The sequence below is a fragment of the Synchiropus splendidus genome, chromosome 1, assembly GCF_027744825.2.
Source record: "Synchiropus splendidus isolate RoL2022-P1 chromosome 1, RoL_Sspl_1.0, whole genome shotgun sequence".
Classification (NCBI taxonomy): Eukaryota; Metazoa; Chordata; class Actinopteri; order Syngnathiformes; family Callionymidae; genus Synchiropus; species Synchiropus splendidus.
The window spans coordinates 63,216,759-63,742,917 of NC_071334.1; the positions used below are offsets into that span (position 1 = coordinate 63,216,759).

At 43.1% G+C, this 526,159-nt stretch overlaps 27 protein-coding genes, 1 long non-coding RNA gene and 2 pseudogenes across 71 annotated transcripts; 13 read left to right on the top strand and 17 right to left on the bottom strand.

Annotated features, from left to right (window-relative positions):
- The first annotated feature begins 75,025 nt into the window (after positions 1 to 75,025).
- LOC128760506 (growth/differentiation factor 8-like) lies at positions 75,026 to 78,595 on the top strand. The gene is made up of 3 exons (XM_053867958.1): positions 75,026 to 75,368; positions 76,141 to 76,511; positions 77,963 to 78,595. Exons 1-3 carry the CDS (start codon positions 75,041 to 75,043, stop codon positions 78,341 to 78,343), a joined length of 1,080 nt encoding a protein of 359 aa, XP_053723933.1. The 5' UTR covers positions 75,026 to 75,040; the 3' UTR covers positions 78,344 to 78,595.
- A 2,497-nt stretch (positions 78,596 to 81,092) lies between these two features.
- On the top strand, positions 81,093 to 93,534 carry stat1a (signal transducer and activator of transcription 1a). Of its 2 annotated transcripts, none has more exons than XM_053855662.1 (24): positions 81,093 to 81,242; positions 81,817 to 81,944; positions 82,109 to 82,253; positions 82,329 to 82,424; positions 82,775 to 82,861; positions 82,931 to 83,009; positions 83,214 to 83,305; positions 84,350 to 84,501; positions 85,091 to 85,249; positions 85,327 to 85,419; positions 85,500 to 85,559; positions 85,649 to 85,669; positions 85,764 to 85,854; positions 85,937 to 85,978; positions 86,659 to 86,748; positions 86,818 to 86,916; positions 88,237 to 88,372; positions 88,444 to 88,499; positions 88,569 to 88,663; positions 90,603 to 90,742; positions 90,846 to 91,034; positions 91,105 to 91,180; positions 92,723 to 92,819; positions 92,969 to 93,534. In XM_053855662.1, exons 2-24 carry the CDS (start codon positions 81,817 to 81,819, stop codon positions 92,993 to 92,995), a joined length of 2,250 nt encoding a protein of 749 aa, XP_053711637.1. In that variant the 5' UTR covers positions 81,093 to 81,242; the 3' UTR covers positions 92,996 to 93,534. The 2 variants fall into 2 exon arrangements, with proteins under 2 accessions (XP_053711637.1, XP_053711731.1); XM_053855756.1 differs by having other exon boundaries at positions 82,778 to 82,861.
- Positions 93,535 to 93,693: 159 nt separating this feature from the next.
- Positions 93,694 to 104,973, bottom strand: glsa (glutaminase a). Of its 4 annotated transcripts, none has more exons than XM_053855888.1 (18): positions 101,395 to 104,582; positions 99,933 to 100,029; positions 99,704 to 99,822; positions 98,500 to 98,629; positions 98,359 to 98,438; positions 98,128 to 98,291; positions 97,980 to 98,038; positions 97,601 to 97,633; positions 96,750 to 96,808; positions 96,584 to 96,650; positions 96,457 to 96,507; positions 96,217 to 96,393; positions 96,020 to 96,151; positions 95,749 to 95,841; positions 94,954 to 95,015; positions 94,824 to 94,900; positions 94,702 to 94,765; positions 93,694 to 94,640 (listed from the first exon to the last, which is right to left on the bottom strand). In XM_053855888.1, the coding sequence occupies exons 1-18, from the start codon at positions 101,682 to 101,684 to the stop codon at positions 94,493 to 94,495; spliced, it is 1,902 nt and encodes a 633-aa protein (XP_053711863.1). In that variant the 5' UTR covers positions 101,685 to 104,582; the 3' UTR covers positions 93,694 to 94,492. The 4 variants fall into 4 exon arrangements, 3 of the variants coding, with proteins under 3 accessions (XP_053711863.1, XP_053711949.1, XP_053712076.1); XM_053855974.1 differs by lacking the exon at positions 101,395 to 104,582 and adding an exon at positions 104,596 to 104,973 and having other exon boundaries at positions 93,695 to 94,640; XM_053856101.1 differs by lacking the exon at positions 101,395 to 104,582 and adding an exon at positions 104,596 to 104,725 and having other exon boundaries at positions 93,698 to 94,640; positions 99,933 to 101,389.
- A 2,853-nt stretch (positions 104,974 to 107,826) lies between these two features.
- LOC128764663 (NGFI-A-binding protein 1-like) lies at positions 107,827 to 115,865 on the bottom strand. 2 transcript variants are annotated; one of them, XM_053874634.1, is made up of 9 exons: positions 115,659 to 115,865; positions 115,396 to 115,551; positions 112,630 to 113,426; positions 112,426 to 112,559; positions 111,971 to 112,022; positions 111,527 to 111,646; positions 110,911 to 111,079; positions 109,959 to 110,135; positions 107,827 to 109,848 (listed from the first exon to the last, which is right to left on the bottom strand). In XM_053874634.1, exons 3-9 carry the CDS (start codon positions 113,422 to 113,424, stop codon positions 109,763 to 109,765), a joined length of 1,533 nt encoding a protein of 510 aa, XP_053730609.1. In that variant the 5' UTR covers positions 113,425 to 113,426; positions 115,396 to 115,551; positions 115,659 to 115,865; the 3' UTR covers positions 107,827 to 109,762. The 2 variants fall into 2 exon arrangements, with proteins under 2 accessions (XP_053730609.1, XP_053730600.1); XM_053874625.1 differs by having other exon boundaries at positions 115,396 to 115,865.
- A 10,659-nt stretch (positions 115,866 to 126,524) lies between these two features.
- Positions 126,525 to 134,416, bottom strand: LOC128752789 (major facilitator superfamily domain-containing protein 6-like). 3 transcript variants are annotated; one of them, XM_053854410.1, is made up of 7 exons: positions 134,221 to 134,416; positions 131,889 to 133,472; positions 130,150 to 130,247; positions 129,918 to 130,079; positions 129,710 to 129,811; positions 128,289 to 128,581; positions 126,525 to 127,637 (listed from the first exon to the last, which is right to left on the bottom strand). In XM_053854410.1, the coding sequence occupies exons 2-7, from the start codon at positions 133,406 to 133,408 to the stop codon at positions 127,470 to 127,472; spliced, it is 2,343 nt and encodes a 780-aa protein (XP_053710385.1). In that variant the 5' UTR covers positions 133,409 to 133,472; positions 134,221 to 134,416; the 3' UTR covers positions 126,525 to 127,469. The 3 variants fall into 3 exon arrangements, with proteins under 3 accessions (XP_053710385.1, XP_053710384.1, XP_053710383.1); XM_053854409.1 differs by lacking the exon at positions 126,525 to 127,637 and adding an exon at positions 127,652 to 128,139 and having other exon boundaries at positions 131,889 to 133,469; XM_053854408.1 differs by lacking the exon at positions 126,525 to 127,637 and adding an exon at positions 127,652 to 128,139.
- A 518-nt stretch (positions 134,417 to 134,934) lies between these two features.
- Positions 134,935 to 137,927, bottom strand: LOC128747885 (leucine-rich repeat-containing protein 17-like; annotated as a pseudogene).
- A 7,319-nt stretch (positions 137,928 to 145,246) lies between these two features.
- On the bottom strand, positions 145,247 to 165,375 carry LOC128762645 (aryl hydrocarbon receptor-like). 2 transcript variants are annotated; one of them, XM_053871061.1, is made up of 11 exons: positions 164,902 to 165,375; positions 163,067 to 163,254; positions 159,466 to 159,578; positions 156,923 to 157,012; positions 156,070 to 156,190; positions 155,270 to 155,397; positions 151,081 to 151,280; positions 150,895 to 151,004; positions 150,150 to 150,291; positions 148,874 to 150,080; positions 145,247 to 147,167 (listed from the first exon to the last, which is right to left on the bottom strand). In XM_053871061.1, the coding sequence occupies exons 1-11, from the start codon at positions 164,940 to 164,942 to the stop codon at positions 147,015 to 147,017; spliced, it is 2,493 nt and encodes an 830-aa protein (XP_053727036.1). In that variant the 5' UTR covers positions 164,943 to 165,375; the 3' UTR covers positions 145,247 to 147,014. The 2 variants fall into 2 exon arrangements, with proteins under 2 accessions (XP_053727036.1, XP_053727027.1); XM_053871052.1 differs by having other exon boundaries at positions 156,067 to 156,190.
- Positions 165,376 to 165,986: 611 nt separating this feature from the next.
- LOC128760083 (aryl hydrocarbon receptor-like) lies at positions 165,987 to 193,559 on the bottom strand. Its single transcript, XM_053867075.1, has 11 exons — positions 193,151 to 193,559; positions 186,852 to 187,039; positions 172,419 to 172,561; positions 172,257 to 172,346; positions 172,033 to 172,159; positions 171,832 to 171,971; positions 171,547 to 171,749; positions 171,122 to 171,231; positions 169,880 to 170,021; positions 168,311 to 169,793; positions 165,987 to 167,636 (listed from the first exon to the last, which is right to left on the bottom strand). The coding sequence occupies exons 1-10, from the start codon at positions 193,207 to 193,209 to the stop codon at positions 168,317 to 168,319; spliced, it is 2,679 nt and encodes an 892-aa protein (XP_053723050.1). The 5' UTR covers positions 193,210 to 193,559; the 3' UTR covers positions 165,987 to 167,636; positions 168,311 to 168,316.
- A 4,130-nt stretch (positions 193,560 to 197,689) lies between these two features.
- On the bottom strand, positions 197,690 to 200,897 carry LOC128752336 (small cell adhesion glycoprotein homolog). The gene is made up of 4 exons (XM_053853447.1): positions 200,851 to 200,897; positions 199,973 to 200,063; positions 198,173 to 198,220; positions 197,690 to 198,108 (listed from the first exon to the last, which is right to left on the bottom strand). Exons 2-4 carry the CDS (start codon positions 200,049 to 200,051, stop codon positions 197,939 to 197,941), a joined length of 297 nt encoding a protein of 98 aa, XP_053709422.1. The 5' UTR covers positions 200,052 to 200,063; positions 200,851 to 200,897; the 3' UTR covers positions 197,690 to 197,938.
- A 5,570-nt stretch (positions 200,898 to 206,467) lies between these two features.
- Positions 206,468 to 217,272, top strand: LOC128752421 (SH3 domain-binding protein 4-A-like). 2 transcript variants are annotated; one of them, XM_053853619.1, is made up of 5 exons: positions 206,468 to 206,724; positions 208,496 to 208,663; positions 209,016 to 211,297; positions 215,552 to 215,740; positions 215,927 to 217,272. In XM_053853619.1, the coding sequence occupies exons 2-5, from the start codon at positions 208,540 to 208,542 to the stop codon at positions 216,149 to 216,151; spliced, it is 2,820 nt and encodes a 939-aa protein (XP_053709594.1). In that variant the 5' UTR covers positions 206,468 to 206,724; positions 208,496 to 208,539; the 3' UTR covers positions 216,152 to 217,272. The 2 variants fall into 2 exon arrangements, with proteins under 2 accessions (XP_053709594.1, XP_053709595.1); XM_053853620.1 differs by lacking the exons at positions 215,552 to 215,740; positions 215,927 to 217,272 and adding an exon at positions 213,215 to 215,535.
- Positions 217,273 to 219,723: 2,451 nt separating this feature from the next.
- On the top strand, positions 219,724 to 233,561 carry aox6 (aldehyde oxidase 6). The gene is made up of 35 exons (XM_053850470.1): positions 219,724 to 219,836; positions 221,092 to 221,149; positions 221,236 to 221,332; positions 221,769 to 221,877; positions 221,963 to 222,089; positions 222,178 to 222,239; positions 223,100 to 223,174; positions 223,259 to 223,339; positions 223,569 to 223,713; positions 224,166 to 224,258; positions 224,323 to 224,474; positions 224,751 to 224,844; positions 224,910 to 225,019; positions 225,104 to 225,288; positions 225,354 to 225,516; positions 225,768 to 225,842; positions 225,952 to 226,121; positions 226,232 to 226,358; positions 226,447 to 226,569; positions 226,647 to 226,743; positions 227,079 to 227,203; positions 227,268 to 227,401; positions 227,470 to 227,557; positions 227,646 to 227,732; positions 229,792 to 229,983; positions 230,059 to 230,289; positions 230,357 to 230,452; positions 230,517 to 230,645; positions 231,258 to 231,332; positions 231,396 to 231,448; positions 231,510 to 231,624; positions 231,683 to 231,748; positions 231,821 to 232,009; positions 232,083 to 232,250; positions 232,355 to 233,561. The coding sequence occupies exons 1-35, from the start codon at positions 219,783 to 219,785 to the stop codon at positions 232,403 to 232,405; spliced, it is 3,996 nt and encodes a 1,331-aa protein (XP_053706445.1). The 5' UTR covers positions 219,724 to 219,782; the 3' UTR covers positions 232,406 to 233,561.
- A 1,165-nt stretch (positions 233,562 to 234,726) lies between these two features.
- Positions 234,727 to 245,392, top strand: kpnb3 (karyopherin (importin) beta 3). The gene is made up of 26 exons (XM_053863041.1): positions 234,727 to 234,877; positions 236,681 to 236,761; positions 237,337 to 237,529; positions 237,614 to 237,716; positions 238,674 to 238,770; positions 238,847 to 238,951; positions 239,096 to 239,218; positions 239,305 to 239,425; positions 239,487 to 239,574; positions 240,830 to 240,936; positions 241,051 to 241,175; positions 241,245 to 241,334; positions 241,410 to 241,583; positions 242,099 to 242,317; positions 242,391 to 242,474; positions 242,543 to 242,675; positions 242,748 to 242,869; positions 242,936 to 243,032; positions 243,176 to 243,348; positions 243,434 to 243,545; positions 243,622 to 243,677; positions 243,800 to 243,922; positions 243,985 to 244,204; positions 244,278 to 244,506; positions 244,588 to 244,729; positions 244,796 to 245,392. Exons 1-26 carry the CDS (start codon positions 234,800 to 234,802, stop codon positions 244,880 to 244,882), a joined length of 3,282 nt encoding a protein of 1,093 aa, XP_053719016.1. The 5' UTR covers positions 234,727 to 234,799; the 3' UTR covers positions 244,883 to 245,392.
- Positions 245,393 to 245,628: 236 nt separating this feature from the next.
- On the bottom strand, positions 245,629 to 252,568 carry atg13 (ATG13 autophagy related 13 homolog (S. cerevisiae)). 5 transcript variants are annotated; one of them, XM_053863060.1, is made up of 19 exons: positions 252,403 to 252,559; positions 251,753 to 251,818; positions 251,217 to 251,297; positions 250,787 to 250,867; positions 250,585 to 250,704; positions 249,747 to 249,793; positions 249,232 to 249,375; positions 249,113 to 249,153; positions 248,921 to 249,017; positions 248,374 to 248,478; positions 248,195 to 248,285; positions 247,911 to 248,003; positions 247,561 to 247,644; positions 247,206 to 247,312; positions 246,995 to 247,136; positions 246,858 to 246,932; positions 246,681 to 246,791; positions 246,443 to 246,571; positions 245,629 to 246,372 (listed from the first exon to the last, which is right to left on the bottom strand). In XM_053863060.1, the coding sequence occupies exons 3-19, from the start codon at positions 251,283 to 251,285 to the stop codon at positions 246,295 to 246,297; spliced, it is 1,614 nt and encodes a 537-aa protein (XP_053719035.1). In that variant the 5' UTR covers positions 251,286 to 251,297; positions 251,753 to 251,818; positions 252,403 to 252,559; the 3' UTR covers positions 245,629 to 246,294. The 5 variants fall into 5 exon arrangements, with proteins under 5 accessions (XP_053719035.1, XP_053719026.1, XP_053719044.1 ...); XM_053863051.1 differs by lacking the exon at positions 251,753 to 251,818 and having other exon boundaries at positions 252,403 to 252,568; XM_053863069.1 differs by lacking the exon at positions 252,403 to 252,559 and having other exon boundaries at positions 249,232 to 249,372; positions 251,753 to 252,303.
- Positions 252,108 to 255,349, top strand: harbi1 (harbinger transposase derived 1). 2 transcript variants are annotated; one of them, XM_053863123.1, is made up of 8 exons: positions 252,116 to 252,215; positions 252,301 to 252,358; positions 253,224 to 253,389; positions 253,465 to 253,667; positions 253,904 to 253,991; positions 254,064 to 254,271; positions 254,343 to 254,518; positions 255,087 to 255,349. In XM_053863123.1, exons 3-8 carry the CDS (start codon positions 253,225 to 253,227, stop codon positions 255,285 to 255,287), a joined length of 1,041 nt encoding a protein of 346 aa, XP_053719098.1. In that variant the 5' UTR covers positions 252,116 to 252,215; positions 252,301 to 252,358; position 253,224; the 3' UTR covers positions 255,288 to 255,349. The 2 variants fall into 2 exon arrangements, with proteins under 2 accessions (XP_053719088.1, XP_053719098.1); XM_053863113.1 differs by having other exon boundaries at positions 252,108 to 252,358.
- Positions 255,303 to 277,516, bottom strand: creb3l1 (cAMP responsive element binding protein 3-like 1). The gene is made up of 13 exons (XM_053863100.1): positions 277,306 to 277,516; positions 267,693 to 267,825; positions 266,504 to 266,590; positions 261,993 to 262,141; positions 261,848 to 261,929; positions 261,570 to 261,763; positions 261,346 to 261,492; positions 260,845 to 260,903; positions 259,217 to 259,285; positions 257,378 to 257,480; positions 256,969 to 257,104; positions 256,729 to 256,894; positions 255,303 to 256,617 (listed from the first exon to the last, which is right to left on the bottom strand). The coding sequence occupies exons 1-13, from the start codon at positions 277,408 to 277,410 to the stop codon at positions 256,581 to 256,583; spliced, it is 1,467 nt and encodes a 488-aa protein (XP_053719075.1). The 5' UTR covers positions 277,411 to 277,516; the 3' UTR covers positions 255,303 to 256,580.
- A 4,045-nt stretch (positions 277,517 to 281,561) lies between these two features.
- zgc:110699 (uncharacterized protein LOC325371 homolog) lies at positions 281,562 to 284,198 on the bottom strand. The gene is made up of 7 exons (XM_053879426.1): positions 284,147 to 284,198; positions 283,803 to 283,859; positions 283,529 to 283,608; positions 282,583 to 282,721; positions 282,219 to 282,312; positions 282,006 to 282,077; positions 281,562 to 281,670 (listed from the first exon to the last, which is right to left on the bottom strand). The coding sequence occupies exons 1-7, from the start codon at positions 284,196 to 284,198 to the stop codon at positions 281,562 to 281,564; spliced, it is 603 nt and encodes a 200-aa protein (XP_053735401.1).
- A 969-nt stretch (positions 284,199 to 285,167) lies between these two features.
- Positions 285,168 to 291,490, bottom strand: ndufs1 (NADH:ubiquinone oxidoreductase core subunit S1). The gene is made up of 18 exons (XM_053877874.1): positions 291,380 to 291,490; positions 290,693 to 290,769; positions 289,717 to 289,808; positions 289,513 to 289,620; positions 289,352 to 289,428; positions 289,202 to 289,283; positions 288,773 to 289,089; positions 288,542 to 288,676; positions 288,361 to 288,475; positions 288,137 to 288,282; positions 287,755 to 287,883; positions 287,548 to 287,677; positions 287,277 to 287,437; positions 287,048 to 287,202; positions 286,808 to 286,983; positions 285,732 to 285,866; positions 285,539 to 285,611; positions 285,168 to 285,435 (listed from the first exon to the last, which is right to left on the bottom strand). The coding sequence occupies exons 2-18, from the start codon at positions 290,763 to 290,765 to the stop codon at positions 285,344 to 285,346; spliced, it is 2,196 nt and encodes a 731-aa protein (XP_053733849.1). The 5' UTR covers positions 290,766 to 290,769; positions 291,380 to 291,490; the 3' UTR covers positions 285,168 to 285,343.
- A 320-nt stretch (positions 291,491 to 291,810) lies between these two features.
- On the top strand, positions 291,811 to 295,439 carry unc50 (unc-50 homolog (C. elegans)). Of its 3 annotated transcripts, XM_053844447.1 has the most exons (7): positions 291,811 to 291,903; positions 292,352 to 292,423; positions 292,550 to 292,821; positions 292,995 to 293,115; positions 293,766 to 293,905; positions 293,973 to 294,080; positions 294,163 to 295,437. In XM_053844447.1, the coding sequence occupies exons 3-7, from the start codon at positions 292,554 to 292,556 to the stop codon at positions 294,297 to 294,299; spliced, it is 774 nt and encodes a 257-aa protein (XP_053700422.1). In that variant the 5' UTR covers positions 291,811 to 291,903; positions 292,352 to 292,423; positions 292,550 to 292,553; the 3' UTR covers positions 294,300 to 295,437. The 3 variants fall into 3 exon arrangements, with proteins under 3 accessions (XP_053700422.1, XP_053700441.1, XP_053700431.1); XM_053844466.1 differs by lacking the exon at positions 292,352 to 292,423 and having other exon boundaries at positions 291,815 to 291,903; positions 292,481 to 292,821; positions 294,163 to 295,439; XM_053844456.1 differs by lacking the exon at positions 292,352 to 292,423 and having other exon boundaries at positions 291,821 to 291,903; positions 294,163 to 295,438.
- Positions 295,440 to 295,746: 307 nt separating this feature from the next.
- Positions 295,747 to 300,039, bottom strand: LOC128747510 (inosine-uridine preferring nucleoside hydrolase-like). Of its 2 annotated transcripts, none has more exons than XM_053845448.1 (8): positions 300,019 to 300,039; positions 298,483 to 298,664; positions 298,223 to 298,402; positions 296,576 to 296,687; positions 296,361 to 296,497; positions 296,203 to 296,280; positions 296,007 to 296,123; positions 295,747 to 295,932 (listed from the first exon to the last, which is right to left on the bottom strand). In XM_053845448.1, exons 2-8 carry the CDS (start codon positions 298,657 to 298,659, stop codon positions 295,780 to 295,782), a joined length of 954 nt encoding a protein of 317 aa, XP_053701423.1. In that variant the 5' UTR covers positions 298,660 to 298,664; positions 300,019 to 300,039; the 3' UTR covers positions 295,747 to 295,779. The 2 variants fall into 2 exon arrangements, with proteins under 2 accessions (XP_053701423.1, XP_053701415.1); XM_053845440.1 differs by lacking the exon at positions 300,019 to 300,039 and adding an exon at positions 298,742 to 299,702.
- A 497-nt stretch (positions 300,040 to 300,536) lies between these two features.
- LOC128749266 (inosine-uridine preferring nucleoside hydrolase-like) lies at positions 300,537 to 302,507 on the bottom strand (annotated as a pseudogene).
- A 1,589-nt stretch (positions 302,508 to 304,096) lies between these two features.
- Positions 304,097 to 306,832, bottom strand: LOC128748562 (inosine-uridine preferring nucleoside hydrolase-like). Its single transcript, XM_053847465.1, has 8 exons — positions 306,516 to 306,832; positions 306,274 to 306,448; positions 306,014 to 306,193; positions 305,012 to 305,123; positions 304,804 to 304,940; positions 304,662 to 304,739; positions 304,330 to 304,446; positions 304,097 to 304,249 (listed from the first exon to the last, which is right to left on the bottom strand). Exons 2-8 carry the CDS (start codon positions 306,445 to 306,447, stop codon positions 304,097 to 304,099), a joined length of 951 nt encoding a protein of 316 aa, XP_053703440.1. The 5' UTR covers position 306,448; positions 306,516 to 306,832.
- A 126-nt stretch (positions 306,833 to 306,958) lies between these two features.
- On the bottom strand, positions 306,959 to 318,966 carry LOC128771595 (protein-tyrosine kinase 2-beta-like). Of its 5 annotated transcripts, none has more exons than XM_053887279.1 (31): positions 318,877 to 318,966; positions 317,346 to 317,490; positions 317,064 to 317,266; positions 315,814 to 315,992; positions 315,662 to 315,749; positions 315,509 to 315,588; positions 315,376 to 315,438; positions 315,253 to 315,307; positions 315,042 to 315,182; positions 314,620 to 314,691; positions 314,445 to 314,546; positions 313,661 to 313,775; positions 313,531 to 313,570; positions 313,439 to 313,461; positions 313,249 to 313,296; positions 313,047 to 313,141; positions 312,856 to 312,937; positions 312,688 to 312,788; positions 312,477 to 312,592; positions 312,303 to 312,403; positions 312,114 to 312,203; positions 311,432 to 311,636; positions 311,268 to 311,358; positions 311,163 to 311,195; positions 310,779 to 310,895; positions 310,683 to 310,715; positions 310,512 to 310,554; positions 309,967 to 310,007; positions 309,771 to 309,905; positions 309,623 to 309,703; positions 306,959 to 309,191 (listed from the first exon to the last, which is right to left on the bottom strand). In XM_053887279.1, exons 3-31 carry the CDS (start codon positions 317,253 to 317,255, stop codon positions 308,952 to 308,954), a joined length of 2,802 nt encoding a protein of 933 aa, XP_053743254.1. In that variant the 5' UTR covers positions 317,256 to 317,266; positions 317,346 to 317,490; positions 318,877 to 318,966; the 3' UTR covers positions 306,959 to 308,951. The 5 variants fall into 5 exon arrangements, with proteins under 5 accessions (XP_053743254.1, XP_053743347.1, XP_053743077.1 ...); XM_053887372.1 differs by having other exon boundaries at positions 310,512 to 310,536; positions 313,439 to 313,464; XM_053887102.1 differs by having other exon boundaries at positions 313,439 to 313,464.
- A 2,220-nt stretch (positions 318,967 to 321,186) lies between these two features.
- mcf2la (mcf.2 cell line derived transforming sequence-like a) lies at positions 321,187 to 351,053 on the top strand. Of its 6 annotated transcripts, XM_053886968.1 has the most exons (33): positions 324,660 to 327,410; positions 333,720 to 333,803; positions 335,119 to 335,233; positions 337,415 to 337,505; positions 341,434 to 341,547; positions 341,951 to 342,067; positions 342,135 to 342,284; positions 342,371 to 342,495; positions 342,618 to 342,732; positions 342,831 to 342,950; positions 343,029 to 343,220; positions 343,298 to 343,489; positions 343,556 to 343,709; positions 343,797 to 343,849; positions 344,706 to 344,785; positions 344,863 to 344,929; positions 345,001 to 345,116; positions 345,195 to 345,264; positions 345,519 to 345,611; positions 345,687 to 345,779; positions 345,838 to 345,963; positions 346,033 to 346,254; positions 346,326 to 346,418; positions 346,544 to 346,622; positions 346,805 to 346,865; positions 346,933 to 347,045; positions 347,196 to 347,279; positions 347,475 to 347,549; positions 347,914 to 347,988; positions 348,560 to 348,669; positions 348,732 to 348,844; positions 348,937 to 349,040; positions 349,346 to 351,053. In XM_053886968.1, exons 1-33 carry the CDS (start codon positions 327,338 to 327,340, stop codon positions 349,423 to 349,425), a joined length of 3,549 nt encoding a protein of 1,182 aa, XP_053742943.1. In that variant the 5' UTR covers positions 324,660 to 327,337; the 3' UTR covers positions 349,426 to 351,053. The 6 variants fall into 6 exon arrangements, with proteins under 6 accessions (XP_053742869.1, XP_053742943.1, XP_053742590.1 ...); XM_053886894.1 differs by lacking the exons at positions 324,660 to 327,410; positions 347,914 to 347,988 and adding an exon at positions 321,187 to 324,048; XM_053886615.1 differs by lacking the exon at positions 347,914 to 347,988 and having other exon boundaries at positions 324,661 to 327,410.
- An 819-nt stretch (positions 351,054 to 351,872) lies between these two features.
- cab39l (calcium binding protein 39-like) lies at positions 351,873 to 360,710 on the top strand. Of its 6 annotated transcripts, none has more exons than XM_053864978.1 (9): positions 351,873 to 352,059; positions 356,391 to 356,510; positions 357,779 to 357,943; positions 358,403 to 358,521; positions 358,604 to 358,772; positions 358,972 to 359,031; positions 359,244 to 359,309; positions 359,379 to 359,522; positions 359,594 to 360,710. In XM_053864978.1, exons 2-9 carry the CDS (start codon positions 356,412 to 356,414, stop codon positions 359,771 to 359,773), a joined length of 1,002 nt encoding a protein of 333 aa, XP_053720953.1. In that variant the 5' UTR covers positions 351,873 to 352,059; positions 356,391 to 356,411; the 3' UTR covers positions 359,774 to 360,710. The 6 variants fall into 6 exon arrangements, with proteins under 6 accessions (XP_053720953.1, XP_053720943.1, XP_053720970.1 ...); XM_053864968.1 differs by lacking the exon at positions 351,873 to 352,059 and adding an exon at positions 353,098 to 353,209; XM_053864995.1 differs by lacking the exon at positions 351,873 to 352,059 and adding an exon at positions 353,099 to 353,216.
- A 190-nt stretch (positions 360,711 to 360,900) lies between these two features.
- Positions 360,901 to 372,759, bottom strand: LOC128758706 (radixin-like). 2 transcript variants are annotated; one of them, XM_053864955.1, is made up of 15 exons: positions 372,576 to 372,759; positions 371,292 to 371,384; positions 367,502 to 367,585; positions 366,807 to 366,902; positions 365,959 to 366,081; positions 365,749 to 365,900; positions 365,556 to 365,639; positions 365,289 to 365,435; positions 364,224 to 364,320; positions 363,984 to 364,147; positions 363,544 to 363,674; positions 363,321 to 363,481; positions 362,665 to 362,757; positions 362,368 to 362,604; positions 360,902 to 362,295 (listed from the first exon to the last, which is right to left on the bottom strand). In XM_053864955.1, the coding sequence occupies exons 2-15, from the start codon at positions 371,301 to 371,303 to the stop codon at positions 362,131 to 362,133; spliced, it is 1,746 nt and encodes a 581-aa protein (XP_053720930.1). In that variant the 5' UTR covers positions 371,304 to 371,384; positions 372,576 to 372,759; the 3' UTR covers positions 360,902 to 362,130. The 2 variants fall into 2 exon arrangements, with proteins under 2 accessions (XP_053720923.1, XP_053720930.1); XM_053864948.1 differs by having other exon boundaries at positions 360,901 to 362,295; positions 362,368 to 362,757.
- A 1,507-nt stretch (positions 372,760 to 374,266) lies between these two features.
- arhgef7b (Rho guanine nucleotide exchange factor (GEF) 7b) lies at positions 374,267 to 390,638 on the top strand. Of its 4 annotated transcripts, none has more exons than XM_053851913.1 (22): positions 374,267 to 374,658; positions 375,573 to 375,656; positions 377,903 to 377,987; positions 378,057 to 378,172; positions 378,311 to 378,515; positions 379,146 to 379,240; positions 379,836 to 379,930; positions 380,067 to 380,162; positions 381,190 to 381,312; positions 381,388 to 381,526; positions 381,591 to 381,650; positions 382,526 to 382,672; positions 382,752 to 382,838; positions 383,058 to 383,136; positions 383,521 to 383,645; positions 383,713 to 383,925; positions 384,769 to 384,862; positions 384,962 to 385,051; positions 385,401 to 385,559; positions 385,686 to 385,782; positions 388,008 to 388,062; positions 389,330 to 390,636. In XM_053851913.1, the coding sequence occupies exons 1-22, from the start codon at positions 374,494 to 374,496 to the stop codon at positions 389,450 to 389,452; spliced, it is 2,532 nt and encodes an 843-aa protein (XP_053707888.1). In that variant the 5' UTR covers positions 374,267 to 374,493; the 3' UTR covers positions 389,453 to 390,636. The 4 variants fall into 4 exon arrangements, with proteins under 4 accessions (XP_053707888.1, XP_053707895.1, XP_053707903.1 ...); XM_053851920.1 differs by having other exon boundaries at positions 379,149 to 379,240; positions 389,330 to 390,634; XM_053851928.1 differs by lacking the exon at positions 385,401 to 385,559 and having other exon boundaries at positions 389,330 to 390,638.
- A 57,771-nt stretch (positions 390,639 to 448,409) lies between these two features.
- LOC128748759 (uncharacterized) lies at positions 448,410 to 456,240 on the top strand. Its single transcript, XR_008412837.1, has 2 exons — positions 448,410 to 448,670; positions 454,549 to 456,240. It is a non-coding gene; the product is annotated as an uncharacterized LOC128748759 (long non-coding RNA).
- An 843-nt stretch (positions 456,241 to 457,083) lies between these two features.
- On the top strand, positions 457,084 to 459,563 carry sox1b (SRY-box transcription factor 1b). Its single transcript, XM_053853200.1, has one exon. It carries the CDS (start codon positions 457,275 to 457,277, stop codon positions 458,283 to 458,285), a length of 1,011 nt encoding a protein of 336 aa, XP_053709175.1. The 5' UTR covers positions 457,084 to 457,274; the 3' UTR covers positions 458,286 to 459,563.
- Positions 459,564 to 476,983: 17,420 nt separating this feature from the next.
- On the bottom strand, positions 476,984 to 508,325 carry atp11a (ATPase phospholipid transporting 11A). 7 transcript variants are annotated; one of them, XR_008416239.1, is made up of 34 exons: positions 508,031 to 508,323; positions 494,358 to 494,480; positions 493,930 to 494,019; positions 493,771 to 493,851; positions 493,598 to 493,705; positions 493,269 to 493,397; positions 493,012 to 493,115; positions 492,825 to 492,872; positions 492,021 to 492,085; positions 491,860 to 491,941; positions 491,522 to 491,672; positions 491,264 to 491,461; positions 491,072 to 491,185; positions 490,949 to 491,008; positions 490,716 to 490,882; positions 490,565 to 490,636; positions 490,123 to 490,196; positions 489,939 to 490,042; positions 489,571 to 489,752; positions 489,006 to 489,257; positions 488,761 to 488,938; positions 488,591 to 488,693; positions 488,378 to 488,523; positions 487,972 to 488,031; positions 487,777 to 487,904; positions 487,564 to 487,699; positions 487,153 to 487,176; positions 485,854 to 485,919; positions 485,644 to 485,747; positions 485,413 to 485,578; positions 483,489 to 483,595; positions 482,933 to 483,011; positions 480,554 to 481,836; positions 476,984 to 477,166 (listed from the first exon to the last, which is right to left on the bottom strand). XR_008416239.1 is itself a non-coding variant. In XM_053881250.1 (33 exons), exons 1-32 carry the CDS (start codon positions 508,073 to 508,075, stop codon positions 482,960 to 482,962), a joined length of 3,519 nt encoding a protein of 1,172 aa, XP_053737225.1. In that variant the 5' UTR covers positions 508,076 to 508,323; the 3' UTR covers positions 480,916 to 481,836; positions 482,928 to 482,959. The 7 variants fall into 7 exon arrangements, 5 of the variants coding, with proteins under 5 accessions (XP_053737225.1, XP_053737234.1, XP_053737218.1 ...); XM_053881250.1 differs by lacking the exon at positions 476,984 to 477,166 and having other exon boundaries at positions 480,916 to 481,836; positions 482,928 to 483,011; XR_008416240.1 differs by lacking the exons at positions 476,984 to 477,166; positions 480,554 to 481,836 and adding an exon at positions 484,420 to 484,522 and having other exon boundaries at positions 482,961 to 483,011; positions 508,031 to 508,324.
- Positions 508,326 to 509,199: 874 nt separating this feature from the next.
- Positions 509,200 to 522,856, top strand: tubgcp3 (tubulin, gamma complex associated protein 3). 3 transcript variants are annotated; one of them, XM_053867681.1, is made up of 23 exons: positions 509,200 to 509,363; positions 510,335 to 510,442; positions 511,319 to 511,386; positions 511,522 to 511,599; positions 511,729 to 511,937; positions 512,244 to 512,416; positions 513,094 to 513,206; positions 514,027 to 514,152; positions 514,226 to 514,294; positions 514,372 to 514,504; positions 514,578 to 514,744; positions 515,588 to 515,698; positions 515,837 to 515,945; positions 516,476 to 516,665; positions 516,733 to 516,868; positions 518,242 to 518,310; positions 518,384 to 518,519; positions 518,593 to 518,681; positions 519,045 to 519,176; positions 520,508 to 520,648; positions 520,726 to 520,842; positions 520,904 to 520,998; positions 521,428 to 522,856. In XM_053867681.1, the coding sequence occupies exons 1-23, from the start codon at positions 509,288 to 509,290 to the stop codon at positions 521,495 to 521,497; spliced, it is 2,715 nt and encodes a 904-aa protein (XP_053723656.1). In that variant the 5' UTR covers positions 509,200 to 509,287; the 3' UTR covers positions 521,498 to 522,856. The 3 variants fall into 3 exon arrangements, with proteins under 3 accessions (XP_053723656.1, XP_053723665.1, XP_053723676.1); XM_053867690.1 differs by having other exon boundaries at positions 511,759 to 511,937; XM_053867701.1 differs by having other exon boundaries at positions 511,810 to 511,937.
- The last annotated feature ends 3,303 nt before the right edge of the window (positions 522,857 to 526,159 follow it).

The following is a 526,159-nucleotide window of genomic DNA, read 5'->3' on the forward strand; positions in this document are numbered from 1 at the left end:
TTTGTTCATCGCTGTGTTTTTAGGCAAGATTCTAAGAGAGCCCACTCCCTTGACCGAAAAGCAACCCCACACATGAATGGTCTCAGGATGCTTCACTGTGGGCATGAGACAAGACTGATGGTAGCGCTCACCTCGTCTTCTCCGAACAAGCCTTCGTCCAGATGCCCCAAACAATCGGAAAGGGGATTCATCAGAGAAAATGACTTTACCCCAGTCCTCAGCAGTCCAGTCCTGTAACTTCTGCAGAATATCAGTCTGTCCCTGATGTTTTTGCTGGAGAGAAGTGGCTTCTTTGCTGCCCTCCTTGACACCAGGCCTTCCTCCAAAAGTCTTCGCCTTACTGTGCGCGCAGATGCACTCACACCTGCCTGCTGCCATTTCTGAGCAAGCTCTCTGAGTCTTGCCTAAAAACACAGCAATGAACAAAGAATGGGACCAGAACATCCTCCGACAGCAACTTCTCCCAACCATCCAGGGGCAATTTGGTGATGAAGAATGCCTTTTCCAGCATGATGGAGCACATTGCCATATAGCAAAGGTCGTAACAAAATGGCTTAGGAAACAAAACATTAAGATTTTGGGCCCGTGGAATGAAACTCTCCAGATCTTAATCCCATTGTGAACTTGTGGCCAATCCTCAAGAGGAAAACCCACAAATTCTGACAAACTCCAAGCATTGATTATGCAAGAATGGACGGCCATCAGTCAAGATTTTGTTCAGAAGTTGATCGACAGCATGCCAGGGAGATTTGCAGAGGTCTTGAAAGAGAAGGGTCAACACTGCAAATATTGACCTGTTACATGTAATCCTCAATAAAAGCTTATAATACTTGTGAAATGCTTCTAATTGTATGTCATTATACCATAGAAACATCTGGCAAACACCTAAAAACCCTCAAGGAACTGACTTTGTGAAAATGTAATATTTGTGTCATTCTCAAAACCTTTGGCCATGACTGTACACTGATACGGCTCTGTTCTCTGCTAGGAAATGTTCAGGCCTGTGGTCAGACTGACTCCTCCCCTGTTGTTTTGCTCTCCGCTCTAACCAGGTGTGAGGCCTCCAAACGGAGGGTGTGTACTGTTTCTGGCCGCACCATCGTGTCCTTTCATGAGGACGTCGTAAATATCCCCGATCGCTGCACCTACATGCTGGTCACCAACAAACAAGGCAACTTCAAGCTTTACGGCAAATTTCAAGAGCGACGTCGAAGAGATGTGGCTTTGCTGTCTGAAGTCATCCTGGATTTCAACGGTGAAATCTTCTATCTGAAACAGGGCAGCAAACTTGAGGTAGGTTCTTCTTCCTCTGAAGACTTAGGGATGTGAGCGACAACAAAGAACCAAGAATAGATTTCTTTCTTTCCATTGAACTCCACTTCCATCAATGTTATATCATACTGTCTTTGGACCAGCGCCTCACCATCACCAGGGTCTTTGAAGGTTGAATTGAACCTCCACCTGTCATACACTGGCTGAGGTCATGTGGGCTAATAGAGAGCTTTGGTGCTGTTCTGTTGGCTTATTGGCTTCACTTCCGTGGTAGGAGCACCGTAATGCTACTGCCACCTGGTGTTGTTAAACAGATAACACATCGACAAATGAATGTTGAGTAAAGACGTCCCAATATGGGTGGAAGAGAACGGTTGGGCAGAGCTGTGTGTGCTCTTACAGTTCTGTAGTGCAGTCGCTTCCGTCACAAGTTTCCTGAATTAGTCTGTGCTGAGTGGATTCATTTCAGTTTCAGAGTTCCATTTCAGTATTTCCCTCTGAATGCAGAAAGATGCTGTTGAGCATCCTGTGGGGCCTGGTGTGCTGGAGATGGATGGTGTGAGGTTCTCCAAGAGCCAACAGGGAGTTACTGCCTCACTGAGACTCGGTCATAGGAATCTCACTGTCATCTTCGACGGAAACACCGCTCACGTGATAGGTAACCAAATCCAAGCACGGATCCTGCTGATGGGAAGACTGATCCTGTTTCGTCGACACGTGTTCTCTCCTGCAGCTCCAGACGGGGCCAGACTGACTGGTCCTTGTGGGGACCTGACCAACCCGCAGAACACCGTGCCAGCTAGCCCTGAATGGAAGCTGAGTGATCCGGGGTATGACACTCTCACGCTCATCCTTATTAAAGACATGACCTTCATCCAGAGCTTTGAATGTTTTGAGACTTGCAGCAGACCCATGCTCAATGTCCATGAGACATTTGGATTCTTCTATCTGACCTAACTGAAAAAGTCTGTGTCTCTCATGAGCATGTTGTTTATGCAGCTGCTCTGTCTCCCTCCAGCTGCTCCTCTAATTTCCGTGATCCTGATCCGGCCATCAACTGTACAGATGCAACTGAATAGTAAGAGTTCTTCACTGCATCAGTGGGCTAGTGCTTTTTCATGAAGTGAATAAAAGACCTGTGCTTGTGTCCAGCTGTGAAGCACTGACCCGCCCGCCCTTCGCTCTGTGTCACCGCCATCTGGACCCCATCGGCTTCATTGCTAGCTGCACCAGTATTCTCTGCCATTACCCAGCTGTGGACAATATTCAGTGTCATCTGCTGAAGGCCTACGTCACAGCGTGCAACCTGCTGGCTCCCAACGCTCTGACCAACTGGAGGCCATCGGTGGGATGTGGTGAGAGATTCAACACAGTCTCAATCATTGTTTCTCTTCACTGCGAAACACAAAAGGCAGGATTAACATGTTCTTCTCGATAAATGCAGTTGCTGCTCTGCAAGTCTTTATAACTGACAACACTTCACCCTGTCTGTGAGCTCTTTCCTTGCCTGCGTGAGTGAGACTAACCTCTGCGTCTCCCCCAGGTGAGCCCACCGTGGACTTATGCCTGGACACACACTGCAGCGAGAATGAGTTCTGCGGGCAGACACGTGGAGGAGAAGCACGTTGCTTTTGTCGTGCCATTTTTTCTGCCGATTATCAGTTCACAAACACCTTTGGTAGGAAAATATCCACACACGTCCGTACATGTCTGGAGAGTGAGACGCTTGAGTCCCCCTTTGCTCGTAGGTGGACCAGTGATATGCAACAGCACCTCTGCTACAATCAGTCTGGCCAACTGCCTCCTGGAAGAAAGACGGATCGACTACAGAACCTTAGCCCTCAGAGACAGAAGCTGCCGGGGCTCTTTCGACAACCAAACCCATCAAGTGACCTTTTTCTACGACAGTCAAAACCTCTGTCAAACCCATGTGACGGTGAGACCCTGCAGTGAGATTTGACATGTGTAAAAAGAGATGGATTAACTCTGATACTTTTTCATAGCAAAACGAAAGCCACATCATCTACAACAACAGCATCACAGTGGACGGTGCGTCCCAGAACAGGATCATCACTCGCCAGCGCCAGATTGGCATCGACTTTTCCTGTGTTCACTTCAAACCTGCGATGCAGACGGTGGTGTTCCGTGTCCGTGGAAGGTCAGCAGCCCGACCATCTGGACCTGCTTCCACTGGGACTTTGCCTTAATCGACCTCTTGTGTTTGACAGCTCAGTGTTGCAGCGGGTGGTCGGCTACTGGACCTACACTCTGGTCATGACGGCCTACTTAGACGAGGCCCTGACTCGCTTGATCGGCCCCAACACTGAGCTCAGGTTGGATCAGCCAGTGTGGGTGAAGATAGAGGCCATTGGACTAGACAATCCTGTTCTTGCTCTGGTCACGGAGTCCTGCTGGATGACGCCATCTTCTGACGTCAGCCTGGAACATTTCCTGGTTATGAACGGGTGAGAATGCAGCTGAAGCAGATGCTGAGAATCCATGCTTACACACAGAGCTTCTGTGTCATTGCAGCTGTGCCAATCTTTTGGACGGAACAGTGGTGGTGGACACAAACGGTGTTGGGATGTTCAACATCTTCTCCTTCAACATGTTTGAGTTTGTGGGCCATGTCAGCGACCTCAATCTGCACTGTAGGGTGCAGATATGCAACACTCTGGTGGACGATTGTGTGCCTGTAAGTAACACACACGCATGAGCCCACACACACACACAGAAATACTTATGTCTCCCTCATTATGAGCAGAACTGTGAAGGTGAGGGCAGTGGGAGATCACGCCGATCCACAGATGAAGAGGACTCCATCATCTCCATGCAGTGGAACATCGAGGAACCCAACTAACGATTTGGTCTGCTGGGAAAATGGATGCATGGTGGGGATGATGGGCTTCTCTTCTACTTACCTTGTGTTGAAGGACCGTATTTTGAAAGTTGACGGTTCTGCTTCAGTGCAACATGTAACCAACAACTGGGACTATGGTGAAGTGTAGGGTGTGCATGCCGTTGTTATGAGTGGTGGACGTCTTCTTAGATTTAATCTAGAACTGGGTGAATTATTCGGGAATAAATACTTTTTAAGATCGTGATTAAAATGTCCTTAATAAACTGATTTGTCGTCTTGGGTGTCGTCTCTACACGACCAACAATACAAGAAGGAATAAGACAAGAATAAGACATCAGATTTCCATAGACAACCACTCACACACACAACCAGGTGCTCTGTTTAGTGCTGAGATTTTTGTGCTCCAGTCAGAAATGGGTCTTGTGTGATCCCAAAAGGAACTAGCGTAGGTACCATCCATATTGGGAATGGTGGGGGACATTCAATCTTTTTTGTGTCTTCCATGGTGTGCTGTGTGTGCTGCTAGGTCAACACCCGGGGCTGCTTGGATAAAACTCTGTTTGGGGACTAAGTAAGGTTCAACATTCATTGAAAATTCCACAGCAGAGTTCGGAGCATCTGTACATCCGCAGCAGATGATGAAAACAGGAACTGGAAACAGGCACATTAAGAGAATCATGAGCGACAGAGAAACATCAGTGAATGTAGGATCCAAGACGACAATGTCATGGCTCCGCTTCCTGGCTCCTAGTCCTGGTTTTGCTTCTCTCCCTCTGTTCCTTTGGCACACGGCTGGAGCCGATTACCCCCTGATTGCTGTCTTCAAAAACACCTGGGCTCCAGCAACGTGTGCCAGATCGTTGTCTTTGTTTCCTGCCAGTTCTCCTAGTCCCTGTGTGTTTCCACGTCCCCTGTGATGTTTCCTCTGGTTCCTGTGCTTCTGGACTCCTCTCGTTCCCCCGTGGTAACTCCTGGTTCTCGTGTCTCTCCCTGTGTTCGGCTTCTTTTGTTCCATTTGCTAGCTCTCCTGGTTCTCGTGTCTCTTCCTGTGTTCGGCTTTTAGTTCTGTTGCTAACTAGTTCATTTAACTCGTGGCTCTCTTTGTTTTCGTTCTCTTATTCTGTGCGCTTGCTAGTTCTTTTGTTATACTGTACTGTACTGTAATCCTGCTGCCTTGAGTTAGTGTTTTTGATTTCTTGCTGTTTGCCGTGTTTCTTGGTTTCTTTTGTAGTTTGTTCACGGTTTCATTTGTGATTTAAGTTCATTTAACTCCCGGTTCGGTGACGCTTTCTGTTTTGACTTTTTACTCATGTTTGTGCACTTCTGTTAGTATTGGTTACTCTGTTTTTACATTCTGTGTTCGCTCTGTTTCTCCCGGTTCGGTGACGCTTTCTGTTCTGTTTTTAGTTTGTTTACTTATTAAATATTATTTATAATTCCCTCCTGCCTCCTGTGCCTATAACCACTTGCACTTGGGTCCTACACCACGTCTCCTATACGTGGCTTTAGCTCCCTCGTCCCTTCGTACTCGTGACAGACAAAATCTCTCCAATGTGCCTCCCCAAATTCTGTGTGACCTTCTGAGGACGCACCATGAAAATTTCCAACAGATGCGCTTCTCCTCAACACAACAATTTACTGCCGAGTTAGTTAGGGCAGAACAACAAACATGCAAACAGGATTTATTGACAAAGAGACAAAAATATATAAACATAAGTGAACTCATTTAAAAGAACAATAGCCACGGGAGCAAATCAATATTTGATGTCTGTACCTCATTGAGGCACATTTCCTCCTGATAGACGGGAAAGAACAGTAAACAATATCACATTTATTAATACATAATAAATGCTTACACAAATCAGAGTTTCTGAATGAAACCAGGTTAATCCATTACTCATGTTGTCAAAAAGTTTGGCCCAAAGACACTTGGTTACTTGGTTAATTGGACACTTCAAATTGCCCCTAGTTATGTGTGTGTGTGTGTCCTGCTATGGACTGGTGACCTGTCCATGGTGTATTCCCGCCTCTCGCCCAATGACTGAAATCTAAGAAAATAATGTCATGGCTCGTCTAGGAGGTTGAACCCGGAAGCTGACTTGGCACGGGTTTACAGAAGACTCGGGAGAGCGAGGATAATTTCACCATTTATTAATATAAACACAAAAAAAGAACAGGAACGATAAACCAAGGACGTCAACACCAAATGCAGAGTGAGGAAACATGAGCAGGGGCAGGAAAAAAAACCTGAAACAGAAAACAGGCGATTAGTAAGAAGCCTGGCAAAGGGGGACAACAGAGGATGCACTTGGAGGTTGCTCACGAGGCCCAATTAAGAAAAAGCGCTCAGCAGTGGATCTAGATCACACACAAGGAAATAACTATAACGTGGAGAAACAGAAGTGAGTCTCACCAAAAACACTCACACGCGCAGCAGCAGCAAGGAGCAATAAATGAAAGCAGGGGAACGAGAGTAACTAAGAAGGTGGCTGAGAAAAGACGTCAAGCACACGCACAGAATTTAGAACGATAGGAGCACAAGAGAAGAGAGGGAAAATTCCAAGAAAAAGGAGGACATTCAAAAAGACAAAACGAAAGACCTGGACCAAGAGAACAAGAGAATCCAGTAACTTGTTCTTCACCTGGTGTCCAACTGTAATGGTAAACGAATGGAATCAATGGCAAACTCATAGGCTGAGTCTGAGAGAGAGACTCACGCACTTGGAATCCTTCACAGCAGCAAGGAATATGATGAAATATTCAGATCTAGAAGACATGGAAGTGGATAATCTCAGGCTCTTCAGAGATCAAGACATATCAAGGAGGACAGAAGTAACGGTCATCGATGACGATATAGAACAAGAGGGAGGAGGGAGAAAAAAGCAACTCCCAAAGTAGGTTCCTGTCAAGAGGGGTCACAGTGTGGGAGTTGGAAAAAACACCTCAGCACATGAGCAACATTGAAGACACAACAACTGAACTCAAGGACTGAACATATGAGAGGGGGAGAAGGCAACTGGGGTGGGAAGACTCCCAGTGCAGATATTGGGAGGGGTACTGCAGCCATTCGGGTGCTGCCACCAGCCTGCCTTTCTGCCCTGAGGCGGAAGGAGGCACAGTGGGGCCCAAAAAAGAAGACTCAGTGATGGAATTGGAGGAGGGGCCAGAGGGTCTTGTCTGCAAAACTTCCAGGAGAGTTGAGCGACATTTGGAGGCCAGTTGTATCTGGGAGCCAATGAAGATAACTTGCTATGGGCCCTAGTGGCTTCTTCCAATATGTTAGAAGTTCTCCATGCCATCATCCACTTTGCCAAGGGGCTCAGAAATCAAATCCATCTTGTGATTGTGCTCACACATTGCGTAAGTCTGAGTGTTGGCAGCCCTGCACGAGCTTCTCCAAGGCCAATGGTGCTGCTAACGGTTTCCAAACTTTGCAATAGAACAGGAAGCCGCCTCGACCAAGCAGCAGGAAACTTGTTATCGTAAATCCAATTCCGCGCCCGCCTGCAACATCCGCCACAGAAGGGATTGACATTCTGTGTTGGTCCCCTAACGCCGGACCGGGGACTGGTCCGTGGATCAATTGGTACCGGGCCACACAAGAAATAATTAATTATTTCCATTTTATGTGCTATCAGACTTTGAATGATGTTTTAATTTGAAAAACTTTTTAATTTGAAAAATGACCAGATTCTCTTGGTTAAGCCTCAGTCACTTGAGAGCCAAAATGTAACCCACAAGCTCGCAAAATGAGTCAGAAACAGCAGTCTTTGGAAAGTTTCTTTGTGAAGAGGAAAAGGCTCAGTGAAGAGACAGGAGAAGAGGCCACCACTTCCAAGAAGAAGAAAGTTTTTAACAGACAATAGTGGTCGTCGTATTCGAAATATGGATTTATCATGGTTGGTGATTCCCACGTGCCAAGCACACAAACATGCAGAGGCCTTATCTGACGGTTCAAAGTGGCAACCTCATAGGCCCGTGTAGGCCGGTCCACGGTGATAAAAGGGTTGGGGACCAGTGGTGTATCCAACTGCGTACCTTCTGTCAGGCCAGGCGGCCTCTCCTTTACCCATTTTCTATGTCGATTGTGTTGAGAGACCAGCTGATCAAATCTATGGTTTTTGATTCAGCGAGGATTGCAGTAAGAGACTCCAATATACCTCAGACGTGGACCACACAAGACCAAGAGCAGAAGCAGAGCACATAAGGTTCAGGAGGAAGCGAAAGAAAAAGTGTCCACTATCTTCGAGGAACAGAAGAGATGACAAAATTTCCTGACACGGTCATCATGACGTTCATCCAGAGCTTTTCCATCGAGACACCTTCCCACTGTATACGTACATATTCATGACATTGTTTTACTGTCAGCATACAAATCTGCGTACCTTAAATTCATCAGGACCACATCAGGCAGTGACATGCCTGTGAAGGTGGAGGGAAGACAGGAAACGGAAACGACAGAGAATAACAAAACAAAAGCACAAGGAAGGGATGCGGAAGAAATACAACAGATAAAAACAGATCCGTTAAAATGCGGACATGACATCAAATGTAAATCATGGTACAGCTAATGTATTTCTTTCAAGACTCTCCCAACCCTGCGTTCCCCAGCGCGTCATAATTTTTTTGCCATAGGTTGGACCTGTCTGTTAAAGCAGAAATAAATGTTCTCCACAGATAACTGGGTCATGTACACGTAAGATTTGAATCACGTACCTTGTAGATCGAAGGAACCAGCAGTTTCCAACTCAGCGTCAGAGACGGGATTTCGTCTTCTTTGGTTGTGTTCCATGCAGAAAGGCAGAACAGTTGCCACAGAGCTATGTGGTGCACCGAAACATTGCAATTCAGTGCCAATTTCAGCATGAGCTTTTCCCATTTCAAAAATATCGTTTATGAGCTCATGGTACAGATGAAGTGTGGCCACCACGATGTTGCATTATTCAGGCTCGTCTTCACACTCCCTTTTTCTCCTTCCAAATTAAAAAAAAAAAAAAATCAGCATTTCATGCTTTCATTTTTCTGTTCTTGTCTGCAAACAGAAAATTTGTGGTTTCTCAGTTGGTTTCTCAGAAAAACAAATAAATACTTTGTTCATTCGATTTTATTTTGAAACACAAAAGTGAATGACCAAAAGGTATACGGATGGGCTTTCACTGCTCATATCAGTGAGTCCAGTTTGCAATGCTGCATATTCCACAGGCTGGTGTTTTTTTCATTGGGAATGAGGTTTGTTGCATTGAACAGCCTGATAACGGCCCTTCCGCTTCTTATTTATTTATTATTATGTGTTATGTTGTGATCGACATGTTTACTACAGTGTGCTACAGAGGTCTGTTATTGTTGAGCCACACGTGCCCAGTTGCGCGACCTGGTGGGCAGGTCGGAGAGTCTGCCCTCAGGACAGTGATCGACTTTCCAACCTTTGCAGAGAAAGAGAAGATCGGCTGAGAAGAAATTTCTGATCAAGTTATGTTGTCAAACAGCCACTGTTTTGTCCAGAGGACGTTTACTCTTGATAAACTCAAACCCAGTGAGGGTTCAGAACGTCCCCCAAGCCATGTTGTCTGGGTCAATAGTGAAACTATGACGCGCTGGAACATCTATGCTCAGGATATGGTAAACAGAGAAGATGTCGTGATCATGGATGATTATAGGAACACTTTGTAAACAGTACTATTTATGTTGAGCAAAGACAAACGAAATAGCTTAAGATGGCACTATATACCCAGGTGTTCATCTTGGCACTCTCAGAAGGCAGCAGAGCACCTGGTCTCCACCTCTACCACCAACGGTAAGATGTGTATGAGTTATGCTCGATACAGAATGTAAAACTGATTTCTCTGAAATGGTCTGGAAGAACAGGAAGACCAAAGAAGATTGAATTCTCCTGCTGGGTTCGTTCCCCACCATGAAGATGTGGGCTGCTCTTCTGCTCTTCCTCTGCTCAGCAGGTGCGTTTGATCCTGAGAATTAAAATTGTTCATGTTGTCACTATTTTTATCCTCAATTCCAGGCATTTCACACGTTTCAAGTATGAGCACATTATTACGGGATAAATTCCCAAATGGTGCAGAGGTGGACATAGGAATGTGTCCCATCACTTATTTGGGAAAGAACTATACCTGGATCACAGTAAGTCAATGTTCTTGAATCTCAGACAAAGAGCCTCGAAACAGCAACTCAGGCTGCTCCTGTTTGAAGAGAGAGCTGGATTTCAGACTGAGCTGGGTCAAATATGAGCCTCAATTTGGATCGGATTTTACATGTTTACACAGTAATATTTTACTGATGGGGCGACACAGTGGAGCTTGGAGTGGACTGTGCACGTTCTCCCTGTACCTGTGTGGGTTCGCTCAAGTTTTTCAGGTTTCTTCCCACAGCCACATGCTCACTAGGTGAATTGGCCCAAGGGGTGTGTGTGTGTGTGTGTGTGTGTGAGTGGGTGTGTGTGTGTGAGTGGGTGTGAATGGTGTGTGTGGCCTGCGATGGACTGGTGACCTGTCCAGAATGTATTCCTGCCTCTCGCCCATTGACCGCTGAGATAGGCTCCATCTCTCCCCGCTACATTCAACAGGACTCAGCGCTGGTTCACTGACGATGGATGGATGTTTTTGTCATGTTCTCACAAGGCTCTAGATTTGAATAAAGGGGCTGTTGGAGTGTTTCAGTAGCAGATCCCTGTCATAATGTAAACCTGCAGAAATCAATGAACATTGAACAATGACACTATGTTTCTTTCTTCTTCAGGTTGGTGCTGATCCCAAAAGTTTCCGCATTTGCTACCAAGATGCCAAGTCTGTTTATACTGGAGACTGTGTGGTGATGCAGCATGATAATGCAATCACAGGATTTGAAATTGTAATTTATGGCGGCATTAACCAAAAACAAGTAATCGAAAGTACATTTCCAAACCTGGTTCTTGAAGATGGAAATTGTGTCATTATTATATACCTTTATGAGACAAGAGACTATTCTGTAAGTGATCGCTCTCTCTCTCTCTCACACACACATGTGCACACAAAGGCTTGTCCCTCTATCTTTGTGGGGACCTCACATTGCCATCATGCTCCCTCCAGCCTCTCACCCTTAACTCAACTCTCCAAGAGAAATGGCTGACCTTAACCAGGACACTGAACCAAACTGAAACCCATTTAGAATGACGCAGTTATTTGAAAGTTTTAATCCTTAAATTGAGGCTTAACCTTGTCTGGACTGGTAAAATGTCCCCAAAAAATCCACGTTCCCCACAAGGACAGCTGTATGAGGACCACACACACACACACATCACTCTTTATTCTCTTTCAGTTTTACTTCAGTTTGGATGGATTTGGAGCTCAATCATTCTTGTATCTCGTATCCTACACCAGCCACTCAACCTTTGTAAGTTCTTTGTCACACTCTCCTATGATTCAATGCATTGGACTTGGAACGTCAGCAACATAATGAGGACCTGTTCAGATCAACGCCCTGAATCTTTTTGTCTTTTTTCAGAACGTTTATTTGCTTCACCAAGGAGACGTATTTACCACTCATGAAATGAGATCAGATACAGCTTCCTTAATCATAGACACCAGTAGCTGCAGATATGAAGGTCAATCAGTCAAATCAATATTTGCGTTCTTCACTTCTATTTCTTTATTTTGTAATTGTTTTCTGCCTCTGAAATCACAGAAATTATTTTTGAAAGAGGATCAATAATTGACTACGACTCTTCGACCTGCCAATCACTGTTGTGCAACAACATTTCGCGGATCACTACATCAGGATGTGCCAACAACGAGACCTGCATCAATAGCAGGTAAATCTGTCTACACTGATACGGCTCTGTTCTCTGCTAGGAAATGTTCAGGCCTGTGGTCAGACTGACTCCTCCCCTGTTGTTTTGCTCTCCGCTCTAACCAGGTGTGAGGCCTCCAAACGGAGGGTGTGTACTGTTTCTGGCCGCACCATCGTGTCCTTTCATGAGGACGTCGTAAATATCCCCGATCGCTGCACCTACATGCTGGTCACCAACAAACAAGGCAACTTCAAGCTTTACGGCAAATTTCAAGAGCGACGTCGAAGAGATGTGGCTTTGCTGTCTGAAGTCATCCTGGATTTCAACGGTGAAATCTTCTATCTGAAACAGGGCAGCAAACTTGAGGTAGGTTCTTCTTCCTCTGAAGACTTAGGGATGTGAGCGACAACAAAGAACCAAGAATAGATTTCTTTCTTTCCATTGAACTCCACTTCCATCAATGTTATATCATACTGTCTTTGGACCAGTGCCTCACCATCACCAGGGTCTTTGAAGGTTGAATTGAACCTCCACCTGTCTTAAACTGGCTGAGGTCATGTGGGCTAATAGAGAGATTTGGTGCTGTTCTGTTGGCTTATTGATTTTCATGACTGATTTCCATTCTGCTGATCACATGACCAGTGGGTCTCTTCTCTTCCTGTGGTCGGAGCACCGTAATGCTACTGCCACCTGGTATTGTTAAACAGATTGCATATCGACAAATGAATGTTGAGTAAAGACGTCCCAATATGGGTGGAAGAGAACGGTTGGGCAGAGGAGTCTGTGCTCTTACAGTTCTGTAGTGCAGTCGCTTCCGTCACAAGTTTCCTGAATTAGTCTGTACTGAGTGGATTCATTTCAGTTTCAGAGTTCCATTTCAGTATTTCCCTCTGAATGCAGAAAGATGCTGTTGAGCATCCTGTGGGGCCTGGTGTGCTGGAGATGGATGGTGTGAGGTTCTCCAAGAGCCAACAGGGAGTTACTGCCTCGCTGAGACTCGGTCAAAGGAATCTCACTGTCATCTTCGACGGAAACACCGCTCACGTGATAGGTAACCAAATCCAAGCACGGATCCTGCTGATGGGAAGACTGATCCTGTTTCGTCGACACGTGTTCTCTCCTGCAGCTCTAGACGGGGCCAGACTGACTGGTCCTTGTGGGGACCAGACCAACCTGCAGAACACCGTGCCAGCTAGCCCTGAATGGAAGCTGAGTGATCCGGGGTATGACACTCTCACGCTCATCCTTATTAAAGACATGACCTTCATCCAGAGCTTTGAATGTTTTGAGACTTGCAGCAGACCCATGCTCAATGTCCATGAGACATTTGGATTCTTCTATCTGACCCAACTGAAAAAGTCTGTGTCTCTCATGAGCATGTTGTTTATGCAGCTGCTCTGTCTCCCTCCAGCTGCTCCTCTAATTTCCGTGATCCTGATCCGGCCATCAACTGTACAGATGCAACTGAATAGTAAGAGTTCTTCACTGCATCAGTGGGCTAGTGCTTTTTCATGAAGTGAATAAAAGACCTGTGCTTGTGTCCAGCTGTGAAGCACTGACCCGCCCGCCCTTCGCTCTGTGTCACCGCCATCTGGACCCCATCGGCTTCATTGCTAGCTGCACCAGTATTCTCTGCCATTACCCAGCTGTGGACAATATTCGGTGTCATCTGCTGAAGGCCTACGTCACAGCGTGCAACCTGCTGGCTCCCAACGCTCTGACCAACTGGAGGCCATCGGTGGGATGTGGTGAGAGATTCAACACAGTCTCAATCATTGTTTCTCTTCACTGCGAAACACAAGAGGCAGGGTTAACATGTTCTTCTCTATAAATGCAGTTGCTGCTCTGCAAGTCTTTATAACTGACAGCACGTCACCCTGTCTGTGAGCTCTTTCCTTGCCTGCGTGAGTGAGACTAACCTCTGCGTCTCCCCCAGGTGAGCCCACCGTGGACTTATGCCTGGACACACACTGCAGCGAGAATGAGTTCTGCGGGCAGACACGTGGAGGAGAAGCACGTTGCTTTTGTCGTGCCATTTTTGCTGCCGATTATCAGTTCACAAACACCTTTGGTAGGAAAATATCCACACACGTCCGTACATGTCTGGAGAGTGAGACGCTTGAGTCCCCCTTTGCTCGTAGGTGGACCAGTGATATGCAACAGCACCTCTGCTACAATCAGTCTGGCCAACTGCCTCCTGGAAGAAAGACGGATCGACTACAGAACCTTAGCCCTCAGAGACAGAAGCTGCCGGGGCTCTTTCGACAACCAAACCCATCAAGTGACCTTTTTCTACGACAGTCAAAACCTCTGTCAAACCCATGTGACGGTGAGACCCTGCAGTGTGATTTGACATGTGTAAAAAGAGATGGATTAACTCTGATACTTTTTCATAGCAAAACGAAAGCCACATCATCTACAACAACAGCATCACAGTGGACGGTGCGTCCCAGAACAGGATCATCACTCGCCAGCGCCAGGTTGGCATAGACTTTTCCTGTGTTCACTTCAAACCTGCGATGCAGACGGTGGTGTTCCGTGTCCGTGGAAGGTCAGCAGCCCGACCATCTGGACCTGCTTCCACTGGGACTTTGCCTTAATCGACCTCTTGTGTTTGACAGCTCAGTGTTGCAGCGGGTGGTCGGCTACTGGACCTACACTCTGGTCATGACGGCCTACTTAGACGAGGCCCTGACTCGCTTGATCGGCCCCAACACTGAGCTCAGGTTGGATCAGCCAGTGTGGGTGAAGATAGAGGCCATTGGACTAGACAATCCTGTTCTTGCTCTGGTCACGGAGTCCTGCTGGATGACGCCATCTTCTGACGTCAGCCTGGAACATTTCCTGGTTATGAACGGGTGAGAATGCAGCTGAAGCAGATGCTGAGAATCCATGCTTACACACAGAGCTTCTGTGTCATCGCAGCTGTGCCAATCTTTTGGACGGAACAGTGGTGGTGGACACAAACGGTGTTGGGATGTTCAACATCTTCTCCTTCAACATGTTTGAGTTTGTGGGGCATGTTAGCGACCTCAATCTGCACTGTAGGGTGCAGATATGCAACACTCTGGTGGACGATTGTGTGCCTGTAAGTAACACACACGCATGAGCCCACACACACACACACAGAAATACTTATGTCTCCCTCATTATGAGCAGAACTGTGAAGGTGAGGGCAGTGGGAGATCACGCCGATCCACAGATGAAGAGGACTCCATCATCTCCATGCAGTGGAACATCGAGGGACCCAACTAACGATTTGGTCTGCCGGGATAAATGGATGCATGGTGGGGATGATGGGCTTCTCTTCTACTTACCTTGTGTTGAAGGACCGTATTTTGAAAGTTGACGGTTCTGCTTCAGTACAACATGTAACCCACAACTGGGACTATGGTGAAGTGTAGGGTGTGCATGCCGTTGTTATGAGTGGTGGACGTCTTCTTAGATTTACTCTAGAACTGGGTGAATTATTTGGGAATAAATAAGTTTTAACATCTTCTTGGGTATCGTCTGTACACAACCAACTATAAAAGAAGGAACAAGACAAGCTCTCTCCATCTGCAAGATATTTACATGAAACAAACTTCCATAGGATAAATACACTGCATAACAGAGGAAGAGGAAGTTTTCTGTTTTTGTCACATGTAGCGGGTTCTTGGGGGTGTGGTCTTTCACCTAGTGACCACAGGGATGATGGGTAGGGACCTGTGTTTCCTTATTAATAGAGTCTGTATGGGACTGTTTAACCTCTGTTCCTGAAAACTGAATAAAACTACACAGAACTTGACCTGCGACTCAGACTCCTTTGTCCTGCCACATTGGTGGCCCCGTTATGGACATGCAGGAGGTGGACGTTATGTCTCCTCTTCAGCGCCTGCAGTCCAGCTCCCACAACTGGTCAATGTCGGTGGATCAGTGAAACTGCCTGAGTTTAGGCAGAGCTATCCTGCTCCATGGTTTGAGCAGATCAAAGCACTTTTCCACCCATGAGAAGTTGTCTCGGATGAGTCGAGGTATTATTTGGTGGTCGCGGCTCAGGACTGACAGTCCACACTTTGGGTGATGCAGCTCCTGTGAGCTCCACCGCGTCATGGGAAGTACGCCCTCCGGTGCTAGAGATTGTCAGCAGCAGGAGAGCAGATAGCCTCCATCACATCCAGGCTTGGCCGATGGTACTGCGGTGGACCTGGTGGATGAGATGCTGTCGTTACTCGGTTTGGAGGACGACGGTTTCCTGTTTCCACATCTCTTCAAGTGCCACTGATGTTGGCTCGGTGTTAGCGAACTCACCGTGCTTTGCTGCAGTTTGGCTGAGGATGTCATGATCCTGCTTTTATTTTGTCCCTTTAGTCATGTTTGGTTTCTCCCGCCTCCCTTCCTGTTTGTGTGGCACACGGCTGGAGCCAATTATCCCCTGATTACTTTATTACAAAAACACCTGGACTCCAGCACTGGGTGCCAGATAGTGTCTTCTAGTTCCTTGGACTCTCTCATTGCTCGGGAGTCGGCGGCTGGAAAGCCACGCAGGAGTCCTCGGGAGGCGGCGGCTTAGGAGCCATGCCGGAGCTTTTGGGAGGCAACAGCTTGAAAGCAACGCTGGAGTCCTCGGGAGGCGGTGGCTGGAAAGCCACGCTGGGGTCCTCGAAAAAAAAACAGACAGAGTTCGCTCCCCCGTTTGAGGAAGCGCAGAGGAAGCAAGAGGAGCACCGGACAGATCAGAGCGGGAGGAAAGCCGTGCAACTGTCTCAGAAATAGAGTCCAACACCTCAAAAATAGACAGTCATCCTCTCCATATTACTCAAACTGGTTGCCTGAGTGTCTAGGGCGTCCTGCCAGCCTTTCACCACTGCTGGGTCCATGTCATTGGCCAGATCGTACTGTCACGATTTGAGGACGAGGAGCGAATGCCACGTATTGAGGACGTGGCGCTGGACCCAAGTGAGAGTGGTGAAGGTTCCAGTGAGGCAGGAGTGAGTTAAAAATATTTAATAATTAAACAAAAACACAACAGAAAGCGTCACCGAACCGGGAGAAAATTTAGCAAAAGCTGAAAGTACAACGAGCCGAGAATAAACTACAAAAGAATACAGGAAACACATGGAAACTGGGAGAAACTAAACACTTAACTCAGGGCACCAGGGTTACAGACAAAGCAATCAAAAAACAAACTAGCTAGTACACAGAACGAGGGGCCGAACGACAGAGAGACAATTTACCGTAGGAAATGAGAGTCCAAATCACAGGGAACTAGAGGAGCAAATACAAGGAAACTAGAGGAGTCCAACACCGGAAGCAAAAGGAGAGACGATCACAGGGAGCAATGAGAGAGTCCAAGGAACTAGAAGACATGATCTGGCACCCGGTGCTGGAGTCCAGGTGTTTTTGTAATAAAGTAATCAGGGGATAATTGGCTCCAGCCGTGTGCCACACAAACAGGAAGGGAGGCGGGATAAACCAAACATGACTAGAGGGACAAAATAAAAGCAGGATCATGACAGAGGAGGTGGAGCGGATCCTGCTGACTTCCAGACTACACAAGCGGCAGAGTTGGCGGTGGCAGTTGGTGTCTCCGATCAACGACTGTGGAGACCTTTGCTTCTTCCATCAGTGTTTCGGCAACAAGACTCTCTCGGTGCGTCCAACCTTGTGCGTTCGAGGCGCTGGGAAAAAACATAGCCGTCGTTGCACCAACTCAGCACGTTATATGCCGTGAAGCACCGGGTCCAGCTACAGGCAGTGACACAAAATGAGCTAAAAATCAGCCCGTTAACTATTTGAGAGTTTTGTTTAAGAACCGAGACGTTACATTTGTTTCGTTTGTGGACTGTGTCTTTTACTTTTGTTTTGTGTTGTATGGAAGTGGTCTCTCTGTGTTAGCTTGAAACAAATTTATGTTAAATTTCCCCTTCGAGGCTGCTGGAGTGCTTGGAGAATGGAGACAATCATGTTGTGTCCACCTTCCCCTCGACTGGGGACATAATAATATGTTTGTACAGGTGCAGCTCTCCACCACACCTGGGTTCTATAGCGCTGCTGGATCAAGACATCTTCCCACTATATTCATGGTTTTACAGTCAGCATACACCATCATTGTTTGAATATAATGTCAGATTAGATGTCCTTCAAGTATATTTTTTCAAATGCCTAAATGTAGAAGCTTTCTGTCTATTGAAATGTTGGGGAAAATACTGTACAATGGATGGCAGCATCTGCGATGTGGATATTACAGAAACAATATCACCTCGAAATTTGGAGCACCACCTTGATTAGTGCTTTACTTAAATTAATTAACCATAGCAAATACATTAATAAAATTGCGTAATCATTTTCTGAATAATCTGAATTTTCAAAGTTACTTTGGAATGCTTTTTATTAAAGAAAAGCAGGACAGACAGAACAGGAAAGAATATGCAATGAGATGAAATGGAGATGATCCCGTCAATATTGTGGTGGGAGTCAGCTGTGATGTACTATCAAAGTTAGCTCAGACGTGTGTGTAAACCTGCTGGGAAAGTTTTGACTGTCAACCTCGGTTTACTAAGAACCCTAACACACCAGTCTGTGCACAGTGACAAACAGTGTCTTACTTTGTAGCGATGGATGGAAGGATGAGAGAGAAAGACGAGATGAATCCATGATGGAAGAGATGAGTCAATGAACTGGTTGGAGTGGAGACGTGGAAGGAGGCGAACAGCTTTGGGACAAGAGAAGAGAAGGTTGGCTGAGAAGAAAGTTATGATGAATAAAGTTTTGTTGTCAAACAGCCTATGTTTTGTCCAGAGAATGTTTACTCTTGATGAACTTAAACCAAGTGAGGGTTCAGAACGTCATGATGTCTGGGTCAATAATGAAACTATGACGCGCTGGAACATCTATGCTGTCATGATATGGTAAACAGAATATGTGGTGACCATGGCTGTCTAGACCAACACTAAACACCACTATGAATGTTGAGCAAAGACAAACAAAAGATCTGGTTATAAGATTGTGCTCATCCATGCAGTCTCAGAAGGCAGCAGAGCACCTGGTCTCCACACCAACCACCAACGGTAAGATATCCATGAGTTATGCTCGATACAGAAAGTAAAACTGATTTCTCTGAAATGGTCTGGAAGAACAGGAAGACCAAAGAAGATTGAATTCTCCTGCTGGGTTCGTTCCCCACCATGAAGATGTGGGCTGCTCTTCTGCTCTTCCTCTGCTCAGCAGGTGCGTTTGATCCTGAGAATTAAAATTGTTCATGTTGTCACTATTTTTATCCTCAATTCCAGACATTTCACACGTTTCAAGTTTGAGCACATTATTACGGGATAAACTCCCAAATGGTGCAGAGGTGGACATAGGAATGTGTCCCATCACTTATTTGGGAGACGTACACCTGGATGACAGTAAGTCAAGCGACAAAGAGCCTCGAAACAGCAACTCAGGCTGCTCCTGTTTGAAGAGAGAGCTGGAGTTCAGATTGCGCTGAGTCAAATATGAGCTTCAATTTGAATCAGATTTTATATGTTTACACAGTAATGTTTTACTAACGGGGCGACACAGTGGTGCAGCGGTTAGCACTGCTGCCTCTCAGCTTCAGGTTTGAATGTAGCTCTAAACCTTTCTGAGTGGAGTTTGCATTCTCCCCGTGCCAGTGTGGATTTGCTCTGGATACTCTGGTTTCCTCCCACAGCCACATGCTCACTAGGTGAATTGGGCACCAAAATAGGCCCTAAGTGCATGCATATGTGTGTGTGAGTGGTGTATGTGTCTGCGTATTCCTGGCTCTCACCCAGTGACGGCTGGGAGAACTCCAGCACTCCCAGCAGCCAAGGCCTGGTTCACTGACGATGGATGGATGTTTTTGTCATGTTCTCACAAGGCTCTAGATTTGAATAAAGGGGTTGTTGGAGTGTTTCAGTAGCAGATCCCTGTCACAATGTAAACCTGCAGAAATCAATGAATCTTGAACAATGACACTGTTTCTTTCTTCCTCAGGATAATGCTGACAGTGACGTGTCTGTAATAACTGGCGACTGTGTGACCTGCGACCTGCCAATCGCTGACATCCTTGCAGATTTCTACCACAGATGATTAGAAATCAAAATGGTCATCTTTATTAGCCTTCTGCTGTGTGAAGGTTGGCATACATTTCCTTATTTACTTTATTTGGCATCATTTTATTCTAGTTTGGAGAATTTCTAGATGAAACAAAACATGCTGTGCCTCAGCTTCATAACAATTATTCTTTCTCTGTTCACATTTTAGAACGCTTGTATTTGGTTTGTGAATTAAATTAATTACATTAAAATGAAATGTTTCGCCAACTTTTAAACTATGTGGAAAAATGTGATGGTTTTGAAGTGTTACATCACATTAGCTGTTAGCTCTGTTAGCTGTGTTAGCTCTGCGGTGCAGACAGTCTTTGGCATCGCAGGTCTGACAAGGATCTTTCTGTTGTGAAGGTGTCGCGTCAAATTAGAGGCGCATCTACTTTAAAAACAGCTAGAAGTTCTGCATTGTCATCAATCCCCCAGGTGAGCCCACCGTGGACTTATGCCTGGACACACACTGCAGCGAGAATGAGTTCTGCGGGCAGACACGTGGAGGAGAAGCACGTTGCTTTTGTCGTGCCATTTTTGCTGCCGATTATCAGTTCACAAACACCTTTGGTAGGAAAATATCCACACAGGTCCGTACATGTCTGGAGAGTGAGACGCTTGAGTCCCCCTTTGCTCGTAGGTGGACCAGTGATATGCAACAGCACCTCTGCTACAATCAGTCTGGCCAACTGCCTCCTGGAAGAAAGACGGATCGACAGCATCACAGTGGATTCATCCACAATATATTTCCGTTAAAGAAATTCACTGAATAAAAGAGGAATTAATGTTTTCAATTACTTGAGTCTTTAGTCATGCTGTATTTGTACTTTCCTGTGTTGGCAAGTAAAATGATCTACTTACGACAGAATACAATGAAAAAAAGAAAGCATTTTTGCACCTTATCAATAGGCGGGTCACGGTAACATGGTGGTTTCAGAAGCAGCATGCAGCTACCTACTTTGAGCCAACAGCAGGAACATGGACCAATCACGGGCCCATCAGATTTCTATAGACAACCACTCACACACACAACCAGGGGCAGCTGGTGGAAAGAAAATCTAGGGATGCACTCCAACTCCCACAACTGGACCTGTCAATCAGCTTCCCTTGACAACCCGACTGTGTCGTGCACCGAGGCTGATGCTTGTTGATGTAAATCTTCCTCAACGCAGAGCACCGGTCGCGTGCCCCTGAACATGGCCCTGTTTAGTGCTGAGATTTGTGTGCCCCAGTCGGAAATGGGTCTCGTGCGCTCCCAAATGGAACTAGGGTAGGGTAGGGTACCATCCGTATTGGGAGTGGTGGTGCTTTGAACAATGATAGTCCATTGAGAATGTGGGTGAGACAGGGATCAAGGGAATGGAAAAGTTCTATTTTGTGTCTTCCATGGTGTGCTGTGTGTCCTGCTATTCAACGTTCATTGAAAATTCGGCAACAGAGTCAAAACTGTTACTCCACAGCAGATGGGAACAGGAACTGAAAACAGGCACGTTAAGAGAATCATAAATAGAGACAGAGAATGAAGGATCCTGCCTCTCACCTGATGTAGCTGGGATGAAATTTGTTTCCTGAGGCTTTGAGAAAATGAAGGTATAACTGAATATTTTCAGATAATTTCACAGCTCACACACATAAACAAGACAGCAAAGCCTCTCCAATGTGCCTCCAGAAATTCTGTGTGACCTTCTGAGGACGCTTCTCCTCAACACAACAATTTACTGCTGAGTTAGTTCAAGGGCAGAACAACAAACTTGCAAACAGGATTTATTGACAAAGAGACTGCTAAAATATACTTATAGCATGACATAAGTGAACTCATTTAAAAGAACAATAGCCACGGGAGCAAATCAATATTTGATGTTTTTACCTCATTGAGGCATAGTTCTTCCTGATAGACAGGAAAGAACAATAAACAATATCACATTTATTAATCCGTAATAAATGCTTACACAAATCAGAGTTTCTGAATGAAACCAGGTTAATCCATTACTCATGTTGTCAAAAGGTTTGGCCCAAAAACGTGCTCACTTGGTTAATTGGACACCTAGGTATGTGTGTGTGTGTCCTGCGACCTGTCCATGGTGTATTCCTGCCTCTCGCCCAATGACTGCTGGGATAGGCTCCCACACTCCCCACAATGCTGAACAGGACTAAGCTGTGGTTAACCGACGATGTAGGTATATATATGTATGGAATGCTGCGTTCCTGACGTAATGGGAGGTGCACAGATACACCCCTCGTGGTTGCCCTTTCCCCTTTTTTCCCCTGCATCAGAAAACCGACTCTTCTTGAAATATTTTTTTCTTCATTCTTAAATTCATGAGGAATTTCTCCTGGGTCGAACACCAGCCCCCAATTCCTTAGTTCCCCAAATTAGCTGAATAAATCAGAAATGAAGAAAGAAGGAAATTTAAGAGGGAAAACAGATCTTTTTTGTGCATAAGCTGCAACGGTCCATTAGCAGCGGGCACATTGGTGCTGTCTGTGCCGCAGAAAATGTATGTGGATCACTTCTAGTGATCCTCTAATTCTAGTTTTGAAAACGGGGTCCAGCATCAAGACTGACTCATGAAACAATCTCGGCAATGTTCTGAATTTCAATCATGAACTTTTTATTATTAAAGGGTCCACATTTTTGTCACCCTCCAGTTGATCGTCTCTGTTGGCCGAGCTGCAGACGCGCAGGCGAAAAAGTAAATAAAACGCCTGTGATGTCATCACATCAATATTTTTGCCAGGATGACGCTCAAATAGAATGTGAGCATAAGGTTCAGGAGGGAGCAAAAGAAAAAGTGTCCACTATCTTCAAGGAACAGAAGAGATGTCAAAATTTCATGACACGGTCATCATGACGTTCATCCAGAGCTTTTCCATCGAGACACCTTCCCACTGTATACATACATATTTATGACATTGTTTTACTGTCTGCATGCACCACCATTGTTTGAATATAACATTAGATTAGATGTCCTTCATATGCCCATTAAAATAAAACCACAAGTTTTTTTAATGCCTAAATATAGAAGCTTTCTGTCGATTTAAATGTTAAAATTATTACTGTCAAAAATAACCATCAGCAGAGAGATTTTTCTTCATGAACAGAAGCATTTGTCTTTTCACCAGACCTCAGGCGACCTCGAAGTCAAACCAAGTGAAACACTGGTTTCACTGGTCGTATGAGTGAGTCAAGCTTTGAATGCTGCATATTCTGCAGCCTGGTGTTTTTTTTTCATAGGGAATGAGGTTTGAGGTTACTCTTGATAAACTCAAACCCAGTGAGGGTTCAGAACGTCCCCCAAGCCATGTTGTCTGGGTCAATAGTGAAACTATGACGCGCTGGAACATCTATGCTCAGGATATGGTAAACAGAGAAGATGTCGTGATCATGGATGTTTATAGGAACACTTTGTAAACAGCACTATTTATGTTGAGCAAAGACAAACGAAATAGCTTAAGATGGCACTATATACCCAGGTGTTCATCTTGGCACTCTCAGAAGGCAGCAGAGCACCTGGTCTCCACATCTACCACCAACGGTAAGATGTCCATGAGTTATGCTCGATACAGAATGTAAAACTGATTTCTCTGAAATGGTCTGCAAGAACAGGAAGACCAAAGAAGATTGAATTCTCCTGCTGGGTTCGTTCCCCACCATGAAGATGTGGGCTGCTCTTCTGCTCTTCCTCTGCTCAGCAGGTGCGTTTGATCCTGAGAATTAAAATTGTTCATGTTGTCACTATTTTTATCCTCAATTCCAGGCATTTCACACGTTTCAAGTATGAGCACATTATTCGAGGGAAAACTCCCAAATGGTGCAGAGGTGGACATAGGAATGTGTCCCATCACTTATTTGGGAAAGAACTATACCTGGATCACAGTAAGTCAATGTTCTTGAATCTCAGACAAAGAGCCTCGAAACAGCAACTCAGGCTGCTCCTGTTTGAAGAGAGAGCTGGAGTTCAGACTGAGCTGGGTCAAATATGAGCCTCAATTTGGATCAGATTTTACATGTTTACACAGCTATCTTTTACTAATGGGGCGACACAGTGGAGCTTCAGGTTTGACTCCAGCTCTGGACCTATCTGAGTGGACCTGCGTGGGTTTTCTCAAGTTTCCTCCCACAGCCACATGCTCACTAGGTGAATTGCCCCAAAGTGTGAGTGTGTGTGTGTGTGTGTGTGTGTGTGTGTGTGTGTGTGTGTGTGTGTGTGTGAGTGGGTGTGAATGGTGTGTGTGGCCTGCGATGGACTGGTGACCTGTCCAGAATGTATTCCTGCCTCTCGCCCATTGACCGCTGAGATAGGCTCCATCTCTCCCCGCTACATTCAACAGGACTCAGCGCTGGTTCACTGACGATGGATGGATGTTTTTGTCATGTTCTCACAAGGCTCTAGATTTGAATAAAGGGGCTGTTGGAGTGTTTCAGTAGCAGATCCCTGTCATAATGTAAACCTGCAGAAATCAATGAACCTTGAACAATGACACTATGTTTCTTTCTTCTTCAGGTTGGTGCTGATCCCAAATCAGTCCGCATCTGCTACCAAGATGCCAAGTCTGTTTATACTGGAGACTGTGTGGTGATGCAGCATGATAATGCAATCACAGGATTTTATATTGTAATTTATGGCGACATTAATCGAAAACAAAGCTTCGAAAATCTATTACCAAACCTGGTTCTTGAAGATGGAAATTGCATCATTCTTATGAGGCTTGTTGATTCAGCAGACTCTGATATTGTAAGTGATCGCTCTCTCTCTCACACACACATGTGCACACAAAGGTTTGTCCCTCTATCTTTGTGGGGACCTCACATTGCCATCATGCTCCCTCCAGCCTCTCACCCTTAACTCAACTCTCCAAGAGAAATGGCTGACCTTAACCAGGACACTGAACCAAACTGAAACCCATTTAGAATGACGCAGTTATTTGAAAGTTTTAATCCTTAAATTGAGGCTTAACCTTGTCTGGACTGGCAAAATGTCCCCAAAAAATCCACGTTCCCCACAAGGATAGCTGTATGAGGACCACACACACACACATCACTCTTTATTCTCTTTCAGTTTTACGTCAGTTTGGATGGATTTGGAGCTCAATCATTCTTCATTGTCGAATCCTACGCCAGCCACTCAACCTTTGTAAGTTCTTTGTCACACTCTCCTATGATTCAATGCTTTGGACTTGGAACGTCAGCAACATAATGAGGACCTGTTCAGATCAACACCCTAAATTTTTTTGTTTTTTTCAGGACGTTTCTTTGCTTCACCGAGGAGGCGTATTTACCACTCATAAAATGAACGCAGATAATTCTTCCTTAATCATAGACACCAGTAGCTGCAGATATGAAGGTCAATCAGTCAAATCAATATTTGCGTTCTTCACTTTTATTTCTTTATTTTATAATTGTTTTCTGCCACTGAAATCACAGAAATTATTTTTGAAAGAGGATCAATAATTGACTACGACTCTGTGACCTGCCAATCACTGTTGTGCAGCAACATTTCGCGGATCACTACATCAGGATGTGCCAACGGCGAGACCTGCATCAATAGCAGGTAAATCTGTCTACACTGATACGGCTCTGTTCTCTGCTAGGAAATGTTCAGGCCTGTGGTCAGACTGACTCCTCCCCTGTTGTTTTGCTCTCCGCTCTAACCAGGTGTGAGGCCTCCAAACGGAGGGTGTGTACTGTTTCTGGCCGCACCATCGTGTCCTTTCATGAGGACGTCGTAAATATCCCCGATCGCTGCACCTACATGCTGGTCACCAACAAACAAGGCAACTTCAAGCTTTACGGCAAATTTCAAGAGCGACGTCGAAGAGATGTGGCTTTGCTGTCTGAAGTCATCCTGGATTTCAACGGTGAAATCTTCTATCTGAAACAGGGCAGCAAACTTGAGGTAGGTTCTTCTTCCTCTGAAGACTTAGGGATGTGAGCGACAACAAAGAACCAAGAATAGATTTCTTTTCTCCTTTGAACTCCACTTCCATCAATGTTATATCATACTGTCCTTGGACCAGCGCCTCACCATCAGAAGGGTCTTTGAAGGTTGAATTGAACCTCCACCTGTCATAGACTGGCTGAGGTCATGTGGGCTAATAGAGAGATTTGGTGCTGTTCTGTTGGCTTATTGGCTTCACTTCCGTGGTAGGAGCACCGTAATGCTACTGCCACCTGGTATTGTTAAACAGATTACATATCGACAAATGAATGTTGAGTAAAGACGTCCCAATATGGGTGGAAGAGAACGGTTGGGCAGAGCTGTGTGTGCTCTTACAGTTCTGTAGTGCAGTCGCTTCTGTCACAAGTTTCCTGAATTAGTCTGTGCTGAGTGGATTCATTTCAGTTTCAGAGTTCCATTTCAGTATTTCCCTCTGAATGCAGAAAGATGCTGTTGAGCATCCTGCGGGGCCTGGTGTGCTGGAGATGGATGGTGTGAGGTTCTCCAAGAGCCAACAGGGAGTTACTGCCTCACTGAGACTCGGTCATAGGAATCTCACTGTCATCTTCGACGGAAACACCGCTCACGTGATAGGTAACCAAATCCAAGCACGGATCCTGCTGATGGGAAGACTGATCCTGTTTCGTCGACACGTGTTCTCTCCTGCAGCTCCAGACGGGGCCAGACTGACTGGTCCTTGTGGGGACCTGACCAACCCGCAGAACACCGTGCCAGCTAGCCCTGAATGGAAGCTGAGTGATCCGGGGTATGACACTCTCACGCTCATCCTTATTAAAGACATGACCTTCATCCAGAGCTTTGAATGTTTTGAGACTTGCAGCAGACCCATGCTCAATGTCCATGAGACATTTGGATTCTTCTATCTGACCTAACTGAAAAAGTCTGTGTCTCTCATGAGCATGTTGTTTATGCAGCTGCTCTGTCTCCCTCCAGCTGCTCCTCTAATTTCCGTGATCCTGATCCGGCCATCAACTGTACAGATGCAACTGAATAGTAAGAGTTCTTCACTGCATCAGTGGGCTAGTGCTTTTTCATGAAGTGAATAAAAGACCTGTGCTTGTGTCCAGCTGTGAAGCACTGACCCGCCCGCCCTTCGCTCTGTGTCACCGCCATCTGGACCCCATCGGCTTCATTGCTAGCTGCACCAGTATTCTCTGCCATTACCCAGCTGTGGACAATATTCAGTGTCATCTGCTGAAGGCCTACGTCACAGCGTGCAACCTGCTGGCTCCCAACGCTCTGACCAACTGGAGGCCATCGGTGGGATGTGGTGAGAGATTCAACACAGTCTCAATCATTGTTTCTCTTCACTGCGAAACACAAAAGGCAGGATTAACATGTTCTTCTCGATAAATGCAGTTGCTGCTCTGCAAGTCTTGATAACTGACAACACTTCACCCTGTCTGTGAGCTCTTTCCTTGCCTGCGTGAGTGAGACTAACCTCTGCGTCTCCCCCAGGTGAGCCCACCGTGGACTTATGCCTGGACACACACTGCAGCGAGAATGAGTTCTGCGGGCAGACACGTGGAGGAGAAGCACGTTGCTTTTGTCGTGCCATTTTTTCTGCCGATTATCAGTTCACAAACACCTTTGGTAGGAAAATATCCACACACGTCCGTACATGTCTGGAGAGTGAGACGCTTGAGTCCCCCTTTGCTCGTAGGTGGACCAGTGATATGCAACAGCACCTCTGCTACAATCAGTCTGGCCAACTGCCTCCTGGAAGAAAGACGGATCGACTACAGAACCTTAGCCCTCAGAGACAGAAGCTGCCGGGGCTCTTTCGACAACCAAACCCATCAAGTGACCTTTTTCTACGACAGTCAAAACCTCTGTCAAACCCATGTGACGGTGAGACCCTGCAGTGAGATTTGACATGTGTAAAAAGAGATGGATTAACTCTGATACTTTTTCATAGCAAAACGAAAGCCACATCATCTACAACAACAGCATCACAGTGGACGGTGCGTCCCAGAACAGGATCATCACTCGCCAGCGCCAGATTGGCATCGACTTTTCCTGTGTTCACTTCAAACCTGCGATGCAGACGGTGGTGTTCCGTGTCCGTGGAAGGTCAGCAGCCCGACCATCTGGACCTGCTTCCACTGGGACTTTGCCTTAATCGACCTCTTGTGTTTGACAGCTCAGTGTTGCAGCGGGTGGTCGGCTACTGGACCTACACTCTGGTCATGACGGCCTACTTAGACGAGGCCCTGACTCGCTTGATCGGCCCCAACACTGAGCTCAGGTTGGATCAGCCAGTGTGGGTGAAGATAGAGGCCATTGGACTAGACAATCCTGTTCTTGCTCTGGTCACGGAGTCCTGCTGGATGACGCCATCTTCTGACGTCAGCCTGGAACATTTCCTGGTTATGAACGGGTGAGAATGCAGCTGAAGCAGATGCTGAGAATCCATGCTTACACACAGAGCTTCTGTGTCATCGCAGCTGTGCCAATCTTTTGGACGGAACAGTGGTGGTGGACACAAACGGTGTTGGGATGTTCAACATCTTCTCCTTCAACATGTTTGAGTTTGTGGGGCATGTTAGCGACCTCAATCTGCACTGTAGGGTGCAGATATGCAACACTCTGGTGGACGATTGTGTGCCTGTAAGTAACACACATGCATGAGCCCACACACACACACACAGAAATACTTATGTCTCCCTCATTATGAGCAGAACTGTGAAGGTGAGGGCAGTGGGAGATCACGCCGATCCACAGATGAAGAGGACTCCATCATCTCCATTCAGTGGAACATCGAGGAACCCAACTAACGATTTGGTCTGCCGGGATAAATGGATGCATGGTGGGGATGATGGGCTTCTCTTCTACTTACCTTGTGTTGAAGGACCGTATTTTGAAAGTTGACGGTTCTGCTTCAGTACAACATGTAACCAACAACTGGGACTATGGTGAAGTGTAGGGTGTGCATGCCGTTGTTATGAGTGGTGGACGTCTTCTTAGATTTACTCTAGAACTGGGTGAATTATTTGGGAATAAATAAGTTTTAACATCTTCTTGGGTATCATCTGTACACAACCAACTATAAAAGAAGGAACAAGACAAGCTCTCTCCATCTGCAAGATATTTACATGAAACAAACTTCCATAGGATAAATACACTGCATAACAGAGGAAGAGGAAGTTTTCAGTTTTTGTCACATGTAGCGGGTTCTTGGGGGTGTGGTCTTTCACCTAGTGACCACAGGGATGATGGGTAGGGACCTGTGATTCCTTATTAATAGAGTCTGTATGGGACTGTTTAACCTCTGTTCCTGCAAACTGAATAAAACTACACAGAACTTGACCTGCGACTCAGACTCCTTTGTCCTGCCACATTGGTGGCCCTGTTATGGACATGCAGGAGGTGGACGTTATGTCTCCTCTTCAGCGCCAGCACTCCAGCTCCCACAACTGGTCAATGTCGGTGGATCAGTGAAACTGCCTGAGTTTAGGCAGAGCTATCCTGCTCCATGGTTTGAGCAGATCAAAGCACTTTTCCACCCATGAGAAGTTGTCTCGGATGAGTCGAGGTATTATTTGGTGGTCGCGGCTCTGGACTGACAGTCCACACTTTGGGTGATGCAGCTCCTGTGAGCTCCACCGCGTCATGGGAAGTACGCCCTCCGGTGCTAGAGATTGTCAGCAGCAGGAGAGCAGATAGCCTCCATCACATCCAGGCTTGGCCGATGGTACTGCGGTGGACCTGGTGGATGAGATGCTGTCGTTACTCGGTTTGGAGGACGACGGTTTCCTGTTTCCACATCTCTTCAAGTGCCACTGATGTTGGCTCGATGTTAGCGAACTCACCGTGCTTTGCTGCAGTTTGGCTGAGGATGTCATGATCCTGCTTTTATTTTGTGCCTTTAGTCATGTTTGGTTTCTCCCGTCTCCCTTCCTGTTTGTGTGGCACACGGCTGGAGCCAATTATCCCCTGATTACTTTATTACAAAAACACCTGGACTCCAGCACTGGGTGCCAGATAGTGTCTTCTAGTTCCTTGGACTCTCTCATTGCTCGGGAGTCGGCGGCTGGAAAGCCACGCAGGAGTCTTCTGGAGGCGGTGGCTGGAAAGCCACGCAGGAGTCCTCGGGAGGCGGCGGCTTAGGAGCCATGCCGGAGCTTTCGGGAGGCAACGGCTCCCCCGTTTGATGAAGAGCAGAGGAAGCAAGAGGAGCACCGGACAGATCAGAGCGGGAGGAAAGCCGCGCAACTGTCTCAGAATAGAGTCCAACACCTCAAAAATAGACCGAGTCATCCTCTCCATATTACTCAAACTGGTTGCCTGAGTGTCTAGGGCAAGGGTGGGCAATCCGGTCCTCAAAGGGCCGTGGTGGTGCAGGTTTTTCTTCCAACCAAACAAGCTCACACAGTTTGACCAATGAAGTTGAGGTGACTGACTGAGTGATTGTACCCCTAAGACCCCTGTTGGTGAAAAAGTGTCCTCTTGATTGGTTGGAACAAAAACCTGCACCCACTGCGGCCCTTTGTGGAACAGTTTGCCCACCCCTGGTCTAGGGCGTCCTGCCAGCCTTTCACCACTGCTGGGTCCATGTTATTGGCCAGATCGTACTGTCACGATTCGAGGACGAGGAGCGAATGCCACGTATTGAGGACGTGGCGCTGGACCCAAGTGCGAGTGGTGAAGGTTCCAGTGAGGCAGGAGTGAGTTAAAAATAATATTTAATAATTAAACAAACAAAAACACAACAGAAAGCGTCACCGAACCGGGAGAAAATTAAGCAAAAGCTGAAAGTACAACGAGCCGAGAAACTACAAAAGAATACAGGAAACGCATGGAAACTGGGTGAAACTAAACACTTAACTCAGGGCACCAGGGTTACAGACAAAGCAATCAAAAAACAAACTAGCTAGTACACAGAACCAGAGGCCGAACGACAGAGAGACAATTTACCGTCGGAAATGAGAGTCCAAATCACAGGGAACTAGAGGAGCAAATACAAGGAAACTAGTCCAACACCGGAAGCAAAAGGAGAGACGATCACAGGGAGCAATGAGAGAGTCCAAGGAACTAGAAGACATGATCTGGCACCCGGTGCTGGAGTCCAGGTGTTTTTGTAATAAAGTAATCAGGGGATAATTGGCTCCAGCCGTGTGCCACACAAACAGGAAGGGAGGCGGGATAAACCAAACATGACTAGAGGGACAAAATAAAAGCAGGATCATGACAGAGGAGGTGGAGCGGATCCTGCTGACTTCCAGACTACACAAGCGGCAGAGTTGGCGGTGGCAGTTGGTGTCTCCGATCAACGACTGTGGAGACCTTTGCTTCTTCCATCAGTGTTTCGGCAACAAGACTCTCTCGGTGCGTCCAACCTTGTGCGTTCGAGGCGCTGGGAAAAAACATAGCCGTCGTTGCACCAACTCAGCACGTTATATGCCGTGAAGCACCGGGTCCAGCTACAGGCAGTGACACAAAATGAGCTAAAAATCAGCCCGTTAACTATTTGAGAGTTTTGTTTAAGAACCGAGACGTTACATTTGTTTCGTTTGTGGACTGTGTCTTTTACTTTTGTTTTGTGTTGTATGGAAGTGGTCTCTCTGTGTTAGCTTGAAACAAATTTATGTTAAATTTCCCCTTCGAGGCTGCTGGAGTGCTTGGAGAATGGAGACAATCATGTTGTGTCCACCTTCCCCTCGACTGGGGACATAATAATATGTTTGTACAGGTGCAGCTCTCCACCACACCTGGGTTCTATAGCGCTGCTGGATCAAGACATCTTCCCACTGTATTCATGGTTTTACAGTCAGCATACACCATCATTGTTTGAATATAATGTCAGATTAGATGTCCTTCAAGTATATTTTTTCAAATGCCTAAATGTAGAAGCTTTCTGTCTATTGAAATGTTGGGGGAAATACTGTACAATGGATGGCAGCATCTGCGATGTGGATATTACAGAAACAATATCACCTCGAAATTTGGAGCACCACCTTGATTAGCGCTTTACTTAAATTAATTAACCATAGCAAATACATTAATAAAATTGCATAATCATTTTCTGAATAATCTGAATTTTCAAAGTTACTTTGGAATGCTTTTTATTAAAGAAAAGCAGGACAGATAGAACAGGAAAGAATATGCAATGAGATGAAATGGAGATGATCCCGTCAATATTGTGGTGGGAGTCAGCTGTGATGTACTATCAAAGTTAGCTCAGACGTGTGTGTAAACCTGCTGGGAAAGTTGTGACTGTCAACCTCGGTTTACTAAGAACCCTAACACACCAGTCTGTGCACAGTGACAAACAGTGTCTTACTTTGTAGCGATGGATGGAAGGATGAGAGAGAAAGACGAGATGAATCCATGATGGAAGAGATGAATCAATGAACTGGTTGGAGTGGAGACGTGGAAGGAGGCGAACAGCTTTGGGACAAGAGAAGAGAAGGTTGGCTGAGAAGAAAGTTATGATGAATAAAGTTTTGTTGTCAAACAGCCTATGTTTTGTCCAGAGAATGTTTACTCTTGATGAACTTAAACCAAGTGAGGGTTCAGAACGTCATGATGTCTGGGTCAATAATGAAACTATGACGCGCTGGAACATCTATGCTGTCATGATATGGTAAACAGAATATGTGGTGACCATGGCTGTCTAGACCAACACTAAACACCACTATGAATGTTGAGCAAAGACAAACAAAAGATCTGGTTATAAGATTGTGCTCATCCATGCAGTCTCAGAAGGCAGCAGAGCACCTGGTCTCCACACCAACCACCAACGGTAAGATATCCATGAGTTATGCTCGATACAGAAAGTAAAACTGATTTCTCTGAAATGGTCTGGAAGAACAGGAAGACCAAAGAAGATTGAATTCTCCTGCTGGGTTCGTTCCCCACCATGAAGATGTGGGCTGCTCTTCTGCTCTTCCTCTGCTCAGCAGGTGCGTTTGATCCTGAGAATTAAAATTGTTCATGTTGTCACTATTTTTATCCTCAATTCCAGACATTTCACACGTTTCAAGTTTGAGCACATTATTACGGGATAAACTCCCAAATGGTGCAGAGGTGGACATAGGAATGTGTCCCATCACTTATTTGGGAGACGTACACCTGGATGACAGTAAGTCAAGCGACAAAGAGCCTCGAAACAGCAACTCAGGCTGCTCCTGTTTGAAGAGAGAGCTGGAGTTCAGATTGCGCTGAGTCAAATATGAGCTTCAATTTGAATCAGATTTTATATGTTTACACAGTAATGTTTTCCTAACGGGGCGACACAGTGGTGCAGCGGTTAGCACTGCTGCCTCTCAGCTTCAGGTTTGAATGTAGCTCTAAACCTTTCTGAGTGGAGTTTGCATTCTCCCCGTGCCAGTGTGGATTTGCTCCGGATACTCTGGTTTCCTCCCACAGCCACATGCTCACTAGGTGAATTGGGCACCAAAATAGGCCCTAAGTGCATGCATATGTGTGTGTGAGTGGTGTATGTGTCTGCGTATTCCTGGCTCTCACCCAGTGACGGCTGGGAGAACTCCAGCACTCCCAGCAGCCAAGGCCTGGTTCACTGACGATGGATGGATGTTTTTGTCATGTTCTCACAAGGCTCTAGATTTGAATAAAGGGGTTGTTGGAGTGTTTCAGTAGCAGATCCCTGTCACAATGTAAACCTGCAGAAATCAATGAATCTTGAACAATGACACTGTTTCTTTCTTCCTCAGGATAATGCTGACAGTGACGTGTCTGTAATAACTGGCGACTGTGTGACCTGCGACCTGCCAATCGCTGACATCCTTGCAGATTTCTACCACAGATGATTAGAAATCAAAATGGTCATCTTTATTAGCCTTCTGCTGTGTGAAGGTTGGCATACATTTCCTTATTTACTTTATTTGGCATCATTTTATTCTAGTTTGGAGAATTTCTAGATGAAACAAAACATGCTGTGCCTCAGCTTCATAACAATTATTCTTTCTCTGTTCACATTTTAGAACGCATGTATTTGGTTCGTGAATTAAATTAATTACATTAAAATAAAATGTTTCGCCAACTTTTAAACTATGTGGAAAAATGTGATGTTTTTGAAGTGTTACATCACATTAGCTGTTAGCTCTGTTAGCTGTGTTAGCTCTGCGGTGCAGACAGTCTTTGGCATCGCAGGTCTGACAAGGATCTTTCTGTTGTGAAGGTGTCGCGTCAAATTAGAGGCGCATCTACTTTAAAAACAGCTAGAAGTTCTGCATTGTCATCAATCCCCCAGGTGAGCCCACCGTGGACTTATGCCTGGACACACACTGCAGCGAGAATGAGTTCTGCGGGCAGACACGTGGAGGAGAAGCACGTTGCTTTTGTCGTGCCATTTTTTCTGCCGATTATCAGTTCACAAACACCTTTGGTAGGAAAATATCCACACACGTCCGTACATGTCTGGAGAGTGAGACGCTTGAGTCCCCCTTTGCTCGTAGGTGGACCTGTGATATGCAACAGCACCTCTGCTACAATCAGTCTGGCCAACTGCCTCCTGGAAGAAAGACGGATCGACAGCATCACAGTGGATTCATCCACAATATATTTACATAAAACAAACTTCCGTTAAAGAAATTCACTGAATAAAAGAGGAATTAATGTTTTCAATTACTTGAGTCTTTAGTCATGCTGTATTTGTACTTTCCTGTGTTGGCAAGTAAAATGATCTACTTACGACAGAATACAATGAAAAAAAGAAAGCATTTTTGCACCTTATCAATAGGCGGGTCACGGTAACATGGTGGTTTCAGAAGCAGCATGCAGCTACCTACTTTGAGCCAACAGCAGGAACATGGACCAATCACGGGCCCATCAGATTTCTATAGACAACCACTCACACACACAACCAGGGGCAGCTGGTGGAAAGAAAATCTAGGGATGCACTGAGATAGTTTCATTTTCAAAACATCTCAATGCATGCTCAGCTCAGCAACACAAACAACTAAGAAAGTATTAGTGAATTCCTAAACTGTTAAATATTGCTCTGAAATAGTTTGTTATTATGTGTGTTAAGAACTGTAATATCTGCAGCTGCGACATGTCAAATATAATGTTATATGTAACATGTTGAAAACCAGGCAATGCTCACATTCTATTTAAAATAGTGTGTTAACATAAACACTAATTTTCAGTGTGTCCAGAGGTAAGATCTGGAAGTTCATAGGAGGATGCTCAACCCTTTGCTGACCGGACTGTTCTTCTTGTCTCATCATAGACATCTATACCGATGAATATTTTGCTTCTTTTTGATTTCGTCTCCAACTCCCACAACTGGACCTGTCAATCAGCTTCCCTTGACAACCCGACTGTGTCGTGAGACTGGGCACCGAGGCTGATGCTTGTTGATGTAAATCTTACTCAGCGCAGAGCGCCGGTCACGTGCCCCTGAACATGGCCCTGTTTAGTGCTGAGATTTGTGGGCCCCAGTCGGAAATGGGTCTCGTGCGCTCCCAAATGGAACTAGGGTAGGGTAGGGTACCATCCCTATTGGGAGTGGTGGTGCTTTGAACAATGATAGTCCATTGAGAATGTGGGTGAGACAGGGATCAAGGGAATGGAAAAGTTCTATTTTGTGTTTTCCATGGTGTGCTCTGTGTCCTGCTATTCAACGTTCATTGAAAATTCGGCAACAGAGTCAAAACTGTTACTCCACAGCAGATGGGAACAGGAACTGAAAACAGGCACGTTAAGAGAATCATAAATAGAGACAGAGAATGAAGGATCCTGCCTCTCACCTGATGTAGCTGGGATGAAATTTGTTTCCTGAGGCTTTGAGAAAATGAAGGTATAACTGAATATTTTCAGATAATTTCACAGCTCACACACATAAACAAGACAGCAAAGCCTCTCCAATGTGCCTCCAGAAATTCTGTGTGACCTTCTGAGGACGCTTCTCCTCAACACAACAATTTACTGCTGAGTTAGTTCAAGGGCAGAACAACAAACTTGCAAACAGGATTTATTGACAAAGAGACTGCTAAAATATACTTATAGCATGACATAAGTGAACTCATTTAAAAGAACAATAGCCACGGGAGCAAATCAATATTTGATGTTTTTACCTCATTGAGGCATAGTTCTTCCTGATAGACAGGAAAGAACAATAAACAATATCACATTTATTAATCCGTAATAAATGCTTACACAAATCAGAGTTTCTGAATGAAACCAGGTTAATCCATTACTCATGTTGTCAAAAGGTTTGGCCCAAAAACATGCTCACTTGGTTAATTGGACACCTAGGTATGTGTGTGTGTGTCCTGCGACCTGTCCATGGTGTATTCCCGCCTCTCGCCCAATGACTGCTGGGATAGGCTCCCACACTCCCCACAATGCTGAACAGGACTAAGCTGTGGTTAACCGACGATGTAGGTATATATATGTATGGAATGCTGCGTTCCTGACGTAATGGGAGGTGCACAGATACACCCCTCGTGGTTGCCCTTTCCCCTTTTTTCCCCTGCATCAGAAAACCGACTCTTCTTGAAATATTTTTTTCTTCATTCTTAAATTCATGAGAAATTTCTCCTGGGTCGAACACCAGCCCCCATTCCTTAGTTCCCCAAATTAGCTGAATAAATCAGAAATGAAGAAAGAAGGAAATTTAAGAGGGAAAACAGATCTTTTTTGTGCATAAGCCGCAGAAAATGTATGCGGATCACTTCTAGTGATCCTCTAATTTTCGTTTTGAAAAACATTGTTTTACTGTCTGCATGCACCACCATTGTTTGAATATAACATTAGATTAGATGTCCTTCATATGCCCATTAAAATAAAACCACAAGTTTTTTTAATGCCTAAATATAGAAGCTTTCTGTCAATTTAAATGTTAAAATTATTACTGTCAAAAATAACCATCAGCAGAGAGATTTTTCTTCATGAACAGAAGCATTTGTCTTTTCACCAGACCTCAGGCGACCTCGAAGTCAAACCAAGTGAAACACTGGCTTTCACTGGTCGTATGAGTGAGTCAAGCTTTGAATGCTGCATATTCTGCAGCCTGGTGTTTTTTTTTCATAGGGAATGAGGTTTGAGGTTACTCTTGATAAACTCAAACCCAGTGAGGGTTCAGAACGTCCCCCAAGCCATGTTGTCTGGGTCAATAGTGAAACTATGACGCGCTGGAACATCTATGCTCAGGATATGGTAAACAGAGAAGATGTCGTGATCATGGATGTTTATAGGAACACTTTGTAAACAGCACTATTTATGTTGAGCAAAGACAAACGAAATAGCTTAAGATGGCACTATATACCCAGGTGTTCATCTTGGCACTCTCAGAAGGCAGCAGAGCACCTGGTCTCCACCTCTACCACCAACGGTAAGATATCCATGAGTTATGATGCTTGATACAGAATGTAAAATTGATTTCTCTGAAATGGTCTGGAAGAACAGGAAAACCAAAGAAGATTGAATTCTCCTGCTGGGTTCGTTCCCCACCATGAAGATGTGGGCTGCTCTTCTGCTCTTCCTCTGCTCAGCAGGTGCGTTTGATCCTGAGAATTAAAATTGTTCATGTTGTCACTATTTTTATCCTCAATTCCAGACATTTCACACGTTTCAAGTATCAGCACATTATTACGGGATAAACTCCCAAATGGTGCAGAGGTGGACATAGGAATGTGTCCCATCACTTATTTGGGAAAGAACTATACCTGGATCACAGTAAGTCAATGTTCTTGAATCTCAGACAAAGAGCCTCGAAACAGCAACTCAGTCTGCTCCTGTTTGAAGAGAGAGCTGGAGTTCAGACTGAGCTGGGTCAAATATGAGCCTCAATTTGGATCAGATTTTACATGTTTACACAGCTATCTTTTACTAATGGGGCGACACAGTGGAGCTTGGAGTGGACTGTGCATGTTCTCCCTGTACCTGCGTGGGTTCGCTCAAGTTTTTGAAGTTTCCTCCCACAGCCACATGCTCACTAGGTGAATTGGCCCAAGGTGTGTGTATGCATGTGTTGTTGTGTGTGTGTGTGTGTGAGTGGGTGTGAATGGTGTGTGTGGCCTGCGATGGACTGGTGACCTGTCCAGAATGTATTCCTGCCTCTCGCCCATTGACCGCTGAGATAGGCTCCATCTCTCCCCGCTACATTCAACAGGACTCAGCGCTGGTTCACTGACGATGGATGGATGTTTTTGTCATGTTCTCACAAGGCTCTAGATTTGAATAAAGGGGCTGTTGGAGTGTTTCAGTAGCAGATCCCTGTCATAATGTAAACCTGCAGAAATCAATGAACATTGAACAATGACACTATGTTTCTTTCTTCTTCAGGTTGGTGCTGATCCCAAAAGTTTCCGCATCTGCTACCAAGATGCCAAGTCTGTTTATACTGGAGACTGTGTGGTGATGCAGCATGATAATGCAATCACAGGATTTGAAATTGTGATTTATGGCGGTACTAACCAAAAACAACTCATCGAAAGTAAATTTCCAAATCTGGTTCTTGAAGATGGAAATTGTGTCATTATTATATACCTTTATGTGACAAATGACTATTCTGTAAGTGATCACTCTCTCTCTCTCACACACACACATGTGCACACAAAGGTTTGTCCCTCTATCTTTGTGGGGACCTCACATTGCCATCATGCTCCCTCCAGCCTCTCACCCTTAACTCAACTCTCCAAGAGAAATGGCTGACCTTAACCAGGACACTGAACCAAACTGAAACCCATTTAGAATGACCCACTTATTTGAAAGTTTTAATCCTTAAATTGAGGCTTAACCTTGTCTGGACTGGTAAAATGTCCCCAAAAAATCCACGTTCCCCACAAGGATAGCTGTATGAGGACCACGCACACACACACATCACTCTTTATTCTCTTTCAGTTTTACTTCAGTTTGGATGGATTTGGAGCTCAATCATTCTTCTGTCTCGTATCCTACACCAGCCACACAACCTTTGTAAGTTCTTTGTCACACTCTCCTATGATTCAATGCATTGGACTTGGAACATCAGCAACATAATGAGGACCTGTTCAGATCAACACCCTGAATCTTTTTGTCTTTTTTCAGAACGTTTATTTGCTTCACCAAGGAGACTTATTTTCCACTCATGAAATGAGATCAGATACAGCTTCCTTAATCATAGACACCAGTAGCTGCAGATATGAAGGTCAATCAGTCAAATCAATATTTGCGTTCTTCACTTCTATTTCTTTATTTTGTAATTGTTTTCTGCCTCTGAAATCACAGAAATTATTTTTGAAAGAGGATCAATAATTGACTACGACTCTGTGACCTGCCAATCACTGTTGTGCAGCAACATTTCGCGGATCACTACATCAGGATGTGCCAACGGCGAGACCTGCATCAATAGCAGGTAAATCTGTCTACACTGATACGGCTCTGTTCTCTGCTAGGAAATGTTCAGGCCTGTGGTCAGACTGACTCCTCCCCTGTTGTTTTGCTCTCCGCTCTAACCAGGTGTGAGGCCTCCAAACAGAGGGTGTGTACTGTTTCTGGCCGCACCATCGTGTCCTTTCATGAGGACGTCGTAAATATCCCCGATCGCTGCACCTACATGCTGGTCACCAACAAACAAGGCAACTTCAAGCTTTACGGCAAATTTCAAGAGCGACGTCGAAGAGATGTGGCTTTGCTGTCTGAAGTCATCCTGGATTTCAACGGTGAAATCTTTTATCTGAAACAGGGCAGCAAACTTGAGGTAGGTTCTTCTTCCTCTGAAGACTTAGGGATGTGAGCGACAACAAAGAACCAAGAATAGATTTCTTTCTTTCCATTGAACTCCACTTCCATCAATGTTATATCATACTGTCTTTGGACCAGCGCCTCACCATCACCAGGGTCTTTGAAGGTTGAATTGAACCTCCACCTGTCATAGACTGGCTGAGGTCATGTGGGCTAATAGAGAGCTTTGGTGCTGTTCTGTTGGCTTATTGGCTTCACCTCCGTGGTAGGAGCGCCGTAATGCTACTGCCACCTGGTGTTGTTAAACAGATAACACATCGACAAATGAATGTTGAGTAAAGACGTCCCAATATGGGTGGAAGAGAACGGTTGGGCAGAGCTGTGTGTGCTCTTACAGTTCTGTAGTGCAGTCGCTTCCGTCACAAGTTTCCTGAATTAGTCTGTGCTGAGTGGATTCATTTCAGTTTCAGAGTTCCATTTCAGTATTTCCCTCTGAATGCAGAAAGATGCTGTTGAGCATCCTGTGGGGCCTGGTGTGCTGGAGGTGGATGGTGTGAGGTTCTCCAAGAGCCAACAGGGAGTTACTGCCTCGCTGAAACTCGGTCAAAGAAATCTCACTGTCATCTTCGACGGAAACACCGCTCACGTGATAGGTAACCAAATCCAAGCACGGATCCTGCTGATGGGAAGACTGATCCTGTTTCGTCGACACGTGTTCTCTCCTGCAGCTCTAGACGGGGCCAGACTGACTGGTCCTTGTGGGGACCTGACCAACCCGCAGAACACCGTGCCAGCTAGCCCTGAATGGAAGCTGAGTGATCCGGGGTATGACACTCTCACGCTCATCCTTATTAAAGACATGACCTTCATCCAGAGCTTTGAATGTTTTGAGACTTGCAGCAGACCCATGCTCAATGTCCATGAGACATTTGGATTCTTCTATCTGACCCAACTGAAAAAATCTGTGTCTCTCATGAGCATGTTGTTTATGCAGCTGCTCTGTCTCCCTCCAGCTGCTCCTCTAATTTCCGTGATCCTGATCCGGCCATCAACTGTACAGATGCAACTGAATAGTAAGAGTTCTTCACTGCATCAGTGGGCTAGTGCTTTTTCATGAAGTGAATAAAAGACCTGTGCTTGTGTCCAGCTGTGAAGCACTGACCCGCCCGCCCTTCGCTCTGTGTCACCGCCATCTGGACCCCATCGGCTTCATTGCTAGCTGCACCAGTATTCTCTGCCATTACCCAGCTGTGGACAATATTCAGTGTCATCTGCTGAAGGCCTACGTCACAGCGTGCAACCTGCTGGCTCCCAACACTCTGACCAACTGGAGGCCATCGGTGGGATGTGGTGAGAGATTCAACACAGTCTCAATCATTGTTTCTCTTCACTGCGAAACACAAGAGGCAGGATTTACATGTTCTTCTCTATAAATGCAGTTTCTTCTCTGCAAGTCTTTATAACTGACAGCACTTCACCCTGTCTGTGAGCTCTTTCCTTGCCTGCATGAGTGAGACTAACCTCTGCGTCTCCCCCAGGTGAGCCCACCGTGGACTTATGCCTGGACACACACTGCAGCGAGAATGAGTTCTGCGGGCAGACACTTGGAGGAGAAGCACGTTGCTTTTGTCGTGCCATTTTTGCTGCCGATTATCAGTTCACAAACACATTTGGTAGGAAAATATCCACACACGTCCGTACATGTCTGGAGAGTGAGACGCTTGAGTCCCCCTTTGCTCGTAGGTGGACCAGTGATATGCAACAGCACCTCTGCTACAATCAGTCTGGCCAACTGCCTCCTGGAAGAAAGACGGATCGACTACAGAACCTTAGCCCTCAGAGACAGAAGCTGCCGGGGCTCTTTCGACAACCAAACCCATCAAGTGACCTTTTTCTACGACAGTCAAAACCTCTGTCAAACCCATGTGACGGTGAGACCCTGCAGTGAGATTTGACATGTGTAAAAAGAGATGGATTAACTCTGATACTTTTTCATAGCAAAACGAAAGCCACATCATCTACAACAACAGCATCACAGTGGACGGTGCGTCCCAGAACAGGATCATCACTCGCCAGCGCCAGATTGGCATCGATTTTTCCTGTGTTCACTTCAAACCTGCGATGCAGACGGTGGTGTTCCGTGTCCGTGGAAGGTCAGCAGCCCGACCATCTGGACCTGCTTCCACTGGGACTTTGCCTTAATCGACTTCTTGTGTTTGACAGCTCAGTGTTGCAGCGGGTGGTCGGCTACTGGACCTACACTCTGGTCATGACGGCCTACTTAGACGAGGCCCTGACTCGCTTGATCGGCCCCAACACTGAGCTCAGGTTGGATCAGCCAGTGTGGGTGAAGATAGAGGCCATTGGACTAGACAATCCTGCTCTTGCTCTGGTCACGGAGTCCTGCTGGATGACGCCATCTTCTGACGTCAGCCTGGAACATTTCCTGGTTATGAACGGGTGAGAATGCAGCTGAAGCAGATGCTGAGAATCCATGCTTACACACAGAGCTTCTGTGTCATCGCAGCTGTGCCAATCTTTTGGACGGAACAGTGGTGGTGGACACAAACGGTGTTGGGATGTTCAACATCTTCTCCTTCAACATGTTTGAGTTTGTGGGCCATGTCAGCGACCTCAATCTGCACTGTAGGGTGCAGATATGCAACACTCTGGTGGACGATTGTGTGCCTGTAAGTAACACACACGCATGAGCCCACACACACACACAGAAATACTTATGTCTCCCTCATTATGAGCAGAACTGTGAAGGTGAGGGCAGTGGGAGATCACGCCGATCCACAGATGAAGAGGACTCCATCATCTCCATGCAGTGGAACATCGAGGAACCCAACTAACGATTTGGTCTGCTGGGAAAATGGATGCATGGTGGGGATGATGGGCTTCTCTTCTACTTACCTTGTGTTGAAGGACTGTATTTTGAAAGTTGACGGTTCTGCTTCAGTACAACATGTAACCAACAACTGGGACTATGGTGAAGTGTAGGGTGTGCATGCCGTTGTTATGAGTGGTGGACGTCTTCTTAGATTTACTCTAGAACTGGGTGAATTATTTGGGAATAAGTATTTTTTAACATGTACGTGAGAATTAAAATGTCCTTAAAAAACTGATTTGTCATCTTGGACATCGTCTGTGCACGACCAACAATACAAGAAGGAATAAGACAAGCTCTCTTCATCCACAAGATATTTACACAAAACAAACTTCCATCAGAGAAAAGCAAGCAGAAGTTTTCAATTAATTAAAGTCTGAATAATAAAAGAAAGCATTTTTGCACCTTATCAGAAGGTGGGTCACAGTAACATGGTGGTTTCAGAAGCAGCATGCAGCTATCTACTTTGAGCCAACAGCAGGCACATGGACCAATCACGGGCCCATCAGATTTCTATAGATAACCACTCACACACACAACCAGGAAAGAACAGTAAACAATATCACATTTATTAATCCGTAATAAATGCTTACACAAATCAGAGTTTCTGAATGAAACCAGGTTAATCCATTACTCATGTTGTCAAAAGGTTTGGCTCAAAGACGTGCTCACTTGGTTAATTGGACACCTAGGTATATGTGTGTGTGTGTGTGTGTGTGTGTGTGTGTGTGTGTGTGTGTGTGTGTGCGTGCGTGTGTGTGTGTGTCCTGCTATGGACTGGTGACCTGTCCATGGTGTATTCCCGCCTCTCGCGCAATGACTGAAATCTAAGAAGGAAAATGATGTCTTGGCTCGTCTAGGAGGTTGAACCCGGAAGCTGACTTGGCACGGGTTTACAGAAGACTCGGGAGATCGAGGATAATTTATCCATTTATTAATATAAGCACAAAAAAAAGAACAGGAACGATAAACCATGACGTCAACACCAAACGCGGAGTGAGGAAACACGAGCAGGGGCAGGAAAAAAAACCTGAAACAGAAAACAGGCGATTAGTAAGAAGCCTGGCAAAGGGGGACAACAGAGGATGCACTTGGAGGTTGCTCATGAGGCCCAATTAAGAAAAAGCGCTCAGCGGTGGATCTAGATCACACACAAGGAAATAACTATAACGTGGAGAAACAGAAGTGAGTCTCACCAAAAACACTCACACGCGCAGCAGCAGCAAGGAGCAATAAATGAAAGTGGAGGAACGAGAGTAACTAAGAAGGTGGCTGAGAAAAGACGTCAAGCACACACAGAATTTAGAACGAAGGAGTTTTACCGTGAGGACACGAAGCAACCATCTGGCGACACGAGCTGGGATCAAGGTGTTGAAATCCATGTGGGCTTGACTCGCAAATGAGTCCTAGCCCTGTCGCTCCGTAAGCTGGAGACAAACAAGGAAATGGATACAACAAGTAACGACAAAATAAAAGCATGGAAGAAAACATGGAACATGAGAAATAGATCTTTTTCTTGCATAAGCCACAACGGTCCATTAGCAGCAGGTGCACTGGTGCTGTCTGCACCGCAGAAAATGCATTAGGATCACTTCTAGTGACCCTTTAGCTCTAGTTTTGAAAACGGGGTCCAGCATCGAGACTCATGACTATGACTCATGAAACAATCTGGCCAATGTTCTGAACTTCAATCATGAACTCCTCACATCTCATTTACATTTAAAGTGTTCAACATCGGGTCTCCTCAAGGCTGTGTTCTCTCTCCATGGCTCTTCTCTCTGTACACTAACTGCTGCACCTCCAGCCACGAGTCCGTGAAGCTGATCAAGTTTGCGGATGACATCACCATCATCGGGCTCATCTCATGGAGATGAGTCGGCTTACAGGAGGGAGATGGAGCGGCTGGTGTCCTGGTGCAGCCACAACAACCTGGAGCTGAACGCCCAGAAGACAGTGGAGATGGTCATAGACTTCAGGAGAGTCACAGTTTCTCTGTCCCCTCTCACGTTGGCTGGTGTACCTATTCCTATTGTAGACTCCTTCTGCTTCCAAGGAACCACGATCACTGAGGAACTCAAATGGGAGCCAACCATCAGGTCCCTCATCAGGAAGGCCCAGCAGAGAATGTTCTTCTTGAGGCAGCTACGAAAACTACGACTGCCGACGAAGTTTCTGGTGGAGCTCTACACGGCCATCACCCAGTCCATCCTCACCTCCTCTATCACTGTCTGGTACAACAGCGCCACCTCCATGGACAAGAGCAGACTGCAGTGCATCGTACGTTCTGCTGAGAAGGTGATCAGATGCAACCTGCCACCTCTTCAGGACCTGTATGACTCTAGGACCCAGAGACGTGCAGGTTGGATCAGAGCCGACCCTTCTCATCCTGGACATGGACTGTTTGTTCCTCTTCCCTCTGGCAGGAGACTACGGTCCATCCAGACCAGAACCTCCCGTCACAGGAACAGTTTCTTCCCCTCGGCCGTCAGACTGTTGAATTCGCGAACAGCCTTGTTGTTATTCTATTTATCTATTTTTATTTTATTTTATTTTATTTTTTTGTTAGCACTTTATTCCAAAACACTTTCCTAGTTGGTGGGCTCCCCACTGATCATGGCAATAAATTGAATTCTGATTCTGATTCTGATTATGGTCAAGTTGTGGACACGCAGGCGAAAACAGCACAATTTTTTAAAGGTAAATAAAACGCCTGTGATGTCATCACATCAATATTTTTGCCAGCATGATGCTCTTTAGACTGTAAAAAGTAGGGTTCCTCAGAGAGACAGGGAGAGCACTCAGCGGAAGCAGCTGTCTTCAACTTCTTTTATGACAGTTTCAGATTCAGGTGGCCAAAGAACGCTGCATCTGACACACACAAAAAAGCAGCGGAATCGGTCGTGACTGATTCCATCTTACAACGATACCCGAGAAAGTCTGGTCATCATGCTCTGTGAAATTAATGAATATTTCTTGGGCAATGTGCTTAGCATTCTGAATGTCGCATTCAGACCGGCGAGTTTCTGTGAGTGCCCGCTGGTTCCTGCTGTTTCACCTTCATGAGCACGGAAAACTCTCTGTGCTCCGTCAAATCATGTTGTTTTAAATCATCTTCCTCCATCTCACCCTGTCCTCTGCTTCCTCTTCTCTGAAACCTCCAAACTTCATGTCCTCCTTCACCACGTCCATAAAGCTCCCAAGTGCTGGTGTGTTAAATATCGTATTTAATTTGTGGTGTTGATGCCTTTTAACGTGCATATGATGCAGTATGCAGACATTACATGACAGACTGAAACAATAGCTCCACAGTAGACCTGCTGTTGCCAAGCGAACGGCGAGTCAGGAGGTCGGGAAGGAGCAGTGGGTGCACCACAAACCGCGGTCGATGCTTCATGTCACATGTGATCGGAGTTTGTAATCCGCAATGACAGCCAGTGATCACCATTCACCGATCACGCCAACATCAGCCTTTCATAATCGGTGGCTGATCGATTGGAGCATCCTTAGTAAAAATCCATATATTAGTCACATCGATGTATAAGCCGTCGAGTTCAGACCGTGAGAAAAAAAGTAGTGGCTTATAGTGCGTAAAGTCCATTCGTGAAGTTGACAGTCAGGGAAGAAATGAAAAGAGGGAAAATTCCAAGAAAAAGGAGGACATTCAAGAAGACAAAACGAAAGACCTGGACCAAGAGTACAAGAGAATGCAGTAACTTGTTCTTCACCTGGTGTCCAACTGTAATGGAAAACGAATGGAATCAATGGCAAACTCATCGGCTGAGTCTGAGAGAGAGACCCAGCGTGTCTTGTCTGCAAAACTTCCAGGAGAGTTTGGAGGCCAGTTGTATCTGGGAGCCAATGAAGATAACTTGCTATGGGCCCTAGTGGCTTCTTCCAATATATTAGAAGTTCTCCATGCCATCATCCACTTTGCCAAGGGGCTCAGAAATCAAATCCATCTTGCGATTGAGCTCACACATTGCGTAAGTCTGAGTGTTGGCAGCCCTGCACGAGCCATTAGTCATGATGGGAAGCTTCTCCAAGGCCAATTTTGCAACTTTGCAATAGAACAGGAAGCCGCTTCGACCAAACAGCAGGAAACTTATTATCGTAAATCCAATTCCGCACACGCCTTCAACATCCGCCACAGAAGGGACTGACATTGTGTATCTCATTGGTCCCCTAACGCCGGGCCGGGGACTGGTCCGTGGATCAATTGGTACCGGGCCTCACAAGAAATAATTAATTATTTCCATTTTATGTGCTATCAGACTTTGAATGATCTTTTAATTTGAAAAACTTTTTAATTTGAAAAATGACCAGATTCTCTTGGTTAAGCCTCAGTCACTTGAGAGCCAAAATGTAACCCACAAGCTCGCAAAATGAGTTAGAAACAGCAGTCTTTGGAAAGTTTCTTTGTGAAGAGGAAAAGGCTCAGTGAAGAGACAGGAGAAGAGGCCACCACTTCCAAGAAGAAGAAAGTTTTTAACAGACAATAGTGGTCGTCGTATTCGAAATATGGATTTATCATGGTTGGTGATTCCCACGTGCCAAGCACACAAACATGCAGAGGCCTTATCTGACGGTTCAAAGTGGCAACCTCATAGGCCCGTGTAGGCCGGTCCACGGTGATAAAAGGGTTGGGGACCAGTGGTGTATCCGACTGCGTACCTTCTGTCAGGGCAGACGGCCTCTCCTTTACCCATTTTCTATGTCGATTGTGTTGAGAGACCAGCTGATCAAATCTATGGTTTTTGATTCAGCGAGGATTGCAGTAAGAGACTCCAATATACCTCGGACGTGGACCACCCAAGACCAAGAGCAGAAGCAGAGCACATAAGGTTCAGGAGGGAGTGAAAGGGTTAGCTTATAAAATTGAAATTCTTGTACAAATATTTTCAAGACATTAAAGCGCTTTAGTTTTAATGAGGTGATATAAACACTTGAATCTAGCCACCATCGTGATTTATTGTGAAAAGTAAACAATATTTTGTTGTTTGGATGTATGTATGGATCCATCATTTGATTCAGTAATATACCAAATTCATTCAAATTGAACAATGTGGCTTCTTGTGGCAAATATTCTGATACCATTAAACTGCAAATGTCGCTGGCGTCGGGAGGACTATATCCATGGAAGGAAGATTAGTAGATGAGCGGCAGCTGCGTATGCCTTGTCACTGCCTGATGCGGCCACTGGAAATTCTGGGACTGGAACTGGAAATGTTTTACCAACTGACGTTTACTGGTAAGTTTTTTTTTTTTACTTTTTAAAATTTTTACTTCTTCAGTCTAGATTAAGGGTTAGGGTTTGGGTTAGGTCTGTGCAGTCTGGCTGTGACTAAGAAATAAGGCAAAGTAATGCTTGTTTTCCCCTGAACCGGTTCGTCTGTAACTTGAATGAATGAAAAATGTGTAATTTCCAGATTTTACTGTTAAATATAAACTATTCAAAAAACGAATTTTCGCGATATAACAATAAACGTAGACCTTGCGCATGCGTGTTTCTAACATTCGGTTCCAGTCCCGGAAATTGCGAACATGACATCAAATGTAAATCATGGTACAGCTAATGTATTTCTTTCAAGACTCTCCCAACCCTGCGTTCCCCAGCGCGATTGATGAAAGATGCCCAGTCGTACATTTTTTGCCATGGGTTGGACCTGTCTGTTAAAGCAGAAATAAATGTTCTCCACAGATAAATGGGTCATGTACACGTAAGATTTGAATCACGTACCTTGTAGATCGAAGAAACCAGCAGTTTCCAACTCAGCGTCAGAGACGGGATTTCGTCTTCTTTGGTTGTGTTCCACGCAGAAAGGCAGAACAGTTGCCACAGAGCTATGTGGTGCACCGAAACATTGCAATTCAGTGCCAATTTCAGCCTGAGCTTTTCCCATTTCAAAAATATCGTTTATGAGCTCATGGTACAGATGAAGTGTGGCCACCATGATGTTGCATTATTCAGGCTCGCCTTCACACTCCCTTTTCTCCTTCCAAATTAAAAAAAAAAAAAATCAGCATTTCATGCTTTCATTTTTCTGTTCTTGTCTGCAAACAGAAAATTTGTGGTTTCTCAGTTGGTTTCTCAGAAGAACAAATAAATACTTTGTTCATTCGATTTTATTTTGAAACACAAAAGTGAATGACCAAAAGGTATACGGATGGGCTTTCACTGCTCATATCAGTGAGTCAAGTTTGCAATGCTGCATATTCCGCAGGCTGGTGTTTTTTTCATTGGGAATGAGGTTTGTTGCATTGAACAGCCTGATAACGGCCCTTCCGCTTCTTATTAATTTATTATTATGTGTTAAGTTGTGATCGACATGTTTACTACAGTGTGCTACAGAGGTCTGTTATTGTTGAGCCACACGTGCCCAGTTGCGCGACCTGGTGGGCAGGTCGGAGAGTCTGCCCTCAGGACAGTGATCGACTTTCCAACCTTTGCAGAGGAAGAGAAGAATTGGCTGAGAAGTAATTTCTGATCAAGTTATGTTGTCAAACAACCACTGTTTGGTCCAGAGAACGTTAACTCTTGACAAACTCAACCCTAGTGAGGGTTCAGAACATCCCCCAAGCCATGTTGTCTGGGTCAATAGTGAAACTATGACACGCTGGAACATCTATGCTCATGATATGGTAAATATACAATATGTTATGATCATGGATGTTTATAGGAACACTTTATAAACAGCACTATTTATGTTGAGCAAAGACAAACAACATATCTTAAAATGGAATTGTATAACCAGGTGTTATATATATATATATATATATAACCATGGTGGCAGTCTCAGAAGGCAGCAGAGCACCTGGTCTCCACATCTACCACCAACGGTAAGATATCCATGAGTTATGATGCTTGATACAGAAAGTAAAACTGATTTCTCTGAAATAGTCTGGAAGAACAGGAAGACCAAAGAAGATTGAATTCTCCTGCTGGGTTCGTTCCCCACCATGAAGATGTGGGCTGCTCTTCTGCTCTTCCTCTGCTCAGCAGGTGCGTTTGATCCTGAGAATTAAAATTGTTCATGTTGTCACTATTTTTATCATCAATTCCAGGCATTTCACACGTTGCAAGTATGAGCACATTATTCGAGGGAAAACTCCCAAATGGTGCAGAGGTGGACATAGGAATGTGTCCCATCACTTATTTGGGAAAGAACTATACCTGGATCACAGTAAGTCAATGTTCTTGAATCTCAGACAAAGAGCCTCGAAACAGCAACTCAGGCTGCTCCTGTTTGAAGAGAGAGCTGGAGTTCAGACTGAGCTGGGTCAAATATGAGCTTCAATTTGGATCAGATTTTACATGTTTACACAGTAATGTTTTACTGATGGGGCGACACAGTGGAGCTTGGAGTGGACTGTGCATGTTCTCCCTGTACCTGCGTGGGTTGGCTCAAGTTTTCTCAAGTTTCCTCCCACAGCCACATGCTCACTAGGTGAATTGGCCCAAAGTGTGAGTGTGTGTGTGTGTGTGTGTGTGTGTGTGTGTGTGAGTGGGTGTGAATGGTGTGTGTGGCCTGCGATGTACTGGTGACCTGTCCAGAATGTATTCCTGCCTCTCGCCCATTGACCGCTGAGATAGGCTCCATCTCTCCCCGCTACATTCAACAGGACTCAGCGCTGGTTCACTGACGATGGATGGATGTTTTCTGTCATGTTCTCACAAGGCTCTAGATTTGAATAAAGGGGCTGTTGGAGTGTTTCAGTAGCAGATCCCTGTCATAATGTAAACCTGCAGAAATCAATGAACCTTGAACAATGACACTGTGTTTCTTTCTTCTTCAGGTTGGTGCTGATCCCAAAAGTTTCCGCATCTGCTACCAAGATGACAAGTCTGTTTATACTGGAGACTGTGTGGTGATGCAGCATGATAATGCAATCACAGGATTTGAAATTGTGATTTATGGCGGTACTAACCAAAAACAACTCATCGAAAGTGAATTTCCAAACCTGGTTCTTGAAGATGGAAATTGCATCATTATTATATACCTTTATGAGACAAATGACTATACTGTAAGTGATCGCTCTCTCTCTCTCTCTCACACGCACATGTGCACACACACACAAAGGTTTGTCCCTCTATCTTTGTGGGGACCTCACATTGCCATCATGCTCCCTCCAGCCTCTCACCCTTAACTCAACTCTCCAAGAGAAATGGCTGACCTTAACCAGGACACTGAACCAAACTGAAACCCATTTAGAATGACGCAGTTATTTGAAAGTTTTAATCCTTAAATTGAAGTTTAACCTTTGACTGGCAAAATGTCCCCAAAAAATCCACGTTCCCCACAAGGTCAGCTTTACGAGGACCACACACACACACACATCACTCTTTGTTCTCTTTCAGTTTTACTTCAGTTTGGATGGATTTGGAGCTCAATCATTCTTCGATCTCGTATCCTACACCAACCACTCAACCTTTGTAAGTTCATTGTTACACTCTATGATTCGATGCTTAGGACTTGCATTGTCAGCAACATAATGGAGACATGTTCAGATCAACAACCTGAATTTTTTTTGTCTTTTTTCAGAACGTTTATTTGCTTCACCAAGGAGACGTATTTACCACTCATGAAATGAGATCAGATACAGGTTCCTTATTCATAGACACCAGTAGCTGCAGATATGAAGGTAAATCAGTCAAATCAATATTTGCGTTCTTCACTTTTATTTTGTAATTGTTTTCTGCCACTGAAATCACAGAAAATATATTTGGAAGAGGATCAATAATTGACTACGACTCTGCGACCTGCCAATCACTGTTGTGCAGCAACATTTCGCGGATCACTACATCAGGATGTGCCAACAACGAGAGCTGCATCAATAGCAGGTAAATCTATCTACACTGATACGGCTCTGTTCTCTGCTAGGAAATGTTCAGGCCTGTGGTCAGACTGACTCCTCCCCTGTTGTTTTGCTCTCCGCTCTAACCAGGTGTGAGGTCTCCAAACGGAGGGTGTGTACTGTTTCTGGCCGCACCATCGTGTCCTTTCATGAGGACGTCGTAAATATCCCCGATCGCTGCACCTACATGCTGGTCACCAACAAACAAGGCAACTTCAAGCTTTACGGCAAATTTCAAGAGCGACGTCGAAGAGATGTGGCTTTGCTGTCTGAAGTCATCCTGTATTTCAACGGTGAAATCTTTTATCTGAAACAGGGCAGCAAACTTGAGGTAGGTTCTTCTTCCTCTGAAGACTTAGGGATGTGAGCGACAACAAAGAACCAAGAATAGATTTCTTTCTTTCCATTGAACTCCACTTCCATCAATGTTATATCATACTGTCTTTGGACCAGCGCCTCACCATCACCAGGGTCTTTGAAGGTTGAATTGAACCTCCACCTGTCATACACTGGCTGAGGTCATGTGGGCTAATAGAGAGCTTTGGTGCTGTTCTGTTGGCTTATTGGCTTCACTTCCGTGGTAGGAGCGCCGTAATGCTACTGCCACCTGGTGTTGTTAAACAGATTACATATCGACAAATGAATGTTGAGTAAAGACGTCCCAATATGGGTGGAAGAGAACGGTTGGGCAGAGGAGTCTGTGCTCTCACAGTTCTGTAGTGCAGTCGCTTCCGTCACAAGTTTCCTGAATTAGTCTGTCCTAATTGGATTCATTTCAGTTTCAGAGTTCCATTTCAGTATTTCCCTCTGAATGCAGAAAGATGCTGTTGAGCATCCTGTGGGGCCTGGTGTGCTGGAGATGGATGGTGTGAGGTTCTCCAAGAGCCAACAGGGAGTTACTGCCTCGCTGAGACTCGGTCAAAGGAATCTCACTGTCATCTTCGACGGAAACACCGCTCACGTGATAGGTAACCAAATCCAAGCACGGATCCTGCTGATGGGAAGACTGATCCTGTTCCGTCGACACGTGTTCTCTCGTGCAGCTCTAGACGGGGCCAGACTGACTGGTCCTTGTGGGGACCTGACCAACCCGCAGAACACCGTGCCAGCTAGCCCTGAATGGAAGCTGAGTGATCCGGGGTATGACACTCTCACGCTCATCCTTATTAAAGACATGACCTTCATCCAGAGCTTTGAATGTTTTGAGACTTGCAGCAGACCCATGCTCAATGTCCATGAGACATTTGGATTCTTCTATCTGACCCAACTGAAAAAGTCTGTGTCTCTCATGAGCATGTTGTTTATGCAGCTGCTCTGTCTCCCTCCAGCTGCTCCTCTAATTTCCGTGATCCTGATCCAGCCATCAACTGTACAGATGCAACTGAATAGTAAGAGTTCTTCACTGCATCAGTGGGCTAGTGCTTTTTCATGAAGTGAATAGAAGACCTGTGCTTGTGTCCAGCTGTGAAGCACTGACCCGCCCGCCCTTCGCTCTGTGTCACCGCCATCTGGACCCCATCGGCTTCATTGCTAGCTGCACCAGTATTCTCTGCCATTACCCAGCTGTGGACAATATTCAGTGTCATCTGCTGAAGGCCTACGTCACAGCGTGCAACCTGCTGGCTCCCAACACTCTGACCAACTGGAGGCCATCGGTGGGATGTGGTGAGAGATTCAACACAGTCTCAATCATTGTTTCTCTTCACTGCGAAACACAAAAGGCAGGGTTAACATGTTCTTCTCGATGAATGCAGTTGCTGCTCTGCACGTCTTGATAACTGACAGCACTTCACCCTGTCTGTGAGCTCTTTCCTTGCCTGCGTGAGTGAGACTAACCTCTGCGTCTCCCCCAGGTGAGCCCACCGTGGACTTATGCCTGGACACACACTGCAGCGAGAATGAGTTCTGCGGGCAGACACGTGGAGGAGAAGCACGTTGCTTTTGTCGTGCCATTTTTGCTGCCGATTATCAGTTCACAAACACCTTTGGTAGGAAAATATCCACACACGTCCGTACATGTCTGGAGAGTGAGACGCTTGAGTCCCCCTTTGCTCGTAGGTGGACCAGTGATATGCAACAGCACCTCTGCTACAATCAGTCTGGCCAACTGCCTCCTGGAAGAAAGACGGATCGACTACAGAACCTTAGCCCTCAGAGACAGAAGCTGCCGGGGCTCTTTGGACAACCAAACCCATCAAGTGACCTTTTTCTACGACAGTCAAAACCTCTGTCAAACCCATGTGACGGTGAGACCCTGCAGTGAGATTTGACATGTGTAAAAAGAGATGGATTAACTCTGATCCTTTTTCATAGCAAAACGAAAGCCACATCATCTACAACAACAGCATCACAGTGGACGGTGCGTCCCAGAACAGGATCATCACTCGCCAGCGCCAGATTGGCATCGACTTTTCCTGTGTTCACTTCAAACCTGCGATGCAGACGGTGGTGTTCCGTGTCCGTGGAAGGTCAGCAGCCCGACCATCTTGACCTGCTTCCACTGGGACTTTGCCTTAATCGACCTCTTGTGTTTGACAGCTCAGTGTTGCAGCGGGTGGTCGGCCACTGGACCTACACTCTGGTCATGACGGCCTACTTAGACGAGGCCCTGACTCGCTTGATCGGCCCCAATACTGAGCTCAGGTTGGATCAGCCAGTGTGGGTGAAGATAGAGGCCATTGGACTAGACAATCCTGTTCTTGCTCTGGTCACGGAGTCCTGCTGGATGACGCCATCTTCTGACGTCAGCCTGGAACATTTCCTGGTTATGAACGGGTGAGAATGCAGCTGAAGCAGATGCTGAGAATCCATGCTTACACACAGAGCTTCTGTGTCATCGCAGCTGTGCCAATCTTTTGGACGGAACAGTGGTGGTGGACACAAACGGTGTTGGGATGTTCAACATCTTCTCCTTCAACATGTTTGAGTTTGTGGGCCATGTTAGCGACCTCAATCTGCACTGTAGGGTGCAGATATGCAACACTCTGGTGGACGATTGTGTGCCTGTAAGTAACACACACGCATGAGCACACACACACACACAGAAATACTTATGTCTCCCTCATTATGAGCAGAACTGTGAAGGTGAGGGCAGTGGGAGATCACGCCGATCCACAGATGAAGAGGACTCCATCATCTCCATGCAGTGGAACATCGAGGAACCCAACTAACGATTTGGTCTGCTGGGAAAATGGATGCATGGTGGGGATGATGGGCTTCTCTTCTACTTACCTTGTGTTGAAGGACCGTATTTTGAAAGTTGACGGTTCTGCTTCAGTACAACATGTAACCAACAACTGGGACTATGGTGAAGTGTAGGGTGTGCATGCCGTTGTTATGAGTGGTGGACGTCTTCTTAGATTTAATCTAGAACTGGGTGAATTATTTGGGAATAAATAAGTTTTAACATCTTCTTGGGTATCGTCTGTACACAACCAACTGTAAAAGAAGGAACAAGACAAGCTCTCTCCATCTGCAAGATATTTACATGAAACAAACTTCCATAGGAGAAATACACTGCATGAAAGAGGAAGAGGAAGTTTTCTGTTAATTAAAGCTTCTTGTCACATGTAGCGGGTGCTTGGGGGTGTGGTCTTTCACCCAGTGGGATGATGGGTAGGGACCTGTGTTTCCTTATTAATAGAGTCTGTATGGGACTGTTTAACCTCTGTTCCTGAAAACTGAATAAACTTCACAGAACTTGACCTGCGACTCAGACTCCTTTGTCCTGCCACATTGGTGGCTCCGTTATGGACATGCAGGAGGTGGACGTTATGTCTCCTCTTCAGCGCCAGCACTCCAGCTCCCACAACTGGTCAACGTCGGTGGATCAGTGAAACTGCCTGAGTTTAGGCAGAGCTATCCTGCTCCATGGTTTGAGCAGATCAAAGCACTTTTCCACCCATGAGAAGTTGTCTCGGATGAGTCGAGGAATTATTAGGTGGTCGCGTGTGATGCAGCTCCTGTGAGCTCCACCGCGTCATGGGAAGCAGCAGAGAGAGCAGATAGACGCCTGTCACTTACAGGCTTGGCCGATGGTACTGTGGTGGACCTGGTGGATGAGATGCTGTCGTTACTCGGTTTGTGGATCAAGACACCTTCCCACTGTATTCATGGTTTTACAGTCAGCATACACCATCATTGTTTGAATATAATGTCAGATTAGATGTCCTTCATGTATATTTTTTCAAATGCCTAAATGTAGAAGCTTTCTGTCGATTGAAATGTTAAAATGACTGCCAAAAATAACCAGATTTTTCTTCATGAACAAAAGCCTCTCTTTTCACCAGACCTCAGGTCAAACCAAGCAAAACACACTGGCTTTCGCTGCTCATATGAGTGAGTCGCACTTCAAATGCTGTAGTGAAAATAGGGGAAATACTGTACAATGGATGGCAGCGTCAGCGATGTGGATATTACAGAAACAATATCACCTCGAAATTTGGAGCACCACCTTGATTAGCGCTTTAAATTAACCATAGCAAATACATTAATAAAATTGCATAATCACTCTGAATAATCTGAATTCTCAGTTACTTTGGAATGCTTTTTATTAAAGAAAAGCGGTGTCACTGGTCAAGGACGTGGAGCAGGACGCAAGTGGTGAAAGTCAGTGAGGCAGGAGCGAGTCAGAAATAATATTTTAATGTTTAACAAACAAAACCACAACAGAAAGCGTCACCAAACCGGGAGAAAACTAACTTAAATCACAAGGAACCAGAGGACATGAAAGCACAATGAACCGAGAAGCAATCACAAAAGAAACCAGGAAACGCATGGAAACTGGGAGAAACAAAACACTAACTCAAGGCACCAGGGTTACAGAGAAAGTAATCCAAATGAGCCAGCTAGTGCACAGAACAAGAGAACAAACAAGAACCAATTTACCACAAGGAACCATAGGAGAATTCACAGGGAAACAATGAGTCGAACACAGGAACTAGAGGAGAACTCACAGGGAAACAATGGGAGACGATCTGGCACACGTTGCTGGCGTCCAGGTGTTTTTGTTCTTGGGTGATCAGGGAATAATTGGCTCCAGCCGTGTGCCACACAAACAGGAAGGACGAAGGGAGAAAACAAAACAGCACTCAAATTACAAAATAAAAGCGGAATCATGACAAGCGGGACAGACAGAACAGGAAAGAATATGCAATGAGATGAAATGGAGATGATCCCGTCAATATTGTGGTGGGAGTCAGCTGTGATGTACTATCAAAGTTAGCTCAGACGTGTGTGTAAACCTGCTGGGAAAGTTGTGACTGTCAACCTCGGTTTACTAAGAACCCTAACACACCAGTCTGTGCACAGTGACAAACAGCATCTTACTTTGTAGCGATGAGAGTGAAAGACGAGATGAATCCATGATGGAAGAGATGAATCAATGAACTGGTCGGAGTGGAGACGTGGAAGGAGGCGAACAGCTTTGGGACAAGAGAAGAGAAGGTTGGCTGAGAAGAAAGTTATGATGAATAAAGTTTTGTTGTCAAACAGCCTATGTTTTGTCCAGAGAATGTTTACTCTTGATGAACTTAAACCTAGTGAGGGTTCAGAACTCCCCCCAAGCCATGTCGTCTGGGTCAATAATGAAACTATGACTCACTGGGAAATCTATGCTGTCATGATATGGTAAACAGAATATGTGGTGACCATGGCTGTCTAGACCAACACTAAACACCACTATGAATGTTGAGCAAATACAAACAAAAGATCTGGTTATAAGATTGTGCTCATCCATCGTCTGGTCAAATTAGAGGCGCATCTACTTTAAAAACAGCAGGAAGTTCTGCATTGTCATCAATCCCCCAGGTGAGCCCACCGTGGACTTATGCCTGGACACACACTGCAGCGAGAATGAGTTCTGCGGGCAGACACGTGGAGGAGAAGCACGTTGCTTTTGTCGTGCCATTTTTGCAGCCGATTATCAGTTCACAAACACCTTTGGTAGGAAAATATCCACACACGTCCGTACATGTCTGGAGAGTGAGACGCTTGAGTCCCCCTTTGCTCGTAGGTGGACCAGTGATATGCAACAGCACCTCTGCTACAATCAGTCTGGCCAACTGCCTCCTGGAAGAAAGACGGATCGACTACAGAACCTTAGCCCTCAGAGACAGAAGCTGCCGGGGCTCTTTCGACAACCAAACCCATCAAGTGACCTTTTTCTACGACAGTCAAAACCTCTGTCAAACCCATGTGACGGTGAGACCCTGCAGTGAGATTTGACATGTGTAAAAAGAGATGGATTAACTCTGTTACTTTATCATAGCAAAACCAAAGTCACATCATCTACAACAGCATCACAGTGGATTCATCCACAATATATTTACATAAAATAAACTTCCGTAAAAGAAATTCACTGAATAAAAGAGGAATTCATGTTTTCAATTACTTGAGTCTTTAGTCATGCTGTATTTGTGCTTTCCTGTGTTGGCAAGTAAAATGATCTTACGACAGAATACAATAAAAAAAAGAAAGCATTTTTGCACCTTATCAATAGGCGGGTCACGGTAACATGGTGGTTTCAGAAGCAGCATGCAGCTACCTACTTTGAGCCAACAGCAGGCACATGGACCAATCACGGGCCCATCAGATTTCTATAGACAACCACTCACACACACAACCAGGGGCAGCTGGTGGAAAGAAAATCTAGGGATGCACTGAGATAGTTTCATTTTCAAAACATCTCAATGCGTGCTCAGCTCAGCAACACAAACAACTAAGAAAGTATTAGTGAATTCCTAAGCTGATATTGCTCTGAAATAATTGCCATGTGTGTTTTATCAGCAAATTTGCAGCTGCAACATGCAAGTTGCAAGTGCTTAAGTTTGCTGCAGCGTCAAATATAATGTTGTATTTAACACTTTAACAACTTGAAATTCAGACAATGCACACACTCATTTTCAGTGTGTCCAGAGGTAAGATCTGGAGGTTCATAGGAGGATGCTCAACCCTTCGCTGACCGGACTGTTCTTCTTGTCTCATCATAGACATCTATAGGGATGAATACTTTGCCGACTGTGTCGTGCACCGAGGCTGATGCTTGTTGATGTAAATCTTCCTCAGCGCAGAGCGCCGGTCGCGTGCCCCTGATCATGGCCCTGTTTAGTGCTGAGATTTGTGTGTCCCAGTCAGAAATGGGTCTCGTGTGCTCCCAAAAGGAACTAGGGTAGGTACCATCCATATTGGGAGTGGTGGGGGACATGCGATGCTTTGAACAATGATAGTCCGTTGAGAATGGGGGTGAGACAGGGATCAAGGGAATGAAAAAATTCTGTTTTGTGTCTTCCATGGTGTGCTGTGTGTGCCTCATATGTAAACCCCTGGGGCTGCTTTGATAAAAACTAGGAACTAAGTAAGACTCAACGTTCATTGAATCATTGAGAGTTTGGAGCATCTGTACAGTTTTTAGAGGGCACTTAAAACTTCGCAGCAGATGATGAAAACAGGAACTGGAAACAGGCACGATAAGAGAATCATAAAGAGAGACAGAGATGGCAAAACTTCTCCAATGTGCCTTCACAAATTCTGTGTGACCTTCTGAAGACGCACCATGAAAATTTCCAACAGATGCGCTTCTCCTCAACACAACAATTTACTGCTGAGTTAGTTAGGGCAGAACAACAAACATGCAAACAGGATTTATTGACAAAGAGACAAAAATATATAAACATAAGTGAACTCATTTAAAAAAACAATAGCCACGGGAGCAAATCAATATTTGATGTTTGTACCTCATTGAGGCATAGTTCTTCCTGATAGACAGGAAAGAACAATAAACAATATCACATTTATTAATCCGTAATAAATGCTTACACAAATCAGAGTTTCTGAATGAAACCAGGTTAATCCATTACTCATGTTGTCAAAAGGTTTGGCCCAAAAACATGCTCACTTGGTTAATTGGATACTCCAAAATGTGTGTGTGTGTGTGTGTGTGTGTCCTGCGACCTGTCCATGGTGTATTCCCGCCTCTCGCCCAATGACTGCTGGGATAGGCTCCCACACTCCCCACAATGCTGAACAGGACTAAGCTGTGGTTAACCGACGATGTAGGTATAGATATGTATGGAATGCTGTGTCCCTGTAATTGCAGGCTGACAGAAGGACAAGAAAGACAAAGTTGAATTAATAAATTTAATATAAGACGATTACAATTAACACAGACGACGAAGACAGGAAACTGAAGGCACCGGAACCAAAAATACGATTCGGGAAATACACGGAGGGACTGGGGAAAAATCTGCAACAAAAGAGAGGCGAATTAATATCAAGCCTTCTAAATAGGGAGAACACAAAGACGCTCGGAATTTAACTCACAAGGTCCAATCAACAAAAAGCGCTACGTGGAGGAGAACACTCAAACTCACAAGGAAAAATCTACAACAATCGATAAATGCTAAGTAAGACTATAAAATGCTCACACACGGTCTGGCTATAAATGGAGGAGAGGAAAACAGAAGCGGAGGAGAAAACGAAACTAAGAAAGCAGCTGAAGAGGAATTCAAACGCGCACAGGAATCTAGAAAATTTCAGAATAGCAACGAGGAATGTTAATCTTAGGAGAGTTACCGAACGACACATCTAGCAACTTGCAGACTGGAACCCAGGAGAAGATATCCACCAAAGGATTGATGACTGAATGAGTTCCAGCTGCGCTGCCATTAAGCTGGAGGGAAGACGGGACAGAAACAGAAACAGAAACTACATAGGTTAACAAAAATAAAAGCACAAGGAAAACGCAGAACAGACAATACACAGAGTGTGCGCACAGAGTGCGAACATGACAGAGGCCCAAGTAACAAAAAGCGCTCGGCAGTGGATCGCACACACACACACACACACACAAGGAAATAACTATAACGCGGAGAAACAGAAGTGAGTCTCACCAAAAACACTCACACGCGCAGCAGCAGCAAGAGGCAATAAATGAAAGCGGAGGAACATGAGTAACTAAGGAGGCAGCTGAGAAAAGACGTCAAGCACACGCAGAATTTAGAACGATAGGAGCACAAGAGACGCAAGAATCAAAGAAGTTTTATCGTAAGGACACGAAGCAACCATATGGCGACATGAGCTGGGATCGCGGTGTTGAAATTCATGTGGGCTTGATTGGGAAATTAGTCCCAGCCCTGTCGCTCGGGAAACTGGAGACAAAAAAGGAAACGGAAACAAACAAGTAACGACAAAATAAAAGCACGGAAGAAAACATGGAAGCCCATTAGCCGCTGGTGCACTGGTGCTGTCTGCGGCGCAGAAAATCCATGAGGATCACTTCTAGTGATGTTGTGAAAACGGGGTCCAGAATCGAGACTCATGACTATGACACATGAAACCATATGGCCAATGTTCTGAACTTCAAAATGTTTTCACCCTCCAGGTAATTGTCTCTGTTGGTCGAGCTTCTTGAAGGTAAATAAAACGCCTGTGATGTCATCACATCAATATTTTTGCCAGCATGACCGCTCCGAGAGACAGGGAGAGCACTCAGCGGAAGCAGCTGTCTTCAACCTCTTTTATCAAAGTTCCCACTTTGGTCATCTGCAAAAGTTTCAGATTCAGGTGGCTGCATCTGACACACACTAAACAGCAGCGGAATCGGTCGTGATTGATTGTCCCCCTTTGCTCGTAGGTGGACCAGTGATATGCAACAGCACCTCTGCTACAATCAGTCTGGCCAACTGCCTCCTGGAAGAAAGACGGATCGACTACAGAACCTTAGCCCTCAGAGACAGAAGCTGCCGGGGCTCTTTCGACAACCAAACCCATCAAGTGACCTTTTTCTACGACAGTCAAAACCTCTGTCAAACCCATGTGACGGTGAGACCCTGCAGTGAGATTTGACATGTGTAAAAAGAGATGGATTAACTCTGTTACTTTATCATAGCAAAACCAAAGTCACATCATCTACAACAGCATCACAGTGGATTCATCCACAATATATTTACATAAAATAAACTTCCGTAAAAGAAATTCACTGAATAAAAGAGGAATTTTAATCCTCAACACAACAATTTACTGCTGAGTTAGTTAGGGCAGAACAACAAACATGCAAACAGGATTTATTGACAAAGAGACAAAAATATATAAACATAAGTGAACTCATTTAAAAAAACAATAGCCACGGGAGCAAATCAATATTTGATGTTTGTACCTCATTGAGGCATAGTTCTTCCTGATAGACAGGAAAGAACAATAAACAATATCACATTTATTAATCCGTAATAAATGCTTACACAAATCAGAGTTTCTGAATGAAACCAGGTTAATCCATTACTCATGTTGTCAAAAGGTTTGGCCCAAAAACATGCTCACTTGGTTAATTGGATACTCCAAAATGTGTGTGTGTGTGTGTGTGTGTGTCCTGCGACCTGTCCATGGTGTATTCCCGCCTCTCGCCCAATGACTGCTGGGATAGGCTCCCACACTCCCCACAATGCTGAACAGGACTAAGCTGTGGTTAACCGACGATGTAGGTATAGATATGTATGGAATGCTGTGTCCCTGTAATTGCAGGCTGACAGAAGGACAAGAAAGACAAAGTTGAATTAATAAATTTAATATAAGACGATTACAATTAACACAGACGACGAAGACAGGAAACTGAAGGCACCGGAACCAAAAATACGATTCGGGAAATACACGGAGGGACTGGGGAAAAATCTGCAACAAAAGAGAGGCGAATTAATATCAAGCCTTCTAAATAGGGAGAACACAAAGACGCTCGGAATTTAACTCACAAGGTCCAATCAACAAAAAGCGCTACGTGGAGGAGAACACTCAAACTCACAAGGAAAAATCTACAACAATCGATAAATGCTAAGTAAGACTATAAAATGCTCACACACGGTCTGGCTATAAATGGAGGAGAGGAAAACAGAAGCGGAGGAGAAAACGAAACTAAGAAAGCAGCTGAAGAGGAATTCAAACGCGCACAGGAATCTAGAAAATTTCAGAATAGCAACGAGGAATGTTAATCTTAGGAGAGTTACCGAACGACACATCTAGCAACTTGCAGACTGGAACCCAGGAGAAGATATCCACCAAAGGATTGATGACTGAATGAGTTCCAGCTGCGCTGCCATTAAGCTGGAGGGAAGACGGGACAGAAACAGAAACAGAAACTACATAGGTTAACAAAAATAAAAGCACAAGGAAAACGCAGAACAGACAATACACAGAGTGTGCGCACAGAGTGCGAACATGACAGAGGCCCAAGTAACAAAAAGCGCTCGGCAGTGGATCGCACACACACACACACACACACAAGGAAATAACTATAACGCGGAGAAACAGAAGTGAGTCTCACCAAAAACACTCACACGCGCAGCAGCAGCAAGAGGCAATAAATGAAAGCGGAGGAACATGAGTAACTAAGGAGGCAGCTGAGAAAAGACGTCAAGCACACGCAGAATTTAGAACGATAGGAGCACAAGAGACGCAAGAATCAAAGAAGTTTTATCGTAAGGACACGAAGCAACCATATGGCGACATGAGCTGGGATCGCGGTGTTGAAATTCATGTGGGCTTGATTGGGAAATTAGTCCCAGCCCTGTCGCTCGGGAAACTGGAGACAAAAAAGGAAACGGAAACAAACAAGTAACGACAAAATAAAAGCACGGAAGAAAACATGGAAGCCCATTAGCCGCTGGTGCACTGGTGCTGTCTGCGGCGCAGAAAATCCATGAGGATCACTTCTAGTGATGTTGTGAAAACGGGGTCCAGAATCGAGACTCATGACTATGACACATGAAACCATATGGCCAATGTTCTGAACTTCAAAATGTTTTCACCCTCCAGGTAATTGTCTCTGTTGGTCGAGCTTCTTGAAGGTAAATAAAACGCCTGTGATGTCATCACATCAATATTTTTGCCAGCATGACCGCTCCGAGAGACAGGGAGAGCACTCAGCGGAAGCAGCTGTCTTCAACCTCTTTTATCAAAGTTCCCACTTTGGTCATCTGCAAAAGTTTCAGATTCAGGTGGCTGCATCTGACACACACTAAACAGCAGCGGAATCGGTCGTGATTGATTCCATCTTAAAACGACACCCGAGAAAGTCTGGTCATCTTGCTCAGTGAAATTAATGAATATTTCTTGGGCAATGTGCTTAGCGTTGTGAATGTCACATTCAGACCGGCGAGTGTCTGTGAGTGCCCACTGGTTCCTACAGTTTCACCTACATGAGCACAGAAAACTCTCTGTGCGCCGTCAAGTGCTGGTGTTTTAAATCTTTTTCTTTCGGCTTCTCCCTTCAGCGATCGCCACAGCAGATCATCTTCCTCCATCTCCCTCTTCTCTCAAACCTACAAACTTCATGTCCTCCTTCACCACGTCCATAAAACTCCTAAATGCTGATGTGTTAAATATCGTACTTTATTTGTGGTGTTAATGCCTGTGCATGTGCTGCTGTTGCCAAGCAAACAGTGAGTTGGCAGCGAGGGAAGGAGCAGCGGACGCATCAGAAACCGAGGGCGGTGCTTCATCAGATGTGCTGTCAGATGTGATCGGAGTTTGTCATCTGTAATGACAGCCAGTGATCGCCATTCACCGATCACGCCGAGATCAACCTTTCATAATCAGTGGCCGATCGATTGTAGCATCCCTAGTACAAATCCATATATTAGCCACATCAATGTATAAGCCGTCGAGTTCAGACCGTGACAAAAAAGTAGCAGCTTTCAAATTCACAGTCAGAGAAGAAATGCATGGAAAATTCCAAGAAAAAGGAGGACATTCAAAAAGACAAAATGAAAGACCTGGACCAAGCGAAAAAAAAAAGAATGAAGGAACTTGTTTTTCACCTGGTGTCCAACTGTAATGGAATTGAAACAATGACGAACTCATCGGCCTAGTCTGAGAGAGAGACTCACACAATTGGAATCCATCGCAACAGCAAGGAATATGATGAAATTTTCAGATCTAGAAGACATGGAAACGGGTGATCTCATGCTCTTCAGAGATCAAGACATATCAAGCACATGACACCTCAGCACATGAGCAACATTGAAGACACAACAACTGAACTCAAAGACTGAACATATGAGAGGGGGAGAAGGCAACTGGGGTGGGAAGACTCCCAGTGCAGATATTGGGAGGGGTACTTCAGCCATTCGGGTGCTGCCACCAGCCTGCCTTGCTGCCCTGAGGCGGAAGGAGGCACAGTGCGGGCCAAAAAAGGTGTTGACCGAGTCAGTTATGGGAAGGGAGGAGGGGCCAGAGCATCTTGTCTGCAAAATTACCAGGAGAGTTGAGAAACATTTGGAGGCCGGTTGTATCTGGGAGCCAATGAAGATAACTTGCTATAGGTCAGGCTGACACTGGAATGTTCTTTTCAACTTCCAAATAAAAAAAAAAATCAGTGTTTCATTCTTTCGATTTTCTGTTCTTGTCTGCAAAACAGAAAATTTGTGGTTTCTCAGATTTTCATTTTTCCGTTTTTGTTTCAAAAGGGAAAAACAGAAAAACAAATGTTCACTAAACTTTGTCTATTTCATTATATTTTGAACCAAAAAAAAACAAATGAACAAAAGGTATACGGATGGGCTCAGTGAGTCAAGCTTGGAATGCTGCATATTCCGCAGGCTGGTGTTTTTTTCATAGGAAATGAGGTTTGTTGCATTGAAACACCTGATTAAGGCCCTTCCACTTCTTTTTTATTTATTACTTCAAAGTTGTGATCAACATGTTTGCTAGTGTGCTCCAGAGGACTGTTATTGTTGTGGCCACATGTGCCCAGTCGTGCGACCGAGGTCGGAGAGTGATCGACTTTCAGACCTTTGCAGAGGAAGAGAAGAATTGGCTGAGAAGAAATTTCTGATCAAGTTATGTTGTCAAACAACCACTGTTTTGTCCAGAGAAAGTTTACTCTTGATAAACTCAAACCCAGTGAGGGTTCAGAACGTCCCCCAAGCCATGTTGTCTGGGTCAATAGTGAAACTATGACACGCTGGAACATCTATGATATGGTAAATAGACAATATGTTGTGATCATGGATGTTTATAGGAACACTTTATAAACAGCACTATTTATGTTGAGCAAAGACAAACAACATATCTTAAAATGGTACTGTATAACCAGGTGTTATATATATATAACCATGGTGGCGGTCTCAGAAGGCAGCAGAGCACCTGGTCTCTACATCAACCGCCGACGGTAAGATATCCATGAGTTATGATGCTTGATACAGAAAGTAAAGCTGATTTCTCTGAAATGGTCTGGAAGAACAGGAAGACCAAAGAAGATTGAATTCTCCTGCTGGGTTCGTTCCCCACCATGAAGATGTGGGCTGCTCTTCTGCTCTTCCTCTGCTCAGCAGGTGCGTTTGATCCTGAGAATTAAAATTGTTCATGTTGTCACTATTTTTATCCTCAATTCCAGGCATTTCACACGTTTCAAGTATGAGCACATTATTACAGGATAAACTCCCAAATGGTGCAGAGGTGGACATAGGAATGTGTCCCATCACTTATTTGGGAAAGAACTATACCTGGATCAAAGTAAGTTAATGTTCTTGAATCTCAGACAAAGAGCCTCGAAACAGCAACTCAGGCTGCTCCTGTTTGAAGAGAGAGCAGGAGTTCAGACTGAGCTGGGTCAAATATGAGCTTCAATTTGGATCAGATTTTACATGTTTACACAGCTATCTTTTACTAATGGGGCGACACAGTGGAGCTTCAGGTTTGACTCCAGCTCTGGACCTATCTGAGTGGACCTGCGTGGGTTTTCTCAAGTTTCCTGGTGTGTGTGGCCTGCGATGTACTGGTGACCTGTCCAGAATGTATTCCTGCCTCTCGCCCATTGACCGCTGAGATAGGCTCCATCTCTCCCCGCTACATTCAACAGGACTCAGCGCTGGTTCACTGACGATGGATGGATGTTTTTGTCATGTTCTCACAAGGCTCTAGATTTGAATAAAGGGGCTGTTGGAGTGTTTCAGTAGCAGATCCCTGTCACAATGTAAACCTGCAGAAATCAATGAACCTTGAACAATGACACTGTGTTTCTTTCTTCTTCAGGTTGGTGCTGATCCCAAATCAGTCCGCATCTGCTACCAAAATGACAAGTCTGTTCCCACTGGCGACTGTGTGGTGATGCAGCATGATAATGCAATCACAGGATTTCATATTGTAATTTATGGCGACATTAATCGAAAACAAAGCTTCGAACAGCAATTTCCAAACCTGGTTCTTGAAGATGGAAATTGCATCATTATGATGAGGCTTGTTGATTCAGCAGACTCTGATATTGTAAGTGATCGCTCTCTCTCTCACACACACATGTGCACACAAAGGTTTGTCCCTCTATCTTTGTGGGGACCTCACATTGCCATCATGCTCCCTCCAGCCTCTCACCCTTAACTCAACTCTCCAAGAGAAATGGCTGACCTTAACCAGGACACTGAACCAAACTGAAACCCATTTAGAATGACCCAGTTATTTGAAAGTTTTAATCCTTAAATTGAGGCTTAACCTTGTCTGGACTGGCAAAATGTCCCCAAAAAATCCACGTTCCCCACAAGGACAGCTGTACAAAGACCACGCGCACACACATCACTCTTTATTCTCTTTCAGTTTTACGTCAGTTTGGATGGATTTGGAGCTCAATCATTCTTCATTGTCGAATCCATCATCAGTCACACACCCTTTGTAAGTTCTTCGTCACACTCTCCTATGATTCAATGCTTTGGACTTGGAACGTCAGCAACATAATGAGGACATGTTGAGAACAACACCCTAAATTTTTTTGTTTTTTTCAGGAAGTTTCTTTACTTCACCGAGGAGGCGTATTTACCACTCATAAAATGAGATCAGATACAGCTTCCTTAATCATAGACACCAGTAGCTGCAGATATGAAGGTCAATCAGTCAAATCAATATTTGCGTTCTTCACTTTTATTTCTTTAGTTTATAATCGTTTTCTGCCTCTGAAATCACAGGTATTATTTTTGGAAGAGGATCAATAATTGACTACGACTCTTCGACCTGCCAATCACTGTTGTGCAACAACACTTGCCGGATCACTACATCAGGATGTGCCAACGGCGAGACCTGCATCAATAGCAAGTAAATCTATCTACACTGATACAGCTCTGTTCTCTGCTAGGAAATGTTCAGGCCTGTGGTCAGACTGACTCCTCCCCTGTTGTTTTGCTCTCCGCTCTAACCAGGTGTGAGGTCTCCAAACGGAGGGTGTGTACTGTTTCTGGCCGCACCATCGTGTCCTTTCATGAGGACGTGGTAAATATCCCCGATCGCTGCACCTACATGCTGGTCACCAACAAACAAGGCAACTTCAAGCTTTACGGCAAATTTCAAGAGCGACGTCGAAGAGATGTGCCTTTGCTGTCTGAAGTCATCCTGAATTTCAACGGTGAAATCTTTTATCTGAAACAGGGCAGCAAACTTGAGGTAGGTTCTTCTTCCTCTGAAGACTTGGGGATGTGAGCGACAACAAAGAACCAAGAATAGATTTCTTTCTTTCCATTGAACTCCACTTCCATCAATGTTATATCATACTGTCTTTGGACCAGCGCCTCACCGTCACCAGGGTCTTTGAAGGTTGAATTGAACCTCCACCTGTCATAGACTGGCTGAGGTCATGTGGGCTAATAGAGAGATTTGGTGCTGTTCTGTTGACTTATTGATTTTCATGACTGATTTCCATTCTGCTGATCACATGACCAGTGGGTCTCTTCTCTTCCTGTGGTCGGAGCACCGTAATGCTACTGCCACCTGGTATTGTTAAACAGATTGCATATCGACAAATGAATGTTGAGTAAAGACGTCCCAATATGGGTGGAAGAGAGCGGTTGGGCAGAGCTGTGTGTGCTCTCACAGTTCTGTAGTGCAGTCGCTTCCGTCACAAGTTTCCTGAATTAGTCTGTGCTGAGTGGATTCATTTCAGTTTCAGAGTTCCATTTCAGTATTTCCCTCTGAATGCAGAAAGATGCTGTTGAGCATCCTGTGGGGCCTGGTGTGCTGGAGATGGATGGTGTGAGGTTCTCCAAGAGCCAACAGGGAGTTACTGCCTCGCTGAGACTCGGTCAAAGGAACCTCACTGTCATCTTCGACGGAAACACCGCTCACGTGATAGGTAACCAAATCCAAGCACGGATCCTGCTGATGGGAAGACTGATCCTGTTCCGTCGACACGTGTACTCTCGTGCAGCTCTAGACGGGGCCAGACTGACTGGTCCTTGTGGGGACCTGACCAACCCGCAGACCACCGTGCCAGCTAGCCCTGAATGGAAGCTGAGTGATCCGGGGTATGACACTCTCACGCTCATCCTTATTAAAGACATGACCTTCATCCAGAGCTTTGAATGTTTTGAGACTTGCAGCAGACCCATGCTCAATGTCCATGAGACATTTGGATTCTTCTATCTGACCCAACTGAAAAAGTCTGTGTCTCTCATGAGCATGTTGTTTATGCAGCTGCTCTGTCTCCCTGCAGCTGCTCCTCTAATTTCCGTGATCCTGATCCGGCCATCAACTGTACAGATGCAACTGAATAGTAAGAGTTCTTCACTGCATCAGTGGGCTAGTGCTTTTTCATGAAGTGAATAGAAGACCTGTGCTTGTGTCCAGCTGTGAAGCACTGACCCGCCCGCCCTTCGCTCTGTGTCACCGCCATCTGGACCCCATCGGCTTCATTGCTAGCTGCACCAGTATTCTCTGCCATTACCCAGCTGTGGACAATATTCAGTGTCATCTGCTGAAGGCCTACGTCACAGCGTGCAACCTGCTGGCTCCCAACACTCTGACCAACTGGAGGCCATCGGTGGGATGTGGTGAGAGATTCAACACAGTCTCAATCATTGTTTCTCTTCACTGCGAAACACAAAAGGCAGGATTAACATGTTCTTCTCGATGAATGCAGTTGCTGCTCTGCAAGTCTTTATAACTGACAGCACTTCACCCTGTCTGTGCGCTCTTTCCTTGCCTGCGTGAGTGAGACTAACCTCTGCGTCTCCCCCAGGTGAGCCCACCGTGGACTTATGCCTGGACACACACTGCAGCGAGAATGAGTTCTGCGGGCAGACACGTGGAGGAGAAGCACGTTGCTTTTGTCGTGCCATTTTTGCTGCCGATTATCAGTTCACAAACACCTTTGGTAGGAAAATATCCACACAGGTCCGTACATGTCTGGAGAGTGAGACGCTTGAGTCCCCCTTTGCTCGTAGGTGGACCAGTGATATGCAACAGCACCTCTGCTACAATCAGTCTGGCCAACTGCCTCCTGGAAGAAAGACGGATCGACTACAGAACCTTAGCCCTCAGAGACAGAAGCTGCCGGGGCTCTTTCGACAACCAAACCCATCAAGTGACCTTTTTCTACGACAGTCAAAACCTCTGTCAAACCCATGTGATGGTGAGACCCTGCAGTGAGATTTGACATGTGTAAAAAGAGATGGATTAACTCTGATACTTTTTCATAGCAAAACGAAAGCCACATCATCTACAACAACAGCATCACAGTGGACGGCGCGTCCCAGAACAGGATCATCACTCGCCAGCGCCAGATTGGCATCGATTTTTCCTGTGTTCACTTCAAACCTGCGATGCAGACGGTGGTGTTCCGTGTCCGTGGAAGGTCAGCAGCCCGACCATCTGGACCTGCTTCCACTGGGACTTTGCCTTAATCGACCTCTTGTGTTTGACAGCTCAGTGTTGCAGTGGGTGGTCGGCCACTGGACCTACACTCTGGTCATGACGGCCTACTTAGACGAGGCCCTGACTCGCTTGATCGGCCCCAACACTGAGCTCAGGTTGGATCAGCCAGTGTGGGTGAAGATAGAGGCCATTGGACTAGACAATCCTGTTCTTGCTCTGGTCACGGAGTCCTGCTGGATGACGCCATCTTCTGACGTCAGCCTGGAACATTTCCTGGTTATGAACGGGTGAGAATGCAGCTGAAGCAGATGCTGAGAATCCATGCTTACACACAGAGCTTCTGTGTCATCGCAGCTGTGCCAATCTTTTGGACGGAACAGTGGTGGTGGACACAAACGGTGTTGGGATGTTCAACATCTTCTCCTTCAACATGTTTGAGTTTGTGGGCCATGTCAGCGACCTCAATCTGCACTGTAGGGTGCAGATATGCAACACTCTGGTGGACGATTGTGTGCCTGTAAGTAACACACACGCATGAGCCCACACACACACACAGAAATACTTATGTCTCCCTCATTATGAGCAGAACTGTGAAGGTGAGGGCAGTGGGAGATCACGCCGATCCACAGATGAAGAGGACTCCATCATCTCCATTCAGTGGAACATCGAGGAACCCAACTAACGATTTGGTCTGCTGGGAAAATGGATGCATGGTGGGGATGATGGACTTCTCTTCTACTTACCTTGTGTTGAAGGACTGTATTTTGAAAGTTGACGGTTCTGCTTCAGTACAGCATGTAACCAACAACTGGGACTATGGTGAAGTGTAGGGTGTGCATGCCGTTGTTATGAGTGGTGGACGTCTTCTTAGATTTAATCTAGAACTGGGTGAATTATTTGGGAATAAACACATTTTAACACTTCTGTGAGAATTAAAATGTCCATAAAAATGATTTGTCTTTTTGGATATCATCTGTGCACGACCAACAATAAAAGAAGGAACAAGACAAGCTCTCTTCATCCACAAGATATTTACATAAAACAAACTTCCATCAGGGAGATACATTGAATTAAAGGAATTAAAGTCTTTTGTCATGCTGTATTACTATTGATGTTGTTGGCGAGTTAATTTCATCCACCACAGGTCCATGCTGACAGAAAACGATGCCCACAGTTTAAAAAAGAAAGCATTTTTGAACCTCATAAATTAGGTGAGTAACTGTGGCATGGTGGTTTCAAAAGTAGCAAGGGGCCTGCTACTTTGATCCAGCAGTAGACACATGGACAGATCAAGAACTCATCAGACAACCACTTGCACACATAGCTACAGTTTTAGGTCGATTTAGCAAAGAGATCTCAAAACAAATGCCGTGTGGATACAGGTCAAGACAGACACTGGATGATAACAAGGCACAAACATATTGATAAGAACAGTTTTGAGCATCTGTTCTTTACTTGAGTAAATCATTTGGAGGATACATTGAACTGTAACTCCGCAACATTTGATGGTAACTGCAGATACAGCACACATCCAATTCATTTATTGGTTGAGGATTTCAAGTTGCATTTACATTGTGCTTTGAAACAGTTCATGAATTGCTGCTGCTCAAGTCTGTAACGGTAACATGAAGTTTGCGTGACCTGCCAGTGCTTACGACAGTGAGCAGGTTCCTTTCATTTATCCAATTGAGTGAGAGCTAACAGGAAGCAACAAAATGAATAATACAAGGTAGCACTTCATTGTTCATTTCCAAATATTGTCCAAATTTTCTCAAATAATATCATGCAATATAATATAATATTGTCCATTTCTTATCAGCAGAAAAAAAACTCCTTAATGCATTTTGGTCTCCTGATCTTCATTAGTACTGTAAATATTCCAAACATATAAACAGATTTTTTTAGAATACGTGTGATACCCGCCATTGTGATGAACCTACATGACCAAGTCTTTCAAAAGGGAGCATGTCCCGTCATCGACATCTTATTCCATCTCTGTGTTCCTTCGGCCAACTGGATCACTTCTGTTCCAGACGAGTCCTTGGTGGTATTGACGAATGAGTTTCAGCCTCAATATTTTTCATCACCAGTTTTAAGTCCATTTTCAATTGCAACTGAATATTTGCTGCCAAACATTGCCACTAGAGGGAAGCAGCAGGCTGTTGAATCTGCTTTACGATAGCGCAGGGTTTGGGTCTCAAAGTTTTGAATTAGGAAAACCAAACGACGTCGACTTTGCAGATGGTGACATGGGGGAATGTGGGGGAAAATAATAACGCGTGGCCACGTGATAATATTGCGTGACCACTGATGCTGAAGTGAACACTTGCAGAGACGAATCTTGCTGTCAATATCTCAGGTACAGTGGCGTCTGCAGTCTCTATTCGTTGTATATGTAACATGTTTTTGATCATGAATGAAAATGTTATCTGATATCTAGTTGCCTAGATATCAGGTGCCGCAAGTGTTGGTATTTTAACACAAAAAAAATGCAATAATTATTGAGTATTAAGTTATGCTTTTAGACACCATTATAAATCAGAAAAGGTGCATTGTTTTGTGTGTATACAATTTGACCTCGCATAAAGACACTTCAAAGACGGAGTAGAAGTGACTGAAAGCATACCTGTGCACCTCTGCCAATAACGCCCCTTATAAAGCGCTGCAATTCCCCTTATACATTGAAAAGAAACCTTACAAACACATCAAGTCGTATTTTAATATTTTGTTATTACTATTTACATCACAGCAAGACAGGCAGCATGTTTTAAAATAAATAATTCTTCCATAGTGTCTTTCAATCTTCCATCGTGTTTTTCAATCAAAAAAAAATGAAGAAGAATCGGATTCTTCCATGCTTGCTTCTGTGATTTTTCTGTGAATGATTCCTCTTGCAACACGATTCAAAACAACGGATGTGGGCCGCCGTGCAACGCGCATGCGCACACAACAAAGAGACAAATAAATGCGTGTTTGAGGTTAACTTTTGCTAGTTTTGGTATCGATATCGGTCTGCCCTGAAACGTCAGTGGGATTTTTCTTTTTGTAATAATTTATTGTTCCCCGTATAAAAGTCGTTATACGGCGTACATGATTTGAAATTGTAAAAAAAAAAATGATGCGTGTGTTTCGCTAATAAATACGATACATTCTGGACTAGAAGGATAGATGTCTCTCGTTCTTTCTCCACCCGAACGCAACATGTTGCTGCTGCATTGGACAACTCAACAAAACTCCATGCTCTTATTGTAATTCTGTGAACACGATTATTCATAATTAAAAGATTTCAGTTTTTCTGTCATAGGTGTAAATTTCTTAATTTCTATGTTTTGAAAGGCAACTGGAGAATGGAGCCTTGTGGTCACGTTTCCTGGCAGCTATTGAAGATACGTGAGAAAACTATTTAATATTGATCATAAAAATATTAAGTCTACTGGACAATGTCTGTGTTTGAAGAAAAGAAGGTAGGATATTTGTTGACTATTCATAACAGACCGTGTTTAGCAGCGTTACCGCTACTTGTGAGACAGTCATTCCGCGATCAGTGAGCACCACTCGGTGAGGTGACGGCGGTTGGCGACGGTAGTGCTGGAGTCTGTCGAATATCCAGTATCCAACCGACTTCACCGCGGTGTGAGACGATACCTCAAGAGCAACTCACGATCACACAATGTCTCACCGCAAGTGACTGACGCGAATTGCATTGCAGTGCATCCCGATATGTGGACTCCTTCTGCTTCCAAGGAACCACCATCACTGAGGACGTCAAATGGGAGCCAACCATCAGGTCCCTCATCAGGAAGGCGCGGCAGAGAATGTTCTTCCTGAGGCAGCTCAGAAAACTACGACTGCCGACGAAGTTGCTGGTGGAGTTTTACACAGCCATCATCCAGTCCATCCTCACTTCCTCCATCACTGTCTGTACAGCAGCGCCACCTCCAGGGACAAGAGCAGACTGCAGTGCATTTTATTTTTTCTGTCAGCACTTTATTCCAAAACACTTTCCTAGTAGGTGGGCTCCCCACTGACCATGGCAATAAATTTGATTCTGATTCTGATATTAAAACAAAGTCAAAACTCTCCATCATACCAGCCGTAGTATTGCATAGAGTGCCGCTCTTATTGTGACAGCTCCCGTTACTAACTGTCGTGGTCGGGCATTAACTATCTTGTGGTCGTGCATTATTATTTTCCCCCACGTCACCAGAGGGGCTCCGTAGTCATGACATCATCACAGAAAAAAAAAAAAGATTTATTTAAAAAAAGAATCATCACTGGATGTTTAACATTGATGTTCTGATATTTTACTTTGCAGTTATTTTATTATTATATATTATTAGTAATTGTATAATTCAAAAATAATTTCTGCTTTCATTCTAAAATATTACTTTTACAACAGTGTACAGTCAGAAAATCTATTTCCATGACTATTACCTTGTTGTAATTACGTTATAACATTTGTACACATTCAATAAGAGCAATTCATATATTTTTTTCAAAGCATATATGAAGCAACCAGAAAAAGTAAGTTAATGCAGTGATTTTTGAAGAGAATTTCGAAGTTTCGTCATGTCTGGTTTGTCATTTAATTGGTGAGGCTTCTGAGTCCAATACAGCCTTATAGAGGCCATTGGCGTGTCCTCATAAGAGCTGACTCAGTTGCTTAATTTCCACATTGGTTGTGTTCACTTCAGCAACTGTCTGCTTTGACGTTTCTCACTTCGACATGATCACAATAAAAGTACGCTTGCAACTTCAATAGACTAGAACCAGATTCAACTCTTAATCCAAGATTGTTTTTTCTGAAATAAACGCGAAATGATGCCGTTTAGCTTTTCATGTCACGTCATACGAAGTTGACAGCAGCAGCCCGCCTCAACACGGAAAGAAAAAACGCAGACTCTCCAGTCTCTTCCTCCAGACAGAGAGAAAATAGACAATGATTATCTCTTATAATGAAAATAAAAATACATTTGCTACCTCTTTAAATCTCTCTGATTAAAAAAAACGCGACCCTCCTCGTCAGCAATCATAACATGCAGAGTCTTGCTGAGAAACTCATACGAGCGCCAACCTCTGCCTCTCTGCAGGATGCTCTTCTTGCTCGGCCTGACTCTTTTCCTCTCTGTATGTTTCTCCTTGGACTTAAACCAGACCTCCCAGTTGCTGGTGGACGGAGGAGAATCGTGTTTGGCCTGCGACTTCCGGGAACACAGCAAGCAGCTCAGGCTGCTCGGTATTAAATCGCAGATCCTGAGTATCCTGCGGCTGGACCAGGCACCCAACATCAGCCGTGACATGATCCGCCAGATGCTGCCGAAAGCCCCACCATTGACGCAGCTGCTGGACCAGTATGACCCACGAGTGGAGGAAGAAGATCACGCCACCACTGAGACAATCATCACCATGGCAACCAAACGTATGTAAATCGAACTGAAAATAACACTAAAAACAAAGTTTTGAATTGCACTTTGCGTAAGCAGTCTGTGTGGTGTATTGAGACTCGTGTCATGCATTTAAATTCCAAATGCGTTGCCCTAACCCTAAATTGGGTGAGGGGCCATCATGCCAAAAGAAAGACAGCGATGACCACAAAACATGATGGAGAGATATCCAAAATATATACTTAACAAGGACAAAATGAACCTAAGAAGACTAAATGTAATTAAGGATATTAAGAAAAGTACTGAAATATTTCATTTTATACACACTTAGTTTGAATATGAATCAACTATGTACTAGACTTTCAAAATAAAAAGGGAAGTTATTTCAAAACATATTTTCAGTATTCCTTCAATGTATTTTGAGGAACAAGAAAACACAAAAATGGCCAATGCAAAGAAGAAAATTTTTGTCTTAAAACAAGAACATGCTATGTTCATTGCTGAAGTGTACTGACTAAAAGAAAAAGAACAAACAAAGGAAGAAAAAAGTTATATATTTTTTTTATTTATATATACACATTAGTTATAGTTTTTGTCTGACGTCAAACAGGCCACGAAATTACAGGCATTGTGTCGCATTTGCTCCGCTCTGGCCTAAAGAGTTGATGCATGTCCCACCAATGAAAACTATTTTTCAGATTTAACTCCTCAGGTCAACCTCGATTTTCGGCCTAAGTCGTGTCTATTATGTCAATGCTACTCCTGATCAAATATGTATTGAAGGAGAATTCTGGTTTTCTCTTCCAGCGGACACTGAAGTCCAGGATCACTTCTCGTCCTTATGTCAGTTCAACCTTAATCCAAAGATCCAGCCTAAAAACATCCTGAGTGCACAACTGTGGGTCCATTTGCGCCCGGCCAATATGGTCACGACGGTCTTCTTACAAATATCACGGCTCAAACAAGGAATTGAGGGCAACATCACAAGGGTCCGGGTTCGATCCCTGAAGATCCACGCGGATGCCGGAGCAAGCTCGTGGCACAGCATCGACATCAAGTCTCTGCTCCAGGCATGGCTACGTCACCCAGAGAGCAACTATGGGATTGAGATCAACGCCTACAACCCTGATGGAGACAACCTTGCCATCACCAACTCTGCACCAGGAGAGGAGGGTTTAGTGAGTTCAGAAATAACAAATACACATTTCAGCTTCTCATTTAGCGGATGGGGAAGTGTCACTGACATGCATAAATATGCAGTTTGAAATGGCCATGTATCATCTACAAAGTATGTGCTCCTGAATTATAACGTTAAATCGCTCAAGAAACAAGAGACAAACAGAAACAAGGCTTTGTGATGTCACTGGAAGTAGATCCTGTCCATAAAAAAGCTTGTAAGCTTCACTTTCTAATGAAGGCCACACGGTGGGCATGACAGATGGATGTTCTAATGATGTGTGGAAATCAACTGTAAATAGCCAGGGTTTTCCAATGTAAACAAACGGCAAGCCATGATAGCTACCTGTCAAAACAGAGCAGAGAAGCTATCAAAAACTTTGGTGAGGCGGCATGAATACTCACCGGCAAAAAATTGTGGGCGTCAGTCACTTCATCCTCTCACAATAGTCCAAGACGTGGCTTCCACAACGTAGTAGTTTGAATAAAAATAAGTCCGTAATTCACAGGAACCTGCTCTTCTTCCTGAAAAAAACATGTTCTTGGCTGATAATGCCTCTACTTCGACCACTTCAGTGTACAGGACATCGGTGTTTGGTACTTCCAGTGACACCACAAGGTGGCATCATTTCAATGTATCTATATAATTTTTTTTTGTGTACACGGAATGAAAAGCCTCTATTACTTCTTTCTCATCAAATATTGGTTGATGATGATGTCAGTGACACTTAAACTTCCATGCTAAGTTGATTGCGAATGGCAGTACTCAAAATGTGGGTAATATTATTTATTTGCTGGGCTACACAACACAACACTGAAAACTATTTTTGGTCAGTGTGATGACAATGGGTGAACGTAGCTACCCAGATTAACGGGTAGACTCGTCTTTCCTCGGCCTGAGATGAGAAGCTCTATCACATGTTTCAGCCTTCGACTTCACCACCTGGGGACGGAGCCCATCGCCACCCAGGGCAGGGCCTTTCTACCAGTACTGAATGGGACCCACAGTCCCACACTTGGGGGCTCCCCGAACCGGTGGAGTGCAGACATCATTTGACACCAATCTGATTTATTATCAGGCCCAAATACAAGTTGGAACAAGTTGTCCATTTGAATGTGTTTGGTGCCATACACCTCAGGAGCATCTCCCACGGGATTCCTGCTGGAACACCAAGGGTTCTCCAATTCCACATTTGAGGTCTAATAAATGGTCAAGGATCCTGCATAGAGAAGGCATGTGAACGGGATTGGGGGGGCCCTCAAGAGTCCCTTCCACCTACCAACAAAATCTCGAGCAGCAGACAGGATTGAGTAATGGAGGGGAAAATTGGAAAACATACTTCTGTAGCTTTGGTACCACTGCAACTTGATATTTGTTGTGTTAGATATGTTTTACTCTTAGTGCCCACTAGCAAAGAAACAAACCTTCTGATCACACTTAACTGCTCCCCAGCAACCATTCATTGAAGTCAAGATCCTGGACAGCAGCAGGAGATTCCGACGCGACTCTGGCCTAAACTGTGACGAGGAGTCAGCTGAAACTCGTTGTTGTCGCTACCCACTCACCGTCGACTTCGAGGAGTTTGGCTGGGACTGGATTATCGCTCCAAAGCGCTACAGAGCAAACTACTGCTCCGGCGACTGCGAGTTCCTTCACCTGCAGCAGTATCCGCATGCTCACCTAGTCAACAAGGCCAATCCTCGTGGCACTGTGGGGCCCTGCTGCACACCCACAAAGATGTCGCCCATCAATATGCTCTACTTCAATCGCAAGGAGCAGATCATCTATGGGAAGATCCCGTCTATGGTGGTAGACCACTGTGGCTGCTCCTGAGAACTCACTCTGGCAACCTTGGTCCATGTGCACTAACCCAATAGTTTCCTTCCCTATTCTCTAGTAAAGGTCAAATCTATATATATATATATATATATAAAATCTACTACTCCTTTCACTACAATAGTAGAAGTGCCAATCCAGCACGTATTTGTAGTACCGTATGAGAACTTAAAATATTGGAGCAATATTTTTGTTACTCCCAGCAGCAGCTAGAATCCATGAGATGAAGAAAGTGCTGAAGCAGAGTGTTACCATGTTTTTAAACCTTTTAACTGCATCAATAGAGTAACATCGCAACAAATGTGGCGCTTTCGGCTCAGACAAACAGGACAAAATAAACTATGTGTTTGTTTACGTGATTTCTTTTGATTTGTGTTTTTTGTTTCTTGACTTGTTTTTTGACTCTACCAAGAGGAGCTTCATATTGTGTGTGGTATCTTATGAAACATGTCCTGGGTTGATCCTGGACCAAAACAAACCTAGCGGGATGTTGGCCACATGCCTTCATTTTAACAAACATGAACCGAGTGACTCTGAAACAGGGACACTTGAATGTCTCTCATGTCATGACCACAGTTCCTTTGTTGCTTTTACTTTGCAGCAAAGATTTCGCGGCTTTTTATCACAAGGAATGGGGAGGTTGAAAGAAGCGCCACTATGCAGAGGAATTCTTAGATGGTCAGCATCTGTTTTTTTTTTGTTTGTCAGGAAAAAACAATGGGTATGCTAAACTTAGACCGTAAACCTCAGGGTACGTCATGGGCCTTGTTACAAATGCTGCACATGCGCAAAATATTGTGAACTGCATACATTTTTGGTTTTATAGAAAACAGCCTGGACTTGAGAATTCACATTACTCCACAGCAGCACAGATACGCATAAAATCTTGCAAAAAGCCATCAACCTTATTGGTTGTCTACCTCTTCTTCTTTTGTCCTGTACTTCCTTAAAATTCCTTCTGCCCCCTCTCGTCTCGCCGCATGTTCAAACATGGGCATACTTAGGGCGCTTTCACACTGCAGTGTTCTGTCTCAAGAGCCTGAATCCTAGTCGCCCCCCGTTGAGATTCTTCACACCTCTGCCTCGCTCCACGGCGAGCCTCGCTTCGCGTTTTCACTTCTAACCCACATAGGCCTTCTAACCCATCTAGCCTCGGCCTATGGTATGTGGGGTATGTCAATCAATGGACTGGTAACAGCTAAGTTGTTCTTGCCGAAAAGAAGTGATTGGCGGTCGGATAAACAAAGACAGACCACTAGAAAGCTCACGACTGAGTAACAGTGTCATTATTTTTAAGCACTATAATAATAATGTGCCAGGAGTGGCAGAGAAGTATGTTGGAGTGGTGCAGGACATGTATACCAGGTGTAAGACGGTGGTGAGGTGTGTTGCAGGTGTAACAGAGGAGTTCAAGGTGGAGGTGGGACTGCACCAAGGCTCAGCTCTGAGTCCCTTCCTCTTTGTGATGGTGATGGACAGGTTGACAGATGAGGTTAGACAAGAAGCCCCTTGGACGATGATGTTTGCAGATGATAGATGTAGATGCAGATGTAGAGATAAAGACTGTGGAGGATTTTAAGTACTTAGGCTTAACTGTCCAGGTCGATGGAGAGGGTGACAAAGAGGTGAAGAAGCGGGTGCAGGCAGGATGGAATCATTGGAGAAAAATGATGCTGGAGCTTCTCTCTGGGAGTGAGCAGGATGGATAGGATCAGGAAGCAGTAGATCAGAGGGACAGCACATGTGCTCAGGTGTTTAGGAGACAAAGTCAGAGAGGCTAGATGGAGATGGTTTGGACATGTACAGAGGAGAGAGAGCCAGTACATTGGTAGAAAGATGTTGAGGTTGGAACTGCCAGGCAGACGGTGGAAAGGAAGGCCAAAGATTTATGGAGGTGGTGAAGGAGGACATGAGGTTTGTAGGTTTGAGAGAAGAGGAAGCAGAGGACAGGGTGAGATGAAGGAGGATGATCCGCTGTGGTTCCTTCGGACTGCAATGACTGTCCCGATGCTCAGGAAGTTAAGATGAGGAGTAAGACAAGCAAAACTATTCCCCTCAATTTTATGTTGCCATCTGATCTAATTATGTTAGGATGGAGGTATACTCAGACTACCCAGAATGCTTAGCATATTTTCAGTCAATAAAAAACGGAATGAAAGCTGTATAAAGCTATTCATGAATGCAGCAGCATTACATGGAATTGAATACTCCAACTTATCATCAAACACGTCACTGCAAAGGAAATAAATAATATAACTAATCAACAAAATAACTCAAATAAGGTAAACACAACATTTCACACAATTACAGCCGATGGAGCAGGAAAAAACGTATTGTCTGTTTAGACCAATAAATTTTGTGAAAAGGTCATAAATAATCAAAGTTACAAAGTTTCATTTTCATTCACCGCCGTGCTGACTCTCTTTCGCTTTCTTCGAAAACACGTGACCAGATGGGCTAGTGCACTCATTGACCCCCCCTCCCTCAACGACTGAACTTAAACGTCTGTTGGCGCGTTTAAAATAACCTCCAAATAATAAAAAAATCGCAAATAAACGAATGAAAATCGTTGCAGCGTTATTTGTGTTATCCATTTTTTCATGGAGCAGATAAGATACGCAAAAAACAGTGTTGACGGGTCTTTGAACGGGGAGGTAGGTCAGAGGACAGAACAGCATAAATACTACATTGTGATTGGTCAGGAATGATAAAGGGCGGGGACATGTCACAGATTTCGAATGCTGATTGGACCTTCTGAATCTAGGTCTTGGTTAGCAGTCGGCGAAGTTCAACACAGAGAGGCTTCATAGACATATTATCTTCGGACTTGTCCACATTTATTGTCCTCCGTGAACGGAAAAGTGGCTTTGGGACATTTCCGGGATCAGGAGAAAAGGTGAATATTGATATTTACGCAATGTGCGTATCTTTTCTACATATTTTCACGCCCCTTTTCGGTGCATGTCGAGGAAGCAACGCTTCTGCTGAAGACTTCTTCTCGCCATGTCTGGAAACTTTGCAATAGGTTTTTGAAACACTAGCCGAAACACTCAGAAGACCTCGGTTCATTGTACGATGCTAATTGTTTCATTTTGCCTGTGAGAGTGTTCGTTTACTGAGCTCTTCGATGATGCAGTCTTTTATTTTTGCATCAGGTTCGTCATCGTTACTCATGTTCCCTTAAACAAACATATGGTGTTTGAGCAATAACACGTTTATTACAGATTATACAACCTTTTCTGTCACCATTTTAGATTGGCAAATTTGCGTGATTTCACAAGTTCATAATGTGAAGTCCAAAGAGGTTAATGGAGCTATTTGCTTATACAATACGGTTAGGTCTTTCAGCACATTGCACTGGAATTGAAATTGATTTTTTTTAGAAAACTATTTTTAATCAGTTACATTGTCTGTGAAAAGTGTAAGTCTGAACGTTTCTTGGCGTTGTATTCTCGATGTTCATCCTCTAGATGGCGCAGTGGTGCCAGCTTCAGTTGTTAGACAGCAAGTACCTGGAGCAAGTCGACCAACTGTACGATGATTCCTTCCCCATGGACATCCGACAGTACTTGAGCAAGTGGATCGAGAGTATTGACTGGTACGAACAAACAGCCCTGTATTTGTCTTTATTATTATTATTATTAATAATAATAATAATAACAATAACAAGAATAATAAAGTATCATTATTATTACTGTTATTATTTATGACTACTGTTTTGTTCCTGGATTGTAAGTCCATATTGTTTTGACTCATCCTCAGGGATGCAGTGGCATACCAGGATTCTCTGGCCACAGTTCGATTCCACGAACTTTTGTCTCAACTGGATGAGCAACACAGTCGCTTTGCGCTGGAGAACAACTTTCTGCTGCAGCACAATATCCGTAAGATCAAGAGGAACCTGCAGGTCTGACTTGTTCTTTTACACATAATTGACACCGAAAGTTAAAATGGTGTTGCTCTCCGGTACAACACGGTACAGGATAGATTCCAAGAAGACCCTGTCTGCATGGCGATGATCATCTCGAGAAATCTGAAGGAAGAAATGAAGATCTTGGAAAACGGCAAGAGAAATGAGGTGCAATAACCTCCACGCTTCATTTGTTGACTCTTCAGGACAGTTGTTCCTGTTGTGAAATGATTTTCAGAACATCCTTTATGTTACCTGTCAGATTATTGCTGTAGCTACATTAGCTAGCAAATTTGCATATGACTTGTTTCACTCTACTGTGCCATTGTAAATACCAGAGATGACACACACATCAGTGGGCCATAGTCGTGGGCGCGATCCTTAATGTGTGCTTTGTCGGTCTCAGTCTTTTATCAGGTCTTTTTTGGTCTCCAAACTTCAATTGCTACTACCACAAGTGTGTCAGTCTCGGACAAACATTCATACCAGGTCTGTTCATTTATGATGTCTCTTTGCAGCAGGGAGACGAAGCAACAGCGTCGACCATGGTGGTGGAGAAGCACAGGCTGAACAATAAAGTCAGGGACATGAAAGAGCTCCTGCTGGTGAGGAGTGATCACTGCCCTTTGGCTTCAGCCTCACAACAAAGATTTGACATTCAAAATTGTTTTCAGGTGGCCGATCAAAACATAAAGAATCTGGAGTATCTCCAGGATGATTATGACTTCAAAGTCAATTCGTTTAAGAACCGAGGTGAGCATGTCCTCTTCTTGTGCTTATTAGTCAAAGGACTGAAATATTTTGAGAAGCCGTGGAACCTGTGTTTCATCTGTGTCATGGTGTTAACAGTTTCTCAGTTAAATGAAAGTGAAAGGCCATCACTTAACAGCAGCTATGTCACACCTAATTTTCAGAAACTGAGGTTTGTGTTCACATGAATTGGGTTTTTTTCTGCAGAGAGTGAGATGAACGGAACAACAACGAAAGAGCTGGAGAAAGAGAAGATGGACCTCGGGAGAATGTGTTATGAGCTGAAGGCCAAACGACAGGTTCTCTCTTTACGTCTTTACGTCTGTCTTTCCACACTCAAGGTTTTTACAAGCTGCAATAGTTTCATTCTTACCCTGGAAGAACATTTTCACTTCCTCTTCTTCAGTGTATGTTTTGTAAATCCTTCACCTTTTTAAAACATCTCCAGTCACAGAGAAGCATGGTCTTGATTTCTGTTTACACAAAAATGTAAAGCTAATCTTTTACTGTCTCACAATTATATTTCATTCAGTTTTCAATTTTTAGTCTCTTAGTTAAAGCTGTGGCAAAGCTATCAGAGTGAAAAACTTATGAGTGCCGAGTGTCTGTCATCACTGGGAGATGCCGCACAATACGAGCCCGCGCACTTGTTGTTGCCTTAGTGGTTGATCCTTGTTTTGTTATGCTTGCGCACAGTTTGCATCGTCCAGCCCAGTGTTTCCGGGCATTCAGTAAAACCTTGAAATGACTGCAAACTCTAGCCTTTCAGTAAAGACAGAGATGGTACCATCTCTTTGCTTGCCAACTTTGTTTTGGTATTGTCCACGTGTGCATCCTGAACGGGCTGCCCTATTCCCTACTTGGTGCCGATTCCCTTCCGGGGTTTGTCATTGTGACATCATTTCCTGCCCGCATGCACACATGGCGGTTGTCGAACAAAATGCATGTGTGAGTTACATCAATACATGATGTCAAATGGGACGAGAACAGTCAGAGTAGCAATTGTTTAATAACTAAATTACTACGTTTTAACTGTATTTTAACCGTATTTTAGTACATCCACACCTTGTAAATAATTCAGCTGTTATTCTTTAAATCATACTTTAATCCAAAAAAAGAAAAATTATGATATAGTTTTAGTGATAAACATTACCTTCACTATTCGATAGAAGCTTGGAAATAATGAGATTATTTCTTGTTTCTCACCACCTAAAAGACTTTAAGTACTCAAAATTCCTCATCTTTGGTGGACATATGTCGTTGAAGTGCATGTTCACTATTCTTATGTGAATCCATTTTTTCACACACCTCTAATGCAAAGATATGACGATGTTGTTGCTTAGGATGTGGTGATGAAGCTGACTGAACTGCTGAACATCACTCATGTGTTGCTGTCGGAGTTGATCTCCGCAGAGCTGCCCGAGTGGAAACAGCGGCAGCAGACTGCGTGTATTGGTGGGCCACCCAACGCCTGCATGGACCAGCTGCAGAGCTGGTGAGGAAATAATGCATTGTAATTTGGTTTTTGTGATGTTTCTTTTTGATTCTCCCCTTTAAAAACACACACACACAGATAAAGACATTGCCGTCATCCATACGAGCTTCTCTCACTGGTGAGGCACATTTTTGTGACAGAATTTTTATTTTGTCACAAGACAAAATAAAAATTCTGTGACGGATTTAAAAAAATTGCTCAAGATTATGGAAATTCTTGTGTGTGTACGCCCCTTGATTCAAGTCGCATGATTTGTATGACAATAGAAATAGAATTGTTTCCTTATGGTTGTGCAATTTCTGCCGTTGATTAAAATTGTTAAATGGTAGGTTTCTCTGCTCTATATATTATATTAGTTAATTTATTTGTGCAGCTGTAATTGCCTTCCATGTGAAACATGAATTATTTTCTCAGAAAAGTCAATTTTATCTTGCCATTTTTATTAATTTTTGTGTACCCTTGTGTACCACTCTGGGGGCTTCAGTGGTGGAAGGGACAGGCTTCTAAAATATTATTGCGTGCACGTCTCATATTTAAATCGCGCCGCTGACTCAGCAGTATGGTCTTTTTAACACCTGTGGTGCTTCAGGTTCACAGCGGTGGCGGAGACTGTGCTGCACGTCCGTCAGCAGCTGATGGAGCTGCAGGAGCTGCAGCACAAAATGACGTACGACACAGACCCCATCAGCCAGTTGAAAGAACAGCATGAGCCTAGAGCACTGGAACTGCTGAGGACCCTGCTCTCCAAGTAAGACTGCTCCCTCTGCACTACACTGATTCGGCTGTGCTCTCTTGTTAAAGTTCTGTGTGGCTTGTACAATTTAGTTCCCTAGTGGTGGAGCGGCAGCCCTGCATGCCCACCCACCCACAGAGACCTCTGGTGCTTCGGACTGGAGTCCAGTTTACTGTAAAACTGAGGTAACAACCCTTAAACATCTTTCTTTATCTTGTAATGTTTCATTTCATTGTCTTTCCTTCCTGGTTTTCTTTTGTTTCAGGTTCCTGGTGAACCTCCCGGAGTTTAACTACCAACTGAAAGTCAAAGCTCTTTTCGACAAGTACGCTTTTGCTCATGCTTTTATTTTGAAGTTGCTTTTTGCCTTTTCTTTATGGTTGAACTTATGGTGGTTGTTCGTTTTTTTTTCAGAGATATTGGAGACAAAAAAGGGTGAGAAATGTTCCAGTTTGAATCCTAGGGTTGTTGTGGTGAGGAGTCTTCAAGCGTTGGAAGTTAAATGTGAACCTGTATTTGCTCTCCTAAGGTTTCGCAAATTCAATATTTTGGGGACAAATATAAAAGTGATGAACATGGAAGAGTCAAATGCAAGTCTTGTGGCCGAGTTCAGGCACCTGGTTAGTATTTTGAGACATGTCAGCTCAAACACAACTTCTTCCATCAGCAAAAATTAATGTGCTTTTTTTGTTTGTTTTTCAGCAACTGAAAGAGCAGAAAGTGGCAGGAAACAAATCAATTGAGGTTAGAAGGAAACTATTTTCTGGGTCACATTTGAGAATAAGGAACATCTGTTACCATAAATAATCTACTTATATGTTGGTGTATTAGCAACATGTTATTCATCAACACGTAATTCATCAATATAAAGTAACTTATAAGCGTGTCTGGTCACAAGAGGGAAAACATATTAACAACACAAGTATAATTCATGTTAAGTTTTCTGAGACGTCTTATTTTGTTAAAATGGAAAGATCCCCACCCTCCAACTTTCAACATTAGAGAAAATAAGGTGCATGGCCGTGGGTAATTTTGGTGGAGTTGGACACAAACACTTTAAATGGGCTTGTATTTGATATATTTTCTGTGTAATTTTTGTTTATTGGTTTGTATTTGTTATCTATTTCATTATTTTTATTCATTATTTTATGTGTAACTGTTCTTATAAAAAGAAAAAAAAGACAAACTTATTGGCGTCTATTTAAGCCTGACTAAATTTTTTTCGTAATTGCTAAATTAATAACGGTAAATAAGAAAGTAATTGTCTTATTAATACTGATATATATATATATATATATATATATATATATATATATATATATATATAGTTTTGTTCCAGAGACTAAAGTGTTACCATTTCCTGCTGTAGTTGGCCTAACACGGATGTCTGAATTATATTGCTATTAAAGAAGTTGTGTGCGCAGGGTCCTCTGATCGTCACTGAGGAGCTGCACTCACTCAGCTTTGAATCCGAGTATCAGCTGCCCCAGTCTGGAGTCACCATCAAGCTGGAGGTGAGACGCTTTTGATCTGTGGTGCAGCCAGAGCCTGGAGGATGCTGCTGACCTCATGTAGTTGTGCAGGCCTTGTCTCTGCCGGTGGTTGTCATCTCCAATGTCTCCCAGCTGCCCAGCGCCTGGGCGTCAATCCTCTGGTACAACATGCTTTCCACTGAAACCAAGGTACTTGTTTGATCTCCCTTATCTTGCTCTACCTTGAAATTTAAACTGCACCTTTCACTTCAGCTTTGCTTTATGTGGAATTAATACACTAGGGACAGCCAGGACACCTTCCAAGACACATTCGACATCCAAAGGTTGCAGTTGCAGTTGGCAAAACTAGTTCTAAACATGCAAGAGATTCTCCGCTCAGTTCCATAGACGGATAAACAAAAGAGATTTGAAAGACTGAGACAGCAACAAGATACTAGTCAAGTCTCAGAGCATCTAGATTATATCTCATATATGTTTTTACAATTGAAATGTCAATATATTCACCTAAATATTTAAGTAAAATATATAAGAAATAATGTAAATAAGCTAGTCTTCTTTCCTATTTTCTTTGTGGTTTTGTGTTATGAACAAAGTCCAAGACTCATTCTTCAGTCCATCTGTGTTTTGGCTTGACTCACAGCTGTACGTACACATTTAATTCCTAATCTTGGTAAAAGTTTGACCGTCTATAAGACAAACATTGATACAAGTTCCTAAATTTCGACCACATTACTCACATCGTCAGAAAGTCGAGTGTTCAAGCTAAAAAAGAAAGGCAGATGAACCTCCAAATGTAAGACTAGTGGTCTCGTGTACAAGGGATCCATGGCAAGGTCCTTCGAAGACGGAAAAGTGCGTGGAATTGTGATTCAGAGCTGCTGTAGCAACTGTTGGTCCAATGGCGACACTTAGCGGCGAACTAAGGATATGCACCTAAGAGACATATGACTAAATGACACTGTGTTAAAGTGTAATTCAAGAGCCACACGTTTGAATTCCACACCACGATGTTGTGTATCATATCAAGCCTCTTGACCCACATCCACCGAACTGCATCTCACACACGAACACTAACTACTACTAACATGACGTTTCACATTTTCAATCAGTCAATATGCAGATCAAATGTGACGCACGAAAACAATTGACCAACATTTTTGCTACTGACTGACTACAGGCTGGCAAGATGGACTTCTGTGCCCCGTAGTGAGGCTGAGGTCAGTAGGTCAAGTTAAAAAAAAGAAATGAAGGAATGTTATGAACGTTGTGTGACCAAGCCACAGGGTGGCATTCTCTTGGGATAGGTGGCACTTTAACTATATGTTTCCGTCACTGTGCTTATCTCCAGCATCATGCTGCAGCCAGGTACTTCACATTCCAGTCAATAATTTTTCTCGCTGTCTCATTTTCTCCATCACCACACACACCATGTTTCAATATGAAATCTTGAAATCTGCACATGCTTCCTACAGTAGATGAGGCCCTTTGTTTTTCATCACATCTCTGCAGAGTCTGAAGTTCTTCGTATCTCCACCACAAGCCAAGTGGTCTCAGCTGTCTGAGGTCCTCAGTTGGCAGTTCTCGTCAGCCACCAAGCGAGGCCTGAACCAGGAGCAGCTCAACATGCTGGCTGACAAACTGCTAGGTCAGAGTCGCCCTCATCAGGAAGTTGTTGAGGTGTAACTCACTGGTGACATCTCTGACATGTCTGTGTAGGAGCCAGCGCCCAGAGGAACCCCGATGGTCTGATTCCCTGGAGCAAGTTCTGCAAGGTATGGGGGACGAGTGGATGTAGCTTCAACTCCAGTACAAGCTCAAGTGGTACTGTGTGCCTTCACTAGCTGAGTCCCACCGAGCGAGGGTTCCCGTTCTGGCTGTGGATCGAAGGAATCCTGGACGTGATCAGACGGCACCTTCTGTGCTACTGGAACGACGGGTAAGACTCAACTGCCTGGGAGCTGCTGAGCTCCAGAGGTGGGGGACTCTGTGGACTGCAGAGTGAGGCGCAGCACAGCCCGGCCAAAGCCCACGATACCCCCAGAGATGGCGACGAAGCTATGCCACATGAACTACCTGCGTGGTGCAGTCAAACTAGTGAAAAGAGAGAGTAGGATGGAACAGCAGGTCACTTGTGTATGACAGCGTTTTAGTGCCTTTAAAAAAAAAGGTGGTGGCGGCATCCATAATGCAAACTTCTGAGTTTGGAACGAAGTCAGACGTCAACAGTGTTAAATTACACTACATTACATTCTCCCCACAATGGAGAAATTTGGGTAGTTCCAGCAGCATAACAAGAATTTAAGACAAACATTGAACATGAAGGACCTGGACAAAGCAACAACATAACCATCACGATAGAAACAAAGAAGCAGTAATGTGAACATCATAAGAAAGAAAAGAAATATACTCCAAATTAGGAAATAAATTAAACTAAAACAAAGGCCCAACAATGAACAGTGAGTCCACCACTGCGATAGCAGTGAGCAGGAAGGAACCATGGAATCGCTCCGGCATGCAGCAGTGCACCAGGGTGACAGAGAGAGGCCATGGAATGAGAGCGGGACCCTGTTCGCATGAGGGTCATGTCCGCCTCTAGCCATGGCTCTGCACTGGCACCATGCTTCACTCGCCCACTGAAGCTGGGCTAACACTGCTAGCTCGTCCATCATCTGGCTGAGGACCGGCTGCCCAATGACAGACGGTCTGTGTCATCCTACCCTCCTCACTTGGCACTCATTTGACTCATTTTTCTTTAGGTTTCCCTGTGAGATGATTCAAATTAGGGGAGGGACTCCATTGAATGCTAGTGTGAAAATAATTGTAGGACAGATCGATTCTATTTTTGTGCGTGAGTAGTAGGGATGGGCAATAACTTATCATACACAATATACTGCCAATACTAATAAATAATACTGTCTCCAAGAAGACAATTCTGCATCTCATCACAAATTCCATAAGCACGCGACACACTCGCTGCATGGACTTGCACACACAAACATGACGAGACCGTGACAACGCGCAGCGCTCTCCAGCTCTGCGACGTTTGACAGTCGGTGTGACAGTTGTGGAGAGTGTGGTAGACTTTGGTTCACGATCTCAGTTTTAAACTTATTAGGGAACCTTTGATAATGACACTGGTCGACTCTGAGACTCTAGATCCGTGTTTATTTTACTAGATGGAGTGGTCCTCATAGATTCTCTGACGCGTTCGTCTGCCTTGGTTCGCATCAACACATGCAGGTCTCCCGCATAATTGGATATTGGCAGCGGCGTCCTTTCGTGCTAGGGATCTCAGTTAGGGACCATCAACAAATTCTAAAGCGGTCAAAGTATCGGTGAAATCTTAAATTAGGCAATGAAAAACAACCATTTTAGGAGACAGAACTGTGAAAAGGTTTTTCATCACATAAGACAAAGGACTGACAGTTTGTATCATGATTTTGAGAAAAGAATGATCATTTATTCACATGATTTCGAATATTTCTTCAATAACATCTAGGAAAAGTGTCCAGACTGATCCATAGTTAACGTCAACTGTGAAGAGACATGAGATACAGCAGACAGACGGCTCAATTTAACCCCTAAATAAAGCTGGCAGAACAATCTGTCAGACATGAGCAGGTTCTACCAGAGACGTGAAACATTGACTTTCTCATCTCTGCACTTAGTTAACTATGATATTTAAACAGCAACAAATGATGATGTTGGAGACAAACTCCACTAAGATTCATTCTCCAATAAGTTTCATCATAAAACAGTTTCAAGAGAGACTGTAGTGTGTCCAACAATAGCAATAACTTTTTTGTCCATATCGCCCAACCCGAATGAGTAGTTACTGGATAATAAATGTCTGATTCCCGCCGTGGCCTCCGCAGCTCCATCATGGGATTCATCAGCAAGGAGCGTGAGAAGAAGCTGCTGAGCGGCAAATGTCCCGGGACCTTCCTGCTGCGCTTCAGCGAGAGCAGCCGAGACGGCGCCATCACCTTCACCTGGATCGAGCACGACTGCCACTGTGAGCTCTTCCTTCATTCTCCAAGGGCCTGTCTTCGTCATGCCAACCTGACTTTTAGAAAAGTCTGACCACAAAGTGCCGACGTGTCTCGCTCCCCCCTCAGTAAATCCGGTCTTTCACTCGGTGGAACCATACACCAAAAAGGAACTGAGTGCCGTCTCGCTGCACGACATCATCCGCAACTACCGGGTGATGGCGGCCGAGAACATTCCTGAGTACCCGCTGCGCTTCCTCTACCCCGACATTCCGAAGGACAAGGCCTTTGGAAAGTATTATCCCAAACCCTCAGAAAGTAAGAGCATCGCCGGTCGTGCTCAAAACTGTTGTGAACGCTGCTTCAAGTGTTCACCTGTTTGTTGCAGCTCCAGAACCAATGGACGTGGACAGCCAGCAGAGCTCCGGCTACATGAAGACAGAGCTCATCTCCGTCTCCGAAGTGTAAGTTTGTTGTTTGACTAATACAGTGTTTTTCAACCGATGTGAGAGAGGGTCAGGTGCGCCGTGGGAAATGATCCAGTTCCACCTCAGTTGTCCAGAGATGGAGGTGGGTGATATGATGACATTAAATCATGAACAAGTAGAACGTGTAGATGATCTACCAACGTGAGGAGATCACATGGATTCACTCACACTCTTTCTATGCACTATAGATCTATGCTGATGTGTTGATTCATCTGTCTGTCTCAGCTGCGCTGCTCATGATATTCAATGCTCCTCTTCCCACAACTCACAGCCAAGAAGCCGCTCACATGCGCAACTTCCAGCTGTTTTTAAACCTGATGCGCCTCTAACATGACCACACACCTTCACGATGGCATGATGGAGTGATACTTGTTGGACCCGTGACGCCAAAGACTGTCAGAGCTAACAGCGCTAAAAGAGTTCATGGCTAATGTCACGTCTCCCTTCAAAACTTTATTGACACTCGTAGACCAACAAAGTTTGCTTTGCGGTTTAAAAGTTTACAGAACTTTAATGCAGAACCAAACAAATGTGCTCCAGCATGTGAAGAATAATACAATTCATGAAGTTGAGGTAAAGAATGTCTTTCTGAGAATTCCTCAAACTAGAATGAAATCATGCAAAAAACAGTGATAAAATCCAAACAGTTATTTAAAATAAATAAATCCTGATATATTTTGCCATGTTGCTCCCTCCTATCTGCAGACGTATTCTGCTATTTGTTTCTGCAAATGCCATGCCAAAATTGAGTGTCAGTAGCTACAGATTTTCACAAATTAAAAGTGATTTTCCACAGGACTTTCGACTGAGCACAGGTTCTCTTGATGTTTTTTTTCAGTGAATCAAGTCTGTCATGGCTTAAAACTGGTCAAAAAAACACAACAAAACACTGTGCTAATAAACCGTCTAGTAGCTTTGAAATGAAGGGACACTACATTTTACTCATGAGGGATGAACAAGTACGACCAGACTGGAGGTTCAGACTGGAACACCCTCATCCAGATTTCTACATCCTGCGGTGTTTGTATCACCATCCTAGTCAGCTCAGATACACTTTGTCTTACGGTCTCAACGCTAATGTTTCATTGCTCCATTCAAGGCTTTATAGCAGCTGTGAGGAATGTCACCACTTGGCTGCGAGTAGCTGCATCTTCTTGAGGGAGTGGTATTATTTGCTATCACATTATACAGTGTGGTTAGTGCTTAGGCCCAGGGTTGGGGAGGTTTGGTCTGGATGACAAGATAAGTGCCGATATTGTATTATGAATGAGTGCTTCATGTAAAGTGCCATAATTTTTACTAGCTCTGAAGTTGGTTCTTAAGATAGAAGGCAGGGCATATGACCCAGAATGCACCTGGGGACGATCCACTTAATAATGTGCGCAGAGTGAAGGAAGCCGCTCATGTTTATTCAGTGTCCAAACCAGTCCACATGAGTCTTGAGTCGAGTTGAGTGGTTTTCTAAGTTTAGCCATCAAGATCAACAATAATAACATTTGGGTTTTTTGTTTTTCTCAGACCTCCGTCCAAACTGCAAGAGAACATGATGCCCATGTCCCCAGATGATTTCAGGGTCCTGGAGCAGATCGTGAGCCCCGGACACATCGCAGATGTGGTGAGTTCTGTGCACTTCTCCCTCGAAAGCAAGACGCTGCTTTAGCCCTTTCATGACTGACCTTCCAGCTCTGTGTGTATGACGTCCACTTCTAATGTATATTCCGGAAAGAAGCTCCTTATTTTCATCAGAATCTTTTGTCCCTGCAGATGGGCGACTTCCAAGAGTCAGATTAAGAGCTTCCTGTTCCTGGTCCTGTGAATTAATGTTGCGTTTCCTTTCCGTCTGCGGACATACATCAAAATAATACACGACTGTGAAAGTGGTTTCATCTTTGAATGCCAGATTATTTTTACTTATTCAGAAAACTCACTCGTGCTGGAGTGTCGAACTCAGTCACAGAAAGAGCAAAAAGTTAAGACTGAATGAAACGGGTGTAGCCCTCTATGCGATTTAGGAAACACAGAAGTGGAAACACTGCAATGTAGTGGTGGGAAGCCGTCACTGCAGGTGGACGTCAACATCTCACAGGCCACACCTTCCTCGTGGTGTAGAACTACGGTTGTCGACCCGTCTGTTCAAGACAGGACATATGTTTTTATTTGATTTGAAAAATGTGACTTGAGCAGTTACAAATAAGCACTTTATGAAATGCAAAAAAAACCAAATTGCATGATTTGCCTTAAAAATAACCCCTGAATTATACAAGTGTCTGGTGTTCATTGAGTGTAGACATTTGGTGGTGTAAGAAATCAAATAAAGGATGTCATATTTATTCATGTTTGAGTTGTTTTCTTGTATTGATCATTTATTAAAATGATGGTGAAAGCGAACGACTCTGTCTCAACACTGTCACTGTCACGGTTTTGAAGCAAACCAACACAACCACACCAGCTCACCGCAGAAAGGCAGCACACAGTCACAGGTGGTGAGTTGCTGGTCAACTGTACAGTGGCTCACCTTAAAACCCATGTGCAATGAATCCAACTGAAACACCATGAACATTCTGAGTATGATCACGGTCAGTCAACGACAGCTTCGCGACAGACTTGTGAAGAGACAATAATATATATTTTTTATTTTACCTGCACAGAAAAATTCACAAAAACAATCAGCCGTCCTTAAAATCACCGTCACAAAAATCACATTTTGTCACTTTACATTAAAACGTTTGCGCTTCACAGAAAGGTGATGTCATTCATTTGTTTTTGGTTAAAACCAGAAACATGTTTTGCACTTCATTCATATTACAAAATCAGAAGAATAACATGAGCGACGCCAGGAATGCTACACACAACTCAATTAGGATTTTCATTATTTCAATTAAACTGAAGAAACACAAAGTTGGGACTTTTTTTTTTGGCGTGAAATCGTCTTCTTATAGCAGTGAGTAAAGGAAAAACTGCGGTCAGTCTGATATCCTGATGTCAGCCTTGGAATTTAAAAAAAGAAGAAATAAATAGTCAAGTAAAAATGTGTTTGAGTGACTTAGACACTTTCTGTTAAATACATAAATAAACAGCCAGTGTGACGACAGATACACACACGCACACACACACACAAGGGAACGTTACATTCCACCATGTGAGAAACAAGCAGCCGCAGCTGAACGATCCCAGCGTCCAGCCCGACACAGAGGTACAAAAGATTTGGGAGCACGACAGTGTACAGCGTCACGACGGGGGGCTCATCATTTGCGGGGAGGTGTTTAGCAGGACGTCCTGTGTGTGATGTCACAGCATCCCGTCCAGGTTTTTCTCTGCATTGTCCTTGTCGCTGGGGGTGTCGGGAGGACTGTACTGGTTGTGGTAGTCTCGCAGGATGGTGACCACGTCATGATGGCCGAAGTGAACCGCCTCATCCATTGGTGTGTTTCCCCACCTGAGGGCGACACGTCCGTCACCATCGTGGCCACTCGGGGACAGACACACCGAGTCCTTACCTGTCTTTGGGAACTGGATTGACTTTACAGGCCTCCAGGAGGAAGCGGACCACCTCAGCATGACCTGCAAAACACACACGTGTAAACACCAGCCGGAGAGACACTCAGTCTGCTGAGCTCACCTTCGGCTGCGGCGACGTGCAGTGCGGTTCTGGAGTCATAATCTCGCTGCTCCATGTCCATGGATGACAGAGCAAACCTGCACGACCACGCAGGTCAGCTGCGAACGCATTTCACAGAACATCAACTCACCTCCTCAGCGCGGAGACGTCGCCGGTGTAGGCTGCAAACAGCAAGTTGATCACCGACTTGACCTGCCAAGCACCAGCTCATCGTCAGACAGTTGGACGGGTCACAGTCACTCACCGTTCGTTTTTCACCAAAACAAAGGACTGAAGGACGTCTAATGCACCAATATTCAATAGTGATCTTAGTAGTAAGAGAGACTAGAGCGTCACATATATTTATTATTATTTATGTTAGGTGTATTTTTGCCACATTGATCACCCCTTTCTGGAGACATTTTCAAACAAATACATTTTCTGAATTTTGTTTCTGCAAATGTCCAAAATAGCCGAGTGTCAGTAGCTAATACTTTCACATATTGAAAGGGATTTTCTACAGGACAGTTGCGCTTTGGCCGAGGTTCCTTTGGTGGTTATGAGCCCTGGGATTTTTTTCAATTATCCAAGTGTTCCGTGTCTAAAAAAGGTTAAAACACATTGGTTTGCAGAATACTACAATTTGAATGTTGTCTGAATAACACTTTCGACGGGCATAAAAGAGAAAAGGCTGCACCATTATGATAACTAACATTTTGTCTGATGTCATGGCAAGGCTCATATTTTTGCCCACCATTATCACGAGGACAAATCGTGACAGCCTCACATTGGACCAGAGCTGAGCTGTGTCCGTGTTCACTCAGCTCCCGCGACAGTGGCCGGCTACATCGTCTCCACCACCACAAGTCATGACCAAACAATGCCATCGGCGCTGAATGCTTGGAGTCACACATTTCAGTGCTGTGTCTGTGGGGTCAAGACTCACCCGCTGGTCTCCTCCCTCTCTGCGAGGATCGTGCTTCTTTGCAAAGTGTCTCAGGTTATCGTAATTATGGAAGTTGAACTGGGAAACCAGGTCCTGGAAGATACAGTCCAAATCAGGTTTTCTGAACATCTGGCATGTTTGCCACATGACGACTTTGGATGTTGTGACTTGAAGGTACTTAAAACTGAGCCATTGTGTCCTTCGATCCCCAAAGTCATCTTAAAGTCAAAGTGTGCAGGAGAGAGTTTCACTGCTGGTGGAAGCTTGTTACCGTGCAGAACTGGATGCCCCTCACGCTGTTCCCCAGTTTATCCAGAGGAGGAGACCAGCACATGACGCCCATCACATTGGGGACCACCAGCAGGATGCCACCAGCCACGCCGGATTTGGCAGGAAGTCCCACCTGTGATGAAGAGAGCGGGTCAGCACAGGCGCGTGCAGGTGAAGCGGAATCTCTCAGGCACTGACGTGGAAGGCGAACTGTCCGGAGAAGTCGTACATGCCGCAGGAATGCATCAGACTCAGCGTGTTCCGCACAGCCTCGGGGCTCAGCACGCGCTCGCCCGTGATAGGACAAAAGCCGCCATTGGCCAGAGTGGCAGCCATGACGCTGGCGCTCTCGCAGGTCACTTCGATGGAACACAGCTGAAACATATCCGGTGGTTAACCCTTCGGACCCCTGAGCTGCTAGTTTCACAGTGAAGCTACCTGGAAGTAAAAGTCCAAGATGGACGTCATGTCGGTCCCTTCTGGAAAACACTGCAGGACAAAATAATTGTTAGGGACACTCAGTCACTCACAGAGGGGGTCACAATTCGGCAACCTTTGACCTCACCTTCTTCTCCTTCAGATAGTAGCCAATGGCAAAGTTTCTGTCGCCAGACTCGCGCTCCGACTGGAACCTAGGAGAAGCAGAAATGATTTGATGATGCAGTGTTGCTGTAGCTTTTAATCGAGACAAGGTCGTGTGACCTCTGCACAGAAGCCAGAGAAGGACTTACGTGGCGTTACTGAAGCCAACGTACTCGTTTCCTGCCAGTTTGTTCATAAAATTCATGACCTGAAGCAGAAGAGGAGGGTGAGTATCCCGTAGCTTGGAATGCTGCTGACGCTCCTTAACCCCGACTTCCACCGGGTACTAATGCAACTGCAGCGTAGTTTTTCATTAACAAAGAATTGTTTTCAATCCGTCAATTTCCAATGGTAACAGAGCTGCGCTAGTGCACTGCTTCAAATCAGTGTGGAGTGGAACGTACAGGCATCAACCTGTGAAAAATTTCCAAATAAAACACAAAGTTTTCCACAAATTTTACTGTGAGAGCAAAAGAGAAACCACAGAAACACGCTGTATGAAACCCAAAACAACGCGAGGAATAAAGCACATCCGAGTGTGGATGACTGTAGTTCATGATGGTAGTTTAAATTGTACTTCCAGCACAAGAGACTCTCAACACATTTATGAGCCGCTCTGTCTCTGCTGCGACAGGAAAACAGAGCCAGATGAAGCAGCTCGAGGAGATTTGGAAGGATTTTAAGTTTATGATCGTAGCTTAAAGTGCACGTTTTATTCAAGAAAACATTTTGTGTATGTGATATGTGTAGTTGCAGAGATCAGAATCGATCGTTCAATGAAGCACTTCTTCTGTTGCGGACATCCATCCATTCATTCATTCACTCAAGTGTTTGACAAATAGTGAACCACGATGGTATGGTGAGCCCAAATATAGGTGGGCTATAAGTATCCGGCGACTGACTGAGTGGAGTGCCACTCCGCGGCGCACTGCTTGTGGTGGAAATGGAAAACTACGCTGCAGTTGCAGCTCCCGGTGGAAATTCGGGGTGAGATACTCACATAGTCGAACTTCTCTGCATTGCTGGCTCCTTGCTGCAACAACAACACCACAGTTTAGTGGGAATGAAACTCACAGCCTTCACATCAACGCAGGAGCAGCAGGGTGGGTTTGAAGAGTTGCTGATGGGAATGGAAGCTCAAACACACCGTTCGTCTCCCGCCCACAAATATTATTGACAACCATTTCAACACAGCAATGATCTTGTTACTGTGGAGGTGAACCAGTCCAGTGATCATTTAATGTGACAACTCCACAGCAACACAAGGATCCATTACCAAAGCCATCCAGCTGCTGATGCGATATATAAACACCCTAATGAGGAGACAACGCAAGATGAGGAAGAGGAGGACGAAGAGCGGTTGGAGAGCATAGAGTCACCTTGATGAGGGAGGTACAGACGATGGCGCCGGCGTTCACCATGGGGTTGTGCGGTTTATCTGAGGCAGGCCAACACACACACACACACACACGGGTCAGACGTGCTGCTGCAGCAGCTGGAACGTGGAGTGCGTCTGTGAGTCCTCACCGTCCTCGTTCAAGAAGAGCTTGTTAAATCGCAGCCCGCTGGGCTCCTTGCCGATGAATCGGTGGACATACTCGGTCCCGTGGTCATGAACGGCGATGGCATACTTGAGCGGCTTCACGCACGATTGCAGACAGAAAGGAACTTTGGTGTCGCCCATGGTGTGCCTGCCGGAAAGTTTGAAAAGTGAGCTGCCAATTCAGCAGCTGAAGACCCGCAGTGATGAAGGAGTACCTCTGGCCATCCACAGTGCACAAGGCCACGGCCCAGAGATCCGGGCTGAAGCGAGCCAGCTGAGGAATGTAGTCGGCCACCTGCGCGGCCACAAGACAGGTCACCCAGGTCTTAGGAAATTTCCCAGCACGCTTCACTCACCTGACCCCCAGAGAGGTTTTTAGCGTTCTCGTACAGCTCGTCTACATGTCGGCAGAAGGGCTGGAAGTCGGGGATGACAAACTTCTTTCTGAAGGCCTGAGTCAGCAGGACGATGTTGCTCTGGACGCACCTGACACACACACACACACACACACACACACACACACACACACACACACACACACACAATCATTCAATTCAGCAGCTAAACCATGAAGAGGCTTGTGATGAGTGTAGAGCTGAAAGTGCTCCTCACTTATCTGAACAAACCTTCAAAAACACACGTCTCTCACTCCAGACAACTCCATATCCGTCCTTCAATTCCAGTTATTCATAAAGACAGGAATTATTTCAAACAATTCAAAAACCTCTTCACTTACTTGTGTTCCCTAGTCTGGTTTCACAGAGATTTCCACGAACACAATAAACACCTCAATCCAATCTCAACTGTCAGCATTTAGTAGCACTGTTATAAACACTCCTTTCATCGTGAGAGTCAGTGTGTGAGGAGCCAGGCCGGGCATCTGCCGTCACAGCTCATGCCTCTAAATCGGGTGGAAGCTATCCTGTGCTCCAGCTACCGTGTCTCTAAAAATACCCAGAGGAGGATGCAATGATGGATCACAGCCAGGAGGGGCGGCGCTGCCGCAGCTCCTGGTTAGATCGCATATGTCCTTGCTGTCTCCCAGACCTGTCTCCGCAGGGAGTCCAGTCATATTTAATCTACTCTGCCTCCCCTCGGCTCTTCCAGCCCAGTGTGTCCTTGGGTGTGAACACACAATGTTTCACATCAAATTTCTCAATTAACAAACAACACTGAGGTTGAGAATGAAATTGAGAGGCTGCAGCAAGAAGCAGCAAACCAAAAAGCAGTGATAGCACTTGTGTTACTTGTACTACATGGCACGAGCTAGGATTGATCCTAGTTTGTAGCTGGACTTTTCTAAGACATGTAGAAGTAGCTGCATAAGTAACCTAAATGGTCTCGAAATAAAGGCGCTATGAAGTTCATTTGAACGATCATAAATCAAACATGAATATTTTGGCCATTGTGTAGGACTTAATCCAACATACTGTAAAGCAGCTCAATTGTCTCACACTCAAAATAATACCATGTTTTTCTCCCTTCTAAATTGTCGGCCAAAATGATAAAATGAAAATGTCCAACGTCCAAATGTATGGTGAAATGCATGAGTCTACTAACTTTTTGAAGAGGTGATGGTCAAGAGCTCCGTCCGACGTGGTCTTTAAAGTGACCTTCAGCATCTCCATACATTCTTTCAAGCGGGGGTCTCCGGTGCGAAGTCCTGTGGCTTTAAGGGCCTGCAGGCAGACAAGTGTGACATTTTCATTAAGGGCCTGTATGATATGAAATCACCACACAGAGGGACAATGAAGGACAACAATACGATTCTAGTCATGAAATCCCTCACTGTAGTGAACTTGTGAGCCGGGATCTTCTCCTGTCCCTCTGCGATGGTGTAGAAGAGCAGGTCCTCCAGGCTGGGCAGGATACCCGCCTTTCTTCTCCTGCAGGTGGGTAGAGATAAAGAGCAGAAAGGTCAACAAGGCCATAGAAGATCGGAGGCTGAGGATCATACACGTGGTCGTCCTGTCCATCCGCATCACAGACATTGCTAAAAGGTCCATAAACAATTGACAAAGGACAGTGTCAGTTGGCATAGACCTGAACACCAGCCAGGAACACTGGAGAACTCAACTCAGGAGAAGGAGGCAGAGGTGTTAGCGCTTCTCTCTCCTCAATTCTTCAGTGTTTGGATCAGATTTCAGCAGGAGAATGCAAACACCTGCCGACTCAGGTCATTTAGAATTAAAATCTAGACAGCTGCCACGTGCAATAGCGCTTTCATCCTGCAGAGATTATTTAATAATCTCGAGTGGTCTGGCTAGTGTTCTGGGTTGACTGAGGTTAGTAGTGTTTCAGTAGGCGGCGCCCCCCACTGGCTCGCTAACATTCATACAAACACCAGATTAGATTTAGGCAAAGCTCCGGAAGCTGACAGGAGTCCTGCCGTGCATCGAGGGTAGCAGCTGCGTGCTAGGAGAGGTAAAGCTTTAGACGGTGGAGGGCGGTCTCTCAGGCGACTGGACACAGAAGGGCACAGATTTTAGGGTGCACAGCCTCCAAAGTGACCATTCAGATTCAGAGTATGTAATACATTATATTTAATACACATGTAGTGTTCAGGGTTTGATCATTTTTGCAACTGTACCACAAAATACTATGGATTTTGTATCTGTATGCTTTAGGTCTAGGGCAGAAAACCAGACTAGACACATTAATCTTTAAAAACAGAGTCTATATTCAGGTTAATATTTAATGGGGCACTGAAGCTGGAGCAGCTGATGTTCATGGTTGACCACGAGGGTATAATGGATTGGGGGAGGATTATAACTGCAAATGCATTTCTTTCAGGAATTTCACAGACAACAGGACGCCGCACACCGGAGTAATAACTAGAGTTTAGATTGGACAAATCACACAACAGATATTTCACCTGGATTTTATCTGCAAATGTGTGAGTGCTGCTTCTGCTCTAGGAAGCTCACCATGTTTTACGCAACACTGACCAGTTTGTGTTTGCATGTTTCACACGTGTGTACCTGAGGCCTGCTGACTGAACAAGCTTTCTCTTTGACCTCATTAATGCTGGTGGAAGTAATACACCCCAGAAGAGGAGTGAATCTATGTGTGTGAGTGTGTGTGTTGCTGTCTGTGTGGTGTGAGCGGATGAGTAAGTGGAGAGATGTGAGGCCTCTCACAGGAAGTGAGGTCATTGAAAGAGACGAGGGAGGGGCAGTGGCGGGCTCTACATCTACAGGGATTATAAAGCACTAAAACTAAAAATAAAATGAAAATAGAAACATACTTACAAATGCAAATCAAGCAGATCAACGACATGGAGAGAGAGAGAGAGAAAGACAGAGAGACAGAAGAAGAGATAGAAAGAGAGAGAGGATGAGTGTGTGCAGAGGGAATACGCCATTAGTAACAAGTCTTCAGCAACATAAAGCATCACAATAACGGTCAGCAATATTGAACCACGGCATGCACTGTTTTCATGAAGAGCTTGGGTTGGACTACAGGAAGACACTATATAAAGTATGCTGCACCTCTTCACACAGACAAATAAATGGACAATAGGAGCAGAACAGTCATTCATCTAAAGTTCTATGTACTTCTGGGCATTTATGAATTGTACATTCCTGCAAGACCCTTCACCTGCTGCATCACTGGCACCAATGCTTAGTAACATGAAGGACAAAAAGACAATCACAAAACAGGAGGAGTTGCAGTTCCCTCCACTAGGAACTACATCACATGTGGGGGGGAAAAGAAGCGTCAAGGTTAGAAATCTGAAAGAAAAAAATGATCAGCATGAAAACGTCGACCAACAATACACATGAAACTCACCGCAACTGAAGCCGTGTTTTAACAAGGCTGTAAGAGCCAAGACACGGTGCGTGTGATGACGTCCGTGAAGGTTGAGAGGTCGAAGGTGAGCTCCAACATCTGGCTGGCTCATTAATTGCAAATTAAGATCTTGTGATCACACAGTTGAAGAGACAGCACGACTCTAGAGTGCTTTCTGCTTCTGCATTGCATACAAATGTGACCTTTCTACAAAAAATAAAACAGGCAGAGACCATGACCCTGCTCTCTAAATTTCTTATAACCAAACTCAACTCCATTTTGTTTCCGTGATGTTACAATTCAATTTGCCCTTTGCAAGTAGCTAAGACAATGACCTCAGAATAAACGTATTTTCCTTGGTTTTCAAGGTGTTAAATGCGAGTCTCCCTGAGTTTGATACCACGTTATTGTGCTAGGCTGAGTTTTATTAGCCCAGCAGCAGGAATGACTGAAGAGCATCAGATCAGATGAGTCCAGTGTGGACGCCAGGGGGACATTGCGGCCGGTGAGCTGCTGGCCAAGCAGACCTCACCAGCTGGACTGCCGAGAAGCAGCCCGCCACAAATCAATCCGTCAGTGACTCACTCACATGCTGCTGGAGGGACAAGTGGCGGGCTGCACGCCAGCATGCCGGCTTTAGTGGAATACTCACAGAGGAACAAGCACGTGGGTGGATAATCTGACAAACATTTTTAACCCCTCATTAGCCAGGGACGTGCCAGAGGCGCTCATAGCCCGATGGAAAAAAAAAAAAAACATTTGTTGAGAATTCTCAGCGCACAAATTCTTTACACCGGTCAGTTCAACACCATGTCCATGAACTCTGGTTTTTCATTTCTTTCATTGTTTATCTTCTACTTTCAACTGGAATTTTGATGTCACAACTTTTATTTAGCCTCCTGCTCCTTCTGGCATTTGGGTTCTTGGCATGTAAGCGATACTGCTCTTGAGGTTCATTTGAGTTCATCTCAGCTCTTTCGGGCCAGATCCTAGTGGTAGTGGAGATATTGTCTCGCCTCAGAGAATGAAGAGAACTACTATTGAAGAACTACACAACACCGAGATACCAAGATGGAAGCAGAACTCTTCATTTCAAAACAAATGTACCAACAAGTCACCAGGCTCAACTACAAGAACAGATAGAAGCAGGTCAAACTGGCTGCCTGGGGCCATGACTGAGAATGGAAAAACAGTTTAGGTTTAACATTTGAGGTGCTCAAGATCACACCTGGTTGCACCAAACAGCAGCTTATGTAAAAATATAAACATCACAAACACGGGATTCACTGGAAAATATTCAGCTACCTGAGTTTGAGCTCTGTGTAATCCATAGGAAAATTATTTGAGTTACAAAGTAAGTGACTAAAAAGATTGGGGGTTGAGCGCAGTTGTACGGTGATTCTGAGGCACCAGACACAAAATTATCCAGTGCAATGTCTTCACTGTTTCCTTTCTACAGTACAAACAAAAGTTTTGTTGTGGCTTGTACATTATCACTTTATAAACAGAGACATTTTGTTCTCCCTCTTTTTGTCTGTTTTTTTAAATCACAACAATCCCGCTCCCATTGTAGAATATTGGCTGTCTGGGAACAACCCAGAGGCTAAATCCCTTCAGTGTTTCTCATATTGATCTCATTCAACCATAGGTATTTAGTTTAGAAATCAAACACTAGGATTTTTCCTTTGTTAGAGATTATTTTACCTGAAGTTTATATACAGACTAGAAGTATTGTCAGAGCAGAATTAATCCACCTAACAATCTTTCTGAACAACAACAAACATAACAAAGATATGATATTGTTATTATTACTTCCACACGTAAGTTATTTGTTAGAAAGTTCATCTGAATCCAGAAAAGCACGGTTAGAGCACAAACTGTGTTTTCCAGTCTAGAACTTGAGCATTGGTTTCCCTGGAATCGACTTCCAGGGAAACCAGAGGTCGAAGAGACAACATGCCCTGGATTAGCAAATTGTCCATGAACTCAAACAAGTGGGATGTTGCAGGTGGTCCCATCCACCGTCGTGTGGCAAGTTACAACACTTATTGCCCTGAGCTGTTGTGTATACAGACACATCTTTATATACCGTGGAGTGATATTGTCAAGGTGACATATAAAGGGGAAAAAAACACCTCGATCGATTTGAGATTTGAGCTGGCTAACAACACTGCAAATGAAAAACAGTCATCTATTTCAAATGAACCCATACACGAGTGTGTTTTCATGGTGTAATGTAACACGTAACTTTCAGTCTCTATGGTGACGGTGCTCCCATCAGCATCGCATCTGACCTTCATTAGACATTGAGCGTGCGACGGATGCAGCTCAAACGGTCCCGGACACAGTACCTGACAACAATCTGCCTCTCGGTTTGCAAGGTTGTGACCTCCATCACTAAAAGCTGCTCAGCGGCGCAACCGAGCCTTGGTTTTCTCAGGCGTCGTGACAAATGTCATGATCGCGAAACCTCAAAAATTCAAACGCACTCCAATCTGCAGAGTTGCTGCTTGGGATATCAGATAAAAACACGATAATATAATACAATATAGCGTGACATAAAACAGTACAATGGCTCAGCATCATGGATCTGGTGTTGATACACAACCCTCGGTGTTTCTGATGATGCTAGCAGCTAATTCGAGGACGGATTTACTCACTTCTCCGCCGTGGAGTCTTTAGCGCCTTCATTCGTGCAAAAGTTCCTCACCAACGCAGTCCTGGCAAAGTGCTGCGTGGAGCCGCAGCCGGCGGGAGAGCCACATCTGCCCGGGAAACGGTGCCAGAGCGCGGCGGCAGGTGCCGTCGGGCTAGCGCCGGCAGCGAGCCTCAGTGGGGTCTGGAAGATCTCCTTCAGCGCCGCCGTTGAGCGATAATGTAACATTTCAACCCCGTTAAGAGAGACGGAGTGGCGGCAGCCAAGTAGGATAAAATGCGGCTGAGCAAAAGGAGGAGGCTAATCCCGGTAGAGCGTGCGTCCTGGCCGGATAACGGTTTCCTTCAGTGACTCAACAACGGGAGCCTGTGACGGATGCAACCAAGCTTCCCAGGCGCAGGCGTGCCTGCGGACTCGTCGGTTGGAGCCTGGACCACCTGCTCATTGGTCAAACGAGCTGTCCATCAACGGCATCACGCCATGGACGGACTCACGTTTGCAAAGCTGGGATCACGTGCTATCACGCTCGCCGGCAGTTTTGTGAAATGTTTAGTCATATTTTATGTTTATTTTTTATGTGTACAGTGTAATTACTCCTCGAATATACTTATTCGCAACAGCCGAGCGGTTGAATTGGATATAACACTCCACTAAAGTTCGTAAGATGAACTTTTTAGCCGACAATTTCACCATTTTCGATTTCATTCCAAGCACGTTTGACGGAACAAGAATTTTCTCAGAGCCATCGACGTCATGTCACCACGCGTTACAAGTTTTTTTTAAATACTCAAGATCAAGGTGTGAAAGGAGGAATCATCATTCCCATCCCACATCACCATGGCAACAATCTCCCTGGCCGCCAGCGTGGCGATAGTGAGGCGCAAACAGCAGGGTCAGAGGTCAAACTTCAGCTCCTTGAAAGCCACACTTTCAGTGCTGTTGCGACATCGTGTGGCCATAAGGAGTACTAGTCACATCAGACAAGCTGGTCTCCACTGTTTTCATCGTTGCTGCGGTTGTATCGTCATAAGTTAATATAGATTTGCTACAATAATATGTAATAATATAATTATTATAAAAATAATCTTTTCCTTTACATTTTTATGTGGTTTGCCTGGATACTCAGTAGCTTCCCTACACGTAAGTAAGTAATTGTTGTAACACAATTTATGATTTTCAATTGATCTCATTCATGAAAACTGTAAGCTGGTTTGACAAATTCCTGTTTTTGTAATGTTTTAAACATGAGAGCTTCTTGGTTGACATGTCAATTGATCTGTCAGATCAATTGACATGTCAATCTGAGTGTGTTTTCATGTTGTAATGTAACAAGTAACCTTCAGTCTCTACAGTGATGGTGCTCCCATCAGCATCGCATCTGACCTCTCAAAGGCAGCAGCACATCACCCCAGTCTGCCTCCCTGTCGACTTTAGAATCGATTTTAAGATTTTACAGAAAACTTTTACAGCCCATCTTAGCCTGGCTCCCAACTACATTGTAGAACTGCTGACGTGCCAGCCAGGACTCCCAGATCCTCAGGTGGGTCTGTCCCAGTTGCCCCTAAGTCTAGATTTAAATCTAGAGATGACGAAGCCTCTTTCTGTCAGGGCTCCTCTGGAACAGCCAGCCAGAGGAGATCCGAAACACCACGTGCACTGCCACCTTTAAATCCCAGCAAAAAACTTACCAGGCTTGCATTTACGTAATATGCTATAGCATTTCCTTAGTTCTCGCTCACTGAGGGAGGGCCTCGCTGTCCGCCTTCATGGTCGAGCAAGTGCAAACATTCTTCACTGCCTTGCCTGTAAATCGCTTTGTGAACAGCGTCCCGAAAAGTGCTGTGTAAATAAAGAAAGGAAGAGTGACTAAGTCACAGTGGGGCTGCCTCTACATCATCTCATGCCGAGGGAGACACAGAACTTAATGGAATAAAGCTTTTTCAGAATCATTTTGCTCTCCATTTGTGAAGTGGATTGATTTGCATGTTTTGTAGCAAAAATCAGGATTTCGGTAAACATCACTTCTCTGCCTGTCAACGGAACAATTTGGAATACAAGCAATTCCAAGCATGAAAGGAAGTTTCTTAGGTGGCTTCCAATCAAATGGAGGCACTCAAAGACGACTGTACTTTTTGGAGAAAATGTGCATGAATATAAATGATATTCATGTGGTGAGTCTTTAGAAACAGTGTCAGAATTTTCAAGTTGGAAATATCTGCCCTGCAACCTCAGCTCCATCTTTAGTCAACTAGTCGGGAAAAAAAAAAAAAAAACATTTGAGTGACTTAAAATGGAACATACAATTTTTGTGTTGTTTTTATTTCCTTCCGCTCTTCTAAAACTAAACCCACCTCAAAGTTGTCTAAATCCCCTGCGAGCGATGGAAGCAGCAAACAAAAGCAGGAAAGACAAATGAGGTGATCCCTAACGAAGCTGCAGGGAGGAGAGACGATAATTCTGTGACGCCCACAACTTCTCCCAGCAGTCGGCTTCCTGCTCCTTTCAAAAGCTGGGTGATGGATCCCGCCTACGCTGCTTAGCGGCTGGCTTCCGCCCACCGCCCCTGGAGCCGCCCACCTTAAGCCGTTGCCAGGGCAACACATCACCATCATCATCACTGGTGAGCTGGAGGCGGACAGGATAGGGAGGGGTGGCGGTAGAGGCTGCCACGGCGAGCGGCAGCAAGCGGCAGCAAGCGTGGGCGTTCACCAGCTTCTCTCCGGAGAAAGCCTGTCTGAGGGAGAGAAGAGGTGGATGATGGGAGATGTGTGCGTCAGAGTGACTCATCACACAAGTTTCACAACGTGTCAGTGTGACGCTGATGCAAGTAACCTCAAGTAACAAGAGATTTCAGGATCTTTTGAAGGAAATCTGACTATCTTGTAAAGACCATAGAGTCAAAATAGGTGGCTTATTTACACAGCTACACACAATCACAACCGAGCTGCAGCTATGACTAAGGCATTTGAGGTAGATCACAGTCATGGAAAAACACAAGGTCACTAAAAGCCTTTTAACTCATGAAATCTTTCTACTTGGGAGCAGACTAGGTACAGTTATTCACTAAGTCAACGCAAGAATTTGTATTCTTTCATTTGTCGGTGGCTATTTTAGGTAAATAGAATAAAGAACATCAAGTCTACTTGTAAATGGTCAATAATGCGGTCTCAGTCACTTGTTGCGCCGCATCATTAATATATCAATAAGTGTCCAGAAAAAGCGCTGCACAATCCAGTTGACAAAAATAAAGTTTAATGTTATGCGCTGAGTAACAAATCAAATATATTAGTGTTTAAAAAAAACAGGTGCATAACTCGGTGAAGCCTAATCTACCACTTTACACTGAACAGCGAGGAGACAAAAGGTCACACATGCACTGACGATTTACAGATTTAACCACCATGTAGTTCTAAAACAGCGTTTCTCCTGCTCCTGGATCTCTCCAGCTCTTGGACGCATACATTTAGAGAGGAGTTGCTGGCTTATCTTACTCCTTTTTTATTTCCCAAGATCAATGGAGTTGATCTTCACTGTCTGCAGGTACAATTTTTCGCTCATATTTTGCGGAATGTTTCATGAACGCACAGGAGAAACACCGATTCACAGCACCAGTTCTCTTCAAATCCTCACTCATAACTAAACGTTACAAAATGTGCGCCTTTGAGTACAGTGCGCTAAAAGTAGGACAAAACACAGTCGTAGGTGGTTTCTGTCTGTTGCAGATGACAGACGTACAGTTACTGAGCACATGACAAGATGAACAGATTGAACTCACATAAATATTGCATTGTTCCGTCACTAGTCAGTCTACCTGCCAGGGCATATTTACACAGTGAGACAAACACATTTAAACACTGTTAATGTCATGAAGATGCTTCGAAACAGCAAAACATTTGCACTTACAGAAGAGTTGAACACTGCGATGAGCTAAGCCTAGTCAACGCTGTGATCGTCCCGCAAGGTTTATTTTTTTATTTTTTCATTGACACATTTTTTTGTTGGTTTCAAGTACATTAACACTATCGACACGAGATTAACATCAATATTACGCTTGAAGAGGAAACCCTGGTTGAGAGATTAGGCTAACACGATTAGGTATTTACAAACCCGAGGCCGGCGCTCAAGAGAGCAGCCAGGCAAGATAAATCACGTTTTTCCGTTGCCGCTGGTACAGAGACATGTGATTCAGTTCAACAGCAGCGCTCCGCTGAAGTGAAATCAACAAGTTACGGCGGGTTAGCTCAGCCACCGCGACAAACACAGCAACTCCTGTACACCTTGTTAGAGGACACTGCTTCTTTGCTCCAACAAAACAATCAAAACAGGCAGGTGCTGAGGCTGAATCTGAACTCAAAAGGAGGAACACTTTCATTACAGGCTGATTGAATCTTTGGTTCTTGTGATAACATTATTGGAATGCGTTGAAGTTGAGTTTTAAGTGCTGTTTCACTAATTCATTTACTTTATCTCCACAGAGCTGTTTTCGATGTGAAGGGTCCTAAACATGATTCCTCTTTACTGTGAGGGTTTGTGATCTGTATGTACTTCTGGCGTCACACGAAAATCACTTCCAACATGAAACCTTTATACTCACTTTAATGTAAAGCAATTTACAGTCTACCTGGAAATAAACAACTCCTCATTGACTTTGATAACACTTCAAAACAAACAGAAACAGCCAGACAAACATTGTATTCAGGTTTGCTGAAGTCCATTAAGAGAAATGTGGCCATAAATTTGAGCCAAGCGGCCGAACTTGATCTATAATGCCATACACATCCAGAATGCACTTGAGTCAAGATTCAGCCCACACAGAGACGCCTGCGACCTGATCGTCGAAAGTAAGCAACGACAAGGAAAGGAAAGACCAGGGTAAACAACATCCTCTCACAAATATTCCAAACATTTACAAATAATCAACAAAGACCCGCAGAGCATCCAGAGGCTTCTCAAAGTGCTCCTAGGTACTTTGGCAAATAGTTTGTCTTCTTTTCAACAAGAGTGAGGAAAAATTAAAGAAAAATAAATGCTATTTATGAGGCAACGTTGGTTGTTAAGGCTCTACTGTGGCTGTGCTTGCTTAGTATCTATTGACGGTGGAAAGCTGCATACTGTCAAATGTGAGATAATGAACACAGGGAGGGCAGGAGTGGCGGGTGAGGCGGGAGGCACTACGTAGAATCTTCGGGCTCGGACTTGATGGCCTTCTTCTCTGCGTTGCTCGATGTTCGCTGTGACAAAGTCATCGTTCCGTTTTCTGTGGTAAGGAAAACATTGTTGAAACTGAAGCTGTCAGCTTCTTTAAATGTTTAGAAAGAGCATCGGGCGTCACTACGTATTTTTCCCTCGTGATTTCAGGAAGCTGACCTGTTGCTGGTGTTTTGGGCTCATCTGTGTTGTTGCTGCTGCTGTTGTTGTTGTTGTTGTTGTTGCTGTTGTTGTGGTTGTGATGTCGCTTTAGCTCGTTGGCTAGCTGCTTGCCCAGCGGCAGCTCGCCCTCCGGCATGGTTTGACTGACAACCCTCAGGTTGAGCGGCCGTTCCTCTGAAAACACAATGACATCAGTTATTTACCAACGTTGAAGAGCATCGAGGGTGTTCAAATGACGATAGATATTGATTCCCAAAACCACGTCTCAAATCTGGAATATCAGACGGTGTTCTTCTTTGTGTTCTGAACGACCGATGTGTGACGTGATGACAGGCGGCGAAGGAGGAAAAGGCTTAGAATGGCAGCGATGGGAGAAAGAAAACTAGACAGAGAGCGAGAGAGACGCCCCCCTCCAGGCGACTGGCTGGAGGTAAACAAGTGTGGGCGGGATAATTACAGGTGCATTGTGGGATTTACGGGTTATAATGAGCTGTCGGGAGTGGGTGAGGGAGACGAAGGCTTGAGAATGAGACAGGCCCAGAGGAGAAGTGAGATCCGGACTAATGATGTTTCACGTTTTCTCCTCTATCAGAGAGTAAAAGGATTAAAAGATTGTCACCGCTGGCGAAGGAGAGTCAAAACGTCTTGTATTTGTCATCACGTGTCCCGAAACCTCGTCGTCGTCCAGATGAGCTGAACTGCCTTTCCGTGAAAAGTACCCAAGCATTTTAAGTGTTCCTCTCTAACCTTGAAACCATTCACATCATCTCATTTTTAAGCGCTGAAATTGGCAGCAGCTGATGTAACGGCTGCGTGTTAAAAACACATGAGTTTCACACTTATGATGATCCAAGTCATAGATAAGCCTTGAACCCAAAAGCATGACTGAACTACCTTTAGATTTCACTCTGCATTTACATCTTCCAAACGTGTTTGACAGTAACAGTACCCTGGTGGTCTCTGGCAGCATCACCGCTGGCTCCATTGGTGTTCTGTGCGCTGTTAAGGTACTTGAGGGCGGCGGGGGGGATCCTCCAATCTAGAGCCTGCAGTCGCTCCTGGACAGCAGCATCCTGAAGGATCTCCATCTGTCTGGCCAGGAGTCGCTCCAGCTGCATCTGAGACCAACGGAATCAGTTACTGGTTGAGAGTGGAACCAAACTTAGTCGGAATAATGTGTACCAAAACTTCAATAAAAGAAAGGCTTTGAACCTAGATGGATGTTCGAAAACATATTTTACGACAAGAGATCAAACAAAAAACCCACGGCATCATTTCACCACGTCTAGCACTGACATCCCTTCGATTTCAAGCACTCATACTAGTCCTGCAATGCACTGCAACAGTTGAAGCCAAGAGCCACGTGGAGAGAATTCATCTAAATTTTCAGCCCTGTTTGGAACTGCACTTGGACTTGGCCTTTCAGTGGGATTGTCTGACTCAAGACATGCCTGTCATTTATAGAAACAAACTGGTATTTCAAAGTGAACTCAGCTCATGATGACCGACCCATAATGCTCAGCAATTGGAGGAAGAAACTGGGGCACAATTTCAGTCTCCTGTACCTGCAGGTTCCGACCAATGCTCTCGTCTCCTTTGGACTTGGCGCTAGCCAGTTGCTCCCTGAGCATCTCCTGCCTCATGTGAATTGCCTGCAGCGCCTCTTGGATGTCAAAGAAGTTTTCCTGCAAGCATACATGTATTAATATTGCTTTTCTTTCATCACTCCACTCATTTTTACTGTGTGCATTAGCTGTCACTTTATATCCAGGGACATGCATTTCTTGGAGCGGTTGTTCTTCACACATGTTTCCTATCACAAGCTCTGGAATCTCTGAGACGTCTTTGTTCTCAAGCAAGAATACTCAGAGGACCATGCATGAGGGAACTTAGTTCGACATTGAAAAGAGGATGTTTGAGAGTGACTTAAGGAGCCCTACTGACAGACCAGAAGTATCCTCTTTTTCTCCATCGCTTTTTGACAGCAAACAGAAGACAAAGCTACTTACTTCTGTTTTTATCCTTTTCGGCGACGGCTCATCTCTGTCTCCACACCGGGACCTAAAGACAATGAATAAATGAGAACGTCTTTTAACAAAGAATTTGTCGTTTGTCAATTTGAACTTGGGGATTTAGTTCTGTAGACTAGCAGACATGGGACTTGGTCAGAACAAACACGCTTCTGTGCATGTGTGCATTAGACATGTGGGATTTAATAATGTTTCACAGGCCATTTTTACCAATAACCTGCTGAGTATGAACTAGGAAGAGCAGTGATGTTGTGTCAGTTATGCCTTTGATCTCATAATATCTGTTTGGACCTTGTTGAATTAATGGTCATTATAAAGCAGACAAAAATATTTCATCTCAATCATTCACTTCAGATGGATTCCAGACAAAAGGAGATGAACTCAAGAACGTGCAGAAAATGAAAACTCAAGTCTCGTCGTACGAGCAGACGTACTTGCTGGTTCGATAGGTGTACTTGTATGTGACTTCTCTGGAGATCTGTCGGGCCAGTCCAAACAACTCGTCGCGCCGGGTCAGCAGAGCCACATCCCTCATACACAGCTGCGCAGCCGCCTCGTTCACAGTCAGCTGTAACACAGGCAGGTCAGTGACGTGGACCCCCACAGACACTTCATCACTCAGACGTTAAGAGTCTAACCTCGTGCAGGGTCAAGTGTTTGCCGTCCCGTCTCTTGGAGTCAAATCGTCCATAGATGGCGCTATATTTTCTAATCTCATCTTCCCGTCGCGGGTCATCGTCGCTCATTTCAAAGATGTGTCCAATCATCTTTGCTAGTTTTTTGTTGTTCTTCAGCTGATCTTTGACCTCGGACAAGTCCGATTTTGGAAGTCCTGGTGCCATCCGGTCCACGCACTCCAGGACCGACTGCACGGCGGCAGTGTCCAGAGCCTCGAGGCCATCTCTGGGAGACGACGGTGAGCCGAGGTCAGAGGGCGAAAGGCTGTGCTCGCTGTCGTTGCTGTGACCCGACCAGAACCGAGCGTCACTCCCGCCTTGGAGTGGTGAGCTGCCTGATGCTTTGTCTCGAGACACTTCCAGCTTTCCCGCGTCAGAGCAAGCGGCGCCGATGCCTTTAGACATCTTAACACTGCCTGCACGGTCCTGGCTCCCTAGAAGAGTCGGGGAGCCTTCTGGGAGCTTGTAGACAGGGATGCTGCACACAGGCAGCGAGGTGAGCGGCTGATTAAAGATAGCCGGGTTGGTGACCCAGTCCCGCAGCGCCTTCTGCAGTCTGCGTACATGCAGCGGCTTGCTAGCCATGCCCACCAAGGCCATGATCTCCAGAAACTCCTCCTCCCCAGCTTCACACAACTGCTGCACATCGTCCCCGCCCTGCTGAATGAAGGCCTCGTAGTAGTAGAGGAGGTTCGCCCGCTGCAGTATCCGGTAGAGCTGCAGCTCACCAAGAGTCCTCGGCAACACTGCTGCCATACCTGCATGAAGACAGCAACCACTTAATGCTGAGGAACAGACCAGATGTCACTCCATCAGCCACTCATGTACGGATACATTGCAGTGATGCTGATGCCGCCAGCCAATCCTCATCTCTGACTGAAGAACACCAAGACATTCCAAGGCCAATGTGGATATATATCTTGCTGAAGAAGTGTTATTGTGCACCATAATATTAACCCTTCAGTATCTATCACACGTCTCCCTTCTCAGTGTCTCAGACACAGTCTAATACTTAGGTGGGCAAAGTAGGCTATATTGGCAAGAGAAAAACAATCCTAAATAAAAGTAAATAGTTATTCTTAAGAGAATCATTTTATTTTTTTTATTTCTGAATTAGATTCTTTAAAAAGTGACGCTCATTTCATCAGCACTTTTTGTCTGGCAAAATGAATAAAACGATGATATCGAAGCAAGTACAGTGTAATAAACTGTCTATATTTACATGTTTTATCCAGAGTTTTGTTCCAATCATTATTTCTTCGTTCATTAATGTGGATTTATTTTGAAAATATTTAAATAAAATGAAATTATATGAATTAAAGTAGACAATGGCATGGTGTAACTGCACTTTTCCCTTTTTTGTAATGCTTTTTTCCTCAAAATTTATGTTTCATTTAAGACGCTTTTTCTTCTGTCCTTCTGCCTTTAGCTTGACGGACCCTCATGTTTGTCACAAGAAAGAATGTGTGGGTTTATTTTGAAAATAGTTAAATAAAATGCAATTATTTGTATTCAAGTAAGCAGACAATCACATGATGTAATAGCACTTTCCCCTTTTGTGTAATGTTTATTTCACAAAATGTATGTTTGATTTAAAATGCTATTTCTTCTGTCCTTCTGTCTTTAGCTTGACGGGCCCTGACATTTCTCACAGGTCCACTCTACAGCACGGCAGTGACGCTAACATATGCACTGTCCCCTCACTCATGAATGAGATCAAGAGAGGCTCTTCAGGCAGCATTCACCTGAACACTTTCCCTAAAACAAATACATTCACCAAGCTATATATGCGTCACAAGGTTGCACGTCAGAGTCACATATTTCAGAAACACCCAAGCTGTGCCTTTCGGATTATCTGCAGTTGTAGAAGTTTCTGGTGCCGTTGAATGTGAAGCACACACAGCTACAAGTTGCAAGATTTCAACTCGGATGAAGCCAAAACAAAAGCACTGGGCTAGTGAAGCTCCACACTGTCTGGGCTGCGAGGGGGGTGGCGGTCACCAAGATTACATGCCGCTCCCCACCCCTGCAGGATGTGTGGGTGGTGGACTCGCCCTGAATACACAAAAAGCTGTCTATGTGAGCACACCGGCCTCCAGAGCTCCGTCAGACTCGTTTGGTCGTTGAATTACTCACCCTGCTTGACATGTGAACACAGTCACTGAAATCACTTCAGAACTGGTGCAGCTTCGAAGTCGTCAAACAGAGTCAACTTGGGTCACTGCTCGGTCTAATCTCCATCAATAAGGACTAAATATGGGTCATGACCATAGATGGGGTGGTAATAACTGTCAGCTGCAACTCTACTACTGTGATGTACTGATATTGATATTCATGACAAAGCGTGCACGAGCCGATGTGCCACTCTTGTCAAGTTGACAGTAGTCAGTGACACACAGACACAGCAGAGATTTGAACAAGTGAACCGTTGTTTTTCATTCGACCAGACAGTTATTGTGTGCGAGGCGTCTTCAGCCTCCAACAGCCTAATTATAGTTGGATTATTTTGAGAATGCAGCTATTAATATCCCTGCAGAGGCTAATTATAGCTCCAGATTCATTCAACTTAGTAATTACACAAAGTTTCAGAGGCAAATAACATGCCAGGTTGATCTTCTGCATCTGACCTATATGTGGCATTGTTGTGTCAGGAGTGTGATTTTTGACGTGCCGCGTGTCGTTATAATTCCGTCCATCTAAGAGTTCAATTGTGTTCCGCGTCCTCACCTGGTGGGTTGTTGGACCCCGTCTGATGCGCTCCGCTCCGCTTCGTATCCACTATCCAGGTTCTCCGTCCTCCTCAGTGCATACAAGCCCGGTGGAGTTGTTTTCACGCCAAACAAAAATCAAAACAGCAAGACGCTAAATCCTTCAGATCGGTGTCTGAAATGACAATAATTTGACACCAAAATTAAAAGCCTGACGCTTTACGATGCTTGACTCAAAACACTTTTAGCTGTCGGGGTGGAAATAAAGAAGACGCCGCTGACCTTTGCGCGTCTCTAAGTGCTTCAATCTCCTGTGTGTGGAAGCGAGTGTGAGCGTGTCTCCCCGCGCCGTTGTTACCCAACCAAGCCAAACACACACTTCCTGAGAGATGACAAAATAAAAGTCCCCGGCAGCCGCTGACGCACCAGGACGCTGTCGATCTGTGATTCGTCCCTCAGCTAAATGTTGATTTCAAAACCACAGTTAATCAGCCAACTGTGCGCACCCACCATTATAAGGGGGCGTTCGCTTTACATAATACTTAAAAGTCCTCTGGATCACTTAAACAGTGTCTGTACAATTTGGAGATTACTGTGACTGAGCGAACACAAATAAATTGAGACTAATTTAGATGATATAGAAACATATTTTTAGGTAGCAATAATAAATGCAATAATAGAAAATGGAAACTCAACAGATGGTTCATTTCGCAGTATGGGTGTATCTGTTCCAGTGATTTAATCCCAAATAAGCTGTACAGTCATCCAGTCGCGTACTTATTCGTTAGTAGTTTAGAAATGGTTAACTGTCATTCCACCGTGAGTCTGGCTCAGCCAGTTTGAATGAACTGAACTCGGATCTAAGATCAGAAGGAATCAAAAAGTTTCTATCTTTGGAATATCGTTTGATGCAATTAACGCGCTTAAAATAAAATAAATGCCTAATACAGCGACATGGATTGCAGTGTTTATCATCCTCTGCGTAGGAGAAAAACAAAATAAATAACGGGATATGAATCGTTTTATACACGCTCAATGAAACGTCAATGAATTTATTTTGTCGACACGTCCGGTTCACTTCATGTATACTTCCGGGAGCTTCATGCAACACCAAAGTAAAGTGGGATATTCCGCGCTCTCTCTCTCTCTCAGTCTGAGTCTCTCTCTTCTCCATCTCTCGCCCACGCAGCTCCCTGTGTGACGCAAATGCGCGCGTGGGAGGCCTCGCGGGGCGTGGGAGGCTTCAGCGCGGAATACCGAGCTGAGCAGGTTGATCTCACACGCACAAACCACACACACGCACTCGCTTTGAAATTCTTCTGCACTGTTGACATTATTAGTTTGGTGCCGCATCAATAACTGTGTCTGCTGTTGTCGGGAAACTTCTTCGACGTTAAAAACTGACAACAGAAAGGCGTTCAGAGAACGAAGCGTTGGATGTGGATCAGCACCTCTGAATGGGAAACAGATGAAACGTGGAAAAGTCCTGGAGTTAGTTGTGACGGATAAAAAAAAAATGACATGAGACGTAAATAAATCAACAGATATGGAAATGCAATCATCCAAAAGGAAATGAAATATGGAAAATAATAACGTGAATGATTGAATGATAAAGTATTATTTAAATAAATATAAAACATGGTAATTATCATTTTTAATCTCTGCATTACTTGTCCCTCATATTTGGTGCTTTTCTTCCCGTCGACCTGCGATTAAGTGTTTTAGTTTGGGGTGGAATCTAGGTGTTGACTCGATTTGATGCTTGAGACTGGTTGACAAGGTCAGAGGTCACCGCGTCAGGAAGTTTCAGAACTGAGACTGTCGCTGCCACAGCATGGCGCTTCCATCCGACCCACACCGCTACCATCCCTCTGCCTCACCGCCTTCCCATCTATGAGCTATTTTGGGGAACGGGAGCAGCCACAGACAGAGTTAAACCCCAGGGATGGGAACAGAACCCCCTCTGCTCCTCCACTCAGCATAGGAACACATGCACTTCCTGAAATTACTGCTAAGGCTTGGCTACAAACACCCCACAATAAGATTCAAAGTGTCACCAGAAATATATATTTTAAAGTACCATCTATCAGGGCACTCACTATATATATATATATATATATATATATATATATATATATATATATATATATATATATATATATATATATATATATATATATATATATATATGAATCCGTTTTAGGGGCATCATTTAAACTTAGGCACAACCCTTATTTGTTTCGCTTGATCTGTAAAACACAGTTTTTAAGTACACATTCACCTTTGTTCATGTTTATATGGCAGTATTTGTTGAATTAAAATGTTACAGTCTTATATAACATTCTCCGATCGTGAATGGCATTTTCCAAAAGGTTTTTTGCACTAAAATAGAGAGTGTAATTGTACATGACTGTGACTACAAAAATGTGTGTTTTAAACATGTAGCATCTCTAAACTGGATGACGCTTTAGGTAAATATACATTTCATATAAAAGTAGACTCTAAGCTGCTTTCCTGGTCCGGGGACATTAATGTGTTTTCCTCACAGGGAGCAGGTGGGCAGGTAGGATTCCTGACCGCCCACCTTCATCCTCTAAATCCTCGTCTGGCTGCTGCTCTTTCTCTCTCTATGTGTGTGTGTGTGTGTGTGTGTGTTTTAATGCAGATACGACCTTCTGAAGGTTCTCATGGAGCTGCGCGGCAGACGTGGATCAAATCAACTTCAGACAGACGAGCACGAATCGCTCCCCCGTCTCTTCTCTCTCAGATACCTTATAGTAAGAACCAAACAAATTAAAACAAGCACACTGGCAAGAAAAAAGAGGCTCGCCCACACGGCGATGCGGGTCGACACCCAGGCTGCCTGTTCAAACAAGTCCCAGGACGTTGACAGCACAGCCTGTTTAGATTGAAGAATAGTCGGAGGCCAGTCGTCACTTTGTCCCTTTAGAGATGGTGTGAGTAGTTTGGATTGAGCCGCCATCATGGTCAGACATAATAATGGAGAAGCACGGGCTGTTATCCTTTACTACCGCAAGCAGGAAATATTATCTGTCCGACAGAGCTGAAACAAAGTTTAGTAGTTCAGACACCGAGGGATATTTTTGGATCGTCTGTTATTTTATTGTTAAAAAACATGCTTTTTAGTTTACTATTTCACATCAGCTCAATGTAAAATGCATTACATTTGAAAGTCTCGCCTTACAACCGGAAGTTCCTCAGGGATGAGCTCTGACAACTACGCAGTGTAAAGTCACATGTAAATTGGCTGGTAGGTTTTGATCACCTGATGTTTACGTAATAGATATTTTGCCATAGCAGATATATTCATGTAGGTCAGATGGTCATGTGACCAGAAGTAGTAGAAATGAATGGGGGCATCTTAAGAACAGTTGTAAATGCAAATGAACCGACCCAACAACAATAACAATAATAATCATAATAACAATAATAATAACATAAGAACAATGATAATAACAACAACAAGAATAATAATACTAAATCAAACTGAATACAGAAACTATTAGTCAAAGAGACACATACATTTATTTCGGACTTCAAGTTACTTTTTCCAAAGTAAATCACAAAATACTTAAAAACATTCTGTGTTCAGCTTGGACTCGGTCTTGGACTTGGTCTCGCCCCCTCACTGGTCCCAACTGGGTTTGGTGGTGTCGAGGACAACACTACTGAATGATATAAGGTGCATGGGCAGCTACAATAATGGCAGCACTTTGTCGCAGGCAAATTGTTTAACTTGAACTTAGATGTGGAGCTACTGTTAAGAATCTATGCTGAATCAAGCATTTGGAAAGGTTTAGAAATTCAATCAAGAGGAGTGGAGTTATTATGTTTTCTCTCAGCCGTCTAAATAAAAGTTCTCATGTCAGTCATTTGCAGAGAGTGGGCGTCATGTTCTAATATATTTATATATTTTTGGCATCCTTCCCTCCCGCTGGAACCTCCAAACAGTGGATGTGTGTCATCTGGCGCGAAGCCTCTTCATTTTCCGCAAGACGCCTGCTCTCCTCATTTCAGCGGCTCCCCCTCCTCCCGCTCTCTCCCCCCTGGAGTCAAAGCACATTTCAATGACACACCCACGCCCGGGCCTGTCAGCCCCTCGCCCTGTCAGAGCGCCCACGCTGCTCCGCTCCCCTCAGTCTCCTCCCCGCCAACCCACATCCTGAGCACTCAGGAGGCAAAAAAAAAAACTCTTTTCTTGCTTCCAAGTTTTTCTTTAAATGACAAAGAGTTGTATCTTTAGGGGCTGATGGTCTTCAGTGTCCCTGTGCGCTTATCTGTTTACATGGATGTGGCCAGAGAATAGACTTACTTTACGTTTCTTGAATCAACACTGTGTGTGCGTGCACGGTCCCCTGGTTAGCAGAGTTTGAGAAAGTGTGGGATGGTTTCATCAGCTTATGTCTGACTGAACACGTGTGTGTGCCTGCGTGGGTGGTGTGTGTGTGTGTGTGTGTGTGTGTGTGTGTGTGTATAGGGGAGATATGTGTGTACGTGTAAGCACACATTACCCTTGTGTGTGGGTGTTTTGGGCAAGGATGTGTGTGGGAGTTGTGAGCGTAGGCGGAGGTCATGTGACATCCAGATAGAGACTGGAGTGTTGGTGTGTGTGAGAAAAAAAAGTTTACAGCAGCAGAAGTGAGAAGAAAATCTGCCGCCTTCATCGAGTCACACCCAAATCTGAGTGACAAGATGGAAAACGCGCTTTGAATTCGCTGCATGGCACGATGGAGAAGTGGTTAGCAATGGAGTGGGAAGCAGGCTCAAGCCCACGATCAATAAAGTGGATTAGTCCTACCATCATCAGTAATAGAACTTAGCAGAAAGCCATGCTCCATCATGCTTGCACTTCATACAACAGTCATTCTCCCTCACTGGTTCAATTGTTCTTGGGAGTCCCTCAACAGACGAGGCACTGCTTCCTATGGGTTTGCAACGACAGCCCTACTTCTGTCACCATTTGTCGACGAAGGAATTTGGTTGATAATTTGGATCTCTGAGGCAGTGACCCATGTCCTGGTCCCTGTCCTAGTTTTCATTTCACCCTGCAACGCCTGAAACCTAGACAAGCACCCAAGAGAGCAGTGACCTTCGATAGCTTTGGTAATACGGCTGATATCAGTGAGCCCAATGGGACACTAGATGGCAGTCACGTTCAAGTTTTTTGCTCGCTCAGCACACGCCAGCCAGTAGAGGAGCTCTTAATGCACAAAAGCACAGAAGAATCTTGACGTGACTCACTTGGTAATGCAGGACACTGCCAAAATGTAATCTGTTCCTTGACCCATCATCAACTGGACAGATAAATAAACACTGTCACATGACCACCTTCACTGATGCAATCAGTAAACATCCTAAAGACACCAAAGACGACCTGGTGACACTTGACACCTGGTAACATCGGTAGAAGTGTCCAAAAACACAACATTTGGATCCTTCAGTTCAGCCGTCTTCTCCCTCATTTTACCTCTTGTTGGCGTAATGTCTGAGCTGTGATTGTCTTGAACTTGTCTCTGACTTGAGCGTTTGATGCTTCAAAACACTCATCCCTCCCATGCAGTAATGTATCAGTTTGTCGCACACAATTGTGGATATACATAGATTTTACAGTTACTTTTCACGCATTGATCACGTTTTGAACGATCCTCAACAGTAGCTGGACACTTTTGCACAAAATCAGAGCAATATTTTTTTCATTCAGTTGAGTGGTGTATGCAACAGATTTCATCTATGTTATGTTCTGTCAGTTTTATTTTGAGGTGAAATTGTGTGTGTGCGTGTGTGTGTCCACTAGTATAGCTGTACCTGAAGGAACCAATTGTTGGAAACATACCGGCAAATGTCCCCACGAGGTTAAGCCTCAAGTTGAGGATTAAAACTGGTCCTGGTTAAGGTTAGCCATGTGTTTTGGATGGCTAGGTTTCAGGGGACAGGCTGGGGAAAGGGTGAGAGTCACTGAAATGTCCCCACAAAACATCAAAACATAATGTGTGTGTGCCACAGAGACCACAGTGCAGTGAGGAAGCGAATGCCACTGTGTACTGAATCGACTTGGAGTTGTGTCAAAGGCACTCACCAACTGGATAGTTTGACTGAGTGTGTTCTGTTTCTGCGCCACATGAAGAGACCTGTGACTGCGCTGCAGTCGTGCGGCCGACCTGTCACGCCCTCCAGTGCTGACATCTAACTTTGCGAGAAATCTTTCCATGACGCTCTTATTTAATTCAATATCCAAACGACTGAAAAAACACTTTTTTGCAAATGTTTTCCATTAGCATTTTTAGATTTTACACAAGTGTAACCCCTGGGCACAATCCCACTCCTGACACCATGTATAGAAACTTACATTTCCTGATGCTCATCAATTCATTTTGGCTCATGGCAACTGCTATCCTAAAAAGAGCAATGTTTTATTCTCTCAGTCCACAGCAAGACAAAACACAGATTGTGTGAGGACTTCACGACAAGTGTTCATCATCTAACAGGGCTTTATTGACAGCAGGTATTTTCCAAAAGTGACAAGTCGCTCAGGAGCCAGGCGATACGGCAATGTCTGGTCTGCTGAGATAAAGCAGAGCAGAAAGGAAACTCACTGCTGTTAGTGATCCTGAGGGAAGGCAGCTGACAGGCCGTGGGCGTGACACAGAGTCAAAGTGTCCACGTAGGAGCCCGAGCGACCCTCGCTGCCCACCGCATCCCCACCTCAGGAGAGCTGCTGACGTCTGACACGCCTGACATTTCTCCACCACAGAGCCCAGACAGGCATCAGCCGCTGCCGCTGTGACGGGTTGATGGGCTCGCAGTATTAGTGAGCAGAAAGGTCAAACGCATACTGTACTACTCTAGTCACAGAGAGAAGCGTGTGAGTCATTTAGCAGATCTGCCAGTCATCAACACGTGGGCAACAAAAGATGTTCGCACGTGGCCTTTGAATCTTCAAAGACGGATGATATCATTTGCCTTTGTTCTACTTTGTGGTCACACACTTCTCTGCGCTCCCCTGTCGACAGGGCTCGGCTGCATCATTGCTGCCTCCTGGCTGGAGGGCACCCCGGTCATGACAGCCCTCTCTTTGTTAGTAGCCCTGCATCTCTCCTGGTGTAACACACCCAGCAGACACTGCTGGGCACTGGTGACCCAGAGCTTCCTATCCTAACCTCTGCATGTTTCTAGACCAGCAGTTTTCAGAAGGTATGCCGCGCCACTCTAGTCTGCGGTGAGAGAGTGTCAGGTGTGCTGTGGGAAGTGATCCAGTTTCACCTCATTTGTCTGGAGACAGAGGTGGGTGATATGATATGACGTCAACATGAGGAGATCACATGGATTTCTTATAGATCTATGCTGACTCGTCCACCACTAGCAGCGCACTGTGTCGCGAGCAATGCTCCTCTTCCCACACACTCACAGTGAAGTAGCCAGTCAAATGCGCAACTTTGGGTTGTTTTCAAACCTGATGCTCCTCTAACTTGACCACACTCCTTCTCCACAGAATGATGGAGAGATCCCTGTCGGTCCCGTGACGCCAAAGACTGCCTGCACCGCAGAGCTAACTGAGCTAACAGAGCTAACAGCTGACATGACGTCTCCCTTCAAAACTTTATTGAAACTGGTAGTTTGCTTTGTGGTTTAAGAGTTGGGTAAAAACTAAATTCAGAACCAAACAAATTTGCTCTAAAATGTGAAGATGGAAAGGATCATTGTAGTCAGGAATCAAGCGGAAGCAAATGTTAAAGATCTGTCTGTTAATTCCCCAAACTAGAATCAAATCATGCAAAAGAGATTGTGATAAAATCGAAAAAGTCATTTAAAATAAATAAATTCTGATATGTTTTTACCTATTTTGCCCAGACATTGTTTAAACAGATACATTTTCTGCAATTTGTTCCTGCAAACAGCCAAAAGAGCCAGTACAATTGAGATTTATTCAATGAGCAGATTGCGCCGTGGCTTAAAAACAAAGTTGAGAAACACTGTACTAAACTGTCGGAGAAAACCTGCACATGAAATCCGCACATCCTGCTTCAACCAGCAATAATATTTAAATCAGTAGATAGAGAGGATTAGCAGTTCAATGACAGTGGTGACAGCATGAGAGAGGAAGGGGAGTGTGTCCCTGCAAAGATCAAGACTGGTGGATGTGATAGAACAATGAGAGCTGCAGGGCACCACTCAAGTTTTCGGGAGCCTTTGAAGCAGCACCACATTTTACATGATTATTGCTGTTCAGTTTTTGATCTTGAGCCAGAAGGCACCCAAAACAACAACAGCCTGGATTACACCCCCCTCACCACACACACACACATGCACACAGTCACACAGTTACACGCCTACCTCACAAGAATAAGTCCCAGACTCAGTCATAAAACACACACACACACACACACACACACACACACACACACACACACAGTCACACACCCACTTAACTGGAATAAGTCCCTGACTCAATTATATCCAGCATGCGTTCACGCACCTACACACACACACACACACACACACACACACATCCCTGCAGCAGAGGCAGCGGCGCCGTGTTGATGTTTAATCACCAGTGGATTCATCTACTTTGTTGGAATTAGTGAACTAATGTTTATGTACTAATGTAAACACACTCCAACAAAATAAAGGCGAGGGGCACACGCCGGAAAAGGACACGTGTAACAACAACAGTGAATTAAAAGTGCTTCCATTTCTTCATCCAACATGTCCCTGTGTTCTCGACACAGTGCAATGAAACTGCTTGGTGTCTGTGAGGGATGAATAATAAGTCACTATAAGATAGGTGACAATACTGAATAAGATAATGCTACAACACAACAGACTTTGTTATTTTGTCTTATGTGAATATTGCAAATTTCAATTCATTTCACAAAAATAATGAATCAAACATATAAGCTTCTTCACAGAGAAACATTTTCAGTTGCCAATTCCACATGCACCACATTATACCTCATATGTCATAACCAAAACAATCAACATGAAAAAAGGAGAGTAAATCAGATTGCTCTGATGGAGGGACGTTTTTATGTTTAAAAAAAAAAAATCATCGGCTCAGAAAGGGTTCGCTCATCACTTCTATTTCTATTCAAGACCAACAGAGAAAACTTTCATAGTTGGCAAAAGAAGGATTCTGGCTTCTTGTTCAGTTTTGTTTTGAATTTTCATAGATTTTTATCAGGGGTCTCAAACTGATCCACTAGAGGGACACAGTGGGTGCAGGATGCAGGAGACCCAAGCACCAATGAGGTGTCTGAAGACTGTTGTTTGTCAGACTGGTGCTGCTTGTTTCAGCTGACACCTGACTGGTTCACCACTGTGAGCCTGCACCCACTGCTGTACAGTTGTGAGTCAGGTTGAGGCTCCTTATATCTACTGTTTTGGTCTCGGTTGGTGGTCTTGACTGCAACACTAGCATCATGGAACTATTCCAGTAAAAGTGGTCAAACTAAAAGACAAAACTGGGGGGGAAATAAGAAAAATTGGAAAGTAGATTGGAAAAATGGAAATTAAACAAATCCAGATTGAGATCAGTGACATGATGAAACATACACTGTAAGCCTTGAACAGTGTGGCAGTTTTTTATGACGACTAAAACCTGATAAAGCCAAACAGCAAAAAAGGGAACACTTCCACAGGGTCACGTCAGAGTTTCACGCTGACCTCCTGAGGCTGAAGGGCTTCATGTTGCCGCTAACCAAAACAGAGTCTATCTGTCATGTCGAAGTTTGACTGAGCATGTAGCTGTGCTGCGTTAGCTGTTAGACACTCCCCCTCTGTGCTGGATTGCAGGATGCGGGGGCCAAAGGAAGGCCGGGACAGGGTTGGACCTGGTCATCCAGCAGGACCCTGGACTCCCGGCCGCCCACCCGGTGCTGAGCTGAGTGGGCGTCATCTATGGAGCGATTGATCCTAGTGAGGACACAAAGACTCCAGTTGTCAGGCTGTAGAGGACGCGGGGAGGCGCTAGCTGCCGAAGTTACAGCAACATTAGCAGTAACACCTGAGGCAGTTGCTGTCGTTTCATAGACGCCAACAGTTCGCATTAATATAAGCGCCCTGTTAAAAATGCTGAACAGCTATTAGTCTAAAATATCTGGCGACTAAATGAACGTAATTGGTCTGAAAGAACAAAGCCAGTGATGAACAGAAATCATGACATAAACAGAGGGATTTACAAGAGATGAGTGAGTCAGGGACCCTCTTATCCCCGTGAGTCTTCATTTCTAAATCATCTTTGTCTACTGGAACATGACAAATTTTGCAAACAGTGCAGCCGCTGCTGAAGGAGCATGTTAATTTCCCTCCTCGATAAAGACGTGCGTGTCACCTACAAAGTGATTACAGAATGGTGAGTAATGGGCTTAAGATGTGAAGAACGCGTCCCAGCAGGCTCTCTGGAGACATGTGCCATGCTGCTGGATGCCTTCACAGATAAAAGCAAAGAGAAGCCCAGGACTGATCCCTGAGGGATCCCGGGGATTAATGAGGAGACAATGATGATTTATTATGAGTGGAACAATGGAGGTCTGAAGGTGTAGAAATTGGCAGGCAGCACAACATTTTAGAACAATGACCTGCGACTGTATTAGAAAGGGTTTTCTCAGAAACATCACTGAGCGGATGGTCTCAGTCTGATGGGCGTGTAGAGAAAGCTAGGCCTAGAACTCATGTCTGAGGGATCCCACGGGGGATTTCACATGTAGTGATGACATTTGTTGCTTGAAGATGTTTGTTTCAGGTTCTGCCAGGTTTCAATCCAGCTTGTGGCAACTCAGGCTTGTTTTTCATGCTTCTGTGTTTGTTAATAAGAATTTCAAGTACAGAGTAGAGTAGTGGAAACCCTGGCCATTGTGGAGCGAAAAGCATCCCTGAACAAAAGCAAACAAATGCTTTTGTTTGCTTTATATATATATATATAGATAGATAGATAGATAGATAGATAGATAGATATACACACAACAGTTCTCTGCACATTCAGCATTCAGATGAAGGGCTAGAAGCAGTTCTCATCGTCTAAAACACTGTGCAGAAAACATACGAAGTCCAGAACAAGACTATCTTTGATAAAGGGAAATCTTTAATTCACCGCGAAGTAGCGGCCAAAAATCATAGAAGAGTCTGACAACAGTCTGACAGTCTTAATACTTGACAGGCACGTTTTGGCACGCAAACTCGTTCACAAATTGACCTCCATGACCCCAAGGCGCTCTAACCGCGACTGCTGAAGATTCCAGTACACTAGTGTCACCTAGCGGTTGATGGAAGTACTTGCATCGACACGCACGTAAAATAAACTCGAACTGAAATTGTACGCCTATAAATAATTGGACTTGACTCGAAAATAAGTTTTATTTTAACATAAGACTGTAATTCATCATGGTCACTTCACAAAAGACACTATTAGTGTACGACCGCCGCGCAGGAACACAAGGGAGGGAGGCGGGATCTGCAGTTGAAACTTCATTCCTCAGACACATCGCGCCGTGGACGTGCATTTATTAAAACAAACACAAATATCCAAACATTCTTGAGCCACAGCCCTCCTTTCTTTGTTTGCCCCCAACCCAGATCTGCTTTTCATGACTTCCCAAAATAAGATTTTACAGAGCAAAGACTTTGACAGGCACTTTAATTAGCGGTGACTTTTAAAAAAGGCTGACCATCTTTTCTTAATTATTTTATGTAAAATAATATCCATAATGTGATATATTTAAATCCAAAAATGTACTTAAATTGAAGCAAGTCCTACAGCTGAATAAAAACAAAAATAAATCTAAACAGTGAGGTGGAATGCAAGTCACCAACAGTTTAAAACTGTTTATAATAGGCACGTAAGTAAATAAATTAAATCCGATGATCATCCTTTCGTCATCATCAATCTGTCTCTTATAAGACACGACAGTGCAGATGAAGTCCTTCAGAGGCAACAAGCAGAAGATCTGCAGAGGACTGAAGAATAAAATTATATTTGGTTTCCTTTCCTAAAGAAATGACAAACTCGTGTTGAGCTTCTATGTGAGGCGACCTTCTCCTCATCAAAGCAAGACGCCGAGTCCGGCTGTGAGTCAAGGCTCAGTCCGCCCTTCCTGCAGAGAACGCAGGGTTGTCTGAGTTCTGTTTGTCAGAGTCTGTGGGTGCTGGCGGGGTGCGGTCTGACTGCGTGGGTGTCTCTGAAGCCGATGCTGTGACGTCATCTCCAGCTTTCCTTTGTGTCACGGACGAGTTCTGCTCATTCACTACCTGGCAACAAGGAGGTAAACAATAGCAGTGGGTTGGCAGGTAGCCATGTTGGAATGTCAAAATCAACCAGCGCAAATAAATCTCCGTTGTTTTACTGAGTATTTGTTGATTTGTGTTGGAGATGATGCGATGCTCGATAGCTGCGGATTATGAGGGATAAGCTTATATGCAAACACAAGTGCATGCAGATTTTCTTAACCAACAAACTGTGCACACAGATATGACGACGGCATGCTCACTCCACAGCAGGCGGCCGATTCCACATGAATAAACATCCACAGGCACACACACACCCACAGAGAAAATGGCGGCGTCAAAACCAAGAATTTCATCCCAGCATGCTACGTCGCGCGCACCTACAAATATGTTCGCACGACCATGTGTGCGGCTCACACAGGCTGTCGCCATCAGAGACACAAAACTGAGATGAGTCATGCGGGCAACAGAGGCACGTTAGGTTTTCCATTGAGACACAGTACACACTCACACACCTCTCACCTTTCTGCAGGTTAACACAGGAAACAGGAAGTGAGAGAAAGAGATACATTAGTTGAACAAAATTATATACTAAAATTCTATTCCAAACAAAGACAGTGCGCCTCACGACATCGACAAATATATTAGCAAATAGGGTCTCTTAGTCAGGTGTACCTGTAAGGGCTGGGTCTCGGTCGGTGGTCCTCCGCCCTTCATCAAGCTCATCATCTCCTTGATCTGTACGATGGCGAACGCCATGGTGACCCACGGGGAGGCCGACAGCACCCAGGCTGGCCGGCTCACATCCTCCTGATCCTCCTGGTGCTTGGTCTTCTTCACCGGCAGGATGGAGGACTGAGGTGGGCGGGCAGAGTGAGCGGAGGGGGTGTGACTCTGCACCAGGTCAATGGTGGCGATGGGAACTGGACTGGAGGGAATTGGGATGTTCTCAGCCAACATTTTGTCCTCTGGGACATGAAACACACAACGTCAGACACTTCCTTCAGTATAGAACACACAATATAAATATTCTCTCCATCCAACACAACGAGGTCAAACCCACGTGTCATTCAGACCATGAGATTGTAACCTTGTTACTCCGTGAGAACACAAAGACAAATCAGATTAGTCAGAATGAAGGCAGGTGATCTGGCGGAAGTGAATGAGCGAGTTCAACAAAATGAACGTATTTTCTTGGAGCACATTGTGTACATAGTTATGGTCACTTCCAATGGCTTTAAACCTGCACCACCATTTACTTCAACCAACTCAGTTGTAGCACAACCCTAAGGATAACTTGAGGTTTTCTTTACCCATCTTAAAATGAGCTCTCATTAGTAGAAGAAACTCTCTCAGTAGGGTCATGCGTGTGTACAATAAGATAAATACAATAAATAATAAGAATATACAAGTATATTTGCAGATGTACGGCCCTTGAATGTGGCTGCTTAGTGTTGTATTCTGTAATAAACCAATTACAATAAGTACTCAATAGTTAAATGGAAAAAAAGGAATTAAATAAATAAACAGCTCATGTCGTATGTGGGTTATTTATTTGTTACTTCTATTATTATAAATTGTATTCATTTATATATATTATTATTATTATTATTATTATTATTATTATTATGTTTTGTTCATTACCGCACATTAATCCAAAACACTTTCCTGGTTGGTGGGATCCACTCTGACCTTGGCAATAAAGCTGAGTCTGATTCTGAAATATGCAGGTGATTTCATGCTATTTAACATCACAGAATTCAAACTGTTCACAGGAGCATCAAGAAGGTTTCTTCAATGACAAGATGCCTGCAAGACAGTCAGAGCGCATCTATTCAGCTGGAAGGCCTGGACCTTCCAAGTGAGCAACACTTCTCAACCATTCCTCTAACATTACATTAAATGAAGGCAACTTCATTTATTTCATTCAAACTATATCTGTTTTTTTTTGTTCCTATCTCTCCATGTACTGGACTCCCTAGAAATCAATCCTTGAGAGGTCTGAGAGCTGACGTCCATTACCACAGCTAACTAGGTCAAGCTGTAGACGACAGAGTTATCATAAACTATGAAAACAATTGAGAGTTTTTTTTTACCATCCTCATCATCTTTGTCTGATGTCAGGACCTGGATCATGGAGAAAACAAGAAGAATGACAAGGGACGCCATGCCGATTCCTCTGAAGGTCTCAGCAGCGCCTGCAGCAGAATGTGGTCGGCGATGAGAAACAAATCTTACAAGTAGTTCGATCAAAAACAGCATGGAGTTGAATTTATCTGCTGTTGGTGTAGAAAAAAAAAGTACCAAAATATCCGACAAACAGCCCGCCCACCATGGCCCCACAGCCCCGGCCCAGACCAAGGTGAAGGCCTTGGAGGATTCCCTGCGCCGACGTCCTCAGGGCCGGCGGCACAGCCGCACTCAGGAAGGAGATACAAGCAGCCCAGACAGCAGCATGCGTGATTCCTGCAGGACACACCATCGATTTCTGGATCAATAAAAGCTGCTGCTCTTGGCTCACCAAAACACCAGCTACCTTGCAGCACTTCCATGGGCAAGACGGTCCAAGCGTTCTTCAGGTAAGAGATGTACAGGTAACGTCCGGTGTTGCAGGCCAGGCCAATGTACAGGACGCTGCAATGCAAAATGACGGGGGCGCACTGAGCTGAAGCAACATGTCACGTGCTTGTGAAAGCAAAACCACACCACAATATATGTTGGTTCAATGGCGAGTGCATGTGAATACTTCGCATAGGGCTGTCAATACATTTTTAATTTTGTTAAATTACACAGCTTAGTTACCTTTCTAATCTGGTCCGAATGTAATGTAAAAGAAGATTTTATCAATGCAAGGGTTCAATTTGAGATTAATCATAAGTTAATTCCACTTTAGTGTGATTAAATGAGAATAAAAACTTTTATTTGTCCATAGCCCCAATTTTGAATATGATACAAATACAGATTTGACCTCTTTATCTTTCTACTCAGATTGGCTAAAATCCATGAGACTCAGAGGAGGTCACCATTTAAAGGACACATCAAGTGATCCATTTAGAGCAGAGGTGCCCAGTATGTCGATCGCCAGGTGCTGATCCGTATTGACCAGTGCCTTCAGCACAACTAGCCAGTTCAACTATTAACTGAACTGGCGCTGAACCTGTGAGCTGACATCACGCTCAACAATAAACCCAGTTACAACTCAGCGACTTGAACTTGAACCTGAAGCTCCAGTCCCAGCTGAGAATTGACGGCACATTGGAGCACGTCTGTAATTTTATTGTATGGATTTGACGTGGCATGATGAGCATCTGAAGAATGTTTCCGACGTCACGTGTCCTCGGGCCTTTTTAAGCCGGTGCCCATTATTCACTGATCATTTCTCTGACGCAGACTGCACCGTTGCTTCTAGACCATTGACAAAAAGTGACTCCTGTTTTGATATGAATAAATATAAAGTAATATTCCCCTTGTGTTTCATTATAGCTTAAGTTTAATTACATTTTATTTGTCTGATATTTTCAGTATTTTCCAGCAGCTTGAAGGTGCTTTGAGTATCGTGCCTCGAGACTGAAAGAATAACATAGAAAACAGAACAACATAGAATACTCTATAAATGTATAAATAAATGCTTGTTTTGCATTTTTACAGTAGGTAAATCAGAGCGACTTGTAGGTCGGGAGATGAAAAAGTACCCCTGATTTAGAGTCACCACCGAGCGTACCATCGAGTCTAATTTCCCATCCTCATCACTCTCACACCGTGCAGGAAACACCTTAAGTAAACTGCTCATCATGAGACCAGATATGTTTTCCAGCAGTTGACTGAACAAACAAGGACGAGAGACAAGGTGTGCGCAAACATGGGTGATACCAGCACTGGACTGTCAATCATTAACCACAAAACTAGCATTTATCACTTAAATAAATGCAAATGATTGATAAAAAGAAACATGCTTTTCTTCTTTCTGGGTTTGCCAACAAAGGTTCTAGCGTGTGTCAGGTCACACAGCTGCTCTGCTAACAGGATGCTAAGAGGGTGAAACCTGACACTGTGCTCTCAGATGCCCAACAATGACATCATTGTTCCACACAGACTACTGAACTGGACCAAAAGCTCTTGGGTCCTGCTGAGGAAGACTCATCTTAAACCAAGCGGAAGTGAAAAAAAGAGGTCAATCCTGGTTAATATGTACAGCATTATTCTAAAGTGACAGCTCAAATTTCAACCAGAGCAGTTGCAAAGCATTATGGGAATTGACCACGTGTCGCCACTAACCGTATGTGTCCGACCAGCTCGATGAACTTGTGGCTGGTAAAGTAGGCAGCCAGCTCAGAAACGTGGCTGAGGATGGAGCAGACGCCGAAGAGCGTGTAGGTTCCCTTCAGGTCCTCCAGGTGCCAGTAGAGGAAGCTGAAGACGAAGCCGTAGCCGAAGCCCATGAACCAGGCCACAAACAGAACCGAGCTGTAGCGGACGCTGCACAGAAGCCGCAAGAGGTCGCTATAGTGGAAGCCCTCATCGTTGGCCGTGGAGACGGACTCCGTTCCCGCCTGGCCTTCTTCCCTCCCGGCCGGCGCCTCTGGAAGCTCCTGTCTGTAGTTCCCACCTTTTTCAAAGTAAAACTGAGTAGCTATAATGAAGGCGGCCCCCATTAGAACGCCGAAGACGATGAAGGCGCCCTGGTAGTTTCGTTGGGGGAATTCTGGCACGACACAGCCCTTGCCTTCAATGTGGACAGGAATGTGTGTGTGGTCAATCCAGATTCCCACCAGCAGCATGGCAAGGCCCCAACCCAGGGAGCCCCACATGCGCTGCAGTCCGTAGCGGTCACGAGCTTTGCCGAGGTACTGCAGTGTCACAGTGTCTACAATAGTGACCGCCGGGGCGCTGAAGAACTCCCCGACAATGACCACCATCAGGATGATCAGGAAGATGTTTTCCACCTGGTCCTTGTCGTACACCACCTCCTTTTTTATACCTGATGAGGTGCTGGGAATGGTGGTTGCGGCGGTTGTCAGGGACTGAGACTTGTTGGTGGGGTGCACTGTCTGTGTGGCGTGGGGAGGCAGCGGGGTTGGTGAATTCCGGTCGGCATCCGTAGCCTCCCTTGTGTTGTTAGCAGAGGCAGGTGCGTGGCTAGCGTTATGCGGCAAGATGCTCTCACCAAGATCCAGGAGACTAAGCACGCTACGCGGGCTGCGGTACTGGGGTTGGCGACCGTTGTACTTGGTGAGGTTGCTGAGCAGAGAGGAGTTCACTGGAGGCCGCGTGGGAACCGCTGGTGCCAAAGTCACATGGTCCGAATGGATCTCCTCACACCTCATGTCGGCAGGCTTCACAAAGCCGATGCCGCAGTTGAAAAACAGCCAGCAGAGGACGGAAAACAGCAGCACGATCTTGCCTTTCTTGAAGCGATCTGCCACCACTCCCCAGAAGGGGGCGCTGCAGAACTCAATGAAGTAGCGAATCCCCACCAGCAGCCCACTGCGGCTAGCTGACATGCCCAGCTGCTTGTAGTAGACGGCAAACAGAGGGTGGAGGGAGCCATAGGCAGCGTAAAAGAAGAAATAGAAAAACTTGGAGATGAGTAGGTGCGTGTTGATGCGGAGGCAGAGACGCTCCCAGCAGTCGATGTTGTCGGGCGGCTGCTGTGGAACCTCCGAAGGGGGCGCAGAAGACTCCTCTCGGTCCTGCTGCTGTTCCAGCGACAGATTGTTGAAGTGTTGTTCCGAGACATACCTGGTCTTGTCCTCTTCATCGTCAGTCAGAATGGCCACTTTGTCATCCGCTGCCATGTGGAAGCTCCAGAGTTAGGACTAAATTCCAGACTTTCAAAACACGATTCAGGTTTTTTTGCTTCTGGGAAAAGAAACAGAAGTGAGCAAACAGTGGGAACAGGAGGCAGCCTTCATTTAAATAGCACACGTCTTGTGTTGACACTGCAGAAGTGATTCTTTATAAAACAGCAAAACGAGACGCTAATTTTTGATCCCAAAAAAATATCTACATCAAAAGCAACCTCTTGTACCTGAAGCCACATCCAGGCTGTTTGACACAGAACAGGTGTGTAATAAATGAACAACTAAACACTGAATTTTCCACACATACATTCTACTTCATCTCAATTTTTATCCAGGGCCTCAAAATTTCCATTAAAAAGAGACATAATGAATTTGCGGTGTCACAAATGAGTATTAAATACATAAACAAAAAAAAATACATAATTTAAATTAAAAAAAAAAAAAACATAAAACAACAAACCACGTCATGGCCTGAACAACAGGCGAAATTTCACTGCCGAAAGCGCGCTTGAATAAATGAATAGAGTAAATAATTCTGAGTAATCTCCAGGCTGTATACACAACACTGATCTGCATACGTCATCAGCCGCACATACGGAAGTGATTTAGAATATCAAATCGATCTTCCCATCATCGTTTAAATGCCAGGCGAAACAAAATAGACGGCCATGACAGTAATTCCGTAGGGGGAAAGAAAGTCGTTTGGCTTTCTGAACTTGACACAACTGTAACTCCCAGTTGAATGGAAAAGAGAATGACAAAAGAGCGAGGGTTTAAACACGTCAGGATCATTAACAACAGCTCACCTGCTCAGGTCACCGCTCCCATTAAACCGTGACGCCGCACTTCTCAGAAATCGCGTCATTTAATCCGCTGCTCGCTCGTTGATCCCGTCTCATTTCCAGATGAGACGAGAAAAGTTCACTGTTCCCGTCCACCTCAGCGTTCTTTGTATTGAGAACAACAGCAGCCCGTCTGACCGGCCGGAGCCCGCACCTGTCAACCAAGCTCGACTCGTTAGAAGTAGCATCCGGTCATACCTTTCAAAATAAAATTTATTTGTTATTTTGTTACGTCAACCAATACAGCACACGCTCATTATATGTTATATTGTCATGTATATGTTCCCATTGTTAATCGTAATTATTTTATGACAAATTGTCTTGACCAAGATTAAGACAGGCAGTTGCAGTGTAGGTGAAATGGTCACGATGGGCATGAAGATGAAATATATTTCATGAAAACCATCTCAGGGTTCCGCTGTTTGTACACCCGGATCTCCTTTTCTCGCTGAATCATGGTACTTGACTTCCCCGTCAGGCTCCTCGGAAGCTCCGCCCACTTCCGGTTCTGAAACGGTGGGTCCTGAAACGCTGTGCTGCAGAGAGACGCTCTTTAATAATTAAATAACAAATTCCCGTCACTGAAGACAACCGGAAGCAGAAACATAGGCAATTATTACTCAGTACTGTATATATTTTAGAAAACACAGTGAACAAATAGGTCAAACATTAGGACAATATGTTTATTTTTGAAGCAAACAAAAACGTAGTCATTTCTTTCAATGGAGCATGATTTTTAAATAATGATTAGTTGGTGGGTACATTTTGGTACCTGTTTTTCAGCTTAAAGTCGTCATGATGATGAAAAAGTGAGGACTGACTGACAGCCTATGAAGGGCATGAGAGAGTCCAGTTAAATTGTGAGGCTCCTGTTCACGTTCTTTTGACTAGAATGTGGGGTTTCTCTTCATAATGCCGAACATTATATAACATTATACACTATATAACCACCCGTGAAACCAGTGCACTCCCTCCAGTCATGCTTCAAACCCCACAATGTAGTGCAACAGCTATGCAAATGTTTACACACTGAACACAGCTTTTTTTTTTTCTTTCATACTGTCTTTTTACAATCCTGAACGTAAAGAAGAAGAAAAAACGTTTCACAGGTTTGAAAAAATAAACTTTCTGACAGTTCTACGAAAAGGTCTCTGAGGTGGACCCGAATCAATAGTCCGACTCATCCGACAGCTGCGCCTGCTGCGTCCAGTGTTTCCCTTTCTTCTTCTTCTTCCTCTTTCTCTCCCCCATCAGCATGGCAGCAAGGACGGTGGTCACCACGGTGACGGTGATGATGAGCACGGTGACAGTCTCCGCGATGCAGAGCTCCTGGTCCACTTCTTTCAGACGGTAGCCATGCAGCACCGACGGCTCCTGGCAGGTCAGGTTGTAGTAGTCGTCCAAGAAGAGGCGCTGTATGCTGCGCAGCTTCCTGAAGACCCTCTGCAGGTCACAGTCGCAGTTCCAGGGGTTGCCGTCCAGCAAGATATGGGTGCTGTAGGTCTGGATGCTCAGGAAGGTCTTGAAGTAGACAGAGCTTAGCTGGTTGTGGGCCAAGTTGAGCAGGGTCATGCTGGTGAGGGGCCGGAACACGCTGGACTCTGTGTCACTTATGACGTTGTCAGCCACGTTGAGGACCTCAAGTGAGCGCAGCATGGAGAAGACGCCGCTTTGCAGCACCGACAGCTGATTACCCTGCAGGTGGAGCTGACGGAGGGAGCTCATGGAGGCGAAGGCCCTCATCTTGATGGTGTGGATCTTATTGCTGCTCAGGTTCAGCCTCTGAAGGGAGTCCAGGTGCAGGAAGCTGCGGCTGTCCAGGCTGGTGAGGCCGTTGTGTGCCAGCTGTAGTTCCCGGAGGAACGCCAGGCCGACGGAGAACCCTTCACTCAGTGAGGGGATGTGGTTCCAACTAAGGTCCAGCTTCTGCAGGAACTCCAGCTGCAGGAAAGCGGCATCCTCCACTGTGCTGATGTTGTTGTTCTGCAACAGCAGCACCCGGAGTTTACGGTTCCTGCTGAAAGAGCGTTCGGGAATGAGCCTTATTTCGTTGTGGGACAGGTCCAGGAGCTCGCTGGTGGGTGGGACTTTGCTGGGCAGCTGGGTAAAGTGGGCCCGGGAGCATATGGCGAGCTTGAGGTCTCCATGACAGTCACAGCCCCTATCGCACCAGCTGCTGTGTGACCGGGACCAGGCCTCAGACAGGGACAGGAGCAGCAGCAGGAGGAGACGCATCATGTCTGCTCAGTCTTGAAAACACGTACAAATTGTTTTTAGTTTTCAGGAGTAGAAGAACCCGCTTCAAATCTGCTGGCACCTACACATTCATGTTTTCATGTCTGCTTATTTAGTTTTTCATTGATTTGTCTTTTTTGTTCCAGTACTGCTTTATCATTATCATATTATCATCCTTGTCAAAAATATATAAATATGTTGTGCTGTATAACATGCTAAATGTTTTTTCAATTGTATCACCAAATTTAGATTATCACACAAATTAACTAGAACAAACCAACTGTAAAATAATAATAATAATAATTCAACAAGATGAATGGAACTAATTAAAGAATACACCTCTTGAATGTTATTTTATCCCTCTATTTACTAAGTTAAACTGAACTAAAACACCACCAGAAGTTTTCAGAAGTTTGAAATCAGTTGAGTTTTTGTACATATTTCAGAACAAAACTGTTAAACCATGTTAAACACACTGTTTTTTGTGAAAACGTCCTTAAATGAAAAACATAATTTAGAATGATATTAATTTAAATACACACTTTAAAAGCTGTCAGCAGAAGCACTAGGTTTTCACATGGCAACTGGTCAAAAACAAAAACTGTGGCTATGAAACCATTTTGTTTCATACATGAGTCATATACTTTACTCTCCGTGAACCTGTGGACGTTTGAAACAGAAATAACTCATAACATTTTCAGCAAAAGAGTGAAGAGTTATGAAAGTTTGGACAGTAAAAATGTTAGCTGATCGTGAGGCAGCATTAAAACAGTAAACTTCCAGTCATGTGGACACACAACACTGAAAAGTGAGGTATAAATTTACCTTCTCACATTAGGATGTTTGTCTCACCAGCAGCTGCTACAAAGAAGAGTCAACATCCAGCCAGCCGGGAGTGGAAACTGGATGTGAAGGAGGCTGGAAAACCTAATGAGTGACAGTAACAAAAGAGGACGGAAAGTGGCATAGAGGAGAGAGAGAGAGAGAGAGAGAGAGAGGTGGTGGTGGTGTTGGGGGAGAGAGAGAGCGCTCTTCAATTATTCAGAGCACGGTGGGAGGGGGGACCAGCAGGACGGGGCTTTAAGAGATTGTTGCCAAACTGGGCCACAGGGAGGAGAATTAGATGGTCTGGACAGATGTGATTGATTCCAGGCGGCGGTATATCTGCAGATCGCTCAGAGATTAGACACAGTTATTTATAGCCAGAGCCTTCGACGGGATCAATGAGACGACAGACACCGGGTCGTGTCGCCCCCTCATGTGCACCTTTGCATTCAATTCAGTCAAACCCCTTATGATTGACACTCAACCAGAGCTTCCATTAAATGAAGTCTGTCCATTGGACTGAGCAGAAACAAGGAGAAAGCAGGTTAGAATGGATCACTACATGGTTGGAAGGTTAGAGAGACCTTGGGTTTTTCGTGCGCTGGTGTTTTTGCCCTAGCTACTGGGAGCAATGATTTAAAACACAAGGTCAGCTTTTAACAACAATGTGTGTAGGATAATAGACAGACAGACAGGCAGACAGATAGATAGATAGATAGATAGATAGATAGATAGATAGATGATACATGGATAGATAGATAGATAGATAGATAGATAGATAGATAGATAGATAGATAGATAGATAGATAGATAGACAGACAGACAGACAGACAGACAGACAGATAGATAGATAGATAGATAGATAGATAGATAGATAGATAGATAGATAGATAGATAGATAGATAGATAGATAGATGATACATGGATGGATGTTAGATAGATAGATAGATAGATAGATAGACAGACAGACAGACAGACAGACAGACAGACAGACAGACAGATAGATAGATAGATAGATAGATAGATAGATAGATAGATAGATGATACATGGATAGATAGATAGATAGATAGATAGATAGATAGATAGATAGATAGATAGATAGATAGATAGATAGATAGATAGATAGATAGATAGATAGATAGATAGATAGATAGATAGATAGATAGATAGATAGATAGATGATACATGGATGGATGTTAGATAGATAGATAGATAGATAGATAGACAGACAGACAGACAGACAGACAGCCAGACAGACAGACAGACAGATAGATAGATAGATAGATAGATAATTACTTTCTATGGCCCCAGTCGTAAAATATTGGGCCTTGCTCAAAGGAAATTGGCCATAACACTCATCGACTTTGGCTTTGTATCAGGACATATGTGCAGTTATATAAGAAAGCAGTGAAATGCTGCGCATCACTTTGACCTCACTAGAAGCTTTCTTTTTTACATTTGACTAAGAGAAGTGAAGGTGGATTATATGATGTGTGGTAATCTGGATTAAGTGTTGAAGCTTCTGCTCCAACAGCAAAGATAACTCCAGATGCAAACAACTAATGCTAAAGTGCTTGGAGGGGGGGCGACTCAGAACGAAGAATGTGAGAACACAATTCAACCATGAGAGAATTCATTGGCCACAATGCAGGGGGTGGGGGGTGATGCCAGTAAACGTGTGGTCTGTCTGCTCAACACATATAAGGTGACCACAGGATCCAGTTTCAGGGTAGACTCAGACTTGACCTGGATAATAGAGGCACACAATAAGTGCAGGTGAGACGCAGGAGAGGAGCCTGTCTGGTGCATGTCTATAAGCAAGCGTGTCACACAGATGAATGGAAGACTGATCACAAGACGGTTATTATTATTTATTTTGATGTAATAACCTGTGATCACTGAGAGATGAATGTCCACTGCTGGCTCAGATTATGGCACTATGCCAGATTACCGTCCCCCAGATGACACTGAGGATGGTCAGTGCGGGCTGCGGGTGTGTTTGATTACCTCTGTGAGTTCGGACCCAGAGCAAGGGTGAGAGCTGAGTGGGATTAGACAAGAAATCCGGACTCAGAATGAAGACGCTAATCCCAGCAAGCAAGGATTACATATGCATGTTGTCCGTCCTGTGTATCAGACCGGACCGGCAATTTTCCGCAGATGATCCTGGAAACATATATTTAGAGTACATCACCATGATGCCGGGCAAAGTTCATACAAGAAACACTCTCCAGCTGGTCACTACTCACTACAGCTGAGGACTGTTAGGGCCTGTTTGAGGCAAACACAAAGTTTATTTAGTTTAAGTTTAAGTTTATTTATCAATGCTTATTTTTCGAGCTTGAAAAATGCCATAGATCTCACGTATGATGTCTGTGAATTCGAAAGACACATTGTAATGTCATGCTTTTTGAAAGTCAGTCATTAATGTGGAAAGGGAAACGTTTGGACTTTGTTTAATTTGTTTTGTGTTTGTCTTTATTGTTCATTTATGATTGTAAAAAAAAAAAAAAAAAAAATCCGAACATACTGTCCGAACATACTCTACTGTATGTAACTGGTATTTAAGTCCCCTCACTAGTATGTGTACAGTACGCTTCCCCTTATCTCTGAGGTCCACGTTTGACATAGCACTGAACAGCTCTTGAGTACGACGCAAATTCTGTTGTAGTGTCGGTTAAGCACCAGCAGGGGGTGGCAGAGATGTTTGTTGAGCGCTATTGGGATTACAGTACTATACTGACAGAGCTTCGCATATCAATATAGCTTCGGCCTTTTACCATCTCACAACATCTGAAAGTCCGTTGCTCTAGTTCAGATTTGAGATGGTTTCCCTTCGTCACCTCACGATGACTGTTCGGTTAAATCGCATATGAGCTCATAGTTTCATTGTACATAGTCCACATTACTTTCTCTCTGGTTTTGCAATTGGATATTTAAAAAGGGTAAATTATTAAACTTATCCGCCGCCAAAATATGAATCAGATGATGAAAGCAAAATGGCTGCCTCTTAAATAAAACTGGCAGTTGGAAGTAGACCTAGGCGTTTAGTCTGTTGGCTCAGTATTTGAGGTGACGGCAGCGCAGGGGAATCTGTTAGCGCCCCTCCATACATCCACATGGCAGCTCTGACACTGTGGCAGAAATAAGGTCACAGAGGTCACCGCAACACTGAGCCGGACAGCAGGTGTCAACACACAGAGTTCTGATGGAGCCACACCTTGCATCTGAACAGACACAACACCGAGCGCAGCTGAGGAGCTCATGTGATTTCATGTGTTTTCAGGATAATGGGATACACAGTGTCCGTGTTGAGTACTGCTACTGCTTTGTTATCTGCTCACAAGTGTGTGTCTCTGCGAACTTGACTTTAAAAGACACACCATACAATCGAATGACTGACCACGATCACATACTGAGAGGAGCCTCACTAAGCCTCACTACTTCCGTTCAACTGAGGAGAGAAGAACCATGGTGTTGACAGGCAGCGATGACTTTCTGGGGCTGCGGTATTGAACTCTGTAGACGGTGACTGATCAACTAGTTTAACTTCAGCGCGTCAGAACGATGGCTCAACTCCGTTGTCACCATCATCATCGACGCGCTTCCTGCGGCAGATGCTTCCTGCTGGATTAAACTTGCAGAGTTGTGTTTTAGCTCATCGGTTGATAGTCAATCATTTGTTTATTCATCATCTATCTATTTATAAAATGTATTAATTATACAATTTATCATGATCTATGTATTATCTATTTACTTGTCTTTACTTAGATTTCATTTATTTTCTCTTGATAACTGTTTATATATTACGATATTTATTTATCTAGTGTTGTTTGCTTGTCACTTGCCTATGCTTTGTGGACATCTTTGATGTTTGTTGTCTAAGTTTAATGTCTTCGATACGTGTCAGTGTCCTTGTTGACATATTGAATTTCCCCACTGTGGGACTCATAAAGACCATCGAATCTCATCAGAATCAGAATGAATCTTGTCTTATGTGATGCGAATACCGTCTCCTTAAACCAGTGAATGTCTTCGTATCTTGTTGTGAGGCTGAAACAAATTTGCCTTGTGCTGTTACGGTGACAAAATATGGATTTACCTGCGTTTTAGAGATGAACTCATTTCTGCAGCTGACGTCTTCTTTGCGTCTCCCCTCCGTGTGGATAGAGTGCGTCGACACTACTGCCTCCTACTGTCCGACTGCACTCATTGCACTAGGAATGTTATTAAAGTCCAGTTTTTTCCTCATAGGTCACCAGGCTACAAATGAAAATGTCAACACTCAAAAATCAATGAATATTAAACCAAGCTGAGTGAATGCATATTTTACCTGAAAACTCCCAATAAAATGATGCAGAAGAAGGTCAACTAGGAGCCGTATACCAACCTTAATACAAGACTCGCCAGATAACGTTGAACCTTTATTATTCACCTGTTCCTTCCTGACTGACACTCCATTGGATGCAATGGAAAGCATATTATCACAACCAGCATTATTCTCTCACTTTTTATTCTCTCTCTCCTTTCACTTTCATCGAATGCAGTTCTTCGAATGCAAGTCTTCCTCCTCCTTCCTCCCGACTGCTCTCCATCTTCGCCTCCTTGAGCTGTTGTTGTGTGCTCGGTGTCTAGGTCAAGGTTGCCACGCTGTGATCCCCCACTGGAGAGTGTTTGCAGCAGCTCAGTGTGCATTCGTCCCTTGAGATGTCAGGGCTTTTAGGTCAGACGGATCTGGTGGTTTCACCATCCGTGCTTTGCTGCAGCAACAGTAGGAAGGTTCAGCGAAAACAATAAAATAATGGACACAGCGTATACTGTAGCAGCACCATGCCTGGCTCAGATGTATATTGACACAATTGTTTGCATCAATGCTCTTGTGTGAGACCATACACACAGATTTTCACTGATGTGTGTGTGTGGGTTTCAGCTTCATTTCACTGGATTTATATCCCACTGATGTGGACTGGTTTATAGCTTTGTAGCCTGGTGCTCTGTATGTTAATATGCAGCTCTGATAATGTGACTTCAGTGTGTGTGGCTCCCTACAGTGTTTGTGATTGATTGAATGCCGTAGTAGTGAGTTTTGCTCTGAAGGCTCTGCTCTTGTATCATGTGACACTTGGCCCACAGCAGTCTGGGACTCTCGACTAACACTGGACACACACTAAAGGTCACTCTGATCAACCACAGCGACCTGCAGGCACAAACACACACACCTTGTTTTGACCTTTTCTCTCGCTGCATGTCAGCCACAACCCACAAATGATCACCTTCTCCCTGAGGTTTCCAGCACGTCAGGCTGACAGAGGACGTCCCAAGACGTCCAGGGTCTGGGTGCTAATCCAGAGCTGGCATGGGGACAGGTGGCTGAGCAGAACTGCCATGATATGATGACCAAACGCAGATCTCTCATCCCCTGACACACCAGTCCATTACCCCCACGCTGAGTTCCTGCTGGAAAGAGACCTTACGCTACAGAAGATAGTGACCTGTGGTCGGAGTCGCCCGCAGTGGAAAGTTAAAAAATGCTCGAAAGTTGATGACCTTCAATTGACTGTGCAACATTTTCCACTCGGTGGCCGGTTAAGATGCAGACTGGACAGGAACATCAGAGAAAGTCATCAGGAGAGGAATGCCATGTCAATACTGCATCAGTTGTCTCTGTGTTGTTACATCCAGGAGCACAGGGGATGAAGGAGGAGAGGCAGGGAAAGAAGGCAGGCTTGGTGCAGACCTTCTCCACACCTTCTTCTGAACACTCTTCAGACATGAGAAAATATTTATCCATGGCAGAACTTTGTGACAAGTTTTCCGACTCATGGCAGGAGTTCTTCGAAAACCTTGTGCAGCAGTGGGAAGGGAACATGTTGCTATTCAAGTTGTATACTATAAAATAAAATGGCTGTCTTTTTCATAAAAAATAGGAAATATACCTGGAATGAGTTAATTAATACTTAAAATGAAGTTATAAATGGAGTCACACAAACTGAAATCAGATTAAAAACATGCTGGGAATTTGTCTGAATGACTTGAAGACTGGACTCTACAGAATTCTAATCTGTGTTCATTCATTTTCATTTTTGTCATTCCCATTCAGGGGGTCACAGAGTGCTGTAACCATAGGTCAGCAGTCCATTGCAGTGCACATACAGTGCAGGCAGACTCACACACACGTAATGACCAATGTGATGCTGCTTGTTGTTCAGCGTGATTCTCCACATGGCCCATGAACATAGAGTTCTCCTGGGTGGAGCGGTCCATGTGGAGCCGCCGGCCGCTTAAGTGGGACACACAACATCTAGCTCGGATGATTGATCACGTCACAAGCGGGCAAAGTTAACCGGCTGGCGACGGCGGGGGAAGAAAAACTCTCATGAATGATTTGGGGAGCGTCATAAAAGATGCAAGGTCAGCAGCAGCAACAGCAGCGCTGCAGAGGCTGCAGTTTCACTTTCGCACCCTGCTAATATTATTCATCTCCAATGCTTCCATTTCATTTCAAAAATAGAACGTTGCATCATTTTCTTCTGAGAGTGGGATTCAAACTCAGACAGGGAGGCAGAGGAGTGGAGTGTGAGGGTTGGGAGGTGAGGCAAGTCAGTAAAGAAGGTGAGGAGCAGGTGAAGCCATAGGACAAACAAAGGTTTCTGAAAAAAGATGTTGAAAGAAGAGACGGTATGACCCTGTGCCTCTATGTGTGCAGCTACTAAGAGGACAGAGGGAAACTAAAACTGTTTATGATGCAATATTTCAGCTCCAAGTTTATGTATGCAATTCATCAGTCTCAACAACTGATGTATTTGTGTTTCACTTTTGTTTATTCATCTTCATTTTGTTGAAAATATTTTTCATACTATGTATTATTTACTTTTTTTACTCACCATCTATCATTTCCTGTGGCCTTTAATATTTAGATTTAGTGTTTAGTTAAATTATATTATTTGAACAAGTCTTGCCTTTGCACTACAATTGTAGTAAGTTCAGTGTTTATTTCAAACCATATTTATTAATAATAATAATAATAAATACATAATAATAATAATAATATTTATGTCACTCCACACCAAGTTTTCCCATCAAATTCAGGAAGCTTTCTTCTGGATCCATTTGTATTTTGGATCCAAGACAAAGGTTTGGATCAGGAAATGGTTTCATTAGAGTGGTGAAGTGAGTAGAAATGAGTAGAAAATAAGGTGAGGTTGAGAAACTGCTGGAGGACCATGGCATGGAAGTAAGCAAAGTGAGGTGACCAAGGCAAGAGGATGGGACTCTGCACTGGTGTACAAAACTCATTCCTGATCTTGGGGTGTGCAGTGGCGGGAGGGAGACTATCCCAGCTGCACAGGTGACATGCAGCGGCCAACCAGGACAAACCCGCACCAGTACAGGAGGACATAAGGACTTCACCTGAGAGGAGGCATCGCCCTTCATCAGGACACCAAATCCTACTGGGGTCCTCCTGGCCAGATCCTTCCATTCACTCATGCTGCTTGTGCGCATCTTAGGTGGCTCAGACAATGTATTGTATGAGGGAAAAAAAGCCATGTTGATGGTTCCAGTGTTGGAGTGTGTTCACACGTCTGCTGGTGCAAAGAGCTTAAGAGCAGTGGAGGAGTGTGTGTTTGTGTATGTGGCTGGAAGTGTCACTATCAGCATGTCGTGCAACACTTCGGCGACATAAGTCTCAGCGGTCGACGTGAACTTTGCTTTAGTGATCCAGATCCCTGGACTCTGGGTTATTCACCTTTGATCCACTTTTCTTTCAACAGACGTGATCGAAGAGAATGTTTGTTAGTTATCGCTGGTGGTCTTACATCACGACGCTTCCTGGCTGGGTCAAGTTTATCTCAATTTTATTATTTATTTGTCGGAAATATAGGTCACCTTGGAGGTTGTTGCCATGAACACAGGCACCGAAGGGACACGGGTGAGGAAGAGATTTATATGGTGGGTTATACAACTGTTCTCCGAGAAGAAAAAAAGACTTTTAATGCACCAAGTCTTTATTTCCAGGACACACATCCTGTTGAGCTACAATGTTGAAAACAACAAATCAATTCTGTGCTTGAGAGAAAACCAACTAAGATACAAAACTAGACAGCGTGTTCAGTGCATGTGGGGGGTTTCCTATTCAGTGCAGGTCAATAAACAACGGCGAGTGCTGCCTCACCACTATGGCACCAGATCATTTGGACTTGACATTAGAACAGCATAACAACAACACATCTTGAAATGCCTTTTGTTCTTTAGTGCTTCATTTCAAACACATAACCACACATTTTTTAAAATCTTTCATACATGTTTATAAAGCATTTGATCTGCTTTAAATCTTCTGTCTCGGAAGGTAACAACAAACAAGCTTGGGACAGTAAACACTTTGGGGCACCTTGAACAGAAAGAAGTGACATTCTAAAGTAACAAACACTGCCAGATACGCCTCTTTCGAGTGCTATAGTGGCTAAATGCTGGTGAGGAGTGACACATAAATGCTTCTCACATTGTAAGCTCCAAGTGCTACCACGATTTTTCAAATAATTCTGGCTCCATTTGATGTCATTAATAACATGATGTAACATGAATCTCTGCTGTGCAGGAGTTTGGCTTTCAGACCTTCAGTTTATAGTAAGGAATCAGATCACTATCAATGGATTCAGTGGAACGTGTCGTCACGATCTTTGGGGAAAACAGCCCGGCAGCACCTTCATGCACCTCCTAGTCTGTCTGCGGTCCATCTATTATTTACAATTTTGCGGCTAATGGACCAGCGGGTGCAAGTACATCCGTTCGGGGGGGAGGTCAGGGCAAGTTGGCCAGACACTGAATGCATTACAGCTTGCTCCCGACATGCTCTTCCAAAGATGAACTTGGTGATGCACGTCCAACCCAGAAAAAGACTACGGCTCCCTTCATACATGTGACATGTGATGGTACCATGTTATTCAGTGATGCTTGCTTGGAAAATAAATTAAAAGGGACAGAATAATCAGTTCAGTGCCAAAAATCTTCTGCATGCCTACAGGTGAGTACGGGAGTCGAGGCTTGTCGTGTATATGAACCATCACCAGCCGAGCAACACCGTCACAGACCCACACGGCAGCCAATCATCCAGCTGGTGCGCTAACACGCAAAATATCATGAAATAACATGATAACATCACAGGATTAGTATCGCAAAATAATGTGACACTGACCCAAAAATAGTCTGTGAGCTTCTTTGAAATACAGGACAATAATTTAGAGCAACATAAATCATAAAAGAAGAAAAACTCAGTGAGACAGAATAAATTGTCCACCGGAGGTATTTGCACACCAAAATTGCTCTCTGCCATCCCCTCTGCTGACCGTCTCTTGCTACATCTCCTGAGACGCTACACTTGGCATATAAAGACACAAACACCGGGCGGCTAGCATCGACATGCGGAGGCCAGTAGGTGAAGAAGGGCCACGCCGGCTGCACTGAGCTGAATTGATCCATTTGTGGTCTTGCAACGGCAAAAATTGAGGCCTTGTGCTCACCGCAGCCAAGGAGGATCAAAGTCAAGACACACACAGGCCAGGACGGTGTGGATCAGCGCCTCTGCCATAACGAATGAATCCCGGGGGGAAACCCCACAGGGTCATGAGCAATTAAACCAAAAGTGAAGGCGAGATTTGGGACTGAATAGCTCTTCTGAACTGCTGCATCTTCAGGTCCTTCAGAGCAAGTATCCCGACTTCTGGGAGTCCTGAAGCACAGGAAGTCCAGTGGGGCGGGGGGCGCTCACTGCGTTGCTGTTGGGCATGAGGCAGCTCCGGTTGTAGGTTGCATTTGTAGCATTGGTATCACTGAGCAGGCAGCCGTTATCCAACTGGACACAAAGCCAAAGACATTTACAACACCTGGAAGACTCAGGTAGAATAGAACGGGATCAGCACGAAGCTGTCGTAAGACAAAGGATTGTCAGACAATCCTGTAAACAGATTAAGACTCAGAGTGAGGCAGGAGCGCCAGTGACCTAACTCCTCCACATGGTCTACCTGACACTGTGTTTGGGGGTTAAGCACTGGCTCATGTACCTTATATTGAAAGAACTTCAGTCAATATATATCTATATCTATATATATCTACATCTATATATATATATCTATATATATAGATATATATATATAAAATCCAGCGGACTTGTAACTCCCCTACCTCCCCCTCCCTCCACAGCTTTGGTTAATGATTACAGTGAAATTGTAGGTCAGAGCCGATCATGCTCCACTGATTCGCCTGACACTAGTTTTTCTTTAGCAACAGGCACTGACCCTGAAGAATAACAGTTGAGGCTGACGGGGTGGGGCAGCTATGAATGGATGTCTATGCAGTCTGACTCAGGCCCCTCCCTGGCTCCATTCTATTCATTACTCCACAATTATTTTCTTTCTCTAGCACATTTGCTCATATTTCATTAAAGCTTCTTTTGTGGCCGCTCAGTTTGAATTTAACTCTGAACACCAGAAATGATCTTCATGCTTGAGAGAGCACAGTCATGCTGGAGAGCCTAATGACGAAATACATCCACTGACTAATGGAGTTTGTCTTCGGAGCCAGCTCAGTAAATTACATCTGAAGTTCTGAACCTAACATTATAAGAGAGGAAGCTTTTTGTTCATATCAATAGCAACATCCACCCAACTGTTATTTTGGAGTTTTTTTAAATGGCAAAAAAACCTTTCTATACTCAGACCAATGTGATGTCAGTGGAAGAAAAATGCAGCAGCTAAGACGTCAACAAAGCTTGTCAAGAATAAAACCGATGTGTTGGAAAACAGCCAACGGTTACACTGAAATGTAAAGAAAAATACATTTCAGATTCGAGCTACGTGACACTGGGATCTGGAAATTGATTTGATACCACCAACACATTAGTTTCCTCCTCCAGTCTTTGGAGAATTATAAACCAACCAAGAGGCAGCAAGCATGTATTTTTGTCATTAGAAAATGTAGACGTTTCATTCACTCGACTCTTTCCCACAGTATTTACAGCTGCGTCTCTGTCACACAGTGCGTCCACTCACATCATCAGTCTAGTCTGCAGTGTGCAGGCCTGAGGCTGCTGCCTGCTGATTCGGAATAAAAATCTATTTCCATGAGGGCGAACGATGGAGGTGCAGCAGTGCAGGGGATGCGTCCAAGACTGCTGCACACATGAGGAAGATTAACATGCTCACATGCTGCCACCTGAGCACTGTGAGTTATTACCGTCCACCAGGCTTGAATGCCCGATGAACACGATCATCTCAAATCATTTCCCAAACGGTTGTTAAGATAATTAAAAGAACTAAAAACAACCCCACCGAGGGTCAAGATTTTTCAATCTTAGTGTTGTAAAAAAAGACCAACAGAGCATAGTGAGACCAAGACCAAGACTTTCAAGGGCAATTGTTCGGGGTCTTGGTCTCTTCCCGCTCCTTGTTCTGGGTTTGAACTCAGTCTCTCTGTAGGCTCTTGTCTCGAGTTAGGTGGTCCTGTCTACAGCACAACTTAAGCCCAGATAAATGGAACAGTTCAGGCAGTTGAAGAACTCACCTTCTCTAGATCTTGTGAGCTGGAGTTAAACAGGTTGTCAGTCTCCCCTTGTGGATCAGACAGTGCTAATAATTCTTCAATCTCCAGTGCTGAGTTCTGAGTCGGACACTCCGACAAACAAGACGTAGGCACCTGCTGCAACATCTGCTGCTGGAATGTGGAGTTACCCTGGAGGTAAAGCGGGAGGGAGGTTGCAAGACAAATCTCACTATGTCCAGTCTCCTTTTTGGGGGGACACATATGAAGTCCTTTTGGTATAAAATTGTCTTTGGGCCCAAACTGTCCCAGGTTTGATATTGGTGGACTTCCCTGGGGAAGCAGCCACTCTTGCCTTGAGTCCCTCAAAGAATTCAGGGCTTTATGTTCCTCGTAAAATGGTGGTGAGGGTACAGTGGCTGGGAGTTGGTGCAAGTCTTCGCCTTGGAAGCTCCAGTCACCAGTTTGCTGACTTTTTCTTAGCTCACCAGCTTGGATGTGTCGCTGCATCTGCTGGGAAAACTGTGCGATGGGAGGAGCCACTAAATGCTGAGGAATGTTTAAGGCTGTTGTTGAGGTGTTCTGAAGACCAGTTCCAGTTTCAGACTCCTCTCCCCTGGTTACTATTGAGCCTTGAATGTAGGAGAGCATCTCGTTGTTGCTGAGGAGGTCTCCAAGAGTGGGGATGTGGCTGGGATCCACCTCCACTTGAATCATTCTCTCATCCAGTAGCAGAAGCTCCAGGTCTTCAGCGTTAAGGCCCAGGTTTTCAAGTGCGTTGAAGAGTTCACTGTTGGAGCACAGTTCATCTCCGTCCAAAGAGAGATTGTCAAGTGAAGCGAGCAGAGGGTTGTGACTGCTGTTGCAAGCCCCTGTCTCACGTCCCTCAGTCAAAACATGCCAGCTTTCGTCCCCCAACCAGCTACCTAGTTTTTCTACTGGTTCAGCAAACAAGCTGCAGTTCATCTCAGTCTTAGTGTCTGGCTGGCATACATACACAGACTCATCCTGACTCATCAGCGCTCCTAAGAGGGACTTTGGACTGGCTTCACTGGATGAGTGTGTTTCTCCAGAGTTCTTTCTTGAGTTGCTAGCTTTGGTTTTGCGGTTTGTGGAATCAGGGAATCCATGCAGAGGATAACCAGTGTGATAGAGAAGCGCCTCTCCAGTGGCGAAGGTGAACGGAAGGTGCATGGATCGTTTTCTCAGATGTTCACCTCCTTCTTCTTCCCTGTGTTGGTGGTCCTCATGAAGAGATCATTGACATAAAGATGCACAACAGAATCGACAGTCTACTTACGCCAGCGGCCTTTGGGTGGCGATGATGTAGTCTGGTTGGCCATTTTTGTATACAAGTCTGGCATTGGCCTGGACCCACTTCCAGTGGTTGGCCTTGGTGAGCAGGCGGAACACAGTGAGTCCACTCTCCCCAGTTTTCATCACTAGAATCAAAGGACACTCACTCAGAGCTGATTGTCAAGTTTATTTGGAACACATCTAAACAAGCCATGCCATATATGTTCCCAGATTGCTTGTGTATATTTATCAATGTAATTTAAATTTAAACCATTGGTGGAGACAAACACAGTTGGATCCTTTGGTCTCTGCATGCATGACGACATGCATGTGTCAGACTGCAGCGATCAGGGCGTTCTCGCTGCTATGGTTACATCTAACCAGGTCATCGGGTACACAAGCTAAGTAGGACAGTTGACTCTCAGTCAGAGATTTCCTGCATCAGCAGAGCTGTTGTGTGTTTATTGTTGATAAATTGTGGAGCCACATATGGGTCACACCTCTTGAAATCCCTGCTGAAGCTAAATTCTCACGCTTTTGATCAGACATTTAAACACAGGTCAACCAGACTGGCCCCTCCAAGAAAGGAAAGAAAATATCTACAATAAATATAAAACTCTGTCAGTCATATATTTGAAGTCAACAAAAAAGAACAATGCAAATGCAAACCTGTTAGTATCTCTTTGGACAGATGGAGAAACCACAGAAAAGACATTTTAAACATGTACGTTAATGAAGAAGGGACTTACTTCTAACGTGGTTTTCTGCACAGTAGAGCATGTCAGCAGCATGGATGAACTGGTATCCAGAACCTCGAACCCTTAACTCTGCCTCTGTATAACCTAAAACAATCTTTCCCCTGAAGTTGGGGCAGCAACGACATAAGCTTTTGAGACTACTAACTGTGAATATTGTTGATGTATATGATGACATACTTGGCATCACAGGCCATGGGGGTGAAGTCCAGCTTGTGCTTGGTCCTAAAGATCATATTCTTGGTCCTGATCTCCAGGATGGCAGGGGGTTGCATGGGCGTGGCAATAGCAAAAAGTGCAAGTTGAGGCGAAGCCCCGCCCACACTTCGCTTACCACTCTGACCATGAAGAAACTTGAGGCGACCTTGGATGTTAAGTGCCTGGAAGAAGCACACGGCAAAGAACTTTTGTTGGCTGGCCTAAGGTCACAGCACAGCTCTGTTGTAGCCTAAATGATGACACACAAATTCATGTTTCACTATTTTAGTGAGGACCATGTAAACCAACACAACAAACAGCTTACCTTAACCAGACTAATCTTAAACCCATTATAATATTGTACTTTCACGGCGGTTTTAACTCTCTAAGCCATGTGGGGACAGGCCAAAATTCCCTCACAAAGCAAAAGGTCCTCACAAGAAGGTGGCTTGTGAGGGCTTGATGCTCACTAGTATGGCAATCTCAACACTGTCTCAAACCTCGCTGACGCTCTGTAATTGTGTCCTTGACTAAGTCATGTGACTACAGTTAGTATATTTTCGAGGAAGATCATACAGGTCTGTTTGTACGACGCTGCTTGAAGAAGCAGCGTCGTGCAAACAGACCTGTATTTATTGTAGACAGTACATCGAAACACACCAACTGGAGAAATCTGACAATCATTTTCACCGAAATCCAAATAAATGAATCATCAGTGAACCCTCAACCGTATGTGATTCCACGATGACCTCTCATCTGTAGACCGATGTATGTAAATCATTGAAACAAGTTTCCCATGTCAGTTTAACACTATTTTCCTCACTTCTCTTCTCATCGAACTGCTTCATTCTGTGTATTCTTCTTCGCAGTGTATGGTTGTGGTCATGGTCTGCCTGAACTCAATACAACTCAATGATGTTGGCTTGGCTGCTATGGTTGGTCATTTTTCATCAATCCTGAATGACAAACAATAAACAGGTTGAAATGAGTGGAAGGAGCTGCTATTTCAAGTTCAGATTCAATATCTTAATTGACCGTCTCTGTGGTGGTGACATGCTATCCACTGGGTCCAGTTAAAGATGTTACGGCAACAGTGAATCATTTTCTTCTAACTATATGTTTTGTTTCCAAACATTAGTGAATAGCGGTAATCGTCATGAGGATAGTTGTTTTTTTCTTTCATTCAAATTCATGTTCCAAATGATTTTAATTTTTTTTTTTTTTTTTTTAACTGTTTATTTTTCAAATTTTAAATTTTACAAAATACAGGCATTATGATTGAAAATGATACATACAATGGTTTATAACATGTAAGAAAAGACAGAGAACAATAAAATAAAAAATAAAAAAATAAAACACGGACAGAAAAACATTGGGGATATTACAATAACTTATAATTACGATAAGGTTGGATTTCTTTGCTGAAAAATGTTCCACTTTGTCCATCTTTTTGTGTATAACCCAGTTTTCAGTCTCAACAGAGAGGTCAAATACTCCATCTGCCTTATTTCTTCAATAATGTCCGCCCAACTTCGTACATCAGGTCCATCAGTTTTCATCCAGTTCCTTGTAATAGCTTTTTTAGCAGCAAGCATCAAGATTTTAAATAAATATTGATCACCATTTTGCACCTGTGAGGGCAAGAGTCCCAGCAAACATATCTGTGGGTCCTTAAGAATATTACATTCAAATATCTCCTCAAGAATATTTATAACTTTGTCCCAGAACGTTTGTATTTTAATACAGGTCCAAAATATATGTGAATGAGAAGCATTCATGTGCCCACATTTTCTCCAGCATTGTTGTGGTTTTCCCAGTTGTTTGCCTCTCATATGCGGTGTGATGAAAAATCTTATCAAGGTCTTCCAGCCAAATTCCCTCCATTTTCTCGAAGCTGTAGTACTGTGTTGTGTATTGCACATTAAACCCCATTCTTTTTTAGATATTGTGATTTCCAACTCCTGTTCCCATTTTGTTTTAACATACAGTGTGTTTGCACCGTTGTTTTTCTGTAAGCCCCCATACACTTTAGAGACTATTTTTGTAGGTACTTCTTTATAAGCCTCTACAAACACCTGAACAATTTCATTTCCTTCAGGAGAGAGTTTGTGTCTAATGTCAGTGTTGAAAAAATGTCTAATCTGCAAGTATCTGAAAAAATCTTCATTGTCCAATTTGAACTCTTTCTTAATTTTCTCAAATGTTTTAAAGTTGTTACCCACTACTAATTGACAAATTGCAGTAATCCCTTTATGTCACCAGTTATCAAATGTACTATCTAATTTTGCTGGAATAAATTTAGAATTTGAGGATGGCCAGATTAAAAGTTTGCAGTCATCATCCAAATTATACTTTCTCATCACATGTTGCCATATTTTAAATGTTTCTTTTAATATGTTGCTCTTTAGTATTTCTTCTGTCAGGTTTCTTTCCACCAACATAGTTTCCAAGCGCACTTGTCCCAAGTTTGACTCTATCCTTTTCCATTTTGCATCATAATCAGGGGAGCACCACTGTACAATGTATCTTAGTTGAGCAGCATAGAAGTATTCTTTAAGATTTGGTACTGCCAATCCACCCTTGTCTTTTTGAAGTTGTAGTGTACTTAATTTGATCCTTGGCTTAGTTCCTGACCATATACAAATGATTTTAATTTTAATTCACTTTCTTTATCTCTGTGACAGTGAGCGAATGTGAATTTGTGCATTAGTGTGTAGAATTGCTAAGGGATGTATTCACTTGCAACATGCTGTAGGCACGTGTTGCACTGTGAGGAGTCTGGTCATGAGGAACTAACTATTGTAGGATCAGATTCATGAGAATCTTATAAGGGTTCCCAGCTCCATTCAAATGTCCACAGTTTCGTAGCAGGCTTTGCAACTGACCAATCACAACACAGGGGGTGGTCGAGGAGGAGAACATTTTCTATGCAGACTAGAGCCAACAGAAGGGCAAATAGAAATGATACATTCGCCAGTACTGTAATTTATATTATGAAGATAAGCACAACATGATGCTCCACTTAGCTCTGATATAAATTCAAAAGCCCCTGAAGCGAGCATAACATTGGACCTTCTCACCAAGATTCAAAGCTGCTCTGTAGACAAAATAAGTCTTTGTGTATTCAGGATTTCAAACTAGGATTGTAAGTCAGAGCACAAGTCTTTATCTAAGTCATACCTTGGAACAACCTAGGTAAAGCTAAACCTGAAAGTAAATTGACAATATTTCCAGACTGCAGTTGCTTTGACTCAATCCATATTTTGGCTAAAAACATAGTACTACCTGTGAGGCTTTTCGTCTGACAGCTGCAGCAGCCATTGGGGAGGTTTAAAACCTAAAAACACTCTTAACGCTCTGCTGGCCACCCTGGTATATCGCGTGAAGACCCCCCACTCCCTGCCTCTCCATTAGCTCTGGTTAATTGACCTTGGTGGGTTTAAGGGTCTGCAGTGGTGATGTCAGGAATCTGGCCCCGAATAGCAGGAGGGATTACAAAAAACAAAGCCACAGCAGCCAGGGGACACAAGCAGAGACCCTGGCTTACTGCTCACGCAATTGCGATGGGAAGGTTCACAGGTTTGATACCTCTCCGGTCCTACTGCAAAGTAAAATCAATTACAGCTTTGTCTGCCTTTTTCGCTATATGTTAAAGCTGTTTTATTATATTGCTGAGAGAATACCTGGTGATTGAAGCTACAGATGAAAGTGGAGTTATTGCACTCACGGGTTCTGACAGTTTTTCCAAAATCTGCAGCTTAAAGGTTCAGACATAGCAATGTCAAAAACACATTGTCACTACCACTGCAATAGCCTTTTTACGATTTATGCGAACAAGATAACGTAGTTCCAACAAACGTCACTGTTTTATGAGAATAGAGTGGCTCATGAAAGACGCGCTAATTTTGACTGAGTCTGAACCAAACCTTCCAACCAAACAGTCTGTTCCCGTGTGCTCTGGGTGGTAGGAGGATTAAGACCCTTTTCCCCACGACCCTGAGGCTCTTAAGGCGGATTACACAAGTAAATGGTGGCTTCTGATCCTGAGGGACTCTGAGGTGGCACGCCATTCTACCAGTACTGTCTGCCAGGCCCAAAACATTTCCAGGAGCCAGTGGCTTGAAGGCAAAAGAAGTTATACTGTAAATGGCAAAAAATGTGGTGTCCTCACCAGGAAGCCGGATGAGTTGTCCAAAAGACAGCGGAAGCGGCACACAAAGCATCGCTCCAGGAAAGAGTTCTCAGGCGGTTGATGGTCAGGATGAACGTCGACCAACGACAAAGATGTTGGCCCACCACCTACACACACCAGAACCATGACTCTATGAACAGACATACTGCTTATGCACAGACATAGATAGACAGACAGAATTAGCCTTAGAGAATAGTGGACAGTTTTGTGTGTGTGTGTGTGTGTGTGTGTGTGTGTGTGTGTGTGTGTGTGTGTGTGTGTGTGTGTGTGCGCGGGTGCGTGTACAATGCTTCTGTGTATGGAATGTAAGTCATTGTTCATAAAAATGTGAACCACCTTATTCAAGGGGCCCAATTATGCATTTCCAAGCCTTATCTTCAGGGCTAGCAAGAAGAAAAATGACCTTGACATATACTGAATTGTGAAAGAACAATATTCATCCATTTCAAGAAATTTATATTTAAAAATAATAAATATGGCGCCTCCACAAAATGCTTTTTGCCTTTGGTCATTCCTGTTACCAGTAAGGATGCACTGTAAGCCTCAGCCGCGAGTGAGATGTCTCGTGCTTTCAGCATTACACTAACAAAAAAGTAACAGTTGTACACAGGTGACAGGATGATGGGGTGTGTTGAGCAAGATGGCCATTTTGTAACCTTTAATTAGACGTAACTTTGAAAATATAAACATTTCAGGGTCAATTTTGATGCAGAGTCACTCTATTACGATGTGAGATGTGCTAACTGAAGAAACTAATAATTTAAATGTAGACTGACCACCTGAGTCTGCAGGGGTTCCTGACACAGCCTCTGGGTTCATGGTCCAGTTTAGGTTCCTCCTGAACTCCTGCTGGTCTTCAGTGTGGATCATGTCAAACACACTCTGGTGCATCACATCAGTCTTGTACGAGAAAATAACAGACAATTAATTATTCTAAAAAGAGATATCACAAAATAATCTTACAACTGCAAAAGAGCCAGAAAGACTTGAATGAATCATTTTACGAGTTAGTGACACGACAACAGTAGACCATTTGGGTTTTTGAATGCAGTGCATGTTTTGATTTGTCTAATCTTTGTCTAGTCTTTCTCATCACATCTGAAATGTTTTGGTGCCACCTCGCTGCTCCCAAGATCCACCCGGTGATTTGTTCTTCACTATGTTTGTGAGTGGAAATGGCAACGTCGCCGCAGATTTCCATTTGTTAGCCTGATGAGGCCGGGCTGCCCAGAGGAGAAGCAGCAGTTAGCAGCTGAAAGTCCTTCATGTGAGTGTGAGTGCGAGAGACGTTTAGACCGGCTAATTCATTATCACATTCTCCACAGAGAGATTAGGTCTTCCCATATGTCCACAAGCAGGCACTCTTTTACCGTAGGGAGGGAGGTGACATGAATGTTGTTCAATGTTTCCATGGCTGGTCTTCAAATTGATTCTCCTTCTTTTTCCGCACATTTTAATTTTACAAAATGTCAGAGTCAAAAAAACACTTGTCACTCACACATCTGGACTCATGAATCTGGATTGTGCACCAGAATCTGTAGTTTCACACATTTTGCAGTGATGTGTATTTTGCTGCAAGACATCCAATCTTGACATTTGTCGATCAGTGTCTGTGGGTGCAGCATGTGTCACCTGATGGAAGCCCAGATAATCCTGGATTGTGTTTGAGCAATAGAAGATGATTCCGTCTGCTGTTACTACCAAGACGAAGCCATTCAGAGCCTGGTGGAATAAAAAAAAACACATTACCATAGGATGATCAATGACTGTAAAACAAATATCACTATTTTTCTGGCCTGATATAGATTACTGAAGACATCCAGACAAAAGAATCTGGATTGAATCACAACATGGCAGCTAACTTCTAAGCAGCTTTGGGACTAAACCTGAACACTGAGTCAAGTTCTCCCAGAAAATAATGTGTTGAATCATCTGTTAATCAACAAAACTCCCGGCTTATTTTCTACTTGTAAGATAATGGAGCATCAGGAAAACTGCAAATGACAGTTCTGCTTGAGGAGGAACAAGATGAGACGTTCAGATGGAAGTCATGGAGGGGAGCAGCCAGGCTGGAAGGCTGCTCCCCACTGCCCTGCCTGAGGGCTTGATGGCGAGGTGATGACAGTATCCCCAGCATCCTGCCAGCACCCGCCCACACCTCGCCCAAGACGAGTGGCAGCTCTTCAACACTCCGCCACTTTTAAACTTGTAGTCTGAAACACATTTTCTCCCTTAAAGCAAGAGGGCTTAATGAATAAAGGTTATTCTAAAACAGAAGTCTCACATGCGTGCACCTGAATGGGTGAAGTCAGTGTAAAGACAGCCATTTCACAGTGATGTAAAGAAACTGTGACTTCACTCTTAACTGCCATTTCCTGTAAACATCTATACAAAATAGTGTAAATTATACATTATTAGAACAATCATTTGTAGTAAATAAACAAATTGGTTTGGGGTCATTTTCTGTAAATGAAAGATCAGGGTGAATGACCATGATGTCATGTAAACACATGAACAGACAGCATCCTCCAGTGTCACAACAGCACGACTAAAAACAAACCCACACATGAGCCAAGATGGAGTATAAATATTTACTAGACATTCCTCTTTCTGCATAAAAACACTCCCACTCTCATGGTCTGTCAACATCTGACTTGCAAGTGTGAGTGTGTGCCTTGCATAACTATACTTGTGGGGACCAATTCTTGGAAACACACTTTTGTGTGGGGACATTTTTACTGGTCCCCACAATGTTCAGTCTTCAAAACGTCAAGACCATTATAATTAGGTTCAGGTTTGGTTCAGAGTCCTGGTTAAGGTTAGCCATTTGTTTTGGATGGTTAAGTTAAGGATGAAAGGCTGGTCGAAGCATGATGGCAATGAGCTCTCCCCACAAAGATGGTGTGTGTTTGTATTCACAGAATGACACTACAAACAGGACATAATTGGAAACAGCTGCTGCTAATCTAACACTTAAACTAATGAATAGTTTGCTACATACCCACACATGCACGCAAGCGCACGCACACACAAGAGCTGAATAATTGATGTCCAGTGTTTTTGTATAATTCATAGATCAGTGTCTGTAATGGAGGAGAGCATCTAAAGACAAGAACCTGCTGCCCTCTGTACTCTCACATCCATATCTCTCTCTCACCCCCTGTTGTACCTTCCCACCCCTTTCCTTCTCCACATACTCCTTTTACTAGCTTCAGTTGCAGAATTGAGGTTGAGGAGGGGTGAAAAAGACAGTGGTGGTGATAAAAAGAGTAGAGGTAGTGGAGGTTAATATTGAAGAAGTTGGAATCTAAAGCAGTAGGAGATGGTGGCCATCAGGGTAACAGTGTTGACCTCCAGGAATAGAGACCCACAAGCTAGAGCCAAGTTAGCGCATTTATAGGTCCCATATCATCGTAAAACTGACTTCTGATGATATTTTGGTAATTTTGCATCTCACGACATCATGCAGGTAGAACATGACATGAAGCTTTTATTGCATTTTTGCGTTAGGATTTATGAAAGCACTCTGGAAGTCTCACTTGAATTGTTCAGATTTTACCAGTTGTGATGTCGCAAAGCATATGACACAAGTGTCACCTCACCACGCACTCATTCCCACTCCAACCAGAGAATACAGACAGTAAATAACTCTTTTTTGGTAATACCATTCTATTTAAATGTATTCATATCACTGACAGCATCTTCACTCTTTATAGTGAACCTTGATAAAACATTAAAAACAGCATCCTTAAATACTTAATTTAAGGCCAAAAACATATTTTCTAAAAATCCTAAGAAAATTGACCCCCGAGATCAAGTTATGAAATAAATATATTGTACATTAATCAGTGGTCCATTGAGCCAGTGACAGAAGATTTATGATCTAGTGAGGGAGTACTGTGCACATAAACTACATTATTCAACACAGAACTCATGGTGTCAGCATCAAATGAGGTGCTCCACAGGGTCATCCAGATGCTACTCAGAGTACCACTTCTGTGGCTCCCCAGAAAAGCAATTTGAGGAGGCTAGTAACATTAGTCTCCTGGGAATGTCAATTACAAAGTACTGTACACGTCACATATACCTGTAATTATACCTACAATAACAATGAGCATTATTATGCACCCATATGCACAGATACATGACTGTTGGTAAGTACTAGTGTTCGGTACCTGGAGCAGAAACTCTCCCTCTGAGAGGCAGCCGTGGCTCTGCCCCGATGTCTTCTGGTTAGAATGAGCATCATTCCTGGTCTCACCGCTGGATTGCTGCCTATTGAGGGCAACTTCACAAATAGGGAAGAAGGAAAATTAAAGTTGTTTTATTATTAAAGTAAAATTAAAGTAAAACATTTTTGGTAACACGTTGCTTTTTATATTATGCCTGTCATAGCTGAGTACAAAGAATCTATCACCTGAAAAAAGTTCAGTTCAGATTTTTTGTACAGTACACTACCATTACTAATATTATAAATAAATAATGGATGTACATTTCATCCTGCAAAATGTATCATATTAAATATAGGGATGGAACACATCCCAGCCAGTATTGATATTGTGCTCCGATACCATTGTGTTTGACGGACCGCAAATTGCAGAGATGATGACCAATAGAAGAGCTGAGACTGAGCTTCACGTTTTCTTCACAGTCAGCTACTGTGCGAGTTCACTGCAAACTGTGGAATAGAGAGATGTGCCTGTGCTGTTTTTTTTTTCTCTTCAGTAATTAAATCTCACATACAGATGGAGCAGCTTCACATCAAAATATATTTTTTTATTGTTCATTATTTAACTTAAAGTGAGCTGCCTCACTGACAATGATCTGTTAAACTCCAAAGAACTACAAACATGGGGCATAACTGTGCCTGTGAGTTTCACTGTAGGTACTCAAGCAGTGTGTTTTATTGCTTTCATGTTAACAGTTGCAAAAATTCTTTTCAGGGAAAAAAATGCCTCCTCACTCCTGGATGTTAAGACGATTGTCTTCTCTAATTCTGGTACCATCTGTTGTCACCAAACTTTATTACTGGGATAAATTCTCATTTCTTTGGTTGGAGTAATATTTTGTACAAAATACTTCAAATGTACTGTATCATTCTACAGTACTTCCCTCAGCTAGTTAAAATGGATCAATTGAAAAAACGTAATTATCTCTAAAAAATAAAGGTTATTCAGTATCATATAGCTATATCATATAACTGAAAACTTCAGGCATTGGCTTGAGTGACTAACCAAGGGAACTTTAATTTATAGTATAATAGAAGAAAAGTGCATACAGCCTTCACCCTCTTTAAAAACACGTTCTTACTATATAAATGCATGTCATAAATCACAAGATGAACGGCTTTAAAAGCGAAAGCCAAACTAAACTGACAACATGTGGGGACCTCATGAAGAGGCATCTCCCTGAACTTTGACCCCTTGGACAAAGCTAGTGAAGCAGACACTCTCTGGAGACATTAATAGAAGAAGAGTTGTCGAACCAGGCTGGACAATACACAGGCCAAGGGATCGAGTCCATAAATTGTTTCACTATCAACAGCGATAAATTGAGCCTTTATTCCAGAAGGGCCTGATCTGCTGGCAAAGCAAGTTACAGTTTGAAATGTCAAACTTATTCACATTGACTCTTGATGAGATCTTTCGAGTCTCTCTGCAGATTAGGATTAATTATGAAGGATTGAGACAAGTGCTGGGGGAAGACAGAGGAGGGGGGATCGACTGGAAAAATTGGCAAAACTCTACTTGACAAAGAGAGCCATTGAGACAGAAAACTGTGGTGAATTCTAGATGTCAGAACATGTTTGTGATGTAAGATAGCAGTCAAGTTCAGATCACACTAAATCACGCTGCCACTTCAGTTCCGAGCATATTTTTCTTCACGTTCTACACAAAGGATCGATTCAAAACACCTCTTTAATCACAATCCTGAAAAAATCCTTGCAGACAGGCTCTTGAATGTAAGCTGACATTTTTGGTTACGTAGCTGGATAGATAGATTTTTTTTCAATTATTTCAAAGCAGTTAATGAAATAGCTGATCAAATGCTTTAGAACTCCACAAAGGTCTGTGGGTTAGTCTTCTCACTGTCCATAACTAGGTATTGCAGGATTAAACAGAAAATATCTTGTTTGAAAAATGCATTACAATAAACAAACAATGCAGCTGAACTGTTCTGAAAGAACCTCTAATCTGTTCTGAGTGCAGGGCAGATGGCTGCAAACAGATGTGAACACACACACAGACACGCACACACAAAAAAAGACATACGTTTCTTCGTTGATGACTCTTTCATTCTTGTGTTAGTCATATGTCTTGTCCAAACTGGGACACTGCTGCCCAACACCTTGCTGAATCCCGAACCCATGTGAATGTTGGACAAAGCTATGACCATAAATTATGCTGACAAAAGTGCTGACATGTTTGAAGGAATAATTCAGCCTCAGTTATTTTTCACTTCTATTTAAATCAGGCAAATAATCTCCAAATGCTAAATGGCTGTCACTGACAAAACAAAGCAAATTGTAAACAAGCAGCTATTTTCTGGTAGTGATTAAATTGAATTCAGGGGACAAAACCAAAAAGCAAATATTAGCTGAAACTCTAAATATAGGGGAAGGTTGCACTCAAAGCCAATATATCTGTATATGGCCCAAAGAAAACTCTCAGAATTAGTTCAATTCAAACGAGACAAAGGTTAAACTCAAAATGATTTCCTGATTGCACAACGTCCACAATACTAATACACTTAATCCTGGTCGGCCGCCAACATAGTCTTGGCTGTTGGGGCTCTCTACACAAATTCTGTCATTTGTAAATCTGGACTTTGGGAGTTAAATCTGGACTTTAGGAGTGGGCTGAGTAAACGGGCCTTGCATGGATTATCCTCTTCAACTCTGAGGGGCTCTCGTCAGCAAGCTCCTCCTTCCAGCTCTGTATGGACCCACCCCCACCACAAACCACCGCCACCACCACAGAGGGTCGTCTGGAGGCTGAAGGCCAGACGAGTGACCCCAGCTATGTTAACAAGGAGGGTCCCCTTCATCTGGTCAGGGGGTGGGAGGGTCTGACGAATCATGTGATGAAGACAGTTTCTTCTTCACTTGAGATGTTCTTCACGCAAGGGTTTAAACAAGCTACACAACAGAACTTGTGTACAGTGAGTCATTTTGAGATAAATAATCTGTAAAATATTCTGGTAATTTTTGCAAATGTTACAAAAATACTTTTAAATGAAACACAAAGTAAGTACATTAAAGCGCTTATTTGAATGTGCTTTTAAAGCACACCAGTGATAAACAATGCAGAACAGAAGTGCAGTGATGTTTCATGCACCATCATCCAACCAGCACAACTGATTTATTTACTAATCTGCAACACCACTACAACTCTCACTCGGCTCTCGTCTTTTCATGCATCCTTTTTTCTACAGTTTCACCTAGGCAGATTATAAATCCAATATCTAATATATCTAATCTAATCAGAATATCTCATCTAATTTATTTTCTTGTTATTTAAAATTATTGTTATTAATTATCATTGGGTTTTTTTAAATTATTTTTCACTGAAACTTAAATGCATCATAATGGCCAACATTATTATCAGTTTTATTGATATTAATACATTGTTAATTTGGAGATTTTTCTGAGGAGAACAGTCCCCCCTTTTTCTCATCTGAGAGTGCATCTCACAGCAAAAGTATATATATTTTATATTATTGTGAACAGGTGATTCTAAGAAACGTGTACAGTGTTTTAACTGTAATTTTTGTTACCTGAGAAGAAGCTCTTGTTCCGCAGGAAGCTGACGCTAAGACGCAGGATAGACAGTTTATCCAAACTGGACACCACTTCCTCAGGGAAGGGCAGTAGACTGGCCAATCGGTCCAGCTCTGAGTTCAGACGGTCCCGGTGCCGCTTGGAGGGGTTGGACTTGGCCCCCTCTGCAGGAGTCGCTTTAACCCTGTATAAGCAACAAGAAGGTACTTTCAAATATATTTAATACATTGACCATGATTTAAATTCGGATGAACCGTGAGTTTAATTGAAAAAAACATTCCCTGTCAATTTTTATTTTACCTTTACTTATTTATTTTTTTTTTATTTTGGCCATGGTTCGAGATTTTGCAATTTTTTTTGATTGGTGTTTTAAACCCTGTTTATTCATCTAATTTTATATTTGACATATGGTAAAACATCTGTAATTTACCAAAATATACATAACACAATTTCATTTTGTCTTAACTGTAGTCCTTGGCACATTAATTAAACACAAATATTAAGGGTGGGATTCGATTTAAAAAATTTTCTCTTTGTGATTAATTAATTTCAAGTAATCGTAGTTTAATGGGATAAGAATATTTGCCACAAGAAGCCACATTTTTCAATTTGAAAGAATTTGGTATATTACTGCATCAAATGATGGATCCATACATAGATCTAAACAACAAAATATTGTTTATTTTTCACAATAAATCATGATGGTGGCTATATTCTAGTTTTTATATCACCTTATTTAAACTCAAGCTCTTTCAATGTCTTGAAAATATTATTTGTATAATAATTTCAATTTTATAAGAATTTCAAATACAATCAGAGTAGCGGAAACCCTGGTCATTGTGTAGCGAAAAACATCCCTGAACAAAAGCAAACAAAAGCAAACAGCTTGCAACATGCTTTCGTTTGCTTTTGTTCAGGGATTCCTCCATGTTTGTTGTTATCACCCTAGCTGTGACATGTCTTGTGCATCAGTGTGATCAGTGAACCAGGAACTCCTGCACTTACAAAGGTTGTGTGTTGTCTGGAGAGCAAACTGTTACATTAAATTAAATTAAATTAAAATATTTTAATTTGTTAAAGTCCCACCACTAGTAAATATATAATAATTATTATTATTATTATTGTTTTCTTGAAACAATAACTTCCAAGCAATAATAGGATTTCAGTGTGTTTGTGTGTTGCATATATTTAGGGTATGTTTTCTGGGAATTGTCAGGGTTCATGAAATGTGGGGGAAAAAAGGAAAGGTACCTTGTAAGCCAACATTCTATAAAAATCAACATTTAAGATAAGCATTAGCTTGACAGTTATGCGAACAAATTTTGCACAGGCAGTTGCCTCACTCTTCTCATGGACAGAGGCAGCCACACCTAAAGACGGTTGACCTTTTCGATGTTTTATTTCAGCCAAAAACGTAAAACACGGAACACACTCACAAGCTATTAATGTCTACAAAAAGCATTTCCCTGAGTGATTATCGCCTCTCGTTTCGCCTTTAAAAATGGATCGGGGGAATAAATAACATTCCATTGACATGAATATTTACATTTTCCCTAGTTTTACATCATATTGACGGATGTTCACAGATCATTTTCAGACAATATTTTCAACGAAAATATAGCTTAAACTTAATCTTCTTTGACAAAATATTGGGAGTTTACAAACCCGGCCATTTTTCATTTGAATTAAACAAAAATAAATCAATACAATTTGATTCACAGAATTGTAATAACAAGTAAACGTCAGGCGTGTTAATGCTAATGGATTTGACGTCGGATTTTCTATACTGTTGTTCCTCGAAAAAACAGCAGGAAATAAGTCAGCTTCTTACCCCTTTTGGGCGGGTTTCCTTCGTTTTCGCCCCGCGTACATGTTGACTCCGGTTCGGTCACAGTTGAAGGTCCAATAGTGTCCAGCAGAACCGGTCAAGAGCAACAGCGGAGGAGCATGTGATTGACGTCTCCATTAGCTGTAGCTAGTCGTCTGTCTCACCGGCTATGTTGCTACACCGAGTACAAATGAAAACGGGGAGCATTTTTGAGCGCTCAAATAAGATATTTTAACATTTTAAAGCGACACTAGTCGGAGAGATTAAGTTCTATCAAATTAAATCCAAGACGAATGGTGGTCCACAAACTACCCGCGTTCATGCCTGCGCGCCACCGCGTCGAAATAGAACTGAAGTCAAATAAATTCGGACCAAGGTTATATAGATATATATATATATCACTTTGAAACGGCTAAGGATTCGAACAACCCCACTGGCAGTCCTCGTCCTCACACGGTCCTCCTCAACTTCATCTGGCTCAGGACGTCTGCGCGGCGGGGGCGCGCTTCACGACGAATAGCACTGATTTAGTGTCGGGAGCGCGCAGCTGGTCAAATAAAAGTTATGGAGAATTAAAAATAGGTATAGCATCGATGGCAAATACTTACCCCTAATACCGAAGACTAATACCTAAAAAAAAACACCAGAAGCAGAATAAAAACATACGGCTATGTCACTGTATTGCATGTGTTTAATTTAACTTATTTCATTGTTTATTTAATAATATTATTTACTGATGTCTTTCTTAGCAAATTCTTCATAGACACTGGTCTTAGACTTTTGATAAAGATATAAAAAGCGTGGTTCACGACACCGTAAATCAAAAAAGAACGCCACACTCCCATCTGGCGGATTCAAACGATATTACAGTCGTAAGTAAATCAATCCATTCTGAAACCCTTTCAGTTTTAAAGCCAGCAAATGGCCTTCTACATCATTTTCATTTATTACCTGAAGGTTTTTGAAACTCATTAGAAGTTGTCATACAGCTTGCTTTAAATAAACATGGACAAATCTCCGGTTATTTAACTTTCTTTATAAAATATATTCAACACATGACTGCATGTATTTGGACATATAAAGACATGTCACGTGTCTCACCATCTTTAATGTGGTCAACATGAAACAATAAATGTACAATGATGAAGCCAGATCCAGCAGATACGATCAATCACATGATAACAGAAGGTTATTTATGTTAATGTATGTTGTGCAGAGAACAGCGTGTCATGCTAAGGTGACGTAAATATACAATATATCAGAAGCATGTAAGTGAAATAAACGAAAATATATATTTATATACAAGAACACAAAGATGCTGCGCTGGGTGTGGTGTATAGAAAGTAGCCGTTCAGAAGCACAATGAGAAATGTCAAAATCCAGGTCAAGCCTTAGAGGGCCTTAAAGAGAAGAGCATGGACTATAACTCACTGATGGGTTTAAATATTCACTGATTAAAGGTTTATCAAGCGGTGTTGTACACCTTAATGTGGAGCTTGTGGGGTACAGTAGGGATGGGACTGGATAAAAAAATGTATCCTACTAATTATAAGTTTTGTTATTCATGAATCACGTTTTAATATCTGACACCAGAATGATTTAATTGAAGTTCAATCTGTACACAAGAGCTTAAGCATATGGGTGAAAAAGTTCCACTGAAGATTCAACTGCATAAAGTGCACAGAACATTTTTGCTTCAGCTTCAGAGACATGGTTGAGCGTGAGGCTGTGATCTTGCAATGCACTAAGTACCGCAAGCTAGGAAAAAGTGCAACCTAAGTGGGGGAGAAAACAACCCAGACTTTACATTTTGGAATTATACTATTATAGTATACAATAAAGAGGGCAAAGTAAAATCCTTCCCCACTTTAATTCATCATATTTCAAATAAAAACCATGAGTAGATTTTGTTGAAGAATGATTTAATTACCATTCTTCATTCTTCATCATCCAATAATTGGTGGATACTGCTGAGCTGCTTTTTTCATAAAAATGAGAACCTATTCTAATGGTTCAAGTGCCGGTAGCAAAGATGAAACAAATATTATGACTCTAAAATGAATAACAGGCAAACTGTTATGAAAAGGTAAAACAGATAACAGTAGTTAAACTGTCTCAAGAGACCACAGAGGAGTAGCAGCGTCTGGATGACAGGCTTTGGTGTACATTTCTTTATCAAAAATTTATCCTGTCATAGATCAAACACACTTTGAAATGAACTTTGTGGCAACATAACATTAAAAACAAAAATAGGAAGATGTTTTTAGCTGCTTTTAGAAGGAGACACAAACTTTGTTAGTGAAGACCATGTACCAAAATAACAAAAAACATGGACAATTACTCATGAACTTTTGCGATTTTAAATCGCTTATCCTGGGAATTGTCATCATTTTGATCAGCGCTACACGGTAGCAACAAAGATTCCAATGCAGACGAGCGAAAACCAACACATTTCAATCTGCATACTGTCATCATTTCTTGACATTTACGGCCTGACATGACTCACTCTTTCGCAGCCACCCCAAACTATGCCACTTTATGGTGCCATGTCACCATTACGTCCTTACTCTCTCCAAAACCCAGTGTCAAATCCAGGTTCAAAAACATGTTGCATGTTCTTGTTTAGAGACAGAATCTTTCAAAGTTTTCAGTTCCAGTTGTGTTGCTGATTCCAATCAGATCTCTGGGTGAGCAGGTTTCACTTGTGAAAGTAGAAGCCTCACTGGATGGTGGCTGATCTGCGGGTTCAGAAAAAGACAATAAGGATGGAATCAGAAGATGCTTGGACAAGCCATGTAGCTTCATAACTTGTATGTTGACTTCCTCAACTAAATAACTCCAATGATAGTCACTTTCCACATTAGAAAGAATTGAATTGAAAGAATAATTGTACCTATGCAGAAAGCCGAGGCAAAGAATGTAAAATATTTGTCTGGAAATTACCCAAACCAGAATAATAAAGTTTGTTGGCCAAATTGTCCAATTTTTGTTTTTCCTTTAGGACCAACACTGGCCAGAAACTTGCAAGTTACTGTCAAAAACAGCCAGATTGTGAAAAATTGAAACAGCTATTTATTTATTAAAATAAATAAATGATGATGTACTTTTACCATATTACCCACCCCGTTCTGTAGACATTTTTAAACAGATACATTTTCTGCATTTTAATCTAAATATTTTCACAAATCAAAAGGGATTTTCGACTAAGAACAGTATGCCTGAGGCTCATTTGGTGGTACGCCTGGGATTTTTTTAATGAAGTGTTCTGTGGTTTAAAAAAGGTTGAAAAACGCTGTTGTAAATAACAAAGTTCATCATTAAAGTAAATCCACCTGTCACTTGTAAAAGGTGAACACGATAAAGTCAGAATCAGAAAAACTTTGATCATCCCAAGGGAAATAAGGTCTCTCACCGGCTGCTACAGGTGCAGGTTGAAGGTAGTGCACGGCTGCCCCGGGAGCTCCTCTTGGTTGCAACCAGGAGTAACAAGGTGGGATGGCACAGCCGCATCAGTGGATGAAATTGCTGACGTGGCAGGAAATGACTCTCTTCCGTTGATTCCGACATAGTCATAGTAAGAAGGGTTGTTGGGGTAAAGCCTCTGACCGGGAGTCACCTGACTCAAGTGAACTCCAGTTAGAGGCACAGGGGGCTGGGCATTACTAAACATGCAGCTACTTTGTGCAGCCAGCAGAGGCGCTCTTGCACTGTGGTGGAATGGAAACTGCTGATTGGACGTCTCTGCTGGTCTGAAGAGAGAGTTGTTAGGTCCCAGGGAAGCTTCTGAAGCACAGTCCTTCTGATAGTCCATAGATTGCTGGGCACAGGTGTTGAATTGCTGGTGTCCATTTGTATTCCCCCTCAGCTGTCTCTCCATCCAATTAGTTTGGACAGTCTGAGGAGGTTGCGAGACAGTTGAGGGAACGTTTTTCTGAATGTACATCGGTGGGTAAATATTGTCCTGGGGAGTTGTCCACTGGCTGAATACTGAATTTGACATCCCTGGATGAGGAGGGATGGAGGGTGGTGGAACATGTGACTGGCCTGCGTGGGGCTGAGACGGTTGCCTGAGGGAGAGTAAGTCTGAGTTCTTGTTCTTCATTGGCTGCATTCTCAGATGATTCTGCGCCTGTGGACTGGTCACAGAATGATGCATGCCTCTTTGGCTGTTGAGTCCAGAGGTTTGAGGGACATCCATGTGTGTAAGTTTCATTGTCTTTGTCATTGGCAGCTGGTTCTGAGCTGCCAGCCAGCTAAAATCCTGCTCCACACTGTGGTTCTGACCTCGGTTCTGGAGCTCCTGACAGAGAGAAACGCTGTTGGGATCTTCCAAGAACTTAAAACTGCCTTCTTTCTGTAGCTGCTCTTCTACATAGGAGAGGATGTCTTGACTGAGGATATCCCCAAGATCATCAGTAACTTCATTCATCTTCAGGAGAGCACTCTCCCAACTCTTCAGTTCATCTCCTTCAATGTCCAGACTCTCTGTAAGCTCGCTCTCTCCAAGGATCTGTTGCAAAGTTTCCATCATCTCCTGCACTGATGCCTCTGATTTTCCGGAGCTGCCGACGGCTTGTTTGGGCGGGGTGCGCTGCCAAACGTCTCCGGGGACGTTGACGGTGGCATGAGTGTCTTTGAAGGCTGCATCATTTAAGGAGTTCAGTGTGTTTGCGCTGTTGTGTTCACAGTAAATTGACTGGTCCTGACTCAGCATATAGCCGAGGAGTGAGTCAGGGCTGATGCAGGAGTCATCCAGCTTCCTCTGCTTAGGCGCCGAGCAAGGGTCTGGGACGTCCAACGTTGGTGCCAGGTCGTAGAGTGATGACTCTCCCCCCGTAAAGTTGAAAGGAAGCTGCAGGCGACGGACACGTAGTTGCTCTTCTCCCTCTTCATTTCTTTAACAAACACAAATTGGTCTTTGACTAAAGTTGCCTAGTTAGTCACTGTGACAGCCTGGAAAGATGCAGTGCTGTTAACTTACGTGAGCGCCCTCTGCTGGGCAACAATGAAGTCAGGTTTCCCGCCTTTGAACACCACCCGGGCATTGGCCTGAACCCAAATCCAGCCTCCAATTTTGGTTAAAAGCCTGAAGTAGGTGAAGCCACTGTCACCAGTTTTCATCACTGGACACATGCAGATAAGAATATCCAGAATTATATTGACACAGATTACAGTCATCTCACATAATCATACTCAAAAATCTACATAAAGAATAATGAGCATGCTCCTTTCTGCCCAGTGCTGTCAGGTTGTACTGACTGAGGTCCATGTTAGTTGTCAAGTATTTATTCAATTACTATCGATTATATATATATATATATATATATATATATATATATATATATATATATATATATATATATATATATATATATATATATATATATATAATTTGTAATCTATTGATTCATTATATTTAGAATATCTATTTAGTTATATAATTTTTGTAAATGTGCTTTTGTTCTTTTTGTTCTGTGAGCATCTTTGTTGTTTGGTATGTGTCTTTGATGTTTTTGTAGTCTCTGATGCCTCAGTGTCCTTGCTTGTTGCTACTGTGAAATATTGACGTTCCCCACTGTGGGGCAACTAAAGGACATCTAATCCAAACTAAATAATAAAGTCGTCGAGCAACAATACAAATTCTTCAGTCTCACTTCTCATATAGTGGTACATTTGTTGATAAGGCTCAAAAAAGTGCATATTATAGAAATTATATAATTCTTGGAATTATGGACTCACCGAAGGCAAATTTAAAGTTATTTAAAGTTACAGGCAACATTTTTGGAATAGTAACTGCACTTTGAATCATTTCAGGTGTTTCTTTAATTCAATTGAGGCACAATCCTGCCCCCTACTGGTATAATCTATTAATTGTAAATGTCTTGCATAAACGATACGACCAACTTGAGTTCTGGTCTTGAAATGTAAAATTGTGTAAAGAAGTAAACTTTTTTGTTTGGCACTGATAAAAATAAATAAATAAAACCCAAAAACCTGAAAAGACCAACAACATTTTTCTCTTCAGGAATTTGCCCGGAAGCTGCCTGGTGAGGTTGTATATTACTGATCTTTGTTGAAGATTAGTCACAGCAAAGTCCTGCAACAGTGTAAATTTAGCTTTTTGTCCCAACATGCCCTTTTCTGCCATTGTTTGAAGCAAAAATATAAATAAACAATGTACAGTCAGACATTCCATTAAAATAATTTCACAACCATTACTTACTTCTGACATGGTTTTCGGCACAGTACATCATGTCTGCAGCGTGAATGAAATGGTAACCAGAACCCTGTACACACAGTTCTTCTTCACTATATCCAAGAACCACTTTCCCCCTGAAAGTCAGAACGGACAGCATCACAATCCTCCATATCATCTTCAAAGTAACTTGCAGGGCTCAAGTAGCAACTGGTTAAGACCCAGTTGCAGCATTAAGGACTTTGCCAAGTTACTTTTCAGATTTAAATCAATGTATTGACTATATATCAGGTTTACAGTACTCGATGGTCGAGTCTCTGACAAAAATGTACCTAAGAACTTCTCTCTATTAAACATTTTCCATTAAAATAAAAGTTATTGAGTATTCACTAACAGGCTCAGCGCCCTCAATCTGAGGCTTTTTTTCCAGGAACCATTTTCTTAATGTGTACCTAGTGTCGATGCCCATGGGTCTGAAGTCCAGCTTGTGCTTGGTCTGGAAAATTAGGGTCTTGGTTCGAATCTCAAGGATTGAAGGTGGCTGCAACGGTGTTGCAATGGAGAAAAGTGCAAGCTCAGGTGGCAACAAAGTTCCATCCTCTGACCTGCGGTTTTGACCGTGAACATACTTGAGCCGGCCACAGAAGTTCAGGGCCTAGAGGAACACGAAAAAGAATCAAAGCTGAGGCAATAAATTGAGCGAAATGGGAAAAAAGAGAAAGGAAGGGCGTCCACACCAGGAATCCAGAAGAATTGTCAAGCAGGCAGCGAAAACGACAACAGAAATTTCTCTCCAGGAAGGAAGAGTTCTCAGGTGGAATGAGCTGTGGGTCATAGGCCATCAAGTTGCTGCTGACCTCAGCGCTACTTTGCTCACCTGAAATGACATGCCATTAACCTGCAGATAAGAACTGAATCCTTCAGCACAGTACACTCACTTGAACTTGTGGCTGTCTCGTTTTTCTGGTTGGATTGTGGGTCAAGAGCAAAGTGAAGCTGTGTTCTGAAAAGAGCTCGATCATCTGTGTGGATCAACTCAAACACGCTCTGGTGGACGACATCAGACTGCAAACAAAAAGAAAGGTTGCGTCCGTTTCACTTCTAACAGATGGTCTGGTTTTGCACAGTCAGGGATTGATGATGAAAATATGATCTCACTCACTTGGTGGAAGCCCAGAAAGTCCAGGATAGTTGGAGACGTGTAGAAAATGTAACCCTCGGCGGTGACCACCAACACAAAGCCATTCAGGGCCTAAGCAACATTCAATAAATGCCCATTTATGAACTATACATTGAAATGGATTTCTTTGGAAAATAGGTTCACCTGGAGCAACAGGTCACCTTCAGAAAAGGTGGCCCCGTCAATGGAGCTCGCCTGGGAGCTGCTCGCCAAAGTGTTTGAGGAAGAGTCGTTGCCATTTCGCCCGAAAAGGCTGCTTGATCCATTCTGTCCATTCTTGATCGTGGCTGGAGAAGAGAGGGCAAGTGAAAAACATTTTCTATGGTACTTAACACTCTTTTAATTGACGTCAAATTAACTCCACAGACACTCTGATATGTTATCCTACCCTTCCATTCAAAAGAAGAAGAGAAGTACTTTTTCATTTCTCGACAACTGCTTCTGAATATTCCTGAATATATTTCCTGAGTTTTGAGGAAGTAAGCTTTTAATATTTCTTTCCTGAAAATAACTATGAAAACAAGAAGAGAAGAGGAAGTGCTCTGAGGGTGGAGCAGCCTGGCGCTTCCTCTTACCCGGCTATCGCAGCAGCAGCACAAACACAAGAGATGAAAGCTAACACTCTGAGAATCAGGTGTTTTTTGGGTAAACATGGAGCGTCACAGATAACATGCAATCACAGATCCATGTGGTTTCCATCAGGTGTGATTACTGAGAACCAGATGAAATCTCTTCTTGGTGGGTTTCACTTGCTTCTCCTAATGTTGATAAACAGTACATTATACTGTATAACTACAGCAAACAATTAGCATGCTGCAGCAGTTTTGTAGGGAGGTTTTCTCCACTCTTGATGTGAACAAAACATCTGACACAGAAGGCCTGTTTCCGTAACTAGCAATCCAAGTGTCTAACATAATAATATAAACAATAAAAGAGTATGTTTGAAAAAAGCCAGCACATTCCCCAGTGTTGATAGTTGCAATCACCATTCAACAATTAGCTACCTGAAATGGACTTGAGGCCATACATTTGAGAACAAGCTCATGCGACGAGCAGAAGATCACCTGGAAACTGTTGCAAACAATTACGAGTGGAAAGGGGTCTTATGTCCTTCACTCACCCCAACTGAGTTTTTGCTGATGAGTGAAAAGGTGTCCGCCTGACTTGGAACAAAAACCTGCACCCGCCGCGGCCCTTTGCAGAACTAATTGCCCACCCATGCCCTGCACCGAGAACAAAATCCTTGGGGGGAATCCTGCAGTTTGTGTCACAATCATCACTGATAATCTTTATCAAGAGGGAACAGGGCACATCTAAAACTTCATTTTTTGTGATGTAGGGTAAAAGCAGCTAGTGTTCAGCAACAAATCCAAACATTCCAAATGCAACTATTCTCACACAAACCACTTCCTGATGATGAAGAAGAAAACAGATCACATGTCAGAAGCATGAGCTTCCATGTTGCTGATATCATTTCTTAATAGACACAACATACCTGGGGTTTGAAAAAACTGAATGCACACATTGTGTAGCATTAGGTGTGTCACGGTCTGGGCTTATATTTAGGTAAGATCAACATTACCCTGAAGTCGTGTGTGTGTGTGTGTGTGTGTGTGTGTGTGTGTGTGTGTGTGTGTGTGTGTGTGTGTGTGTGTGTGTGTGTGTGTGTGTGTGTGCGTGTGTGTGTGTGTGTGTGTGTGTGTAGACATGCCTGGACGTGCAGACCTTCACATAGACTCTAGTTTGCAGCCAGCAGCAGTCAGGATGGATCGCTTGGAGCCTTAGCAACAACAATGAGTTGTTTTTGAAACCGATCGATAAAACAGATAAAGGAGAAGAGAGTCTTCGGTGAAGACATTCTCAGAACCCAAGCACCTTTGCTTCACCCATGGTTTCTTCAGGTCAGCTTACTTTTTACTTACTTATTTTAAGACATATGGGCATTTACTTGGCATGCTCACTCTTATATTAATAAAACAAATAAAAAATTCAATCAAAAAATCAAGTTATTTTCTATTTTTAAAATTATAAGAAATAGTATTTAGCATTACTTATCAGTTAAAACTCATGATAGCCTGACTGTTGTTGACTTTGGGCCAAAACTAAAGAGGGAAAATGAATCATTTTTGCAGGGGTAACTGACCACTATGCCAAAGCTTCCTATGTTTATACTTGATAGTCTTCCTCATCTCTATGTCTCTGCACACTCGCTCAAGAACTATGAGGTCTGTTTCCACTTTGAAACCCAAGAACTGAATGGAGGCATTGTTCTCTGTCTCCCGTTAGACGGAAGGAGGGGTTCGAAGAGGAGGAGAAAGGGAGGAGAAATAAGCTTGAAGAAGAGGGAATATTCGTAGTTTGAGAGGAGGAGCATTGAGATAAATGCAGAGAGATATGTAAACACGTAAAGCTCATCTTTATTATTGTTTTCTAGTTATAATTTGAAAACAATAAATTGCAGACACACTTCTTCCAGAAGGAGGTGCTCGAGTTACCATCTGGGACACTGTAAAATGTAAATAATTTTGTTAATGATATGTCTTACATATTAAAGACAGCAAACACTATGATACTTTTCATTCTCCCAATCAAAGAATCTGATTCAGTTAGTGATGTATAAAGTTGAGAAATTAATCACAGAGAATTGAATTGATTGTTGTGTAACTTTCAAGCTAATAAATATGAAAACACAACAAAAATAACAGTTTTAAAATAATCCTTCATAAAAATGGCACCAAAAAGTCGAACACATTTTCAAGTTGTTCACCAGTGCCTTAAGAGACTTGTAGCATCAGGGGTTTTTCTGAACATTGATAACAGACACTTGGAATTGAATTGAATTTACTGCATGATTATAACCCGGGATCAGATTTGAGTTTAACACACATGATCAATGATATACAAAAACAGCGAGCTCCACATGAACATTTCTAAACCCTGACTCCTGACTAATCCCTGACCTCCTGATAAGACAGAGGCTGTCGGCGATGTCTCAACATATACACTTCTTACTGCGAACGGAAGGTGACCCCTAAATGCTTATTCTGCACTCAAGCAACCACACCCTGCACACGCTTCACAGCATACCAATCTCTCAACCACTTGGAGCCAAGGACTTGGCATGAAACCAACTTTGAAACCAAATTTAAATTTCACATCCTCATATATACACTTGGCTCTGCTATGAAACCCATAAAAAATTATCAGAGACAAATAAATCAGACTGCAACAATTCTAGATAATCTGATGTGAATGATTAGTAACTTTAGAATGGAACCAACAGATAATATAAATGCTTCCTTTGTGCTATTTTAACGAAGATCTTGGACTAAAAGCAACACTTTTCCCTTGCAGCCAGGCTAACCAGCTGATTTACTTTACTCCAAAAACACAGTGAACTAAAGGTTTGTTTGTTTGTGCTCCACCCAGCATGAAGCAGCAAGAGAAAAGAGAAGAGAAAAAAATGGAAGAACAAGGGGCTTTTGATGAAGAAAACACTGTCTGATGTTCAGGAAGGTGATTAATGCACTTGAACACAAAACTGACTGAAGTTAATTTACCGCAGTTACTATCATAGTACTAGTTACTGTTTACGTGCCCCGCGTGTGAACTTTCAACCCTCAGTATCCGGAGCCACAAATGAAAAATCACTAAGAGACACACATACACACAACAAACACACAGATTTGTTGCACCATCTTTGTGGGGTCTGCTCATTACCATGATGCTTTTCCCAACCTGTCACACTAAACCTAACCATCCAAAACAAATGGCTAATCTTAACCAGGTCTCTGAACCAGACTGAAACCCAATTATAATGAACTACTTTTACTGGCATTTTAACCCTCTACACCTTGTATGGACAGGTCAAAATGTCTTCTCAAAGCAAAATGTCCACAGAAGAAGGTGGCTAGTCAAGACATGGTTTTCACAAGTATGGAAAGACATGCCCACACGTACATCTTATCCGACTTGACTAGGAGTGGGATAAAAGCTTGTTTCTGAACAAACATGTCTATGTGAAACCTCAACAAAACAGTTGGGGGGAATTAAAGGTGGTCAATAAATCAACTATATCCACTCACGACACTTTTGCACTCCCCCTTCACAACTGATCTAAAACCACTCAAAACTGCAGCCAGCCTGACAAATGGCTTTCAGGGACATGCTCATCAGAGCAACCAAACAAAAAGACGTTCAATATATAAGGCGACCGTTTATTTTCAGACCCAAATCACATAGTAACAAAAGTTTACCACATACTCGTACAAGGACCCGCGTAAATGATGCGTCTGTGAGTAGAGGTCTGTCTTTATGACACTCCCTCGCAATCACTGATTTTTCTACAAACTATTACTGCAAGAAGTTGTTCATGCACATTGTAATTTAACTCCAATAGTTTACTGTCAAGTCCTCTTGCATAATGTTATGGCACATAAACAGCTTTGTGTATGTATAAAGATTAAATAAAATAATAAATCAAATATTGGGATAATGTACTAACTGAAACCAAGGTTGAAGGTTAAACTGCGAAGGTGTGGCGTACAAGAGGTACGCCACAGTGACCACGCTATCATATTTTTCATGAACCGTGTTTCCCAATACGTACAATGCTGAGTGGGTTATTTATCTTGCATTTATCGTTACCGAGGTAAACAAGCCCACTTTATTGTGAAAAAAAATATCTGGGTCATTATAATTGGTTTAAGTGTGTTTCAAAGTCATGGTTAAGGTGAGCCATGTGTCGTTGACAATTGGATTTAGGGGGAGAGGTCCCCACACAGATGATGTTTGTGGTAATAGAGTCTCTGATTCCCTATTAGGGTCAGCAGCATCCCTAACTAACTTAAGTTTGTAAGTGCATAGATGTAAAGTAAAGAGTCACTTAATAATGAGGTGCTGTGTATCACATGACCAACTCCAGACACAGCATACAAATATGGCCACAGAGTGAATAACTACCTTTCAAAGAAAAGCATCCAGAGGAGACAAAAAAAAAACCTCTTCAGTCGTATCATCTTACAATGTACACTTAGTTAAACACAATTCAAACATTGTCATTTGTTTCCATTTGGAAGACTTTAAGTGAAAACATTCATTTTGCAGAATAAAAAAATGAAGCCTCTGAGATAAGACAAATGAGGGACTAACTTTTGTGCCTCACTGAGATTAATTCTAGGCTCAAATTTCTGTCGCATAGCCACCTGTGTAGACAAAGCCAAATTCCTCTGCAAGATAGCTTTTTAATAATAGTTAACTGAATTTGAAAACCCTGTCTTTATTTAGCTAAATTCAGGCATGTTTCATACTTACACATCTTGTGTTAAAATACACAACACCAGAAGTACATTTTATTATAACTTGTATATGTTATTTGAACCTGAATTATTGAGCAATATTCAAATCCTAACAAGATAGCAACCACAACTACATATAACACTGTGCTGTTATCAGAAGTTTTGCATTTCCCTTTAAGAATTATTATTTAGATTAGATTAGGTTTGCATAACTTGTTCATTAAATTAATTTGTTCTTTTGTACGTCAATGACAAAAGGTGACTGAAAAGGATTCACACTAATGTCCTTGACGTGAGTTGATAATTGACACATTCGGAGTAACAGAGAAAATGGAAGTTGAATGAGCAGACAACCCCAAGTCAGGTTCAGCCATGAACATGGTAAACCACCGTCAGAATATGCATTACACTGGAACTTTTCGTCATCAAAGTGTGCTGGAATTTTATCTCAACTTCATCCATTGTTCACTCTGCATGGCAGGTTTGGCTGCTGGATGTGACTTGCTGGCACTATCATGAACACTGGAACTATCTGAAAACTAGCATGGGGAAATTCCTCCTAAAAATAGCAATAGGCGCTCAAAAAAACTAATGCAATCTTGGTTATGTGACTGTGTTTTGCACAAACAACAAGCCTCACCAAAACATGTACATTTCATAAGATTAAAGATGTGAAACAATTAAAATCATACAAAATTATTTTCCTGTTGGTCTCAACTTCATGGACAAATGTCAGGCAGGAATGAAATATTTTTCCATTGTTGAATGGTCTTTTTGCATGGCTGCTCAATTCAGATAACACAAGAGTGAGCTGTAAGTCAACCAAGGGTTAAATTGTCACTATGGAGAGCAGAGCGATTACACAACCATGGTCATTGTTTAAGGAGCTTGAGGACGGCCAGTTTACAGACAAGTCTGAACCAGCCGGAAGAGGCGCCGACTCCACTTTCATCTACTACAGCTACGTATGTAAACAAAGACTACAGATACAAACGATTCAACATCTGACACAGCTAAGTGAAAATGGAATCACACCCAAAAAGTTAGAGAAAAAAGTCACCACCATTCTAATCATCTTGTGTCCTCAGGGGAACTAACTGCCTCATTGAGTCTCAGCTTGTTTTAAACTCATGCGTCCAGTTACCACAGGGTATTTTTCAAAAACACAACCAAAGAAGGGTACAATAAAACACATGTTCCCTTGAGCTCACGTTCCCTTGAGGCATGAATCCTGATCAATTATTGCATTTGATTTCAAAGATAAGAACTGTTCCGAGAAACGAAGGCAGGTGTGCATGTGTCGCAAAAAACGTGTGAAAGGCATAGTGTGAGTGAAAATAGTTGTTGATTACAAAAGCCTCGCTTGCACAGAATCTAGATGATTCAGAAGTGATTCTTTTATACACTCAAAACCATCTTTCATCTGGAACAGGGATCTCAAACTGATCCAGAAAAAGGCCACAGGGGTTTGGTGCAGGTTTTTGTTCCAACCAACAAGGGGACACCTTTTCACCAATCAGGTGTCTTAAGAGCGTAAGCAAATTGACTGACTTGCTGCTTGAATTGGCCGACACCTGATTGGTAAACCTACTGTATGTGTGCTTGCAGCGTTGCAACAAACACCTGCACCCACTGCAGGCATTTGAGGACCTGTTTGAGACCCCTGTCGACAATATTAAAGTTAAAACGAAATTATCTTATCATTTATGATTAAATCAATACAAGAAAAAAAAAATATATTTCTGATTGTCTGTTTTTAAGATTAAAATATGTGCACCACATGAATATTAAACACTTAAGAATATGTCAGTGTTTTTGAGCAATACGAAGGCTTCTGACCGCTTATTTGCAGCTTCCTGTCATAGACAAGATCTTGTTCAAGCCACAGTTAGACTGGGACATTTAACTGGTTCAACTGTGTTGAGTCCTTTACAATATTTCTTCTCCTTATTGCGATCGCAGTAGTGTGATGAGGACCACACAACAGCACATTGAATATTCTCTTGTGGTAGTCACTGACTGAAGCGAGGCAGCACTGACATTACGAGTCACTTCCAGAATCAGAATCAGAATCAGAATCAGAATCAAATTTATTACAATGGTCAGTGGGGAGCCCACTAACTAGGAAAGTGTTTTGGAATAACGTGCAGTCAAAAAGTAAATAAATAAATAAAAATAAATAAATAAATAAAATAACAACAAGGGTGTTCACGAATTCAACAGTCTGACGGCCGAGGGGAAGAAGCTGTTCCTGTGACGGGAGGTTCTGGTCTGGATGGACCGTAGCCTCCTGCCAGAGGGAAGAGGAACAAACAGTCCATGTCCAGGGTGAGAAGGGTCGGCTCTGATCCGACCTGCTGACAACAACTGCTAAAAACTCCAAGACAAAAGGCCCCCACACTGCTTAGGTGCTGGCAGGGGACCCTGAAAAATAATACTGCAATTATTTCAACAGCTTGAGATTAAATAAACAGTACAATGAGATGGAGTCAGAGGAACTGAAGTCATGCTGTGTCAGAACTGACTAATCTATGAACCTGTAGTAGTATAATTGCACTCAGTATCTGCAGACTCGACATTTTGTCTTCGTCTACAAAATGAGCACAACAACATGGACAAGCGAGTGTCTTGAATTTCTTGTCATGTGGTGACGTGGTGTGGCAACACGTCAAACATGAATGCCCACCGGGCGGTTTTACTAAATGGTGCAGGGTTTGTTAACAGAGTTTATAAAATTAAAAATGCATTTTTTAAACTGTACTTTCAGTACTATCATCATATACTATTGTGCATTTTGTTAAATAGTAGTTGCTTTAGTCTACAAATATTGTTGACAATGACATCGTTTATCAGCAATAATTTGCAGGACAATTTAACAGCAAAATTTGTTCTTGTGACAAGCCTCGTTCCCTCTTTGAGGTTTGGCAGCAGTATAAAAAGCTGAAATCATCAACATTATGGATTTTATAGTTATGTGCAACTGCAACAGATGTTGCTGCAGCATCTCTGTCTAGTCTGGCAGCGGGACATGTTCCTGAGACAGTTGCAATGCCTCTTGTGTAAACTCTCATTCAGGAGGAGAGGGGCGGGGCACACTGTCTGCCAGTAACTTTCCACTCCCCTGTCATTAATGCCTAGTGGGGAGTCCTGAACTTTAGTAGACTCAAAGAAAACTGCAGTTGCGTTATCCCTTCTCCAGCAGTTGACAATGTGGAACATCTGATAAACGTCAGAGAAGTATGGCTTCAAAGAGGGGAGGTGAAGAAGTAGGTGCAGGCAAGACGGAAGATAACTGGAGTGATCTGAGACAGGAAAAAAAGCAATTACAAACGACAGGAAGCATAGGTAGAAGTGACTGAGTTGAAGATGCTTAAGCTTGAAAAGGGAGTGACAGGGAAGATTAGAAACAAGTATATCAGAGGAGCAGCTCAAGAAGAAATGTTACAGCGGATGGCTTAGACACAAGGAGAGGAGAGACACAGGTCAATGTTGATGAGGGTGTCTTGCTGTGGCTACCGCCGATGGCGAATGAAGGACAACAACCAACATTAAAAACTTAAGTTAAGCAAACTTAAGTTAAGCAACATATATTAACCACCACCATTGTGGTGTCACAAGTAAATTCAAAAATGTGTTTTTACTGCAAAGGACACCCCTTGGTTCCTGCACGTTTTTTGGACAAGTGTGTGATACATTGTGAATGACAAACGTAAACAAATGTCTAATTTGGAAGTGTTAAAAACAAAACACAGTTAAAATGACTGTTAAGCTCTGTATGATCCTGTCTGGTGCCAGAACTGACATGCTCACAAGTTAACACACACCTTTCTATTGACCCAGAGCCCTGACTTTCCCTGACAAACTTGACTTCCTTCTAGACAACGAGGAGGGACTAGTACACACACATGTTGGACAGGTTTCCCCTGGTTAAGTGATAAGCACGGGGAGCTCCACTTCACGTTATATCAACACTTTACATTGTTTTCCTAACACTAAACAGATCAACAGTGTTCACTTTGTTGCCAAATAATTTAAAGCCAAACTTTTGGGCATCAAGTATAAGCACTTATATTTTTTAAAGGCTTGCCAGTGACAGCGAAACACATGAAGTTAATAAATGAAGAAATAGCATACTTAGTATAGCTACATTACAGACATTACATTATTTCCTAAAATAACACTGTCCAAATAGAGATCCACTACTGGCATAAGGATTGAAAAGCTAGAACGTGATTCAAACATCAGAACGGTTTTCTTTCATTGTTGGTCAGAGATGGCTTAAGTTTGATCCTTTGGTAGAAAATCAGAACTTCAGACGCACACACGTTTGTTTTGCTATTTTTGTGAGGACCTCTCATGAACATAACCCTTTCCCTAGCCCCTCCAACTTAACTTAACCATTCATAACACATGGCTTACCCTAACCAGGACTCTGAACCAAACTGAAAGTCAATTTTAATGACCCAGTTATTTTGATGTTTTCACCCTCAAAACTCTATGTGGACCAGTCAAAATGCCCTCACAAAGCAAATTGTCCTCACAAGAAGGTGGCAAGTCAAGACATGTCAACCCAAGTATAATAACCAGGCTATTTTGACAAAGTGAGGACCTGCCAAAATGTCCTCACTTTGCAAAAATGACCTCAATCCGTTGATTAAAAACTCATACGGGTTCTCACAAAGATAGAAGTCCAAGAACACACACACACGGTCTACACTGGGAAGGATAGGCAGGTTTGAACAAACATTGTGGTGTGTTGAGTTTTGACTTTTATCCTTCCTGTCCAGCTCTGATACTATCACTAGGGCTGGGTATCGATTCTAATTTCAAGAATCGATTCGATTCCGATTCTCATGACTTAGAATCGATTATCATGATTCAATTCGATTCGATCCGATCCAATCTCGATTCAGGTTAGTATTTAAACCATTTTCTGAGCTGTTGCCATAATCACATGACAAGTTACGCAACGTATTGATACTAGTATCATATTGACATTCCACAGGAAATTAATGAAGGATTCATCATAAGGATTCATCCATAGATCCAGACACAGAAGGCCAGATGTGACTGCTCATGGGACTGGTGCATTATTAGAAATAGGACATTAAAAATTCACCCAAAAGATGCTGCTGTTTAATACTAATGCATTTTTATGTTATTATCAAAATGAAAAAAAAAGATATTCTCAGCCACTGAAAATGTAAACAGAGTGCTGGTTACTGACTTCACAGCAACCTGACGGTCATTGTGCAGTATGTGAGCAGTTCTCTGTGGTCTGTAGTACGTACGACAAGAGGTCTCACTCCTCATCAATATAGTGAGTTGCCAGACTCGCGTAAGATTGCGAAGCCAGAGATGTCCACGTATCACTTGTAATGCCCACCCTGACTGCTGACTGAAGCTTACTTTTCACGTTTTCTTTTACTGACTGGTGCATGTTTGGGATAACAGACGTTTGCGAGACACCGTAACATAGTGTGGCTCTGTGACTTTCATTAGCCGCCTTAAGCCCTCGTTTTCAACGACGGAAGACGGGCGCATATCTTTGCAAATGAAGCCCGCGATCGCTTCAGTTATTTTGACAGAGCGTGCAGAATTACCCGGTAGTGGTAAAGTTCGCTCGAGTTTCGTAATTCGTGAGGTCGTCAAAGGGGTTGGACTTCACCTGGAGAATATGTGTTCAAACGTAAATTAATTAATCCGATCTTTGGACCTACGAATCGATCTTATGGAATTGATGTACAAATCGATTCAGAATCGGAAAATCGATTTTTTTAAACACAGCACTAACTACCACACAGCAACAGACCCAAGAACTTTATCATAGAATAAAGCCAGGACCTAATGATTGTCATATTCCTTCACTAATGGCTGTCACATGGACCTGCTCAGACAGAAAACAATGAGTTCACAGGTTATATGGGCCGAAATTTCTTTCTATTTTCATTTTTTTACCCAATCAATTCTTCTTTGTAATTCCATTAACATTACAATTCTGTGGTTAAATACAGTACTAACAATCATTAGGAACTAAGGTAGTGCACATCATTTGACTGGAAACCATTTACAACATCTACTACTGAAGTGAAGGTCCAACTTCAGTCAGTTCCCAGGAATCATTGTTCAAGGGTTACTGGGTTCAACCGGAGGACGGCCGACAATCCCAACACATTTTACTCTGTAAGAGTCTGGAAAACATCTGGAAAACGCATGTAGAAAGAGGGGGAAGGGCAGGCGACGACTGAAGTAACAAAAGAGCAGAGTGTGTACATACATGTGTACTTGTGTGAGCGTGTGTTTCCTGAGGCCCCGCAGAGGAGGGACAAGCTATTATAAGAACACAAATTATGGCTCTCCAATGTCAGAACACACTAACGGAGCCACGATAAAGAATTCACAAGGCAAACCCAAACAAATCCACTCTGGAATGAACGTCCACCACTTCACCACTCCAGGAAACACAGGAAGAGCTCCAACACATGACAATAAACTGGATTTTACGAGTCACTATTTCTCCCACTGTGTTCAAGTCAGTCTCATACTTACATCATCAGATGCACCTTGTCTCAGGTGAGTAGCATTTGGAGAAAACAATAATTGTACAGGGAATGACAAGGCTGAAATAAATTGGTGAATATTTAAATATTTATCTCTTCATCAAGAGCGTGTTTTTCAACTTAAGTAACTCTGGTGACAGTTTCTTGTTGTTGCGCAACCACTAACAACTTTTGATTGAAATTCATCAACTATATTAATGAATAAATCTGCTTTTTAGAAATGAATAAAGCCAGCAGTGACAGCGATGGGCCATTCCTTTTCCCCCTTGATTGTTCTGAAGTCCAATACTACTCGAAAGGCTAATGGCCAGTGAAAGAGGAGTTCTGGAGGAAAATAATGAGGGGGACCTAAGTCACTGCTTACTACTGTGAACAATGGCATCTTTATTAGTGTTAGCCATGGGACTGTACCCTCCAGCCTTTCCCATCAAGACCAATCCTAAGGCCAAGAAATGTGAAGACAGAAATGAGAGGGATGAGCACAGAGCACCCTTTTCTTTGGTAGCTCCCTCAGGATTCACCCTGCTGCTGGGTCCTCTTTGTTTTCAAGTAGTATCGTACGCGACATACTGCCAAAAACAATCTCCGCAATGACAATTCTGCATCTCACGATAAATTTCTACACTTAGTTAACTATGATATTTAAACATCAACAAATGATGTTGGAGACAAACTCAAATAAGTTTCGTCATAAAAGTTTCATCAAGAGAGCCTCTAGTGGGTCCAACACATGGGATAGAATGAAAATGTATTTATCGTGATAGTTATCGTCATTGCCAAAGCAACGTTTATCGTGATCATTTTTTTTGTCCATATAGCCCATCCGTATTCTCAAGACATTCAAGAAGAGTGTCTCAGGCACAGTTGGCCAGACATGATATATGAGAGTCAGAGTCTGCCGACAATTGTCTGTTTCCTCTGACAGATGATTTTGATCTGAATTATTTTATTTGGGTTTCGCTCTTCATGTCACATTATATCCACCAGACTGCGCTGCTGATAGTGTTGTCCTTTATGGTTGAGTTTCTATCCAATCATATTTCAGCTACTTTGTGTTGTCATGTGCTTTGAAATCAGCCTGAGGCCTTGAGAATCACCACAGGTTTCTGGAAACTGTAAAGAGATCAGAGACAGTCAACTGTGACAGCCAATCAGACCTCAACTCTTGTCTAACAGCAGACTTTATATTGATTTTGACCTGTGCGTGTCCTGTGATTGGATAAGAATGGTCACATGGCATAGCATAACTGCGTATTTGTGTGTCTTCCAACTGGTTTACTGCAACTTTCTCCTCACTATCATCGACAGGAAATGTCCTATCTCCTATCTCCAGCTGTCCAGGAGCTTATAACTGGGTCAGAGAGATGACACACTTCACCCCAGTGTAAGAATGAATTTCCTGATGTTCAAGTCATTCGCTTCGCTCATTTGTCTCCCTACAGAGCAGCATGAAGTAATTGATGAGTTCAGGGCCATAATTCATGTCTGCTTCCTTCAGCCCTATCTCTATATATCATGTTACAAAGGTGTTGCAAAATAGAGTTTATTTGATGGTGTTTGTCTGTAAAAAATGGATTGCCGATTACTTGTGTCTGTATAATACAATACATGGAGTGTCATCACAATAGTTTCCACACAGTAATTTTGCTGAATGTGACAGAAAGTGAGTATACTGTGTACTTGCTTCTATTTACTTATACATACGAGTGTCCTGTAATGTCTGACACTTTCTCTAGCTGTGTCACGTCTTTGCATATGCACAGTTAAGCAAGAGGCAGCACAGATATGGCCCCACAGCTGCCCACCACTCCCCACAGTCTTTAAATAGAAGCAGCTAGACAATGAGGAGAACTGGAATAACCTTCTCATTTTATCCAGCAGAAGGAACAGCTCCCTTTTCCCACATAAGGCACATGCTCTCGCAAAATATGTGCAAACAAGGCCCAAAACCTCCACATGATCAATTAAAATGTGTAAGTCATTCGGTCTAAAACAGGATGCGACATGATTGGGGCAGCCCAAAGCTTGGAGAAATATAAAATAAAAAAAAAAAATGTTCATTTCTTCTTTCTCTGCTCAATTAATTTTCGCCAAATTTTCTACTGTGGCCATTATCGCCGAATACTCTGCTGTTTCTTCCAATGGACTGATTTCCGGGTGTGTCTCGGACACGGAAATGCGGTTGATTCATTTTTTATTTTTTTTTAGCTTTTTTCTCTGATCAGCTTCTCCAGAGTTCCTCCTACCACAGCAGATTGTGAGATTTTATTTTATGCAAATGTATCAATTGTCTGTTCAGTTGACAAGATACTATCATTAAAAGGGAAAAGCTTCCATATATGAACATTTTGTGAAGATCTACCAACATGACCTTAGCATCATAGATCAAGCAAGTAGCAATCACAGTCTGAGACATTTTACCGCATAGTTTTGATGTTCATTTGTTATAAAATGAAAAATTCTTCTCATTCTTTCTTTTTTTGTACAGCAAACCACAAGGTCTCACCGCTGTTGTTTTTGTTAAACTTCCTCTGTTTGGGGATTTCATTTTTTTAAATTTTGTTTCATATTCGTATTGTGGTCCCTTTATCTCTTTGGTTTCATTTCAGCAGGTTACTATTTCATTACACAGTAATGTCCAGGACACTTTCCTAACTACACTCATGTCAAAACTTGTAAAACCTCTTCAACACTGCTAGAATGGACGTCTTACAACTTACCGTTGAAGAACGTTTTGACTTTCAGGTATCCCACACTCAGACGCAGGACAGACAGCTTGTCAAGCCTTGACCGCACATCTTCAGGGAAGGGCAACAAGCTGGTGAGCTTGTCCAGCTCGCCGTTTAGCCGGTCACGATGGCGTTTGGATGGGTTGGATTTAACTCCATCAGCAGGCAGTGGTTTCGGTCTGCAAAAAAACGGATATTTAAACATTGTACTTTCCTCATGATATGTCAACAATGGCCAGAGTTAAGTCTTTTCTAAAATTGTAACACAGATGCACCATAAATACTGACACCAAGTGACTCAGATTTCTTTCTTTTTTTTTAATGCAATGACACATTTTTACATATATATTCTAATACAATACAATAATCAAGACTATTCTCTTCCAGGAGAAAATACCAGTCCCGCCCTCCAAACCTCTGGAGACCCCTTCCCTTGTTGTTATGTCGTCAAAATGAGACGGTTACATCACCTACATTCAATCATATACATCCTGGGACACGAGGTGATATGGTTTCAACTCTTCGGAATCATGTGAAAACTGCTTGATTTTATATGTTTGGGTCTTGAGGACAACATCTGTATATTTCTATGCAGTCATTTAATCGTTGGTTTCCTGGGCTTCAAAATGCAAAGCTGAGAAAATGATCCAAAGTTTGCAACCAGGAAAACTGACTATCAAACTGGGTGGTGACATAACCTCTCCTCACTATGTATTTGTCCAGGGTAGGCACCATCCTATGACAGGGAAATCTCCCAGAGAAAAGGCTGGTATTTGATTAAAACCACGCATGGTTGCTCCGCTAGAAAATGACTAGCCACAAACAATTCAACCATGAAGCAAAACGGGAGTTTGTTACCTTGTGATAAAAAATAAAAATGATGCTTTATCTGCCTTATCTTCCAGCCCACAAGTGAAAGCTGTCTGGTCTAACTTTAAGCTCTGTATACAGCAATATGAGTTAAACATATATTTAATTCTGCACACTACATAAGGCTTTCGCGTCTACATTTATTAAAATATCTCAGTTTCATCCTTTCCCATTATATTTCACTCACGAATAGCAAAATGGCATTATTTATCAATCTCACTTCAGGGACTCAGTCTACACTAACCCTGTCAGCAGACAGAGGCAGCTGCCAAATTTGTGTTTTTTTCCAATTTTATAAAATATCTTCAAAAGAGTGAACAACATTAAATTTGCTTCAACCGTCTCATTGACTCCTCAGGATGTTTCGTCTGCATGCAACTAGGCACCTGGCCTCCAAGGACAAACTTTGGTGTGTGTTGTTTGCCTTCGTTTTGTGCAGCGACCAAGCCTTTAAAAAAAAAGAAAAGTTCACAAACAAAAACCAAAAAAAAAAGTCATTAAAATGTTAGAGTAAGAAATCTTGCTCCAGGGCATATACCGGTTCCTGTATCAGCTCTCTCTCAAACAGCTGTAGTCTTTTCAGTCAAATCAGTTTCAGATGCCGTTGAGGGAACAACTCTCTAGGGAATTCAGGTCAGGTGAGGCCACCAAAGCACCAGACAGACTGTTTGTATGAAAGAACTTATGACTCCAGAGTTGTTCGAGCAAATATAAGAAGAAGCCACTGATGCTAACAACATAGAGTCAATAGATAGCACGGCACTCAAAACAATGATTTAAAGCTTGAGTTACAGTTTTGTCCGACCCATTTTTACACATCACTGTACCATGATGTAAAAACATCAGCAATGACCTCATGACCTAATCACAAGAAAAGTGCTGCCCCACTACATCTGAGAAAAAGATGTTAGATATGTATAGCTCAACCCGATTAGTAATGGTGTAATGAGCATCAGCCACATCAATTCAACGTGCTAAAATCGATGAATCACAAAAAAACTCTGGAATAATGATGATAAATCATTTGACAGCCATACTGTTACAATAATAACAAGCACTTTGGACAAAGGAAAATGTGATGGAATATTATTGCACACACTAATGGAAAGTTCCTAGTGAAAACAGACTCATGGTTTTAGGTTATACTGTTGCTCTGGTTTTTAGAACTCAAACTGAGTTTCACACAGATGCTCGAGGTTACTGTTACGTACACTGATGCATGTCTGCTCCTCCCATCCTGTGGAATAATGTATATGCTCACTCTCTATCCTGTGGACTTACACTCTCTTTTTCAATAAATATTCATGAAGGACAATTTTCTCTTCAAGATCTTCATTGTTGACAGAAAAATCCCCAATAATTAGACGCACTGAGTTCCTCTCCTTGCTCACGTAAAAATCATCTGCTTCCAATAATAGTACATGTCTGAAATCGAGGCGAGATGGCTATCACGGCATTCCTTTGCCAGAACAATGAATAGTCAGTGTCATGGCTCCAGGCATGATAAGCAGGATCCCTTCTGGTTGATGCACGGATTTACTTCATGTATTGAGTGAAGGAGACAGAGTCGGTGTGGGACCTGATGAAACACTCCCATGTGAGTGTGACTGTGAGAGCAGTCATCAACACCTTTGCATAACAACAGAAACTAAATACGACAATGGTGCCGGTTGTGATGTAGGAAAGAGGCGAGGACGTGGATGAAGAAACTGACACCAGGGACTTACATCACCAAGTTTCATTCCAGTATTCTCAGTATTTTCCAGCATAATTCAGTAGTAGAGCAGAGCCCTGAAATTTAACAAATGGCACTCAATGTAAAATCTTGAGATCTTCCCTCTGTATGTGAAAACAGTTTTGCACATTTATGACCTAACCCAGGAAGTTCAGGTTTCTTTTCTGATGTTTATCTGTCTGTCTGCTCAAAAAGATAAGCACAGATTTTAATTAAATTTTCAGAAAATGTTGACAGTGGGATAAGGAACCGGTGATTCAATTTGGGTGGCATGCAAGCTTTCCATCTGGATCCAGGCAACTTCTAAAGGATTTCAGTTGCAGGGGTCTGCTGTGTTCCAACTTGCCAAGAAATTGAAGACAATGGCTCAAATAAGTTGGATTGCCATGGTTTGCCCCGATTTACAGGCACAAACTGAACACAAATTTGATGAAACAGAATCATTTTTCGACATGGCAGAGTTGAAGAATCATTTACTCAAGAGACACCAAACTATCTGCCATTATATTCAAGTCACAATGCTAAACACATAAAGAAAGCGTAAATCTGAAGCATAAATCAGCCTTTGATCACTCTTGGGAAAGCCCCGTCCTGCCCCCTCACAGGCATTGGCTTTCACCACTTAATAAAACCTTTTATGACTCACACTCGCACAAGTATTAAAAAGTATTACACAGCGTCAACAATATTTTACAGTGATTTGGCTCGGTTTTTGCTGTTTTCCAATAGGTCTGCCATCAGAGTGGCAACATAAACCTTGATCTGTGTTCTCAACTGTCCCAGGAGAAAAAGAGCTGATGTGAATTCTCGACAAAGTGCACACATCAAAGCTGTGTTGAGAAAGTGCTGGAGGATGGAAAAGTTGCTTCACCCAGCCACAGTTTTTGTTAAGGTTCGAAAAACACATTTTGTTCCCAGCATGTCAAGGTTAGTCTTGAGGTAACAAAACCCTCCCCTAACCACACTAAAAGTTTTCTAAATGTTTGCAGCTTATTTGCTTGGGTTTGTAGTGCAGTGTTCCATCTCAAGGTCAAGCAGTATTCACCAGGGCTTTCAAAGAACGCATCACTTTCCCGTTCTCACGCCAGGAGTAAATCCCCTCAGCCACCATCGCTAAAACACCGGAGATGTTTTCCTAAGGATCTCCATTTTGCAACATGCGTGTCATGTTATGAGAAAACTTGGAAACACTGCTTAACCACATTGTGAAACAAGTCCCTCACAATAAGTAAAGCAATTTCTTTACTGCTTCTGGAGAAAAAATGCCTTCATATGACATGACGCAAATGTTACTTCATCCTACACTGACCATTAATCTCGAGAATGCAGGGTAAACAAAAATGGAACATGTCTGGGGGCAACACCACAGTCTCCGCCCCAAGACATACTACTTTCTTCTCAAAAATATAAAACTCTCTTTGAGAGTCTAAGGTGAGAGAACACAGCGAGGTTACGTAAGCATTGCGTGACACAAAACTATGTTAATTTTAGTGGAGGGAGGGAAAACACCCCCCCTGTAAAAAAAAAACTGAGACAGAAAGGAAAGACAGGAAAAAGTATGTTGTGGCAGTGGGAGGAGGAGGAATAAAAACACAGTCTCAGATTACGCCATCCGCCCTCCCTCCGCCCTCGTGGAAACATTGCGTGAGTGAGCTCTCACTCCACGTCCTGATTACGATTAATGCAGGTAGTACCACACAGACTCAAGCCATCATTCGGGCCTGGGCATGGTTCTAGATACAACGTTTGGGTCTTCATACTCATTGTTGTGCCATAAAAATTGAGAGCAGCACCCTTGGTCTCCTTTTCATATCCAGATGAAAAAAATGAAATGTACATACAGTGAGTCTGAATTGCCCTTTTGACCACACCGGTCTTTGTCCTACTTAGTAGCTATTTTGCAAAATTAAACAGGCTCATTGAACAAGCTGAGCTGACAGAACACCCAACAACTAACACAGACAGAGATGTTGAGCATGACCATAAGTTGAACAATGCTGTTTGAAAAAAGCAAAAGAAAGCACCACTCAAACGTCAATATTTTGAAGCATTTCCTGCAGTTATATAAAAATCTCCATTCATAGCTGAATTAACTACCATTGGCAATAGACAACAACTGTAATACAAATACATCTGAAGAAACTTGAATGAATCCTAAAGGTAGCTTTCATTTATCTGGTATATGCTGCAAATAGGGTGGCAATGATCAGCACCGCTGCCTCTCAACAACAGGGTTGCACGTTTGAGTCCAGCTCTGGACCTTTTTGGGTGGAGTCGCAAGTTGTCCCTGTACTTGTGTGAGTATTCTCTGGGTTTCCATCCCGAGCCCAAAGACATGGCTTCACGATTGAATTCCTGCCTCTCACCCAGCACTCCCAAACCTAACTAAGCTGAGAGGTGGTAGGCCAGAGTTTCCATGTGGACAGAACACACTCACTGAGTTGGACAGGGGTTTCATCCACATTAACTCTGCATTTTAAGACACTGGATATGTGATGCTTTTATAAACCAGGTCCCAGGGTGAATACATTTACATGTCTCCATCTGTACAGCTAATCCACAATGTTCTGAAAAGGACAATGTCACCATCCTATCAGTCTCATCTTTCTCCCTGAAAGTCTTCACAATGACAAAAACGCGGACTGCGGAGCAGTGACCTTCAAATGAGCAGCACACACGAACAACACAGACGTGTGTATATAATGGCTGAAAAGCACACTCTAAGCCAAACCCAGTCAAAGACACAAGTTTAATCTTCAGACCAAATATTGATCTCCTCCTGAAACAATCCAGTTCGAGGCAGCACTTCTTTGAAACCAGCCATGAATAATACCCGGTGGGGAAAGATACATCTGCATGTGGATGAAGCCTTCTTGTTTGACATTCCAACTCAGAGACATGAGTCAGAGCTTTCTGTTTACATGATTGGAACTGGAATCCTAAGTAACTGTTACAAATATGTAATTTACCTGGGAGAACCGTTTCGCTTGGAAAGTCTAGTTTCACAGAAGTCTATATATATATATAGATATATACAACTTCAGCAAATAACTGACATTGACTTTCTTGAATGCCAATGTTAGATCACGTTGTGGTTTCTTAGTTTTTACACTGAGTTGAACTTGTTTTTCAGCATTTTCACAGTTTGCCAACCACAGCACGAGTTCGCTTAATTTTACAGCTACACTTCCACATGAAAAATATTCAATCACTTCAGCGACTCAATTGCATTTGAATACATATAAGGATGGTTTTAACGCCACATCTTGGAGCTTAAGTTGTCTATTTTTGCATTCACTCCACTTCAAGTCATTTACTCTGATGGGTGCAATAAAAAGTTTTTGAACACAGCATACAACTGAAGTAGTAGATTGGTGCGTGTTTATGCAGAGTCGACTGAAGTCAGTTACAGAAACAATAAATCGATGCATTACGGATTCTAAGTTTTGTGCAGTAACAGTATCCGTGTCGAACAATATAAGGGCATTGGACTTCTATGTTGTAGGTGACTAACGTGAGGGAATGAAATACACAAAACCATGTTTGGAGCGTTGCCCGAAAATGTTTAGTGAATTTGGGAAACATTGACAAAAAGCACAGTCAACATAGGCGACATGTTTTAAAGTTGTACACTTTATCTAACCAAAGAAGTGCTGAAATAACACTTGCATAGCTCCGTACTTACGTTTTCTGAACCGGCTTCTTCCGTTTCTTCGCAGCGTAAAGCGCCGTGCTCGGCAACATTATGAAGTAGGACCAGACTTTAAACAAAAAACAAACTTGTAAAAGTGCCTTTTACAGGGTTTGGTGAAGCCGACCGCTTGAGGAGCCACCGTGAATTTAAAAAAAGAGGCAGAAATCCTCGGCACGTTGGTCCCCGCTCGGGGGCAGCGAACTACTTTTTATACTTCTCCAAACTAGTTAATTCCCCGCAAACGTTATAAAGCAGTCATTACTAGGCATTGTCCCAACACCATGGATACCGTACAAGCACATGCGAAGAGGAAAGTCCGTTGGTCGCGCTCGAGGACCGTGCGGGGGAAAATCAATCCTTAGTGATTTGACAGACGCAGCGCAGCTTCTTCTCGCTCGCTGTGTGATGTGCGCGTGCACGCGATAGCCACGCAGGAGCGTTTTTAAGGTGGACCGAATGTGGGCAAAGTAGTGTCATTTGCGCGAGCATAAAAATTACGCAAAAACTGTCTCGAGAAACCTAACTACCTTAAGGCGGAGTGTTCTTCATGAGCACTCTGCTGTACGGTATACGACTGTATATATGAGCCGAAGACCGATATTAAATAACAATTAAGAGGTTCGTGTTGCTTTAAAATGCTTCTTCCGCAATTATTTGAGTCAGCGGACAGACTGAAGGAAGTCGTACTTGACACTGATGCGTACATGTTATCGGAAGACAATGACACAAAAACAATGGTAAGAAAAAGCAAAAGTGTAATTACCCTCCCACTTCATGTAGTTTCATAATTCATTCCCAACTTTTATGCCCGGCAGAGGGCGTCGTTACATCTTACCACTTCAGCAACAGGTTTTATATATACAGTATATATATAATATATAATATATTATATATAATATATATATATATGTTGGCAAAATTGATAATTTTGAAATAAATTTTAAAAAATCCCTGCAAAGTACATGAAAACAATGAGTAAAAACAACAACCAAACTTTTCATTTTTGAATATTTAATACAATGCATTCAGACGAAGATAAAAATTAAATGCAATTATAATATGATTTTAAAAAATCCTTTTTGCTTGTATCTTTATTTATGAAAGACAATCACATTTTTAATAAACAATAACTCCACAAGTCTGTCACAGCACTTAATACGGTCTTTTTATATTGTCAATTAACAGACAGCTGAGAACCTCCATTTTTTTTCACGTGTCATGTTCACATCGTAGAGAAGAGTGGAGAGAGGGTTTCACCATGTCAAACAAATAAGCACTTTTAGACCCACATATCCCACATCATTTTTTTTTTTTACACATAGGTCAATGGACCACAATAAGCACGAGAACGTGTAAGTCCATGTTTTGTGGGTGTTTGTCGCAATCATTTCAGAAAAGAAGGTAAGTATTTGATTGCATGTAAAACATCATAAATAACTGGATTGAGTTTGAATTGTTCTCTCCTTCGCTCGTCAAGTGCCAGGAGTAATAATATCATTTGAGACACTTTGTATAGAGTGGCTAATGTCAGGTGCCCTGAGCTTTATTGATTCCGTGCAAACACTGCTCTGTTGTTGTGTATGGCACTAGTTGTCCTGGCAACTTCAGTTGTGTAACATTTCTCCAACTTCCGAGGTTTTCGTTGTCAATATCAACTTATAACACAGCTTGTTCTACATATAGGTCAGGTGGCATTTGTGATGAAGAGCACATACACCAAGATGCCGGGAATTAAATGCATTCTCTTCTCAATCCACTTGAGAGCATGTTTCTAAATTGACCTATTTTGGTCTTTTGACTATATTCTGCCAAAGCTTCCCCACAGGCCCAAGGCTTACAGACCTAGAACTCTCAAATTATCACAAAAAAAAACGGACATAGATCTAAAACAGTGACTAAAGATTACAGTTCTGAAAATTACAGACTAGCTGATGCTCTTTCCGTCCTGGGCCAGTCTGGAAGGACTGAGGCATTGTTAGTGGTTAATATTCATATGTGCAACGCCCACAAAACTAAATCAGATGCGTATGTGGGTGAGTTTTAGAGGATGGTTTTTATGAAAACACACAATAATAGTAGGTCAGTCGCTCGCCAAAGTATGTTGATGGCAGCAAGGTAAAATATAAACGACAAGCTGTTCCATTCGTCAGTGTGTTGTATCATTGACGTATTTCTACCTCAGTGCGCAGACATTTGTATCGCTGGGTACAGAAGCGCCTGGCAGGCACAACGTCGACCGGTGAGACCAGGCTGCTGCACAGACCACTCCCGAGTAAAATTCAAGTTGCAATCTACAGTGTCTTGCAACCACCTGGGTGAGCTGCTTAATTCCTGTTGTGGGGTGCTGTGCTGCAGCCTAATACAAAGAGCAACATAACTCCTGAGTGTGAGGGTAAAAAACCTAAAATGTCTGACTGTTGTCAAATTCTAGGACCAATCAGGTGCCAGATCAGTATCAGTGATGACGTCCCACAATGCATTGCACACTGATCGGCTGTGACAGACTGGAGTCAAAAGACGTTGTTTGAACTCTCTGAAATCCTAGCCGGGTGGCGAAACTCATCATCCTTGCTGAATGTGGATCCAACCTCCAACTTAGTACGTCAACAGAGTATTTGCTGTGACGTCACAAATTAGACGACCTAAGGAGAGGGTAGGTGGTTGAGCAGCGACACCTTGGATCCGTCCCCTGCTCTCGAGGTTCTCTTGAGATTTTGATTGTGTTTCCACAATGCATTACCCACCGATTGGTGTTGCGTCCAACAGGCTCTCCCCGAACGCACCGGTTGGCTCTCGTCAAAGTTCCACATGTACAACTCAACCACACACGGATGATGTTCAGGCGCACTTCACATATCACTCACTGTCTTTCTGCCATAATGCAGAGCTTCATGACTCAGCCTGGGAGCACTCTCCTATGAACCCTCAGACCTTAGTTCTGGACAAGATGCAAAACTGATATACTTAATATTCACTCACAATTTACAACAAACTTTAGTGTCTGACTGCAGTTTCAATGTGAGGTTTGCCAAAAAGTTTGATATGTTATATTAAATGTTCATTTATAGCAGGAGATTATACAGTAACTACTTGTAGTGTTACACTAAACCCTTATAACATGAATTCAGATTAATATGAAACGGTTTAAGAGTTTTTAGCTGTCATTTGTGTTAAATTATATGTATTGAGATTTTTTGAATGTGAAACTGACTTGGTGCCCCCCTTGTATTTTTTTTTTTACCAGCTGCCACTGCCTGAACTTCCAAAAAAAAAGATGAGTTTTTGATGGGGAAAAATAGTTTGATTTTTTTGAACGTTGGCATTTGTTGAGTTGAATGTGTTACTATAGTAATATCACAGCAGAGTGAAAGTCGGGTTGTAAAATGAATCCAGCAGCAATGGTCACAGGATTTTTCATTTAAAAATGTAATTATATTTGCTGCCCAAGCACACATTTTTTTTCATGTGCACTTTTGCTAAATATCTCTCCAAGTCAGGGAGTGGCAGTAATGACGTGTGATGGTTGTCTTTGTTTTCCATTTGCTTGTAAACAGAATCATCCCAATATGAACAGACATCAAGTATTTTTGATGAAATTCTGTTTGGGAATGGGTCAAATTTTGAGTAATGGTGATGGTAATTTAGTGAGGGAAGGCACATGGTCATGTGACACTTATGAACAGGTGGATAACTGGCATTTCTATATTACTAAACACTAAAACATGATAAGTCACAAGTGAACTTCCATGCCACTTTAGTGACAAAATACGGAATTACCAACGTCTTTCTCATTCATTCCCTGCAGAGCAGCTGCTTCTTCACGGCTCTTGCATGCCCTGTAGGCATAGTACTACTGCCATCTACTGTCCATTTGGGCGTAATGCATATTTAACACGCACTGTATTAGTACGATGGTATTGAGTGAACTGAAGGTAAACATGGAGTGGATTTTGATGTTTTTTATCTGCATCATGCTGATAAAAAAAAACATCAATATTCATCCGGACAACGATGACGCACAACATGAAGCTTAAGAGTTATGATTCCATTCCGACTTCACACTTCTATTGTGAGCTAACGTCAACTGTCATCATTTTTCCGGGAGATTGATGTTTCTGTTGTTCTTCCAGGGCCAACAACAATCACCAGCTGAGCTCACATATTTGTATCCATTCTCACGCGAAGGCGCAGCGCTGGCCGCCTGCTCCCCTGGTCCTCGGGTCATGACGTCATGCTATGCTGAAAAGTGCAAGCGTTGTGGCCAGATGATGCTTGTTTGCAACAAGGACACACAAGACATGTGGGCCAATTTCTAAAACCTCAAGCCGTTCAGAGTGTCCCCAAAATTCAGCTGTAAGCAGAAGGTCCCATCTGGAGTTTATCGGGAGCGCACACACAGACGCATGCGCACATCCTCATCCACGGAAAGAAAACGGCAGTTCATTTGTTGTATGTATTGCTCTTGACCACTAGATGGCATCCCCCGCGTGGTTTTAAACTTTGAAAAGTTTATTTTTCAAAACAGTTTGACATATGAAAATATACAAAAATAAATATTTAAGACTATTCATTGAAAGAAGTGGCTGTTGGTAGGAAAGTATGGAGGAAAAGCTGAACTAGAAGGAGAAGATCAGGTGATCCAATAGAGTTGAATCACTTTCAGGAGGCATAGAAGTCATCAAAGAGTCAATATGAGAGCTGATCATAAAGACTGTGCAAAATAATGGCACACATTAATTTAAGTGTATTCAATTGAAGGAACGAAACACATGTTCTGGTCTACTCCTGTTTGGCCTGCAAGGCTGCGTCAGAGCCCACAGACTCTTCATCATCATAATCCTCATCATTTTCCATCTCATTGGTGACGTATGACCCCTTCTGTTTGGACAATCCCCACATCAGAGCCACCGCCACACACACCAGGATCAGCACGAGTGAACCCACCACTCCTGAAGATTTCAAACCACAGATCAGAAACTCCATAAAAGTGCGGTGTGAAAAGTCATAGTTCACCTCCAATTAAAGCTGCCATGGCTCCATCCTCAACATCACCACCATCACCTATGGAATAAAAGAGGCTGAGTGAAGGGAATTTAAATCAACTAGATGATGCAGCTTCTGAAGAAACTGCTGCGTGAATGTACTGTGTCCCAGCCACAGTTCTGTGTGTGTCTGTGATTAAAGGAGGTTTTAAGTCAGGTTGTCAGAACTACGCTTCCCCTCTCTTTACCCTCCCACGAGCTGTATACCTGATGCTGGATGTTGTCATTCAGTGCAGCAAACTTGTTCCTCCAGAACAAACCACAATATCTCAAACAATGAGACAGATAACGCAGAAAACAGCACACTGTGACAATGTCATGGATTTCAACTTCATCTTCCATAACTGACTGGATTTTCATGTTTGTACATTACAGGTTTGCGTAAGATGGCGAATTGAAAAAGAGTAGCTTTTCCATTTTTTTGTTGTTGTGGTTTTTTTCTTTTAGAAAAGTAGCTTCTGATTTGGGTTTGGTGGCACATTTGCGAGTCTTATGAACCAACTATTTTTTAGTCTTAAATTTTCTTTACTCTACTCTAGCTAACTTTCAGGTTTTGCCCAAATCTTGTGTTACCTAAGGCTGACTTGATGAAAAAGTTGTTGAAACGGCACAATTTCCTTTTTAATTTCGGCCAACATTGGAGGAGTGAAAGTCAATGAATGAGTGGCTTTGTAAGGTCCTGCTCCCATTCACTTTCAATGGGAAGACTCCGGGACAAATCCTGGAATATCTTGGGATTGGTGGGTCTGAGAAGACTGTGGGAGTAGCAAACCAAAAAACACATCTAGCGTTCACACAACAAACCAGTGGATAGATCCAGAAGAAGCTCTGCTTAATTTATGGCAAAAAAAAAAATGCAGCTCAGCAATGTACACTTCTCATGGACCCACAGGTGCAATGTTTATTTATTTATCCAAGGACCTGTATAGGATTCCTCTGCTTTGTTTGGCACATATATAAGCTTATTTGTAACTTGCTCATTCTTGTTCTTAACCTGTTTGACATTCGCTTGGTCTTGTTCAGCTCATGATTAGATTTGTTTTGGCACCAGTTTGGATGTTTGATGGCTGGTCAGACTTGCATCTTTGTGGCTACCTGTTTAACTTTGCTTTGCCTCGCTTGCTTTTGCCTTGGTAGAACCTGTTTCAGCTTGTTCAGCACCAGTCTGGTCTTCTTCAGCATGTTTTACCTTGGTTGGCACTGCAGCCATTCGATTTGTTTAGTGCCCACTGAGTCTTGTTTTGGCCATGGATGGCACTCGCATGGGGCCGGTCAAGTTTTGATCAGTAGTGTCTTGATCTAAGCTTGATCTGGTTTTGCGTCTGGCAGGTTCAATTTGTCTCTCATGAAGAAATGCGAATAGGTTGGCAGCAGATCGTTGACCTTTATCTCTATAGCAACAGGAGATGTCTCTCCTCTGGCACTAGGTTGATAAGGCACACCCTATTCTTGTGCTCTCTCGCCTTCTGTGTATGTGTGTGAGTATATGTCTGCACCTGGTTTAACCTTATTTGCAGGGACCAATTATTGACGAAACACCTCCTTGTGTGGCCCTTATGCCTTTGTGGGGACCATTTGGGGACCCCTCAACCCCAAGCCTCAATATGAGTCAAAATAGCTGAGTCATTAGGACTAAGTTTCACTTTGAGTCCTGCTTAAGGTTAGCCATGTTTTTTGCATGGTAAGGTTTAAGGGAGAGGCTGGGGAAATGAGAGGTCCTGACAAAGATGATGAGACTTGTGTGTGGGTGTGTGTTTTGTACTTGACCAACCGTTGACCACTGTTGTCACTGAAGGCTCTGTTGTAGGTTGTCTATCAGTTACAGCAGGTGTAGTTGGGTAAACGTCCATCTTTAGTGTCACCTAAATAAAAAAAAGATACCTGTTAATTTCAATCACTAATATGCCAGGTATTTCTTTTCTGTTTCAAACGAACGTCAATGAATCATAGTTATTTACAGGGATATGAGGGAGCACGCAAAGTATAGAAATGTAAGCAATCACTTGTCATTTCTGTGGCTTGTTAGCACAGCATCAGCAAAGAAGAAGCTCTCAATCCAAAATAAACCAAGTGAAGACCCAGAGTTGTTAAACATAATTCAGATGTTAAAGTGGACTGAAGGAATGATAAAGAATGATGGACTAGATCCAAATGCACAGCCTCAACCAAGATATCGACACAATGGCATGTGACTACATTCAAATAAAAGAGTGATGCCATACATGCAATTGTTCAAAGCTGACAGTTTCTTAGGTGTCTTTCTAAATGACTTTACACCCACAGCTAGTGTATTTGCTTACTGCTTGAAGAAAACAGTCTTTCATGGAAACCAAAGACTGTGGCAAATGACGATGTGCGTCTTACAATAAAAACACAGGATGATAACAGTTGTGGGTTCTAGACTGTTCAACTTGAACTGTGTTGCATGTATAATTAAACAAACTAGATCAAAGACTACTTCTTCGTGCAGAGCTAGTTTTAGAAATTCAGAGAACGTGCTGTACAGAGCACATCTGAGGCTACAAAATGCACACTGAGTATCAATTTCACTGTCATGACAGAAGTTAATCTAAAATATACCTTGGAGAGATTTTCAGAAAACACGATAAAATAACACACAGCAGGAGAAACAAAGGCAGAGGAACTCACCAGCTGAGATGGATCTACATCTACAGGGGTGACATCCACAGCCCTTTCTCACCCACCCACCCACACACACACAAAAACAGAGGGTGTGGTGTCAGTCCCCAGGGTTCAGATATGATTCCTTCCAGCCAATCAGGACTCAGACTCCACCTTTTTCTTAAACAAAACAACTTGATCGTGTACAGCTGACGGGCCATTATGTTGCATCATGCAATGAGCATGAGCTATTCTAGCTTTCCCCTCCCAGTATATATATATATATATATATATATATATATATATATATATATATATATATATATATATATATATATATATAGAGAGAGAGAGAGAGAGAGAGAGAGAGAGAGAGAGAGAGAGAGGGAGGGGGGGGGATATATATATGTGTGTGTGTGTGTATATATATATATATATATTTTTTTTTTTTTCTGTCATCATCAGCAGAGGGCGCGAGTGTTCAAGATGGGTTCCTTCTGCACACCATCAAGTATTCTGCTTCTCTGAGGCAAGCCGTTTCTCTGTGTGATGACACAGTGTGCAACTGTCTGAGCAAATCTCTAATCTGCCAGTCAAAATAAAGCCTATCAGGCTCATGAATTCATAATAATGTTATTAATATAGGGCACAGTTATCAGATACTGAACACGTTTAGAGCTGCCCCAGGTCGGCGGATTAACTCTGTAACTGTGTGACTTTTTTAGATGTGATTCTTTTGTGTGAATGTATTAAAGAATGTATGACGATTAGCTTCCTGCCTTGGAATACATCAGCACTGTGAGGGATTTAAACCGACACCCGTGGATTTGCAATGGTGACCTGGGACGTGCCAGAATTCTGCCACCATAGTGGCCATCTCATGTCCCATCTTCTCTTGCCAAATCCCTTAATCCTCTCTCCTCCACTCTCACCCCCTCAATCGGATTAGAGCCTCTTGACCAGAGTAGCTGTCCAGCACAGACACACACACACACACACACACCTGGTGGCCTACATATAGAGTTCCTCTGTCCAGTTAACGCTAATCAGACATATGGGAACTTTGAGGAAACAAACAGCTTCAGAAGCGAGCAGCAGACTAATCAGTCACTTATTCAGCTGCTCATTCTCACACTGATCCCTCAAATCTGATTTACGGTATGTCCCCAAAGCTGCTAGGACCCTGAATCACCTGTGCTGACCTTTACATGAAGCCAAAGAGACAGGGGGAGAGCAGACAAAACAAAAGCCAGTTATGTGTCAGTCCATGTGACACGTCTAGTCAACACGCTTCTTAAAATGTCAATAGATTTATTTGACATGCTCCTAGCTGCTCTGCTCGCTTCCTGGTCATATATATATATATATATAAAAAAAGATCAGATTTATTCGGGCCACCTCAGGATCCTTTTGTTGCAGCTATCTGAATAGGCTGGGTACAGGAAGGTCAGCAAACCCTTTCACCCCAGCTGACCTCAACAGAAAAGGGTGGCATTTCACGTCTTGGACTGTGCTTATAAGTTGAGGTGGACTCATGAGCAGCATTTTGCTCTGTCTTATACTGTAAACCAGGGTTTTCACCAGTGTGAGGAGATCGCATGGATTCACTCACACGCTTTCTATGCACTATAGATCTATGCTGACGCTAACACTGCTGCCTGCAATGCTCCTCTTCCCGCCACACTCACAGCGAAGAAGCCGGTCAAATGTGCAACTTTGTGTTGTTTTTAAACTGTATGCGTCTCAAACGTGACCACACACCTTCATGATAGAATGATGGAGTGATCCTTATCAGACAGTTGCGCTAACAGAGTTAATGGCTAATGTGACGACTCACTCCAAAACTTTATTGTCACTTGTAGATCATCGAAGTTTTGGTTTAAAAGTTGGCGAAAGACTAAATGTAGAACCAAATAAGCACGTTCCAGAATGAGATTCGAGAAAGAATCATTCTTATGAAGCAAGCTGGGGTAAAGAATGTTAAGGATATTTGTGAAAATTCCACTCACTACAACAAAATCATGCAAAAGAAAATGTGATAAAATTGAAACAGTTGTTTAAAGTAAATAAATCATGATATATTTTGTTATATTGCCCACCCCTTTCTGGTGACATTTTAAACATATACATTTTTCTGCGATTTGTTTCTGCAAATAACCAAGATAGCCAAAATAGCCCAGGGTCAGTAGCTACAAATGTTCACAAACTAAAAGGAATTTTCAACAGGCCTTTCGGCTAAGCACAATTGTGTGGTTCCCTTGGTGGTTATGTGCCTCTGGATTTTTTCAATGAACAATGTGTGTCATGGCTTAAAAAAGGTTGAAAAACACTGCCAGTTTCTGACATGGGGGCGGAAGTTTTGGCAAGTGGGAAGAAGTGCATGGTAAGAACAAGTGGTGATTTAATTTAAAGAAAACGACACAAAAATAAAAAGAGTGTTGAAGATATGATGTTGCAACGGGTTGTCTGAAAAGTGTAAAGATGTAGGGATGACCTAAATACTATGCCGTATTGTTCTGAGCTTTGCTTTGTGTACCTTGCGGCACTGCTGTCCCTACTTCATTTGTCAACTGATTTCAACAGTTTTTCTTGCTTGCTTGGAAAAGGTTGAATTGGTATTGATCTTTATTTTTAGTGTTGGTCTGTCTTGAAGTCAACAGTCTCTACATGCTATACTATCCACGAGGTCACCTGAGTCACTTTTAGCTCCTCAAAAATAAGCTCAGTCAGTGATTGGACAGCTGACATCTGGGGTTACGGTTGTGTTGGAAAAGGTGAGTTTGGCAGGCACACGGACCAGACGGTGTTGCTACCTTATCTTTGGTCCAGACGAAGACAGGAACAGTTGGATTGACCTGTGAGTCAGAGAGCAGCATTAGCGCCATCCTAGGTGTTTTGACACTGTTGTCACGGTGCCCAGTGTGATACTGACTGAACACAGCTAATCCTGAGGCCAAACCTCCCCCGCACACTCCAGAACCACCACAACACCAGATGGTCCAGTTTAGCTGCCGTCTGAAGCCTACACACTCCCTGGGAGAATCGTCAATGGAGCTGATGATGTCATCCAGACTCTGGGGTTTGTCAGGCAGTAAAATTGGACACCATCTCAAATATGAATATGAAAAATCTTTTTTGTTCAGACACATTATACAGACACAAACACATACATAATATGTGATTATTTATTCAAAATAAAAAATAAAACTGACGTAGGTAAAGGGAGGGAAGGGATATGGTTATGACGTTTATTTTTAGCTTTGTTTTTTTGTTACACTTGACTTATATATAAATATATATATGTTTTCATTCACTTGAATGTAACTATTTTTTCTAAAATCAATAAAAATATAAAAATAACATAAAAATTAAAAATTAAACAAAGCGAAATTGACAATTTCAATATGTCAATTCGCTAAATTAAAGTCAACAAATAACAGAGGATGTATTCAAAACTGCTTTAAAAAAAATAAACCACCACATCATCCACATAATATTTATATAATGTTGGGGTCTCCGAAAACAGTTTTGCGCCACTGTATGCCTATCTGTCCACTACATTTCAGTTTATTCTCATGATTTATTTATGAATTACTACATCTCCAGTCGTGGCAGCCAAAGGAATAGTGGTTAGTGCGGCATCCTCCAAACACAAGGTATTTGAATCCTGCTTGGATCCTACGTTTGGTGTGATCCTTGGTTCTTCCTGTGAAGTGTTTCCATGTTTGCTGTGCTCTCGTTGATTTCCCCTGCGCACTCTGGTTTCCTCTCATGAGCGTAAACATCAGGGTGGAAGCGGGCCAAAAAAGAGAAAAAAGATCAATAAAACAACAACCACAATTCAGGAATCTTGACAGGGACCTGAATGAACCTAAATCTGAAGAGCCTCAATTCTTCATTTTACACAGTTGTGACAGTAATTTTTTTCGACAACAGTTTAAAGGAATACAATTTGTTCTCATTGACACTCCTCTTATTTAATCTGTTTTCTGGTTCCAACACGTGATAATGTGTCCAGAGTGATGAGAAACCCACTGCTGGTATTTAAGAGTGCCTTTCCTTCATGTCCCTTGCTTGCTTTATGTGTTCTTTACTGTATATAGCAGGTTTTATAAATCACCCAGAGAGGTTTACGTGCTTCGAAGATCTTAGCAATATGCGTGACAAAGAAACTTGGCCATTAATCGACCTAAACATCTGACTCCGACAGCTCAGTTGCCATGGAAACCCAGGTCTTTGTTGAAGCAAACACAGAGAGGAAGAATGCAGAAGCGTTACATGAGCAGAGCGGTTGATGGTCATCATTGGTCACTGAGACCAGAAAGGCAGACCTACTGTCACTTTTGACTTTTGTACATATATATACATTTAATGTCTGTTTTATTAAAGACATCATTAAAGGCTACAAGAGTTTCACAACAGTGGGAGTCTTTAGTCCATCTAAGGTCAAGTCCACCACCAGTATCTCAGATGATCGAGACATTTGGCACAGGATGAGTTTGTTGTTTAGTTGGCATTTCCACTGCCAACGGGGTGTTTGTGACACCTTTCCTTATGACTGGTTCATCCAGTTCCCTCGTCTCGCACTTTTTTAATTCTTATGTATAAAGACAAAAGCGACATGGTCAGAGAATCGCTACTTTTCTAAAATTCAAATTTCCTCTTTATTGTCGATTGACAGTTATGCATTCTTCATTTAGATAATACATAAAGGTATTTGTTGGGGGGCCAAAAATGAGTTTTCGCAAAATTATCATTTGAATTTTGACTGACAAATAATCAAGAGATCGTTTAAATAAACCATTTGAAGATTTGACTTTCAAATGTAATCCATTTTTTGATCATATCTGTATTCTGTCAGTGTCTGGAGCAAGCACAATTCTTGGTGCGTTCCCAGACTCAACCTGCTGATGTTGTCATTCTGATGCAAAGTGGGCTGCTGATACCAAAGTGGTCTGATAAAGACAAGAATAAAGGAGCCTAAGATCCTTTCAGAAGGGCTGAATAGACACGTCTTGTCCAGTTCAGTTCTCCAAAAACCAGACCTTAACCTCAGGCCAGCAACTGAAAAACTCATTTTTTTTTCTCACAAGCAGTCTGCGTCTGACATTTAAAGAATTTGCTTGTGAACATCCACACGCCATAATGTATGTGACAAATTCACCTTACTGTTAAATCACAAGGGTCTTGGCGGGATGTTCGTCACCAGAACCAAAAAAAAAAAAATAGAACTAGTTTTCTTGTACATGTAATGTTAAAGAATGGTAACACATAACTTGAAAATAACTAGATAATAATAACATTTTTGTATGATGAATTTATGCTCGAATTTGTTTGGACGTAAAAACGTAAAACAATAATCATGATTATAACATGTAAATACTAATCTAAAGAAAATCAGAAGTGATTACCTCATGTATTTTAATTTTAAATTATACTTATATATTATCATATTTTGATTATTTTCTTGTTACGTATCAATAATCTATAAGTAGATTAATAATGAAGAAATGCAAAATGAATCACACAGAGCTGTTTAACTGCCTAATCGTGTGTGACTGTGGCACGATTGCTGCGTTCATTCGTGTGTGTGCGTGCAGTTGGTTCGTGTGTTCACGCGGACCGCCCCTTTCATGTCGTCACACTCTCCATCCAGCAGACGAGCGGTCCACCAGGGTACGAGCAGATGAGCCTCGCCGCAGACGCTCGTGAGACCTTCCTCTCAGCTTCACCATCTTGAACTTCTTTCATCAACTATTCAGTATTGAACATCTACTTGTATGTATCGCTTCGCATTCTGTATGAATTCTCGACTCATGGCGCGAAGGAAAGAGGAGGAAAAGTGACGGAGGAGCGTCTTCCCCGCTCCTTCACTGTGGTCGGGCTTCGAGCCAGCAAGAGGTCAGTGCACAATGCTGCTCATTTAAGACGTCTTCAGCCGTAATTCTGAATGTATATCGACACGCCGAGATCAAACTTTGACCTGGTCATAATACATTCTGGTAACTAATTCGGCTGTGTTTACATTTGATAAAATGATGTGAGCGTTGCTGTGCGATGACAGCCATCGTTTATGATCCCGGTTACAGTATTTTACGTTGAAACTATTTTCGTGATTCACGGGACTTTTCTTGTTTTTATTGAACACCGATCGTTTTTTCCCCCCAACCTACTACCTTTCATCTCTTGCGGTCTTTCATCTCCAGCCCGCGAACACTGATGAATATTCATGTTGTCTCGCAGCAGATGGATGAAGTTGACAATTATTGCTTATTAGCGCATGTGCGAGCGCGTCCATTGGGTCGTGTGGTACGCGCACGCGCCTGTAGTCTTTCATTTCCAAGGTAATTAAATCGGTGGTGTCGATGGCCACAAAACACTGAAAAGTCCGAACGAAGAGTGATTCAGTGTTCGCATCATTTTGAATCAGACATATTAAATGTGATCTAATTCAACCAAAATTATGTTTAATTTAAAGATAGTTAAACATCATCCCTGTATCAGTCACAGATTGTTGTACAATCAGATACAGAAATCAGAGTAAAGCTTACATGATATTAATATGGGTAGCAATTGTGGAAGATCAGGTTGTTGTGGGACAAGATCCTCAAGGTTCAACTGAAACATCTCAGCGAGGTACCTTCAGAAGTCTCTATCACAGTATGCATATTTATGTCGACATAATACAATCAAAACAAAAAACACGTCATATTTGCTTTTTATTAAAATCCACATCTCCTTTATGACATAGATGAATATTCATTTACTGGCCGCAACGGACCAAAAATAATAAAAAATAAAACCAATGTGAGTGATGGTAATTTTGTTGACAATTTGAAATGATTCACTTTCTTGCTGACAAGGCCCGTGAATATCGTAAGAGCGTCATCTTTGTTTTACTACGCGACAAAACTGCTTAGACACACAGCTCCAGGGGGGTTATTGATCGCATCGCTTTCATTTTTAACCAGAGGATTTTATTGGAAAGAAGAAAATAGTGGGAGGTCATTAAAAAGATACTGACTGAAATTTCAGTGGGGGCATGTAGGAAATCATTTCAGGTTATATAATTTTGATAATATGGGGAGTAGGAGTAGTTGGGATGAGAGTTGAGGATGTAGTGGAACGTTCTGTTTTGTCTCACAAAATAATATGGCTCAATTCCTGAGCATACACGACCATAAGAAGCGTAGAAAAATAGAGAGTTTTTCTTCAGTAATAGAAGATCATACAATCTTAGGGCCGCATCCCATCACAAATTATGTTTTTAGTTGCTCTTTCTCATTCCAGTATTTCACCATGGTAATACAATTATGTTAAGTGTTGATCAATCTCACAATCAGTGTTGAACTATTAACATATTTTTTAGAACATAAATTGTGTCCATTTTAGCCTTGAATAAATAAGGATATTCAACATCAACACAGAAATATGAATGTTATTTCTATTTTAACATTTAGCTCATGGGGCCTGGACATGTGCTTTTCAAGGAACTATGTCTGCCTCCAGCTGTGATTCCCAATGATGAGTCATGAGTTAGATGAACTACTGAATTGTGATGAATGTCTTGGTATTTTTCAATTCCTGCTCCGTCCTGTACAGTCAGCAAAGACCACGAGCAAATTGAAAGCCTGCAAATCTGGACGACTGAATCTCTTGTGTTGACCTCCAGATGAGCAGACGCTGGTGAGAGGAAGTACCTGCCGCGAGTCAGCCATGGCTGCTCACCGCATCGTCAGAGTCAGTAGCAGCAACCTCGTGCTTCCTCGCTGCCGCTCTGAGGGGACACTCATGGACCTGAGTGAGGGAGTGGGTGGGGCCAGCCTGACTGATGTCAAAGGTCAGTGTCCACATGACAACCATGTATGCGTAAATACGCCTTGCTGGTTCTATCATATGAATACACCACATTTTGTTGCAGACACAGAAAGTTGCTTTTTCGAGTATTTGAAAGTAAAATGGTTGTGGCTACATGAAAAGTGCTGATGATTTATTCGAATACATTATTCAACTCAAGGTTGTCATGATTGACTACTAAAGCTTTTGAAAGGTTGAGTTTTGTTGGGTACTGTAATTGCAGCATTATATAGAGCATAAATCATTTGTAAGACCTCCCAGGTTGGGTGCATATAAAGAACAAGAATAATGTTTTGAATGTTCAAAATTAACCTTTGGTCCATTCTTCCTTCCAGTGCCTTCTCCAAGTGCCTTGAGACTGGACACATCAGCGTCCTATGAAGCTGCCCAGGAAGTGGTTGCCATCAAGGATTACTGCCCCAGCAGCTTTACCACTCTAAAGTTCTGCAAAGGTGATCGTCTTTACGTGTTGGACACCTCGGGTGGCGAGTGGTGGTACGCTCATAACAACTTGGAGATGGGTTACATACCCGCCGCCTACGTACAGCCAGTCCACTTGAGGAACTCTTCGCTCAGTGACAGTGGAATGGTGGACAGTGCGGGCGAGGACTTCGGTGGCTTGGGGGAATGGACTGGGGCGACCCCTGTCAAGCCCTTTGAGGCTGAAAACAACAGTATTTTCTCTGGTAATCCCTTTACCCAAGCGTTGGATCAGAAAGACTCCAAGTTGAGGAATTCAGCAGATCTTATTCTGTTTGACTCTCTGGGCTCTCCATCAAGTATGGACACCACCAATGATGCTTTCGACCATTTTAACAGCGAGGTCATACCAAACCTCCGCAGAGACAATCCATTTTTCAGGAGTAAACGTTCCCACAGTCTCTCTGAGCTCTCAGTCTTGCAGGCACAATCAAATCCAACATTACCCGCCGCTGGGTTCTTCACTGGTCTCAAGGCTCCTTCACCCGAGCAGTTTCAAAGTCGAGAGGATTACAGGACTGCATGGTTAAATCACAGAAAGTTGGCTCGCTCATGCCACGATCTGGACTCCCTGGGTCAGAGTCCTGGCTGGGGTCAGACACAGCCGGTGGAGACTAATATTGTCTGCAGGCTGGACAGCAATGGGGGTGTCGTTCAACTGCCGGACACTCAAATCAATGTCCACATCCCAGAGGGTCATGTGAACGAGGGGGACTACCAGCAGATCTCCTTGAAGGCCTTACTGGATCCTCCTCTTGAGCTCAACAATGATCACTGTTCCACCGTCAGTCCGGTCGTGGAGATAAAGATCAGCAACATGGAAACCAAGTTGTTTTTGACGTTGGAGATAAAAGTGTCCGTCAGTGTGAAGATGGAGAGCTGTGCCAACACAGAGATACTTTGTGTACGAAGTGACTGCAAAGAAGGACCTTACACACCAATTCCAAATGCCTATGTTTACAAGGATACAGTCCAAGTGCAACTAGACAATCTAGAACCCTGCATGTATGCAGCGGTTGTGGTCCAGTCTCCGCACCTAAGCCGCAATACAACCGTTTGGGATCATGTGCACCGGAAAGTCACTCTTGGAGTCTATGGTCCCAAACACATCCATCCCTCCTTTAAAGCAGTTGTGGCACTGTTTGGGCACGAGTGCACTCCTAACACCTTGCTAGTGGGCGAGGTCGGCCGCCCAACTTGCAGTAGCCCTGCAGTGGCGCTGCAGCTATGGGGGAAGCACCAGTTCGTCTTGGGACACCCTCAAGACCTGCAGGTGGGATTATACTCCAACATGTCCAACTACCAAGTGAAGGTGAGCGAAGGAGCTGGAGTGATTCGGGGTTTTCAACTCAAGTTAGGAAAAGTCAGCAGGCTCCTGTATATGATCTCATCAAGCGATCCAAACAATATGTCAGACTTCACGCTCAGGATCCAAGTCAAGGATGCCCTGGATTGTATCCTCACTCAGTTTTGTGTCCAAACCCCACAGCCACCACCAAAGACCAGCGCCAGAATAACGGGTCAGAGACGCTTTCTGAAGAAGAAGGAGGTTGATAAGATTGTCCTGTCACCACTGGCTGTCACTTCCAAGTATCCAAAGTTTCAGGATCGTTGCATTACTAACGTGAAGTTTGGGAAGTTGATCAAAACGGTGATCCGTCAGAACAAAAGCACATATCTCCTGGAGTACAAGAAGGGTGACGTCATCGCTTTGCTCAGCGAGGAGAAGTTCAAGCTACGAGGACAAATGCGGACCAAAGAGTGGTACATTGGCTTCTACCAAGGAAAACTGGGTCTTGTCCACGCCAAGAATGTTCTGGTTCTCGGTAAAGTGAAGCCAATTTATTGGTCTGGGCCAGATTTGACGACCACAGCGCTGCTGGAGCAGATACTCAAACCGTGCAAATTCCTCACCTACATCTACGCCACCGTCAGGACGGTTCTGATGGAGAACGTGGGAAGTTGGAGAGCGTTTGCAGATGCTCTTGGTTACAGAAACTTACCCTTGAATTACTTCTGTCGGGCTGAGCTGGACAACGAGACGGAGAAGGTGGCGTCTGTTCTGGAGAAGCTGAAAGAAGAGTGCATCAATTTGGAGAACAAGGAGAGGAAATCTTTCCAGAGGGAGCTGATGATGGTAAGACCAAAGTATTCTACCGTCTACACCCCTGTCCCTTTTAGGAACAGATACAGTATGTTCCTTGTGAGAACAAAATGCGCTCACTTTATGCTCCTCTATGTTATGTTCAGTGGCTGATGCTGATACTAAGGCAGCATATACAAACTGATAATGATTTGGCAGTGATACAACATTTGTATCCTGGGAAAGAAACTGATGTGGGAGCAGCCATGAGTCACATGCTTCTCCATCTCAATAGACTATGTACTATGTGTGTACTACCATTGGCAATGCTGACAGACCAAAACAGAAAAACATTTGAGATCATACTGTTTGTAATGAATGCTGCTACATTCAATGAGGACAGAAAATGAGCAAGAATGATCATGGAACATAAATTAAAGGCACCTTATTCTGAGTTTTAAGAGTGATCAATGGTGTTAGCAAGAAGAAAGGTCACTTGAACACAGTGAACTGTAAAAGAACAATGTTGGCATAACAACTCATGGTAGAGTGGTCTTCCTTCAGCCTGGACAATCTCTGCATATGCTGCTATGTAATATCAAAGATCTTGGTGCTGCCTACTGGTTTACGTGCACAGTGTGCCCTTGTTTATCATGGGGTTATGTAGAGTTAGTGTATGTCTCACAGCTCATACAAGCCATGTTTTATTGATGCACAGGAGGAAATGAGTTCTTGTACAGTGAAATAGTGTGAAACAGTGAAATAGTGGCCGATGCAGGTGTAGGTATCGGGTTGAGCTATTTTGTAAACTTGAACTAGATATAACTTTGAAGCATTGCAATTTTCATTTTGATGTGAGGCTACAGGTTTGGACAAAATAATGGAAACACCTTAAAGCTTTTTTAGCTTTTGTTGGTGTTTCTATTATTTTGTCCAACCCCTGTACTTTAGTAATTGATATTTGAGTACTGAAGAAAAAAATGTTATAAAACCAACCTATAAAATCAAAGATTTGTTGTTAAATAAACACATTAACCTCAGGTATAAAATGTGCCATTGTAGTTATGTGTTTTTTTTGGCATATTCATGCTTGTAGAAGGGCAGAAACAAAAATGGTTAAAAATATACAGTACAGGCCAAAACATTTTTAAAGACTTAAAAATTGTGCTAAAACAAAACTCTCTTCTTTATTCAGGTGGGTGTTTGTGAACTGTTTTTTCGGATCACGGGTGTGGCGGCCAGTTGATGGCTCTCCAGCGATTTGGGTGGTTCAGGAAGATTTGTGAAAGGAATTTTGGTTCTGCAGCGTTGTTTCAGCATCTGGTCATTCATTGACCAAAGGATTTTAGTGTAACATTGACAGTCTGTGGCCTTCCTGTGAAGACTGCTATACAGCACTGTATGTTAAAACCCCGGAAGACGTACTTCACCGAAGAAAGAAATTTTTAACATCTATGCAAATGGCAGGTTCATCTTGGGATCTACTGGGTCACATCTTGAAGTTGAAGACTGACGCTCGTAATTTGTTGAATTGAAACCCGTTCTCTTGTGTCGTATCTGCTTATATGAGTAGCTCAATATATTGCTATTAGAATCAGAATCAGAATCGGCTTCATTGCTAATGTCAGTGAGGATCCCACCAACTAAGAAAGTGCTTCAGTTCATTGATGCAGTAAAGAAAATAAGTAAATAACATTGCTAACAAGCTACATGTCTCTTCCAACATGGACACGTTTGACTGGTGCCTATGAATTACGGACCCACTGCACGGCATGACAAGTCGACAGCTTGTGTTGCGACCCCAAGCGTCACATCACAGGAAAACTAAAATGTGACTTTGAACATCTGCAGCACGACAGAACAGTTCACCCACAAACGCTCCAGTGTTTTCTGCTCTGAACCCAGGGGGGTTACGAACAGTCTCAAAACATTCCAGTTGCTTTAACTTCCAAATGTTGTTCATCCCCACAGGGATGATGAGGCGTGCTGGGACCTTTAGAAGCTGGAGGAGAATTAAATTGGACACAGACAGCAGCCGATGAAGAGTCAAATTGGGCTGAACCTTACATTTTTCGTTTGTTTGTAAGGATAGCATGATTGGACCCAGACCCGGGCAGCTCCACGTTTCTGGACTTTGATGTGGAAAGCGAGACTGCGCGGATGTGGAACAGAGGGAATCTATTTGAAGTTTGCGTTTTCTCTCATCTGCTGCATCTGTTTGTCTGGAGTCATGTGACCTCTCTGTAATCTCTGAAGCACTGCCTGCTTTCATGTTGAAGAAAGGGGCTTTTATTCTGGCAGCTTTTTTTTTACCTTCCTGAATACAGCAGGAGAACCTTGAGTCTTATCAGTGACAGCATGTCCAGCCCTGTACGCCGGACTGTACGCCAAGTATATGTAGTATTTGCCTAAAGTCTTTCACTGCTGCAGAGTGAAAATCTGAGGAAGAAAGAAAAAGTTTGGTTTTCTGGTTCTCCAGAACGTCTGCCCTCCTATTTTGAGTGTCAAATGTGTCCTCCAGGTTTAGGTGGACATTCGTGGCTCTTTTTAAATGAGAATAGGTCTGCGCTGAAACTGAAAGTGTTTTAGTGGACCGATTGGTCACTGTTCCTCTGTGGAGCGGACAGGTGTTCCCATCTGACATCTGAAGCCTCATTGATCAAAACAAGGGTCTGACTGGAGGGCATTCGACACCGCCCCAGATCCAGTTACCAAAAATGAGATCGTCTTTGAGAACAGCTTCCCTCAAATCAAAAGATCCATCAACATGGGAAGCACAAGGTTGTTTGTGGCGAAATGGCTCCACGGTGGAGTTGATTCGGTGAGTGCAGAGGCAGCGTGGGGCTGAAACTTCAGACACAGTTGTCTTCTGAAACCGTGCATTTTTTATGACCTGCACAAACACACGCACATTCGTCTGAGAAACATGAGAAGGTAGGCAGCTCCTCTCGGCTGCTCAAGCAGAGGGGAGGATTTACCGTGGAAGAAACATGGCCCACATTATTTTAACATTCAGGTTACGTAACATGAAAAATAAGGGCAGATTGTTGATGATTTAATGATACACTGAGAACCAGTGAAATACTCAACATCAACCCAGTAAGTTCTGGTGTTCACGTTTGGAGTTTTTTCTGTGTTGAAATTAAATTATTATTCCATTTTAAACTTTAGCTTCATTATGCTTCATATAAACCTGGATGAATTTCATCATATAGATAAAGCAGAATAATCTGTCCCTTGTATTTCGCCACATTTGACTGAGACTGAAATAAACAACAGTGCAGCTGGTCGTGAAGCAGCTGACATCTTCTTGACCTTTGACCTCCACTTGGGTAACTGTCCCCTTGTTTAAGAAGACAACCTCTTTAGAGTAATATTTCCTCACCTCGGCAATGGTTTTGGGACCTTTCTCCAGCCATCATGAAGTCAGTGTGTAATGGAAACTATGGAACAATTATTAAAGCATACACTTTTATATATATATATTTTTATTGTTAATCAGAGCCTTTTGCTACATACCTCGTTTATTTTCCATTCATTCATTTCCATTCAGAGTCCTGGTTAAGGTTAGCCATGTGTTTTGGAGGGTTAATGGCAATGATGGCAAGGGATAGCAATACAAACCAAACAGATGTGCGCTTGTTTAGTTGTTTTAAATAAACAAATATGTATTTGTGTATTTGTTAATTTATTTGTTTAAATAAATCAAATTTATATATATATTAAAAAAAAAAAAAGTAAATAAATAATAATAATAATTACTTTTTTTTTAAATATACATTTTATTGTGAGGTTTCTCATTACTGGAGAAAAGCCAGGCAACCCCAAGCACAGGGAGAACATCTGAATTTGAAAATTACAGAATGGAGGAAAGAAGCTATATTTAGAATTAATAATGCATAATGAGTAAAATTAACTACAAATTCTTTCAGGGTTTTTAACTCCTTAGGGCCTGTATCTTTAATTTTCAACTTTGTTCGCACTTTTTGCACTCGCTTTTTATGTCAAATTGTGAAAAACAAAACAATATTGTGGCCCTCCTTAAGGGACACCCACGACCAGGAATATGGCATATCAGGACTCTTACTAACCCTGTCACAATACTAACAAAGGCCTTGTGCGAGAAGTTGGAAAGAAAACAGGTGAAAAGATTTGAGACCTCGTTCAACCTGTCCAGAAGACGTGCTCCCAGCTGTGTCATGTGACTTGCTACAGAAGGATGTTTATAAATAGCGCTTCAGACACAGATAGAGCTATTGTGATGCTGACGTGAAGATCATGTATCTTCTGTCATCCATCCTCCTCTAGGCCTTGTTGAAGATGGACTGTCAGGGTCTGGTTGCCAAGCTGGTCCTGGACTTTGTGCTGTTGACCACGGCGGTGGAGGTGGCCTCACGCTGGAGGGAGCTGGCTGAAAAGCTGGCACGGGTGTCCAAGCAGCAGATGGACGCCTACGAGGCTCCACATAGAGACAAAAACGGTCAGCTGGACAACGAGGTGAGAACCTGACCTGCTTCACAGCAGTGATGAAACACTTGGCTGGACTGTTGAACTGTTGTTTTTCTCATTCTTTTTATATGTGAAGCGTGTTGGTCCTAACATCATGTGCTAATATCAAAGTTTTAAAGTGAACAGAGGTGCTAAAATCGAGGTGACCTCATGACTTTAATACTGTTTTCACAGTCCATGTGGAAACCTGCCTACGACTTCCTGTTGACCTGGGCTGCCCACATTGGTGATAGCTACCGTGACGTGATCCAGGAGCTCCACCTGGGCCTGGACCGGATGAGGAACCCCATCACTAGACGTTGGAAGCACCTGACCGGCACGCTCATCCTGGTCAACTGCTTGGACACACTCCGCAGTGCCGCCTTCTGCCCCACGGGGTACGGAGACTTTGCCGTCTGAACACGTCTAGGATCAACCTTGTAGCAGTGTTTGACTTTTCTTAAGTTCTTCGATTTCTACCTCACCTTTTGCTGTGTTCACGGCTCTCAACACCACCAACCTCAGAGTGATCCAGTACACCACGCTGCATTACATTGCTGAAGATATTTTCAAATTCTTTCCCTGAAATTTCCATTTTTTTTATTGAAGTCAATTGACAATTCTACAGTAAATGCCAAAATGCATGCTGATATTTCTTTCAGATGTTTTGCTAATATTTATAGTCCATCATTTACAACTAGCTGTGGAAAAACTGACTGTTGCAAATTCATTTTTTGTTTTCGTTTTCGGCAGAATTAATTTCAATTCTGACATTTAAAATGAATTTCTGAGTGTATTGAGGGAAGAACTACAAAAACAAGTCAGTTTATGAAACTGTTATAAACAAACCAGCAACTGCGGCAGGATATGCTAATAAACCTTGTTCACAAAGTGTTGAGCCTCACTGTTCTGTCATCATCTGGTTAGTAATCTTTATATTATAGTCTTGTTTTAATGCAGTTATAGTAGAGGAATGAGACTACATGCTATTACTGTAAGTCAAACAACAAGGCATTTTTTTTTACCTCTAACTTCTCACTAATCTGTATTTTAGTAAAACATGATGAAGAGTTCTGGAGGATTTTTGCTAAATTTGAGATGAAATTTACAAATAATTTGTTTGTAAAGCATTTTTTTGCTATGATTTATTTTCCTGTCACCCCTGAACAAAAGCATGTCCAATCTAAAGTATTCAAAAGTCAAAGTAGATTTGAGCTTAAGGTTTTCTCTGTTCTTTGTTCATCTCTGTATTGTTTGATTCTGTGATGCCTTTCATTGTTTTCATTTTCACTCCACTGTCTTTACAGCAGAACTCCATGTCTGAAGTCACTGCAGTGTTAAATCATTATAGTAAGAGTTTATATATTTGTACGGACTCGTGAAAACTCTTGAGACGTCACGTCTCTGACCTGTTCAGTGTTTCTGTCCAAAACTTGTTAATAAAGTTGGATATGAAAGAAATCGTTGCTATTCTATCTATCTATCTATCTATCTATCTATCTATCTATCTATCTATCTATCTATCTATCTATCTATCTATCTATATCTATCTATCTATCTATCTATCTATCTATCTATCTATCTATCTGTCTGTCTGTCTGTCTGTCTATCCATCTATCCATCTGTCTGTGTATCTATCTATCTATCGATCTATCTACCTATCTATCTGTCTATCTATCGATCTATCTACCTATCTATCTGTCTATCTCTAATCGATCTATCTAACTTCAGGTGCATAATGTCATGGTGTAATTACACCTGTCATTAATTTCCTCCTTATTTTACAACATTTGAAGAAAATTAAAGCTACATTTAAAACACTTTTTCTTCTCACCTCGTGGTATATAATGTGTCATATATGTTTGTGGTCATCAAGTTTGGCTTGAACAGTTTTATTATTGTTTTATTATTATGAAGTGATGAGACAAATAATCGAAGCCAAGATGTCACCTACCTCCCTCAGTCAGGTCAAGCTGCCAACAGTCACCTGTGAAGACGAGCTGAAGGAGTGAAAATCCAGTCTGTGATTGTTGCCATTCTTCTTCAGATCTGTGAGAAATAATAGTGAAGGAGACTGACAGAAGCATCTGTCGGTCGATTTGTGACAGCGCTGTAGGATACAGGAACCTTATTTTCCTGTAATGACAGCTGCGACTTTTCACCCTGACCCCATCCCACATTTCATCACTCATACATCGATATCATTCTCCACAGAGCGGAGGGTAAATTAAGGTGAGATGGGATCACATAAACGCCCATCTTCCAGGCAGCTCAAGCTCAAGGTGGAGACATGAGGATCTTCAAGCCGTGTCATTTAAATGTAATCTAGGATTCATTACAGTTTTTTGGCCACCACAAGACTCTTCCTCATTCTCATGATAAACAGGAATACGATATTTATGTCAACACTTTTTGGTTCATACGCTTGTATACGCCTGCTATAGGGGAAGCACAGGCCTGGACTGAAGAGGAAGAGGAGTGTTTGGACAGCAACTCAAGGAGATTCTCTTCATCAGCATTTTCTTATTCCAGTCAGCCATGTGTAAAAATGCATCTTCTCAGAGACACACACAACACAGTCGTTTCACATGAATGAACAGATAATCATATGTAAAAATATGTGCAGCATAGATGAGTGCACAAATCTGCCCGTTTCTGCTCTCCTTCGCGCGCTCTCTCTCACACGCGCACACGCGCGTACACCCATTATTCTACCTCTGACGTGGACCACCCTGACGGAATGGCCCTTTTGCCTCCAAATGACTCACCAACTGCCCTCTCAACATTGTGTAACCGAAGCATGCAAATCCATTCCCACCTCGACATCAGGCTGTGGTCATTTCACGCAGGTTTTATTTCTCACACACACGCAGAACGGTGACAGATGCTCGGTGATCACTGACTTAGTGCGGCACACACTTGCGTGGAATTGTTAGCATTTCGCTGTGTTTGGAGAGGCTGTCAATAGAACAGTTTCTTGATACTCTTCCCATTGGATCGATTTCATGTGAGATGTGCAGTGGAACTGAGCAGCACATCAAATAAATCACAAACACAGCTGCAAATAAAGTCAGGCCCCACAAATATAAAGAAATAATAATACACGGCGACACTTTTTATTTTAACTGTAAGTGAAGTCAACAAAACGTGTTCGTATTAAAGCGTATTCCATTTTCATTTGTATTTTTATGGCAATGGTCGAGTAAAAACGCAGTAGTTTCTCTCCATGAATAGTTGACTTGGTGCCATCTTGAGGCAAACGTACGCACGACACTCTCCGACCTGTTAAGATACAATTTCTCCAGTTTAAAAAGCATTTTTTTCCAACATGGTTTTGCTCACAGGATTCCAGAAATTGTCGCTTAGATGACCGGAAGGCATCAATGCAAGAGGTATGTTTTCCCAAACGTGAATCTGGCCTTCAAAATAGGTTAATGATTTCCAAATCAGTTATGCAACTAGTCTTTATCAGGATGCAGCTTGGGCTGAAGATTTTTATAGTGTTATGGTCGGTCGACATAGTCAGAAGTGAGTGGGGCCTGGTCAAAATCGCATGCATGTGTCTCAATCATCAGTGTATTTATTGTTATTATCAATCACATCGATGGTTTTGGCGAGTAAGTTGGCGCGTTGTGAATACCGAAGTTTGCATCGTCGACGTCTTATTGGTCTTTCGGCATTTTAAAGTCACACAATGGTATGAATCATTATCTTCTCGTTGCTTGTGAGAGAGTTTAATTTTAAACCGAAAGACCATAGTGCGGCGTCGACAGTGTTTAAATAATAAGCTCTAAGCATTGCGTTCGCTTTCCGAAATCTGTAGGTGATAAATTACCAAACAACCCAAGATAAGACTTAGTTAAACGAGTGAATGAATGAACTGGGTTTAACGTGTTTCCAATCCTATAAGATTCACCGCAGTCGAGGAACACGAATCACAACAAATGGAGTCACATCGCGTTGTTTTATTTTGAAAAGTTCAATCACCGGAAGTGCAGTGACATGACTGATACATCAGCGGACTTCATGAACTTGTGAGTTGATTTGCAACATGTCATCTGGAGAAGTGACTTCGTCTCTCTGCTTCTTCGTCAACGGAAAAAAGGCAAGTGGAATCCGCGATGGAGTGCCCCCCCCCCCTTGCTTTTATTTACATGTGGCTATTTGAGATGTGGGCGGTTCACTCTCCGCAAGTCTGGTTTGTGGCAAAAATCTGCGGAAGATAAAAATCGCGTTACTGTAGAACGGTGTTTACTGTGCTTAAACAACCTCGACTGTAATAGAAGTACCAATATAGGAAACTGGGTTCTGCATATATTTCTTCTCTGGATAGTTTGGTGATTTCCTATGAACGATTTACTTCTCATCATTTATTCATGATATTATTTGAGTTAATGATTGCAGGTACCCATTTATATAACTTCCATTTGACCTCTATTTGCTAACGTTTGCCCAGTGCCACAAACGGACTACAGCCAGACTTCAGTCCACCTGCTTGACGGAGTCGTTACTCCTCCCGCGCTCGTTGCAGCGTGCGAAGCAGGACTGACCATGACTTGAGAGGCCTGCACCACCTCTGCCACACTAAACTCTCCTGCGAGTCTGTGACTTTTACGTGCAGGTGTGACCACGGTGGCACGCCTCCGTCTCACCGAAACACAAGATGGGTGTGCAGCGTTTTTTTTTTAATAGATCCCCGAAGTTGCCACTAAACAGATGGATTTATTTATTTATTTTAGGTGCATTCTTTTTCATTCCACCTTTAATAAGTACTGTTCGAAAGAGTGTTGCACGTCTGTCGTTCCGATGTGTGAATGTGAAACTAGCACTGCAGAACCCTGGGTGGCTTAATTCTCTGACATCTTCTCACTATCACAGACGCGGTCGGGAGGAAATCTGAGTGTTTGGAGAAACCCCACAAAAAACACAGGTGATAGTGAGAAGACGTCGGAGAGTTGAGCCACCCAGGCTTTCTGCAGCTTGACCCATGTCATGAGGTTGCATTCAAAAATGTCTATGGAGCACATGAACTTTTGACTCAGCAGTATGGTCTGGGTACAGAACATACAGATTTTTGTACTGAACTTATCTGAATTGGCAAGGGAAAATGTCCTTATCTTCAAGCTGTGCAGGTTCTACTGCACTCAAACTGCGCAGACAGTTTACACATTAATATGTTTTGTTATTCATTGTTTTATTACTTGAGAGAGCAGGACTATACTGCTTTTATTTTCCTTTTTTTAAATCTCTGGATTATTTTAAGTTCATTGCAAATAAAGAGAGGTATTAACTGCAATTTTGTGAGGCACAGTGACTTCATGGTTTTGCTGGATATAAGTGTTTCATTTCACCCCCCTCAGGTGACAGAAGGAGATGCGGATCCTGAGACGACCCTGCTCTCCTACCTCAGGGAAAGACGTATCCTCCCGCAGCTGCCTGGATCATTGCTGGGCCCCTACAGTGCATCCCACACTCTATCTTTGTTTCTTTAACCTGTGTTTCAGTCCGCTTGACAGGAACCAAGTATGGCTGTGGCGGTGGAGGCTGTGGGGCGTGCACTGTCATGGTGTCCAAATATCACCGCAACTCGAAAACAATCACGTATCCTTTTGTTGCAAAGACACATTCAAGTAAATGTTTGTATCTTGCTGTTGTGAATGCGCAATGCTGTGCAGGGTTTCTTTTGAGTGCAAGTGTCATGTGGGGCTGCTTTTGCTAGGCTTTTATCGACAAGCATTTGACTCACAGTCACATCTGTTTGGACCCAGACACCAACAGCACACTGTGCGTTTGCTGATAAATATTTCATTCTCACAGTTTTATCGTTCAAAATTTTTAATTCAATAGATTGTCGCAGATATGCTGTTCACGCTATACACGTGACATTGTTTTTGTAGCTAATAACCATTAAGTGTTGCTTGAACAATCTGATCTGCTTAACTGCTTTGGGCTGTGAAACATTGTTGTTTGAGACTTTTTAATCTACCGTGCTGTTTGTCTCGTAAATATAGTCTGTCAACTCCTGAACTGTTGCCAGGCATTACACGGCCAACGCCTGTCTTCTGCCGCTCTGCCAGCTGCACGGCGCCGCTGTCACCACGGTGGAGGGCATCGGCAGCACCAAGACCCGGATGCATCCAGTTCAGGTCAAAAGCTTGTCACCTTCTGTTCTGTTTGGTCGTTTCACTGTTGTGGTCCAGTCCGGCTGATGATGGTGGTCTTGTGTTTCAGGAGAGGCTTGCCAAGGCTCACGGATCCCAGTGTGGCTTCTGCACACCGGGCATGGTGATGTCCATGTATACGCTGCTGAGGAATAAACCTCAGCCCAGTCTGAGCGACGTCACCGAGGCGCTGGACGGTACGGTCACCACTTTTTCTGTGCCATGGCATCAGTGCAAGCATCACGGCTGGTGAGTCTGGGTTTGACGTGACCGGATGTTCTGCAGGGAATCTGTGTCGCTGCACTGGATATCGACCCATTATTGACGGCTGCCGCACGTTCTGTCAGGTACCACTCATCATGGATCGTTCGATCCAGGTGTTTTTAGGATCAGTGCAGCATCCTCACGGTGGTGCTGGTTTCCTTGCTGACTTCAGCATCAGCGCTGAATACTGTGTTTTTGTTTTGACCTGTGTGTCAAGCTGTCATTTTAGTTTTCAGTGATGTCTAAGCTCGTGCTTGTCGAGTCCAGTTTAAGTTGACAGTTTTAGTCAGTCATCCACGGCTATTACTTGTCGAGTTAGTCAAAGAAAATATTTTCGTCTAGTTTTAGGTGCAAGACAAACCGTTACAAACCTGTTAAGTGTGGCTGTTTTCTTGATATATTGATTCTAACTAGTGACCAGAATATAGACCAGCCACGAGGAGGGCACCTGGACAGAAATAGTTACAGGAGGTACCAGTCACAGCCAGTTTGAGACCTCCTTAATAAAATTCCTGACAATAAGATGGAGACAATTTGTCATACTGTTTATATTCTAAGTCACATTTAGTCTCATTTTTATTCATCAACAATACTGCATTATGAATGCAAGACACTTTTTCGTAGCATCTTGTGTCATTTTCTCACATGATGTGACGAAAGCAACACTAGAATAGTCCTAGATTTAAACCCCAATTTCTTGCTGGTACAAAATGAGAATAGGAATGGGTTTTTTTGTGGCTTACCGTATAAAAGTCACAAGGCACAAAAATGTGTTTTGTAGAAGCAAAAAAAAAAAGAGAAAAAAAAGTTGTTTTTCTTCACGAGATGCTTTGTGCAAGATATGTTTAGAGTGACACAAACAGGACACACGAGTGAGTGTGGTAATGCAGCAGAAAACTAGTTCAAATGATCCGTTGAGGAATAAAAGCGGATTATTCCGCAGGAGGAGAACTGTTGTCAATTGAACGGAGTCATGGGAAGCTGTTGCCAGAATGGTGAAGAAAATTCATCTGAAACGGTGAGTTTGTCACTTGACATGAATCTGGATGGAACTGGAGGAACTGAAAGGAGGAACTGAAAGTGTTGACTCACTGGTTTCTAGGCATCACACATTTTGTTCGACAAAGATGAGTTTGCTCCCCTCGACCCGACCCAGGAGCTGATCTTTCCTCCAGAACTGATTGTGAGTGCCCATCTTGTCACCTGAATGATTTGTTGCAGTTGAAAGTTCAAATGACTCAAACTTGCACGCTAGTGAGGAGGAAGAAAAAAAGAAGAGTTTTAATATTTACAGAAAACAGATTTTCAAAAAAGCATTCTGTTGTTTTCGGAAATCCAGGTCCCGAATCCAGAAATTCAGTGATCTCATCTTCTTTTCACACTGGTAAAGATAACTTCTGTTTTCTGTGTAGCTGATGATGGAGTCAGAAACCCCACAAACCCTCTTGTTTCGTGGGGAGAGGTCTGCATGGGTGTCCCCAGTCTCACTGGAGGAGCTGGTCCAGCTGAAGAGCAAGAACCCAGAAGCCCCTCTGTTGATGGGAAACACCCACATTGGTTAGTGGTCGACACCACCCATGAGTTTTGTGTTTGCCCTTGTGGATGAATTATCATAAGGCATGGTTCATATGAAGAATATAAGGTTTCATTCTAAACGGCATATTCACTCTGAAGTTCAAAAGTGCAGCTGTTATAAACTGGTTTGACCAACAGAACTGGCCTCTTTACGGGACAAAGAAGACAAACCGTTTTGGCACCTTTGCTGCTCTGCTCTGTGCCATTTTCATTTCACTGCTGGAATCTTGAATTAATGTGTTTTTTCAGTTCATAATTCGTCCCACTCATAGCTGATTTGTCATTGCACCATCAGGTTTTTCAGACTTATACTGAAGACCAAAAGGTGCACTTTTACCAGAGTAGGTTGTTGTTGGTTATTTTAACTGTTGCTCATGTGTTTCACTGTACCTCTACATGTGGGCTACTGTCAAAGGTTCTGTTTCCTCTCCAAGGTCCAGAGATGAAGTTCCGAGGAGTGACCCATCCACTGGTGATCTCCTGCGGCAGCGTGTCACCACTGTTTGATGTCACTGAGACGAGTCAGGGTGAGTCATCTTCTACTCTTGGCGCCTGGTCTCCATCCATTAACAAATCCTCACCTGTGTGCAGGCGTTTGGGTCGGAGCCGGCTGCACTCTGTCTGAGGTTCGCGCTCTTCTGCAGAAGCTCATGCAGCAGCACCAGGAGGAGAAGACAGAAGTGTTCCGAGCGCTGGTCCAGCAGCTGGGAAATTTAGGAAGCACGCAGATCAGGAATGTTGCTGTGAGTCACCAACAGAACTCAGATGTGCATTCCTTGCCAGGAACAGTGGGAGTCTGTAAAAAAAAGTGTTATTAATTGAAAACAATTCACTTCACATTCTTTCAGAACATGACAGGCTGGGTATGGGTTAGTGAGCAATCTCCTGAGTAATTTCCCCATAAAAACATGATCCACTTGAGCCTAGTTTTGGCAGTAGAAGGGATCAGCATGGTTCAGATGTCGTCCTGATCACTTCATGCGGCCTGTCATCACAACCATTTGTACGTCTTTGTTAAGTCTCTAGGGGGACACATCATGAGTGCATATCCAAACTCGGACCTGAACCCCGTTCTGGCAGCAGGCACCTGCAGAGTTAGCTGCATCTCAGCGGGTGAGTCACAAGCTCTCAAGAAAATATTGGGAATGTTTATCAGACTGCCTCGCCTCCGTTTTAAGGAGGACGACGAGAACTTTCTTTGGACCAGGATTTTTTCATAAACTTCCGAAAAACTGCCTTGAAATCCGATGAGATTCTTCTGTCGGTTTTTATTCCCTTCAGCAGAAAGGTGAGCTTTTCTCTCATGTCTCGCATGATGCTTTTTCCAAATTATAACGCCATCATTGTTGTTTACGATTGTTGTTTGCTGCAGGGGGAGTTTGTGCGCGCTTTCCGACAGGCTCCAAGAAAGAAGAGCGCTTTTGCCACTGTGACAACAGGGATGAGGGTGTGTTTTTCAGAGGGATCCCAGCTTGTGAATGATCTTAGCATCTATTACGGTGGAGTTGGACCAGTCACCGTCAGCGCTGCCAAAACCTGCGCCGCCATCATCAACAGGTTTGGGTGCTGATGGGCTGCATGCCAGCAAAGCAAAAGCACCGTCTGATTTGTTTTTCTTGAAGGCCGTGGAACGAGGAAACCCTTAACCGGGCCTATGACATTCTCCTGGATGAGATAGAAATTCCTTTGTCAGCTCCTGGGGGAAAGGTGGAATTCCGGCGTTCACTGACCCTCAGCTTCCTCTTCAAGTTCAATCTGGAGGTTATGCAGCAGCTCAGCAGACTGGTGAGAAAGCGCTCCCATAGACGCCTTTGAATGCTCTTCATGTGTGAAAGAGCGGGACAATACTACAGTCAAAAATTGTCCGTGTGCCAGCATATGTTCATTGTTTGGTGGTTATTTCACTGTTTCTGGGTGTGACCTACACACTACATTTACTGTATCAATTACATTTTTTCCACACTCACCATAGTTGTTACTTTTCATTGTGTTATATTTTCTTCCCAGAGGTGATTTTTGTGGCTATTTTTATGCAGAACGTGATCACAGAGGAACCAGAAAAGATCTCTCCATTGCCAAGTGAGATCCAGCCCAGTGTCCAGGAGTTCCAGGTCTGACTTGCGCATTACCTCACAAGCTTTACCTCAGTAAAATATTCAATGAATGCAATAATAATGGTGGTCCGTCGGATAAGATGGTGTTCGGTGCACTCTTTTTCAGCATGTTGCAAAAGGACAAAGTGAGCAGGACCCTGTGGGGCGTCCCATCATGCACCGCACTGCTCTCAGCCAGGCCACTGGGGAGGCAGTCTACTGCGATGACATCCCAAAGATTGACGGGGAGCATTATATGGCTCTGGTCACCAGCACCCACGCACACGCTAAGATTGTGTAAGCCAACGCCTGTTTATCGCACAAATAGTACAAGCTTAGTGTTATAGTACAGCACAACGTAGTATTCAAAAGTATTTAACAGCTAAAAGCATCTGTTTGTTTCTCAGAGGTCTGGAGGTGAGTGATGCACTACAGCTCCCTGGTGTTGTCGATGTCATCACATCCAAAGATATCCCGGGCAAGAAGGTCCGCTCTCTGTGCGGATATGATGAAGAAGTGCTGGCTGGAGATCAGGTCAGGCCTTTGTTTGTACTTTTTTGTATGTTTGCCATTGTTTGAATCAACTTATTTTGAATAGTGAAAGCAAAACTGTGCTGCCCAGGTTTCCTGTGTGGGTCAGATGGTGTGTGCTGTTGTGGCTGACACAAAAGAACATGCCAAACGTGGTGCTGCCGCGGTGAAGGTCCATTACCAAGATCTGCCGGATCCGGTGTTCACTGTTCAGGTCAGGAGTGGACACTTACAATTTTAACATTCTTAGAACAACGTGATTTTAGTGAAGAATTGTTTGTCTATTGTCAGCAAGCAGTGGAGAAGTCCTCATACTACGAGCCTCGCAGGTCCATCAATTTTGGGAACATGACTGAGGGTTTTGAAATGGCTGATCACATACATGAAGGTAACACCTTTTTTAGCTGTATTTATCTTGATACTGATATTTATCTTTCATTTGTTTATACTTTGTCTGTTAGTTTTTAGACTGAATTGAATATTTCTTTTAAACCAGAAGAAAGAATTGAAAAGTATTGAATGGATCAAGGGAAAATCATTCAAAATCACATTTTTAAAATAAGTAAAATAAACAATATTCACTGTCCCCAATAACTAGATATAGTCTCCTGTATGTGGCAGAATGGAATGTGGTTGGCGTCTTGATGAAAATCATGTTTTTAATCCGCCTGAAAGAGATTTTTCATCCGATGAAATTGTGTTCAACTTCAATGTTTCACTCAGGAGAGATCCAAATTGGAGGCCAGGAACATTTCTATATCGAGACTCAGAGCATGTTGGTGGTTCCAGTTGGGGAGGAGAGGGAGTTCAAAGTGTATGTCTCGTCTCAGTGGCCAACCCTGGCTCAGGTAATTCCGAAATAAAGACGTCACCGAAAAGGGCTGCGAGCCATTCATTTCATTGCTACTGCAGGAGGCTGTAGCCGAGTCACTGGGGATCCCAGCTAACCGAGTCTCCTGCCATGTTAAAAGAGTAGGTGGCGGTTTTGGGGGGAAAATAACCAAGACCTCAATCCTGGCCAGTGTAACCGCAGTGGCTGCCTGGAAGTGAGTTACACATTCATGCATTAGAAACCATCCACTGTTGATGTCCACTTGAATTTTCTATTTTTCAGGACCAATCGCCCCATTCGCTGCGTTCTTGAGCGAGGCGATGACATGCTCATCACTGGTGGGAGACACCCAGTTTTGGGGCGATACAAGGTACTCGCACAATGTTGTACTGAGGTCTTGTGTGAGAAAAGGTTTACATGCACGGCTGGGTAAAATGATCTGGACATTGGTCTTCCAGGTGGGCTTCATGAATGACGGGAGAATCGTCGCAGCCGACCTCAGTTACTTCCTGAATGGCGGAAACTCAGTTGACGAATCGCTGATGGTCAGTGAGACATTCAATTACATTTCAACCACAAACGTGTATGATAACGCAGAACATGTTTACTTTTTTAGTCTGTAATACGATAAAATATACAATACTGGTGCCATTTCCTTTTGGCATTTTTTTTCAATCGGCTAGGCCTCTCCATTTTTAAGACTTGAATTATTAGACACGTATGATGTGCAAATATATAATATCCTTAAATAATTTATATAATATCCCTGTCTTTCCTGTCATATAAGGCAGTTTTCACTTTCACAGACACATGCATGGACATTTGGCGGGCTGGTGGTCAAGCTTAATTTATTTATCGTGACAAATATGTATTATCTAGGTGCAATAATGCAGTGGTGAGGCCAGGAGTGGTTTGTATGGGTTGGAAACAGTGGCACTGAGGAAAAGACAGGGGGCGGAGCTGGAGGTAGCAGAGATGAAGATGCTGGAGCTTCTCTCTGGGAGTGAGCAGGATGGATAGGATCAGGAAGCAGTAGATCAGAGGGACAGCACATGTCAGGTGTTTAGGAGACAAAGTCAGAGAGGCTAGATGGAGATGGTTTGGACATGTACAGAGGAGAGAGAGCCAGTACATTGGTAGAAAGATGTTGAGGTTGGAGCTGCCAGGCAGAAGGTGGAGAGGAAGGCCAAAGAGGAGATTTATGTAGGTGGTGAAGGAGGACATGAGGTTTGTAGGTTTGAGAGAAGAGGAAGCAGAGGACAGGGTGAGATGGTGGAGGATGATCTGTGGCGACCCCTAAAGGGTGAAGCCGAAACAAGAAGAAGAGAATAATGTGACCTGTCAATGGCCTACTGGTTTACACTAGGGGTGCAACGAAATAACATCACAAAAAAAACTCCCAAATACTCACAAAATAAAAAGTAGATTTAAAAAATATATCTTTGAACAAAGACAACAAATAAAACCACAATAAAAACACATTCTAATTCACCAATCTCATAACTTATTTTCTTTATTCCTTGGGCATAAATGCCATGAAAACTCAAGCCTCAGATTGAATCAGTATTAAGTTAAATGGCAAAATGGAATTTGGTACATAAATCTGGCCTCTGTTTTAAAGCCAGCAGTAGTGTTACATAAATGACATTTTATTCTGAGCCAGGGAACAAATTACAATAGAAAACTGCCGTAAAAATGTCTCTAAACTCAGAGTCATGTCAGTGATCATGGCAAAAATAGGTTTGGCTAAATGAATTGACCGGATTAAAAACCAAATAAAGGAAAACCTGTGAACATTATTTTTTATTTGGGTGTGTCTTCCAATTTTGTTTTCCCATTTTTTATTTTGAGAAATTCCATTGCACCCCTAGATAACAGTTATTGCCGTGAAGCGGAAGGTAGTCGGTTTGCGTATATCATATCATCGCATCCGCATCATGTTCCAGACTCCTGTCAATACACCGCCTTAGTAACCAGGGAGCGTTCTGAGTACAAATGGAACACACCCTATATGTCTACATCCTTCACATTTACAGACTTTAGCTGGTTGCTAAAGATTTTAAAAATCTGAAGAGATGAAGATGAGCGTGCAGACAAGTTGGAATAGCTGGGGAAGACCATCACGTGTGACCTGTGTCGGAAGCTAGAGGGCAATGTTATTGGACAGCTGTAGTTAGAAGTGCCAGAGTTGAAGACGCACAGGTTTCATTGGGAGTGACGAGGAAGGTCAAGATTGGAAGTCAAGGAAGCCTGACTCAGAGGACCTGTGGAGAGGAGAGACAGGGGTCTGGCGGCGTGTGAAACAGGGAAGAGATGCACAAGAGTGGTTAAGAAGGAAGAGGCTGACTTGCTGTGGCAACCCCTAATGGGAAATGTTGAAAAAAGGAAATATGTCATTATTTCAATCTTAAAATTAATGAAATACTATGAATTTTATATTCATACGTTGCAAAGGTGCAAATTTATGTGAGACACGCTGGACATGGGAATATGTAGGATTTAGCTTTACTATGACAATGATACATGCACCAACATAAAACACTGGTTTTACACTTCAATCACACACTTCAATCTCTTGTGCTGTGTTTTCTCTTACTAAATCAGGTGATGGAGAAAATCCTCCTCCACATGGATAACGCCTACAAAATCCCAAACCTGCGAGGACAGGCGTTTGCCTGCAGAACCAACATGCCGTCCAACACCTCATTCCGAGGCTTCGGGGTGCCACAGGGCCTGCTGGTGGTGGAGAACATGATTCATGAAGTTGCCATGTTGTTGCAGAAGCCTGCAGACCAGGTCTGAAACACACCACTAGAAGCTCTTGGTCAATTTGACCTTTTTAAACATCAATAATTATTTTTATCGGTTTAGGTCCGTGAGGTCAACATGTACCGCGACCCGTCGTCCATCACATTCTACAAGCAGCAGTTCAGTCCGGAGAACATATTGCGCTGCTGGGATGAGTGTAAGATGAAGAGTGGGTTCGATGCCCGACGACAAGCTGTTGACCAATTCAACCGGTCAAACCGGTGGAAGAAGAGAGGTCTGGCTATCATTCCCATCAAATACGGCATTGGCTTCGCTGAGAGCTTTTTAAACCAGGTCACAACTTCATCTATAGTAGAGTCATTATTGCCCATGGATTGATTGACATGAGTGTGTGTTACAGGGGGCAGCGCTGGTCCACATCTACAAGGATGGCTCGGTTCTAGTCACTCACGGGGGCGCTGAAATGGGTCAGGGGGTCCACACCAAGATGCAGCAGGTACACTAGCATCAAACAGACACCCAACTGTCAAAAATGATGCTCATTCTGTTCTTCCTCTCAGATCGCAAGTCGTGAGCTGCACATTCCAAAGTCCAAGATCTTCATCAGCGAGACCTGCACCAACACAGTTCCCAACACATGTCCAACCGCCGCCTCTTTTGGGACAGATTCCAACGGCATGGCTGTCAAGGTCCGGTACTTCACTCAAGTCTAAAATCATTGTGAATCAGTTGCAGCCTTGATAGTTTTTGGCAAACTTGATGAAAGAGAGTGATTCAGATTTGCTCCAAACTTAAGCTCCTAACCAAGTCATGAAGGCGACAGTGTTTCAGGGGTGACCAAGAGGCTCTGTATCGTGTCCTGGGTCAGTCCCAGGGCCTCCTCCTAAATGACCTCCTTCCTTATTACAATGATTTAGAATATGAACAATACTTATGCTTACAACTGTGACGGTCTTTCTTCACCGACCAGCCCAGCCAAAATAAATAGATTCTAAATCATCTCAAATGCTTCTTCATGAAATAAATATAGATGAAAACAAAGGACAATTTCACTATAATTCTAGTTCATTTTGATTAGTTATGTAAAGAGACAATGCAGTTTCAGTTAGTTATCTTTTTATGAAAAACATTTGTTTTTGTTTTATTTCAGTGAGTGATCTACAATTCTGGTTTTCATTTTTTCGTTAGTTTTCGGACACTACAATAACTTTGGTGTGGAGCGGTTCTGATGCGTAGCCTGTGTTAAAGGGTTTTAATGTCAAAAGCATGTTTCTACTGTATGTCATAACATTTCTGTTTAGATTGCATGTGAGATTCTGTATCAGCGTCTGGAGCCGATGCGACAGAAGAACCCCAAAGGATCCTGGGAAAACTGGGTAATGACTTTGAATGAAAAACAATAGCGCAGAAGAAAGCTGACCATATTTTCGCCTCCTAAGGTTAGTGCAGCGTTCTTTGAGAAGATCTCCATGTCAGCCACCGGATATGCCGGGTAACATGATGGACCTGTGTTGAAATGAGAGATCAGGCCACTCATTCCTGGTTCTGTGCAGCGGTCCGGATCTTTGCATGAATTGGGAGAAGATGGAGGGGCACCCATACTCGTACTATACCTTTGGTGCGAGCTGCTGTGAAGTGGAGCTGGACTGTCTGACTGGAGACTACAGGGTGAGAAGAAAAGCTCCAGGACTGAGGTTCAGATTGACTAACTGTATCTGTTGTGTAGACGGTGAGGGCGGACGTCGTGGTCGATATCGGCAGAAGCATCAACCCATCAGTGGACATTGGGCAGGTGGGCTCTATTGAACACAACAGATCACAATCCATGTGTTTCAGTCATAACCAGTTTGGATTCACCTGTTAGATTGAGGGGGCCTTCACGCAGGGTCTGGGCTTGTTCACCCTGGAGGAGCTCAAGTTCTCCCCAACCGGAGTCCTGTACACACGGGGTCCGTCTCAGTATAAGATTCCTGCTGTCTGTGACGTGCCGCTGACATTCAACGTGTACCTCTTGTCCGACTCGTACAACCCTCATGCCATCTACTCTTCCAAGGTACACACACATATTAGTACACCCAGCACAAAAAAAAATAGCTTGTTACTGGAAGTCCTCCCCACCCCCGCAGGGCATCGGAGAACCCGTTCTCTTCCTGGGCTGTACCGTCTTCTTCGCTATTAAAGACGCCATTGCGGCCGCTCGTGCTGAGACTGGACTCCAAGGCCCATTTCGTTTGGACAGTCCAGCAACTGCAGAGAGGATCAGCCGGAGCTGCAGCTCCCCCTTCAGCCAGAAGGTAAAACTACTATGTGGTTCTCAAAGGTTGCATGGAAGTGTCTTTCCTCTCACTGTCCTCCTACATGCATTTTTTTTTCAATGATTCTGATTGTTTATTTCCAGATTCCACCTGCTGAACCAGGATCTTTCCTCCCGTGGGCACTGAACATCTGAAACCACTTACGTGATCGAATCAAGAGTTTGTTGTGAGGAGGTCAAAATTAAGTATTTGATTTAGAATTGGAAATATTTTACCAAACAGTGGTAATGAATATCATTGACATGATGAGCTACATAACATTGGTTTGAAACACATGACTGACGAGAATGTGATGTAAATGGGAATCTTGGCCTCAGGCGGGTGGAGTCCATTCCAGACAGAGGAGTTGCCACAAGAGGTGGAGTGTTCTGCATATGTGATCAGACATAGGCACATCTGATTTTTTTTTCAATCTCTTATAAAACTAAACAAATTAGTTAAAAAGTAATTAAATGATTTTATAGTGTATTCGGTCAGAATGTCATGTAATCTCATCCTTTGATTTTAAGTGTTTTTCATGCGTTTCATTCGTGATTTTCATGCAATATGGAAATCATTTTTAATTTTGGGAGGATCAGACAATATAAATATGAACACGTCAATGAGTCACCCTAAAATCATTCCGGAATGAAAAACAGCTGACTTGAGAAATCTTTTCCTTCTGCAATGCGTTCTGGGACGCTGGATAACTTTTGTAATGTCTTTCAGTTGCTTAGCTCTTATTTTGGGGGGGAATTTTTCCTGAATGTAAAAAAAAAAAAAAAATCACAAGCCAAAAAGAAGATGAAGTTGATGTGAATGCAAACATTATTGTTTCAACACAACTCAATATTAAATTTCACCAAATAAATGAAGACGGGAGAATAATGATGATTACTATTTTCATAATTTTCATTCATGCGTGCACTAGGTTCATTCTAAAAACGTGGTATGACACTTTTTATATAATTCCTTTTTTTTATGAGTTGCTATAGAAGTATGTTGCTGACATGCTATGTTTTTCTCACTGAGTGCTGTTGCAATATGACAACAAGCTGGAGCGTTGAGTGGCCAACATGAAAACAAACAACTACTATGGTGTTGAGAGGCAGTGAGGACCTATGAGGCAAACAGTGGTTTTAGGTCTTAATTCTACCTCTGCCCCACCTTTATTATGTTTCCTTTCTTCCTCCATTGTTGGATTGAAATGTTAAATTGTAATTGATTAAAAAAATGAGTAATGTCCTTCAAACAATTATGGTTTTATTGAGAATCTCAAAATAAAAATCAAAGCAAATAATGTGATTGTGTTTTTTTTTTTGTTTTGTTTTAGCGAGAAAAAGGCTCCTGTTCTTTCATTTGGCCTGACAGCCCCTAACAACAGTCACAGCATATGATGTGGCTCCCCAGGAAGTCTAAATGTATGAAAACATCATTGGGAGAGCTGAGTAGGACCTTTTCTTTCCACCACCTCTGGCCTGACAAATGAAAGATGAACTTATATGAAGTGACATAACAGAGTCCGATACATCACTCCGGTCATCACCTGACATCAAACACCTCGTGGGACCGTCAATTGTTCATGGACATGAATGGTCAAGTTATGAGGTTGCATAGAGTAGTAGAAGGTTTTTATGGGGTCATTAAAGTAGCCAAAGAATGAAAGAAAGAAAGAGTGGTCTGTGAATGCGTGGTCTGTATATATCAGGTCTCAACACTGCACATAAAATCTACTGGCTTCTGCTGCAGAAAATCTACAAGTGTGTGCAGTGATCGGCAAATGCATATGTAGTGTTGTGCACCATTTCAAGCCAGAATGAGCCTTTGAGGACACACATTTTAGACCAGGGGGCATCAACCTTTGAGCAACAGCGAGCTACTCCAAGGGCATGGTGTGACCCGAAGCTGCCGTTGGGTCAGTACACACTTCTGAGGAACACATGATCACTGTCACCCCTGACAGATACATCTAAGTTGGTGCGTTGTGTGGGCTTCATTTGTTTTGTCATGAATGTGTTAATCATAAATCATTCTTTAAAATTGCGTAGAAAAGGCTACATAAATCAGAGTCACGTGCCATTGAAAAATGTTTTGTACAGATCGATGCTGCAGCCAGAAGGATTTTGATCCGAAAAAGCATGTTCTACACCTGTTGCCGCCCTGTTTGGCCGTCACACACAGGGTATGAGCAAAAGACACTGACTGAGAGCAAATGCAGTCTCAAGCATTTTAACATGACAAACCTAAGCGCCGTGTCTCGTGCTCCAGTATCACATTAATACGTAATGTGAAAGGCATCTCAAGCCCCATTTCCCGCGTTTTACTCATTCCCACTTGGCGAATAACAGCCAGTCATTCACTTTTGGGCGTCCACTGCGGCCAATGGGATGCAGGAATCAGTCGAGTGAAGGCGCTCTGGGCCAATAGGAATCGAGAAGAAGCACTCAAAGCTGACAAATCAGACGGCGGTGGCTCTCTGTAGCCCAAACTCCGTCTGCCGGGCTCAAGTCGCCGCGTCTCCACCCGGCTTGTCTCTCTATCCAACTGCCATGGCGGAACAGCAGCAGTTCAACGTTTTGCTGGGGAACCTGATGAGCCCTGACAACAGCTCCAGGAAGCAGGCCGAGGTAAAGCAAGCGGGACACTGGGGGGGAACGGCGAGGAGCGCCCGGCCGCGCGCTCAGGCTGCAGCCCACGTGCGTCGAAAGGCTGACGCTGAGCGCGACCAGCCAGATAGCGGCTAATGCTAACCCGCACCACCATGTTGCGTAGTTATATCAACTCAACGCCGCCGCGACATTTCACCAAAATGGCGAAGTTCAACACTACAACCACTAATATACGTGCTCTCTACGTCTGCTTGCATAAATGGTCCACGTCGTTTCGTGTGAGGAATACAGGAAGTAGTGTTTAGCTAAGGTAGCCTCCAGCTTGTTTCGTGTTTTAACGATTAAAAGACGACACAAGCCATCGAACACCACGGTTCCTTCGAAGAAATGCTGTACAGTTACTGGACCAACACTCCATGTTTACTCCCGGCAGCGTTAGGATGAGCTCTTGCTCGTTTCCCACCAGTGGCCTTCTGTGTATTGAGATGGATTCATCACTCCAAGTCCTGTGATTTCACTTTGTTGTTCTGTTTGGACGAGGATTGGGCTCGGTTTCTTACCCACATTATCGCTTTCTTCGAAAAGAAATATCTGTGGACTTGACTCCAACTCTTCCCACTAAAGATGGCTATTGTGCTGCTCGAAACTCCTGACGTTGTTGCTCGTCAATGGGCTCGTGCCTCGATGTAGCTCCACCATCCGAGTTTGCGTCGATGCCTATTAATGGGCATGACATTCTTTTATTTCCCTTAAATGACATTGGTGAGTGCTACCTTTGAACGTTGAACAGTCCTGATGATGCAGTAAATGCTCTATGAACGGCCTTTAGGAGTGATGACCTCCTAGTTTAATGTTTACACATCATACCTGGTCACCAACATTTTTGTTTTGTGTATGAACCATCATTCAAACTTTATTTAAACATCTGAACAAGAAAAATAATCTTCAATCACATCCTTATAACCCGAGTATTTTTGACTATTCTGATTTGACAGTTTAGTAGGTAATAATAAACTTAGGGTTCCATGCTCCACTTTTTTCCTCATCTGATCTGTGGATTTGAATACCAGTTCTGTTTTGTTTTTAGGGCCGCAAAAACTAGTCGGCTATAAGTGACTATTAAATTAGTTACCAGCAGTTTCATGAGTCAACTAGGTGTTTAGTCATCACTCTCTTAGCCCAATCCACTGTAAGAGCAGGAATGAGGACGGGCTGTGGTTACCCAAAATGTTGAAAGAAAAAGTTAATACCTTTCACACAACATTTTGGGCAATTCAAATACAAAGTTTCAATACAGCATTTGATACGATGCAAGTGTTTCCTACACTTGGCTAATATACTTCCTTTTTTGAGTTATTTACAGCATTACGTTCAGACATGTTGGCGTGTTTGCCGACATATGACGTGCACGGACTGTACATGTCATGTGTAAACAATTTACATGTACTTTATGTTGGATTTCCTGAATAGAACCCCATCACTCTACACACACACACACACACACACACACACACTGTGAGGAACTGTTTGCATTGAGCTAGCAGAGCTGAGTCCTACTCATGATCAGAACTCTTCACTGTATGGATTGTCAGTTTGCGGTCCAAATTTTAGTATCGGAGCCTGGACCAGACTGGATACTTAAAGCCCCATCTATTTGTTTTCTCTTTTTTTTTTGTAAGATGACTGACGTGAAGGATGCAAAACAACTCGAAGAGAATCACTGCTCTTGTGAAATATGTTCACATTTCACCGCTTGCGTACTAAAATGGAATTTAGTGAGTGACTGTGGTAAATTCTTGACTATGTTGTGATTGTTTGCAGGAGACTTATGACCCACTCCCGGACTGTACGAAGGTTACCTTTCTTCTGCAAGCTGTCAGAGATGCTTCTGCTGCTGAAGAGGTGCATTTCATTTGGGGGTTGGGGGAATCCATATGCACTTTTTTTGGCATGTTGGCTTTGAGAAATGTAGACCAATATCGTATTGTCAGATGAAAGGGAGAATGCCACACAAGGCCAACAGAATGAATGAAATTTGTGTTTCCCAATCTGTCAACTGTTTGCCTGCTCAGCTTTCATGACTAAAAATATCTGAGGAAGCATGGATGAGGCGCAAGCAGCTGGTGGTCAAAGTAAACCCAAGTATGCCCAAACTCTGAGTTGCGAAGACACATGTTATTTTCCTAACTAATGCTCCTAGTATCATTGCACATTTTTGGGGTTTATGTTCTCGTGAGCTTCTTTTCTAAGCGCTGGGTGGCAACACCGTAAAATGCCCCGTTTAGCAGACAACTCATGTCTTCCGGGAGTTTTTATGGTGCAGGCACAGCAAATTATTTCATAAAAGCAAATGTTGCACACACATTTCTGTGAAAAGCGAATTTCATGGACCGATTTTCATTTTAGTCATTTTCTTCTTTTACTCTCAGATGAGTTCTAAACTGATGGACGTCTATTTACTACGATTGTTTTGTCAGGTCCGGCAGATGGCAGCAGTGCTGCTGCGACGGCTTGTCTCTTCTTCCTTCGAGGAAATTTACCCCAATCTGACCCCTGACATGCAAACGGCCATCAAAGCAGAGCTGCTGGCCGACATCCAGCAGGAGACCTCAGCAAACCTCCGCAAGAAGGTCTGCGACATTGCTGCTGAGCTCTCACGCAACCTCATCGGTAAAGGCTGCAGCAACGCTGCTCGCTTGGTTTGGTGTTTGTTTGTGTCCCATTCCTGTACAATATGTATCCTTGTTCCTGCAGATGACGATGGGAACAACCAGTGGCCAGAGGTGCTGAAGTTTTTGTTTGAGTCGGTTAACTCTGACAATGTGGGACTAAGAGAAGGAGCCCTTCACATTTTTTGGTGAGTTTACTGTGAGGCACAAGTAGTTGTGGAGGTACTGTGTATAATTTGGTGATTTGAATTAGTGCTGCACAGGCAATGTACATTGTACTTTCTCTGACATGGTTTCATTTACAGTTTCTAAAGGCTGTGTGCTTGTTTGTAACTGAAATCGTTTGGTGCGTTTCTCAATGGAGCAAACGCTCTTCTTTAGACTGACAGAATTTAGAAGCATAATGTAAGCTTGACCCTTTGAAGCTGACACAGACACAATCTGAGTCTCTGCCTGTAAATCAAAGTACTTTGTTGATCTTGTGATGGAACTCAGCAACTCACAAACTCAACGTTCATCTTTGTCACTATGTTGAAAGGCTGTGGCTTGAACATTTAGAGATGAGGCTAGACCTTAAAGGGGAACTTCATTGGGGCCCAAATTTGGGGATAGGAGTGAATTTAACATCTAATGTGTATATTGTGACATCACCTGGCGCCAGCCATTGTCCACTTCAGATTTTTACCTGATTAACTAGTGATTTTATTCCAACATTGCTGCTGCTGTTGGCTGGGCATTATCACTGCGGCTGCATCCACCACTCGCTGCGCTGTATTTTCTACCGTGGCCTCGACCATGAATCGACTCCGGAATGTGCTTTTTGTGGAGCTGTTGAACAGTGAACAGGCACTATCTGCACAAGCAGCACTGCCGACCACTGCCATCATTGTTTGTCCCACTCCATGATCTCCGTCCGAGCGTCAATCTCACTCCTCTGAATCAGATGCTGTCTAATTTGCTCTGTTTTTTTAAACGACTCAGCTTTGATAGGAACACCAACCCTTAAATGTTGGAAGTTACAGGTGTCTGCCATCTATTTATGTGAAGTAGTAACTAATATCGCCTTATCTAAACGGCGGGATGCTGTAGCTACTACTGCTTTATTCAGTTTGCTTCTACCTTGACATTGTCTCTGGTACTTGCAGCAACTTCCCTGGAATATTTGGTAACCAGCAACAGCACTATCTGGATGTTATCAAGCGCATGCTGGTGCAGTGTATGCAGGACCAGGCTAACCCACAGGTCACATGTCCAGTCCAATCTTTCACATTTTGTTCTCATTTCGAAAATATTCCTGAAGTTTATTTATGACCTTCAGATCCGAATGTTGGCATCTCGAGCGGCATGCTCCTTCATTCTGTCCAATGAAAGCAATACAGCATTGTTGAGGCACTTCTCTGACCTACTCCCAGGAATACTTCAGGTAAGAGCCTTTTTTTTACTTCCAAGCCAATAGCATTGTTATTAACATGGCTGAACACCAGTAGCTGTCAACAACTTGACTAATGTAGGAACACTGTGTATTGACTCAATTCACTGAGGGCTCCTCCTTCTCGTCCTGATTTAGTCTGTTAATGAGTCATGTTACCAAGGAGATGACTCGGTACTCAAGTCTTTTGTGGAGATTGCGGACACTGCCCCCAAATATCTGAGACCCCACTTGGAGGCTGCGCTGCAACTTTGTCTCAAGGTGAGTTTAGTGATATGAAAGGGCTTAGTGTTTCAACATGTGGGAGGACGTGTTCAGAACTTGCACTTGCCTCCTGCTTCACTCAGCTATGTGCCGACACGAACCTGACCAACATGCAGAGACAGTTGGCGCTGGAGGTCATCGTTACATTATCCGAAACTGCTGCTGCTATGTTGAGGAAACACACGTCCATCGTGGCTCAGAGCAGTATGATCCTCTTAAACATCACAGTCTGCTGATGGCTAGCATGTTAATGATGGTTTCTCAGTTCCCCAGATGCTGGCAATGATGGTCGACTTGGACGAGGATGATGAGTGGGCCTTGGCAGATGAATTGGAGGACGATGACTTTGACAGGTAATACTTCAGACACTGGGCCAGCATCGCATGCACTGTCCCTGTCCTGTCAAGGTTGGCAGCAGTCTTGGCTCCTTGGATCGATAAGATTTTAACATTTCCGATTCTGTCATCGATATTGCTAAGCAATTCGTGTTTTTTGTTGTTTTTTTAGTGATTCTCATCGATTCTTAATGGGGGTGGACAAAATGAGAAATGGGTCAATTAGTATCAATAGATATGGGTTTTATGTTAGAGCATTTCCATTTGGGATGCTACTCTCTGAAACTTTTATAATGTGAGTTAAGTCAAATCAGGATCAAAGAGGATGTTTTTTAAACTGTGTTGCACAATTGACAAGGGGACTTGAGAAACTGTCTTTTAGAGTTCAAAAAGCAGGAAACGGAATGAATCGTGCTGTCTGATCTGGAACTGAAATGAACCCTGTGACGCCTGAGCCATGAAACAGTTGACAGAGAGCTCCAGTTCTTTTAAACTGAGGTCTTCATTGGTTCATGTGAAGAATTTAAAACATCAATGTACATGCTGTATATGTACCTAATTTGATATATCTACTCGAGTCTTATTTGAACAACACAAACATGACATCAGAAATGATGTGATCAGTGTAGCTCCTGACCTTGGTTCTGGTTATGATTGGTGCAGGACAACCAGACGTTTCCCGAGGAGACTGACTGGCGGCACCTCTACGCCACTGTAAAAACAAGCACAGTCGTAGTGCAAATCAGATGTGTGTGGCATGATTAAAAACAAATCAATTTCGTCTGACAACAGATAGCATCATGCTAACCGTCAACATAGCTGTTAGCTCAGGGTTGTCCACTGTCACTGATCAAACAAAACTTTCATTATACCGTGCTGTCGAAGGCATTCGGTTGTCCTAAAGCTACATTCTCTCTGCCAATGGAACGAAACCTTATGACCACTTTACCATCCGTCGCGGCTAACCTCCTCCATAACTGATGAGCTGCGGCTGGCGTTGACGCTGCTCTGTGAACATCCGACGGCAGAGATTAGTGACGGACGTCACAGCCGGGAATCAATGAGAGGAACTGGAATTCTTAAGTATTCCAGGGAATTTGACAGTTTTGAACTGGTTCTGAATAGGGACCACTTCTCAATGCCCATTCCTAGTCCCTTGATTGTCGGCGTGAACTGTGAGTGAAACAGTTGTCCATGTCAACACCCGAGCAGTTTTGAGAATTCTCAGGCGCATGTGATCAGATGGTGTCTAAAAGGTGTTGTCGTCCGACAGCAACGCTGTAGCTGGAGAGTGCGCCCTGGACAGGATTGCCTGTGGCCTGGGTGGAAAGATCATCTTACCCATGATCAAACAACACATCATGCAGATGCTGCAGAACCGTAAGTGCAGTTCTTCCAGTCAACTTTGGTGAAATATGATCCCTGTCATACGTCTCTGTATTTAATTTGGTGCCTGGATTAACACGTTCTTCCTGTCTGCCTTCTGTTGTCTAGCTGACTGGAAGTACCGGCATGCTGGGCTGATGGCTCTCCCTGCCATCGGTGAGGGCTGCCACCAGCAGATGGAGACCATTCTCAATGAGATCGTCAGCTTGGTGCTCATCTTCTGCTCAGACCCGGTGTGTACTCGCCCTTCATCTGGGCTAAATTACTACAAGATTCCTACTCATGCGTCTGTCTGTCCTCAGCATCCCAGAGTTAGATATGCTGCTTGCAATGCCATTGGACAAATGTCCACTGACTTTGCTCCCACGTTTCAAAAGAAGTTCCACGACAAGGTCAGTGTGCGGCCACAAAGGTCAACTGAAGAGTGTCAGCAAAGATTAACATGCCTGATGCCACGCCCCCTACAGGTGATATCGGCTCTGCTCCAGACGATGGAGGACCAGAGTAACCCTCGTGTTCAGGCTCATGCTGCTGCCGCTCTCATCAACTTCACTGAAGATTGCCCCAAAGCTCTGCTTGTTCCATATCTGGACAGTTTAGTTCAACACCTTCACGTTATCATGGTTGCCAAGCTGCAGGAGGTGAGTCTTCCCTTCACCCCTGCTGGTTGTCAAGGTTATCATTGTTTGGGATATTTCACTAGTTTTTAGTTTTGAATTTTTGTCCGTTAGTTTTAGTGAGTTTATAGAGTGGGTTGGCTAGTAGTTTCAGTTTTTGAACAAAAGTCAGATCAGTAATAGAAACTCAACAAAAGACAATGTGTAAAGAAAAGCATTATGTATGGAAAGCTGAAACTTGTGCCGACCACGAGTCGGCGTTGTCTGGTTGTCAACACAAGTGGCATCATGGACTCGACATGCCACACCTGGCCGACAGCCGATCCAAAATAGATTTTAAATCATCTCAAAATGCTTTTATGAGAAAGACGGACGACGATTTTGCTATAATTGGAGTTTGTTTTGATTCGTCTCGTAAACAGTTATCGCTTTATGAAAATCTCAATTTCATCTAACAAAAATGATTTACAATTCTAGTTTTGGTAAACTACGATAACGTTGGTGGTCTCCTGACAATCTTGCGCCTGTGGCTGTCGCAGTTGATCCAGAAGGGCACCAAACTGGTCCTGGAGCAGGTTGTGACATCCATCGCCTCAGTGGCAGACACAGCAGAAGAGAAGTTTGTGCCGTACTACGACTTGTTCATGCCCTCACTGAAACACATTGTGGAGAACGCGGTGCAGAAGGAGCTGCGGCTGCTGCGAGGGAAAACCATCGAGTGCATCAGCCTCATCGGACTGGCTGTCGGCAAGGAGAAGGTACGACTGAGGCGCCTGTGTTCTCGGCTGCAGATAAATGAGGGCTGCGTAGTGAGGGCTCCTCTGTTCCTAGTTCATGCTGGACGCCTCGGCCGTCATGCAGCTGCTCCTCAAAACTCAGACGGACTTCAATGACCTGGAGGACGACGATCCCCAGGTAATGGGCCGGCTGTCACCGGAGCTTATCTCGCCATGCTGGTCCTTTAACTCATCCCTGTGGTCCAGATATCGTACATGATATCGGCCTGGGCGAGGATGTGCAAGATCCTGGGTAAGGAGTTCCAGCAGTACCTGCCGGTGGTCATGGGCCCCCTGATGAAGACTGCCTCCATCAAGCCTGAGGTGGCGCTGCTGGACAGTAAGCCTAGGAAAACATTCACCAGTCTGAACCGACCGTCACCATGGAACTGACCGTGTCACTGTCCTGCAGCTCAGGACATGGAGAACATATCTGAGGATGACGGCTGGGAGTTTGTGAATCTGGGAGATCAGCAGAGTTTTGGAATCAAGACAGCCGGGCTGGAGGAGAAGGCCACCGCCTGCCAGATGCTGGTGACCCTCCACCCAATGGTCTGCATGTGGAAGTTGACACGCCAGCTAATGTTCCGTCTGTTTCAGGTGTGTTATGCCAAAGAGCTGAAGGAGGATTTCGTGGAGTACACAGAGCAGGTGGTCAAGCTGATGGTTCCGCTCCTCAAGTTCTACTTCCATGATGATATCCTTAGCTCACTTCCTGCTGGTCACTATCACCAGTGTGTTTTGTGGGCAGACGGATCGTTTTGCCTTTTATCTTATATCAGAACAGGATTTAACGCGTCTTCAGCACAGTGATAAATGTTTTCTCCTTGACGCGGACACGTGTGCGAGTGGCGGCTGCCGAGTCCATGCCCCTGCTGCTGGAGTGTGCCCGAGTCAGAGGTCCGGAGTACCTGACGGAGATGTGGCTCTTCATGTGCGATGCCCTCATCAAGGCCATCGGCACCGAGCCAGACTCGGACGTGCTCTCTGAAATAATGCACTCCTTTGCCAAGGTGGGGAGGTGGTCAAAGAAAACATTTGTGGCTGATCTGCGCTTTATACTGATGGTGGTTTGTTTTTTTTCTGTTCTTTTTAAAGTGCATCGAGCTGATGGGAGACGGCTGCCTGAACAAGGCCCACTTTGAGGAGCTGGGTGGCATTTTGAAGGGAAAGCTGGAGGAGCATTTCAAGAACCAGGAGCTAAGACAAGGTGGGATCTAAGACGGGGCTCTGTGGCGAATGACGTGTTGGTTTGAGCTTTGCTCTCACACCCAACTGCTTTGCAGCCAAGAGAGAAGATGAAGATTATGACGAGCAGGTGGAAGAAACGCTACAGGATGAGGTGCGTCACCCAGTCAGGTTGCTGTTAGAAGATCCAGTGGCACGATGGTTGTCAAGGATTCAATGTACATCAAATTCACCTTCACAAGATCAATTCCTAAAAGGTTTGAAACTGTCTGGCAGGATGAGAATGACGTTTACATCTTGACCAAAGTGTCGGACATTTTGCACTCGGTGTTCAGCAGCTACAAGGAAAATGCTCTGCCGTGGTTCGAGCAGCTGCTGCAGCTCATCGTGCAGTTGATCGTAAGTTGAAACTGCTGGGCTTCATTGCTGGGCCATGTGTAACGCTGGCTCATGTACTTCAGTTACCAGAGAGGCCGTGGGCCGACAGGCAGTGGGGCCTGTGCATCTTCGACGACGTGGTGGAGCACTGCAGCCCGTCCTCTTTCAAATATGCCGGCTGCTTCCTGCAGTCCATGCTGCAGTCGCTGACGGACATGAAGCCCGAGGTCCGGCAGGCGGCGGCATATGGTGTCGGCGTCATGGCTCAGTTTGGAGGGGAGAGCTACCGTGCCGCTTGCATGGGTACGTTCTGCTTCTCCACATAGCTGGTTCTTTATTTATTTGACTGCTCATTATTTTGTTTCCTCTGATTCAGATGCCGTGCCTCTGCTGTTCCAAACCATCCAAGCTGGAGACTCGCGCTCTAAAGAGAACGTCAATGCGACGGAGAATTGCATCTCAGCTGTGGGCAAAGTGCTGCGCTTTAGACCAGAGTGTGCCAACGTGGACGCCATCCTGCCACACTGGCTCAGCTGGCTGCCTCTGAATGAGGACAAAGAGGAAGCTGTCCACACGTTTGACTTCCTGTGTGACCTCATCGAAAGGTAACCCCCCCCCCCCCAGATCCTCAGCTGCAGCTACGTCCCTAGAGGTGCCTTCTCTGATGTTACTGCTGGTCTCTGCAGCAACAATCCCATCGTTCTGGGCCCCGACAACTCCAACCTTCCCAAGATCTTCCTCATCATTGCTGATGGTGTCGCCAGCGAGTCCATCAAGAGTGAAGACGCATGCAGCAAGCGACTGGCCAACGTCATCAGACAAGTCCAGGTGAGTCCAACTGGCTCTCATGGGAGTCCTCCTCCAGCTGCTCACCACTGTGGTCTGGTGTTTCAGGGTTCTGGAGCCTTGTGGTCTCAGTGCGTGTCCTCTCTGAACGAGACGCAGCAGAAAGCCCTACAAAACCTTCTGAGCACCGCCTGATCCCTTCCTCTACTCAACACGCCGCCTTCTTCCTCCTGCTGTGACCTGTAGTGACGCCGGCTCCACCACTTTTCCACCGCATCCATATGCTGCCAACCCGAGGAAGGAGGTTGGACATTTGGGACATTAGGGGACAGAAAAGGGTCATGAACTGAACTGCTGAATGAAGTGGAATGCACACTGGGCGATCACTGCCTCTTCTGTGAACTATTTTTTTAATTTTTTTTTCTTCTTGTTTGGTGTTGCCTGATGGGGATTGTCTCCAAGGTAACAGCATGTCTCAGTGACTAACTGTAGAATATATAGACTATGACTTGACATAACTGTATTTGGGAATTTACAAATTTTAAGCAAACATCCATGAATCTTCCACAGTTTCGTCCCCTTCAGCAGTAGCACCGACGGGGTAATATGGCTGAGTGTAACTGTGTTGGGAAATACTCAGCCCTGCAGGTTTGTGATGGAATCCCAGTAAAAAAAAAAGTCAATAAAATTCCATTGGCAAATTAATACTGGCTCTTCAGATTGACATGCATTTCTCCTGTATTTGTTCTTTTGGTTGTCATATTTTGGTCACAAACTGTGGATGTTAGTAGCTAAAACTGAGCCCTATGGCAGTTGAGGAGCTTGGGTCTATTTGGAGACTGAAGACACTAGAGTCTGGAGGGCATGGTGTGTGTGTGGCTGCCACTCGACCTGGCAAATAGCCATTTAAAATGCATATTAAAACAGCAGCATGCAATGGATCAGCAGTCTTGAAAACCCATGCTTTTATTAGGATATCATCTGCAGACAAAGCTTTGAACCTGATGAGAGAGGAACACAAATGAGCCGATTGGCAGAGCAGTTGAGTCTGATGTCCTTCAGGTCGCTCTCATTGTGCGGAGGGTTTCCACAGCCTGGCCTGTGTGAATTTTACATCTTATTTACAAGCTCACAAATGTTCACCAAGTTCCGATGAAAGATGATGCACATCATTGAGAACTGTTTTATTTCCTCCCAACCCGTTTCCTATTCCACATTTCCAAATGAGGTCTTTGTGCAACACGTCTAACATTTCTAGCATCAATAGTGTTCATATATTCACCCAAAATCCCAGACCTGCTGGAAACGTGAGGTGCTTTTCACATTAACCTGGAGGCGCGGACAGCAATGACTAGTATGTCTGTGTTGTGTTTTTGAGACTTGGGTTTGTCATTCAACTGCTATTTCTCTAGTTGATGTCATGAGAAACGGGTGTAGTTTTTGACCAGTAGCGCTGACTGGGCTCACGTGAAACGGACTAAATTTGGTTTTGGCTCAACGCCATTAAAGCACGGGGCTTAAATGTGGTCGTGTATTTACATTGTGTTTGTACAAGTTGCACATCAAATGTCATCGACTTGGTGCAGGTTTTCACTCCTGACTCCAAGCTACTGTAGCATGTCCACGAAGGCGTCAAACTCGTCAATGTTCTTCTCGTACACCGCCAACTTCTCTGGTAGCGAGTCCTGCGGGAACATGGGTTGGAATGACACAAGGCAAACAAAAACAAGGCGTGGAACGAGGGCTGAATCTCACCAGGTCCTCAGCCATTGATTGGGAGCTTATATGCAATGACAGACTCGCCAGCTGAGGAGGGTTTTGGAACTCCCTGTAGAACGTCCCCAAATCCATCGGCAGCAAGTCATCTTTGGAGAAGGCTGGTCGCTATGTGAGCAAGGGCAGCATCACGGAGAACATGGTTTGAAAGTGACCGACGGTTTTCCTAAGGATCTCAGACTGCTCTAGCAGTGCTGCTCGATGGTGTCCCACTCACCATGTCGACCATGACAAAGTCATCTTGTTGGCCGGATCCTTCTTCCGAGCACTGTGAGTGGAGGCTGGTTTGCAGAGGGGAGGAGCAAGGGGGGGACTCTGGGGGCTGTACCTGAACACCAGAGTACATTAGACACCTTCCCCAGCACATTTCCTCGTCTGGTCAACAGTTACTTACCATTGGATCATTCACTTCAGATTCCAATCCCCGCGGGGCTAAAGCAGCAAATGGCAAATCGAGACTTGCCATCACCTGCACAGACTCAGAGCAGTAAATGACCTGTCGGCAGTGACGTCGGAGTGAAGCTTGTTTACCTGTTGATTTGGTTTGTTGACCAAGGCGCCAACCTTCCTGGTGAGGGTGCTGAGGGTCTCGATAGGGTCCGAGGGAGAAACGCTACGTCTTATATCACCTCTTTTCGTGTCTCCACTCCGGGTCAGTTCATCGTCTTCACCGCTGTCAAGACAAACGGACACGGTGAGGATGTTCCACTGCTTGTCCGCCAACACAGTGGCCTGTGTTTACCTGCTGCCAGGTGTGTGGGGAACGTTGTCGGCTGTCAGTTGGGCGTCGGCTGCATGAGTAGGCTGAGCTTGAAGCAACACAGCTCCCCCTTCCTTCCCAGGATGCGCCTGCAAACACGTCCGTGATCACGGATGTTAGCACTGATATATAAACAGAATAAAGTCAACATCCCATGCTGCAATAAAGCACTTTGCACTCGGACATCCAAGTCAATGAAAGACTACGTATAATACAGTTCACCTCGGTGTAATCAGGAAAAAAGGTGAAGAGACATGCGAGTTGGAGAGGGAGGTGTCAAACAGCTCCCTACTGTGCTCCTAGTGTCGGCATGAAGACATGACGTTTCAGGAATCACCTGGTTTGCATTGACAGCAGCATGGCAGAGCTCAGCAGCTCCCACTTGTGGTGGAGTCTGGTAAGACAACCTGGAGCTGTACAGCTACAGACGATGCGATAAAAAGGAAAACAAGTCACATTACACGTCGTGGACAAACAATCAGTGCAACATAAATGACACAAAAACAAAACACGGCATGTGAATGAAGGTGACTTAAATGGCGCATACATCCAGCATGGATTTGACTCATCTCAACCATACGTTCTGCACACAGTTACTGTGCATGTACTTGAGCAAATACAATGGAAAGGAAGGCAGCGAACAGACAGACAGGGATGAAGGCTGTGCACCAGCTGTAACAGACTCACGGTGTGAGAACCAGGAGCCAGTTGGAACTGCAGACTGTCCAGTGGGAGGGGCTTGGACAGTTTAGAGGGAGAAGGACTCAGAGTACAAACACACTGAGGAAACACGTGCCAGGAAGAAGAAGAAGCAGAAAGAACAGAACAGAGTAAGAAGAGCATCAGGAGGAGGCACCAGTGAAAGCAGAACACATTCACACATCTGAAGTGACTCCAGCCAACAGTATCAGAGTGTTGGTGCATGAGTGGATTCTCTGGATCATTCTGCAAGTTACATCCATCCAGCTCACCTGGGAGGGAGGAGAGGTGGAGAAGGAGGTGGTGCAGACCTCCTGAGAATCCTGGACTCCAACCAACAGTCCATCGTCATCGTCAGGTGCTCTGCAGGTGGTCAGCATTTGGTCAGGATGCTCTTGAACTGCTGTGTGTGTGTGTGTGTGTGCGTGTTCAGAGCTCGGCTGTTTCTCACCTATAGTTGCACGGCTGCCCCATGTTGACGGGTCTCTGGGCGCCGGGGGGGTCCACAAAGTGGTCCAGAATGATTCCCATGATTGGAGCCGATGGTTCAAACTGCCTGCAGACGTAGACACACAAAGTGTGAACAATAAGTCAGTGGCAACCACAGCAGAAGAAGGTTGTTTTAAGAGAGAGACGGTGAGGAAGGCGGTGGTCATAGTACTGGGATCAGGAGGCTCCTTCCTGCTGAGGGTGCAGTACCTCATTGCTGGAGTTAACTTTGTCATTACGACGGTCCAGAGGGCGACACAATGCAGTTCAACGTATCAATCTGATTTAGAGCCGACTATACTGAATCCTTTCGGAGCACTCTGGCTTTGTCTTCTGAGTTGTCCTCAGGTTCTCAGGTGTTGTGGGGCGGGGCTGCAGCAGTTAAATAGGCAAACGCCCCCCGTTGTCCTTGTGATCACATGAAGACTTCATTTGTGTCCCCTCTGGGACTTTATTGTGTCAGACGTGTCTTCGGTGTCAAGCTTTTGAGGATGAATGAAGGACGTCACCTGCTGGACATTAAAGCCAAGTTGGTGCGGTAAGCACATGACAGCGTGACAGTCCCGACAGGTGTCCCGACCACTCCCACTCGCACCGACTGAAATCCTGACAATGTGTGGTACATTGAGTGTTATTTCAACCATGACAACACACTGGAACATCAATGGGTTGAATACAAAGCTAAAAGTGTACGTCTTTACCTTCTCCAAGTCCACTGAGCTGAACTTCTCCAAAGTAGATTCTACACAGACAGGAGAGACAAAGCCAGGGTGGGATAACTGAGCCACATGTGCGAGCAGACAGCTGGAGTCCAACTGACCTGTACAGTATGACATAGTCATGGCCCTGCTTCCTGGACAGCTTGTAGGCCGGTGTGACTCTGGTGATGGCCAGCAGAGACTTGAGGAGGACCGACAGACGGTTGTAGACTGTGTATGACACTTTAATGTCCTTGTCACACCTGCTGAGCACAAGCACACCAACTGAGGACAACAACACACTGCTGACTGCTGCACATGCCTCTTCTCTTCACAGGGTTCTCAATTCATTTCATTTTGCAAATGCATTTCACAAGGTTTCATAACATTTCAATTCAGAGCCTTGGCTGCCTTGCTTCATTGAAAACACACTATATTTCCTGGCACTATATCGAAATCTTCTATTTGATCAGTGGTTATATATTTTATTCATCACATAAAAATGAGTGCTTTACTTCTGTGTTGGAAAAAGAAGACTAGCTGTAACTCGCAAATTAAGAAAACAAACGTGGCTTATTTGCTCCCGAACAGACACACAAGTTGCATTCCCAAAGTAGAGTTTAAAATCTGAACTGACTTTTCATTCATCTCCAAACACCAAGTTTCCAGCTCCATGGAATCACCCTGAAAAGACACACATGTTAAGAAGCCATTCATGGTTAAGGAAGAGTTTTGATTTTTAAGCTGCAGATGCATCAATCCTTATTTCTTTCTTCAGCAAATGAATTTCACAAACTCAAGTGTAGCAATGTTTGTATTTAGCAAGTTATATCCCGTTATTAAAGTTTACAAAACGGCCACCAAGCTTGAAACACTAGGTTTACATTGAAATAGTGACAACAAAAAGGACTACAAAAATGGCTGTGGCCACAGCTCCGCTCAAACTGATCAAATACAGCAATATTCGAAGCATTTAGAGCAGCCGAAACACCTGCTTCTTAATAATAGCTAAACTGACTCGTGTCACCTCAGTAAGACATTTGTTGCTGCATTTTAAGATGTGAACTCGAACGCATGTGACGTCGCCCCGCTGCCTCGGTTGGAACTGAATCCACGGAGCCATCACAGCAAAAGAAAAAAAAAAACACTTCTACTACAAGTCACACCATGAAGTCCATCACCAGTGTTGGGGTTATATAAGTACGGTGTGTCTGCAAACTTATGACCCTTTGAGTGAGTTACACGTTGAACTAAAGAAAATCTTTTGTTGAACAAATGGGGTAAAAAAAATATACAAAAAGTAAATGTGTTATTACTCAGCGTGTAATGGAAAAATGACACACTGGGTAAGTTATTTTTACAAATTTACTTGGAAATGGACAGACAGCATTCTTTGACATTTCAGCACCTGTTATGTGTTCATTCAACTCTTAAAATATGCCAAAAATAATAGGGCCCCTTCTGATGCGTTTTACCTCTGAAGTCTTCAATGAAATCTCCACACACATGGAGCGGCCAATGCTTGGCAGCTGACCTGCCAATGCCTTCTTCGCTTCATGGCTCACCTCTGGGATGTCTTTGATTGCCAAATTAAACTAGGTAGAATTAGAACAACAAATGGTTGGAAATCATTTTTTTGAAGAATTGAATTCAAAACCAAAGCTTCAAGAGTTGTACCCAGTCTGAGCCGGTTGGTGATGAGGAGGAGCGTGTGAAAATCTTTTCCCCAAGACGAGCTTGAACTATCACCTGGACAGTCTGCAAACAGGACAAGAGTGAGCTTTTGAAAAGATGTGCTCGAAATCACATTTATATAGAAAAATCCACCGCATATTCCATCATGTGACCTTGTATGAATCATGTAGTTCTGTGCAGATCTGAAAATAGCATTATGTAACATTATTTGTCTTCAATCCTTTGGCTGTTATATTATTGATGTGTTTTTGATTGTGTGCATTGTAAAGATTTAACTCACACCTGTGTTTGTATTTCTCTCTTGTCTTAATGCTGAACCTTTTTAGGGAAAGCATTTGGTGGCCTATTCCTGAACCTGAATAAAACATTCCTCCGGTGTAATGTGGAACACACTGCAATGATGTCAGCTCACCTTTAAGGCAAAAAACTTGATAAACTTGTCCAGGTCTCTCTTATCCTGTGGACTCAGGTCGCTGTCCATGTTGCCACAACCCTGCAATCAGAGTACAAAATTCCCAAGATACGTTTGGCTTCATACGTTTTATTTTAACAGACTAAATGCTCAGTCATCAACTGTAGTGTGTAATAATGCCCTGGACGGGTCATTAAAGTTATGTCAATGCAATGTCTCTTTTAATTCTTCGTAAAGAAAGAGCACAATATCAATAAGTGAACTGGCACGTTATAAAAATGTTTGGGGAAATTTATATCATTTTAACATTACCTGAAGGCCTGAGCGTTACTGTGAATATCAACAAAATATTGAATTTTAAGACAAGAGGGTCAATGTGGAGCTCGCTTGTTGACACCTGCATGAAATGGCTAATTAACGATGCCAAAATATAAAATGCGCATGCTGTTTGCTTTATGTAAAGCGATTCGGTCGTGTTAGCATGCCGCTAATGCTAACTCACAATGCCACGCACTTCGACTTTATCGGATACTTACATGCGAATTTCCGTCACAGATCTGATTCGGCAAAAGCTGTAGCGACAAAATATATCTGGCGGTCACCTGCAGGTTTAAAATTCATGTATGAGCCAAACCGAAAATGAGGACAAGCTTCAACGTTCTGTTTATTTTTCCTCCATGTCGACGTGTTTGTATGTCTTCACTTCCTCACTGGCACTTTCGTTAATCAAGATTCTTGTTATAAAAGATGACATATTGAAAACGTCGCATGATCGGAAAAAAATGAGTTGACTTGTGTGAATTCTACATTAGCCTATTTTATTCGCTTGCTGTTTCATCCAAAATTAAAATTAACTTGAATCTGCTCTGCTGTGATCGAGGTTGCGTTTACTTGGTTTTGTTTTGGCTTGGCGACTGGTTGGAGCTACGCGTTACACGTTGTTATTAAACGTTTGTCTCACGTTCCGTGTTGCTGTTCGGTGACGTGAAATCTTTCGAGGTCTGATTTCATACTTCGACCTAACTCGTACTTTGTTTTTTTTGATCGTAGAGTTCCGTTTAATCGCAGATTATCATTTGTATAGTCAGATGAAAGAAGGCTCGTCTCGGACCGCACACAAGCCGCTCGTCGAAAAGCAACAAGTAAATCATCTTGTTTTTCTTGTTCCATGCACCACAGGACTCACATTCACGAATATGAAGGATTTGCATTTGTTCTCTGTCAGCCGTTTATCCAGCACATCCTTCCTCCTCACAGTCAGGACCCAGGTCTACATGGTTACCGTGGACTCTTCTGTCGACATCATAAATAACCGACAGATTCCTTAGTGACTGAACCAAGAAACATGACAATAAGGCATTGGATTCTAAGAGCGCATTTAATTGAGAACATCAAAGAAGCGAGCAGGGACTGCCGTGACGCGACACGTTCGCCCAAATGACGTCATATATAAAGGCGGAAGTACTTTTGAGGAGGTCACTTGAGAGATTTCTTTTGTGATCGCAAATGTTGCCTGTAACTTTGTGGACAGTTGAAGAAATATACAGTCAGATCAAACACGTTTATATGAATTACGTCAAAAGCAATGCAAGATACCGGATTAAACAAGATGAAATCTATTTCTACATTGACGTAGCTTGCGGAATTGTGACATAGTGACTAAAATTACGTGTTATATGAAAAAAAACATCTGAATCATATGAGGAAATCTTAGCACTCATTCACTCATTGCTGATCAGTGTAAGGGCACTTTAGTGTTGTAAAGCTTTAAGACTCAAATGAGATGAAATGACATGAATTTGTTCTGAAAACTTAGTTCCAAAGATATTTCCGACATGAAGTGTGAAAGTACAAAACAAAGCCAGTTTGAGGTAGGAAGCTAGTGAGTGCATGAGAATGCTGACATATCTTAAAATAAGCAGGTTATAATCTGGGGTGTCGTGATGAGAACTGTGTGGGTTTTGGCAGATGGGCAGCCCATTCACAAGTCTCTGGTCCTTCACACAGCATGGCCATCTCCATCGCAGTCCTCGACTGTGATCTTCTGTTGCATGGCCGAGGTCACAAGACGATGGACCGCTTTGACCTCGACTCTGTATCCGATGACTTTCTTCTGACACAGTTTGGCTTCCCCAGAGACTTCATCCTTTATCTGGTGGAACTGCTGCGAGAGGTAAACCGAGAACATCTCCTCCCGAATGCCAGTTGATTCACACCTTCACTTATCTGCTTGGAACATGCATTCTAGTCTCTCTGCAGACGGACGCAGCGGTCCAGAGCCATCAGTGCCGAGGTCCAAGTGTTAGCTGCTCTGGGCTTCTACACTTCAGGGTCTTTCCAGACATCAATGGGAGACACGATCGGGATCAGCCAGGCTTCCATGTCTCGATGTGTTTCCAACGTGACCAAAGCGCTGGTGGAGAAAGCGCCGCAGTTTATCACCTTCACTGTGTAATCTCCGCTCTAATGGTGTTCTCTGACTCAAAGACATTGTTGTGTATAATATATATATATATATATATATATATATATATATATATATATATATATATATATATATATATATATATATATATATATATATATATATATATATATATATATATATATATATATATATATATATATATATATATATATATGTGCATAAACCATCAGTACATGCAGTAACACTGGCTTCTCGACAGTGATCCGCCCAGCAGAGAGCAATCCTCACTGGAGTTCCAGAAGATGGCAGGCTTCCCTGGAGTTGTTGGTGTGCTGGACTGTGTTCAGGTTTGGATTCCCTTCATGGTCCTTTGCTCCTGAGGTGGGGCCAGCTGACTCAGTCTGACTCTTCACATCCAGGTGGCCATCAAAGCTCCCAACAGCGACGACCCGTCCTACGTGAACAAGAAGGGCTTTCACTCCGTGGGCTGTCAGCTGGTCTGTGACGCTCGAGGGCTGTTGCTCAGTGCAGAGACACACTGGCCCGGCGGCTTAAAAGATATCGAGGTTCTGGAAAAATCAGCTGTGTTCAAGAGGGTGCAGGAGCTGGAGGAGGGCTGGCTGCTAGGTGAGCAGCTATCCTGTCCAGAGTAGCCCTGAGGAGAAGAGTGTGGAAGTTAAGGTCCATTTCCTTCCCAGGTGACTGCCGTTATCCTTTAAGGAAGTGGATGATGACTCCCTTGGACTGTCCGGAATCGCCGGCAGAGTTTGGATACAACCTTGCTCATGCCGCCACCCACGAGATCGTGGACAGAACTTTCCGCGCCATACAGACCAGGTTCAGGTGTTTGGATGGGACGAAAGGATGTCTACAGGTTGGTCATGCGAGTTGGTGACGTTTTATTTGATGGCACGATCATGTGCCAGAGCCCTTCAGTCAGAGTTGGCTGGAGTAGTGCTGACTAGAAGGATGAAGTCTTTCTTCTCATCTGATGTTGCTCTGGTTTGAAGGGCGAATGTAAAACTCTGGTGATATTGCAGGAGCAGCTACAACAGACTGGATAGTCAAACCTTTATACACTTTTAGTTTCATGCTCATTTGAAAATTGAGTTGGTTGTGTATTTTGACTCGACTGACTTGGCGCACTGACTGACAGCATTTAACTAACCTAACTCAAAGGTAATGTGTCCTGAGAGAAGTGTGGCTCCAAATGAAATTTAGAACCAGTCACCCAAGGGGAAAATTTAACACCTCAACAAACAAAGGTTTATATTCATTAGCAAATAGTAGAAATTTTGATTAAAAACAAACTTCCAGCCATTATTCATGTTCCTATCCAGTGGTGAAAGTGTCGTGGACTCATATCGCCTTTTGTGTTGTGTAACAGTGCACTTGCTTGGTCCTACAAAGGTTCGACTCATGATTTCCGTTCTTATGCCCAGTACTCTCCAGAAAGGAGTTCGTCCATCCTGCTGGCCTGCTGCGTCCTTCATAACGCCTCGCTCCAGTCTGGCTTGGACGCCTGGACGCTGGAGAGGACTGACCCTCCCGAGCAGCCGGAGAGTCTCATTCAGAAGCCGGAGGACCGAGACTGCCAGGCGGAGGACCTGCGGAGACAGCTGATACTCAAACACTTCAGCTGAAACGTCACCAGTCAGGCGGAACACAAAGATGCTGATGCAGTTTTTTTATTTAGTTGCTGTATCTACTCTACTGGCTACACTAAAATATCATAGAGATATATGGAGGAACATGCAGGACGTGACACGACACACCCAGAAGACACACAAACCCACGCATTTGAAACATTTCAACATGTCCAGGATGGTAAATATTTGAAGTGTGTTTGGCTTCTCGAACATCTTTGGAAAAAAAGCAAACTTCCCGTTAGAAAACCCCAATTTTGACACAAGACTCCACAGGTTTGGAACACAATACAAAAACAAGGCCCTTATTTACAACTGCACATTTGATCTGTACACTGATGGATTGTGGGATTGAATGACGGGCTGCAGTCACATGGTCTAATTCAATCAATTCAAGGTCAATGGAAAATGTCAAGCTACGTGTTGTTTTTCTAAAGTAAAGGATCATTTTGTTACTTTAAACTTCCTGAAATGTGTCGACCTCCTAAATATGTACAAACTTTCTACAACAACAAGAATAAATACAACACACACTGCTGCTGCATGAACACCGTTAGTTTCTTTGAAAAAAAAAAAAGTCGATGGGTTTGACATGAAAGAGCACAGTGAAGGTCGCTAAATTTAAGAAACGTTTCCATGCAACAGCAGAGGAATTAACACTCAATCGGAATAAGAAGACGAACAACACACCCCAGGTCACACACATATCAAAATATACTCCAAAACACATTTCCTTTTTTTATCGCATAAAATAAATATGCTCTTTTTTGATGCTCAGAATATATTATAAACAGATTCGATAAAAAAAATCAGTACAATTATTTTTTTTGTTGCATAAATAAATATGCTCTTTTTAGATGCTGCAAATATATATTAACACATTTCATTTCAAATATTTCCCATTCTCCACCTGAACCCCAGGAGCACACCTCAACACAGACACCGAGGGTTGTTAAAGGAGATAAGATCCTGGAAACACCGGGGAAAGGGATCTTGAACAGTGAATTGAAAAGCTTTTCTAGTCAAACTTCACTCATTCACAGTGATTGATTTGGTAGGAAAATAGATTGAGTTTTTTTGCCTTTGAGGGGGAGGGTGGTAACTACAGGTGTGATTTCGAGATTAGACAAGCACTTTTTCATATTCAAGTAGAGCGGAGGTGGCACTGTCACGGTGAGGCAGGCCTCGGTCCAGTTGTTGGTGAAAGAAAGATGAGTTTAGCAGTCACACGCTGGTGGGCTTTTGAGGGGTCAGAGGTCAGATGTCATGGGAGGAGAGGCTGGCTGGCTGTCAGAAAATCTCGGAGGAGCCATCTGGATTTGTTTCACTGGAGGAGAGAAGAGAAGAACTTGACCGTGGCTGGTTAATATTCAGGATTTATCAGCCAACCGTATTTCACTGTTCAACATTCGCCCTCCTCGTGCTCGGCTGTTGCTACCTGTGGTATCGTTTGGAGCCAGCGGTCTGGTTGCTATTGGCTTCAGCTGTGTAGCGGCTGATCTGGACCTGGACGTCCGACTGTAACGTCTCGCCGTGTGCCAACGGCGCTGCACTCTCCGCGAGTGGAGAGCCCTCATCGTAGAAGAGCAGGCTGCGAGAGCGGACTGCAACACAAGACGGTGGTGGTGAATCAGAAATCTTCAAGTGGAAACTATTTTGTAGAGTAGTTTGGACCCACCCTGGCTGACGGTGTAGGGGTCAGCTGATGATGGTGAGAGTGGGGAGGGCAGCGTGGAGGGGGGGCTGAAAAAGGAGAGAGGCGAGACGCAGGAGGAGAAGGAGCCCAACACCAGCACGAAACACAAGGCTATCATCTGCAACCAGAGAGAAATTCCACGTTTGAGATTTGATCTGTCTAATGACCAGAAATTTTGCTGGTGACTTTTTACACAAGAACAGCAATAAATTGCTCGGTAAAAACAATAGATCTTTGCCATTGACTATTTCTGCGTCAACTATGTGCATAAATACAACAAAACATGTTATTATTTGATTTATAAGAATTGAAGTATTTATCGAAGCAAAAACAAACTGTCTAATGTGCAAAGTGGTATAACAACTATCATTATCAAGAAATGTAAACTCACCATGATGCATGTTCCTGTCTGGGTTGAGGCCATTTTACTGGATTTCGGGACAACTTTCCCCATAACCAGGGCCTGGAACTTCTGTAGTTGTTGAAGTAGAGACCTGAGGATACAAAGTTACATTCAAATTATATTGTTACTACTATGAAGATAATTGGTTATTCGAATTCACGAAAGGTAATTCAAAAGCATTGAATCCAATAAATGACTTATTCTGTGTTTGTCCAAACCCATTTGACATATTACAATGCTTATTGGGCCTGGAGAGCAGGGTCCTCGTGGTACCTGCAATTACAAGTCATAACCACTAGGGGGAAACAGCAATGTGTGAATTGCACCACATTATTTTTTATTTTACTGTCCTCATAATTAATGTCGTTGCGAAATAATTATTTGCATCCACTGGATACTTTTCTTTTCCCTTTCATGTTAACTTTTATAAGAGAATAATTTCTTACTTCAAGTGGAGGTGAAGCCTCTTGAAAAGATGTCAAAACAAAGAATGATGAAGAATCACTTCAGAATTATTTCTGGAATTCTAGTCGCACATGCACAAATTGAAAGGATGTGTTTTGGATCCATTGGTGGAAACCCTGTTGAATTGTACTCGATTGGTGTGAAAGGGCTGTCGACGGACTGCCTCTCTATTTGTTGGACCCCGAGCTAAAATTGTTCCAGCCCTGACTTGCCAGGATGACGCGTTCAGAACCGCTAATAACTGCATGAGAGACAATTTTGGGAGCCAGACGTTTGAAAAAAAGCTTCAGAGACTTATAAATTTATAAGTGACTCTGTGAGCCGTGTTTACCAAACCCTGCCAAGTCATTGTTCCTGTGCGTGAATGATGAAAGCTGCCTGTTCGCTGGCAGGTTTAATGACAGACCAGCGCCGCCGCACAGATCTGCAGCCCCAGACTGCATCCCACCACACCTACCCGACCCCCCCTGAGCCCCCCACAGAGAGCTTTCGGAAAGGATCTGAAACTGAACCAGACTAACTTTCTTAGTGGCACATTTTTCATTTGAATTTCAACCCAGTGAGAGATGAACATGAGCTGAAGTGACTAACTCTTTTATTCGGCATGTAGGTAAGAAACGTAATTGTTCAGCAGCACAGAGGAGTAAAAATGACTGAGAACTCAAAATCATTTGCGCTAGCGCATCAGGAAAGACACATCTGGGGCAACAGTGTCCTTTACCTGGTTGCTGTCTTGTTTGTGTACGTGGGCAGAAGCCTCTCAAACCGTATCTGGCATTCAAAATATACCTCTTGTGTTCAAAAGAGCTAGACTTTTCATAATTTTATTTCATATTTTAGAAAAATCTTAAAGTTTTTTTTCCACTTCATGTGTTAAATTTGAGCTTTATATTGCAGCTGCTTTGTTTGCAGATGGTAAAAGGTGAATTTAATCTATTCACAAACCAAACAAAAATCTTGTTAAATGTAACCTTTGCAATTTTATTACATATATTTCTTAAATATGATAAAATAATCAATTTCTGCTATGACATCACAGGCTTCATATATGTTACTCGACTATATATCATTTTTAATGTCTTTATCTTTAAAGATTCTCCATGCAAATAATAAATATTGGAAGGCCTTTTTAAGTGGTCAATATCAATCAACATTATTATTACTCAAAATACTTTTATAATATACTATACGTTGAGGGAAAAGCCATTTGTAAAAAGCATCAGTGAATAAAATGATTTGAAAAGGAATAAAAATAAGAGGAAAAGAGGCATTTCTTTCATATCTTTGACCTCATGAAGGCCTGATGTATACAGACAAAGAGCTGCATGTGGGGAGAACACCACTGGTTGAGTGGAACCTCACCTGTTGGCGGTCTCCAGGTTCTCAACCTTCCTCCACAGGTCGCTGTTTTCTGACGTGTAGCTCTCCACTCTGACACATGAGAAGAATTGGAATGAATAAATGTATAACTCCACAGTGTTCAAACGTGTCGTGTCAATTCACACTGCGATAACTTATAATGGACAAGCTACCAGTACGACGACAGGTCGCTGACTGGACCAGCACCCTAAACTGGCCACTGAGGAACAAAAGTCACACCATCTGTAAAGAGCACCCGTCTCCTCCTGAGTTCTGTTTCAATACGTCTTTTCAAAGTGAAAATCCATCCTGCTGTTATGGGAATGAGGAATAATCCCTTAATCTCATCCGATGAAAAGCCTGAGAGCAGTAATGTTCGGATGAGACTCCTCTCACCTTCTGCTATTAGAAGTGTATATTTAGATATGAATGGCAACAAAGCAAGCAATGAAACCTGTGGACTCTTTTGTCACCTCTATACGGCATATGAGGCTCCATAAGCCCTGCAGTCCTGAACAAAGGTTCTGACGGGGTCAGTGGTCTGCTGGGACATGCGTGCTGTCCATCTGGAGACAACTTGCTCTGCATGTGTTGTACACAAACCCCATTGCCACTTTTTGCAGACTCGGCTCTTCCTATTGTTATGAAAAACATTTTCATGAACTTCAGTTTTCATTGAACTTTGTTGTTTCCAGATGATTTCACAATAATGGCTGACAGACGATCAGTTTCAAATGTGAGTTGGTACCTCCGCTGATGCTGACAGGTAAAATGTCTCTGTCTTGTAGGGACCAACTGTTAAAGAGACACACCTCAACAGGATTACTTGAGGGAGACAGTGGGAAATGGTTACGGGTCGTGTGCTTAATGACGTGAAATATGTAAATATAATAAGATATACTTATGTAATTATATGTAAATATAATAAGATATGCTTTCTAAGTCAGAGATGTTCTTCCAGAGCAGGGCGTCCTTCTCTACTTCTGTTTATTATTTCTTCATTTCTTCTGGCTTCCATTTTCACATATTCTTTGCTTTTTTTTAAACTTTTTTTCTTACATATTAAACAGGGACCTCAAACAACTTTATATTTATTCATATAAAACACATAGATTTAGATGCTCCATCACCCTGGAAAATGAAGGTGGCCGCCCTGAACATGACTGGGACCATGTTATATATATGAACCGGGTCCTCCAGTGTTCAAATATGGAGTCAGTCTTCGAGTGAGACATGTTGATCTTCTGCGTCTAACCAGACACAGTCATTTCTCCAGAAAGCCACCAGACTCCACTCACAAGTGTCATTTAACCTCATAAAGCATCCGAAAAAAACAAACTTCAAACTCGACTGAAAATAAATAAGAAGCCCGAACGGCCTCTGTTGAGGTTTCTTCTGTCAGCAGCTCTGGTTTGCTGGAAATAAACTATAAATCACAAGAAAAGCAGCGCTCCTGTTAGTCAGCCCGAATTTAGAGATGAAATCACCGTTCTTCTCCTCATCGAGTCACAAGCGCTTTTTTCTGACCTTTTTCAGGCCTGTTACAACAGCTGGTGTTCTGACAATGATGGCATCGACTCAAAGAGCCAGTTGAGCTTGCAAATGAATGAAGGATCAGAGAAGTTACTCACTTTTTTTCCAGACATTCAACATACTCTTTCTTCTTCCTCCGACTCTCCTGAGCAGAAATCTGAAAAAAGACGATAAGAGGAAGACATTAATCTTCCTCAATAATGATTTGATCATTTTCTGAGGTTTAGTTCAGGAGTCGTGGGTCAGTCTGTCCCAGTTATTACAGAGCACAAATACAAAGAGGTGTCACTGAGACCATCAAACCAGAGACCAAGTCCATGACCAAGACTGTGAGGGTCAAAGACCAAGAACAAGAGCAAAGTGAATACAGAACCAACCACTGCTGTCCCAATGGAAGCATTTCAGTTCTTGATTTATGATGCAGTAAGACATTAATCTGTCCATATAGCTAATAGATATATGCATCTGAATGATGTATTCAGTCTGGTCTCGGTCTTGCACACCTCACTGGTCTAGGACTTGGACTTGGTCTCTTTATGCTTTGGTCTCTGCCTCTAGTTAGGTGTTCTGTTTTTTGCAGTTGGACCCTTGACTCTGACCTTATTTTTGATCTTTCGTCGGACTCTCTTCAGTGCTTTCTCCTCACTCTTGGTGAGCGGGAGTTTGTTGGGAACTGGGTAACCCTCTGCAACCAGAGTCCTCTTCTCCTCCTCTGTCAGCATGAGGGGCCCCGACCCCTGCAGCTTCTGCACACACATAGATCTGCGTTACACACAACAGGGGGATGCTTCTGTCGGACAGCAGGGCACGTGTGGTTGTGTACATGTGCGGCCGTGAGCAGCGGCGAGGAGGAGATGGCTGTGGACGAGGAAGACGAAGAGGGCCGACCTCCAGGCCTCTGCTGTGGCTGGGGTGAGGAGGGTGGCAGAGCAAGATGTGGGGAGGAGGGGGGGAGGGAGCCGTCGCTGTCGCCGTGGTTACTGCTAGGAGGGGTCGGGGGCAACTGGAGAGCGTCATCTGAGGAAGCGCAAAGAAGGAGAATCTGACCATCAGGTGGCTCACAGAGAAAATGACGTGAAAGTTATTGGCAAATGAATGTACCAGTCGGCAGGCTGAGGAACTGCTCCAGCTCTTTGGGTTCATCTTTTATCATCACCATCTTATCGTCCACTAGATGTCGCTCCTGTGAACACCAACCCAGGTGAGCAACACTTCTCACCATCTGATGCTTTTAGGCCTGACTCACCGCGTGCTTCCATCCTCTGTGCGGAGGCGGAGGGCTCAGTACGAGCGGAGGACCTTCGATCGGCGGCGGCTCCAACTGCTGGCTTGCATCCGACTCCTCCTGCTTGACCAAGATGGCCGTCAGGTCCTGACTGAAGTTCCATTCAAACTCTGGCAGGGCACAGAAATGATTAATTCATGCATTGCTTATAAGGGCCCTGGCACTTTGGAGGAGCTAGCTGTGGTTGACTGGACACAAAACATACAAAACGCTCTCCCGTAAAACTGCTTTTTCCTTAGAAACCGCCTCTAAGCTGCCTAGCAACAGTTCCCACTGAGAAAGGCTGGACTTCTCTGAGGCGAGTGAAGTCGTTCACCTGGCTGAAGCACATTAATCCCAGCACACTCCAAACAAATGAAAAGCAAACAACACATTTTTTACTGAATTAGTCATTCTTAAAACGACTTTTACTCTTTGACTTTTATACAACCGCACAGCTGATCTTTTTAGTAATTTTTAGAGCATCTGCCCTGTTTTAATTTGATGTATTTATTGTTTTTAGTATCTGTTTTGTCCTGATTTTACAGTTGGGCAGCATTTAGTGACAATCTTGTATTGCTTCTTAGGTGCTTTATGAATAAATATGGTATGGTATGGTATAGTAACCATCAGATGACTGCGCCTGTCTTAACTTTGATTTTAGTGGTACGCAGATTCCTATATTTTGAAACATGTAATTCATGTTTTTACAATGAATATATCTTGATGAATCAATATTTCACACCAGGATGATCAAATTTCAGTTGAATCTGTCCATCAGCTGGAACTGCTCCAGTGATGAGTGAACTCTTTGTTGCATTAAATGCACAGAACGGCATTTTTGGGTTTCTGTCCTGAAGCATTTTAGTTTCCTTCATCATAGACGTTTTGGTCATGAGAACACAATGTAGAATGTGGCGGAAGTGTAGACTGAACACTGCTCCCTTCAGAAAGAAAGTTTACATGGTATTTTCCAGCATTATTACGATCAGGAAATAGTTTTTGCTGGAATTAATTCATCAAAATTCTTCTCTTAAGATCGCTCTTTTTTCCCCCATCATATTTTCGTTTACAAAACAATTTTCCCACATTACTTTTTTTTTATTCAGGAATATATTCTTTCATTTGTAAAACACTTTTGTGTCAACATTTTATTTATGTGTAACCAAAGACTCTCGGGTTTTAGGCTGGCAACATGAGTGAATGAACTGCCGCCCGAGGGCTGCAGGACCAGTTGGATCCACATGATTCATGTTACTGTTACGATGGACCAGACTTCGCAACAGGACCATGAGGTGCCCTTCTCCTGGCTTCAAGCTTGTTAAACCTGCATCCTTGTTAACTCGGAGCCGGATTGACGGCGACTAACAAAGCTCTCAGAGGGGCTTAAAGTGGACCGTAAAATAGATGATGAGGCATCAAGAAAGCAACAACGCTCTTCTGTTACTGCCTCGCCTCACGGTTAAGGTTCCGTGTCTGCTTCTATTTACTAGTTGTCTCATGACGCCATCAATACAGGTGAGAAAATCCTGCACGGCTTGATGGCGGCTGGTTCTAGGCACAGTCCTGCGGGTTGATGGAGGAGGGTAGGCGACTGTGTTTGATCCCAGCGGGACAGGAGCAGTATTAAAACAATAGCTGGAGCAGCTCAGTGGGAGCAGGCATAAAACACCCCCTACGCTTCGGCGGAAAGACCACAACTATATTACATTGGCAATTTCAGCTCTGAAAGATTCTGCATCATCACTCTCACAGCTGAAAGCACACGTGCATGAGAGAGCTGTGCAAAGAACATCCAGGAGGAGGAACAAAGCAAAGTGAAAGCAGACTGTTATGCAGGAACCAACACTGAAGTCCGATTTCACTGAAAGTAAAACATCGCTTGTTTATTCGCTCATTTCAACTGCAAACAGGTTGCAGAGGAAACAGCTTCATCCAGGATTTTTTTTCAAAATCTGCTTTTCTTTTCATGCAAATAAAGTTTGGAGGGACATGTTGAGCCTCATAAAAAATCAGGTATGAATCGTTTTTTTTTTTTGGCTGAAAAGTTCACAAACATTTATTACACGATGATTCATCCTCAAGCAGGTAGGTGCAGCTACCCTGCCACGTGAGAGGCTCTGGTTTGGGGCAATGCTCAGCATTTCGACGGAAACTGTTACTATTATGAGTTTCAATAGGAGTGAGCTTAACAAACCTAGATGGAGAACATGTTGATCTGGAAGATATTGTTGTATTGTGGGCGTTTGGAATATTTTGCATGGAGTTTGTTGTTATCATGTTCTCCCCGTGGATTTTCTCCAGGTACTCCGGTTTCCTCCCACAGCCCAAAAACATGTTCACTAGGTGAATTGTGATGGACTGGCGACCTGTCCAGGGCTCCACCACTCCCCACAACCCTCAACGCGCTGGTTCAGTGACGATGGATGAATGCTAATATATGTTTGTTATTTCATTTTTATTTCCAGCACTTGGTGAAAAAAAAAAAAAATAAAAAAAAAAATATATATATATATATATATATATATATATATATATATATAAAATAAAACAGAAATAATAAACGTTTAAAGTTGAGGTGTATTATACTAGAAATGATCATAATCACAATGATAGCACAAACACAATGAATGCTTCCAAGCATGAAAAATTGCTGTTTTTAGCAAAATGTAATGTAAAGCACCATCCACAAGTGCAGGAATCTGCCTCAACCTTCCAGAGGAACCATAAGATCACTTTAATATTGCATGGAACCTGTTTAAAATGGAGTCATATTTTGATCATAGCCTCACGACATGAAGACATTGGTGCGCCTTCTTGGCAAAAAATATTTGAGGTTCAATGCTCCTGATATTTGATACTTTAAATGGAAGTGATTCGATAGGAAAGACAGAGAGAGTGAGAAATAGGAAAAAGGAGAGTCAGACAGAGAGAATGATAACCTGAGAGAATAGAGAGAGAGAGTGAGAGGGAGAGAGTTTCCTTTCACTGCTGCTAAATCTGTGTGTGGGCAGGACTTGGCTGGGAGAGGTAGCTCCTAGTGCTCAGCAGAAGGACCCACAGGAAAAGCGGAGAAATGGGAGGACAGAGATGGAGATATCAGATGAAGACAGGCGGATGGACAGACTGAGGAAGGAAATTGTTACTCAAGAATTAACGGGAAAGAACAGATTTCACCAACAGTTTTGGCTTTTTTTCCCCTCCAAACATGTCCAAATGTGAGAAGTTCAGTTCTAGAGTGGAGTATTCACATCACAGTTCCCAGTTCTGGACCATAGGGTCTGAGTGTGAGCACAGCTGTCAAAGCCACAGCAGATCAAGGTTCAACGTCTATTTTATCAATCAGCTGAAGCAGTCGTGACACATAAAGTGATAAACAGCTATCAATATCAGGTGATGATTTCATCTATTTCAAATGACATATTTTAATTTGTTTTCACTGTATGTGCATTTTTATTTGTTTCAAATCGTGCTGACCTTTCTGAACGTGTGCAGAATGTAGTCAAGTGTTTTACAATCTTTTTTTTAGCCGTGGCACACTTGGTTCATTGAAAGACTCTCACAGCCCATAACCACCAAAGGAACCTCGGCCAATTGTGCTCAGTTGAAAGTCCTGCAGAAAACATTTAGCTACTGACACTCGCCTGTTGTAGCACAATATTTGCCGAAACAAAATGCAGAAAATGTATCAGTTAAAATTGTCTCCAGAAAGGGGTGGGCAATGTGGCACAAATATATCGTTGACTTTTTTAGTTTTAAAAAAATAAATTTTTATCATGATCTCACGGGTGTTTTTTTTTATTGAGAAACATCTGACAAATTAGGCCAAAGAACGTTCTTATTCTAGCTTGAGTCATTTCCAGACAAATCTTTTGCAGCTTGCTTCATAACCACAATTATTATTTCTCTCTCTACATTTTGGAGCAAAATTGCTTGGTTCTGCCTTTAGTTTTTCGCCAACTCTTAAACAAGGAAGCAATCTCTCCATCACTGTTGTGAAAGTGTGTGGTCAAGTTAGTGGCGCATCAGGTTTAAAAACAACTGGACGTTGCCCATTTGACTGGCTTCTTCACTGTCTGTCAGTGTGAGGGAAGAGAAGCACTGCTGCAACTGAGTCACTGGTTCAACATAGATCTATGGTGCATAGAGAGAATGTGAGTGAATCCATGTGATCTCCTCACGTTGGTTGCTTGTCTTCACGTTCTAATTGTTCATGATTTAATGTCATCATGTGGCCCACCTCTATCTCTGGACAAATGCGGTGAAACTGGATCATTTCTCACATTTCCAGTGAGATCTCAACCACAGCAGTGCGCCGCGTCACACACACTGCTGTAGTCCATGCTTTCGTTTTAATTCTAATCTCAAGTTATACACAAAGATGTGTTACGTGGATCATGTATGATATTAGAACGCTATTAAATTATTATGGAATAGTGAGGTGAAAACAACAAGACACATTTTTGATGGGCGGGAAGAAATGAACAACGCACCTGAGTCTTGGTCCATTTTGATTGAGAGCGCTGGGCTCTGGGGGGCGGAGTCTTCACTCAGGGAGTAGCTGTGCTCAGCTTGGATATCTGTGTACACAGAAATCATGGGAAGTTTGTTCCGGGAAGTGAGCTCCGTGTTCAGAGCAAAAAAAAAAGAACCTGTACTGTGTGGCTCTTACTCAATCATACACATGTATGTATGTGTAATGTGAATTTAACAAGCACCATTGGATTATAATTTTGACAGTGAAGTAGTCAAGACTGTGTCCAGACCAGAGCATACAAAGACCAAGACCAAGCCCAATGAGAAGACAGAATTCAGAACACAGAAGTCTATTAGTCACACATGATTTCTTACAGCAAAAGAAAAAGTCATCATTTTTTTCCAAAATAAATCAAGAACTGAAATGTACTCATTGGAACAATGTAGTAGTTTGTTCTGGCTCAACAATTATTGATCCGTTGTATTCACCACCCATAGCTTCTTAGCTCTCTTGAAACTGCTTTTTTGGCAGGTCTGGCCAGTTCCCTCTCAAATGTCTCATAAGCAACCCAATAAACAACTTTCAATCATCTGACTTCATTTGACATTGTGAGCCTAAGCAACTTGTGAGTCGGCCAATAGGAAGTTGCCTTTCTTGGATAGCTAAAAATGGTACCAAAGATGTGAGGTGACATTTTTCTAATTCCGCACATGTGGTAACCATAGCAACAGTAAAACAGCCGCACAGGTCTGGAGCCGGTGGTGGGCCTTTGCAATCTGACAACCTGCAATTCAACTTCACTTATGTGACCGGCTAAGCACCTGCTAAATTTGGAGAAGAGGAAGTCCAGTGAGATCTCAACCACATTTTTGGAAGCCACAGTCCAAACTGCCTCTGGAATCAAAGATTTTGCAGTAAGCACGGAGCCAGACTTGTCAGTGGTTTTGGACTGCGGTATCGTTAACAGCCGTATTGTGAGAGTTGAAAACCAAATCACGAGCCAGATGATTCCAATGCTGAACTTGGCTGAGAGGTGAGTTGCAAGTGCTGTCAAGATTTGTTTCCACCAAGTGCCACCAGTTTCCCTGAACTCAACCCCAAAGAGCTAACTTGGGCCACGACAAGCTTTCACATGCTCTCTTGTCAAGTCGGTGTCGCCATGGTTACAACTGTTTTGGTACCCACCATCCACATCATCAACAAACCTGGGCTGCTCTCTATGTCCATGTGTGGGAATGGGGGTCTGTCTGCCAGTAGGGGGCGCTCTAATAGATGATCTTCAAAGAAACTGCTGAATAAATCGCTGCTGAAGTCCTCCATCTGGTCACCAGAGAAAGGCTGCAACACAGAAGAAGGAAAACAGAGACAGTTCAGCATGTTTGGCAGTTAGCGCCTCCATAGAGGGGTCACCCGAGCACAGCAGAACGAGGATGTTTCATTCACTTCCACCCCTAATTCAACATTTATTCACACCCCATTGTGGTAAATCTGCAATTATTGTTACAATTAGCATCATAATCCACAACAGAGGCCAGATTTAAACGTGTAAGATGAGTAGGTTTTGTAACCTTGGCGGTGGCCAACCTTTTTCCAAAGACGAACGAATTTGAGGAGGTGAGAATGTGTGGGCACCAAGAGCTGGACAAGACATTCAATTGACACAATTGACAGATAAATAAGAAAAAAATGGTGAAGATTCAGAAAGTTTACATCTCTGAAACTGGAACATACTTTTTAGCTTTCAGCATCATCAGTAGATGTCAATCAACTTTGGGGTGCTTTCATATGACTCATGGGATCTCAGTATTAATACTCTTTTTTTTTTACTCACTGACATTGTGTTGGAACCAGTTAGCTCTGCGTCTAATGCAAAAACAGACTCCCAAATACTGCACCAACGTAACACCAAGTTGTTAAACAAATACATTCAGTTTTCGTGCCAGACATCTTATGAGAGCTGAAAGCGCCCGATACAGTATTTTTAACTGGCACAGTTTCCGATCTTCAGAGCCAGATTCAAAATACGGTGACCTCTGGTAGCCACATGAATTGAGAAACAGGATGACGGTCTATCGTCGATCAGAAATCGCGATCGTATAACCGCCACGCTTCTAACCGTATGAGGGGGCATGATCTCTCAGATGCATTGAGGGACACCAACCTGATGAATCAGCACTTGTACGACAAGCTGACCACAAGTGTTCTAAACTAGTTCACATTTTTATCTCGGTGCACTGATGCAGGGGGGACCAATAAAGGCCATCTGATCGAATCTGACGTGGCAGATTGTGATTGTCGGAATGTTGGCACGAAGATACCCCCATGGAGAACCGTTCAAGCCATGTCCAAATGTTTTATTTGTACTTTGCCTTTAGTGTCTGCATCATCGCAGAAGACCTCAACAGCAGCATCAGGACCCAGAGTCATTGTAGTACCGACACCGCCTGGACTGAAGCCACTGTCTGGCTGGTGGGTGTAGATCCTAATGGGGTTCCTGACGGCAACCACATGACAACAGCAGTCCGTCAAAGCTGGCAAAAAAAAACCTTCCTTGGAGACAAATGAGTCACAGCGAGCTCAAGTTCAAGACACACAAACGCACAGTGACTCACAGAGGGAACCTGCTAAATTGTGTTCCACAGAGAGATGCTGAGATGGAAACACATCATGTCAGACAGTGGCGTGACCTCACCTCTAGACTCAATCAGAGCCTCTAACATCACCCTTAATCAGCCCTGCTTTTAATTTAGGACTCAAAGTTTCCACCAGTTAGCAATGCAAGGAAGCCTTAGCAGAGCCCTCATGCAGGAGCTTGTCACGGTGATACAGAAATGGAAGTCTCATTTGTTTTCAAGTCAGCTGGACAAGGAGTCGGCCTTGTTCATTCAGGACATCCAACACCAGACCGGTTGACCCAGTTAATTCAGACTCTTCAGGATGCACTCTGCTGATCCTGATCCATCGAAACCTCACCAGACGACACAGTCGGACTCCATGTTTCTCTTCGGCCGGAGAGGGTTCAGCATCCAGTCATGCTCTGAGTTGCGTAGACAAGATGAGGACAAGATCACCATGATTTTAGAGTTGTCTGTCACGTACCATGGAGACAGGGCACACAACATAATAGGGCTACAAGACATAATATTATCATAACTATGTCGCAGAATGGACATTAAAGATGTTAATATTCCAAAATCAGCTATATCAATTCCCTTCATGTGCTGCATGTTAACCTGAGGCAGAGGCAAATATCACTTTTAGAATCACCCTTCACTGTATGGCAGGGGTCTCAAACTGGCCCTCAAAGGGGCCTCAGTGGGTGCAGGTTTCATTCCGACCAGTCACCTTATCACCTGAAGACTGTAACCAGTTGCCTGGAGCACTTTGTTTCAGCTGCACCTGACTGGTTAAACTGTGTGTGTTTGTTTGGTTCGAAAAACAAAAACATACTGCCACTGCTCAGTTTGAAACCCCTGATGTACAGCTAAGACCTGAGGCCCTCTATTGACAGCTGCCAGCAAATGACAAATGTTGGCCACGTTCTACATCCTTCTGTATTGTATTGTTTTTTATGTTTCCGAAAAACACTTGGTTTTCACTAGACCCACAGTCATATGGCATCTGGTGTGAATATCCACATCGTCCAGCAGTACAACATACACAAAAGGACACTAACAAATAGTATGTTGTTGAGATTGACATATTTATTTGGAAACATTTTCCACTTCATTCACCAAGTAAGTCAATAATGGTCACATGACCCTACATGACATATCTCTGCTCATATACCACTGATTCATCTGAAGTAAAGAACCATTTGTGGACTCACTTGATGATTCCGGACCCTTCGATCATCTTTAAAAGATCATAAGTCACACACACACACATGCGCTCTGATGAAAAGAGTGTGTGTCCGAGAGGCCAACAGCATCTGTGCTAGTGTCTGGGACTCATGCAGCTGTACAATGAAACCACATGCAGTTATCAAGCACACACACGCACGCAGGCACGCACACGCGTTTGGGAAGACTAACAGATGTTGAGCAAAACAAGAAAGGCTCTACGTATGTGTTCATGTACTTGAACAGAAGTTTCAAAGAGAAACATTTTACAAAAAACAATATTCCTCGTAATTAATATGAAAAAAAAAAAATGAAAAAAATGAAACTGCATTGTAAATGCCAGCAGTCACAAGAATAATTGCAAACATTACTTTTAAAAGTCCCTTATTTTGACAGGGTTCTGTGGAGTGTCAAGGCCAGGACATCCAGTTGAAAACATCTTCCATCCAGAAGCTGAAACATTCTTGAACTCCCTGATCCAAAAGGGCTGATTCTATCTGTCACCCAGTACTGATGCTGCTAAGTTAGAGAATATATGAGTCAGTGGGAGTTTGTGCTGGCAAACTTCTGTTTCAAGCGTGTGCAACCATTGGTCCTCAACGGGCCGCAGTGGCTGCAGGTTTTTGTTCTAACGGGTCACCTATTCAACAATGAGATGACTGCTTGTTTCAGCTGGTTAAACTGGGTGTCCTTGTTTGGTTGGAACCAAAACCTGCAGCTACTGCGGCCCCTTAATGGATCAGTTAGAGACCCCTGCTCCAGACTGAGAAAGCAGTTGCAGCACCTCAGCCATTTTCTCAAGACGCCTCCTGGACACCTGTGACGTGTTGGGGAGATCATATCTATGAATTGTCTTGGCAACAATTCAGTATTCCCTGGAGGACCTGGAGATGCTTGCCATTGAAGGAGACGTCTGGGTTTTTTTGCTTACAATTTTGCCTCCACGACCGCTGTTGTAGTCGAGACCACCTAACCTTGGAGTCCAAGACCAAGAAGGGGAGGAGAACGAGTCAAACGAAGACCAACAAGGGGCTCCAGACCACGACCAAGCCTGAGACCAAACTGAATGCAGATGCTGAATTAGTCATATACATATTCATTTCTTACGACAAAAGAAACAGTTGCCATTTTTTCAAAATAAATCAAGAACTGAAATGCTATCATTGGAACAAACAAGTAGATGTTCTGTGTTCAGTCGTGACCATCGGTCTTGGTCTCAGCCTAGTCTCGGGTTAGGTGGTCTTGACTACAACACTACTCACTGCCCAGTCAAGGACAAATGGAAGACAATAGAGGATAGAGGAAACATATTGTCGTAGGTCGATGTGGTGATCTTCAGATCAGTCTTCATACGTCACCTGAGCAGCAGTGCATTAACCTTAAAAACCAATTTGCAATGAATGAAGATGGAGAAAAAAAAAGACGACGCTGATCCTACTCAAAATCTTTTTTTCCTCTTCACTCCCCTCGTACATGTCTACATACGGGGACATTGTTGGACCCCTCCCAGGTGCTGTCAATATTGGTTGAGTAACTACATATGTTACATCACTGACGCAGCAACATCTGCTGCTCATCAGTCCGGACCTTCACACTTCCTCCTCTGCTGGGAACTGAGCCCCCCACACGTTAGGGAGGAAAATGCTGCTCAGAAGCAGTTGACACTTTTTACAGCACTTTAGGAGCCACTGTGTCATTAGAGGGAAGTGGGGAATTGGGGGGCCGAGACGTAAACCACAGACAAGGACCTGGGAAAGACGCACTCACAGGGAGTCATTACAGATGCACAGAGTTGGTGTGTCTGTAATTAACCAGGCTGGGTTTCAACACATCCCCCTGACTCCCTCACTCTAGTCGCACAAAGGCTGATGTTGGAACTTAGCTGCGTGAGAGACCCTTCACAGAGCTGAATCTGGAAGTTCATTCGTGACACTAATACATCGATTTATTTGGTTCCTCTAGGTAGCCCACTGGGTCAGCGAACTAAAGGGCACAATAATGATCAATTCTGCATCAAAATACAGTGCTGAACTTAATAAATCTGTTTTACATGATCGCAAGAGGCTCATAAGGGAACCACATGTGAGGACCAAAGCCATGAAAGAGTCAGAAAATCTAAAATAATATCCAGATTTTTGCTGTCTCAACCGCCCATGTTTTTTTTTCCCCCAACGGTAACAATCTATTTGTTTTCGGTGGTCACGAGAAGGAGGAACAAACTATAGCCCTGGCTAAATCAGAGGATTTTTCCTTCACACACGCGTGCATGCCGCATGCCTTCTCACATTCCTTCTGCTCACTTGGTAGCCAATGACCACGCAGTATTCAGATGAGGTGGGCGTGCCTTTTAAAGCGCTGGAGTACAGGGTCTGAATGGAGAGTTAAGGAGGAAAAAAGGGGAAAGTATGAAGGCAAAGTGAAAGGAACAAAAATAGAGCAGAAGTCGACAGTGGTGAACTTTTAACCTGTTCTTTTCCCAGTAATACTTCATCACTGCCTCTCAGATGAAGCTGACAGACTTGTTCTAGTCCATGCTGCACAGGAGAGATGGGCTGAATATTATTAACATGCGAGGATAAAGAGGATCGAAATTTTGTCTCTCACTCTGTCTATCAATGGAATATTTGTATCTTTATGACTAGCAGTGGAAGGGAACTTGGTGTGTCGAATTCACGATTGTAGTCAAGAGCAGAGCGAGACCAAAACTGCTAGTCACATTGACACACACATTTATTTCTTACTGCAGATGACACACTAGTCATTTTTTTTCCTCAATAAATCAAGAAATTAAATGATGTTGGAACAAATGTAACAGTCTGTTTTGTGTTCAGTTTGGTCTCAAGCAGTTGGTTTTAAGTGGTGAAAGTCATCTATTATTCTTCCCCAGCACCTCCCTTACAGTGTCTCTGTACAGTGTCTGTGGCACACTTCCTGTAACCTATCAATATAAAAGCATGACCATGAATACTCTGGTCTTAATACTGTATACTCTTGTCTTAACACGATCTCAACACAGTCTTGACTACAACACCATGAGAATAACACTTTGATATGTTAGTAGTAAAAAAAAATCCTATCTCATGATAATTGAAAATATAGTGCAAACAGTAAAAAAAAACTGAAACTGACCCTATTTAATTTCAATGAAATATCCGGCTTCAACATTTAATGCAGTGCATTATGAGACTTCAAGACTCAATTTATATACAAAGAAAGACCCATACATGTACAAAGACCCCAGAACGTTTTAATAACCAACCAAAAAACAAACATACTGAGGTGATCAGATTCCGGTTGGATGTGTCAGCGTGAAGTGAATGAGTCTCGCAAGACCTTTCCATCCAGAAATGTCACTTCCACAGAGTGTGAAAGCCGACACCAAAACATAACATGAGAGGAGAGAAGATTGATTCAATTGACAGCTTAGGATGAAGCTCTGATTAAATAGAGTTCATTTAATATGACTGAGGTGCACATCCGTGCAAAGAGTGTTTTCGCCACGACTCCGTTTCGTCTTTCTCATTGATCTGATTTAAACTAAACAGTTGAATGGTATCACAACCATTGCTGGATGAAACAGCAACAGCTAGGCAGTTCAGCAGTTCCATAACATCAGCTATAATGCCGACGGTTGCACGGCGTTTCGCGTACAACAAGCAACGATCAGCACATCAGCTCCACAATGACACGACTGAGATGACTGAGGCGAAGAACCGAAACACAAGCTAGAGGTTTTGCGTCAGCAGAAACATTGGCTGAGACTTAAATGTTCAGGTTTCATCAGCAGCAGTGAACAAGCGAGATGAACAAGCATGTAATGAAACCAAGCTGTTCTCAAGAGAACAGTCCTTGTCGTATGGAAAGGCAGCATGAACAAAGCAGGGAAACAGTTGGTTTAGTAAATGTATATGTAGTGGCGCATTCATTTACGCATTTCCCAATATATACATTCATGTGTATATATACTAATGAGTACTGGATCACTCAGTCATCTGCAGCAAAGAGTTGACAGTATATTGTTGACATTTTCATGAGAGAGTTTGCGCTTTGCATGGCTAATTGGCACAGAAGAACACTGACACTAGCTGTAGAGTATTGAGTAGAGCTCATGCTCGGCCCTCGGTGGAATTTGCCGAGGCAGAAGTCCAGGACAAGCAGACTCACGAAATCCCAGATGCACCAAATGAGTGGGAAAAGCCTCCTTTTGGGGTGCGTGATGTCATGCGCCACTGAAAATGCACACGCTAGTTCAAATGAGCGACAACTACGAGGAAAGATTTTCGCAGTGAAGCACTCACACCAACCGCAGGAAGTAAATATTAGCTCTTGTCATGGTACAGAACCATGCAAATGACGCCTTTATCCAAATGGGTTGATGCAAAAAAACAGATGTACAGTGTTAGAAGGTTCAGAAGCTTTTTCCAGCGAGATCTCTTATCTATTATAATGTGCCTGATTATCTCATGAACATGTGGACTTCATTTATTAACAGTGATAGAGGCGATCAAATTATCCATGCAGCTTTCATTAAACCCCAGTCTGCATTGAATCTGTGTATTTACAAAGTGTCAAGTTGTAAAATTCTTCACATCAATCTTACTTCCACTTAACCAGCACAAGTATGGTGCATCACCATGATGGCGATCCAGCTCAGGGCAGCTTTGCATTTCATAGTTATGTGGAAGAAAATCACACAGCTAGCATGTTGAGTGATCAAGCACAGGACTGAGGGCCGAGTGTGGTCATGAATGAGCCCTTGATCGACGCAAAACTGCCAGGCTGGTTCAGGTGAAAGGTGGAATCCACCGAAACGTTTCCCTACCATCAACTTAAGACTGCTAATCCAGTAACCACATTTTTCTGTGGAGAAAAGTGGAGTGTCTGAAGACAACCTTTATCAAAAATATGGATTAGATCTGCACTTAAAAATCCAAACACCAGTATCAACTTCTTCTCTGGGCTGTGACTCACTGGGGTGCCCCACTAAAATTCAACACCTCACTAGACATTTTTAATCCTCCCCAAACCCAGTCTGAGAAAGAAGGTTATGAAAGAATTCAGCAGATAAATCATACGCTTGGTTTAATTATTTTTTACAATCATTTTAACTGGACAATAAAACTGAGGGGGTGAGGTTTCCACTGGTGAGCAGTTCAATGGAAGATGAAGTCACTTCTGCCCCATGACAAAGACGGTGAAATCCATTTATAAAAGTTACATTACCTTGCTCAGTCTCATTTGTGCAGCAAGCAGTGAGTAGAAGCGAGAAGGCAAATCTCATGGGGTTCTCATCGCATTTCTTTCTCCATCCTTTTGGAAGGCAAATCATATTTAACGAATGATTTATGCAGGTTAATATATGATTTAATACAGTTCCTGCAGTTGACAGAGGGAAGGGGAATTGCTCAATTTCTCCACCCAGTTCCTTGATTTTTATGAGAAGTAAAGAGCCATTTACATTTAAGCCCAAGGCAACCGGAGCCCCGTATTTTTAACAATTAGACAAACACCTCCTCTCACACCCAGAAACATTTCTGTCATCAATTAACCTCTGAAGGTTGTGAGAGGAAACCTGAGTATGTACTCAACAGGATGGCTCTGAGTCACCATCAAACTTGAGTCGCCTCAAGCTGGACCGGAGCAGGGCACCTTCTCGCTGTGAGGCTGCAGCAATAACCGCAACGCCTCCATGTTGCCTGCTTAAAAGTTACGAGACTATTAAAGAGTTTCCGTTGTAACAGCAAAATTGTAACCACCGCCTCAAAGTGAACCCCGAAAATGACCAAGCTTTATTACAACTTCACAAACAAGCTTTATACCATGTTCATGTAGAAGATATGTAGTGGGAGCACATTTACAGGTGGTTGACACTATAAGGACACTGAGAAGAGTTTCCTCCTGTTAGCGGCAGGTGAGAAGGACCCTCGCCTCCTTTTCATTAAAACAGACTGCGATTGTATCTTCCTTTCAGATGGCGACTGACCCGCCAGAACCAATGTCCTATAATCCCATGGCTTCCCAGCAGGGCGGACCACTTTATTTAGACCAAAATCGGGGGTGTAGAAACCACAAGCAGACTGAGTCACAGACAAAAATAGAGGTCTGCTTTTAAACTTTTTAACTGAAAACAGAGCAGGACAATGACACAGAGAGGAAAAATAGACCCGATTCACTGTGTGAATTTAAAGCAGCCGCTGAGCGTGAGACTTAACTTCCTGGTACAATTAAGGGAAATGAAATAGGGCAAAGCACTTTTGTACATTTGAATAATTGAGGCGCACAATTATGGAAATGAGAGGAGGCAGACTGCTTCAATATGTCCTCAGATGCAAAAATTATGATGACATACTCCAGACAGTACTTGAACTGATTACAAACTCCCTCCAGGAGATGGCACTGCTTTTGTTCTGTTTTAGTGAATCACTGTGTTTGTTGAAATACACTCATCACATGAAGCATCACACTATTGACGTCACACACAGCAGATGAGGATGGAATTTGTAGAAGAAAAAAATAATGAGTTTGCATCCATATGTTTCACTGACTTTTCTCTCAGAACCAACGGTGCAAAAATGACGTGACTTAAAGGTAAACGTAGCGAACAGCATATTCTTGTGCATCTAAGGTAAGCGAATATCCTGCACAATAGATACAAATAGAATACTTTTATTGTTGCTAAACCATTTGCTTATTCTGCATCCAGGTGACGCATTTATAAGTGTTTCACTTCACATATGAAGGCGCTGTATTGCATAGCATGTATGTGCACAACTGATGCACGCGCACGCGCGCACTGGGCTATGGCCCCGGATGTCAGTCAGGATCTGACACCGCCCTCCTGAAGTCCGGCTCCGGCCGGAACACGGAGAGAGGTGCGTTTGGTTTTCCCTGACGCTCCATATGTTCCACGTGAGGACGGAACATCAATCACTCGGAATGGCAGAGATCACATTTGCGCGTGGTGAATGACACTCACCACGTTGGTCAGAAAATCTCCGTCGCTCAGTTCCTCCAAGTCCAACAGGTTGGCTCCAGGGGGATAAAGCCGCTCCGCAGCCAGACTGTCCAATATAGACTCCATGGTGGTGCGCGCGCGTGTCCACCCGAGTCCGTCTGACACCGACACCGCAGCTGAGCGCTACTGTCCAACTTGACAACGACACTTGGTCACATAATTGTGCGCACGGACGCTGATGTGCACCCAGCTGTGAGCGCAGCGCTGCCCCTCTTCGGCCCGCCCACCTCATGAATATTCACACTAGCCACGCCCACCCAGTCACTCAGCCTTCAATACAGAAGTTTGTGTAAGGATTGGACTTCTTGCGATAGATAGATAGATAGACAGCTAGATAGATAGATAAATAGATAGATAGATAGATAGATAGATAGATAGATAGATAGATAGATAGATAGATAGATAGATAGATGAAGTGCCACTACATCATATTTACAGCTTTTGTCCATACATTCTTTTATTATTTGCACTGATAATCTTTAAATAAAATCAATATAGTCTGACATAATTTATTGAATTCTTATTATGAATATGTAAATTATTAATAATACATTGAGTGATATTAGATACATTTTCTTTTTATAATTCCCCCCTTTTATATTGATGTTTTTATTATGTATTTGTTCTCTTATTTATTTTTATGTGGCTTCAGGCATAAAAGAATGTGGCCCTGGATTAAATCATTTGCTTTGTATTTGTATGACTTGGGTGAACCAGTGCAGCAGAACAAGAAAACAAGATGAGGGGCTGTTTTAACACGCTGAGGCGGCCTGCAGTGATGCATTTCTGGAGCACGTCTATCTGATTCTGCCATCATATCCCCGGTGGGGAACAGAATCCACCGTATTGTCTCGCAGCAATGTGAGGCGGGCCTGCTGGTGCCCCACGCTTTGGTTTGTTACGTAACATGCGGAGAAAGACGCATATTAATGAAACTTTTATTTACAGTTCTTAGGGTTGTTTTGTGAAAATAGAGAGTAGCACTGAGGTGAGAGTCACAGTCTCATGAGCCCAGTCTGCAGAGGTCTGTGATACTCGGGAGATTTCATTTTATTTGAGCCTGAATCCCTCTTCTACTTGCAGACCAGGTCCACACCAGAGGTTCTGCTATGTGCTTGCAGAATCTGGACGCATGGATCCTGGTAAGTCGTCAGGATACAGAGAATTAATGAAAGCAAGCTGTCAACATTCTTGGCTGATGTAGCAACCACCCCTTCAGTCATGTGCTTTAAATGACTGGATCCCTTCATGGATCCTGTGAGACAGACAGATGAGGCCTGCTGGATCATGCTGCGACCCAGGTATCAGAACCAGGGAGTGGTCTGGACTAGGAGAGAGAATCTCATAGTTATTGTGGAGGTAACCATTTGTACATTCAGAGATCGTATTCAGGCACCTTGTTGAGTTACATAATTGAGCTCTTGTTACACTTTAACCTCTTTCTCTGTCTCTTTCTGATTTGGGGTCAGCGGCTCTTCTTCTTCAGAGTGTCACTTTACTGAGCTACACCCCTCAGGCATCTGGGGCTTCTACCAAGCTTTTGCACGCATCACTGTTTAGAAGCTGATATCATCTCCAGTTGCTTCATGACATAATGTTTCAGTGGAATATTTCCTTCATAAAACAATGACACTCCATAAATGTCATTTTCGCCCTCAAGGGGAGCCAAATGAAGTTTAATAATATGTTTATTGGGGTTCAAGTTACTGTCTGTGATACTGCACTCAATTCAGTCCCATTGCGAAAGTACAATTAAAGTCGTTGGTATTATGACAGAACAAAGGCGAACAACCACCAGATTTGAGACGTGTCAAGTGAACGTGATGCTGACTTAATCTGGAGGATAATAATCAACAGTGTGAGCAAACCAAAGCAGTCAAAAGTGCACTGAGAAATTCAATATGAGCCGGTTAAGAAAATAAAACTCAAGCAGCACAGAATGAGCAGAAATAATGGTCCTCTCAAAGAAAAACAGATCAGGATGGAGCAAAAATAGAGCAGTATAGGGAGCAGTCCTCAGCTCTATGACCTGTGACAGAGTGAGACTGCAGTTCAGTCAAAATACACAAACTACACTCCAATACATGTGGCCCTAAACACACCCCAGGACTTGGAAGTAATAGTACTCAACTGGATTCAGTGGTGTGTGACGCTTCACTTTGGCATCAAACTCAGAAGAAAAGATTTAAACGGAGAACACTGCCAGGGTCAGCCGTCACAAGCACACACTTAGATGCTTATGGGAAGTTGAATTCAATTTTAATCTGACTTGAAGTTACTGAGTTACTGACAGTATAGTGAAGGAGCCAAAAGTACAGACATTTGTGTTAAAATATTGCAGGTTATTGAGAAAAGTGACTATAAAGAGAAACACTGAAGCAGTGTGATGACATTTTTTGTACGCACGAACATCATATGACTTTTAACAGGCAACATATTAGATGAGATTAGATTAGACGGCCTTTATCAGTTCCACAGTGGTGTGATGTGAATAAGTAGAATTGTACTGCTGAGAACTGTGCTTTCCCATGTTTCCTGTCACACCTATCAGCCTCATGTACTGTGCTCATGAACTCCTATACACCAGCTGTCGCTCTGATAAACTTATTGATATTCCAGGTCACTGGCTGTGAGACCTGTGCTTCATGCTTTTACTGTCAGAGCTACTGTCTCTAACCCACACATGATGGCAGGTCTCACTAGTGTCCTATGGCCTTCCCCTTCCACCCGGCTGCTGCCCCTGACTGTTGTCTCCACCCTGCCTGCACTCTCCTCTTCATCTTCTTTGATCTCTGTCCACTAGGCTGGATGACTGAGCCCACGTACTTGACCTCATCTGTTTTCACTACCACATCCTCCACACATATATTTGCTGCCTTCCTTGTGCTGCTGTCTGTTCCTCCATCTTATCCTTACTTCCACTACACTGTTTCACATCATTATCATCCAGTATCACTTCACTCAATAACTAAGTAAATGTTTGTGGTAATTTCTGGTAATATAGACGTATTGTATTTTGCTGTATCAGAAAATGTTGAGATTATTAAAAGCCAGCCAGTATGTTCTCTATTTATGATCTGATTTGCTCGAGCTCCAGTGACGTGGGTATGACTCACTTTCAATTTTCAATCGACCTTTCGTTGCCATGGTTGCAGGTGTGATGTCAACACCGCAGCTAGTCATCTATGGCTCATGACACATTGGTCACCTCTTGCCTCAGAGACTGGCCGCTGGAGCTGAGGCTCCCCATCATGAATAGGAAAGGTTATTAGGAGATTATTTACACGTACTTCTCACAATCATATTAACGTTCCACAGGTCGTCATAGTGATCAAAGGAAACTCCCTCCTCCCTCCTGTGTTTCCCATACATATTCCAAAAGAGATAACAAACTTGATTATCTACTTTTTAAGTAGATAACAATAAGAAGGGGAAAGAGAACGTTAACTGACAAACTAGACGGACTGAATAATAATGGTCAGGATAACAACAACAACAACAACAACAACAACAACAACAACAACAACAACAACAACAACAACAACAACAACAATAATAATAATAATAATTACTTGAAACAAGGCTACTGCATTACCGGCAACTCATATACATGTATATTACAGTCTACATGAAGTATGTAATGTCATTATGACTGACATGGATCATGAAAAAGGGGACACAATGTGATGATGGATGGAGTTTCAGATATAGGAAATACGTACAAGACAGTGAATATGTGCCCATAGGAGTGGACACAACATACTTTTATTCTGTGGCTCTTTTATCTCACAGTCACATGAAATGCAGTGGCAGACTGAGACATTTTCCGTTCCCGCTCCAGTCCATTTATTGTCATTGCTGTGTGCTTTCTAAAAGCCACTCAATAATCGTAAAGTTCAGAGATATGAGGTGATGGAGGAGTAGCAGACGACGGAGGGTGTAATAGAAGCCAGTCTTCATTCAAACGCGCTTGGTTGGAAATAAACCAACAACCTTTACACATTGAATCACATTGAACGCTGTTGAACGCTGCGTGTGCTTTGAAGGACAGACACCGCCATCTAGTGGAAATTGTGAAACACAGCAGTGTAGTGTGCGCTGTGTCCAGGGCGCCTGGTAATACATACGGAACAAATGGCGTGTCTATGTAGTTGATCACGGTGTGCTTCGCAATTCACAATCTAGTGTCACTGACGCTTCCAAATGAACATCCATGGTCACCACTGCATCGTCTTAGAGCGAGTGAGTTTTCGGGTCAAAGCGTGTCGGACGGACAGCATGTAGGAGCGGCGGTCAGCAGGAGGACGCTGTTGGTCCAGCACCAGCCTGTCAGTCAAAAGAACACACGCTCAATCACAGTGCGGTCACCAGTGAACTGAGAGTTCGGGAATGAAAGAAAGAACTGATGCATGACCACCAAAGTGTGTACACCAAGTGACAAGTTGAGTATAGTCAACATACACCACAGAGAAATTAAAATAAAAATGTTTCAACACCGTCTTGTTACCAAGGACCTGAGCTACTTTTTTCCTCATAAATGTACATATAACTCATATTTCATTTCTAAATGAAATCCCCCAACACACACACAGAAAGTTAGCCATCGATCAGGCTACAGGGGGTTTTGTAAGAGAGTGTGTGTTTCTAACACTGGATCTCACCTTATGAGTTGGATCACAGCTGCCTCCACAGAAGAAACCTCCTCGGCCACTGAGAGTTCACTGAAACCACACCTAAACACACCGCCCAATTACTTTTGAAAAAGGTGTGATTGTGGATCATGTTACAGTGTTCTAGCATATGCTCAAGCACCGACTGAAATGTATCGAACAGAAGTCTGTGTCTGTACGGAGCACTGATGCGAACGCACAAACCTCAATTCCTGAGCCAGTTTCTGTCCTTCCTCTGTCGTCACCTGCCTCCCAATTTCTAGGTCAGCTTTATTGGCCACCAGCACAGTAGGGACGACTGAGGAAGGCGTGCACACACGCACACACACACACACAAACAGACACACAGAGACACTAATTGAGAAGTTGTTACCAAGGTCCTGAGCTACTCTCCAAATATGGAAGGTGTCCAGTGTGTGTTTATGTGAGTGACAATAGGCAGACGTCAGCCTGTGTAGGACCAGTCTCTGGACTGATACAGCAAACATAGTAAACACACTGTTACCATGGCAACCGGTGCCTTCTACTAGCTAGTGACTTCATTAGTTGGCTGTCATTCAGCTCTCACCCAGGCTCTGTTTGGTTTGATCGATGAGTTTCTTGACAGGCGTCACCTTCACAAAACTTGCTCGATGAGTGATGGAGTAGAGCAGCAGGAAGCCGTCGGCCCAGCGGATCGACGACTCCAGCGACGGCGGGTGACTATCCTGTCAATCAAATTGACACTCCATGTAAAATAATCCGGTAAAAACACACCCACCTCACACTTCCAAGTCAAACCAAGGTAATATGAAGTGGCAGATTGATAAAGGTGACGGTTTATGTTGCAGAGCAAACTCCTGCTCTTTCATGTTCAGGAGCATTCGATTGACATAAACTGCACACTGCTTTGGTATTTGTGACGGTGACTTGTGAGTGAAGTCAAAACAGGTTTGTGTCAGCACATGAATGAAGTACACTAAAAAAATATAAGCTTGATTGATGTGATCCGGAACCTCAAAACAATCCCAGCAACAATGTGTCCACTGCGCTCACTGTCGGCCCCAAACATGCCAAAAATAGAGGGCCTTTTTTCTTCCCACAACACACTAAATTGTGTGCCAGATACTTTATTAAAGATTACACGATGAAGAATAATCTGCAACATTCACTTGCTCTTCAACAGGTGCTTTCCTTAACACAAACCTCATATAGTACTGTATATTAGTATACACCCTTGAGAGCCACACAGTCGCTCCTCCAAACCAAATATCACAAACTATTCATTCATTCTCGTCCCGTCAAGGCAGAACCACGGGGCTCTGGAGTAAATTCCTGCTTTATGGGACGCTCCTGACAAGTTGGGAGTCCATCGAAGGGCACACAGAGAAATGAGACCAACCACTTCAGTCTCATGTGAAATTCTGACCTCACGGTGAACCCACTTGGAAAAGACCTGAAGCGGAACTGACCACAGCTGCCTGCACCTCTCACGGCTGTCCTTAAAACAATGTAGAAAGGAGGTTAAAATAGACACCTGCCTTTGAAGCCAAATCCAAAATCTCCACGTCAACAGAATCCTGGTCGACCAGCTTGTTGCATCTGTAGATGACCTCTGTAACAACACCAATACGACAAAAGCTAAGCTCTCAAAGTGAATATGAGCAAAGTCTTTCTGATTCTTAAGAAGCATTTTCATTTACATTGTTTTCTTCAACTTATTCCTCAATATTTATTTTGTTTTGAAAAAAATCTTAGGATACATTTGATGAAGAAACTCAGGAAACATGAGCACAAGCAAGCGCTTACCTTTCTTGTGATCATATTCTCCAATGAAGCGTTTCGTGATGAAGCGAACACAGAAGGCTGTAGACACAAAACAGAACAAACAATTCCTCTTCCACTGTCCCACATCAACTCCAAATATGAAGAGCGTTCTTTCCCAGTTTTACATCTGAATCCTACCAATAATAACTAGACAGAAACATCCTTTACTTCAGCTCCCGCTCCTGCTGCTGGAACTCTGGATCCAGTTCATCTCCATATTTAGTTAAACCACTCAGAGTGTGACCAGTTTTCAACCCTAAACATTTACATCTCTTAATTCCATGTGACCCCGAACTAAAGCTTCACAGACTCCTATTTGGATTCACCTGTTTTCCCAGTGTTCTGAGTCCCCAGGATGAGGAGTTTGACTGGAACCATTTTTCAGGGACGCCCGTCGCATGCAAGCACCTTGGAAAGGAATCAAAGATGAACAACATGAGTATGATAGTACACACGCCGCTTGCAAAGAACCTTCAGTTCTGATGATAATGCACTGACCATGAGCAAAGTCAGAGGAGCGAAGACAGCAGTGGTGAGCTGATCTGTGGATGAAGGGATGACTTCTGGCTCTCTCTCTAAATACTGTAGGTCTGGTGAGTGAAACGGTGCACTGACATATCTCACTGACAATATCCTCTCATTGGAATGTATATTTCTCCTGCCATATGGAGAACAGATACATATGTATTTCAAAGAACTTTGTTTTACTGTAATAAAAAAAAACATTTAAATCTTATAATATTCAACTCAAGACCTTGGCAGCGACAACTTGCTGCGGCAAATCTTGCTGAAAGCTTTTACAAAAGATGTCAGCATTAACTTTTGGTTTTTACTCATTAACAAAATACACACCTCACTGCTTGAACTACAGATAATGTGTCTTTGTTGGGCCCGGGACTTAAAGAGATTGATTACAATTAATAAAAAAAAAATATGAATCAATCCAAATAACACAGATGACTCGCATATAAATCTTTCTTTTCAGGCAACAATTTCAGGTGCACCACCTCATACACTGTGATGTCATCGCCAAAACATCCATGCGCTGATGGAGGGAAAATTGAAGTTTAAAAAAACTTAGAAATGATAGAAGCACAAGAATGTTGTATGCTATTTGTGAAGCACTGTAGCACTTCCAGCCTGATGTTTAATGTAACAGCAGTTACATTTGATCAATCTGGTGTCAAATAACAGTTCATGTTAAAATGCGCTAAATTAATTTCACTCCCACCTCTAATCATCATATATATGAATATGGTGCGTCTATTGTGTGTGTTGCGTAAATTCCTAAGGTGTGTGAACTTATTGTTAAAGAAACATGAACTTAACCAAAAACAGGGAACTCAATTCAGATCATTAGGACTTTATTTATATTTAAATGCGTATAAGCTTTATTCAACAAAGCTCGCTCTTCGGAAGGACAGGAGTTCAGAACTGGCATTAGTGACAACATTAAATACAAGGAGCGACTGTGTGGAAGAGTTGCTTCTGAGACTGGAGAAACTATTGCTGCGGATGGATGTTTAGCAGATGGAGGGTTCTTCGACTGCGGCGGCTCCTTCCGTGGCGGCTTTCACACACTTGGCCATGGTCTGGGAGGCTCTGCTGATGGAGTCTGAACGCACAGAGAAATGGTGCCTCAGTAACAGTTAACGTTGCCTCCAGAGAGAAGCTGGATCGACAATTGGAAATGGAGCACTGAATTTCTACACACTCACCTGTCATGTAGAAGTCTTTGACTGTGAGTTGAGGGGGGACCAGAGGAGCAGCGATCAGGTCCTGCTTCACAGTCTGACACAACAAAGAGGCGAATTATGACGAAGCAGTTGTTGTGTAGACAGGCATAATAGATGTGATGTACTTTTGTCCCACAGCTTGTTAATATGTTGAGACCCGCGTGTGTACACGTACCTTCGACAGCTCGTTGGCCTGTTTGAAATAATTAGCCTCTTCTACGTCGTCGTAGCGGACCAGGTTAGGAGAGACTTCAGCCAGCCTGGATCTGACCTCCTCCAGTGAGTCGTAGGGAAGGGTCACTCCTGCCAGCTGAAAACACACTTTGGTCGTGATTCAAACTCGTGCCAAAGAGGAGGATTAAAAACTAGACGCTTGTTTATGAACTAACAGCTCATGAATACACTGAGCGCCACCGCCATGCACATGCTGTCAGTGGAGGCCTGCAGCTACAGTTGAAGCTTTGAACAGTGTCTCTAGCTCAAAAGACGCCGGGATATGGCCCGGACTGTGTGGCTGCACTCTTTGCAGCCCACTGATTGTGCTTCAGACGGCTGAGTTTCATACTCCCCGAACAAACGGCCGTATGTTGGAAACTGTAGCAAAAAACCGAGCACACTGTGAGAATCCTGAGGCTTTCGTCCGAAACTGACCCGATTTTCATGTGTCTAAAGTCAACTATTTGGCCAGGATGGCGAGTTAAAAACGAGTAACTTTGCTGCGATTTTGTCGCAGCAGTCTCTCCTCCTTCAATAGAGGCAAATGTAACGGTTGCCGCGCTTCCGCGGCTCTCATGCAAATTCGAAAGTGCTCTAGTAATTCTTACCATATTTTACGAGAGAGGACAAGTGTGACTACAAAACTGTAGATTTTTATGTTTCTGCGTCCCACCGTTTGGTCACCCTCACGGTTTAGAAACTCGAACATGACCGGATTTCGAATGCTCTACTCCACTCTAACCACCTTGATTGCCCACTCTAAGTTTTGAAGTAGAGGCAAATTTCTGAAGTAGTTAATCCTCTTCCCATTCATTTTCAATGGGAAAAATTGGTCACAAAACCTCGGGAAAAATATCTCTCGGAATTCTGGTACCTAGGTCTGAGAAAAGTAATAGCAGGCGATTCCCGGTCGGGCTGCACGTTTTGACTGCACCCAGTGGTGCATTCACGATAATGATCTGATCTGAGTGAGCCATGTCCAGTGAACGTTTGAAGCAGTTAAATCCAGTCATGGCACCAAAAGACACTGCTCACCTCCGACAGAGCCCTGATCACCTTCCAGTCCTCCCGGGCCATTCCCGGAGCCGTGACCGCCACCCTGGTTTGTTGGCTCCGCCCCTCAGTGTTAACATAAGTAGCATTTTTCTCAGTGTAGGCGGCGCTGGGGAGAATGATGTCAGCCATGGGTGCTCCGACGTCACCGTGGTGACCTGCAAAGAGCTTTCTCAGCACCCTTCACCGGTGAAATGAACGGTCACATGTTTGGGTATTTACCCTGATAGATGACCAGGGTCTGTTTGGGCAGGTCCGCTCGGCTGATGCAGCCGCTGTCAGCCCCTAGTAGAAACAGAACCTTGGGTGGATTCTTCCTGATGGCCTCCACGCCAGCCTTGTAGCCCAGATCTAAAGCTGCCACCTGGCTGGCCACTCTACACACATCACAACAGGTTAGTCGGTAACTCACGAATTAATCTCCAGCGAGAATCAATCATCATTTCTCTACCTGTGCAGCACATTGAGGACCTTCCAGCCTTCCTCCACACCGCTGCTGCTTCTGGCGTTCTGAGCAATGGTGGACACAGCACTCATGATGGCGGCTCCATCTTCTCTCTGCAAGGCACTGCTGCCCACAACCACAACTGGACGCTTAGCAGCTGAGAGGACCTGAGAAGAGGGAGGAGCTTCAGTGATCACAAACCAATGAGACTCAACAGGAAGGGAAGATGTTTGCATGCAACAAGTTAAAAGAAAAAGTCATTCTGTGAGTGTGTTACCTGACAGAAGGGGTGTGTCCCACTGGCCAGCTCCTTCAGCACAGAGGTCTCCTCTCCCAGATGGTCATAGGTGTAGTTCAGATCAACACCATGACCCACAAGAGCAACACGCAGCTCATTGTGAAGCCAGCTGACAGAAAAAAAAATATATATTGGTGACATGCTAACGTCAGTCTTGAGAGGGAGAAGCTTGGTGCAAGTGGTTACCTCTTGCGAACTCGGGCATTGAAAAGGGGAGCTTCATAGCGTGGGTTGGTTCCTACCAGGAGCAGCAGATCACAGTCTTCGATGCCAGCAATGCCGGTGTTCAGAAGGTAGTTGGAGCGCAGGTCAGTGCTGCAGAGAATAATGATGCATATGAACAAGTGACAAAAGTCTGGGTGGCATGGGCCGCCTTCAGTGACTAAGCCTGTTCCTCTGCGGTGGCTGCTGTGGCAGAAAAAACTTGATCGATTGAATGAAAACATCAGCAGCTGATTCTATGCTGGAGCACCAGGGCATCTGATCCACACATCAGCTCACTTTTAAACACCTAAGATTAAAGTTCCTTCATGCAGACATGCTTCAAATAGTGACTCCAAGAACATACCCTGCTCCAGACATGGGGAAGACCTCCTCAGTGCACAGGTTCTCAGAGTCCAGTCTGTTGAGAAGATCTTTGAGGGAAACCAGGGCTTCAGCGTCAGCCATGCCACCGGCTATGGCGGCGACTTCAGAGGCCTTCACACCCTGCAGCTAAAGACCGGTGCATATATACATGGTTGACACCAAATCTGGTGAAAAAAAGACTTCCCACGAGTAACAAACACTTACTGCTCCGGCAGCACGAGAAAGGGCGTCTTCCCAAGAGGTTGGTGTGAGCTGACCCGACTCATCCTTCACCATTGGCTGAGTCAAGCGTTGCCTCTTTAATCCATCGTACGCAAATCTGAGAAAACAATTCCGTCAAGTCAGACGGGGACTCATATCAACTGTGTGCTACATTAGGTGGTACCTGGTCTTATCAGAGATCCACTCCTCATTGATGTCCTCATGCAGTCTTGGAAGTACCCGCATTACTTCTCCACCTCTAGTGCTCACAACGATGTTGCAGCCAACTGCATCCAAAACATCTATCGACTCAGTCTTCCTATTATGGACAAATAGTTGAATCAAAGTTACACAGTTTTTTCTTTAGGAAAAAGAAACAGTCAAGGCAGAGGACACACTGGACAATGAGACCTACCTGGTCTCCCATGGCCGTGCAGTAAAGGCATACGGTTTGGAAGTGAGTGCTCCAACTGGGCAGATGTCAATAACATTCCCAGACATCTCAGACAGGAACATCTTCTCCACATAAGTACCAATCTGCAGGTTGTTCCCTCTGCCAGTTGTGCCAAGGTCCTCCACCCCAGCAATTTCACTGGCAAAACGGACACATCGTGTGCACTGAATGCAGCGAGTCATGATGGTTTTAATGAGTGGTCCGATGTTCTTGTCCTCCACAGCTCTCTTGGACTCTGTGAAACGGCTCCGGTCTGACCCGAATTGCATGGACTGATCCTGGGAGGAGACACAAAAATGATTACACTCAGACTGATAGGTGCAGAGATTCATGTCGACATTGAGTTAGTGCACGGTTAAATAAAATGAACAACTTTTTTGTGTAGCTTACCTGCAGGTCACATTCGCCACCCTGATCACAAATGGGGCAGTCGAGTGGATGGTTTGCCAACAAAAACTCCATCACGCCCTCTCTGACAACACAACATATCACTTGAGCCTTCTTTTCGAATGAAACACTAAGTGACAGCCAAAATCAAACCTGGCTTTGCGGGTCTTCTCTGAGTTAGTGAGGATGTTCCAGCCCTTCATGACAGGCATCGCACAAGCAGCCACCGGCTGAGAGTAAAAAAAAACAAAGCGTCACACACAAGTTCTTTAGGCAGTTGTCAGTGTGTTATTAAATTTCACTGAAGCATTTACTTTTGGTGCCTTTTCAATCTCCACAAGACACATACGACAGTTGCCAGCGACTGAGAGACGCTCATGGTAACAGAACCTAGGAATCTGGATTCCTGCTTTCTCACAGGCCTGATGGATAAAAAAAAACAACCACATTGAGTTGTTGTTTTCATCAGGACAAATAAACATCAACAATGTACGAAGGAGACTGTGTTGCGTTTTCACCTGCAGGACAGTGGTCCCAGGCTCCACCTCAATGGACTTCCCATCAACAAACACCTCCACCATGTTACTTGCAGCACGCACTGGAGTACTCACTGGAACAATAAGCAGAGTAATGGTTCAGCTTAATTATCTAAAACCCCTCCACAAAACAACTTTCATCGTGAACTGATTTTGAAGCCCAATCTAGAATGTTTGATTGGATATTTTACTTTATGGAATCATTTTGTAACTTGTAAAATCTAGAAATAAAATGGAGGCATTTTCCTTCCATCCATCCACACCTGCTTATCCATCAACAGGTCACGGGGGCAGGATCTCCAACATGAAGCTCAAAACGTTATTCTCCTGAGCAGCGTCTGGGGATCCCGAGACGGTACCAGACTAGTGAAGAGGTCACATCTCTCCATCTGACCCTGGGTTGACCCCTTGGTGTACTCACAGCTGGCCGTGCCTGAAACACCTCCAAAGGGAGGCGTCTAAGGGGCATCCTCATGAGATCCCCGAACCACCTCAACGAGCTCCTCACAACACAGAGAAGCTACAGTTCTACTCCCAGTCTCCCCCGAGTGACAGAACTCTATCTATGGGAGACGCCCAGCACCAGTTGGAGAAACCTCATTTGAGCCGCCTGTATCAAAGATTGTGGTCTTTCCGTCATGACCCAGGGCTCATGACCCTAGGTGAGTGTTGGGACAAAGTTAAAGTTCTGTAAATAATTCTGGCAACTTGTGAGAGTGAAATATGATTACAATAATGTAAAAAAAAAAATCTAAGAATGGTGGAATTTGAAATGCTTTAAGAGTTAAGAGCCACTATTTGATGTAGTCAACGTATTCATAGAGGTTATACAGTACACATACATGAGTGCATCATAACAGGAATCTTCTGCCCCAGAAGAAAAAAATGCTCAACACAATTGTTAAGAATACAAGCACCTGAAAATAGCCTTATTTATAGCATCAGATTTAAGTCTTACCGGTGCTGCAAGGAGCCAAGCCGCCTTTGGCAGCTCCAGCGAGAGCACGGCCGACACTTGGAAGTCGCAGCATGATGCTAGAGAGAAAACACAAAGAGGAAATCACTAATAATGCAAATGTCATTGTGGCCATTTTTTGTAATTTGACTGTAATTACACATAAACAATTGACTAATCAAGCTATTAATGTGACTATTAGTTTAGATATAGATATTTCAGACATACGAAAAGAAAATGCCCACTATCCTAAAGTAATTTGCACATTTCATATAATAATCCTCAGCACATGGCGATATTTAAATAGATCAAGTGCACGAGATAAACACGTAACCCGGCGGAAGTATACATAACATGACCCGTCTTAGCTCATGCAGGCTACTTCTACACCAAACACACCACACAAAATAATTATTTTGTAAAGTATTCACTGTGTGTAAGACAGACAATAAGCCAGTAGACGCCGTTAGCAACCGCGTATATACCAATATAAAAACAATGCTCGCGGTGGTGTTTTGCCGACGAGACCTTGCAGATGACTGCGCTGCTAGCTGGTTAGCTGAGAACGCCACTCAAGGGCACAGGGATTCATTGCTATTTAAATTTAACGAAACACGTTTTTGAAATGCGACAGTAGGGAATATGATGTGATAGAAGTGATACGCACAATTATCGAGGCCAAGCTCTTACCTTTCGCTATTTGGCCTTCTGGACCAGAACAGCGCGGAACGAAATTGCACTACCAGTTTCAAGTGGTGGTAACCGGAATAAAAGGGAACAACACTTCCGCTGGATTTTCACAACAAGAAGTGGGAAAGTCGCTCGTTCGTTCGTAAAAGCAATTTGGATAAAGACGGTATAAACATGGACACGCTTTGAGTGTGAATTACATATAAATGCCTAGGTCAAAATAATATTCTCGATGTCGCCTAATTTACATGTGGCTATTATTTTAGCGCTTTGTCTCGGATTTTGACAAAAGAAATATTATGCTATAGTTAATTAGTATTTCTATTTGCATTTTAAGTTAAAATCTAATGGATTTGTAATCTAACACACGTTTATGATTACTGGAATACATTTCCCATGTTGCACCCGGTTGTTACCGGAAGTTACTACGTGTTACCAGTCTTTTTGCGACAATACAGGAAATGTCTCTATGAAGCTACAACGAAAGTTCGAGCGCTGGTTAAAACAAAAAAAGTAATTGTCAGGTAATGATTCTCAGATAATACTAGCACATTTTGGACGACATTATTTTAAATGTTCATATAGTGTAATCCTGTTTTGGAATTAAGTGACTGATAAAATAGTTAGCTCGATGCTAAATGTGCAAAGCTACTAAGCACTGTAAACAATGCCTTCCATTTACGTTACATTACATATTATACGGTTTGCAAGTTGACGATTATGAATTTGTGCCTTTGGTAATATTAGGTTTCCTTTAACGTTTGATTGTAGGTCGTTTTGTACTATTGCTATAGCACTATTCTATTGGAATCTAGAGAAGCCCTGCCACTCCATTATTAGACGATGTTGTTGATGTCATGGGAATAGAACGGATGTTCATTAGAGCTATATATTTGGGAAAAATTTGATTTCTTTAAATACGGTTTGTGTTTCTAGTTCAACTGACGTTTAATGTTTTGCTGTAAAATACAGGGTACAGCATAATTCAGGTTTGGCAGATTACTGTCTTGCCTGCTCGTCCACCTGATACCATCTCTGGTGTTGGTGAGTGTTTAGCGCTCATGTATCTATCAATCTTATTGTAAACCTTTGATCTTTCAGATGGTCACTGCTAATAACATTAAAGTGGTTCGTGTTGTGCCATATTTAATGACTGAATGTCATCTCCAGCACAATGTTGCCCACCATTTCCCACCAAACAAATGGAACCCCTGGATCCCGAGACGCTGCTCGGCATACGGCAGGGGCCAAGCGCTACAAGTACCTGAGGCGACTGCTTCACTTTCGGCAGATGGACTTCGAGTTTGCACTCTGGCAGATGCTTTATTTGTTCACATCACCTCAGAGAGTCTATCGAAACTTCCACTACAGAAAGCAGACCAAGGACCAGTGGGCTAGAGATGACCCAGCGTTCCTAGTGCTGCTCAGCATCTGGCTCTGCGGTGAGTGTGAAGCTCATTACAAATCTCATACAAAACTATTGTTACCTCTAAAACTACAACAGCTCCTAAGGACACCTTTAATACCCAGTAACTGTTGCATTATTCAATGCAGTGACACCAATGTTGTGTGATAATAATTATGCCTCATTTGTCAAATCTTTATCTTGGTTCAGTGTCGACAATTGGATTTGGTCTTGTTCTGGACATGGGAGTTATTGAGACACTGAAGCTCCTGCTGTGGGTGGTCTTTGTTGACTGCATTGGAGTGGGACTTCTCATATCAACCTTGATGTGGTGAGTTCATTTTTTCCTTAAGTTTAACACTGAGTTAATGGTAATGTTGTGATCAAGACCAGAGCATACAGAGACCAAACAGAATGCAAAACATACTAATAGTTTGTTCCTATGATAGCATTTCTTTTCTTGCTTTACATCCATCGTCGGTGAACCTGTCCGTAGTCTTGTTGAAGGATGTGGGGACTGCTGGAGCCTATCTCAGGGGTCATTGGTGAGAGACTGGACTACAGGACCTGGACAGGTCGCCAGTCCATCACAGGCACACACCATTCACACATGCGCACCTTGGGGGAATTTTAGAGTGTCCAGTTCAGCTAGTGAGCATGTAGCTGTGGGAGGAAACCGGAGTACTTAGGGAGAACATGGAAACTCCACTCAGAAAGGTCCTGAGTTAGATTCCAACCGGAACCTTCTTGCTGAGAGGCAGCAGTACTGGCTCTATTTATTTATTTTGGAAGAAAATAAAGCTATTTCCTTTGCAGTAACAAATAAATATGTGTGTCTCTATGATAGAGTTATGCTCATATATTCAGTTTGATCTTGGTCTCTCCCCCCTCTTTCGTATGGTCTGGGTTTCTGTATGCTGTGGTCTCGACATGGTCTTGTCTGCCATTGGTAGCATGTTAACGGTCTTTTGTTTCTGTCAGGGTGATCACCAACAAGTATCTGCTCAAACATCCCTCGAGAGACTATGACGTTGAGTGGGGATACGCCTTTGATGTTCACCTGAATGCGTTTTACCCACTTCTGGTCATTCTGCACTTTTTCCAGCTTTTTTTCATCAACCGTGAGTCCAGACCTTTTGTGTCACAGACCATGTTCTCTCTTGAGCTTTAACAGTTGTGTCTTTTCAGATCTAGTGATGATAAATTTTGACTGGTTCCTTGGATACTTTGTGGGAAACACCTTGTGGCTGATAGCCATCGGTTATTACCTCTACATCACATTTCTCGGCTACAACGGTGTGTTAAACTCACTCTTTATATTTCAATTTTGACATTGGGAAAAAAATTGTCAGTGATCTGGTGGTGTTTCTTCTTACAGCTCTTCCCTTCCTGAAGAACACAGTGGTGCTGCTCTACCCATTTGCCCTGCTCGCCCTTATCTACATCCTCTCGCTTTCTCTGGGATGGAACTTCACATGGGGGCTCTGTTGGTTCTACAAGTATAGGGTCCAGTAAAACAGAATTGGGACATACATTGGCTCCAGGATCTATTCTTTAACTCCCAGTCTGCCTGCTTGAGATGGCAGCTGGACCCCACAGATGCCGGTGGAAACTTTTTAGTGACTCTGAATATTCACTCCAGAGCTCCACGGTTGATGCGGTGAAGTGCTGATCAGAAGGAGTGTTTTATGTTTGGTTTTGTATTATTTGTAAATAGCATCTTGTCCGGTTGTAATATATAAATTCCAAGCTTTGTTTGGAAAATAGAGAAGGTGGTTGGTTTTCATTGAGACAGGAAAAATCAAGTTACATAAAAAACAAAAGAGGAACATTTGTGAGAGTTGTGATCTTGTGTTTTCTTCAAGTGACATTCCGGAGCCCCTTCAAAAATAAAGTTTTATTTTCTGAAACAGCACATGGGTTTGTATTTCAGAATTTATACAGTTTTTTTTTGTGGACTGTGCCTTAAAATCTGTTGGACAGAACAGTGCTGTTTGCTTTTTCATGATGACTCCATCTTTTGCTTTGTTTGCGCAAATCCTGCCTGGGTCCTTCACCTTAACCTGTCTTGGTCATCCTCCCTAGTCATGACGACCTCATTCCTCATAAATAAAAAAAAAAAAAAAATGAATTGCTCAATATTAACAGGCTGTATATGTAGAGAGGTATGCCCACAACTAATAGTAGTAGTTGAGATTTGTGTCCACTTGGTGTCACCCTTTCTGAGATAAATGAAGCCAGAGAAGAGTAAGCTATTGCTTTTTTTTTTCTTTAGATAGATAGAAGGAAAAAGTGACCATATCATTCTAAAACAAGGAGAAAAAGTGTTATTATACCAGGATGTTGTATGCTTAACAAATGTTGTTGATAAAGTATTGTTTCATTTTATATATTGATTCTTAATATAAATACACCATCTATTTCGGGGGACAAAAAATACTGCTAAATTAGATTCTGTCATGTCTTAATATTTGGTTAACTATTAATGAGTATGGTGAAGGAGAATAGGTAAGAAAAAAAATCAATGATGATTGTTTTCAAGTAGTAATGAAAGGTACAAAAAAAGGGCCCCATAAATGCAAGCAAATTGCTGTATGCGGACCCACGCCGCCCTTTGCCCATGAGACCTAAATTTTAACAACACCCATTCCAAGATTTGTGGGCCACATGAAGTGACTTGGTGGGCTGGATTTGGCCCCTGGGCCTCGAGTTTGACATAGCAGGAACAGAAAGCTGTACCTTAACTCGCTTTTAATTTTTGTTTTTCTCCCATATGTTATTCATATGTAACAAACATGGATAGATGCACAGAGTCCACAGTTAACTGAACCCTGAGGGCACCATTGGTTGCGGGTTTCATCTGTCTGTGAAAATGGTCCCCAGATCATTTTCATCATCATCAACAGTGTTATGAGAAAGTTGAAATAACAGGCAACACACACACACACAACATATTTGCTCTCTGATCATTTTATTGTGATTTGTTTTGTTTCACCTACTCAAGTGCCTTCATCAACATTTGCTTGTATTTTTCAAGGTCAACTTTCTTCATGATAGTGGCCTTGTGCCCCTTATGTAGCTGGTCCATGTAGTCCAGAGCCATCATCCCCCGGGCGAACGTCCCTTCCCTCTCCACAGACACGGCAACCTGAAGCAGACACACAAGACGCTCATGTTGCATCACCACGTTACCTGGTTGGACAAGTGCAGTAAGGCAATGACCTGCTCGCTCTCTGTCAGCAGGGAGTTGTCGATGGCAACGGCGACCGCATAGACATCACAGGTGTTGAATCCAGGTCCTGACACCAGCTCCTTCTGATAGCGCTCAGTTTGAACCATCTACAATTGCAGTGTAACATCGAAATAGTCAGCGTCAATAAACATTTCTTTAAATGAAATAAAGAAAATACGTCCAGACCTTTCGAGTGTGTCTGGAAATCCTCTCCATGAATCGAGCCTTGTCTGTGTCCTGGGCCAGCCACTTGTCGCAGAAAGACTAGAGGGTCAGACAGTGTCTGTTAAAAGATCACACTTTCGTCACATTAGGAGAGAGATACTTGCGAACAGTGCTCTGACCCAAGGCAAGCTGTTCCTGCAGGTGAACTCCCAGGATGCGATGAAGGTGGGACAGGTGTATTTGCTCAGGACCACAAAGGCTGCTTCTGGGTCGGCCACAAAGTTGAACTCTCCACACACTGAGGTGTTTCCTCTGGCTGCATGACATCACCAATAAAGCATTATTAGCATCGTGATGAGCCCTCGATGTCAGAGAGGACTGACAGCCTTCGTACATTCAATGTTTCCTCCCATAATGTACAGCGACTTCAGTTTTGAGGGCAAAGATGAATCCATTTTGACAGCCAAGGCCAGGTTAGTCAGGGGCGCTGTGGCAACCAGAGTCACCTGGCCATAACAAAGACAAAATTAAACACGCTAAAGAGATTTTTTTTTCACATGAAAAACCTCTTTTTCTGAAGTATCACATTGTCACAGAAGCTCTCAACTGTTCATGGAATTACTAGACATGCAATAAATATATGAACTTTTTTCATTTCAAGTCAGAGAACACTGTTATTTGGAATGTAACGAGACAGGCCTTGATTCATGAGGAAATTACAAAGATGAAAACCAGAATGACAAAACATATGGCTGTATAAACAGACTCACAAAGCAATAGTAAATGTTTATGACCTGCATTCATGCATGAACCTTGGTTTCAGATTAGGGTTCGAGTTAGCTGTAGGAAAAGCAAACTCTCGCTCATTGCTGTGATTTATATGCTCTAGAGAAATAACTTGTCAAAGTACTCCTAACATTTACATGTTTAGCGGAATACACAAGGTGATATCGCTCTCATCTGAAATCACCAGAAAGTAATACCAAAACTATCGGTGTTCCCTGAATACATTGGTACGCAACAGGGTCCCCCTTGTGGCCAGTACGACTCTTGTTTGAATTTACTAGTCATGCTGAGAGACGTTGTTCAGCGACACGAACCTCCCAATGAGCCCCTCTAGATCCAAACAAAATTTTGAATTAGGTATTTAATCCGACCGATGTGTTTACACAAAGCTTTTTCATTCAGATCAAGTGCTCAATTCAACTAGAGTGGTCCATTTCAAGGAGCTATCCATAAGAGCAGCATGTTCTGCACCTGAGCTGAGATGCATTCAGGGAACTCTGCGTCTTTTCGGTAGTTTTGATATTCTCTGGTTTTAATTCACTCGATTTCAGGTGAAACTGACACATATTTCGGTAATTACAGATATGTTTGAAGTACTTTTACACTAATAATAATATACAAATAAGGGCAATGAGCATTTTACAAATGGGAAGTTTCTTTCTTCCCCTTTTAACCTTTCAGAAATGGGCTTCCACATGACCTTCTTGACGATAAAATATCTCTTTTTCTCCCCCATGATCAACAACACAACACAAACACAAAAGGAAATGTCTACATTTATGTAGATCATAGTGTGGATATCCAACATATCCCATGGATGAAGATAATTTCACTTTAAAAACCATGTAGTTTTTCGTATGTTCTTAAACAAAGTCAAGAGAAAACTTATTTAAACCCAGTCAGATGACCCGCAGCACTGATGAGCGACGGATGTGGCCATTTTCAGGTTATTAATTCTCATCTTGTTGTTGTGCTCTAGGACGGTGAAACTCATGACCATCAGCCTCTTTGAAGAGAAAGATGCACTGTTCGTTTCTTCAAGGCAAGTGGCTTCAGAGAAAAACAAGTCGCTTCTCCTTCATCTCTTTGGGGCAACAAATGTGTTTTACTGCCCCCCACAGGTCACAAATAGATGGTTAGACAACTCGAGTCAACTTTTTATTTAAATGAGAAGTGTAGATGCAATTTAATCTTGCACATAATCTCGTGTCACAGACCCAGTAATACTGCAACAGTGTACACGTCTGGCTCTCACCTCTCCAGGGTTTTCAGTGGCAATCCGAATGATAGCCTGCACTGCATGCTCTTTCTGCAGCAGGTCCAGGCCGGGTGCGTCTAGATCAGGTACATCGCCAAGCCCGTCCTTCCCGTGAAAATCTCCAGCGTGGACTTTGTTTCCCACCAGAGGTTCAGAGCTTCCCCGGTACACAGGGATCTGTGGGCGGGTCAGAGACATCTCTTCAGTCTGAGAAACGCTGACAGAGAAAGAAAGTTTGGAAATGGAGGTGCTCCCACATCCAGGCGGTTGCAGGCTTTCAGAACCCGGAGGGTGTTCTTCAAGACATTTTCCAGCGGGGTGTTGCCATGACAACAGCTGATGCCCATTATCTGGACATCAGGGGCTGCCAGGGCAACCATGATGGCCTGGGCGTCATCCACACCAGTGTCCAGGTCCAGCATCAACTTCTTCATCGTGTCTGGTGACAAAAAGCTTGTCATGATTTATAACAAGACATTTTGAAGAAAAAGAAGGGTGATCAGTGGGGTCACTTACTTGACATGAAGTGCAACCTCAGCTGGCGAAAAGCTTCTGCTACTGTTGCTTTGATACCAATTTAGGTTTCATAATCCTAAGCACGCACCCTAAAAACTGGTGTGGCTTCAGGTCCCAGTTATGGCATTCATGTACCGACACAATGACCAATGAGAAATGACAGACTATGAGCAGTTTTGATTCAGTAGTCAGGTCTTTTTAAAGCTAGAGTTTCTTTGGCTTCCTCAAGAATGAAATAGCTGTGTGAGACTGCAGTACGAAGGGGCTTATTATCCAGGTTCCGTGCACCATGTGAGATACTTGAGGGTTTAGACGCACACTGTGGGATTTTATAGCTATGTGATTTTACAGTGAATTTAAGTCATCATTCCCCTCCTCATCACTTATCATTATTTTTTATACCAATAAATGATTTCTCCAAGGTTGGAAAGTAAAATGTGTTTCATCTAACTAAGGTTAAAAATCTGTGCTGCAAAATAGAATCCACAGATTTATATAAAAGCTGTTCTGAAACACTAGTTGGGTTTGGCAGACCTGGGTTGATATCAGTGAATTTGTTTGAACTGTTTGAAATTCACACATTGCTGCTCAGCTGTGGAGCCAGATAAGGTGGGGGCGGACCAAGGACCGGTTAAATGGATTATATCTATTGGCTGGTTGCCTTTACAACACTAGAAAAGTCTTGACATCAGCATATCATCAGTTTATGGAGGACTCTGAGTTGTTTTTTCCCCCCCGAGTAATCCGAGAAGCACTCTCCGCGTCAACAATAAAAAGTATTCTGTTACAATGTTTAAATTATTTGTGTCCTACATTTCATTAGTACATATGCAACAGTTAATGGTAACGAATGCGTTTATGCGAATTGATATACAGCACCTGGGTGACGTCGTATCACCGTAAGCTCAGGAAGAACCGAAGAATCTCAGACACTTTTAACAGGTTTCACCGTGAGCGGCGAACACACCCGAATCATGAGCCCACCAGCATGAAAGTCACTATGTGTCATTTGGTGCAAATACGCGAGCGTTTGTTGGCACAATCTAAACATATCTGCCAACTTCGTAACGTAACCGACGAACGCAAGGACAAGAAAAGTCCTAGAAATGCACAAATACTCGCTACTAAATATACACATCGAACAGCCTTTGTGCCGCCGGCAACACAAATTCGAGGACAGCTTGAGTTCATAAACCTCCCAAGTGAAAAATGGCACTTAACCGGCACGTTCATATTGAAATGTTTTAGTCTATAATGAGAACGACAAACACGTTTACCTGTTGAAACTGCCGCGAAAACAAACGTCAGAGCAGAAGTTTGTCTCGAATTATTTCTGCCAGAAAAGAGATCGCTGACTGATGAAGTCTACGATTCACAAAAAAGGAGCGAAAACGCGCATGATTGGTGAGGTGGTCTGTTTGCTGACCACACCTTACATATATTACATTCTAGCTAGTTTGGCCATTTTGATTTCATAATATACGTAATTTTAGGTTAAGATTTGCATCACGTTTTGAGACATAGTTATTGTTGTTGTTGCTGTTATTATTATTATTATTATTTACTTTTTAAAAGTTATTATTTTTAAGTCATCAGAATAGTATGATTGAATATGATTTTGAAAAAAATTTTTTTTAATCACATTTTACTTTACTTTTCATATAGACCCAGTCTTATCAAGCTCTGAAGAATTGGCTGCTTCTATTTCAACTAAATGAATTTCAGTATTACAAAAAGTTCCGCATGCATGAACACATTTTTTATTTTTCAGGGCAAATCCACTGCTTTCATCTGTCTATTTCAGAGAATTCATGAACATCTGCTTGAACTTCTCCAGGTCCACTTTCTTCATGATGATGGCTTTGTGCTTCTTCTTCAGCAGCTCCATGTAATCCAGCACCATCATTCCTCGGGTGTAGGTTCCCTCCAGTTCCACCGACACTGCCACCTGGATGACAAAATCTCAAGAATCTGAACAATAAACGTCTCAATTGTTGACACAGTGGGACTCACCTCTTCCTTCTCGATTATGAAATCGTCGTCGATGGCTGCCGCCATGGCGTAGGTGTCGCAGGAGTTGAAGCCTTTTCCTGCGATGATTTCTTTCTGATAGGCAGCCGACTGAGCTTTCTGTAGTCAAATGAAAATGCACATTCACTGGAGATCTGTATTTTTCATGTGGTACAAAACAGAGATGGTGTGTAGTGTGATGCTGACAATCTGGGACTTTGTCTCAGACCACCTAAAAAGCCAACATACAGCCATTATTCTTCTCACCTCCATTGACAGACGCGTGATCTTCTTCATGAAAGCTGCCTTCGCTGTGTCCTGAGACAGCCATGGCTCACAGAAAGACTGACAAAAGAAACAATATTTAACTCTAAATTGACGCATTTTGCTGGAGAATGTAGTTCCTTGTCTGTGCTGAAAGGTGTGGTGTCAAGTTATCATTGCATCATGAGGACATTAGGATGAGGGGTATCATCACATGTTCCTTTTCTGAAAGCATTTTGAAGAGCACGTCCTGCTTGAGGCCTTAGCATATGCATTCTTTCCTTCTTTGTTCAAGCGAGAAGTTTGGCTTCAGTGCCTGTTGCATAACTGAACCCATACCTCATGGAGAGCTGTAACTGGATTCCACAAAACATTGTGTTCTACTTCAACATCGGGGGCTCTTATGCCTGTGCCTTTCCAAATAAAAAAAAAGAAGTTCAGAAAACGCAGAATTTACAACTAACGTCTTTTAACCATTTGGTTCAGTGTTCTTTCGTAGCAGTCATTATAAGTCATTCAAAGTTGCAAGCAGAAACCAGAGATGGGATGGAAGTTTGGTGCGAACAGATCAGAGGCAAAAGGTGGACTTGTTAAAGCTGTTAAAGATGCTGTAAAAATTGGCAACATTTTGAATCATTTGGAGGGAAACGGAGGCATTTGGACGTCCAGGAGGTTTTCCAAGTTAGACTGACTCACCCATGGCAGGCTGTTCCTGCAGCTGAACTCCCAGGGTGGGTACACCTGTCCCCATGTAGGTGGGACAGGTGTACCTGTCCAGCAAAACGTAAGCAGCTTCTGGGTGAGCCACGAAGTTAAACTCTCCACACACGGTAGTGTTGCCTCTGGCTGCAGCCCCGAAAAGTTGCATTTTACATAAAAAAAAACAAAAAAAACAAAACAAAACAAAAAAAAAACAGGGTATAGGCATGTTGTCTCAAACTTACAGTCCGTGTTCCCGCCCATGATGTAGAGAGCCTTCAGTTTCTCTGGGAAAGAAGGGTCCAGTTGTACAGCCACAGCCAGGTTAGTCAGCGGTGCCATCGCCACCAAGCTCACCTGGAAATGACAATGTTGCCTCAAGTCATCATCAATTCTGGGCTTGGTGAGCTTAACAGTTTACAGTTGAAAGTGTTGAAGGTCCCATCCCTGACCTCTCCTCTGTGTTGATTAACAAGCTTGATCCTTGCCATGGTAGTCAGACGCTTCCTGGCCAGCAGCGGTTGTGAACAACCGCGGTATACTGGAATCTGAAAGATAGGAGGCCGGACGCTGAGCCCTTATTTTGACTTTGACTTTTGAATCCTTTTCTCACATCCAGACGGTTGCAGACTTTCAGGACCCGAAGTGTGTTCACCAGAACGTTTTCCAGGGGCGTGTTGCCATAGCAGCACGTAATAGCCAGAATTTCCACGTCTGGGTCCGACAGGGCCACCATGATGGCCTGAGCGTCGTCCACCCCTGTGTCCAGGTCAATAATCAGCTTCTTCTTCATCCTGCAATCACAAAATCCAAAGAGCTTTCCAGACTATCCCACGACTTGGAACATTTTTTCTGCATGCTCTAAAGTCAGGACAACGGCTGCACTGATCAGCAGAACTGCACCTTCCTCTGAACTCTATCAGCCTGCATCAAGTCAAACCAACTAAACCGCTAACCATCAGTTAAGTTCCAACATAAGGGATCTGCCAACAGCACCATGAACCAAGCAGCACGGGCAAACGAGAATATGGAAATAAAAAAAAAAACAGTGCATAATAGGTAAATAATGTAAATGTTAGACATGATCAGCATCTTCTCTTAAACACAAAATAATCTCTACCAAAACAAATGAATATGGATGAATAAAAGTGGGAAGTCTGTTCATGTTTATAGTCAATGTAGAACCCTATTACAAACAGTATGCTACAGCTACAGTATGATACTTTAAAATAAAGTTTGCACACAATGCAGGGAAATTCGGCTTTGAAATGACTGAAAAAGTCTACTCTAATTTGATACGACTAGTAAAATATCTAGAATACAAAACTGACCTGCTGGTGTTGAGGGACGTCCTGGAGTGGAATGAGAGTCTGCTACAGTAGGTCATGTATAACTCTGGACCAGATTAAGCTGAGGAGGGGAGGAGTCCTTATATAACTGCCCCTTCTGCAGAACCAGAATAAGTCGGGTCGTAGTTGATCTTTGAACGTTGTCATATGATCTATGAAGTTGATGAAATTATTTCGGCTTCACCCTTTAGGGGTCGCCACAGATCATCCTCCTCCATCTCACACTGTCCTCTGCTTCCTCTTCTCTCAAACCTACAAACCTCATGTCCTCCTTCACCACCTCCATAAATCTTTGGCCTTCCTTTCCACCGTCTGCCTGGCAGTTCCAACCTCAACATCTTCCTACCAATGTACTGGCTATGTTTCCTCTGTACATGTCCAAACCATCTCCATCTAGCCTCTCTGACTTGGTCTCCTAAACACCTGACATGTGCTATCCCTGGTTTGTGATCCTATCCATCCTGGTCACTCCCACAGAGAACCTCAGCATCTTCATCTTTGCCACCTCCAACTGCCTCCTGTCAACAGTCACCAAATAATACATTGAACTATCAAAATATATCCAGACACAAAACTTGTCAAAATCCTGGCTGCCCTTTATATTTTAGCGATGTCCATCCAGTTGCAACGTGGCTTTCAGTGGTGCTAGTGTGGATGATATAGCACCGAACAATGTCTAGGGATCGCACAAACTGCTTTTACCTGTCAGTCTGACGCTTCAGGTCAGAGGCGCCATTGGTCTGGCACACAGCGCTGCGTGAGGACGAGTGGGAGGGTTTCTTCAGTATTTCAGTGTGGGGTAGGAAAAACTGGGATAAATGTAACAGAGACCACATGGAATGTAGATGAATGTAGTAGCCGCATTGTTCTCTGTACCTTGCAATATATATAAATCATTTAAACTATATGACATTTTCTTTGCCTGCCTGAACTGTTATTCCTCTATTTTTGTTCATTTGAATACTGATTTGGTCCAATAAGTACACACTTGCTTTTCTAAAAGAACTTTATTGTTGCAGTTGATGGTGGTGTGTTACTTTAGCGAATCAGTCAACATGGCCTTGAACTTTTCCAGGTCAACTTTCTTTACGATGACAGCCTTGTGTTTCTTCTTGAGCAGGTCCATGTAGTCCAGCACCATCATGCCGCGAGTGTGACCTCCATTCAGCTCCACTGACACGGCCACCTTCACCGGGGAAATTGAATTCATGAATCACCCGCCCTGTTGTTTTGCTTTGTTCTCTGTCACGTGCACGGCTATCTCACCTCTTCCTTCTCGGTTATGATGCTTCCATCGATGGCAGCAGCCACAGCGTATGTGTCACAGGAGTTGAACCCTTTCCCCGCTGTTATCTCCTTTTGATAGTCAGCTGATCGAGATTTCTACGGTTGAAGGATAGTCAAAAGCTTTTTATAGGGGCTTTGAGGACGTGCTGTGGCAGATGAAATATGTCAAACATTCTCGTGAACATAAAATGCAGGATCATGTGGCAACAGCGAAGAAGAAGAAAATCCTTCTTCCTTGTGGAGCGGCCTCTTGCACCATCATGTTGCACTACCACTACCAACCACCAGTTGACTCTCCCACCAGTTCTTACCTTCATTGAAAGGTTCCAGATACTTTTCATGAAGGATGCTTTCTCAGAATTGACAGCCAGCCAGGTGTCAATGAAAGACTAGGAATGACATCAACAAACTCAGTTGCAGTCATTCAAGTGGGTGACACTAACACGGACTGACCCAGGGCAGGCTGTTCCTGCAGGTGAACTCCCAGGAGAAGATGTAGGTGGGGCATGTGTAGCGGTCGAGCACGATGTATGCTGCCTCAGGGTCAGTGTAGAAGTTGTACTCTCCACACACACTGGTGTTTCCCCGGGCTGCACAGCAGTGTTATTGCTTTTAGAAATAGAGACTAAACTCAGTTGTACAACGAATGAGGAGTAAATACATTCAATGTTTCCGCCCATGATGTAAAGGGCCTTGAGTTTAGATGGCAGGGTCGGGTCCAGCTGGACTGCGAGAGCCACATTGGTCAGCGGAGCAGTGGCCACCAGAGTCACCTGGTGAGATTGTTTTTCAATTTAAATTTAACAGTAACAGAAACAGATGCTTATCCACTGAGATGCAAACTACATTTTAATATATACAGTGCTACCTCGGTTTTCGAATGTCCCGGAATTCGAACAAATCGGCATTTGAACAAAAATTCGGATTTGAAACGAAAATCCAGAACTCGAACGCCCCCGAAAAAGCTGGAACCGATCAGCTGACCCACGACACGCTTTGTTATTGTGTACAATGCTGCATGTAGATGTGCAGACGTGTATACACGTATACACGGGTTAGGCATACAGAGGCTGCCTCTGACGTGTCCTGTTAGATACATTTACTAACTACTTTTTCTTCATGTTGAGGTGTAAACCTTTCCTGTCTCCGCACTGGACCGTGGTAGAGTGTCACAGGGGAGGTGCTCGCTCTCGACACTGCCGAGGTTGGAGCGCGCACTCCAGGGTTTGATGTCCTGTTGTGGGCTGGAGCTGGGACAGGGATGAGGCGAGTCTGGGACAGAGCGTGACTTGGTTTATGACTGTGTCACAGCCAAACTGCACAGAAGCGCACATTCAGAGCTGGACACGCACCGGGCACCTCTTCACTTCTGGAGAGACGTCACTCACTCGGCAACCCCTCCCACATGCAGCGGCCACACACATTGACGAACAGCGCACCTGCAGCAGACACTCTAGATTCGCTCCTACAAAAGACTATTTTAAGGCTTGGAACGCATTATTTCTTTTTCCATTCATTGTAATGGGACAAATCAATTCAGATTTCAAACAAATCGCTTCTGGAACGGCCATCTGGAACGCATTGTGGTTGAGAACCGAGGTACCACTGTATTAAAAAGATTAACTGAACAACACAGCATAAAGGAAAGCGGCTTGACACTCACCTCACCAGGGTTCTGCCTCACCAACTTCACAATGGCTCGAGGACCTTTTCTCTTCTGCAAGATGTCCATGTTTGGAGGATCCGGGTCATGCACATCACCCAGTCCGTCTTTGCCGTGGTAGTCGCTTGCACTTTGCTTCTCAGCCAGTAGAGGCCCCGGGCAACCTCGGTGTACTGGAATCTGAGGGAACATTGCTTAAAGAATCTTGACGCATAGATTAATGTAAAAGAAATCAACATAAAAACAAACAAAAAACTCACATCCAGCCGATTGCAGACTTTCAGGACCCGCAGGGTGTTCTTCAGGACGTTGGACAGGGGCGTATTGCCATGGCAGCAAGTGATCCCTAAAATCTCCACATCAGGTCTGGAGAGTGCCACAAGAATGGCCTGGGCATCGTCCACCCCAGTGTCCACGTCGAGGATCACCTTCATTCTGCAGCATTACATAATCAAGGTTTGTTGTAAAGATGTCGAGTAGAGAAAACGTAAAGCAGCCATACCTTGTAAGCAGATGCTGGAGGTGTGTGGACTGAAAGAAGCAACAGCTGCGCCCACCTGATGAGCCGGTTTTTATACTTCAGGTGCTGCAGTTTTAACTTGGCTTCAGGCATGTTCTTCCTATACTTCCTGTACCTTAACTTGCGTGAAGAAAGGGGCTTTAATGACACATCATCACACACTGAGTGTGTTTCAACTTGCTGAAAAATCCCAGTGCATGTGAAGAGTTGTCAGAAAGGTATATGTAGATGTTACATCAGAGGAAGAAGAAGTTTTCTGACCACATGAGGGGAAAAAATGCAGAAGCACTGCCAGTTGATTTCAGAGAGCCGGAAATCAACTCAGTCAGAGGCAGTTCATCTCATTGTTTTTCGCCAACCATTGCCGCCTGATGACATTCATATGGACAGCATGTACAATTCTGACTTCTGGGTGTCTCCTTTTACTGACATGAGCAGACTTTGTTGTGCAGTCTGATGCTTTCACATGACAACTGGTATTCACCCACTTCATCTTGTGCAAACATGTACATCCAGTTTAATGTCATGTGTAAATGCCACTTGATTTTTGTTTCATGTTCCTGTCGTGGTATGTTTTTCTTTGAGAGAAATAAATATTGCAGTAATATCTTTGTGAGAATGAAATGACAATTATAAAGCTGCAGTCTCAGCTCACAACAGTGAACAGTTTTCTTATGCAACTAGTTTTTCTGTCCTTTTTGGTGTCTGTTTGCGTAGTTGACATGCAGAGCTGTTGAGGGTGACACAATGGTTTTATACAGACCCTCGGTATCAGCAGTGTTGACAGTGACATGACAGCCCAGAAAACCGAATTATTGCATTAGTCCAGCTAAAATTGGTCTCTTAAAATGCATGTAAACAACTTAGTCCGACTACTGGAGAGAAAGATCAGAAATAATAGACTGTCCGTCATCAAAAACATAGCGACTGTAACACAAAAATGACACACTACATAAAGGACCCCACACATACACAAGCAACACTGTTCGGAAAAAATAGGGAAAGTGGGAATAAGGGTCAGGAATTATATGAACTGCTCATCACTCTTCTCCTTTTCAATCTCTCGATCATCTAAGAAGAAATATTGACTGACTCTCAAATAATCTAACAATAACGTATATATAACATGTTATATAATGGCCATACAACTGTCATATAATTTGTCATGGAGTATTTACAATGTGTTAGAGGAGACATTCTTTATTTTTTGTCTCATCACAATCACGTCAATAAATTATGTGTTCAGCTTTTATGACACCTAGAAGTCTTGTGTCTCCAACAGTAGTTATTGTTATATATTTTGTAATTATTTTGTGAAGGATGGGAGGGGCTCAACATAACAATATGACAGTTTTGAAACTGTTTTTAATCATTTGGTGCATTTACATAATTATTTCTGATCTCACTTTCCAAGTGAATCGGTTTTCCTTTTTCCTTCCGACAGGAACTTCTCATCAGAAATGAGTTGATAAAATAGTTCCCGACTGAGTAGAGGCAGATATACAAATCTAAGATTGCAGCTCCTACTATGGAATATCTGTCATTTTTGTGTCTTGTTGCCCTTCTTGCATCTCACTTAAGTGAACTACAGCTTAACATTAGTTCATAATTTCAGACATTTCTAATGTTTTCTACTCTGAGATTCTACAATAAAACGGGAGTGTTTCTGTTCCCCGCTTAAATCAACTTTTTTCATTGATTTAAACAAAACTGAGAACGTTATAGTTGTCATTATAGCTGCTTTATGTATTGAAAAGGAGTTGATGTTCTAATATGACCGAGTATTCACTTGAGACACCGGATTCACCGGAGTTTGGTGCCACCTGGCGGTTGCTTAAAAAACATTACATACAGAGAGCCTTCGAAGAGGGCTAATGAATCTTATTTTTAAATTAAATTACTAAATACATGCATGCATCTCCGTTCTCATTCAAGTAAGCATTCTGGAATCATATTTCTTTACACACGGCAAACCATAATATGGCCCTTTATTATATGTTGCACAAATTTTTGGCAGTTCATCACCAATATAGTAACAAGAAATGTCTAGGACAGTGCACCTCGGCCAAGGTCCTCATTTTATGTACTGTTCACTTCAGTGGGTCCAGATAGTATGATGACCCCTCTCATAAAAAAATAAAAAATATGTCATTCTTATGGTTTTAATTCAGCTTTAATTCAAACGGGATTTCAATTTCTTTGTACCTCAAATTCCAGTATACCAATTGTTAAAACATGAGTGAGCGGCTAACTATATACAAAAAAACAACTGCTGTCAGGTTTACTGCAAAGGAGAATTGCAAAGCTAAAAAATATTATTACATCATGTGTTGTGTATATAAAACCATTTGTAACTTGTCGTCAAGCAGAGTCATTTCTGGATGGTGTGAATGAGAACATACAGTACGTGTTGCAGGGTCAGTCCCCGGAATCATCTGTACACGCAGCAGGCTTGGGCTTGGCCAGGTTGGCTCGGATTCTCGCCTGATCCACTGCATCCAGGAGGTTTTTGGAGTCGAGGGCGAGTGTGTGAGAAGCTGCCAGCATCTGCCGTAGGCACTCCTCCTTCAGAGTCGTGACAAAATTTTGCTGTGCCAGTCGCATCTTGTTGATCAGCTCCGCTAAGTCCTTGTTCAGCAGTTTCTTAGTTCCTTCAATCTGTGGAACACAGTCAACCATTTTAATCTAGTTTTGGGCAGAATAAGAAGTTTCACTCACAGAGTTTATATTATACAGGATCAACATTTACTGTTTTCACTGATTTCACATTGTGAATTACCCACCTCAGTCATGAGTCACCTCTAATGTAATCTAATCTAAAGGGTTTGATACATCATTTTTTTTCAAAATGTCAGTAGGTCAATGTAACTCATGCATAGCAGGCTAAAAACCAGAGAGTTTCTTTCGTATTAGGTGGAGTGGGTGGTGAACCACAGAGACAGTATATGCTCAAAATTTCCTTTGATAAAGAATGTCACATTCTCTTAAGCCTCTGTTTAGACTGGTTTTGGTTAAATGAATTCACTCCATCTGTCTCTGGATTTCTTGAGAACAGTTTGTACAAGTGGCTGATGGGCGTTGTGGCTCACCTCTGTGGTGGCAGAGCTGTGCAGCGCTGGAAGGATCTCGTCGACACTTTGAATCAGACTACAGAGACTGACACCAATGGCCTTTTGGTGAAAAAGAACAGTCAAAATGAAATTCTGACAACCAACAGCCATCAAGAGAAAGACCTACTTTGACAGCATCAGGATACTCTGACACCTGAAGTGTGCTAATGCTGTTCTTCAGCTGGACCACTTGTCTGACCATCGCCATGACACCGATGTAGACCTGGTCATCTGACCGGTCCAGTTCAGCTGTGGGCTGAGGCTAAACCAAGAAAATGCCATTGTTCTGTACTGATGAAATTCAGACATTTTAATCGCTTTACCTTTGTAGCTGCGGCCGGTGTGGGAGGCTTCACAGGAGGGTCTGATTCACAAAGAGAAAGACACCCCAAAATGGGTTCCAATAAGGACCAGGACAGATTCATATTGATTACACAAACACAAATAAATAATAATTATTGGACCAAACAACACAGATTAGTCAGGTATAAACGTTCATAAGGATCAATTTACTTTTTCACCACACCATACAATGTGATGGTGTTGTGTGTGATGAAAGAGACTAAATGAGATTCAGCTGATGGACCAAAAAATGTTCAAATGTTAAAGCTTTTGTGCAGAGCCTCAACTGAAATTTGATCATTCTGATGTCAAATATTAAATTCCAATGGGTTGCTATTTATTAACTTCAAAACCCGCAGTTAGTTAAATTCATTTCAATTGAGTCCCAACCATAGTTCCATTGTATTTACTTGTTCAAAGTAAAATGCAGTGCAGAAGAAGTTGAGTACTAGCTACTTCTTGTTTATTATCACTTTGGCTTTGAAGTGTGAGCGTGTGGTTTCAACATATCTTCACAGCTACTCACCTCTCTCGGAGTTTGTGACAGGTGGCTGCAAGGGAAGAACCGACTGTTAAAGAATAAAAGGAATATATCTCAAAAACAGAAGGGGGGAGCCAAAGCAAACATATTCCTGACTCCTACTCACTTCGTGGACAGAGTCCATAGCATGGAAGAGTTTTGAACAAAATCTCATACCTTGGTGTGGGACTCCAACTGCACTGCAAGATCCTGCAGGAATTCACAGATTATAATGGGGATCTGTGATAGTGTGCGGGTGCAGTTCTGAGCTACCATTTGTTTCTCTTCCCGCTCCAGCCATTGTCTGTCCATCATCATCTCTCTCCTCTGTCTTTCCAAGGTGTCCTCCACTTGAGGCTGCTCCATCATTTGGCTCATTCTATAGGTGCTCTTCAATCATCAAAACGAAGTGATGGATCAGAGAAAAGAGGCAAACAGCAGCGATTCAGGTTTGAGCAAATGGAAATCTTGGGTAGTCAAGTGAAGGTTTGGATTGACCATGTCTACCATGAGAACATCTACCTCAATGAGTTGACTCTTATGAAAACAGACTTTATTATCGCCTCCCCATGTATTTATGTTTCAGGTTTTCAGGTGCCTGTTCACAGTGTTTCTGGCTCTTTGAAGGTTTCTACCTCAAAGCTACATACTGCTTACCTTGGGAAGTGTGTTTCCTGGAATTCTTGAAGGCTGATGAGAGACAGAGTGATTTCATATGAAGAAATGTCTGATTTGCATGATACTTTCAGTGATAAAATGCACCTTTGGAGGTGGTTGTGCAAGACTGTAGCCTGCCAACGTTAGGGCAGAGCCTGATCTCTCCTCCTGGTCCACCACCAGTCTGTGAATTTCACTGATGCCGAGAGAAATCAAAGCCTCACCTTGTAACTTTGTGTACATGTGTGTTAGTGTGTGTGAGTGTGTACCTCAGTGAGCAGACAAGCTCGGAGAAGGCAGGCCGGTTGTGTGAACTGTAGGACCAGCATTTGGTCAGCATCGAGTAGACCATAGGAGGGCACGATTGGGGTTTAGGGAGACGGACTCCTGACTCAAGCTGGTTTATCACTTCACTGTTTTCTAGCCAGAAGAAAGGCTGTTGGGCCACCGAGAAGATCTCCCACACACACACTCCTGTCAAGCACAGGCCGTAGAATTATTTTGAAATACCACTTTTTGCTTACTTTTCCATGGGTATTCTGTCAATCAGGGTTCAGAGTATCGTAATCACCAGAGCCAAGATTGAGTCAAAAGCAAGATATTGCGGGTGCATCCATCTTCTAAGATACTCATTGACCAACATGACCTTATTTTCAACGGCCTCAAATGATTGAAATCCTGAAGTGCTGACTCACTGACTTGCTGTGGCCTATAGACAATTGGCATGTGGAAAGTATGTTCTCCAAGAGGCACAATTTAAACAGAATTTTTCTTCATCCAACAACAACCAACTGGCAAGAGGACCGTGTAACATAACCTGTGATAGGAATCAGTAGGCTTGTTATTTATCACCTAAAACATCATTTTACAACCGTATATTGACAAAGCACTGGCTGCAATCTGGTGTTCTGATGAACACCAAACATGTGTGTGCTGAGAAGTGATACCAACCAAACATCCAGACATCACTGGCTGTAGTGAATCTTCTGAAGTTGATGGACTCTGGAGCCATCCATTTGATTGGTAAACGGCAAATAGAAGCTTAAGACAGAACAAAACAAAGTAAATGAATCTCTCCAGAGCAGCACGTTACTCAATGGTTATACAAATATGTGTGTTTGTGCTAGTCTGGGCATGAACCTTTGTAATACTCCTGGTCATCCATGTAGCGAGACAAACCAAAGTCGCCGAGCATGACATGAGTAGGTGATGCCACCAGGACGTTTCTCACTGCTATATCTCTGCACGGCAATAAAAGCATAGGGAACTGTTAGCAGCCTTGAATGTAGGGCACACGACTGTGTCAGGTCCCACCTGTGCACCATATTAAGACCCTCCAGGTAGGCCAGAGCCTTGCAGATTTGAAGACAATAGAGGGTCAGCGTTTCAGTAGACAGGTCCAACTGGTGCTCCACCAAGTAGTTACCCAGCTGTCCAGTCAGATAGTAGAAAGCAGTTACAAGTAGGAAACACAAATCTTTTCACCCAAAATATCATCAACTCATCATAGACTGTAAATGATCACCTCTCCGAGAGCATACAGCTCCATCACAATACAAACTGGGTCAACTTCAATGACACCTATCAGTCGGACGATGTGACTGTGATCCAGATTTTTCATCAATGCTGTCAAGAGATAAAACCAAAAATGATTCTTTATAAGCAATGAAAGGCCGTACATCACAAGGCTCACCTGCTTCGCTGAGAAACTTCTCCTTCACTTCTGGAGAACAGTCTTTGCATGTTTTGATGGCCACGTTAATCCGCTCTCCATCCTGGAACAAATTGGGATTTTGTTGATGAAGGACTGCATCATTCCTGGGCTCATTTCATTTTAATTGGCAATGTTATCCATTTAAAACAACTGCACAACTGTCGACTCACATGGCCTTTGTAAACTCCGGCATGGACCTCTCCAAAGAAGCCCTCGCCCAGGATCCGTCCAACAATGACGTCATCTCTGGAAATACAATGCCTCCCTAGAAATGTCAGTAGATATTTCTAGTTATTGTTAACCAACATGAAAAGCATAAATCTGGGTCTTTTATTAGCCATCCTCCCGTCATTAACAACGTAGCATTCTTACCATCATTGGCCAAGGTGTATTCGGGTATCTCTGCGTAAATATCTGAATCTGAAGATGCAAATACACATTTACACAATTACACTGCTTTGTTGTACATTTGTATATGCAGTACTGCTTAGACAAGATTAGATGCCCTTTATTAGACCCACAGTGACAAAACATCAAAATCATATTTGTTCTCAATATATACCTCTATTAGAGACACTGGGAGTCCTGCTGCAAGATAGAGCATTTGTTACTTTAGTGTGAAGAAAAACAAGAAATCATTAGAATAAGTCTTACCAATTTGGAATGTCTGGCAATTTGATTCTTTTGTCTCGCCCTGAAACAATAGAGAGCATGGAAAGCATTTAGAGTGACAGTGTAGCTTAAACAAGCCGTACACAGACTACAATAAATACAATATGTGTACCTCTACTTTGCTTGGAGATGAGCGAGTTCTCAGCACCTTCCAGGCGACAGTAGCCATCAATGAGGTCAGCCATGTTTTCTGCTACAGACAATGATACTGTGCTCACTGTCAGTGGCTGCAGGATGAAACAACAGTAGTTAGGTTTGGATTCTTAGTCAGGATGCATGGCAACATTTGTGTTTCTTGATATTCATTTTGAAAGATTCTCGAGCACTTAGGTTGTCCAAGTGTTTTTTAAATGTTGATTACACCTTTAAAGAATAAAGCATTTTTAAGAATATTTAAGATTTATTTCACTTTATTTCATTTTTCACTTTATTTTCCCTTTTCTAGAGTTGGATTATTCTAAGAAAAGACTTTCCTCCTTGAAACCTTTGCATTTTCAGGGCAACTGTGAGCGCTGAGTCCTGGTCTGCCCCAGATCCGCTCCTACTAGGCAACTGGTAGATATCCATACAAACGTATAAAGTAAAGTTGTAAACCTGGCTGCCTCCAAGTCATTTGGTGCATTGAGAATATGAAACTGGAAATAGGTCTGAAAACAAGGTGCGCAGTTCTCCATGAAAGACTAAGATTTGAATTCCATTTATGTTCAGAAACATGTCAACAGTCAGAATTCCCAGAGGACAACACAAACAAAATCAGCTGAGCTTGACAAGGTTCTGGAGCAGAAACATATATCTGAATTCATGGGCTGAAGATTTGATACAAATCAAATAATCTAACAAAATGGTCCATTTAAAGTCGTTTCAAAATAAGGCTTGTTTCGCAGACCCAGTTTTACCTGTTGGGCTCCATCGATGTTGACGGAGACCAGAGTGCAGCCACTGCTCTCTGCTGAGCAGCTAATGCTCCTCACCTTACTGAAGGTAGCCATGCAGACCGGCTGAAAAACAGACGTGCGTGTCAAACAAGGTCCAAATCTATGAGCTCATCAGGAGAATAGAATTTGATCACACAGTTGAGTTCTCTGTTTGTTGACTGATGCCTTCAGGGCCGATGACAAGTTCGATGTTGACTTTCCACCCGTGCTGACACAGAAAGAGAAAACACAATGGCGATGAGGTACTTGAAGGTGTGAAAGTGTAGTGGTTTGCAGAGTCACGGCTCGAGAGAGAACTTAATTCTGGTGCTACATCAACTTCATGCATTAAATTCATTCTACTGTGGGAACACTACATTACTTCAATACTCTTCATACACTGGACAGGATAAATTAGAAAGCACACATTTTGATACTTTACTGGTCCACTTTTCATATTAGCATTTATTAAAATGTATGTATATTAAGTGACATAGCTTGTATTACAAACAGAATGGTGACCGTTATTTTATAGGCGCAGAATCTGTATTTTGAATCATCACAAGACACAAAACTCACCACTAATTGGCAAGCAAAACTCTCTTCAGTGAAGCTGTAGCACTGAGACAGAGTGCTGAAGAACTTGCTCATGCACTGCTCCTGGTTCAGAGTTGAGTAGTTCTCGAACGTCTGTTGAATCAGCCGCCGCAGCTGCTTGGGCTAGTACAACAAAGACTTCAGACGCCTGAGGTAAAAAAAAAAAAAGTTGACTAGAGGTGTCAGAGGTTACCTTCATGCTTTTGATGAGTTCTTCAGGGAAGAAAAGGTCCAACCCAACCTCCTTTCTAATGGAGAGAAGAACACATCTGTGACTATCGTCGACACCTCTGGGAGATCAGCAGTGCAGACTTACTCTAGCAATTCAAAGTTTGACTTTTTCTCCAGCCCCTTTGGGTTCATGTCTTTATAAAATCGCCTGTAGGTAAGAATATTTGTTGACCCGGAAGTATGGTGAATCCTGTTTTACATTCATGGAGATTCTGTACCTTATCTCCAGACAACCAAGCTGTAAAGCCATGCCATCACTCATCTTTGAGGCGTACTGATGCATGTAGTCACTCCGTACCTTGTGGGAAAAAAAACACTCAATGTTTTCAAGTTATTCCGACAGAGGTGTCTGAGGTTAAACGATGACTCACCTGCTGGTAGAAGTAGACCATTGTTGTCTTGTCATCTTGAAACCTTTCACTGAATTTTGAGGGGATGTATCGAATTCTGAGGTCATATCTGGAATGAAGGTGATGGATGTGTTCATATACCTTTGAATGGTGGTAGAAATACAAATCCTGACCTCCACTCGGCCTCCAGGTGCTGCTGCTCGTAGCGCTGGGTGAGCTCAGACACGGTCAAGTCGGGGTGAAGCCAGTGTTTCTCTGGTGACTTGAGATGTTTGAGGAGTAGGCCATAGCAGAGGATGTGCTTGATGTTCGGGCCGACACACCCGCTGGAAAGCACTATGTGGATAATGTCCTGGAGCATCAGACACACATAAAGATAATTTTTCCACATTATGTTTTATAGCATAGCATAAATATCATTATTATCTTTATGTCGTATTGATCAAACTTATTTTCATATCGTGCCTTTCCTCGTAGTGTATGTTTGTTAAAAAAAAAAAAGATTAAAGGAAATGTAATGTCAATAAAAATAGGGATTGTCATCAGTATCAACCTAGATCGCTATCAGCTGACATCTAGGCCGAAATGACTTTTTTTTCCCAAGTACCTGCATCCGATTCATGAATTCATGTTTTCCATTTCAGTTTGTGTGTCATGCTGTAGTGCCTTTTTGATTGTTAAACAAGGGGACTAGCCCAGTATTTTTTTGTTTTGTTTGTTTAATTATTTCCATATTTTGGTCATATTGCACTCGCATTTATGGCGTTAAAAGATTTATGTCAAAGCAAAACTGTTGTACAACCGTGGTGTGGTGCTTTTTGGTGTTAGTAGGAAGCAGTTCACATTCATAAATATTATACACAGCTTTTTGAGTGACAAAAAGAAGGCATCGGATCAGATCCTCAAGGCTGCTGTATCATTATCGGATGTGAAAAAGTGGTATTGAGCCATGTCTAATTAAAAATAAAACTTTGCTTGGAACATTTCTTGATCTTCAAACTGTATTCTGATTTTAAGTAAAAGTATGTAATGCCCCAAAACTAATACGAGTATGTGGTATAATCCATGAAAAAAAAAATGTAACAGACATAACAAGTTGCCACTGCAGTCAGACACAAGCTTGTACACACTAGACAAGACTCTTTTCCTCTCACCATCGCATTCAACAGTTTACTGACATCAACGCGCAAACAGCAAAGTCACCTCATGTCTACTTGCTTACTTTATATTGCCAAGTCTATTTTATTTTAATCGCTCTACATTGTCTCGAGCCGCATCAACATGTAAATGTCCCCACTATGAGAAGAAATAATATGCATCTATTCTAATTGAACAGTAGAACGGCACTATGGTACGAAACAAAAGGACAAAAGAACACACCCAGCAAGAGTACAGTGAAGTCAGCGTGGATGCTAATATTCACCTTGACCGTGTTTCCATCTTCACATCGGACGAGTTTGAAGTTCTTGCTAAGGTTGCAGTTGTTGCTAAGGAAACACACTTTGATGATCTTCACTGGGCTGCCACTGGGTCTCACCACAGGAGACTCATCTGTGGAGGGGTCTCTGGTTGGAGACATGCTCCTCCAGGCGAGGGTGCTTTTGTCCCCAGACATGACTCTCAAGTCTAGTCAATGATGGAGACACACAGGAAATAATAACATATTACAGCATTTCAATATACGCCACTTTGTTTTGATACTCACCTCTATGTTCGGTGCTCCAGTCGACACATAAAAATCTATTAAAAGTCAGTTCTGAAGTATTAATTCAGACATTTATCGTCTCTTTGTTGGTCGTGAATCGTAGCTCTAACTGAAGATTCGGCCTCAAGTAGCTCCACATGAGCAACTGAAAGAGGAAACAGTTCTTGTATGAGAATGAGGAAGTCGAGACGGAGCAAGCAGAAACACTGACATGCTATAGTTGGGTATATTTTTTGAAACAGAACTAACCAAAACCATGATCCTCCTCTGCTTTATATGCAAACTGTATATGCAATAGACTGCAAGTCAATGAGCCTACATCGCTCAACTGTGACCCAGTGATGGTGACATTTGAAGTCGACCACAGCCCTGAATTTAACCATTAGCCATTGTGTGGTGCACCCAGCAAAGTTTCTGGGAAGAAGAAATTTGTTTGGATAGGTTTGTTTACAAAATGATGTTCAAGCCTCACTTGGACATATTACTCTTGAACTGTAAACAAACCCTAATAGTCACAACCTGCTCTGTTCGGTTTATGTATTGTGTGTGGCGTTTATGTTCAGCAAAGTAAGTATGGCTCTTGAATTTCATTTATAATTAAGAGTACAAAAAAAAAAAAGTAACACCAGACGAATATTGCAATGAAACTATTTTTTCTTAATATTTTTTTTTCAAATGCAATTTATAATAGCGCATTTGGTGAAATATTAATTTAGAAATGAAATCAAAACTTCAGTGGAGCAATAAGAGCAATGATTATTAAAAAAAATGTTTAAAATTGTGAAGTTTATCATGTCACTTCCACAGCACGTACTTCGGTATATATCAAAAGGGTGTCCTACGCTCAGCGGACACAAGGGTGCGCTGCAGTTTAATTGCTAGTGCATGAAGTTAAACGAAGACTCGTTGTCAGCGCAACATCATCGTATTTTGCGCGTTTATTGTCACCGGGAAACCGTGTGTGCCGCAGACAGAAACAAAATAAGCCAAGTAGAACTTTGCGACTTTGCTTTGTTATGTACTTGAACGCATCACGAAAGAGGAGGCGGGCCACTGACTTTTAAAGAGCTGAAGCATGCAGACCAAATATTGGCATTGCGAGTCCTATTCAGTCACGTTAGCGAGCGTAAACGGTAGGCATATACACAACCATACACACATCCTACACACGTAGAACCATTCTTTTGATATGTACTGGTTTGATAAACAGATGCTCTTATTCAATTTGTCGTTGTGTTTTGCTGAATTTGTTGAATTAAGACGGACCTTAACTGATTTGAACGCACGTGTAACTTCATTTTAAACGTACATAAGGTCTGGTAATCCAGCAAACATGGAAGAAACGCTCCTGTTTGCTAGTTAACCTTCAATTTATTGCGTTAGAAAATAGACTGCCAATGCCAGGAGTGACGTTACAGGGCTCTATATCCTCTTTCTTTCCAAATTAAATTCCGAAAAAAAAGTCCGTTTTGGCTTTCCCAAGTGAACAGATCACTTCCTCGTCGTTCACTAACATTTCTGTATTCAGGACCTAAATCAGAGGAGGCAACTTCAGCCGTTCCATTGTTCCTTCCCTGGCCACATGTTCGAGCCTAATGTAAGTGAGTGTCTCCAAAATGTGACACCCAGAATGTGTTGATTCTTGTTACTTTTCAGTGGCCATCCCCTCCGTGAACTTGTCACGTCATAGTCCACGTGGAACTCTGGTCTTTATTTAGTCTAGACGATCATCACGTCACAAGGTCCCAGTCCTTATGACCAGCTCCACTATTGTCAGAGGTACAGGGAAGCTACTACTGGTGACATATACAGACTTCAAGTAGTGGAGACTTAACATGCATCACATTTGTTGTGTTTATCATAGGAGTTTGGTGAAAGGGAGTCTAGAAATCTACTTGCTCTCTACTCTGGCTGAGGAGCTCTTCATATAGAGGTCACTGTGACATGGCATCAGGGACGTAGTCCAGAATTAAATTTGAGAGTTTATCATTCATTCACATCACTTCACCCAGACTGGTCTATCTAAATTATTCCTTGTGTTATGATGCAGTTTGTTCTGACGCTCCAGGTTGTGTGGATTCCCCCAGTTAATCACGGCCCTCCTTACTTTGACAGCCCCCGCCACGACCTGCCATGGTCCAGCGTAAACGTGTGGATGTATTTCAAGAAATGAAAACAACAATTAATGGCAGATGCAACTGAGCCTGCCAAAAATGAACTCTAACACCACTCCGGACTTGAACTCGCAGTGGCAGACTCGGCTGCAGATGCTTTTAAAGGGTCCTTTTCCTTCCTAGCCTCAAAGTGTGGAAATCCAACTCAACTCAACAGCACTTTATATTAGCACTAGTTTACCTCCACATGACACTGACAATGTTATAGACAATGTTACTGGTGTGTTTAAGTTGAGCTGTACTCGACAGTCATAATGCCAATTGAAAGATGAGTTTTCACTGAAGAATGCTGTTCAAACCAAGTGGGTAATACTAGTTCTTGTCCTAAACTTAGTAAGTCAAGATGCTAATGAGATCAGCTGGAGGTTGAGATCAAATTAGCATGTGTAACGTTGTTAGTACGGGCAGAAGTAGTGAAGAAGCACCTACTACATGGTGCCTCCTCAAGTTCTCACTGAGGAGTTTCCCTTTGTAACACTGACTGTGTCTTGTCTCTTTTTTTCCTTTTGCTAGCTATTCTTGGAGCATCATCAATCCTGTGAGATGTTTTTAGAAACAGCCAGGCTCGTGTGAGGGGGAACTGGAGGGCCGGAATGGGAGAAAAGCTGTCTTTACCGGAAGAGCAGGAGGAGACACCAGAGGTGCTGTCAGACAACAGTGGTGAGAACTTGTGTTCAAGATGTTATTGTCTCAGTTTTAGACGGTGTAGTTGTCTTTAGCTGTAAACTGTATTCCACAGTTTTTCAGAGTGATAATTCTAATGACAGATTGTCTCTCACCTTCTGTTATTGTTTTTTTTGCAATGCTCTCTGCTGCATCAATGCATTAGTATGTTGACATTTTCTGCCCTCAGAATGCTTTGTCATTTTATTTATTTGAGCTCCTATCACTCTCCTCCCTCCCCTCTTTTATTTATTATTTGGGCCTGCACTGACCAGAACAGTTAAAAAACGTATTGAGGCACTGGAAACAAACCAACAGATTCTTCTGTTAATACAGTAAACTGGTCAATGCTAAACATGACAGCAAGTTGTACTTTTTTTTAAATAAGGTGCTACAAGAAAAACTCAATAACTGGTCAAACACAACATGCACGCGATGATAGTGATAGCTATCATAGGTGCTGTGTGCACAACTTGGCTATTAGGCTAATGTTGTGTGTGCTCCCAGATTGTGTTGGATAATTCAATGTAATATAGTAGTGGTATGTGCCTTTTGAAGAAGCAGGTCTGAAGTCTTGACCCTTAAAAGGTGACTCCCCCTCTCAATGAATAAATGAATCTAATAAAATCACCACCACTGTAATGAATCTCCTTAGTTTTCTAGTCGTTAAAGACATAGGGTTAATGCGATATTTGACATTATGTTGCGCCGCCCCAGCTCTCTTCCACCTCAGACCCTCCGCCTTCAACTTCCTGCGATAAACTCCTCAGACGGGAAGCAACATAAACAAACACTTAAACAAAACCTGGCCAGAGGAAGAGGGGCCTGAAGCCTTGCTGGTTTCGGTAGATGTCATCATGACTGCGTTGGTTCTGACTCACCAGCTACAGATCCTGACAACGACCATCAACCTGCTGACCCGACATTCGAGGGTCACCAGAGCTGTCGTGACTCGAGCAGGTCAGTGTCGATTTGTGACTTGGAAACGAAGGAAAAAGATTTGTTACTTTAATGTCACAGCTGACTTGGACTTCACGGATGAAGCATAAGACTTGACTGAAAAATAACGTACCGTAAATTACGGACTATAAGCTGCTACTTTTTTTCTCACAGTCTGAATCCTGCAGCTTATACATAGATGCGACTAAGGCGTTTTATTGAGCTTAAAGCTTGAATGCGCTGTGTTCGCCCGTGTGTCTGCAGCTCTGCCCACAGATGGATATCCTGGAGGTCTAGAGACGAGAGGCAGCAGCTGCGACTGGCTGTGATGGCTAAGCTTCGGACACGGGCAAAAACATTTTGAGTGCTTTAATCTCAACAAAAGATATGAGGAGTTCATGATTCAAGTACACATCATTGCTGAGTTTGTTTCATCAGTCGGTCTCCATGCTTTACTTTGTTTTCCAAACTAGAAGTGATCCCCATGTTATTTTAAGCCGGGTGCACCACTGACTTTTTGAAGATGCAGACAGCAACACTGCACCTGCGGCTTATAGACCACTGTGGCTTATGTATGTACAAGATCCATTTTCCTTCTTACTTATCTTGACTTAAAACTTACATCATCCATTCTGTACTGAGCTGCATGAAGCACTTCTGGTCAGTCACTATCGCACTGTGGTTCTTCTAAAGCTGTGGATGTTGGTAGAGCTAGTCTGTATGGATGGATTTGCTCTCTCTGGAGCCTGATGCCAGTCCGACATCTGATCACGAAGGCCAGTACTGTAGCTTAGTCTCTCTGCACAGCGATCAGGGACTTGCCGTTGTTGTAGTCACAGTTGATGATCAATCTGTTATTTGACCTGTTTGTTGGTCAGGTTTTTGGTGAGTGTCATAACATTCCAAGGTCATTCCATCAAAGGGAATCTGACCCTACATTCCAGCACAGAAAGCAATTCCGGTGGTAGTTCTAGTGAACGGGACCCAACATTGATTTCTGAGCTAAGCTCAATTTTTTGTTGTATTTGATGGGGCATTTACCAAATGTTGCTATTGACAGCAATTTCTGTGTCTTTAATCAGCTTCGGGGAGATGCAACCTGCTGTCTGTCCTGATCATGGTTATAATTTTTTTTTGGATTTCTCATTAGTTTTCATGTTTATTTTGTTTTAAATTTTTGTCTTTCAAATTCAGTGAGTTTTAATTAGTTTTTAGAGTGGTTTGGCTACTTTTAATGAGCTCCAGTTTTTGAAAAATGCCTAGTTTCAGTTTATTTTTTGTTTCAGTTTTTTTCCATTCAACATGGGTTGTTGAAATGATTGAAGAAGCGTACGTATGATATATGTATTTTAAAGGGTCCTTTTCCTTCCTAGCCTCAAAGTGTGGAACTCTAAAAATCCAACTCAACTTAACAGCATTTTATATTAGCACTAGTTTACCTCCACATGACACTGACAATGTTATAGACAATGTTACTGGTGTCAATAACATTGTCAGTGTCAATGTTTTGTTTCAGTTTTTTTTCCATTCAACATGGGTTGTTGAAATGATTGAAGAAGCGTATGTATGATGTGAAGAATATGGGGAGCTACAAATCAGATAAATCTGAGTATATACTAAATTTACTACAAAATATGAAAAAGTAACCATAAATTAGATATAATTCAAAAAAAAAGTAATTCATGGTGTACTTTTTCAGAAGAATTATTATAGCATTTACACATTCATTTGAAAAGTTTAAAAAACCCTTTTTTCAGAATGACCTTTTTTTTCCCTAAAGAAAGAAAAGCCATGTGAGAAGTCTGTACACACAGCAAACCCCCCACCTCAAGGGTCACGTGCTTATGTATAGATATATGGCTGCTTGTTGCACTTTGCCCAGATGTGACATAGAGCTGACTGAGAGGATGCACTTGAGGAGCTTGACTGGTGATAGCAATGGAGGAAAGGGTTGACTTCATGGAGACATTTGTCACACGTTTATAGTCAGTCTCATAGTGCCACTTGATACCCTTGATAAACGTATAGATTACAGTTCTCAATGTGTTTCAGCTTGAAGAAATATTCACTCAACCATCAAGGGTTTTTAGGGGTGTGTGGAAGCTGTCAATGATTGTCAAGGTTTCATGACTAGTGAAGCGGTTCCACTGAGGACTGCAGCAGAGGAAACCTGTGTTGCTCACTTGTTTGACTACAGCGTATTGGACAATTTATACCTGAATCATGTCCTCTAGTCTCTGTTGTGGACGCCGACCTGCGGAGAGAAAACATAAATGCTTGCAAACTGGCGTACAGGGTGAGTAGTTCTACACCTTGTTAGGCGGGGTCATGTTTTTGAAGTCTGAGAAGGACTGTTGCTTAATGCGTGAAGGAACATTTCAATGTGAATGAGAAAAGCTGAAACATGAAACACCAAATCAGCATTTATTTTGGTGGTAAAATGTCTTTATAAATGTTACTTGCATGTCAACCAAGATCGTACATTGCATTATATTGTATGAGTAGACTATAGACTATATTCAAAGGTATTATGGAATCGTTGGTTGTCTAACCCCTTAAATTTTGTTGAAATTGTAATAAACCGCAATTTCCATATCTTTCTCCCTTCATTGTAAAGTGCGATTTTCACGATCATTAATTTCAGGTGGCTTTGTTGACGTGTATTTATCCTCTCTTGTTTAAGGTGTGAGAGGGTGGAGTCATGAGCAAAAAGCTTAATATTCGTAAGTGTGTGCTATCAGAAAGAAAGAGAGGGGAGGAAAGGATGAGGCACGGGCGACTCTTTGCCTAGTTTGTGAAGATGAGTGTAAGGACACACCAGGGGAGAAGCAGGATGAGGAAATGTTCGGCAGGGAGCTTCGTCTGCATCTCATTGATGGAAATGCAGAGCTACTACACATACAGCATGTGTTGTCAACTGCTGCACAGTGAGTGGCTGTTTTGTGTATTTGTTTCTGTGAGTGTTCATGTTTATGCCGTCTGTGTGTTGCTGGCTACATTCTAATGCATATATGTGGTTGGTAAACAGATGATGCTTTACACGTTAATATAGATCTATAATATTGCACATCCTCGATCACTATGTATGAAAGTTGGTATCGTTCTGCAGTTGGTTACGCGACTGCAGAAAGGCTCCGGCTGCTTTTATATGCCTTTTTTTTTACATTATTTTTCATCTGTGGCACACACTGATGACCAGAAGCGGAGAGGCAGAGCTACATCCTTGTTTATTTTAGGGTTGTTTCATAAAAGGTGTGTTTCATTGTGCAAGGGCCGCGTCATTGATCAAACACTGGTGTCAGCACGTGACCACTCTTGATGATACTCATTTTTCAGTTCTATTTTGGTTACTTCCCGTTGTCCATATTTAGAAGCACCATGTCCATTTTTAGCAAAGATGGCCTCTTCATGTGCTCTCATCATTATCATTTAGATTTCATCTGAGCTTTAAAGCAAGAGAATGGGATTCACCTCATAGATGTGAATCCCATTCTCTTGCTTTCTTGCTCTCTTGCTAATGTTGCAATCTCTTGTGATCGACCATAACTTCCTGTTTCAAAATCCTCTTTTCTCCTGACTGATACTTAAGCACTCTTCATTTTGTTGAATCGCTAGTAGGTATGGAGATAATTTTGTCTTGTTCCTCTTTACCTTTCAGCATTGCCTCAGCAAGTTAGTCTCCTCCACCTTGACCTACAGTGGCAGAAAGGAGTTTGTGGTCACCTTGAAATTTGACTCAATCCCAAATACCATTTTGTGTTCAAAAAACAAATACCATGTTTTTTCCCCTTTTTAAAAATTTTTCTCAAGAAACTCAGTTCTCAACATTGCCGGTTTCAATGTTAACAAATACCTGACCACACGTTTTCAAAACTCAACAAAAAAATAAACTATCACATTATCAAATTACCATTAAGCAGTCCTGTCGAATGTGTGAAAGAGAAACTTTTTTAACCACGTGATGTTGTGCAACCTCACATCCTCAGACCATTAGTTTCTTCAGGGTAATTGAATACCTTTTATATATTTTTCTGTGATAATGTTGGTGATTACGGTGACTTAGCTAAGTAAGCAATAATTGAAAAAGTGAGTCCAATGTTTATCGTTAATGACATTGCTGTTCCTTTTTAACTGGTGGTATGACCCTCTCGTAGACCATGTTTCGGTTCCTCACACGCAACGTGACTCCTTCAGAAGTCATCACCGCAGTGCTCATGACATCTACAATCTCCAATTCTGTATGGTGCAGACTGGTGATGCCTGCCCAGACTGTTGCACCTCTTTGACCAAAGCCAACCCTGCGGATCGTGTTTACCTGGGCTTCTCACTTAACTTGAATTCTCCAGCAACACTGACGCAACACTCATCAGTGAATAGCATGGCAGACCACTGCTGCATTGTCCAGGCCACATGGTCTTGCACATGATCTCAGTGCGTAGGTCCTGAGGTATTGGTCATCATTGCGGGGCATTGCTCATGGGGCTCCCCTCCTGGGTCTGTCACTATATTTCTGATGTTGAGTTTCCTCACCGGCTGCTGCATGAACTCAGGTGGGAGCGGCTGCCTGAGAGCTGACAGATCAGAAGTTGAAAAGTCTGTAAAAAAGAAGGAAGATATCGCACTGCCCTGCGATGTCACTATTGCACATGCGCACATTGCGATGACAATGTTTTAAGCAATAATCGTGCAGCCCTACCTAGAATCATGAACTCCTCACATCTTTCATGTACATTAACCTCTTAAGGCCAAGAGTTTTCTTGAGTTTCATTTTTCGCAATTTGAAATAGGAATTACTTAAAAGGAATAACTAACTTTTCCAAAGAAGAATGACCTTGTTTTTATTTATTATTTAATTATTATTCGCATTGCTGTTATCGATAATAATTCTATTGCAAGTAATATATGTCAAATGTCCACGTCATATGAAGCAGGAGACTTTATTTCACATATTGCATGTCTTGTGTCTTGGTATGTTCCAGCCTCCTTTCCTTCTTTTCTCTCGCTGAAATGGCACTAATGTTGTTGTATCACGACAGGATGGTGTCGGCAGTGTACCTTGTCAGTGAAAAACAAAAATGTCATCTGCACATATGTGTACAGGGGGATGTGAAGATGCTCAACATTTTTGCAGCACGACACTCATTAGCCTGTAAAAATCAATATCTTAGTCACATCTTTGTATAAGCTGCAGGGTTCAGACCGTGAGAAAAAGGTAGAAGCCAATAGTCCAGAAATTACACACTTGCACCTGCTTTAAAATAATATGTCTGGAATGATTGGTATATATTCAATAGCATTAGATTAGATGTTGAGATGTGTTCTGACAACCTGCCTGATAATATTGGACTCCGCTTTAATTGGTCACTTCCAGTTTACTTCCTGTCTACCGCTATTCTAGGTAATATCATTTGATGTGTGCAGGAAGTGGTGGCTAGTGTGTGTCTGGACTGACAGACAGTGAGGAAGTGAAGTCTGGGAAGGTGGGTGCTGAAGGTTTATTTGTACGGATGTAGTCTGCACCTCTTCCTTGCACTCGCTCATAACTACTGTTCCTCAAGTTAATTTTGCTTCATTCATGACGGGTCATGTTATTATGTCCGTTTTGAATCTTATTTAATGACACAACCAAGTTAACTAACAATTAATCACTCTCTGTCCTCACTAAAGCAGTTAATTCTGCTTTAGTGTTATTAAACTAGAGTAGAAATTGTATTCCATTGACAGCCCTTGTTGTGTTTCTTTGCTTTCCTTCACAATGATGTAGGCTGGTAAGGGCTCCTTCTGTGTTGTAGGCAGAATTGGATTGTTTATTCTTAAAGAGACCACTCACTAGTGACATTGTGACACGAAAAAAAAAGTTTGTGCCTTAAGTAACTCTGTCAGAAACTACAGTACAATGTGGTTGAAAAGATGCTCCCTTCCCCTCTCTTGCCCTCTTTGTGTATGAAACATTAGCTGGGGGCGGGACAACAGAGGCTCCGCCTGACTGTCTGGTACTAATAGTCCGGGGGGAGGTGTGTTTGAGAGAGAGAGAGAGAGTTTGCGGCTTATCTGCACTCTGAGCTCTGCCGGCTGGGTGAGTGCTGGAGTCCTCCGCTCTGGCGGAATGGACTGGCTGGACTTCCACCCTGATGTCCTCGGTCAACGTGTGTGTGAGTGTCTCCTGAAGGTGCGTGCGTGAGGAGGGTGCCTGCTCGCACATGCACCGGCTGGACAATGGCTCTAAACAGAGTGTCTCAACTATGCCATGATATCACCAGGCTGTGGCTGCACCTGAAGATGTTGACAGGTGAAGTTAAATGCTAAACATTGTGTTCTGCAGCTTTCTGATGTTTGCTTTCATGTGTAACCCATCAGCCCGCTCTGAAATCTGATAAGATGAGAGGTCATGTCTGTCCATGTTACCCTGCCTGAGCTCAGCTGCAAATGTTCTGTAGAGCAAATGAACTTTGTCTTTGATACTGCTGACTCTTCTGGCGGCCATATTACATGTTCAATTACTGTGGTCCGAGAGAAGCTGTGTATATTTGCATTCATTTTCCAAAATCGTCAGTGTTGGAATCAAATTCAAAAGGATGAACTTGTGCCAGTTTGACTGGACATTTCACTGGCATCACTTGCACACAGTATCCATGTTTTCTCAGTGTACACATTCAAGTTGACATTCTGAGCAAACTTTAGATCTTATGGTTGTATTTGCACTGCAGGGTAACAAAATGAATATGATTTGAACAATTGGAGAAGGTCAACGAAGAAAAAGTGTAAATCTGATTTTTACACGTGACCTCTCTACCATGCAGTACATACAAAAGAATGAGCATGTCTCTTTGCCTCCAGACTTTTCTGCTAAAAGCTTTACCTCCCATCAGTTATATAATGTAATCTTGTGGTCCAGAGTGATCCTGAGGGTCTGTGCTGTGGTGGGGGCCGGCCCGTGGTAGACTTCTATGGCTCGCTGACAGCATGTTAATCACATTGGTCCCATTAGCACACTGTGTTTCCTCTCGTCATTTGGAACAAAACCCTTTGGAGGGTTTGAATGTCAACATCTCCTCCCCTTTACTTTATGCACATGCTGGTGTGTGCAGTGACTGACAGATGACTGCCTTCTCGTTCACCTTCATTTTGTCTAAATAGTCTCTTTCTATTCCTATATGTGTGATGGTATTGATGTACTGGTATTGGTGCACAGGTGTGCTGGTACAAGCCTAGTGTATTTGCATAGGCATTGCGTTTGTTTGCTTTGCTGGCAGATTGATTGAGGTCTTATGAGTGTTAACCTGCTGCTCACACATTCACTAACATTTAGTATCAAGGTTTCCTCACACTGCTTTTGGACAAGTGAAGATTAGCACCCGGCAAGTCTGGACTAAGCTGCCATAATGCAATCTAGGATGTGTTTCCACGTGTGCTTGTCTAAGACGAAATGCAAGCATTTATCTTGTCCTCCTGTATAGGACTTGACCACAGCTGTGTTGTGAATACTTCCAGACATTTCTATATCACCAACTGAGAATATTGCTGCCATTTAATTACCCATCTTTATGCCTTAATGATGTATTTTCAATTTAAAATTTATCAGTGGGGCTGAACAATGTAAGAACATTTAGTAATATATTTACGGAGCCTCTTTTTGTTTTAATTAAACAGTCCTGAAGATATTTAGCATACCATTTATATTTTCTATCATGAACATCAATGCAAATCCAACGCATCCTCTTAAAACAAAAAAAATATAAATCTAAAATAACTTATGTAAAACCTTAACTGAAGAGATGGAGCATTTTAAAAAGTAAAGTGAAGTAAAACCAAAGTGGATTTGGCAGCATCACGTTAAAATCTGGTATATATATATATATATATATATATATATAAATATATATATATATATATATATACACACACACACACACACACACACACACACACACTGTGCTTATGGTCATTCAATTGAACTATTGTCTGCTGCTTTGGATATGGTCTTGGCTTATCACTTTATAATAGCCAAATGTGTAGGAAGGGAGGAGGACCTGGACTTAAACCTATAATATTCTGCGGTCTGCTATTTCAGTTGCTGCACCACATCACGCGACTGCTTTCTGGTAGTGTCAGTGTTGTGGTGGTGTTTTGTTGCCCCACCCTCGTGTGTGTTTGTGCTGTGATGGCCGACAGACAGTGTGTTGTTTGCTCTGATGATGATGCCACCATGGAGGGCAGACGGCCAGTAATAGTAATGTCAAAAGCTTTGGTTAGGCAATTCAATCTGAGGCCTTCCTTCTCAGCAGGACACCAATGGATATTTCATTCTGTGAATCTAGGTCTTAACCCAGAATAAAGTACTTTCTTGGGGTTTTGTTCTTGAAGAAAACATTTTTGAAGCAGTGTCCTGGTTGGCTTAGAGCTTCAGCTGCTCTCCTCCTCCCAGGTTGGGTGGTTGGTTTGGTGTTCTATGATCAGGTTAGTCCATATCATACTAACAGCAGGAGACTGGGGCTGCTTTGGGTTGCACACGCAGCCCCAGATCTTGCAGTATATCTTGCGTTATCTACATCTTATGGAACATTTGTGTACGGATAAAGCTTAAGTTGTCTGCAGCTTCTCAGTGAATTTTTGGGCAACAAGAAACAAAGTACATGGCCTTGACTGATCCTTTCACGTTTCCTCCAATCCTCTCACTCTAAAGCCTGGGATCAGGGATTGGCGCTGCAGACACACTACAGGTTGCGGGAACCCCTCCTGACCCAGTTGTTGTATTTTGTGTATGTATGAACATGCCTGACAGCCCCGTGTGTGTAGCATGTGTGTGATGTCTGCACGTGTGTGTGTTAGATTAGCCACAGCAGCAGTGACAGATGGGATTTTGGTAAACCCTGGCCGTAATGCCACATAATAGTTTGGGTAGCCAAATGGCAATACACACACACACACACAGCTGGCAAATCCTTGCTGTTCTACTTCAAGCATGTGCACTCAGATTCACATATGCATGCAGCTGGCCCCTTCTGTGTTGGCATTTGATACTGGAACACACACCACATCTTCATAGTGCCTTCAAGGCTGCATTCCAAGTAGGTCTTTAATGTGAGCTTTTTGCCAGTCGTAACATGTCATAACATATTGTGATATCAGAGTGAATGCTAAGATTATTTAATCAATACATGAAAGACCCAAAAAAGTGCTGGACGGTGTGTGTTTTTGTAGGTCTTTGTGTGCCTGTTGCCTGACATCACAAAACTTCCTGTAGCTTTGAACCTTGACCTGTAGCAACAGGCTCAACACAGCTGGCTACTGTTCCAGATGACAATGTGCATTTAACAAAGACAAACATGATGGCGCTTGTCTGCACATTGTAAAGTGCGTCATTTGGAGAGTAGAGGTTTGGGTTGACTGTCTCAGTACAACAAAAGTAGTGATTTCAAGGATCTCCTTGCCAAATTTGTGCTGTGTCTCTAGATTTGTACCTCATGAGACTTTTTGTACTAATGTCAGAAGTCATTAACATTTGCATATGTGTTGCATATATGTTTTTTGACTGACAGGACAATGCCAATTTTTGTTGATTTCTCCCTGGTAAATAAGATGCAGTACAGAAAAGTAGCCTTTTTTCTTTTCTCTTAATCCTATATAATGATGAATAAAAAGCAATGAATGGTGCAACTTTTCAAATGAAAATTAACAAAATAAAAATACATAGTAAATAAAAACAAAATGGTATAATGGTGGAAAATGTCCAGACAAAAAAATAAAGGAAAATATAAAAAGTAAACAGGAAACGGTTACATGTCAATAATGTAGTGTAAAAACATAGCATTATAGAAAGCACAATGAACAGATAACATCCTAGAAAGTAATCTCCACAATACAAACTCTGATGTACGTAATAAATTATCTTGATGGCTTTTTTTTCCCGCAGTGTCATTCGTTGGTGGTTTCTACGTCACACATCAAAGCAATGCCTTTTTCTTCATCCTCCAGTTCTTGCTGAGCTAAACACGCGCTCACCATCAACAACAGTGGAAAGGGGCAAAGAGATAGTTTGGGGCTAAATGTGGCAAGATTAGGTAAACAACAGAAGTTTGCTCCAGCTAGCGTCAGCCAGGATATTCTCCTGATGGTACTCACATTCCAACTTGGTTTGTGAGCAAGTTTCCTGTCCAACTCGCTGAATTTGTTTCTGACCCAAAATGTGGATGTGGCGATGTAGGTTTGGACCAACGTTCTTTCCCTTCCTCAACTTGGTTCTCTTACTTTTCCTCCCCTTTTCGGCACCCTTAACACCCCATTTCCCCCTCATCTTCACCTCCCCCTTCTATCTATTCACCTCTGTAAATCCAGAGCGTATTCTTTCGCTGGCACTCTCGCACACACAAACATGTTGGAATCTGAGCAGGGTGGCCCAGTTTCTGTTATCTCGAGCTCAAACTTTTAAATGAAAACTTGAGAACCCGCAGATCAGTAGCATATGGATAGAGTGAAGCATTTTTCAAACTGATTTCATTAAAAAATAAATAAATTGTCGTTTGTGTCTTTATTTTTAACCCTCACTCTGTTAATCTCCTAAAAAAGGATGAATGAAGTGAAGGGGGGGGTACAGAAGGGGGGACATTCTTTCCAGGCCCCCCATAATCACTATTTGTGTGGGGTTGCCCCACTTCCAGTGAGAGAGGAGGTTATTTGCTGGGTGAAAGGTGGCTCTCTCATAGCTGCTTCAGTTTGATTTCATTCACTAAAAGGGACAAAGATGAGTTTAAACGTTTTGGTAGGGGGCGCTATAATGTCTGAGACGTATCTTCAAAACTAGGTTCACAGTGTTTCGCCATAAACTGTCATCAATCGTAGGTCTGGATGTTTGATTTGCGTAACTAATCAAGCGTGATCTTTTCTTAGAAGTGGAGCTAATTGTCTTTATTTTATTTGATAGCATTTATTAGCCTTTTCCTTTATGATTCGAAGTTCAAATTGCTTCCATCACATCTTCATCCAGTTCATAATATGACAAACACCCGAACGAGCTGACGTGCACAGTCTTGTCTGCGTGCTTGCTTGTCAAAGGGGTCCTCACGTCCACTTTTCTCTTGAGCAATCTAACATCACTGTTAGATCAAAACAGAGTGGTCAGTATTTGCTATTTCAAAGTTATAACAAGCTACAGGTTGCAAGGTGGCCAGGTTCAGAGCCGCGCTGCAGACAGAGTCAGGTTTTTTGTGACTTATTATATTGAAACACTTGGTACCAAAGTTGCTTGGGCCAGCTTCCCGAACATGAGTCTTAACCCGAGATTACTGCACGATATGCTGAACTGACAACTGTGAGACACATGCGCACACACACACACACACACACACACACACACACACACACACACACACACACACACTCCTGACAGATGACAGCTCACACTGGGTCTTATTTTCAAAACCAGCCAGGAAGGTTCTACTCTGGTCAGGATCCAGATAGTTCCATTTCAAAGTGCTTCCTTCTGGTCTCCGCCCCTGTCCTTCTCTGTGGTTCTGGAAGTTAATTATAGAAGTTTCTTTGGAAGAATTACAGGCTGGTTGTTTTTGCTGGAGGCTCTGTGGTCTGTCCGAGATGGCCAGCTTTTGTCAGGTCTTGTCACCGCAGCGCATCTATTATTTTACCATCAATCAGTCCTTTTAAACACTTTTACGCTGCACTGTTTCTTTAGCTTTAGCTTTTATTTATATTGATGGGTTTGACTTTTTTTTTGCAATCATTTTAATGTGTACCTGCCTGTTTTATCTTGTGCTGTTTTATGGGAAATACTTGTGATGTCATCATTAATCCAGTCTTAATCCTCATCCAGAGAGTGCAGTGATAAACTACTCTTCTGACTTAAATTGACCATTGTCAAGTGACTTTGTCTGACAGCTGTGGTGGTACCGACAATATGATGACATGACCTTTAAATCTTATAATCTGGAATTTTACTGCATCATATAAACCAAATTCATTAGTCACCAACTGTGAAAGTAATGTGTGGAGTAGTTGGGATATGTTTTCATCCTCTATCACCTTGTACTGTTTGATTCTTGGGCTTTTAATTTGTTCTGTTGTGAAAGAAATAAGTCATATTTTGTTTGTATTTGGTAACTATTTTTTGGTACAATTCACCTTTTAGTACCACCAAAAACCAAACAAAAATTAAGTAAAGTTCATTAAAGTTTGCTCAAGTTTAAATCAACAAGTTTGTTGTTTAAATCAAAAGACGGAAAAAGATTCTAAAGTGGACTGGTGTCCTGTAAAAATGAAAGCTAAATCTGGATCATTTGTTCACAGCAGTTTGTGGCTTAGCTGCTAAATTTTAGACCATTAATCAGCTTGCTGAAACAAACCCTTGAAAAGACCAGTAAATGAGCAACTTCATATGAATATCAATTACAAATATGTCTGTTGTTGAAATAAGCCTTATGTCATGGAATTACATGACAATGACATTGGTGCTCTGTCTGAAAAGCAAATTATTATCTCACAAAAGTGTGTTGTGATGATGGTGTAATGTAAATGTTTTCATCACATGTTGGCTTAAATGTGAAGTCAAGTTATTTATCTCCTCGAAACAATATTTCTTTGTTTGCAGATGAGATCATGCAGAGGGGAGTCGGCCCCCTGTGTGCAGCAGAAATAGGCTCAGAGCTCCAGAAGCAGTTTGCCATCCTGCCAGGTTTGCGTCTGTTTTCTCACACGCACACACACACACACCCCCACACACACAGGCACACACACACCGTACATTACCATAACTCTTTTCCCAGCCTCTCACACACACATGCAAGAGTCAACTAATGGTGTGATGTTGAAAGAACTGTGTTGATCCAGTTGGCACTGACTCTCACATATAGTGCCATTCTGGTCTGATTTCATTACAATAATAATATAGGTAATGAAAAACATAATAAAATGAAAATAATGAATTTTTATTCACTGACCACCTGTCATGCAAGTTACGATAAAATGCTAAGGGGGTCTTTCTTGCTGGGTTAAGGCTTGTTCTGCACATGAACATTTTTTCAATGGCAATTAAAAAAATAGATTCATGCAATATGGTAAATAAATAAATGAATGAATTCAAAGATCTAATGTTCATTAAAATGTCTTAATATCCCTCCCACTGGAACACCCATGAAATATCACCAAACTCGTGTCTTCCATTTCATACAAAAGATGAACGCAGCTAGTCTCAAGATCATTGCAAAGGGCATTCCCTACTCTCTGAGCAGCTGTTGGTGTGTTGTTGGTGCAGTCAGCATTTGCCCCAGAGTGTCCCAGAGTAGAGAAGATCAACATCTGTCTGTAACTGCCTAGTTGCCAACCAACCTCATGGGTTGTCAAATGCCCCACCAGTTGCTTTGCACCAGTTTAATATGATACAGAAACCTGTGACGCCACGCGTGACTGGCTCTCTTTGCTCCTAAATATAACAGAATACAGGAATAACCGCACACTCCTTCGCGAAAAGGAACACAGCAACATAGCAAAAGTGCTCCTCTTTCCTCCATGGGTCAAGTTGCTAAGCGGAACGTCATGGTGATGAATTATTCACATGCTGTCACTGGCCTGTCGCGATCGTCATGGCAACACAACACATGACCTCAAGTTTGTGTTCAGCAATGTGGAAGTTGGTTTGGTTTCTTTCTCGACGGTTGGAAAGTGTTGTTCTGTTGATAGTTAGTGGTGAGCTGCTGAGTGAAGACTTCCTGTTGTCAGGGTGTAAGAACCAATTCATCTTAACAAGTTAGATTGTGCTTGTTCCTGTAGTTAGTTTATATTTAATCATGTACTTCAAGGGATTTAGAACATTATTCTGTGGATGTTGAGGAAATTTTATTTCAAAGCGGTGTGAGAGTAGTTCAACAGCAGCTTGTCTAGAAGTAGCTTATTTTGATGTTTTTCTGCATGTCTTGTTTTAAAGTCGTGATGTTGAGATGATTATGTCAGTGTTTGGTCTATTTTTCCCCTCAATCCATCTTCTCCTACAGGAGGCCGTGGGTTGAACGGCAGCCCTGTCATCATTTTCCCAGAATTCCCCTCGTTCAATGAGCTGGATGAAGAGGAGCTCGAGAATGTCCTCAACTACCTCAGCAGTGTTCCCAGGTGAGACACAAACAACACACTACCTACTTTGGTTGAGACCTGATGAAGAAAATCTCTGTTTGCATTTGAATATTAATTAAAAGGGATTAAGGACTGTGATTAATTGATCTGAATAACTCGCATTAATCGCATAGAACCTTAATTTTACAGGGAACATTTTTCAGTCACCAATTCCAGGTGCGCCATATTATTTATACATTGTGATGTCATAACCAAAACCTCCATGACACTAAGGAGAGATTGCACTGATGCATGGAAGATGTCACTTTTTGCGTATGTAACAAACAGTGTTGTTATGCGAGTTCACTTGTCGCTAGAACACTTCCATCCTGATGCTCAAGTGTACAGATTCAAATTTGGATTTGATCATTCTGGTGTCAAATGTTAACATTTGATGAGTCTTGATTAATAAATTTAATTATTTAATTTGATTATTTTTGGTAATAGATTCCCGTCCCTAAAATCTATCTCTATATTCAGCCTTCAAATATTCATTGCTGGTCTCTGTGCTTACTGTACTGACTGTAGGACTCCATCCGAGACACAAAGGTTTCTATTTTACATCCCGCCTTGAGCCAACAAAGCAACGCCCACTCTATTTCAATGACGCTGCATGAAGTATCCCATTTGCAATACACACTTATTAACAACGCTGGCAGGCACTTTTCTTTTGTTTGTAATTGTAACGTGCTGCAGTGCACGTTACAACCAGCAGATGGCAGTACAGCTCAAGACTGCTGTCGCTAGGCTCTATATGTTGGACAGAGTTAAAATATTATGCTTAGAAGGAATACCCTTGTTGAACATTATTATCACAACACATCTTTTTTCGTCCAATATCAGAAAGTCTTCCTCTTTCCAGTCTAGCCTAGCATTGTGCTCTCCTGAATGTCCCTCCTCATTCAATTCCCTTGTGATTCCATGTCAGCGTTTCAGTGCAGAACAGCGTTTTTACGCAGCTATCACCTTTTGCTACCCCCAGCTCCCTCCCTCCAGTGAGCCCCCTCCCTGTCTCCCACTCAATATTATCACTTGGCTGCACTGTGAGCTCCGATTGGCTGTGGCTGTGCAGCAGGAGGCTGAACTGCTGTGTGATTGGCTGAGGTCGGAAGCGGGGTGGTGGTGGAGGAGGCAAGCAAGCGAGGAAGGAGGAGGGGAGATGCTCTTTAAGGATGTGAGCGGTCACCTTTCGCCATCCGCAAGATGTTGAATCAGGGATTTAATACTGACATTATGGGAATCTTGGACAATTGGATTATTGCTTTGTGACAATGCTGGAGTGTGGAGGATAATGTAGCTGTTGACAAGCCTGTAACTGCAGCGGTTTTGCTTCTTCCGCCGCTCGGATTCATGGGGTTTGACTATTTTTTTCCTGTGGAGATGGACTGACGATTGACTGTCGCAGTGTTCACTGGGTAGTGTAGCATTCTTTTAGTGTGTCTACGTGTGTATGTGTTTGTGTGTCTCATCATCATAGATGCCCTGAAAATATGTTCCCTTTAGAATTATTCAATATCATTTGATGACAGGTCGCATGTCAGCAGTGCCTTTCCACACTGGTGCACACACACATATCTTAATGAGGCTGCTACATATGGTCCTGCCTGTGGATGCACACATCGTTGTGGAGCCAGGGTTGCCATGGTAATAACAGAAGGCCGCATAATCACACTGATGACAAATACTGACTCCACACATGAAGATAACTGCCAACCACCGGCCTCCTTGTTCTACTCAAGATTTATGACTTGTTTATGACATGACTGAGAGATACCTATCATATTTGATCTGTATGTTGTCCTTGATCCTCTCCTCCTTCCAATGTCTATTTCTTAAAATTAGCGTCTCTGTGTTATAGAAACTGGTGTCTGGTAAATGAAGATAGAGGAGTTAGAAATAAAGGACAAGAAGAGAATATGTTAGTTGCGATTCAAGAACCCATTGGTGGAATTGCATTGTGCTAGTTACTATGAAAGTATCCTTTCTTTTGTGTTATTTTCAGCTGTCTGACAGCATTTTCTTTTTTTATTCAGCCAGACTTAAGTCGGTCAGGCCTTTTTTTGACTCTCGTTTCTGTGTGGTTGTTTGTCATGTTGGTGTTCCTTGTTTGATCGTTGTTTTCTGGGGATTATTCTGTAAAACATCAAGAGTCTTGAGATGGTTGTTTTTCTTACCCCTCAGTGTTGCAGCATCAGACGTGGGATTCATCCTGGTCATCGACAGACGACAGGACCGATGGGCCGCCGTGAGGGCCACCCTGCTCCGAATTGCGGTAAGGCATTGTCAAGGGTTAAATCGTTTGCTGAACCTAAGTGAAAATAGCATAAATGTCAAAAGTGTGAAAAACCAAAGAAATAAATTAATCAATAATAGACTACAAGTCAGGCAGGTTAGTCATTGAATGATGTGGCAGCAACACGTACCACAATACTGGTAATAAAGGGTTTGTATTTTGTTTGTTGGATTTTTTCTGGTCTTGTTCTCCCATTACTTTATCTTTTGCCCTCATTTGATATGACACATATGTAGAGCAAGTGTCCACCCCAGTGTCAACTGCTGCAAACTATCATAGGACCTAACTTATGAGCTTTAATGCACCGTATTTGGTGGCCAGAATGACTGTGTCCATTGGCCCAGAGGCAGTGCTCGATTCATCTGGAAGTCAGTGTCAAACTGCGGATTTTTTTTATTGTCATTCAATATTGCTGTCATGTATTCATATTCTGTTGATATTCCTTTTTAAATTCCCTTTTTTTTATTTTAAATTAACTATATAATTAACTTTTTTGTCTCTTATGTGCATTGATTTTGATGTAAACCTGTGAGGTTTCCTTTATAATATTTTACCCAGACATGTTCTTTCATTCTTGATCATAAATAATAACCACAATATTTGATTCTGAACATTTAACATCAATAACATTTATTTTGACAACTGTTAAACTGTTAAAACAAAATATATCAAATATGGTAAAATTAGTATTATGATTGTTATATATATATAACTTTCAATAAGAATAGATTTGTAATAATAATTTACAATGTTTACATGTGTCACTCATGGCGCTCTTCTGATTGGAGTCACATAAGCATAAAGCTAATTGAGTCGGGCGATTTCAGATGAACATCCAGGTGTTGGTTCCTTTGGGTCAGGCCAGGACAGCTGCTTTCTGAGACCAAAACAAGTGCTCTCATCATGACTAACTGCCTACGTGGGGATAGTTGGCTGGCGCAGAACAACAATTAGTCCTCATGATAATCACTGGCCAATTTGCATGTATTTGCATGAATCTGCATACATGCTGATGCCATGGTGAGTGTGTGACTGTGGCGGGAGGTTGTCTCACATTTGAGAAAAGGAAGTCTCCACTGCTGAAATGGCAATGTTCTTTGAGAAAAAAGAATGTCATTAGGTTTTCGTTTTGGAAGCCTGACGCAGCTTCAGAGCTTCCTGATTTTCAAAGCCAATGATTCATGCAGGGATAGCAGAACACACAAAAGCCATCTGATGCTTCGGGGCCAGGTGGTGTGTGTGTGCGCGCGTGTGTGTGTGCACACACGTGTGTCCTCTTCGGCTCACTCCCCAGCGGCAGCCCTTGTCCTTGTCGGACACGCCTTTGTCCACATGCAGCAGCATTTTAAGTGGATGATGGAGGTCGTTCATCTTCCTGTGCAGTGTTGCGCTCCTGAAGGATGCTGTGGAATAATCAGGATTGGCCAGTCGACTGTCATGTGACGCCAAAGCACAGATGCCGTCACCCTGAGACGCTTGTGTGCTTGCTACCGGTGGTTTTGTTTATCATCACACACACTGTTGTATTGTGTTGTCTCTGTGACTCGGACTGTTGTGAGAGGTCTTCACAGCCAGATGGGAAACAAAATAAATATATATTTAAATTTCAGTTTAGATTTTATTATACAGTATATGATTTTAAATTTAAAGATTGTCAAATGAAATCATTACTATTGAATGTATATGAATATCTTGGTAACACAACTCTGGACTATAAGATATAAAGGCACTATTTTACTCTCTTTAATAGCTTTTCAATATGTGACCATTTCTTTTGTAGTTTTGCTCTGACTTTCTAAAGGCTGCATAAATACAAGCAAAGGGTCCCCGGACGCACTTCTAATATACCACCTCTGCAGTCAATTATATGTTCATTGGAGGTGTGTAACCTCTTTTGCGTGACATCATCCAGCCTTCTTGGCCTTGCAGCATGACTGAGTTGACATCAGCTTAGAAGCACTGAAGTGTATCTGTTGATCAATTATCATTTTCAGATCCTGCTCTCTAAAAGGGCAGCCATTTCTTCGACACTTTTTGTTCCAAACGTCTTTGTCCACCCTCAGTGAATTTAAACATGCAGGCAGTTAAGCAGACACCAACATGGCTCTGGGTTGGACTGTTGCAAGCCGGTTTATTCACTTCAACCGTAATTACCTGTTTTGTTGCTGTGGATTGTGTGTGTTGTGTAGGAAAACATTTATGTCACACAGAGAGTGCATTTTCTTTTGTAGAGAGAAGCGAGATGAGCGTTACTGTCCGGGCCCCTAGAGATGCATGTGAATGTAGTAGGGAACAAGACAGGATCGTTTTTTTTCTTTGGATCCTCCCTGGAGGAGTGAAATCACCCTTGTTAATCCAAGATCAAATTGTGATACTTATTATTTATTTATGTGTGTCTTTCATGTCAGATGTCTGTCTGTACTTGAGAGACGATGAGCAGCTTGTGTATTGTTATGATAATGAGGCCGGAACGCTCAGGATTTCAGTGGCTTTTTCTCTTTTGGCACCTTAATGCTTTGTTTTAGGAGAGATGGTTCTTTTCCACTGTGTCCAGTTTCTGGTCATGAATGGCCGCTCCGATACTGAAACACTCGCTGGCCGTTTCTTTTGGATTTTACATACTGAAAAGCTATGATTAGATTTCAACCGCTTTAAAATGAGTGCTTCAGTCAATGCTGTCTCTTGAACATCTGCATTCTAATTGGATCAGCTGCACACTCTTTAGTCTCTTATTTATCTAATTTCTCCATGAACACGCTACTATCATACATAGGTTTCCATGACAACCTCAAGCAGGTAGTCATTCCAGGTTGCATCTGCTCAGTTATGTACTTGCTTTTGGATATTTTATTATTATTTTTTAAATCTTGGACCTAAGTGAGTATTCTGTTCGATTAAAATAGTAAATGTTTTATTTGTGTTTTATTATTTGTGTTTTTATTTTATTATGAGGGCATTATTTAAGGTGTAACTCTTGGATTATATTCCTCTTCACACCTGAGGTCACTTACATCAGGGTCCACTAGATATTAAGTAGCAGGAATCAACCTCACCGCTATTTCTTTTTATATAATATATATATTATATTCCCTCTGAAATCCCACCACACCAATGTTTATTTACACCAGGGCCATTTTTAGAAAAAAAACTCATCTTTGAGAAGAAACTTGCTGTTTTATTGCTTGCCAGTTCACCACAGATTTATAGCCTTGCTAATGGCTTCATGTGTTCTTGCCATTGATTTATAAAACCAACCGTGATCTGACCACTCACCAGGGTTTTTGAGAATCTAATAAAAGCCTTCTTGTGCTGAGTGGCCTCCTGAGCATCTCCCCCACATCCAATCCATTTCATGCTTTTAACCAGTTTGCGTGGTAGAGGAGGGAGAGTTAAAAAAAAAATCATGATTCCCTAGAGTACCAACATTTGTTTACCTTGTTTGTTGTGTGGGGGAACAACTGTGAAAAAAATAATTAATGCCAGATATCGCACGTCAGGGATTGGACAAAAACGTGCGAGGGTTCGGTCCAGCTTGTCATTCTACCGTCTGTTAGCATTCATCAATTATTCAGTTATTCTGCTGCTCTCATTTGCAATGCAGGAATTATTTAAATGCTTCAGCTGAACCTTCATCCAGGCCTAAAAGACGCAGTTGTGATGGTACAATATGAGGCGTACTGGCCTCTGCTGGTAGAATATGGCGCATGCTCGTCTCGGCGGGAGCGAAGAAACGTCTGTGAAGGAGGTCAAATAGCATTCCTGATCAAATTTAATACAGTTTTTGAATTTTACATATAACTTGCAAAACAAGTGTATTTGTAATATATGCTACCGTGCGTTTCTCCTACCGATTTTTTTTTTTTTTCTGAACCAACTTGAAAATAAATCCTCCCTTCATTCCTTCCAGGGTTCTTTCCCCAGGAACTTAAACCTGGTTCTGGTGTTGCGTCCCAGCACGTTGTTCCAGCGGACTCTGTCAGACTTCTTCTTCAAGTACAACAAGGATGAGTTCAAGATGAAGGTACACATTTTATTTATCAGAAATTCAACATAGTTTATGATAAATATTTGACAGTAAGTGTGCCGCAGTGAAATCACAGAGGTCACAATCTATTAGATTTGGCCCTGATTGAGTAGAACATTTTAGAATAATTTATTAATCCTTCAGTGACAAACATGTTGCAAATACAACTTTGCGTGTTTGTAAAACTGTGACGTTCACACAAGATAAAGGAAGTACTTGATATGCAACTGTCTGCTTAAAATTAACTTAAAAAAAGGCACTTGAGGCAACATCTGCAAAACCACAAAATAATAATAATAACCTATTTACTTCTTTTTTCAGACCCACGTCACTGTGGTTTACATGTGTTGCAGCGCCTCTAAGTGTTTGAATATTGGATGTGTGGTTAAATGTGTTTCAGGTTGTGATGCTGAGTTCAGTGACTGAGCTCCATGCTTATATCGACCCGGGGCAACTGACCACAGACCTGGGCGGCTCTCAGGAGTACTGTCACGAAAGCTGGATCTCACACCGCACTGTAGGCTGATACACTGCGTGTTATATGTGACCTTGAGAAATATAACTGATTAAATATCCCTGTTCAGGCCATCGAAGCGTTCGCCCTTATGGTGAAGACCACTGCTCAAACACTCCAGGCCTTTGGCACAGAGCTGGCGGAGACTGAACTTCCCAATGATGCTGATGCTACAATCGACCTGCTGCACTTACATACGTTAAAGAAAGACAGGATGAAGGTGAGGCAAACCTGTTTCTCACCTTTTAAGCTTGTTTATCTAACGCTACAATCAAATCTAAGTCCCACTGTTCATGTGACTCTCAGGAGGACCTGCAGGTGGCACTCTCACAAGGCAGGAGGTTAATGGAGTGCATAAACGAGCCGTTGCAGACAGACCCCGAATACAACATGACCCATGATGAATTGGAGAACCTGGTCACTGTTCAGAGGTGAAGCCCCCCGACTCCAACTTTCCTTTCCTCTGGCATCTGCTCTTTTTCCCCTCTTTATTCTCTTGAATCTTCCTCCTCCTCCTTATTATCACTGTATTGGCCTTTCTTTTTTGAATTAGACTCATGGGTCAGTTGGATGAGACTGAGACGGCGTTTGACGATTTTTGGGAACGTCACCACACCAAGCTGGAGCAGTGTTTACAACTCCGACACTTTGAGCAACACTTCCGTGAAGTAAGCTCCTCCCTTTTTTTTGTTCGGTGGCGGGTGTCATTTTATTTCTGAACATAATGTGTGATGTCACATCATGACTGAAAGAATCGTCCTTGCAGGTTCGCGCTCAACTGGACTTGACGTCCGATCGACTGTCTGGCTTCTCTGAGGTCAGTGTAAGTCCAGCCCACGCTGAACATGTCCTCCGAGAACTTGGCGGCCAAGAGGAGAAGGCTTGTGTAAGATACATACAAAAGTGGAGCTGGGAAACATGACAAAATTGTAAACACAAAGACATTTGTCTACTATGTTTTCAGGACGTGTTGGACTTCGCTCTGTCCCTCGCGAGTGAAGGAGACAGACTGATAGAGAATGCTCACTACGCCGAAGATTCGATCAGGCCAAAGTGTAGCGAGCTGAGAGGAGTGTGTGAGGAGATCAGCGCCACTTTGAGGTCAAAGAAGAGCCTGCTGCTGAAAGCTATGGAGCTCCACCAAGCTCTGGAAAAGGTTTCATAAGCTTCACCAACAATTGTCATGTAAAAATGAAATGCTTAAAACTGCAAAAACTTGTATTGTATTCCAAGGCCTCCTGCTGGTGCGAGGAGGGCATCTTCCTTCTAGCCAGCCAGCCAGTTGACCGCTGCCAGTCTCAGGATGGAGCTGAAGCTGCTCTGCAGGAGCTGGAGAGGTACCTGGACACAGCAGCGCAGCACATTCTGGCTGACTGCAGCGCCATCTGCTGCCAGTATGAGGCAGTGCTCACTCCTCAGCTCAAGGTACAACAAAATGTGCTGTTGGTAGCAAATTTCTTCGACTTGAACACCGTCTATATCCCCTAACAGGAGCAGGTGGAGAAAATGTTCCACAAGCAAACGTCTGTTCAGGAAATGTTCGAGAAGCGTCGCATCAGCCTGAAGAAGCTGGCCGCCAAGCAGACACGACCCGTGCAGCCAGTGGCACCGAGACCAGAGGTGAAGTCTCCTCAGACGTCTCCAAGTGAGTCCGCCCACTTTCATCTGAAAAGCAGATTAAGTTCATGACGCTCTTACAAATAACCCTTGCCTTCTCTCGTCGTGGCCTCAGACCAGCAGAGGAAGGAGAGGAGGTACTCAGCTGACCATGTGATTTGCAAGAAGGTGAGCCCATCGTCCTGTCAACATTTTTAGCTTTTTGAACTTGGCTTTGCACAAGGACCATTTACACACCCAAACTTTTTGAGTCCACCTAATAATCGCATGAGAGTAACGCAGATTGACATTGAATTTATCAATCAAACATATCAGTCATATACATTGACAAAAATTGTAGTGATTTTGAGTTTAGTTAGATTGTATTCCTTTCAGTCCAAACTGTGCTGGAGGCGAATGAAAACTGGACTGAACAAGTGTCACACTAAATAATGAAATGGTTCAAGAGAAAAGAAAAAAAACCCACCTTCAAATCTCTTCGTCACTCCTGTCTGATTGCTCTTGTTTGACACACTGGATAAACATGACAGCTAACATCTGAGAAGTAGGTAAACATAGCGTCTTCCTCCTCTTTAGCATTGTTGATGTATAAACTGTCCATATCCAACAGTGCAATAGGGTCTTTCTGTCCCACAGCTTGTGACTGGTTTCAGTAGTTGAAGTAACTAGGCTTACTTCCTGTTTTGGGGAAGCCATCTTGGATTGCGTACTCAGGGTGGTGAGGATTCCCTGACTTTCCTACATGAAGGTCCAACATCAGGTGCTGTCACCACAGAGGCGTAACTGGAAATTTCCCAGTTCCCACCTCAACTGGAGCACATCCGCGAGGCCTTTAAACCACACCACCTTACTGAGCAGGCCTCCACAACCGCGAGGTTTTCATGTTTCAAAGCTTGATGCCAGAGTCCACAAGATGGACCCAGTTCTATTTTTTTAATTGATATAATTCCAGATGAGAGAGTTATTAATCAATAACACAAATAAATACCTTACAGTTCCTGCATTTCTTCTATGCTGTTTCTAGTCGGAATCTCCTGTACAAAATGGTGGCACCAGACATGCGTCTCTCTCTGAAGAGGAGGAAAACCTGGCAGTGCTGCGGCGGTCAGTGTCAAAAGTCATCTGCGCCGACAGACAGAAGACGAGGTCATGTCTTTGATCCTGTGCATCTGTGTTCCCAGACATGTGATGAACGAGCTCCTGGAGACAGAGCGGGCGTACGTGGAGGAGCTACTCTGTGTCTTGGAGGTGAGAGATGATGCAGACAGTCGCAGAGCCACTCATCACCAGTCAGAGATTTGAATGTGGATCATCTGCAGGGATACTTGGCTGAGATGGACAACCCCGCGATGACGCACCTCATCCCCGGTAACCTCCACAGCAAGAAGGACGTGCTGTTTGGAAACATGTCGGAAATTTACCAGTTTCACAAAAGGTTCGGTTGTTTGCTATTTGGAAATAATCAGCAGGATTATTGTACTTGTGTCTTCATTTGCTCTCTGGTTTCTTGCAGGACATTTCTAAAAGAGCTGGAGGCCTATACGGATTGTCCTGAACTGGTGGGGCGCTGTTTTTTAGAGAGAGTAAGTAAGCCCCTCTACTTCCTTATCGTACTGTTCCATGATGGCGTGGAAGAAGCGACGATGACTGCAGATGCGGTCTATAATCCAAGATAGTTGCTGGAGGTCACCATAGGTGGTCCAGAGCTGATGACCCTAGCCTACCTCTCGTCCAACTCTTCCTCCTCTATAGATGACTGCATGTATTTTACTTTATTGAATTGTTATCTGACGTTGTTGGGTTTTCCTGCCATTGAACTTGTTTGTTTTGTGTGCAGATGAAGGACCTACAGATCTATGAGGCATATTGCCAGAATAAACCTCGCTCAGAGAGCTTGTGGAGACAGTTCTCTGACTGTGCCTTCTTCCAGGTCAGTTTGTGCTAGCATGTTCTCCTTCTGGGTCGTTTGTTTGACACCAGCTTGTGTGTCCATTATTCGTCCCAGGAATGCCAGAAGAAGCTTGAACATAAACTTGGGCTGGACTCCTACCTCTTGAAACCCGTCCAGAGAATCACCAAATACCAGCTGCTGCTCAAGGTCTGACCGCTTATTCTGAATGAGACTCATCCCGGAGACTCACAGCGTTTCTCTGCAGGAGCTGCTGAAGTACAGTAAGAGCTGCGATGGCTGCGATGACCTTCAGGAGGCGCTGTCCTCTATCTTGGGGATCTTGAAAGCTGTAAACGACTCCATGCACCTCATCGCCATCACAGGATATGAGGTTGGACACTTGGGATTGGCTCGTTTTTCCGGTTAACTCCACTGATATTCTGCTTCGACCCTCCTCCAGGGGAACCTGTCAGATTTGGGTCGCCTGTTGATGCAGGGCTCCTTCAGTGTATGGACCGAGCATAAGAAGGGCCACGCCAAGGTGAAGGACCTGGCTCGCTTCAAACCCATGCAGCGGCACCTCTTCCTGCACGAGAAAGCCTTGCTGTTCTGCAAGAAGAGGGAAGAGAACGGAGAAGGATACGAGAAGGCACCGTCATATAGTTTCAAACACTCGCTCAGCGTACGTTTGGCAGAGAGGAGCGCCGCCACGCCTCTTGGATATATAGAGTTCATTGTTTGTTCTCCTGACAGATGAGCGCGGTGGGAATCACAGAGAGCGCTAAAGGGGACAACAAGAAGTTCGAGATCTGGTGCAACTCCAGAGACGAGGTTTTTATAGTTCAGGTAAGTTAGCGCAACAACACGCTGCTCAGTATTTAGGGCAAAATGTTTAGAAGCAATATTCTTTGCAGTTATATTCAGCAGAGATTTTTACTTGATTTCAAAATATTTTTTCCCATTTCTCACAGGCGCCAACACCTGAAATCAAAACGTCATGGGTGAATGAAATTCGAAAGGTGCTGACTCAGCAACTGAAAGCCTGCAGAGGTAACACAGGCTGGCCATCACTAGCTTTGCCGAGAGGTTTAAGAAGCCTTGCATTGTAGAATTGAACTCTTGATGTATGACACTGACGGTTAGCGCTACAGAAGCGACTCATCTAGATGTTTAAAATGCTGGATACTTAAGTGTTTAAATTAGAATGATTGCATTGCTGGATGTCTCTCCAGACGCCACCCAACAGAAGACGACTGACTCACCCAGCTCCACCAGCAACTCCGTCTCCCTCAGGTGTGATGCTGAAGACGTTGACACTTGCACCTCAGGTGACTCACGCCTTCTGCTTGTTTACTTTCAGTCCATTTCGGAGCAACGTCCAGAAGAACCAGAAGAAACAGGTGCAGGAGGAAAAGAAGGTGGAGCCAGGTCCAGTCCCAGACACGAACCCAGCCCCTTCCACCAAACACAAAGGTAAATGCCTCATTGTATTTGTGTGAAGCCGGACTTCAGCATCCCTCTAATCTGGAGTCTTCTTTTCTCTTCATCGCCCCTGGTTGCTCCGTCATCACTCCCTCTATCCTCGCATTTTTTTCTGTTCCAACCTTAATCCATCGTTTCCAGATGAGCCGCTGACCAGTCCCACCACTGACCGCTCATCAGTGGCTAAAAAACGTTTTACTTTCAGTAACCTCAAGAGTCCCAAAGGTAAAGAACGGTTAGCTATGAAGCACCACTTGTGCCTTTAAGATCTTACTCCATTTTCCCTTGTGTTGCTTGATATGATGACATAAGAAATGCGCCTCTACTAAGAGGAATTTGGGCGTTATCTCTTTGGTTTGGTTCTACTATTCTTTCCTCTGTTTTTCTCTTCTCTTCTGTTCTTCTTCCGTTCACCGTCAGGCTCGGCCATGAGCCCCGAGCACACCTCCAAACGCCTCTCGGTCAAGAGTGACCCCACTCCATTTGGGTTCAAAGGTACATGGCGTCACCATGTGTGATTGTTGTTTTCATCAACATTGAGCGCACATGTGTTGGCTCAGCCTTTCACTTCACACACATCGCTTCCTTCATCTGTACCAAAGCACCAGCATCATCTGCTTCAACAGCAAACTGTACATTTCATTTCCACATCCCAAGTGTTTACATTCTTCCTCAATTCCGGAAGTCAGTCTGAGTTTGGTGACCACCCTCATTCTATAGCTTTCTTCCCCATAGCTGCAGCTCTTCCGCTTTTGACTGGTGCAGAGCATCTGGAGAGCTAAACCTTTTTGGAACGTCAGTCTATTGTTCTGACAATGACGAGTAACATGCCGCATTGCTGCTGTTCACTTGTGTCTAGACTCCCGGGGTCATGTGACTCTGAACAGAGTCAGGTGGACAAGCTCGTCCAGTCTGCTGCAGAGCAAACGCAGAGGTACCCTGAGGTGGTGTGGTCATGTGACTGGAGGTCAAATGGATTTGTTTTTTCACACTCGAAATTAGGGTTGGGACCTAATAATAATTTTAATCAATTAGAGGTATAGATGAAAATTATTTTTTATGTTTGATTCCTTGCATTGATACTTGTCTCAGCTCGACCAAAAAAATACCCACCTCTGCTTTAGTCTCCACTTTTAGTTACCTCATCCATCTTCACCTCCATCACACCTGCTCTCATGTTTGGGTCCATCCTGAAGACAAACTCGAACTTCTGCGTGTTTGGTGTGTTGGAGTGTTGCTGTGCAAGAATGTACATGCGCCTTTACAAAAGTCTCTGTGTTAGTTCGACCTTCATGTCCTTTTTAAGGCTGAATTTAGAGTTTTCTTCTTCTCACCTCCATGTGGGCTTTATATTGCTCCTCAAAGTAGCTCTGGTGGGTCAGTACTTGAAGTGAGTTACATCTCGCTTAAGGAGCTGTCACATACACGTTGAGACTCTGCTACTGACTGACAGACTCCATTAACACCTGATGTCACTCTCTTCCTGCTGCTCCTCGGACCACCAGGCTGGAGCAAGACCTCGCTTTCTGTCGATGCCTCAGAGGACCAGGATGGTTACTCCAGTGGCGAGGAGCCCCTGAACTCTGACCTGGAGGATGACATCGGGAGGAAACTGGTGAGAGTTATTTTCTATTTCACTTGCCTCTGCACATGGTGACTGATTCTCTGACCCACCAGGCTCCTGGGAGGTACACGGTGGTTGCTGACTGCGAAAAGGTGGGGCCTCAGGAGCTGTCCGTCAAGAGTGGAGATGTGGTCCAGCTGATCAGAGAAGGAGAGGACGGACAGTGGTACATGAATTCCTTGCAGTTATTCGTTTCACGTTCGGCTTGAGTCGGCAACTGTAGCTCTGTGGTCTGACCCGGGTTTCTTGTTTCTGCAGGCTTGTTAAGAACCTTCACAGCAGCAAGGAAGGCTGGGTGGCTGCAGCAAACCTCCTCAGCTTCATCTCAGAGTCCAAGTCATCTCAGTCACTCAGCAGCTCAGGTCAGCGCACGCACACACACTCACACACACATACACAAGTTCATGTTTATATCCTTGTTGGGACTATTGGAGGTTTCCCCATCAACAAAATCCTTTCCCCAACCTCTCACCCTGAGCCCAACCAACCAAAACACACAGCTAACCTTAACTTTAATTCAATTATATGTTATTAATTCAGGTTAAACATGTATGGTCCTGACTAAGCCAAATATCCCCACAAGGTGGTGTTTTTCCAAGAATTGGTCTTCACAAGAATAGATAAATCGGTCCCGCACACAGTGTTCTGATGCTCTCTTGGCTTGCAGATGACAGCGTCTCTGGGAACCTCAGCACCTCATCCAGCTGCAGTGAGACCTACACCAGCTACTCGGACATCAAGCCCTGAGGAGCAGTCAAGACTTCTGATGAGTCCACCTGCCTTCACTGTGTCCACTCGTGAAAACCAGCTTCCTCTACCACTGGCTCTCAACTGCACAGTGATCTCGCACTCCGTCCATGTTGCCTCAAAGCTGAATGTTCTTGGCTTAAACCTCATGTGTGGAGTTTGGGGATCAGGGCAGGGCTGCCAGTCTCAGAACCAAATGTTCTCGCCGTAATTCACCTGGATGTGTGCTGTATTCTCTGGAGGCTTCCATTTTCAGGCTCTTTAGTTCTAAAAAAAAACCCTCTAAATCCTGGTTAGATCCTTGGACTCCTCAGGTACTTCGATGCCCATCAGAAGGTTTGGTGTATTTGGAGAAATATTTGGGGCTTAGTAGCATTTTTGGGTCTCAAGACTAGGTTTTTATATGTATTTATTATGGCAAGATTCAGCAAACAGTACCACCCGGTGGCCAGTGTAGAAACTACGCAAATCCCATCAGGAATCCGTTTAAACCAGTTAAACGAGTGTGACCACATACTTGAATGTGTGTGTTGGGGAGGGGGAGACAGATTTGTGGAAGTGTTGCACACCTCCAACCGCCTTATGGAGAAAGTGGTCATCCAAACGTCTTGGTCACAGACATTAAACAGTTCTTTATAAGCGCGCACATTTAAAGCACTTGCAGCTCTTAAACTGTGGAACACAAACAGGCTTTGTCTGTGCTGGGCTCCCAGCCCGACCCAGGCATGTGACAGCAGCCAGACCTGCTCAATGTGTTTGCCAGAGAGCAATATTTGTTTATGTGAGGCAGCTGACGGCCTGAGTGACGAGAGCAAGGACGCCTCAGTGCCACACCAGTGTTTTATTTTCAACTTTTCTCATGACAAATCTTTTGGTCACCTCACTCTGGAGCCACATTTTGAAATCCAGTGATATGAAGGCCACAATGCCCATACGCTGTTGTAAGAGTTGCATTTTTATAGCCTCGCGTACATAGTGACTGCGAGAGAAATCTGAGATTTTGGTCGCCCCGTCTGATTTGCATGTGTGCGTGCAAGAATTTGCCCATGAGCTCCAAATGTCTTGAACTCTGAAACTCTGGTGTGACCAAGGTCTGCGCTGGTCATCTCTCTTGAGGCTCTCACTTCACAAAATGTCTTCCCAACAAATTGGTCCCTAGAAGAGAAGAAGCTCCTATCTGTATTTTGGATGTCAGTCGGACTGGGAAGTGTCTGTCCTCCTGTTCAGGTGTGTTTGTGTCGTCTAGTCCTCCTCGAGTCATTTGTCTTTGTCTCTTTCACTAGTGGCCGTGTGTAGTCGACGCACTGAACGAAAGGAAAGGAAGACGGTGAGAGGCTCAATTCCTGCTCGAGCATGGAAGCTGACACAGGCACTAAACTCCAGTCAGTGTTTGATCATTGTCACATGCGTCACATGGGGCTGCAGAGGTGGTCCTGTCCTGTAGTTTTGTTTTTATGCAGCACATTGCAGCACTCACTGTGTTTATTTTCTTACTGTAGACAACTGAGTATGGTGTCAATATACATATATATATAAATATATTATAAAACCTTTCTGTGTATATTTGTACATATGTAATTCTGACTGTATGTAAAATGAGAAGCAGCTTTAATAAAGTGAAATGGTTTCCTCTACTGACTGATATCGTGTCTCATATTTAGTAATCATATCTGCAGTACAGGAAGTACCAATGCAAGTCTTACTGCTATGGTAAAATGAAAACTTGTCGATCCTGAATGTTTCGTTTCGCATTTGCCTTCTGATTTGTAATTAGAAATTACAACGATTCGGTATGTAACCCTGAGGGTATGCTATTACGTATGTGATTTGTTTTTGTGTTGATTATTGACTTCATTTTTTTGTGGTTCTTTACACGGTGCGCTTAACTATGAATTCAGTCATATTTACGCTAACACGGCTGCAATTACGACCACGTGACGCTCAGTTTTAATAGGCGTTCCCTGTGTCAAGGTTCGTCCTAGGATCCATCCTAGCACTCTTTGTATAGTCATGATCCTGAATTAGCCGTGTCTCGTGTCGCTAGCGTGGCATAGAAAGAGATGGTAACCCACATTTTTGTATACAAGAAGCACACTGTAAAATAAAAATTCGCCCAAAGGTACAAGCAAGGAGTCACTGGAGCCTTAGCGGAACGAGGGTAGTCAGTTCATGCTGGAAAGATACAGATGCGTTAAGTTGTCATGAACCACTGCTTAGATAGCCGGATATGAATGTCGTTTCTCGGTAAAAGCGTTAGATAGCTCTAATGGTTAAATCTTTAGAAAATGTCGAAAATAAAACGACAATAAATAGCAAACGTAAGTAAGTATCGCGTGGGTGCTTTCCGCTTAATGACACTTTTACTGTATTAGACCTGTTCCAAACACGGAGCGCTAGTTTTATTTTGAAATTGCGGACCAGAAGTCGCGCCCCGTCCTACCAGCGCGACAGGAGCTTGGAAAGCAACCAGATGGAATTCTGCACTGCCTTCCCAACAGATTCCTCACATTTTAAATTGTATCGCCAATATTTTTAGCGCTCTGTTGTGTTCAGTGGCAGCCGTGGCGTGACTGGAGAGGCTCGGCCGCTGTGAATCGGGACACAAGCGTTTGACTAGCGAACCTCTTCCCTGCTGTAAGTATCCTTGTGGCTGCTAGTGCTGTCGACTTGATTCTGCTACTTGACATAGTGAGTTGTCACCCGGACTTTCTGCGCCTATAGAACCGCGCGTGTACTGGCGGCCTGCGTCTTGATCTTGGTTCAACAAACTGAGATTAGCTTTGGGAAATGTGTCAAACAAAAAGGGAGTTTAGCCAGAGGCGAGGAGGGGTGTAGCCTGCTGGAAACCACATTGTCTGGGACTGTTTCCGCGGCCCTGCGCACCCGAATCATCGCCTCCATGTAGTGAACCTGGTGAGGTCCAAACACACTTGGACTTGTACTGTTTGTCTGTCACGACGAACTACCGAGTCAAGGTTGTTTTAGTGCTTCCACCCCGCTGCGCTACTTTAGGCATCAGGCGTCAAGCTGACTACACAGCGCTGCTTCCGCTTGGATTTCAAAATAAATCCTTGCGTCACACATCAACCGGTGCTTGAGTTTGTGGGTTTGTGTCAGGTTGTTTCTGGGTTTCCGATGTACAAGCCACAAAACAAGCCAAAAAGATGCTTCAAATCTCTCGATTGTCTGATTAAAAACCTGTTTTCCGAGTTTCAAAAGTGACAATTTTTCCGTAACAAATTAACCCCTGTGCTCCATTCTTCTGTCAACATGTCAAGTTCTCATGAAATGATCAGCTGTCATGCTGTTTGCTCTCTGGACACCAACACCACAGATTTTTGAGCTCTTGATCCACTCACGTCTCATTCGTGTGTCAAGTTCTTCAGCTGTTTTCTGTTAATGAACGTGCCTGTCACACTTCGAACCAAAACTTGAGACAGGAAGCATCGTTTTTAAAACACCAATGTCTATTTTTTTTTTTTTGGGGCGGAACTCTGACGGTTGAAGCCAAATGCCCAACGTTTCAGATCCTTTAAGAGCGTTGTAGAGATGATGACATCATCATGAGGTGATCACTGACTCATGCCAGTGGCAAAGTGATGTCACCACATGAAGGCACTCTCCAGCACAAATACTACACCTGTCATGTGGGAGCGATGCATCTCCTCGCACCCTCAGAACCAGGCTGTCGCCAGTAAGGTCACTTCACCTGTTGGGGGAAGTATGTCACTACAGCCGTCGCTGGCCGATGAAAAGAGGGTCTGAAACGGCAAACATTTAAATGGTCTACAGTTCAGTATATTTCTCCTTAGTCTCTAGACAGTTGTTATTGATATATGTTTATGATTGCCTCCAATTGTGTGGAAAAAAAAACATATGATAAACACCATATGATAAATCTATTGCAATGGTATAAATATATTGCAATGGTAACAGATCAGCATTAAAAAAACAATATTATATTCATTAAAATGTGTAATAAACACATCCGCATACAAGACCATATGATAAATGGCGTTTTTTTGTAATGTTAACAGTCGGGCATTTAGAATAACAATAATTACAGTATTATATCCATTAAAACATATTTATTGTTATCAACTCATTCCAGTTGCATTTCAAATTAAGATTAGACCATCGTTGTGATTGTCTGACCTTCTTACCCAGGCGTGAATGTTTTTGAAACCTCATGACACATCTGAAAACCACCTATGTAATGATTAAATGCAAGTACAGTGCTACCTCGATTTTCGAACATCCCAGAATTCGAACAAATCGGAGTTTTTTTTGCTTCTGATTTTGAAAAATCCAGAACTCGAATGCCCCCGGAAAAAGCCGGAAAAACCATAACGTGCGTGGACCGATCAGCTGACCCGCGACGCACTTTGTAACACAGCCCTATGCAGACGTGTCACGTTCATATTGAGGTGTAAAACCTTTCCTGTCTCCGCACTGGACCGTGGTAGAGTGTCACAGGGGAGGTGCTGGAGCGCTCACTCCAGGGTTTGATGTCCTGTTGTGGGCTGGAGCTGGGACAGGGATGAGGCGAGTCTGGGACAGAGCGTGACTTGGTTTATGACTTTGTCACAGCCAAACTGCACAGAAGCGCACATTCAGAGCTGGACACGCACCGGGCACCTCTTCACTTCTGGAGAGACGTCACTCACTCGGCAACCCCTCCCACATGCAGCGGCCACACACATAGAGGAACAGCGCACCTGCAGCAGACACTCTACATTCACTCCTACAAAAGACTATTTTAAGGAACGCATTATTTCTTTTTCCATTCATTGTAAAATTGATTCAGATTTCAAACAAATCGCTTCTCGAACGGTTGCCTGGAACGGATTGTGGTCGAGAACTGAGGTACCACTGTAACTGCACTTAAGATATCGATACAAGTGTCACAATATCTCAGTGTGTGGAGATTTACTGACACCCCTTGTTTTGATATCGATGCACAGTAGTTCAGTTAAGATCTGGAAACATAAGTGGTTTGATAAGTAACTTTAGTAAGTTTTTAACTCTGTTTCAACTCTGCTATCCCTGGTAACTCATTATGTTACTTTGTAACGGATGTCACTTTTATTTAACCACTTTTTTCAGTAAGCAGTAATCTAACACGTTACTATTTCAAACCTAGTAATCAGATTAAAGTTACTTATCTAAGTCAAATCACTACTTGTATTGTTGTCGTGAAGTGAAATATTGACATTTGCTTTCTTCAACTGCGTCTTTGGGTGAGGTCATGTGCGGGACACAGCAGTCGTATTTTCGGCGGCGGACAGTTCACGTGTCAAGCTGCTCAGACGTACAGTGAACTGAGGAGAGAAACACTTTCCATAGATTTTTAGACTTTTGTAGATCATCTTTTCTGTGGTGCAGGAATAAACGGCACCGATGTGATGTTCTGCTTTCTCTCGAAAGTTATAAAAGTAAAATGCTCCTCCACCGCAATGGAGACTTGAGTCACAGCAGCCATCACTAAAGTGCAGCTACTGCCTCCAGGTGGCCAACAAGAGACTTGACAGACCAAATTTTACCAAAAAAAGTAGTAAAATATGAATAATAATGATCGGCACATTTCCGACATTTTTATTGTATTATATTTAACACTGCTCTGTTTTTCATACTCAGATTTGTTGCTCTTTGTGAGTGATTTTCGGTCCAATGGATAAGAGTGTGATAAAAATAAGACCTTGACTGTACAGCCCTATTATCGAGATTGTGCTGAAAAAATGACACCAAACTTGGAAAGGTAAACGCTGGACCCTCAATGCTTCAGGTTTGTTCCTAGGTTGTATCAAAAAACTCAAACTCAAATTTGACGTAGAAACATTGCTTAGTCCAATGAGAGCTCTCCTCAGCCGCTAGATGTAACTTGGCAAGTAACTTGTAATCTGATTTAGTTACTTTTGAATTCAAGTAATCTGTAATTTGTTACTTTTTGAGTGAGTAATCTGTAGTCGGATTACCTTTTCAAAGTAACTTTGGCAACACTGCTCTCGCCCGTCTGAGCCGGCAACAGCTCCAGTATGAAGTGATCAAATAGACAGAGGGAGGATTTAGTGATGCTTCATTGAGGAGGATGTGGAAGAGGGATCACGTTGCTAGCAGGGATGGAAGGGGGAGTGAACTCTAAAGTGGAGGGGATTAGCAGTCACAAGTTCTCCTGACCTCAGTCGAAACACTGGCTGCTGCTGCAGAAGGAGCTGAGTTCCATTGGCCACTCGCTCGGATGTTGTCATCTCCAGCCGTGGACATCAACTCCCTGCCGATTTCACAAACGTATTTGCCACGTCCTGCCGCATTCTTACTGGGATTTAGCTCGATCTGTGAGCATGTGAGCTGGAATTCCTCAGAACCGGAGCTGTGATCTTGCTCTGTAGGAGGTCATTACGGAAGCACGCATGAGCGATGACGTAGGAATGTGACTCGCAAGTGTGGCAGGATTCCTCCCTCTTTCTCTCTCTCTCACACACACACTCACACGTTGGTATCTGTGAGGACCTCTCATGGCCGTCACCCTTTCCCCAGCCTCTCCCCCTAAACCGAACCATCCAAAAAACATGGCTAACCTTAACCAGCACTCTGAACCAAACCCAAGTTGTCAACCTCAGGTTGAGGTTTGACTTGACGGTGACCAGCGAAATGGCCCCCACAAAGGCATAAGGTCCCCACAAGTAAGGATAAGCAGGACGGCACACACACATTCCTGTTTGTCTCTTGAAGCACTGAGCGTAAACACTTCAGAAAATGTTGACAAACAAGTCTCTTTCTTTTGTGCCCCCTAATCTTTATTGTTGACGTGTGCAGCTTCAATAGCTGCTTGCAGTGTAGTGTGTGCAGTATTTACCTGGTAAATCTTCTGCTGGATTTTTGTGTAAGAATGTTCTTGTAGATGGTGGAGGGGAATTGACTCTGCTGTGCTGAAGGTCTTGACGTGTACTGTCTGTGCTTCTCAGCATTCCTCGAGCGAGTCCATCATGCCGCTGTTCGGGAAATCTCACAAGAGTCCGGTGGACCTGGTCAAGACGCTGAAGGACAACCTGAACATCCTGATCAAGCAGAAGAAGACAGACAAGGTAGTGAGAGGCTGCCGGGATGGCTGAGCAAGTGTGACACGGATGTGTGAAGTCAGAATCCAGAACATCTCCTCACACCTCTCTGGCAACACAGTTTCAGTTCAGGGGCTTTTCACACTGCAGATTCTGTCTCGGGCAGCCTGAGTCCGAGTGGCCCCCTCGCACCTCTGCGCCTCAGACAATGTCATTTTTTTTCTTCTTCTCAGCTGGCAGCACTCTGCACAAAATGGCACGTCTGAAGGAAGTGGTCATCAGATGCGCGACATTCGGGTCTGTCGGCTTGACCACCTTAGTTCTCTGTCACGTCTCCGAGTCATCATCACCTCACATATTAACTGGTGACCTCGGCCATGACTGTAGCAGGATGTGGCCTTTCACGGCCAAAAGTAAACATGAACAAGTGTTACCATGACCATTTTACAAAAAAGAGAAAATAGCGGAAACAAGCTGCGTAGTACGGAGCATCTTTGTTTAACCACACTACTCTTAGTACGTGTTGAACAAAGTGAGAGAGATGACTGACGATCAAGAAGATTTTGATCAGTAAAGTGCAGATCCAGACGTCAAAAATGATCAATGAATAGTCTGGTCAACTTAATAATGGAAATAAAAACCAGCATCTTTCCTGCTCGCTGTTCTCCTCAGGCAGACAGGTGCAAGATCATGGCAGTGAAAACACAGTTAGAGCCCAACATTATTCAGTTAAGCAAATCTGTCTCTCAATAAAGTCTGATGTTTATCAGTTTATTAATGGCAAAAACGTGAGGTATTTCCAGTACGCGCACGCATAGCTAGTCCAGGACCACTGTGCTGTTAAATGGCTCTCGTTCCTCAGCACCAGTCTCCTGCAGCTCCCGGCTGCTCACCTCTTCTGGGCGTCTGAGAAGTTGTTTTTGGACGATGTTGTCCGCCCAGACAGTGATCAGACACGTTGCGTGGAGTCGCACTGAACATGTAGTCCCCCCCTCGCGGTAAGCTTCCCGAGACAACGTGCAGATCTCTAGGTGGGATCAACTTTGTGGCCCGGTTCGCTTCGACTTTTGAGCCGAACACTCTGCGTCTCGAGACAGGGTCTGCAGTGTGAAAGTGCCTGTTAGAGCAGGGCTCTCAAACCGGCCCTCAAGGGGCCACAACAGTGACTGCAACTAGTCTTGACTGCAACCTTTTCACCAGTCAGGTGTCTGAAGAGCCCTGGTTTAGAGGGTCGAGGGGGCGCCTGGTATGGTGTGACTTTGCGCTCCAACATCTGGCTCTGCTGTGGTTTGCAGGCGTCGGATGAAGTGTCCAAGTGTCTGGTGTCCATGAAGGAGATCCTGTATGGCATCAATGACAAAGAGCCCCACACGGAGACGGTGGCCCAGCTGGCTCAGGAGCTCTACAACAGCGGGCTGCTCATCATGCTCGTGGAGAACCTGCACCTCATCGACTTCGAGGTCTCTGCTCTGCTCTGACTATGAACTGACCTGTGAACTGGGTCTTATCTGTTGGAGCCATGTTTGCCGTGGTGACCCGGCACGCCTTGGTTAATGAGTAGGCAGGCGCTGCATGCTCTTGTGTGTCCTATATCTGTCATACATGTGTGTGGACAGGTTTCCCAGTGTTGGCACGACGCACCTTCCTCCTGTGTCTGTCTCTACAAATGTCTCAAAAATACTGTTAAAAGTCGATCGTGAAAGCTCCCATCTGAACGCTGCCATCTGCTCAAACCAAGTCAGCGTCTCAGTAGCCACCACCATCAGGAGGAGTTTCTTTAACACGAGACTTGGGACTGGGATGAACTCTGTCCAATCGGGTCTCCGCTTTCTTCGTATGTGGTTAGCTCGTTCGAATATGGCAGCGCCTGAGGTGGCGGCGTGTGACTGAGGCCTTCAGCGCCTGTTTGTGTTCTTCAGGCCAAGAAGGACGTGGGTCACATCTTCAACAACATCCTGAGGCGGCAGATCGGGACCAGGTGCCCCACCGTGGAGTACCTGTGCTCCCACCAGGAGGTCATCTTCACGCTGCTGAAAGGGTGAGGACTCGGGTCCGCCCCCCGCCGGTGGGGGTCGGTGGTGACCTCGGTGGAAACATGGTGTGGCCCCGCCTCTCCGCAGGTACGACACGCCTCAGGTGGCTCTGAACTGCGGCCTGATGCTGAGGGAGTGTATCCGCCACGAGCCGCTGGCCAAGATGATCCTGCAGTCGGATCGCTTCTACAGCTTCTTCCATTACGTGGAGATGTCCACCTTCGACATTGCCTCCGACGCCTTCGCCACCTTCAAGGTGAGCGAAAACGCTGGGAAGAACGTGTAGTGTGAAACGGAGATTCTCTCCTCTGCTGCCCCCTGCTGGCTGTGATTAGCATTTTGACTTTACATGACCACGATTTCAAATGAATTTTCTTTTCTTTGTTTCAGCCTGTTGAAACGTTGTTCAGCTAAAATAGATAATTCATGACTCATGAGTACTTCTGGTCTCCTAGGACCTCCTGACGAGACACAAGGTCCTTGTGGCGGATTTCCTGGAGAAAAACTACGACGAAGTAAGATCTCTTACTGTCTGTTATCGGTGTGTTTTGGAGGAAAGGTTTGCTCTCAGACGAGTAGACGACACCACCTCAACTGTGGGCTTTCAGTTCCCACAAGTTGATGGCTGCAGCCAGTCTTTTAGCTGGCCGCCCCTCAGAGAGGAAGCGCAGGCTCAGGGGAACAGTGTCACAGGTGGCGGCGTGCTCACCGTCTCTGCTCCCCGCAGGTGTTTGCTGAGTACGAGAAGCTGCTGCACTCGGAGAACTACGTCACCAGGAGACAGTCTCTCAAGGTTGGACTGACTGGTGTGACGTCAGTGGGGCTTTTTCATCAGCTTGTGTGCGCTCCTCTCCTCTGACAGCTGCTGGGCGAGCTTTTGCTGGACCGGAACAACTTCACTGTCATGACGCGCTACATCAGCAAACCTGAAAATCTCAAGCTCATGATGAACCTGCTCAGAGACAAAAGTCCCAACATCCAGTTTGAAGCCTTCCACGTCTTCAAGGTAACAGCGGGATGGTGATGGGGGGCCTTTCCCAGGAGGGAAGTTAAGCTTCTGCTGTGGTGCTTCGGCAGGTGTTTGTGGCCAACCCCAACAAGACGCAGCCCATCAGCGACATCCTGCTCAAGAACCAGACCAAACTCATCGAGTTCCTCAGCAACTTCCAGAAGGACCGAACCGACGACGAGCAGTTCAACGACGAGAAGACCTATCTAATCAAACAGATCCGGGATCTGAAGAAACCCGCCTCCTAGAGTCGCCCGCCAAAATTTCTAATCCACAAAAAAAAGAAACATTAACAAGGACAGTTCCACTATTTAAGATGTTTTTTTTTATTCATTTAAGAAGTTCACACACTGATCCTTTTGGAAGTATATATTTTTATTTTTTTATCAGTTGCACGCAAATGAGGTTTGAATTGAAAAATGAAGTAGCTGCAAAGACGTGTGATTCTCAGTCGCTGCTGAATCTAAGATCAGAGAAAGCTGCCTTTACACTTTTGGTCATATTAAATTGAAATTCAAAAAGTTTTGAATACTTTCAGTCCTGATGAATGAAATACATGTCCGCTTTTTTTCTAAAGCTTTCAGGGTTGAGTAAAACTAAGCTGGTTGATTAAAAAAAAACTTGTGGGTGAATCATTGAAGCAGCTGTTGAAGGCTAGCGCCTCCTGTTGGCTGAAGCACTTTGAGCGGTTGGCGTTCAACTCCTGTACAGCTGCTGTTTTGATTTCTTTGACTTCTGATGTGCGAACCTGCCAGGTGGAGAAGTGCCATTTCCTGTGATGTTTTTTTTCTTCTTTTTTTTTTTACTTATCGTTTTAGGGTGAGCTTAATTATTCTGTTTTGAAAGTGATTTTTGGACAGTGATTGAGCGGTGAACCTTTGCCATGTTTTGAGTTTGTACACAGCGCGTTTTCCATTCATCCATGTTGGGAATAATACGCAGATCTGATCATCCAACACGGTCGGGTCTCATGAAATTTGGCCCAATGGTTTTTTTTTGAGAAAACAAGTGAAAAACGTTCAGAAGTCAGACATGTGGTTTGAGAAATCCTAACCTTTTGAGACTGCATTTCTTGACTGTGGTGGATAAACCGTTTCAATTTGATGACAGTTGTTAAACTCTAAAAATGTGACTTTGTAGTAGTTCTACTTCAAAAAATAAAAGTGGTCAAGTCTGGCAAAAATACTGTGTAAATGTAAGAACCAAGTTTTATGAACAGCATTAACCCAAATTCCGGTTACCTTCAACATAAACCTGCTTTGGTTCTGCTCTGATGCTGTTGTGACGCCGATGAATAAAAGAATGTTAGCCTTCTGCGCCAGTTGTTCTTTCATCTTCTATTCAATTCGATAAAGTTCACAAAAAAAACAGGTCATAGTGGAGTTGAAAATGTAAAACTTTTATTAGTGAACCACTGAAAGGATCGTCGGCGTTCTCACAGAAGAATGAACAGCAAAAACAAAACAGCGACAGCAGCACAAGAACCGGGCGGCTCCGGCAGAGGGCTCCCCTCTGACTGGCGGGTCCGGTGGCGCTAGTTTATTGCTTAACATAAACACAAGTAAAGTAAAACTGGACTCACCTGCTCCAGCAGAACAAACGTTAGCTTTAAAATTGACCTAAAAGTAATGTGGAGTTCATGCATCCATTTGATGACCAAAAAAAAAAAAAAAAGAAACCAAAACACTATTTAACAAAGATTTGAGGGGAAACTATGTAACATTGTTTTGGCATCTGCTTACCAAATTAACTTGGAAAAAAAAAAGTGTAAACTGTCTCCACGAAATGTAACAAAACATCCAGGTGAGTCACGTCTTCAACAGATTATCTCCCACAACAAAAGACGAAGGCCGAGCCCAGGTCCACAGCTGACCAACAATTTGACTCTGAACGAGTGATTAGTCCCAAATGAGTGCGAGTTACAGGTGAAGAATTGACTGAGGTGCAAAACACCCTTCGGCTTTTGTCCTTCAATTTGTGCCGACTCAGCTCGTGCGTTTTCTGCTCCACCCCCGGTCACCGTGGCAAACTTTATCTGAGGTAGAGACTGGTCCCGAGCTGAGACCGATGTTTTCATAAGCTCCCCAGCCAGAGAGGTCAGACCGTCGCCTCTGTGAGCCGGCAGGCAGAGAAAACCATCTCTGGTGACCGAGCGTGGAGCGCAGCCACCCAGTGGCGGAGCTTTCCCTTTGTCACCTGGTGCTGCCTTCCCTAAAAAACCCAGCGTTCACCAGCCGGCAGCTGTTTTCCCAATATCGACCTGTTCCGAGTAAAAACTGTGAAAATACTGCGACGTCACTGAGAGCTTGTCACCAGCTCCGCCGGGAGTCTGAACACACGTGGTGAGTCAAAGTGAATCAGACCCGAAACACCGGAAGGCTGACGTCAAGCTAAGCTTAGCGCACAAGCAGCAGCCAAACAAAAGTAGCGCTCTACGGCCGCTCTAAACAAAACTATATCCTTTATTTTGGTTGGACAACGTCTCTGCCACGGGTCCGAGGGAAGCAGAGTTTTGGCAGTTTGGCAGGAAGGAAGACCCCTGGCGGTTTGTGCAAGTGTTTTCGGGGCTCGCGAGTGTCGTCCATATAGGCGAGCGGCGGCCGTCTCACATGGACTCGAACTCGTCGATGCGCTGCTTGGTGTTGCCCTGCCGGATCTGCCGCAGCGTCTTGTACTTGTCTCGTCCCGCCTTCACGTTCTCCGTGTGCAGGACGTCGTTCTGTGTCTTCTTGCTCTCGTCCCGAGCCTCGGCCAACTCGGAGCTCAGCGTCTGGGAGAGGCGGCGACACAAGATGCGTCACAACTCAGGAGGTCAGGCGGGGCGGCTGGCGCCGGGTCTCACCTGCAGCTGCTTCTTGACCCGCTCGTTCTTCTGGGCCTCGGTGACCCTCTCCTCCTCGCTGCGCAGGTCCAGCTGGCTCACCCCCTCGTTGGAGAGCTCGGCGCTGGCCTCCGCGTGGTTCTCATCCTGCTCGTCGTGCTCCGTCTCGGAGTGGCTGCCCAGAGGGGGCGCCACCACCATGATGGCCGTCTTCAGCTCCTCCTTGGTCTTCTCCAGATCCTCTTGAGCCGACAGAGCCTGGGAAACCGACGGCATGAGACTCAGCCTGCTGAAGCCACAGGCCACACAGCTCTGTACCTTGTGCTGCCACTCTGTGGCCTCCTCGTCCTTCTTCCGCTTGGCTTCCTCCAGGAGCGCGATCCTGGCGGTGAACTCCGCCAACTCAGCTGCCTGGAACCCAGCAGGTGTCACTCTCGACACGTGTTTTTCAACCTGTTTTAACCACGGCTCACTTGGTTCTTTGGAAAAATCCAGAGGCTCAGAACCACCAAAGGAACCTCAACCACAACTGTGCTCAGTCAAAAGTCCAGAAGAAAATCCCTTTAATGTAGCTACTGACACTCAGCTATTTTGACTATTTGCAGAAACAAAGTGCAGAAAATGTATCTGCTTACAGTGTCTCCAGAAAGGGGTGAGCAATGTGGCACAAATATATCATGTAAATATATTGTTTATAATGTTTGTATTTATTTTAAATAAAATAACTAAATTAAATTTTATCACAACCTCACTGATATTTGTTGAGAAAAATCTGACAATTTAGGCCAAAGAACTTTTCTTTTTTTGGAGAGTCGAACATTCTTTGCCTCAGCTTGCTTCATAACTACAATCATTCTTTTCTCTTTTTGCATTTTGAAGCACATTTGTTTGGTTCTGCATTTAGTTTTTCAGCAACTCTTAAACCAGCCGCGGTTGAAAAACGCAGTTCCTGACACCATCAGACGGGGGCTCACCAGCTGCTCCTGGTTCTTCTGCTGGTCGGCAGCTTGTTTGGCCAGTTCTGCTTTGGCCTCCTCGGCCGTCCGTCTCTCCTTCTCCAGCCTCTCCGCCTCCTCCCTCGCCCTCTTCCTCTCTTGATCCAGCTCCAGAGCCCGGAGGGTCTGCTCCTCCAGCTCTGCCACGCCACAGACAAAGCGTCAGGACAAACGTCCACCCACGTTCACGACAAAGGTCCACCTTTCTGAGCCTTGATGGTCTGCTCCTCAATCTGCCTCAGTCGCTCCACCAGCACGTCCTTCTCACGCTCGATTCTTTCCTTATCCTTCTCTGCCTGCTCCCGCTTCTTCTTCTCGCTCTCCAGCTGTGCTCTGGAACATTCAGCAGAGTGAAGCTCAATGGAAAGTAGCTGCCAAATGTTGCGAAAATACAAACAGATTTTCGAGTTAAACCTCAGGTTGGATGATTAAAAAGGGTAGAAAGTAAAAAGTCTAAACATAAAGTGCCTCATTTTAAGTGTTTTATGTCCACTTTTGTCACCAGGGGGAAAGATGAGCGCCCTCTAGTGGACAGTAAGACACTGCTCAGAAAAGTTTTCCATCTTTACACCTTCACTGCACATCATCTACAGAGCATTTCATATCGGGTTTCTTCCCTTCTGCCTCCCTTCAGTGCACTACCTCTCCATCTGTTTGTGATGTTTCTCCTCACGGGCCTGGGCCTTCATCTGCTGCACCTCAATGGTGTCGGGCTTCCTCCTCCTCATGTAGAGCTCGTGGTTTCCCATGCACAACTCCAGGATGCGTTTATTGATGCGCAGGCGCGGCGCATAAAACACAAAGTCCTGTTGACATGTGATGCGTGAGTGGGGCGGGGGGAGGAAGACAATCACCACCATCTGAGATCAAAGGAACACTCACAGGGGCTTTCTTGTCGATGGGCTTGATGACAAACTTCTTGTCGTTGAAGGAAATGTTCCGGATCTCGCTCCAGGGGAAGCCAATCTTCGGCGTCAATCTACGTTAAACATGTCAGTTAGGACGGGCAGGAATTTGTGTCTGTCTGTACCAACATTCTTGTGTTAACTAGGGACGCACCGATCCTGGTATCGACCCCATCCAGCCTCTTAAAGTGGGATCAGGCAGTGGTGAAAACTTGCAGATCCGGGAGCCGACCCCGGCTTTTAAACTCTGTGTCATAATGACAACATGGCAGCGGCTAGAGATTTAAATTTCCACCTGAAGCTGAGCAGAGCGGCAGTTCTCCACTCAGACACACAGGGATGGCTGCATGGCCAGATACTTTGCATCTGAAGAGACCAGTCATGGAGGATGAGATGGCTCAGTAATCAGCTAACCCACATATATTTGGGCTCACCATACATCGTGCTTCACTACATGTCACAGACTTGAAAGAATGTCTGACTGTTTTGAGGAAGTGCTTCGTTGAGCCATTGATTATGAATAATAAAAAACAAGTTGAGTGAGTGGCGCTGTAATGCTCTACTTGTAGTGTCCTCACATTGCTTTCCATGAAAAGGGTGTTTCCACCCGGCATTTGAACATATTCCTTCCTGAATATGAGCGAAATACGACGATTCTCGACCCTGTTGCAGCTGTAGCTTGGCTGCCTCACTTGTTTACCGCCATAATCTCGCAGTGATCCACATCTGACGGGATGTCTGACAGTGATGACAGGAGGAAACCGCAGATTAGTTCCAAACTTTAAACGTCATTATAAAAATATACCCCACAGCATGGAAAGATGGTTAATACTTTGAATCGGTCCATACCCAAAGCTCAGGTATCAATATCAGGACCATAAAAGTCGGATCGGTGCATCCCTAAAATAACTCATAATTGGGTTCAGAGTCCTGGTTTAGTTTAGCCATTTGCTTTGAATGGCTAAGTTTAGGGTGAGAGGCTGGGGAAAGCATCATGTCAATGAGAGGTCCTCATGAAGCTGCAGAGTGGTGTGTGTCTTACTTGTCTTCATGCTCGTAGATGTTAAGGCCCAGCGCGTCCACGCCCAGCCACAGCTGCGTACCCTTCTTGTTTTTGATCTCAAAGTAGTTGACCCCGTACATCTCCAGGTCCTGAGCGATCTTGAGGTACTCCATCATGGAGTCCTCTCTGTCGGGGGGAAGCAGAGGATGAAACCCACGGCACAGAAACGAAGGGTGCTCATCACTCATGGCAACACATGTGGTGCACGTCTAAACCCACCACAACACACAGGGCTGGAGGACCCACCTGAGCATGGCTTTGTGTTCCTCGTGCCAGGTCTGGATCCGCTCCTCCCACTGCTCCTTTGTCAGCTTGTGCTGCTCCAGAACTCTGCACACAACCGGAAAAGTCCAATGTTTTCAAGAGGCAAACATTGGTTGCTGTTGTGTGTCTCGGCTCCCTGACGGCGAGCGGACGGTCACATGACCTCCTGTCGTACCTCTGAGGCAGCAGCCTGTCGTGGGTGAGATACCCCTGCTTGTGGACATCCTTGCTGTAGTCTCCATATTTAGCCTGGACGGCGTAGGACGCCAGCAAAACAGCCGTCTCAGGGGGGCAGTAGTTCTCGTCGTTTAAGATGGCCTCCTTCACCTGGTGGAGGAGAGAGACGGTGTTGCCAACTCAGCATGGCAGCCTTCATGTCGCTTACCTGAAGGAAGAAGAGTCTCTGCGTGATTTCCTGGATCAGCTCCTCGGAAACGTCTTCAGGAAAGAACTTGGCTCGGAACTTGAACTGCAGAGGGTTCTCCTTCTTCACGTCCTGCTGGGTGACCTGAACCAACAAGGACAACAGTGAGCAAACATCCACCCGCCCACAGATCAACACAGAGGAGAACACGTAAATCATCACCGCCATAAAGACGCGTAAACAAAGCCTCACCAGCAGACAGAAGGAAACCTATACCTTTCTAACCACCCTCATCAGCAGAACAAAGAAAAACAAACAAAAAACAAAACGTCACCAAAGGTGCTACAGGACTATAAGCATTGAGGAGCGCCATAGTGTGGACGTTCACTTGGTTCTGCTGGGACAGCAGCTTATAGAGTCAAACGTGACTAGAAACCCAACACAAGACCGTCTGATGAATGAAGGCTCCCAGGAAGCAGGTAGAAAACACAATTTTAATCATTACAGAAACACAACAGACCACATCTGAGAAAACTTCAAATCAAATGAGGTGCCAGGCAGCTGCTGCTTATTCCTCTCACACATGTGCACACAACATGGACATCCACTCAGTTTACCGACTGCGTTACACACACACACACTTCTGCCTGTAAGAACAAGTGGGGCACCCACAAACTGACACATGTGTGGAGAGTCTTCTCAGTGACGCACAGTAATAGCTCAGCTTGTAAAACCGGAAGGGGGCAGGGAAGCATGCGAGGGCTGGAAAAGATTCTCAGAAGAAACCTTCCGGCACGCGATCGCACCAGCTTGAGAAAAGACAAACGCGTCACGGGATGTAAAAGCTGGAGAGGACCAGAGCCACTGACCTTTTTGTTGAGCTTGAGCCACGTGATGTACCCTTTACTGTCCACGTACTGGAGGCCGAAGAACCAGACCTCACGCAGTCCCACCGTCTTCACCACCTGAGAGGAAGCGGGATTCAGTCACAAGCCTCTGATGAACCTCGTGGTAGCAACACAGGGACAATGATTTTATTGTACACTGCTGATGCTCAATGTCACACGTCTGCTCGCTAGATTATCATTCCATTAAGGCTTCATAGTCAAGGGAAATCTACACATCTTCTGTATTTCTTTGACTATAACAAGCAAAACCAAATGTATGGAGCAGAAATGTCGGGCTGTCAATAGGGCTAGATTGGACATCATGCATCAGCATAGACTGAGCAGGCTGAACTTGAAATGTTCCAAGTGAAATCTGTGGCAGTGGTGTCGTGTTTCTTCAGGGAACATGAGCTAAAAAAATCATTTTACATAACCACAGTTAAACCCCCCAACAAAACTTGAACAGTGATGCTACAAACACAATGTTTGTAACCTTTACTGTCATCTTGCCTTCGTCTTCTTCATATGCAAGTGTGATACAGCACAACCGACAGAGCTCTTTTTTTATCTATTTATTTATTTTTTCACTAAACTTTGGTGTAGATTGGTTTGAAGTTGAGGTCCTTGTCAACATTCACATCAGGGAGAACACACATGAAGGACCTTGTTCTACTGACCTGGTCGAAAAGCTGCTTCCCTGTGGTGTTTGGCTGGATGGCAAACTCCAGCTCGGCATCCATAGTCGTCACACGAACGTTGATCTTAAAGAGAAAGAAAACAATAAACCAATGTGGCCCAGTTTTGCTCCTGGTTCCCTCAAACACCCCCCCACTAAGAAGTATAATCTGGTGTCGAGAAGAGCCAGTGTTTCTCTACTGGCCTGAGGTCAGCTCAGTCCGCCTCTGCAGACACTGTAGAGCAGTGATTCTGTGTGGGCTGCTAAAAGTTGTTTTGTTTTTCACCTTTGAGCCGTGAGACGCTCAGTTTTCAAACATGACCCACGTATGGTGGCAGAAGTGTGTCACTGAATTGACTTGACAGATGCAAATCTGTGATAGTTACCAACTATGGAGATGAGGATGATGAAAAATGATGAAGAAAGAGATGGCGCCCCCAACAATAAAAACTGTTCATGAAAGCAACTGTTAAGCACTTTTAAAATGAATTTGAACATTTTATGGCGATACTTTCAATTGCACTTATTATATCTTCTATGGAGTTTAAATAAAATCTTATTTTTATGTTGTGATATTTCGACATTTTTATTGTGATTTATTATATTTTATTCAGAATATAATTCTGTTTTTCCAACTTTCTCAACAGTTTGCATCAAGTGTATTTTTCCTTTTTTTTTCCTTTAATAAATTTGATGATAATGACTTGCACCTGGCCTAGCTGCTGGTTGGACTTTTGACAAATAAACATCTATGAGATGATCACATGGTTTTCATGTCATTTCACAAGGTTTTGGTTTGTTTACGTGTGAGTAGATTAAATATGGTTATTGATCACAAATGAAATCACGAGCCATGAATCAGTTCTATTACTTGAATAGGGTCCATTTGTTCTGGAAAGGTGGGCCGCGAGATCAAAGAGGTTAGGAACCCCTGCCATGGAGGACCCGGCACTGACCTGTGAGGCAGCCCTCACTCACAGACACCAGTGTTGTACAGACACTGTTTGCAAGCTTTAGAGAAAAAAACAGGGCGATGAAGCACGAGAGGAAAACAGAAAGACGATCCGAGCAGATTGAATGACAGCCGCGGAGGAGCAGTACACAATGAAACAATTAACAAAGCGACTTTCTTTTCCCTTTCAGGTTACACAACTAACGCCACGGAGGACTCTCCTCCTGACGCCTGCAGTCTCCCCTTCAGACCGTCATCACTGTGGTGAATAATACATGATGCCCTGCTATACACCCAAGAGATGGACACGCAGCGCAGCGCACTGGCACAGCGATGCCGCTCATCAATTACCCATGAAAACTTTCCCTACTCCTCGGACCAGAAAACTACTTCCACCGTTTAACCAGGAATTTGTCATCCGTTCTAGAGAACTGGTCAGTACCGGGTCACACCCCAGCTGAGTTCATGCCACCACCATGTCAGTCAGAAGCAGGAGTAAAAGAACACTACACGAATATCAAACTCAAGAACCAGTCACCTGACCAAACTAAAAGCCCTGTCTTGACCTTTGATGTCTTACACACCAACTTTCAGGAATAGCCGTCAGACTCTCTTGGACGAGTCATCAGGCTTGTGACGCCACTGGCCTCGAGTGACCTTTCGCTGCCCTCCATGTGTGGTCTGGCAGTCTGACGCTTGATACTATCAGCAGAGAGCGGGAACTCATGCAGTGTGTGTGTGTGTGTGTGTGTGTGTGTGTGTGTGTGTGTGTGCGTGCGTGCGTGCGAGAGAGAGACACCACACGATTGACTCCAAGTCCAGAGAGGTGGAATCCTTCACAGAGAAGCAGACGGTCGGCTAATCTGTTCTCACCCCTGCCGCGAGGGGGGAGGAGTGGAGGGACAACAACAAGCAACTGACACAGCTAATCGGTCACTCCAAACGGCTGAGAGCAAGAAGAAACTTCTGCAGGCTCGTGCTGATCTGACAGCAGCTGTCTGAGGTCTGGGACTGGCCACAAGAGTCCGCGATCATTTTGTAAAACCATTTCACTCAAGAAATTATCACTATGCTTTTCTTTTCCCCATAAAAAAGTGATGTGGTCAACTTCCTCTGGCTCATGGTGGAAACCCTCGAAAGTCAGTTTGTTTCATGGAACCGCAACCAGGCATAAGAGGAGTCACCCTATGCAAAATGATTGTTTAAAAAAAAAAAAAAAAGAAGCTTTTGATGAGGTATAATAGGAACGATTACACGCACAGCATGTGTTTACGTAACTGCAGATTGATCTAGCTCCCTTTCAGTCCTTGCTAAATCCCCTTATCCATTTCAGATGGGAGTTGCACTGCAGACAGACCCTTGTAGAGTGTGCAGTTGTTTAGATAGCGTAAGCTGTTTAGCAGAGCTTTGCTGAGGGAAGTCTTAGACGGGCTGCAGCCATATACACTTCAGTCAGTCGAACTGCTAATCTACCCTGTCTGTCTCCTAGCAGCTGTCTGTCCCACTGATTAACCCCCCTACAGAGAGCGGAAGGCCTCAGGGGTGAGGAGGGAAGAGGCAGGCTTGACAGGAGCAGACAGAGCATGGTGGCCGCGGCCCAAACCTCAAGAAGAATGTAGAAGGAGGCCGAAAACCTCCTGAATATTGCTGGGGAACTACAACACTGACTGACAGCAAAAGTAATAAACCTACAGAGAAATAGAGGAGGAGTTTAAGTCAGAAAATAAAGATGCCAAACTCAATCTTAGTGTGTGGCCAACACCAAAAATACAGTCGTGAAAGTTCCTGAAACTGAAATCCAGGACGGCACATTTTGACTCTGAAAACCCTCACTGCATAAGCGCCGGGATATGAATGACTTCCTACAGACCTTCTAAAACTGTGTCAAAAGCCATGTACAGGCAGCTTATGAGGCGGATGTGGCCCATGATACGGCAGCTCTTCCTTCTCCGCCATGCGTTTCACTGCTAACCTTAACGCCTCAGGACTGCTAAACACACAGGATGTGAGACACACACATACACACAACAGGCAACATTTAAGGGGGTATGTGCAGCAGTAGGTGTCAAAATGAAGACAGCAAAAACAGGGACGGTGTAATGTAGCTGTTGCAATCACTAGTGGTTAAATGTGTGTCTGCGAGTGTCTCAATAGTCAGGTGTACGGCAGGCACTGCCAGAGGGGCCCCAGTGACTCAAGAGGGCAAGATGTGGGACAAGAGAGGGCGACTCATCGCTCAACTATTCTTCCTGTAACATGTAGGCTCCTCTGCTACAACACCAACACACAGGTGAGGTCTGTCTGAAGGCTGAGGTCACGGGTTTTGGTTAGGATCTCCACATCTCCACACTCCTGACTGGGAAACACCATAGAAGAAGCCATCTGACAGCCATGAAGCCACTGCAACAAATCAGTTGTTGTTCTGGCCTCCAAGAGATCCCAGGACTCTGGCATCCTCTCCACCCTCAGGGCAACAATGATAGCAGTGTTGCAGCCGCCTTGGCCTCGGGCGGCAAGTTCACTTCACACTCCGGCTGTTGTTCAGTCTGAAGCTGTCTGTGAGCTGTGAACCCACAGAGGGCTTTTAACAGTGAGGGCCCAGCTAAAATCCATAGTTTCTTATCAGTCAAGTTCGACAAAGAATCATTATATTTCACAAGTTCTCATGAGTCACTGCCATGAGATCAAACTGATGCACTTCTCGAGTCTGTTCTTTATTCAAACCGGCATTAAAACACATGGCACACGGGCAAACAACACAAGCCTGTCACTTTCCGTGCTCCAGTTTATTTATTCTTTTGCTGATGTGAGGAATCACAATGACCCTTTGGTCTCTCACCGGTTTCGGCATCTTTGCTCCCTCTCCTCCTGAGACCCACAGCTGAGAGGAAATATCCGTCGAAGGACGGCGACAACAGCCAAGTGAGAGGACCTGAAACACAAAGCAGGAAGTGACTTTTTAGCGCGCCGTTAAACACCAGCATTGAAACTCAAATTATGAGGAAAAACTCAAACTGTTTCTTTCTGTCTTAACACTCACAAAGACAACAAAACAAGAATTCAACATTCTCACCAGCACGGACGTTATATGACCATATAGAACACTACGCAAAGTTCTGAATGGATTCTGATAGAATTTTGAGGAAATTAAAGAGAAAGCTAAAGAGAAAATTAAAGAGAATTAAATTCTGGTGGTGTTGAGACGTTCTAGATCTGAGATGTCGGATGATCCGCGATGTGAAAGACAAAGATGGCATAGCGGTTTTATTTGTTACCATAAAACACCAGTCTTGACAAGAAGAAATTACGATCAAAAGAAGAATTAAATATTTGAGGCAAGTTGAATACTTTTTTGAAGCTTGTGCTACCATAAAATTGTATCACAGTATCACAATCCATATGAGTTTCTGTGTGATGGTGTTTCATACTGCGTGAAAGCATGTTCACTTACTTCGAATTTGAAAGCAAAGAAGTCCACGACAAACTACGGCTCGCGAGCGTGATATCAAGTACGTCGTGATATCACCGTAAATCAGAGTATTGGTTAGCTTTAAAGAGTGACTGAATAAGCACAAGTCATCGGCCTCAAACGGAAAGATAAAGCAGCGCCTCGGGTCGTGTATTCCAGCAGCACCAGCGAGGACATGCCCACTTGTAGCATGTCAGCAAGTAGCTTAGCTCGCTCCTGTTACCGCATCGCACCGTTCTATCACCCCCAAGTCGCTTCGTTGACAACGAGATGAAACTAACAACACGTAAAGAAAATGAGTCCGGTGGAAACTCCGTGACTGGACTCAGTGTGAGTCGCCATTTGACTGACTGGACCTGTTGATCGCTCTTCCTGTGAACGTAGCCTCCAACTGTGACATGTTGGCTGGTGTGGCTGCACGCGACATAACGGGACGGGAAGTTCCCAAAACACGTCAAAAGTTACGAAACTTCACTGATTTAAAAATAGAAAAGGACTGATACGGCGTTATATAAACTTGACAGACGATACTTCAGTGGCTCCGAGCTACCACAATTTACCGTTCCGAACTGTGAGCGGCTCGAACACGAGGATATCCGCTATTGCATCAAACTTGAGAAGCTCATCTTGTCGGCGGCAGCAGCGGCGACTCACCCAAATGTCTCCCTAGAATTGGCGAAACGAGGCCGGGAATTCCACAAAACGTTTTAAATATCCTCTCATGGAGAGACCCACGCCAGGTCCAGGTGTCTATAGCGGCGGTGTGGTCCGAATAAAGACTCTCGCAGAGGCGGTAGGAAAACGTTCACACAGCCATAAGAAGATTTGGGTGTCTCAGGCCAGCCGCAGCAAAAGAGCCGTTTCCGGTGTTCCGTTTGAAAAAATAAAAGCATCAAGAGGAACCGCACTTACACTATATACTCCAGGGCTCGATTGCTAAAATATGGATGCATTGTACTGATAGTTAGGTCAAAATGGACACATTTGTGTTGGAAACCTTTGTGAATTATAATGTTGGTAATGATGCGACACGATAGCCGCGATTCAGAAATGGTGAATAAAGGTTACATACTTTATTTACAGATTTTTTTTAAGCAAAGAAAAGCCAAAAATTAGTACCATTGATTATGTGAGCTGAAACTCCTGCTTCCCGAATGATCATTTAAACGGCGCCCTCTGCAGGTGTTAATGTGCGCTGCATCACATCTTGTGACTACTGCTCTACCTCGATGACTTCTTCACTACACGTTACTACTGCTGCTTCAACTATTACTACTAAGTTCTCCTGTTGGTATTATTTCAACTACTACTACCTATAGTAACGCCCCCACTGTTACTGGTGCTGCTACAAGTAATAATGCTACAAATGCATCTGCTTCTGTTACTAGAGCTTTTAGTGCTGCTGCCACTGCTGATCCCAACTACAACTACTACTCACTTTTACAGGCATTTGCCTGTACGAAAAAAAAATATTCAATACTTCAACAAGTACCACAGCTCTCAGACTGACCTGTCCTAACTTCCCAGTTTGTATCCCAGGGATTCAGTTTAATGAGTAAGGTAAGGTAGCTTTTATTCTTATTCTCATTCTGCCATATGCATTGCATATAGAGGATTGAAATGTCATTACTCGGCGTCCCATGTGGTGACATATAGTGGGGTGTGTAGCGTCTTGCATTATCCTGACGGCTTCCTGGGTGAGGCGGGTGTTGTGGATGTCCACATAGTGATGCAGCTGGTCAGGATGCTGTCTGTGGACCCACTGTGGAACGAGCTCATGACGGAGGTCGGGGCACTGGCTCTTCTCAGATTGCGGAGACCGTGGAGGCACTGGTGGGCTTTCTTGACCAGTGATGAGGAGTTGCTGGTCCTCAGTGATATGCACTCCCTGGAACTTGGTTAATGCCAATGGACGAGGACAAGGCCTAACTCTGTGGCAGTGGTTCTCATCTGGAAGTATGGAAGTCTGGTGTAAGACAGTGAATAGATTAGAGAGCTTTTGCTTCTACAAAGTAATAAGATATAGTTTAGGTTCTACAGTGTGTCTCCCACAGTGTTGACTTCTTCCAGGTACGACACTGATTTGGGAACATCACTTATTCAGACTGAGGGGGTCATTGAACGAGAATTTTGGGAAGCCTGCTTTGAGGAAACTGAATTCACAATGAATAATGACTGCAGTGTTATTACTGTCTTATTCTGGAGCTGGTTGTTATGATGACATCACCATTCATCATTTAAAAAAAATCAACACAGATGTTCAAAACTGTCACGCTTTTAGTTTGAAAGGCGGCAGAGGTTGCACTTTTCTACAGACGCTGCATTGACACTGGCGCGCTAATGAAAGTGATGCAGACATCCGGAGAGAGGCAGACAGCTAGAGGGGAGAGGACGGAGTGTAAGCGTCTACTGATGGAAGGAGAGTTACCTTCATTCCTCTCGCCACATTGCGTCTACGATTGTAATCCGGCCATGGCCAAGTGAGGCCACCCACACCCGCGCTTTTGACTCCTCCTGGTCCGTCATCACTGCATCGGTTCGGACAGTAGTTCCTGCTTCGGGACCTCCGGGGATGAATTCGGCCGAGCAGACGGTGACCTGGCTCATCACACTGGGGGTGTTGGACTCTCCCAAGAAAAGCATTCAGGATCCAGAGGCTTTTCTCCAGACCTCACTGCAGGATGGCGCGGTGCTGTGCCGACTGTTGGAGCGCCTCCGACCCGGGACAGTGGACAAAGTATGTCGCCTATATATATATATATATATATATATATATATATATATATATAATTTTTTTCTGTAATATATGTTTGTACAAATATATTGACCACTGCCACCGCCTTGAGTACCAACCATATAAATATCATTCAAAAAGTGTGTTGTTGCTGACCTGTATGCAACAACGGACCCACAGCTAAATCATCTACATCTATTGCTGCAACTACAGTTATCTAAATTAATCCACCCAGTCTACTGTTGTTCTTCTGTTGGTACAGTTGATGCTGACGTTACCATACTACTATAATAATAATAATAATAATAATAATAATACACAGAACATTAATAATAATAATAATATAATAATAATAATAATAGTGCAGTTGATGCTGACGTTACTATACTACTATAATAATAATATAATAATAATAATAATAGTACCAAGAACATCAATAATAATAATAGTATCAATAACAATAACAATGATCTTGCTGCTGCCACTACTAATACTACTCCGTACACTGACGATGCTGTTTATATGAATAAGCAATTGGACATTTTGTATGAAAAAGCGCAAATCTATCAAGTTCGTCTAAATATTCCTGTGAGCGACTATCACTTCTGTCTCTTCCTCTGTCACCATCAGCAACCACTGCTGCTGCTAATACCATTAACAGAAGAGACACTGCCACTTCGAGAGCTACTCGCTACTTCCCACGGTCTAATTGGATTGTTTTATTTTGAAACCGGAAGTTTTGTGTATTACTCTAACCACTCTGACGCACTGGAGCGACAAATGCGCTCACAACGCCGGTCTCTGCGTTGTTTTGCACCGGGCTTGTTAAACAACAGAGTGACACACAACTGTGCTCACCAGTTTGTGTAGTTTGTAGTCGTGCCTGAAGTGACATTTGGACTTGTGTGTGTGTGAAGTTCCACCAGGAACCGCGGAGCGACACGGAGAGTCAACGCAACATCGCTGAGTTCATCAAAGGCTGCGGCAGCTTCGGCGTTGAGGTCAGTTGTTTGCCATAGAAACGAGTGTTTACTCTCATGGACTCATATTAAACACACTGTACGTTCCATATGTAATAACTAGTGAATTCAGATTCTTTAGCCTTCAGTTTGGCTGCCTTTATCTTGTTGAAAATACTGAGAACAATGGCAGCAAGGCGCATATTCACGCTTTGAATGAAACATATTCAGCAACTAGCAGTATTGAAGTTGTGTTCAATAATAATGCGATGCTCACCTTATGGGCGTGGCCTCACGCCGTCACCATAGATACGTGCTCCACCGTCGCTCAGTGTGATGTTAACTGACGTTTTTGAGACCTGAACTATGGTTTAAACTAGTGCTGTCAGTCGATTAAAAAAATTAATCGAATTAATTCCAGGATTTTGAAATTAATTAATCGAATTTATCGCATTTTAATGTCATATCTGCTAAAGGTTTCCTGATAAATAATTTGAGTTCTAGGTCATTAAAAATTGTAGTGCATGACTAATCAATTGAATACAGTAAGAAGAGAAGATTTGAAATCCAATTTTTTATTGGTGAACTGTGCATCATAAATGAAATCCAAAAGTAAAGGTCAAGCGCATCCGCAAACCAGTTAGGCCAGGTGCATTATTCAAAAACAAATACAGCAATACAGTTAAATACATAAAATAAAGCTGTTTTCAAAAATGTAAAACAAACAGCAATACAGTTAAATAAATAAAATAAGGCTGTTTTAAAAAATGTAATATACATACAGCGATTCAGTTAAATAAATACAATTCTAAAATAAAATAAGGCTGTCTCAAAAAGGCACTTAAGCTCAATATAGCAATTCAAAAATGAATAATAGAAGTAGAACACACCTCTAAACTAGGCAAAATGAAGACCCGTGGATACTCATAATTAATTGCGCTGTATTTTTTAACGTGTTAAATTGTGGCGTAATTAATTAATTGAATTAACACGTTAAAATGACAGCACTAGTTTAAACAGATTATTACAGTGTTTTGTTTGGCTGTGGTTTTTCTATTTGGGTCATTAAGAGCGTTGATAGTCCAACATTAATTTTACAATAATGCAGTTATTTGCAGTTTTCAAACAACAGCTTGAGACTTGCAATTTCAAACTCACCCTATTCTCCAGATCGACTTCCTCCACGGACAATTTTTATTTATTACTCTGCAGTCATTGTCACGTTTAACATCATTGTTGATCCCTTTTCTAGTTGGGGGTTCACAGATGTAAACTGTTTATTTCTTCAGCGGAGAACAAGGCCAGTCATGATCATTACCGATTTTATATGTGCTTCAACTTCAATGAATTTGCAAAAATTGAATTCCTCTTTTCCCACGGCTGGGATTGAAAGCAAATAGTCGAATGACAGCATCAATTGAAAACTAAATTGAATGACTTTTTTTTTTATTTTGCTTTCACAACGTGGACCATGCCAGGCTTACCCCCCCACACACACAAACACACACATATATACACACACATATTGATCTTTGCCATGGAAAAACACATTCAGTCATTACAGGATTAGTGGATTATGTAACATGAGAGTCTGGCCTGGAGAAATGTAACAAGGTTATCATATATCCCAGAAACATTAGTGATGATTGCTGCGAGAGCTTCATATCTTGAGGTCACGATGAAAGCGTGGTCTGAGGTGATGGGAGCTGGACAGAATGAGTTAAGTCTGCCACTTTGTGCGAAGCTATGACTCCTGGAATGCAGTGTATACAGTTACACTGCGGAACAGTTTTGAATCAGATTAAACATTTAGCTTGTTGGATTTGACAACAGGCGATCAAAGCAGTGGAAGTTACCGACTACAGATACCTCTACACCTGTCACGGACGCTGCTCCGTCGAAGAGCATTTCCGCTTCAATTATTACAAGTCTGGGCTGAATTGTGTACGATGATGAAAGTCTATGAACTGTAAAACACGCGGTGTGTCAGTGTGTTTTGGGATACATAAGATTAGGGGTCTCTATGTTTTAGTTTTAGCCGTGTGTGTGTGTGTGTGTGTGTGACAGGAGATTACTAGTCGCAGCTCAGACTCACAATAATCCTGCTCCAGACTGCACTTGGGGCATGAATGTAAATCTCTGGTACAGGCAGGTTAAAATCACGAACAAGGGATCATTTATGTGATCAATGAAGTGATCCCTGAAGTAAACTATAACTGTGTTTTCATCTCATACTTAGCAGGATTGAATGTTTATGCATAAACCATTTCCACTTCCTGTTTCTTTAGCCCTTTGAGGTCTGCGACCTCCTGCAGGGATTGAACTTCCCCAAGGTCCTAAACACCCTGGTCGCCCTCAGTAAAGCAACAGAAGGTAAAAAAAGTTCAATATTCTGTAACCACTAGTATGTTGTAATGTTCATAAGAGAAACTATTTGTTCAGATCCAGGTGTTGGCACGTGTGTGCCGCACTCTTCCTCGTCCAGGATCAAGTCCTTCGACTCCCTGAACACCCAGACGCGCTCCTCCAAGCTGCTGCAGCCTCAGTATAGAAGCCTGGTGAGTTTCCATAGCAACGCCGGCTTTACAAATCCCTGGTGGAACCCAAAGGGATGACAGAGTATCACAATAAAAGTGATGAAGGTGAGTCTTGCCCTCCACTTGCAAACAGTACGGCTGTGTGTTCTCCTCTGGCAGGACATGTCAGAAGGCAACGGGTGTGGCCGTTTGCTGGTCAAGGCGCGCTTCCCCTTCTCGCAGACGAATGAGGACGAGCTGTCGTTCTCCAAGGGTGACATCATCAGCGTAAACAGGCAGGAGGAAGGAGGCTGGTGGGAGGGTTCTCTAAATGGCAAGACAGGCTGGTTTCCAAGTAACTACGTACGCGAATTGAAAGGAAGCGGTGCGTTGAATTCGATGGCTTCGTGATTGTTTCATTGCTACTGACACAACATTTGCAATTGACATATTGGGTCTCACAATACGATTTGACTGGGCAGCCGCCCTGTCTAAGTGTAAGCTACATGAGAGAAATGAAATGGTCCTCTAGAACCAAGTTACATTTTGGGAAGGATTTTGATGCCAGAAACAGATTCAAACACTGATGTGCTTTTGCTCACATCCACTCTTTTTGCTGCAGCATGATGACATAAATAGGTCAGTTGCCTCCTCCGAAACTATAATCGAGCTTGTGTTATATTTAGATCAATAATTAACATCAGCTTCTTTTCTGCTGGAGGTAACTGGTGTTACTGAGTGGGACAGGAAATAAGGAAGGAAGCTCCCCCAAGCAAACAAAGGAGGGAAGTTCCAGAGCTGCTGTTTCCTGCCAAAAAGAAAAAAAATATCCTAATAAGTGAGGAATTGAAAGAACTGGCAAAACTGCTAAACTAATTTCCAATTCAGAATAGCAGTTTAGGAGTTCAAAAACAGATCATACGGTCTAAGGCAAGAGATTCATATTGTTCTTAAAACCTGCTCAAACATTTACATGAATGGAAAATACAATTCTCTCCTTTTGCCTTTTATTCAGCAGACAAGACATTGGACAGGCAAAAGTCCGGGACCCTGAAAAGCCCCCCGAAATCCTTGGACGCCAATATCATCAGCAAAACCTACTACAATGTGGTGAGTAGTGCCGAAATACTCCAGCCAAAGTGGGTCATTTTGGTGTAAAGAAAGTGAGCTTGCTGCAAACGGGACAGAATGAATGTAGCGTGGACACTTACAACCACAGCGCCGCCGCATGTGAGCAATAATTAGGGTTCGGTTCAATATCCAATCAACCAATTAATGTGGGCATGAAGATGTGTGTGTGTGTGAGACCGCTGGGAGGACAGGGGGGGGTTGCCTGTCTTCTCTGACATGAGTGTGTGTGCGCGCGACTGCAGTCAGGCTAATGTAGGTTACTGCTTCCATTCCAGTGGTTTCTAGGGCAGCCTGCCTCTGGGTGGTTACTGCTGTCTGTCTGCATGTGTTTGAATAATACAGTGAGCTGCCTCTGTCTTTGTGGGCTCTTCACCTGAGTACCACAGGAACCCAGAAGTCAAATCCAGTCCCAGACACAAAGATCTTCAAGTTATTAATAGAACGTCTGCTCAGTCTCTAGTGTCTGTGTGTGTGTGTGTGTGTGTGTGTGTGGGTTACATCATTTTAACGTAGATAAAAACAATCTGACTCATACTCATCTGGAGCAGTAATAATTTTTCATGATTTTTTTTAGGTCCTGCAAAATATCCTGGAAGCAGAGACCGAATATTCCAGAGAACTTCAAAATCTTCTGGGCTCGTACATGCGCTCGCTTCAACCCACAGAGAGGTGAATATTATACTGTAAAATCTGACGTGTCACAGTGGCCCACCTTCACTTTCATGGACAATAGTGAGTCCATGCATGAAGGATTCCCTCTTGTTAGTTGTCACATGGTGAATAACTGACTGGATGTGTTTCGCAGACTAAGCGCATTGGACATCAGCCACATTCAGGGAAACCTGGAGGAGATCTCAACCTTCCAGCAGATGCTGGTTCAGTCTCTGGAGGAGCGCACCAAGTCAGTAAATCATCATGACAAACACTGTTTTCAACTGACAGTAATCATAGTCTCACATCATATTCTGCCGTATTGCTGACTTTCAGTTAACATGGTTGTTTATCTGTGCTTAGGTAGAACCTCATGAGGTGACAGCAAAACTGATTTTTTAACCTTTAATGTTGTGTCTGTGTTTCTTCCATCATAGTCAATGTGAAATGTTGAATTAAAGTAGATGCATTTCATGTCCCTCAAAAATACATGAGCTCAAGTCGTGTTTACAGGTGTACAGCATGTGGCACACAGACAGACTCAGGCACGAAATGAAAGTGAAGCAGTTTAATGAACACAAACAGTAAGAAGAAAAGAGGATGTCAATCAACTGGGCGTAAACCAACCAAGGCAAGGAACCGAATCTGAAAATAGGGACAAACAGGAGAACCATGAACATAAAACAGCAAATAAAACAAGAATAGTTGGTTGGACCAGAGTGCTGACCACCGCAAGCGCGTGATGGTCCAACTCATCACGGCAGAATAAAACGTTTAGATTAGATTCGAAGTTTGGGATGTTACGGCAGCATACTAACATTAAAGACATGGACAAAGCAACAACATACTGAACACTACTCAATACAAAATGTCCTGTAATAATCAGGATTATTCTGAGAATTGTTATATAAAATGTATATAACATTAAATACATAAGAATCTGAATTATGTGTAATCTTGGTGTGATTTTTTTTAAACATTTTTCGATTTTCTCCTTATTTTGCAATATTTTTGAGGCAAAATCTAACCTGAATTTCAGCCTCTACCCTTCTGTTCTTCTGTCTTTTGGCTGGGCAGCCCTTCACAACGGTCACAGTATATAATGTGGCCCTTAAAGAAATCAAATCCGCCCCCCCTGATCCTTGCCCAACAGTGGTCAGTTGTATTCATCATTGAGGAATAGACTCTCCTCTGTACTCTCTCTCTCTCTGTCTCCCATGTCTCTCTCGGCTGACACAGTCAGCTTCAGTTATTATCTATACATTGTCTCCACACAGACCCCCCGAGAACCAGCAAAGGATCGGGGGCTTCTTCTTGAGCCTGATGCCCCAGATGAAGACCCTCTATGTTGCCTACTGCTCCAACCACCCGTCTGCTGTCCACGTGCTCACCCAGCACAGGTGTTGTCCTGGAGCAAAACTGGCTGCCAATCACTAGGCCAAAATCTTCTGAAATACATTTGCTTTGAATCGTAGTGAGGAGCTGGGGGAGTACATGGAGTCCAAGGGGGCTTCCAGTCCAGGGATCTTGACTCTGACCACAAGCTTGAGTAAACCTTTCACTCGACTAGAGCGATACCCGACCCTGCTCAAAGAACTGGACCGACACATGGAGGTCTGTGGTTTTGATTTCAGGCATTTCCATTCACTGCTGCAGTAAACCAACCCCCCTCTGTTAGGACCAACATCCAGACAGACTGGACCTTCAAACTTCCATGGCATCCTTCAAAAGCCTCGCTGTAAGACAAACACACACATACACTCACACATACACAAGAACACAGACATGAATAGGTTTGAGATTGGAATAAACTCTGAACCAGGCTTTCAGCTTGAGTTCTTCAGTGGCACTGAATTCATAATTTCATGTTTCCATCAGCCGCACTATGGTGCTGCAAGCATGTGACACTGACGCTATTTCGTCACACTCAGCGCCCCCTCTGACTCCCAGCTCACTATCATTGAGCTACTTTCTCATGTACACGGTTTTTCAACTGTGCACCCAGGAGCCAGTCAAATGTTTTTACACATGACGCGTCTCTGAGAGAATAATGTTGTTCTGAAGCTGAGGGCAAGCATGTTAAAAATGTGTCTCATAATTCCCCAAGATTGTGATAAAATCGAAACAGTTATTTAAAATAAATAAATACATGAATCCTAATTTATATCTTGCCACATTGCCCACCCCTTGCTGGCGACATTTTTAAACTAATACATTTTCTGCAATTTGTTTCTGCAAATAACTACAGCTACAATTTTTCACAAATTTTCATTCGGACTTTTGACTAAACACAACTGTGCTTTGGCCGAGGTTCCTTTAGTGGTTATGAGCCTGGGATCTTTTCAATGAAGCAAGTGTGCCATGGCTTAAAAATGGCTTAAAAAATGTCTTGGCTGCCTAAAAGTAGGGCATCTAATTTTCCAAGATGCCCAGGCGTCCTGCTATCTAAAACCCTGCAATGAACAGTAACAGTTATTATTTGTTAAATAATAGTGAAAGAACTAAAGAACAGATTTCAGTGTAAAAAACTAACCAACACAGGAGAGTTTAGTCTGTTCTTAAAGGATGTGTAATCAGTGTTTTACTTGTGTGCTTTGCTTGATTCCTTTCCAGATTGAATGTCAGGAAGTGAGGAAGAAGAAGGACCTGGAGTTGCAGATTTTAACAGAGCCAATCCGGAACTGGGAGGGCGACGATATCAGAACGCTGGGCCCAGTTCTTTTCATGTCCCAGACGGCGGTCCACACTCAAGAATGTCAGGTATGAACTCCATTTTCACACCCCCAAGAGCGTGTGTGTCCAGGACCCCAGTGTGTGACACAAAGTCTCCTTGCCACAGGAGTCCAACGAATGTTACCTGGTCTTGTTCCCCCACACGCTGATCATCCTCTCAGCCAGTCTAAGAATGAGTGGCTTCATCTACCAGGTACCTTTTCCACCAGTTCATTCAGCTTCGAAAACACAAATAAATTGTATTTTAGTAATGCTATCCAGACTATCATGGCCTTTGAGTGCCAGTTACGCCATCACCCTGTCTGTTCCTCAGGAATTATTTTGACCAAATTGAATGATTTCCGACAATTTTTATGCCGTTGCTACGTTCTCACCTCAGTCCCTTGTGACGTTAACACCAGTGTGTCTGCAGGGTCGGATCCCTCTGTCAGGAATGCTGATCTCCAGGATAGAGGACGGCGAGAACCTTCGAAATGCTTTTGAAATTACTGGTCAGAATCTTTTCATCATGTCTTCAGTGTGTGTTTTCTGAGCTGAACATATTTGGGGTAGCTACTGTACACAGGGCAGCACCCTGGAGTGCTCCCCACATTTGATACGTTTTCAAAAAATTGCCACTCAACAAATGTATGAGTGCCTGGAGGAAACCTTGACTAACGCCTCACAAGAAGGGTCCAGGTTTGTGATCCAGGGGAGATCAAACTAGAATTAAAGTGGGGACGCTTGCAGGACTGACCACTCCACCGCTATACTGCCTGTTAGAGTTATACCTGATTCCTTTTCTGGATCCTCTTTGCACATCATATGTGAGGGAAATAACTCAAACGTCAGCGAAGCTGACCAAGTCATCAGTATCATAGATGTGATCTCTACAGGTGCCCAGTGTGAGAGGATGCAGGTCGCCTGCAACAGCCAGAAGGATCTTCAAGACTGGCTGGACCTTCTCACCAAACACACGCATTCTCCTGCAGCACACAGGATTCGCTCTGTCTGCCACACGGTAAGCTACCTGTGTTCACCATCGTCCACCTGTCTTGTCTTTCTTTAACCTTTCCTGCTCCGTCTAGTTGCCCCTGCAGCCCGTCACGCCCTGTAGACACTCTGAGTCTCGGGTTGGGAGCAGTGGAAGCATCTACCACACCCTTCCTCACCTGTCAGTGCAAAGCAGCAGCCCCATGTGGGGTCCTCTGGAGCCACTCAGCACCCCCAAACCCTGGAGCCAGAGCTGCCTTCGCCCAGCTCCTCCGCTCCGACCTTCTGCTGCTCTCAGTAACAATCAGGTGGCTACACACTGCAGCTGTACTTCATCATTGGCATTATGTTCTGGGAGCTTCCTCTGTCCCCTAGTTCAGTGTTTTTCAACCGGTGAGCGAGCGTCATGTGCATCATGGGAAATGATCCAGTTTCACCTCATTTGTCCAGAGATAGAGGTGGACAATATGATGACATTAAATCATGAACCTTTTGAACGTGTTGATGATCTACCAATGTGAGGAGATCACACTCACACTCTTTCTATACACTATAGATCTATGCTCCTCTTCCCTCACACTCACAGTGAAGAAGCCGGTCAAATGCACAACTTCCCAAACTTTATAGACACTCAGTGACAGGCAAAGTTTGCTTTGTGGTTTAAAAGTCAGCTAAAAACTAAATGCAGACCCAAATGCATCTGCTCCAAAATGTGAAGAAAGAAAGAATAATTGTAGTTATGAAGCAAGTTGAGTCAAAGAATGTTAAAGATATATCTGGAAATTCCCTAAACTAGAATAAATCATACCAAAGAGATTGTGATGAAATCTAAACAAATATTTAAAATAAATAATAAATCGTGATATATGCCATATAGGCCAAACAATACATTTTCTGCAATTTGTTCCAAATTTGTTGCAAATAGCCAAAATAGCTGAGCGTCACTAGCTAAAGACTTTCACAAATTGACAGTGATTTTCTACAGGACTTTCGACCAAGCAGAATTGCTCTGTGGCCGAGGTTCCTTTGGTGGTTTTGAGCCTTGGATTAAAACAGGTTGAAAAACACTGAACATGTTTAATGTTTTTAAGATGAAACAGAGGGATTGCCTTATTAGTCATGTGTCCTAGCATCAATATTTTTGTTTGCAGGACTTGAGTAAAAGCCCCAAAAACATGAAGAAACTGCTGCCAAAAAGGAAGCCAGAAAGAAAGCCTTCGGAGGAAGACTTCACTGTCAGAAAGAGTGAGATCAGTTTCTTAACAAAGGTTTCGCACCATGAGGATCTCTCCGCTTCAGTGTGAAGAGTCCTCTAACCTCAATTTTTTCGATGCGGTCCGGCAGGTACGGCTGCGCTGGAGGAGGACGCTCAGATCCTGAAGGTGATCGAGGCTTACTGCACGAGTGCCAAGACGCGACAGACTCTCAACTCCAGTGAGTTTGCTCAAGCATGTTCCCTGTCAGAGAACACAAGAAATAGATTCTGACATCTATTCTCTGCTTCTTTAACAACTTATTTTTTCGGATTCCAGCTCTAACCATGCTCTCTCTCTTTTCTCTCTTTGTCCCTCATTCTTTTCTTTAATGTAAATTTTTTCTTTCTTATCTTTTTACCCTTCCCCTTCCCTTTTAAATACCCTGTGTGTGTCTTGCCTCTTATCATTTTGTTCCACATCTCCATTATAATTCATTCCAATTGCCAACCTCCCCTCACATGGTTTGTATTCCTCCTGCTCCGTGCTTCCATCCCAACTCTCTCTCTGCTTGTTGCCTGATGGTACAGCCTGGCAAGGGACTGACCTCATGCACAATCACGTACTCGCGGACTCCAGCCTCACCGTTGCTGGTAACGCCGGCAACCCACCATGTCCCGATCAGTCAGAGGACTCGGATTATGACAGTATTTGGACCACCCATAGTTATAGGACTGCCTCGTTCTCCCGTAAGATTTTGGTGTTAAAGTGGAAAGAACAAATAGCACTGTGTGTAGTTTTAGTTGGCTGTAGTGTTTAATCTTTCTCATGTCTTCGCCGGAATGTGGTTGACATTTTTGTACTTTCCTCATCAGGCTCCAGCAGGAGGGATGTTCACATGTTGTTTCCAGAGGAGGAGAAAATCATTGTGGAGGAAACCAGGAGCAACGGACAAACTGTCGTGGAGGAGAGGTGAGCAACATGAATACTGAGATCAGCAAACACCTTTTGCACAGAGGCACGTCACTTCCAATCAGTTCCTGTCATGGATGGTTGAGAGAAAGTGCTCCACAGTGTATCCACTGAAAAATTACCCAATGCGTTCCTTCTACTACTTTTTGGTGTCCTTGAGTAGAGCAGTGCATGCGACGGGTGGCGACAACTGTTGAGGTTGATCTCTGACTGAAGAGTAGAGGCTGGAGTGAAAGGGAAGCTTTACAGGACAGTAGTGAAACCTGTCATGCTGTATGGTTTAAAAACAGTAGTTCAGACATGCAAACAGGAAGCAGAGATAGAAGAGTCCGAGGTGAAGGTCCTCAGGTTTTCATTGGGAGTGACTTCAAAGGACATGATTATTACGAGTGTATACGCCCCAGTGGAGAAGTTACAGATATCCATCCTCTTCCGCTTATCCGTTTCCGGGTCGCATGAGCAGCAGCTACAAAAGGCTGCGCCAAATGTCATTCCCCCGGCCAACATCCACCAGCTCCAACTGGGAGATCCCGAGATGCTTCCAGGCCAGTGAAGAGATGTAATCGCTGCACCTGGTCCTGGGTCGACCCCTCTGTCTCCTCCCTGGCTGTGTCTGACACACCTCCAACAGGATGCCTCTGGGGGGCGTGATGCCCAAACCACCTCAACTGACTCCTCTCAACGCAGAGAAGCAGCTGCTCTACTCCCTACTCTCCTGAGTTACAGAACTCCTCACCCCATCTCTAACAGAGACGCTTGCCACCCACAAACAAAATTTCACCCACTTGGATCCAGGATCTTGCTCTTTCCCTCATGACCCACAGCTCATGACCATAGGTGAGGGTCGGATGAAGATTGAGCTGTAAATAGAGAACTTTGCCTTTTGGCTCAGCTCTCAACAGTGCATTAGAGCGACTGCAATACCGCCCCCTGCTGCACCTATTTGCGACCCATCTTCAACTCCCTCAGCCCCAGATCTTCGACCTGGCAGTTTCACTCTCAGATGCAAACCAATCTAGCAAGAGCTGAAGGTCGCATTGTGAGGAAGCCATGAGAACCAAATCATCTGCAAATAGCAGTGGTGACTGGATCCTCATGCCACCAAAGTGCAAACCCGCCCCACCAGAGCTGCGCCTCAAAATCCTGTCCATCTGAACCAAGAACAGGACTTACAGATACATTTACTGAAATGATTGTTGCCACTGATGGTTGTGACTGTATCGCTGTGCTGGTTTGTCCAAGTGGTGATTAACAGAGGCGTCGTTTCTGTTCATTCTGGATATGTATTAGACTGTTTTGACCTCACTGTGCTGTTTCAATAACCCATCCTCACTCCCGTGGCATAGTGTATTGACTTTAGCAAAGTGGAGTGTTGCACCCTGTAGTGATGACAAAGGCAGCCTCCCACGTTGCATGTTGATGTATGAGCGTTTCTATGGAGTAAAAAAGTTTAACTTTCCCGGGTAGCTTTTCAGGCAAGTTGGTCAGTTGTCACCAGTCTGACCGCATGACATGTTTTACTGCTGGACAGATGCACGACTTGATCAAATGCAACCAGTTCTCAAGTTCTCTCTGTGTGACAAAAGCAGAACATGACACCCACATGCAACAATGCAGACGTCTGGGGCATAGAACTGGATGAAAGTGGGATGAGCTGCCACACCACAGGGGGGCGAAGCAGATGCCCATTTCTGTTGTAGGGTGGTTTGACGCAGGTCCAAGACCAGATCGTATTTCGCCAAATTAGTGGGTTGACCTACTTATCCCAGTAATTTCTCTGTAGTATTAGAGATACTCAAGCTAGGGAGGTGAGTCTCAGATGGTTTGGAACCAGCTAAAGAAGAATATAACAGATTCATGGATGTGGAAAAGGAGGATGTGAAGAGGACAGATGCTGTGGCAACTGCTGATGGAAAATTCAGATTAATATTCAACACTACACAAAATAATTTCCATTCTGAAAATAGTTTGCTGTGACCGTTGAAATTTTTATCCCAGTGAATGGTGTAAGAGCCTAAGTTGTCAGTGAAATTGTGTTTAAATATTATCACTTATAGAAAAAATGTTTAGCGTGAGATGATTGATGATTGAGTTTGTAAACACGTCTGTTGGACACTGTGCAGTGAACCCACCAGCTTGTAGAACAACTGGTGTTTCACTGGCTGAATGAATGGACGACCTTACGTAACTGATTTATCACATGCACATCTGCTTTGTTTCTCCAGGAGCCTGGTGGACACTGTGTACAGTCTAAAAGATGAAGTCCAGGAGCTTAAACAGGTGTGCAGCTTGCAGCTTCTCCAGTTTTGGATTCTTTCTCACCTTTGACCTTTAACCCTAATGTATTCTCATTGAACATATGAAGCCTTTTTGGTTCTTTTTACACCTGGAAGGTCAGTGATATACTTTAAATCACAGACTATTGCAAATAAGCTGCACCCACTAAACGTTTGAAGAAAAAAAGTATACATACACAATACTTGTCTCTGAGATGCAGGTGCAGTTACTGTCTCAAAGATGCTCGAGGAAGCATCACTTCTGATCAGGGTTAGAAAAAAGGGATTAGCACCAAAACTGATGAATGGTGAAGAACCTGGCAGTGTTCCGACAGCTCCTACCATCCACAGCAGTGGCATAGCGCTGACTAATCTCATTGGTCTGATGTGACAAGGCCAAATGTGTTAGTGGGAAATGTATAGTCAAGAGAGTCATTCTGTCCAATACTCATACTCATACTAATATAGTAGCTTTGCTTCAAAATAAAACCGCACATAAGATCAAATTAAAGTTTGCAAAATGGACACTTGGCTCGGACGTTTACAGTATAAATTCCTTCAGACGAAATGTGGCAAAATACTGTTATTCCCATGAGTAAGACTAGATGGCACCAATGCTCAAAAAACACTGACTGAAACTGTACTAGTGAGCTGTGGACAAATAGAAACAAGAAATGAAAGATAAACAAAAACTCTTTCCTCATTTTCATGTTCTACATAACAACAAAGGCATCAGCGAGTCCAGCCAGCAGTTCTACTGTGGTCTAGAAGGAAGAGAAGCTTGGCTGACCACGATATCTATACATCTCAACTCCATTTCTGACACTCGCATCCCGACACTATAATTCATTTTTCATCCATTTTTCAATTTTTTCACATTTTCTTTGTCTTTGTCACACTTTGTCATTCACATATCGTGGGTCGGAGGTAACGTGTCTTAATTCAAATATTTGTCAGAAATCGCTAAACATAGTTCTTTCACACTTCAATATGTGTCAAAGTGATGCTAACACTGTGGATTACTATTGACGTGGAAATCATTATAGGGCTCCTTTAAGTTGCATCAAAGGCATAAGATGCTGCTGAATGTTTGACTGATCCAAAAACTCAAAGCTGATTTGCGAGCTAAAACGGTTAAGAGATCAAAGGTATGCATACTCTGGTCCTACTCTGGAGAGGGACACGAGTAGTGCATGTCCTTTTTTGTTGAGTTTTTAAAAGAAAAAGTAACTCAAGATAGCTTTATATTCCTCACTCTCTCGTCTGCCCAGGACAACAAGAGGATGAAGAGGACTCTGGAAGAGGAGCAGCGAGCGAGGAAGGAGCTGGAGAGGATAATACGCAGAGTTCTGAAGAACATGAATGACCCAACTTGGGATGAGACAAACCTCTGAACCTCTGATGGAAAGTCAACCATTCCGAGAGCCACCGACCATCACCACTTTTAAAACAGACATAACATACTATTGTTCATTAGGCCAGAACCAAGTGACCATAAAGCTGTGAAGACACTTTGGGTTATGAACATGAAGATGCTTGATGAACTGACCAGTGAAGAGACTGACCGCCGTTGCCAAAAACATTTGTTGCTGTCTGTAAGTCTTAATATTTACCCTGAAGATGACTTTTTTTTAAACTAACAAACTGGACCCTCGTGAACTTCACATCCATCATGACTAAGCTAGCAGCCATAAAATATATCAGACAAAAATAGGAAGTAAAGAAGCCATTGTAATCTTTTCTCATTTCTGGAATAGATTAATATACTGTGACACAATCTCCTCATTGATCAGAGGGAACTGCCTAAATGTCAAAAGCAAAAATATGTTCAAGTGAGCTTCAATCCACACGTGAAAAGAACACTGTGTCTCTTGAACAAAACCACTGTGCTTCATCTTGAATGGCGAATTTCAACTCTTAACTTAAGCAATAAGTGGAACATGCACTTCTCAATATGCAATGTGCTTTATATGGATTTGTTATTTTTATATATTTTTATCTGAACTTCTCATGATTATGAAATACCTGCGGCTGGACTACAGCTCCACTTATGATGATTCCACCCTCCAAAGTAATTGAAAATCAAGTAGATCATCAATTGCAAAAAAAATGATAGTAAACGGACACTTTTGCGTTAAATCAGTTTATATTTTATAAATAATCATAACTGTTATCAAGCAATATAATGGGAAATGTCACTCTTTTGCTGTTTTTCTCTGATGATATTTATCACAATGAGTTGCAGTAATGTCTGGTTAACTACCTAAACTATTAACATGATGGCAAAATGTCACAGGGAATGTGTTGTGGTTATATTGACTCCACTGGAATATACATTTCAGGTATAAACACAATATCCAAAACTATACGAACAGTAAGACTAACTCGTATTAACCTGTAAATGCATTGTCTTTTAAATGATGTCAGTAGTGTGGATGGTTGTGCTAGTTACATCTCCTTTATTTATTCGTCTGTCTGTGAATAAAGTGTTGAATTGTGCAATAGGAACGGTCATTGATTTGGGGAAGTAAATGGAGACATCATCGGTTGATTCGTGGAAGTAGAAGACTGAAGCTAGTTACAGGAAACGCTTATAGACTCCTGCTGCACGGATAGACAGGTGACACTCGAGTGAGCAGAACCCTCTAGTGGTCGAGTCAAAGCTCAGAGTGTGAAAGTCGTAACAGTTTTCTCGTGGGAGGCAGGTACTGGGGCGAAAAGCTAGTTTTGAAAGACTTGGAGAGGCTTCAAATAGACAAATATATTCCAACTTTAACCCCAATTTTACAGTTACCACTGGCTTTTTACTCTTCTTTTTCAACGGGAAAAACCCCTCTGTGACCTGGCTGTAATAAAAATCGTGTAGGAACGCATTTAAATTTTGAAACACTATATACATTGTTGTTGTGTTGGGGTGAAAACAGGGTGAGCAGCTCTTAGGAGTTGAGTTTGACTCGGGCTGCAGCACTCTGGAGTCAAACCCAGTCACTGTTTAAATCCAGTCCTGGATGGAAATCACTGTTACTGCCCACGCGATCTTGTTGTTTTATTCAGACAAAGTGTGACATCAGTCTGCCTCAAAAATAATTCGAATAATTTTGCAACTTGCATTGTTCTCTTTTGCCTTTGTCTTTGCACTGAAGACAAACATGTTTTCTTCCTTCTTGAAGCACAAACATACGATCTTTCGACCCAACTTTAACTGACTTTCCCTCCCGGTGAGTAAACTTTCTATGGGTTGCTCACTCTTGCTTCATGCATTTCCATATGTGTGGGAAAGCGGTTTGTGGCAATACCTTTTTTGGTGTTTTCCTCATGAGATTCTTTAATGAAGTTGCAAGTCGTCTTTTATTTTACGCAGCAAAACTGCAACAAATAGTCAGCTACAGCAACCACCATATGCTACTTTTTCATGTCGTATGCAGATGGGCTCTCAAGGTTGCTCATGGGGAATAGACACACTGAAGTTGACTGTTGCAGTGACAACAATAAGGGATTGAGGAAAGTCAGTGAAAGTCTTAATGTCGGTTCAAGAATTTTATATAGGATATAGATATAGATATAGATATAGATATAGATATAGATATAGATATGGATATAGATATAGATAGATTTTTGTAGATTTTTTTTTGAGAATTTTATGTACCCCTAAACCAAGTTTCAACCTGATTAAAAGATCCCTTAAAATGTAAGATAGAACCATTGCTGACGATGAACAGTTGAAGAAAGGACTTCATTTCAATAATATACACAAGTTGACATGAGGTCTGTCACGCAGCCTCACTGTAAAAAATGTAGACAATGATTTTACAATGATTTTCATGGTACAATCATTTTCAGGAAGGAATATCACTGGGAGAAGCATAAACAGAGAGAGAGGATGTTTCTCCATGAAACCCACTAACTGGCTGCCAGACGCAATTCAACTTTGAATTCTCTTTACATTTTTTGGTACCTCTTTCCAATAATTGTTGTATACTGAAAGAAATAACTGTTAAATAGAATAACAAGTTCGTAGTAGAGTTGTCCAGAAATACCATAATGGGTTTGGACAACTAATACCGTATGTTCTTTTCCCTATTAGTGAGACCAGTATAGGTGTCCTTCTGTCCAGCACTTTAGTTATTCCTTGCATTGATAACTCATAGTTTGAGTCAACAATATTTTGAATTCAGCGCATAATTTGTATCCCCAGATATGGTTTAAATTGAGTGGCTATTTCAGGAGGATGTTTGTTCGTGGTTTAGGAACATTATCTGTGATTTGGCTTGATTCAGTTTATAACCAGAGAACTTTCTAAAAGAACTGGTAAGCTCTAATAAAGCAGCTATACTTATTTTAGGCTTCTTTGAGAAATACGATTATAACACCTACAAACGGTGATAAACAGTTTTCTTCTTGTCTAACAGATATGTCATGTTTTTATCAATGACGTGTGTTTTTATCATGTTTTTATATTAATGACTCCCTGTATAAATTATTTTCACCTACCAAGCGCTTAAGAATTTTAAATAAATAACACCATTCAAGTCGAAAGCTTTTTCAGCATCTAACCACAGCACTGCTGTATCCCGTGCTCCCACTTGCATAATGTTAACACGTCTTCTGACATCATGAAAACCTAGTCTGCCTTGGACAAAGCCATTTTGGTCTTTGTTATAATAACTTTTGGTATTATTTTTTGAGTCTTTTGGGTAAAAATTTACAAAGAAACCCACATTCAGGAGGCTGATTGGACATAGGTTTTCACACTTTGGTATCAGTGCTCCTGTCAGAGATGTTAGATCCTGATAATCCTTCTTTGATTGTCTCAGATATTTTGAATTGAACTCCAAACTCTATACTTTTTCATGAAATTGTCTAAAGTCTTTTTGAGATTGAAGTCTTGACACAGTTAAAACATGGTGCAACATGGACCGGATGCTCTTTTTTTCTCAGAGAATATTCGGTGCTACAGTCACCGAGGAGGTCATTGACTTTAAGCAACGTTTTTCAGTTCAGCTGTGAGAAAGTGTCAGGTGTCCAGTGTGAAATCATCCAGTTTCACTTCATTTGTCCAGAGACCGAGGTGGACGACATGAGGACATTAAATCATGAACAATTAGAACTCATTGACGATCTACCAATGTGAGCAGGTGGTGGTGGAAATGGAGGAGATGGTCACATGAATTTGGTCCCATTCTTTCTGTACACTACAGATCTATGCTGATGCGTGACGGCTGAGCTGCTCACGATGCTCCTCTTGTCCTCAGCTAAGGAGTCAGTCAGATGTGGAAGTTCAGGTTGTTTTTAAACCTGATATGTCTCTAACTTGACCACACACCTTCCCTACAGAACGATGGAGTGATCCTTGTCCGACCCGTGACACCAAAGACTGTCTGCACTTCCTTCAAAACGACACTCGCAGACTGTCAAAGTTTGTTCCGTTGTTTGAAAGTTGGCTAAAAACTAAATGCATAACAAAATAAATGTGGGCCAAAATGTGAAGGCAGAATGATCTGTTGTTATGGAGCAAGTTGAGGCAAAAAATGTTCTAGATTTGTCCAAACTACAATAATATCATCCAAAAAAGAAGTGATTAAATTGAAACAATTACAATAAATGAATAAATCTTGATATATTTTTCCATATTGCCCATCCCTTTGTGGAGGCATTTTTAAACAGATACATTTTCTGTATTTTGTCCCTGCAAATAGCCAAAATAGCCGGGTGTCAATAGCTAAATATTTTCACAAATTTAATGGTATTTTCTACAGGACTTTCGACGAAACGCAGATGTGCTTTGGCCGTTAGGTTCCTTCGGTGGTTATGAGCCTCAGGATTTTTTCAGTGAGCCAAGTGTGCCACAGTTGAAAGGCTGAAAAACACTGACTTAAAGGACTGGACTGACCGACTGAGCGTTTCTATATGAACTGTTATCAATGCAATCAATAACCTCACATGGTGGAGTTGCCAAGTGGAGGTTCTGGCAGAACACCAGACGGCAGCATTGTTCCCATAACAACGCCGGGGAAGAGGAGAAAGGAGTCTTTGTGGAGTTATCCTTTCCCAAATTGACAAGGCCTTTTACAGCCTTTGATACAGAGCTGGCTGCCACCACACAATGGCGGGCACATAAATTTGCAGATGTCTGGAAAGCTCAAATGTCAATGCCTTTCTCAACACCAGAGCTCGGCAAGAGAAATAATTGATTACTTTGCCTTTTGTCTTCAGCAAAAGTATGTATCCAGGAGAGGAAAGCCAGCGGGCAGAAGGAAAGATGAAAGAGCATTTTAACTGACAAGCCGAACTATTCATCCAGTGTTTACTCCCTGGAATGGCAGGATCGTGCTCCAGGTTAGAGGTAGAGTTACAACACCACATTGGAATCAGATGCTTTTTGTACTGTCCTCTTTAATCGACTCGAATTCCTCAAGTCGAAAATAGCTATAATGTGAAGGTAGTCATTAACCAGGTCAGCATGTCCTAGACATGATGAAGTTAGTTTCTGTAATTCATTTCAAAATTCACTTCTTAGAGTCCCGGCCCTAAAAATAACACTCTTTCTGAAAGCGTCAGATATTGGCGGTCATCAAATGGACTTTTGGATCCAATGATGAGTCACCACAGGTGACCCGAGTGTCAACTTTTGGCGCTGCATCTTGACTCATCTGTGTCTCAATTGAACTGAATGTCTCCTCAGTGACTCTATTTCTTGAGGTTCAAAGAGGCTGGTAGAGGTCAGGATGAGCACAGACGGGTGACAATCATACACACTCATAGTTACTTTCCTTGTGATGTTACTCACCACGTACAGTGGGGAGAAGTTGTATTTATACAATGCTGAAGTTTTCCCACAAAGCATGCAGAGGTCTGTACTTTTTATCTGCGAGGGCTCAGACAATGAGAGGAAGTGATGACAGGTATACAGGAAAAATCACGCCAACAACATGTATTACAAAAACGGCAGAGTCAACATGGGATGCGGTCCAGGTCCAAAATGAATAACTGAGGAAGCACCATCAGAGCAAGCACAACCAAAGTCCAGGGAGCAGTCAGAAAGGTCGTGCATGAGTGGCGAAGAACGAAGAAACAAGAGAGCATAAATGAGAGTAAACTTCTCAGGTGCTTTGGCAAACCAGGAAGTAAAAATACAACATGGCGAAAATGTAAAAACCACGTTGAGGAAACATTCACGGTGCTGCATCAACCTCCAGCTTCTCCTTAAGGTGGAGGTTCAATCACAGACAGAATTATAAAAGTGGTGGGATGGGCCTTGACATGATCGAAGGTACTCTTCAACTGTGAGTGACGCACTTCAAAACAAGAATCCTGAAAATCACTATCTATTGACAGACCTCTACATGTGCTGTACAGTAAGTGGGACAACCTCAAAAATCAGCAGTGTATCAAATACTTGTTCAGTGATGCACCGATACTGGTATCGGCTATCGGTCTGATCCTGGCCTTGAGTACTGGTACTCATAGAATGGCTACCGATGCCATGAAACTGATACCACTTCACGGCAGTGCGCAGTTTTGGAGTGTCAGTTCTGGACAATTTTGTAAAAGTTTGTCTTTATATTACAGTCAAACTTGCGACCATCACCCATGTACAAGAAAAACATACTGAGGAATAACAGACAATATATATATATATGGAAAAATAAAGACCCAAAGTAGACGCAAAGACTCAAAGTTGAGTGTAATGGTGTAATTGCTCAAGTACTCAAATGCAAGTACTCCACTACACACACACACACATATAAATGCACCGCACCAGAATGGTCTTTGGCGTCATACGTGGCCATACATAGATTGAAAGTTTTTGGTCAGACAACGCTAGTATAATGCATTGACCGTACACTACATGGATGTCTATACAATGTCTATGTATTAGTGTGTCCTCCGCTTCATCGCTGAATCTATGTTTGCAGTTGTTCTTGTTAGTTCTGCTGGTGAAAATGCACAGGAGCTCACTCACACACACGCTCCTGACAGGTCTTTTGTGATTGAAAAGACTGTGAGTCACAGGAGTCTCATTGTTTTTGGCAATAGAACCAACAGGTGACTTTTCAGTGAAAGGTAGCGGCGTGCACGTACACACGCACCCACACACACACTGGCGCTCAATAGCTAGTGATCATTTATATGTGACTGGTATTGTTGCATTGTGTGGCTGCTCTTCTTCCTCTCTGTTTCCCTGCAAAGATTAATCTCCAGCCCCTGCAATTTTCCTCTCCAAGAGCAGAAAGGAGCCAAAGAAAGATGACAAAGAAATCCAAGACCCCTTCCTATTACCGGAACCCTGTTATTGTACAAAATGGCCAATAATTTTTTGTCATTGGTTTACTCCTAAAAGCCCGACTGACGTGAGGCTCTGAAAGGAAAGCAATAAAGAAGCCTTTTCAGAGGCGCTGAAAGAGCAGAAGAAGGAATGAATCCTTTGGGATGCTGCGACCATGGAGGCCTTTTTATTTTTCTTTGCTCCGGTAATCAAATGGAGCTGAAATGAAAATGGAGTTTTCTATGAAAATGGGGCCCTTTGTTGGCTTTGGAAGGCTGGTAATTCATAAACAATAAACCAGCTTCTTTTGTTTGGGTCAAAATATATTCTCGCTGCTTTGAAAGAGGTCGTGCGCGCGCACACGCAGCGAAGACCAAGCGTGGCGGTAGAGGAGGACAGAGTATAAAAGCCGGCACAAGCAGCAGACTTTCATTTATCCCCGTGCCGGAGCGACAGCAGGATGCTTGTCAACTGCTGCCCAACTTCCTGCGTGGATTATCTCCAGGATATTTGACTCCATCTGATTGTCTTACTGGTTTGTAACGCTCTGCGAGTCCCACTGGATCTTCTGGGATCACAAGATGACATATATCCGAAGCAGCGGAATGACAGGTCACTGAGGCTTTTCAACACCAAACATGAGGAGGACAGCGTGGATTTGTTTTTTTGTTTTTTGCATTTTAATGACAGCTTGTGACAACGGGCTGCGTGATTCTGGGAGAACATTCTGTTTACAGTGAAAAGTGCTGAGGTAAACAGCTTCACTGCCCTCAAACTTCTCTCTCATCCCTTCATGCAAAGTTTTCGCTGCGTCTGTTCAGCCATCGATGCACTAGGACCCATTGGATCTTTAGGGATCACGAGATTACACAGACCAACTTAAACTTCCATGATGCACCAAGAGATAAACCAGCTTGTTTTCTTTGCTTCCACCTGCTCCTCCAAGTAAATGAGTGACTCACTAACTACAGATGTATTTGTAGGAAAAATTCTGTCTTCAGTCTGTCGCAGTTTAAGTTTCTGTGGTTGTGACTTTGTTGTTGCAGGCAGTGGCACCATAACCCAGAGTCAATCTCACTCCATCAGAAGCCATTGGGGTCGACAATTCAGACTCTCAAGCAGATGGGTAGGTGCTATTCTAAGTATAGTGGTGTGTCACTCATTGTTATTGTTGTTACCTGTCTATCTATCTATCTATCTGTGAAAACGAAACATCAACATAACCATTTTGCTCCTTCAGATTAATGAGGAGGATGTTGATCCGTTTTGTTTGTCTTGGTCTTACACTAGCCAGCATCACAGAAGGGACCTGAAGTTGAAGTGTCAGATAAAAAGGCAACTCATTTAAGCCTTCAGGGAGGCTTTGCTGTCCATTACGTGGAGTCACCAAGACTGACAGGCAGGTGGACAGTCTTGAATAGATCCCCAGTCTGTTACAGTTCATTAACAGACAGACTGAGTAAGAAAGCCAGATAGCAGTAAGACCCTGCGAAAACCCAGAGTTACCTTCAGCAGGATGATTCATACATTGCTTTGCTCTATACCTCTGTGCTGTGCCAACACTAGCAGCAAGAATCTTTCTTCATTATTATCAAGAAGTTATGCAACTCTAGTTCATTCAGTGGTACCTCGGTTTTCGAACGTTGCGGACTTCGAACAAATCAGAGTTCGAACAAGAATTTCGAGATTTTTTGATTCTGACTTCAAACGAAAATCCAGAACTTGAACGCCCCTGAAAAAGCTGGAAAAAACATAAGGTGTGCAGACCGATGAGCTGACCCATAACGCACTTTGTTATTGTGTATATCGCAGCCTCTGTATGCAGACGTGTCCCGTTTGTCCCCATTTACTGACTGTTTTTTCTTCATACTGAGGTGTAAAACCTTTCCTGTCTCCACACTGGACCGTGGTAGAGTGTCACAGGGGAGGTGCTCGCTCTCCACACCTCCGAGGCTGGAGCACTCACTCCAGGGTTTGATGTCCTGTTGTGGGCTGGAGCTGGGACAGGGATGAGGCGAGTCTGGGACAGAGCGTGACTTGGTTTGTGACTTTGTCACAGCCAAACTGCACAGAAGCGCACATTCAGAGCTGGACACGCACCGGGCACCTCTTCACTTCTGGAGAGACGTCACTCACTCGGCAACCCCTCCCACATGCAGCGGCCACACACATAGAAGAACAGCGCACGCAACAGGAATGCATTATTTCTTTTTCCATTAACTGTAATGGGAAAAATCCATTCAGATTTTGAACAAATCGCTTCTCAATCAGCCGCCTGGAACAGATTGTGGTTGAGAACTGAGGTACCACTCTCTCTCTCTCTCTCTCTCTCTCTCTCTCTCTATATATATATATATATATATATATATATATATATATATATATATATATATATATATATATATATATATATATATATATATAAATGTATGGCAAACGTTTTTGACAAAACCTTTTTGTTGTTGTCCAATAGATGATATCTTAGTTCTGTAATATCAAACAACATCTGACAGGTAGGCTGTGGGTTGGTTTATAGCGGTTATTATAGTGTTATACAAGCACGACAAAAATGTTTTCTTTTCAAACTTTGACTTAGACAAACACAAATCACTGAAGCCATCAAGTGACTCTGTTACAGTAAGAAAATAATAACGTGTTTTTTATTGCGTTATTAAGGAAACAAACAAGTATATAATCATCATAATAGTCGGGATAAAAATAGCAACACGCAGTATTGTTTCTGCTTGACCCATGCAGTCGGTATTTTTGCTGTGTGCTGGTGAACATTGCCCACTAGATGGCAGTATAATCGCACAACTGCTGAAGGCTGCTTTGACTGACCTGAACGTTTTTCATATCGCTGACTTGTGACTATCAAACTTGGGTTTAGGATATTCCTGATAAATTGAGTCATGAAATGAAAATCTCATCTTTTAATGCCATTGTTCACTGACGTGTGCCGGCACCTAGATCACTGGGACGTCCATTTTGGAAGCCATTTAATCCAACTCTGAGGGAGGGATCCAGACATGCGCCCAGTCTAACTCCCAATTATCATTATTCTGTCTTTTCTGCCCAAAGACTGACCTTTGCATTTTTTAAAATGTATTATTAAATAACATTCTAGCACTGTTGTTGACGCTTTATACCACTAGAGGGCGCTTGCTCTCCATCGAAATCATCCAATGTTCACGCTTCAATACTTTTGTACATGGATTTTTTTAGTCACCATTTAGTTGCAAATGTTGTTCAATACTGACTTATTGTTATTGTCGAAGTGAATTTTATATATCTAAACGCTAGAGTATTTCCACGAAGACTCGGGAATGGAGACCCAAACACAGATGAATATTGAATCCGTTGAATAAACTGAGCCATTGAAAACGGTGACCATGACGGGTGCAGTAATATCACTATTTATTTATGATTTGTAGTTAGTGTTTATCATTAAAATCAGTGGGAAAAATCCATACATATTGTTTGCCAGAAATGATTTTAAATTTTTTACACAGTTGCTAACATTGCTTTCTTGACTGACTTTACAATTCCATTAATTGTATATACAGTAAAAACTTATTCAGCAGTGTCTTTGTTGTAACAGACAGTTACCCGTACAGTAGATGATCAGAGCTACAATTCATGTCGTGCGTTAAGTTCATTTCAATGTGTTCCACCTTCACAGCAGGCCCGACGTCTGTGCTTCACCTGAATTGTTTTTATTTACCTAGTGTTGCTCTGTCGGTCAGGTGTTGTGTTCCAAAATCACTTTGCTCTTGTCTTTGAAAATGTGCCCCAACAAGCGAACAAAAACTGTGGCAATGAATTCAGCTGACATCTGCGTGTTCCACCAACACTGTTGCACTCAAATTGTCTTGATAAAAGCCTCAAACATAAGTGACACACAGCATTTCAAGCCATTTGGGGGGGAGAAAAAAAGGCGCAGAGCAGTAGGACACCGTCGTCTTCCTGCCGATTGAATTGCCTCAAAGTGCCAGGCTGCTATCAAACTGCGTTAATGTGATGGATATCCAGCATCCGGCATTCATCCGTCACGCTATAAACATGGGAGCTGACAAACACAGCCTGGTGAGAAGGCCTCCAGTGCCAAGCTCTGCCTCTAATGCACCAACAAACGTAGCCCAGGTTCAAGCGCGTTCATGTAAACACAAATTTGCATTTTCATCCAAACCGGATGGTGTGAGGGTGGTCGCCCTGCGAGGAGAAGATGGCTAGTTTTTTGTGTTTGTTTTTTAATAAGAAATGATTCATGATGGATGGATTCATGATTCCAATGTTTCTCACGTGACCACAGTTTAATGAACAGTATCGATCATTAATATCATGACCTCGCACTGCGAACGCTTCATCAACCTCATAAATACATCATAAATACGGATTACTTCAGCATGAGGAGGGTTGACATGGTTTAACCGGTCAGTTGATAATGAGAGGCCTAATATTGGAATATGTGTTGTAGATCATAAGGGAGCACCATCAGTCTTCTTGCTGTGTGCAGTGCGGGAAGAAAAGAAAATCCTCACAGACGAGGAATTAAAAAATAGCACTGTGTTCCGTAGAACATGACAAGTATTGGAACTCCCACTAGAGTTGCCTCCTTCCCCTTGAAATAGGGAGATATTTGACGTGTAAATAAAGTTGGTGTTTCTTCCACTATACATGAGGCAGTCAGTGAAGTGAAGAGTAATGATGCATGTTATCCATGCATCATTACTCTTTGAAAAAAAAGGTGTTTTTAATATGCATGTTGAGGGTTGTGCAATCTCTGCTGGCCATGGTTGAAGTATTGAATGGCAGATGAACTGGTGATATTAAAAAAAAGTCATATGTGAAGTACATGAAAGGGTAAATAAAAATGACAACACCAACAAGATATATCCTTGCTTCATCATCACTCTTTCAAATGAGTCTTGCTGTCTCATTGGTTTATACAAACTGTCACACACCCTGCCCCCAACCATACCCCCCCTCTCCTCACACAACAGCCCGCATTATACAAGGCCCTCAGCATTGCATTGATTTTAGAGGAGCTACGTTGTTTGCATTAACGCTGAAATGATCGTCCATTTTCTGCTGTTGAGCGGATATTAAGTGTTCATGCCAGTCCGAGGTCCATCGTGAATAGACTAGCAATCATCCTGCTGATGTAACCCCGTACTCTCACATCTTCCACCAATTACTGTATCATTATTATCTTCTACGTATTTTTAATTGGAAATTACGAAAGAACGTTTTTCTTTCGCAATTCACAAATAAACCTTTCCTGAAACCCCAATTGAAGCGAAGTCTTTTATGTTTTAAGTTTGAAGAGTTATCTATAGTGGTTGCAAGAGGAAACGTCCCCTCAACATGTACTGAAAGAACCTGTTCATTCATATCTGAGAAAAATTTGATAACAAATATGGTGCTACACAAAGCCATCTGCTTCACTGAGTCCTTCATGGTTGCCCATCATCATCATCAACATGCTTGCTTCTGCAGGTTTTTCAATTCAACTCACCACTTTATAAACAATATTAAGGCGCCTCTGTTTGCTTTCTAAAGCACAGACGGGCGCTTTAGATCATCGGCATTTGTGTGAGCCCTGACTGACCTAGCAACCCTCCTACCTGTTGCTAATGTGGTCGCACTCTCCATTTTGTTAAACTTTGATGTGATCTAACTTTGAAATTCCAAATGTTTAAAAAAATTTTATTTTGATGCCAGGCTACAATATTTGTATGCGATTAAACACATGTACAATAGAGCCTTTTACCTCTCCTGCAAAAACGACGTAGTGAAAGCGAGATGCTTTTCAGCTTTTTTGGTTCCTCACAACTTTTATAAGCTGATGCCATAAGTAGGGATCCTCCGATCAGGATCCTTGCTGCCGATTGCCGATACCGATAAGCCAGAGTGCCGATCACATGGATTGACAGTGAATTTGTAATCAAAATGATGAGACCTTCTGTGTCCATGATGTGAAAAATGAACTTTAAATCATTTTAATTCAGACACATTTTTATATACCTCTTCAAGGTGGCAAAAATAGAAAAATCTTGCAGAATGCAGCAATTATTCTGTCATAAGCACAACTGAAAAACATTTAATTCGATGTGAGACGTCGCAGGTGAATCTCTTGAGACTCTGCTATGTCCGTGAAATATTTATATACTGTAGCGGGACTCTGAGAGAGAGACCACTGCATTTATGTATGTCTCCACTAGGGATGTTTTCAAAAGTTTCAGATTCAGGTGGCTAACTAACGCTGAACCCGACTGCAAAACGGCGACGAATCCGGTCGTTTCTGTTTCTGTCTCCACGTAAACGACACCTGAGAAAGGCTGGTTATCTAGCTTGGTGAAATTAATAATTATTTTTATTATCATTCCAAATGTCACGCTCTGACCCGCGGGGGTTGCTAAGCATCAGCTGCTCTAACAGCCTGCTGCTGAGGAGCCAGTGGTCTCACTTTCAATAGTCCAGAAAACTCTCTGGCTCTTTAAATGGTGTCTTTAATTTGAAAGTACAGTGCACAGTGCAGTTGCTGCAGGATGCAAACTTTACATGAGCTCAACAGCAGACATGCCGCTGCTTAGTGAGCAGTGAGTCGGGAGAAGCGGATGCATCACAACCAGCAGGGCTTCATCAGAGCGCCGGCTGTCACACCGGATCAGTTGTGATTGGCAGTGACAGGTAATGATCGCATTCACCGATCATGCTGAAATCAGCCGATCATGTTAGGTGACCGATGAACTTTTGTTATCTGTGGGAGAAACACACTTTTAGTGACCTGTTCCCGGCATCAGTCACACATTGACGAAGTTCTCAGAAGTCGACTAAACCTTTACCCAATGCTAAGTACCTGTTTTGGTCCCTGTTACTCTGGGTTTAACTCCAGTGATGATTGAAGGGAAACTGCACTTGATGTAGCGAGTGTTCTGTAAAGCCTTGGCAAACTTTCTTTGGAAGTGTGTGAACGATCAACAGAGATACATACACTGTATCACTGTATACACATACGTGATTGGAAACACGGTGGCATATGGACTCTATATTCTCAGAATTGTTTTATTTCATTTTAATTTCTGTTTTTTTCTTAATTGTTTCGAAGCCCTTGTAAATGTAACATTTGCAGTCTGCACGCATATGTAGACGACACGATAGTTTGTGTCTTTTAAAGGTGCAAAATGGAGTGTGCGTATTGTTTAGAAGAGTTGTGGCATGGAGAAAATGTCCCGTCATTTCTAATTCATTTTTGTGAGAAGATGACAAGGTGTGCCTTCATAAGCGCAGCATCTGTCCATGGTTAGTTTCATAACTCCACAGCCATTCCAAAAGTTTAGGTGCACCATTCTGGTCTGGATGCCATCTAGGCTTGTTTTCATGACACATATTTAATGACTCCCTTTGTCTCTAGACGGAGTTGAAGGAAGAAGAATTACAGCCCGTGTCACTTAGCGCTGACAAATATTTGCTCATATACATTGATGTCGGATGATCAAAGTACATTATGGCCTTATAGTTGGCAACTAGCACAACAGAAAGCCTGTGCAGCCACGTATCATAGCCTTCTCACAACAAACCTTGCCTCGAAATAATTTCTTAATCCATTAATTGGCGTGGAGCGGCATTCGGGGCAGGGCTTTTTGTTCAATATGTTTTTCAGAGATGCATACTAATCATATAAAGTGATCCTTTGTACTCCGGTTGACAGCGGCAGCAGCCAGGGCTTTTAGATGCGCTCACACACACACACACGCACATTTGCAGAGGCATGTGTCTGGGAGCGCCGACAGCCGAACGAGTGTATTATTTTCCCTGAAGAGTGTTATTTTCCTGTCAAGGCTTGATGGCGACGTGCCAACAGATGTGACAGCGAGCGATCATCCCTCCTTCATGTAGTACAGAGAGAGAGGAGGGAGCGGGAGGACGGAGACACTAACTGGGGTTCCATCCAAGCATTCTGATGCAAATTAAAATGTGGCAAATTTGAATAGTGCCACGGAGATGACACATTACAACAAAAAAAGTTTTCAGGTTTTGAAGTTTGATTTGAGAAACGATGCCATTCCTGACCGCCGAATGGTATTTGGCAGCAGAGGTCTCTGGTAATGTGTCCATTAGTTTGTTCATTAAAATCCTATCAGGCAATTTCCCCTCAACATTGAATGACCTTCACCAAAAATGCACATCAACTGCCAGATTATGAGTACGGGCTGCATTCTGCTCGGGATTTTTAAAATCTGTTTTTGGTTAAGCACATTCAACAACCAAACCTTAACCTATTTACCGTGTTTACATCTTCTATTACGTCTTGGTTCATGACATCCATCTTCCAGGTGTGTTAATATTTGACACCAGAACAATCCAGTTGTTTGTTCTTCTGAAGTGTTTTAAACTTGCATCTCATTTACTGTCCTTCATCTTGGATGTCTGGGTTATGACATCGCATCGTATAATCTGATGAGACTGAAAAATGCTCCCAGTTTAGAGTTCATTTGTGATTAATCTGTTATTTGTGGCTATAACTTATATTTGACTGTAATTAATGAATAGAAACACAGCACTAGTAGTGCCAGTTTCTATTTATATATCATGTTTGGTAAACATGAATATTTTTCCTGCAGTAGCATAAATATATTCAATGGTTTTTCCAAACCAACAGAGCTCAAGCATGAATGATCTGGTACAATCAGCTCAATATTACATTGTCAGCCACAGTAAGGAGAAGCTCATTCTCTGTAGTGCTCGACGCAGGTTGTTGCTGCTGGATTTTGTCTGTGTTTGCCCAGAGCTACTGCAGAAGTCCTGCCTCCCACTCGCAAATAATATAAATACAAAGGCTCTGTTCTTCGCATTCTGAAGAATCCATTAATTTGATCAGTTTTGAAAAATACAAAAGACAATTGAATCATTTTCACTTAAATTATTTCCAAGGAGGTCTTGAATTAGATTCGACCCTAAATAACATGCCAAGAGCCATTTGTGGGATTAAATGGTTATTAATGGCTTCTGGATTTATCGGCACCGATATGTGCGTTGTTGACATCATCATGATCGGCCTATCAAATGACAAATATAAGCCATTTTTTAATTTATTCAGTTAAATAAGATCCTGTTTATATTTCTACATGATGAAACTTTGTCGTCATGTACATCACTTTGTAAAAATGACAAAAAAAAACAGTCATTTGTCAGGAGAATCACACAACTTGTTGTGACTCCGCCTGCAGAGTCACTTACCGAATGTGTCAATGTGTCCTACCTGCCGCGGTATGGAGTCGGTATATGTCCGTTCTATGGTCTGTGGAACACAGAGTCGTGATGCACTGGTAGAGAAAACAATACCCCGCGCATGTCAGACAATCACAACGTAACGAACGACGTACGAACGTAGCGAAACATCATACCATGCAAATATAAATGTTAGGCAAGTCAGTGCCATCAAATCCTCCATTTCAAATTTCTCTGGCTCATTAAAACATCATAAAAAGAACTTGTATCTTCTGGATGTGCCGTCATCATACCGCAGCAGGTAGGACATATTTGGTAAACGGACGGGTTTGATACCTACAGGTGACTATCAGCACCTAATAGCGCACCTGGACCACAGATACTTGCAGTCGATGAAAAGAGGAGCACTCTGGCAGGTTATAAGGCCGGTGAAGTTCACATTGTGGGTTTGACCTGTTCAATGTTCGTTGAAAAGGGAATAAAACATATTTATTTTATATCAAGCACTTTGCCTTTTTTATTGTTTTTTTTTTTGCTTAAAAAGTTGCAATGTTTTCTATACAGTGTTGTTAAGTAATATTGTTGTTTAGTGGGTTCATGTAATTAACTTAAAAGTGACTTTTGTGTGTGATTTAGTTGAGGAGAAAAAAGTAAAAAACAAAAATCCGTATCAGCCAAAAAAAAAAAAGACTTCTTAGATTTATTTGTGGTGATGACATCATGTACATCCTGACAAAGAAACTCAGTAAAGTGAAATCAAAACTGATAATAAAAAAGTCTGTCTTGTAAAACCAAGACGGTTTCATTGGTATGCAGTTGAAAACAGTAGCTGACATGACACAAATTCCCTGCTAATAAAAAAAGCTGACGACATCTTGTCAAGCCCATGACTTGGGAAGCAAGAAACCAAGACTTCTGCAGATCAGATGATGGTTGTGTATATTTGTGTCCTCTATTGATGGGATTCTTTTTGTTATCTCCTGCCCCGGCTGCCCCTGCACCCTCTTCATTTACTGCTTGTTTGACTTAAAATAAAACAAAGAACAAAAACAAAGCAGACAAAACAAACGGGAAGAAAGAGGAACGTCATTAATGGTTTTTTTTTTTTTTTCCAGCCACAAAAACCCTGACCATTCTGGTTTAGTGATGGAGAGAGATGGCATGCAGCAGGCGACGGGGCGAGAGAGAGAAAGAGAGGGAGCGAGAGAGAGGCAGTTTAATTTAGATAATTATCTCACAAATTAACCACAAACTCCTTTCCTTTAATTACCTGTCTTAGGGAGCAGCGTCGGAAAACAAAAAGCCGACGGCGTGAGGTCTTTGTTCGGGTCTTCTTTGGGGGAGGCGTAAATTGGCTAAGCCCCTGCTGAAAGGCCAGATAACCCTTTGAGGGAACAACCATTAAAGGGCTTGATAGGCTAATGGGGGATACTGTTAGCATCCGCGTTTGTAATTGGACGTCATAAATCTGGAACAGGTGACGGCCTCACAAAAGAGGGGTTTTGTCTGGGTATCAAGGCCACCCCGTGACTTGTAAATCTCTCCGCTGCTGAATGGCGCTATCGCTCCTACAAGATTCGCCGAATCTCACCCATCAAGCCTGTGTGACGGTGGGCGTCTGTGTGCAGTTAAAATGGAACGATATAGTACTGTTTACAATGTGTATTTTTGTACTTGCACATACAGCGTCGGAAACAAAAAAAAAAAAGCTCTTATCTGCAGTGGGTGATGCTGTCAGCCACTGTTAACCCCTGGTTGAACAAGCCTTCCCTCTTGAGGGGCCCTTCTGCTTATCCCATGTTAAATATAGCTACAAGGATACGTTATTGTCTAGCTCTAAAGTAGCTTCAGCCACTGGATTGAGGTCCATGGGCGGCGATAGCATCTCTTCATGTTTTCCAAACCAGTAGGCAGCGTGTCATGCTGCCAGGAATAAAAATATTGTTGTTTTTCCACAATAAAACATCATAACCCTGACACCAAATATGTGTTTGTTGGCTGCAACAGGTCTGTCCTGTTTATATAATACCTCAAATGAGGATAAACGATGGACACTATAAATGCACACTGAGAAATTTCCCGTCGCTGGAGAAACTTGCTTATAAGTGTCTTCACCAGCCAACTTAACATGAAGATGGTGACACTTGCCAAGCTCTGAAATGTTTACATCAAACAACTCCTGGATTCTGGGGTTCTAGATTTTCTAGTCCAGTGTTTTGCTACCTCTTTTAAGCCATGGCACACACACAAAAAAAAAAATACTGAGGCACATAACCACCAAAGGAACCTCGGCCAAAGCACAATTGTGTATAGTTGAAAGCCCTGTCGAAAGTTTAATTTGTGGAAAATTGTAGCTACTGACACGCGACCATTTTGATGATTTGAAGAAACAAATTACATAAAACCTATTTGTTTAAAAATGTCTCCAGAAAGGGATGGTCAAAATGGCAAAATTCTGTCCTGATTTATTTATTTATATTCAATAACTTTTCGTATTTTATCACAATATCTTTTGATTTTATTCTGTTGTGGGGGAATTTCCAGACAAATCTTTAACATCCTTTGCCTCAGCTGTTTTTTTTTTCTCTCTTCGTATTTTGGAGCGCATTTGTTTGGTTGTGCATTAGGTTTTTAGCTGACCTTTAAACCACAGAGCAAACTTTGGCAGTCTATGAGAGTCAATAATGTTTTGAAGGGAGATGTTACGTTAGCCGTTAGCTCTGCCAGCTCTGCAGTGCAGACAGTTTTTGGTGTTGCGGGTTCCACCAAGGATCACTACATTATTGTGGTGGTCAATGGTGGTGTGTGGTCAAGTTAAAGGTGCATCAGGTTTAAAAACAATTGGAACTGAACTGTGAGCGTGTGGGAAGAGGAGCATTCTGTGCAACACAGCGTGTTGCGAGTGATGGACAAGTACCGTGAGCATAGATCTATAGTGTATAGAAAGAATGGGACCAAATCCATGTGATCTCCTCACGTTGGTAGATTGTCGTGTTCATGATTTAATGTCATCATATCGTCCACCTCTATCTCCGGACAAATGAGGTGAAACTGGATCATCTCACCGGTTGACTTGACACTGTTCTAGGCAGGTTCTGAGTCAGGAATGAATGAACTTATAAAAAGAATTTACAGGACAACGTGCTGTTCTTGTGTTGGACATTTGAACTGTGGCTCATCCATGACTTATTGCAGTCTTCTGTGAATTTCTTTTGAGACTATTGCTTGAGTGTGTTCTGGATGACTGGTGTTATTGTCGAACAGTAAGACTGAGTTTCAAATAAGAGGACTGGGCGATCATTAATATTATTTTATGTTCACGGTCACAGTGTTGGCAGTGAATGTCCAATATTTGAGGCGATTACAGGAAGCTGAATTTTTTGAGTGATAAGAAAAAAAGAAGCAAAAAATGTAAGCTGAGAAAAAACATAAAACTACATAACTGGTGTTGTGTGTGCTGTGACCAAAAACACAGAAGGGGTAGAGACACATAGCTGTTTGATAATACAGGATTAAATTTCATTATAAACAAAACCTTCTTTGATCTCTGATGAAGATTTCTTGAACCACACTCAACATTTTATTATTCAGTATATTGTTGCAATGAATTGACAAAAACATTCAGTACTGTTGGCTTCAGTTCTAATTAATTTTTTTTTAACTGGGTGGTGAGGTTGTGAAAAAATGTACATAATAGTGTACAAACATGTACAATAAAAAGGAGCATTTCAGTCGAATACATGACTCTATAACAAACGCGGCTATGTTATTAATTGAAAGAGAGTTTCTGTCCTGATACGACAAATTGAAGTCAACAACATCATCGGGACGAGAGCTGAAAGCCAGAAAATATTTGATAACCATACAAGGTCAAAGGTTAGGCGTAGTCAATCCGTTTGTCTGTCCATCGGAGGTGATTTGATAATAGACACACTGAAAATCAGTACATGATGACACGCATTTTTTAAGTTCATGTGAGCGACAAGCACACTTGACACGCTGTTTACGAAAACGTCCAAAATGCACCAACATTTGTGTTTAGTGCCCGTCACCTTTTTCCGCGAGTCCTCATATCTGCTCTCCACATGCACAGGCAGCAGGTGTGAACAACTCTTCTGCTGAGAGTGACACACTCGACAGTCACCCATCAGAGGGATGGACACACGCACACACGCACGCACACACTCGGGGTGGGGATAGGCGGAGGGACAGGGGGAGATCAATAGTAGTGAGAGTGGAGTTTGGATAATTACAGTTGTTAGCAACGAGAGGAGAACAGCTTTAGTGGCCTCTCCACTCAGTCTCTTATCACTCTGTGGTCTGTCATTATGGCTTTAAATGCTGCTGTCGTCGCAAAGTGTGGGCCATGTTGCTCTATTTCATTCCTCAATATCTCGTCTCCTTCTTGCTTGGTCCTCCTTGTTGCTGCCATCGCCAGCATTTCTCTTGCTGGAGTATCATCATCATCCATTAATCTCCCTTCGTCCCCCATCTTATCCCACCTCATCTGTTTATGTCCCTCCTCTTTATTCTCTCCTCATCGACTGTGCCAGGAAGAGGAATTTACCCCGCAGATTCCCGCTCTTCATCCCTCACATGGTTTGAAGTGTCCAGCCAGGCTGGATTTTCCGTAGCCGTCGAGTCCCGACACGCGACACGCAAGTAAGCCTAGTGAAAGTGTAAATTCCTCGCACACACACACATGCAGCTTGGTTGATCTTCGCTGTTGTTGAAGCTTCTTGTCAGACAGAAGAGGGAGACGGGAATGATGGAGAGAAGGATTAGATGAGCGCAGAACAACAGCACTTATTCCCCTCAGGCTGTTTGCTCTGATTGAGATGAAGCAGGATTAGCCGAGCATAAGGAGATTGTGTGTGTGTTTGTTTAAAGGCGAGGATGCATGTTTTGCGGAGAAGTGGGCTGGTGATACATGGATGCTGGAGGCAAAACTGTCAGATGTTCAACCTGATTTCCTCCCCTTGTGGAGGTTAATGCTGAGCCATGATGGCTGTGAAGAGGCCCTGCAACACTCTGCAACAAAGACAGGCTGCGGCTTAATGTCTTCAAAACTGTGTATCCGCAACTTTGTTTGTCAGCTGTTATAGTATGAGTGCGTGAATCTTTTACTATTCTATTTAACTATTCAAAATGTTTTTATTCAGAATGTTTTCTGAACTGATTTCTGCTCATGATCTACTCCCATCAACTTTGCAGACAGAATGTCAATTTGAGTTTCACATTTATTAAGTTTAGACATTCATCGCTGCTTAAGGTGGAATTATTGCAACTGTTAACATAAAAGCAGTATCACACGCTGCTTGAGTAAAACTCTCCGTGAAGCACTGCGGTGCACTGCTGACAGCTCCGTGTCTGTGGTCGCCGGGTGGTTCTTCGCAATACGAGCCGCCGCAATTGCTGTGTTGCTTAAGCACTTGGTCTACGGGTCATGTCCAGCTCAGTGTTTCTAGCCCAAAACGATACCAAATGCTAGACCTCTGCGAAGATGGCGCTGACAAAGACGGCAATGCTACCATCTTTTACGGTATTTTCTGTCAGTGCGTGCGTGCATTCCAGAATGGACTGTGCGGTGACGTCTGGATGCTTGCAATATGGTGGACAGCCAGTGGATTTTTATTTTTAAATCGATTTTGGGACCTTTTAAATAGATTCTTAATTGTTATAAATGAGAATTGCGAGTTTAATATGAATTTATTTTTTTGGCACCCCGCTCAGTACCAATATTGTAGTTGTGGAAGATAAGACAACTGGAAAAAATTAGAAAAAAGTATTTCTGGAAAGAAAAGAATGACTAAAATGTTTTGACTTTTAGTCAACTAAAGCATGGCAAACAAACGTGATTTGTGAATAACTAAATGTGACTATGACCAAAACTAAAACGAGAAATGGGCGAAAAAATTAACACTACTTAGAGTCCATACATAATAATTGAATAATAATTTAATTCAATCTTCTGTGTTTGATCAGGAAGGTACACTGCCTTAAAGATAAGCTGCATTTTACGCAACTACCCTCAAGTCGTCATTACAGCTCTTCTATGAAAAGACACGACACAAGAGGAAACTGTTTCAGGATTCTCACTCTGCCGATTACTGATGTGTGTTTGTCCCACAATAAGACAGGAAATGGTGAATAGAAAATTCTCTTTTCCTTCGTAAATATTGAGCCAGTAATCTGTGCCTTTGCTGGCGCCTTTTAAGGCCGCTCCAATTATAAGGCATCAGACTGTCAAACTCAGCGTCATATTTATCATATTAATTAGAACTTGCAGCAACACAAAGGGGCCTACAGCTGTGCAAGTGAGGGGAAGCCTGCCAGTGGAAGTATGATGGGATGTGTTTTGCTAATGCGACATCTGTTACACAGGTGAGGCCTTCAGCACAAAGATGACACAGCAGCATATGGTTATTACCTGGGCGCGTCCCAGCAGAAAGCGACAGACATACGTGTTGAACACCGAAATCCTCATGCCATAAGAACACTGCTAAAGTCTCTGCGATTCTGTGAGGGGGAAGAGAATAAATAAAATACAGGTAGTGTTTTTTTTTCCTTCTTCCTCAGCAGCTCCATCAAAAGTACTAACTACCAGGTAGATGGGGAGAGGCCAACAGCAGTATTTATCTAGATGACTCATGACGCGGTCTCTGAGGACTCTTCACTCACCCCCTGAGACCCCAGTAACCCTGAGCTGTTTCAGACATAATGGCGAGGGGTTGAAATTGAGGTTGAGAGCTCATGTTTAACCCCGAGGTCCACCTCATAAACTGCACTTTGATTATGTTCCTATTCAGACAGTGAAACTGGGTGTTGCTGGTGAAAAACAGATTCAGTTGGCTGTTGGCAACCACTAAATAACATTCACCTTTAGCTTGCACTTGATATTTAATGTCAGAGTTTCAGGCTGTTGTGATTGAAATACGGAATATCTCAACTAATTCATCTTAATAGATGAATATAAGTAAGTTAGCATAAAATTGTTTTTATTTAATTTAAAAATAACAAAATTATAAAGTTACATCAGCAGAAAAACTCTTTTATTTTTATGCCTAAAACAATCCTCGGTTCCTCATGTTACATCATCGCTGTCTTTTTCACACGTCCTCACTTCGCAGTAAAAGAAATGGTCACAGCTCCAGTTCAACCCAAAACATCTAAAGTACGGAAACATTTCACAATGGACCTTTCAAAGACGTCAGTGAGATGCACTTGCCAAACAAACATCTCCTCATCTACTTTTTCCTCCAGAGGAGGGTCGCAGGGGAAGCTGGGCCAAACTCAGACGAAAACTAGGTGAATACATGAATGTGTGATGGTGCGAGAAGTATCTTTTTAATACGTTTCTTTTACTCGCCCAAGGACCATCACTTTTTTGTGCTGGTGGGGATTTGTGCAAGTCGATTATTGGGAGAGTTATGTGGTCGGGTCCCTGATGAGTGGTCAAACTAAGCATGGTCCAGATCGATTTAAGGAGAAGAATGAATATGTCCAGAGTACCCTGCCTGGAGGAATACTGGGACCCACACCTGGAGCCAGGCCTGGGTGTTGGACCTGTCGGCGAGCGCCTGGTGGCTGGGTGAGCCACCTAGCCCTGGAAACTGAGTCAATTCCATCCTCATTTCTTCATTCCATGACTCAGGTGCACCGCCATTTGGACAAGGAGCACGTGTGCATGGGGCCTGGGCTGCATCGGCTAGCTCTAAGGACGTGGAGCGTCACCTCACGTTGGGCTGCGTTGGTGCGGGAGGTTGAGCGTTACCATCAGGTGGGGCTCACTTATACACACAGGTTGAGTTCTGGAACCCAACTCCTTGATAGGGGCTAGGCTCCTTGCTTCGCTGGTGTTGCTTGAAGTGTTCGTGGGGATACAAGCCCCCGGCTGAGTGCCTGTGTGTTGGAGTTCTCTACGGTGGACAAGAAGGTCCCCTCTCTGCGGCTTAAGAGAGGCAGAACTCTGAGTGTTGTTTTTGCATATGGGCCAAAAAGAAGTTTAGAGTATTCAGCCTTCTTTGAGGCCCTTAGCGGAGTCTTGTGTCAAGAACTAGTGGTTGGTGTTCAAAGTTGTCATTGCTGAAGCTTCATTGGGGAGCTGTGGTATGAAGCTCATCGGTGCCTCAAAGACCCATCTGGACAACAGTCAAACATCTCAGGAGAAGGAGACAGCAGAATGTCCAAGCTGTTTATAGTAAGGATGGAACGCTGTTGACTTCAACTGAGGATGTAATTGGCCGGAGGAAAGAGCATTTTGAGGAACTTCTTAACCTGGACATTCCACCCTCTGTAATGGAGACAGAGCTGGAGAATGATGTGTTTTGTGATCTTGGAGAAGATGTATGGGACAAGTTGTGGGAGGTGCTTCGAGAGTATGAGTATGATCACCACTGTCTGCAGATGATTTGGTTCTCATGGCTTCATCACTGTGCTACTGTCAGCTCTCGCTGGATTGGTTTGTGTCTGATTGTGAAACGGCTGGGATAAGAATCAGCCCCTTTAAAACCGAAGCCACGGTTGAAGGGTTGAAGAAGAATGAGGAATGGAGAAGTTTAAGTATCTTGGGGTCTTTTCTCAAGTGGGAGGTGGTGGGGAGTTGGAGATTGGTTGGCGAATCGTAGCAGTGGGGTGCGATATTGCAGTAGCTTTACCGTACTGTTGTGTGTAAGAGAGAGCTGAGCCAAAAGGCAAAGCTCTCTATTTACCGATCAATCGTTATCCCAACCCTCACCTATGGTCATGAGCTGTGGGTCATGACTGAAGGAATGAGATCCCAGATACAAGTGGCAGAAATTAGTTTTCTCCGGTGGGTGGCGGGCAGAGATAGGGTGAGGAGATCTGCCACTCTGGAGAGACTCGGAATAGAGCTGCTTGTCCACGTTGAGAGGAGTCAGTTGAGGTGGTTTGGGCATCTCATGAGGATGCCCCCAGGACCCCTCCCTTTGGGGCCATCTGGGAGGAGACCGAGGCGTCAACCCAGGACCAGGTGAAGGGATTATAGCTCTACACTGGCCTGGCAGCGTCTCGGAATCCCCCAGTTGGAGATGGCGGATGTTGCCCGGGAGGTGGACATTTGGTGTGGCCTCGTGTAGCAACGGCTCGATCATTTATTTTTTAACCTCTTGGTTGCTGACCATGGTGCTGAAAACTTGGCGCATTTTAACGGAGCTGTCCAATGTTATGATATTGTGTGATGAATGCAAGCACAGCTTTCTGCTGTTGGTGTTGGCTGCTCAGAACAGCTGCTGCTGAGTCTTGACACCATCGTGTGTGTGTGTGTTCGGCACACAAGCAGGCTTGTGGGTGTCAGTCAGACCAGCCATCTGGTTACCAGGGCATTGTTTACACTGTCACAGTTCAATATTTGCCCATCCATCTCACATTGTCATTGCATGGAGTGTGTGTGTGTGTGTGTGTGTCTGTGTGTGCATCACTCATGGTGAACTGCTTTATGGGTCTTAGGTAAATAATAAATTTGGAACATAATAAATCCTATGTCAAAAGAAAAGGTCAGACCACTTCGCCGAATACAAGAACCTGGAAATTTGAAATAAATATTTCAATAAATAATCAGGGAGAAAGACAAACGTACCTGTTGATATCCCCCTCTCTCTCTCTCTCTCTCTCTCTCTCTCTCTCTCTATATATATATATATATATATATATATATATATATATATATATATATATATATATATCCATCATATCATTCTGTTAGCCCACAAGAAAAACATCCCTTCCCCATAAAGGTGCAGCTCAACTGTCTTTATCTCAACACTAATCTGTTGCAGTGAAAAAAAAAAAAAACTGTCGCTTGTGCACAACATTCTTAAACGTGTGTAAGTGCATTTGTCTAATGTGTCTGACAGGGATATATTTTTCTTTTTAGCTGCCAGACCGAAATGCTTGCCGTCCTGACAATTTCCTCTCTATTATGTAGCTTTCATGCATTTGTGTAAACATCAACTGCAGCTTCTGTCTGAATGTCATTGACAAAGTGTGGTGCACTCACACCAAGAGAGAAATATCTTGGAAATCAATGTTCTTGCCTCTATGGATCTTCCCCTCTGTACAATATGTCCTCCTCCCTCTCTGCCCCTCTCTGATCTGCTGCCGTTTGATTATCAAAGGTACTGAAGAGGTTTGCTATCTCTCACCTTCTTTCCCATGGAACCCTTCATCTTCTTCAAACAGATGGAGGTGCAAAGGCTAACTGTGGGTTTATTTGCTAGCTCTGACCCTTGCTATTACAGAAGTACCAGAGGAGAAATTTGAAGAGGAAACAGAAAAGCCTTGTAGAGCTTCCATGGCCCTGAATCAACATCATCATTCTTGGTTTTTGCTTTTCAAAATAAAAAGTACACACACTCCAGGCTAATGATCCACTTATTGTCAAGATCCGTACATGTAAGTACAAGTCACAGCAGTGTCTTTTCAACAGTAAATGCTCACAAAGTTTCGGTTTGTGTTCTGGTGGGATTGAAGATGAGATAGAAGTATTGTGTGATGAATGGAAGCACAATTTTCTGCTTCATTTCATTACGTGGTTCAGGTTGTAAACAATTTTCTGTGATGCAACGCAGAAGCTGGGTTTGATAACCAGCCTTATGAGACAGTCGCCATTAAAGGCCTGTTGTGGATTTTATTTATCATTTATTACTGGAATCTCAAGCGCCTATAACTTGACCACACAACTTTGAATGATGGCGTGTTCCCTGTCTGACCCGGGGGACCACAGACTGTCCACGCAACGGAGCAAACAGAGCTAAAGGCTGACTCTAACTTGTGCTTTGCGTACTGAAATGGTTTGGTCGCACTGACCAGAAACTAGCTTCAAATAAGTGTCAGCGAGATCGTGATAAAATAAAAGATTGTGACTCCATAGTAAAAAATGGGGATTGGATACGTTTGCCATATCACCCATCACTAGCCTGTAAGACAAAGCAAGGTTTTGAGAGAATAGCGTTTTAGATATTCTAGAATTTTCAGTCTTATTGCAGCTGCCTCTAAAACTCATTGACAGTACCAAATACTTCAACAGAACAATGTAAACTTACAGTGTGTTCCCTCTCAACATCTCTCTCTCGTGCCCATTATTCTTTATCATTTAAATTAATGGGTCAAAACAAACTCCAAAAAACAAGTAGATAGTTGTGTCTGCAATTGGTTCTCTGAAGACATTTGCTTTTGGTGACTCCTGCTTTTTGAGCAATAAGACAATGCAATTTATCATGAAACAACATTTATTTCTCTTCAGGTTTACGTATTTATGTTTATTCATTTGCATATTAATTGGACAGTAATGGCTAAGCTATAGCATATCACTGCAAAATATATGGTCATAATATTAATTTACGAATGTTATATGTTATTGGTCAATATGTTTCCCTGTTTTACTTTTTAACATAAATCTGATTCTAACTGCCTGAGCATTGCGTCAGAAAGATACGAGTTTGGTTAAAATAATAAAGCTGAATTAAAATAGGCGGCCAAATGCCATTGGTTCAGTATAAACTGCAAATGTATAAATAAATCCTAACAACTTGGCAGCGTTGGTCCGAGCCAGATGACGTGCCTCTGCGTCATCTGTAGAAGTTGATACGTTCGCCGTTGCAAAGTATTGCCTCCTCCCTCCATGGCAGACTATGTGAATGAAGACATTTATTACAACGGAGACACGTGGGATTAGCACAGGGCTTAAGCCATTCACATGGTAATGTTGGGAGCTGCGAGCGTGCAGATAAACACAAACACTCACCTTATCAAACCCCCCAGACCTGAGAGGGGAGTCCTTAACAGCGCTGACAGACGGGTCCAGGCTCTGACGGAGGCCCACAAATAGGCAGACGAGGAAAAGAGAGATGCGAGTTTGTGTGGCAGATGATTCGCTTTTTCGGAAAAAAAAAATAGTCAGGACAAAGGAATCAGTCAAGAAGCTATCACCTCAATAAAAGTGATGTGTTATGTAAAATACATTATCAGAGATTCAGACGGTGAATTGGATATCGCATGTGCCATAAGTCCAATTATCTTTCATTCCAATTGAGCAACATGCTGCATTGTTTATTTATTTATTTTTTTTCTATGTTGGTCCACCGAACAAGGGGTATAGCCAAAAACAGGGGTCACCAACATGGTGACCACGGGCACCAGGTAGCCTGCAGAGACCAAAGGAGTAGCCCACGAGGCTTTAAAATAATAATAATAAGAAGAAGAATTTAAGTTTTCATGTAATAACTATCTAGTTATGTTTGATGTAGTGATTCCTTTTTTGTCACACCATTGGTAATTACTGTGAAAAGTCAGCAATGAGACTAGTATTTGAGAGGAATATCATTTATTATCCATTATATATCGTGATGTCAGAAGAGTGCACTTAACCAACGGTAGCCCTTTGGCTCACACAGCGCCGTTGGAGGTTGCTTAAAGGTTGGTGACCCCTGGCCCAATATTTTTGTTTGGATTGTTTATTTATTTGAATATGTACGCCCTGAATTACTTATTGAAAATGATGGATGTTTTCTTGTGCCAGCCAAGGCAGTTGTGCATACTTGAGTGATGTGGGTAAGTTAGTCAGTTAAGAGGAAGGCAGTGCAGGTTTGTTTTTTTCTTTTTGTCAGAAAGATATCGGCAGCAAGCGCCACAGAGCAGAAGCTGATTGCAAATGCTCCTCTCGTGTCTGGGAACTTGAGATGGTACATGTTTGATAATGCTGATCTATTGACCAGGGAACGTGAGGCTCTTTACAAGAGGAAGCATGACTTCTTCAGTTGAAGGAGCAGTAATACCTCAGTTTCTCCAGCCACCAAGTGACTGTACAGTTGGATTTCGAGAAGCTTTGGGTCTTGGTTCCAAGTGGACAGAGACATTGGGGCAGACAAGGGGCGGGGGCAGATTGTGGGGAGGGTATGAATGGAGTTTTTCTTTTTTTTTTTTTAGATTATTCAGGGAAAAAGCATTTCTGATTGATTTGCAGTGAGAGTTCAGGGTTGCACTGAAGGCTCTTTACCTGAGGACAGTCTGCTGTTGGGTTGAAAAGCAGGACTGACAGTGTGTGTGAATCCCCTGTGGTCTGCTTCACTCCATCTTCAGGGAGAAGTTGATTCATGTTCTCTGAAGTCTAATGTTCAACAGCTGATGCTGAACTGTCGAGGGTAGACTCTGAAGCGAGAGGCTTGTGTCTACGGTCTCCACAGGCAGCGTAACCTTGACCAGGATTCTTATTTTTCTCTGTGAGGCCCAGCCCTCCTGTCCCAGCTGCCCGTCATCCTCGCAGTGACAGAGGCACGGCTCTCAAATTCCTCCCCTGCCACCTCTGATTAAGGCCACGGTGGGCGAGACACACCTGTACAGCTGATCGGAGACAATGCGCCTGCTTCCTCTCCCAGATTGATTTTCTCCATTAAAACAGCGTCTTTGTCTAAAAACCCTGCACCCGCTTTGTTATGCTAAAGAGAAGATGGAAGATTTCCAATTCAATTTGGGCTGAGTCGAGCGTTGGTCAGTTATATGGGCCTCCATTGTCCCGGTCGAGACCGCAGGGACGAGGCGAGCGTCTCCCAAACGCCAATTAGGACAGACAGAGAGACAGACTGGGATAATTGACAGGCGGCAGAAAAGCAGCCGTCCTCCTCTTCTGTCTCATCACCGCAAAAGGGGAATGGAAGAAAGGTGGAGTGGATGAGACGTGAGGGATGAGAGGAAGGAGAGGGAGGACAGCCGTTGCAACCTGTTATGTACTGGCCGGCGAATTCAGAAGCGCTTAGATCAGACACATGACTTCTCCAGCCACAAGCCGTGACATTAGGAAAAAAAAAAATGAGTGAGTAAATGTCTCCTCAGCAGCTTTAGGAAAGTATTCAAATATTTGCAATGCCCACAGATCAGCTTGTTACTTCATATTTTCCTCTGTGCTTCCTACTTCTATGACTGTGTATCAAAAGTTCCACCTTGTCTTGTTGTTATGGTTAAAAGAGACCAAAATAAAATTCATTTTCTAATGACAGCTGATTCAGTCGTTGTACCAGACATGGCTTCTTGGGTTTGGTTGGTTCCCTCTTAACTAGCTTGGGGCTGCTCTCTCAGCTCTGCTGTGAAGAAAATCCACGTGTCTGCCTATATTGCTGGAGTGTCCTTCTCAATGCCACCTGTTTCTGTCTTTGTTGACTTTATAGAGTGTAATGTTGGAGTCATTGAAAGTGCAGTTTCTAGCCTTGAGTTTCATCAACTCCCTGTGGAACGTCAACAAGATGGTCTCGTCAACAGTCTATTGTTTCAACCAAAACCACATCAGCCAAGATATCAGTAGCTACATATATATTCATTTCATTTCAAGTACAATTTCTTTGAGCTTGACAAGCATCTTGTTGATTTCCACTGGGTCAGTTTCCTCCTCTATTTGACTTTGAACATCCCCCTTTGTTGTCACATTGATTACAGTTATCTCTTTTTGCATTTCTTCCTTTATATGGTTCATTTCTGAATGGATTTATTTTCTCAATACTCAATATTTTCTCCACCGTTAGGGTCATAAACTTCCTTATCCCCATTATGGCTCACTCCCCCACTTTCTCAATTGTCCAGTGCACATACTTCCAGATTTGAGTCCATGGAGAAGCCTGTGTTGATTTATTTAAGATGTCATGCAATTCTCAGGTCTTCCTGCTCATTTGGATCTTTGTATTCTGTAGACTTTGTGTGTCTCTTTCGGGATCTTTTGCTATTCGTGACTCTCTAGTCTAGTGACCTTGAGGCCTCTGGTTTGCTTTAACAGTATGTAGCAACACAGTGAAGACACTGCTGTGTTGCATGTTGAGCATTTACACTTACAATTGTAAGCTTTATAGTTACTAGGTTGTTTTTATTCTTAGTCTAGTACAGAGTTAATTCTTAGTCTTAGTCACATTCAGTCATTCACATATAATTTTTGATAGTTGTGTTTTAGCCGACTGAATGTCACAACAATTCAGTCAAGTTTCATTCAAACGAAAACACAATTTATTTGAGTCATGTTTTAGTGATTCTAGTCATTCTTTTCATTCCAGAGATGCTTATTCTTATTACAGATGATTTATGTTCCTAAATTATTGACTAAAAATCTGAAATAAGAATCTTGAATAAGTTGAATGAATGAATTAATGTAATGAATTAAATCCTTCTTCTACTTCTCAGAACAATAAATTGCAAAACAGCATGGATGGCCTCCAAATTCCCGTCTCCTGCTCAAAATCCTAAATTCATCTCTCAAAAATAAATCTCAGTGTCAGTGAACATCGTCATAATGTGATGGTTTACGGACATGACAGTCACAGATTGCTTAGCCAGTGACTCTGCTTTGATGTACAGGTAAATGATAATGATGGATATAGTTTTGATGAAAGTTATTGTATATTATATATTACATTTAAGTGTATGTGGGAGATTGACCGCAGGAGACTGGAGAAGATGGACACTATTGCTTTTACTGTCACGTCATTTGTTGACATGCCACATTCATTGATACAAAAGAGGAGAAGACAGCACCGTATAGCACAAAAGACAAAAAATAGAAACAGCAAAAATGTACAAAAATGAACACAATCTTTATAGGGGATTAAGTACAAGCAGTACGGTAGGAATCGCTATCCAGCACAGTCTTCCCAAACCTCCTCATGTTCCTGTAGATGGGGCCACAAATTCACATCCACATCAACAAATATTCTCACCTGCGATGCTGCATGGAAGAAGCTTTTAGAGCTGGGGTCACCAGCACGGTACGCCTGGGCAGCAGGGAGCCTGCCTCTGCAAGGGAGTAGCCCACGGGCCCTTAAAAATAATAGTCATTTTCACGTAATAACCATCTTACTATTTTTGTTTTTGTTTGATTTCTTTCTTTTTTTATTATACTATCTTTTTTTTTGGTAAGTATTGTGAAAACAATATCGTTTATCATCCATTGTTTCTCGTGATTTCAGAAGTGTGTACTGAACTGAGCAGCCCTTCGGGTCACAAATTAGTAAAGTAGCTTGTGGTTGCTAAAAGGTTGGTGACCCCTGGATTAAGACTGTCTTCTCCAGCCTCTGCAGGGATCTGCCGTGATGTCATCACATGCAGCATCCATGGCAGCCAGAAGGTCAACTGTGTGCATGGCTGAGGAACATCACATTCCCTGTCTTATGCCTCACACATTTCCTTTCATGAGAGAAAGATTCACCTGGGAGCAATGAGCAAAGATGTGTATGGTGTGTTTGAGCAATCCTTTAAGGCGGCTTCACAAATCTGATGGGAATTTTCCTTTTCGCCGCCGTTCTATTATCAGGAATTCTAACATTGTGTACCACTTCTCTTATTCCAACATCTCAAACTCCCTTCCTCCATTTATGTTCCATTCACGCTGGCATCGCACTGCCCCTCTCCCCCCTCCCTCTGCCGGCTCACGACAGACGGCTTAATAGGATTTAATAACCCCATTTGCATGTCAGCCTTTTAAATGTTCTATAAGAATGAAAAGCAATGGGAGGAGAAGAAGGGGTGCAGGCGGGAGGAGGGGGGGGTTGAAGGAGTAGAAAAAGAATGACAATTTGTGAAGGAGCACTTTTTCAGTAGGTTGTAGATGATAAACAAAGACTTGCGAATAAATATTCGGCAAATTAAATTAACTTTATTTTGGACAAGAGAGTAGATCAGATCCTTATGAGGCTCATTTGAAGATGTCTTGTTTGAGATTCCCACCGTGTCACTCATTATGCAGGGCTTTTGTTTGCTTGTCTTTTGAAAAAAAAAAAGAGACAAAATTGAGGACAATTAATTGAAACTCGTTGTCTGTGAACAGTCAAATTAAATTATGGAGGAAATTAGCGGACCCCCCTTGTCGCTTATCTAATCACATTTATCACTCCAAAACAGCATTGTTGCAGTTTTGTCATGAAGAGAATGCATTCGCTGTTATCCTACAAATGATCGGGTAGATCGTTCAACCTGATATTGGCAAGAATTGTCCAGGCCACGTTGTCGTGGCTCACTAGTGTGCTGTGAGAGAGGGTCAGGTGCGCCGTGGCAGATGATCCACCTCATTTGTCTGGAGATAGAGGTGGACGATAAGATGACATTAAGTCATGCACAAGAAGAACGTGTTGACAACGTGAGGAGATCACATGGATTCACTCACATTCTTTCTATACAATATAGATCTATGCTTTGTCTATCACCCGCTGCAGAGCTGCTCACTCTTCCCACACACTCACAGCGAAGAAGCCGATCAAATGCGTAACATCCAGCTGTTTTTAAACCTGATGCAGCTCTAACTTGACCAGACACCTTCATGATAGAACGATGGAGTGATCCCCGTCTGACCCACAACACTGAAGACTGTCTGCACCGCAGCGCTAACTGAGCTAACGTGACGTCTCACTTCAAAACTTTATTTAGACCCACAGACCGTCAAAGTTTGCTCCGCGAAAAACTAAATGCACAACACAATACATTTGCCCCAAAATGTGGAGAGATAAAGACTAGTTGTTATGAAGAGAGTTGAAGCAAAGAATGATAAGGATTTGCCTGGAAACTCTCAAAACTACAATAGAATCAAAACAGTTATTTAAAGTAAATAAATCCTGATATATTTCCCACCCCTTTCTGCAGACATTTGAAACAAATACATTTCCATATGGGTGTCAGTAGTGACAGTTTTTCACAATTCAAAGGGATTTTCCACAGGACCTTTTGGCGAAACACATTTGTGCTTTGACCAAGGTTCTGTTGGTGGTTATGAGCCTCAGGATTTTTTCTTTGAACCAAATGTGTCGTGGCCCCAAAAAAGGTTGAAAAACAACTGGTCTATGCATTTTCAACACAAAAATGTTTTCAGGAACAAACTTAAATATTAGTTACAAAAGGGTTGAAAAGTATTCCAGATCTTATTAAAAACAATGTGCTGCTGGGGTTACATTTTGAAGAGTTATATAGAATAGATATAGAAAGGTTGAAGCTGTTTATCTTTGGAAGCAGCAAAGAAGTAAGTAGGAGCGGCCTTGATCAAGGATTCCTACGATGTTTTGCCTTTCAGTGACAATAACTGACAGTAATGCACTTGCGCTGCTGATCCTGGGTAAAAGGCGATTGTTAAAGGAGACAAGTTGCTACATCTTATAGCTGCGGAGTCTCATAATTAATGTTTACCTCCCTGCTTTTGGACGGCGCAACACACGGTCTGTAATTAATTATTTTCCACAGCTGATCAAGTCAACAGTTTGTCAGATGTTTGACAGTAATTGGGCAGCGGGTGATACGCTGATACGCCACGATGTTGCTTCAACTCCTTCCTATAGCGAAAGATTGGCAGTGACTCTCGCCCTAAAAACAACATGCACTTGACTCGAAACAGGAGGAAGATAGATGCAACAAGCTATTGTTAGTGCGGTTGTAAATGTGGCATCCAAAGTATGAGATAAAATAACCTTGGAAAATTGAAGTTGGTATTGTAGTTCCGAGGCCTGACACATGAAAGGAGTCACTCTTGGAAGTTTTGCCTCCCAAAATTGTGATTGACACTGTATCTTTACGACCCCCACATATATATATATATATATATATATATATATATATATATATATATATATATATATATATATATATATATATATATATATATATATATATATATATATATATATATATATATATATATATATCTTGTAATTCCTTTACAATAAAAAAAAATATTCTCTTATAAAAATCAAATTTTCTCAGGCAGAATGAGTTTCCTTCTTTCTGAAGTCACTGTGAGCCTTCTTGTTTGCTCTTAAAATACATGTTTTATTTAGTTGTAGTGTTATTTTCTTCTATTTGTAATCATTTGAGTTTATGTGAAAGCACTTTTGACTGAGTTAAAACTTCTAACATGCCAACATTCATTACTTCTTTTGTGGGTCGATGACACACACACTCACACACTTGTATCTTTATCCCTATGAGGACCTCTCATTGCCATAATGCTTTCCCCAGCCTCTCATCCTTAACCTAAGCATCCAAAACACGTGGCTAACCTTAACCAGGACTCTGAACCAAACTTAAACCTAGTGATAATGACCCAGTTATTTTGAAGTTTTCTCCCTGAAAACTGTCCACACAAAGCCAAATGTCCTCATAAGATCAGCGTCTTGACATAGACTGGTCCACACAAGAATACATGCACACACGCACACTCACACACTCATGCACACACGGTAATCCCCATGTCGGTAGCTGGTGTTTATTGCCGTGTAATAGGATCAGGATGAATATCAGAGCAAACATCTCAACACAGACGATGGCTGATCAAACAGGAAACATGGAGATCCAGGAGAGATGAGAAGAATAATCCTTTTAGCCTTCTCTTGCTCCTCCCCCTCCCCCTCCCTCTCTCCTGTTTCCTCACGCTTTCTTCTCTGTGTCTCTGCTTGTCCTTATTCTTCTATTTTGCCCGACACCATGTTTCTATTCTCTCTGCGTGTCACTTTAAGTGTCGAGTTGGAGGAGAGATGGGGAGGTAGACACTGGTCTAAATATACACTGGTGTGTTTGTGCTGGGAGAGGATCTGCTGGAAGATTACACTGATAAATCCTCCTCACTCCTACACGTTTGTCAGCCAACATTCCTTCACATTTGCATCTTGGAGGACTGAAACAACCAGTGCGTGACCCATTGTTGGGGAAGTTTGTCTGGTGTGAGGTCAAAGTTTCCTGTCTACCGGTGACAGTGGGATGAAGCGCAGGTTTGGTCTGAAATGAATTTCAGTTTGAGCTGCATACACTGTGATTGATTTCCCCTGCTTTTTCACCCACGGTTTATGTCTTCCAGGAACATTCTGTTGTTGATCTGAAATAGTTTTTTGTCATTTATTTATTTATGTTTTTAGATTGTTCATTTCCTTTGTCACTGAGTTCCTCACATTCACTCCCACTATTGCACTGCACTTTGGTCTCAATGTGGTTCCAGCATATGGTGGGTAGAAGCTCCCTCTTCTTCTCTGCTCCTCTTCCTCAGGTGTTGGTTTCAACAGTCACAGTAGAGGAAATGAATGAATGCAATTCACATTCAAGTACTGTACAAACTGCATTCAGTGATCGATAAATAATTTTCTCGAGCTTCTTATCCGGTTGTTTGTTTTGTGTCATTTCCACATGAGTTGCTCTTCTACAGTATATTGACACCCACAACCTCAGACACTGTACATTTGTTGGTATGGAAGCTCAGAGCGAAACTGTTTTTGGAGCAATAACACACTATTTTGTGATACTTTTCATCTTATTTTGTCATCACATTATTTCCAGTGCGCTATACTACACACTGAGAGACTTAGTTGAGAAACACATTCTGACTCCCAAGGCATGAAATAGCAACTATATTCAAACAGATTTTTCCATTCAGGGTGACGTTGTCGAAGTCACTTGTTGGGGTTGATGTTGGGGTTAAGGTAGCCATGGGAAGGTACTCCTTTCACTTTCACTCTGTACGTGTATGTGTCACTTGGTAGAAAAAAAATGGCTCGAATGACTTCAGGCACAGTGACTTTATTTTATAATACATATATATAGATGGATAGATGACATCCTCCAGTGACACTATATTTAAGGGCCACTTCCTCTTACAGCACGGCCTTGCCTTGCCATAAACCTTTGACGCAGGGCTGACCCCCCTTGTGGATATATTGGTGAACAGCAATAACATAGTAAAGAAAACACAGGGGAATATGTGATCAATGACAGTAGCATCAATCAATTTCCAAAAAGACAGGTACATTTTTGTACGTTTAATATATGCAGACAGACAAAGAAAAATGCAGAGCGTTTGCAATTTTGTATGTAATGCTGAATAAAAAGGTGTAAAGTCAAATACTTTGGTTGCTACACAGTAAAGGGTGTTTAAACGAGTCATTTATCTGTTCATGGCAGCATGTTTTTTGCCTCGCATGAATACATTTGTTTCAAAGGTGTAATTGTTGCAGATCACATTCCTATTAATGTTCTCGCGGCACACATGCTCATGTGTGTCATCAAACAAAGCTGCGAGTGCGTCATGAATTTACATTTCACTGATTGGAAATTAATTAAAAAGGCCTCAGAAAGACTGACACCAAGAAGGAGCCGCTGCCGACAGATTACCGCCTGAAAGGGTCTGAGGGTGGGGGGGCGGTGCACTCGCTGTGACCCCTAGTGTTAGGCGTTGCTACTGCTTTAAGTTCAGTTCCAACGTTCCTGACCCGTGGTGATGTTCCAAATGTTGAAGTCTGTGAGTCAGGTTTTTTATTGCCTTACAAAAAAGCTTGACTCCGCCTGAAGTGCAGCGCAGGTGTTGCCCTTTACTAAACTAAATGAGCAGTATTCAATTCATGGTTCATAAAAAGTAGAAATTAGCTGTTTTGAAGTATTTTGGAGAGATGCTCATTCTGTTATTCAGGAGACTGTCGAGAAGCGTTTTCCAACGACACCCTCTTTTTGTGTAAAACCTTTCCTGTCTCCGCACTGGACCGTGGTAGAGTGTCACAGGGGAGGTGCTCGCTCTCCACACCTCCGAGGCTGGTGCACGCACTCCAGGGTTTGATGTCCTGTTGTGGGCTGGAGCTGGGACAGGGATGAGGCGAGTCTGGGACAGAGCGTGACTTGGTTTATAACTTTGTCACAGCCAAACTGCACAGAAGCGCACATTCAGAGCTGGACACGCACCGGGCACCTCTTCACTTCTGGAGAGACGTCACTCACTCGGCAACCCCTCCCACATGCAGCGGCCACACACATAGAGGAACAGCGCACCTGCAGCAGACACTCTACATTCACTCCTACAGAAGCCAGTTTTAAGGCTTGGAACGCAGTATTTCTTTTTCCATCAATTGTAATGGGAATAATTGACTCAGATTTCGAACAAATCGCTTCTCAAACGGCCTTCTGGATGGATATATATATATATATATATATATATATATATATATATATATATATATATATATATATATATATATATATCAGAATTTATTTTATTTTATTGGGTATTTGGATTGTGAATTTTGTTGATAATTTTGTATTTCTATCTGTATCATATATGTGAAAAACCAATAATAAAAAAACAGACAGTCGCAGTAAACCTCGAAGGGCTGGGATCCTGGAGCGTCTGCTGTCTTGTTCTTCAGTCAGGGTTAACCCACCCTGCTTCCTCAGCCACACACTGATATTAACGACTAATTGACGAACACTTTAAATAAGTCCTAATTAGAGCACGCTGGTAATAATTGGGCCGCGGTCTGAACGCTAATTAGCATAGAAAAATCCCACCGTGTGCGTCTGTTGATGTGGATGAATGATCTCTACAGGGGCTCTGATGCAGCCCGTACTTTCAAGACTCAGAGCAAGTAAGAGAGCGAGCGCCAGAGGGGCAGGATAAACTGCCACTCTCCTTTGTGTTGGTGGGTGTTCCGCGGGTGGCCCTCGGCAGGGGAGGCGGGGGGGCCGGCTGGAGGGCAGGTGTGTGTGTGTGTGTGTGTGTGTGAGAGAGAGAGCTGAACTTAGTCCTCACAAGACTAATTGATTCTGTAGCCTCTCGTTGTCCCCCTCTTATTCCCCCCCCACTCACACTCAGCTTTTCTCTCTAATTGTTTGTGCTGAGAGGTGTCTAGAAAACATCAGTAATAGATTTCCCACCTGCTGCAGAGACACATTAGTAACACACTCAAATGACTTATTTGCGTCCCTGTCTGCCGTCTCCCCCTGTTGCTTCCCCGCTGCCATCGCGTCTTTGTGCGCTGCCCGGCCTTTGGGCTGGCAACCAGGGAGCGCCGGCTCCCGCTTGGTTCGCTGGCTGCATATCAAGATAGGAGAGCCCGTAATATTTGATCCACTTGTGTGCGGATTATTGATCCAAGGTGCCGCGCCACTGGGCCAGCAATATTTAGATTCGGTTCTTTTGTTCTTCCGCTTCTTTCCTGTGCTCTGTCTGTCATCCGTGTGTGCTCATACTTTTGCAGTATCATCGAGTCGACGGTCAGTGGTGGCTGAAGGCTCTCGAGAGGCAGTCAGCACCCAACACATGAGGTCAATTTGCAATGTGCAAGTTTTTATTGACTCATTTATTTTGCATTGTATTTGGATAATGAAAATATTAATATTTATTTATGTGGGTTATGTGATACATAAAAATAAATTCAGTTGTCTAATGGCAACCTCCACCATGTTTGTACAGGAATTTAACAAATGAGATTAGAAACACAGTTAACCTCCTAATGTTAAAGATTCAATATCATTGCTGCTTTTATTTGTTATTTTTTTCCAGAGCATCCTTGCATTTTTGTTGCCTCCCATTTAAAACCATGCAGCTCATTTCATTATTCTACCATGTATTGTGAGACCTGATAATAACAAATGTTAACAGCTAATATTTGAATTGGCATTATATTTATATAGATTTGCTGTCATAACTGTTAGGACTGAGACTTTAAGAGATTCATTTTGATGTATTAACAACAGACTAAAATAATGAATCAATGCAAATAATAGATTAGTGATCTGAAACCTTCTTTCTCTTAAAACATTTTTCAGTCACCAATTCCAGGCGCAGCACATTATAGCCTGTGATCTCATAACCAAAACATTCATGATGATGGAGACATAAACTTCAGTTCAAAAACTTCAGTATAGAAACACAAAACATGTTGTTCTGTGCACTTAATGCAGCAGAGTTCACGCATCACTGTAGCACTTCCATCGTGCTTAAACTCATGCGGAGGTGCTACTGAATGAATGTGATCATTCCACTGTCACATATTAAAATGTGATTATTTGTGATGAATTCATTTAAAGTCCTAATATCAAGGAATACACCTGTGTTTAATGTAGTTAGCAGCAGTTTTGACAGTATCTAACTCAGTATGTGTGAATGAGCAGAAGCTATTTGATGGGTTTCACTACTCAGTTTTCCTTGGTCCCATTTCTTCACGTTGCTTCCATGTGAGTCTCCTCACCTGCAGTTACGTAATGGCATTTTGTCAAGTCAGCGTCACAAGTTAAACCCATGTTTAGTTTCGGTACGGCAGTACAGTCGGTGCATATATGTTTAGAAGAACAAATGATGGTAAAAAAACTAGTACTTGAAGAAGTGCAACGCAGCATTTACAGTGCTTCATATTACATTATATATTATGCGAATCATCGTCCCCACTTTGCAGCCTATACTCCCCTTCCGATTCAGAAAAGTGTCCTTCATGTCCATCACTCCGTGGCTGGGTGGCCACGACCCCCACTGTCCAGGAAAAGATGATGGAGGTGGAGCGAGTCCCAATGAGCCGTTGAGTACTGAGCAAGTGATGCGTTCCTTCAGGTTATTATTTTATTATTTTCAGTCGGACGTGTGTCAGGACGGAAAAAAAAATCTACATTTACATAGACAATAAAGGGGGTCCTTATGAGCATCACTATTCTATGGAGACAAAAAAAGCTTGTCCGGTGGTGTTTCTCTAATTGGTAGATTTAATTAAATATCCAGCAGATTAGAGGAATTACTGGCAATTGTGCCTCAACAACCCTGAACAAGGTCTTGATTAGCGTCTTCAGCCATATCTGCCCTGAAAATGATCCTTCAATTAGGGACAGAAGCAGTGGAAGAGAGCACCGATGGGTCACATGGTTCACAGCGGACTGGCCTCAGATTTTCATACAGCAGACGTGTTTCACTTCTCGTATGAAGTGGAACTATGCTTCAGGGGTTGTTTGCTGTTATTTGTGCTGGGGTGGAAGAGTTGACGTATTCACTTGAATATCGCAACATTGTAAGTCCACTGTATCACTATTTGCAGTATTAAACAAAAACTCTGTCTTTTGACTTTATTTTTTTCCATTGTTTACTAATATTACAATATACTTGCATACTTGCAGTATCGTGATGCTTCATGATACATCGTACCGTCACTGCCGGATCTGGATACGTACCGTTTCACGATTCATGCCAATACTCAGCCCAAATTTTGTCTAAGTGCGTTTGTTACTTTGTTTATCCTGAATGCTTTTCACAATTTTTTTTTTTTTTGGTTTGTGTAAGAGAAGTCCTTTTAAGCCTATTTACCTGAAATTCCTGTACTGTCGAGTGAAGATCAATGAGTAAAATTTTTTTTTTTTTCTTCTATAAAAAATACTATATACATTTGCTTCATATTATGTCCGCAGGGAATTAAACTAACATGCAGCCAACAGTAGAAATACACAATGTCTCTCGAAAGCGGCTCCGCTGACTTCCCAATGTAGTCTTTGTTGCGTAGACAAGACCTGCAAGTGTGAGCACATCTATATTCCACCACGCTGACACAGTGACAGGAAGATTTTCTCCATCTCTGCGGGCTTGTCAGGCAGATAAATGTTGTAGATCTCCCTTCATATACACACCCGCGCACACATTCGAAGATGGAGGCAGAATGGAGATATGAAGGTTGCTGACATTTGTGGCATCTCGGGTGAGGACGTGGCCTTTTCTCCTCAATTTTCCTGGCCAATCACCCAGGCTGAAAGGGAAAAGGGAGATAAGGCCTTTTGTTTGGCCTGACAATGTCCTACTGATACTGCCACGGGGGACCATTCAGTGTGAATCACTGTGCATGCAGACGTGTGTGTGTGGCACTGTCCCACCCATTTGAGACAGGGAACCCCTTGGAGAAGCCATTTTGGCTGGACATTTAGCTGCTTTAGGATTACATGAGAATGACCACAATGTCTGCCTCACTTATGGAATTTTGATGCCATTTTCGACTTGATTTAAAAAGTTTGAATGTTATGTCTTGTGTTTTATGGAGGACGGGTGACAAACAGATGTAGCCGAGGATTTGCTGAAAAAGTCCTAAATATAATAATAACAAGCAAAAAAAAATTCAGCGTTGGCGCTGTATTTCTGAAACTCAGTGTTTAGCTCTTTGTCATGTTTATGATGACGTTTTCGTTTGCAAGCACAGCATTCATTTCACCTCTGCCGTTTGCATTACAGCCAATTGAAAGAACAGGATTGTGTCTTTTGTCAAGACACATTGATTTAGTGTATGTTTGCCACACATCAGTAAGGCCATGGTCAGTCTGTTCTTGTCCCTGGAGGTGGCGCTACTGTACCAGACGGTGATGGAGAAGGTGAAGATGGACTGGATGGTGGCCGTGTAGAACTCCACCAGCAACTTCGTCAGCAGTCGTAGTTTCCGCAGCTGCCTCAGGAAGAACATTCTCTGCTGGGCCTTCCTGATGAGGGACCTGATGGTTGGCTCCCATTTGAGGTCCTCAGTGATGGTGGTTCCTAGGAAGCAAAAAGAGTCTACAATGGGAATGGGTAGACCAGCCGACATGAGAGGGGACAGAGGAGGTTTGTGCGGATCGGGAAGTTTGGGCTTACTTGCTCCGAATGCTGCCTCCGCGACCCGACCCCGGAAAAGCAGCAGAAGAAGGAAGGAAGATGTTTATTGTGACTTCAGAAGTGTGTACTGAGCCGATGGCAGCCCGTCAGGTCACACAGTGCCCATGGAGTAGCTCACAGTTGCTGAAAGGTTAGTGACCCCTGGTGACCCACTTCGCACCATGGACAACAAAATAAAGAGGAAACGTGAGAAATGTGTTGTACAATCCAGTTCATCAGACTCAGGGTGAAGGCACCTTGCGAAAGGGGGATCAGGATGGCAGATATTATACCACAGCGCTCGCCTGGGGGATGGGTTGCCAGGTGTTTTTTGCACCCTCCCAGCCAATCACCATTGCATTTGCAACGGCGTCATCATCCTCATTCTTGCTCTTTCACGGGAGCGATGTGGGGCCAAAACTCTTCACACAACGACGAGAAAAGTAAATTACTCATGATGAAAAAAACAATGCAGTTGATAATGCCGTGATACTTTACAGCCGTTGTTACCAACACTGGTTATTGGCAGACATATCTGGACTTTTACCCCTCCACATCACGTGGTCGATTACTGAGGGTTGCATGTCGAAGGGTTACTGTCAGGTGGCATATGCTCAGTTACAGTCAACGTGAAAGATGCAGAAGAGAAGGATTCATTTGGTGAAATTGCCCTTCGCACTTTGTCTCCTTCAGCGACCAAACATCTTAAAGAAGAGATCGGTTTAATATATGACGCCATCTCTATAATGTAGCAAAATTGAATGGCTTGAATGCCACTTAAGGTAGTGGTGGAGAAATTGGAGCTCAGAATACTCTTAATAGTATCAAATATCTAGAGTTGGGCTTTTAAAAGGATCTCTCGTGAGCTCTTGCCTTGATCTCTCTCTTCAACTCGCAGGATAATGCATTCAAGCCCACATTTCATTTTGGAATTCCCGAGCGTATATTGGGACAGGCATGATGTAATGAGCCTTGCTAAGTGGCAGGGTCGGACCGCAGACTTGAGTTAAAAGTGGAGGCTCAGACTAATGTGCTGCCTGGTAATTGGAGGAAAATTACCCGCCCATTACAGGTAGACCCACGGAGAGGAGAGGAGAGGAGGTGACAGAAATAGAAAAAGACATCCAGTAGGCTGATGAAAGACGGAACGGTCGTCCAGAACGAGGAGAACACGGGAACTTTGTCTTTGTTTGGTCTGAAGTTCAGGTTTATAACTGTTCTGCAGCTGAATCCCAAGGACTATTTTTGAGTTTTCTCTCCAGGCTGAACTACAGTTGTTTGTTTTGTTTCAATGCTATTTGATTTTCTGCGATTGTTTGTTTGTATCTCTGTGTCTCAGATCTTGTTCTCTGGGAGACGCAGTTGGCTGTATCCACAGGAGCTGTGTTGGACAGGCCTTTCATCCACACAGATCTAGCCTTTTCTGTCATGTTGTCCGATACGTTCCATCAATTCGAAAACGCTGGATCCATGTCTCCGTGTCAACAGTGGACATTTGCGCATGCGCCATGAGGTCCCTGTAATTTGTTCTTCGACCAGTACTGCGCCTCTAAGTGTTCTGGAAATTTTTACAATGATGAACATTAAATCTGAGTAAATCTTTGCTCAAAGCAGCACTGGAGGTTGAGCAAGCACACTTAACGTGTGTCGCGATGGAAGCCAAGACAACCTCGCTCCCACAGCGTCATATAGTTATATTTGGGAAAGTGGACTTTTGCGTACTATACTGACAAAAAAACATAGCCTTCAGCATAAAAATGTTACACATAGGTGTTTCCATGAACTGAAAGAACGTGTAGCGTTGCAGGCAGCGACGATGGATCGGCATGGCGCAGGGCCGCATGGAGCATCACTCGGACGCATGGCGCGTCATGTGCAGGGAGAGAAAAAAACGTTTATGTCCATACAACTCCAGCTGCGGGTGTGGATCGTGAGTCACGGAGCACGAGGAGTACCACACGTGGGCATGTGAGTGTATGTGAACCTGGAGAGACACTGTAAGAGACTGGACGTCAGTTGCTATTCATAACCCCTTACATGGCTCACCCGCTTAGTGATCATACTGAAAGTAATAAGTGAGTCATAACTATAAAAATAAATAAGTAATAACTATAATAAATAAGTAATAGGTACATGAGTGAGAGTGAGTATGTGGTGTCCAAAGGTTCAACACTAAGTACCAGGAATTCTGCTATAACCATGACAACCTATAACATTGCATCCCGTACATTACTGCACCTAAACAGTAGTATGTAATTTTCCACTACACCTGACATATGAATCATTTTTTAATTGTATCCAGTGAATCCGTGGGGATGGCGTGAATGGCTTTGTTTTTACGTAGCACTTTTTTGATAGCGGTACAGAAAATGTTCTGGCTGGTCTCTGTGTTTAGGTCTTTTTTGCTTTAGGACCCAATTGCAGCTCTTCACTCCAATGACTCTGTTTTTATTGTTAAAAATTTATTTCAAGTTCATCACTACATTTTCATTGGAATTGACAGTGCAGTGTGTATTTCTTTTTACCTGTGCTGAAAAAAAAGAAGACGATAATCTAATTATCAAGTTGAACACATAACTTATCTATTCATTTGTCATAAATCTCCACTTTTGTGACCAGATCCAGCACCACATTTTCCACCTCTGGGACCCGGTGCCACCACTACAACGTGCTTTGCGAGTAAAAATCTATTGCATTTTTTCACTTATTCACTTCATTTATTCTTCAATGCCTGTTGTCTCTCCCTCACCCTTTTATAATTTGTTGTTCATCCTGAATAACTTTATTCAGTGGCTCTAACTGGACCAGACACCTTTGCATCAGAACGAGGGAGTGATCCTTGTCCGACCAGCGACACCAAAGACTGTCTTCACCGCAGAGCTAAAACACTTTATTGACACTCATGGTCTATCAAAGTTTGTTTCATAGTTTAAAAGTTGTCTAAAAACTAAATGCAGAACCAAATTTGCTCCAAAATGTGTGGAGAGATAATAATCTAATAATCAAGTTGAACACAGAACTTCCCTATTCATTTGTCATAAATCTCCACTTGCGCATGTTTGTGACCAGATCCAGCACCACATTTTCCACCTCTAAGACCCGGTGCCACCACTACAACGAAGAACGTGTAAAAATGTATTGCATTTTTTCACCGTTTATTCTTCAGCTTCTTGTTAATGTGGCATGGTCATCTTCCTTGTAGTGTTACAGTACTTGAGATCGGTTTCGTCTCGGTCTCGAATGCATTTTTACTCGACCTTATCTCCGTCTCAGATTTCTATTTAAGACTTTGAATAGAGAAGAGACTGGACCAGTCCTCCTTGTTTCCATTCTCGAGAATGTCCCGTTCTCAGTCGGTGTGGTCTTGACAACCACACTATTTCCTTGTTTGTATTTTTGTACGCGATTGCATCCTCCTTTGAAGGAAGCAAATGAATTCTCCTCTGTCTAACATCACAGGGAGCAGCAGGAGAATTACATCCATGCTCCAGCACTCAAAGACTGTTTATCGGACGCAGAATGGTGAATTAATTATATGGAGTCTTGAACATATTAGATTTAAATTGAAGACTGAAAAGCTGTGTTTGAATAGCAGGAACAAAGACAGCTATAGTTAATAAGCCATAATTAATTAGTTATTGTCAAAGGAGAGCGAAAGGTCAGAGGGAATCTGCGCAGAATACTGCCTATTTCGTTCAAGAGAAAATATCCAAGTCTGTTAGCTGTGGATGTTTTTCTCCTTAATGAGAAAAAGCAGTCGAAAGAATTTTTGGATGAGTCCATTTAAAATCAATGAATCTCTGTCACAGTCACTGACACACTTGGTTGGTGCTTTAATACAGGGGGTTTCAACCGGTGTGCTGCGCCACTCTGGTGAGAGAGTCAGGTGCACCGTGGGAAATGATCCAGTTTCACCTGATTTGTCCGGAGACAGAGGTGGACCATATGATGACATTAAATCATGAACCATTAGAACATGATGATGATCTACCAACGTAAGGAGATCACATGGATTTGGTCACATTCTTTCTATACACTATAGATCTATGCTGATGATTTGTCTCCTCTTCCCTCACACTCACAGTGAAGAAGCAAATGCACAATGTCCAGCTGTTTTTAAACCTGATCCTCAACCTCAAAACTTTTCTCATAGACTGTCAAAGTTTGCTTCATGGTTTAAAAGTTGTCTAAAAATACATGCAGAACCAAATAAATTTGCACCAAAATGTGTGGAGAGAAAGAATAATTGTAGTTATGAAGCAAGTTGAGGGAAAAAAAACTGATAGATTTGTCTGGGGAATAGAATAATAAAGTTCTTTTGCCTAAAATGTCAGATTTTTCTTTTTCCTTTTGGACTCACACTGGCCAGAAACCTGCAAGTTAGTCTCAAAACATGTGGGATTGTGATGCTTTGGCTGAGGTTCCTTCAGTTGTTCTGAGTCTCTGGATTTTTTCAGTGAACAAAGTGTGCTGTGGCTTGAAACAGGTTGGAAAACACTGCTATAAAACATCCAGTCAGATGGTGTAGACACACTTGATGTAGATTAATCCAGAGTTCAGTACAAGACTTTTTTTTAAAACCTGTTTAGCTCAGTGTGTTTGTCACAAAATGTTGTCTAACCATGGAAGGATTCATTCGTAGCCGTGTGTCTTATCGGCCACATTGAACAGAAGCATCGTCACCAACCATGGTGTTGTCCCTGATTTTTTTTTTTTTATTTACTGAGCCGGTGCTGTAGTGATCATTAAATACTTCCATATAGTCCATTGTTGATGTTTACAAACTCTGTGACTGGTGTTTTGTGTCAGTGGCAGCGCTGCATCATTCTCTTGCTCATTTCAAGACATTAATTGAAAATCTTTTCAGAAGTGCATGTCATTTAACCTTTTTTCATTCAGCTGTTTGCGAATTGGAAAACTCGAATATTGTACCTGAATAGTGTCGCCACTTGTTTGTTTGCAGAGATGATGTGTCGGCGGAGTCAAATATGAAGCAGAAAGGCTTGTGAAGCTGTTTGCTATTATAGTCACAAAGATCCATTTAATGTCAGCGAGGCATTTATCGACAAATGAGCCAGTTTAATGTCATTACTGTGCGTGTCATTATATTTATGAGGATCATTCACGTTTTCAGGAAATTACCATCTCTTACGCTCACGCTGCTTCTGAATTAATGATTGTGAATGTTGAGTAAACACATGTGAACCTGAAGATAATCAGATCAGGATTAAACGCTGCTCTAAATTTGTCAGCCGTTTCAAAAGTCAGCCCAAGTAGACAAGGGCTGGGCAATTCAGCTTCCTAAGGCGCCGTGCTATATACATCTGTCAAGCCAAAGGAAAGAGAGCGAAAAAAACAACAATATTATACGCAACTTAAAATAGAAAAAAGTGTAATTACACCCAGACATTATGTGCTTAAATGTGTTTCATTATTGATGCAGAGATTTAGAAATTAAAAAGAACAAAATGATGGGGAAAAGGAAACGCCAAAATATCTTACTTGTTCGTCTTGTTTTACGTGTGAGACACATCCAACAACTGAACACTTGGTCCCAAAAGTTAAGTTGAACAGGATGGAGTCACAGCATTTTGCATGTATACATCAGACAGTGAGCAGTTCTGCTTTCTAAAGCGGCAAAGAATAGACTCACACGTGCAGCGGAGGCTGATGTGGTTCAGACTAACTTCAAAAGTGACCCTTTGTCTGCATATTGCATATTTCCCGGCCTCAAGAGGTCACTGTTATGTACTGAAACTTTTTCATTATTATTAACTTTGTTTTTTTTTATTTTTAAATATATCAATCCAATACAGTTTTAGTACATTCTTTGAGATTAACTATTAGTTATATTTATATCTTCACTTTGAAAGGCTGAATCAGAGATGTTTGTTGGTGTATCTTAACTGACCCCCTTAATTTGACTGGATTTTGACACAGTATGTCTATCAAACTCAACTAACATTTTTCTATCCCCCCTTTAAAAACTTTTTAAAAATATAAAGCATTTTCCAAAATGTCCCACCCCAGCTGAAATGCTTCCGACAGCTATTCAAGGTTTTGTTTTGTTTAGTGTTTTGTAAGTGTTTTAACATTTTATTGCTTTTTTCCCAAGTCATGCATTATTATTCATTTTTATTAATATATTCTTGTCCCTCATCAAATCATCACAGGCACTCACAATTTTATTCCACTTTTCTTGACATTTTTGAGAAACATTTTCAAAGAAATTTCCATCTCTGACACAGATTCACCTTTACATCAACTACTCAAAGTTAGAAGACATAATCATCCAGTTGCTCATGTAAAGAAATGCAACATCATCTTATCTAAAAGTTCTTCTGTTCTCGATAAAAAACTTTTGTGCAACAACCTCCTGTAACAGAATTGGTTTAATGGCTCAAACAATAGTGCCTGAGTGTTGTGGGAATTTAAGTCCAGCACAGGTTTGTCACATTGCATTCTTGTTTTATCTCAAAACTGTTTTGTTGCACAAGTGAGATTTCATACATTGTTTGCATAGATTGGAGTAATACATATCCTCCTTCCTCTCCTTTCATGAGGTGGCAGCAGCCTGATATTATCTTTGTATCCTGCAGCTCTCCTGCTGCTCTTCGGGTCATTTAGGGAATCCTCAGTGGCAGGGTGAGAAGACACGGCTGCCGTCTTTGTGGCAGTGCTCTGTAATTTGCTTGTTTCCCACTCGGCCATGGAGCTGACGCTCTCTTTTACGCTTGCTCTCTCTCCTGGCTTGCTCGCTCATTGTTGCTAATGTGCCATTGAGCTGTGCGGCCTCCAACGTGAACTAAGTCAAACTACTCTGGTGAAATCAGAAGAGGACAGAATTGCTGCAGAACTGGATAGTTTTATAGCATAAAAACTGTGGGGAAAAAAGTGCTGCTTGTTGTACAGTTTCTTGACTAATCCCATGAGAAATGAGTTTGAAGTTTCTTCTTTTTTCAGCAACTAGTTTTCATTACAAAGGCTGTCTATCTTTTGACATGAAAAACTAGGGATGTGACTTGATAAAAAAAACAAAAACAAAACAATAATCACGTAGCTATTTGACACTACAATGATCAAATTTCTATCCTTATATCCTCAAGTTGTTGATGAATGTTCCCTGAGGAAGAACGTTAACATGAAATGTGTCGATAAGAAATCTTTCTGTGAAGAGTCTGTGAACAGAATATTTGTAATCTGTTACATGCAGACGTAAATGTAGATAACTGTGCAGTTTCCACAGTCCATCCAAGTCAATAATCTTTTGTGTGTGTGTGTGTGTGTGAGAGTGTGTGTGTGTGTGTGTGTGTGTGTGTGTGTGTGTGTGTGTGTGTGTGTGTGTGTTCTTGTACTTCTCTCTTTGTCAGAACCTGTATGAGTTTTTAATCAACAGTGAGGACATTTTTACAAAGTGAGGGCATTTTGGAAGGTCCTCAATTGGAAGGTTGAAACTACACAATGGCTTGGTTACTATGAATGGGTTTTAGTTTGGTTAAGAGTAAAGGTTAAGGTTAGCCATTTGTTTTAGATGGTTAGGTTTAGGGTGAGATGCTGGGGAAAGCATTATGGCAATGACGGTCCTCAGATAGTAAGACAAACATGCATGTTTATGTGTTTACGCGCTGAAATGTATAACCCAAAAGAACTCCTGAAAGGAGTCCAAGCGACTCGCCATCACTTCACGGTGTCCTGTCCTCTGCCATCTCTATGGCAACGAGCCCCCAAGCTGCCCCTCTCTGGCGCTGCCATTGAACTCCGAGAGAGACAAAAGACGAGGACCCGATGCCCGTAATTTCTTATCGCCAAATCCCATTAGGCGCAGGGTTTTTTTCATTAGCACACACAAAGGTTGCAGGAAAATAGCAAAAGCGAGTCAGTGCATCGCTGCCTCATCTGTAACAAGTGCGTCTGCTATTAGAAACCGATTGAATGGCTGATGAACATCACAGTATCAGCAGAGTCATTACGGTCAGTTTTTCTTTCAGCCATGAAAGAGGCGGATCATGCCATCGTCTAATCTAAATTTAATTTAGTAGGTCATTTGGTCTTGTTTAAATAAAAACATTACCTGTAATAACAAGCAGACTATAGATAATATTTTAACTATAATTCATTAATGTAACGACACTGGTGCTTTTCTCTCTGTGTGGTCACAGACAAACAGGATTTAGCCAAATAATATCCTCAAGCAAAGCAGAGAAAAAATGTTTTACTCCTTTTTTTTATCTTGGTGTTGCATCTTGACGCTGAAACTAGAGATCAATGACCAAAACTTTGTCGAGGTAAATTCAAAATAAAATAAAGTAAATAAATAAGGACGCTGGGTTGCAGTTTGCTGAATTGCAACCCAGACTTTCGTAGTTAAAAGTGTCCTGTAATGATGGGTTTTGAATGCAGAATTTTGGGGGATAAGAAGTGAGAATATTATAAGAAACTCAAGAGATCAAATAAAAAAGCAATAAAACACATAGCACTGTTTTGTTATTGAAAATATTATTCATTTTCTTCAACATCACTCCTTGTTATAGCAAACATGTCTGTCTTCTTACCCACCAATTTGTTACGACAATGCAACCTTAAAATGAAGGCGCAACATTGTTATATATTTGTCATTTATTTTGTTTAACTTCCACAGAGAACGATAGCGGATTAATATTCTGTGAATGCAATGCACGTCATGTTCAGCGACACAATCTCATCACGCGCATTAATAAAGTGAAGTGGTGCAGATGATGGCTCCGGTGGTATTTTCTGTTTGTACGGGACTTCTCTCTGTCTCTCTCTCTCTCTCACACACACACACACACGCTACGCTTTTTTATTTATTTTTTGTGGGGACTTCTCACTGCCATGACTCTTCCTCCTGAACCTAACCATCCAAAACACATGCCTAACCTTATGCAAGTCTCTGAACCAAACTGAAACCCAGTTGTAATGTTAGTTATTTTGAAGTTTTAATCCTAAATTTAATTTAAAAAATAGCCCCAAATAGCTAAGGGTCCCCACAAGGAGGTCTGTTTCTGAATACACAATGGGTCCCCACAGGTATTGCTATACAAGTCTGCACGCACGCATACATACACACCTGATCGGTGACGCAACAAAAATCTGGCAGGTTGTCTAGAGCAGATTTAATGTCCATTTGTCTCCCATTTATATTTCTAGTGGAATGTTTTCACAGGCCACTTGTGAGGCTTGACCGAACCCTCTGAGCGCACCATGGGGCAGGGAGCACCACTTTGCTGACAGTCTTGCTTGACTCAGTACTTTTCAAATTCCAACTCATTATTTCCGTACATTTTTTACTCTTTCACCCGTGTCATATCTTGTCGAAGGTCACATGACAGGAGGCAATTATGGCAAATCATGTTGTGGCCTTAAGAGAGCCAATGAGGAAGTGAACTTCAATTCAGCATGTGCTTGTTATTCATGTCACAGAGATGAATCAAGGCGCTCATCTCCACACCACACACACACACGTGTCTGCGCATTAGCATTGGACCATCCCTTTAATTTCCTACACCGGCCGATAACCATCGTCTCCTCGCGACCTCTCTGTGTTGTGTGCGGGTGAAAGGGTGTGTCGGTGTGTGTGTGTGTGCCTTTGTCTTTTTCTACATCTGATCACATGAGCTTGTCCCACAGTCATAATTACTTCACCTTAATTAACTTTTCCACGTTTGTGCCTGTCTGTCTGCGTGTGTGTGTGTGTGTGTGTGCATTTGGAGTCACCTCAGGGGGAAGTTTATCTTGTTGAACCTTGAATGAGTGTGAATGAAGGAGTAGCACATCAGCGACGTACAAGCAACAGGTGTCATGTTACTATTTAAAGGATCCCTTTTATGCTTTACCAAGGTAAGAGTTAGATTAGAATACATTACATTAGATGGCCCTTATTAGTCCCACAGTGGGGAAATGCATCATGACAACAAAGACATTGACACGTACCAAGAACATTAAAGGTGCACAACAAACATCAAAGGTGTCCACAAAGCATCAGACAAAAATGTTATTTTATTTATCTAACAGTCGCTGCACTATTATATTTTTCTACATTTGTTGAGTGTTGGTTGTTCTTATTGTCTTTGTTTCAATAATTAAAAAAATAATTTGATGTCAAATTGACTAAATTGTTGTAGTTTACTTATTTATTGTTTACTCTGCCACACCTGAGCTGATAAAATACTGAGATGTTGTAACTTTCTTGGACGTAGTCATTCAGAGTGATTGAATCCAGTCGCTCACTCCAGGATTTCAGTCTCCATTTGTGGCTTGTTGTCTGATCCAAAATGCCTGACGCTCCCAACCAAAAAATGAAGTTCAGTAAAAGGTGAGAAAACAGAAATGCTGGCTTTGAAATTATCTAAATGATGTTTTAAAAGAACAACGCAGTATTTCAGAGCGTACAAACTTGATTTTTCTGTTTTCTATATGTAGACAAACAGCAACCACCACACCACCACCGTTGTGTTGTAGTCAAGACCGCACCAACTGAGACCAAGACAAGACAGAGACTGGAGAGTCTTGAGACCAAGACAGTAGATATGATTCTCAACCTGAACCACAACTGAGCAGCAGTGGGTGCAGGCTCACAGTGGTGAACCAGTCAGGTGTCAGCTGAAACAAGCAGCACCAGTCTGACAAAAACAGTCTCCCTCCTTGTGTTTGGGTCTCCTCCTGATAAGTTAGGAACAAAGACCTGCACCCACTGTGGCCCTCTGGTGGATCAGTTTGAGACCCCTGATACATATCAAAGAAAAAACACAACAAAACAGAAGAAAAAGCCAGAATCCTTCTTTTGACAACTATGACAGTTTTCTCTGTTGGTCTCGACTGGTCTTGAATCCTGATCCTGAGACCACCCAGTCCGAGACCGAATTAAAATGCCTTCAAGACCGAGACCCTAAAAGAGTGGTCTCGAAACCAAGACCGATCTCAAGTATTGCAACGCCACAGCACTGCCCACTCACACTTTCGGACACAAGGTATTTGCATGCAAAGCATTGCACATGATGACCACATTCCCCTGGTATAGAACAGCGATATCCTGCACTAGACTTCATGGCGTGTTTTCCACCTGCAGGTGTTAATGTCTCCAAGACGCCTCCACCTCTGTTCCCATCTGTTGGGGCCTGTAAATGACAAACACTGGCGGATGAGAAATACATATGAAATATTTGAACGTATATTCATGTGATGACATTTTTAAAAGTCTATGTTCTTTTTTTTCTGAATCTTTTTTCAACCAGTATTGATGCGACATCAGGACCTGGAGCGTTTCTTGATTGTAAATCAATGAAAAGAAAGTCTGGTTTGAGAATTAACTAATTCTAATGTTAAGTGGTGGGCAACCAATTCAAGTTTTTCGTGAAGGATTCAATAAGCATTTCAATCACCTAGACAACCTAGAAATGACCGGGACCACCAACAATTCTCTACCTTCCATCTTCTGAAACCTGCAGAGATGTGGCCGCCATCACCCTGAAACTTTTTTGATAATGAAACAAGCCTTTGTGTAAATCTTCACTTTACTTCCTCGCCAATGCGAGTCGGCTAAGGTTCCTTTGTGTGCGTGTGTGTGTGAGATGAGATTTCAATCAGCTAAACACTTGAGTTCCCACCTGTGTGAAGAAGTGAATCTTTAATGTTCAAGACCAAGGTCAAACCTGTTGTTTGCCCAGTGATTTTTATCTTCTCCCAATAAAAGTTTCCTGCAGTTGAGTGTGTGTGTGCAGTGTTGATGATGTCAAAAGTCAAGCTTTGTGAATCCGATAATAACTACAGACCTTTCATTGAAAGGACTGCATGAACAAGGCCAAATATTCTAAAGGTTTTTTCACAGATTAAAACAGTTCAGCACACACTTGAAGGTAGTGAAAATCTGATTTAATGAGGAGCTGAGACAAACAGCTGGTAACTGAAAAGTATACATTGATTTTTATGTGTCTTTTGCTCTCTGCCATTGAGCAGCGGTGTCTGCATTTGAGGTTTAAAGAAGTCTTCCGTTTTTTTCTCTGGGGTCATTGTAAATGTGGAAGCGGACTGTTTCCCCCGCCAGGCATTGATCTATATGTCTAGTGGGGTAACGGCACACAAAAATTGGGCTGAGTACATTTTTAGTAGAGCAAGGGACATAAATACAGCATTTTATTCATTTATTTATCTATTTTGTGGGCATTTACAGTGTCTATCCCACAAAAGTGCTGCTTCCTTTCAGATTAAAAAATGTAAAGTAAATATGAATAATGCAGCAACATTGAATCCAAACTTTTTATTTAACCAATATTTGAAAACAAAATGATTCATTGTTGATTTAAATACAGATTCCTGTAATGCAGAGAAAATAAGTTGCAAGGCTTCAAATATCTACAGTAGGTCACCAGAGCATGGCTCGACACATCACTCTGGATCTTCCCGCTCAAGTTGTCGATATGTTATTGCTACCATGTTTGTTGCTTGCTCCTGCTCTGCAAAGCGTGTGGGGACACATATTCAAGCTCTTTAGTTCCGTGTGGACCAAGGGTGCCCTGTAACAGCTTTGGATTTTTCCTTAGTTGTAGTTTTTATTTAGTTTTGATCTTTTGTCGCCTAGCTTCAGTTTAGTTTTTATTGGTTTTAGAGTTTTAGTATCTTTGGGGGGCAGATATGAGGTATTGCAAGATGCAGGACTGAAATAGATCACAAAAAATACTCAACAAAAGACACCATTTAAGAAAAGAATGACGTTTGCAAAGATGAACAACCATCCAAAAATAACATTTAACAGTCCAATAGATAGAGATCTCAATAAGCCCTGAATAGTACTGCAACTAAATAAACCCCTTCACACTTTTGAAAAAAACCATGAATAACATTCATATGATGCACCTTGTCCAGATACTCAAGTTTAGCATCCTTGTGATGACATTTCAGGCAGCCTTCAGATTTGTGGAGGGGTTATTCCCCTATGCTTCACATATTTTACCACCTGCTTCCACAACAAAGCCTTTGCTTTTAGTCCCAAATTGGACTCCAATGCTTTCTCCCAACTTTTTGTCAGGTCGTAAACAAGCTGTCTGACAGCTGTCGTAAAACCAGCACAGCCTAAATGGATTGTTAGTCATCTTTAAATGCTTCTTTATGAAATACATTCACATAGACGAACACATTTGTTCAGACTCATTTTGAAAACAGACCATGAAGTTTACCTCGGTGTGTACACAGATCATCATAACTGCAAACTCCTTGAATGAACACCACCCACTTAGAGGGGGGGAAACTGGTCGCCTATTTCAGAGAGCTTGTGAGACTGGGGAAGATCCGCTCTTACAATTCCCATAATACACTGCAACAGATCAAGCTTTTACAACTGCTCTGCCAGTAGAACATTTTCCATTTTATTTTATTCCCGGTCACATTCAGAAAATGTTGAACTTGAGCCCTTTTGGAACCACTTCCGTAATGGAGGACTGAATGCAGTTACTGAGTGAAACCAATGACAAAAAGTGAGCGGGTATTGTTCTGGGGTTTCTCTGCGGACGAAACAGCAGCCATATTGAAAAGAATAGGAAGCGCAGCGGCGCCATTCTCTCTACTTCCATGCTGACGACTCGCTCATGCCACAATAGAGAGCAGCCTGTAAGTGCTGATGTGGCTGCAGTAAACAAACAGTTCCAGAGGGGACCAGCCTCCATCATGACCCCAACACTCAACCAACAGGTTCAGTTCTTTAAAACAAGTCAATGTAATCGTGTCAGTGTGTGTACTGCACTGTATGTGCGTGTGTACGCATGTATTTGTGTGTATTTAGGCGGCGCTGCCGTGGCGTCTGTTTGTTCAGCTTTCTCAAGTGCCAGCAATAATGACTGCAGGCATATGTGTTTGCTGTATACACATGCAGGTCCCTGCACAATGTGGACCTGAGTACAGTAAGTGATACTGCACTTCCTTTGAAGAGACGTGCCAAGTAATTGTCAACACATTTCAGTTGCTTCCTATAAATATATGGATGCTTTCAGCCAATCCAAAATCTTTTTGACCAGCGGAGCATATGCAGATGAGAACATTATACAAGTATAACAGTCTTAGGCAAGCATCTCCACACAATCCCACAACTCTCTCAGACTAATGCAGGGGCAGAATTAACATTCTATAACGGCTTTTAGTTTGAAGTATCAAGCGATATAGTTTTTTCATACTAAGATCACCTCTTCCACCAACACCGATTTAATACACACTCCACTGTTACCACTTGGTTTTCAAAAAAACAACCCATTCTTACTCCCATGCCGTCATGTATTGTTGTCGGGAAACTGAACTTTTGTGTTCTGTTCAGTTTCCTTCCTGTTTTTAGTTCTAATATCTGTTGCTAATATTCAGTTACTTTGGCTTCAGTGTTTCTGTGTCAGATCCATTTTCTTGAAAACCTTCATGTTGTGCATATGGTTGGTTGGTAGAAGTTCCCTCTTCTTCTCTGCTCCTCTTCCTCGGGAGTTAGTTTCAACAGTCTTTGCAGGTGATCCGTTATCAGTCCATTGCTGGCTCTGAACATGACCAGCAGTGCTTGTCTCTCTTCTGGCTCAGGTCACTTCAGTGCACTTGCTTTAGTGAAGACTTCACTGCTGTGTGCTCTGTAGTCTGCCTTATACATTACTCTAACAGCCTTCTGTCGCAGAAGCAGTGGTATGTTTGGTCAGTGTTCCTCCACACCTCGACTCAATAGAGCAGGTGTGGGAGAATGAGAGTACAGTACCGGGTCCTCAACGCTCTCAATGCGTTTGCATTTGTTCCTTATATACAGCTGTCTGGATATTTTCACGCTTCCATGTGAGCTGCTCGTTTGTACTGAAAGCCAGAAATTTCTCCTCGGTTACTCGTTCTAAACCCGTTCATTCTCAGGGACAAGTTACTGACCGCATTTCCATTAGAGAAGACATTGATTTAGCTTTTTCCAGACTTATGGAGAGGCTATTTATGTCTTGACAATCTATAATTTTCACATTCTCAATTCATGTTTTCAGATCCTCTCCACTGTTGATAAAATTAGAGGGGTCATTCATTTGTTCCAACATCTCGCATGTATATATAGTATGAAGAATTTGGGTCCCAGTACTGATCCTTGAGGCACTCCACATTCTCGCTCTCTCTTTAACATCATCTACCTCCACGCACTGTTGCCTCCTGCTCAGGTAACTTTTTATCTGATCCTGAATCCTCCCAGTTTTGAGAACAAGATATCATTTGTCAGTCATTTTTAAATCTTGAAATATTCCCATCAAATGCACCTTTATTCGGTCAATGTCATCTAATAGACAATGTTATGTCAATAGACCTCTTCTAAACCCAAACTGTCATTCAGTAGATTGTAGTTTTTTCCATATAGTCTTCATACCAGAGGTGTTTCTAGTGTTTTTGAGAATTGAGGTGATATTGGTCTGTAGTTATTCAGGTTTTGAGTGTGCAGGGGAATGACCTTTGTGATCTTCTTCTTTACTGGAAAACGTTGCAGATTGTAGTGAGCGGTTCCAGATATATGTCACAGTGATTCAGTGAGCCTTTGTCATGCATCTGTTCACAGGAGCAAGTCATTGAGACCTTTATTCTAAGGCAATCCTGTCGTCAATAGCCTCCGCGGCTTGTGAAGTTGTGTTTCTGGGAACTGCTCAAATAAGCAAAATAATATATTTGGGTTTTTTTTAATATCAATTAATGGGCGTGAGGTTAAGCAACCAGAGGTCACAGTAGGCTGGAGTGTTGCCGACAGATTTGGGCCCACTGTTATCGTATCAATGGAATCAAGAATTGTAGCTTTAGAGACTGGTAAGACTGAATGAATGTGGATCCACAACAAAAGTGAGTTCACCACCCATGACTTTTGTTCACAATGTGATTGCCGTGATTGGAAAGAAACCATGTCAGTCCAGTGTGAGTAATTTCATGCCCCGATATGCGCTTCAGTGTTCGTATTTGCAGGAGAAAATGTCTGTGAAGCGCTCAGCGTGAGCATGAAGTTTGAAGAGAGGGTTAAGTGTGGCACTGGTGGTGAGCGAAGCTCAGAAAGTGAGAGAGAGCGAGAGTGATGTGTTTTCTCTGTGCGCTGTCCTGCCCGCCCCTGTGTTGACACAGTCCCCACAATGGGAATTGAAAACGTCCTATTATGACCCTTAACTCAGTTCCCGGTCCTGCCCCGCAGGCTGATCCAGTCCAAGCTGCGGCCAGCTTTGGCTAAAGCCCCCTTCAATATCTGGCTGCGCATGCAAGACTGCCGGACGCCCGCCGCCCCCCCTAACACATTGTTCAACATTATTCTTTGCCACAATAGAACATCACACTTTGGAAGTAATTTTCAAAAAGGGGAAGCCAATCAAAAATAATGGCACTTATTGTTTCTCTTTTCACACACATTGCCGCCCCTCCCTCGCTCGCCCGCTGGCGCTTTCTCTGCCGGCGTCGCCTGAAAACCCTATTCACCTCCATTATATGGTCAAATTAAATAAAACCCCGCTTGGTTCGGAGGGGAGTGGAGAGACGTGCTGACCATGGATGGAGGTGTTTGAGAATCTGGGATGATAAACAGATGAAGACGGTGGCTGGAGGCCTGAAGGGAAGCAAAAAGTTGGACCTCTGCTGGACTTTTGAAGAGCCTGAATCCGGTCTGTGTATCGAGCCAACTTGGAAATGATGGGGGGAACAGATGAAAACTGCAGATGGACACAAATCATTTGGATCCATGAAGGTCTGCTTTAAAAAAAAAAGGCAGGTAGGTCACCCTGTCTGTCGGGGGAGGGTCTAATTTTGTGATGCTTCCTGTTGATTGGTTGATGTTGTTTACCACGATGCAAAGTTGCATGGTTTACTGTGTGCCCGTCTCACTATGGCTGCTGTTGATACAGTCATATACAGCAGGCAGTCTTTCCTGCTCCAATGGAAACTTGACTTTTGACAAACAGACTGTGGAAAACAAAATAAAGTAGGTTATAAGGTTAGTGATGGTAGTAAGTATGACTCCGACATTCAGACTTATTCAGACTCAGATCATTCTCAGTGAGGATTTGCAGGTTGTTTCAAATCAAAAGCTGTGAACGCCCGAGTTTTAACACCTTGTTTAACACCTCCTAGTTTGTAGTTGAGTCAAGTGAGAAACCAGTCCACATTTGGACGTGTATTTTGAGACTGTCCTTCTGAAAGCTTGAGTCACACTCGACCACGGCCTGCCAGACTCAGTCACAGCTGAGCTTAATCCTGCATATCCAACTTTTGTTTGTCTTTAAAATGAATTACAGCTGTTTGCCATGTTACTTAGTCACCTGTGGAGGAATCCAGGTGGATAGTTTTTCCGAGACTTAATTTGGATCCTATTAAGTTGAATGTGATTTTAAATGCCATTGAAAGAAGCGACCATTAAACGTTGCAGTGCATTATGGGTCTTAGTATGGAATGAGTGGAGAGAGTAGACTTGCCATTCGGCCAACTGGATTCTATGCTACCACACTGTATCCTCTGAGAAATACAAGGGTTTGCGCTGCCTTGTTTTTCATCCACCAAATGTTTCATCCATCCATCCGCCCCACACTTGTGATGCTTAGACTTTCCCATTGTAGAATGTATGCTACGGTATGAAAATTGACTCCCCAGAAAGGCATTTGGAGAATGTTCTGTACCCAAAGGATCAGAACCAGCGTCGCCAAAAACAGTCACAAAGCTGCAGTGGACTTCTTGGCGTGTTGTGACATTGTTAGATGGTAATAGACAAGGAAGCATCACATACCGCAGGGATGCATGTAAATGTATACTATATAAAACATGGTGATTTTATCACATAAAAAGCTAAAAAATGAGATATGTAAAAAGCATGTTATTGATGAGATCATCTAGTATATTAAACAGCAATAAGGCACTGTGAATTGGCACGAATGATTGAACAAAAACATATTTTAAAATCCAACCCTCAAGCAGTAGAGTTTCAACCCTGCTCTTTAAATGAGGTCTCCTCCAGTTCATATTGCTGAAGTGATTCATAAAACAAAAGCAGTTTTCTTATTTCCTCCACAGGTAAAAGGCAGAAAAGGTTGTTGCTGGCGGAGGAAAGGGCAGGTGCAGGAGAGCTGCTCTTTAGGGCCTTTGAAAGCAGCGGGTCTGTCCTGGGGGCTCGACCCATTAAGAAGTGAGCGAGTGAGACAGTAAGGGTGAGGGAGCCACTCTTTAGCTCGCCACTTAAAGGACCTCCACAGGAAGTCCTCATTCTTCCCAGAGCTGACCCGCTCCCCCTTTGCCGCACTGACAAAAAATCAGGGAAAGGCTCTCATTTAAAAAGCAAAGAGGGGAGATTTAAAAGGACCCCCTTCACCTGCAGAAAAAGGGGGTCACCAGACTTCAAACCAGAGGAGAAAAGAAATGTCAGCAGCACACAGCACCAGTTTCACATATCTGTCAATGCAAATGTTTGTCATGTGACACTCATCTCTGACATTTTAGCATAGTAAACACGTAATAATTGGTACGAAAAACCAACGGCACAAAGACCACCACACATCGCATATGTAAGAAAGACGCACTCTGGCAGAGAATGTGCTCATACTCAAGAACACTAGTGGCCAGTAGAATCTCCCTTTTCAGGCCTTGAGAGGAACCAGCCCCATATACTTACAAACAAATACTCTTCATCATGGGACCCAACAGGATGAAGGCGTCTTCCAACAATCCAAAAACATGCAGGGGTGAATTGACGGGTTAGTTAGACACAGGTTGTCTGCATATTGCAAGTTGCCTCTTGGCAACGTTTTTTTTTTTTGGAAACTTACTGTACCTTGTGTGGTGTTGAATAAAATTTCAATAGAAAACTTAGATGAAGTTTTTAGTTTTCCATAAGAAAAAGTCATAACATTTAGCTTTACTAACAATCTGCAAAGTAAATATCTAACTATTCCACTTTCTGCAGCTTTTTATTTTTCACATACTTTAGGTATGTTTGGTTCGCTCTTCTGTCTTTTACAAATTCTGTACATATTTATCATAAATCATGTTTTGGTGTTTGTGTTGTGTTTAGCCATCATACATTTGTTTTTTTTTTACACTTTCCTGTGATCACTATGAAAGCAGACGTTAACTCGACAATGCATACCTATACTTACAACTTGGTGTAAATGAGTGACCAGCGCTCGACCTGAAAGAGTCGCATTAGTGTTTTCACGCCAGTCTGGTTTACCGTCAGCCGCTAGAATCAGCTGTTTAGAGGCGCTGACACACCGTATGAACACAAGCGCTGACTTCAGCTGGTTTCTCTGCTGCATCAGGCAAAAGTAGAGCTGCGGGGGGATAATTTCTCTTTCATTTATTTCCAAAAATGGCATGATCTAGTGGACAAAAGCATGTTTAAAAGCAGATAAAGCTGATAAGAAATAACATTTTACTGAGCATCCTCTTTCGTGTACTAGTGTATCTGATCCTATGTGTGAATATGAGTCAGTTCACATGTAGATGGTTCACTTCACATAGATCTTTTTTATTTATATTTTAAATGTAATTTAATATAAATGTAGTTAACAAAAATAACACATTTGAATTCACAAGGTCACTTTTATCTGTTTGAATTTGTGTATATTTGTGCTACCTGTCGTCATCTTTATGGTCTGCCATTTTTTTCAAGGGTCTTTCGCACACACAAACACGTGTACCCGACCCTCCATGACCTCCACCCCCCAACCCCACTCTGCCATAGTGCTAATTATATTCCCCAAAGAATTAAAGGTCTGCAGAAGACTTTAGAATCAAGCTGATAACAGTATTATAGATCCCCGATGCAGTTAATCCTCAAAATAAATGTTATTACAGCATTTTTTTCCCTTGGGAGCTATGTTTTTGAATGTACATTTACAAAACATTTACAAAAAAAATAAAAATAAATCAATAATAATAATAATAATAATAATAATAATAATAATAATAATAATAATAATAATAATAATAATAATAATGAAGGTTTTAACTCAACTTTACTGGTCAATGATCACTGACCAGGAAGACTGTTGCCACTAGACCTAAATCTTCACGGAGGGACGGCTAGCAGGGACCCACATGAGGATGTGAGGGCCTTGCTGGCTCATAAGGGGTCAGCATGTCCACAATGATGTCTGGGCCTGGTCCAAAACCTTGTTGAAAAGTCCTCAAGATGGAGATTTCTCATTGAAGCCAGAGTGGAGAGCGTTACAGTAGTCCAGGTGGAAGAATAAGTAAGAGCGTAGGTCTGATCTTAGATGTCAGTTTTAACTGAAAGAAAAGGGATAAGACTGTTTTTTTTTTGTTTTTTTTTTAATATGAAGGGTCAAATGAAAGGGAACAGTCAAATAGCACAGCAAGAATTGTAGAATTTATGTTTTAAGTAAGTTTTCTGCAGGACTCAACTGGGAATTTATGTTAATCATAATAATAATAATAATACAATTTTGCTGAGACATTTATTCACAGTGTTCATCGACAAGTCAAGGCCATGGACATTTCATGCACTTGGTTTGTTCCAAGTTCCGATGAATCCCGACAGGTACAGATCTAGATCTAGATACATGTAGGTCAATCACAAGAGACTGGCATAATGTCAATACATGGCATGTCTCTTAATTACTGAACTGGAATGCAGAAGAAAAATAGGAAGAAAACCATTCATACCCTGAGATAAAAGAGTGACTCTGGGGTTAAGGTCAGACTGAACTGCATCTTGAACTGACTGTAATCTATCAAGACACTTCTGGAAGAAGAAAGAAGTGTGTGCTTACTGACTTATCTCCATAATTCCATGGGTTTTTTGCTGACTTGATTTGAATAAAAACAACAGTTTTAATGCCTTATTTTTGTAGGAATGTCATTATTACATGTCGACATTTCATGCTACACACAGTGGTGGATTCATCCAACGTTGTTCCTTTGATGTTCCCATCCCTTCTGATTTAGCTTTAATAGTGCGCTTGTGTTCATGCTAGAAAATATACTTCCTGATTCATTCTGTGTCTCATGAGACGACGGACCTTCGAACAGCCAGATGCTAGCGTGTAAGAACTAGCGCTGTTAATGCTTATGTGTTCACGATATTCAGAGTGTGACAGAACACACCGCGCTGGAGCTTCCATGTGAATGCACGTACTATCTGTCAGTCGGACAAAAGCCGCCAGCGAGACCCGCTTACCCCGGCGGTGTATTCCGAGGCCCTGGGCATTCATGAAGCATCAATCAAAGGGCAAGGTGCGATGATAAAACCATTACTGAGCTCTCGGTTTGGCTGCTTCACCGTGACACTTGGAAGTGTGGGTGGAGGAGGGGAATCGATGATGGAGTGATGATTCAAATGGTACGTTTGGGTTATTAAGGGCAATAATTTTTCAGTCCGTGGAGATCTGTGCCTCACCTGTTGCTCCACTGGGCTTTTGAAAACTTGATGCTGGAGTTAACAGGCCAAGCCAGTTATGTTTGTCTCTCTAAATTTCTATATTTCTATTCACCCAAAGTTTGAAGGACTCCGTGGGTAATAAGACCTTAATGTGTCGTGCCTCATTAATAACACACCCCAGCAGCTGTGTGTTGGTGTGCGTCTGTTGAACTCCAGTGGATTTGACAGTTTGCTGTGACAGGAATCCTTAAACAAACTCACCGGGTTGCTGCTGCACAGGAGAAATGCCTTTGATTCTCTCAGAGGTGTGTGTGCGTGTTTCTGTCTGATCCATGCTCGCGAGTGACGGTGCTAAATGCACTGTTAGGAGAAGTGATGCAATCAATTCACTCTGATTTCCTCCCATCATGACAAAGCTAATCTGCATGAAACTAAAGAATCAATAGATAATATGACGGTGAGAATTATATCAACAACATAACCTGAAGCTATTCACAGAAGACTATACTAGTAAGTTATACGGGTGGATAGTTATTCTTGCACTATCACTGGGAGCAGACATCAATTGTCGTGTCATTCCCGGTGTTTATGGTGAGCACAATGAAAGAGTTGGGACCTGCTGTTAGTGAGCTACACAGTCTGGCAGGACTGAGTCGCCTTGGCTTTTGTCAGTTGTCTGAGACTGGCAATATGCAGATTTTTGTCAGAGATGCTCATCATTATCAATGCAAACTTCATCGCTGACTTTAATGATCTTTGTGTCTATGCAAAGTGGAACGATTCCATGGAGTTAGAAATGATAAAACAGGTGATTTACTTACAACTATCTTACTAAAGGTTCTTATGGCATATGGCAATATGGACTTATTTAATTTCATTTTCAATGTATTTGTTGCTGTTAATGTTTCCAAAAAAAAATCACAATATATTTGATCAGGAAATTGTTTTATGGTCCTTATTTGAAATGTAAAGTATTGATCAATAAAGCTACATCCCAATGGCAACACTTTCTTTAAATGTGCCAAAATGTATTTGCTGAGTAGCAACCATGCAAGCAATGTATTTAGTTATTTAATTTGGTCCAAAAAAACCCATTCAGAATTATTAAACATGAAATGTAACCATTGATAGCCTTGAGGAATGATGGACAGACAAAATGAAAATATAAAAATAATTGTGTTGGTTAATTTCCCTCATGATGCGAACTTGATTCTGTCACTGGTATTTCACTGAATTATTAGCCTTTCACTTTGCCTTTCAGGCATGTCGTCCCTCACTTATTGGAAGGGGAACGCAGCCTCAAGCCCCTGACACCAGAAGAGGGGCCTGCATGCCAGCATGTGGCCAGTTCAGGAGCGCTCTGGGAAGCAGCCAACACCTGACAGATGCCACTTGGGGGAAAAAATCCCGGAGGAGGAAAGAGATCCTTCACTTGCCGCGGAGCTGGCCAGAATACTGAAAAACAGTTTTGCAGTTACATCATCCACCGTCCACCCCCGTCGCTGCAAGCTGTATTAACATTGTGCTTTAAAAAATACCAACAGAGTAAACAACATGTTGGTGATTTTTCATTCTCCTATACAGGTCATGACAGACCAAATAAAATGGAAAATTGCTTTGCATAACAGTCTGACGCTTATGATGAGAACACGCCGCTGGATTATCTCTGCTGTGCTACTCTTCATTAATTAACTGATTAATTATTATTTCTTTTGAAAAAAAATAATATAAATCAGCGGGAATATTTGTTTACTGATGACAGCGGTTGTTTTCAGTATGCGTGTCTGTGCGGGTGTGTGTGCGCGCGCGCGCGCGTGTGTGAAATCTGCCGCGCAGTGCCGGGGAAACAAACAAAAGAGGTGCTTTGAATGGCACGTGCTGGCAGCGTCACTCACCTGTTTCCTAGCAACCAACACAACAGAAAAGCACCTGTGGCTCTGAATGGGAGCCAGAAACCAACAACTCATTTAAAAATAAAAAGGCAGACCGCAGTAATATTCCCAAAACAGGAAGAGACAAAATCCATGGAATAATTCTGCTGTATTAAACACATACACATAACCTTATCATTTATTGAAATATAAATGATTACGATTATTATTCTTTAAAATTAAGCCAAACACTTCATCATTCATGTCCAAGTTGTAGTTTCCTGAGCACAATGAAGATTTGCTATTAAACATACACTTATGTCAATATGTTCAGGAGCATTTAACGTAGCTGTAGCTGTGCACTGCACAGAAATGTTATATATAAATATATGAATGTGCTTATTAATGACTATGAGCATAGTTTATTTCAGAAAAATACAGTGTTGATCTGTTTTCCAAGCTTTGAGGTTGTTGTTTTTTAATCCACATAAAGAATTTGTACATGTGTGTTGTCTGGCAAACTGAACTGTCAAGAGACAAACACTGCTGGTCATGTTTAGAGCCAGACATAGACTGATACCAGATCATCTGGAGAGACTGTTTAAACCAGGGGTCTCAAAGAGTCATAATGGCCTGGGTTTTGTTCCATCCAAACTGTTACACACATAAACCAATGAGGTGTCTGCTGAAACAAGCAACACCTGACTGACAATCTAATGATTATAGTCTTCAGTCACCTGATTTGTGAAAAGGTGTTCTTTTGATCGGTTGGAACAAAAACCTGCACCGTATGATTCCCTTTTGTGGATCAGTTTGAAACTAACTCCTGATGAGGAGGAGCAGAGAAGAAGAGGGAGCCTCCGCCAACCTATATATTAGAACCGCACTGAGACACATGTACCCTGCAATAGTGGGAGGGAATATGTGGATCTCACTGACAAAGGAAATGAAAAACCTGAGCAACATAAAGTTGTTTTTTTTTTAAGAAAATGGGTCTCAGGCACAAAAACTGCTAGATTCGTCTGGAGAAGAGACCATTAAGTTTCTAATTACCTGAACACACAAAGGACAAAGACACTCACTACTCACTCACTAGACTACTACTAATACACACATACACAAACACAAGATTGACACTAACACACCACTGACAAACATTAACACTGACTGACAGTAAAATGTAAAAACAAAAAAAACAAAATTGACACAATAAAGGACCTCATACAGATACACAGTTAAAGAAAAACGCTGTTCTAAAAAAAGAGGAAAACTGAGAAAAGAGGGCAAAAATCATAAGGACTGTTCTTCACTCACTTCACACTTTTCAATCTCTGTTTAAAGTAAGAAGAAATAATAACTGAATTGCCAAGTGATATAATAACTGTCATATAACCTGTGATGTAACATTTATAATGTATTCGAGAAGATAAAGGTTTGTTCATCCAGTCATTCAGATGTGAAACGTATCATCCAGCAGCATGTATATACTGTTGGTTGCAGGTGTGTGTTTTATTTAGTGATGACAGATGGCGCTTCAAAAGAAGTGATTTGACAATAAATAAGTAAATAACACCATTGTGTCCTCTAGTGTTGCATTCGCGTGTTCGAACACGGACCTCGTCATATATGAAGACGTATAGAATAAAGAAATATCTGTGAGGTTTGTTACTTTCCTACTCCTTTGCCCGTGGTGCCTTCACGACACTTCGAATATTCTTCAGGAGGTGCCGCATGTGAACGGCGCTGCTGGAAAGCGGTGGTGTGTTCAGGTGCAGCGGTGGACGGATGACAGCCAGTCAGTCATTTTTAGGAGTCTACGTCACCAGCAGCGCATGCAAATCGCGTCTCCCTCGAGCCTCGTCATTGGCCGCCTCGCGCTCATTTAGCGGCAGAGAGAGCGCGCGGCCCGGGCACGCACCCTAACTTTTCCCGCTAGAGCCTGGAACCAAGCGCAGCTGCTCCGGAGGAGGAGGAGGAGGAGGAGGGAGCGCTCAGACCGCACTTTCCCACCGAGGACTTTATTCTCTGACTTTTGTTTGTGATTTTTATTTTTATTTTTTTGTTTGGTTTTGGTCTTGGTCCACGCTGAGGGGACCTTTCCTCTCAGACCAGGTGAATGTACAGCATCATGATGGAGACGGACTTACACTCCCCGGGGGTGGCCCAGACCAACGCGCCCAACACGGGGCCCCACGCCGGAGGAGGCGCCGCCAAAGTGGCCCAAGAGAGAATCAAGAGACCCATGAACGCCTTCATGGTGTGGTCCCGGGGCCAGCGGAGGAAAATGGCCCAGGAGAACCCAAAGATGCACAACTCGGAGATCAGCAAGCGCCTGGGAGCGGAGTGGAAAGTGATGACGGAGGCGGAGAAGAGGCCCTTCATCGACGAGGCGAAGCGGCTCCGGGCCATGCACATGAAGGAGCATCCGGACTACAAGTACCGGCCGCGAAGGAAGACCAAAACACTGCTCAAGAAGGACAAGTACTCGCTGGCCGGTGGGCTGCTGAGTTCTGCGGCTGGGGTCGGGATGGGCGGCGGGCAGCGGCTGGAGAGTCCGGCTGGGGGTCACGCCGGGACGGGCTACGGATCACACGTGAACGGCTGGGCCAACGGAGCCTACCCGGGACAGGTGGCGGCGGCGGCGGCCGCGGCCATGATGCATGAGGCGCAGCTGGCGTACACGCAACACCCCGGCAGCGGAGCGCATCACCCGCACCAGCACCCGCATCACCACCCGCAGCCGGTGCACCGGTACGACATGGGCGCTCTGTCCTACAGTCCCATCTCAAACTCTCAGGGCTACATGAGCGCCTCTCCGCCCGGCTACGGCGGCATCACCGGCTACAGCCACCAGCACCAGAGCTCGCCGGTGTCCGGGGCCATCGGCGGGACCCTGGGGTCGCTTGTCAAGTCGGAGCCGAGCGTGAGCCCGCCGGTGTCCACGGGCCGCGCGCCTCCGACGTGTCCCACCGGAGACCTGCGGGACATGATCAGCATGTACCTGCCGGGCGGGGAGGCGGCGGGGGACTCGTCCGTCCAGAGCAGACTTCACGTTCTCCACCCGCAGCACTACCAGAGCGGCGGCGCGCCTCCGGTAAACGGGACGGTTCCTCTCACGCATATTTAAATTTCTTAATGTTAACAAAAAAAGAAAGCACTAAAACACCAAATAATCTGACTTCTGGTGCGCTGGCATCACATGTAAATACGAGGCGCCTGGAGCCAGAAATGCAATCAGTGAACAAACTTTTCTATATTATTATTATCATCATCATTGATATTATTATAATTATTACTATGATTATTATTATTATTTTCGGGAGGAGCTCTCAGGACGGGGCACGCCAACTCACGCATCTTTTTTTTTAATGATCACCCGCGAACTTGGTGCAATTTATCATTTTATATCTGAGTTTTCTGTGGATTTTCACGCACCAGGCCGGTTGTGATTATTATTATTTTTTTAACCAAAAAAAAGTTCATGCTTCGATTTTAATTAAATTTCCTGCTTGTGAACGTGTCAGTCGGTGTTTGTTCTGTTGTTGTAAAATCCTGTACATTGTGAATAAATAGGCTTTTATGACTGTCGACAATTGACTAATAGCATCTCCTTTATTCCAGGTTCTAAATGAATGGATTGAAATGAACTAATTTAAATAGTTTACGACCAAATACGCGTTATTTATCTTTAAATTGAATAATTGAGAATCATTTACCACAATAATTAAATATTAATTACTAAAAATTGTAAGTATTTCAAAATGTGTTTCATGAATATTGTCATATTTCTAAACTGTGTTTTCATCATAAAACTGATGAGTCAAGTCTGACATTGTAAAGAGAAAAAGGTTTACTAAGACGCCACTGTAGAAACAATGGAAAAGCCACTTTGATGTCTTGAATCGAAAGCTCATTTATATGTCGTTGAAATGTTTCCTAATAATAATCTGTTTTTTTCTGAGAATATTCAGTGACAAAATGCGACCTGAGCTCAGGGTCATGACCTCTGTAATCCAGACCTCCTGTGAATCTAAACCCGACTACAGGAGTATCAACAGAATTAAGGCCCACTTCAGCCCACCTCCACCTGGGACCCCCGCGCTGCTGCTCATCCCCTCCAATTATTCCCCCTTTTATGTGATGAATGGATTCTGGGAGGAGCGGCCGATTTTTGTGTGGGAGAACGGATCAGAAAAGGGGAGCAGTGGGGTCACCAGCAAAAAAGAGAGAATTGTCCCCGCTAGTTGATGTCACCCGGGTGATGCTGAAATAACGCATAAGATCATTTTTGTTTAGATGACATTCTCAAATGAAATTTAAAAATGTTAATCTCCTCCTCTGTGACCAAAACTGTGCTTGATACACATTTGTCTGTTCAGATTACCAGCACGTCTTTCATGTTAATCCCACACATTCAGCCACAATTAATCTGTTGTGTTTATTATCGATATGTTTTCCTAAAAGATCTTTGAAATGAACTGGTGGAATAGCGGGTTTTTTTTTTCTAATTAATTTGCTATTTGAGGATTTGTTTTTACAATTGAATCCCTGATTAATAATGCAGTCTTATTTAGATTAGTACTCATTATCACCGGCTTTAAAAATAACAAATATCTCATAAAACAATTCCTTTGGGTGACAAATCACTGAGAGGTCAATTGGATGAATTTATCTTAATCTGCTAACATCATTAAAGTAGCAAGCCCTTTAAGAACGATAACAATAATAAATGTGAAGTTGATCTGTTTGACGATATCATCGATCATCGATGTATGCAGAGTTAGGCACGCATGTTCACACTCCGCCCCCCCCCCGCCACACTGGCCCAGCTCTGTCGCCGGAGATTACAGGGGTCCGGTGGCATCCTTCTGGAAGTGTCGCTGCAGATTAGTAGGAAAATAACCAGGGATTCTGCCGAGGGGTCTTATCATACAATTACACGTTCAACCATTTACAGCGCCGTAATCCCCCTCTGCTCCTCCACCACACCTCCTTTTCCTCCTTCTTCTTCTCTTTCTCTTCGTCACTTCTTTTATCTTCTCCACTTTGTCTTTCCCCCTCCCCTTTGCTGCTGTCGCCTTTTCTTCTTCTCAGTCCCCTTCTTTATCACTTCAGTCTGTCTCATCCGTTTCCACCTTTCCTTCCCTCATTTTTCTTCTCAGATTTTGGTAATTGAGCACATCATATTGCATTTTCATTCCTTCACCATTCTCCTCATCCATAGAGCCATTTGTTTTCATTCTACGCCTTCTCTAAACCCATCCATTCCAGTTTGTTTCTACGTCCTCACAAGCTCTTCTTCCTGCAGTTCCTCCTGCCAGAGCACGGGTCATCAACCTTTTAGCAAGCACGAGCTACTGCAAGGGCACTGCATGACCCGAAGGGGCAAACTGCTGAAATCACGATAAACAATGGATGGTAAATCATATTCCTCTCAAATACTTGATGTCTCAATGCTGCCTTTTTGCAAGAGTAACCAATGGTGTAACAAAAAAGAATCACAAAATCTATTAAGATTCTTATTCTTACATTATTTTATATTTTTATTTTTTATTTTTTTAAATCAAATTCAATGTTATTATGATGATAATGAAAACCATTATTGCACACATTTTTCTTCAGTCCTTCAATTCATGTTTGGGTTTAGCCCCTCCCAAGTTATTCACTCTTAGAGATCAACAGGTCACCCACTAGCGTCATAGACACCAGGTCTTGTGTTCGCATTTTAGCTTCAACGTTCTGACCAGGACTTTTTGCATTTATCTGGCTGAGCATCGGAAAGACTTCACACCGAGCTGATCTTTCACGCTTAGGTTCATTTAGAGCCTTTCAGAAGATTCAATTAGGAAACCCCCCCGGAACGTCCCAGAGGGGCCCGTAATCATCACGCACCACCTGCTTTTTAAAACCCTGCCACACATGGGAACAATTAAACAGATATTAGGAGGTCAGGATCATGAGAGTGACGGCAAATAACTTGTTAGTTACAAACCAAATGTGAGGAAGAGTTAAGGAATCATGAATCGTGCCATCAGTGTTAGAACAAAAAGAAGGAGCTTGGCTTCTCAGACTTTCTATACAGCACGACCAAGTGAAATAAAATTCTGGAGAAGCCCTCAGGGATTTTAGATTGTCTCCTGGGACTGAGATGAGAAGCAACGTCTCTATCCAGAGTCTTTCCTCGATGACTGGTTTCATCTTATTTGATTCAGTCTGTAAAATATATATATTAATGATAATAAAAAGGGAAAAAAAGGTATCAAAAATGGAGGAGGCTCCTCTGACGCAGCTACAGGTAAGGAAGTGTTTACATGTAGTAATTTCCAAAACTCAACGTGTGCACACTAGAAATATGTTTCCTTCACTTGCAGCATTCACTTTCTTCCTCAGGCCTGTCTGACCCTCCTGGGTAGAAGGACTATCGAATACTAAGTCTTCAACAATTGCTAGACATACTGTATATGCTCATGAAGCTCCCTCATCCTGGGTGCCCTGTCATTGTCAGAATATTCTAAGCATTTATATGTGCAGGAAGATGACTTCTCAACTCCGAAGAAAAAAAGTCTAATAATGCGTCATGGCTTTCCCTGCACTAGAATGGGAAGAGTCAGTGATGCATCGCCGCTGTGCGCTGTTGTGAAGGCCGTCATACAATTCTGTGTTTTTATTTGCAACAAGATAAATGAATAGAAAATGTGAACATTGGGATGATATTATTTTTTAAGAGAACGAGAGAAAGCATGGTACATTACATACATGTTTCTATGGAACAACATATTATGTGCAAGATAAATGATAATATGAATAAACTCATATAATAAGTCATTCATTTGATCAAATAGTTGGCTCTTCATATTTGCAAACAGGACACAGTATGAGTATACCTTACAGTATACCTTAATTATGATAATAATAACAAGGTTTCAACATATACAAATAATATGTAAACAAATAAAATAAAATGTATTTCTGACAGTTTCTGTGTCAGAGGATGTTTTTGCAGGAATTTCTTGGCCAGGCTTGTTTATAGATTTATTGAAACCATGTTGCAATTTCAAAAATAATTGTGCAGAGAGGTCCTTCAACTAAATTCAATTTGAGTCTTCCTTACTGATGGATTTTATTTAGACCTGCAACCAAAATGCTCAACACGACATCTTTAGGTCACTTCCCCAGTGATTCAGTCCAGATACTATGACCTGCACCCTCAAACCAGAAGAGGCCTCAGTGCTTCTCCTCATCTGTCCAGATGCGATAGTTAAATTCACTCTTTCACTCAGCCACACTTGTTGAGACAGAACAACAATTTTTGCCATTAATTTGCCACTGTATCGTGAGAGTGCTGCGACAGCACAACGACAATTGAGCTATGAGTAGTTCACCTCCGTGACGAGGGGTGGCGCTGTGAGCTCTTCAGTCCTTCAGGTTCCTATGACCGTAGTGGAAGAGCAATGGAAGCTGACAGGTAGCAAGGAGCCGTTCTAGGACTGTTCTACTGAACTACATAGACAGTGATGGTGCTGACTGGTGAACTAGTTTCACTTCAGAGCTCCAGAATCAGGGCATCACAGTGATGGTTCAACGCTGTCATGAAGCCATCACCAATGTCAACACGCTTCCATCAGTCGGTTTTGAATGAAATGAAATATTCCTGAGATTGTATTGTCCATGTAATGTGGGCACATCAGGTTACACACACGCTTCTCCATTGTACACAAGGTTATTACACATCACTAGACCGTGTTCTGTCTTGGAGTTTGTTTACTTCTGCTGTGTAGCTGAAGGTGGTGCAGCCGCACATCAGTCCTATCATAGACCAGCTACCCGGCTAGTCCCACTATTAACCACATGATCCAGGTCGTGGAGTCCAACAAGAGAGATTCCACTTTCTCTCCAGCAGTCGGACTGAACTGTTTACGTTAAGTCAGAACTTAGCCAGATGACGGCAATACTTTGGATCATGTGACCGTGTTAAACGTGGCAGTCACACAGTGATTCAGAGTCATAAATCAGTGACTTGAGATTCCCGAGCGGTGACCATGCTGATGTAAGTGCACGAGCATATGTGTGTGCGCGTGAGATTGCGTGTGAGGGAGAAACAATATGCAAATCTCCAGGATAGAGAGGAGGGATTTGTGGTATAAAAGGAGAGAGATGTATGCTTGTTAGCGATAGCCTGGCTGAAGATTCCTACACACACCCACCTCTCTGATCCACTTATGTAGGCCTGCACCAGTGTGTCGGTGTGTATCTGTCAGAAGAAATGTTCAGCCAAATGTTCCGTGTTTCAGTTGATATCCCAGGCTCGGAGGTGTGTGTGTGTGTGTGTGTGTGTGTGTGTGGCAGCACCGGTTGTACGCCAAAATTATATATATGAGCAGTGATTCAGTCTCTCACCATCTCCATTTCCATTGACTTTAGCCTTTCCAAATATATTTGTGGCACTCCAGTGTTTCCATACTTGTTTTAGTGAAAGACGTTTCCAGCTTGACAAAAAAAAATGTAATCTGCTTATTAGAGGTTTCATCATTAATGAATCCTGATGAATCTCATCTTTATATTTGATGTCATTAAATATGAATCTGTCCATATGAGCTTAAACATCAGGGTGGATGAGCTCCAGTGATGACAGAACTCTAAGCCTCCTTCATCCTGGATGTTTCGGTTATGACTTATGACATCACAATCTGCAGCTAATATATATATATATATATATATATATATATATATATATATATATATGCACACTGTGTTTTGGTAACATGTTTGTGGTGTCAGCACATTGTGTTGTTTGAGAACATGTGTGTTGTTTGAGAATAGGTATCAAAAATGCTTTCAGATATATGTCAAACTGCAAAAAAAACAAAAACAAACTTTGCTACGGCAGCACAGGGAACCTGAAATCATGTTCAGGTCAGTAGAGCAAGAGGCCCTGATGGTCCACCACGATAGTCAAAGTAATTCTTCTTTTATTACATATTGTAAACAAGTCTAAGAATCCAGACCCAGCTAACTGTGAGCGTGAACAAATCCCGCTGAGAGCAGATGTGGAAGTGTGAAGCTCATTTATTTTCAGACATGCAATAAAAATGTGACTTGTAACAAGGCACTGATAAGAATTGACAGAAAGTCACAATGCGTCTCGCTGAGGGGCAGAACGACGATTCAAATCCTGCTGTCGCACTCATGTCAGCGCTTCGGAGAGGAGAACTTCGAACAATGCCTCGGCTTGTTTGACACAAACTTTTCTGTTTTCACAAAGTAGACAACTCTGGGAGGAAGAGATGTCAGTGGGGATGTTCAAGTCAGGAAAAACAGAGGGTGGAAATAGTGGCGCTTTAAAACAACGGGAGCATCCAGCCCTAAACCGGCAGGGAGTTATCATCCGGCGACAGAGTCTTTTCAGACGCTTTAAAAAGCACATTTGAAGATGTATTAGTGCATCCCTGAATCCACCCGCTGCCAATAGGGGGCTGCTCACTGGGCTTTGTGCGTCAGTGTGTGTGTGTGTTTATATGAGTGTGTGTAGCTCTGTCCAAATTCCCTTAGCGAGCGTTGCTAAGGTGCTTTAGGGATGGGATTAGCTGCAGGCTCATCACGCATTCCATAACAGAAAAAAAGTAGGGAGCCAAAGAGGAATAAATAAAGACCAAAAAGGAAGGAAACTGAAAATAGGAAATCCAAAAAAGATGGGCGAATTAATGATCACCTACTTCAGATTCATCGGTGGATGAAAGGTTGAAAGTGAAGGGCAGAGATACGGGAAAGAGGTGGCAAAAGACGGGAGTCGAGGAGGAAGACGGGGAGATCTTGCCGCGTCTTGCATCAGTCGTTCACTGAGGGCACCGTGATGAGAATAAGCTCATAATGAAGCGTGGAGGCAGAAACGCGTCCAGGAAGCCACCTTGTCTCCGCTGTCATGTCGCTAAACCAAAACGGATGATTTAAAGACACGCAGGCAACTGATAATCTTCAACATCCTCTGTTATTTTTGGTCACATGATTGCAAAAACAACAACAACGATGATCTGTCAAGCACGCAGTGTGGGCGCATGTAGCAGTAAGACAAGTGAAGGAGACATTGGAAGATCTGTATTGTTCTATTTGAGATGCGTTTTCTCAGATCTGCAACTGTCCCAGCCAAACAACATTTTAATCCATCAACGTGACATTGAAAGGCCAATATGGAGGCAGGTTACGCCAACCTCACACTGCGTTTCCTGCGGTCTGACTGGATCAGTTGAAGTCCGTGTTTGAGGAACAGCACTGGCTAAGTATGGAATTAAGTTGACCTGCCGCAGCTTAAGCTTGTCGTATGGGTGTGGTCGGCACTGGGTCCTGTTACCTGGCCCTCCGCTGCAACCGGAGCCTGCTGTGTTTGGACAGATTATAGCCATGAAGTACATTGGCAGTCAACCTGATTTCACTCATCCTCGTGCCTTATTGTGTTTGTCTGGATGAGAAGTAGCGTACAAGTGATGCCACAATCTGGGAATTGTTTCCTCGAGTCATCAGCTGGAGTGAGACTGGAGACTGGAGGTTGAGGAGCTTAGGTTAAGTGTGGGCAGAACATAACACAATCCATCAAATTGGAAACTTTATTTAAACCCATGTTGAGGATTTGAAAGTTCAGCCGTGGATCGAAGTTGATATGTTTTATTTCATAAGTCAGTGCAGGGATCCTCCACGCTACATTTGTAGCGCTGCTCCTTCCCCATCCATCCATCGTTTAGGGTTTCCATGATCTCATTATGTGCCCTATGAAAAGGGACAGGTAATGCAATCTGGCGTAGCATCTGTATGTGTGTGTGTGGAGAGGTGTGTGTGTGTGTGCGAGTGTGTGTGTTACTCGCCAGAACAACAGTCAACAGAGTCTCTATTTCACCCACTTATCTCCTCTAGAAATAATCATCTCATCAGACACACACACACAGTTGCTTACCGACTTCAAACTCCAGAGTTCCCAGGGACAAATTTCCATCTCAAGAGACACGTAAACGCTTAGTGTCGTTGAATGAATTGTTTTCAGGGGAAGCAGCGCTCTGTGTCTGGTGTCAATGCTTTGGCCATTTCCTATTGTCTTGTGTCGGTTCATTCATCAGCCGCTGTTCACCACAGTTCGGTGCGGTGCTTCAGCCTCGCAGGTTATGGGTTTGACGCCAACCTCTGGGTCTCAGTGTGCAGTCTGATCACAGGAAATCCAGAAACCTGTTGGTGTAGAAGGCATCTGACGCAACTCCTCACTAATGTACAAACTCCTCAAGTATTGATTCCAATGTCGGAAATCTCTCAAGTTGTCACTTGAACCAGGTCCTATGTGAACACTGATAGTACTCTGTAATCATAGCTATGTATCACCTCTACCGGATTATTTTCTTCCATTTTTTGTGATGATACTGGAGGAGCATTCTGTGCGATGACCACCCTGACTTCCCTCATCGATGGTGCCAAATCATGGAACTTCAGTGAACAAACCCCACAGGTCAAGCTGCATCCCCACACACTTGTTTCGTGTTCTCTGACCTATCGGGAGTGAACTACATCACATCGATTGTTGCTCCATAATATTTTTGACCTGCACACGTTTGACCGTCCACTTCCCTGCAGATGCATTTTGAATGAGCCTCCGTCTGTTCTGTAGTATGGAACTTCAGTGTAGGTACCAAAGGACAGAGTAGACTCCATAGTAGACAATGACACACCTCCAAAGATATTTTAGTTCATTTGACAGGGGAAAGGTGCATCCATGAAGGAGTACTTTACCGAATTGGTCTTTCAACTTTCATGTCTGCTGAACCAAGCATCGTATTTTGTGGAAACAAATGTCACGCGTGTGGTAGAAAGCGCCGTCAAATCGTTTCAATTCCCTCTGGCTCATTAAAACATTATAAAACTATATATCGTACATGCCGAATGTGACGTCATCATCCCGCGGCGGGACACATTCGGTAAGTGGACCGGTTTGGTACCTAGACTGGACAAGGCGTTGAGACTTGAGTGAGACAGTGAGGCGGTCTCTTAATAGTCAGAGGTAGTTTTGAAGTCACGACAAGACTGAACTTTTTTGTAGTCACTGCGACCTCTGCTGTCACGCCGAGTCTCATGGAGTATTTACACTATTTATGGAATCCACTGTTGCCGCTGAAAGCTCCCACTCTGGACTCATATCATATATGAGATCATATATGTCCCTTCACTGATGCTATGAACGAATGTTACATTTGACAAGGTAATAAGGTGGAGTCCATCATATTTCAATGGAGTCGGTCTTGGCACCGCAGGCTCTGCCAGGGGCGGAGCTCTGCACAGCCGCTTGTCTCATCCTGATCGTCCATGTTCCATCAATAAGCAACCGTCCAGTAACAGGGTTAAGTGTCATTTTCATTCAGCCTGTGTTTTAATAGTTGATAAAGTGACATTAAAGAAAGAGAGAGGACACTTTCTTTTCCACTCGTGGGAAAACAACTGACTTCCTCCTCAATCCAAACATGAGCTTCCCGTCACAGTGCGTCCTCCATCATTGCACTGTTCTTTCGGGCGTGTGTTTGCAATGTTATGCTTTCAGCACCTTTGTGAGCCTCTTCAGTGCCAGAGGTTTTTCTACAGTATGTTCTGTTGGGTTGTTGTGGTAAACAAATGTTCACCAATGATGCACAGCTTCCTTTAAGGCACATTCAGAACAGATGCTAAATAGTCATGTGGCATGTCATGTCATAGGTTTATAATGTCTGTGATGTATTAAAATGAACATTCATTCAGAGAGAAAAAGTCGGATTCATTTGAGATTAATCACGAGTCAAGTAAGGTTTTAGTGCGATTAATTGCGATTAAAAAATATCGACCACCAGCTTAAATGTGAACGTACTGGTGTCCAATATTAAAACATTATCAATCACGATTAATCAATAATAAAACTTGCATTTAAAAAGATTGTTTGTTGTGAAGTCGCACCCCTGGTTAAAGCCCATTTGTCACATCTGGTCCACTGGGGGATTCACCTAGGAACAAAGGAGCTTTAAATATGTATAGCTTGTTCAAAATTAAATTCAGGACTAACGTCGTGGCCAACAAGTGGACCTGCTCCAATGCACGATGATGCGGTGACCCTTGACCTTGACATCAAGGTTGACACCACCACCTCACAGTACTGAGAAGCAAGAGAAACACCATCAAACGGAAACAGTGTCTCACAGGTTTGACCAAGCTTTCACATTAGTGGGAATCCTGGAAGAGATGGAATGGACTTTCCTCGATCGCCTGAGCAGATGTTTGTCCACACATAGTGAGGAGTTGTGTGTCTCCTTAAGTCTGTGGGTGGAGGGTCCTTCACATCAAGATTACCTGTGGGGTCTAATCAACAAGGCTTGGCTCCGCACTGTAGCACCAGACAGCAAGTGAACTGGATTTGGATCAATCCTGCAAATGTGGAGGGGGGGAGGGAGGGAAGATGGGGAGGGCCGATCGAATGTGGTGTTGACCTATACCCCCCTCCGCCCCCCTCCTCTCAAATATCCACTGTATCAAGGCCCACCCCGGCAGCACCCTCAGAGCCACCCACCACACATGGGTGGACAGCCAATCATTTGTGGCGGAGGTCTAAAAGCTGTCGCGGGGTGCGCAACAATAGGACTCCAACTGCCCACTGGAGAAAAGTGCTCCCGCTCTCTCACTTTCTTCCCCGCAAACTCTCTTCCTCACTGTGGGAAGACATTATGGAAGTCATTATTCCAACCCTCCAAGTTGCCACAGAAGCTTTTGGTCTTTGACCTGGCTGTGCGTGTGTGTGTGTGTGTGTGTGTGTGCCCGCTCAGTAGGGTGTCTCCAGCCCCCGAGAGTCAGATGGGGAAAATTAAGAACAATTTTTTTTCTGACAATTTTCTACCAGCTGAGGAGCACTGACACACACTTGCACACACGCACGCACAAGCTTGTTTTCCTATCTTAGTGAGGACCGACATCGACATAACCCTTTCCCCAGCATCTCACCCTAAACCTAACCATCTAAAACAAATGGCTCATCTCAACCTTTACTCTTAACCAAACTGAAACACAATATAATAACCTAGCTATTTTGTAGTTTTAACCCAATATGTCCTCACTTTGCAAAAATGTCCTAATCATTAAAAACTCATACAGGTTCTCACAAAGATAGAAGTACAAGAACACACACACAAGTACTCGTATCTGTCCGTGTGAGGACCTCTCATGGCCATAACCCTTTCCCCAGCCTCTCACCTGAAGCTTAACCATCCTAACAAAACCTTAAACCAGGACTCTGAGCCAAACGTCATCCTTGAATTGGCCACTTTAAGTCTTTGGCTCTGATAACCGTATGAGCTTGCAGTGTTGCAGTGCATCATGGGACTTGCAGCTTGAGTGCTTCATAATATTGGTGATAGTAATAGCGTATGTATCGTGGGGCAGACGTGGCTCGCTGGCCTTGCGTTTCACACCCCTCCTATGAGCACAATAACCCGGATGAATGGAAATTTGATACTAATTTTTTCAAGCATTAAAAGCTAAAACGAATACATGTTGATATTGTCTTACTTTTCAGACGACCTGATTATGTTCGGCGATGCAGCAGCCCATCTATCTGACCCGCCTGTTTGTTGTAGACCTCCTTCAAGAGGGGCTGTGAACCAGCCGGCTGACAGCAAAAATGAACTGTCTAAAATGAAGGTAGGTGGACAGAAGGAAGGGGGAATCAGAGGATGGGAGGTAATCGGAGACACACGGCAGGGGGCTGTTGACTGCCACTGGAGGGAAGAGGAACAAGAACCAGGAGTGATGGACGTCTCCAGCAATACGAGGACGATTAGGAACAGCTGAATAGCGAGGTCAGGCTGTCCACTAGGACCCTGTATAGCAGAGGAAAATTGTTCAGATTCTTAAAGAGATGTCACGCTTTTGTGGTTCTTAACAGCCGCGCAACGTGATTCGTGAATTGATATTGAAATGTCTATCTTTGTCAGAAATAATCCAGAAGGTTAAACTTGGTCGTGGAACTTTTCAAATGCTGACTGAGCTGTGGGAACAAAATGCACGTATTCATTGAATAGTGGGTGAATGGCATACTTAGATAGGGAAAAAAAGTAGTTAGACACAATCCACAATGGGCATCCACTTCAATTACTGGAGGCTAATTTTAGCTTTTCAGGGCTTTGCTTCAAAACACACATCACCACGGACTCACAACACAGGAGACGTGCAGTTTTCTTCTTGAAGCAAAACTTTCCTGTCTTTTATCAAATTCTCTTTTACCGTTATCAGTTGTCAGTGAGCTGGTTTCTGTGCATTAGAACATACTGGATTTGAAGTTTATGTATTTCGAGCACCTACAGGCCACAGAAAATTACTCAGCGGTCCAAAATTGGCCCCCGAGCCTGAGTTTGAGTTGGCATGGGCTATAGACCCGTGACATGTCTGTGATGATCTACATTTTAAACTTCAAATCATATCGAGAACAGAGATGGAAGTGTTGCATCCTTTTTAAAGAGCTGTCATCACAAGTAATCTTTTATAAAGGAGTAACTGCTTCATTGATCAGACTATGATGTTGGAGACACAAATAAAACAGTCTGCATGTTTTAAAGTAAAAGATGGTCTGCGTTGAAGCTGCTGCATGACAGAGACTGGACGGGATTTGGGCTGGACGACAACATCTATCGCAGATACAGCCATTGGTCTGTGTGAATCTCAGAAGAATGTTTGATAGTGTTGTGGTTGGGGTTTTAAGTTCCGGTTTTTCAATGGCTCTTGTTATTGTCTCTCTCTTTCTCTTTCGCCTCCTGAATTCTCTATGTCTTATTTAGTTTTATTTCCAATTACCTATGGCTTGTTTGTGTTTATGTTACAACCCTTCATTTTTTAAAAACATCCTTACAAATAATCCAAAGAAAAACTATGTTGCAACAACAGAATTTGACCGCCCCTGTAACGTGAACGTGAGTGTTCGCCTCACACTGAACTGACTTGTCCAGTGACTAGTCCTTAAATCATTCATCATCATCATCATCGATTTTAGTCCTTCAGACGGTGTCAAATCTCAAGACATGTACAGTACCAGCCAAAAGTTGGACAGGCCTTTTGATTTAGTGTTTTTTTTTCCCTCCTTATCCTCACTACTTTGTAGGTACAGATTGAAGACATCAAATATATGAGGCAGGATGTATGGAATTATGTAGCAAAGAAAAAATGTAGAGTAACTCTAAATATGTTTCATATTTTAGATGGCTCAAAGTAGCCACCTGCTGCTTTATAGGCAGCGCTGCCTTCTTCATGAGCTTCAGGATGGAGTCACCTCCATTCAACAGTGAGTGAGTCGTCATCAAAGCAAGTACTGACTGTTCTGAAGAATCTACAATATAAAACATGCTTTGAGACGTTACACTCTTCTATGTTTATTGCATAATTCCACGTGTTTATTCATAGTTTTGATGCCCTCAGTGAGAATCTACAATGTGGACATGAAAAAAACGCATTGAACGAGAGGCGTTTGGCCTGTTGTGTAAGTGCATGTTGTGATGCACAGTAAGGGTCATCTAGTCATGAACAAGTTTCACAGACACTCATGACTCAGAATGGTTTATTGGTAACTAAGGGATCAGAGAGTCCTGCTCAGTGTCCTCTCCTCACTTGTTCATACAACTCAACCATTCAAGCCCTCACCTGTCCGTCTCTTTACCTGCCACCAGGATCAGCTCCAGCGACTGTCAATTATCCGTAAAACAATCCCACAAACGATTGACGAGCCAGTAAACCCGCAGATCGAGTTCAGTCTCTCGGGGAGGCTCGTGCATGTCTGTGTGTGTGTGTGTGTGTGGGTGCGTGCGCAGTCAACCGGCAACACTGGTAAGTTCTGACTTCAAGCAGCTCATGTTGACTTAAAGTCGATGGCCTGATAAAGCGTGTGTGCATGTGCCCGTGCATGTGCACGTGCAAGTGCGTGTGCATGTGTGGGTGCGTGTGTGCATGCGTGTGTGTGTGTGTCAGCATGGGAACACATGGACACTGCTAATCCTTTAAATATGGGCAAGAGAAGACGCTGGATAAACACACTACACGCCTGTTGACTTCCATTTAGCTTCTGTTAAAGTGTGTTTTAAGGGGGTGAGATCTAATCTGGAGGTCAGAGTTCACTTAACAGTGCTCTTGTAAATTAATTGAACTGTCATCTTGAATATGAATCCGTCCCTCTGCAGCGTAAAGGATTCTCTGTTATCAAACCCCCCAAAACCACCAGATAAGAGGAGCTGGTTTTAAACTGCTGAAAGGTTTAATGATGGCTCTTAACCTCATCTTACAGTCTCTGTGTGTGGAGGTTTCGGGTGTGGGGCCGTATTAATGTCAGGAGTTTAAAGCTGTAATTATTCCTGTAATGCAGCCCCATCCATCAGAAGCAGCAGGCAAATCAAAGAGGCTACCTTCATGTCCTATCAGATGGCAGCTGAGCGGAAAGCGTGTTGGAGGGAGATGGTTCGGTCGCGTTGCAGTGCTCGAGATCGGTCTTGGTCTCGAGAGCGCTTTTGTAGCGTCTCGGCCTCGAAAGCATTTTAACTCTGCCTTGTCTCGGTCTCTGACTCGGACTCAGAATTTCTATTCAAGACCGGTCGAGACCGACAGAGAAAACTGTCACAGTTGGTGAAAGAAGGATTCTGGCTTTCATATGCATCAGGGGGTCTCAAACTGATCCACCAGAGGGCCACAGTGGGTGCAGGTCTTTGTTCCTAACTTATCAGGAGGAGACCCAAACACAAGGAGGGAGACTGTTTTTGTCAGACTGGTGCTGCTTGTTTCAGCTGACACCTGACTGGTTCACCACTGTGAGCCTGCACCCACTGCTGCTCAGTTGTGAGTCAGGTTGAGGCTCCTATCTACTGTCTTGGTCTCGAGACTCTCCAGTCTCGATAATGTCATGGTCTCAGTTGGTGTGGTCTTGACTATAATGCTGTTATTTGGTTTCTACCAATCAGTACAGCCGGAATCATGACATGGAAGAAGAGAAGGAACTGTGATATGGAAGGTTTAAATAAAAAAAAAAATTAAAAAAAAAATATATATATATATATATCCCAATGAAACAGGACTGAAGACAGCTTGTGTTCACCTGTCAGTAAGTGAGGAAAAGTGAAAACATGATTTCAAAGTAGCGGTAACTAGTAAGTGTCAAATCAAACAATGTTGACTCTGTTAATCCTTGAAAGTGTAGTGAAATGAAGGTTCACAAACTTTACCAAGTAGCACAGATGACTATTGTCGGCAGCTGCTTCTTGAGAATCATGGGAAAAATTCAAGGTCCAGGCAGGGAGGGCGAACAAAGCAGGAGCCTCATTTATAGATGTGTTTCCTTTGACTGGGTTTGTGCGTGTGTCTTCTCATGAAGATTTTCATTCTGAAAAACCTTGATGGAAAGAAGATTTGCTGAAATTTGAACAGGTTTTAATGATATTTAGAATTGTCACTCTGGCTATAGACAGACAGACAGACAGACAGACAGACAGACAGACAGACAGACAGACAGACAGACAGACAGACAGACAGACAGACAGACAGACAGACAGACAGACAGACAGACAGACAGACAGACAGACAGATAGATAGATAGATAGATAGATAGATAGATAGATAGATAGATAGATAGATAGATAGATAGATAGATAGATAGATAGATAGATAGATAGATAGATAGATAGATAGATAGATAGATGGATGGATGGATGGATGGATGGATGGATGGATGGATGGATGGATGGATGGATGGATGGATGGATGGATGGATGGATAGATAGATAGATAGATAGATAGATAGATAGATTGCCTTTAGGATCCAGTTTACGATTGTATTGTTTGTTTTTAGATGCCTTCATGGGTTGCCCTCCACCCCGTACCTCTCCACGCTGCTTCACTTGCATGACACATGGCCCACTAGGGCGTCTTCCCAGCTGCTCCTAAGCTGCCCTAGGACCAACCTCACGACCCGAGGGACAGAGCTTTCTCTGTATCTGGTCCCGACTGTGGAACAAACTTCCTCCAGATATCAAAGCTGCACAATCACTTGAGCACTTTAAATCCAAGCTGAAGTCTCACCACTTTGCACTGGCTTTTAAGACAAGCCGCAAATCTTTTTACTGTTTTTACTGACTTTTGTTATTTGTGGTCCTTTGTATTCTCCTGTCCTCTTGTGAAATTGTATTTGTAAGTGTACGCTTCTTTTTACAATTGTATGGAAAGCACCTTGGTCAGCACTCGCTGTAGAAATGTGCTATATAAATAAAACGGTCCTTGACCTAATTTCAAACTGTTCACCGTATTATACTTCTCCCATTTCAGGTTTGCTCCGAATATCATCATCACTTCCACAGGTTCACTTGCGCCTGTGGCCACAGGAGTTTATCACATTATGAGTGCAACACCAAGGCCGCATCCTTCCACTCTTCTTTCAAGCATTTTATCCACAGGCAGAAATATGGATTACTCCTTTCAATAGTTGGTCTTCTTTTGCTGGCGGATCTCTGCGCGGAAGGACGACCTAATCATTGATTACATGTGAGGCGGGGAGGATGGGGTGAACAATCGCATGAAGACTCTTTTCTCCGCTTGTTTGTCCTTGTGCGCTTCACAACTCCAGCTCTAACACGAAACCATTTTATGGCGTCTGTGGCTATTGTGAATGTAAAGGGAGGAATCTCCTGTGCAATTGGGTGCTTTCTCCTCTGCCATCTTCACAGAATTCTTCGACCACCCTGCCAGTAACTGGAGGCTGTCGCCGCAAAAAAACTGTCTAGAATTTTGACTTTCACTTCAAACGCAATATCCTTCAAGAAAGAACCAATAAAGCTGGAGCTCATACTTATATCTGCAGTGCAGTTAGTTCCAGTTGAGAATTCACAGCTTAACTGGGAGGACGCGTTACGTGGTTCTAGTCTTTGCTTGGTGCCGGTGGTTGAGCACAGCACAGATTGGACTGGATTTACTAAAGGAAATGGGAGGAATATCGGTGACCTACAAAAGTGGGCGGGGTCAACTCATCCCACTCCATCGTCTAATGATATCACATCTGAGCAAAACTAATCGACAAGTGGTGAAAACAGTGGCAGCTAAAGAAGAAAGACATTTGATCATCAGTTGAAAAAGGTATGCAGATGTCATCACGATCTGCTCAGCTGTGGATCACAGTTTTGGAGACGGTTCGCCACATACACCAGGTGTAAAGGGCAAATTTGACAGTTCCAGCTGTTTTAGTGTCAATCACAGTGAGACGAGGGTCAGCTTTTGGAGAAAGATTCCAGTCATGCTGCCTCCTCACTCACTATTCCAAATTAGTTATGTGTGTCTTAGCGCTCCTTGTATGCGACGGTGACGTCACACTTCTGTCCGAGTCAACCCACTCTCTGTGGGGAGGTTGGCTCTGAACAAGACAGATTCCTACAGAGCGTAGCCACTTAAGTCACATGGTACGGCTGGTTGTAGGGCTTCCGATGTCAACAAGTGTCTGTGTGCCGACCAGATCAAAGGCCCTGGACCAAAATGGTCTGGTCCAAGTCAGGTAGGAAGTGTTCCCATAATGGTCCTTTATGCCTCACCTCAGGTCCCTAGGTACAGTGACACTAATCCAAACAGAGCAGTGCACACATGCCGCATGTGTCCTCAAGGTGCAGAATTCCTGACACTATGCTGCTTGACCATGGGACCACGTCTACTCTAAGACGTCAGAGTAAAGCCCACTAATCCTGTTATTTTCACCTTCCACTTAGACAAGAACATAAGGACTTGAGACAGAGATGTTCACAGGTCGTTTTCGGCAGGTCCAAGTCAAGTCTTTGGTCCAAGTCAAGTCTCAAGTCCTGTGGTTAGAATGAACATGCTATATGATTTGCAGCCAATAACCAGCCTATATACAGTCCATGACGTACGTTTTGTAGCAGAATTTGACTTCAAGTTTCCCGAAAATAAATCACAAAATGGCTAGATTCCATCCCAACAGTTTTTTTTATGTTTTGTTGACAAACAAAAATGTAGAAAATCCATCAGCTTGGCAAATCTCACTAGTGGAGAGAGAGAAGTCTTGCCGCCTTGTCTTATGATGCACCCACATGACTGTACAGCTTCACCTGTGACCCACCTGTAAGCAGCCAATTCCTGGGTGTGTATTAAAAGAACCCCAGCACATCGACTGCAACTTGACCTCTGACACCAGGCCTAAGATTCACCCTGTAGAAGCTCAAGGTGCTGCAGGACTGGGCAGCTCAGTCACCAGACGTGCGCATCATTGAGCGCAGTGTCTGGGGTACAATGAAAGAGCACGCATGGAAGACTAAACCACAGAACCTTGATCCACTCTGGGAGCCGTGTGACACTTCTTTCTTTGCTGTTCCTGACCACTGTCCATGAGCATGTCGAACCCCATGGATGGAAGTCATACAAGATATTGAAGGGATCTCTCTTGTCTTTTTGTATTTGAAGTCAATTATTTGTTCAGTTATCACCTTCCTCTCTGCAAAACTTTTGTCTCGCTAAAATCTGACGTTGCTGTGTTCATTAAAAGATAAATATTTCGACAATATTTACTCTTTTTCTCTCAGGCACTTGTGAGAACATTTGGACGCCCCCGTGGTCCTGAACCAAAGCGTGTGTCTAAAACTGAGTACTTCTCGACGCCCTGTGCTGTCAGCCAACTTTAAGACTGTGATTGTCCCGCATTGTGTCTGACTGCATGTGTGACGGGTGACGAAGACCAGATCGGGGACAGGTGGAGATGCACAATTTGCTCATATTCGGAGAGTGTGTTGCGAGGACCACAGAAGTGTGATGGTCGACAGGAGATTACAGCCACAGTTTATTTTCAGACAGAAACAGCAGAGATTTAAAAAACGTAAAAACCTTCTATAAAAGTAAAAAGCAGCCACTCCGATCGTGTGTGTGTGTGTGTGAGTGTGTGTGCATAAGTGTGTTTTCATGCTCAATCAGACCCTTTCAAGGCCAGGTCAAGATGATAGCGAGTCTTTTCTGTGGACAAGAGAAGACAAAAATGAGTTGAGAAAAAAAACAATGTGCCCCGACTCCTAAACAATCGAGGGCAAATAACAGCAATTTCACAGCTAATTTGTAGATTTCACGTGTGGATGCCTCGGCCGCCTCCCTCCGTTTAGGACTGTGAATAGAAACTCCTTGACATTTAAAACACCATTGGCCAGCGCGTGTGTCGTGCGAGTGTGTTCTCGGCGTCATGACTTTAAGGCTAATTTAAGTGTCAGAGCTGGACACAGACATGAAGAGTCAGAAGAAAGGGTCTTAATTGATAGTGAAATAAAATCAAAATATGTCGATACCTCATCAGCCTGGCATTACAGTCACATCGGTTCTGATGGTTCTGCAGTGTTTCTCACCTTGTTTTAAGCCACGGACCACTTGGTCCTTCGAAAGAAAATCCTGAACAGAACCTCGGCCAAAGCACAGTTGTGCACAGTCCAGCAGAAAATCCCATTTCATTTGTGCAAATATTTAGCTACTGATAGCTGGCCATTTGGCTATTTGCAGGAAATACATTGCGGAAACTGTATATGTTTAAATTGTCTCTAGAAAGGGGTGGACAATATCATGATTTATTTTAAAGAACTGCTTCAGTTTAATCACAATCTGTGTTTCTGAGTGTAACTTGCAAGTGTCTGGTCAGTGTTAGTCCTAAAGGGAAGAGAAAACTCTGAGAATTTAGGCAAAAAAAACCTTCTAATTTGGGTAATTTCCATACAAATCTTTTACATTCTTTGCCTCGACTTGCTTCATAACAACAAGTCTTTGGCTCTCCACATTTTGGAGCAAAGTTGTTTGGTTCTGCACTTGTGGTGCAGACGGGTCCAACAAGGATCACTGCATCATTCTGACGTGAAGGAGTGTGGTCAAGTTAGAGGCGCATCAGGTTTGAAAACAACTGGAAGTTTTGCATTTGACAGGCTTCTTCACTGCATCATGTGCAGCTTTGCAGCGAGTGATAAACAAATCAGCGCATCAGCATCGATCTATAGTGTATAGAAAAAGTGTGAGTGAATCCATGTGATCTCCTCACGTTGGTAGATGGTCAACATGTTCTACTTGTTCATGATTTAATGTCATCATATGGTCCACCTCTATCTCCGGACAAATGAGGTGAAACTGGATCATTTCCCACGGCGCACCTGACACTCTGTCACCGCACACTAGAGTGGCACGGCACAGCGGTTGAAAAACGCTGTTTTAGATAACTGGACGTTCATTATGACCACCAGATATACTGGTCTGAATGTGGCAGATCTCAGAGAAAGTGTGGAAAACACTTGAACCGTGAGTGAAAACAGAAACGGCTGGACAAACACCACACAAGCACACTTTCACTTGAAGTAGGATGTTGCTCCCATGATCACAAGCTGGAATTTGTCGTAGGACTATGCAGTGACCAGAGACCAACATTCATCGGGGATTGTTTTTGTCTTGTTCTGAAATTCCTTAAGCAATTCACATTTTCTCTTCTTTTTTTAAAGACATTTCAAAATGATTTTTCTTTTTACAAATCGCCCCCCATTTTATGACATATCTTAAAATAAGACCACCTTCTCCTTCATTTCAAAAATCCGAGTCATTCCTCTCCAAACATTCCTCTTCATTAGCTGTGGTTGACAACGTACACAGCTAGAGTTATCTTCGAGAAGAGGTCACTGAAATGAAGCATATTTGACACTGTCCCAACTTAGAAGGGAAAACACCTGGCACCACGTGGGGCCTGAGGTTGGCCTTTTGCTTGGCCTTCCACGTTCGACACATTCACATGTGATCTCCACATCGCTGGAGTCACCTCATCTAACATCCCCACAGGATCCTGACATCAGCATCCCAGCATCTTGAGCTAGCCTGCAGCTCCCGGTCCGTGCCAGCGTTGCATCTCCCTCTTGTTAATTATGTTGATCTTCTGTGTGTCTGTTTGGGGGCGTGAATTCATTTCAATCGCCCAATTCAGTTCATTAAACCCTCATAGGCCTCAACACAGGGCCTGATTATGTCTCTCAAATGTTTCCCATCTCAACTCATCCCGGTTACACCTCCTATCACACCTCCCACATCTCCGCGCGGCTCCAACGTTTGGAAGAAAGTCACTGGATCTGCATCGCTTCCTCTTCTCTGACAGTCTTGCCCCAGATTCCCATCATCTCCTCCAGACACAGCGCTCTGACTCCGGAGAGGAGGAGCACCAGATCAGCGCAGATGAGAAGTGAAAAGGGTGAAGGGAATCCAAATCGATCCCAAACCTGCATCCTAATCTCTTTGACGTTTCCCAGCTGTATTGGCTGCAGGCCCCTGATGCCACTTCTGGAACACAATACTTCCACGTAGTGACTCTCAAAAACAGCTGTCGGGCTTCTCACAGTCATCTGTTTGAACTGAATCAGAAATAAAGTTCGCGAAGAAGCGTATTTCATCCAACTCTGGTGAAGCTTCAGGTCAGGATGCTCGGGGCCTCAGGCAAACCTGGCGCGTCTAAAAACACTCTATTGCCCTCTCGTGGCTGAAAAAGGAACCGCGCTTTAGTGCATCTCTCAGACCAGAACTGAAGTTCTCAAAACTACCAGTTCAAGCTGTACATCATTGTGTCACTGCTAAATACTTGGTCATGTGGTCATTTGTGAAACATATTCCTGTTCATTCTCATGGGACTTTTCTGGAATTCATCCATTGCTCAAGGTGAATCTTGCCTTTCTGTAATGAAAGGAAATACATGAGGCATAAGACCATCTCAGCACGGAGATGTATAATATATGTTCCTCAGCCACACTCACAGTTGACCTCGTGGCTTCCATAGATGCGGATGACATCACAGCAGATCCCTGCAGAGGCTGGAGAAGATACATGTTGCGATGTGGATGAGAATTTGTGGTCCTAACCACAGGAACATGAGGAGGTTTAGGAAGAGCACTGTGCGTACAGTTTCCCCTAACAATATCGTCCCATGCTCATATTACTTTTGTTGTTTTTCCACTGAGCTACGCACTGTCGTCTTTTCCGTGGTCTGTCAACAAATGACAGTATGGTACATGCGATCGGTCTCTCACATAGACTCAGGTGTGACATCCATCCATCATTCACATGAAAACTTCCCTCCAGAGTCACTGTTATATTGACTGTCTTGTCTGTAAACAATCACATTCTGATGACGCTCACTGACACAGAGATTGACTTTTGCGAGATGAATTTAGGATTCTGAGCAGGAGACGGGATTTTGGAGACCATCCATGCTGTTTTGCAATTTATTGTTTTGAGAAATGCACTTACTGTTTCGCCAATGCCAAGGGTGATTCGAGAAATGGACCAAAGTGACTGAGAACTCAGGTTCCCCCCCAAAAAAACAAAACACACAAAACTACTTACACAGGAAAGATTGGCCAGTCACCAACTCCAGGTGCAGCACTTTATATATGTACGATGCCACGTCATAGTCTTTTGCACTGCCGCAGAGAAAATGAGGTTCAGACACATGAAAGACGTTGTGTTTACTTCACACAGCAAGCAATTCATTCATCCATCACTGGAGTACTTCCACTCGGATGTTTACGCGTCCAACTTAAAATAGATCATTCAGGTCTCAAATACTAAATGTGATTCATTACGATGAATAAATTATAACATTAATAAGAATTATAATCCCTTTTTTTTTAAATAACCCTGAAAACAACAGAGTTATCTGTACACAATGAGTGAAGCACACAGCAAAGAAATGTTTCAATACTTCCTTGATTCAAAATCAAATATATTTTCACACTACATTGGCAACAATCCTGTCTGATAAAAATTGTATACAAAAACATTAGAATCATACATCCAACATTTATGTTCATACGGACGCGTATATGAAAGCCAATCACAGCGGGTTATGAGCAACATGCAGCAGCCAACTGGAGCTGAAGACCTTCCGAGAAACAAGATCAACATGTCATGTACCACCGTAGAAAAAATAAACACACATGTACAGTCTTTAAAAAAAAAACTCTTTCACTGAACAAACAATACTGCTGAAAGGGGTACGAGACGTTGCTTCTCAAGAGAGTTTGGCCAGTTTCAGCTACATACGACTTTTAAAAGAGAGAAAGTAAGAAAAAGAATGAACAATTCTGCCTGCATTGAGAACATAAGTAGCTTCCATGGTTAAATCGGCGACTTTCAAGTGCGCTGTGCTCCAAATATTCCCATTAAATCTGACTGCAGCGATCACTGTCCGCTGTGGCTAAAACTGGCTCCACATTACTGAAGATTGTCAGCAGTTGTGTCTGTACAAAAGCATCCAGTTGAAATACACATTATTTTTAATAAAAAAAATACACCCACGAGCAGCTGGTAGACGTAGTTTTGCTTTACAGTGTGACACCACTTGATCCCATCTGAATGGACTCACAAACATGGTGACCAACAGAAACTCAACAATAAGAAAGTCAAGCTACAGCCACAGCAGCAGGTCCACTGCTGTCAGGATTTCTGAACCGTAACATCAGCTTGAGGAGCAAAGGCAGTTAAAGCAGAGACGCAGACAGACAACAGCTCTTTGGTCCAGGAATCGAAGGACAGACGAGAATGACGAGAAGTTGTTGCCGCAAGGACAAAAGAGTCGGCTTTGAAGGAGAAAGAAAAGCTGTACAGATGAGTGGAGAAACGTGGGGCTGGAACGAAAGAGAGGACAGGATTGAAAAAAAAAAAAAAACTGTGGCAGAAATATCAGCAGGACACTTCAGGAAACACCCTCCCAACACAAGATCTCGACAGTAAAACTGAAGTTGAACCCAGACGACAATCCTTTAGTAAAGACTTCATAACGTTAGAGCTACATTCAACAGTTCCTTTGGGAGCATTGGATCAACAGCAGCCCGAGGATTGACCCTCGCTGGACACCACACGCTATAGTTGTTAGACTAGGCATGAAACAAAACGCACACAAATTTAAAAAGTTCAAACAGCTGATGATCTTGTTTGCGTCAACTTCAATCAGGTGTTTTTTAACATAAATGTCAGCGAGGTTTGTAGTGGCTGTTAAATAAACACAAGCCTAGCATCACTACAGAAGACAGACACGTGAAGTTGCGGCGGCATTGGTTCGACAAATCTCATGGGAACACAGGCACACATCATTAAGGCAGCGAAGAAGCCATCAGTTAGGTTCTTTGATATTGAAATAAAGTGCTTTAAAGACAAGCTAATCTTTAGCAGACAAGCTGGAGACAGGCAAGTGGTCAACAGGGAGACGCTTACGGCTAACACACACACACACACGTTTACCTCTAACTACCGAACTCTTCACTATAGGCACAAAATCCGCCTTTAAGTGTTGGATATGAATTTAAGAAAAGAAGAGGTGGATTTCTTTGTTCACAGGAACTTTTGTTTGAAAGTCAAATCTAAAACTGTGTGGACAGAAATTCACTCTGTGTGTCTGTGTGTGTGTGTGTGTGTGTGTGTGTGTGTGTGTGTGTGTGTGTGTGTGTGTGTGTGGTCAAAGGTAGTTTCACATGATTTCGTCTAAAACATTGGAGGAGTTAAAGGTGTTTCCAGGAGAGATGTTCTCAGTTCCACACCTATGCATTTTGGTTGGAGGAGCGCCTCACGCGCTGCCCCCGCGACCTCACCTCAGATGAGCAGGCTGTGTGGATGGTTTCAATACTTCAGGGGAATGTGTTTGTGTCACTTAGATTAAATGTGTCTCGACAGAAGTGGAGGGCAATATCCAGCACTTAAAAACCCAGCGACTACTCTGCACCTTACTGTGTCGTAGGGTCTGACCGCACTGTCCTACGCAGTGTTTCGGGATAATGCGTTTGCACACAGGTAACAGCAGTTGGTCCTACAGAGAGCAAGAGAAGAGAAATGAAGCGGTCCAAAACGCCGGCAGCATCAACTCAGGTACAACACAATGGTACAAAATAAACTCTTCCTTGGTAAGAAAGTGCACTTAGGCAGCCTGTCTGTTGGAGCAGGTGGGCTTAAAGGGCCAGAGGTCATTGACACCCGCAGCCCTTGTGAGGCCCTGAGTCATGTGCAGAGCTGTCCCATAGTGCTTTGTGTCACACCTGGTGTCAAAGGTCACTTGACCAAAATCTCTCAGCAACGTATTCACGTCCAGCGGGTCGGTCACTCAGGATGTCCCCCCCAGTACCTGGGTCAGTTAGTCAATTTGAGGCTGATTTTAGTGCGTCAGACGGAAGTTTCCGGCCCGACGTCCCCACTGCGGTCAGCGAACTGCAGCAGCGGTGCGAACGTGCAGTAGTCAGGCGCCCCCTGCCAGCGCGTGAACATGATTTTCTTGTTGAGTGGTTCGGACCTGCGGGGGTTTGCGGCAGAGCTGCGGTGGGCGGAGCCTCGTCGCTGGCCAGCCAGGGACAGTGGGGTGAACTCTGACAGCTGGCCCTTGTACAGCTTATCAGCATTCTGCTGAGACATGAGAAGCAACGTGAGAGAGAAAGACAGGGCTGTTTCTGTTCACTAAAAACGTGCACCGTTGAAATTCTGATCCTGAATAATAACTGTCATTTAAAGGAAGCAACTTTGCAAAATGCTGCTGTACCATACACGTTAGCTCATAGCGTTCCCCCTAATATTTCCATACATGATCATTCATTTGACATAACCAAACATAATATAAAGAGTGATGTTTCTGATAATGATGACGACAATTTTTTTCAGAACCGATCGCTTCAGTCTTTGGCATAAGACTGCCATAACATTATGACCAGCTTGTGGTAAAGAGTGCTCGCCAATGAACGTTCTATTTAGGGGGGTGGTCACAGTATTATGGCTGACTTTTGTAGATGCCACACCAGTGAGCCAGATCATGCGCTTGACGACATGCATTAAACCATAACACCACTAGAGGGCCTACTCTCACGTAAACCAGGGGTCACCAACCTCACAACCAGTGATACACTGTTTGAAATAATTAAAATGACATAGTTTACCTAAAAATAAAATGGATAAACTCCATTAATCAAGTTAATAATCATTTAAGAAGTGCTGAAACAGAAAAGTACAAAATAAGAAGGCTAATACCAAAGATATATACTTATATTTTTAGAAGAACGTTGGTGACCCCTGATGGAAACAAATCACCCAGAGTGTCCTGACATCGACAGCAGGTCAAAGTGTAAGGAAACCATTCAGTACCCAGCTTTACCTCAATACCCAAAGTCAAAGCTGCACAGAAATACACGCCCAAATAGACAAACGCACACCGACAGGCAGGACATGTGTTTTACCATTTGGAAGCTTGCACAACTCTGTGAGTGAGATTTCGTCTAAAAAAGACTCAGAGCTCTGGTAGAACAGTGCACTCTGAAAACCTCTGCTATTCCGCACACGCTGTCAACACACACAAACACACACACACACCTTTGCATTAATCCGAGTCAAACACAAACTCTCACATTTCCTTTAAGAAACATTGAAATCCACATGAGCCAACACGGAGGCGGCGGCATGCTGTTGTAGATCCAATAGCTTCATGCAAAAAATAAATAAATAAATAAATGTGTCGTCATCAGGAGATGGGAAGACGTGAGGGCACGAGTTTGGGGAGGAGATGGGAAGAGACATAGGACGATCACCTCAGGGTTAGAAACTCATTCTGCTGGAGGTCTGAGACAGCATAAAGATGGTGGAGGGCTCGGAGGCCAGGCAGCGACGCTGATTCTGCTACCCGAGGAATGGAGGGGAGGAAGAGGAGTCAAGAGGTCAGAGGGATGACGGGAGAAAGGGAGAGTTGAGCTCTACTGCTGTAGTAAAAAATGTTGGGCTATGAATTTTAATTCACAGACAATTTCAGTCACAAAGGAAGGCAACATTTTGAGAGATATATAAAATATTTCAGTTATATGGACTTAATATGAAACTGACTACAGTACATGACATTTGGGATCCGTGCAAGAGACCGATCTGCCAGAGGCAGGTGATCACATGCCCCTCAATGTTTCAGCCCACAACATCGAAATGGGGAGAAATCAAACAGTTATGGAAACAATATCAGTTTCATAGCACACAAAGGCGCAGAGAAACAAGGAATTCATATGTTGAACGGCAATTCACAAAACAGTCAAGATTTATAATGCTTGGTTTTAGGAAATATTGTGTGGGCAAGACAAACAAAAAGCAGAAGAAATAAGGGAGAGGAGGTAAAACTTTCTGGATAAAAAAGCCGCATGTCATAATTCCTTCTCATGTTCCTACATACCGAGATGACTTAAAGTTCCCACCTGTATTTGTTCTGTCGTTGTGGGCCACAGCGCCCTCCAGAGAACCTTCTTCACGACGTCGGGGAGCAGACTGGCGATGATGAGGAGAACAATGCTGAGCCAGGCTGGACCGCTGGACAGCATCTGCATGAAGACGTAGTACATCCTCTGGTAGTTGAGGAACGGCCTGTGGGAACCATCTCCGTTAAAGCCTTTCCCCAAGAGGTCCCACACCAAAGTGACCTGTCTTACCAAATGATTCCTCCCCACAGCAGAGAGAAGACCACGAAGAAGATCAGAGAGCCCCAGATGACAAAATGGTTGATCCAGGTCCAGTAGTGGGTGTCTAACGCCAGCTACGGAACAGAGATGAACAAGCGATTGTAATGTTTAGTCGGGTCAGTACCATAGTTCTCTAGTCATCATGCGCCGACAATAATGACTCTAGTTAGTGTCAAGTACCTTAAATGTCACGGTGAAGATGAGCACGGTAAAAACCAGCGTCCCAAACGTCCAGTTCCCGAACATCTGCAACCAGACAGGAACCATTAATGAGGGTCGTGTATGTAAAGACAGCCTCAACAGAAAGAACATTCGTTCTGAAATGTACATTACTTTTAACTCTCTTTAGATAAATGCAATGGATGGACAAAGAATCCCTCACTGATCCACACAGAATCAATCAATCAAACAGATGGTTGGAAGCAACATGTGAAGACTGATGAATTAATGGAACTGTGACGGAGACGTGAGTGTGAGTGATAAAACTAAGCTCCAGTTAGTTTTGTTAGGCATTTAAACTCAAAAGATTTAAATAGCACGTTTTCCTTTGAGATATATTTTTGATGTTGTGACACTTGATGGCTCTCTAGTTTACCAAGAGGGGCACAACTTAAAAGCATCACCATTTCACAGAGACTGAGCTCAACTTCAAACAAGTCTAGAACCTCAGGCAGTGCTTCTGGAACTTTACTTTGAGCCTGCACTTTTCTTTGCCTTGGTTTTGTGACACTCACCAATTTTTCAAGTGAGAAAAGTGGGGCCCTTTGCCTGTGACCCCATGAGGGCTGCCCTCATGGGGTCACAACAAAATTACAAAAGAGAACCTTTTCATCATTCAGTTCCGCCTTTTATAAAATGATAGCAGCCAAGTGTAAGTTGACTTTAAGCCTATTTTCTTCTGCCTTCGGTCTTCCAAATGATGGCCCCAAAACATTAAAAACATCCTCACATGGCAACTGTCACAGTGGCCATACGTCTGCACTAACACACCAGAGACTCACAGTCAAGTGCTCTCTCTGTTCTGTATCAACGCAAGAATAAGGAAGAAACTGCAACTTCTGTCATTGAAACAAAGCCAATTTTGTATTACAACCGCTACATTTGTGACATGTTTCATCATGTTTTCTCCCCTCAGATTTAATAAAAAATAACTTCTTTATCCATATTACTGCATGCTCTCTTGTTACATTGTGTATGTTTTGCATGTGTTGTTTTTAGCCCCACAGTGTTTTAATTATGACCTTGAGCTAACCCAAAATATTAAATAAAACTTGCCAGTACTACTACAATACACAGCATGCGCAGCTAGTGGTTAACATGGTTGGATGTATGAGAACACAACCGCTGATGGAGCTACAACAAGCACCCAGAGCAGCACATGAGATGAAGAGGAGACATGATATCTGACGGGGCGAGACAGAAAACTGAAACTGAGGGTCTGAGAGAGAGAGAGAGAGAGAGAGAGAGGGACAGGCTTACCATCTGTGTGTTGGTTGTCATTAGCTGGGAGGAGGAATGCCAAAAAACAAAACAAAAAAAAAGCAACACAAAGGTAAAAGGAGAAGAGAAGGAAGAGGAGGAGGAAGAAAAAACAAATGTGCTTTTAAAGATTGAAGGAGAAGAAGAGTCAAAATTAGATGCAAAAACAATGCAAAATCAAGCAAATCAAGGAACTAAAAGAATTCTGACTGAGAATTGAAAACAAAACAAGAAGACGTAGAGAAATAGATCAGGCTGCACCGCATCTATGCTATGCCAGAACTACTCAGTGCGTTTCTTTCAGGTAGTAAAGTAAAGTGATGTTCAATATGGAGAACACGCCATTAACACTGCGTATAAGAAAATATTTTATTGCCTCTGACGTAGACCAGAATCTGGCCTTCGGGGTACCTGTCCGTTGCTGGTGAATGTGCTGTTATTGAACAGGAAATAGGCACCAAAGAACATGACGACAGCATCGTAAACACCCAAGACGGTCCAGTAAATGAATGAGGGCCAACGCAGCAGCGAGTTCTTGGCAATATCTCTGAGAAAACAATGAACCATGGAATATTTAAACCACAAAAAACAAAAAATCATGATGCTTTTGAATGACCCGCTGACCTGTAGAGAGTGGGATCTTTTTTCAGGATGTCCATGTTAATGTGCTGCTCGATCAAACTGTACAGCAGAATGGGCAGTGACGTGAAGCTGATGTTGTAGAGTGTCAGGTAGGCCGTGTCATATAAAGGCTGTGGGGAAGGAAGGAAGACGGTTCTTTACTTCTGTGAAGGACAGGATTATTTCTTTTCATATTACCTGCTGAGAGAAGCCACAGAAGAACTGGTAGAGAAACTGAGGGAAGATGAAGCAGACATTCTGCAAAGAAAATGGAACTACGGTTTATAATGCAGATCCTGCTTTTGTAAATTATATATGATTTTACAATCAATATATTTCCTATGTTAAGCCAAGGCAGCACAAAAGCACTTGAACTCAATGAGTTTACTCTGCGTAGATAGATAGATAGATAGATAGATAGATAGATAGATAGATAGATAGATAGATAGATAGATAGATAGATAGATAGATAGATAGATAGATAGATAGATAGATAGATAGATAGATAGATAGATAGATAGATAGATAGATAGATAGATAGATAGATAGATAGATAGATAGATAGATAGATAGATAGATAGATTGATATCAGAAGAGGAAATACCTTGTAAAAGAAGTATTGCACTAGTTCAGAGATGCGTATGTAGTAGTAGTGTCCGTGGACCAACAGCATCTTTTTGAGGTGCTTGAATTTAGGAATCGCATAGTCACTGTTCCTCACGGCCTGGCGGCCCTCCTTACCCATGATCCCTGAGGAGATGTGAGATGAGCAAGTCTCATCAGTGCAGAGCTCACAACGGCGTGAACGTGTTCTTACCGATGCCGACGTGGGCCTCTAGGATCATGCTGACGTCGTTGGCTCCGTCTCCGATGGCCAGTGTGATGGGATGTTCCTTGGAGGTTTTGATCAGCTTCACAATCTTAGACAGAAACTGTCAACTCAACGGCTCTGAGCATGAACAGATCTTGGGTGGCTTCCTTTCACACCTGTGCCTTTTGTAGTGGCGCCATCCGACAGCAGAGAACCGCACTGCAGTTGCGGCAGATTTCAAGGAAGATCTCTTTGTAGTTCCCTGAGTGCAGGTCCTCCTGGCCGGGCCTCATCACCGCAGACAGCGTGGCCCCATCGATGATCAGGCCATAGTCATGGTAATCGCCTGACAGCCTACACAAGGAGATGTTTGACTGACATGTGGAGGGGCAGTGGTGTGTCACATGCATCACATTCTAACCCTGAGAAGGAGTCCCTGGTCATCCCAGCATGCTGCCTCAGGACAGTTCTGCTCAGGTCAAACAGGACGTCATGGAGACTTTGCTCCTCGGTCCGTTTGGTGGTGAGTTCAAGGATCTGCGTGTTGCGTCTGAACAGTTTGCTGGCATAACAGGTCGCGGCTGCAGTCTCCATCTTATCGCCAGTCAGGACCCAAACCTTCATGCCGGCCTTGTGGAGCGACTCGATGGTGTCAGCTGCTTTCTCCTGCAGTCTGAGAGGACGGCAAATGGAAGAATGGGTTTTGTAACAATTCAGGTTTGACTCTTTAACAGAACAAGCTCAATAAACTGGAGGCCTATAAAGCATGATGGGTTGGGTGTGTTTCTAATCCGTTCATATATTTCTGGTTTGCATGTTGGTCATTCTGCTTTCATTATCGCAGTCCACTCATTATATGACATATCATTACCACCTTGTACATGATGATCCAAGATTTTTTTCACTTTGTTTTTATTCATACTTTAAATATTTGCTATTGAACTCAACAGTTTATCACTTTGAGAAAACGGCTGTGCATAACCAACCTGTCCTCCACCGCAGTGGCCCCCAACAGAATCAGGTCCTTCTCAATGATGTCGTACGCTTCAGCCAGTTTTTTGTCACGGTCCTGAAGCGCTAACTTTGCCGTCTTGAGGAGATTGCAGACCTCCTGGTACTGTTCTGACGTCAGCGGACGGTAGGCGACACAGAGCGTCCTAAGGCCCTCCTGGAACAGGAACAAGAGAAGTTTAGAGCTGATTACTTAATGTCTTGTTTAATGCTCATCACCAGACTCTAAGACACTTAATTGTCCTTGAACTTGACATTTAAAGAAAATTCTAAGATAAAATGCACACAGCAGTGCTGTAAACACAGCTAGAAAATAGCAAACCATAGTATGAAAAAAACTGACCACAGCATTGTGTTCAACTCGTGACCGGATCTGTTCCACCTTGCCTGACAGAACTCTCGGAAATATGGAGGAGTCTGCACCTTTACAGAACAGATACAACTCTCCTGCACGGACACACACACACACACGCGCTCACAGAAAGAACGGATTAACATACAACAGGCAGTTGGAAGTGTATCATTACCAGTACTGGCTCTGACAATGACGCTCATCCGGCGCCGCACAGAGTCAAAGGTGAGCACTTCCAGCAGCTCAAACCTAAAATAAATCACCCATCATAATGACCCATCATTCCATGGCAAGTTTTACTAGCACGTATTCATTGAAATAGAAATCAATAGATCAACACATCACATGCACATATAACAAAAATAGGATTAATGGCATATTTAAAAATTAGAGCTGGGACTTTAAAAGATTAAAAACACAGAACAACTAGGTATAAACTAAATGAGATTGTGTTGCTGGATGGGAAATTCAAGTTTAAAACTTCATAGAAATACAAACAATGCAGTTTTGTTCACATGATACAGCAGTGTTGGCTCATGACTGGAGCACTTCCACATAGAGGTTTAAGATAATGTGTCCAGATTCTGTTTGTAATTTGATAATTAGAAAAGACTGACCTCTCGATCTCATCATCTCGATTCAAGATCTCCATGTTGTTGTCCTTCAGTCTTAGGTAGGTGAAGCCAAGTCTGACACAAACACACACCACAAGTTTCAATCTCGCCCGTGCGTTGTACTTAGATCTGAAGCTCCACAATTCCCCCACACCTTTTCATGCCCTCCACCAGAGCCACCTCATCAGGGGAGGATGAAATGTAGAAGGAGGTGGACTTCCCCTGGTGGATCCCCTGCTTGATGCCGTCTACCGTCTCCTCCTCCTTCACCTGGACGGTGTGACACAAACAGAGTGCGCGGAAGAACAGCTCCTCATGTTCCTGCGAACAGACAGCCATGTCAGATAAAAAGAACAACTCACATCCTCTCAATATATAAACTCTCACCCTCGCGTTAGGTCCCGGCGATGTGTCAATCATGTCCATAGTGGCTGCGCCAGGCATCACCTAGTTGTAAAGAACGAATGGCTGTTATATCAACTTTCATTTGGACTCAGTGGTCAGAACTACCTGTCCGTTGCAGATGGCATGAGGTACATAGACGTGTCCATCCACACAGCACTCTATGAACTCCATGTTGTTTTCGGTCAGGGTCCCAGTCTTATCAGTGAACACATACTCCACCTGTAATAGTTTCATAATAATAACCATCCTTATGATTATTACTCTTATGAAAGAAATCTCCAGATGAGGCTAGCGTACCTGCCCCAGCTCCTCATTTAGATCAGAAGTGTTGACCACTGCTCGCTCGCCCAGCTCTTCATCAAACATGTCATCGTCCCACATGATGAAGTACGAGCCGAGGAACTTCTGCATCTCCACGGTGACGTACATGGAGACGGGGATGATGTAGTTGAAGAGAACCATGAAGGCCAGGAAGTCTGTGAAAGCTCTGATCACCTGGGAGAGGGAGTGTCAACAGGAAGCACAGCCACCTACAGTACTAATCCAAAAACTCACCACATGCCGCTCCCGCTCTACTTCTGTCCTCTGGTTGTACCAGGGCTCGTCTCGGTTCGGGTCGGCCTGCCATGCATACTTCAGTACTGTGTTGATGATGGCTTTGCCTATTAGAATGCATAGGTAGACCACCAGGTATGCGTTCATCGACCTGAAAAACCACCACACACATTTGATAATATTGAATAAACGTTCATATAACCCACTTCAGGTGAGACTTAATTCTAAATAGCAAGGGAGAAATTGTAATTACAAGTACTCGAGCTGTAATTATTTAAAGATACATGGAACAAAGAAAGCGTAACAGCAAGAGTCAGAACTTCAAGAGGGCATCTTACTTTTCAACAGCTGACCGCTTCTGAGATTTGGACTGGTAATTGAGAGCCATCTTAGTCTCCATGCCGGTGTAGATGGCCACGGCTAAAGAGCAAGAACACAAAATTGATTTCTTGAATGACTCTGTAATATTGTTACCGTTGTTAAGATGCAGATACTTTACCATAAATGAATTCAGTGTTTTTGAGCGCAGCTCCTCTAAGAAGTACGTTTTCTGATCCCAGCGGTCTGAAAACACACAACTTCTTTAACAACCTCCTCTGTACGGATAAGACTGCCAATGTTTTAATAACCCTGTTCAGGAGGAAGACATCTGAGAATTACATTTGTTTGATGCTGCTGTCGGTTAATGAATGGAGGAAGCAGAAGAAGTTAACTCAGAAGCTTAAATGAGACGACTGAATGAAAACTCAGAGCACTGCTGTCCACAAACTACCAGAATGATGTTACCAGAACAACTTGTAGCAACCATGAAGCACGGCTGGTTAATGAAGCAAAAAATATTAATGTAAAGGCTGAAAAGAAGAAGTGAAATAGGTTCTTTAAGGAACCAGAAAACTAGTGTTGTAGTCGAGACCCACTAGCCTGTGACGAAATCGAGACCTGAGCATACAGGGACCAAGCCCAAGAACAAGTCTTTCATGGCCAGAGACGAGACTTTTAGTTATTATTTCAAACTAAAGCAAGAGCTGAAATGCTTTCATTATTCACTTTTGTCTCAGGCTGGTTGTGCCCAGAGATTGTCCAGGTCTGGACTATGAGGATGTCCAGTTAGGTGGTGTCTACAGGAAACCTTGATTCATGGTGAAAATCATTCACCTTCAAGCTTTATGTAAAGCGACACCTACAGAATCTCCCGTATCCTTTTGTCAGTTCATCAGAAAAGAATAGTTGATAGTTTTCATTTATCTTGACCCTGAAACCAAGAGCTTAAGCAAGCGAGAGCTCCATATAGACGGTGAATTACCTGGCCACCGGTTCATTGTCCATGTAGACGTTGATGCGACCCACAAATCTAATCAAAGCAAAAGTATAATTTAAAACAGGTACAAATCACAATCAAATCTGAGTTCAGTCCTCAGTGGCGCCACACACAGCTGGAGACAACAGCTCTCTTCACATACACATAAGATTCAGCTGTGAGCATTACTGACTTGTAGAGGTCTGGTTGTGGTTGTTCACATTCAATTGTCGCATGGATGGAGTCCACTTCCTTCTCTGTGCTATAGGCCTTGGTATCTTGGACAGCATAGTACGTCTGTGGAGAAAGACAGGACTGGATGAGACGGCAGAGGATATAATCTAGAAAGTGCAAAGAATTTATCAAGGAAATACAGCAGGGAAAAAAAGTGATGAGTGTTTTTGTGTCTTCACACATAAAACTTGTTTTACAAGATCATCATCCACACACCTTGTGACTGCTTTCTCCGTCCAAACTGGCGGTCGTCACGTAACAGGTTCCGTCTTCACGTGAGGTTGAGAGAAGTATAAGATCACAGGGGAAAGTCTCATCCTCTTTCACATACACAACATCTCCAACCTAATAGACAAACAGGATGATAAGCCACTTGAACGTCGCACGATGCCAATGTTACACATTCAAAGGTGCAGCTTTTATAAATAGATAAATAATGAGTTGGAGTTTGTTGTGATAATACGACCTGCTTCCTTACCCTTCTTCAGCACACTCATACATGATAGAAACAAAGACAGAGAACAGATCTATTTTAGAACACACACCCTGAGTTTGCGACTTTGTTTTCGGATGACTTTCCCATTCTGCACCACGTGGACTGGACACTGGTTCACAGCATTGTCTGCTTTATGCCTTAGCCAGTCCTCATAGCCCTGAGAGAAGAAGTGAGGTGATCAGTCTGTGTTCCACCACTGATGATGACGACGACTGATCTCACCTGTTTGATTGCGGTGACTGTGATGACGAAGAACAGTGGGAGTCCACTGGTGATGGGACTAGTGGGCGTGTCAATGATCAACTGACAGAACAAAGGCACAAATATGACATACTTGGAGAAAACATTTTATTCCAAGGGTTGAGTGGAGGAAACTCTTACCTGGACTAGAAAGATGATGAGGAAATAGAAGTTGGCTACTCTCCGAAACTGCTCAAACATATTCTTGGGAATAAAGTTCCAAAATGTGTACTAGAGAAATAGCACACAATACATCACACATCAGTATCTATTGATGTCAAGTGTACAGTATAAGCGTCTTCATTATGACAGCCAACTCTTAAGAGCAGTCTCACATTATGGAATCATTTCTAGACAACCCAGTTTATCAGTTAAAAGAAAAATAAACCCACCACCAGGGAGATGAGGCACAACTTCTTATATGTCAATAACCCAAAAAATCAAATGATTTTAGAAGGGAATTTTGTTGCTGCAATAAAGCAAACACTTTTTATTTTTTTATGACTTTCACACGGATCCTTCAACCATACTTTAGAATTTTTGTACATTGTTTAAACATGCTCTCTAACCTTGGAGGAAACTATTCTGTTATCAGGGAATCTTTGCTGAATGAAAGCTTCGGTTCCTGAAGGAGGCTCTTTGTGCCCGATGTACACCGTCCTGCTGTCCACCCAGTCCTCCTCTCCCGCACACTGCCGGGACAAAAACACAAGCGCGGGGTTGATTACAAAACAGAATCACAGCAATCTGATTCGATTGATTTTGTCACATAAAACATGAGTCCTCCTTCTGTCAAAACACTCATCAACATTTCCAGTCAAACTAGTTCCATTGGTCATAGGCCAGAACCACTCTGAATGACATCTTTTGTTATAGCTGATATGGAGAAACACATGTGATGTTGAATGGAATGCTGCTCAAATCCACTCAAACGAACACACGCACTCGTGTCTGTATCTCTATCTTTGTGAGAACCTCTCATTGCCATAATGCTTTGCCCAGCCTCTCACTCAAAACTAATGGATAACCTTAGTCAGGACTCCTAAGCAAACTTGAACCTAATTTTAATGACCCAGTTATTTTGATGTCTTGATCCTGAAATTGAGGCATAGATTTTGGGGTACGGACAAATGGTCACCCGCAAAGGCATAAGGTGTGTTGTAAGTGAGTGTCCCCACAAGTACGGATAAACCAACCACACGCGTGTGCACACACCCACAAACACACACACACACAAAAAGAAAAACACTGGCAAAGATGACTGATAAAAGTATTATGATTACGTTGGACCTAATTCAAAACACTAACACTTTCACATCAGGTACAATATAATGAAGCTCAAACCTCTTGAGAAGATGTTTATTTATAGTGTGTGTACATCATAATGGCAGCATCTGTTTTCAGTGCAGGTCGCTCATCATTTTTCCAGGCTTATCTAGGGTCAATAATTCCCTACGCATTCTGTTACAGTTGAAACACAGTTTTCAAATAAAAACAACAGATAGCAAACAACCGATGGACTGTAAGTGAGTCTGTGGATTCTTCAGATGACAGTACAGGGGACGTCATGCAAAGAGTCCAGCCGACACTCTTTGGCTAACACATACAGTAACACACTCTAATGTTACCTTGTTTGAGATGAGGGGCTAATTTTAGCCAGTCAATAGTCAATCGTGTAGGTATGGAAGTGGACAGGGGGATCATTGTATCTTGGTCCAAATCACCTTAGAATCATCATCGTGAAGGTCAAGAGCCGCTGTGTTTTAATTGAAATTACTCCTGATTCTTTACTCTTTAAAACAAACAAATAAAACGTCAACGTCTGATGTGTGTGTGTGTGCAAATGTCCTTACAGCACATGTAGGTCTAGTTATTGTCTCATCTGAAACCTACTTCAACAAGATACTTCACATTAGGATACGTTTTTAACCACATGTGTAACGCAAACCATTTAAAACATAAATAAATGGAAGCACTTGTCGGGGAAACCACAATGTGTGGAAACAGAAAAACCCACAAAGAAGCCCTCTGTATCCACTTTTTTCAAACTGTACGTTGATCTTAGTCCTGCTAGTTGCAGTATGCAATAGCTTCAAACAGACTACCTGTTGCACGTTGTTATGGCAGCAGGTTCTCTGATGCACCCAGACTGAGCCATGCAGTCATGACCTTGAATGAAGATGTTCTAACCAAATCTCAGCAGCTTTGATTGATAGCCATGAATCTCCCCCTTTCGCCATCATCGTCTCCTGCATGTTAGCGTTGATGCAGCCGACTTGTATTTCTCACCTCCTTCCACTCCTCCTCACCACAACGGCAGCCTCTCAGCCGACAATCGATTGTGTTTGCATATCATCCACATCCAAGCTTTTTACATAAAAGCCTCTCTGTTGTTTAATCAAATAAAGCACCATCTTTGCTAAAGAAAAATGAGAAAATAAACCTGCTGCCTGGGCCCTTGAGCCTTCATCCGTTGGATGTAACAAGAGACTTTGAGCTATTCTGGACCCCGATAATCACTTTTAGTGACGCCTCATGTTTCAGGAGGCTGCAGGTTTGGAGGCATATTTTTAGTAGCAGGGGAAACAGTTGTGGTCAGGAGAGCAGGACAAAAGGGGAGAAGCCTTTGTTGGTGTGATCATGAACGTTGCTTTCGCTTCAGTTTTAGTTGAACTCCACCTACGTTTACTCAAGCACAACAAAACATCAGTAGTAATAGCGTCTGGAAATTAAGAACGACGGACGTATGTTAGCCTGTTTTCAGTTATGCAATTCTTTTTAAACCTGTCCCTGCAGTATGGTAAGTACAGAGGGATATAGATGAAACACATAAGAGACCGACTATCATTTACCAGAAAAGTTACCAGAATAAATAGCTGAAGAAAATGTGTGTCTTGAAATATTGATTATAAACATCAACCAGAATAAAAACCCAAATGGATATTTACATCTGTCATGTGCTCTTTGTTTCAAAAGGCAAACACAGCTAACGACATTTCACTTCAAACCTTAATATACGCTTGTAGAGCAGGTTTACCTCAATGTTTAATAAGTGGCTTAAAACTAAACGTACGACCAAATAAATGTGCTCCAAAATGTAAACACACAAACGATGATTACTGTTATGGAAGGATCAGAGGAGGTGAGTATGATAACAATTGCTCTGGAAGCTCATAATGACAAGTCAATTAGACACTATATGCAAAAACTTCAGTAGTTTATTAGCTTCCAAGTAATACTGTCATTGCGAGTATTCAAATAAAAATCCATTTACTTTCATAACTGTATCAGTGTATATACAGAAGCATGTTTTTTGCACAGACTGACTAACAGGAAATAATCTTTTAACTCCTGTACACAATATTTGCTATTAACTACCACATGCTACAACCCACTAACCACAAACAAACATAGCTAATTTTCTAGAAACCACACACGCATCCTTGTCCACGCACAAACAAGCAAATGGCGACTTTTGTTAGTTTGTGGATCGAGCCATGAGCCGTGTTTTAAACCAAGACACAAGGATTTTATCTTTCAGTCCAACAGTGGGTCCTGGAACACAACAAAAGCCTTGCAAAACAACCTGCAAGCAGTGATACCAGCTTAACCACACACGCTCTCACACCTTACATATCAGCACGGCAATAGTAAACATCCGTCAGCTGGTGTGTGTTATCTGCATGGTGCCACTCAGGTTCATGACACAATACATTCCCTTTCACTCACTCACCCATGCACACAAGACTCAGTGTAAAGAAAATAAGTCAATGAGCAGTATAACTCAAAGTGTACCCACAAACTGTGCTGAGAAACATGAAGTGGGGTTTTTCCAAAATTTGTTCAGATAAACACAGTTGCGATCACTAGTACTAGGTGAGAAACTGGCCTCAAATTTAACAGGATGGGATCATGTCTTTTAAATGAGAGACATGGTTACTTTCAATTCAAGATATAACTTGGACTGTGCTTTTGAAGAATCCACCTCAGAGCCATCGTGTGATAAATGTAACTACACGGAAGCCATCAGACCAGGACTCATGTGGTTTCAGGTGCATCCAAAGACTGCAATATAAATATATATATGAACTGTAATGAACAATGTTTTCTTCTCTCCTATGCCAACGGTGCGCCAACACAATGCACTCGCCATACAGAAAGAATTAGATACACTCTCTACCTCCACCATGGAACAGTCTTGATTGTAACTGTCTGCATGGAAGCAGCATTTGAGTGATTAAGTAGTAGAGGGTGGGTTGAAACAAGTTCTCTCTGTTAATGTATTCGAATTTAATTATTTTATTACTTGTATTTTTTTTCTATCTTTTCTGTGCCCTTTTTAATGAGATGTATCTCCTGCGTACCAAATATTTTGATATTCTTGTTAATGTAATAAATAAAAAGAAAAGTGTTCCAAGCCATGAAAGGGACAATATGCAGGTTGAGATAACACTGCCATGCGTGTACATATGCGTCTGTGTGCGTGTGTCTCTGTTCATGCGAACAAAGGGGTCAGATCGCTGCACTAAATCCTTGCCTTGCAAACATATACACACACACAGCTGGTATAAATCAAAGTCAGAGGATTTAAAAATCAGCGCTTGTTCCTGTGTGTGTGTGTCTGTGTGTGTGTGTTATCATAATTCTGCACCTGCAAGGCAAAGGAAGTATCAGCAGAAACAAAAAAAAATTAAGTACATGGCGATTTAAATAGAACTGATGGGTGAAGTGTCAAATGATAATCTATAAATGGTTTGTTTTGACACACGAGTTAGCCTACATTGATACACTTCAGATTGGGGAAGACATTTTAACTATGAATAAGCAAATTATTTATTTATACTTGCATATTTACTGTTAGTTATCAGTAAGTAATGTGTTGTTTCGTGTGAATTTGCAATGAGCTTTCCAGGGCAACACCTAAACAAGACACAAATCCGTACTTTATAATGATTAACTACAGGCTAATATGTTTGTAATACACATAGTAATTTATTTATACTAATATATACCCTAATCTAAAGGTTGAGGTTGAGAAGTCTTCAACAAAGATAAAGGTTCCCAGATCTCACAAATGGAGAATTAGTATATAAAATGGGGTTCAATTTGACGTGTCCACTCTGTGGCCTGGTTTTGTTCCCAACTTTTACTTCTAACCAACCAAGTCATTGATAATCAGAAAAAAAAAAGAGTTCTGATGAACATTGGCGGACTTCAGATGAAGATAGGTCACAAAGCAGAGTGAACAAGATGACCTTCTAGTTTACATACACTACACACTTCCTTCCAACCCTCGTCTGTGGCACACCAAGGAAATGAGGTAACTAGGACAAGACGAGAAATGATGTGACCTCTCACCAACTGAAGCCAAGAATTCATTAGCCTGGTTTTCCTGCAGAGCAGAGCTCAGTAGATCACTAGGTGAGGAGAAATAAATAAGATCTATTTTAATCCGGGATTAGGTTACACCTGGCTGCTCAGTGCTTGATCGACGATAGCCGGCAACAAACGTTTTCACCACTAAATCACTACTTTGGAAAACAAAATAAGAGGGCAAATTAATGACAAGTAAGAGATAAAAACCCATTCAACAAAACAGTGTTAGGATCCAGGAAAGGCATCACCACAGTAGGAGCACCACTCCCCCTCAGTACGTGCTGGACTGAGGAGTATTGTTGTATTTTTCCTGAGGATAAACACAGCACATCCTGGGATGTAGGCAGTAAACTGACACTCTGTGTGAGTGGAAGTGAGGCTCACAATCACATGAGCCTCATGAGTGCTGGAACCACGTCAGGTCATGTGAGACAAAGCAGCTGCAAGGACTGATTTTGTGTTGCAGCAAGGGAAGCAGGAGTTCCACGCAAAACTGATTAAGACGGAGGAAATAGTGACTGTGTGCCTGCGTGGGTTTGTTTGAGGCATCATGTAAAAATTGAATTTGTACAAGACAATGTATTTGTTTGATTCTTGAAATGAACTTACTGGTGCTCATAATGTCAAAACAAGAACGTTAAAAATGCCAATATTATTTTTATTAGGAAAATTAAGTAAAAGAATTCAACCTTCTCTCAACACCCCAATGTAACACAAACATCTGTATCAATAGGTATCAGACTTGGGTGGTGTTGTGAATAAAGGTAGAATTAAGTAAAGAAAGGAGGACATGTTTGCTGTCTTCCATGACCTCAGTACATATTCCTCTATTACCTGCAGCTCAAAAGGTTTCTCCCTGAGCCTGCAGTGATCATTAGGCCCTTTCAAAACCCTCTCCACAACCATTAGCATCAATTCCCTCGTTTCTCCCTAATGTTTGCAACTTTCCCTTCCCACTGTACTATAATGACAGTTTGAGAAAAGTACCCAAAATGCTTTTTAAGCCCTCTACATTTTTTTAAAGGTGGCTGCACATTAGTCGAAGCACTTCTCAACATTGCCTAATGTTTGCTCTTTTGGGACACACAAGCTAATGGTGTTCATTGCACTTTGTTGCCAGTAATCATCTTTGTACAGACAACAACATGTCTGCAGACACATCAACCCACGATGCAAAATGTTGAGTTGATGGGGTTGAGAGAGGAAGTCAACAGAGTGGAGTGAGATGAAAACCATCAATCAAATGACAAATGACCTTTTCCTCACAGAATGTGCAGACAGATCCTCCAGGTCAGCAACTACTGTACTATAGGTAGCACAAAACATGACAAGACAAAGCAGAGAAAGCCATACCAGTCTGGCCAATACTTGTACTTTACTTCTATAGTCCAGTCACAGCCTACAGTAAATCCAACACGCGACCTGAGCACATCAGTCAGTGTGACCTTTATATTGTGTGTGATTTACTTTAACAGTGTGAGTTAATGTAAACAAAGAAAGTGTCTGCTGATGCGTAGGAGGATACGAGTTGGGAAGTGTCATCCATCAGTCGGTCAGCAAACATCTGAGGAGTCGAGCCACCTCAAAGACATTTACAAAAAACTAGTGGTGAGACTTTAACAAGTTAATTGTGATTAATTAACTAATCGCACTTAACACCTTAAAATATTTTAATTGCATTTAATCATTTTACTTTAATTTAAGTTGCTCTCCGGACAACACAGAACCTTTGTAAGTGCCTGGTCCATTGATCACACTGATGCATAAGACACGTCGCAGCTTGGATGATAACAACAACAACAAACATGGAGGAATCCCTGAACAAAAGCAAACAAAAGCATCTGTTTGCTTTTGTTCAGGGAGGTTTTTAGCTACACAATGTCCATGGCTTCCACTACTCTGAATGTACTTGAAATTCTTATAATATTGAAATTCTTGTACAAATATAAGACATTAAAAGAGCTTGAGTTTTAATAAGGTGATATAAAAACTTGAATCTAGCCACCATCGTGATTTATTGTGCCGAAATGATGCAAAATAAACAATATTTTGTTTAAATGTATGTATGGGTCCATCATTAATTCATTCAAATTGAAAAATGTCTGTAATCTGTAACCACATCAGCCAATGGGGCAGGCTGAGGAAGCGGGCCTTGGTCTGGATATTCAGAAAGTCTGGATCACCAAACATTATATACAAGGACTGTTCAGAACAGAAATGACACAAGGAAAATCCAAAGAGGTGAAAGTGTCCACATACAATCATGTGGCCATCAGGCCACCAGTCACATGGCATAATTCCAGAAGTGCGGCAGTGGAAGTAATCGCGGAAAAGTTAGAATTAGTTCTTGCAAGGGGCTGTTGCCACAAATGGAGAAACTTTAAAGCATTGAATTTTAAAGATAGATTTGCCCTCTTAATAATTTGTTCCAATTTTGTTATAAAAGACACACAACAAATGAATCGTTTTGATTATTTTCATCAACCATTATCTAGAATCTCTGACATTCAATGTGAAAATAGTCTTCTGGCGAGTTCCAAATTTAGCAGCAACCTCTTTTGCGCGTGGCAAGTACAATTAAATATTAATGAAGCCATTAGTTATTAATGTTAAAATAAAAGCAGGGAACGTTGTAAACGATTTAGTGTTGTCATTTAGGTTCACTCAGAGTAATGTTGGAATCTACTCTATTATTTATACTCTTCCCTTTTGTTTTCTTTAGAACTGTATTCTCAGCAAGGAAAACCCCATCCCAAACTACACTGCAGATCAGTACAGCACCAAGAATCATGGTTTCTTTTAACTTCACCAACCAGCCCCAGTAAGGGCAAACATTTACTCTCTTAACCAGGTTGTGTGGCTGCAGCATTGGGCACGAAGCATGGGACATCCTGGACTGGTCACCAGTCATTGATGAACCTTTGAATGTTTTCGGACAGCAGGAGGAAACCAGGAATCCATGTAAGGTCGGGCAGGAAGTTGTACTTGAGCCTTCTTACTGAAGGTCTGCAACACTGCTCACTATTTCATCTGCTGCCCAATTTGTTGAAACCCAAAGCTCAAGCCATGTTCATGGTTTAATACATCATAGCGCAAATATTTAAATACCATGCTCTCATTATTGTCAACACTATTTCAACATTGACTTTGAAAATTGGTCATGCAATAAACAGAGAGCTGCCTATTATATCACTCGCTTCGACTCCATCCTGCAGTGGGGACCGCACTAGTCTACATCCTGCAAGCTGCTACAGTGCATCATTGATAAGTCTCCTCAATAATCCATATTGGTGCACGTGCACCAGTTTGTTTCTGGTTTTTTTTTCATTGATGGACATAACAAGAGAGCTTGTTGCACGCTGAGCGTTCATGTGATGTTGATGGCTGTGAAGATCACATGAACATGTGCTTGTTGACATCAACTATTTGTTTTACCATTATGTGATGTTGACAAAGTCGACTACCTTGCAGGAGACTGAAAACACTTTACAGCACCTTTTTTTTCTTTTGTTTTTGCTAACAAGCAGCATTTTCTCCGCCCTACATGCTGTTAACACATTTTGGAAAGAAGCTCTTATCCAGTTACGGCAAATAATCAATAGTTTTCTAAAGAGCAAAGACAGGAGGAAGTGGGATATTTTGGTCCAAATGGAAGTGAAGGGGTTGTAGGCTAAGCGCAGAGTCAGCATTTGAGAGGCGGGGTATGCACTTCTTTCCCACTGACTTAGGGATCGCTGGGATGGGAATGGTTTGTTCCCATTGAGAGGCGGCTGGCTATCATTCCCCTAGACAGGAAGAACATTACGGCCCACCTACCGCTCCTCAGCCGTTTTATCGGCAACTATGACGAATTTTATTATGATAACCTCAGTCCTAATGTCCCTCCCTGTCTGGATAGAGACCTCTGCGCACCATTAGCCTGGTATAATCCATCATCCGTCTCTTGGCTCAATGAGCTGTAATATGCTGTTAATGTTCCTGTAACACCACAGATATGAGTTTCTCTTGAAGGAGTCACACTCGGGTCTTTGACAAGAGCGGGAAAAAAAATCTTACAGATGTAACCATTAAAAACTCAAGTTCCGCCAGGAGTTCTTGAAAGTGTGAAAGAATAAAGAAAGAAAAAAAGAAATCACTGAACGAAGCGTTGGGAAGTTTTGACTTTTACCGAATTGGTGACAATAAAAAAGAACAAGTAAATCTCTCAACAATCGGTCTTTCTCTTCATGTCTGGCCAGAATGCACTACTTGAGTTCCGCGAGCAACAAACTACAGTCATTGTGTTGTAAGCATGGCTTAGTTCTTTGCATCTGAATTTGACAGGTTTTTTTAACTATCAAGGCAGAACCCCAAAACTGAGAACCACAGGTTCACATTTCCTCTTCATGGTAAGCTTCTCAGACTCTTTTTACATTTACCAACTAGATCCAGAATAAGTGTCATGGCAAACAGGTTTGAAAGTTCTTCTGCAATACACAAGGTCATCGCTGTTATCGTTGAAATTCGTATCTCAGTGGTGGATCTTCTGCCACGTTCACTGGGCTGTGCTATTGTAGGCACCTCACAATTCCATTACGATTGTCTGTTTATGATTATTTGATTGTTCTACCATAACCACAATTATTTTGATTTCTGAAGTGTGTTTGTCCCTTTCAGTAATTATCTTTCCCCTCACCTTGTGGCTACCACTTATTTAACAAGATAGATTAGATCAATATCAATTTACTGAAGTAACCAAGCTGATTTATTAGATTAATGTCAATTTTTTGTGCTTTTGTGCTTAATGATGTCAAATTCTCCAACAACAACCATGGTAGATAAAATTGTATTTTAACAGCTCAGATATTTGAGTTATCTCAAAAACTGAAATGCCTTCAGACGACTTATGTATAAAGGGTGTATATAGACATTTTTGAACACCTACACATGACTTTTTTTTAATAATGATGTGCTTCAAGGTGAATCCAATGTTATACTGGCAGAACAATAATGTTCACCTCTTACTGCGATACATTTTATCACATTTGGTAGGTGTGCAACAGACATGATTGAAGCCCATTGTACTGGAGGAATTCAAGAGCAAAGCCAAAAACTGAATCCCAAAATGGCAGAAACAAACAACAGTTAAACTGTATGCTCCAGATGGGTTGGAACACAATCGGGATTGAATTTGAGAGGTCTACAGCATTACTTAATGGGAACATGGATAATGGGATTTTCGAGGTTTAAGAAAACCTTCAAACAAAGAATATTATTAATTCGGTCGTGGTCACATATTTTTGCCTTCACATGGTGGTATGGCTTGAAAGAAGAAGTCACTGAGAAGTAAGAAGTATGTCAACAACAAGTGAGAGTATCTTACATGCTACTGAAAATCCCTTCAGGTGAGAGATTAACCCTGCTGCACCCTGCAGACTGTGCACAGTACAGTCAGGTGTTGCTTAGGGTGACCTTCTTTTCTCCACATCAAAAACAACATACTGTACAAGGACATCCCAATGGTACCAGTTGTAAGAAGAAAGAAAGACCCTAAATAATGTCGAGCTATTTAGTCTTCATCTACTGCTTTCTTTGCTGCTGTACTGGTTATAAAGTGCTGCACCAATGAGTGAATTTTGCCGTCCCAAAGACTCTGGTACCCCCTGCACTGGTGGGTGTTCCAGGACCTCCCTTTGCTGCTGTAGAGAATAAGCTTCTGCCTGCCCTGTCAGGCAGCCTGTTCATGAATTATTGACAAGCAGACAGAGGAGTTTATATGATCCACCGCCCTCTGAGTCACCTGGTGACGACTCAATTCCATCTGCGCAAACCATGGAGAGGATCACTGGCTTCTTCTACATTTCAGAGTGGCCATGGTGGCCGAGAAAAGTGACAACAAATCTTCAAGGTGCAATCAATATAAGCATGTAAGACCTCAGTGATTGGCTTAAGCTAGTAAACTGGATTATGAGCAGGTAGCGAACAACAGTTATCCTGTAATCCGGTATGTCGGGGGCAGGAAACTGTCAGAGAGAGGCACAGACGCTTCCTGTCCAGGAATCCAGATTAGTCGGCGCAAAAGAATGTTGCTCTTCTGGTTCTTTCTAGCACTCACACTATCTGAAGAGTCTATCGGCATATCACCATTCAATATAGAATATATATAGAATATGGAATTATGCTCACATTTACAATGTACAGAAGTATGAGGCAGCCTTGATATACAGCAGGAGGAGTCAGTCACAGGGCATGTCACTGTGGAATTATGTTACCCCACCCCCCTCCAGACTGGACAATAGTGACAGCTCTATTAGAACACTACATGGGACACTTTTTCGGCGAGATAGACATCATAAAAAAGCATTGGTGCGCAGGACAGTCCAGCTTCAGTGATGCTGCAAACACAAGTGCCCAATGTGAAGTTTCTCCCAATACTGTAGTATATGGTATAAATAGGGCTAACACACGATTAAAAAATTCATTCTAAACCAAACATACAAAACTGATTTATGTCACAATGTAAGGCAAATGAATCCCACACTTTCATCCATCCTCAATGTGACTTAAGGAGTTGCCAATAATGTTTTCCTCATAACAGCTTCTACCAAGAACATTCCTCAGAATAACCTCAGCGCCAGTGAAAAGTCTCAAAAGCATGCTAAGAGCATAACATTGTAAACTTTATTGGCCACATTTCTGTTGATTAAATCTTCCTAAATCTTCCACTTTTAGAACAGATACAAAAATGTGTGATTAATTTGCCATTTATCGCGAGTTAACTCAGCCTCAGTGTGATTCATTGAGGTTAAAGTTTTAGTCTATTGACAGCCCCAGGTATAAAACTAAACTATAGGGGAGCGACCATAAAGAACAGAACAGTGTACAGTGGGTTTAATGTTTCTTAGCTCCACCGAGGAGGTGATGGAGTACTGTTTCTGTTCTGCAAAATAATTCAAAATAAGGTGGGATTTCTATGATGGGGGATAATGGGGCAAGGTTTTCAAGGAACCATCATTCATTCCAAAAAAAAGGAAAACAAGACTTACAAAATCCAGCATGCAATTGAATCACGAAAATAAATCAACGTTCATGTGACACAGTTATTTTTTAATCATGAGCCAAAGCAATATTTGGATCATGAAATGAGCTGCTTTGCTGAAGTCTTTTTCTAGAACTGTCAATTTCATCACTGCACACAAAAAAACAAATATATCCTACAATACAATAACCATAGATCATCCGAATCAGGGACAAGTCAAAAACACTTTCCATTTTAAACTCAAACAGCCACACACTTACAGTTTCCAGGTACTTTAATGTAATGACGGATAAGTCTGCATCACATTACTGGCTCACCTTATTGATTGATATTTCATAAAAGCTTAGTATTGACAAACAGATAAATGCTCCAAACCCTAATCTTAAGTATCCAGCAGTCTTATTTTCACTGGCAATGCAATCAATTTGGCCAGAACCCATTTGTCTAAAGTAGTTATCCAGATCAATTACAGCAGCAGAGCTCATCAGCATCCCACATCCTCCCATTCTTAGTCTCAGCCTTCTCAACGCTGGGTTCCATTTCACGGAGAAGGCTTTATTTTATCAGCAACAGTTGGGTGGATCTAAGCGTCCCCTGAGCACAAAAGCCGAGGTATAACCCTCTCATGTGAGCAGCGCTGGCTCTGCGTGGATTATTGTCAAACACATTAGTGTGGAGAGACTAATGCAGCCCACGGCAGCCGTGCCGACCGGCTGCTCCTCTGCTATCCATTGATTTGACTTGCAGGGAGAAAACAACTGGATTACATAAGACACGTGACCGGCTGGTTCGTTTGTGGGCGACTTGCAGACAGCATCAATTTAACCTGGGTCAAGTCATTACTTTCACAAAAAGGGTTCAGTTTTATTGACACTCATTTGATAGTTGATTCACACAAAACAAGTAAGTGGTGGAGCCAATCATGGGAATTGAGTTTAATAATTCAAATAGATAGTCAAAAACCAACACAATCCAAAGTATCAGTCGATCGTTTTTCAGGAGCCGCACAAACAAAATTCACCATACAGTACAAATGGTGAGCACTTTATCTTCATCACACCGTGGTCAAGTGTGCTTTTCTGGGTTAAAAAAAGAAGTTGCCAAAGTGCTTCTTTAGGCAGGTCCAGTCATGTTGGGTATGCAGCCCTTTCTCTAAGGGCAGGTCTAACAATGTTCTCGTGTGTTGGCACTAGTCCACAGCAAGAATTTTGAATGCAACAGAGTAAAAAAAAAAAAAAAGTTGAAAAGAAAAACAACAATGCTTAGAGAATTCTATAATAATTACAAAGGTCTTTCCAGTTTGTTGAAAAGTTTAAAGAAAAATAACTGACCACTTAGAATGTTTTCATTCATTTGGAAAAAAACTGATTAATTAAAATAATAAAATAAATGGAATGATAAAGGAATAGAAATAGAATGAAATTCATTATTGACTTTATTATTTATATTTTAAAAAAAAACGCAGCCAACTTTGATCACTATTAAGACCATCAAACGTGTTTTTTAAATAAAAGTGGTTAAGTTATACAGTACAATTTGCAATAAATTTCATGAATAAATAATAGCCATATACGTGACACGTATATATTATATTATTGCAATAAATAAAAACATGGCATACGTACAATACTTCCAGTAAAAGTGGGTGTTTTTGAGTTTTTGACAGGGACATGTAACTGTATGATGGATTTGTATGCATCCATGGAACAATATTAAAGTAGTGGGATGCTTTGTTTTCGACTATTTGTCCATCAAACTTATTGGCGGAGATTTGGATAAATACCGGCGGAATGTCCATGTATGTGGGTGTACTAGGTGATAAAGAAGAACAGAGGAGTTCAAACTCACAACTCGGCGAATGAGGGTCCGGAGGGTGCTGCAGTCCATCCCCATCCTGCTGCCCGGTCCTCACGGCACTCTTCTCACTTGGCGAAGTTTGACAAGCACTTGGACGCTAGCTTCACCGCCTCTTCCGTCATTTCATCCCGAGTCTGCTTCCCCCGGTTAAGAGGGAAAACTCTGCAGAACCACACTTGTCCGTTTCGTGCAGGTTGTCGCCCGGCTCGCCCTCTTCTTCAGAGAACTAGCGACAGAGCGCTTCCTGCAAACAGACTCTGCGCGCTCCCGTCACCGCGAGCGCGTACTTATAATCTCCTCGCCTCGCGCCTCAGCCAGAGAAGATTTCCTTTCTCTACGTCACATAAAGCCAGGTGAGTGTACGCATGCGCTCTTTGGCGCCTTCAATAATTGGCTGACGTGTAAGCAGGCCCTGGTTTTGTGAGTTGTAAAGTTGGTTTTAATGTTGCGTCGATAGTCTTACGTTCAGAACTTGGGTTGGTTGTCTGACTCCTCTTCAGTGAAAAAAAAATCTTAACTGTTATTATTGGTAGAACTATTTTAATAATTAGTTTTACTGTGGGATAAATAAAATAAATAAATAAATATAAATAAATATATATATATATATATATATATATATATATATATATATATATATATATATATATATATATATATATATATATATATATATATATATATATATATATATAATAAAATAAATGAAAAGTAATTTCCTGAGTTTAGGACATTTCTGTTTTTGCAGAGCATTAAGGTCAGTATCCGGAGGGAAATACTTTTTCACTTCTTCATGAATGCGTGCGCACAGCCTCCTTTCCTGTATAACGCTTTCGGCGCGCATAATTGTAACGTACTGTCAAATCTGTACAGTAATACTAACTTCCGACCTTTTTCTATTTCTCTTCAAAATAAATGCTTAGACTTTCCGTTTGACGTGCTTTTAAGTCCTCTATAATGATCACCATTTTTCACCAGACAGCAAAAATGAGATTCTTGTATTTATATAAATCCATCATATTGCCGTGAAGACTGAGATACGATTGTAAAAGTGTTCTTTTCTATTGTGTAAAAGTAGCATGCTCTTAATTTGAAGCACATTGGCGTCAGTTGTTTTCGTTTCTCCCTTTCCCGACGCTTTCTTCACTGCACTTGTCAAAATGGCGTTGCTTGTCCGGCCACACTGGACCTAATTCATACTATGCTGAGCGTTCTCCAGTATTTTCCGCTAATAAATAAGTAGACACAATGGCGACTCTGGACCAGAAATCTCCAAATGTCCTGCTTCAAAGTCTGTGCTGCAGGATCACCGGGAAAAGCGAAGGTACCACATTTAGCGTTGACTGATAACCTGCACCGAACTTCTGTTAAGAATCGACCTCATTTAAGTAGTTTCACGTCCACTACTTTCTAATAATCATTTAACTCCAATTAAACTTTCCCCGTGACATCTATATCATGTTAAGAAAAAATCGGGAGCCTTATTTTACTAACTTTACCAATATTAACGTTCATTTGATCAGTCACAAGTCAACATTTAGTTTGATGTTATGGGGCTTCTTCGTGATCTCACGCGAGTATTGTTTAAATGCAAAGTCACACATTTCCTGCAATGTCTGTTATTACTCAACGTATAAGTCTGATATTGCTGCATGGACCGTCTGCGTGTTGGCAGCATCACACAGCTAGCTGTCAGCTAGTGGGCTGTTTAAGCGCCTGCGACGATGCTGCTGCTGCCGCTGCTGCTGCGTGTCTTCTGCCAACACTTGTGGGAACCTCCCCGTTTACCAGCGCAAGATGCCATCATTCAGTCTTATCATGTGAACTTATTCAACGTTTTGTGTGTTAAATATAGTTGTGTTTACTTGCGAGCTACAGGCCCTACTCAACAGTCAGGATGCAGGTTAGCATCATTGACCATTCCAATGAATATATTTCAATCTTTTAAAACTTGAATTCCAACTTCTAAATAGACGTATTAAATAACAGCTCATTTTGAAGTTTTATTTATATTTTACTATGATCTTTTGATCACTAATGCACATTCAACACGCTGCCTGATATGTTTGGTTATTATTATAATAGTTATATGAGGTCTCTACATACCCATTGGCTCGCCCCACTTTAGTGTCCAATCCTTTCGCAGTCATTGTTTTTGGTTAGTTGGGCCAGGTTTTTCTTGTTGAAATTCACATCCATTTCTATTTTGTAACTTGTTTTATATGTTGACGCTTGGGTTTGTGATTGACCACTGTCGTTTTGTATTTAATCTAATCTGCTGCATTTGTCTTCCAGCTGAAGTTGCCCACCAGTTCCAATATGCCGTGCGTGTCATCGGCAGTAACTACGCTCCCACTATTGAACGAGATGAGTTCCTGGTGTCTGAGAAGATCAAGAAAGAATGTATGTGTTGTTGAAGTGAAGTGATTGTTCTAGCAACAACAAATGTTCCCTACAAGAACTGAAGTTGAGTCATGATTCTGCAGTCATGCCATGTCATCACTCAGCCTGTTGAAAAGTGACACTTTGCAGGAGATGATGGTGATAACTGTTTGTGAAGGTACAGAGGGATTTAGGTCTGAAATCTAGTGTTTACTGCTGTGTGATTAGTAATAGAGGCAAATTGGAAGCATCGTCTTTTTATTTTGGTGTTATTGTATACCTAATACTTAAGCATAGCTATTTTTAATGAAATTGTTTTTTAATACATTGAATTGTTTTTGAGTAAATAAGGGTACTGTTACTGTATTTCACCACAGGCTCCTATTTGTCTAACATAGGGATGATATAAAAATATTGTATATCAAGTAAAATCTTTCTGTTATATTTTGCTCTAGTTCTAACTCAGATTTTGATGTTCACAGTGCCCTTTTATTGTGCTATATTGGAGTACATGTTTAAATAATTTTAAGTTTAGCTCATTTGACTTAGTCTGCCTGTAAATTCCCACAAATTTCTTGGCCTATGACAAAGCCTGGTGAGGACTTCCCATCTGTGTGATCCACTTGTTCTCCTCACGTTCAGTCCGCTGTGATTGAACCATGAATAAATGGGAAGGGAACCATTACTGGTAAAACATCGATCTCAGCTCCAGAAACAGATAGGCACTTAGTGTGCACACATTTATTTCATGCTCCGTGTTTGCTGAACCGTTTATGGGATTATGAGTGTTTATGTAACACAACATAAGTAATAATAAGATGTATTGTGTTTACCAGGAATCAAATGTCCCCCTCTTTCATGGCATTTTATTCAGCTGCTTATGTTTTCATTTCTCAGTGTTGAAGCAACGGAGAGAAGCAGACGCTGCTCTGTTCTCAGAACTGCATCGAAAACTTCAAACACAGGTTCAGTTCATTCAATTCTCAGAACTTCAAGCAAAAAAAAAAAAGACTGTTTCTATCAGTAGAATCTGATAATCGAGTGAGATTTTAAGTGAGTGTAATTAATCTTACACCGTTTGGGATCTTTTTTCTTCACAGGGCGTCCTGAAGCATCGTTGGTCCGTCCTATACCTGCTGCTGAGCTTGTCCGAAGACCCCCGCAAACCATCCAGCAGGGTATGCCAGCCACATGTTCATATTGTTAGTTGTCATATCATTCATTATTTGGAAAGCCCCACTAGGGTGCCATGACAGATTTTTCTGAAAACACCGAAGCTATATTTATCCCCATAATCTTTGACTTAGGTTGGCAATTATGGGGTGCTGTTTGCTCAGGCCCTGCCCAGGGATGCCCACTCCACTCCGTTCTTCTGCACTCGTCCCCAGAGTCTTGCACTGGGCTACGCTGAGAGGACGGCTGGTCTCACCGCAAGCATAGGCACCAGCGGCATCTCCAGCCTGGGGGTCTACTCATTGAATGGACCCACGCCAACTCCACAGTCCCTTCTTGCAGGGTGCGTCACAATCCATCACTTGGTGTTTTAGATACAGATTTATTAGATTGCTCAAGTTAATATGCAGATTATTTTATTGTGGTAATCGTCTTTTGCCCAATATTGCTTGAAGCTGGGCATTTCATCATCCAGTTTTAGCAATCTTGATTCGTGTGAGTGAAAAAAATACATTTGGTTTTACTTCTAATTCCTGGAATAAAAGTGGTGACCTTTAAGAGTTTCCTTGTCACCTGTTTCGGCATGTGGTGCTTGAATCACAGCAGTGGTTTGCAATAACTTTGCCCATTTGCTCCGTTTGTGTTAAAGGCAGCCTCTTCAGTCTGCTGCTGCACCGGCTGCGGGGTCTCGGCTGGCCTGGGCTCTACCAGTCAATTCCTCGCCGTCCACCGGTCTGGGACCTCCCTCCACCCGACCAACACTTGGACCTGCAGCTCCCAGTAGCAGAGCACTACGTCCTCAGCGGGATGGTGATGCTGTGGGTGAGTTTATGTCTTATAGATTTAGTACAATTTACTATTGAAAGGTCATGTTGAATAGACTCGACCAGAAAAAAGTTTTTGTTGATTCTAACACCAGGTTGAACTTTTCACATACTTCATCTCACTCAATGTTAGCATTGAGCTGCCCTTTTCATAAGAATGAATTGAGCTGTGGCAAATGTACATTTGTTGAATGGTATTTATGTAACAGAGTGATACATAAGTGATATAAAAGTCATGTTTAACAGATCATCATTGCAGCCCCAAGTTGAAAGCAAACACCACTGTTGTTGCTGTCTTATTTGAAACACATTTTGCCCTCCAGTCACAAATCTTACTTAGTACTGTGGAATGAACAATAAGAGAACATTTTTGTCACTGCAGTCATGTGAAACTTGATTCATTTTTGTGATTCATTTGTGTCATGTGGTTTGTAAAGTGAAGTTAGACACTCCCGTTTGGAGGTACAACTCCAAAACCAATTCACTTCCAAGTTGGCCCATTTCTAAACAACCCTCAATTAAAAAAAAAAAATAAAATGTATTTACATCAGAACTGACAAACTCCTTGGAGGCGATAAAACTAATTCCATTCCAGGAAGAGCACTTGTGATCTGCTTTTCTGTTGTTGTCAACTGTACTGATCCAAAGCCTGGCTTTTTGTCTTCCTTGTGGCAGGTGAAGTGAGCGAAGCGGCGCTGGTGCGGGACATTCTTTTTGTCTTCCAGGGAATCGATGGAAAGTTCATCAAAATGAGTGCACAGGAGAATTGCTACAAAGTGGACAGCAAGGTGAATGATGTGTTCATGAGGCAGAGAAACCAAATGTGAATCTCATACACTGGGAAGGTTTACAGCTACAACTAAGACTTCACGCTGGAACAGAGCAGTTGTCAGTCTTACTCCTCTAATAAAAGTGAAAATGAGAAAATGTGACACCTCACCCTGCATTGAAAGTAAACACGAGCTGCAGCTGGTGTTTACTTAATTGAAGTCATGCTCCAGTGTTGTGTGACATATTTTATTCATTTCCCCGCTGCATCAAAAATGTCAGACCTGCTTTAAGATTGATTGAAATCCTGCTGCCACTCCAGGGTTGCAGATTTAATAGCAGCATAGTTGTTGTTGATCGGAAAGATTCAACAGATCAATAGCAAGCTTTTTGGCTCCAAGCCTCATCGACCGTTTCGCTCGCCACGCGTCAATTTCTCCTCGTCTTTTTCTTTGCTCGTCTCTCAGCTAGCTAAACATAGTTCAGCAGTCAATCGACTGCCGGAGAGATATAAATTCATCAGAGATATTTGAGTCCCCTTTGGTGTTACGTCCTGGACTGTAAACTTCCAGATAAGAGTTTGTGTTTAACCAAGATGGCTGTCGGTATGAACCAGTACTCAAGATGACGACTGATCATTCAGTTGTTGCTTTTAAAAGAGATACAGTATATTGTCTCAGGTAAAGTGGGACACTTGATTCATGGCGATATAAAGGTGGGCAGCAATAGTGTGTGGCAGCACCCAATATATCATGTTCCTCATCTACTTGAAGCTGTTCGAAGTTTCAGTGTTGATGTGCTGACAAATATTGATTTAAAATTTCATTTTGTGCCACGCAGGTGGTGCTGTGTAAATCCCTGAGGGACACGAGTAGCAGGCTGGCTGAACTCGGCTGGCTCCACAACAAAGTCAGGAAGTACACTGATGCCAGAAGCCTGGATCGAGCCTTTGGTCTGGTTGGTCAGGTGAGTTTGAGATGAATCTTAGTTGCCCACTCATTTCTTCCTGTCATCGCTCTGTCTTTGTTTCATCGAGCAGAGCTTTTGCGCGTCACTGCATCAGGAGTTGAAGGAATACTACAGGCTCCTCTCAGTCCTGCACTCTCAGGTACATAGACTGAATGTCTTTGGTAAACATTTCATTACACAATGACAGTCTCAAGTTGCTTTATTGTTGTATTGCAGATCCAGGTAGAGGATGACCAGGGTGTGAATGTCTGCGTAGAGAGCAGTCTGACCCTGAAGAGGCTTCTGGTTTGGATTTACGACCCCAAAGTTCGACTAAAGACTCTGGCTGCCCTGGTTGACTTCTGCCAAGGTCAGTCTGGACACTTTAATAGTTGGTTTAATTGTGTTCAACTTTAAACTTATAGCTGTGCGCGTGGGTTCAGGTCAGAAGGGCGGCGAGCTGGCCTCAGCCGTCCATGCCTATGGTAAAACAGGCGACCCACAGATGAGAGCGCTGGTGCAACACATCCTCAGCCTGGTGTCTCATCCCATCCTCAACTTCCTCTACCGCTGGATCTATGACGGAGAGCTGGAGGACACCTACCATGAGGTTTGTGGATCTTTGAAAGTAGCTTCTTCAGTGGACATCAAACACAATTGGGTTTCTTCTGTCTGAAAAATAATATTCTCAATTCAAAGGATTAAAAATTCAACCCAGAAGAAAAAAACAAACAGGGTTGCTATCGAGTTGAGACCTAGCATGTTTTGCAATGGGACGAGTCAAAATATTTTGGGCTTGAAACAGATCTTAGAGATTTGGATTGGTGAGGAAATTGCTCCAAGTGCATTTGAGGGACATCAGTAGCTTAATGCTTCCAAATAAAGTGACCTAATATGGATTACTAGAAACTTGTAGTGTCTCATTTATACTTAGTGCAGTGTATCACGTTGAACGTGTTACAAATCTTCAGTGTAAAACATGGAGGACACTGAGGACAGGAGCTGCTGATGAGTGGATTTTACTGGGAGGTAATTCTTCTCCCCAGTGGCGTCCTATGCCTTGTGAATTAACGGTGTACCTCACTGTGAAAGTGCTGAGTTTAAAGACTTGCAAACTGAGTTATGGCAAACTGAAGCAGCCAATATCACAAACCTTCATGGGATGATATCTGAGGTACGACTAATAGCCATGTTGCATTTGTTGATTTCTTTTTGATCTCCATCATATGTCATTCGAAGTCTTTTGCTTAAATACTTCCTTGTAGACTGACAAAATAATAAATCTGTGTGTGTGTGTGTGTGTGTGTGTGTGTGTGTGTGTGTGTGTGTGTGTGTGTGTGTGTGTGTGTGTGTGTGTGTGTGTGTGTGTGTGTGTGTGTGTGTGTGTGTGTGTGTGTGTGTGTGTGTGTGTGTGTGTGTGTGTGTGTGTGTGTGTGTGTGTGTGTGTCCGTAGTTCTTTGTAGCATCAGATCCCAATGTTAAGACTGATCGACTTTGGCACGACAAATACTCTCTCAGGAAGTCCATGATCCCGTCGTTCATCACAATGGACCAAGCTCGCAAGGTACACACTGATCATGAATACATGTAGACACAGTGGAGGTTTCTTCAGTAGATATGTTTCACCTTTCACTGTGAAGTGACTGTTCATTTCAGGAAATAAAGACAAGTGTGGGAAAAATATGTGTTTATATTTTCAAAGGTTCTGCTGATTGGAAAATCCATCAACTTCCTGCATCAGGTTTGTCACGACCGGACGCCGCCAGGCAAAATCACACCGGTGTCCAAGTCTGTTGACACACCTAAAGATGGTGAGTGTTGCAGTGGCAGCATGAACACTGTTGTTTCGAAGCTTCGCAAAAAAAGCTTCATTCTGAACTGGAAATAATAATAACAATCACAACTTAACAGCCTCATTCTTTGCAAAAGATTTGCGGTTCCTCAAAGTGATTAGCTTTTGACTTGAAATGACTAGTAATATTAAAACAAAGTTGCTGAAAACAAGATGGGAAAAAAACTTCATTAATGTGTCTGCATTTCATGAGTTGACCATGACTTTTTCTTTTTTTTATTCCACCATGAATGTATTGATGCTGTTCTATTGACTAATGGTTCAATACTCTTCCCGCTTGCCAGCCTTGATGTTTGTGGGTGATGAAGAGGACAGAAGTATCTTTGTTCTATTGATTTGGTCTTGGACGTCGGAGTCTGTTAGATCTCTGCTCGTGACCTTGAGGCTGGGGCAGCTGACCCTCAGCAGTTGATTTAAATGGAACTCTGAAGTTTAGTCAAGACAGTTCCCTGCATGTTCCTTAAATGTTTTCAAAATGTCACCTTGCAGCGGCTGAGCTTCTGTTGGACTTGGAAGGTGCCTTCCAGGAGAAGATTGACGCAGCCTACTTTGACACCAGCAAATATCTCCTGGATGTTCTGAACCACAACTATCTGCTACTAGAACACCTCCAGGCCATGAGGAGATACTTGCTGCTTGGCCAGGGGGACTTCATCCGACATCTCATGGACCTGCTGAAGTTAGCACTATGTCACTTCTCACATGTGTGTAGCAGAGCTCATTGTTTTGTATTGATTTCATCTCAGACCAGAGCTGGCCAGACCTGCTACCACACTGTACCAGCACAACCTGACCGGGATCTTGGAGACGGCAGTGAGAGCCACTAACGCTCAGTATGACAACGCCGAGATCCTGAAGAGGCTGGATGTGCGTCTGCTTGAGGTAATTTTCAAGTTTTCTTCACAGTTTTTAGTCTTTGACCGACTGAAATGAAATCAACAAAACTGGACAACAACAACAACACAGATGACAACAAACTTTGTCATCAGTGAAAGTCCCTAATAGGCCACAGCGATGATATGATCCCGATTAAGGACTGGGGAAATATCGGTTATCGGCTATCACCTCATTTCTCAGATAAACATGGACTCGCGAGTAGTGTTACTTTCGTCAGATGAAGCGAGAAGAAATATGTTTGAGTGAATGTGCGTTGTAGTTGACGAATAAAAACGTGACGAAAATGTTTTGCAAGAAATAAAAAATGAACAGTTCACACTAAAGGAAGCAACACGTTTATGTCGCTGGAGTATCCTCCACTTGCCCTTGCTGCGCCCCTGTGGCTTTAAACAGAACTGCATGCAGGAGGATTATCGCACACGCTGGAGCCTTTGTGGCTGCAGTAGATCTGCCGCTTCAGGGTTTCATCGATATGGGAACAATTGTGGCGCAGCGCCAAGTTGAGAGACGCTAAGGCTTCAGAATAATCATCCCTTTATTCAAGATGAAATCTCACGTGATGAAATGCATTAAAACAAAGTGGAAACTTCGACACCTAAACCCTTAAGATACATCAGGATGGCGACATGATTGAGGCCATTTTCAACATGTATTTTAGGGAAAAATCAGACAGATACATAACTGAATGATGGGAATGCATCCGCTGCAAGTGGTGCATCCAAGTGGACAAATGAAGAGCTCAAAAGTTTTTATTATTTAATACCATTTTTATTTTGTTGGTGTTTTTAATAAATATAAAATAGGAAGTGCATCATTTATTAACGCATATTGAGTCAACAATTGAAACACTAACTGCAAATTTGCATTCAGGATTCGTTCATTGATTCAGTTTATTCAGGAGGCTTATTATTCCAGATTTCTAGTCAATATTTTAGCTGTGGAACATAAGTCAAATGGAAAAGTATTTCTGGAATTAAAAGAATGAATAAAATGTTTTGACTGAAATACATTGAGTTTTCATTTGACTAAAAATTGTTGTGACATTTAGTCGACTAAAACATGACTAACTAACTTGATGTGTGAATGACTAAATGTGACTAAGACTTGTTGCAAAATGGGCGACAAAATGAGCACTTCTCGCCACCTTCTTGGATACATCTCTCCTCCCTGACCACCAGAGGTCAATATGCTCAGAATCTGACTGATGGTGAAGACTGCCGGCCCAATACTAGTATACGCTGTGGATTTAAAAATGCTGACCAATGTTTTTCTAAGAACAAAAAGTACATATGTGCTTCTTGAATAATTTTCTTTACAATGAGAAGTCAACCAATATGTCTCCACTTGCTTGTCTTCAGGTGTCCCCCGGTGATACTGGCTGGGATGTCTTCAGCCTGGACTACCATGTGGATGGACCTATTGCCACGGTAGTGAATCTGAAGAACGCTGTGTTTGGTGACGCGTCAAGTGATGGCTGTTGTGTTTGTGCATATCTGTCAGGTGTTCACCAGGGAGTGCATGGGTCACTACTTGCGGGTGTTTAACTTCTTGTGGCGGGCCAAGAGGATGGAGTACACGCTGACCGACATCTGGAAGGGCCAGATGTGTAATGCAAAGTTACTGAAGACCATGCCAGGTTTGCTCCCCTATTTACAGTGTCTTCACTGGGAAATAGAATTTGACTTCTCTCTGTCGCTGCTGTCCTCCAGAGCTGTCTGGCGTCCTGCACCAGTGTCACATCCTCGCGTCCGAGATGGTTCACTTCATCCACCAAATGCAGTACTACATCACATTTGAGGTGAGCAAGCTGAAGGGGCAGATAAGAAGTTGCAGAAGCTCGCGACTGTCTGGAACAGGAACATGCTGGTGGGTTGTGCGGCAGCCTTGAAACTGAAAGTTTTCTGGGTTTGAATCTGGTTTCGGAGTGGACCCTGGTGCAGACCTCCTTTAGACGCTCTGGTTGCGTCGCTCCATGGGGAAAAACTTGGTAGATTGATGACAAAATTGTGCACAGGCATGTGTTGTTGTGCTCATACGTGCCCTGGCCAGGTTACAGTTAGGGTCGACCCTATTAGCTGGGATTAGGCACCAACACACAAGGAAACAGATGACATTTCAGCCTCCTTGTCTGACATTGAATGTTTGTCATTCTCCAAATCAGGTTCTGGAATGTTCCTGGGATGAGTTGTGGAACAAAGTCCAGCAAGCTCAGGACCTGGACCACATCATTGCTGCTCATGAAGTCTTCCTGGATACCATCATCTCCAGATGTTTGCTGGACAACAACAGCAGGGTAACATGTTCGCACCGAGCAACACAGCAGTCAAAGAGATCTAGTGCAGTGCTTTTCAAGCTTTTCCTAGCCACTGCACCCTTGGTTCATTGAAAAAATCCCGGGTCACACCACCAAATGAACCTTGGCCAAAGTGCACTTGCGCTTAAAGTCCTATAGACAATCCTTATTCATTTGTGAAAAACTGTAGCTACTGACACTCAGTTGTTATTTTGCCAGGCTATTTGCAGAAACAAATGCAGAAAATATATTTGTTTCAAATGCATCCAGAATGGAGTGGGCAATATGGCAAAATTTATCCTGATATATTTATTTACTTTCTTTAAATAACTGTTTCGATTTTATCACTTCTCTTGTGCATGATTTTATTGTAGCCTTGAGTTTCCAGACAGACACTTTCTTTCTTTGCCAGAACTTGCTTCATAAAGACAGTTGTTCTTTCTCTCTTTACATTTTGGAACACATTTATTTTGTTTTTCGCCAACTTTTAAACCACAAAGCAAACTTTGACAGTCCATGAGTGTCAATAAAGTTTCGAAGTGAGACGTCCCGTTAGCTCTGTTAGCTCTGCGGTGCAGACAGTCTTTGGCGTCGCAGGTCTGACAAGGATCACTCCATCGTTCTGTAGTGAAGGTGTGCAGTCAAGTTAGAGGCGCATCAGGTTTAAAAACAGCTGGAAGTTGCACATTTGACCAGCTTCTTCTCTGTGAGTGTGTGGGAGGAGGAGCGCCACGCACCACAGATGGACAAACTGACGGACAGATCAGCGCACATACTGCAGCTCAACAGTATAGTGTATAGAAAGAATGTCAGCAAATCCATGTGATCTCCTCACGTTGGTAGATCATCAACACGTTCCAATTGTTCATGATTTAATCTCATATCACCCACCTCTATCTCCGGACAAATGAGGTATCATGGATCATTTACCTCGGCGCACCAGACACTCTCACGACACAGTAGTGAGCCGTGGCACACAAGTTGAAAAACGCTGATCTAGTGTGTTCCTCCAATATAAATTTAAATTCTAATATGTCATTCCCAAAATGTAAGAAAACCTAAATATTGGTTTGTACTGTGTAGATAACTCTAAATGGAGTTTGATCTATACTACGACAACAATGGAGGAAACCTTGTTGTCGTGTTGTCATCAATTGAATATGAAGCAAAATTCATGCATTTATCATTTCATGAACTGTTTCAGTATAACTGTACTGAACTGAAACACTATGCTCAGATGAACTATGTTTCAGTTTTACATGCTCTCAGAGTTGGTCACTGGTCTCTGGTGAGGGCCAGGTCTGAGCTCTGATCGTCTTGTGTGTCTTCAGTCTCTTCTCAACCAGCTGAGGGCGATATTCGACCAGATCATTGAGTTCCAGAGCGCTCAGGATTCCTTGTACCGCTCGGCCCTGGAGGAGCTGGCGCTGCGCCTGCAGTTTGAGGAGAAGAAGAAGCAGAGAGCGGAGGAGGTGCTACCAGGAGCCTGACTCACCACTGAAGTAGTAGTAGTAGTAGTAGTACTCACCGTCTGTTTCTGGTGACCCAGGGTCAGTGGGGCGTAACCAGCGAGCAGGAAGCAGAGGAGGCCAAACGGGTTCAGGATTTCCAGGAGACGATACCAAAGATGCGCTCGCAGCTTCGCATCCTCACACACTTCTACCAGGTACTGGTGGAATCACTGCCCAGGTCAACATCTCCCTGTTGAACACCGTCCTCTCCTTCAGAGTATCGTCCAGCAGTTCCTGGTGCTGCTGATGACCAGCACAGACGAGAGCCTTCGCTTCCTCAGCTTCAGACTGGACTTCAACGAACACTACAGGTCTGAATCTCTTGATGTGATGATCCATAAGTTGTTGTAGTATGAAGAAAATGTCAGAACTTATGTGAGAGAGAGAGACGTTTTTACAAATATACTATAATATAAAGGCCAGAATGTTAAATGGTGCAATGAAAATAAACTGTAGTGAAGTAGCGGAGTAAACAGAACAGGTGTGGGTTTTTGATCCAACCAACCAAATGCACACAGTTTAACCATTAAACTGAAACAAGGAGACTGTTTTGAGCCTTCGACTCCTGATTGGTGGAACTGTGTGTGCTGGATGGTTGAAACGAAAATCTGCTCCCTCTGTGGCCCTTGCTGGAACAGAAAAAAAAAGCATTTAAAAGCCCATTCGAAATCAAGTTTATTGATCGAAACAAGCTCAATTTTGGGACTTGTCTGATCGGAGTCTGTCCCTCACATCCTCAGGGCCCGGGAGCCGAGGCTGCGAGCATCACTGGGCGCCACAAGAGGGCGACGACTATCAAACGTCTTATAGTGATGGACCGTCACTGAAGCGGTGACGTCACTGGCAGAACAACCAGCAGACTGAAAACCACTTTCTGTCCAAACCATGCTGCTCTGCGCTAGGAAGTGATGACATCATGACCTGCTGAGACAGTAACAAACTGTTCATCCAGCGCTCAAGTTTCTGGGAGGGAGGTCATGCCTTAACAGGGAGGTGGCAAAATGTTGTCCTCACTTATGTACAAACGCTGACCGTGACGTCCACATCTTCTCTCTGGGATTCGACTGAAACACAGCTTCAGATTTTATCTCTCCACATGACACAGTAGAGCATTGGACTCATTGAATCTGTCCCAGTAACGGACTTCTGCCCAGCGTGGACCGTATCCTCCGGCCGATCGTCCTGGTCACCTCATGTTTACAGCAGTGGAACGTGAGCGGTCGAGACTTTCAGGGCTTTCCCGTCTTTGTTTTGCTGTCTAGTCACAATCAGAGTTGTTTTTATTGACATGTTTCAATAAGGTGCTTTTTAACAAACAACACAAGCAAAGAGACCACCTCTCCTCTCGACTTCATAGTTTAATGTTTCAGGTACACATTACTTGCAAGGACGTCGACGTGCTGTTGCCGGGAGAGTTGAGCTCAAATTGCAGGAGTCGGTGAAGTCTGCCTCCTGTGGGTGTAAGATGAGAACAGCCACTGTGTAAAACATATTAACAAATGGAATAAAAATGATGGGTTTTTTTTACGGCTAATATGATTGACTTTCCAGGGTTTTCATCTCTCAGATGTAAATACAGTTGTTTTGACCCAGTGTCTGTTTTAATGTGGCCCTCTGTTTTGTAGTGGAGCAGGAAAAAAAATCTTTACTGTCATCCACCAAACTCTGGACAATTTTGACCTGAAAACATCTAACAACTAAATTACTTGCAGGTAGATATTTGAATAACTTTCATGCTAATGATAATTTAATGTTTTACGGAGAATATGCGCTCAAATTTAAGTTGTTTAAAAATGGCAAAAGGATCTGCTCACTTGGGTTTTGCGTTTAAACCTTCACATTTTTATCAAGCTTACAATTCTGCAGGAATCTGAGTTGCTCGCTAGAGGGAGCTACTGTTCTAAATATGTCCTTATGGCGCTTGAAATACTTGTTCAAAATGTGTTAAAGTTTAATCCTGTATAATACACTTCGTTTAGGTGGAGTTCCATTTTTTTAACTTTCACGTTTACTCGTCATGAAAAGCCTTTTTTTGTTCCTTTTCTTCTTTGCTGCCAAATACATTTTCAGCTAGTTTCTGTCATTATTTTCTATAAATAATCCTTGTTCTTTTCATCTGGTATCAACATGTAAACAACCGACCAACGTCGGTGTCCCGCGTGGCCACTTCAAAGAAAAACTAAAATGAGGGTCAATTATTTAGTGTCTGTGAAAGTGCGACAAAATAACTGACTGCACTTGTCCTCACTGAGAAATGCAAATGTCCAATTAAGCACCGTACAGATGTGAGGAAGCTGGTTTCATCCGAGTGAGCTGCAGGAGGTTTTTGTGGGAGGGTTGATACTCGAGATCCAGCTGAAGAGGAAGATCCCACCAGATTTATTGGAGTTATCGAATAATGACGACTCGATCTAACAGGTCGAGAGGACGGGATGATGCATCATGGCAACAAACTTGGCCCTTTGAATTTGTGCTATGTTATGGTTGGATATCTGAGATCAGGTTAGTTTGCTGGGTTGAGGATCAGCCGGGCTGAAGATGAGCATTTGCTCCCTGTGGACAAGGTCCAAAACCTTAGGGCCTTTTCCACAAGTAGTGCAGCGTCTTAAGTCATCTGGACTCTGTGCCTGTTATGACAGCGCTGAGTCTGTTGAGCTGTGTTCCTGCTCTCACCTGGGACTGTAAGACCAACATGGCAGATGAGTGACTGTCGGCGGCAAGTCTGGACTCTCCTTAAGAGATGGTTTGAGGAGCTGCGCCATCCAGGAGGGACTCAAACTAGAGCTACATGAGCAGTTGGTATCTGGTCAGAATCCAAATCAGAAACAGCTTTACACTGATTTTTTTCATGCCCAACAATGAGAAGATCCCAGAGAAGAAATTCTCAAGATGAGAAGTGCTGGAGAACATCAAAATGATTTCACAGGTCCATGGATTCTACGCACCATGTGACCAGCAATAATGGACGTGATGGCTTAAGGTGGAGGAGGGAAATGATAAAAGACTAAGGCTACAACTGTAAAAAGATATTACAAGAAAAGAATGAATACGCTGTATTTAAAAATACATGGTTATAATGTCACGAATATTAATAAATAGATGACAAAAGAATGAACGAATTAAAGTCATGTCAACAACTAAAATTAACAAGTAATGCAAATGTGGATGACTGGAGATAAAAGTCATTTTTTTAAATAGTGAGGAAAAAGGCGGGATACTCATATGAATACATACACATTTTATATTGAGATGTTTTTTCCATTTTCAGTGGTGCTTTTACCGCCCCCTGGATGACATAATGAATGAAAATGTTTCATTGTTTTGTTGGTGTGGATGCTGCTATATTTTATTCATGGCCGGGGATATTAAAGTGACCTGCAGTTTCAGCTTCTAAAATCTGCACAATCTGTGACTTTTTTCAAACTTTCAGATCTTCAATAAGTCCGTCGGTCACGTCTGCCCACATCAAATGGCCCCTGCAGGTCCGTTCATTTTCTCGACATCACACACTCGCTCAGCTCCTGATGTTTCTCGGTTGCCATGATAACCAAAAGTGCCTCTGGTGCTGGGCAGAAACCGCTGTGATTGGTTCATCTGTATTCATACGACGTGTTGGTTTGTGCTGGGTGTTTCTCTCCCTGATGGTCTGTCCGAGTGTGTGTGTGTGTGTGTGTGTCCATCAAATGTCACTCATCACCTGAGAGATTCCAACCCCAGAGCGCACACACACACACACACACAGGAGGGGGAGGAGACACGTGGACATGAGGAGGAAATGAAGATAAATGTCTGACATTTGTAACCAAAGCTCAGTCTTGATTTGGCTGCTTACGCATCGCTGTTGGTTTTGTTCTTCGGCACGACTTGTATCAGGGAGGATTTCCTGAAACCTGAAGCTCACTGGCCCTGATGAGGTCATGAGAACATGTTCCACGGTTCCCTCTGCCATTTTAAAGGAGCTCGAAATATGAGAGATTCTTACAAGCAACTAGGTACCAAATGCTATGGCTACTTCTCTGAAAAACATGGTTTGATTCCCCCAGAAATAGTGATGTAGTGCTCAAGATCGGTCTTGGTCTTGGCTCGGTCTCGGACTGGACTCTGCATTTCTATATAGGACTAGTCAAGACCAACAGAGAAAACTGTCATAGTCGGTGAAAGAAGAATTCGGTTTTGTTCAGTTTTGTTGTGTTTTTGATCTTTGATATTTATCGGGGTCTCAATCTGATCCACTAGAGGGCCACAGTGGGTGCAGGTCTTTGTTCCTAACTAACCAGGAGGAGACCCAAGCATCAATGAGGCGTCTGTTGTTTGACAGACTGGTGCTGCTTGTTTCAGCTGACACCTGACTGGTTCACCACTGTGAGCCTGCCCCCACCGATCCGGTTGAGACTCCTTATATCTACTGTCTAGGTCTTGTCTCGGTGTAGATACTCTGCAGTCCTGATAATGTCTTGGTCTCGGTCGGAGTGGTCCTGACTACAACACTAGCCACAGCCCTGATTTCTGGAGCATCATGGCTGAACAGAGCTGGTCCGTCCACAAGGCCAGTGAGGGAGCGAGCCTGCGGCCCGACTCTCCCGCTGTGATGCTGAGGTCCAGCCTTGGCTTGTCGGCGCCGGGCTTTGCTTCTTGAGCCAGCGATGACTGAGACTGTGGGAGGGAGTGGACGTGGGGGCTGAGGGCGGCACGTCACGCCGCCGCTGTCTTTGATGATAATGAGGCAGAAGGGCCTGAGGAGCCACCTGAAACACACGTGGTGGTGACAGCCGTTCTCTGCGTGTGTTGCGCTCCGACTGCATGATGCGCCAGACATCCTCATGATTTATCATGATGGCCGCTGTTCTGGACGACAGTCCGTAATGCGCCTCTGAATATTGGGGGTGAAGCCCGCATTAACTTAAAGAGAAGGGAAGCAGCCTCAGCCGAAATCTCCTCTCAAGATGGAGGCCAGCTCGAGTCAAATCTGGAGTCACCAACCAATCAATTATGAATAAAGGTTTGAAGGAAAGTGGAACAGTGAACCAGTTCAGTGGAGAGGAAACAGACAAACAGAAAATTGTCTTCAGAATCAATGGGTGAGGAGGCGGAGTCACCCAGAGTCATGTGCTTATGAGGTGTCACACCCAAGCGTGGGGCCAAAATGGTGGACATCCTGGCGAAGTGTCCGACGTGCTGCTGCTTTGAATTATTACTCTGTTAAAAAGTACTTTTCAATGGTAAGGTAGCGAGGTCAGCGAGTTACTTTCACAAGCGGCAGATAACATGCCCCATCCCCTCACCTGTAATATAAAAATGATGACTGATACCAATAATTCCTTTGAGGGCAGTTCACCTGTAGCACTCGTGCCAACAATATCTCCTCACCTGATTCTGTTCCTAAGGCCGGCTGACCCTGAAGCCTCGAGGGCACAGCTGACAGTTGTACCTGTCCGCTCGATTTTATCTCTATATCTCATGTTAGCATGACTT

What these genes read in the sequence shown, in the direction of transcription:
- LOC128760506 (XM_053867958.1), top strand. Translation starts at nt 75,041, where the DNA reads ATGCTCTTCTTGCTCGGCCTGACTCTTTTCCTCTCTGTATGTTTCTCC. An exon ending in CATCACCATGGCAACCAAAC is followed by an intron (nt 75,369 to 76,140) that starts GTATGTAAATCG and finishes TTTCTCTTCCAG; the next exon opens with CGGACACTGAAGTCCAGGAT. An exon ending in CACCAGGAGAGGAGGGTTTA is followed by an intron (nt 76,512 to 77,962) that starts GTGAGTTCAGAA and finishes ACTGCTCCCCAG; the next exon opens with CAACCATTCATTGAAGTCAA.
- stat1a (XM_053855662.1), top strand. Translation starts at nt 81,817, where the DNA reads ATGGCGCAGTGGTGCCAGCTTCAGTTGTTAGACAGCAAGTACCTGGAG. An exon ending in GATCGAGCACGACTGCCACT is followed by an intron (nt 90,743 to 90,845) that starts GTGAGCTCTTCC and finishes CTCCCCCCTCAG; the next exon opens with TAAATCCGGTCTTTCACTCG. An exon ending in TTATCCCAAACCCTCAGAAA is followed by an intron (nt 91,035 to 91,104) that starts GTAAGAGCATCG and finishes TGTTTGTTGCAG; the next exon opens with CTCCAGAACCAATGGACGTG.
- glsa (XM_053855888.1), bottom strand. Translation starts at nt 101,684, where the DNA reads ATGAATGACTGTTCTGCTCCTATTGTCCATTTATTTGTCTGTGTGAAG. An exon ending in TCTGTACCTCCCTCATCAAG is followed by an intron (nt 97,634 to 97,979) that starts GTGACTCTATGC and finishes TTGTTGTTGCAG; the next exon opens with CAAGGAGCCAGCAATGCAGA. An exon ending in GCACGTCGCCGCAGCCGAAG is followed by an intron (nt 94,766 to 94,823) that starts GTGAGCTCAGCA and finishes TGTGTTTTGCAG; the next exon opens with GTCATGCTGAGGTGGTCCGC.
- LOC128764663 (XM_053874634.1), bottom strand. Translation starts at nt 113,424, where the DNA reads ATGGCAGCAGTGTTGCCGAGGACTCTTGGTGAGCTGCAGCTCTACCGG. An exon ending in TACACCTATCGAACCAGCAA is followed by an intron (nt 112,023 to 112,425) that starts GTACGTCTGCTC and finishes CATTGTCTTTAG; the next exon opens with GTCCCGGTGTGGAGACAGAG. An exon ending in CGAAAAGGATAAAAACAGAA is followed by an intron (nt 111,647 to 111,970) that starts GTAAGTAGCTTT and finishes GTATGCTTGCAG; the next exon opens with GAAAACTTCTTTGACATCCA.
- LOC128752789 (XM_053854409.1), bottom strand. Translation starts at nt 133,408, where the DNA reads ATGGCAGCGGATGACAAAGTGGCCATTCTGACTGACGATGAAGAGGAC. An exon ending in GAGCTGGTCGGACACATACG is followed by an intron (nt 130,248 to 131,888) that starts GTTAGTGGCGAC and finishes TTTGCATTGCAG; the next exon opens with CGTCCTGTACATTGGCCTGG. An exon ending in GCTGTTTGTCGGATATTTTG is followed by an intron (nt 129,812 to 129,917) that starts GTACTTTTTTTT and finishes ATTCTGCTGCAG; the next exon opens with GCGCTGCTGAGACCTTCAGA.
- LOC128762645 (XM_053871052.1), bottom strand. Translation starts at nt 164,942, where the DNA reads ATGTACGCGGGGCGAAAACGAAGGAAACCCGCCCAAAAGGG. An exon ending in AACCCCTGCAGACTCAGGTG is followed by an intron (nt 155,398 to 156,066) that starts GTCAGTCTACAT and finishes TGGTGTGTGTAG; the next exon opens with GTGGTGGGCCAACATCTTTG. An exon ending in CCCATGGCCTGTGATGCCAA is followed by an intron (nt 151,005 to 151,080) that starts GTATGTCATCAT and finishes CCCCAACTTCAG; the next exon opens with GGGAAAGATTGTTTTAGGTT.
- LOC128760083 (XM_053867075.1), bottom strand. Translation starts at nt 193,209, where the DNA reads ATGTTGCCGAGCACGGCGCTTTACGCTGCGAAGAAACGGAAGAAGCCG. An exon ending in CGAGACAGCCACAAGTTCAA is followed by an intron (nt 171,972 to 172,032) that starts GTGAGTGTACTG and finishes ATGTCATTTCAG; the next exon opens with GTGAGCAAAGTAGCGCTGAG. An exon ending in TGCCGAAAACCATGTCAGAA is followed by an intron (nt 170,022 to 171,121) that starts GTAAGTAATGGT and finishes GCATGTGTCCAG; the next exon opens with TGATGAAAACTGGTGACAGT.
- LOC128752336 (XM_053853447.1), bottom strand. Translation starts at nt 200,051, where the DNA reads ATGGACGTTTACCCAACTACACCTGCTGTAACTGATAGACAACCTACA. An exon ending in AGTGACAACAGTGGTCAACG is followed by an intron (nt 198,221 to 199,972) that starts GTTGGTCAAGTA and finishes TTTATTCCATAG; the next exon opens with GTGATGGTGGTGATGTTGAG. An exon ending in CATGGCAGCTTTAATTGGAG is followed by an intron (nt 198,109 to 198,172) that starts GTGAACTATGAC and finishes TGAAATCTTCAG; the next exon opens with GAGTGGTGGGTTCACTCGTG.
- LOC128752421 (XM_053853619.1), top strand. Translation starts at nt 208,540, where the DNA reads ATGGCTGCTCACCGCATCGTCAGAGTCAGTAGCAGCAACCTCGTGCTT. An exon ending in TCCAGAGGGAGCTGATGATG is followed by an intron (nt 211,298 to 215,551) that starts GTAAGACCAAAG and finishes ATCCTCCTCTAG; the next exon opens with GCCTTGTTGAAGATGGACTG. An exon ending in ACGGTCAGCTGGACAACGAG is followed by an intron (nt 215,741 to 215,926) that starts GTGAGAACCTGA and finishes CTGTTTTCACAG; the next exon opens with TCCATGTGGAAACCTGCCTA.
- aox6 (XM_053850470.1), top strand. Translation starts at nt 219,783, where the DNA reads ATGTCATCTGGAGAAGTGACTTCGTCTCTCTGCTTCTTCGTCAACGGA. An exon ending in TCTTTCCTCCAGAACTGATT is followed by an intron (nt 223,340 to 223,568) that starts GTGAGTGCCCAT and finishes TTTTCTGTGTAG; the next exon opens with CTGATGATGGAGTCAGAAAC. An exon ending in GGCTGATCACATACATGAAG is followed by an intron (nt 226,744 to 227,078) that starts GTAACACCTTTT and finishes TGTTTCACTCAG; the next exon opens with GAGAGATCCAAATTGGAGGC.
- kpnb3 (XM_053863041.1), top strand. Translation starts at nt 234,800, where the DNA reads ATGGCGGAACAGCAGCAGTTCAACGTTTTGCTGGGGAACCTGATGAGC. An exon ending in TCATCTTCTGCTCAGACCCG is followed by an intron (nt 241,176 to 241,244) that starts GTGTGTACTCGC and finishes GTCTGTCCTCAG; the next exon opens with CATCCCAGAGTTAGATATGC. An exon ending in AAGAAACGCTACAGGATGAG is followed by an intron (nt 243,678 to 243,799) that starts GTGCGTCACCCA and finishes ACTGTCTGGCAG; the next exon opens with GATGAGAATGACGTTTACAT.
- atg13 (XM_053863051.1), bottom strand. Translation starts at nt 251,285, where the DNA reads ATGGACAGCGACCTGAGTCCACAGGATAAGAGAGACCTGGACAAGTTT. An exon ending in GACTATGTCATACTGTACAG is followed by an intron (nt 249,154 to 249,231) that starts GTCAGTTGGACT and finishes CTGTCTGTGTAG; the next exon opens with AATCTACTTTGGAGAAGTTC. An exon ending in CTGCTGTCAATGCAAACCAG is followed by an intron (nt 247,313 to 247,560) that starts GTGATTCCTGAA and finishes ACGTGTTTGCAG; the next exon opens with GCGCATCCTGGGAAGGAAGG.
- harbi1 (XM_053863113.1), top strand. Translation starts at nt 253,225, where the DNA reads ATGGCCATCTCCATCGCAGTCCTCGACTGTGATCTTCTGTTGCATGGC. An exon ending in CAGTTTATCACCTTCACTGT is followed by an intron (nt 253,668 to 253,903) that starts GTAATCTCCGCT and finishes GCTTCTCGACAG; the next exon opens with TGATCCGCCCAGCAGAGAGC. An exon ending in GGACGAAAGGATGTCTACAG is followed by an intron (nt 254,519 to 255,086) that starts GTTGGTCATGCG and finishes TCTTATGCCCAG; the next exon opens with TACTCTCCAGAAAGGAGTTC.
- creb3l1 (XM_053863100.1), bottom strand. Translation starts at nt 277,410, where the DNA reads ATGGAGTCTATATTGGACAGTCTGGCTGCGGAGCGGCTTTATCCCCCT. An exon ending in AACCTGGAGACCGCCAACAG is followed by an intron (nt 257,481 to 259,216) that starts GTGAGGTTCCAC and finishes TTGTATCCTCAG; the next exon opens with GTCTCTACTTCAACAACTAC. An exon ending in AGACAGGAACATGCATCATG is followed by an intron (nt 257,105 to 257,377) that starts GTGAGTTTACAT and finishes CTCTGGTTGCAG; the next exon opens with ATGATAGCCTTGTGTTTCGT.
- zgc:110699 (XM_053879426.1), bottom strand. Translation starts at nt 284,198, where the DNA reads ATGGTTCCAGTCAAACTCCTCATCCTGGGGACTCAGAACACTGGGAAA. An exon ending in AGAATATGATCACAAGAAAG is followed by an intron (nt 283,609 to 283,802) that starts GTAAGCGCTTGC and finishes GTGTTGTTACAG; the next exon opens with AGGTCATCTACAGATGCAAC. An exon ending in GCTGTGATCCAACTCATAAG is followed by an intron (nt 281,671 to 282,005) that starts GTGAGATCCAGT and finishes TTTGACTGACAG; the next exon opens with GCTGGTGCTGGACCAACAGC.
- ndufs1 (XM_053877874.1), bottom strand. Translation starts at nt 290,765, where the DNA reads ATGCTGCGACTTCCAAGTGTCGGCCGTGCTCTCGCTGGAGCTGCCAAA. An exon ending in TTTCTCGTGCTGCCGGAGCA is followed by an intron (nt 288,283 to 288,360) that starts GTAAGTGTTTGT and finishes ACCGGTCTTTAG; the next exon opens with CTGCAGGGTGTGAAGGCCTC. An exon ending in CAAAGACTTCTACATGACAG is followed by an intron (nt 285,436 to 285,538) that starts GTGAGTGTGTAG and finishes CTGTGCGTTCAG; the next exon opens with ACTCCATCAGCAGAGCCTCC.
- unc50 (XM_053844447.1), top strand. Translation starts at nt 292,554, where the DNA reads ATGTTGCCCACCATTTCCCACCAAACAAATGGAACCCCTGGATCCCGA. An exon ending in CTCATATCAACCTTGATGTG is followed by an intron (nt 293,116 to 293,765) that starts GTGAGTTCATTT and finishes TGTTTCTGTCAG; the next exon opens with GGTGATCACCAACAAGTATC. An exon ending in CACATTTCTCGGCTACAACG is followed by an intron (nt 294,081 to 294,162) that starts GTGTGTTAAACT and finishes TTCTTCTTACAG; the next exon opens with CTCTTCCCTTCCTGAAGAAC.
- LOC128747510 (XM_053845440.1), bottom strand. An exon ending in CCACTGAAAACCCTGGAGAG is followed by an intron (nt 296,688 to 298,222) that starts GTGAGAGCCAGA and finishes TGTTATGGCCAG; the next exon opens with GTGACTCTGGTTGCCACAGC. An exon ending in TGCTGACAGAGAGCGAGCAG is followed by an intron (nt 295,933 to 296,006) that starts GTCATTGCCTTA and finishes TGTCTGCTTCAG; the next exon opens with GTTGCCGTGTCTGTGGAGAG.
- LOC128748562 (XM_053847465.1), bottom strand. Translation starts at nt 306,447, where the DNA reads ATGAAGGTGATCCTCGACGTGGACACTGGGGTGGACGATGCCCAGGCC. An exon ending in AAGTCTGCAATCGGCTGGAT is followed by an intron (nt 306,194 to 306,273) that starts GTGAGTTTTTTG and finishes ATGTTCCCTCAG; the next exon opens with ATTCCAGTACACCGAGGTTG. An exon ending in TGAGGCAGAACCCTGGTGAG is followed by an intron (nt 305,124 to 306,013) that starts GTGAGTGTCAAG and finishes CAATCTCACCAG; the next exon opens with GTGACTCTGGTGGCCACTGC.
- LOC128771595 (XM_053887102.1), bottom strand. Translation starts at nt 317,255, where the DNA reads ATGTCTGGGGACAAAAGCACCCTCGCCTGGAGGAGCATGTCTCCAACC. An exon ending in TTGCCAGACATTCCAAATTG is followed by an intron (nt 313,465 to 313,530) that starts GTAAGACTTATT and finishes TCTATCTTGCAG; the next exon opens with CAGGACTCCCAGTGTCTCTA. An exon ending in TTGCACAACCACCTCCAAAG is followed by an intron (nt 311,196 to 311,267) that starts GTGCATTTTATC and finishes GTCTCTCATCAG; the next exon opens with CCTTCAAGAATTCCAGGAAA.
- mcf2la (XM_053886968.1), top strand. Translation starts at nt 327,338, where the DNA reads ATGGCTCTAAACAGAGTGTCTCAACTATGCCATGATATCACCAGGCTG. An exon ending in AGGATGAGTTCAAGATGAAG is followed by an intron (nt 341,548 to 341,950) that starts GTACACATTTTA and finishes AATGTGTTTCAG; the next exon opens with GTTGTGATGCTGAGTTCAGT. An exon ending in TAACCTCAAGAGTCCCAAAG is followed by an intron (nt 347,280 to 347,474) that starts GTAAAGAACGGT and finishes GTTCACCGTCAG; the next exon opens with GCTCGGCCATGAGCCCCGAG.
- cab39l (XM_053864968.1), top strand. An exon ending in ATCTTCACGCTGCTGAAAGG is followed by an intron (nt 358,522 to 358,603) that starts GTGAGGACTCGG and finishes GCCTCTCCGCAG; the next exon opens with GTACGACACGCCTCAGGTGG. An exon ending in CCAGGAGACAGTCTCTCAAG is followed by an intron (nt 359,310 to 359,378) that starts GTTGGACTGACT and finishes CTCCTCTGACAG; the next exon opens with CTGCTGGGCGAGCTTTTGCT.
- LOC128758706 (XM_053864948.1), bottom strand. An exon ending in AGAGACTCTTCTTCCTTCAG is followed by an intron (nt 365,901 to 365,958) that starts GTAAGCGACATG and finishes CTCCTCCACCAG; the next exon opens with GTGAAGGAGGCCATCTTAAA. An exon ending in CCATCGACAAGAAAGCCCCT is followed by an intron (nt 364,148 to 364,223) that starts GTGAGTGTTCCT and finishes ACATGTCAACAG; the next exon opens with GACTTTGTGTTTTATGCGCC.
- arhgef7b (XM_053851913.1), top strand. Translation starts at nt 374,494, where the DNA reads ATGAATTCGGCCGAGCAGACGGTGACCTGGCTCATCACACTGGGGGTG. An exon ending in AAATGCTTTTGAAATTACTG is followed by an intron (nt 383,137 to 383,520) that starts GTCAGAATCTTT and finishes TGATCTCTACAG; the next exon opens with GTGCCCAGTGTGAGAGGATG. An exon ending in GCGACAGACTCTCAACTCCA is followed by an intron (nt 385,052 to 385,400) that starts GTGAGTTTGCTC and finishes CTGATGGTACAG; the next exon opens with CCTGGCAAGGGACTGACCTC.
- sox1b (XM_053853200.1), top strand. Translation starts at nt 457,275, where the DNA reads ATGTACAGCATCATGATGGAGACGGACTTACACTCCCCGGGGGTGGCC.
- atp11a (XM_053881250.1), bottom strand. Translation starts at nt 508,075, where the DNA reads ATGGGGATGGACTGCAGCACCCTCCGGACCCTCATTCGCCGAGTT. An exon ending in AACAAAGTCGCAAACTCAGG is followed by an intron (nt 493,398 to 493,597) that starts GTGTGTGTTCTA and finishes TTTGTCTATTAG; the next exon opens with GTTGGAGATGTTGTGTATGT. An exon ending in CGCCGGGACCTAACGCGAGG is followed by an intron (nt 490,883 to 490,948) that starts GTGAGAGTTTAT and finishes GTCTGTTCGCAG; the next exon opens with GAACATGAGGAGCTGTTCTT.
- tubgcp3 (XM_053867681.1), top strand. Translation starts at nt 509,288, where the DNA reads ATGGCGACTCTGGACCAGAAATCTCCAAATGTCCTGCTTCAAAGTCTG. An exon ending in GTTACTGAAGACCATGCCAG is followed by an intron (nt 518,520 to 518,592) that starts GTTTGCTCCCCT and finishes GCTGTCCTCCAG; the next exon opens with AGCTGTCTGGCGTCCTGCAC. An exon ending in AGTACTACATCACATTTGAG is followed by an intron (nt 518,682 to 519,044) that starts GTGAGCAAGCTG and finishes TCTCCAAATCAG; the next exon opens with GTTCTGGAATGTTCCTGGGA.